The sequence below is a fragment of the Eurosta solidaginis genome, chromosome 4 (genome assembly GCF_040869045.1).
Source record: "Eurosta solidaginis isolate ZX-2024a chromosome 4, ASM4086904v1, whole genome shotgun sequence".
NCBI classification, from domain to species: Eukaryota; Metazoa; Arthropoda; class Insecta; order Diptera; family Tephritidae; genus Eurosta; species Eurosta solidaginis.
This window is the reverse complement of record NC_090322.1, coordinates 99,332,212-99,908,927: the sequence shown is the minus strand read 5'-3', so window position 1 is coordinate 99,908,927 and position 576,716 is coordinate 99,332,212. Positions and strand designations below refer to the sequence as shown.

Genomic DNA, 576,716 nt, shown 5'->3' with positions numbered 1-576,716 from the left:
TGTGGAAAGAGAAATGAAAAGACGCGTTTTGTCCTGTTATCAACAGTCTAAAAAGAAAAAGTATTCGAATTATTGGAAGCGAGGTAAAAACGCGTCTATTAATACCTCCCTCGACGGTTTTGGTCGTGTTTTAGCCATCGTCCCCGGTAATAAAGTATCATAATTTGTTAATTAAAACTGTCCAAAACATATGGATTTTAAAAAGAGATGTAATTAAGTGCTCGTTTGAAAGTAAATAAGGATATTTCTTTGTAATTTTACGATAAAAATTTCACGCAGTTTTCGTTAGCAGCTAGTACACTTTTTTTGGACCTAAGAAGTACAACAGTGCCAAATAGCATCCACAAAAAAAAAAAAAACAACGAACAAGAAAAAGCATTTTGTCAGGTGAGCGCGGCTGTGTATGTGCGTGCTGCTACATATCTTACTTGTAGACCTTTACAATGTTCGCAAGCTCGAAGCCAATTGAATTTAAAAATGATCGGAAAAATGAATTTAGGCAAAATTTAGAGAAAATGTTAAAGTAGTGTTGAACCTTAACATAAAATGTACATTGACAGACATGCTTTAAGTAGTAGTAAATTACATTGCAGGTGTGAAACATATTGCTTAGATAGAATAATTGCAGGTGTGTTACATTACTTAGATAAAATACATATTATTGAATTACGAAAGGCAGGCTTGTTACAGTCTCCTCCTAGGATGCTGAAATCGTCTCGGTGATGCATCCTACTGAGTGGTCTTTCCTGGACATCCTCTTCTACGAATTTTGTTAATTGGGTTATAGTCAATATTAGTATTACTTCTATATGGAGTCAGAGATGAAGCATGATAGGTGCCTAATGGTTGTTCTTTATTATCTTCATGTGCGATTACGTATGTTGTATTACCCTTCTTTTCGATGATTGTGTAAGGCCCATCACGCTTAGGTACGAATTTTGACGTGACGCCTTTTGCAGCGTTAATTAATATGTGCGTTATAACCAAAACCTTCGAACCAACCTCTATCCCTTCTTGATTTCATCTTTGTGAATTGGATAAAATTATGTTTGTGTGCTGTTGTTTTTCTTCACACTCTTTAGCAGATGCAAATACGTCAGCAAGAGTGGTAAGATATGACGTTATTTCGGTTACGAAGCTTTCAGACTGAATGACTGCTCTCAAATAGTTTTGCACGTCATCAAGTGTTCTCAGCTCGCGACTTAAGGTAGGCGGCAGTGTAGTTAGTGCTTTGGCAGTGAGTGGTGTTCATGGCAAAGCGTATAGCTGGCAACTTCTCTGCTCAACTGCGATGGTTATTTTCAACCAGCATTCCCAATTGCGTCTTTAAATCTCGGGTTTTCCGCTCCACCGGCGTATGAACTTGTTCAATGTTGAGACAATAACCAACCTTTTGCATCACTGCAGATACGGATTCCCATAGCGCAGGAATACTTCGCCGATTAATACTTTTGCCCAGTTTTCTGCGGTAGCGTTGACCAAGGAAAACAACTCGACCCAACGACTGGCGACGTCTTCTACGATTAAGATCCATTGTAGCCCATCTGTGTCCTGAGGAAGTGGTCCAAACAAATCAATGGCAATCGTCTCAAACCGCTGCTTGCTTGACACAGTCTGCTACAACCCCATTGGCTTTAAGTTATTCGCTTTATAGCGTTGACAATCTATGCAGTTCTTGACATGATTCTCGATGTCTTTTCGGATAACAGGCCAATAATAGCGCGAAGTAATCTTATGAGCTGTTCGATCAATTCCATAGTCACCAGCTGTGTCTTTGTTATGATGCTGAATGAGTATAGTCGGGGATTTGAGTGTCATCTACCACTTCAATGGCTGGTGGTCCGTGATAAGTTTCACCTCGGATCCTTCGATATATCCTCGATATTTCTGAACTGCCCAATGGCTAATGCTTCTCGTTCTATTGTGGAGTAGTTTTTCTCTGCTTTTGACAATAATCTACTTGCGTATTCGATAGGATTTTCATCCGGACCCTCCCCCTGGATTAAAACTGCCCCTACTGCGTATCCGCTAGCATCGGTTTTTAATATAAATGGTAAACTTTCATCGACCTCTTTCATAATAGGTGGCGACGTCAATAATCGTTTTAGCTAATCGAAGGCTATTTGTTGTTGCTCCTTCCAAGACCAAGTAGCGCTCTTCTTTTTCAGTTGTGAGAGTGGTTTTGCAATATCTACAAACTTTGGTACGAAATGCCTGTACGAAGAACAGTTCCTTGACGATTTTCGGAGGCTTCCGTGCTACAATTGACAATACCTTCTGTGGATCGACCATGATCCCATTTGGAGTCAATATATACCCCAAATACTTCGTTACATGCAAAACTACACTTGTCTATGTTTGCTTACAAATTAAATTCCCGTAAACGGCCAAACAACTGATTCAGCTCTTGTATGTGCTCTTCAAAACTTGATGAACATAAAATTATGTCATCTAAATATGCGAATAGAACCAAACTAATTAACGATAGTTTAAGGCGATCTATCAAACGTTGGAATGTGGCTGGTGCATTTCGTAGGCCAAAAGGCATTCGTGTAAATTTGTACATGCCGAACGGCGTTACGCAGGCAGTTTTGTCCTGTTCCTCCTTTTCAACACCAATTTTCCAGTATCCGGACTGTAAATCTAAAGTTGACATGAACTTTGTGGCTTTAGCTGCGTGTAGTAAATCATCAATGCGAGGCAATGGGTACCGATCTGCTTTGGTGATAGCATTCAATTCCCGAGAGGCGATACAGATGCGGATTCCACCTGTCTTTTTCGGAACCGTTACTACTGGAGCTGCCCACGGTGACTTACACTCGACAATAACTCCGATTTCCAGCATTTTATAGACCTCATGTTTCAACTCTTCTTTACGTTTTTCCGATATTCGGTATGGAGGTAAGGCAACTGGAAGATCAAGCAAACATCTATATAATATCTATCTATTCGGTGTATGGCCATCGGTGTCGCCGAAGTTGGCTCCTCGAATACATCTGCGTTTTTATGAAGTAACATGTTTAATTCCAATTTCTGCTCTGTCGTTAGACTACAACCTTTATTGTGGTTTTCATTGACTTGGACCATATACAAAGGAAAGATTTCCTCGACGATTTGCTTTTCGTAGCCTTCCAAAGGTTTCTTAATTTTCATCGGTGGTGCAAACAGTCGAGAAGTGTTTTCGGGAGTGATCTCTCCAACCGGTAATGTACTTCTAAAAATTTTCTGCACCGAACGTGGTGAGTAATCGTTGTCGTTTGTACGCATTCGTTTTGCGCGCGGTCTATAGTTTCTCTCTGGACAAGTTTCTGGAGGTTCAGTATTACTTCTGCTTGCTTTGGACTCATTGGCCCGTTTTAAAAAGTTTAAATATTCTCTCAAAACTTTGAAAGGAGACAACTGATTTTCTTTTACGTGTTCACCAACAACATCTATGACGAATATTTGGTGGTTGTTTTTAGGTTTAACGAAGTCATATTTTACTTTAGGTTCATCCTCGAAGTACCAGAAGCGTTGTCCCATATTTAAGACAATACCCGCTTGTTCCATACAATCTGATCCTATAAGCGTCCAATTATCTGTAGCATTTGGTAAGGATATCAAACGGGTTTTCCGCACACGATTACCTATATTTATATCGCAAATCGTGGATTGTGCTCTTTGAGTAGTGGTGGTACCATCTGCCAAAGAAACGTCTGCTAGGACTTCCTGGAATACGCACCCTTTACTGCTTAAACCATCTTTCAAGTTTGAACTTGCAACACTTGTTTTTGCTCCTGTATCGAATAGAGCTTCACCTCCCAACTGAAACATTTTATAATAAACTGCCGGAATGGACCTACCAACGGGAGTGGTGGTCACGCAATTTAGCGACAATGGTTGAGGGCTTTCCTTACTACGCCCGGAGCATTTCGGGCAATTAGCGCGGTATACGCCTGGTGCGCCACAATCATAGCATGAAAAAGCTGCTGTGCGTTTGGACGATCCTGCACTCTCACTTGCGTTATTATTTTGTTGTCGTGGTTTTTGGGCCGCCTGCCACTGTTGCTCCTTTTGTTTTTTGAGACAAACATCTACAATGTGACCACGAAATCTACAAAACGAGCATCTTTTTTGCCCTTCTACAAATTCACTTTTGTCGGACGTTGCATTCGTAATCTGTTTTACTTCAACCAAGAACATTTCAGCATCTCGACAATGGAATATTAATTCGTCAAACGTTGAAAATTTGTCACGGCTCACGCGCTCTCTAATCTTCATGACACGAGACCGTATACCATATTTATCTGTGCTGCTTCGCTGAGGGTATCAGTCAATTGCGAAAACAGTAACCGTTTCTTACAAATAAAACTATCCGTCGGCTCACGTTGTTGTTGCTTCGTGTCAAAGATATTTAGAAAAACTTTCCAATCGGGTAGTGGAGGCTCAATAGCATCTTTAAGAACAGACACGGTATCTTTCACGCCGATCCACCATGTCGCTGCGTAATCCTCCAACAACAGTGGCATTCCACGCAAGGCATCCGCATCAGAAATTTTTGCGATATCCTTATACACGGTGATAGCTGGTACGAACTCTTCAACTACCGATGGGTCTCGCTGTCCACGGAAACGTGCTGTACATTTTGTGAAATAACCGTATTTATTGCCACCTGCGATTGCTTCCAAAATTTGTGAAAATTGTGCCTCAGAAAATGTAGATATTTTTGTTTCTGTCACGTCTTCTGAATTGCTGGTCTCAAAGTTGGGCGCCAATGTAAAATTGTAGTTTGGGTTAGAACGAAGAAAATAATTCATCCAGGTTCGTTTCAGCAAAATTCAATACGATTTATTATAACAAAAATGGATGTACATTACAGAGTACATATTTGTTGTATATTAGATTAATTTATGTATTTATTGTAGAATTAAATGCTCTGGCGATTTAGTATATGTATGTTAAACGTTTATGGATAATGTGTATGCGTGTGCATGCAATACACTGTCCAAAGCAATATCGGAAGAGAGCGTTACGTGTATACACACAACCTTCGATTTTGTTTCAAGTTAATCACTGTCCAAAGCAATATTGGACGAGAACCTTCCTCTTCGCAAGTTCGAAGCTAGAGTTGGGTCGTTTCGTTCTGAACTTGTTCAATTGACCGGGTCTCTCAACTGAACAAGTGAACTTCGGTTTAATTTGTTCTTTTGGTTCTTTCTCTCTTCTCGTTCGCGAACATTGTAAATTCATACATACATATGTACGTAGAATTTCACAGTGAACACGAATGTCGATGATGCCACTTACCTAAAGATATGTATGTATGTGTGGACTATTTATGAAAAACATCTTTTGTAAGATACTATTTATTACATTTATTAAACTTGAAAAGTTCATATTTACAATTTGTGTCTGTACTCTCTCAACTTCCTGGATCTTCCGAAATTTGTAACTTTTTTTGAAGTTAATTATACATATGTATATATGTGAGATGGTTACCCTGAACACCGGTTCAAGCTGGCATCACCAAGACAACTGTCAGTAGTAACTCGTGGGAAGAGAGACATTAGCTGAAGAAAAGTTGACACAGACAGCCGCAAGTTTAACATCCACCTTCGTTCGTTCATTTTTATATTCATTTTATAATTGAAATACATTTTCTTTATTAATTAGATCATTCTAATCAATATACGCAATATTGAATACCAATAAACTATTCATTGTTTACATGGGGGCTCAACCATTTGAACGTGTTTGAGTGGAATGTTGTTGCGTTCATTAAAAATAGTGGAGTCGAAGCAGCAAAACGAAAGCAGAACAGCCGAAAAAGACAGCAGTACAAAGCAGCGACCAGAAGCCGAGGTCGATACAAATACAGCAACGAGTTCAGTAGAAGCAGATCACTTAAGCGAAGCAAGTGGTGAAATCAATTTCAGCAGCAACAGCGGAGAAAAGAACGAAGAAGTAACTGAAGTTATAGCAGCAGTTCTCAAATCAACGAACACAGAAGCAGCGCGTACGTCCAGTGAAACTAATAGCGTTGAAATTAGTAGCAGAGGCAAATACGAAGCAGAGGTTACAGCAACAGACATCGTAGTAGAAACAACGAGTTCCATTTCAACAAACGCAGCAACATATACGTTCATCAAAAACGAAATGACAAAGGAGGGTAGTCACGATTTCAGCGAATTGGTTAAGGCGCTGACGCAGAGTATTGAGCAAAGCAGCAGAAATGGCGTAACAGTTAACAGTTTTGCAAAAATAGTACCAGAATATGATGGCTCGTCAATACCAGTGCGACAATGGATTAGCAACTTCGACGCAAATGGTACTGGGCATATGGCAAAGAATTGCGCAGATTTTAAGAAAAATATTAATGTAGTAAGTCAAACTAGATACAAGGTTGTTAAAGTAAACAACAATAATATTTCATGTCTGCTTGATACCGGGGCTGATGCATCGCTATTGAGCAAAGCCATGTATGAATATAAATTTGCTGGGTGCGCAATGCAAATAAGTCGTGCGAAGCTGTACGGTTTGGGAAATATTGCTAATCCGGTATTAGGCAAATTTCAAGCACAAATCGAGATAGATGGTGTAAATATACAATACACATTTTTGGTAGTACCAGATGAGAAAATAAACGTAGATGTTATTTTAGGGTACGATTTATTGCAAAAGTTCACAGTAATTTTAGATGCAAATGGATACAAATTTGTGCAAGCAGCCGAGGCCATGAATGAAGAACAATTACAAGGCAATGTTTATAATGTAGTAGAAACTGATCTCGACATCGATGTTGAGTCACAATATAAATCAGCAGTAACGCAATTAATCGAAAATTATAAGCCATCAGATAGCAAACAACATTGTCCAGTAAAGCTAAGTATCATCCCAAGCGGTAACAATATTTCATTTTTTGAGAGTCCGAGTCGCTTGTCGGTGGCTCAACATGAGGTTGTAAAAAATCAGGTCGAGGAGTGGTTAAAACAAGGTATAGTACGAGAATCACTCTCAGATGTAGCGAGCAAGGTAGTGTTGGCCAAAAAGAAAGATAATTCGTACAGATTACGCGTTGATTTTCGAAAGCTAAACTCAATGGTATTGAAAGATAGATTGCCGGTGCCTATAATAGATGAGGTTATTGAGAAATTACAAGCCGCCAAATTCTATACCGTCATGGATCTCAAAAATGGGTTTTTCCATGTTGAGGTCAAAGAGCAAAGTCGCAAATACACTGCATTTGTAACCAGAGAAGGACTTTTTGAGTTTAATAAAGCACCTTTTGGTTTTTGTAACTCGCCAGCGGTATTTGTAAGATTTATTAATTATGTTTTTAGAGAGTTGATTAACGAGCACATAATGTAAATGTACGTCGACGATATTGTAGTACATGCTAAATCGGCAAAACAATGTTTAGATAACATGCGAAAGGTGTTAGGTCAAGCACAAAAGTTTGGGCTACAAATTAATTGGAAGAAATGCAAATGTTTAAAGAGGAAAATAAATTTTTTGGGCCACGAAGTAGAGAATGGCTTTGTGCGGCCTGGTCAAGAAAAAATTAAGGCGGTCAAAAAATTCCCTGTCCCGAAAATGTAAGGGTAGTACAAGCCTTCCTCGAGCTAACAGGTTATTTCCGCAAGTTTGTGCGAGGGTATGCGACCATAGCCAGACCATTAACACAACTGCTAAAGAAAGACGCCGTTTTCAAATTCGAGACAGAAGAATTGCAAGCCGTTGAAAAGTTAAAATCGGCATTACTACAGGAGCCTGTATTGAGAATTTTTCAGTACAATGCTAAGACACAGTTACATATTGATGCATCCAAGCACGGGTTTGGCGCTACACTGTTACAGCAGCAGGACAACGAGTGGCACCCTGTTTATTTTTACAGCAGAAAAACAACAGAACAGGAAGAAGCGCTGCATAGTTATTTTTTAGAAGTGAAAGCAGCCTATTTAGCGACAAAGAGGTTGCGCCACTACCTTTTGGGTATAACGTTTGAGTTGGTCACTGATTGTGCAGCTTTCAAACAGACGGCAAGCAAGAAAGATGTACCACGCCAAGTGGTGCAATGGTGAATGTACCTGCAAGATTTTAATTTTAATATATAGCATCGAGCTGGAAGCCGAATGCGCCACGTAGATAGTCTAAGTCGGTACCCTGTGATGGTTATAACAACGGAGTTACACGCACAGTTGCGAAATGCACAGCAGAAGGATGAACATTTGAAAGCGATTACTGAAATTTTGAAACATAAGCAATACGCAGATTATAAAGTGCAAAATCAACTAATTTATAAACAAGTGGACGGTACTGATTTTTTAGCTGTACCGAAGAGCATAAAAAGAGAAATAATTCGAAGCGCGCACGAGTTTGGTCATATGGGCGTACAAAAGACAATGCATTCCATACGACAAGAATATTATATACCACATTTGGAACAGAAAGTAAAACAAATAATTTCAAACTGCATAAAGTGCATAACGCATAACCACAAGCTAGGCCGACAAGAAGATATGCTACACTGCATAGATAAGGGAGACGTGCCACTTTCAACGTTACATGTTGACCACTTGGGAACGTTGGACGCTACAGCTAAGTGTTACAAGTACATATTTGCTGTCGTAGATGCATTTTCGAAATTTATTTGGATCTATCCCACGAAGACAGAAGACGCGTCAGAAGTTGTAAAACACTTAAATTCATGGGTAGCAATTTTTGGTAGTCCACAGCGCATTATAAGTGACAAAGGTGGAGCTTTCACCTCGAGATTATTTAAAGAATTTTGCGAGTCAAATAAAATCGAGCATATCGAAACAACAGCTGGTGTACCCAGGGGTAACGGTCAAATAGAAAGGGTGAACAGGGTAATCCTTTCCGTTTTAGCCAAATTATCAGCGGCTGAGCCGGCGAGATGGTACAAATATACATCAAAAGTGCAGCAAGCAATTAATGCCCACGTTCACTGTTCGACCAAGCTCACGCCATTTGAAATTTTATTTGGGGTGAAAATGCGAAGTGAGCTGAATACGGAAATACTCAACATTCTAGAAGAGGAGGTAGCAATGGGGTTAAAAGAAGTATGCAACAAAATCAGAATGGAAGCTAGAGAAAACATATTAAAAGCTCAAGAAAGTTATAAAAGAAATTTTGATAAAACACGCAAAGGACATCATGGCTATCGTGTAACAGATTTAGTGGCCATCAAAGTCACGCAGTTCGTAGCCGGGAAGAAACTGGCGAATAAGTATATTGGTGCTTATGAAATCATCAAAGTTAAACCAAATGCCGCCGAATTTCAAGAGCCAAATCAGACATCTACAAGCGCAGATTATATCAAACTTTGGCGTTTTATTCAATGCGAAGGTGAGACAGACACCGAGCAAGAGGATGAAATCGGGACATCTGGGGCAAATGGTTGTCAGGATGACCGAATGTGAGATGGTTACCCTGAACACCGGTTCAAGCTGGCATCACCAAGACAACTGTCAGTAGTAACTCGTGGGAAGAGAGACATTAGCTGAAGAAAAGTTGACACAGACAGCCGCAAGTTTAACATCCACCTTCGTTCGTTCATTTTTATATTCATTTTATAATTGAAATACATTTTCTTTATTAATTAAATCATTCTAATCAATATACGCAATATTGAATACCAATAAACTATTCATTGTTTACATATATATTAACTTATTTATTCAGAACACATTTAAGTATACCTACACAAAGCATTGCTGCGTACACACCCCCTCTATACTTGTTGACTTTTTTCGTGGGTGTGAGCAGCAGTGAACAAATTTGTTTGAAAAAAAGGAACAGATGAACAAAAAGAACAACTTGTTCGTTCATTAGAAAAAGAACAGCGGTTTATCGCCAAATGAATTACATTGTAATTAGCAACACTACTTAGGGAGTTCGAAAAAATTTTTAACACTTTTTAAAATTCTTAATTTAGTAAATGCAGGCCTATGTTTATCGGCCCTGCTGTTGTTGTTAGTTCTGGGTTCGTTGCAGCAGGCCTATGTTTGGCGGCCCTGCTGCTGTTGTTGTTGGTGGTTGTTTGCGCGTGGTGTTGCCGCGTTGGTGGTGATGGATCGCGATGGTGCTGGCGATATTGATGGTAGTAACGCAACAAATTAAATGGGGTCACCCTGAAATGGCAGTCCTTCGTCGGGAAAAATCCCAAGTCGCTCCGGTACATAGAACCGACTTGGGAAGCGTCCCAAATGTCGACCATTTTGAACATCCACGTCGATGGCACTACGATACCGACTGTCCTACACCCCAAAATCTTGGGTGTGACGTTTGATCAGGATCTACATTTTGGTGCGCACGCAACCGCAATTGTTCCAAGAATTCAGAGCCGTAATAAAATCCTCAAATCCCTTGCTGGCAGTACCTGGGGAAAAGATAAAGAAACGCTCTTGACCACATACAAAGCAATTAGCCAGCCGATTACGTGCTACGCGTCACCCATATGGTCGCCAAGCCTAAAAATTATCCACTGGAAGAAACTACAGGCCTGCCAAAATACTGCTCTCAGAATCGCCACGGGCTGTCTGCTTATGTCCCCAGAACACCATCTGCATAACGAGGCGAGAATACTCCCCATCAGGGAGAGAAATGAGATGCTGACCAAACAGTTCCTGTTGAATACCCAGAAACCTGAGCATCCCAACAGACATCTGATTGATGAACCAGCACCGCCTAGGGGCTTAAGGAGTCATCTCCGTAAGCATTTTGAGGAAATACGGCACCTGAGAACCCAGCCGTATGAAGCGAAACAACACAAGCAGGTCCTTGGTGAACTCCATAAACAGGCGTCGGACCTTTATGCCGGGAATTGCCCGGTGAATCCAGTACTTAAAGAAAAGTATCCAAAACTCGTGGAAGAGGAACGCATGCTCCCCAGAGAAACGCGTATCACTCTTGCTCAACTTCATTCTGGATACTGTAACAGGTTAAACTCTTACCTATCCAGAATCAACCCCGACATACAAAATGTATGCCCCGCTTGCAATGTGTCCCCACATGACACCAACCATCTCTTTAATTGTAATGTGGAACCAACGCCTCTAACACCCCTTTCCTTATGGTCCACCCCTGTTGAAACGGCAAGTTTCCTTGGACTCCCGTTAGAGGATATTGATGACAATTTGTGATCGGTCGCGGCTGTTAGGTGGGGCGAAGCATTGCTACAACAACATGGTAGTAACGCGTGGTGTTGGCCCTGTTGATGGTGGTAGCGTGTGGTGTTGTTGGCGCTGTTGATGGTATTAGCGCGGTGTTGTTGACGCTTTTGGTGGTGGTAGCGCGCTGTGTTGTTAACGCTTTTGGTGGTGGTCGCGCGGTGTTGTCGCGTTAGTGGCGGTGGCGTTTGAGATGCGCAAAACACTCCACGCCACTCACTGTATTCAAAACAGGTATAAAAGTGCACACTCCATCGGTTGTGAAGTCTCCTTGGTTGGAATTTTCCTTGTACCTCACAAAGGAGTCACATATAACACACTTTTGGCACAATTTCTTTTCTTTTTATATTAGCGCAAAATATACGTATCACGTTTATTAAATTAACTGCAAAATCAACACTTTTCTGGAAAATATATGTATTATATGCCACATGTGTGTAAAATGGAGGAAAAGCCCAACAGCACTAATTCTCCACAGATATGCGTCCAATAGTTTCTGCTTGTTCGCCGCTGCCGAGTTTTTCACGATATTTTCTAACGAAATACTCTAAATGTACTTGATTTATGACAACTTCTTATTGTGAATGAATTACCATCAAGAATAAAAATCTGCTAATAATAATCTTTATAATTACAATAGGTTATGGTTGTCGCGAAAAATAATTTTATATTAGTAGAAAACCAATATATACTCGGGAATAAGCAAATAATAGCGTGCGTACAGTAAAATATTGGTTCGGCTAAACTCGATAAAATGTCAAGCACTAGTTCAACTACCTTCCCGTTCGAGAAACTGCGAGGGCGTGAGAACTTCGACACCTGGAAGAGGCATGCTAAGTCATACCTGGTATTGCGAAACTCCTGGAAGATAATTGAACAAGGATTATTGGAGAATCGCACGTAAAAAGAAATCGACTCAGATGAACGCACAACGGCAGAAATGACCCTCATGGTTGAACCCAATAACTTTGCGCACATTGCCAAAGCTGGGAGTGCGAAAGAAGCTTGGGATGTTATAGTTGCAGCTTATGAAGACAATTGACTCACTAGGAAAGTTGAATTGCTAAAGCAATTATGTAGTTAAATTAAAACTTGAAGATTTTGATAACATGCAAGACTACATTAACAACGTGGTCATGACATCACTGAAAGTGCAAACTGCGGGTCTAAATATAGGTGAAAAATTGGTGGCCTCACTTATGTTGGCAAGTCTTCCAGGTGAATTCCGCTCGATGGTCATAGCAGTGGAAAACACAAAATCTAAACTAACCATAGATTCAGTCAAAATTCTCCTTTTGCAGAATGCCAAATTTGATAAAAAGAATAGCGACAGTGTATTTCAGTGTAAAACAGGCAAAATTGATAGGTCTAAAATACAATGCTATTCTTGTAAAAATTTTGGACATTATAACAAATATTGTCCTAATAGGCGCAAAAAATACAACCCTTCTAAGCAAAAGAACACAAAGGTAGTCCTATTAGCATCGTTTATGGCAAGTGGAGAGAAATCAGATGATTGGTTTGTAGACTCGGGCGCGAGCGCATATATGGTAAACGAAAGCAAAATATTGTTTAATAATCGAAATGTTGAAAATAAAAGCGTGACTGTGGCAAATAATAATAAAATCTCTGCTAAGAGTATTGGCGACGCGAAAATTATGTTAACGACGGGAATAGAAGCGACCGTGAAAGACGTAGAAGAAGTTCCAGACTTATGTGCTAATTTACTGTCGGTAAGGCAAATGACGAAAAACGGAAAAAAAGTAGTGTTCGAAAAGGAAATATGTGAAATATACAACAAAGACAACGATCTAATTGCCACAGCAAGCTTAAAAAATGATTTGTATAAATTAAATACTGAAGAAGATCAAGGTAATGAAACTGCTACGATTGTATGTAATTCTTTTGGCCTATGGCATCGCCGATTAGGGCACTTTTGCTAAGCAAGCATGGAAGCAATTAAAAAATCAACAATCGATGTGAGATTTGACAGCATTGACACAGCATGTGTTGTGTGGGCAAAGGGCAAACAAGCCCGTGCCCCGTTCGCAAACGTAGACACCCGTGCAATAAATTTACTCGACCGCTGCATCGGCCGTAGGCCATGATGCTAATGTCATGATCTGGGAAAATTGCTTCCTCTGCCGGCGTTGTCTCTGCTTCTGCCAGCGTTCTTGTCGTCGTCGTCGTCGTCGTCGTCATAATGTTTTATTATTTTTACCACGCATAGTGCGGGTGAACAACATATATTTTTAGACATGAAAATCGTATATAAGAGCTGACATTTTTAATTTAATGTTAAATGGTTTGTAACAGTGACAGTGAAAATAATGTGTGCAGTTATTGTTATTCACCTGAAAATAATGTTGAAGAAACAAGTGAAGATGAATCGGGAACCGGTGGTAATCGACGATGTGTCGCCCGTAATGACAGAAAACGAAGAGGAAGTGATATTAGAAGAGATGTCGAAAAAAGACGAAGATCAAGTTCAATCTGTTCCAACTACTCAGAAGAATCAATTTCCGAATACTCAATTAGTGGAGATAGCAGTAACGAAAGAGAAAAAACGGAAAAGGAACATGAAAGACAATCAGGAACCGACGAACAAAAAAAGAAAATAGACATGCAGGAGGAGATACGAAGAGCATCAATTTTGAGGGAGGATTCGATGAATATTTCCCTTCTATCGGTTCTGTTGGTAATTTGGACCAACGAATTTTTGCTGGATATAACTATGACATTGGAGATTTTGGTCTCACTCTCCTTGAAGGAGAAGCAATACGAGGCGAAGAGGTATCTTCACACCCTAATGGAATCATTAGTATTTGTGCAGAAAACATTGTTAGCCCAGAAGAAAGAATAAGGTAAGAATTAAATATTGTAGTTAAAATAATATCTAATTTTGTTTTTGTAATTAGGAAAGTGTTCAATGAGGAGTTGGTAAGCATCCTACTAAACAGCGAATGGTCCACGACATATATGGAACAAACGATGAGCATAAAACATCAAATTGGATAACGAACAATTATGCAGAAAATTTTCAGGGGCCGTGCTCATCATCGCGCATCACGGTAACCACATCCACATCGTCCACGATTGTTCCTACTCAAACAACTCATGTAGATTTTCCTTTACCAATCACTTCCGTAAACAAATCAATAGAAAATATGCTAGAAGAGTATATTTATATTTATTTATTTATTATGACTCTAAGAGCCTAGTTCAAAACTTAAAAATATGATTGCATTAATTAACAATGTGTACTTAATCTGAATTTTTAAATTAAAAAGAAATTTTAATTATGACACATGTATCACTATACTATCTAAATCATCACTACTATATAAATCTCAACGACTATATCATTTAATCGGCCTATATTTGGTGTAGTCATACAACCGGCTGCTAAATAAGTTTCTATCACAATTTTTTATATATTCAGGTAGTTCGTTGAAGTATTTCAACCCTTTGGAAAAGAGACTATTTATTTTGTTCCGATTCTGTTTTATAATTTGGCAATTTAAAATTATTTCTCTGCCTTGTATTTATATCATGGACCTCGTAATTAAATGTAATACCTGTTCTGAGATACTCTAGCAAAATTCCGTGCTTTATATTATAAATAAATTTCATTGTGTTAAAGAATATTTGCACTTTAACGCTCATCCAATTTAAACTTAGAAGCATGTCTTTTATAGGAGTATCATAACGTTTGCTTAAAATAAAGCGCCTTGCTGTATTTTGCATTTTTTTTGCTACTTATCAATTTGCGAATCTTTCATAATAAAAAATATTGTTTAGCAATAAATAAAGTAAGGCTGAACTATAGATCTATAAACCTTTACTTTGTAATAATTACTTAAGTTTTTACAAGTTCTTTGAATGAACCATAATTTACTACTATTTTACTTACTGTATAGTCCCATGTTATCAAATTTTAATTTGCAATCAATCTGAACACCCAAATATTTAATCGTATTTACTTTTTCAATTTCAATATTATTCATTGTGATAGTTTCAAAATTAGCAATGTTTTTTCTTGAAATAAGCATGTATTTAGTTTTTTCTATATTAATTTTAAGTCTGTTAGTACACAGCCAGATATAAAGTGCGTTTAAGTCACTTTGTAACTTGATTCTTATATCATTTTCATTTTTGCCATTTATAAAAATTATAGCATCATCAGCGAAAAATTTTATGGAGCTGAATTTCAAAACAGAATTTATATCATTAATATAAATGTTGAATAAAATTGGTGCAAGAACAGAGCCTTGGGGTAGGCTAATCTTAACATCCACTTCGTCTGATATTTTCGAACCAATTACTGTTCTTTGTTTGCGATTTGTTAAGAAATCTTTAAACCAATCCAGTTCAACATCTCTAATACCAATTCCTTCCAATTTTCCTAATAATATTTTTGTATCTATAGTTTCGAAAGCTCTTTTAAGATCAATGAAAACTGCTACTATCGCATTTATATTATTAAGTTCTTCTTTCCATTCAGCTAAAACCATATTCAAAGCTGTTTCACAGGAATGTTTTTTTTCTAAATCCTGATTGCTGAGGTATGAGTATATTTGTTTCTTCCAAGTATTGAACCAACTGGTTTTTTACCACAAGTTCTAAAATCTTTTCATCACTGGCCAGTGTATTTATCGGACGTAACTCCTCTGCTTTTATTGTGTTATTAACTTTTTCGATTGGCAAAATGGTAGAAGTTTTCCAAATATCCGGAACTATGCCACTACTTAAACTTTCGTTTATGATTTGCGCATAGAAGTATCCCAGATATGATATCATGCCTTTAAGAACACCATCTGATAACAGCTTTTTACCACCTCGCTTAGATTTAAACGTCATGAAAATTTTGATGACGTCATCTGTACTAACTTTTATAAATTTGAAAATCCCATTTAACTGAATAGGAAAATTTACTTCTGTATAAAATTCTTCTATATTATTGCAAATATCCTCAATGCTATCAACAAAATATTTATTTAGATTGTTAGCAATTTCAGATTCATTCACATATGCTGTACCGTTTATCAAAATTTTCTTGAAAGAAGAGTCTTCATTAACCCTACTTATTGCGAATTTCAAATATTTCCACATCGCTTTACAATCTTGACTATTCATCTGTATGTTATACTCCATATGCATAATTTTTTTTATTTTTACCAGCTTCTTATATTCTTTTTTCATGTTTCTATACTCATCCCATTCTCCGGATATTTGAGCTAGTTTATAAAGTTCTAATTTATATTTATTCATGTTGGCTAACTCATTGTCATACCATTTATTAATTAAATTTAAGTGTACTACCTTTTCATACGTTAAGTTTCGCATGGCATTCAAAACATTGCATTAACCAGCCCTACTTTGGACTCTATATCAATTCTATTAAAGTTGCTAAAATCACACAAGCGCAATTGATTAATAAGTGCTTTCGTATTATAATACTACCAAGAAGTAATATTTTTAAGGCTTCTCATTTTTGACCTAGGACTGCTTTTAATTTTAAATTAGATGGTTTCATGATCTGATATTTGGTGTTCATCTACCTTTCACATACTATATCGTCAGTATTCGAAAAGAGTAAATCAATTTTAGTTTTTGATGTCTCAGTTATACGGGTATCAAAATCAACTTTTTGATTCATTGAATATGATTTAAATAGATCAGTTAGTTGAATGCTATAAGTTGAGCTATTATTCAAATTGATATTAAAATCACCTACAAGAATATTGCTATCTGACAGTTCGCAAGTACTACCTAGGACGTTGCGCAAATAGTTAATAAAGTCGGCATCGCTTGTGCTAGGAGAGTGATAAATCACTCCAATTTGCCATTTTGGGTTGAAGTGCTTCAATTTAATAAAAACACACCAAAGATTTTTATCTATTGCTTTGTTGAATTTAATGTTATATTCAATTGAATTGTGTACGTAAATCAGTACACCGCCAGTATGTCTACTATGTGAATCGCATCGTACTAGTTTGTAAGTAGGTATATTTAACCCTTGGTTGTGAAATTTCATTAGTAGTACATGTCTCAGCACATAATATTATAGCTGGATTTTTTATTTCAATAAGTATTTCAAGTTCCTCTTTATTGCCTAAAATACTATTAATATTAAGATAAAGACAAATAGGATATTGACTTCTTGATTGCTACTTTCTAGTTCTAGATTTACTTTCAATATATCTTTATATGCGGGACATTCCTGACTAAAGGCAGTATGGTGTATATCCGTTTCTAATAGATTTTTATGTACAAGCTCACAACAATTTACACACTTAAAAATACTTGATGTGCAATTTTTTAAGTCATGATTTCCTGCACATTTACTACATGCTTTTTTGTTAATGCATTCTAGAGCCTTATATTAAAACCTAAACGTTAAAAGCATCTAAATACTCTTACGTACTCAATGGTAATGCAAGAGTCCCACTCTTTATTTATTCTCTTTTGGTGCAAAATATTTTCAAACGTCTCTGCATATGTTTCAACAAGTGCATTAAAACATTCTTCTCTACGACTATAGTTCTCAAAAATCTTTACAACTTTAAACTCTTTACCCTCACATATACTATTCTGTTTCGTAATGCATTCTACTAAGCGCTCACTGCTTAGTCTCTCTGTTAAACCAATCACTTAAATATTTTCTTCATTTCTCTCTTGTCTTTAGTTTTCTCTGCCTTCTTTTCCAATTTGTTCCGATATTTTCTTCTGCAGTAGTTCGCATGACTATTTATTCTTGCATTGAACTACAATCCCTCCGTTGTTTATTTCTTTAACTCCCGTCACATGACATTCGGTTGGCTCTATCACTGTTTTTAATTCTTCTTTTGTATGTTTATTTTTCTTTGCTTTATCTTTTGGTTTAATAACAATTCTATTTTCCTTTTGTGCTACAGCTTCAGCATATGTATGTAACTTTATTGTTATTGTTTTTGCTATTGGCATTTTGTATAGTGTTTATTTTTTCGTTATTATTTTCTAATGTTTTCGATAGCTCTGTTAGTATATCTTTTTCATTAGGCAAATTTTAATTTCCACATTATGCTCAAGAAGTGAGTTGAAATCTGTAATCAGATTAGTTTTCAGCTGTTGAATCTTATTAAACAAGGCTTTTCAAATATGTCGTTCATTTCTCTCTTTCCGATTTTGTTTTGATCGCAATTTTGTATCAAATATTTGATTTCAATAAATTTCGTATTTGTATCACATAATGTGCACTGATTACAAAACCACTTAATATTTGCGTTTTCACTCAGCAATTTGATTTCCTGTCTTTTCATATTACTACATTTAATGCAGAAAAAGCTGCCACAGCCTCCTGAACATGGAATAGAATCGTCTATTTGTAACATTTTCACCATGCCACTTGCAAAAAAGTTAATAAAGTCACTATCTTTCCTATTATTTTGTTTGGTTTGGCTACCAAGTGATCAAACTAGATGTTTACGATTTTTCGAAGATCTCAAAAAAGCCGAAGACGGAATGGTGGAAGGAAGCCAATTATCGTTCGACATTTTTAATAAATTCTCCACTGGATCCGAACCATGAATTGGTCATGAAGTTATTGCCATCTGCGACCCGGGAACAAAAAGAGAGGAAAGGGAGACAAAGTAATATAGTTTTTAAAAAAGCATCCTACAGCTCCAATACATCATATTTTAAATACATCTGTTTGGTTATCATCTGAATTTAAATTTTGAAATACTGAATCCACATTAATTAAAAATTGTTTAAAAATTGTAAATAATGATATAAATACTTTAAATTTTAAAGAATTATATTTATATTTAAAATGTATAGAACCTCAAAAATTAATATTTAATGCTCCTATTGGAAATCTATATGATTATTATTATACTGTAAATGAATCAATAGAAATTTTAGAAGATTTATTAAAATTTCAATTTTATAATGATGAATATAAAATTATAAAATTTTTAAAAGATTTATATAATGTTATAGATAAAAAAATTCCAAAGAAAAATACCATGTTTATATTGTCTCCACCAAATGCAGAAAAAAAATGTTTTTTCATACTTTTATACATCATTGTTTAAATTTTGGTCAAGTAGGAAATTTTAATAGATATTGTTCGTTTCCTTTAATGGAATGTGTAAATAAAAGAATTATATTATGGAATGAAACTTTATTAGAAGCATCAGCAACTGAAACTTTAAAAATGTTATTTGGCGGAGATACAGTTGCTGCAAAAGTAAAATATGCAAATGACGCTGTAAATATGAGAACTCCTGTAATAGTTTTATCAAATAATGACGTTTTCCCATATTATGTTGCTTTTAGATCAAGAATGTTTATGTATAAATGGAGATCATACAAAAATCTCAAACAGGATATATGTCGTTAATATTATTAATGACAATTGGTGTTGTACTTGCTTTACTTATACCAATGTCACCAGGTATAGAAGTAGAACCAGTTTTAAAAAATTGTAAAACATGACTATGAGGTCTATTTTTAATAGAATGTACTTTATATTTTTGACTAGTATATGGAACAAAATGTTCTTTTCCGCGTTTAATAAAACCGCTTTTTGGTATATATTCATAATTAGCAATAGGTATCCCAATAGCTTGATTTATTAAAAATTGATGAACTTGTTCATCCATTCTTACACAACCTTTATTATGAAGAATATAATCTGGAAATTTGGTTGTATCTGGATTTTTTTCTATATTCCATTCATGAATATAATATTGTTCAATAGGTTGCGGTACACATAAAGCATTAGATGGAACATGTTTATAATATTTTTCATACATTTCTTTTGGATGAATATTTTCAATTCCTATAACTTTCATTGGATCAGTTGCAGAAGAAGTATATTTAACATTTTTTCCATAGAATTTTTTATTTAATCCTTCTGCAACTAAACCTATGGGAACATATTCTGAAGTCGCAGTGCCAGACATAGTTGCTCCAACATCAAATGCTGTTCGAGTTCCCAATGGTGCAACTGTACATTTTACTTTTGTAACTTCTGCTGTAGAAGGTAACATATCATATTCAGCTTCACTTAAATAGAACGGTACAAAATCTACAGGAATTAGAGCTAATGAAGTTGTAATTTGATCAATAGTTGCAGAAGTTTGTATATTTTCAGTACTATAACCATCACTTATTAAAATTTTTGTTTTAGAAAAATTCATATGATTACTAGAACATGGTTGACTTGGTCTTATCCATGTGATACCCTTAGAAGGGGAATATCCACTTCCCGTTGCACCCGATCGCGCCCCCGTATGCGGGCCACGACCTGAACCACTTTGGAGATGAATATTTTCTTGCATATCAACATCCATATTAACGTTATTATTATTACGATAATTAGCCTTTCCAATAAATGTAGGATCGCTTGTTTGATCAGTATCACTATCGTCTGAAGGCTTTGCTCGCTTGGTGGGAGGTTCGTTGTTGGTTCTGGTGCTTCCGGAAGTCTCGTTATTTGTTCCAGAAGTTGTAGCTTGTTCCCCATTTATAATATTATGTTGCGCTTTGTAATCTTTTTTTAATTGATTATAATAATATCCTCCTGGTGCGTAATATGAATATATTTGTTTGGCTATTAATGCATTTTTTTTTAACTCATGAATATATCTAAAACCGTCTCTTCCAGGCTTAAATTTAATATTATCCCATTCTTGAGCTAAATGCTTTTCTCTATATGCATATAATAATTGACCAAATGTTTTTTCTCTATTTGACATAATTGGGTATTGAACAACGAAAATTGTTTCAAAACCATATTTAACAGATAATCCAATAATTCCAATTAGTTCTGCTAAACTTTGATTATGTTTTCAATCATTTATAAAATTAATTTTTCCAAAAGGAGTTTTTCGGCCGATAAATAAAAAGACAAAAATTTTTTGTTTTTTCTTATTCTCCTACGCGTTTCGATGTTTTTTATAACATCTTCATCAGGGAGTCTGGTTTATTCTAATAAAACATAAAACGAAAAAACAAACATTAAAAAGTTATTAATAACTAACATCAAGCAATAACATATTTTCCAACAGTTCACTTAAATTTAACATAATACAATAACATTTGAACTGCAATTTTGTCTTTAGACGTAACATTTAACATAAAACGTTTACCTTTAACATAAAATGTTTCCTTTTTACATGTAACATATATTAACAAAAACGTTCATTCAACAACATACGTACTTATACAAACTAGCACAATTAAAATTTTCGACAGCGTCCATTGCCTCGTCCATTGCATTTGATGGCAGTTGTGTATGCGCCGTTTATATTATTTCCGTCTTCTTTGAAGTTTACCATCTTCTCTATTTTTTGTTGTATGCGTAACCCTTCGAGTGTTAGTCGCGTCCTCTCTCTCCTCTCTATATCTAAAATCTTAACATTATCGAAGTCCGTTGTATGGCATTTGCTGGTTAGGTGCTCAGCAATAACAGTAGTCGTTTTCATATTTTTCGCATCTGATTTGTGCTCACTAATTCGGATGCCCAATGATCTCTTCGTTGTACCAATATAAACTTTTTCGCACACTTCTCCTTCCTTTCCGTTGCATTTTATTTCGTAGACTACATCGTGTTGTTGTTCCTTGTTAATTTTGTCTTTTGTTTGTGTAAATATTTTATTTAGTGTTTGGTTAGGTTTATGTGCTAATGTTATGTTGTTGTTTCGCATAAAATTTTCCATTGATTTGTTGTCCGTTAGTCCTGGTATGTATGTTACACCTGTATATAGTCTCTTATTGTTTTCATTATTCAAATTTGCATTGTTGGTTACATTGTTAGTGCTGATTGTTTTTGTTGTTGCCAGTCATGTGTCTATTAATTTATTAGGGTACGCATTTTTGTATAAAATATTTTTAATTTTTCGGTTATTTTCAGTTATGAACTCCTGATCACTTAAGTCGCGTACTTTCTTTATAAAGTTGATTGCCGTGTTTCTTTTTTGTATCCATGGTTGATTAGAATGATAGTTAATTATTCTCGAGGATGCTACAGCTTTTGCATACCAATTCGTTTTCAACTTTTTATCCGATTTTATTATTTCCATATCTAGGAAGGCCAATTTATTTTCTTTCTCTGTTTCTACCGTGAATTGGATTTTTGGGTGTTGTGCGTTAAAAGTTTTTAAAATTTCTTCCACGTCCTTTGTTTTAATTATTGCAAATATATCGTCTACATACTTATTTATGTATTTGATATATATGTCCCTGGATTTGAGCTCGGTGATGCTGTCGTCAAGTATTTTGTCTAGCACTATATCTGCTACTGTAGGTGATAGGGGGTTTCCCATAGGCATTCCGTATACTTGTTGGTAGAATTTGCCATCGTATGTAAAATAATTGTTGTCCCTCAAGCAGAATTCGAGGCAAGTTTGAAACTGTTTATTTGATAAAGTAGTGTGTTCTTTAGTTTTTCCCATTTTCTCATTATTGTTCGAATGGCTAATAGTACGGGAATGTTTGTGAAGAGGGAAACTACATCAAACGATATTAGAATTTCATCTTCCGCTATGTTAACTCCTTGGAGGTTGTGTTTTAGTTGGAGGGAATTTTTGACATTGAGGGTACCACATATTATGTTTTTTAAGGTCTGTCCAATGTGTTTTGAAAGTTTGTAGCATGGTACACCTACAGAAGATGAAATCGGTCTAAGTGGAGTTTGTTCTTTATGGATCTTGGGTAGTCCATACAATCTTGGCGCTGTAGCCGCAGTTTAAGTAAGTTGCTTCTTAAATTTTAAAGATATGTTTCTCTGCTTGTAAATGTCATTTATGATGTTGTTGTTTTTCCGTACTAATTGTTGTGTAGGATCAGTTCTTATTGTTTTGTATGTGTTTTTGTCGCTTAGTAGTTGTTCCATTTTTTGTTTATAGTCTACCTTGTACATTAATACTGTTTTGTGTCCTTTGTCTGCGGTTGTAATTATTATATTGTCTTTATGTTGTTTCACGAAGTTCTTAGTGTCCTCAAAAACCTTCAATATAAGTTTATCTTTCGGAGTGTTATGGACTTTGTTCTTGTAGGTATTTATTTTTGTAGCCACAGTGCATCTCAGTGCGTCTTTTTGTCTCTCATCTTCAATCCTTTGAATACCTTGTTCAATATCAGCGATCAGGTGTATGGGTGAAAAGGTTTTCCTAGAAACTGGCAGTGCGAATTTTTTCCCCATTTACAATAACCAACGGTTCTCTGGGGGTACTATTATATTGGTTTTGTTTACCAGCCAGTCCTCATTGGTTCGTAAGCCGAACATTTCAAAATTTTTCTTAACATGATTTTGTAATTTTGAACTGAGCTGTTCCTCTGTGCTGATGGCTATTTTTTCTGTGAGCTGTTTTTGGTTCGCCAATACCGAACTAAAATCTTCTTTTCCTAATCTCTTTTTGAGGTCCTCCCTAATGTGCCAAATGTCTGTACTTACAATTTTTATTTGGATGTTTGCTTCCTTTATATCTAGATTTTCCATATAAACTGTTTTTGTATTTTCTCCATTTCTTTCCTTGTCTTGTCCAATTTCAACCCATTAACAATTTTGTTTGTCTTACCCTTTAAGTGTGCAGGCATAATTCCAAAATCTTTACATCGGAGTAAAAATTTTAGTCTTTGTCGTTGCTTCGTAAGTTTTTTGTGTTTTTATTGTATTGCTTGATGATATAGTTCGTGGTATCATCGTACTTAAATTTCATATGTTTGAAAAAGTGCTTCACTTTATTAGTTTTATGTTCTACAGGTGCTTCGGTTTAGCTCTCCGATTATTTTATTATTAGTGATTTTGGGCCAGAGTATAGTTTTTATTAATTTCTCCAAAAGGAGCTTTTCGGCCGATAAATAAAAAGACAAAAACTTTTGTTTTTTCTTATCCTCCTACGCGTTTCGATGTTTTTTATAATATCTTCATCAGGGAGTCTGGTTTATCCTAATAAAACATAAAACGAAAAAACAAACATTAAAAAGTTATTAATAACTAACATCAAGCAATAACATACTTTCCAACAGTTCACTTAAATTTAACATAATACAATAACATTTGAACTGCAATTTTGTCTTTAGACGTAACATTTAACATAAAACGTTTACCTTTAACATAAAATGTTTCCTTTTTACATGTAACATATATTAACAAAAACGTTCATTCAACAACATACGTACTTATACAAACTAGCACAATTAAAATTTTCGACTGCGTCCATTGCCTCGTCCATTGCATTTGATGACAGTTGTGTATGTGCCGTTTATATTATTTACGTCTTCTTTGAAGTTTACCGTCTTCTCTATTTTTTGTTGTATGCGTAACCCTTCGAGTGTTAGTCGCGTCCTCTCTCTCCTCTCTATATCTAAAATCTTAACATTATCGAAGTCCACTGTATGGCATTTGCTGGTTAGGTGCTCAGCAATAGCAGTAGTCGTTTTCATATTTTTCGCATCTGATGTGTGCTCACTAATTCGGATGCCCAATGATCTCTTCGTTGTACCAGCTCATTTTGGAAAAATTAATAAAAACTATACTCTGGCCCAAAATCACTAATAACATTTATAAAATTATTTATTGCCTCAAGATCAGCTTCTCTTATTTGTTCCTCTTTGGTTGCTGACATCATGGGCCCTATAAACGTGAAATCTGTTGGTGGTGCAAAATTTTTATTAGTGTTCATTGACGACTATTCAAGAAAAGCATTTGCTGTGCCAATTAAACATAAGTCTGAAGCATTTCAAAAGTTTGTTAAATTCAAAAACCTTGTAGAAAATCAGTGCGAACGTAAAACTAAAACTTTTCGAACAGACAACGGCACAGAATTTACCAGTGCCAAATTTAAAAGTTTTCTAGAAAAACATGGTATTCTTCATCAGAAAACATGCCCGTATATACCTCAACAGAACGCATTAATCGTTCTATAATGAACAGGGTGCGGTGTATGTTATTGGAATCTAATCTGAATAAAAATTTTTGGGCTGAAACAGCCATGACTACTGTCTATTTAATGAATTTGCTTCCATGCAGAAATAACGTCAAATCTCCGCAAGAAATATGGTCACGTAAGAAACCAAATTTTAATCATAATCGCGCTTTTGGATGTAAAGCTCTCGCCCATGTGCCAAAAGAGAAACGAACGAACCTAAGTGACAGATCAGTGGAATGTATTTTTCTTGGATATAGCAATGAAAGCAAGGCATATCGCTTATATGATGCAAAAAGAAAAAAAATAATAATCAGTCGGGACACGGCTTTTTTAGAAAATTTTCAAGAACCTGCAGATATCAATGACAATTTGATTATGGGTGATTTATTTTACCCATTAGTTGATGGATGTGATGATCCCGTAAACAATAATGCATACAATGCAGAAACCAACGATCACTGCAAATAAAAAACAAGTAAGGAAGGTTAAGTTCGGGTGTAACCGAACATTACATACTCAGTTGAGAGCTATGGTGACAACATAAGGGAAAATAACCATGTAGGAAAATGAACCGCGGGAAACCCTGTAATGTGTTTGTATGACATGTATATCAAATGAAAGGCATTAAAGAGTATTTTATGAGGGAGTGGGCCATAGTTTTATAAGTGGACGCCATTTAGGGATATAGCAATAGAGGTGGATCAGGGTTGACTCTAGAATGCGTTTGTACGATATGGGTATCAAATTAAAGGTCTTAATGAGTATTTTAAAAGGGTGTAATCCTTAGTTCCATAGGTGGACGCCGTTTCCAGGTATCGCCACAAAGGTGGAACAGGGGTGACCCTAGAGTTTGTTTGTACAATATGGGCATCAAACGAATGGTGTTAATGAGTATTTTAAAAGGGAGTGGGCCTTAGTTCTATAGGTGGATGCCGTTTCGAAATATCGCCATAAAGGTGGACCAGGGTTGACTCTAGAACGTGTTTGTACGATATGGGTATCAAATAAAAGGTGCTAATGAGTATTTTAAAAGGGAATAATCCTTAGTTCCATAGGTGGACGCCGTTTCGAGATATCGCCATAAAGGTGGACCAGGGGTGACCCTAGAATTTGTTTGTTCAATATGGCTATCAAAAGAAAGGTGTTAATAAGTATTTTAAAAGGGAGTAATCCTTAGTCCCAAAGGTGGACGCCGTTTCGAGATATCGTCATAAAGGTGGACCAGGGGTGACCCTAGAATTTGTTTGTACAATATGGGCATCAAACGAAAGGTGTTAATGAGTAGTTTAAAAGGGAGTGGGCCATAGTTTTATAAGTGGACGCCATTTAGGGATATAGCCATAGAGGTGGATCAGGGTTGACTCTAGAATGCGTTTGTACGATATGGGTATCAAATTAAAGGTCTTAATGAGTATTTTAAAAGGGTGTAATCCTTAGTTCCATAGGTGGACGCCGTTTCCAGGTATCGCCACAAAGGTGGAACAGGGGTGACCCTAGAGTTTGTTTGTACAATATGGGCATCAAACGAATGGTGTTAATGAGTATTTTAAAAGGGAGTGGGCCTTAGTTCTATAGGTGGACGCCGTTTCGAAATATCGCCATAAAGGTGGACCAGGGGTGACTCTAGAATGTGTTTGTACGATATGGGTATCAAATTAAAGGTATTAATGAGGGTTTTAAAAGGGAGTAATCTTTAGTTCCATAGGTGGACGCCGTTTCGAGTTATCGCCATAAAGGTGGGCCAGGGGTGACTCTAGAATTCGTTTGTGCAATATGGGTATAAAACGAAAGGAGTTAATGAGTATTTTAAAAGAGAGTGAGCCTTAGTTCTATAGGTGGACGCCTTTTCGAGGTATCGCAATAAAGGTGGACCAGGGGTGACTCTAGACTTTGTTAGTACGATATGGGTGTCAAATGAAAGGTGTTAATGAGTATTTTTAAAAGGGAGTGGGCCTTCGTTCTATAGGTGTTCGCCTTTTCGAGATATCGCCATAAAGGTGGACCAGGGGTGACTTTAGAATATGTTTGTACGATATGGGTATCAAATGAAAGGTGTTAATGAGTATTTTTAAAGGGAGTGGGCCTTAGTTCTATAGGTGGACGCCGTTTCGAAATATCGCCATAAAGGTGGACCAGGGGTGATTCTATAATGTGTTTGTACGATATGGGTATCAAATTAAAGGTATTAATGAGGGTTTTAAAAGGGAGTGGTGGTTGTTTTATAGGTGGTCGCATTTTCGAAATATCGCCATAAAGGTGGACCAGGGGTGATTCTAGAATTTGTTTGTACAATATGGGTATCAAAAGAAAGGTGTTAGTGAGTAGGCGTGGTCCTTCTCCGATTTTGCTAATTTTTATTAAGCGTACATATAGTAATAGGAGTAACGTTCCTGCCAAATTTCATCATGATATCTTCAACGACTGCCAAATTACAGCTTGCAAAATTTTAAATTACCTTCTTTTAAAAGTGGGCGATGCCACGCCCATTGTCCAAGATTTTACTAATTTTCTATTCTGCGTCATAAGTTCAACTCATATACCAAGTTTCGTCGCTTTATCTCACTTTTGTAATGAATTATCGCAATTTTTCGGTTTTTCGAAATTTTCGATATCGAAAAAGTGGGCGTGGTTATAGTCCGATATCGTTCATTTTAAATAGCGATCTGAGATGAGTGCTCAGGAACCTACATACCAAATTTCATCAAGATACCTCAAAATTTACTCAAGTTATCGTGTTAACGGACGGACGGACGGACGGACGGACGGACGGACATGGCTCAATCAAATTTTTTTTTTTTTGATCCTGATTATTTTGATATATGGAAGTCTATATCTATCTCGATTCCTTTATATATGTACAACCAACCGTTATCCAATCAAACTTAATATACTCTGTGAGCTCTGCTCAACTGAGTATAATGATGAAATTGAGTTTAAAGTTGAAGAACATGAGTTTCAAGAATCCGACAGTTCAGGAGGAGAAAGGCAAGATGAATTGTCAGATGAAAGCTCTGCAGAGTACGAGAGTGTCGATTCTCAAAATGAACAGGAAGACCAGTTAAATTTACGCAGGTCAAAGCGAATCGCGAACAAACATTATGCAAACCTTAATGTTTATGCAGCTGAGAATTCGACAAATCCTAACGCATTAAAAGAAGCCCTAGCCAGAGTAGACTCCCATCAGTGGAAGGCGGCCATAAAAGAAGAAATGGATTCAATTACAGCAAATAATACGTGGTATCTAACCGACTTCCCTCTTGGTAAAAAGGCAATCGACATTAATGGGTCTTTAAATTAAAAAGCGATAGTAGCGAAAAGCCAGTTCGTTACAAAGCAAGGCTTGTTGTGAGAGGATTTTCACAAATCAAGGGTAAAATTGCTCTACGGGCTCAAGCAATCGAGCAAAGTGTGGAACGAAAAGTTAAATGAGGTACCGTTGGAATTTTATCTGCAGCGAAGTAATGTTGACCAGTGTATTTACTATATAAAAACAGACAATACGCTGCTCTATGTGGCCATTTACGTCGATGATATGCTTATATTCGCTAGCTCCCTTAGTTAGATAGAAAAATTAAAGAACCAACTAAGTGACATATTTAAAATGAAAGACATGGGAGAAGCCTCTTCTATACTTGGCGTTAACATAACGCGCAATAAGTCAACTGGGTCAATTAAAATAGATCAGTCCCAGTACATTCAAAATGTTTTACTTCGATTTGGCATGGATCAATGCAATCCAATATCCACCCCAGTGGATATTAACCAGAAACTTACATCTGATATGTGTCCAAAGACCAAAGTTGAGCGTGAAGAAATTACAAATGTTCCCTACATGCAAGCAGTTGGTAGACTACTGTTTGCCGCACAAGTAACTCGCCCTGACATATGCTTTGCAGTCAACATGTTAAGTCGCTTTAACGCAAATCCTGGCAAAGCACATTGGGTAGCCGTTAAAGAAATCATGCAATACCTCAAGGGCACGATTGATAAGGGCATTGTTTACACAAGAGATGTGGATAAAATAACGGGATTTCGCGATGTAGACTGGGCTGCTGATGTCGATATTAGGCGATCAACAACAGGCTATGCCTTTACGTTTCAAGGCGCAGCAGTATCATGGGGTACAAAACGTCAGCGCACTATAGCACTCTCCACCACAGAAGCCGAGTTTCTCAGTCTGGTGTTTGCTATTCAGGAAAGCGTATGGCTCAAACGATTAGAAAATTAATTAAATACTAAATTTGAAAGATCTACAGTAATTTATTTAGACAATAAGAGCGCTATACACATTGTTTTAAATAACTCTTATTCTTCTAGAACAAAATACGTAGACATAAAAGCCAAATTTATTCGTGAGAAGCTTGATAGCAATGAAATTGAAATAAAATATTTGGCATCAAATGAAATGCCAGCCAACATACTAACAAAAGGTGTTACAGCTGAAAAGCAATCAAATTTCACGAGTAAATTGGGACTTAAATAATTAACCTAATGAAATTGATTTATGAATTTAAACTTGTTTATACATAATAATGATAATTCAGTGAGGGTATTGTGAATGAATTACCATCAAGAATAAGCTATTGTAAATCTTCTTATTAACTTCCTTTTCTTATACCAAATAAAAACATTTTTTTCTCTCTTCCGGTGTAACTCATACTTGACGTGTTTTTCTTTCGTTTGCTAATAATAATCTTTATAATTACAATACTTCTCAAAAATATAATTGCTTTGCATATGTTTACAATTTTCACGAAATTACCAATTGAATAAAACTTTGGTAAAACTGCAGGAGATGAACGATGTAGCAGAACTTGGCCCAATGTACTTTTTTTTACAAAGCCGTTTTATCTCGCAACTAAATGACGACACCACTTTTTAACGCACTTTTTCTTTTTCCTTTGGTTCTATTTTTCCAATATGCGCATATAAGAGCTAGTAGCTTATAGGTAATGCTTTTCGTAAAATTATAAGGTTCACGGCGTTGCTATAATCTAAATTCTGATTTTCTTTGCACACACGTTTATTTGATTTTGTAGTAAATGGTTGCAATTTTGTATTAAATCCCACGACCGGACAAGCAAAACTTCTCGCCCACGACCGACAACCGCGCACAATTTTAATTTTCTGATTCCTCAAAATGGTCCACCACGCCGTCATGGCCGTTGGGAAAGAAAAAATCATTTCATCATAGCGCATGCGCTAGGCCAAAAACAGTTATATGGCCTGATTTAACTGTGGCTTCCGTTATATATGGTTCAACAATATGGTGGGCTCATCTCTATTACAACATATACCTTTTTGTGGTTGTCAAAATCCTCGATGTTTGGCAAATGGAACGTAGAGGAAGCATACATTTGCAACTCTTTTGTTATGGGAGAATTATGCACTAAGTTAGATGAATTTGTCAATAAGAATAACCTAAGTTGCCGTGAAACAATTTCAAAAAAAATTACACCACCACGCCGTAAGTAATTACCATTGTTTGCCATCTCCTTTTGACAGTCCCTATGCCCGTGACATGAGAAAAGGTCAGCTGATGAGATGAGCCACCTATACAATTGGCCATGTGTTATTGAAAAATCGTCAATGACATTGGAATTCTTGGCGATGCCACCCGCATGAAATTAAAAGAAAATGTTTTAACTACCCCAGGCAGAAAATTAGTGAGTGCAAATCCTACCCATTTCCCTAATAACTAACAACTAATACCAATCAGCAGAACAATCGAAATGAGAATCTCACAAGTGGACCATAACAAACCTGCTTCGCTTCGAAAACCTGATGATGAAGCGAACAGAAAAACGGTTCACTTGCAGGAAGCTACCTTCAGGAACCTCCGATGTTAGTTAGCGTGGGGCACGACTCACCCCTAAAATAAGAGTCTCAAAGTTCTATCCCAAGCTAGCCGGGCAACAGAAGGTCCATAAAAAAAAGACTGGAAAAACCTCTTGGGGCTTCGATAGCTCAAGTGAGTTCCCAAGGGGTTTTTGCGCTCGTTGACAAAAAGAGAAAAAAGGAAAAGAACACACCGCAGATTAAATTCAAGTATTTAACAATTTAATTACTTTTAGTTCAAAGCTAACTCACAATATATATATACAAAAGCTAATTCACACTTTAATTAATTATATAGGTTAGGTTATGCAAACTAAAAAGAAAATCTTACCTATAACAGGGCTGATGGCTGCAGTTGTCACGAAGGTTTCCAAAAAAGAAGTGAAAGAGTTTCTTTCTTGTAAAACGCGTTCACCCTTCAATTCCGTCGAAAAGCGGTTTTGAGGGGTAATTGAACGAAAGTAAGTTAAATTTGGAAAGTTAAATTGGAAAGTCGCGCACCAACACGTACACATACGCCTGCACGGACATATATATAGCCGTTGGTGTTAGTGCGCGAAAGTAGATAGAAGCAAACACAGATAGTTTACATTAGGCTGGGTCACTATTGGCCGTGCTCATTCTTGGGTTTAGCTAGATGGCCTAAACAAAGACAATTAAAAAAAAAAGGTTAATTAATTTTTTTTCCTAGTTAAAGGGCTTTGCGGCAATTGTTGGGTTATTGTGGACGAATATTTGCAAGTGTCACATTGCTTCACGTAGTCCCTGGCGTCCTTAGCCTGCTGTGGCCTAAAGTACGTTTGCCCAACGCGTTCCAATGTTTTCTGCAACCCACCATGGTAACTCCGGTTGGCGTCATGTGCCAATCTCACGGCTTCCTCCGTCAACCCCTTCGGCAACCACAAACGCCATAACGAGTCTTCTTCACCCTCCACCCGCTTCCGAAATTTAATTCGTTTAAATATAACGCCATAAATTACGCGCAAATCCGCAAGCAACTCCTCGTTTTCCTAATTTTTTCTTATGATCTCTCCAGTTCTTTAACTCCCTAATTACAGTGTGAATTGAAAAATTAGGACACCTTAATAATTTTTTGTGCGGCAAATTAAAAATAACAACAAAATACATGCTAAAAAATAATAACAAGAGTGACCATCATGCTGCTGTTCACTAGCGAGAAGGCCTTCGACGCGACGTGGGAATGCATTATCGACATTGTGGGCCAGTGCTAATGTACCATTTTAATATTGTTGTACGCCACTGTAGTCTTATCTAATTTTTTTTTTGGTACATGCGTACGTACATATATATTTACATGTGGGAGTATAGATCAATTTTTCTTTGTTTCCCTGAGAACCTTATTGGGAGTACCACTAAGCCCAAATATGTATGTAACATGTATATGTAAATTTTTTTCTTGAAAACTTCTCAATACTAATTTTTTTTGCGACCAGACAAAATCTCTAAGTTTTATATTCCTTTGCGAAACTCTTGGAGTTTTATGCATATATATTTTTTTGCGAAGCTAGGCATATATACATATATATGTCTGTAAAATTTTGCCGTAAAAAAGAAATTCCAGAAAAAGGCGAAACAAAAGAACATGTGTTGAGGTAGGTCAGGAATTTAGTTATGAATACCCACCCAAAAATTTGTTAGTGAATCTAAGAAAAGGATTTCAATTAAATATAGATACTTGTACTTGAATGTTTCTTTTTCAAACAAACTTAAAAATTTAGATTTTTCTTAGCAATCGTAGAAAGTAAGATGTTGTTAAATTTATATTAATGTATTTAATTTAATTTTTAAAACAGAGTTTAAAATTTCAAATATTATTCTTGTAAAACAATAAACGTATATTAAAAACTTAATGCTTTTACAATTGATTGAAGACATATACATATTTTAATTTGAATAAAATTGTAATTATGATTGTTCAAAGTTAAACATTTTTGTCTGATTCTGATGGAGGTGTAGGTGGTTTAACGGGGCATCTGTACCATCAACGATGCCATGGTAGGGTGGGTGTAGAAGCAGCCGTAAAACTCCTACAAACGAGCTGCATCCAAGGTTGGTATTGGACGTGGTGGTTGTTAGGTATTATTTCGAGTTAAGCATTTTTTTGTGTTTTCCTAATGTGCAAATATAAAAGTTTATTGTGTTAGAACGTTAGTTTGGGAGGAATTCGCTTGATCGCGTGGCTGCGTTTAGGAACCCACGAAACTGAAGCTCCGGGTTGAGTTAGTGCACACGCCTAACCTAACCTATTACAATTTGTGTTTCTTAGATACCTAGATTATAATAATTAATTGTTTTTTTTTTTTTTTTTGTAGACAAAATTAAGTTGTTTTTATATACCCACTTGATACGTATATGCAAGTGTAGTGTATGGAGATTTTTTTCTTTACATCAAATTAAACAATTTTTTTTTTGTCTCCAACATTTTTATGAAGCTAAATAAAGATTTTCTTTGAGTTACTTTATTTTAATTTAAAATAAGTTACAAACTTTTTGGTATCATCTTTTTAAATATATCGGATTGACTTGGGCTCCATTCGTTTTTGTACTCAACTGAATATATATGTATATATATATGTACATATATATATGTATATATAGATTTTTCTTACAACCTGATTACCACCTCTTTTGAAATGTCACAAAGAAATAGCGCAGGAAATTCTCCGATCCAATGGAATGGATTTTCAATATGTAGACATGCTCTCTCGGAAAATGATGACGTTTTAGGACTAAATGTTCCATCGAGCATGTCTCTTGAAGTTTTTAAAGAAAAATTCAAATTGTCCACATTGTAGCACTAGATGTAATAGCCGTGATTTTTACCAAAATACAGGGGTACGCACAAGGAATCAAACTCTATTGCGATTAAATAATTCGAATGGTAATAAGAATCTAGCCTTATCAGGAAACGACGATGAGCAACTGGAGGGTGCTGCAGGCTTACCTCTCCCTGCTCCAAATGAAGTAAATATACCTAAAAAACTTGAAGATAATAGGGTTAGAAACATTGTTTCAGCCGTAATATCGGCTAGGCAAGCTACAATTTAGAAAATCCCGAATCTCAGTTATTAGAAGAAAGACCCGAAGGGGTTGTTAACAATTTGATGGAAAGCCTTAACCTAAATGTACCACCCCCAGCCTTTAGCCAATGTCAGTGTTGAAGCTTATATACATCAACCAACTTTGCCGCGTAACGGCATAGGCTACGGAACCCCCAAGTTTACCTAGAAATTCCGAACGAAATTTAAATAACCGAATTGACCAAATTCGATTTAGTGATGTTACCAGACTACCAAATTCTAGTAGAATAGCTCAATTGATTTCAAATTGGGATATCAAGTTTGATGGAACGCCCAAATTATCAGTTGTTATCTATCGAATTGAATGCCAATGCATCGATACTTTAGGAGGAAATTTCAATTTATTGTGTGAGCACATACAAAGTTTGTTTTTGAATGAGGCCAAAGACTGGTATTGGCGATACCGACATTCAGTTGACCGCGTTACTTGTCCATCTCTCTGCCAAGCACTACGGACAAACTTCCAACAACACCGAAGCGAGTTCGAAATTAAGGAGATTATCCGAAGTAGGAAGCAAGGGTCAGCAGAAATCTTCGACGACTACAGGAACGCCGTACTTAAAATAGCTGAAACGCTTCAAACACCTTTGCCAGAACCGAAACTTACCGAAATTTTACAACATAATCTCAGACCTCAAATTAGACAACAGCTTTTGTATGTGCCAATTAGGTGTTTAGCTGAATTGCGCAGACTATGCCTCAAGGGTGAAAGTCTCGCAAATGAGCTAAATAAGTCTGCGAGTCTCCTACCGAACGTAAATGCTCGTCCACTTGCACGTAATTTCGTAAGCGAAGTATGCTATGTACCTCGACATGAGTCACCTGACTGAATGGAAGCTGAAGTCGACGAAGTTGGGAAGAGTCCAGTAAAATCTAATATCGAGCACTGGAATTGTAGAGCTGAGGGTCATCGGCTTGGAAGAGAGGACAGCTTTCTGCTACGGTCGTTGTGCTCCAGGAATCTACCGCCCACAATGCAAAGTGTGTCATCGGGAAACTCGAAGACGAGCCCTAAGAAGGTCCGAATTCTCCCACGTTACATTTAACGCGATTCAGCAAAAACAATAGTCAAACCATCTGAACGCCCTACTAAACCAAATCCACTTATTCGCACAATCGTAACTTAGAAGTTCTTAGAAAATTATCTCAAAGCTAGAGAAAGAATTTTTAAGCCAGATAGTAAAACTCCCAGTCGACAATTCGCTTAAAAGAATTTTGGAAAAAAGAAATAATGCTTGTTTGTTCCATTGAACAAAAACCTTTCGATTTGAGACCATATGCCAAGATTCAAATGCTAGATAGTGAGTTTTTAGGACTGTTGGATAGTGGTGCTCAAGTTTGCTGTATAGGCTCCAAATTAGCTGAATCTCTTAGTACGCAAAGTAGTCTTCGTAAGCATACTATGTCCGTGTACATTGCCGACGGAAATCAGCAAATTGTGTATGGTACAATCGACCTGAAGGTAAAGTTCGAGGGAAAAGAGGAAACTATTGACTTTCCTGTTGTCCCAAGTATGAAACAGGAAATTATTCTGCGAGTACAGTTCTGGGTAAAATTCAAGATAGCACCTCATGTTATATCCGAGATTTCTGTATATGCAAAAGAAGATGAAAATAGTATTTGCTTAAACAATGAGCAAAAGAAAGAGTTAGAGCGAGTGAAGACTGGGTTTCCAAGCTTTGAAAGAGAAGGTCTCGGAAAACTTCACTTATGGAGTATAAGATAGAGCTCCTACCCGATTTCCGTCCGATCAAGCAGCGATATTTCCCTATACCTCCAGCAGTAGAAAAGCTTGTACATGCGGAGATTGGTGTAATCGAGGAGGCTCGGAATAGTCCTTGGTCCAGTCCGGTCGTTTTAGTTAAGAAGCCTAACAAAGTCCGTGTGTGCCTCGACTCACGTAAAGTTAATAGCGTAACCATTAAGGACGCTTATCCGCTTCCGCAAATTGATGGTATTCTCAGTAGAATACCAAAAGCTCAAATGTTTCACCGTCCCTAATCGTCCGCTTTACAGGTATTGCGTTATGCCATTTGGCCTATGCAACGCTCCACAAGCTTTATGCCGCTTAATGGATTGCGTAATTCCACCCCGTCTTAAAAACCAAGTTTTTGTTTATTTAGAAGACTTACTAATAGTGTCTGAAGATTTTAAGAGTCATATGTCCGTATTATCCGAGGTTGCCTACCAATTAAAGAAAGCAGGCTGTACAATTAACATTGATAAAAGTAGGTTTTGTATCAAAGAAGTCAAGTATCTCGGTTACATTGTAGGTAATGGTACGCTCAGAACAAACCCCGATAAAGTTTCCACCATAATGAATTATCCAGTCTCCATGACTGTGAAACAGTTAAGATGCTTTCTTTGAATGGCCGGTTGCATAGTGTACCTAGACAAGTGTGTCAACTAAGCGATAAACGTCAAAACTACAAACAGCCTCGCTCACCTGATGCAAATCTCAGGTCTAGAGTTGCATTTTTCGTACGTAAGAGTACTGCAAGCTGAGTTGCATTTAATAGTTTAATAAAACTTTGTAGTATTTACAGATGAAAAAGTTGCATATATTTCCGCGTAAATAAGAATACTAGAAGATTTGTAGCCTGCAACAATGCGGAAACATACGGAAAGCAAAATTTATTTAAATTAAAGTCAAAATATAAAGCGCCACACGTGTAACATGGAATATTTTTACTTCTAAGGCTGTTTACACAAATGCATAAGGGCAAAATTATATAAATGCTTGGGTCGCTTCAAAGTAATGATAACGTACAGTGTTTCAATGTTTTTCGTACGGCGTTCGCAAAGCGTAGGCACGCAAAGAAGGCATTTATGTAAATTTTTCGATACTTCGCCCGACAGATGAATTAATGAATGCAACACAGCCAAATCGTCTATGTAAATCCGCCTTAATTTTTGTAGCTGTGAAAGTCTCCTGCAAATAAAATGGTGCTGTAAATGCAAACAAATCAAACTCCTGTATGATACTACTCTTACTCCAGCTCATCGGGAAGTTAGTATAAAATCGATTGCAAGATTCCCCTCGTTTTGCAAGGATTTGTAGTTATCTCACTTAGCGCGCTACCTAGCGGAATTTTGTTTTCTGTAGGTTGTATTGTCACCAAGCCTCGAACTGTGTGCCAAGTTTCAAGTCTCTAGGTCACCGGGAAGTTAGTTGAAAATGGATTGAAAGATTCCCAAATCAAAACTAGTTTTCTTAATATCTCGATCCATGCGCCATCTAGCCAAAGTTTTTTGATCAAATATTGCATTGTCACCGGGTTGTGGCTCACGCCCAAGTTCCAAGTCTCTAGCTCACCGGGAAGTTACCTAAAAATCGATCGCAAAATTCCCTGCGTTTCTTCAGGGACTTTCGTTTATCTCGATTCGTCTGCCACCTGGCGGCATTCTGTTTTCCACGAATTGTAGTGCCATCGACTCGCAAACTATGTGCTAAGTTTCAAGTCTCTGGATCACCGAGAAGTTAGTTAAAATTCGAAATTTCCATTTTAAAATAAATTTTCTGTATATCTCGTCCCGTGCGCCACCTGTCGGATTTTTTTTTTACTTGCATTGGAACTTCCCCAGATCTGAACTATGCTCTAAGTATCAAGTGTCTAGCTCAACGGGAAGTTACCGAAAAATACTTTTCCGTGGGTCAAAAATTCGTAAGGAAATGAGGGGACAAACATGAAAGCGACTTAATATAAAGGTACTAGAAGACCCGGCAGACGTTATCCTGCCCTAAATTTGGCCAATCTGCATACATTTTAATAACCTTTTTCCGTCTGACTCTGCCCTCCCTCCCTCTTAACTTTTTCCTAATCCTTTTATTCACTCCTAACTCCATCTTTTTCGCTTCATCTATCTCCATCTTCGTCTCATTCTATCTCTTTCTCAATCTTCTTCTCTCTTTTCTCTTCTCTCAATTTCTTCTCATTCTTCTGCATCCCTTATTGCGTGTCCCAGAAGGTGTTATGTATTTTATTCCAGTCCCAGTCCAAGTCCCACTCCGAGTCTCAGTCCCAGTCCTATTCCTAATCCCAGTCCCAGTCCGTCTCTGGATAATATATTACTTTGTACTAAAGCACTCATCAACAGCTTTCATTTGATATCCATATTGTATAAACACTGTCTAGGCATCCACTGGCCCAAGTTTTGGCCTATATCTATAGACCCTAGTCACCCAGGGGTAGGAAAATTACCCTCTGCTAAAGCAATCATCCACAGCTTTCATTTGATATCCATATTCTATAAACACATTCTAGGGGTACCCGGATCCACGTTTTGGCCTATATCTCGAGACCCTAGTCACCCAGTCACCTATCCTATATTTCAAGTTAGATCAAACTACAAACGGGGTGCAAAACAAATTCAAAATCGGCTTAGTAGTTTAGGAGTCCATTGGCCTCAATTGTGTGACACGTGTTTCTTATATATTAAGATAATATAAAAACCCACGAAATACACAAGCCAGTTTGTATTTCGATTGGGTTTTTTGACATTAGGCCGTTTTTTCTTTATTTTTTCTGACAAATGAAAATTTTGTTTTTAGTTTCAAAATTTTGTGCATAAAAACACAACTAAATTCAAAGTGAAAATTGTGTGTGCAAATGAGTTTTCGATAAGTGTACATTTTTCAGTTTTTCATAGTTAAGGAATTGACCTCCAGATTCTTGTGTTACACAAATATAGTAAACTTGGGTACAGAAATTCAAATTAAAGTTTTTCACAATAATTAGAAAAACTATACATTTTCTCTGCTTTTTACACTTAAAGGAGTAACCCTAAGTAATAAATTAAACTTTTAATGAAAATGAATAACTCTGAACTGAACACTTTTCCCCATGATCTAAAATTAAAATGCTGTGGAACAGGAGCAACACTTTTGTGACTACATAAACCCTGTTTCAATCTTTTACGTCTCTGCACAGAACCCTATTTGACCGTTTTCAACCGAAACAACAATGGCAACCCAGATTTTCCCGTTATGCTCACTTAAGCGAGTGCCTGTCAGAAAGAAGTCAACACACTTGTACTTATATACTATGGCCGGTTGGTACCGCCGTTTACTTAACAATTTTGCTGCTGTCACCACTCCCTTAACCAATCTCCTTAAAATGAACAAAACATTTGCTTGGAATGAAGAAGCCCAGAAATCATTTGATGTCCTAAAACAAAAATTAGCCTCCGCACCAATTTTAGACAGCCCGATCTTTATTATTCAATGCGATGCAAGTACACTTGGTGTTGGTGCAGTGTTAGCTCAAAATAACGAAGAATGAGTCGGTTAGACCGATGGTCACTTAAGTTGCAAGGTTATCGTTTCAAAATAGTGCACAGAAAGGGTTGACAGAATGTTGAACCAGACAGCCTGTCACGACAGAACTTTGAGAAAGTTAGTGAACTAGAAGTCCGTCCGATAGTTGATTTAAAGTCGTCCGAGTTTTCGTCCGATGAGTATAAAAAGTTAATATACCATGTCCATACTAATTCAAGCCGTTTACCAAATTTGCAAGTGGTAGATAACTTGGTGTATAAGCGAACGGAGCATCCAGATGGAAATCCATCACGAGAAGAACTCAGTTGGAAACTATAGATTCCCTAAACATTAGTACACAAAGTTATCGAAGACGCCCATTGTCCGCCCAATAAATGCCATGGAGGCATAGCGAAAACGTTGGAGCGCTTGCGTACGAATTTCTTTTGGCCAAAGATGACCGTGCCCAATGTGACGCTACGTCCCCCAATGACTGCACAATTTACCGTCCAACTGTCGTTCAGCGCGGACGTGTTTTTATTTGCTCTTGTGCACCTGTGATTTTGCAAATAGTTTTTATTTCAATTTTTTGCCTACATGTGTTCTAATAAGATAGTGACTCTTAAAATCTTATATTAAAAATATATGATAATTATTAATGGGATAGTGATTATATAAATTTAATAACTAATAATTAAAAAATTAAATAAATACTCCCAACCAACAATGCCATGTTTGTGTGCGAATAAGGTTGAGAGAGCGCATTCGAAAGTGCAGTGTGCCAAGTACAATGAACTCTACCACCCAGAATGTGTTAAAATCCGCCAAGATGATCTTGATTATCTACTCAAGAGCGGTCAAGATTTCATTTGTAGTGGCTGTGTTAATGCTCGTCGAAATTCTCTCCGCTCACCACCACTCACCATCAATTTGGATGATTCTAACTTTAATAGTGCTGCCGTTGCGGTTGTTCCTACTAACACCAACAACATTTCTGCTCAACCATCAATAGGCAATGCCGACATTAGTAGAGATGCTATTGATGATATTGCCGCTCTTAAGGAGGAAAACAACAAACTTGTTGCTGTCATTAATTCTCTTCGCGCCGACATTAACTCACTTACTGTCCAATCAGATTCGATTCTTGCTGAAGTTCGCTCCATTCATAGTAAGCTTTGCATTGATGACTTAGGTTTAGCTGTCTCCTCGCTATGCAAAGAAATAGAGGTAATTCGCAAATGCAAAAATTGTTCTTGTACCAATGTACTCCCACATGCCAATACATCTATTAGTGCTACAAATTCTCTTGGCACGACTGATGCCAGTGATTTGTCTATATCAGCCGTACCTACGCACATATCATCATCGAAGAGTGATAAACACGCTCTCGCCTCTGTAGATGTCAATGCTACTGATAAAACATCAACTAATTTATCGCCATCGTTGCTCACCTCGCCTATTGGCCCTCTTTCATATGCTGTCGTTAACGCTGCCACGGACTCTGTTAATATCTCTGCTGCGACTGTCTCAACTATCGCTTTACCTGTGAACTCTACTGAATTAGCTGCATCTAACCCTCATGTACGTAGAAACAAGCACAATAACCGGAAAAATTTTAAAAGTCCGGTTAATACTGGGAATAACCCGTCTGCAACGGTGAAAACTTCGCTTTCAACTAATATTCGCCAATCGTCCAATTCTTTGTCTGCCGCGGTTGATAATGTTTCTGATGCATCTCTAAATCCAAAACTCGCCCCTAATGGCAGGCCGAAAAACCGCATGGGTACCATTGGCGTGATAATTGGTGAGAACTCCAATACTGCGAAGAAATGGATCCATCTCTCATCCTTTAAGCCGGCAGTCTCTGCTGATAACGCTAAAATTGACGCCAGTCAAATTGCTTTTTCCGTTTGATCAAAAAGGATGCCGAAATTGACAAGCTCAAGAAAATTAACTTTAAACTTGGAGTCCCGCCCTCCCTTTTGAACAGCGTTCTAAATCCAGCGCTTTGGCCGGCTGACGTTAGAGTCAAAGCCTTTCGCAATCGTCGGAGATCAGTTCCTGTAACCAATGAGGTATAGAAATTATCTGACCATCACGTTCATAAGGACTTAAAGATTTATTTTCAAAATATGGGTGGTATGCGCTCTAAGGCAGCAGCAGTCCGTACCTTTAGTTCGAGCTTGGATTTTATGTTTTTGTTTTAATCGAAACCTGGCTTAATCCAGACTTTTATGATTATGAATTTTTTTTATTTTTATTTTTTTTATTTATTTTTATTTATTTAAATTATTCAACGTTTTTCGCAAGGACCGGGATGCTGATAAAACAGGCCGTTCTTTGGGAGGCAGTATACTAATTGCTGTGCATCGTAGCTTGAGATCCTTCGAAATCAATCTAATTAACCCTGATACTATCCCGGATCAAATGTGTATATGCATCAACGGTTCGTCAACCTACGGATCGTGCTATATATTATTGGATCTTATACACCCCCTGGCAGTACGTCTGATATTTATGTACCACATACTGATAACATTGTAAATATTGTGCATGATAAGTTAGCGGGAAATCACCTATTAGTTCTTGGCGACTTCAATCTTCCCAATGTAGCATGGTGTGGAAGCTACTCTAAACTTCATTTGATACCAACTAATATTACTTCGGTGACTGAATCTTATTGTATCGACAATATCTTAAGTCTTGATCTTATTAAAATTAATAGTTTTACTAACAAGCTTAATAGAATTCTTGATCTCGCCTACGTTAGTACAAATATCAATACAACAATATCCGAATGTTCTTCTCCTATTTCACCTGCTTATCGACACCATGTTCCGTTGTATCTGAAGGTCGAATGTTACGAGTTTGTTGCGTTTAAATTAGACAACAAAATATCCTTTAAGTTTCAGTCCTGCGACTTCCAAAAACTTAATGCCTGTTTCCTAAACACTTGCTGGGACGCTCTTTTTTCTGGGCGGGATATTAATGATTGTTACACTTATCTTACGTCACATATCTTGGGTATTTGCTCGAAGAATATTCCAATTATTAAAAAGGGGACTTATAAACTTCCCTGGTATACTCATGATCTGAAAAGGCTAAAGAATCAGCGAAATAAGTGGCACAAAAAACTCCTGAATTCCAGGGATCAAATCCATTTTGGACGTTATACCCAACTATCTAAGAAGTTTAACTTACTTACTTACTTACTTAATTGGCGCTTAACCGTCTAAACGGTTATGGCCGTCCAACAAGGCGCGCCAGTCGCTCCTTCGCTCCGCCAACCGGCGCCAATTGGTCACACCAAGGGAGTTTAAATCGTTTTCCACCTGGTCCTTCCAACGGAGTGGGGGCCGCCCTCTACCTCTGCTTCCATAGGCGGGTTCCGATAGAAACACTTTCTTGGCCGGAGCATCATCTTTCGCATAACATGGCCTAGCCAGCGCAGCCGCTGCGTTTTAAATCGCTGGACTATGTTGATGTCTGCGTATAGCTCGTACAGCTCATCATTAAATCTTCTTCGGTACTCGCCATCGTCAACGCGTAGAGGTCCATAAATCTTTCGAAGAACTTTTCTCTCGAACACTCCCAAAGCCGCTTCATCTGCTGTTGTCATGGTCCATGCTTCTGCCCCATAAAGCAGGACGGGTAGGATAAGTGACTTGTAGAGTATGATTTTCGTTCGCCGAGAGAGGACTTTACTTTTCAGTTGCCTACCTAGTCCAAAGTAGCATTTATTGGCAAGATTGATTCTTCGCTGGATTTCAGTGCTGATGTTGTTGCTAGTGTTGATGCTGGTTCCCAAATAAACGAAGTCTTTTACTATTTCGAAATTATGGCTGCCAACAGTAGCGTGGTTGCCAAGGCGCATATGCGCTGACTCTTTGCTCGATGACAGCAGGTACTTCGTTTTGTCCTCATTCACCATCAAACCCATCTTTACCGCTTCTTTTTCCAGCTTGGAGTAAGCAGAACTAACAGCGCGGGTGTTTAGACCGATGATATCAATGTCATCAGCATATGCCAGTAATTGCACGCTTTTATAGTATATTGTTCCAGTGCGGTTAAGTTCTGCAGCTAGTATAATTTTCTCCAGCATCAAATTAAAGAAATCGCACGATAGGGGGTCACCCTGTCTGAAACCTCGTTATTTTCGAACGGCTCGGAGAAGTCCTTCCCAATTCTGACTGAGCTGATGGTGTTGCTCAACGTCATTTTGCACAGCCGTATAAGTTTTGCGGGGAAACCAAATTCAGACATAGCGGCATATAGGCAGCTCCTTTTCGTGCTGTCGAAGGCGGCTTTAAAGTCGACGAAGAGGTGATGTGTGTCGATTCTCTTTTCACGGGTTTTTTCCAAGATTTGGCGCATTGTGAAAATCTGGTCGATGGTAGATTTACCAGGTCTGAAGCCGCACTGATTAGGTCCAATCAGCCGGTTCACGGTGGGCTTCAATCTTTCGCACAATACACTTGAAAGGACCTTATATGCGATATTAAGAAGGCTGATTCCACGATAGTTGGTGCATTTTGCAGTATCCCCCTTCTTGTGGACTGGGCAAAGAACACTTAGATTCCAACCGTCGGGCATGCTTTCGTCCGCCCATATTTTGCTAAGAAGCTGCTGCATGCGCCTTACCAACTCCTCGCCGCCGAACTTGAATAGCTCCGCAGGCAATCCATCAGCGCTCACGGCCTTGTTGTTTTTCAATCTGGTTATTGCTATTCTAACTTCGTCATAATCGGGCGGGGGGACATATATTCCATCATCATCGATTGCGGGATCGGGTTCTTCATCTCTGCGCGGTGAATTGCTGCCTCCATTTAGGAGAGCAGAGAAGTGCTCCCTCCATAATCTAAGCACTCTCTGGACATCAGTTACAAGGTCGCCGTTTTCATTCCTACAGGAGTTTGCCCCGGTCTTAAAACCTTCCGTCTGTCGCCGTATTTTTTGGTAGAATTTTCGGGCGTTATTCCTGGTGGCTAGCAGCTCAAGCTCCTCGCACTCACGGCTTTCTGCTTCTGCTTTTTTAACCTGAAAAGGCGTCTCGCTTCCCTTTTCAACTCACGATAGCGTTCACAAACTCCTCTTGTCGCGCTCGCTTTTAACGTAGCCCTGTAGGCAGCATCTTTTCTTTCGGTTGCAACGCGGCATTCTTCATCATACCAGTTGTGTTTTCGTGGCCGCCGGTAACCAATTTTTTCCTCGGCGGCAGTACGAAGTGCTTTGGAGATATGCTCCCACTGCTCCTGTATTCCTTCAGGATGAGTTGTGCCCTCCGAGAGCAGGTGTGAGAGTCGAGTTGCGAAATCATTGGCAGTCTGTTGTAATTGAAGCTTTTCGACGTCTATCTTTCCTTGTGTTTTTTGTTCCTTGTTTTTAGCCACGTTGAGGCGGGTGCGTATTTTGGCTGCAACGAGATAATGGTCCGAATCGATGTTAGGTCCTCGGATCGTGCGCACATCTAAAACACTGGAGGCATGCCGTCCGTCTATCACAACGTGATCGATCTGATTGCGAGTATTTCGATCAGGAGACAGCCATGTAGCTTGATGTATCTTTTTATGCATGAACCTCGTGCTTGATATGACCATGTTTCGAGCACCGGCAAAGTCAATCAGCCTCAGTCCGTTAGGAGAAGTTTCATTGTGTAGGCTGAACTTTCCGACTGTAGGGCCAAAAACACCTTCTTTGCCCACCCTGGCGTTAAAGTCGCCAAGCACGACTTTTATATCATGACGAGGGCAGCGCTCGTATGTGCGTTCTAATTGTTCATAAAAAGTGTCTTTCACCTCATCGTCTTTCTCCTCTGTCGGCGCATGGGCGCAGATGAATGATATATTAAAAAATTTTGTTTTTATTCGGATAGCGGCGAGACGCTCGTCCACAGGCGTGAACGCCAGCACTTGGCGACAAAGTCTCTCTCCCACCACGAATCCGACGCCAAAACTGCGCTTATTCGCATGGCCACTCCCATATATGTCACAATTTTTGATCTTCTTTCTTCCTTGCTTCGTCCAACGCATTTCTTGGATGGCGGTGATGTCAGATTTTGCTTTGACGAGGACATCAACCAGCCGGGCATCTGCACCAATCCCATTCAGGGAGCGGACGTTCCAGGTGCATGCCCTCAATTCATTGTCCTTCAAACGTTTGCCATGGTCGTCATCAATAGAGAGTGTATTTATCCGAGGCTTGTTGTTAAGAAGTTTAACTGCCTTAACAAATTTCTGTATAATAAATATATACTTGTGGTTGAATCAAACATTAAGTCTAATCCCAAAAATTTCTGGCATTTTATCAAATCTAAAAAAAATGGTGGTGGGGTGCCTGCTGCTCTTTGCCTGGGTGATTAGCTTGCTACCTCCCCCGTAGACATTGTAACCTTATTTGCCAAAATTTTTCAATCCAACTTCAGAGTTGATGAGGTTGTTTTACTAAACTATGTTTGTCATTCTGACCATGAATCAGCCTTGAATTTCAATGACCTACGGCTTACCACAATCGACGTTATTAACGGTATCAATAGTCTGAAAAACTCTACTCAGACTGATCGCGATGGTCTTAGTACCGCCCTCCTCAAAAATTGTCCTGCTATTGTAGCCCCACTATTGGCCATGTTTAACCAATCTCTAAGTTCTGGTGTCTTTGCAGATGCCTGGAAACTTACATACAATTCCCCAATTTTCAAAAATGTCAAAAAGAATGATGCTTCTAACTATAGGCCAATATCTAAGCTATCTATCATTTCGATGGAATTGCTAAGGATAAAATGTATTTTGCCGCAAAAAATTTGTTACTACCAAACCAGCATGGCTTTGTTGTAGGAAGGTCTACCGTCACAAACTTAGCCTTGTTTAGTGAATATTGCATTGATGCGCTCTCTTCAATCCATCAAGTCGATTGCATTTATATCGACTTCTCTAAAGCTTTTGACAAGGTATCTCACAATATCGCGCTTCCCTCGGTTTTCACTCTGTATTTCTCAAGTGTTTGTATTCCTGCCTAAGTAACAGACGTTGCATGGTCTCTATTGATGGTGTATCTTCCAACTCTTTAACTGCCACCTCTGGGGTACCCCAAGGGAGCATTTCAGGTCCTATTCTTTTCATTTTATTCATCAATGATATAGGAAATTGTTTTGTGTCATCGGAGTCTTTACGCTGATGACCTAAAAGTTTTCTCCAGTATTAAAAATAGTGATGACGCTCAGCGTCTGCAAGAAGACTTAGATAGATTAGCAATTTGGTGCCGTAATTCGCGTCTATCTCTCAATCTCAAAAAGTGCTTTCATGTCACATTTTCCAAAATTCGCAATGTTTTACCAACGATATATACGATCTCGGGTACTCCCCTTCACTTCCTTGATGAGATTAAAGATTTAGGGGCCATCTTTGACTCCTCGTTCTCTTTCAATAACCATATTAACTATTTAATTTCAAGCGCGTATGCTTCCTTAGGTTTCGTGAGGCGTAATAGCACCAACTTCTCAGACCCCTATACCTTGAAATTGCTATACTCATCGTTTGTTCGTTCCAAACTGGAATATGCTGCATTGATTTGGAGACCTTATCACAAGTTTGCAATCGAAAGGATTGAACGAGTACAAAAGATATTCCTAAAATTTTGCCTAAGATCTTTACATTTCTCAGACCCAGTCCCTTCTTATCATTCCCGCTTACTGCTAATTAATTTGAAACCATTAGAGCTCAGAAGGTCAACCCTTTCCTTGTCTTTCATTTTCGGAGTTGTTAATGGAGATATTGATTGCTCCTCTTTACTGCACGCGATTCATTTTCTTATTCCAACGAGGTCTTTTCGTTCTCATAACCCCTTTTATATTAAACATAAGTCTACTAACTATGCGATAAATGCTCCATTGTCGTGCTCTCTACCTGAACTTAATGAGATCTCGAATTCTATTATGCTTGATTTTTCTTATCCAAAGTCTATTTTTCTTAATTTACTTATCTCTGTTTAGTAGTTAGGCTTAGTTATTCGTTTTAGTCAGTAAGAACCATTGTTGTTTTTGACTTTTTGAAAAATATAAACAAAATTAAATTAAACGTCCATTCCAGAAATTGTACATTTATCTACTTGGTCCATATCCTAGATCCAGGCAAGGAAATATTGGAATTTTAATCATACTTGATCATTTAACCAAATTCCCTTTAATTAAAGAAGTTAGAAATTTTAATACGTCCACTTTATGCAAATATGTAAAAGAAGTTTTTAGTATTTTCGGTTCACCCAAATAGTTCTGAATGAAAATGGCAAACAATTTCTGTCGGCATAGTTCAACAATCTGATAATTGAAAGAGGTGTTTAACATGTTTGTACTGTATTATATAGCCCACAGGCAAAAGCCAGCGAGCGAGTTAACCGCTCAATAATCGCGGGTATACGAGCATATCTTAAGGGTGACCAAACTCACTGGGACCAACATCTGCAAGATATCGCTGAGGCACTTAGGAGTTCATACCACCAATCTATAGGCTGACACCTTATTTCGCGTTATTCGGTCAACAAGTGCTATCACACGCTGAAGAGTACACTTTACTCAGAAAACTTGAGAATTTATATGAATCTCCAATAACAATAAATGACAAACTTAAACTTGTGCGAAAAAACATCATGGATAATATTAAATAAGCGTTCGAGGCTTCGGCAAAGCGTTACAATGTACGTAGTTCCACAACGAGGTTCAAAGTTGGCGATTTTGTTTATAGGAGAAACTTTGTTCAAAGTGATGTTACTAAAAAGTTTTGTGCGAAATTTGCCCAAAAATTCGTTAAGGCAAAAGGGCTTGGAGTGCAGGGTAATAGCATGTACGAACTGGAGGATGAAAGCACAGGGAAACGAGGAGTTTATCATAGGAAGGATTTTCAGGCAAAAAAGGTCTGAGATGTTACGCACCGCACCAACACTATAGGTGTACAGGGCTGCAAGAGTCCATTTTATATCTGCCCTACTTATACATATTATATATCAATGTCTTCTTCTTATTGACACTTTGCCTTAAATTTTTTTCTTTTTATGATACCCCCACAATCATGAACCCATGGTTATGCCTACGAGCTCTTATTTTTTTGAAAAATACTTAGTTATTTAAAACTGCAATTATCTTGCTATTTATTGCTTTGCAATAACTCCCCCAAGAAATTCATATGGTTGAATGAATACCATAAATAAAGCTCCTAGCGAATTTAGTGCTTATTAAACTAAGTATCGTAAAGTTCATCTTTTGAACATTTGATTTGCGATATCAAGTACCGACACATTTCCCAGCTGTTTGCTAAGCCTTTAACTATTTCCGCAGGAAAATGCTCTTTCTTTTCTTACGGAACCGGCGAGCTGAACACTTCAATATCCAATCGTAAGTTTTTCTTTGATCCGGCTCATAAATGTGAAGTAAATTCTGATTGTTTTTCAAAATCTCTATTAGAAAAGAGTGTTTTAATAATTTTAATCGGTTCGGTTCGGCAATATTTAAGTCATAAAGCTGCTTAGGAATAAATCAGCCTATCAAGTTCATCACATTTTAAATTTGGTAAGTTTTCCCTAAAAGAAATCGCCACGAGCGCACTAATTTCTGCATCTCCCCGATTGAACACATGCCATATCTTCCACGTCGGCATAATTTAAGCATCCCAACCATATCTGATTACATCAAAACACTGGTGCACCAATTAAGGAAAAGAAAACCTATATTTAATATTCTATTAGTATTTCATTTACATACGTACTTATAACCACCTTTCCGACGGGGAAAGGTGCAAAATATATGTTATGGTAATGCATCTTCAATGGAGCAGCAAGGAAGGCAGTCGGCATGATATCGTGGTGCACTGTGGCTAGTCATGTTGGCTGGGCGGGGTTCTTGCCAACCTTGCTATCCTGCGCCATAAACAGAAAAAAAAGGTCATATCATGCCTTTAAAATGGTCGAAAGCGCAGAACTAATTCAAAACGCTCAAATGGACTAATTTCAAAATAAAACGACATCCGGTCGAACCGAATGCCACAGACAGACCGTTAAATTCAATTCAAAATTCAAGTCTCTTAATGCAGCTTATATTATCGCACCGATTTTCATGGAGCGTACGTGACTAAGGGTCTTATATTAAGCGCGAATGTCTTACAATAATTAAAAAAAGTTGGAAACATAATAATTTATTTAAATAATTTCTTTGAAATTCCTATAATTTTAGGAGGGCTGCCCTTTTATGTTCTTATTTCTTGAGTAAATTAAATATGGTAAGAGGGGTTTCAGTTGTCTTCAAATTCCCACCTTACAAACTAGCGATATCTCAAAGTCTATCAATATGTTAAAGTAATATAAGATAGTTTTATAGTGTATTCGTTGTGATTGTTGTAGCTACGCTTATTATTTTATTTTATTCATTTATTGTATTTATCAATTTTTTTTATTCATTAGTTAGACTGACTACGGTAACTTATTTTAGTTTTAATTTTAGTTTTATTTAGTTTAACATTGCTTCCATACCTACACCATTCCCCCTTTTCCCTAGGTACAACGAAAAAAAAAGTTTTATCTACAAACTTTTAGAAGTTTAGGCCTCATCCGTACCTATAACTATAAATAAATAAATGTAAGGCGCGATAACCTCCGAAGAGATCTAAGGCCGAGCTTCTCTTCCAATTTGCGTCGTGCTCCTCTTGATTTTCCCTACAAATTGGCCGGACGGGACCTACATGTTTTATGCCGACTCCGAACGGCATCTGCAAAGCAGATGAGTTTTCACTGAGAGCTTTTCATGGCAGAAATACGCCCGGAGTGCTTGGTAAACACTGCCGAGGGGCGACCCCGCTTAGAAAAATTTTCTTCTAATTGAAAAATCTTATTTCTAAAATTTTGATGTTGCTTTGCCCGGGAGTAGAACCCAGGGCATACGGTGTGATAGGCGGAGCACGCTACCATCACACCACGGTGGCCGCCATAACTATACTATCTTTAAAATTGTGATATAGTGATCTTTAAAATTGAATTGCTTTGGTCCGGTTTGCTTACGTATTCTACCACAAGTATATGTGTATGTAAGCGGATATCATGGTATATAAATGTGTATTTCTAGGTACGGATATGCCTCTATATATATGTTCACTATGAGTGTCACGGTTGCCACTTTGGCTCCATTTGGACTAAAAATGGTCCCTTCCAACCCCATTTGGTCCACTGGTCCATTTTCTTCAATTTTGGTCCTTTTTAGGCAGTTGCTAAGATTTTGGTACTTTTCTTTCTTTTTCACTCAGGTAAAAATTCACAATATTGCCCAAAAAATTGTCAGCACATTCGTTAACCCACATATAATTTTGAATTTACTTGAATGGATTTCTCACCACAAAAAATTGTTCAGTCAATAAAAATGTACGAGAACAGTGACATTCCACCTAGGAAATAATTTAGGCGAGGCATTAAAAAGAAAAGTGTTGGCAAACACACTGTCGTTAATTGTTGATGAAACAACCGACTTATGAAAAAAAAAACTCTTTGTTCTTCTTGTTTAATATTTATAATAATAATGACTAGATATTTCCATCAGTTATTAAACACTTAGTGAAAGATTTTTGTCACTAGTAGAGCTAAAAGTATGCATTTCAAGTGCACTTGCGGCGCCTCTAAGAAATTTGACAAGGTGGAGTTTAATGAATTGAAAACTAAGTAAAAGAATGAAACTAATTTATTTTATATTAAGTGTACTTGCCACTTACTTAATTCAAGCCTACCGAGAGATATTGAGAGTTTATGGAGGCACGTCGATATTTAAATCTTTTTCATCCAGCATAAGAAATATTTTAACTGGAAGGCAGAAATACTTCTTGAAGGCGATAACTTTATAGATGTACAACGAATGCGATTAAAAAATTTAATTTTTATATTCAGCTTTTGAAGCAAATGCAAAAGAGATTTGATTTTGGAAGAAATATTTTGTGTAAAATTATCCCCGTAGGTGTTAGAATCAAAAATCAACTTACTGAATCTAGGCTATGATATAAAGTTTAAACGTTAAGAGAAAAAGTAAGCATCTATAGAAATAGAACTAAAAAAATTGCTTAGTTTCATTTATGCTCTACTGAGTTTTCCACATAGTTCGACAAGAACTGCGCTAAACATTTTATTTCAATGCAACCAACAAAATAATGCTGGAACTAAAAGCTTTGTGAGCAAATCTATGTTCACAACGTTAGGTTGGTGAACGACATACACCTATTCCAGAAATGTGAAAATATAATACCATGAACTACATTTCGTTAGCTTAATGTGAAAGTGTGCTAAGTCACTTTTTTGAAAAATTGTATTTTAATGCAGTTTTAAAACTGAATTCAAAATACATCGATCACAAAAAAAATATTTACATTTTTCATTTTTACGTGCTGGGGGCAATGATGTGTAAATGTGCTAAGTCGTCATATGTTAAAAAAAAATGTGCTAAGTCAACCTGTCAATAATATCAATCTGAATTACTAGTCATTTCTTTGTGCGCGCATTTTATTTATTTATTTAATTCATTCAGTCTAAAAGTACATGCTTTGTTGTTGCTGTTGTATTAACGATAGAGACACTCCCCGAAAGCTTTGGGGAGTGTTACCGATGTTGATGGCCCTTTGCCGGATATAGATCCGGTACGTTCCGGTAACAAAGCACTATTAAGCTACTACTAGCTCGACCATCTCGGGAACGATTTATATGACCACATTAAAACTTCTGGGCCATACCGCCCTCCCCACCCCCTAGTTCCATGAGGAACTTGGGGTCGCCAGAGCCTCGGCTGTCATTGAAACAGGATTCGCCACGGTGAGGTGAGTTGACAATTGTGTTGGAAAAGCTATATATTGTGCTGGCAACCCCTTGAAATTAGATTTAGCCAATTGAAACAAGCCTTTGGTGTATGATAAATGCCTTGCGCTAACTATAATCTACTTCAATTCTTACATGTCGATAACTACATTCTTTCTTACAGACTAGTTAAAAATAGAAAACAATTCAAGCTTAAACTTATAGAAGCTGTTATTAAAATTAATAACACTACTGAATCGATTTGCTAGATGTATAGTCCTAGTTATAGGTTCACTCATAGCATAATTCGTTTTATGAGTTCTTTCGACAAATAATCTATTATGCCGAAGATCACGCATTAGAATATATGGAATGAACAAAGTAGATAAATCAGAGCAATTTATGATCAAGTTTGTTACATTATAGGCAAGCATGAGTGAGATAAAAGTTCTTCTGTCATGCAAAGCCTGAAGGCCAAGCAATTGTGACTACTGGTATATGATGGGAGGCCGTCTGGCCAGTGAAGCATACGTAAAGCAATTTTGTAAAAATTTTTGGAACTTTCTCAATTTTATAGGAGTTAGATTCATATTAAGGATTCCATATTATTGAGCAATATTCAGTACCGCTTCTGACCAAGGATATATAAAGTGCCTTCAACGCCATAGGGTCCTTAAAGTCACTGGTGTTACGTCTACTGCAACATGATTAAGCGAAAAGTCGTCGTTGTGTGCGGACGTGTTTCTTACCGCTCTCTCGTTTTATTTTGTTTACTTTCTATTTTATTTTGTCATGATGGACGATTGTTGTGCCAAGTGCAATAAATGCTTTTCGAAATCTGACTCGAATATCGTGCCGTGTAATGGTGTTTGCAAAAGAATATTTCATCATGCATGTTGCAAAAATATCTCGGACTATGATGTGAGACTAATCAAATCTAATCGTCACTTGCTCTACTTGTGTGAGGAGTGCGTTGATGCCGGATAAGGTCTGCAAATCACTTGACTTTGTGCTATCTGCTCAAAAACTTGGTTTTGAACTCATCTCAAGTTCTATTGATAACAAATTTTCTAATTTTTCAAAACAACTTATTATCTCAAAGAATTTTTAATGAACTCGTTGAAATCATCCAACGATCTGAATGTTGCTGAAAGTTCTCCGAATGTCAACAACAAAAACAATGCGTCAACTTCTCCGTCTAGTCCTATCATACACAACAACAACTCATGTATCGCCAGTTTGCAATCAAATCCTCTGCAAATATCAAACGGTCTTTCTTCCAACAATGGTCGTGCTCTGCCTACATTTTCTTCTTCGTCTACATCTACTTATTCTAACGAATCAGATATGCTAAACGCTTTCTCAAATAATCAGTCTACTGTTTTAATCTCTCAACATCCATCCACTCCTACACATATAAACAAACAAACACAATCATCAAAGTCTCTCACTAATAACATTTCTACTTCTACCTGTACATTGGCATCTACAACTTCTACTTCTCCACTTGCATTTAATACGCAACCACTCGTGTCAAATACTCTCACTATTAATAATGATAATACTCCTACAAATACATCAGCAGCAACTAAGGTAAAGTCTACTGCCAAGACCAAGCAGAGAAGAAATGTGAAAAATTCAAGCAATCCGATGACTGCCACTAACAGTGAGTTATCAAGTACTAGCACTCTACCCTCTTCTTCCGCTACAACATAAGCCAATGCTGCTGCCAGCGCTCTTAATAAATCACCTCTGCCATCAAATGCCCACACTACAGTGAAGCCTAGAATAAGTGCACCAGAAGAAAAAGTCGTGTATTCATCAGTAGTTAGTGGCAATAACAATAATGCTGAGTTAGATATCTTTGTACCATACATGTGGATTCCTTTATCTTCATTCAAGCCTTCAGTTACAGAGGAGAAATTTGTCAAATACATCTCTGAACACATCAAAATCGATGCTTCTGCTTTGGCTTGTTTTAAGTTGGTGAGGCGGGATGCTGACATCAACTCCTTGGTCAGGGTTTCTTTTAAAGTGCGTGTGTTATCAGCTGATTATAACAAGCTATTCGACGCTGCTTTGTGGCCCTCTAACGTCACTGTAAAGCCTTTTCGTTTTTTTCCAGGAAACCAAATAGTGTCGTAGTGTTACCTAGTGCTATGTACTGCAACACTTATGACATCCCAAACTGCGTCTCGGGTGCATCTCTGAGAGTCTACTTTCAAAATGTTGGCAGCATGCGCACCAAATCTAAGGACTATCTTTTATCTACGTCTCTTTTGGACTACGATGTATACGTCATCGTTGAAACGTGGCTCAACGAAGACTTCTTTGATGAAGAGTACTTTGACCCTAAGTTATTCATAACTTTCCGTAAAGACAGAGACTTCGCGAACACCGGTCAAAATAAAGGTGGTGGTATCCTAATTGCAGTTAACAGAAGCCTGCATTCATTAAAGTTTCAACTACATCATCATGATACGTTGCTCGATCAGCTGTGTGTCTGTGTTTCCAGTTCGTCTGGCTCTACTTTCATTTGTTGCTCGTATATACTGCCCAATAGTGGTGATGGCTTATATAATGATCATGTGGAGAACATCGTTAATTTATGCGAAACGTATACTGATGCCAACTTTTGTATACTTGGAGACTTCAATCTACCAGATATTGTATGGTCAGATTTTCAAAATAATGGCATTTTGACACCTACCAATGTCACGAGTTCTAATGAAATTAGTCTTATAGATGATACCTTAAGTTGTAATCTGATTCAAATCAATAATTTATTTAATACTCTCTCGAGATTACTTGGTCTTATATTCGTCGACGAGAATTTAATATATCAACTCTCCGAGAGTACTTTTCCTGTATGTCTATCTGATAGACATCATATACCGATAGCTATTCATCTACATAACTTTGATGTTATTTCTACGTCACCTGCTTTAGATAATTCCTCTTTCAACTTTTGATCTACTGATTTCGGCGAGCTGAAGAATGTACTATTTGAAATTAACTGGGAAAACATATTTCCCTCTAATGACGTCAGTGTTTGTTATGATATTTTCTTATCGAATTTGACTGAAACATTTCAAAGTATAGTGCCTCGTTTTGGGCCCAGGCTTCATAATTACCATGGTATAATAAAATTCTTAAGAGGTTGGAAAATAAGCGTAACAAACTCAATAACTTATTTAAGGCAGATTCAGATAATATCCTTCTCAGAGAACAGTTCACTACCAGTGTGCGTCAATTTAATGTCCTTGACAAATTTCTTTATAATCGCTATATGGGTAGGCTCGAAAATGAGCTTAAAGAAAATCCTAAAGCCTTTTGGAACTTTATCCGCTCCAAACGTGGTTCGACGAATATCCCGATCTGCATGAGCTTTAATGGTGTAAGCTCCCAGTCCCTACCTGAAACAGTTGAGCTATTTGCTGATTTCTTTAAATCAAACTTTGATGATGCTACTGTAGATCTGAATGACTCTTATTCGCGAACCGGGCTCTATGATCGTCTAGATTTTACCCCCCTCGTGATCTCCGGCGATGACGTCAGCAATGATATGTCCTCCCTTAAACCCTCGATAAAATGTGACAGTGACGGCCTCTGTGCCTTTGTCCTGAAGTTCTGTAGTTTATCTTTGTGCATACCTCTTCGGCATATATTCAATTTATCCCTGTCTTCCGGAACTTTTATCGATAGGTGGAAAAAAAGTTCCATTTGTCCAATCTTTAAAGCTGGCAATAAAAATGATGTCTCTAATTATAGGCCTAACGCCAAACTAACAGTTTGCTCGAAGCTTTTTGAAAAAATTATAAAAGAGAAGCTAACTTTTGTCATCAAAAGCGTCATTGAGCCGTGCCAACATGGGTTTGTAGCTGGCCGCTCGACTGTTACGAACCTAGCGTCGTTTTCTGATTTCTGCATCTCTGCATTTCAGGACGGTTGCCAGGTAGATACTGTATACACCGATTTCACGAAGGCTTTCGATAAAGTTTCTCATAAAATCTTATTATTTAAACTGGAATGCATTGGATTTCATTCTGTTTTCCTATCTTGGTTAAAATATTATTTGTCGAATAGGTCTTTGTGCGTCGAAATTGAAGACTGTAAGTCCCAACCTTTCTTGACAACCTCAGGGTAGCATTCTTGGTCCTCTTTTATTTGTGCTCTTTATTAATGACATTGGTTCCTGCTTTAATTCGTCTGATTTCCTTTTATATGCAAACGATCTTAAGATTTTTCGTAGAATTAATGGCCCGTCAGATGCAGTGCTCCTACAAAATGATCGAAATAATCTTGTTGCTTGGTGTAATGCCAATAGTCTCTACTTAAATGTCAAAAAATGCTTTCAAATGTCTTTTTCTAAGTCGTCTACCCTGCATACCACGCCCTATGGTATTTCAGGTGTTCCACTGGCTTCTGTCAAAGAAGTTATTGATCTAGGTGTTGTCTTCGACACCTCTTCTCCTTCGTTAGTCATATCTGTTATGTCCTTCCGAAGGCTTACAGAAACCTTGCCTTCTTTCGCAGACATGCAAAAGACTTTAAGGATCCCTATACCAGGAAGGCACTTTTTATCTCTTTAGTTCGATCAAAATTAGAATACGGCTCAGTTGTCTGGAATCCTATCTATAGTGGCCACTCTGCCAGAATAGAGAGGGTTCAAAGAAAATTCATTAGATTTTGCTTAATTTCTATTAACTTCGACGATCCAACCCCATCCTATTACTCGCGATGCATACTTATCAATCTCCAGTCTCTTGAAATCCGGAGAGCTGTGCATCTACTAATGTTTGTATATGATCTCATCACTGGCTCTTTGGATTGTTCAGCTCTTCTAGCTAAAGTTAATTTTAATGTACCTAATAGGTGTCTTCGTACTTTCTTGCCCTTTTACTTGCGTGTCGGTAGAGCTAACTATTGCATGTTTGACCCGATTTTCCGCACACTTACCGAATTTAATAGACTCTCAGGGAGTTTCCTGCTTGATTTCTCTTTGTCGAGAAGTACGTTCAAGTCGTCTCTGGAATTGTGCCTGTAATTTATTTTTATATATTTATTTAACTCAATGTTATCTTTTTTTCTTTTTTTTATTATTTACACGTTAATTACATATATAAGTTTGACTATATAGTTTTTTTATTCTTTCTATTCATTTGTCTGTAAGATTCTTTTCGATCATAGACTTAATAAACTAAACATTACATTGCAACAAATTTTGAAACAACGAAATCAATGTGACTAGAAAAAGAGAGTTTGGAGTAAAAAATTACAACCAAGTCTTTACTCTCTTGACAACGATTAAGAGCTTTAGCATTTATTTTGTAGATAAAGTATGTGGCAGTTGTCTTTATGGAATAAGACACAACACAGCATTTGTTTGAATTTAAAAATAAGCTATTGTCTGCGCACCATCCGGCAAAAGAGTCCAGATCAGAACCGTTATAAATAAAATATATAAATAAATGTAAGGCGCGATAGCCACCGAAGAGACTTTAGGCCGAGCTTCTCTTCCAGTTACGACGTCAACTCTTTTTTTTTTTTTTAATTTTTCCTACAAATTGGCGGGACGGGACCTACTTGTTGTATGCCGACTCCGAACGGCGTCTGCGAGGCAGATGAGTTTTCACTGAGAGCTTTTCATGGCAGAAATACACTCTGAGTGCTTGCCAAACACTGCCGAGGGGCGACCCCGCTTAGAAAAATGTTCTTCTAATTGAAAAACCTTATTTCTAAAATTTTGATGTTGCTTTGCCCGGGGTGTGAACCCAGGACATTGGGTGTGGTAGGCGGAGCACGCTACCATCACACCACGGTGGTCGACAATAGTTAGAAATAGTTTGACAAACAAATAGTATTTTTTGTGAAATATATAGTTATAGTGTTATATTTCAATCATTAAAGGGGAGGAGTGATGGGGATACATATTGAGTAAAAAGTTCTAAGTCAGAAGAAAAAAATTGTTTTGAGTGAGAAAATTGTGCTATTTATTTACCTTTTTCAAAGCTTCTACACTCAAAAGTATTGCAACTAAGGTATCTTCATTCACAGTTTTGAAAAAAAAGGGTATTTCAAAAATTATTCAGTTTTTTTCGTCTCCTGTAAAATTCTTAAGCTAATGATTTTATTTTTGTTTGTTCCTTCAATTTAAGCAAAGTATTTATTATGTCCAGTAAAATTTTATATAGGAAACCATTGAAACATCCTAAAGTTTTGTATTTTACAACGAATACGACCTCCTTATATACCAATAAAATAAAACAAAAATTTGGTCCTTTTTTTCCGTGAATTTTGGTCCCAAATGAAAATATATGCTTACACATATATAATTATATTCGATGCAAGTATATATGCATGTATGTATTTATCATTATTTCTACGGGTGTATTTCTAATACTATGTTCAAACAGAAAAATAAATTGAGGCTATTTCGATTTAAATTGAGTGGTGTTCATACAACTCTATTTAGCTTACACAATAGTAATTTGATAGCTGGTTGGCTTATCTCTACAGTAACAACATATCTTTGTTGAGACTGTCAAAATGTGCGTGTTGGTATTAGGTGAATAGAATGGAATGAAAACATAAAACTTTGAAATTTTTGTGTGTTGTAAGAAAATGTGTTCAGTGTTTTGTTTTCATTTTGATTTTGCCATCTTCTTTTGACAGTCCCTACTCCAGTGAAATGAAAGACATAAAATCAGCTGATGAAATGAGCCAACCATATAGTTCAGCCATGCGTAAGTGACGTTTAAATATACTCAATAAACACACTTTACAATGTTGCATTTGCAGGTTGAAACAATTTATTACGCAATTTTTTTTAAATTGGCAATTTATTATTACAATTTATTATATGACAAATTGCGTAATAAATTGCCCAAAGAGTATAAATTGCCAATTTGGTGTGTGTTTGAACCTAGCATAAGAATGTATATGCTTATACACATATATAGTTATATTTGATATAAGTATATATGCATGTATGTGTTTATTACTCTTTATACATGTGTATTTCTAGGAATGTATATGCTTTATACACATATATAGTTATATTTGATATAAGTAGATATGCATGTATGTATTCATTATTACTTATGCATGTGTATTTCTAAGAACGCATATGCTTATACATATCTATAGTTATTAATTAGGTTAGCTGCGAATATCAAATAAGCAGCCCTCGACCAAGAGCGGCTTGTGAGGAGGGTTTGGCTTAAAAGGCCTAAAGCACCCTGAGAACCTCCAGTGGCAGGGCGAGTAGATGCCGCCCTGAATTAAGCATCCACAGCCTAGTACGGGGTTGCTTCGAGGGAATACCTACCCAAGATAGGGAGGCAACTATACGACGTGGGATACACACTCAGGAAGGTAAAGAGGTAAATTATATGTAAATTTAAGGTGATTGTCACATTAAGACTGAGCCCAGTAAGGTCTTAATTAAGGTATACTGGAATCAACGACTCGGATATGTTTGTTAAGGGCTGGCGAATGTGGCATTCGGAAATCTCAGTACACGGCTTGACACACCGTCGAAATGAATTTCCGGTTAATGTCCCATTCGTCTCCGTCCCTTTAAAACCTTGCCAGGCCTTGGGGTACGTTCAAAGTCCGTCATCATTAAGTTGGTGGTGCAGGTTCGGTTGAGATCCTCCCGATTAATACTGATCTGGCTCTGAACGCAGTCTTCATGAGGGACTGCGTCAACCTTCACGTGGCCTCCCTGCCTTCGCATAGACAACCACGGGATCTATATAGGTAACTGCACACTCGGACCAAGATAGCGGCCTCAAGTGGGGACCCAATTAAATAAATGATGAGCAACAACAATACAAAAATAAAAAACCAAACACAGGAGAATGAAATGGCGTTCAATCCATTTGTAGGAAGGAAGCTACCTCGCTCTCCAGAAGGGCGTGGCCCATCGGCTGGGGGCCTTAACATTTCGTCGCAAGTGGTAACGAAACCCAAAGGAGCGGAGGCCGAAAGCAAGCAAGGAGCGTTGTCGCCGGGTGCTACACCGAAGCTTTGCAAAAAGAACTCCGACAACAAGGCTCAAACGGGCACACCATTATTAAGTGAGCTAATTAAGCAGGCGTCAGCTGCGTTAAATCAGCAAAACCCCCCTGGAGAAAAAAAGATGACCAAGCTAGGCAAGGCGATTGAGGACTTGATGCAGTTCTTCATAGGGCGCAATAATATACACGCGGAAATCAATCGCTTGGCCTCCGTAATAAAAGTGCTGTACATCGAGTCGACCCTAGAGGTAAAGAATTTAGAACATAAATTACGTGCAAGCGAATGCGCCAAGGATAGAAGTCCATCACCCCCAGGAAAGCGACCGAGGAATAATTCGTACTCGACCAAGGAGAACAACGTGGTAAAACCCACTACTACACTAAAAGATGTCTTACCAGGGCACGTGGGTGGTCACAAACGACGGCAAGAAACGCAAGAGAAGACGGAGCGGAAAGAGGAAACTGCAGCCCAAAAGACGGGAGAGTGGCAGTTAGCCAAAAAGAAGAGCAAGAAAAAATCACTTAAGTCTAGGCCGGATGCAATCATCATTTCCAAGGCGGGGGATGCAACGTACGCCGACATATTGCGTAAAGTGAGAAGATGCGACGAATTAAAATCCCTGGGTGATGACGTCAAAACGATTAGAAGAACGGCGAAAGGAGAGCTGTTACTAGAGCTGAAAAAATCGCAAGATGGTAAAACAAGCGCGTCCCAAGCAGAAATTGAAGCGGTACTAAAGGACTCGGCTAAAGTTATAACAAAGTCCCAAATGGTTACGCTACAGTGCAGAGATCTCGATGAGATTACTACGCCCTAGGAGATTTGCAACGCCCTCCACCAGCAATGCAACATCAAACTTCCAGATGTGGCTGCCATAAAAAGCATACGCACCGGGTACAGTGGCACGAAGTCGGCATTTATAAGCCTTACAGCGGATATTGCCAAGGCGGTTCTTAATACGCAAAGAATCCGGGTAGGATGGGTTTCCTGCCGAATTAGATTAGATTAGATTATTTATTTATTACGGCCAGAAGCCTAATTCGTAAATTTGAAAATATTACAGTTTTTTATCTTATAGCTAAGGTTTTACAATATTCATATAATTTTGTTTTAAATACTGTTATTTGGTTGCAACTTTTTATATCCATAGGTAGTTCATTGTAACTTTTCAGACCCTTGTAGAAAATGTTCTGTTGATCAATTTCAGTTCTAAAAAACGGCAATTTGAAATTATGTTTGCTCCTCGTATTTATGTTGTGAGTTTGCTCAACTAATGCTATATTTTTATTTAAATACTCAGGTGAATTTCCATGTTTAATATTAAATATGAATTTCATGGAGTGGAAAAAAATCTTTTGTTTCACACTTAACCAGTCTAAAGTCTTCAACATGTCAGCCGTTCGTGTATCTCTAGGTTTCTGAAGAATAAATCTCATGCATCTATTTTGAAGCTTTTGGAGATTGTCTACTTCTTTATCCGATATTATGAATAGAATGGACGGGCAGTACACGAAGTGCGGTTCTATAACTGATTTATATAAGATTATTTTGTACTTTTTCTGAATGAATTTCGTTGTTCTCTGCATCACTCCTATTTTATTAGCAACTTTTTTAATTGTATAATTTATATGATCTTCAAATTTGAGTTTATTATCAATTATTATTCCTAAGTATTTTATACTGTTAACTCTTTGTATGATTTCATCATTTATTTTTAGCTCGGCTGTATCCTCCTCATTGATATTTCTCCTTGTTATTATCATATATTTAGTTTTATTTATGTTTAGTTTCAGTCTATTACCACACAACCATTTATACAAGTTATTTATTTCATGTTGCATTTTGGCGAGTGCAGTATTAATATTATTTTCACTTATCATAATTAATGCATCATCCGCAAAAAGTCTAATTTCACAACCTTCGATAGCATTGACTATGTCATTTATGTATATAAGAAATAATATAGGTGCCAATACTGAGCCTTGAGGTAACCCTATGGGTACCTCTAATTCATCCGACGTCACAGCATTTATAACTGTTTTCTGCTTTCTCTGCTTCAAATAGTTGCGGAACCATTTAAGTTCAATATCAGTTATGCCAATCCGCTGCATTTTTTTTTTATTAATATCTCTCTATCCACCGTTTCAAAAGCTCTTTTGAGGTCAAGGAAAACTGAAATCACTACTTTTTTGTTGTTTAGCTCTTCTTTCCAATCAGATATCACCAAGTTCAGCGCTGTCTCACAGGAGTGTTTTTTCCTAAATCCTGACTGTTGGTAGACTAGTATATTATTTACTTCCAGATGATTCACCAACTGATTCTTAACAACGACTTCAAGAATTTTAGCATCACTTGGCAGGGTATTTATGGGTCTAAGTTCTTCAGGTTGCATTGTCTTTTTAACTTTTTCCACAGGTATTATTGTTGACGTTTTCCACATTTCAGGTACTACACCATCTTCTAAGCTGTTATTAATTATTTGAACATAGAAATATCCGGTATACGATATACAATCTTTTAGTACAGAATTAGAGAGAATTAGAGAACTCAAGCAAGAAAAACGCTGTTATAGGTGCTGGGGCTACGGGCATATAGCTCAGAAATGTAAGGAGACTGTAGATAGGTCTAGCCTATGCAGGAAATGCGGCCAGGAAGGTCATAAGGCTGCAAGTTGCGAATATGCAACGAAATGCGCGCTATGTGGGGGACAAAATTCAGCAGGCAGTTTTAAATGCCCACAACGAGAGGGCAGCAAAATGACTGTCTCATGAGGGTATTGCAGCTCAATTTAAACCATTGCGAAGCAGCCCAAGAGCTATTATCCCAAACAGTCTATGAAGCAGGATATGACATAGTGGTACTCTCTGAACAATACAAAAATCGCCAGGAGCAGGGTTGGCTCTCAGATTCAGCAGGGAAAGCCTCAATTTGGGCACCAGGGAAATTTCAACCCACAGGAAATTATGACGCCAACGGTAGCAGGATTCACGTGGGCAAAAATCAACGGTATATACGTCTTCAGTTGCTATGCCCCTCCGAGCATGACCATCGCCGAGTTCGAAGACATGATATACGGGATCACCGTTGAAGCATGAGGTAAACACCCGCTTTTAGTGTGTGGAGACTTCAATGCATGGTCATCTGTGTGGGGAAGTAGACGAACCAACGAAAGAGAGAGAGTTCTCCTCGAAATCCTTACTTCTTTGAGGCTAGAACTCCTAAATGAACTAGGGATATATACCTTCGACATAGGTACCAGACGATCCATTATAGATCTCACCTTCGCTAGCAGCGAAATAGCAAGACGAGCAAAATGGTCCATAAGCAACGTCTACACACACAGCGACCATAAAGCTATTGGCGTAGAGCTGCTCGAAACTCCACGAACGAAGGAAATGGAAACAGCACCTATTCGACCCACAAATATTTGACATTATCTGGAAGGACGCCATAGTACGAGAATTGCATGCGGAAGACCAGTCGGTTCAAATCACTAAGTTGCTATGTATGGCATGTGATGCTGCCATGCCCAGAAGTCGCGGAAAAGCACAGCGCACTCCGGTATATTGGTGGAATGACGAAATTGCGGAAGAGCGTAGAAAATGCCACAAAGCACAAAGAATAGCGCAGAGGGCACGCTCATCACCACGATATGCAGAGCTACACAGCACCTATGTCGCACAAAGAAAGGCACTTAAAAATGCCATAAAAAAGAGCAAGAAGTTATGCTTTAGGGAACTGCTGGATAATGTCGACCTAGATCCTTGTGGATCAGCCTACAGAACTGTGATGGCCAAAGTTAAAGGACCGATATCACAGCAACCTACGTGCCCGATACTGATGAATATTATTTAGCTAAGCGTGGGGCAGTTGAGGGCGAGCAGTTTAGTGTGAGTTTTAAGGGAGTCATTTGATGTGCTTGTATGCGTATGAGTTGTGGCACAGTGGATGACGTACACGACTCACACGTTTGGGGTTGCGGGTTCAAAGCCCACTGCAAGCATTTTTTTAAATTTATTATCTTTTTTTTTTATTTTATAAATTACTATTTTAATGGACTGTATGTTATTTTACTTTGTTTATGGTGTATTTAAAATACGGGACGATGCAAAGCATCGGTACACCTTATCTATGACATCTTTATTTTAATGTATTTGTTTGTTATTTTTTAAATTTATTTAGAGAGAGGTCACTATGTACCTGTTACTCCTTGTATTTATTCATTGGGGCGAGCACTGGGGGCTCCAAGGTATTGGCTGCGGGATGAGCCACCTTGTTTTGCTGTGAAAAACCCCTATTACACCTTGTATTTATTCATTGGGGGCGAGCACTGGGGGCTCCAAGGTATTGACTGCGGGATGAGCCACCTTGTTTTGCTTTGAAAAACCCCTTGTATTTATTCATTGGGGGCGAGCACTGGGGGCTCTGAGGTTTTGCTCTAATGAGCCACCTCATCTTCTATTTGAAGAACCTCTTGTATTTATTCATTGGGGGCGAGCACTGGGGGCTCTGAGGTTTCGCTCTAATGAGCCACCTCATCTTCTGTTTGAAGAACCCTTAAAAAATGTGATATGGAGGCGAGCACTGGGCTCTGAGGTATTGGCACCCCATCTTCTGCTCGAAGAACCTCAATTTTAAATTAAAAACTAAAACTATGTCTTTAGAATATTTCACTAACAAGTTGAGAATTACAAGCACACTCAATGGCTAATGAAACAAACGAAAGAAAAAAGTCATAGTTTAAGTCGCTTAAACAATTGTTGAAACACTTTTCCCGGCGCAAGATCGCTGGACTTATCCAAGCGAGGATCTAGAAAGTACGGAAATTCCGCAAATTACAGAGCAAGAGGTGCTGGACGCTGCAAAAAGAGTTGCTGATAACAAATCCCCAGGACCCGACGAAGTACCAAACATAGCCCTTAAAGCCGCGATTACAACTAGGGCTACATTATTTACTGATCTTTTTAATGCCTGTATGCAAGAAGGCGTGTTCCCTCGCCCGTGGAAACGACAAAGACTTGTGCTATTGCTGAAACGTGGTAAACAGCCGGACCAACCATCCTCATATAGGCCACTTTGTATGCTGGATTCCCTAGGGAAAATTTTCGAGCGTATAATTAGTGAGCGCCTACAGCTGACTCTAGAAAGACCAGGTGGCTTATCGAATAGTCAACATGGATTTCGCAAATCAAGATCCACCGTAGATGCAATACAAACAGTCGTCAATATAGCTAGAGAAGCTATCTCTGGAGGCCAAAATAAAAGGAAGTTCTGTGCACTGATTATGTTGGACATCAAGAATGCTTTTAATACTGCGAACTGGATGCAGATAATGGCAGCGCTGCAAAGCTTCGGCACTCCAGCTTACTTACGCAGAATTATAGGTAGCTATCTTAAAGACAGAGTACTTCTTTTTGACACGGATCAAGGAGCAGAAGAGTACAAAATCACAGGAGGCGTCCCACAGAGATCTGTTCTCGGTCCAACGCTTTGGAATGTAATGTATGACGGGGTGCTAAAGATTGATCTACCAGAAAACACGTAAATTGTGGGATATGCTGATGATATTGCGGTGGTAGTAGTGGCCAAGAAACTGGACCTGCTTCAAGCATTATGTAATGATGCCGTAGCAAGAATAAAGGAATGGCTGACCAATACAGGACTCGAGTTGGCTAGCCAAAAGACGGAAGTGGTATTAGTAAGCTCCAAACGGTCGGCGAACGAGTTAGTCTTAACTGTCGGGGATCATCAAATCACCTCAAAGGATTCCTTAAAATACTTAGGAGTGCACATTGACTCTAAGTTAACGTTCAAAGAGCACTTCAGAGCGGTGGGGGAGAAAATTACCAAATGGTTAATGGATCACTTATGCGAATAATGCCTAACTTTGGTGGTCCGAGCGAAGCTATACGTCAGCTATTGTCCACAGTAACCAGCTCAATAATACTATACGCAGCACCAGTGTGGTATGGATCTAAACAGACCCATCAAAAATATATATTAGCAGCGTACCGACTTGCTTCTTTAAGAATAGCAAGTGCTTATCGGACGGTGTCCGACGGCGCGATCCTGGTTCTAACCCGGAAATCCCAGTGGACTTACTGGCAAACGAAATGGCCGATCTGTATAACACTACTATCGAGCGACCATCTGAAGAAGACAAGAAAAGAGCAAGGACACAAACAATAGCTAAGCGGCAAGAACGGTGGGAGGCCTCGAGTAAAGGGCGTTGGACTTTCACACTAGTGTGGAACGTAGCTCAATGGAATGAGCGGAAGCACGGCGAACTGAACTACCATCTCACGCAGATAATGGGTGGACATGGCGGTTTCAAAGAGTATTTATGGAAGCGCAGGATAGAGGAAGATCCTCATTGCCCAATGTGTACCACAGAGTTAGAAAACGCAGAACACGTCATGTTCTACTGCCCCCGTTTCCACGAAGAAAGACTCACCTTGCATGGAGTCTTTGGGGAGGAACCTACCACGAGAAATTTAGTTTCACATATGTGCAACAGGAAAGAGTGCTGGATTGCAGTGAGCAAAATGGCATTTATAGTAATGACACGCCTGATGGATGCTGAGAGGGAGCGCAGAGAAATGCGCATGCGAAGCAGTGGCGATTAAATGGACACTCAGAGCAAATAGCGGGAACCTGGACGCAGGGACAACAGTAGGCTCTTAAAAAATGAGAAATATGGAACGCCACCCTGAAGTAATGCGAAAGTGGTGCCGGGGTGGGCGACGGTTCCAGAACGGGGCTGTTTTCTAGTCTACGGGCACACGGTTGCTGCGACGGCAGCAATTATGGTGCATTAGGCATTTGTCAGCCTCCCCGCAAAAAAAAAAAAAAATAGTTATATTTGATATAAGTATATATGCATGTATGTATTTATTATTACTTATACATGTGTATTTCTAAGAACGTATATGCTTATACACATATATAGATATATTTGATAAAAGTATATATGCATGTATGTATTTATTATTCTTTATACATGTGTATTTCTAGGAATGTATATGCTTATACCCATATATAGTTATATTTGATACAAGTATATAAGCATGTAAATTAAAGTTTATGTTGGGTAAATTGAGTTTTTAAAAAACTCTTGCACTTTATTTCAATGCTGCTCAAAAACTGACTAAGCTTTACATTTTACTCTTATTTATAACTTACAAATAGTTTACAATAGGCATATTGAATAGGATATTTATCTTAATACGATACCTTAGTAATTTTACTCCTGGCATTGCATCAGCTGGCTAACGCAATGTCAGTATGTGGGAATGGAATGTTACAACGGATTTCGTAAATAAATCAAATAGCAACGTTGAAAGAATTTGTTTATATTTGCCACCTGATTTGAGTGGAGTCATGTTCCTTAACTCCCCCCTTTCTTCAGATGAAACGTCCCTGTTTCATTCAGCGAATTAGTTAATATTTCAATTTGAGAACTTAAATGTTTAAATATCTTTTCATTAATTTCAGTTTGTTTTCTTTGCTTAAATATTTTGTATTGATTAGCAGCTTTGACTAATACTATTATCATAAATATTACTGTTACTATTATTAAACCTATCCAAAATATGGGTTTTGATTTTATTTCACCTTTTATGACATCAATAAAGTTTATATTTTCAAATTTTAAATTTAAGTCTTCAGATTCTATATATTTAACAATTTCAAAGCTACTGAATTTATTATTTTTTACATATTTCCATATTTTTGCATCTGTGTTCTCATAAGTTACATTGTCAATCTTTGACTGATTTTTAAAAGTTACAAGATAAACTCCATTTACATTATGATTGTCAACAGTATGATTTCCTGAAACTAAAATAACACCATATTTTATTACATCAATTTCTTTATTCCTTTCTTTAATTTTTATAATTTTTATCTTTTAATTTTTCCTAACAAAGTATCTACTAAATAAAAATTTGAAGATTTTATTTCACAATATACATTCACTATTTCATTCCTACAATTTTTAACATTAACATATTGATTCTCACATTTTGCAATCTCTTTTTCGATAAATAACTTACCATCTTGCTTAGCTATTGCTCTCACTTCGTAAAATTTACAATCTAAAAAAATGTTTGGATACCTAATATAAATAACTATTAAATATTTATTCTGTAATATTTTAAAACTAGAAATATTTATTAAATCTCTCACACTCAATCGTCCATGTTCGTTTGCAATAATGTCTCTAATTTCATCTAAATGTAAAATTGCTGGATTCAAAATTCCTAATTTTCCTAAAGTTATTGTATGAATAATATTCTGTAATTCATTTAGTAAAAATGTATTCCTACGTTTCCTTAGTTGTATAGCATGATCATTTTTATTTGCGTTTTTTATTGTCTCTGATAATTGAGAAATAACTTTAAATACTTCTGAATTTGTCATAAATTGTTTGTTGTTATTTAAACTTAACCCGTTTAATTTATTATTTACCAAAACTAAATCGTCGTGATCCGGGGTACCGGCTATCCACTTCCATAAAGTCCCTAATTCATTAATTCCTCTTTTTATACGTCTCTCCGTTTTTTTAATTGCCCTAACAACGTCTGTATTAGCTCTATTTCTGGGTCCATATTGATATGAAACTCGTCACGTATGTCAATTTCCCTAACATTATCATAACCTAAATTTTTGTTGTAATCCTCCTTATCTAGTAGTAATATTTCGGAAAAATAAATTAAATTTTTAACATGGAAAAGGTCACCAAAGTCGTTGTATAATGCTACGTCTCCATCTTCTATTAATAGATAATCTTCTCTTGTATAATCGATTATATCCGTCCCTACTATAGTAATTAATGCCAGAAATATGATTAACTCCATTCCCTGTAATTAAAGTTAAGATTTAATGTTATCTTTATGTACTATTCTATTCATATAATTGATTCTAACTTTATTTCCTAAATCTTCCTTTACCACTTGCTTTCTAAATCTAGGTTTTAGCTTATTTCTCTCCCCTATTATCTTTTCAGTGGCTACCGTGGTGTGATGGTAGCGTGCTCCGCCTATCACACCATATGCCCTGGGTTCGCACCCCGGGCAAAGCAACATCAAAATTTTAGAAATAAGGTTTTTCAATTAGAAGAAAATTTTTCTAAGCGGGGTCGCCCCTCGGCAGTGTTTGGCAAGCGCTCCGGGTGTATTTCTGCCATGAAAAGCTCTCAGCGAAAACTCATCTGCCTTGCAGATGCCGTTCGGAGTCGGCATAAAACATGTAGGTCCCATCCGGCCAATTTGTAGGGAAAATCAAGAGGAGCACGACGCAAATTGGAAGAGAAGCTCGGCCTTAGATCTCTTCGGAAGTTATCGCGCCTTACATTTATTTATTTTTTTTTATAATCTTTTCATATATAACATCGCCACGTTGGTATGTTTTACTAACCCTGTTTCTATTTTCCCTATCTAACAATTTATTTTGCGCAGTCAAAAGCTTTGACTGCATCAAGTGGCACTTTATTAAAAAATATTTGAAATGGTTTTTCTTCTATTACTGAGTGAATCGTTTTATTGTATTGATGCACAGCACGATATATCGACTCAGCAAAACTTATTAAATTATATTCGTGTTTAATGCAACGCGCGATTTCTATTACGGTCGAATGAACTCTTTCAACTTGTCCATTAGTTGTGCTATGACCTGGACTACAAAAAATAATTCTTATTCCTAATCTTTGCATTAAAGATTTAAACTGCATTGTAATAAACCCAGGTTCATTATCAACCGGTATTTAACTCAGGAAAACTTTGGATAACTTCCATTACTTTTTCCTCCAAATTAATTTTATCTTCAATTTGCTTTACTACCAAATATTTAGAATATGCATCAATGCAAGTAATAAATTTCAAATGTTGAGCATAAAAAATATCAATATGTACTTGTTCTCCCTCTCTTTCCGGTATTGGAACTTCCCCAATTGGAATCTTTTTCGGATGCCTGTCGTATTTATTCTTGTTACATACTTTGCAATTTCTTGAATATTGTTTAAATTGCTTGTACATTTCGGGCCAATAGTACTGATCTTTGATTTGTTTTAAGTTTTCTCTAAAATTGCGGTGTGCGCGATTATGAGTTTGTTCTATAATAGCAGCTTGGTCCTCCCTATTAGTAATATCATTAGGGAAAGATCTAGAATGATAAATTTTGTCGACTGGTAAGTTTCTCTTAAGATATGTTTAATTCCTTAAAGCACCTCTGGTGTGCAGTAAATTGCGGTAACCAATTTTGGATTCAAATATTCTGTCAAAACCGAAGGAATATTTTCAGGTTGTTCATATTCGATCAAAAAGCGTTTGTTATTAAATGGAAATATGGTTTCTAAGGCTGTAATTCTAGCACCCTTATCAATAAGGATTTGCTGTTTGAAATGATTTAATGGTTTTATTGTTGAAGCAATTTGATATTCATCACTACTTTCTGCAGAATGTTGTGTATTAATTAAAGAGTCGCTTGAGTTACTTTCATCATTTTCCGCCTCCGTTATATTATTTAAAATTTGCCGGGATAAAGCATCTGCAACCACATTCATTGCACCTGGTTTATAAATAATTTTTGGGAAAAACTCCTCAATAAATGCCCTCCATCTTTTCATTTTGATATTTGGATTTCTTTCAGAAAATCTAAATGATAATGGTTGATGGTCGGTGTGAATCTCCAAATCTCTCACCGAATAAATGTAATTTCGTAAATTCTTCAATGCCCACACAATGGCAAAAAATTCCTTTTCATTTGTGGCATAGTTTTTTTCAGTCGTGGTTAATGTTTTTGAAATAAAAGTCACTGGTCCCCCTTCTTGAGATAACACAGCTCCTACGGCTACATTTGATGCGTCTGTTGTTAGAACACATTTTTTTTGTAAAATCTGGTTGTATCAATTCTATCTGCTGACACAAGAATCCCTTTAGTTTTTCGCAAGCAGCTATTGCCTCTTGGTCTAGATTGACAATAGTTTTTTTTTTTTTTATTTTGGGAGATTTTACCATTTTCCCCTTGTAAATATTTTGTAATTGGTTTTGCTATTTTAGCATAACCTTCTATAAATTTCCTATAATATTCCGTTAAAACTAAAAATCCTCTAACCTGACGTAGAGTTCTTGGTATTGGATAATTTTTTATTGCTTCTATTTTCTTTGGATCGGTTTTAATGACCTTATGAGATACAATGTATCCCAGAAACTCAACTTCTTGCTCGATAAACCTAGACTTTTCTAGAGATATTTTCATATGGGCCTTTTTCAGTACTTCTATTACAAATTCTAAATATTTCAAATTATCCTCCAAATTACGTGAATATACTATAATGTCATCACTGTAGACATGACAAAACTTTCCGATATATTCATGCAAAATATTATTCATAGTCCGTTGGAATATGCTGGGAGCGTTGCGAAGGCCAAAGGGCATCCGCACATACTCATACTTCCCGTTATTAACGGAGAACGCCGTTTTTTCAATATCCTCTTCTCTCATTAATATTTGATGAAATCCAGATTGGAGATATATCGTTGAAAAATATTTTGATTCCCCCAAATTTGAAAGTATGATCTCTGGATTCGGCATCGGATATCTATCCGGAATAGTTTTTTCGTTTATTTTTTTAAAATCAATCACTAAGCGTAACTTAGGACTTCCATCCTTATTAATTCCCTTTTTTCGAACTACCCAACATGGAGAGTTATATGGACTCTTACTTTCCCTTCTGCAATAGACTTTGGACTTCTTCATTAACAAAACCATTAACAGACATTGGATATGGATATTGTTTGGACCAAATGGGTCTTTCCTCATCCATGCGAATTTCTGCTCTGACATCTGTGTTGAATGGTAAATCCAAATCAACATCTGCATGTTCTTTTTTTATAACATCTATTATCTTCTGACGAAGATTCTTTATATTGCCCTCTTTTGGGCTTATTTTGTTATTTGGAATTTTGCTGGTACATTCTTCAGCTGGCGCTGTGGAACGTTCTTGTTCCACATTTGTTCTATTTTTTGTATTATCTGTACTATTACCGGTATTACCGTCGGCTGGCGCTGTGGAACATTTTTGTTCCACAAAGTTCACTTTATCAACCTCACTTTCTTTTTCACAACTGTGCTTCATAGCACTGCTTTCCCCAAAAACATAAATTTTTCCAATTCTATTAACGATTAACTTCTGGTTTTCCAGAGCCACTAAAGCGTTGACTTTCCGCAATAAATTATAACCTATAAGGAGATCTGACTCCAAGTTATCAATTTCGTAAAAAATCTCCTTAACACCAAACAGATGAATTTCGTGGTAAAATCTTATTATTGTATAACTATTAATGGTTTTTATCTTCTTATAAATATCCAATTCTTTTGGATTTCTATAAATTCCCTTCCTAATATAACAGGATGTTGCACCTGTATCTACTAAAATTTCAAAGTCTTTTTTTATAGCTTGGTCATACAGATATATATATGGCAAGCTTACTTTTGGCCAAAAAAATGGCCTTCATTAATATTATTTACTCGTTGTACTTTTTCCTGTGGTTGTGCACTGACTTGCGCACCTCCAAGTCTTTTATTAAAATTGTTGTTTTGCGAATTGTTTCTAACTCCCTGTGGCATATATCTATTACTAGGCCTATTCTCAATTTGGAGGGATGGATCTACATCCATTGGCTCTGGATGGGTTTTTTTATTGTCGCCGAATTGGACTATTTTTCTGCGGGTACCTCAAATTATTCTGAAACTCCTGGCTTCTCCGATTATTATAAGGAAGTCTCTGGGCAGATGAATTAAAACTTTTCTGCGGGTGGCTTTGCGAATATTGCAAAGCAAATTGTGACCTAATTTGATTGGCATTTAACTCTTGAGCTTTAGCAAGGGCATTTGGCAAATCCTTCGGTGCCAAGGTAAACAATATTCGATCTAATGGGTGATTAAGCCCAGTTATAAAGGTCCGCAGAGCAGTGGCTCTGTTTTTAGAGTTTAGCTCTTTAGTTAAGGGTGAGCTCGTCCCATGAGTCATTATGGTCTTATTTATGAGAAGCGTCAACTTCTCGTTAACCTCATTATAGAAATCTATCAGGGATTTCGATCCCTGTCTCAGGACACTCATCTCCTGTTCGATTCGATGATTGGGCAGTATATCATTGGCCTCACGGGTAATTTTATTCCTTAAAATTGTTAACGCCGCGAAATATTTCCTACTTCCCCTTGTGTACAAGGACATGGAATTATTGGCTGCTTCGCGCCAACTTACATAATTATTTATCTTACCCCCAAACTCAGGCAAAGATTTGATAACGTCTAAAGGTTCGTCATAATTTATATTTGAATATATTTGTTCGGGTACAAACTCGGTCACAGCATCACTGGTGGTGATGGCCTGTATCTGTCGCCTCATTTGCTCTACTTCCGTTCGTAATGATGCCGTACTGGCGGCAATCAATCTAGATATTACATCCATATTAGTGGTACTATTATTACTATTTAATGATATTTTTGTCAAATCTTCTATCAAAGATTCCAGATCTATATACCCTTTTCAAATCTTCTTTCACACCGGAGGACACGCAACCTTTTTACAGGCTATCACTGCGTAGCTCCTGGCAGGATCGCCAATTAAAATTTTTGTTGGGTAAATTGAGTTTTTAAAAAACTCTTGCACTTTTATTTCAATGCTGCTCAAAAACTGACTAAGCTTTACATTTTACTCTTATTTATAACTTACAAATAGTTTACAATAGGCATATTGAAGAGGATGTTTATCTTAATACGATACCTTAGTAATTTTACTCCTGGCATTGCATCAGCATGTATGAATTTGTCATTATTTATACATGTGTATTTCTAAGTACGTATATGCTTATACACATATGTAATTATATTTGATACAAGTATATAAGCATGTATGTTGTCTAAGCTTTGGCGATTCGGCGGGCGAATAGTTTTTTGCTATTATATTATTTAAGTGGACTGTGTGTTATTTTAGAGAGGGAGGTTGCTATGCACCTGTTACACCTTGTATTTATTTATTGGGGGCGAGCACTGGGGGGCTCCAAGGTATTGGCTGCGGGTTGAGCCACCTTGTTTTGCTTTGAAAAACCCCGCTTTGGGATACAAAATTTAAACTATGTCTTTAGAATATTTCACTAACCAGTTGAGAATTACAAGCACACTCAATGGCTAATGAAACAAACGAACGAAAAATGTTCATAGTTTAAGTCACTTAAACATACTCGCCCACCTAGACGGCTTAGTCGTCTAGTGAAATTTCCATACGAGCCAGTTATCCTGCTCGAAGGACCATGTCTAAGCTTTGGCGATTCGGCGGGCGAATAATTTTTTTGCTATTATATTATTTAAGTGGACTGTGTGTTATTTTAGAGAGGGAGGTTGCTATGCACCTGTTACACCTTGTATTTATTCATTGGGGGCGAGCACTGGGGGGCTCCAAGGTATTGGCTGCGGGTTGAGCCACCTTGTTTTGCTTTGAAAACCCCCGCTTTGGGATAAAAAATTTAAACTATGTCTTTAGAATATTTCACTAACCAGTTGAGAATTACAAGCACACTCAATGGCTAATGAAACAAACGAACGAAAAATGTTCATAGTTTAAGTCACTTAAACATATGTATTTGTCATTATTTATACATGTGTATTTCTAAGTACGTATGCGCTTATACACATTTGTAATTATAACTATATTTAACTCTCCCTATTGGGGGGTTGGAACGGACTCACCCATTAGATGTGGTTCCGGTTGTTGTGGCCGGGTTCTGCAGCAGGCCTATGGTTGGCGGCCCTGCTGTTGTTGTTGCAGCTGGTGTTGTTGCAGCAGGCCTATATTCGGCGGCCCTGCTGTTGTTTTTGCAGCTGTTGTTGTTTTATTTTTATTTATTTATTTCATTTATTACGACTCTTAGAGCCTATATCAACACTTAAAAATATTATTGCATTAATTAACAATAATTAACAATATGTATCATGTATGAGGTTGAACTTGAATTTATATTTGAATTTTAAACATGAATTTGAATTTGTATTTGAAACATGTAACACAAATCCATTCGAATCCTAATATTTATTTTATATTCATTGACTTCGCGTGAGCATATAATCTTTTCTTAAATAAGTTATTATCACAATTCTTAATATTTACAGGTAATTCGTTGAAACATTTCAACCCTCTGTAAAAAAAACTGTTTTTTTCAGACTCCGTTTTGTAATTAGGTAATTTAAAATCATTTCTCTGCATCGTATTTCTGTCATGAACCTCGTAGTTACATTTAATATTTGTTTTTAGATAATCAGGCAAATTTCCGGTTTTTATGTTGTATATAAACTTCATACTGTGGAAAAATATTTGCTGTTTTACGCTCATCCAATTCAAACTTTGTAACATATCTTTAATGGGGGTATCAAAACGTTTCCCTAATATAAAGCGCATAGCTTTATTCTGCATTTTTTGTAGTTTACCGAGTTGCGAATCTTTCAAGATAAAGAAAATAGCAGAACAATATATGAAGTATGGCTCAATTATGGATCTATATATAGTTTTGCTTTGTAATAACTATTCAAGTTTCTACAGGTTCTTTGAATGAAATAAATTTTTTTAGCCATTTACCTGTTATATAATCAACATGGCCATCAAATTTTAGTTTATAATCTATTTGAATGCCGAGATATTTAACCGTCTGCACCTTTTCAATTTTAGTATTATTTATATTAATAGTTTCAAAATGAGCAATATTCTTCCTTGTTATTACCATGTATTTAGTTTTTTCAATATTAATTTTTAGTCTGTTACCACACAGCCAAATATAGAGAGCATCTAAATCACTTTGTAGTTTTCTCTTATTTCATGTTCATTCCTACCATTTATGGAAATTAGTGCATCATCCGCGAATAGTTTTATGGTACTGAATTTTAATATAGACTTAATATCATTAATATAAATATTAAATTAAATTGGAGCTAGCACAGAGCCTTGGGGCAAACCAATCTTAGCGTGAACTTCGTCCGCTAATGCTGAACCAATTATTGTTCTTTGCTTACGATTTGTTAAGAAATTATCAAACCAGTCTAATTCAATGTCTTAATACCAATGCTTGATAATTTTTCTAATAATATTTTCTGATCGATAGTTTCAAAGGCTCTTTTGAGATCAATGAAGACTGCAATAATCGACTTTTTGTTATTAAGTTTTTCTTTCCATTCAGCTGTAACCATGTTAAAAGCTGTTTCGCAAGAATGATTCTGTCGAAATCCTGACTGTTGAGGTATAAGTATCTTATTATTTTCTAAATATTGAACAAATTGATTTTTAACTACCAGCTCTAAAATTTTCTCATCACTGGACAAAGTATTTATTGGTCTCAGCTCCTCTGCTTTAATAATTTTTGCAACTTTTTCTATTGGTATTATAGTTGAGGTTTTCCAAATGGTTGGAAATATGCCAGTGCTTAAACTTTCATTTATAATTTGAGCATAGAAAAAAGCTAAATAGGGTATTGCGTCTTTCACAACGCCATCTGATAACAATTTTTTTCCACCTCTTTTGGCTTTATATTTACTGACAATTTTTAATACGTCATCCATACTAACTTGGTCAAATATAAAGACAAAATTAGTTAGACTAGGTATATTGGCTTCTCTATCAAATACTTCTATATTACTACAAATGTCTTGGATGCTATCTACAAAATATTTATTTAAATTGTTGGCAATTTCCGATTCATTATCATATATTAGCAGCTGGTGTTGTTGCAGCAGGCCTATATTCGGCGACCCTGCTGTTGTTGTTGTAGCTGGTGTTGTTGCAGCAGGCCTATATTCGGCGGCCCTGCTGTTGTTATTGCAGCTGGTGTTGTTGCAGCAGGCCTATATTCGGAGGTCCTGCTGTTGCTGTTGCAGCTGGTGGAAGCTGGGTGGTTGTTGCTGGTGGTTGTTGCGCGTTTGGATGGCGCGGTTAACAGTGGCCGTGCGCGGTTTTGGCGCGCGACGATGGTGGTTGTGCTCGGTTTTGGCGCGCAATGTTAATAGTTGTGCTGGTGGCTAACTAGTGGTGGTGGCTACTGGTGGAGTAGTTTATGAGATGGTTGGTTTTGGTTATTGCGCTCGTGGTTGCGCGGTCGAAGTGATTGTTGTGGGCACTGGCGATGGTGGTTGGCGCATAGTATTACTAGACACAGTTGGTGGTGGTTTTCAGCCCTTGAACCTGACGGTACCGTTGGCTTGGTAGTATTTTAGAGGATCCTGAATATGTGCTAGCGCAGTGACTTTTCTAGCAAAGTAAATTTATTGAATGCTAACCGTTTCGGAAATTTTAATTAATCGACCGCAGTTCGTATGCAACTTATAGCGCATACTGTGGGGTATCCGATAAGATACTCGCACTTTTATATCTATTCCTCTCCTACTGCTGCTTGTTTAATTTGCTTTTCCGATATTACCCTGATTGGTGTTTTATTGTTCGGTTGACGTTTATTTTAATCACATTTGTTAATTCTTTTTGGCTGGATTGCCGTTTTCAGTAACCAACTATTTCACTGCACCACTATGCGACGGAGTAACCAATAGATTTAACAATTATGAAGTACTTGTAGCACCTGCATACGGGTATTTCCAATCTAGAGAGCAACTTTAATGAACTAATCAATAGAAGCGTAATCCGCGTTAAACACAAAATGCGTTCGTTTGTTGAAAATTCTCAATTGCAAGGAAAAATGAAGTCGTGATGGCCAAAGGTGATGATGACGCAAATACCAAACCGCGGTGATTTCCACTCGCTTCTCCCAGTTGGATTCTAAAATTTTTCTTTTCAAAATGCCCAATCGAAAAAGAAAAAGGAAGCCAACTTCTGTCTCTGGCTTCCGTTATCTGGATCCCCCGATTAATCGATACACCGATGTTTTATCGCCATATCGTCTCGTTCAACCTGATGGCTGGCTCATACCCCTGCCACAAGTGCCATGTTCAGATTTCAAAGTCGTCGTGTTGATGATAGGCGTATGGGATTTAGAGGAAGCAACTTTTGTGTCGTGAGAGAATTATGCGCTAAGTTAACCGGACTTGCCAATAGAACTAGCTTAAAGCGCTGAAAAAAAAAACAAAATATTCACAATCACGACAGCATAAATTACCAATGTGTTGATTATGTTTTGCTTTTGCCATCCCTTTTTGACAATCCTTATACCAGTGCAATGGAAGAAACAAAATCAGCTAATGGGATAAAATTCTTGGCGATGCCACTTGCACTAAATAAGCAAAGAGAGTGTTTAACGACCTCAGGCAACCATGAGTGGGGGTGAGTACTGACCTTTTCACCTATCACTAGTCACCTAGTACGTTCCAAGGGTGAATCTCCCAAGTGGAAGTGGACCATAACATATACCAGGAAATCCTGTATATCTCTTCAAAGCCTTAAAACGACAAATTTTGAAATATTGACACTAGCTATTAGGACCTTTTGTTAATTGTAAATTTCCATTCTTTTTATATAAAGAAAGCTAAATTAATTTAGCGACATATATGCATAGTTCCTAAGGAAAAGAACTGAACTCTAGACTTTTCTTTCAAATTTTCAAAATTTTCTAATTTAAATCTTTTTTATATTAAAACACATACTTTCTTCTCTTTTAAGAAATCATTTCAATATACATATATATGTAGATTCGTACATATATATATAGATGCCTTAAAAATTAATTAAAACAAAAAAAAACGAAAATATTGTTACGAATAATAGCAACACTAAGGGGTACTGTCATCTCTAAGCGATGCTAAGCAGTGACTTGTATGCACATCAATAGATCAATCATTATGTCTACACATATGTACGTACACGCAGCGGAGAAGATACGCATAAACACATGCAGATATCTTATCTGAGATGCTCCCAAAAGTATGCAATTATAATTGTGGAAGTGTCGCTCACAAATACACGCGCATATGAGAAGCTATACACAAGCATTTGTAGTTACAATTTTATAGCAGTAACTCAGTAAATTCTGGAAGCGCCTAGAAGATGCAATAAGGAAATAACAGAGTATAAAAGGCAGCAACAGTAGAGGCGCTACAATCAGTTTCTTTTAAGACGCTATCTGGCGATCGATAGTAGTGTTATTGTGAAGAACTTTAATAAAGGCCATTTTGCATTATTGAATAGTGGAGTTATTTATTCAACAGTTTAGTGATACGAACGTTAGCAGAAGATTTGGAATAAGAGGAATTGCAGTAAATTCGTTACAATATAATTCAAACTTTATAAGATTTTTGTTTTAGCTTTTTGATTTCGTTACTTTTGCATATGTAAAAGAAATATCGTATGCATATAGGTATGTAGGAATCACATACATATATTCACACATACATAATTAAATTTTTAAGAATAAGAAAACTGAAGTAAAAGATAAAAATATTATTTATTTTAGTATAGCAATAAAAAAATTTAGTTATACATATATAATTATTTCGTAAGTTATTGTTGTACTCATGTGGTTTAGAACCGCATGATAACAACCCTAGCTTAACTCAACAAGTCATCAAGATTCTTTTCAATTCCACTGTAGCTTTTCCAGAGATATATTATAGTAAGCGGGTTTTATTCATAATTTCTTTTATCTGCTCTAATCTTGCATTTTGTTTCTTTTATTTTTGCTTATGATCTAACTGGCTCTTTAGCTCCCTAAGTACAGTGTGAATCCAAAAATTAGGACACCTTAATTATTTTTTCTGCGGCATTATTTGTTTGTAGTCAAATAAAACTATTTTTTTTATAAGCTAATAATAATGCTAAATGCGTAAAACAAATTAAAAATAACAACAAAATACATGCTAACGAAATAATCACAAGAGTGACCATCATGCTGCTGTTCACTAGCGAGAAGGCCTTCGACGCGACGTGGCAATGCATTATTGACATTGTGGGTGAGTGCTATTGTACCATTTTAGTATTCTTATACGCCACTGTAGTCTTATCTAATTTTTATAGTGAGCTGAGCAGAGCTCACACAGTATATTAACTTTGTTCTCATAACGGTAATCTGTAACGGCATAAATTAATCGAGATAGATATAGACTTCTATATATCAAAATGATCTGAGCGAAAAAAGAAATTTATTTAGCCATGTCCGTCCGCCCGTCCCTCCGTAAATACGATAACTTGAGTAAATTTTGAAGTATCATGATGAAATTATGTACGTTCCTGGGGACTCATCTCATATCGCTATTTAAAATGAACGAAATCGGACTATAACCACGCCCACTTTTTCGATATAGAAAATTTCGAAAAACCCAAAAAGTGAGATAATTCATTACCAAATACGGATAAAGCGATGAAACTTGGTAGGTGTGTTGATTTTATGACGTAGAATATAAAATTAGTAAAACTTTGGACAATGGGCGTGGCACCGCCCTCTTTTGAAAGAAGGTAATTTGAAAGTTTTGCAAGCCGTAATTTGGCAGTCGTTGAAGATATCATCGTGAAATTTTGGCAAGAGCGTTACTCCTATTCCTATATGTGTGCTAAATAAAAATTAGCAAAATCGTATGACGAACACGCCCACTTTAAAAAAAAAATTTTTTTTAAGTCAAATTATAACAAAAAATTTAATATCTTTACAGTATATAAGTAAATTATGTCAACATTCAACTCCAGTACTGATATAGTGCAACGAAATATAAAATTAACAGAAAATTGCAAAATGGGCGTGGCTCCGCCCTTTTTCATTTAATTTGTCTAGAATATTTTTAATGTGTTATGTAGCTGACTTTCAGTGGTAAGACAGAGGTGGCGTGTGGCATGGTGACGAGCCCCTGCTAGCTATCTCTGTTCCCCTTACGTCTATTGTATCTCTTTCAGCTTTCCCCTATTCCTTTTAGCACTTAGGTATGAACTCTACTTTTTTGTTAGTGTCGTTGTTGGTAAGGCTGAAAATGAGGGAGAAGCGGAAAATGTTTAGGAGAATTCAGCATAAAATAATATCCACGATCGTTACAGTCAAAGGTGACAATAGATTTTTTGCGCAAGTTAAGATAGGGGGCAAAGAGGTGCTGGCTTTACATGATTCAGGGGCAGTAGCTTGTTGTCTGGGTTAGGAAAGCACAAAATTTTTAGAGGTTAATGAGGAAAAGATAGCTCTAGAGAAGGTAAAGGCACAATTCCCGTCGTTCGCTGTCTTAGGATTAGGTCGAATTGGATTAGAAGAACATGTAATAGAAGTACGCGATGAGAACCTTCCTGTCAAACAACGCCATTACCCCATCTCACCAGCGATACAAAAATTAGTTTATGCAGAACTAGACCGAATGCTTAGCATGGGTGTAAAAGAAGAATCAAATAGTAGCTGGAATTCTCCAGTATCCCTCGTTATAAAAGGAACCAAAATTCGTCCTTGTCTTGATGCGCTTAAAGTTAATGAGCGTACAATCAAAGACGCCTATCCACTCCCTCATATCGACGGAATTCTTAGCCGGCTGCAAAATATGAGGTATATATCAGCTATAGACCTGAAGGAAGCCTTCTTGCAGATTCCGTTGGAAAAAAGGTCCAGGGATAAGACAGCGTTCACTGTGCCAGGGAGACCCCTCTATCAGTTTACAGTAATGGCCTTTGGACTGTGCAACGCGGTGAACAATTGTGGTGTGTCGCAAACTCGGCAACGGAGTGGAGGCACCACAATTGCGTTTGGGTTAAATTTAAAAAGAAAAGAAAAGGAGGCGAGAGATATTTCTCGTTATAATAATGATTTTATTTGAAGTGAAAATTAAAATTAGTACAATAATTTACCTTTTGTAATCAAATGTAGCGGGGCTCCTCGGACAGTGTTAGCTCTGGTTCGCTCAACGATCGCTGGAAAAGTAGACGGTTGCCTTGTCGAGGACAACCGTTGAACCGCGGAAAAAAGTCTCCGGTTTTAAGGGGAAGCTTCCCCACATAGTTGTACCGGCATGCATGTATATGTGTACGGACAACATAACCCTACCTATGCACACACATACATGCATGTGGGCGAACTAGTGGTCGATAAAGGGGTGCTATTAGGGTGGCGCGAGTTGATATGAATTTAGGCTTCGGGCCTAAACAGCGGCTTAAATAATGTGTCGATTAATGGACAAGATTATACCCGCTGTGTTACGTGAATGTGTGTTTGTGTATCTTGATGACTTGTTAGTTTGTTCTGAAGATTTTTCGTCCATATATGTTTGATAGAAAAGGTCGCTCGGTGTCTGCGCGAAGCAAACTTAACGGTAAATGTCGAAAAAAGTAAATTCTGCTATAAAGAGGTCCGATACCTCGGATATGTTGTAGGAGATGGCTGTATCCGTACGGATGCCAACAAGGTAGCAGCTGTGAGGGACTTTCCTGAACCAAAAACCCCGAAGCAGTTGCGACGGTTCTTGGGCATGTCAAAATGGTACCGACGCTTCATACAAGATTATGCGACTATTGCAGCTCCGCTGCACGACTGCCTCACTAAGGAAAAGATTAAGAAATTTACAATGACTGACGACGCCAAAATTTCACTTGACAAACTCAAACAAAGTTTGATATCTGCGCCAGTGCTTACTCATCCGGACTTTAACAGACGGTTTTATATTCAATGTGATGCATCGACAGACGGAGTGGGCGGAGTTCTTTTCCAACTAGACGAAGACAATAACCAGAGACCAATCGCCTACATGTCAGCACAACTAAAGAAGACTCAAAGAAATTATCGCGTCACCGAGCTGGAGTGTTACGCAGCGGTTCTAAGCGTAAAAAGATGTCGGCCTTACGGGGAGGGCTTGCCCGTCACCATAATAATAGACGACGCAAGTTTAAAATGGCTTATGAATCAAAAGGATCTTGCAGGACGACTCGCTAGATGGAGTTTAAAACTCCAAAGCTTCGACTTTGATATAGAGCATCGAAAAGGCTCGCAGAACGTTGTACCGGATACCCTTTCCCGAATCGATATGGAAGAGATAATACCCAGTGATAGAGTAATGGACGTCAGTCTAGACTCCCCATATTTTGACTCCGACGAATACTGCGAATTGCGAAAAACAGTGGCAGATAACAAGGACAAGTTGCCTGACTTATGCGTATCTAACGGATACGTATATAAACGGACTCAGTTTGACCGGGGAGACGCTCTTCAAGCGGACCATGCCTGGAAGCTTTGGGTTCCGTCGGAACTATGGCAGGGATTGGTAGAGTCGGCTCACAGCTCTCCTCCAGCAGGACATGGGGGCATACATAAAACTTTGTCGCAGTTACGGGAAAGATATTACTGGCCAGGAATGGTCACAGAAGTATGTAGTTATGTAAAGGGATGTGAAGTTTGCACGGAAAGTAAAACCCAAAATGCTTTTCACAGACCGCTAATGGGAAAGCAACATGTAACCAAACGGCCTTTTCAACGTTTGTTTGTAGATTTTTTGGGTCCTTATCCTCGTACGTCTGATGGAAAAGTCTTCGTGTTTGTATGTTTAGATCATTTTACAAAATTTGTGTTTTTGAAGCCCATGCGGAAAGCTACTTCAGCCGAGGTGGTGAAATTTCTGCAACGAGAAGTCTTCCATATATTCGGGGTACCCGAATACATCCATTCGGACAATGGAAGACAATTCATTTCAGGAACTTTCGCCACCCTCCTAGAAAAATATGGTACTGCCCATATCAAGACAGCGTTTTATTCACCGCAGGGAAACGTCGCAGAAAGAGTGAATCGTTCCGTACTACAGATCGTAAGATAATTTATCGATGAAAACCAAAAGAACTGGGACCGACATATTAGCGATGCGGCGTTTGCTCTGCGAAGTGCCGTCCACTCCGCAATCAACATGTCACCCTACCAGGCCACTTTCCGTATGCCAATGATACTGCATGCAGCATCATATGAGCTATGCCGGAAGTTAGGCTCCCTGAAGGATGTTGATTGCGAAGTGGAGACAAAGGGCGATAGGTTGCAATTGATTAGAGAAAAAAATTAAGAAAGAGCTGAAGTTAGCACACGAGCGTAGTAGGAAGGTATATGATACTAGAGGTAGAGATGTTAGGTTTCAAATTGGACAAGTGGTATACCGCCGCAATTTTAAGCAGAGCTCTCAGATTGATCATTATAATGCCAAGCTTGCCCCCAAGCAAGTCAAATGTATAGTACTAAAGGCAATTGAAAATTCGATGTATGAGCTGGGTGATTCAAGTGGGAAAAAGATCGGGGTATACCATGCTAAAGACATTTTTGCCAAGTAGAGCAGTGAATATATGTTAAATGTTATATGTTAAGTGTCGTTGTGTCTGAATAACTTTTGACTAACATTTGTTTGTTTATACCTATTTATTAGCATGTCTGAAGATGTAATTATTTATTGACGTATCTGAAAAAAATGTTCCTTATTAATTTAGTATTTATTTTTTTAAACCCAGTGATTTTATTTTATATGGATACGCTTACCTGACCATTTAGTGATTATTATACCCGCTTGGAATTATTGTTGCAATTATTTATTCCCTATTATCTGGTTTTAGTTTTTGACTATTTACGTATTTATACATAGCCAACTGTGATATTTTTAATTCTTTCTCTTACCTTAACCCTATCTGTGATATTGACCCTAACTAATCTTGACTACTTAGCTTTTTTTAACACTGTGATATTTTAGTAATTAGATGCTTAGGACCAAAAGTGGATCTGTGATATAGTAATAGGTAGACACTGACATTATTTACATTATTTAAACGTTGTTACTTGCCCGGCATTGAGGCGTGGGTCGAGGCCACACATTGAGCTGTTAGAGAAGACAAAACGGAAAGGTGGCGTATGAAACTTTTTTACGCACTCGCTCCAGGGAGCATGCCCCATCGGCGGATGCGAGCCTGTTACGCCAGTCTTAAGGGCAAAAACATCATCAGCAACCAAACCATATGCATTCTATGCAAAAGTATCTTAATCCCGGTATCCGGACGTGTTGCGCAGCATTAGTGGAAGGATGGTGCTACGCGCATGCGTGGGTGTGTGCGTGTGGAAAAAACGACAGCAAAGTACGTATGTGTGTGTGGTGTGTTTGAGTGAAATGTAGGGAATTCCGTTTAGATACGGGTATGTGAAGATTTAACCGAAACTCAGAAGTTCATTAGAAAAGTTGTCTCAATAGTGCGTGGTCGTGTTGGGGAAAAGTCGCGTGTGACAGTAGTAACACAAAGTAAAAAAAAAAACTATATATATATTTTTTATGTGAAAAAAAAAAAATACCGATACGGTCGTAGAGTTTTGGCGGCAATACACTTTTTTAAAGAAACCGGAAACCCAGGGAAGAAGAAAAAAAAACCCTTCAACATCCTGCCACCGGTAAGTGTAATACAGTTCTAAAAATTCTTTTTATTTAAAAATTGTTTGATTAATTTTTTTGGTTGCTCTCTTTAAATTTAGATAAAACCTTTTTTGCATGAATTTAAGACACTCAAATTTCAATCAAGTATAAAAATAAATTGTAAATTTCCTTTTTTGTCTTGCTTTTAAAAAGTTTTATAAGAAATTAATTTTGCACTAAAATTAAACGCACTTTTATATAAAACTTTTTTTTTCTTCTTTAAATTCCTTTTTATAAAGTAGATTTTTTGCATAAAAGAAACCAAAGGTGTTATAAACTAAAAGCAATTTTAAATGGTGAATAAAATTAATAAAAAGTTGTGATGAAGTTAAATGGTATGAAACGTAATTTTAAATAAAATAATTTCTGATAAAAAAATTACACTTTATTTAAAATAAAATGTAAAAGCAAATAAAACCTACGTAAGATAAAAATAGAACTAAATAATAAATAAAATAGAAGTGTTTAAAATAAAAATAAAATAAATAAAAATAAAAAAAAAATAAAAATAGCATTAAAAATAAGAAAAGAAAAAACCCAAAATTAAACCGAAGATAAAATTTATTTGAAATAAAATGTAAATTAAACTAAAAATAAAATTAATATAAAAAGAAAAATAAAATTTATATGAAATTAAATTTAGTTAAAGTAAAATCAAAATTAAATTAAATTAAAGTTATTTAAAATTAACGCAAAAAGAAATTAAACTAAATTTGCCTAAAAAAAATCTAAATTTAAATAAACCAAATGTGTTGAAAATTAAATCAAAAGTAGCTTAAATTAAATTAGTTCGAAATAAAAGCAATGATAACCTAAAGTTCTTTATTTGAAATAAAATTCCAAAATTTAATTTAAAAAAATTTATTTAAAAAAAAGCAAAATTAAACCGAATAAAAAGTAACTAAATTAAAAACGAAAATTAAATTGAAATAAAATTTCTTAAAATAAAACCCAAAATTAATTAAATTAAATTTATTTAAAGTAGAATCAAAAATTAAATTGAATTAAAATAAAATCAATATTAATTTAAAGTAAACTTGCTAAAGGTGAAATCAAAAGTAAATTACACAACACCGGTTAGAAATAAATTTGAAATTGAAATGAATAAAAGCTTTTTTTGAAATGAAATTGGAATTAAACTAAATTACATTAATTTAAAATAAAACTAAAAATTAAGCCTAAATAAACTTTTTCTAAATTACACATTAAATAATATTCAGCTAAAATTAAAAAGAACAAGTTAAATTATGAAAGTTAAATTTTTTTTGCATTTGATATATATATGTACATACCGACATATAGACATATAAGCCAAAGTTCGGTATCGAAGATACTCACCCGTACTTGGGAAAATATGGCTATGTGAGGTATATACATATGTACAAAGACACCAGCTGTAAATTTTGATTTTTGTCATTTCGGTTTTTTTTTTCTTTTGCAGAATTCTCTGGCGGGACGAAGGAAACGGGCCAGAATACTTACCCGTATATATCATTACCCAGAGCGACAGTAGGAACGCCGGAATATTGGGACCGCCGAGCAGTAAAGCAGTTCGGAGAAGGGAGAGAGAGAGAGCGCAAGAGAGAGGATCGGCCAAAGTGACCGAAAGTGGCCGGTAGACAGCAGCAGCGACGACAGCGATGCCGCCAGCACACACGCAACGTCAAGAAGCGACAACAACAGCAGCAACACATCGACGTCACCATCGCCGACGCCATCAACATCGAACGCCCAAGGAGGGCATAAAAGGGCATTTGACACATGCTTTTTTTCTATCGGAATTTCTTTTTTTAATGAGTTTTATCACTAATTTGCCTCACCTTTTTATGCTTATTAATATTAACGTTGGAATTTTCTTGCAATTTTATTATTCATTTTTGTCAATAGTTTTTTTTAATAACATATATTTATTTATTTTGTTCACTTCATCATTTCCGCTTTTTTTACATTTAGTTCGTAGCAATTGTACTTTAGTTCTCCTAATTAGGTTTATATTCAACGTATATATATTAGCACTTTAATTACCGATTTCGTTTTAAATTTTCCATTTTTTTTTTATTCTTTTCTATACTATTTTCTTTTGGTCACATTCATTTTGTTTGCGTATTCCTCTCGGTTTCTAATTTTGTTAATTCTGCGTGTTTACCCACTCGCCGCCCGCTATCGCGAGTGAGTGATCGCGGTGACGTTTCAAAATTTCGTTGAACCTTTGCTCAGGCAGTAAATGGTATTTTTATGAGTAGGCAAAGACATATGCATGTAAATTTCCCTTCCTCACTCCCTGATGTGCTGAGATCAGATGAGTGAGAAAAATTACCATACTAATTGTGTTCCATTTCTTTACATATATGTCAATGACCGATATACCTAACGCCTTAGCCTAGGTCAGGGATTTACCTTTAATTTTTGCTTAGCGTTTGAATTTTTGCCATATACATAAATTTTGTTTTTTTCCTGCAATTTTAAAGATATTGAAAGACATATATAGATACGGCAACCATTAGGATGTGCTTGTTCGCATACATCAGATTATTTTTCTCGTTAACTTCTTTTTCATCAAATATATTTGTCTTGCCTTTTTGGTATCAAATACTAAGTTTAAATAATATACGGGTTTTTGCTTGTATATCGGTTGTTAAAGCGATAGCTAACGTTGGATTTTTGATTAGCATATTGTTATTTCGACTAATTTTTAAATTTTTTTATGTTTTTTATTTTATTTTTTTTTTTTTTTTGATAATTCATATTTTTGGATTTTTTATATTAAGGAATTGTTAGAATTTAAGTTTTTATAGATTTTCTTTTTTTTGTGAAAATACCTGAGGAATCACACTTAGTAGGAGATAGGTTTAACAAATTATAAATAAAGATATGCTTATAACGATTTGAAATTTTAAGAGTTGAGCTTTTTGTTGATCACTGCAATGGAGGACTGATTTTAGGATCTTTGGTGTGTGTGTTGCTCTGGGCTTAAGAGGGGACATAGGGGTGATGGCCTAATAGACTGGTAGACAGACAGACTTGAGTCAGGTTTGGGGGCACTTTAAGTAAACAGGAGTCAGCACAGTGCCCACGGTGCGGTGCAAGTTGCACTGCAGAAGGAGGCTAGACTCCACCTGACAGGAAAAGCCTCCATCTTTTCCCCCTCTTAACTGTGCCCCTCACGTATGTTTCCACCTTTTTCAGATTTCCTCTCTTTTACAACACATGCAGGTATGAACCCTTTTTGTTCATATGGCTGTGGGTGAGGACGGTGGTGAAATGCCCCGCCCAAGACGACGAGCTAGCCTGGGCACGCAAGCATACTTTCTTGCCGCCGCTCCTCGCCATCCAAACAGTCAGCCACGTAACAAATGCCATAAGTCGAACAAAAATTAACCAATCCTGGTGAAATTTGTTAGGGGCATAGATTCTATGACGATAACTGTTTTCTGTGAAAATGGGAAAAATCGGTCGAAGCCACGCGCAGTTTTTATACACAGTCGAGCGTATGTCCTTTCGCTCGGCTCTTAACACGATAACTCGAGCAAAAATCGATATATCTTTACTAAACTTAGTTCACGTATTTATCGGAACTCACTTTATCTTGGTATAAAAAATGGCCGACATCCGACTATAACCAAGCCCACATTTTTGATATCAAAAATTACGAAAAATGAAAAAAAATGCCATAATTCTATACCAAATATGAAAAAAGGGATGAAACATTGTTGGCTAAGCGAGCGTGGCAACACCAGCACACTGTCAGGTGCAACCCTGCCGCCCACTTAACACACCACACACTAACACTAACACGTTCACACACATAAATTGTCACACCACACATATACACTCATATATAAACAAAATCACAATTTGTAAAATTTTGTACGATACAGTCGATCTTGGCGCGCAATCGCAACGCATTTAAATATACCAATTTCGTTACTAAAATCATTCCTTTTCTTATCATTTTTTCTTTTATTTGTCTTGCGGATCTGATTCGATCGTTCGAGTGCAAGGTGAGTGCAGTGAACAGTGAAAGAGAAGGGCTAAAGAAATATCTATGGTCCATCAAGCCGTAAAGAAAGGCACCTATGGACAGTGAAAACACAAAATAAAAAACAAGAGACAATACAGTCCACACAAAAAAATTAAATAACATAAATATTATACAAAAGCCCAAGTGCAAAATAGTTACAAGTGCACTAACAAAATATACATAAAATACATACATTGAACATAAAAAATTAATAAGTCAAAAATAATACGGGCGCGATAAATATTTACAAAAACAACAAAGCATATACGGGTCTTAAAACACAAAAAATCACATAAAATAAAACAAACAGAACGGGCGCGAAAACCTCAAAAACATATGAAACATATACATATATATATATAACTACAGTGAAACTGGATACACATTAGGGTGAAAAAAAAAAAAAAAAATATTTTATTAAAAATCCGCAAAACACAATATTTTAAAAATATTTATTAAACGCTTAAAAAATTAAATTGAGGGTTAAAAATAATTCCGGGCGTGTATTTATAACACAAGCAAAAATTAACAAAAAAAAAAATAAAAAAATACCTTAAAACTTACTTAAAAACTAATACCAACAACACAGGTACTCACTCTAACCCCTGATAGATTGCGGTAAGTTTTATCTAACCAATAGTAGAATTGCCTTAGTGGAAAAGGAAAAAAAAAGGAAGCAAATACTTTAACAATAAATTGTTATTCCCTAACGGCTAATAAATTTTTTCCTGTGCTAGCACAATAGCAAATCCAAAAAGACCGCTGTAATTGCAAGTATATACTTGCCAATATTGTCCCGCAATACCCCTTCGCCTTTCAAAAAAGAGCTCGAAGCAGGATTGCTTAACAAAAAAATATATATATATACATATATATAAGTATAAAAAATTAATTGCGGCAAAAAGTAGGATTTGCACTATATTATATATATACATATCACATATTTCGATATTACATATACAAATATAAATTTATAGTCCCGTTGTTTGCACCCAAAAAGAACATAATATACATATTTGGATCAACCTTATATCTAAACATACGGTAAAATAAACTATTGAGCCCATATACAAATCATACAAATATAGATCTATAATAAAGGACAACACACAAAAAAAAAAAAACCCATCTACTGCTTATTTTTCTGGTTGCTAAGCGCAACTTAATCACGATAAAACAAAAACAAATTAACATTCAAGTTTTCACTTGCAAATTTATCCCGCAATACCCCCTCTGCTTGCTTCTCTTAACATATCCATAAGTCAAGCAAAGGCAGGATTGTGTAAACTAAATAAGCAGTAGGCACAAGAAAAAGGAAAAATAATAATCATTTCCAACGCACTTTACTTTACCTACTTAGCACTTAAATACATATATTACAAAGCATATTCAGGGTAAAATTTGCACAAACAAATAAACGCTTGGTCAGCGACAAAGCTGCAATATAAGAAAAAACCCAAATCACCAGTTCCTTGACTTTAAAGGAAAGAAAACCAAAACAAAACAAATTTGTTATTTATCTATTGTTCTAGACATACAAATAAACAAACACACTAACTTGTGTTTAGCCACCTCCGCAATAGCTTAATAAACAAACATACATATATACAAGTAAGGTAATAACCGGTCTTACTTGAAGCGCAACCCAACAAACTTTTTTAGCATAAAAGCATTAAGTTTGATAAAACATAAACAAAGATCTGTTTGATTGCATATTTATTGCATTAGTTAATTACTTAAATTAATACCGCGTTAGAAACTACAGTCGCGCGCAAAACAAAAGAAACAAAAGAATATAAATACAAAATTACATATCATAATTAAATTTGTACCTCTATATTTGCATTTATTATAAACGCGAAAAAAAAAAATTAAATTAAAAAAAAACAACTTCCACTTAGTGAAGAAAACAAAGCCACAAATATATTACATATATAACACATTTTTGAAATAAATGTCAACTGACCCTAAAACGCCTCTTTTAATTCCACCAAAAATGGGTGATGAAGAAAAACCCCAAGGTACCCCTGCAGACGCTACACGCGCAAAACAGGGTTCAAAAGCCAAAAAAGGGAAAGATTTTTCAGCTGCAAAATTCATTGCAGAAAGTGACAGTGTCATGAAATACTGCACTAGATTCTCCTCATTACCTATAGAGGAAAACACGGAATCGGTTCTCGAGGTAAAAGAAAAATCGCTTGAAAGATTTTGGACACGACTCCAATCTGCGTATGACGCAATTATCGAAACCGACGATTCAGAGTTACCTGACAATTTTAAAGACTCGGCGTATTCAAAATACGAAAACTGCTTAGACCGATACGAAGAAACAAAGGCTATGATCTCCGATCAACTCAAACTTCTAAAGCCGGTTACTGCACCTACTCCACCTCAACGAGTAGAGCTGCCCCAAATACCAAATAACGAAGCAAGTTCAGGCATATATCTTAAAGTACCAGCATGTGATACCGAAGTATTTCATGGGGGTTATGAACAATGGCCGTCCTTCCGGGACATGTTTACAGCCGTATATATAAATCACCCAAAGTTATCACAAGCCCAAAAATTATACCATTTAAGAAATAAAACCAAAGGTCAAGCAGGGGCTATAGTAAAACAATTCGCACTTAATGACGACAATTTTAATCTGGCTTGGGAAGCGTTAAAGAGTAGATATGAAAATGAAGGAGTGTTGGTTGATAAACAAATAACCACATTAATGAACTTGCCAAAAATTCAAAAAGAAACAAGTGAGGAATTTCTTAAACTACAAGCAACAGTTACAAACTGTTTATCGGTTCTAGCAACCCAAAATATTCCCACTGAAAACTGGGACCCCATTCTGGTAAATATTTGCGCTGCCACACTACCAGAAAAATCATTAATTTTATGGGAGCAATCTCTCTCATCCCGAAAAAAATGCCCAACGTGGCAACAAATGAAAGATTTCCTCACCACCCAGTTCGAAATCGCAGAACGGGTAGATAATAAAGCAACAAAGCCAAAAAATATGCAACAAATGCAAAACAAAAACTTCTTTAAACCCCAAGCCAATAATTATAATTCAAACAATAAGAGTTTCAATAGAAACCAGTCGTTCACTTCAGAACAACGAAGATATCCGTCATGCGAACTGTGCAATGGAGGTCATGCAATAAGATCTTGCGAGAAATTTAAAAACTTGTCAGTAAATGAGAGAAATAATCTGGTTAGAACCAAAAAACTCTGTACGAACTGCTTATCTAGTACTCATTCGCTACAGAATTGTCCGAGCAAATACAGCTGCTCACATTGCCAAAGGAGACATAATTCGTTGCTCCATAATAACAATTATAATAATAACCAAAATAGCTTTAACGCTAAAAGAACCACAGGACTAGCTGCAACTGCTACGTCTGAAAATCCCGAAACGGGAAATCCCGAAAATTGCCAAGAACAACCATGTTGTTCAAAATCTGCCAACATTCAAACGCTTCATTCCGATAATGAAAGCAAAACCTTACTACCCACAGCAATTGTTTCTATAGAACACCGAGGAGAATTGTTTAAATTAAGAGCCCTTATAGATCAAGGATCACAGCGATCCTTCATAACCTCTAAGGTTCAAAGCAGGTTGAATCTGCCAACCAGACCAGCCAATTTCGAAATTTCAGGTATGGGCGGAAGAGTAGTACAAAACTCAACTAAAATCTGCCTCATTACCCTCGTTTCTCACAACGCCGATCAAAGAATAAAAGCACACGCTATAGTTCTACCACGACTTACAAATATGCTTCCAAGCAAGCATTGGCAAAAGTTTTCGCATCTGAAACTAGCCGACCCTAATTGCCATACACCAGATCAAATCGACATATTATTGGGAAGCGACTTAATCCCCCAAATAATACTAGAAGGTGTTGAGAAAATTTCCAACACCCTTTTGGCCCAAAATACCATTTTCGGATGGATTTTAAGCGGCCAAGTCAAAGAGAAAATCTTCACATTCACAACGCAAGTGGAAGATATTTCGAATGACGATCTTAACTCACAATTGAAAAAATTTTGGGAAGTGGAAGAACTCCCTCCCATACCCGTTACTACACCTGAAGATAAGTATTGTGAAGCTTTCTATGAATCCACAACTACAAGATCAGGTAACGGGAGGTACGTCGTTCGACTACCATTTAAACACCAATATCCAGATACACTCGCCTTAGGTCAATCACGAACCTCAGCACTTCAGCAATTTCTAAGTATGGAAAGAAACTTACTTAAGAAAGGCGATCTAAAAACCTCATATGATAACGTCCTCGAGGAATACCTACAATAAGATCATATGGAAGCAGTAGATTCCTATGAAAAAATTGCAAACGGTAAATATAAATCATTTTATCTCCCACACCATGCAGTTATTAAACCTGAAAAACTTACAACAAAAGTAAGAGTGGTATTTAATGCATCTAAAAGAACGAACTCAGGCAATTCACTAAATGATGTTCTATATACGGGACCAACATTGCAACCCGACTTAATGCTACTGATTTTACAGTGGCGTACGTATAAATACGTATTCAATGGTGACGTCGAAAAAATGTACAGACAAATCCTTGTACATACAGACGACCAAGATTACCAACGTATAATATTTCGTAATTCACCTAGTAGTCCAATACGAGACTACAAACTGAAAACGGTGACATTTGGCGTAAACTGCGCCCCCTTTCTGGCCATTCGAACATTGCATGAACTAGCAAAAGATACCAAAGCGCAACTACCTCTAGCCGCCCGGTGCTTAGCTCTCAAACATATGTAGACGACATCCTGTCTGGAAGTCATAGCCTTTCCCTAGCGTGCGAATCACTGCATCAAGTCATCAAAGCTCTTGATTCAGCAGGTTTCCCGTTAAAAAAGATAACTGCAAACCATCCAGAAATACTGGCGAATATAAATAAAGAGCATCTATTAGATACAAACTTTTTGAAATTTGAAAAAGAGAGCACCACCAAAACCCTGGGCATACAGTGGAATGCGATATCAGATCAATTCTCATACCCGCTTGAGTCAAGATCTGCAATATCAGCAAAAACGAAAAGACAAATTCTGTCATCTGTGGCAAAACTTTTCGACCCCGCAGGATGGCTTGCGCCAATTATGATACAAGCGAAAATCCTTATACAAGAATTATGGCTAGATGGAACAGATTGGGATGAAGTAGTCAAACCACTTCGGTTAATAAAATGGTCCCAATTTGCAAATAACTTGCATACTATATCCGAGATACAAATATCTCGGTGGGTGAACTTCTCACCCGATCATCGTGTGGAACTCCACGGCTTCTGCGATGCTTCGGAAAAAGCATACTGCGCAGCTATTTATATACGAACGCAACACAATGACAGAACTACAAGCCGTTTATTAGTTGCAAAAGGCAAGGTCGCACCCCTTAAAACCGTAAGCCTTCCACGGCTTGAGCTATGCGGAGCACTTCTGCTCGCCAAGCTAGCCTCAACCGTACAAAGCAGCTTAAAGCTAAGCAATCGAAAATTATATCTGTGGTCTGATTCAGAAATTGTCTTAGCTTGGTTAGAAAACCCACCGCATACCTGGAAGACATACGTGTCAAACCGCACGGCTCAAATTCTTGACCTAGTTGGGCCAGCAACTTGGCGAAATGTAGCCAGTGCTGATAACCCTGCGGATCTTGGCACAAGAGGCTGCAAACCACTGCACCTAACAACCACAACACTTTGGTGGAATGGCCCTAATTGGCTAATAGAATCACCAGAATCATGGCCAAAGTCCCCTGCACGTAATATCATAGCCCCGGAAAGTCGAAGAATCGAAGGCTTCCATGCGATTCTGGAGGAAAACGACATCCTTGAGCGATTTTCGTCGTTCCCCCGAGCGTTAAGGGTAGTAGCGTATATGTTTCAATTTGTAAATCGCTTAAAGAATAAAGTAAGAGGAATCCCAAATACCTCAAGTTTTGCTCTAACGCATCAAGATGTGCAGCGGGCAAGAATATCCTTAATCGAATTCACACAAAATCGATATTGCAACAGTGAAAAGGCATTGTTGACGGCATCAAAGCCGATTGACAAAAAGAGCCCATTGTTAGTTCTTACCCCCTTTTTAGACTCGAAGGGTCTGCTTCGGGCCAATGGTAGACTAGCAAACTCCAATATGAGCTACAATGAACGGCATCCTATATTAATTCCGGAAAAATCCGCATTTGCCACACTTTTTATTAATTACCTGCATATATTAATGTTACACGCCGAACCTCGGCTAATGCAACAAATGATCCGACAGGAATATTATATACCCCGACTAAAGCCGTTAATAAAAAGGTGCATTTTCATGTGTAAAGTATGCACATTGCATAAACAGAAAATGCGCACGCAGATCATGGCAGCTTTACCACCTGAGCGCTGCAATTTCACTCTGCCCTTCACTATCACGGGTGTTGATTTTGCCGGACCTTTCCAGCTAAAGGTCTCGATGCTAAGGTCTTCTACCATAACGAAGGGTTACGTGGCCGTCTTTGTAAGTTTTACGACAAAAGCGGTGCACTTAGAGTTATGTTCTGATCTTACCACTTCAGCTTTTCTCGCGGAATTTGCACGCTTTGTCGGACGGCGAGGATTTCCCTCAAAAATCATGAGCGACAATGGAAAAACCTTTATCGGTGCAAAAAGAGCCACCGAAAAGGAGTTCATCCAATTCGCTCAGCAAGTCTCGCCGGAAATCATTAAAAAATACGCACCCCAAGGCATTAATTGGCAATTTATTCCCCCCAGTGCACCACACATGCGTGGACTATGGGAATCAGCAGTAAAAAGCTTTAAATTACATTTTAAGAAAACAGCTGGCAATAATAAATTTACATTTGAAGAGTTTACGACTCTTTTAATACGAGTGGAAGCCGTTCTAAATTCCCGGCCACTCTCAGCGCTCTCGCAAGACCCCTCCTATTTTACAGCCCTTACTCCTGGGCATTTTCTGAGAGGAGCTCCACTTCTGGCTATCCCTGACGCAAATGGGGACTCACTATCCCTCATAAATCGATGGGAACGAATTAAAATTATCCATCACGAATTCAGTCGCCGATGGAAGGAGGAATATCTAAAAGACCTCCTTAAACGATATCGATGGAAAAATACACAAGAAGCTCCAAAAATTGGAGAATGCGTCCTAATTCATGACGAATGTCTCCCTATAACTGAATGGCGGCTAGGTCGCTTTGAAAAGGTACATTATGGCTCCGACGGTTACATCCGAGTAGTTGACCTGCGTACGCAAAACGGTACACTCACTCGACCGCTCGTAAAGCTTTGCTTTTTACCTATCGACCCTAACACCGATAATATTGATCACACAAATATCTAATGGCATAAAAATAAACCAAACCTAAACAAATTAACCGATCTAAACGAATATGCTTTAAAAACCAATCGAAAACAGGTTAAATGATAAATAAGATATTTATATTGATATATTTACATATGTCCATAAAGCTGCTTCTATCAAGCAATCAATATGCCCTTATGAGACACTAAAGTCCATTCTTTCTCCATACAGGGTATCATGGACATGGAAGTGGATGAAGCCGCCCCAAAACCCACCATCCGCTCAGCGGTTACCGTTCCCCGAGCACGCGCAACCCCGACAGCAGCGCCGCGCAACACTGCATCCCGAGCAACGGGCCCACCGGACCAAAGTCCTCGTCCTGCATCGCAGAGGCCTAACATAGCGGCCACTCCGCAAACGCCACAAAGGGATCCGGTAGTGGCACATGGCGTGCGCTGCCCACTCTGCCGCCGCCCACATGCGCTACGCCTATGCGCAATATTTCGTGGCATGCAACCGATTCAACGGCAGCAGGTGGCACAAGCGCACGGCCATTGTCTAAATTGCTTGGCATTGTGGCATGCAACGACCGAGTGTACCTCCAGCACATTATGCCAACTGTGTGACAGGCCACACCATACCCTGCTCCACCGGACATCAAGGCGCAACGTCGCCGTCGTGCCATCACCACGCAACAACGTGCGTCAACGGCCACGCACTCATCATCAACCACAAGCACCACTTCCCTATTGGCAGCAGAACCAGCATCCAAGGCAGTGGACCCACCCAGGGGCCCGCTATCGCCCTCAAGCATCACCTCGTCGACCATCAACCACACAGCGCAGCCGTCGCCCATCAGGGCTAAGTAACGTCGTGGCAACCCTGCAGCAGCTACAACGATTGCTAGGCTGATCACTCGCCTAGGGGGCCGGGATGGCTAAACGAGCGTGGCAACACCAGCACACTGTCAGGTGCAACCCTGCCGCCCACTTAACACACCACACACTAACACTAACACGTTCACACACATAAATTGTCACACCACACATATACACTCATATATAAACAAAATCACAATTTGTAAAATTTTGTACGATACAGTCGATCTTGGCGCGCAATCGCAACGCATTTAAATATACCAATTTCGTTACTAAAATCATTCCTTTTGTTATCATTTTTTCTTTTATTTGTCTTGCGGATCTGATTCGATCGTTCGAGTGCAAGGTGAGTGCAGTGAACAGTGAACAAAAAGGGCTAAAGAAATATCTAATTGTAATCGGATTGGTTTATTGACGCAAAATATAACTTTTGAGAAAACTTTGAAAAATGGGTGCGACACCTTCCATATTAAATAGAATAAAATGAAAAAGTTCTGCAGGGCGAAATCAAAAGCCCTTGGAATCTTGGCAGGAATACTGTACGTGATATTACATATACTATAAATAAATTAGCGGTGCCCTACAGATGATGTGCTGGGTCACCCTGGTCCACATTTTGGTCGATATCTCGAAAACGCCTTCACATATACAACCACCACCACTCCCTTTTAAACCCTCATTAATACCTTTAATTTGATACCCATATCATGCAAACACATTCTAGAGTCACCCCTGGTCCGCCTTTATGGCGATATCTCGAAAAGGCGTCCACCAATAGAACTAAGGCCCACTCCCTTTAAAAATACTCATTAACACCTTTCATTTGATACCCATATCGTACAAACAAATTCTGGAGACACCCCTGGCCCACCATTATGGCGATATCTCGAAAAGGCGTCCACCTATAGAACTAAGGCCCACTCCCTTTTAAAATACTCATTAACAACTTTCATTTGATTCCCATATCGTAAAAACACATTCTAGATTCACCCCTGGCGATATCCCGAAATGGCGTCCACCTATAGAACTATGGCCCACTCCCTTTTAAAATACTCTTTAATACCTTCCATTTGATACCCATGTCATACAAACACATTCCAGGGTTACCCTAGGTTCATTTTCCTACATGGTGATTTTCCCTTATTATGTCTCCAAAGCTCTCAGCTGAGTATGTAATGTTCGAACTTAGCCTTCCTTACTTGTTTTTGGTACATGCGTACATACGGGGAGTATAGATCAATTTTTCTTTGTTTCCCTGGGAACCTTATTGGGAAAACGACTAAGCCCAAATATGTATGTAACATGTATTTGTAATTTTTTTTCTTGAAAACTTCTCAATACTAATTTTTTTGCGACCAGAGAAACTCTCCGAGTTTTATATTCCTTTGCGAAACTCTTGGAGTTTTATGCATATATATTTTTTTGCGAAACTAGACATATATACATATATATGTCTGTAAAATTTTGCCGTAAAAAAGAATTTCCAGAAAAAGGCGAAACAAGAGAACATATGTTGAGGTAGGTCAGGAATTTAGTTATGAATACCCACCAAAAAATTTGTTAGTGAATCTAAGAAAAGGATTTCAATTAAATATAGATATTTGTATTTGAATGTTCCATTTTCAAACAAACTTAAAAATTTATATTTTTTTGGCAATCGTAGAAAGTAAGATGTTGTTAAATATATATTAAGGTTGCGGGTTCGAATCGAGCTCAAGGCCTAACAATAATTTTTTATCATTATTATTGTTATGACAAATTTTTTCTTAATTGAAAAAATTTTTAAATTAGAATAGAAGAAAGAAAAAATATATCATAACAATAATAATGATAAAAAATTATTGTTAGGCCTTGAGCTCGATTCGAACCCGCGATCTTACAAATCAGTAGGCCGATATAACAACAAAAATTGTATATATTAATGTATTTAATTTAATTTTTAAAACTGAGTTTAAAATTTCAAATATTATTCTTGTAAGAAAATAAACGTATATTAAAAACTGAATGCTTTTACAATGGATTCAAGACGTATTGTAATTTGAATAAAGTTGTTATTATAATTGTTTAACGTTAAACATTTTGGTCTGATTCTGATGGAAGTGTGGGTGGTTTAACGGGGCATCTGTACCATCAACGATTCCATAGTAGGGTTGGTGTAGAAGCAGCCGTAAAACTCCCACAAACGAGCTGCATCCAAGGTTGGTATTGGACGTGGTGGTTGTTAGGTACTGTTTGGAGTTTAGGGTTTTTTTGTGTTTTCCTAGTGTGCAAATACAGAAGTTTATTCTGTTAGAACGTTAGTTTGAGAGGAATTCACTTGATCGCGTGGCTGCGTTTAGGAACCCACGAAACTGAAACTCAAGGTTAAGCCAGTGCACACGCCGCAGTTATGTGATGATGATACAAGACCCATCACTTTCGGTATGATAGCACAGCACAGTGCCTCTATACCACGGTAAAACTGGTAAATTCAGCCGCCACGAACTAACACACTTTATCTTAGACTATTATGTACTGCTGCAGTATTATGTTGAAACCAGAAGAGCGATTGGACCATTCCGTTCTAGTCTGTTCGTCAGAGTGGTCATGCAGTGTCATCCTCGGCTCACTGCAATTTTTCGGGATTTTTGGTTGAGCTGAAAATTTAAAAATGCCTCATGGTTGGATTTGTGCTTCCTTCTGTCGTTTCGGCGGAGTTGGGAGATGCAATGCTTCCCTGGCCTGGACTCAGGGTGGTGGTTTTGCACTCCTAACAGGAATCAGTGAATTCATATTGAAGTTTATAAACTGGCGGGGTGCTATATAAAAACCAAATTACTATTGATTTTGTGCCTGACGTGGTGCCATTTAAAAACCAAATTACTATTGATTTTGAGCCTGGCGTGGTGCCATTTAAAAACCAATATATTAACCTTTCGAAAAATAACGGAATTTAAATATTATTGAATAACGGAGCTATTGTGAATAACGGAGGAACATGTGGAATGAAACGCAATCTAGAAATACCATTTTGATTTTGTACCGACGCTATGGTCATAGAACCCTGTCATTAATCCCACATCCCAAAAAAAAAAACAACTGGACAACATTTCATTTTATTTAGCTGGCATTTACAGAAAGTGAAAAAAGAAAAATCAAACAATTTGGTTTGTCTTTTGTTTAGTTTGGCATTTACACAAAGGTGAAGATAATGATTTAAGCATTTTTTAAAAAATCAAAAACCGTTATGGCCGTCAAGAGAAGAGAATGGTTTTAACTTCTTATTGTTGTATCATGATCCACATTAATAGTACGAATTTGATTCGAATATCCTTAAAAGCCGTGGTCGCTACAAGTACTTCACCATATCTATAAATATGTTTTTTAGAAAATATTAGCCGTGTTTTTTTTTACACGCGTATACGTTTCGTTTGCGCGTGATAAAAACGCCTATCCTCGCTTAGATAATGCTTAGGAGACCCATATAGCGGTTGTGGTTAAACAACTAGCTACAGCAACAGGGTGTACCGAAAAGCGGAGACACGCTCTGATGGCCATAGGGTATAACATATAGCTGAATCAGTTGCGATGAATTGTGGACACACAAAGAATACATAGAATTAGTGTAGAGGGTGAAAGAAAGACACATATTTCAGTTACATCTGAGTATAATGCGTATTGAAATTTAGTAGGACAAAATTTATGCGCAGTAATTACAAAGGTGTATTTAAAGTTTGTCGCTTAGCAGTTAATATAAAGTTTAAGCGTAAACGGATATACGCGTGTTAAAAAACACGGCTATTGTTTAAACCGTCTGCTGCAGTATATACACAGCGGCGAAATCCGACAGGGGCAGCCGTGCGCGGCGAGTGGAAAGGCGCCAACGCGCATACACTACCGTCGTCATCAATAATATATGGCAAACGTCAGTCAAGTACCATTAAGCGGCAGTTACTCACGAACGTACGCACCAAAAACGTGTCAGCTGACACGACCTATCTTATGAGTATGCAATGTAAACGAAAACTCACCGACGGTCAACGCACGTACGTACGTAGCCCGGAACGTGGAAATCCAAACAATTTTAATTTTTTTCGTAAGAACGTGTCAAGTGGCAGTTACCCACCGACGTGTGCCGTACGTACGGACGTTTGTCATACGAAGCACGTTTGACCGAACCCTCAAGCCAGTAGGAATCAATGTGTGCGTCTGTGTACATGTACATAACATATTTGTGTGTGTAATATTTACAGCAAAGCACTGTTGCCATTGACCAGTTTGGACGCATGCTTATGCAAACATCAACTTTTGGAATTACAATTTTCATGGTGCAAATGGCAGAAACAAATACTGAATAAGAATTTCTAGTTCATTTATTTATAACATCCAATTTTATATAATAATTTTAGGATATTTCAACAAAATTTTAAACAATCATTAGGCCTTTTTGTATAATAACTGCAATTGGTCCAAACATAGCACACAAAATGTTTAATAAGCAACTCTGTCTTGTGAGAGAGCGATCAGCTGACACGTTCTTACGAAAAAATCAAAATTGTTTTGATTTCTACGTTCCGCGCTACGTATGTACGGGCGTTGCACGTCGGTGAGTTTTCGTTTACATTGCACACTCATAAGATAAGTCGTGTCATCTGACACGTTTTTTGTACGTACGTTCGTGGGTAACTGCCGTTTAAGCTGCTGGCAGAGTTGACATAGTCATAACCATATTTATACTTAACCATATCTATTTTCATCGATTATTGATACCATAAACATAACCAGCTGATAGCTGCGGCCATTAAAAAAGGAAATTTTTTTTTATATTAACAGGGATGCATCTTAACGTTAAGCTAATCGTTTATCAAAAAATGTCCACCGTTTCCGTTGAAACACTTCGAAATATTATCGATAAAGAAATTATCAAGATAAATTGTATCTCGTTTTTAACCGAAACGAAAAGCTTTCGTTAAAGTTAAAAACGGTAACAAAAACGTGATACTTTATGTTTGAATTGTGCTGGCAATGCTATAGCCATGGTGAAGCCGTAAGGTGGTAACAGCGAGCGGACATACACACAAACTCCATGTAATTTGTTTGTGTAATTCGTTGGTGGAAATGTCAAAAATACTCTGAGAAATGTTCGTATTGTCAAATTCATGAGAAAAGTTGCAATCAGCTTGGCTAATGCTTTCACCTTTAATGACTCTGCCATCCATCAGCTTTGCAATGACTTTGAAATGACTTTGTTTCGTTAATTATCGTAACGAAATGATATCGGTTCGTTGGTTAAGCATGCCTGATATTAACAATTGCTATTGGTGTTTGAAATTGGGTTATATTTGGTAATTTTATAATAAAATTAACAATGTTACAATAAAATAATAACTTTTACTGATTTGGTTTTATATGAATATTAAGTTTTACCTAAAATGAGCACTGATGAAGAAATCGACAATTTGTTCATCAACATAATGGCCTTATATTCAAAAAGGAGGAATTTGGAGATAAAAAGACGATGGCATTCCCGCCCCATCAATGCTAATCGGAATCAAGCAGGTTATCACCGAAAAACTTTTTTGAGAATTAAAAGTATGACGAAGAAGAGTTTTTCGCACATACAAGAATGACTCGACCGGTTAATGACATGTTTTCAAAGTTGATGGCTCCATCACTGAGATAATATAAGCAACAAATAGATGAAGAACAACGGCTGTCCATTACTCTTCATTAAAGTTTTTGAATCTTAACACTTATTATTTTGTATTAACTAGTGCGATTTTTAGGTATTTATCACATGGTATTCTCTTCAAGAAAATAGCTTGGAGTCACAAAATTGGAACGACGACTGTGAGGAAAATTGTATACCCCAGCGGGTTAGGGGTCAGAATATTGCCGCGGTAGGTATGCCTGTCGTAAGAGGCGACTAAAATACCAGATTCAAGGGGCTGTATAGCGCAACCCTTCAGGTTGTCAGCGCAATATATAGCTTCTCCAAACCAAATTTTCAACCTCACCTATCCGCGGCGAATCCTGTTTTACTAACAGACGAGGCTCTGGCAACCCCAAGCTCCTCATGGAACTTGGGGGTGTGGAGGGAGGGGATGGCCTGAAGGTTTAATGTGGCCACATAAATCGTTCCCGAGATGGTCGGGCTAGCACCTTAAGGGTGCTGTGGTACCGGATCTGTATCCGGCAAAGGACCATTACATTGATAACACTCCCCAAAGCCTTCGGGGAGCAACCTTATCGCTACAACAACAACAACAGGTAGATTGTATTGGAAACCTGCGAAGCCATCTGGCAAACGCTTTCTCCAATTTATTTGAGTGAACCCACAGAGCAGCAATATAGAGATATAACGACTGACTTTTACCAAATGTGGAATATGCCGAATTGTGTAGGTTCTATTGATGGAAAGCACGTCGCAATAAAATGCGCTTCAAAATCTGTATCGATGTACTTCAATTAAAAAAAAGTTTTTCAGTATAGTACAGCATGCGATGCTAAGTACACATTTACAGCTGTAAGCGTAGGAGCTTATGGAAGCCAAAGCGATGGTGGCATATTTCATGAAACCAGACTTGGAGAAGATCTCTTGGAAAGTCGTTTGCCACTTCCGCCGGATACTCCTCTGCCATCATCACAACAACCCTTCCCGCATTACTTTGTTGGAGATTGGGCATTTCCTCTTAAAGACAATGTTATGAAACCATATCCAGGTTTGAATACAACGCGAGAACAACGAGTTTTTAACTATAGGCTATCCCGGGCGCGCCGTGTTATTGAAAACGCTTTTGGGGTTTGGACTGCAAGGTGGAGAGTCTTAAAAACGGTAATGGAGTTTACTCCGGAAAACGCAGAGAAATTTGTACTTGCATGCTTAGTACTTCACAGTTTTATAATGTTGCATGACACCAGAAGGTGGTATTGCCCACAAAAGTATGCTGACCGAGAGGGAGAGAATGCTGAATGGACAAACGAGCTTAGAAGCTGTGGCGGTCGGCTACGAACTGTACCGTCATTTAGACTTAGAGGCCGAAGTAGTGCATATGAGTACATATAATATCTTACCAACTATTTTATGACGGATGGCGCAGTATCATTTCAGGCCCATATTGAATAAAGTAATAACGGGACAGTTTATATGCCGGTAAGCACTAAAGTTTACCAATTTATCTAGAGTTATTTTACATTTGGACTATATACTTACAGATTAATTTCTACACAAGGCGAACACAAACGACAAAATGTTGCTGCACTGTTGCCGCATTAACAAAGTTTCACTTGGAATAAATTTTTTTTTAAGAATTTTTTTTTATTTTTTTTTATAATAGTTATTTAAATTTTTAAAGCGCTATTCAGAAATGTTTTTATTTCTTATATAAAAGAAATACATATGAAAATTAGATAATAAAATAATTTAATGTATCACAATTCAATATTCAGTCTATTTATACTTCCTAACAGGCATTTCTGTAAATGTTTTGAAAAGTCACTTAAAAAAAAAGACTATTTCACGCTTATTTCCAAACAACTTGTAAAGAAACAAATCTTAAGCTTATGTTTATTTTAGGAACCTTTTTAAAAGCTTACATTATGTTTACTCTGTTTGCTGGGTTTGTACTTTCAGAATTCATAGAAACTTAAATGAAAATAAAGTCCCAACAGGCATTTCTGTAAATGTGTTTAAAAGTAACTTAAAGTAAATTTCCTGTGTTAAAAGATATATAAGCGTTTTCAATATTAAATATATTTTAATAATGTTTTTCAGAAAACATTTTGTAAGCGTTGAGGGTAAATGTTTATATATATCTTAATTGTGAAAGTAAATTGTAAATGCTAACAAAAAAACTCGCAAAATATTGACAAATAGTCTTTTTTGTAAACATTTACAATTTACTTTCACATTTGAAATATTTATTAACATTTACTCTCAACGCTTACAAAATGTTTTCTGAAAATTACTAAAATATATTTAATATTGACAAATAGTATTTTTTGTAAACATTTACAATTTACTTTGACAGTTAAAATATTTATAAACATTTACTCTCAACGCTTACAAAATGTTTTCTGAAAATTATTAAAAAATATATAAAATTGTAAACGCTTATATATCGTTTAACACAGCAAAATTACTTGAAGTTACTTTTAAAAACATTTACAGAAATGCGTGTTGGGTTATTAAAAACTTACATTACGTTTGCTTTGCTTGTTGGTATCAGTTCAATTCGTCAAAAAACAAAAAAATTAAGTTGTTTAATTAAAAAGCTGGCAGCTAAAAGGCTGGAATTCAAGGGGAGATATGGGGCTCTTCCTGACAAGTGTTCCCACTCGAAAAACTTGATATCCTCAAAAACCATTCAAGTTGGTGAAAATGTTGTCATTGTAGTGGACATCACATTTCAAGACGCCGTGGCCGAAATATGAACAGATTTCGATGATACTCGGTGCCGAAAATTGGTTTTTTCTTTGCGCTTTTTTTCAATAAACTTTTAGACCTTTAGTGGTACGGAAAACATACTAAAAGAATCATCCAAACTTTTATTGTACATTGAAATTTGAAAAAAATTGCAAGGAAAAAAACAATTTTCGGCACCGAGTATCATCGCAATCTGTTCATATTTCGGCCACGGCGTTTTCAAATGCGATGTCCACTACAATGACAACATTTTCACCAATTTGAATGGATTTTGAGAATATCAAGTTTTTCGAGTGGGAATACTTGACGGGAAGAGCCCCATATCTGCCGTCCAGGCTTTCAATTGTGGTAATTAATTACTTAATTACTTAATAGTGGCGTCTTCTTAAAGGCATTCTAGGTACTCTATTTCATCATTTTCCTCACTTTGGGCTTGCACAACGATTTCGGTGCAACTTTGTATGACCACCGCCGGTTTCGATTTGTTCAAGTTTGAAAGGGCAGAGCACATCATTAAACCAAATCCGCTTATTTCTGCACTATAATTCTCACGTTCGGCCCTACGTGCACATAAAGTAGTTAAATAAAGTATATATGTATGCACAGACAAAAATTATAGTGCAAACAAAATTATAAAAAAACTGCGAATTAGCTGTTTATGGCTATGGCAGAAAACCAAAAACCAATTTGTTGGCTGTGGTATGGTTATGGCGTTAGCATTATGGTATGGCACCATTGACTAGTTACATTGATTTGCATAAGATAGGTTGGATCAGCTGTTTTATATGGATACGGATACGTCAACTTTGCCTGGCCCTTTAGCCGGTGCTAAGCTCACGCCCACGCCGGGTCATAAGCCACCTTTTCATAGATTGGGTCACATATATTTATGTGTGTATAGATGCAAATGTGTATATATTTTTGTTTGTTTGGGGTTGCTAGAAATATCGGGGTCGTCATCCACTGTACTGATCATAGAACTTTGTTTATTAGTAAACAAGTCTGTAAATGTTCGTAGATAAATGTACATGTATTTCAATAAGATTAATATGGTAGGGATTTTTGTTTCCCATATACATACATATATACATATGTACGCTGTATGGAAAAATTTCGTTTTGATATCTTTTGGTTTGTATAAACATCTTATTGGTCACCATTAAAGATATATTTTTACATCTCATTGTCAAAATTATTTGCGAAGTCTGATGATTCAAAAGTTATTTAAGGTCAATGTTGACTTAATTGTAAACTTTGGAAAAAAATTTCCTAAAATAAAGTTTGAAGCAATCCATTTTAAACGTAACAAAATTCTTGTGGAACTACCCTGCAAAAATCGTTGGATCATATGGTCCACTGGAGTACTTACCATTGTACTCCACTGTAATGCAGCAAGGGACCAACTCATATTTCTACACGAACATATTGTAAGCCGATCATTGCTCGTTTTTAACGATTGTAATCACTTCGCGATGTTTATTGGACTGTGTGTACTCCATGGATTACTCTGATGTAATGCGGAGCTGGAGTATATGGTCCTGTCCTAGGACATCGCAATGTTAATTGGACCATATTTTTTGTATGAATTGTGGTTAATTTTGGAGCACTCGGTTGGTCCATAGCGAGTACTCCATACATACATGCATGGAGTACTCGCGATTTTTGCAGGGTAGTGACTAGTTTCAAAAAGGACTGCCTGTCTGTTTTTGCCGCTCCTTAAAATTTTCATTGTCCTTGAACGCGTTAAATGCTGTAATATAAATACCCAAATGTGCATGTAAGCATATTCTAACATATGTACATGTTGTATTCTTGCAGATTCTTTTCAAATCAGATTCATATACAAGTGCATGTGGGTATCTCTATATATACATAGGTATATAAATTGAAAAAACTGCGCAAGGGGTGTAATAAAATAAAAATCCCATCTACTTTTACTGTTAGTGTGGGTATTATGTTTATTTATACTCAGAGTGCTTTGCGCACAGAGTATATTAACTTTGATTGTATAACGGTTGGTTGTACAGGTATAAAGGAATCGAGATAGAAATAGATTTCCATATATAGAAATCATCAGTATCGAAAAAAAAATTTGATTGAGCCATGTCCGTCCGTCCGTCCGTCTGTTAGCACGATAACTTGAGTAAATATTGAGATATCTTCACCAAATTTGGTACACGAGCTTATCTGGACCCAGAATAGATTGGTATTGAAAATGAGCGCAATCGGATCATAACCCCGCCCACTTTTTATATATATAACATTTTGGAAAACACAAAAAACCTGATTATTTAGTAAATATTACACCTAGAATGTTGAAATTTGACATGTAGACTGATATTGCGACTCTTGATAAAAATTTGAAAATATTTTTGAAAATCGGCGTGGCACCGCTCACTTGTGATAAAATTAATTTTACAAATATTATTAATCATAAATCAAAAATCGTTAAACCTATTGTAACAAAATTCGGCAGAGAGGTTGCCTTTACTATATGGAATGCTTTGAAGAAAAATTAACGAAATTGGTTAAGGACCACGCCCACTTTTATATAAAAGATGTTTAAAAGCGTCGTGGGCTAGTAAAATATGCTATATCTTTGCAAAAAAGAGCTTTATATCAATGGTATTTCATTTCCCAAGTGGATTTATAACAATAAATAAGAAAAACTTCAAATTTTAAAAAATGAAATTGTGTACACATATTTTCCTTATAGCAGAAAATATTTCTAGTAAAAATGGACGGGAGCTGTTAAAGACCACGGCAACTTAGATATAAAACAAGTTTAAAAGGGTCGTAGACTAGAATAATAAGCTATAACTTAGCAATAGTTTTGAATCAATGATATTTCACTTATCAAGTTTTGTTGTAAGAGGAAATGGGGAGAAACCTTTACTGGTTTTTATTTCATTTTCTTGATACTTGGACTAGCTGATCATTCTCGCTTGCGGTGCGAAATTCTTGTCTTTTAACTCTTTTGGTTTTTCCATTAATTTTATGTGTACATACTGTAACGAATTTGCTGCAAATCCTCTTATTTGCCTTTTTGCTAAGTTCGTATCACTAAACTGTTGAATAAATAACTCCAATATTGAATAATGGAAAAACGGCCTTTATTAAAATACTTCACAATAACACTCAAACTGTGCAACGAATAGCTTAATAACCAAACTGATAGTTCAAATGAAACTCCACTATTCAAAATAATACTGCTATTGCTCGCTAGATATCGTCTTAGTCGTAACTGCTTGACAACTCAAATCAAACTGAATTCCAGCGCCTCAACATCTGTCGCCTTTTATACTCTTTGGTTTCCTCGTTCGCATCTTCTAGACGCTTCCAGAATCACTAGTCCAGTAGCTCTCAAACTTCTCAGCTGTAACTACAATTGCACAATTTTATAGTTTTTCTCATTGCATACTTATAGGAGTATCTCAGATATATGCATGTATTTGTGCATTGACTCTCTGCTGCTCGTACACGTACATGGTACATGTATGTAGACGCAGTTATTGTTTCGTTTATGTAGATATATGATGATTGAATTATTGATGTGCATTCACGTCACTGCTTAGCATCGGCTTAGAACTGGCAGCACTCCTTAGTTTTGCTAATATTCGTAACAATACATATACTCGTGTATTCTACCTGCTGCTGACCATAGTACAGGTTTACAAGTATGATATGCATGAAAGGGAAACAATTCCTTTCTCTTTCTAACACACTGCCGTTTGACACTTCGGTCAGTGTCAAACTTTTGGGGAACTCAGTGGAACCTGCGTGGAACATGCGTTTGAAACTGAACGAAGTGTCAAAATTACCGGGGTTGCTGTCGTGGAAAGCGACGCAGGGAAACAAAACAAGGACCGGAATACCAGATATGGGTTGCTGTGATGGTAAATTTTTTTGAACGAATTTAGTATGAAAATGTAGTGCACCTATATGGGTCCTACAGAAAATTATACGAAAGTCTTGAATTGGGGTATCTGAGGACGCGTAGTTATTCCAGTATTAAGAATACAAACACGGGTGCTAAGTTTTTCTACCCGTTCAAAAGTTCTCCGCGAAAAACAGTTTGTCACCGAGGTCGACTGCACTAACCCGTCCAAATTGTGGAAAGAGAAATGAAAAGACGCGTTTTGTCCTGTTATCAATAGTCCAAAGGCGAAAAAGTATTCGAATTATTGGAAGCGAGGCAAAAACGTGTCTATTAATACCTCCCCCGACGGTTTTGGCCGTGTTTTATCAATCGTACCCGGTAATAAATTATCACAATTTGTTAACTAAAATTATCCAAAACATATGGATTTTAAAGAGAGATGTAATTAAGTGCTCGTTTGAAAGTAAATAAGTATATTTCTTTGTAATTTTACGATAAAAATTTTAGGCGGTTTTCGTTAGCAGCTACTACACTTTTCTTGGACCTAAGATGTACAACAGTGCCAAATAGCATCCACAAAAAAAACGAACAAGAACAAGCATTTTATCAGGTGAGCGTGGCTGTGTATGTGCATGCTGCTACATATCCTAGTTGTAGACCTGTACTATGCTACTGACTGACCACAGTCCTACGACCATACATACATACGCGTAGGTAACTTTAAGAGGTACATTTGCATATACATAGATAGAAATATTCAGGCAAAATTTTCCTTCGGTTCTTAGTTGAAGGGTTTTTAATCGATTTTGTATTAATCCTTTGTCTTTCTTTAAATGCCGCGCTTGGAAATGTTGTTAACAATAAATATTAGCCAGCATTATCCGTTTAAATGACTATTTGGGTATTTATATTACAGCGTTTAACGCGTTCAAGGTCAATCAAAATTTTAAGGAGCGGCAAAAACAGACAGGCAGTCGTTTTTGAAACTAGTCACTAGTTCCACTAGAATTTTGCTACATTTAAAATGGATTGCTTCAAACATTATTCTAGGAAATTTCTTTCCAAAGTTTTCAATTAAGTTAATATTGACCTTAAATAACTTTTGAATCATCAGACTTCGCAAAAAATGTTGACAATGACATGAAATAATATTTTTTAATGGTTACCAGTTAGATGTTTATACAAACCAAAAGATATCAAAACAAAATTTTTCCATACAACGTACATACATATTGTGACGAATATTAGCAACACTAAGGGATACTATTATCTCTAAGCAGTGACTTGTAGGCACATCAATAGATCAATCATTATGTCAACACATACATATGTAAGTACACGCAGCGGAGAAGAGACGCACAAACACATGCAGATATCTTATCTGAGATGCTCCCAAAAGTATGCAATTATAATTGTGGAAGTGTCGCTCACAAATACACGCGCATATGAGAAGCTATACACGTGCATCTGTACACGTGCAGTAACTAAGTAAATTCTGGAAGAGCCTAGAAGTATGCAAACGAGAAATCATAGAGTATAAAAGGCCGCAACAGTAGAGGCACGACAATCAGATTCATTTAAGCAAGCTATTGGTTGTCAAGTATCAGTGTTATTGTGAAGTACTTTAATAAAGGTCATTTTGCATTACTAAATATAGGAGTTATTTATTCAACAGTTTAGCGATACGAACGTTAGTAGAAGGTTGCAAATAAGAGGAATTGCACTAAATTCGTTACAATTGGTGTCAGAAGAGGTGTTGAATAAATTCCGGAGGACAACAAGGACATGGAAAAGTTAAGTGAACTGAAGATCCAGCAACTGAAGAAGGAGTTGGAGAGCCGCGGATTGAATACAACCGGCATTAAACTCGAACTTCAGGTACGACTACGAGAGGCAATAGAAGCAGAAGGAACTAATGTGGAAGAGTATGTATTTCATCTTGATGGCGACGAGACAACAATAAAAATTGAGGAGATCAACGAAACACCGAAGACAATGGCGAACACAGACTTGAACACAATATAAGCTGCAATATCTGCACAAACGTCGACAGGCACATCCAAGATGGAAAAAAAACTAGAATCACAGGAGACACGTATAACATCCAAGATGGAAACTCAACTGGAAGAACAGAAGACATATATGGCATCCCAACTGGAATCGCAAGAGACACGCATAACATCTAAGAGTGAAGCACAGGAGACGCGTATTTCCGAAATTTCGACACAAATTTCAGCACAGATATCATCGCAGATATCCACACAACTAGAAGAGCAGGAAGTCCGTATATCATAGAAACTGGAAGCGCATATGGAAGAAAAACTAGCCCAGTTTCATGAAGGCTTCAGTGGTCGACAGGATAAAATAGAGGAAGAGATGGATGCTTTGAAAGATAGGATCCAGGAATTACAATTGAACCGCCCATTCACTTCAACGTCTAATCCGAAGGTAAAAAACTCCATACTTTGACGGTTCTGTTCCTTTCCAGGTCTTTAAGCTACAGTTTGATAAGACCGCAGCAGTGAACAACTGGAATGCTGAAGATAAAGTTGCAGCTCTATTCGTATCATTGAAGGGGTCAGCAGCCGAAATCCTACAGACGATTCCCGAAGGAGAGCGGAACAACTATGAAGCATTGATGGCCGCTGTCGAGAGACGTTATGGGAGCGAGCATAGAAAATATATATACCAAATTGAGTTGCACAACCGTCACCAAAGAGCGAATGAGACTTTGCAGGAGTTTGCCTCGGATGTTGAAAGATTGGCTCATCTCGCAAATGCGGGCGCACCCGTGGAATACACCGAGATGGTAAATATCCAGAGTTTTATAAATGGCATATGGGACGTGGAAACGAAGTGAGCTACATACGCAAACCCAAAGATGGATTTGCTGAAACGGTATCACATGCATTGACTCAGGAAACTGCCTCCTTATTGAGAAAACCAGCATATAAGGTTCATCGTGTGGAAGTAGAAAGACCAGAGTGGGTAGACACAATTTTGGAAGCATTGAAGGCACGCGGCAGAAGAATAATGATGCAGTCAAATGTTTTAAGTGTGGAAAGCCAGGGCACATAGCGCGTTATTGCAACACCAACCCTAACATTTTCAACAATGTGGGCGGTCGTAAACGCAGAGCTGAAGGAGATGAGCAAATCTCCAAGTCCACTCAATCGTTAAACTAAAGAGAGTCAGCCGCAAGGGGCGACAGCTGGCTCCCTCAATTGAATGCCCCATAATCTCTATCTCACAAATTGGAAGAAGGTCAAGCAATCTTACTGTCGGAGGGCATGTGGATGGAAAGGAACGTTTACTGACTGTAGATACGGGTGCATCCCATTCCATCATTCGATCAGATTTAGTCAACAAGAAGATAACACCATTGCTTGGAACAAGATTACGTACAGCCACGGGAGAGGACACCCAGGTAATTGAAGAAGTAGCATGTGGAGTAGCAATTGGGAACGTCACGGTACTACACAATTTTGTCCTGGCAGAGATTGTTGATGGAATCATAATTGGAGTGGACTTCTTAATCGACCAAGGCATCAATATCGATATGCAAAGCAAGACGATGCGATATAAGAACATGGATGTGCCACTTAATTTCGGCTACGAGAGAGGCTACAGCAGTAAACGGGTGCTGGTGGAAGAGAGTCAGCAAATACAAAGTCCGAAGCAGTCATCTGGGCAAAGGTTGATGGAGATTGTGTGACAGACAAATTGTGGGTTGTCGAAGCAGCGAATATATTTGACCAGGATGGTTCCAAACCAGGCCGCGCCGACGTTGTGAAACATCAAATTGAAACTGGAGATGCGAGGCCGATCCGTCAAGCTCCACGTAGGGTTTCACTGGCGAAGCGGGAAGTTGTGAGTCAAATCATACAAGAAATGAGCGACAGCGGCGTCATCGAACCATCAGCTAGTCCATGGAGCTCACCGGTAGTACTTGTAAAGAAGAAGGATGGAAAAATGAGGTTTTGCGTGGACTACCGGAAGTTGAATGATGTTACGAAAAAGGAAAGGCCAAGAATTGACGACACTCTGGACTCGCTATCTGGTACGAAATGGTTTTCCACACTGGACTTTAAAAGAGGCTACTGGCAAGTTGAGGTGAAGGAGGAAGATAAAGAGAAAACAGCCTTCAGTGTCGGTGATGCCTTTTGGGCTTTGTAATGCACCAGCTACTTTTGAGAGACTCATGGACCAGGTACTGAAAGGACTACATTGGAAAACATGCTTGGTGTACCTGGACGACATCATCGTATTGGCCAAGAACTTTGATGAACATCTTAAGAACTTGGAGGAAGTTTTCCAGAGAATAGCTGGCGCTGGTCTGAAACTAAGTTCCAAAAAGTGTGCGCTGTTTAAAAAGGAAGTAAATTATTTGGGTCACAAGGTAACGACAGAGGGCATCTGCATTGCGAACGAAAAGATAGAGGCTGTAAAGGGTTGGCCAAAACCACAGAACCTACATGAATTGAGAAGTTTCCTTGGGCTGTGCGCATATTACCGCCGATTTGTACCAAATTTTTCCAGCGTAACCCATAGCCTCCATGAGCTTACAAGAAAAAGTAAAGCTTTTGAATGGAAGAAGGAGGAAGAAGTGGCTTTCCAAACATTGAAGGAGCGTTTGTGCACTGCCCAAATGTTAGCATATTCAATTCCAGGAGCAAAATTTATTCTAGATACAAATGCGAGTGGATATGCTATAGGAGGGCTTTTATCACAACTGGTCGATGGGCAGGAGAAGGTAATTGCATATTACAGCCGTTCGATTGGAAAACCAGAGAGGAACTATTGCGTTACACGGAGAGAGCTGTTGGCATTGGTAGAGTGTATTAAACATTTTCACAAATACCTCTATGGCCAGCGTTTCCGCTTCAGGAGAGATCACGCAGCGTAGAAATGGATTCTGCAGTTCCGTAATCCGGAAGGACAATTGGCACGGTGGATCGAGCGACTACAAAGCTATGACTTTTCCATTGAGCATCGAAAAGGTAGTACCCATGGAAATGCTGATGCAATGTCACGAAGACCATGTAGTTTGGAATGCAAGCACTATTCAAAGGCCGAGGCTAAAGAAGACATTATAGATGTCCGGCTAATGAATATAACGTGTACAGATGAATGGGACAAGGAACAACTAAGAAAGTGTCAGCTAGAAGATACAAATCTGTCACATGTTATGCAAGGGCTCGAACGAAACGAAATACCAAACAGAGAAGAGATTTCAGCAGAGAGTCCCATTGCGAAGTCATATTGGGCACAGTGGAACAGTTTAGAATTGATATCCGGTTGCCTTCATCGAGTATGGGAGAGTGAGGATGGTCAATGTAAGAAGAAATAGATAGTTGTTCCCAGAAAGAGGATTCCTGACGTGCTCAGCGAGCTGCATAATGGTCCAAGTGGAGGTTATGTTGGAATCACGAAGGTGCTCGAAAAAATTAAGCAGAGATTCTATTGGGTTGGTTGACGTCAGTCGGTCACCGAGTGGATTGCCAACTGCGAGGTTTGCAACAGAGCAAAGGGGCCCAAAATACGAAGTCATGGCCAGATGATGCAGTATAATTCAGGGGCACCATTTGAAAGGATCGCCATGTATGTTGCAGGTCCATTTCCTACTAGCAACCGCGGAAACAAATACGTACTGGTGGTTATGGATTATTTCAGTAGATGGTATACCCAATCCCAAACCAAGAAGCAGAAACAGTAGCAGAAGTGGTTACAAACGATTGGGTTGCAAGGTATGGTGTACCAGTGGAGTTACATTCTGACCAAGGTAGGAATTTTTAATCAGCTGTGTTCCAGGAAATGTGCAAGAAGTTGGGCATTCGAAAAACACGGAGAACTGCATTGCATCCTCTGTCCGATGGTATGGTGGAACGTTTCAGTAAAACATTGAAGGAGCATTTAAGGAAAGTAGTAGATAAGTACCATAAGGACTGGGATACACACATATCATTATTCTGGATGGCCTACCGATCGGCAGTACATGAGACAACGGGCCAAACTCCCGCAAAGGTAATTTTTGGCAATGACCTTCGACTACCAGCTGATTTGAAGTATGGGGTAGATGCCGATGCGGAGAGAAATGTCAAGAAATCCACTGGTGTCTTGGAAGAAGAGCTGAGAGAGATACACGATCTGGTAAGGCAACGAGCAAAGATTATGAGTGACAAGATGAAAGCGAGGTACGATAAAGCAATTATATCGGAAGGGTTTCAGGAAGAAGATTTGGTGCTGTTATACAACCCACAACGAAAAAAAGGTTTGTTCCCGAAATTGCAGTGTAATTGGGAAGGCCCATAAAAAGTTGTAAAACGGATTAACGATTTAGTGTACCGCATACAAACCATTGGCAAACCACGAACCAAAATGAAAGTGGTTCACTTGGAGAGGCTAGCAGCATTTATTTCAAGAGATTTGTCTGATCGGGACGATCAGACTTAGGTGGATGGCAGTGTGACGAATATTAGCAAGGGATACTATCATCTCTGAGCCGATGCTAAGCTGTGACTTGTATGCACATCAATAGATCAATCATTATGTCTACACATATCTTATCTGAGATGCACCCAAAAGTATGCAATTATAATTGTGGAAGTGTCACTCACAAATACACGCGCATATGAGAAGCTATACACGTGCATCTGTAGTTATAATTATATAGCAGTAACTAAGTACATTCTGGAAGAGCCTAGAAGTATGCAAACGAGAAATCATAGAGTATAAAAGGCCGCAACAGTAAAGGCACGACAATCAGTTTCATTGAAGCAAGCTATTGGTTGTGAAGTATCGGTGTTATTGTGAATTACTTTAATAAAGGCCATTTTGCATTATTAAATATTGGATTTATTTATCCAACAGTTTAGCGCTACGAACATTAGTAGAAGGTTGCAAATAAGAGGAATTGCACTAAATTCGTTACAATATGTATGTATATGGGAAACAAAAATCCCTACCATATTAATCTTATTAAAATACATGTACATTTATGTATGAACATTTACACACTTGTTTACTAATAAAAAAAGTTCTATGATCAGTACAGTGGATAACGACCCCTATATCTCTAGCTTATGACTCAAACACAACTTTGGTTACGTAAATATAACTAAATAAATTAATATCAACAAAGCAACCCCAAAAAACAAAAATATATGTACATTTGCATCTATAAACACATAAATATATGTATATATACATTAGAACACCTACAGCATATATGCGATTTGCCAAAGTAACAAATTATTTCGCTCCCCATGCATTTTCTGAAAGAATGGGGATAAAAAATAAGGTCTGTTAAAAAGTCTGGTCATCTGTAGTGAAAAAATTCCATAGAAATTTGACCTAAAGGCTAAAAATGCACTAAAAAATTGTATATGTCTTTATTGGCTAATAGGGGGACTTATGTAACCATATAAATGCCTTATAAAGTGTGTAAACGTATAAATTTATCTAGTGCGTAAGCGAACTGTCAAATTTTGTATGAAAAATCATTTACACAATTTGTTTAAATTTACGCGCAAATTTCATTATGTAAACGCGGTAAACTCAAAGGAATGCAACCTTGCAGACATTACAGCAGGCATTTTCATCAGAAATCTCCAACATCAGCAAGTCATTTACAAGAATATCTTAATAAAGACGTTTTATTTTTGATTTTTCACTTAATCTTGGCATTTTTTAATTTGTATAACAATCAAACAATTTTTGTTTGGCAATAATACAGCTGATAAACAATCAAGTTTGTAGGTGCGTTCATGTAACAGCGTGTGTAAATGGATATAATTTTACACCTTATAAGTTTATATGCTTTCATGAGTCCCCCTAATATCTCGTAAAGCAGTAATTTTAGGAGAAATAATGACATAAGGACTTTTATTTAGATTGGAGTCAGGAGTAAATTACCCATATAAATGCTGTACCTGCGAGTTCCCTTTCAAGGACTTTTAATAAGTCGAAGTTAATTTTTTATTTTCTATTTTTTTGTAATGGTCAAATAAAATACATGCAAAATAGTGGATTAGATAAGCTATACACCGTTTAGTAGGATATTAACCACAGTTTCATTTTAACATTGCATTTTAATTTTATTAACATTTTTGCAATGGTGGCATGGCGTAAAACTAAGTAAAAACGGTTTTTAAATTTCCAAATATGTTAAAGTAAAATGGTAAATATTAAGTAAAGAATCAAATTAAATAATAATATGAATCGTTTTGAAGTCTATAAAAAAATATTAAACATTTTTTTGTTTTCCATTGTGCTGCCTTATCAGAATTATTTTTATTATAAATTTCTTGGCCTAGAGCTCACAATTACAATGCACGTTTATTATAAATATATTTCTAAGCCCTTTGTGACAATTTATTATGATTTGCTTTCAAAAATAGCGTATATAATAAATTATTTTTTAAGAATTTGTAAAAAAATCTTCGACTTGTGAAAAGTCATTAAAAGGACATTCGCTGGTAAAAAAAAATTATATGGGCAATTTACTCCTGATACCATTCTAAATAAAAGTCCTTATGTTATTATTTCTCCATAAAATACTTATTTACGAGATGTAACCAAATAAAGACATATATGTACAATTTTTAGTACATTTTTAGCCTTTAGGTCAAAAGCGCATGGAATATTTTCACAACAGATTTTTTTTACAAATCTTGTCTTTTATGTTGAGCGAAGAGGATTAGAACCTTGCCCCTTGGATTATCTCATTCTGTGTATTTTTAGAAATTTAAAAACCGTTTTTACTTAGTTTTACGCCATCCCACCATTGCAAAAATGTTAACAAAATTAAAATGGAATGTTAAAATGAAGCTGTGGTACGGAGACGCCTCCACACGTGTGGTAGGAAGCTGTCACAGTTCGCCGGATATATCAATCGTGAGCGCAGGACTCGTAACATAGATTAGATTGATACGAATCTTTTGTTTACGCTTTCATATTTTCGCTCTCACGAGGGATTTATCTTCTAGCTTTGCTGGCAACAATCACAGATAAATCCCTCGCGCCAGCTGAAGCGGGTGCCGGAACAAAAAATGTGCCAGCCAAAACGAAAACCGTGCAAAAAATTTTGGTAAACTTTAGTTTGACCTACAACTGTAGAATAGCGTTCAAAAATTATGGGAAAAAGGAAAAAAATACTTGTTTTAGTGTAAGTATTATTAGTTCGAAGGCGGAGGGTAAATATTATTTCCCATTCAAAAGTTATCACTAAAAACAGGTTTTGTAAATATGAACTCCCGATGCAACCAGTCCATTTTGATCACAGAACCTGGAACGCCAGACATGTAGGATAAGCCCTATCCATTAAATAATGTTAACGATTATATCATAGGTCCGATTTACTGAAATTTCAAAAGAATATATGGTTTTCACTGCGAGTTTAATGCGTTACAATATTTGACTAATTAATTTAATCGAAATGTTAGTTTTACTTAGATTTGTTTATATTTAACTCTAACTAGTCGTATTATTGTAAAATAACTTTAAGGAAATAAATATTTTACGACTATCATTTTATTAAATGATTGAAACTATAATCGCCGAAATTTATGTCAAAAATCCCCATTTTCAGATCTATTCATTTTTGTTTGGAGTGGCATCATTGTAAAATGTTATAAAAAATGTGCATTTTGACAGCGCTCTCTCGAAACAAAGAGTTGCAAATCCATTCATCTATTACTCGTAAACTGCGTCAACTAGCAGCCGATGGTAACATTGGATTAGATTAGATTGATACGAATCTTTTGTTTACGCTCTCATATTTTCGCTCTCACGAGGGATTTATCTTCTAGTTGTTGCTGGCAACAATCACTGATAAATCCCTCGCGCCAGCTGAAGCGGGTGCCAGAACAAAAAATGTGCCAGCCAAAACGAAAAACGTGCCAAAAATTTTGGTAAACTTTAGTTTGACCTACAACTGTAGAATAGCGTTCAAAAATTATGGGAAAAAGGATAAAAATACTTGTTTTAGTGTAAGTATTATTAGTTCGAAGGCGGAGGGTAAATATTATTTCCCATTCAAAAGTTATCACTAAAAACAGGTTTTGTAAATATGAACTCCCGATGCAACCAGTCCATTTTGATCACAGAACCTGGAACGCCAGACACGTAGGATAAGCCCTATCCATTAAATAATGTTAACTATTATATCATAGGTCCGATTTACTGAAATTTCAAAAGAATATATGGTTTTCACTGCGAGTTAAATGCGTTACAATATTTGACTAACTAATTTAATCGAAATGTTAGCTTTACTTAGATTTGTTTATATTTAACTCTAACTAGTCGTATTATTGTAAAATAACTTTAAGGAAATAAATATTTTACGACTATCATTTTATTAAATAATTGAAACTATAATCGCCGAATTGTATGTCAAAAATCCCCATTTTCAGATCTATTAATTTTTGTTTGGAGTGGCATCATTGATAAATGTTATAAAAAATGTGCATTTTGACAGCGCTCTCTCGAAACAAAGAGTTGCAAATCCATTCATCTATGACCTGCAATACTTATTTCGCTCGAATGTACCGCCGACTTCATCGTCACCGAAAAACGCACTTTCATAAACTTTAAAAAAGGAAAGTGGGATGTATACAAATCCTTTACAGACAGCCGCTTTGCTCCCTATCCCGACTGATGCTCGCCAAGGGGAGCGTGCTTTCCGCAAGGTCATTGAATCCGCATCGGCTCGCTTTATTCCCGCCGGAAGAATTCCCGAAATGCGGCCTCATTTTCCGGCGGAGGCCGCAAATTTACCGAGAGAACGTCACCTTATAAGAGAGCTCGATCCCGGCGACCCCCAAATAAGGGTTATAAACCAACGCATCAGATTGCTTGTGGATGAACACAAGCCGGCGAAGTGGAGCATCTAATCGTTCTAATCATCGTTGTAACCTCTCTGCCGGTGTGGGTAAGCTTTGGTCCACCGTAAAGTCCCTATCGAATCCATCCAAGCACAACGACAAAATTTTCATCTACTTTGGGGATAAAGTGCTGTCGGATGCGAAAAAATGTGCGAGCGCTTTTTGCCGACAATATATAAGGCATTCTACGGTTGACAAAATGGGAAGGAGGGCCAACAGACACGCACATAAACATAAATTCAGCGCGTCCCCAATTACCATCACCGCCAAAGTGGTTGGGGATGCCATCGGTCAAGCTAAACCATCTAAAGCAGTGGCTCCAGATGGCATAGCCATGCCGATGCTTAAAAGCCTAGGGAAAAAGGGTTTCAAATATTTAGCGCTTGTCTTCAACCTGTCTCTTTCCACCTTCGTCATTCCCGAAAATGGAAAATGACCAAGGTGGTCCCGCTACTAAAGCCTGGGAAACCAGCTAACATAGGAGAGTCATATCGCCCAATACCTCTCCTATCGCCAGTAGCCAAGACGCTTGAAGCCATTTTGCTCCCCTTCTTCAAAGCAAATTTGCAGCTAGCCTGTCATCATCATGGCTTCAGAAAACTCCATAGCACCACCACCGCGCTAAATGCCATTAGCACCCAGATAAATTGTGGTTTAAATCAAAACCCCAACCATAGAACAGTACTCGTTGCGCTAGACCTATCAAAAGCTTTTGATACGGTCAACCATGGCACGTTACTGCAACACCTGGAAGGTTCTACCCTTCCCACCTGTCTTAAAAGGTGAACCACAAATTATCTGGGTTGTCGGTAGGCATCGGTGCAATTTAGAAACGAAACATCAAAACCGAGAATAATTAAACAAGAGGTGCCACAGGGTGGTGTCCTATCCCTACTTTTGTTTAACTTCTACATATCAAAGCTACCTTCGCCACCAGAAGGAGTTACTATCGTTTCCTACGCCGATGACTGCACAATAATGTCCACAGGCCCGCAGCCATGGGCGCCGTGCTGACTCATCTAATTTTACGGCGTCCCCAACAGCACTCATCAACATTTGCTCACCACACATCCACACGCCAACTCGAAACACAAAGATACCACGAACACAGCTCTAATAAAAGGAGAGAGAGAGGTAAAGCGCGGCTCACTGGGAGCGCGCTAACCAACTTGAAATTTTATTTTTATCATTACCACCACCATCACACACACTTTTCATAATATTAGGGTACACCACTCAAAATTTTTTTTGTCGAAAGTTTTTTTTACTTTTTAATTTGAAGTTTTAATTTTTGGATTTGTTAATTGTCTTTGCTTTAGCTAGTTATAATATCAGTTTTATTATTTAATTAGCAAAGGTTTTACGGAATTATTTTTATGCTGAATATTTTTCTTACCTTTAAGTTTTTTCCATTTTTTGGCACTCTAGCCCACACGTACACAGGCATATGCATCACCATTAGGGTGTATGCTGCCACTCTCAAAAACAAATTCTAGTTATGGATTTTTTTCTGGCTCTCTTAGACCGTCTACACAGCTTGCATTACATTTTAAATTTCTTAATCTTGTCACTTCAACACAAAGCATTTTGCACAATCTTTGTTCCACTATATAATTTCACATCACCTTAGTTAAGTTTCTTTAGTCACCCGTTTTTTTACCGATTCGAGTTCGCGATTCATTTAGTTTTTTTATGATTGCAAGATTTCTTTTTTATGCGATTTTTCTTTATATCTACACTCCACTTACACTTTTTTGCTTTACGCGCCGGGATCCAATTTAGCTTCGTTAATTTTTACTTTTTTTGCTTAATACTTTTTTTGCATATGCATGACATAATGAACATGCACCGAACCGACACGTTAAACTAACACCAAAAGATATTAGTTCTTAATAATTAGCCTTGACCATGATGGTCAAGCGGCCAAAGCCCGTAACACATATGTTCTGATCTACATATGTCGTTTGTTTTCTTTCTTTACTTTCAGCTTAGGTGTTGTTTTTAGTACCAAAATCATACGGATAAGCGAGGTAAGTTTTTTTGAAGGAAACATATGCACATACCTTTATGTATGTAGAGCAGACATCGCCAAATAGTGGCACAATTGTGCACACTTAATTCACACGTATTCTGAGCATTTGGCGCAGCAACATAGATTGTGTGCGTCGCTCGCAATGTTGATGAATGTTGTTAGCAAGCAACAAGCAAAGGTCGTTTGTTACTTTTTTCAATGCGCACAAGCCAAAAATATTTCCTTTTGACCAACCCTTTTGCGCAAATACAATGTACATATGTATTTCATTGTATAAACCTTTTGCTTAAGTGCGCATTAAAAAAATAATAATAAACGATCTTGTCTTGTTGCTTTCTAATAAGCAAATGAACTACGCAAAAAGATGCATCAAGTGATGTGCGCTATCATTACGCTCTCACTAACACATCTGCATTTCCATTTTGCCGACGCCTGATGTAGAGTGGTTCTCTGAGTAAGGGCACACATACTTATACATATATTTCTGTTGACACATTTTTGAGAGTGAACGCACACACGTACATGCATTTTTACATATTGTAACGAATTTACTGCAATTCCCCTTATTTGCAATCTTCTGCCAACGTTCGCATCGCTAAACTGTTGAATAAATAACTCCAATATTGGAAAAATGGCCTTTATTAAAGTACTTCACAATAACACTTATACTTTGCAACTAGCTTGCTTAATAATGAAACTGATTGATAGCTCAAATGAAACTGATCTATTGCCCGACAGATAGCGTGCTTAACTGAAACTGCCCATAGCGTCTCTACCGCTGATGCTTTTATACTCTGTGATGTCCTCGTGGCATCTTCTAGGCGCTTCCAGAATTTACTTAGTTATAAATTTCTCAGCTACAGATGTATAATTTTTATAGCTTCTCTCATACCCCATGCGCTAGTATGTGTGAGCGACACTTCCACAATCACAATTGCATACCTTTAGGAGTATTTCAGATAAGATACCTGCATGTGCTTGTGCGTTGCTCTCAGCTGCGTGTACCTACATATGTGTAGACATAATGATTGATTCGTGTATGTAGATACCAAATGATTGATCTATGGATGTGCATGCAAGGCGCTGCTTAGCATCGGCTTAGAGATGGCAGCACCCCTTAGTTTTGCTAATATTCGTAACAATATGTATATACGTGCGCTTGTGCATAAATGATTAGATAGACATTAGGCCATTGTTGAATTTTTAATATTTCTTTGTAAATTTTCCTTTCAAATAAAAATTTATATTTTGAGATTTGGGTTAGGGAAAAAATAATGAAACAGTAGTTATAATTTTTGATTAGCTGTAGGAGTCATTTATAATTATTTGAATAAATATTGTTTATTAATTTGAAGTTGGAATTCCTTGGAGCCAGCGTTTCTATATTGAGGTATATGGGTTGAGGTTTATTATTTTTCATACATAGGTGATTTCAGCTACATGTCTGGCTAAAGGCAGTTTCTTTGTTGAGTTAGGTGTTGCCCTTGCGGCAACTGATAGTAAGTTGGGGTAGTTGAGTGCAAAGATGGAAGATACGTAAGTACCTAAAACGGACATTAGTCAGGTTCAAGGGGACTCTACTCGGGAAACGGAGCCATAGTAGAGTCCAAAGGCTGTTCACATCTCGTGAACAGGAGGGGTGGGAGGGCTCCACCTGACTCGGAGAGGTTTTCTCCCGCTTTTCTATATTACTTTTTCTTTAGTTTGTTTAGATACGTTCCCCGAGGCATGAACTCAATTTTGCTATGCAACTGCTGGGATAGGCGAAGTGGCAAGAACCGCACCTCAGAGCCGTACCAGGCAGTCACGTAACAGCACACATACACACGCATATACTTATACTAAAAATATACATGTATATTAGGATGGAGTTAATTTAATTTATTCGAAATATTTTAGCTGACCTCCAGAAAGTTGCTTTTCTAGACCAGAAATAAGGTTGAACATTTTTATTTCATTCATCGTATGTTTAGAGGTACCCCAACGCAACTAAACTTTGAAAAAGACGGTAGTTACAAAATTTTTTTGTTGTTTTTTTTTTTTTTTGTTTTGTCATTGATTTACTTTCGCTTGTTGTTATTGTGCTCATTGATTTCAAAGCCTACTGATTTTCATGGCCTAGTATGTGCCAGTAAAACTTTTACTTATACACTTGATTAGAAACATAATATTATCAAAAAAAAAACTTTAAAACACCATTTAAAATTTGTCGTTTTTAGTTATAATATGTAATTTTACTAAATTTATGTATATTAAAAAAGAAATAAAATAAATATGTAAATAATGAGCCTTGTAAAATCGCGATTATTTTGCTCAACTTCTTGGGGCTGGGGGCACCTCAAAACGCCATCCTACGAAAATAATATTTGGTGATTTTGGTTAACTCTTATAGAGACAACTTTTCATTGCTAGGCCATTAAAAAAAAAAAAAACCAACAAAAAATACATAGGGTATCAATCCACCCTAATGTATATAGCTGTTAACCAAGCATGAGGTACAATTGTTCTCGAACTGTTCGCGAAATGACTAGACCTTAGGAGAAATGGGTGACCGATGAAACCGTGAGTATAAAAGCAGCGCAAGCTGAGGAATTAGTAATCAGTTTGATTTAAACACGCTATCAGTTGCGAAGTGAAAATATTGGAGTGATATGTTTACCAGTTTAGCGATTCGAACGTTAGCAGAAAGTTTCAAATTAGCGGAATTGTTGAATACGAACGAAGACAAACCCAAAGCCAACATTTGCTGAAACGGTATCCCATGCACTGACTCAGGGAACAGCGTCACTTTTGAGTAAGCCCGCATGCAAAGCTGGGTAGAAACAATTTTGGAAGCATTAAAAGGAACGCAGCAGAAAAACGATGGTGCCGTCAAATGCTTTAAGTGTGGTAAGCTAGGGCACATTCCACGTTATTGCAGTGTCAACCCAAATAGTTCCAACAATGTGGGTGGCCGTAAACGCGGAGCTGAATGAGATGAGCAAATTTTCAAGACCACTCACTCGTTAAACTAAAGCGAACAACTAGCAAGACTTATCTTTCAAATGACATCACGGTGTGGACGGAGGGGTTGGAGGATGTAAGAGTAAGGCAAAAGAAGTGGTCCCAAATCACGCAAACATATTTGACCAAGTCGGTTCCAAACCAGGCACCACCTATGTTGTGAAACATCAAATTAACACTGGAGGTGCGGGGCCGATCCGTCAAGCTCCTCGTAGTGTTCCACAGGGGAAGCGGGAAGTTGTGAGTCAAATCATACAAGAAATGAGCGACACCGGCGTCATCGAACCATCAGCTAGTCCATGGAGCGCACCAGTGGTACTTGTGAAGATGACGGATGGAAAAATGAGATTTTGCGTCGACTACCGCAAGTTTAACGACGTTACGAAAAAGGATAGCTACGCATTTCCAAGAATTCACGACTCCTGAACTCGCTCTTTGTTACGAAATGATTTTCCACACAGGACTTGAAATGTGGCTACTGGCAAGTGGATGTGAAGGAGGAAGACAAAGAGAAAACAGCCTTCAGCGTCGGAGATGGTCTTTGGCAATACAGTGATGCCTTTTAGACTTTGTAACGCACCAGCTACTTTTGAGAGACTCATAGATCAGGTACTGAAAGGACTACTTTGGAAAACATGCCTGGTGTACCTAGATGACGTCATCGTATTGTGAAAGAACTTTGAAGGACATCTGACGAATTTGGAGGAGGTTTTCCAAAGAATAGAAAAGATGGAAGCTGTAAAGGATTGGCCAAGACCACTGAACCTGCATGAATTAAGAAGTTTCTTTGGGCTGTGCACATATTACCGCCGATTTTTACCATAACTTTGCTAGCGTAGCCCATAGCCCCCACGAGCTTACAATACAGCTTTTGAATGGAAGGAGCAAGAAGTGGCTTTCCAAACATTGAAACAGCGTTTGTGCACTGTCCCAATGTTGGCATATCCGATTCCAGGAGCAACGCTATAGGAGGCGTTTTATAACAGTTGGTCGATGGACAGGAGAAGGTAGTTGCATATTACTGAAGATACCCTTCAAAAAACGCGAGTACTCTATAAATAATGTAAGGAATACTCCTTTCGGAGTATAGGACTGCTCCAAATCTAATCTGTATTCATACAAAAAATGTGCTCCAATTAACATTGCGATGTCCTAGGAGAGGAGTAGGTGATCCCACTCTCGCTTTGTTTGTGAGTATTCCATAGAGTACATACGTGAGAGTACTTTCCAAAGTACTTTCACTGTAGTACTCCATGGAGCACCCACAGAGGATCATATGCCAAAGTACTAAAGAGGAATTGTGTCGGAAAGAATTATCGAAGTGAATTTAATTTAAAATGAAAGTAAATGAAGGGGGCAATACAACTTTTATATTTTATACTACGAATATTCTTATGTTATTTAACATTTGCGTGAATAAAGAAACTAATGTAATAAGCATACGCATACGTGAATAAAGAAACTAATATAATATGTATACATAAAACCAGTGCGCTGTTGCATTTTATCAGAGTTGCCAAAGTAAAATTTTATTATTAGTTATTTGCATGCAATATTTTACTTTTGGCAACTCTGTTCGATTGTCATCGTGTCGTGATCACTGTCGTTAAAAAACGAGCAATGATCGACTGTTGGTGGTCCGCAAACGCATTGCAAAGGAGTATTGTTAGAGTACTTCAACATGAAGAAAATGGAACACGTAATCCAACAATTTTTGCAGGGTAGGCGAAGCCATATTGAACACCCTGTCAAAACGCTAAAAAGTAGCCATATTGAACATCCTGTCAGGCATTTGACAGATAAGATATCACACTTAGTTATCATTCACAATGGTACCTATCTCCGCTTCGTTTTCTTCAATTGTTTTGTCACTGTCCGCTACTACCAGTGTTGCTGTGAATAATTCTGCTACTGCTAATGCGTTTAATTCTGCCGCCGTTAATTTAATTAACGCTGACGCCGTAAATGCTACTACATCTAATGCCGGAAAAACTAAAAATGATATGCCTGAAACGCAAAATATTAATGTTGCAACTGTATGGAGTTATGAGCTTTATGTAATTGCAAAAAAAGAAAAAAAAGGTTACACTTTCGTCATTTAAACCCACTTTTTCTGAGGACAATGTCATTACGTACGTTGCTAAACACGCAAATATTGATCATAAGCATCTCGACTGTATAAAATTGGCCAAAAGAGGAGTCGCTATTGACAGTCTTCGCAGTGTTAATTTCAAGCTAGGTGTAACTTCATCATTTTATGATAGCCTTCTCAATCCAAATGTATGGCCGGCTGACATGTTCGACCTTTTGAGTTTTTTTCAAGACGGTCGAGATCTGAGGAATGTGAGACGCTAAACATGTCGCCGAGAGTCAAAATATACTAATGTTGGCCGATCGAGTAGATATGTAGTATATTAAAAAAACTTAAGAACTTGCGAAATAAGGATCATAACCAGCGATGGGTACCACTACATATACACGATTACCAAATTGAGGTGTTAGTATACGCGAACGCGTGGCGAGCACGAATGCAAAATCTAATATTTATTTAGTTTGATTTCAGCGCTTGTGCTTTAAGCACGTATCACGCGCACTCTTGGTACAGTGTTTCGTCGTACAATACGGATGTATGTATGTATATTAGGGTGGGTCGATTTGTCGGAAGGAAAAAATAATTTTCAAGCCTGCGAAAATTAATTTTTTTGACTTTGATTTTTAATGTTTTTTCATGACCTACTAAAATAGTTTTCATATTGTCACGGATATTAGCATCACTAAGGCCATGCTAAGCGATATTTACGTCAAAAATCAAATCATGTATACACATATATAAGGCAGCTGAGAGATGTCACACACAGATGCATTTACTTATACGCCTATGTGCGCGCGAGAGACTGTAAACTACAAACATTCACATCAATGGTTCAGTCTTTATGTGTCTGCATAAACGAATAAATAATTGCGTCTGCACATATGTGCCATGTGCGAGTGCGAGCGGCGGAGAGATAAATAGGCAAACACATGCATATAGCTGAGAATTTTGAGAGCTCATGGACAATGCTAGTAGATTCTGGAAAGATTCGAGCGAGGAAACCAGGGGGTGTAGGGGGCGGCAGATGTGGAGGCGCTGGAATTCAGTTTGATTTGAGATTTCGATTAAGCGCTATCTAATGAGCTATAGCAGAATTATTTTGAATAGTAGAGTTTCATTTGAGTTATCAATCATTTTGGTTATTAAGCTTGCTATTCGTTGCAAAGTATAAGTGTTATTGTGAAGTACTGTAATAAAGGTCATTTTTCAATTATTCAATATTGGAGTTATTTATTCAACAGTTTAGCGATACGAACTTAGCAGAGGGTTGCAAATAAAAGGATTTGCAAGTAAATTCGTTACAATTGGTGTCAGAAGAGGAATTGTTGAATAAATTCCGAAGATTGGGAATACAACTTGGGCATGGCAAAGTTCAGTGAATTGAAGATCCAGCAACTGAAAAAGGAGTTGAAGAACCGTGGAAGAGAAAAACGAAACATCGCAGACGGTTACCAGCAGAGACTTGAACATGATATTGGCTGCAATAACTGCTCAAACATCGACAGTAACATCCAAGATGGAAGCGCAAGAGGCACGTATAACAGAAATGTCATCACAAATATCCACCAACATGTCATCTCAGCTGAAATCGCAGGAGACACGCATAACATCCAAGATTGAAGCACAAGAAACGCGTATGGCAGAAATGTCGACACAGATTACATCAAAGATGGAGACACAACTGAAAGAACAAGAGGCACGCATAACAGTACAACTCGAAGCGCAAGAGGCGCGTATATCATCAAAACTCGAAGCACGTATGGACGAGAAAATAACGCAGTTTGAGGAAAAAATCGAAGCCGAGGTGGATGCTTTCAGAGGTCGTATACAAGAGTTGTAATTAAACCGCCCAGCTGTTTCAGCAAGCAATACAAAGGTAAAAACACCATCCTTTGACGGTTCTGTTCCTTTCCAGGTCTTTAAGCTACAGTTTGAGAAGACCGCAGCAGTGAACAACTGGAATGCGGAAGATAAAGTTGCTGCACTGTTCGTGGCATTGAAGGGGCCAGCAGCGGAAATTCTACAGACGATTCCCGAAGGAGAGCGGAACAATTATGAAGCATTGATGGCTGCTGTAGAACGCCGTTATGGAAGCGAGCATAGAAAACAGATATTCCAAATTGAGTTGCAAAACCGCTACCAAAAAGCAAATGAGACATTGCAGGAGTTTGCTTCAGATATTGAAAGATTGGCTCATCTTGCAAATGCGGACGCACCCGTGGAATACACTGAAAGGGTAAAGATTCAGAGCTTTATAAATGGCATACGGGATATGGAAACGAAGCAGGCTACATATGCGAATCCAAAACTAACATTTGCTGAAACGGTATCGCATGCTCTGATTCAGGAAACAGCGTCGCTTCTGTGTAAGCCAGTTTTCAAAGCACGCCGTGTGGAAGTAGAAAGGCCAGAGTGGGTAGACACAATTTTGGAAGTACTGAAGGGATCTCAACAGGAGAATGCCGGAGTTATTAAATGTTTCAAGTGCGGCAACCCAGGTCACATTGCACATCATTGCGATCTTGGTCCTAATAGTTCCAACAATGTGGGTGGCCGTAAACGTAAAGCTGGCGGAAATGAGCAAGAGCGTGTCGGATGTAAAGAACGAAAACTTGCCCCGGCTATTGAATGTCCTGTGATATCTGTGTCGCAGATTGGAAGGAAATCAAGCAGTCTTACCATCAGAGGGAATGTGGAAGGTAAAGAGCATGTACTGACTGTAGATACGGGGGCATCTCATTCCTTGATCCGATCTGATTTGGTCTACAGGAGAGTAAAATCATTACCTGGAGCAAGGTTGCGTACGGTCACAGGCGAATATAATCAAGTCCAAGGCGAAGTGGTATGTGAGGTATTAATTGGAAAAGTCATGGTTCTACACAAATTCGTTGTGGCGGAGATCGTTGATGAAGTCATATTGGGAGTGGACTTCTTGGTTGACCATGACGTCAGGATCGATATGCGGAGAAAAATTATGCGCTATAAGAATCAGGACATACCACTTAACTTTAGTTTGGAAAAAGGGTTCAGCAGTAATCGGGTACTGGTGGAAAAGACTCGACAAAGACCACGAAAGTCAAAGGCAAAGGTTGATAGATCGAATGGGCCAAATAAATCAAAAGCAAAAGTACCTGTGAGAGAAACACTGGCATTGACAAAACCTAAAAAACGCAGGAAAACGAAGCAACGAATTTCCGAGAAAGAATGCGAGGGTAGTTTCAAGCCGGAGCGCACTACTGTTGTGGAATGTGGGAACGATACCGATTATGCAAAGCAAATCCGTCCAGCGCAAGCTCTACGAAGTGGTTCATTGACCAAACAACAGAGTGTGAAGGAACGGCCCAGGGTAACGAGTAGTAAGATGAAACACTGGCATGACAAGAACTTTAATTCGGAAGGTTTCTTGGCGTGAGATTTGGTTATGTTAAACAACACTCACCGGCGGAAAGGTGTTCCAGCCAAATTTCGGTGCAGTTGGGAAGGCCCGTACAAAGTTGTGAAGAAGATCAGTGATACCATCTACCGCATACAAACCACTGGGAAACCATTGGTACATTTGGAGATGCTAGCGGCAGTTAGATCGGGAGATTTGTCTGATCGGGACGATCAGACTTAGGTGGAGGGTAGTGTCACGGATATTAGCATCACTAAGCTATACCATCACTAAGGCCATGCTAAGCGATATTTACGTCAATAATCAAATCATGTATACACATATATAAGGCAGCTGAGAGATGTCACACACAGATGCATTTACTTATACGCCTATGTGCGCGCGAGAGACTGTAAACTACAACCATTCACATCAGTGGTTCAGTCTTTATGTGTCTGCATAAACGAATAAATAATTGCGTCTGCACATATGTGCCATGTGCGAGTGCGAGCGGCGGAGAGTTAATGCGCAAACACATGCATATAGCTGAGAAGTTTGAGAGCTCATGGACAATGCTAGTAGATTCTGGAAAGATGCGAGCGAGGAAACCAGGGGGTGTAGGGGGCGGCAGATGTGGAAGCGCTGGAATTCAGTTTGATTTGAGATTTCGATTAAGCGCTATCTAGCGAGCTATAGCAGAATTATTTTGAATAGTAGAGTTTCATTTGAGCTATCAATCAGTTAGGTTATTAAGCTTGCTATTCGTTGCAAAGTATAAGTGTTATTGTGAAGTACTGTAATAAAGGCCATTTTTCAATTATTCAATATTGGAGTTATTTATTCAACAGTTTAGCGATACGAACTTAGCAGAGGGTTGCAAATAAAAGGATTTGCAAGTAAATTCGTTACAATATGTATACCCTGTCCGACCCAAAAATATCCGCTAAACACGTTGGCGGTAACAGTTTTTTGAAAAAACTGTTACTCATAATATTTTTTTTTTTTTTTTCAAAAATTGTTATCGACAACGTTTTAGCGGACATTTTTGGGTCGGAGAGAGTATACATGAAAATTTTACAATCAAATGAACACTTTTTTAGTAGGTCATGAAAAAAACCTTAAAAATCAAAGTAAAAACGTTTTAGCGGACATTTTTGGGTCGGAGAGGGTATACATGAAAATTTTACAATCAAATGAACACTTTTTTAGTAGGTCATGAAAAAAACCTTAAAAAGCAAAGTAAAAAAAATCAAAAAATGAAATTTCGTAGGCTCGAAAATTATTTTTTTGGGTATGCGTAGTGGAACTTTTTTTCCTGAGCCCAAATCCTATCGAAAAATCGATGGCGCGATATCACTTAATAAATTGACCCAGTCTAGTGTACATTCTTTCGAATGCAAATTGCTTCAGGTTGAATGGAAAGTAGGGTTTTTTTCTTGTTTTAAATAGCGCCGTTAGTCCACAATGCTTAATTTGCTGAAAAATTATAAATTACATTTACAAGAAAAGCTTAAGTCGACATTTCATTTTACTCCACAGGAGCGTAAAAACTCTTACCCCTGAATCCCCTGTGAATCAGTGTTTTCAACTATGGCTTTTATTAAAAACTCGTACAGAAGCAAACTCACTGATGAGGATTTGGTAGACCTGCTCAGAATTAAAGTTTCAAATGTCGTTTTAAATTTCGATGATTTAATTAAATACATTTCTTCGTAGTTTTTCTATTTTTTGTTATAAAATGGAGTTGAGCTTTAATTAACTTTTTCTTTATTCATTATTATTTTTGTTGTTTTTAACAAAAATAACTTCCACGGTGGAATCTCCAGGTGAAGTAAAAAAAAAAAAAAAACAAGATGTACGCTGCCTAAAACGGTAGGGATGTATTTTCAACGGTTATAGAGGATAAAATTTTTACCCTCTTTGAAAAATAGAAGTAGTTAGAAAATAAATACCTTGCCACGAAGGCCATTAAAGAAACTGGTTTTTTGCAAAAGGGGATACAAAGGACCAGTGCTCGCACTATATATATTGTAACGATTTGGGAAATTCCGCTTATTTGAAACTTTCTTCTAACGTTCGAATCGCTAAACTGTTGAATAAATCAATATTTTTACTTCGCAGCTGATAGGGTGTTTAAATCAAACTGATTACTAATTTGTCAACTTGCGCTCGGTTTTCTCGGTCACCCATTTCTCCTAAGGTCTAGTCATTTCGCGAACAGTTCGAGAATAATTGTACCTTTTTTTTTTTTTTTTGCTGGGAGGCTGAAAAATGCCTAATGCACCATAATTGCTGCTGTCGCCGCAACCGTGTGTCCGTAGACTAAAAAACAGCCCCGTTTTGGAACCGTCGCCCACCCCGGTACCACTTTCGCATTACTTCAGGGTGGCGTTCCATATTTCTCATTTTTTAAGAGCCTACTGTTGTCCCTGCGTCCAGGTTCCCGCTATTTGCTTCGAGTGCCGATTTAATCGCCACTGTTTCGCATGCGCATTTCTCTGCGCTCCATCTCAGCATCCATCAGGCTCACACCAGTCCAGCACTCTTTCCTGTTGCACATATGTGATACTAAATTTCTCCTGGTAGGTTCCTCCCCAAAGACTCCATGCAAGGTGAGTCTTTCCTCGTGGAAACGGGGGCAGTGGAACATGGCGTGTTCTGCGTTTTCTAACTCTGTGGTACACATTGGGCAATGAGGATCTTCCTCTATCCTGCGCTTCCATAAATACTCTTTGAAACCGCCATGTCCACCCATTATCTGCGTGAGATGGTAGTTCAGTTCGCCGTGCTTCCGCTCATTCCATTGAGCTACGTTCCACACTAGTGTGAAAGTCCAACGCCCTTTACTCGAGGCCTCCCACCGTTCTTGCCGCTTAGCTATTGTTTGTGTCCTTGCTCTTTTCTTGTCTTCTTCAGATGGTCGCTCGATATTACTGTTATACAGATCTGTAATTTCGCTTGCCAGTAAGTCCACTGGGATTTTCCGGGGTTGAACCAGGATCGCGTCGACGGACACCGTCCGATAAGCACTTGCTATTCTTAAAGCAGCAAGTCGGTACGCTGCTAATATATATTTTTGATGGGTCCGTTTAGATCCATACCACACTGGTGCTGCGTATAGTATCATTGAGCTGGTTACTGTGGACAATAGCTGACGTGTAGCTTCGCTCGTACCACCAGTGTTAGGAATTATTCGCATAAGTGCTCCAATAACTTTGGTAATTTTCTCCCCCACCGCTCTGAAGTGCTCTTTGAAAGTTAACTTAGAGTCAATGTGCACTCCTAAGTATTTTAAAGAATCCTTTGAAGTGATTTGATGATCCCCGAGAGTTAAGACTAACTCGTTCGCCGACCGTTTGGAGCTTACTAATACCACTTCCGTCTTTTGGCTAGCCAACTGCAGTCCCGTATTGGTCAGCCATTTCTTTATTCTTGCTACGGCGTCATTACATAATACTTGAAGCAGGTCCAGTTTCTTGGCCACTACTACCACTGCAATATCATCAGCATATCCCACAATTTGCGTGTTTTCTGGTAGATCAATCTTTAGCACCCCGTCATACATTACATTCCAAAGCGTTGGACCGAGAACAGATCCCTGTGGGACGCCTCCATTGATTTTGTACTCTTTTGCTCCTTGATCCGTGTCAAAAAGAAGTACTCTGTCTTTAAGATAGCTACCTATTATTGTGCGTAAGTAAGCTGGTGTGCCGAAGCTTGGCAGCGCTGCCATTATCTGCTCCAATTCGCAGTGTTAAAAGCATTCTTGATGTGCAACATAATCAGTGCACAGAACTTCCTTTTATTTTGGCCTCCAGAGATAGCTTCTCTAGTTATATTGACGACTGTTTGTATTGCATCTACGGTGGATCTTCATTTGCGAAATCCATATTGATTATTCGATAAGCCACCTGGTCTTTCTAGAGTCAGCTGTAGGCGCTCACTAATTATACGCTCGAAAATCTTCCCTACGGAATCCAGCATACAAAGTGGGGGGATATATGAGGATGGTTGGTCCGGCTGTTTACCACGTTTCAGCAATAGGACAAGTCTTTGTCGTTTCCACGGGCGAGGGAACACGCCTTCTTTCATACAGGCATTAAAAAGATCAGTAAATAATGTAGCCCTAGTTGTGATAAGTCCAGCGATCTTGCGCCGGGAAAAGTATTTCAACAATAGTATTCATCAGTATCGGGCACGTAAGTTGCTGTGATATCGGTCCTTTAACTTTGGCCATCACAGTTCTGTAGGGTGATCCCCAAGGATCTAGGTCGACATTATCCAGCAGTTCCCTAAAGCATAACTTCTTTTCCTTTTTATGGCATTTTTAGGTGTCTTTCTTTGTGCGACATAGGTGCTGTGTAAATCCGCATATCGTGGTGATGAGCGTGCCCTCTGCGCTATTCTTCGTGCTTTGGGACATTTTCTGCACTCTTCCGCAATTTCGTCATTCCACCAATATACCGGAGTGCGCTGTGCTTTTCCGCGACTTCTGGGCATGGCAGCATCACATGCCATACATAGCGACTTAGTGATTTGAACCGACTGGTCTTCCGCATGCGATCCTCGTACTATGGCGTCCTTCCAGATAATATCAAATATTTGTGGGTCGAAAAGGTGCTGTTTCCATTTCCTACTTTGTCGATGTCTTGCTGCTACCGTTCGTGGAGTTTCGAGCAGCTCTACGCTAATAGCTTTATGGTCGCTGTGTGTGTAGACGTTGCTTATGGACCATTTTGCTCGTCTTGCTATTTCGCTGCTAGCGAAGGTGAGATCTATAATGGATCGTCTGGTACTTGTATCGAAGATATATCCCTGGTTCATTTAGGAGTTCTAGCCTCAAAGAAGTAAGGCTTTCGAGAAGAACTCTCCCTCTTTCGTCGGTTCGTCTACTTCCCCAGACAGATGACCATGCATTGAAGTCTCCACACACTAAAAGCGGGTGTTTACCTCGTGCTTCAATGGTGATCCCGTATATCATGTCTTCGAACTCGGCGATGGTCATGCTCGGAGGGGCATAGCAACTGAAGACGTATATACCGTTTTGCCCACGTGAATCCTGCTACCGTTGGCGTCATATTTTCCTGTGGGAGAAATTTCCCTGGTGCCCAAATTGATGCTTTCCCTGCCGAATCTGAGTGCCAACCCTGCTCTTGGCGATTTTTGTATTGTTCAGAAAGTACCACTATGTCATATCCTCCTTCATAGACTGTTTGGGATAATAGCTCTTGGGCTGCCTCGCAATGGTTTAAATTGACCTGCAATACCCTCATGAGAAAGTCATTTTGCTGCCCTCTCGTTGTGGGCATTTAAAACTGCCTGCTGAATGTGTGTGAATGGGGGACCACAAAGCGCGCATTTCGGTGCGTTTTCGCAACTTGCAGCCTTATGACCTTCCTGGCCGCATTTCTTGCATAGGTAAGACCTATCTACAGTCTCCTTACATTTCTGAGCTATATGCCCGTAGCCCCAGCACTTATAACAGCGTTTCTCTTGCTTGAGCTCTCTAATTCGGCAGGAAACCCATCCTACCCGGATTCTTTCCGTATTAATAACAGCCTTGGCATCATCCACTGTAGGGCTTATAAGTGCCGACTTCGTGCCACTGTACCCTGTGCGTATGCTTTTTATGGCAGTCACATCTGGAAGTTTGATGTTGCATTGCTGGTGGAGGGCGTTGCAAATCTCCTCGGGCGTAGTAATCTCATCGAGATCTCTGCACTGTAGTGTGACCATTTGGGACTTTGTTATAACTTTAGCCGAGTCCTTTAGTACCGCTTCAATTTCTGTTTGGTACGCGCTTGTTTTCCCATCTTGCGATTTTTTCAGCTCTAGTAACAGCTCCCCTTTCGCCGTGCTTCTAATCGTTTTGACGTCATCACCCAGGGATTTTAATTCGTCGCATCTTCTCACTTTACGCAATACGTCGGCGTACGTCGTATCCCCCGCTTAATGTTGGTGTGTCCGTTTGAGCCTTGCTGTCGGATCTCTTTTTGCAAAGCTTCGTTGTAGCACCCGGCGACAACGCTCCTTGCTTGCTTTCGGCCTCCGCTCTTTGGGTTTCGTTACCACTTGCGACGAATTGTTAAGGCCCCCAGCCGATAGGCCACGCCCTTCTGGAGAGCGAGGTAGCTTCCTTCCTACGAATGGATTGAACGCAATTTCTTTCTCCTGTGTTTGGTTTTTATACTCAGTTGAGCAGAGCTCACAGATTATATTAACTTTGATTGGATAACGGTTGGTTGTACAGGCATAAAGGAATCGAGATGGATATAGACTTCCATATATCAAAATCATCAGTATCGAAAAAAAATTTGATTGAACCATGTCCGTCCGTCCGTCGCCCGTCCGTTAACATGATAATTTGAGTAAATTTGGAGGTATCTTGACGAAATTTGGTATGTAGGTTCCTGGGCACTCATCTCAGATCGCTATTTAAAATGAACGATATCGGACTATAACCACGCCCACTTTTTCGATATCGAAAATTTCGAAAAATCGAAAAAGTGCGATAATTCATTACCAAAGGCGGATAAAGCGATGAAACTTGGTACGTGGGTTGAACTTATGACGCAGAATAGAAAATAAGTAAAATTTTGAACAATGGGAGTGGCACCGCCCACTTTTAAAAGAAGGTAAGTAAAAGTTTTGCAAGCTTTAATTTGGCAGTCGTTGAAGATATCATGATGAAATTTGGCAGGAACGTTACTTGTATTACTATATGTATGTATGCTTAATAAAAATTAGCAAAATCGGAGAACGAAGTGAAATTTTTACAAAAAATTTAATATCTTTACAGTATATAAGTAAATTATGTCAACATTCAACTCCAGTAATGATATGGTGCAACAAAATACAAAAACAAAAGAAAATTTCAAAATGGGCGTGGCTCCGCCCTTTTTCATTTGATTTGTCTAGGATACATTTAATGCCATGCGGCCACCGTGGTGTGATGGTAGCGTGCGCCGCCTATCACACCGTATGCCCTGGGTTCAACTCCCGGGCAGAGCAACATCAAAATTTTAGAAATAAGATTTTTCAATTAGAAGAAAATTTTTCTAAGCGGGGTCGCCCCTCGGCAGTGTTTGGCAAGCACTCCGGGTGTATTTCTGCCATGAAAAGCTCTCAGTGAAAACTCATCTGCTTTGCAGATGCCGTTCGGAGTCGGCATAAAACATGTAGGTCCGGCCAATTTGTAGGGAAAATCAAGAGGAGCACGACGCAAATTGGACGAGAAGCTCGGCCTTAGATCTCTTCGGAGGTTATCGCGCCTTACATTTATTTTTTATTTTATTTTATCATTTAATGCCATAAGTCGAACAAATATTTACCAATCCTTGGCTAGGTAGGCGCTTAGAATCTAGGACGATGAATGTTTTCTGTGAAAAAGGGCGAAATCGGTTAAAGCCACGCCCAGTTTTTATACACAGTAAATCGTCTGTCCTTCCGCTCGGCCGTTAACACGATAACTTGAGCAAAAATCGATATATCTTTACTAAACTCAGTTCACATAATTATCTGAACACACTTTGTATTCGTATAAAAAATGGCCGAAATCCGACTATGACCACGCCCACTTTTTCGATTTCGAAAAATACGAAAAATGAAAAAATGCCATAATTCTATATCAAATACGAAAAAAGGGATGAAACATGGTAAATGCATTGGTTTATTGACGCAAAATATAACTTTAGAAAAAAACTTTGTAAAATGAGTGACACCTACCATATTAAGTAGAAGAAAATGAAAAAGTTCTGCAGGGCGAAATCGAAAGCCCTTAGAATCATGGCAGGAATACTGTTCGTGGTATTACATATATAAATAAATTAGCGGTACCCGACAGATTATGTTCTGGGTCACCCTGGTCCACATTTTGGTCGAAATCTCGAAAACGCCTTCACATATGCAACTACCACAACTCCCTTTTAAAATTCTTATTAATACCTTTAATTTGACACCCATATTGTACAAACACATTATAGAGTCACCCCTGGTCCCCCTTTATGGCGATATATCGAAATATAGAACTAAGGCCCACTCCCTTTTAAAATACTCATTATCACCTTTTGTTTGATACTCATAATGTATAAACGCATTCTAGAGTCAACTCTGGTCCACCTTTATAACGATATCCCGAAAGGGCGTCCACCTATAGAACTAAGGCCCACTCCCTTTTAAAATACTCATTAACACCTTTTATTTGATACCCATATCGTACAAACAAATTCTAGAGTCACCCCTGGTCCACCTTTATGGCAATATCTCGAAAAGGCGTCCACCCATAGAACTAAGGCCCACTCCCTTTTAAAATACTCATTAACACCTTTCATTTGACACCCATATCGTATAAACGCATTCTAGAGTCATCCCTGGTCCACCTTTATGGCGATATCTCGAAAAGGCGTCCACCTATAAAACTAAGGCCCACTCCCTTTTAAAATACTCATTAACACCTTTTATTTGATACCCATATCGTACAAACAAATTCTAGAGTCACCCCTGGTCCACCTTTATGGCAATATCTCGAAAAGGCGTCCACCCATAGAACTAAGGCCCACTCCCTTTTAAAAATACTCATTAACACCTTTCATTTGATACCCATATCGTACAAACAAATTCTAGAATCACCCCTGGTCCACCTTTATGGCAATATCTCGAAAAGGCGTCCACCCATAGAACTAAGGCCCACTCCCTTTTAAAACACTCATTAACAACTTTCGTTTGACACCCATATTGTACAAACGCCTTCTAGAGTGACCCCTGGTCCACATTTATAACGATATCCCGAAAAGGCGTCCACCTATAGAGCTAAGGCCCACTCCCTTTTAAAATACTCATTAACACCTTTCATTTGATACCCATGTCATACAAACAAATTTTAGGGTCATCCCTGGTCCACCTTTATGACGATATCTCGAAAATGCGTCCACCTATAGAGCTAAGGACCACTCCCTTTTAAAATACTCATTAACACCTTTCATTTGATACCCATATCGTACAAACAAATTCTAGAGTCACCCCTGGTCCACCTTTATGACGATATCTCGAAAATGCGTCCACCTATAGAGCTAAGGACCACTCCCTTTTAAAATACTCATTAACACCTTTCATTTGATACCCATATCGTACAAACAAATTCTAGAGTCACCCCTGGTCCACCTTTATGGCGATATCTCGAAAAGCCGTCCGCCTATAGAATTAAGGCCCACTCCCTTTTAAAATACTCATTAACACCTTTCATTTGATACCCATATCGTACAAACAAATTCTAGAGTCACCCCTGGTCCACCTTTATGGCGATATCTCGAAAATGAGTCCACCTATAGAGCTAAGGCCCACTCCCTTTTAAAATACTCATTAACACCTTTCATTTGATACCCATGTCATACAAACAAATTCTAGAGTCACCCCTGGTCCACCTTTATGGCGATATCTCGAAAATGCGTCCACCTATAGAACTAAGGCCCACTCCCTTTTAAGATACTCATTAGAACCTTTCATTTGATACCCATGTCATACAAACAAATTCTAGAGTCACCCCTGGTCCACCTTTATGGCGATATCTCGAAAATGCGTCCACCTATAGAGCTAAGGACCACTCCCTTTTAAAATACTCATTAACACCTTTCATTTGATACCCATATCGTACAAACAAATTCTAGTGTGACCCCTGGTCCACCTTTATGGCGATATCTCGAAAAGGCGTCCACCTATAGAACTAAGGCCCACACCCTTTTAAAATACTCATTAGCACCTTTCATTTGATACCCATATCGTACAAACAAATTCTAGAGTCACCCCTGGTCCACCTTTGTGGCGATATCTCGAAAAGCCGTCCGCCTATAGAATTAAGGCCCACTCCCTTTTAAAATACCCCATTAACACCTTTCATTTGATACCCATATCGTACAAACAAATTCTAGAGTCACCCCTAGTCCACCTTTATGGCGATATCTCGAAAAGGCGTCCACCTAGAGAACTAAGGCCTACGCCCTTTTAAAATATTCATTAACACCTTTCATTTGATACCCATATCGTAGAAACAACACATTCCAGGGTTACCCTAGGTTCATTTTCCTACATGGTGATTTTCCCTTATTTTGTCTCCAAAGCTCTCAACTGAGTATGTAATGTTCGGTTACACCCGAACTTAGCCTTCTTTACTGGTTTATTTTAGTATTGTTGTTGCTCATCATTTATTTAATTGGGTCCCCACTCGAGGCCGCTATCTTGGTCCGAGTGTGCAGTTACCTATATAGATCCCCTTACCAAACATATCCAAGTCGTTGATTCCAGTATACCTTAATTAAGACCTTACTGGGCTCAGTCTTAATGTGACAATCACCTTAAATTTACAAATAATTTACCTTTTTACCTTCCTGAGTGTGTATCCCACGTCGTATAGTTGCCTCCCTATCTTGGGTAGGTATTCCCTCGAAGCAACCCCGTACTACGCTGTGGATGCTTAATTCAGGGCGGCATCTCGCCCTGCCACTGGAGGTTCTCAGGGTGCTTTAGGCCTTTTAAGCCAAACCCTCCTCACCAGCCGCTCTTTGTCGAGGGCTGCTTATTTGATATTCGCAGCTAACCTAATTAATATGCCGTTCACTGTCCGCCAGCAGTGACCCCCTTGGCCTGAGCTCAGCCCAATATAATTGTACCTCATGCTTGGTTAACAGCTATATACATGTATATTTGTAGTTTATGCATATGCGTGTGTGTGTGAGTAACTACTTCGGCTGATGACCACACGTGTATGTGTGAAATATCTCTTCATTGCCTTGTATGCGTGTGTAGAAATGATGATTGACGTGTTCATGTACACAAGTGTAGCTTGCTTTAATGTTTTTGTTGTTGTGCCTTTATTTACTAACAGCTTAGTGATGCCAAAATTCGCCACACTGCCCTCACCTAAGTCGGATCGTCCCAATCAGACAAATTTTCTGATATAAACGCTGCCAGCCTTTCCAAATGAACCATTTTCATTTTGTTTCGTGGTTTGCCAATGGTTTGTAAGCGGTAAACTACATCCATTTTACAACTTTGTATGGGCCTTCCCGGAAAATGTTTCATCTAAATTGATAAAATCAGATTTTGATCCGCACATATGCGAAGTTGCCCCACTATCCAAACACCACAAAACAGTGTTAGAGTTTTTCATTGTGTCTGTATTATAGCACTCAGCTGTTGCCACAAAACCCATTGACGTTTCAGCACTGTTTGAAATGTCTTTATTTTTCAGCCTGCAATCTTTTGCCTTGTGTCCTCTCTTCCCACATTTGTAGCAGTTATATGGAAAGCACATACCTAGTTTATTTGTATTACCAACATTTCCGGAAAACCTCTTGCCTTTACAAACTTCCTCTCCTTGTTTTGCCTTGTTTCTGACAAATTTGTGAACCTTGAAAGCTTCCTCCTCTTCTTGATTGGTCGGTTTGTCTCCAATTTCTAATAACCTCGCACGTAAGACATTTAGTGGCGGAAATTCACTAGCTGTATCAAATGCGGCTCGAACCTCTTTGTATTTGCTTGATAAACTATCCAGCAATATTATGGTAAGAAGATCATCATCGATCTCCACATGAAATACACACATCAAATTCAATCAGATAATCTGTGATTGATTGACCATCACTCATTCTTAAATTCATTAACTTACGGTAGCATTCAGCCTTACGCCTTGTGGATTTTCTATCATAGGTGTTCTGTAGGTAGACCCATACCTCATTCGCCGTTTTCAGGTTCCTCACCATTCTAATAACATTTGGCTCCAACGCCATGATGATTTCTGCACGAGCATCCAAATTTTTGTCATCATATTCTTGCTGTTCATCTTGCCTTTTTGCCAATTCACATTGCTGTTCTTCACTTAATTCTGCCGGTAAAATCAAATCGTCCGGCCTCTGCTCAACTCCATGAACAATACGCAGCAATCTGCTCTTATGTAAAACCGCTTCCATTTGTGTCCTCCATGTATTATAATTTTTTCCATTCAGCAACGGAACTCTTGCAATCGACGTACTCATTGCCATTACGATTCGCTTTCCTTGATGATTTCAATAAAGACTCCTTGCAGTAATACAATATTTGGTTAAAGCCTTATTCTGGCTGGGCCCATAACCTGATAAATTTATTGAACAATTAGAAAACGAATAAATAAAAATGTTCTCATAAACTTCAAGTACAGCATAGGCTCACATGATCAGAATATATAATATTTAATTTCAACAAGTATAATTGATCATAAGTTGTTTTTACCAACACAAACGAAAGATGATAATGAGTATTTTAAAAGGGAGTGGGCCTTAGTTCTATATTTCGATATATCGCCATAAAGGGAAACCAGGGGTGACTCTATAATGTGTTTGTACGATATGGGTATCAAATTAAAGGTATTAATGAGGCTTTTAAAAGGGAGTGGTGGTAGTTGTATATGTGAAGGCGTTTTCGAGATTTCGACCAAAATGTGGACCAGGGTGACCCAGAACATAATCTGTCGGGTACCGCTAATTTATTTATATATGTAATACCACGAACAGTATTCCTGCCATGATTCTAAGGGCTTTCGATTTCGCCCTGCAGAACTTTTTCATTTTCTTCTACTTAATATGGTAGGTGTCACTCATTTTACAAAGTTTTTTTCTAAAGTTATATTTTGCGTCAATAAACCAATGCAATTACCATGTTTCATCCCTTTTTTCGTATTTGGTATAGAATTATGGCATTTTTTCATTTTTCGTATTTTTCGAAATCGAAAAAGTGGGCGTGGTCATAGACGGATTTCGGCCATTTTTTATACGAATACAAAGTGTGTTCAGATAATTATGTGAACTGAGTTTAGTAAAGATATATCGATTATTGCTCAAGTTATCGTGTTAACGGCCGAGCGGAAGGACAGACGATCTATTGTGTATAAAAACTGGGCGTGGCTTCAACCAATTTCGCCCTTTTTCACAGAAAACAGTTATCGTCCTAGATTCTAAGCGCCTACCAAATTTCGCAAGGATTGGTAAATATTTGTTCGACTTATGGCATTAAATGTATCCTAGACAAATCAAATGAAAAAGGGCGGAGCCACGCCCATTTGGAAATTTTCTTTTGTTTTTATATTTTGTTGCACCATATCATTACTGGAGTTGAATGTTGACATAATTTACTTATATACTGTAAAGATATTAAATTTTTTGTAAAAATTTCACTTCGTTCTCCGATTTTGCTAATTTTTATTAAGCATACATACATATAGTAATACAAGTAACGTTCCTGCCAAATTTCATCATGATATCTTCAACGACTGCCAAATTACAGCTTGCAAAACTTATAAATTACCTTCTTTTAAAAGTGGGTGGTGCCACTCCCATTGTTCAAAATTTAACTTATTTTCTATTCTGCTAAGTTCAACCCACGTACCAAGTTTCATCGCTTTATCCGCCTTTGGTAATGAATTATCGCACTTTTTCGATTTTTCGAAATTTTCGATATCGAAAAAGTGGGCGTGGCTATAGTCCGATATCGTTCATTTTAAATAGCGATCTGAGATGAGTGCCCAGGAACCTACATACCAAATTTCGTCAAGATACCTCAAATTTTACTCAAGTTATCATGTTAACGGACGGACGGACGGACGGACATGGATCAATCAATATATGGAAGTCTATATCCATCTCGATTCCTTTATAGCTGTACAACCAACCGTTATCCAATCAAAGTTAATATACTCTGTGAGCTCTGCTCAACTGAGTATAAAAACCAAACACAGGAGAAAGAAATGGCGTTCAATCCATTCGTAGGAAGGAAGCTACCTCGCTCTCCAGAAGGGCGTGGCCTATCGGCTGGGGGCCTTAACAATTCGTCGCAAGTGGTAACGAAACCCAAAGAGCGGAGGCCGAAAGCAAGCAAGGAGCGTTGTCGCCGGGTGCTACAACGAAGCTTTGCAAAAAGAGATCCGACAGCAAGGCTCAAACGGACACACCAACATTAAGTGAGCTAATTAAGCAGGCGTCAGCTGCGTTAAATCAGCAAACTCCCCTGGAGAAAAAAAGATGGCCAAGCTAGGCAAGTCGATTGAGGACTTGATGCAGTTCTTCATAGGGCGTAATAATATACACGCCGAAATCAAGCGTTTGGCCTACGTAATAAAAGTGCTGTACATCGAGTCGGCCCTAGAGGTAAAGAATTTAGTACATAAATTGCGTGCAAGCGAATGTGCCAAGGATAGAAGTCCATCACCCCCAGGAAAGCGACCGAGGAATAATTCGTACTCGACCAAGGAGAACAACGTGGTAAAACCCACTACTATACTAAAAGACGTCTTGCCAGGGCACGTGGGTGGTCACAAACGACGGCAAGAAACGCAAAAGAAGACGGAGCGGAAAGAGGAAACTGCAGCCCAAAAGACGGGAGAGTGGCAGTTAGCTAAAAAGAATGGCAAGAAAAAAGCACTTAAGGCTAGGCCGGATGCAGTCATCATTTCCAAGGCGGGGGATACGACGTACGCCGACATATTGCGTAAAGTGAGAAGATGCGACGAATTAAAATCCCTGGGTGATGACGTCAAAACGATTAGAAGAACGGCGAAAGGAGAGCTGTTACTAGAGCTGAAAAAATTGCAAGATGGGAAAACAAGCGCGTACCAAGCAGAAATTGAAGCGGTACTAAAGGACTCAGCTAAAGTTATAACAAAGTCCCAAATGGTCACACTACAGTGCAGAGATCTCGATGAGATTACTACGCCCGAGGAGATTTGCAACGCCCTCCACCAGCAATGCAACATCAAACTTCCAGATGTGACTGCCATAAAAAGCATACGCACAGGGTACAGTGGCACGAAGTCGGCACTTATAAGCCTTACAGCGGATGATGCCAAGGCTGTTCTTAATACGCAAAGAATCCGGGTAGGATGGGTTTCCTGCCGAATTAGAGAGCTCAAGCAAGAGAAACGCTGTTATAAGTGCTGGGGCTACGGGCATATAGCTCAGAAATGTAAGGAGACTGTAGATAGGTCTAACCTATGCAAGAAATGCGGCCAGGAAGGTCATAAGGCTGCAAGTTGCGAAAACGCACCGAAATGCGCGCTTTGTGGTCCCCCATTCACACACATTCAGCAGGCAGTTTTAAATGCCCACAACGAGAGGGCAGCAAAATGACTGTTTCATGAGGGTATTGCAGCTCAATTTAAACCATTGCGAGGCAGCCCAAGAGCTATTATCCCAAACAGTCTATAAAGGAGGATATGACATAGTGGTACTTTCTGAACAATACAAAAATCGCCAAGAGCAGGGTTGGCACTCAGATTCGGCAGGGAAAGCATCAATTTGGGCACCAGGGAAATTTCTCCCACAGGAAAATATTACGCCAATGGTAGCAGGATTCACGTGGGCAAAAATAAACGGTATATACCTCTTCAGTTGCTATGCCTCTTCGAGCATGACCATCGCCGAGTTCGAAGACATGATATACGGGATCACCATTGAAGCACGAGGTAAACACCCGCTTTTAATGTGCGGAGACTTCAATGCATGGTCATCTGTGTGGGGAAGTAGACGAACCGACGAAAGAGGGAGAGTTGTTCTCGAAAGCCTTACTTCTTTGAGGCTAGAACTCCTAAATGAACCAGGGATCTATACCTTCGATACAAGTACCAGGCGATCCATTATAGATCTCACCTTCGCTAGCAGCGAAATAGCAAGACTATCAAAATGGTCCATAAGCAACGTCTACACACAAAGCGACCATAAAGCTATTAGCGTAAAGCTGCTCGAAACTCCACGAACGGTAGCAGCAAGACATCGACAAATTAGGAAATGGAAACAGCACCTTTTCGACCCACAAATATTTGATATTATCTGGAAGGACGCCATAGTACGAGGATCGCATGCGGAAGGCCAGTCGGTTCAAATCACTAAGTCGCTATGTATGGCATGTGATGCTGCCATGCCCAGAAGTCGCGGAAAAGCACAGCGCACTCCGGTATATTGGTGGAATGACGAAATTGCGGAACAGCGCAGAAAATGTCCCAAAGCACGAAGAATAGCGGAGAGGCCACGCTCATCACCACGATATGCGGATTTACACAGCACCTATGTCGCACAAAGAAAGACACCTAAAAATGCCATAAAAAGGAGCAAGAAGTTATGCTTTAGGGAACTGCTGGATAATGTCGACCTAGATCCTTGGGGATCAGCCTACAGAACTGTGATGGCCAAAGTTAAAGGACCGATATCACAGCAACCTACGTGCCCGATACTGATGAATACTATAGTTGAAACACTTTTCCCGGCGCAAGATCGCTGGACTTATCACAACTAGGGCTACATTATTTACTGATCTTTTTAATGCCTGTATGAAATAAGGCGTGTTCCCTCGCCCGTGGAAACGACAAAGACTTGTCCTATTGCTGAAACGTGGTAAACAGCCGGACCAACCATCCTCATATATCCCCCCACTTTGTATGCTGGATTCCCTAGGGAAGATTTTCGAGCGTATAATTAGTGAGCGCCTACAGCTCACTCTAGAAAGACCAGGTGGCTTATCGAATAATCAATATGGATTTCGCAAATGCAGATCCACCGTAGATGCAATACAAACAGTCGTCAATATAACTAGAGAAGCTATCTCTGGAGGCCAAAATAAAAGGAAGTTCTGCGCACTGATTATGTTGGATATGAAGAATGCTTTTAACACTGCGAACTGGATGCAGATAATGGCAGCGCTGCCAAGCTTCGGCACATCAGATTACTTACGCAGAATAATAGGTAGCTATCTTAAAGACAGAGTACTTCTTTTTGACACGGATCAAGGAGCAAAACAGTACAAAATCACTGGAGGCGTCCCACAGGGATCTGTTCTCGGTCCAACGCTTTGGAATTTAATGTATGACGGGGTGCTAAAGATTGATCTACCAGAAAACACGCAAATTGTGGGATATGCTGATGATATTGCAGTGGTAGTAGTGGCCAAGAAACTGGACCTGCTTCAAGCATTATGTAATGACGCTGTAGCAAGAATAAAGAAATGGCTGACCAATACGGGACTGCAGTTGGCTAGCCAAAAGACGGAAGTGGTATTAGTAAGCTCCAAACGGTCGGCGAACGAGTTAGTCTTAACTCTCGGGGATCATCAAATCACTTCAAAGGATTCTTTAAAATACTTAGGAGTGCACATTGACTCTAAGTTAACTTTCAAAGAGCACTTCAGAGCGGTGGGGGAGAAAATTACCAAAGTTATTGAAGCCCTTATGCGAATAATTCCTAACACTGGTGGTACGAGCGAAGCTACACGTCAGCTATTGTCCACAGTAACCAGCTCAATGATACTATACGCAGCACCAGTGTGGTATGGATCTAAACGGACCCATCAAAAATATATATTAGCAGCGTACCGACTTGCTGCTTTAAGAATAGCAAGTGCTTATCGGACGGTGTCCGTCGACGCGATCCTGGTTCAAACCCGGAAAATCCCAGTGGACTTACTGGCAAGCGAAATTACAGATCTGTATAACACTAATATCGAGCGACCATCTGAAGAAGACAAGAAAAGAGCAAGGACACAAACAATAGCTAAGTGGCAAGAACGGTAGGAGGCCTCGAGTAAAGGGCGTTGGACCTTTACGCTAGTTTGGAACGTAGCTCGCTGGAATGAGCGGAAGCACGGCGACCTGAACTACCATCTCACGCAGATAATGAGTGGGCATGGCGGTTTCAAAGAGTATTTATAGAAGCGTAGGATAGAGGAAGATCCTCATTGCCCAATGTGTACCACGGAGTTAGAAAACGCAGAACACGTCATGTTCCACTGCCCCCGTTTCCACGAGGAAAGACTCACCTTGCATGGAGTCTTTGGGGAGGAACCTACCACGAGAAATTTAGTATCACATATGTGCAACAGGAAAGAGTGCTGGACTGGTGTGAGCAAAATGGCATTTATAGTAATGACACGCCTGATGGATGCTGAGATGGAGCGCAGAGAAATGCGCATGCGAAGCAGTGGCGATTAAATCGGCACTCAGAGCAAATAGCGGGAACCTGGTCGCAGGGACAACAGTAGGCTCTTAAAAAATGAGAAATATGGAACGCCACCCTGAAGTAATGCGAAAGTGGTACCGGGGTGGGCCACGGTTCCAAAACGGGGCTGTTTTTTAGTCTACGGACACACGGTTGCTGCTAACGCAGCAATTATGGTGCATTAGGCATTTTTCAGCCTCCCAAAAAAAAAAAAAAAAAGGTACAATTATTCTCGAACTGTTCGCGAAAAGACTATACCTTAGGAGAAATGGGTGACCGAGAAAACCGAGAATATAAAAGCAGCGCAAGTTGACAAACTAGTAATCAGTTTGATTTAAACACCCTATCAGCTGCGAAGTAAAAATATTGATTTATTCAACAGTTTAGCGATTCGAACGTTAGAAGAAAGTTTCAAATAAGCGGAATTTCCCAAATCGTTACAATATATATAGTGCGAGCACTGCTGGTCCTTTGTATCCCCTTTTGGAAAAAACCAGTTTCTCTAATGGCCTTCGTGGCAAGGTATTTATTTTCTAACTACTTCTATTTTTCAAAGAGGGTAAAAATTTTATCCTCTCTAACCGTTGAAAATACATCCCTACCGTTTCAGGCAGCGTACATCTTGTTTCGTTTTTTTTTTTTACTTCACCTGGTGATTCCACCGTGGAAGTTATTTTTGTTAAAAACAACAAAAATAATAATGAATAAACAAAAAGTTAATTAAAGCTCAACTCCATTTTATAACAAAAAATAGAAAAACTACGAAGAAATGTATTTAATTAAATCACCGAAATTTAAAACGACATTTGAAACTTTAATTCTGAGCAGGTCTACCAAATCCTCATCAGTGAGTTTGCTTCTGTACGAGTTTTTAATAAAAGCCATAGTTGAAAACACTGATTCACAGGGGATTCAGGGGTAAGAGTATTTACGCTCCTGTGGAGTAAAATGAAATGTCGACTTAAGCTTTTCTTGTAAATGTAATTTATAATTTTTCAGCAAATTAAGCATTGTGGACTAACGGCGCTATTTAAAGCAAGAAAAAAACCCTACTTTCCATTCAACCTGAAGCAATTTGCATTCGAAAGAATGTACACTAGACTGGGTCAATTTATTAAGTGATATCGCGCCATCGATTTTTCGATAGGATTTGGGCTCAGGAAAAAAAGTTCCACTACGCATACCCAAAAAAATGATTTTCGAGCCTGCGTAATTTCATTTTTTGATTTTTTTTACTTTGCTTTTTAAGGTTTTTTTCATGACCTACTAAAAAAGTGTTCATTTGATTGTAAAATTTTCATGCATACCCTCTCCGACCCAAAAATGTCCGCTAAAACGTTTTTACTTTGATTTTTAAGGTTTTTTTCATGACCTACTAAAAAAGTGTTCATTTGATTGTAAAATTTTCATGTATACTCTCTCCGACCCAAAAATGTCCGCTAAAACGTTGTCGATAACAATTTTTGAAAAAAAAAAATATTATGAGTAACAGTTTTTTCAAAAAACTGTTACCGCCAACGTGTTTAGCGGATATTTTTGGGTCGGACAGGGTATACATATTGTAACGAATTTACTTGCAAATCCTTTTATTTGCAACCCTCTGCTAAGTTCGTATCGCTAAACTGTTGAATAAATAACTCCAATATTGAATAATTGAAAAATGGCCTTTATTACAGTACTTCACAATAACACTTATACTTTGCAACGAATAGCAAGCTTAATAACCTAACTGATTGATAGCTCAAATGAAACTCTACTATTCAAAATAATTCTGCTATAGCTCGCTAGATAGCGCTTAATCGAAATCTCAAATCAAACTGAATTCCAGCGCCTCCACATCTGCCGCCCCCTACACCCCCTGGTTTCCTCGCTCGCATCTTTCCAGAATCTACTAGCATTGTCCATGAGCTCTCAAACTTCTCAGCTATATGCATGTGTTTGCGCATTAACTCTCCGCCGCTCGCACTCGCACATGGCACATATGTGCAGACGCAATTATTTATTCGTTTATGCAGACACATAAAGACTGAACCACTGATGTGAATGGTTGCAGTTTACAGTCTCTCGCGCGCACATAGGCGTATAAGTAAATGCATCTGTGTGTGACATCTCTCAGCTGCCTTATATATGTGTATACCTGATTTGATTATTGACGTAAATATCGCTTAGCATGGCCTTAGTGATGGTATAGCTTAGTGATGCTAATATCCGTGACACTACCCTCCACCTAAGTCTGATCGTCCCGATCAGACAAATCTCCCGATCTAACTGCCGCTAGCATCTCCAAATGTACCACTCTTCTAATCCGTGGTTTCCCAGTGGTTTGTATGCGGTAGATGGTATCACTGATCTTCTTCACAACTTTGTACGGGCCTTCCCAACTGCACCGAAATTTGGCTGGAACACCTTTCCGCCGGTGAGTGTTGTTTAACATAACCAAATCTCACGCCAAGAAACCTTCCGAATTAAAGTTCTTGTCATGCCAGTGTTTCATCTTACTACTCGTTACCCTGGGCCGTTCCTTCACACTCTGTTGTTTGGTCAATGAACCACTTCGTAGAGCTTGCGCTGGACGGATTTGCTTTGCATAATCGGTATCGTTCCCACATTTCACAACAGTAGTGCGCTTCGGCTTGAAACTACCCTCGCATTCTTTCTCGGAAATTCGTTGCTTCGTTTTCCTGCGTTTTTTAGGTTTTGTCAATGCCAGTGTTTCTCTCACGGGTAATTTTGCTTTTGATTTATTTGGCCCATTCGATCTATCAACCTTTGCCTTTGACTTTCGTGGTCTTTGTCGAGTCTTTTCCACCAGTACCCGATTACTGCTGAACCCTTTTTCCAAACTAAAGTTAAGTGGTATGTCCTGATTCTTATAGCGCATAATTTTTCTCCGCATATCGATCCTGACGTCATGGTCAACCAAGAAGTCCACTCCCAATATGACTTCATCAACGATCTCCGCCACAACGAATTTGTGTAGAACCATGACTTTTCCAATTAATACCTCACATACCACTTCGCCTTGGACTTGATTATATTCGCCTGTGACCGTACGCAACCTTGCTCCAGGTAATGATTTTACTCTCCTGTAGACCAAATCAGATCGGATCAAGGAATGAGATGCCCCGTATCTACAGTCAGTACATGCTCTTTACCATCCATATTCCCTCTGATGGTAAGACTGCTTGATTTCCTTCCAATCTGCGACACAGATATCACAGGACATTCAATAGCCGGGGCAAGTTTTCGTTCTTTACATCCGACACGCTCTTGCTCATTTCCGCCAGCTTTACGTTTCCGGCCACCCACATTGTTGGAACTATTAGGACCAAGATCGCAATGATGTGCAATGTGACCTGGGTTGCCGCACTTGAAACATTTAATAACTCCGGCATTCTCCTGTTGAGATCCCTTCAGTACTTCCAAAATTGTGTCTACCCACTCTGGCCTTTCTACTTCCACACGGCGTGCTTTGAAAACTGGCTTACACAGAAGCGACGCTGTTTCCTGAATCAGAGCATGCGATACCGTTTCAGCAAATGTTAGTTTTGGATTCGCATATGTAGCCTGCTTCGTTTCCATATCCCGTATGCCATTTATAAAGCTCTGAATCTTTACCCTTTCAGTGTATTCCACGGGTGCGTCCGCATTTGCAAGATGAGCCAATCTTTCAATATCTGAAGCAAACTCCTGCAATGTCTCATTTGCTTTTTGGTAGCGGTTTTGCAACTCAATTTGGAATATCTGTTTTCTATGCTCGCTTCCATAACGGCGTTCTACAGCAGCCATCAATGCTTCATAATTGTTCCGCTCTCCTTCGGGAATCGTCTGTATAATTTCCGCTGCTGGCCCCTTAAATGCCACGAACAGTGCAGCAACTTTATCTTCCGCATTCCAGTTGTTCACTGCTGCGGTCTTCTCAAACTGTAGCTTAAAGACCTGGAAAGGAACAGAACCGTCAAAGGATGGTGTTTTTACCTTTGTATTGCTTGCTGAAACAGCTGGGCGGTTTAATTGCAACTCTTGTATACGACCTCTCAAAGCATCCACCTCGGCTTCGATTTTTTCCTCAAACTGCGTTATTTTCTCGTCCATACGTGCTTCGAGTTTTGATGATATACGCGCCTCTTGCGCTTCGAGTTGTACTGTTATGCGTGCCTCTTGTTCTTTCAGTTGTGTCTCCATCTTTGATGTAATCTGTGTCGACATTTCTGCCATACGCGTTTCTTGTGCTTCAATCTTGGATGTTATGCGTGTCTCCTGCGATTTCAGCTGAGATGACATGATGGTGGATATTTGTGATGACATTTCTGTTATACGTGCCTCTTGCGCTTCCATCTTGGATATTACTTGGATATTGCAGCCAATATCATGTTCAAGTCTGTGCTGGTAACCGTCTGCGATGTTTCGTTTTTCTCTTCCACGGTTCTCCAACTCCTTTTTCAGTTGCTGGATCTTCAATTCACTGAACTTTGCCATGCCCAAGTTGTATTCCCAATCTTCGGAATTTATTCAACAATTCCTCTTCTGACACCAATTGTAACGAATTTACTTGCAAATCCTTTTATTTGCAACCCTCTGCTAAGTTCGTATCGCTAAACTGTTGAATAAATAACTCCAATATTGAATAATTGAAAAATGACCTTTATTACAGTACTTCACAATAACACTTATACTTTGCAACGAATAGCAAGCTTAATAACCAAAATGATTGGTAACTCAAATGAAACTCTACTATTCAAAATAATTCTGCTATAGCTCATTAGATAGCGATTAATCGAAATCTCAAATCAAACTGAATTCCAGCGCCTCCACATCTGTCGCCCCCTACACCCCCTGGTTTCCTCGCTCGAATCTTTCCAGAATCTACTAGCATTGTCCATGAGCTCTCAAACTTCTCAGCTATATGCATGTGTTTGCGCATTAACTCTCCGCCGCTCGCACTCGCACATGGCACATATGTGCAGACGCAATTATTTATTCGTTTATGCAGACACATAAAGACTGAACCATTGATGTGAATGTTTGTAGTTTACAGTCTCTCGCGCGCACATAGGCGTATAAGTAAATGCATCTGTGTGTGACATCTCTCAGCTGCCTTATATATGTGTATACATGATTTGATTTTTGACGTAAATATCGCTTAGCATGGCCTTAGTGATGCTAATATCCGTGACAATATGAAAACTATTTTAGTAGGTCATGAAAAAACATTAAAAATCAAAGTCAAAAAAATTAATTTTCGCAGGCTTGAAAATTATTTTTTCCTTCCGACAAATCGACCCACCCTAATGTACACAACATACATCCTTATTGTACGACGAAACACTGTACCAAGAGTGCGTGTGATACGTGCTTAAAGCACAAGCGCTGAAATCAAACTAAATAAATATTAGATTTTGCATTCGTGCTCGCCACGCGTTCTCGTATACTAACACCTCAATTTGGTAATCGTGTATATGTAGTGGTACCCATCGCTGGTTATGATCCTTATTTCGCAAGTTCTTAAGTTTTTTTAATATACTACATATCTACTCGATCGGCCAACATTAGTATATTTTGACTCTCGGCGACATGTTTAGCGTCTCACATTCCTCAGATCTCGACCGTCTTGAAAAAAACTCAAAAGGTCGAACATGTCAGCCGGCCATACATTTGGATTGAGAAGGCTATCATAAAATGATGAAGTTACACCTAGCTTGAAATTAACACTGCGAAGACTGTCAATAGCGACTCCTCTTTTGGCCAATTTTATACAGTCGAGATGCTTATGATCAATATTTGCGTGTTTAGCAACGTACGTAATGACATTGTCCTCAGAAAAAGTGGGTTTAAATGACGAAAGTGTAACCTTTTTTTTCTTTTTTTGCAATTACATAAAGCTCATAACTCCATACAGTTGCAACATTAATATTTTGCGTTTCAGGCATATCATTTTTAGTTTTTCCGGCATTAGATGTAGTAGCATTTACGGCGTCAGCGTTAATTAAATTAACGGCGGCAGAATTAAACGCATTAGCAGTAGCAGAATTATTCACAGCAACACTGGTAGTAGCGGACAGTGACAAAACAATTGAAGAAAACGAAGCGGAGATAGGTACCATTGTGAATGATAACTAAGTGTGATATCTTATCTGTCAAATGCCTGACAGGATGTTCAATATGGCTACTTTTTAGCGTTTTGACAGGGTGTTCAATATGGCGGCGCCTATCTTCAGCGGGTGACAGAAAGAGATACAGAATGAGACAGCGATAGTCAAATACAAGTCAGGTGATCCAATCACTTTGGAATTTTGACGTCTATGCAGAATATATCACACTTAGTTATCATTCACAATGATAGGTACAGCGAGAGTTGTAGGTATGTTGATGGTCGATGCTTTATCAGCAGAAAGTAGCTGTTACCCATACAGGGGAGTGTTGAGGGTGGGAAAAACAGACTGCGAATGCAAAATGGCAGGCACAGGTGAAAAAGTGCAAATATCATTGCTATTGTTTGAAACAAAAGCATACGAACTAAGCGCAGTTTTGAGCGCACTTATTTCAGCAGCTAATACACCAATACTACCACTACTGCTCTTTGTTTTAGCACTGTCTTTGATTATATTGCCTTTTTCCTTTGCATTGTTTTTGTTGTGTTTTTTAACTTTTCCTCTATTTACAGGCACTTGATTGTCGTAAATTAAAGATTTTTAACTGGTTATTTCGTTGGACAAATCTTTGAATTTGACCCCAAATGAGGCGATGATGACTTCCAATCCAAGCTTTTGAGAATCGAGGACTGCGCCAAAAGCTTTCGAAATTTTTTCCGGCACATTTACGCATTCAGGGCACCAATACCGAATATTTAGTTAGCTTTCATCAATTTAACGTCATACTCAGTGATGACGCCCACACAGCATCCCCGGTGAAAACGCTTCCTGCAGAAGCCACTAAACGGCACCCTAACATTGTCGTTACGACCAAAACCTTGGTCGTATTTGCCACAGAAATCATCCGTAATTATTTAGTTCACTGAAAAAAATTAAACGAAAAAATAAAAAATAAAACAAAGCGAGCAAATAAAAACATTTTACAGAGAAGAGATCTTTGGCAGAGTCGGAACTATAATATCAGCCAGTATCCTTTCAGTTTTTCCATCATAATAAATATACAATAATTTAATAAAATAATCTATTGCGAATATGACTTAACGTATTATATTTTACGAATGTAATAGATGAATAGATGATTAAATCAAAGATTATTACCGAGAGGGTTGTTGGATGTTAGGATGTTGAAACTAAGCGAGCGACATACGCAAACCCAAAACCTACATTCACAGAAACAGTATCACTTGCACTGAATCAGGAAACAGGTGTCTGTGTAAGCCAGCTTTCAAAGCAAGCCGTGTGGAAGAAGAAAGGCCCGACGAACACAATATTGGGGGCGCTGAAAGGATCGCAAAAGCGGAGTGACAGAGTAATCAAATCCTAGACGCCAGGTCACATTGCCCGTCATTGCGGTCTTGATTCTAGTGGTTCCAACAGCATGGGTGGTCTTAAGTACAAAGCTGGAGGGGATGAGCAAGAGCGAGCCTGATGTAAAGATCGAGAGCTAGCTCCAGCTGTTGAATGCACCGTTATTTTTTTATCGGAACGGAGACCCAATAGAGCAAATGAATACCAAAATAAAACCAAGATAAAATAGACCAAGTGGAAAGAAAGGGGCGATGAAGCGGTGTTCAAGAAGAGTACTAAAGTGCTGAGATCGCCGGTTTTAACAACACCCGCTAAAGCGACCTTGTCGGCAATGGCCACACAAGGCACCGAATCGGCAGAAAGAATACCGGCGGCTAAAAAACACAGCCGCGCGACAACTCCAGCCAGTCAACACCTGCTACTGCAAGGGAAAAAGCGCTGGTCAGCTCCCCCATTTTCGTTGCACAGCGCGCTGTTGGGAAGGAGATACGTGCGACGCCGGCTCACTCTCATACACAAGCCTTGAAGGGAATAGCCAAGACGTGCTACTGGCGTACGGGTGCCAGTGCTGCGCGAGATGCAGGAAACCACTCTCAAGCAGAAGTCTGTGTCCAAGGCCATAAAAACCGGTATGGCACTTTTCGAAGAATCATTAAGCTGTCCGAATAAACAAGAGGGCACGAAGGTACTCAGATTCCTATTCAGAAGGCTTGGAAGCCAAAAAGAAAAGAGACGAAGAAACAAATACGATTCCACAAGGTGAGACTTGGTCCCATGTAACGCGGCGGAGGCCGAAACAGCGGGCCCAACCAGCCAAGCAGGCAACCCCCGTACAAGCTCCTAAAGCTCAAAAACTGATGAGAAAGAGGAGATAAGCGGGAACTTTTGTGGTAAAACCTGTGGAAAGCAAAAGCTACGCGGCCAACTCAGACCTAATGACACAGGTACGGTGGTACGATCAGTACTAAAAACCAAATCTGGTAATGTGCTGATTGAAACAGCGCGCGGATGAAGCGGATGGAGGTACTTGGCATGGGCTGTCTCATAACTGAAACAGAAGTCCAAGATGCCATAAGAAGCGAGGTCGGAGGAGAAGAAGTTACTAGACCTCTCCGTGTCTCTGTGTTCGCAGCGAACCAAAGGGAACAGAAAATGGCGGTCATCGAAGTGGACGAGAATATTGGCAACGTCCTCCTTAAAAGAGGAAAAATTCCTATCGGATGGATACAGTGCCGAATCAGACAGCGAGTAGAAGTGCAACACTGCTTTAGGTGTCTCGGCTACGGGCACCAGAAGGCTGACTGCAAGGGTCCAGACAGGAGTAACGCCTGCTGGAAGTGCGGACAAAGCGGCCACAAAGCTTCGGCCCTGTACCGCCCCAAAATGTTACCTATGTAATTCACAGAAGCTCGATCATGCCCCTGGATATGGAGCATGCAGCATTTTCAGAGCGGCACTCGCTATTGCAAAGGCCAAAATCTCAATTCAATTTGTTTAGGCCAGCAGGCTAACCCCAAAGGAAAATTAAGGGCCGGCCACCCTAATGCAATCTAATACAAAACCGCTTATTTGTTACGGCCGTTAGCACTTATACTAAAAGAAAAAGTGACGTTTCGTTAAGTTACCCCGCCAAAGGCCTGTTAGCTTTGGGGGTAAACGGAATGCGTGGAAAGGAAACTCTTTCACTTGGATTAAAGCCGCAGCAGGATACGCACGCTCGTAAGTTTTTTGTTTAAACTACAAGTATTTCAAACCCACAAAAAGGTCACTCCAGCGATCGTCACCGCCAGAACGTAGAGTCCCCGAATATATTAAAAGGTAAAACTATAGCAAGTGCATGTTTGCTTTTTAAACTCTAGTTCTAATATTTTTCTATTGCACATTCCTTTGAAATAAAATACTAGTGTAATTTTTAATATTAATCATTGCCTTTTATTTCTAACCCCCCTGAGAGAAACTAATCTGGAAGCCGCCAGCTCAAGTTTTCACAATTAGTGATTAGTTTTATCCAAGGCAACCTAACCTGGAGCAGGCTACCTGATGAGCTACTACAACAGTTGGTCCTAGACCATAAAACAAACTGCTTTATCATCAGCGAACCTTATAGAGCCCGAAATGATTGGCACATAGACCACACTGGCACCGCCGCAATTTGCGCCCGAATCGCCACATACGATCACGGATCGAAAACTATACGAAAGACAATTACGTGATACGTGAGACGTATGGGTCGATTGGCATTACCACATACGAAAGCTATCGTATCGTAATTCATTCTTAGTTCACAATAGATTTTAAGGTCCACATCACTGTGGATTTTATTTTTATGTCACAATAGATGTGGAAATGTCAAAATATTTAAAAATTTCAATACACCAACGAAATTTCAAAATGGATGTGCACTTACTTTTCTATATAATTCAAGCGATAGTGAGGAAGAGGAAACAGTAGCACGGAGGCTACTTAGAGATCAAAATGATCCTTTACCTTTACCACAAACTGCGTAAGTATGTGCCAAATAAAGTTTTACACGTATACAAAAATTTGTGTTCTGTAGATTCTTGAAACGATTTAGATTATCTAAAGAGGCTTTCCAGTTTGTACTTCATGCCTTTAATTTGAAGCAGTCGGATGCAAAAGCCTCCAGTTCTACAACTAGCTGCCACACTTTCTCTTCTCGGAAGTGGCGGGTATCAGCATTGTGTCGGCAGTGATTATTTGGTTGGAATGTGCCAGAGCACTGTGTCAAAGATAACATCCCACGTTATTCTCGAAATGGAGAACAAGTTGTGTCCACAAAATATACAATTTCAATTAAACGAAACTTCGGAATGCAAGCAATGGTTTATGGATAAATACAAAATACCTGGAGCTCGACAAACGTTCAATTGCATTTATTAAATAAGTTTTTTAATTGAATATCTACTTTTACAGTCTTCGGTTGCATTGTTGGCACACACATCGGCTTCCAAAGACCATCTGTGGATGAGCATATGTACTTTAATAAGAAAGGATACCATAGTATCAACGCCATGATAGTGAGTTGTTGCTCATTTTCTTTATTCTTTGTACTAACTATATAAGGCAGATGTGCGATCACACCTATAAAATTTTGGCAATCAACTGTCAGTACGGTGGTGCGGCTCATGATTCCTTCGTTTGGAGGCATTCAGATCAACGACGAGTATTGCAAGAGAGGTTTGAAATTAATACGCGGAGCAATGCGTGGCTTTAAGGTACGACAGTGTATGCTTTGTGGTTAATATTACTATTGTAATGACAATTTTCATTTCAACAGGTGATTCTGGCTATCCACTAGAGCCGTGGTGCATAACGCCTTACCGAAACCCCGCCGATGGCTCCAGTGAATCCGCATTTAATGATGTACACTCAAACGCAAGATGTATCATCGAACGTACCATTGGTATTTTTAAAGGACGATGGAGAATTTTAGGGTACGGCAATAGGGGTAGATACCATCCTACAAAAGTGGCACGATTTGCCAATGAGTGTACAGCTTTACATATCTGCATACAGTTCAAAATTGATTACAACATACGAAAATATGAATCACACCAAATCAGCGATGTTGACCCAGGCGAAGCCAACCATCTTACCACAATTGGTCAAACAATAAGAGACCAAATAAAACACTCTCTAATTAATTCCACGTAAATATTAAGAAAAAACGATTTGTAAAAGCAAATGAATTCATTTAATTGTTTTTACTAAGTGCTAAGTATGTATATTAAAATTAGAGATAAAATAAATGAAATGACTATTCGTTTAATTGCTAAAATCACAAAAATAAAAAAAAATCAGGTACAAACTTTGTTTTTACTAAGTGCTAAGTATGTGTGTTAAAATTAGAAATAAAATAAATGAAATGACTATTCGTTTAATTGCTTAAAATCAAAAAAATAAAAAAAATTCGGATACAAACTTGTTAAAGCTAACTTAAAATTTTAATTTCTTCTTTTTCTATTTACACTTATTGCTAGGACTCTAATTCTAAATTTTTGATTTGTATATCAAGTGCATGTGATTCTTGATGCAGTTGATGCTTCTCCTCCTTAATGGTCAGCATCCTTTCTTGCACTTGCAACAACCTCTTCTGCACCTGCACCAATCGGTCAATCTTCTCCCCCAAATCGCGCTGAAAATCAGACACTCTACTCAAATTTTGTTGGAGCAGGGAACAATTTTTCGGCACTCTTACTTACTCGCCGTGGATTATTGCACCGAGAGGTTACACGCGGTGTTGGGGTAGTAACCGACCTAGATGGACCAGGCAAAGCGCTGGCTGATGCGCTGCTTGTTCCACCATCACTGTTGCTCTCACTATCACTATTTTCGGTGCTGCTTGTTTGAGCGGGTGAATTGCCAAAAGTGCGAACGGTACTATTCCCGTCCACTGCGACCTCAAGTCCGGCTGCCTCTATAATCAATTCCTCAGTTGCACTGATGGGAATTTCATTATAAGGACCTCCTCCAGTTTGTCTTTTAGACAATTTGTTGTGGGAAAGCTTCTTCTTCGCCTGATATTTTTGAACCGCGAAAACCTACGAGCAAACATTTGTAAGTATCTTGGTTGCACTTTATATATATATATGTATATATATACCTTCCTACACATTTTGGCGTCTTTGACTGGTGGCCCGTCAGCATTTAAACGCTTGGAAAGCTCCTCCCACAGTCTGTTGGACGTTGCTCTACCTTGTGCGGAATTGGGAAATTTATTTTTCGCCAAGTTCGGGTGTTCCGCCATAAACTGCGCCATGCACTCCTTTTGGTTTGGGTTTAGCTTGTTAAAATTCGTCTTTAAATAATAAAATATAGTTCAAGAATAATATAAACACATATTTTGAGAAATAACTTCCATTTTCTTTTATATTTGTATTAAATTTTTGTATATTTATATATTTGTACTCGCTTTCGGTTGCCGGTTTGTAATCGAATAACAATACGAACGATCGAGTGCAATTGTCTCTCGTTCACGGTTGTCGCAATACCGATTTACGATCCACAAAGTACGTTCACGTATGTAGTCATCCAAAAAAGTGACATTTTACGTGACGGATCGTACGATCACGTATGTCATAATCCGAAAAACAAGTTTTACGTGACGAGTTATACGATCACGTATGTGGCGATTCGGGCCCTGGATGGCAGACGCAAACGCCACAAGGCTACGTCCGCGTAACTACGAATAATACCACAATAGTAAGCTGCTACTTGTCCCCGAATGATCCCATTCAAACGTTCAGGGACAAGCCTGAACTTATTGAAGACGACTTGAGGGACTTAACTAGTAACCTAGTTGTGGCGGGAGACTTTAACACAAGAGCCGTGGAATGGGGAATGCCGCAGACTAACACCCGTGGAAGGTTAGTCCTTGAGATGGCAGCCAGGCTCGGTTTGAACGTGCTCAACACTGGCACGACCCCTATATACCGACGGCCTGTCTTTGGATACTCGATCCCCGATATAACACTAGTATCAGAAAGCCCCTGCTGACCGCTGCTGGATGGAGAGTCATAGTGGATCTGACTGGCAGCGATCACAACTACATCACTTTTCACCTTAACGATCCCGGTCAGAGGCAGATTCCGAACGGATCATGCAAAATAATAACATGGGACGCATCCAAGGTCGACTCTGCCACGTTCACCGCATCAGTACTGGCGGATGCCTGACGAATAATCAACCCCAGTGCGACGGAAGAGATGGTTGAAAAGTCAATGTGCTGTCTCCACCATGCTTGCAATCTCTCTATACCACGTTGCAGGTCTGAGGCTCTAGAAAAGTCGGAAGCGACAAAGGAGCGAAGAAAGCTCTTAGTGCTGCCATTCAGCAAAGCAAGCTTACGTTCTGGAAAGCGCTTTGCGGGGAAGTGGATCGAGACCCCTTGAGCAAGGCTATAAGACAGTAATGAAGAAGTTCCGTCCGCCAAGCCAGCTGATGGACGAGAACCAAATAAGAAACATTGTGGATGTCCTGTTTCCCCCCAAACCGCCCAGGGAGGACGGGCACGTTACCCATGAAGACCGCAACGTGGAACCATTTCAAAAAGAGCTTGAAACTGCCGTGCCAACTATGAAACCTAGAAAAGCACTTGGACCCGACGGAATACCAGCGGAGGCAATTGGGCTAGCTGCAAATAACTGCCCAGAATTTGTGTTACACATGTGCAACAAATGTCTTGAAGAAAGACACCACGACTGGTTCTCATTGCAAAAGCAACGTTCCAACATCCTACCGTCCTCTATGCATGTTGGACACAGCAAGGAAATTGATGGAGAGGCTCCTGAAGCACCGCCTCACAAGAGCGCTAGAGGGCGGCGGAGGACTGTCCCCCAGACAGCATGGTTTTTGGAGGGGCACTCCACAATCGATGCCATAGCAGAAGTCATAGACGCAGTGAAGAAAGCCTAGACAGCGTGCCACAGAGCAAGGCCTATAGTGTTGCTGGTTCCGTGGGACGACAAAAACGCTTTTAACTCAGCCAGGTGATAGATAGGACATGCTAGAAAGCATTTTCAAGGTACCGCAATAATTGTTAGACATTTTAAGGGACTACTTAAGAGACAGGTATCTAAAGTATGAAACCACTCACGGCCAAAAAAAAGGTAAAAATAACAGGTGGGCAGCCCAGGGTTCGGTACTAGGACCCGATCTCTGGAATATAACTTTCGACAGTCTTCTTCGATTACACATGCCAGGAAGCACTTTCCTCTTTGCTTTTGCAGACGACGTGGCAGCTGTGATAACAGCACCAAGTTGCGAGCTGGCACAGCTAAAATTAAACCAGGTCACGCGTAATGTAAATTGGTGGATGGCTTAGCACGGTCTCTAGCTAGCAACAGCAAAAACGGAGATCGCCATCCTCACAAAGAGACGGATTCCCACTACCAGGAATATGGCGGTTGGGGATCAGCCAATAGAAACACTCACTTCAACGAAATATCTGGGAGTAAGGTTAGACAGCAAACTCACCTTCTCGGATCACATACGAGGAGCCTGCGAAAGAGCTGCGCGCACAACAGAGAATTTGAGTAGATTAATAGCAAACATAGGTGTCCAAAGCCATGCAGAAGGAAGCTGCTTGCATCAGCCCAGGATTCTATACTCGTATACGGTGCAGAAATCTGGGCGAACGCAATGAAATAGCGGCGAGGGGCGCTGCGAAGAGTTTTGGCTTACCGCGTGGCCTCGGCTGAAGCTGTCCTGGTCGTTGCGGGAACCATATAGATATATCTTCTCGCTGAGGAAAGAAAGGCAGAAGCATATCGATATATCTTCTCAATGAGGAAAGAAATGCGATATACGTCAACGGATCGCAAGCGATTAGAGCTGCTGTTGCCATGGAAAGTTGACTAGGGACCATGGTTGAAGCGACCACACGGAGAGGTAGCCTTTTACCTAACCCAGTTTCTAACCGGACACGGTTACTTCCGTAAATACCTACAAGGTTGATAACCCGATCTGTCTGTACTGTGGCAAAATCGACGATGTACGCACCTTCAGCGGGTTAGGGGTTTTTTTTTTAATTTTTTTTTTTTTTTTTTGGCGGGGAGGCTGAAAAATGCCTAATGCACCATAATTGCTGCCGTCGCAGCAACCGTGTGTCCGTAGACTAAAAAACAGCCCCTTTCTCTGCGCTCCCTCTCAGCATCCATCAGGCGTGTCATCATTATAAATGCGCTTTTGTTCACTGCAGTCCAGCACTCTTTCCTGTTGCACATATGTGATACTAAATTTCTCGTGGTAGGTTCTTCCCCAAAGACTCCATGCAAGGCGAGTCTTTCCTCGTGGAAACGGGCATTGGAACATAACGTGTTCTGCGTTTTGTAACTCCGTGGTACACATTGGGCAATGAGGATCTTCCTCTATCCTACGCTTCCATAAATACTCTTTGAAACCGCCATGCCCACTCATAATCTGCGTGAGATGGTAGTTCAGTTCGCCGTGCTTCCGCTCATTCCATTGAGCTACGTTCCAAACTAGCGTGAAAGTCCAACGCCCTTTACTCGAGGCCTCCCACCGTTCTTGCCACTTAGCTTTTTGTGTCCTTGCTCTTTTCTTGTCTTCTTCAGATGGTCGCTCGATATTACTGTTATACAGATCGGCCATTTCGCTTGCCAGTAAGTCCACTGGGATTTTCCGGGTTAGAACCAGGATCGCGTCGTCGGACACCGTCCGATAAGCACTTGCTATTCTTAAAGAAGCAAGTCGGTGCGCTGCTAATATATATTTTTTATGGGTCTGTTTAGATCCATACCACACTGGTGCTGCGTATAGTATTATGGAGCTGGTTACTGTGGACAAAGCTGACGTGTAGCTTCTTTCGGACCACCAATGTTATGCATTGTTCGCATAAGTGCTCCATTAACTTTGGTAGTTTTCTCCCCCACCGCTTGAAGTGCTCTTTGAAAGTTACCTTAGAGTCAATGTGCACTCCTAAGTATTTTAAGGAATCCTTTGAAGTGATTTGATGATCCCCGACAGTTAAGACTAACTCGTTCCCCGACCGTTTGGAGCTTACTAATACCACTTCCGTCTTTTGGCTAGCCAACTCCAGTCCCGTATTGGTCAGCTATTCCTTTATTCTTGCTACGGTGTCATTACATAATGCTTGAAGCAGGTCCAGTTTCTCGGCCACTACTACCACTGCAATATCATCTGCATATCCCACAATTTGCGTGTTTTCTGATAGATCAATCTTTAGCACCCCGTCATACATTACATTCCAAAGCGTTGGACCGAGAACAGATCCCTGTGGGGCGCCTCCAGTGATTTTGTACTCTTTTGCTCCTTGATCCGTGTCAAAAAGAAGTACTATGTCTTTAAGATAGCTACCTGTTATTCTGCGTAAGTAAGCTGGTGTGCCGAAGCTTTGCAGCGCTGCCATTATGTGTATCCAGTTCGCAGTGTTAAAAGCATTCTTGATGTCCAACATAATCTGTGCACAGAACTTCCTTTTATTTTGGCCTCCAGAGATAGATTCTCTAGCTATATTGACGACTGTTTGTATTGCATATACGGTGGATCTTGATTTGCGAAATCCATATTGACTATTCGATAAGCCACCTGGTCTTTCTAGAGTCAGCTGTAGGCGCTCACTAATTATACGCGGGTTAGGGGGTTAGAATATACCAGCGGTAGGTATGCCTGTCGTAAGAAGCGACTAAAATACCAAATAGACTCAAGGGTTGCCAGCACAATATATAGCTTCTCCAACCCAATTCTCAACCTCACCTATCCGTGGCGAATCCTGTTTCATTAACAGCCGAGGCTCTGGCCACCCCGAACTGCTCATGGATGTAGGGAGTGGAAGGGCGGGAAGGCCTAGAAGGTCGCATGTGGTTGTTGTTGTTGTTGTAGCAATGCTCGCCCCACCTAATAGCCGCGACCGATCACAAATTGTCATCAATATCCTCTAACGGGAGTCCAAGGAAACTTGCCGTTTCAACAGGGGTGGACCATAAGGAAAGGGGTGTTAGAGGCATTGGTTCCACATTACAATTAAAGAGATGGTTGGTGTCATGTGGGGACACATTGCAAGCAGGGCATACATTTTGTATGTCGGGGTTGATTCTGGATAGGTAAGAGTTTAACCTGTTACAGTATCCAGAACGAAGTTGAGCAAGAGTGACACGCGTTTCCCTGGGGAGTATGCGTTCCTCTTCTGCGAGTTCTGGATATTTTTCTTCAAGTACTGGATTCACCGGGCAATTCCCGACATAAAGGTCCGACGCCTGTCTATGGAGTTCACCAAGGACCTGCTTGTGTTTTTCCGCTTCGTACGGCTGGGTTCTCAGGTGCCGTATTTCCTCAAAATGCTTACGGAGATGACTCCTTAGGCCCCTAGGCGGTGCTGGTTCGTCAATCAGATGTCTGTTGGGATGCCCAGGTTTGTGGGTATTCAACAGAAACTGTTTGGTCAGCATCTCATTTCTCTCCCTGATGGGGAGTATTCTCGCCTCATTATGCAGATGGTTTTCTGGGGACATAAGAAGACAGCCCGTGGCGATTCTGAGAGCAGTATTTTGGCAGGCCTGTAGTTTCTTCCAGTGGGTGGTTTTTAGGCTTGGCGACCATATGGGTGACGCGTAGCACGTAATCGGCTGGCTAATTGCTTTGTATGTGGTCAAGAGCGTTTCTTTATCTTGTGAGGACCCCAAAACCGAGGGTTTTGTACCCTCACAACATATACCTATTTTTAATTTTTCTTACATACATGTTATACAAGAATTGAATTTAACTCTGAATTTAACATTTATACATTTTTATGACATGAATTATACCTTTATGAATTACACGTCAAAACAAATACATGCGGTCGCATATTGAATTATTATTTACTAAATTGAAGGATAAACCAGACTTGCGCACTTTTGCACGCAAGCACAATATTTACATTTTTCGCCCACATAAGTTTCAAATATAGGTCACCCTAACATACACTAAAACATTTGGAAGGAAAATGGAAATGCACAAAACATAAAATTGTGCCGGTCAACCAACCCTTTGCGCATCCAATGCACTCAGCTACAAATACAACATACATAATAATTTGGATAAACAAAGATCAGCAGTAAAAGTCGCCAAACTAAGCGCCGCTACTAATTGGGACTTTTCTCTACATACTTACGTACAAGCATACGACACACCAGCGCACGCCCTAAGCAGAAGCCGAAAGCATCAAACGAGGCCAACGCACCATCAAAACCAAGTGACAGCGAACATACGCATAAACACAAATGATCGAATTCGATCGGTAAAGCAAAGACTGGAAAACACGGCAGGCATACAACAAGCGTACGTACGAGATTTGGTACATTGTTCGATATGTATATTAGGGCTCCCTAAAATTGGGATATGAAACGCCGGGATAGCGGATCGTCATACATGATCGAAAATATGCATATATGTATATATACCGATGTACCACCATATGTATGATAATGGAAAGAGGGAACAAGCATGTTAGCATGTAAGCGTATGTATGTACCAATAGAATACAGCGAAAGTAGCGTTAAACTAGAATTCGATTTTTGCATTTCCAACTTTTATAATTGTTATTGTAAAATTACTGACTGCCTGCGTGCAGTCCTACATAATTTTATAACTGAGGAATTATTACAATGAATTGTTTTTAGGAAATAACTATCCACTGGCGTACAAAATCGTATATAAGGGCGGCAAATTAACTTGTAAGATCAGAAGCTAGGAGATAGGCATACGAGTCAGTGGGCTTCTACCACTGACCAACACGACCTGAAGGTTTCTACTTCATTTCGTGAATTATTTTATATTCAGTAGGAGGTTTCTACTCCAACTGACGGAGAGCTAGCAGAGGGGTTCTACCTCAGCTACTCTTATTTAGACAGGGACAAAGAATAGGAGTAGCTGTTAAGGATATCGATCCCTTTTTAAATAAACTTTATAACGTTTTCAGAACTCCTTTGTCTATTTATTTTCATCGGAATAGGTTCCCCCACCAAATATAGGAACCCTGGACGGACTGGGCATACCTCAGCAGGAATTAGTCCGTCACATATGGCGCCCGAGCAGGCTTATAAATAAAAACACATATGGCACCCAAGCAGACTTAAGAAAGATCAAGGAAATCAACAAGGCTTTACATAAAGGATATTCAAAGGAAGGTAACAGCGACTTACGGAAATAAAGTCAAAACAACGATATACGATGCAACAGCCAGGCACATACGCAACCACTATGGACCGGGTAAGAAAATGGGGTTTGAAATACGACGGGGGCAAGGATCCTCTAGGGTTCATAGAACGCGTGGAAGAACTGGCAGAAGGATACGAAATAAACGTCAACTCGATACCACGAGCGTTGCCGGAGCTACTCAAAGACAAAGCGTTGGTTTGTTACCGAAATAACAACCGGAGTTGGAACGAGTGGGACTCATTCAAGAAAGATTTCCTAAAATTTTTCCTCAGCTCCAGATATTTTGAACAGTTGGACGACGAGATACGGGCACGCATGCAAAGACCAGGAGAGAAGTTTAAGGATTATGTGCTAGCACTACAAGGGCTGATGCGACATGCCGCCTACACCGAAGACCAAAAGCTAAACCGCATATACAGGAACTCCCGCAGAGAAATCCAGCTGTATGTTAAAAGAGGCGAGGTCAGCAGCCTGGAAGAATTGGTAAGTTTGGTAGAAGATTATGAAAATATTACCCCTGACAGAGATCCGATGCGACCAACGGCAAGACCATTTGTACCAAGGCGCCCAGAAGAACGTTACCAATATATACAGGCAGAGGAGCGGGAACAGCAGACAGAGAAACAACCATCCCAGAAATCAGACCCGGCACCAAGATACATCGATACAAACACGGCGTGCAGACGATGCAGAGGAGGCGGCCATATCGCATACGGTTGCCGTAACGCTCGCATCGAATTCTGCTGGACATGCGGAAAAGTAGGCACACTCACACGAAATTGTTGTAGACGAACGCAGGGAAACGGCCAGAGACCTCACTGGCACCGAGGAGTGGGGTCTCCCCAAACGCAACCTCGGGAAAACTAAACACGTTAAGACATACAAAGGGCCGGATCTTGGCGAATATTACGGTGAATGGCGAAGAGGTAGTAGCAGCAATCGATACAGGGGCGACGCGAAGCTTTGTGAGTGGAACAATGGCAAGAAGGCTGAAGACAGGTATATTCAAGGCGATAGAAACGCGAGTGATACTGGGAGATGGCAAACCTAAGACGATCATAGAAGCGGTAGATGCAGAAGTGAGAATGAGTAACCAAGTGCTGCGAAATGAAATGCTAATCCTCCCAGGACTAGTCGACGAAGTGGTGCTTGGAACGGATTACCTAGCGAAGATGAACATGGAGATGAGATGCGGAGAACAAACGCTAACCTTGAACACAAACAATCAGGAGGAGGATGCGGTCACTTGTACAACAATGGTCGAAAGTAGAAATGAAAGTAGTCACAAAGATAACAGCCTAAAAGTTGCGAACACAGACGAGTCGGTGAGTAAATTTCTCAACAAAGAATTACAGATGTTCCAGGAAATGTCAGGTGTATCCAACGTGGCAACGCACAAGATAGTGATGAGAGATGACCGCCCCATAAAACAAAGATATTACCCGAAGAATCCCAAGATGCAAGAGATTATTAATAAGGAAATCGATGAGCTTATCGAGAAAGGTTGCATCGAACCTTCTAGAAGCCCGCACAGCGCACCAATAGTTTTGGCAAGGAAGAAAAATGGTAAATGGAGACTGTGCGTAGATTACCGCCAACTAAACGCAAGGTCAGTACCAGACGCATACCCGTTACCCCGTATCCAACACATCCTGGATAGATTGAGAAGTGCTCGGTTTATCAGCAGCCTCGATTTAAAAAACGGATATTGGCAAATCCCCATGGAAGAAAACAGCAAACAATACACCGCATTCACTGTACCCGGACGTGGGCTATATCAATGGAAAGTAATGCCGTTCGGTCTGCACTCAGCCCCAGCAACTTTCCAGAGAGCACTCGATCACGTTATAGGACCAGAGTTGGAACCTTACGCATTCGCATATCTAGATGACATCATCATTACCAGCAAAACATTGGAAGAACACATAATACACCTGGCGGAAGTATTTCAACGGCTGCGAAGAGCAAACCTTAAGATAAACCCGGAAAAATGTGAGTTTTTTAAGAAACGTTTAAAGTATCTAGGTCATGTCGTTAGCGAGGAAGGCATTCACACGGACCCGGACAAGATAGCAGCCATCAAAGAGTTGACACCGCCAAACAATTTACGCGAACTACGAAGATTCCTAGGAGTGGTATCGTGGTACAGGAGATTCGTCTCAGACTTTTCACAAGTTTCACACCCGTTGACGTCAATGCTAAAGAAAGGAAGGAAGTGGAAGTGGTCGGAAGAGCAGCAGTCGGCATTCGAAGCATTAAAAGCCGCACTCACCCAAGCACCTGTACTAGCTTGTCCAGATTTTTCGAAGAAGTTTTGCCTACAGACGGATGCAAGCGATTTTGGCCTCGGAGCAGTGCTCACCCAAGGATCAGGCAGCGAAGAACGAGTGATTGCTTATGCGAGTCGCCGACTTAACAAGGCAGAAACAAATTATTCCCCGACAGAGAAAGAATGTTTGGCAATAGTGTGGGCGATAAGGAAGATGAGACCCTACCTAGAGGGATACACGTTCACGGTAATCACAGACCACCTAGCTCTAAAATGGTTAAACGCAATAGACAGTCCGACGGGACGGATTGCTAGATGGGCACTAGAATTACAACAATACTCATTCGACGTACAGTACCGGAAAGGAAAGCTAAACGTGGTGGCAGATGCACTTTCGAGACAGCCGATGGACGAGCAACTAACTACGTTGACAGTAGAGCAAGGCAAAGACGAGTGCAAGTGGCTAAAAGCGAAGATTACAGAGGTAAGAAAGGCTCCGGAGAAATTCCCAGACTATGTGATCGAGGACGGAAAGCTCTACAGGAGAATAGAGAGTCAAGTTGATGGTGAAGACGCAGTACCGTGGAAGCTATGTGTACCGACCCCACAGAGACGCAGAGTGCTGGCGGAAATTCATGACACACCAAGCGCAGGACACATGGGCGTTCGAAAATCTATTGCACGAGCGACGACACGATATTACTGGCCCCGAATGTTCAGAGACGTAAGGAAGTACGTACAACAATGTCACGGATGTCAGGTATACAAACCTAGTCAACAACAGGCCGCGGGTAAGATGTTAATTAACAGTGTGTGCAGACTTTGTTGGTCCAATGCCACGCTCAAAACATGGTAATACAATGGCATTAGTTTTCGTTGACAGATTTTCAAAATGGGTGGAGATAATGGCAATTAGAAAGGCAACAACAGAAAGCGTAGTACGAGGATTTAGAGAGAGAATTTTGGCACGATTTGGCATTCCAAAGGTATTAATCACAGACAACGGAGCGCAGTTCGTGAGCAAACGTTTTAAGAAGTATTTGGAGGAGCTTGGCGTAAAACACCAGCTGACAGCACCATACACACCGCAGGAGAATCCGACAGAAAGAGCGAACCGCAACATCAAGAGGATGATAGCACAGTTTTCAGGGAATGAGCAGAGAACATGGGACGAGCTGATACCAGAGATAACACTCGCATTAAACACAAGCGTATGCGAATCGACAGGCTACAGTCCAGCGTATGTAGTACAAGGCAGAGAACCAAGGATTCCCAATAGCCTTTACGACGAGCATACATACGATACAGGTGAGAGAGTAGCTAATCCAGCCGAGAAATCAATGAAGATGAAGGAGATATTCGAGATGGTACGACGGAAGCAAGAGCGAGCATCAGCAGAGCAAGCAAAGCATTATAATTTAAGAAGAAGGCAATGGCGACCGGCTATAGGCGACCTAGTGCTGGTAAAGGAGCATCAGCTGTCAAAAGCGGTGGATAACTTTGCAGCCAAACTAGCGCCCAGGTACAGTGGACCCCACCGGGTAACGAACTTTGTATCACCAGTGATCGTAGAGCTAGACAAAGTTTTCAGAGGAAGGAGGAGGACAGCCCACTTAAGTGAGCTGAAAGCATACCACGCAACAGACGCCGCCGACAATAATGAATCCATAAAGCAAAGGAATGAACAGGGTAACAAGAAGAACGCTAGTGAAGATCAAATCCCGTCAACATCGTCCAATCGAACAACAAACAATATCCCCGAGGTACAACAACAGAGAGAGAACAGCGAGGTAGCCATCTGTGGTACGCTCACACGAGTCAGCGAAGAGACCGAGAGACAACACGAAGAGGACCAAAGTCCGAGCCAACAACTGCTAGTATATAAAGACGCTCAAGTGCAAAACAATACGGAGAATCAGGCACGAACATTTCCAGAAAATCAGGTACAGGTCGCTCGAGGAACCCAAGTACAGATCGCCAAAGGACCGATACCTGTAGCAAGATTACACCTAGGAAGACAGTTTGCTATAGCAGCCCTAAATGAACACACACCCAGAGACAACTTCTTCTTCTTCCACTGACCAACACGACCTGAAGGTTTCTACTTCATTTCGTGAATTATTTTATATTCAGTAGGAGGTTTCTACTCCAACTGACGGAGAGCTAGCAGAGGGGTTCTACCTCAGCTACTCTTATTTAGACAGGGACAAAGAATAGGAGTAGCTGTTAAGGATATCGATCCCTTTTTAAATAAACTTTATAACGTTTTCAGAACTCCTTTGTCTATTTATTTTCATCGGAATAGGTTCCCCCACCAAATATAGGAACCCTGGACGGACTGGGCATACCTCAGCAGGAATTAGTCCGTCACAATCTTTTCCCCAGGTACTGCCAGCAAGGGATTTGAGGATTTTATTACGGCTCTGAATTCTTGGAACAATTGCGGTTGCGTGCGCACCAAAATGTAGATCCTGATCAAACGTCACACCCAAGATTTTGGGGTGTAGGACAGTCGGTAGCGTAGTGCCATCGACGTGGATGTTCAATATGGTCGACATTTGGGGCGTCCATGTTGTAAATAAGGTCGCGGAAGATTTAGTCGGTGACAATGCCAGGTTTCGCGAGGCGAAAAAACTGGAGAGATCAGGGAGATAGCCGTTTATTTTATTGCATAGCTCATCGATCTTTGGGCCTGGGCCTGTGGCCATTATTGTGCAGTCATCGGCGTAGGAAACGATTGTGACTCCTTCCGGTGGTGAAGGTAGCTTACATATGTAGAAATTAAACAAAAGCGGGGATAGGACACCACCCTGTGGCACCCCTTGTTTAATTCTCCTTTGTTTTGATGTTTCGTTTCTGAATTGCACCGATGCCTGCCGACCACCCAGATAATTTGCGGTCCACCTTTTAAGACATGGGGGAAGGGTGGACCCTTCCAGGTGCTGCAGTAACGAGCCATGGTTGACCGTATCAAAAGCTTTTGATAGGTCTAACGCTACGAGTACTGTTCTATGGTGGGGATATTGATTCAAACCGCAATTTATCTGGGTGCTAATGACATTTAGCGCGGAGGTAGTGCTATGGAGTTTTCTGAAGCCATGCTGATGAGGGGCTAGCTGCAAATGTGCTTGGAAATAAGGGAGCAAAATGGCTTCAAGCGTCTTTGCCACTGGCGATAGGAGAGATATCGGACGATATGACTCACCTACGTTAGCTGGTTTCCCAGGCTTTAGTAGCGGGACCACCTTGGCCATTTTCCATTTCTCGGGTATGACAAAGGTGGAAAGAGACAGGTTGAAGACATGCGCTAAGTATTTGAAACCCTCTCTCCCTAGGTTTTTAAGCATCGGCATGGCTATGCCGTCTGGGCCCACTGCTTTGGATGGTTTAGCGCGACCAATGGCGTCCTCAACCTCTCTAGCGGTGATGGTAATTGGTGACGCGCTGAGTTTGTGTTTATGTGCGTGTCTATTGGCTCTCCGTCTATCTTTGTCGACCGTAGGATGCATTATATATTGTCGGCAGAAAGCGCTCGCGCATTTTTTCGCATCCGACAGCACCTTATCGCCAAAGGCGATGGAAACTTTGTCTTTGTGCTTAGTCGGATTCGATAGGGACTTTACGGTGGACCAAAGTTTACCTACACCGGTAGAGAGGTTACAACCTCTTAGGTGCTCTTCCCATTTCGCCCGCTTGTGTTCGTCCACAAGCAATCTGATGCGTTGGTTTATATCCCTTATTTGGGGGTCGCCTGGATCAAGCTGTCTTATAAGGTCGCGTTCCCTCGCTAAGCTCGCGGCCTCCGCCGGGAAGTGGGGCCGGATTTCGGGAATTCTCCCGGCGGGAATGAAATGTGCCGAGGCGGATTCAATGACCTTACGGAAGGCACGCTCCCCTTGGCGGGCATCAGTCGGGATAGGAAGGGCAGCAAAGCTGCTGTCTGTTGCAGATTTATATTCTTCCCACTTTCCTTTTTTGAAGTTTATGAAAGTACGTTTTTCGGTGACGATGAAGTCGGCGGTACGCTCGAACGAAATAAGTATGGGCAGGTGGTCGGATGCCAATGTTACCATCGGCTGCCAGTTGACGCAGTTTACGAGTTCTGCGCTTACGATTGAGACATCTGGCGAGCTATGACAGCTTCCTACCATACGTGTGGGGGAGTCTCCGTTTTTTGTGCAGAACGTCGTTTCGTCTATTTGATCCGCCAACATCTCACCCCTACTGTCCGCCCGCAAGTTTGAATGCCATAGGTCGTGATGGGCATTGAAATCGCCTAAGATAATGCGATTGTTGCCAGTGAGTAAGGCCTCGATATTAGGGCGGTATCCACTGGGGCAACAGGTGACAGGAGGGATGTAGATGTTGATGATTTCTAGATTTGCATCGCCTGACCGGACAGATAGGCCTTGACGTTCTAAGACATTGTCACTGCGGTCGATGCCAGGATCAAATATATGATATTGCACAGAGTGGTGTATAATAAACGCGAGGCCGCCTCCATTTCCGCTCTCGCGGTCTTTCCTGTGGACATTATAACCAGAGCAGGTCTGCAATGCAGATCTTGCCGTGAGTTTAGTCTCTTGAATCGCAGCAATGCGGATGTTGTGCCGCTTCATGAAATCGACTATCTCCGTAATCTTCCCAGTTAGTCCATTACAGTTGAACTGCAGAATTCTGAAGTGCATGAGGGGTGACGCCGCCACTCTAGGGGTAAGTGAGGGGTGACTACGCCTAGGTTGTGGAAGGCCAGGACGCAATTGCTGTTGTGGCCTTGGGACTGGGCGCCCTTGGGCAAGCATTGGGGTACCCGGATGATTTGGGTTTGCGACCCGGCAAAATGGCGCGATGAAACCCGTCGGGGGGTTGCCGTCGCGGAGACCAGAACATCTAGGATAGTGGCAAGCAGGAGCTGCATTGAGCGGATGTCGCAAACCTATATATTCTGTGCTGGCAGACGGTGCAAACGGAGGCAGGGACTAAGAGTCTGTTTCCCTGACCTGCACGATTGCTGCCAGAAAAGAGGGGGGGAGAAGAAGACGGGGGCAGGGGCTGATGCTCAGCATTGCTACCAGCTCTACTACGAAGGTAGTAGTTATGAGTGGTATCAGCTGTTTGAGTTGTTGGCGCCGTGGGGCGCGAGCAGCAGCGGGTACTTGTTGTGGCTTGCTGAGCAGCGAAGCTGCTGGAAGGTAGTGGGGATACGCTTAGGCGTAGACTACGGGACGCCCTTGGGCGTGAGCAGCAAGGAACCACAAAAGATTTATAAAAGTTACGTGGACGTCGGGTTTTGGGATCAAGCCCAGAACAACCTGTCCGATGCAACCATCCCTTGCACGAGACACACTGAACAGAGTATGACCGTCCTAAAAAGATTCTTTTCTGGCAAATGCAGCAAAACCATTTCTCATGACCGGGGTCAGGAGACGGACCCGGATTGGGTTCGATACCTTCCCGGAGTAAGAGAATATGTAGCAGTCCTGCTGCAAGGAGCTGCTGGGAGGATGACAATTTGTGGGAGGGACGAAACAAATTAAATGGGGTCACACTGAAATGACAGTCCTTGGTCGGGAAAAATCCCGAGTCGCTCCGGTACATAGAACCGACTGCCTTGGGAAGCATGTGGTCATAACAATTCGTTCCCGAGATGGTCGGGTTTGGTACCGGAACGTACCGGATCTGCATCCGGCAAACGACCATCATCCTCAATAACACTCCTCAAGGCCTTCAGGGAGTGTCCTTATCGCTACCACAACAACAACAGCAGACGATGTACGCCACACCTTATTCGAATGCGGGCACTTCTCCGATCAGCGAAGGAGGGTAGAAGACATAATTGGCAACCTATCCCCAGGCAGTGTTATCAGTAACATGACCTGCCGAAGAGACAGATGGATACGGACTCATTCAGCCTGTGGGGTTCTCGTGGACCGACCAGTTCAACCTAACCTAAAAACGTAAAGTCTCACACAAAATGTATTTTTCGAGAAAACCTCTGTATTATTTTACAAATACGCCATCAATAAAGAAAAATAATTTAGAAAAAATGACTCTTACCACTGGAATATCGCGCGCTCAGTTGACAGAAAAACAAACGAAAACACGAATCATAATTGAAGCCCAACAGCGGAATCAGCAAGCAGCGGCATCGCAGCAATAGGCCAGTCAAGCAGGTTGTTTGTTGTGCTCATCCAGACTCCGCTTACTACTACTACTAAACTACCATTGTAATCTGGTAAAAATTTTCATTTTTACTCTCTAAAATGCCAATCAGTGTATTTTGTGCGCTTAAATTATGTTAAAAATTGTGGTGTGGTGGAAGTGTCCTAATAGAATTTGTTACGCTCCGCTACTTTACACTGAAGTTCGCGCATGGAACATCTTTGTATTCTATCGTCTTTGTAAGTACCTTGGGATGTTAGTCAGCGCAGCGGTTCCGGTGATGGCAGCAGAGCAGCTTTTGTTTCTTTAGTCACCAATCGCTGGAGTCCTGTCATATCCACCCTTTTGTGTATTTGCTCGTCATTTACGCTTGTTTCTTTCTGTTCTGATTAGGTTTGCTGCGTTTTTGAGTTTAGTCCGTTTGATTTTCTTTTTATTTTGATGGAAATACGCGGATCAATCTTTTTTGCAACCGTTCCCGCAATAGTTGCCAGACTTTCGCGTTCGACTACACGATCTAAATTTTTGCGGGCATGCATCCGCAATTGTAGCTAAAATCCAGAGCCATAATTAAATAGTCAAATCTCTTGATGGCAGCACTTGGATAAAAGATAGATACGCTCACTATTACTTACACAGCAATTGGTCAGCCGCTTGCATGCTACCCGTCCCCAAAATGGTTGCCACGCCTAAAGTCAACCATATGTAGAAGAAAAACACAAACAGGTCCACAAAACGGCGTTGGACCTCTATCCAGGAATTGCCCGGCGAGCGCTATTCTTAAAGATAAATATCCTGAACTCAAGCATTCTCCTTAGGGAGACGCACGTCACTCTAGCTCTACTTCGATCTGGATACTGTACCAGGTTACTTAGAATCAACCCCGACATACATAATGTATGTTCCCCTTGCAACGTGCCCCACATGACACCAACCATCTTTTCAATTACAATGTGAAAAGAACGCCTCTAACACCCCTATCACTCTGGTACACCCCTGTTGAAACTGCATGTTTCCTTGGACTCACGTTCGAGGATATTGATGAAAATTTGTAAGTGTTCGCACCTACTAGATGTGGCAAAACACTCCTACAATAGCAACAAGGCTTTGATGACAATTTGTGAGTGGCCGCACCTATTGAACACAAGACGGTGGTGTTATCAGGGTTTTATATATGCAGACTAGATATATGCATGACCAACACCGGGTTTTATCAAACACTTGAACTCAATTAGGTTGCTGGGTACTTTAAAAGCTTTTATTAATACGTACGTGCGTTATTATTTATAAATCGAATTAATATTTCCATAAATTTTAAACATTCGAAAAGTCAGCGAAGGCTTTACCGTAATAGTTGCGCTTTATGGTTCTGATTCTCGCTTTTAGTATCTACTAGTGTTAATCTGTGAATTTATAGCTGTATTTACTGCTGAAGAAGCAGCCTGCTGAATATGTTGGTTTCTCATAAATTCCGTTGCAAATTCATGTTGCGCTTTGGCCATACTCGCACCGGTGCTTCTGTAAATTGAGTGGATCTGGAAAATAAAATTAAATCGTATTAGTGTTTATACGAAAATGATGTTAATAGTGTACAGTTCACGTTTCAAGTATAAATATACCGCTATTTTTAGCATTTTTTTAATGTTTTTTGTGTGCTGTTCAGTATTTTTAACATTAACATTCAGCCCAATTCTAAACGAAAATTCCGTGCGCGTTGTTTCGTATTCTGAACAATGTTCGAAAAAGCGGAAACCGGTTATGGGAGAAAAGTAGGTATTATGAATGTAAGGGAGAGGGAGATTTCTCTGCCATTTCATATGAGTTTTTTCACTAGTTAAATTAAAGGGAATACATCAAAATAGTTAAAGGAAATTGGTTATTTTAAGAAAGAACACTTATTTGTACAAATTTGTGCTAAAATATATATTTACATTCTACCACAATATTCTCACTGTTAATACAACAACAACAACAACCACAATATTCTTTATTTTAAGTCGAAAAATATATCATAAGCAACGGAAGAGCTCTTCGCATATTTGATGCAGCCATCCAGAAATTGCGCAAAGATTTTTTAAGAAGGCTTAAATAGATCTTGGCATATGGCAAAAGGCGAACTCAACTCGACTTGGCCGCCAGAAAATTTCTTTGCAGAATGAATGCAGGCAACTCCGGCGGATCTGTGTTATCCCGCCGGTATTCTTCTTATGCTCCTCTGTTGATGTTGCTGTGGCACCAATTCATTACTAATTTCAGTTAATACCACATGAAATGCAATAGTGTGCATTGTTTATACCTTATTTCTTAATTTCAAACAAATTGGCAACAATAATTAAACTTTACAATTTTTTAAACAAAATAAGAAATGCGCGACGAAATTTCAATTGACAAAACAGCTGACTTCGAAAATTCGAAATTCCTATTCTCAATTATTCTTCTCCCTAGGAGAAAAGAATTGGAGGAATTTTTCCGCGGGAATAAAAAAATCCACGAGAACAAAATTCCGCGAGAATATTTAGAATTGGTCTGATTATTTTTCACCTGCCTCACACTTTACAGTCAAAATTCGGCTTACGCTAATTAATTGCAGAAACATTTTGTCACTCTTTTTTTACTGCTTGGAAACTTTTAAGTTGACCCTTGTTTGAACGAAATTTATGAAAATATATTGACAAAATGTAACTTTTCGCAACTAATTATAGAATAATTCGCTGCCAAATACCTTCCAAGTCACATTTCGATCAGTATACCAACAAAGGGTGTCACGAGCATACTTTGATTTTTTTTTTATATAAAGTTAAAATAAAAGAAAAATAAGTTTTTCTTTTCGCAACGCTTTAGCGCAAGAATATACGTAGGTCACAATTCCTTTAAACTAAAAAATCGGAAAATAGTTAAAAGAAAAAAAAGAAAAATAAAACAAGTAAATCCTATTCTCAATTATTCTTCTCCCTAGGAGAAAAGAATTGGAGGAATTTTTCCGCGGGAATAAAAAAATCCGCGAGAACAAAATTCCGCGAGAATATTTTGAATTGGTCTGATTATTTTCACCTGCCTCACACTTCACAGTCAAATTCGGCTTACGCTAATTAATTGCAGAAACATTTTGTCACTCTTTTTTTACTGCTTGGAAACTTTTAAGTTGACCCTTGTTTGAACAGAAATTTATGAAAATATATTGACAAAATATAACTTTTCGCAACTAATTATAGAATAATTCGCTGCCAAATACCTTCCAAGTCACATTTCGATCAGTATACCAACAAAGGGTGTTACGAGCATACTTTGATTTTTTTTATATAAAGTTAAAATAAAAGAAAAATAAGTTTTTCTTTTCGCAACGCTTTAGCGCAAGAATATACGTAGGTCACAATTCCTTTAAACTAAAAAATCGGAAAATAGTTAAAAGAAAAAAAAAAAAAATAAAACAAGTAAATCAGCCCAATTGTAAGTATTCCCTCGGAATTTTGTTCTTTTCTCCTAGGGAGAACAATAATTGGGGAAAAGGAATTCCAAATTTTCGAAGTCAGCTGATTTGCCAATTGAAATTTTGTTGCGCATTTCTATTTTTGTTTAACAAATTGAAAAGTTTAGCTTTTGTTGCGAATTCGTTGAAAATTGAGAAATAAAATATAAACAAAGCACAGTATTGCATTTCATATTGTAACGAATTTACTGCAAATCCTCTTATTTGCAACCTTCTGCTAAGTTCGAATCACTAAACTGTTGAATAAATAACTCCAATATTTAATAATGCAAAATGGCCTTTATTCAAGTACTTCACAATAAATAACTCTACTATTGCCCGACAGATAGCGTGCTTAATCGAAACTGATTGTAGCGCCTCTACGGTTGCTGCCTTATATACTCTTTGATTTCCTCGTTGCATCTTCTAGGCGCTTCTCTTCTAGAATCTACTAGTTGGTTATCTGCTATAATTATAACTACAGATGTGCGTGTATAGCTCTCATATGCGCGTGTGCTTGTGAGCGACACTTCCACAATTATAATTGCATATCTCAGATAAGATATCTGCATATGTTTGTGCGTTACTTCTCCGCTGCGTATACGTACATATCGCACACTAACTACAAAAGAGTCACAACTTGAAAAAATGTAAATGTTCAGGAGAGAAGAAAAACGGTTTATGTGCAAACGTCTGTAATGTTATACTGAAATCCAGTTTTACAAAGAAGGATACCTTCATTATAAAATGAATTGACGAAATTTTGTTGTAATTATTTGTTTACGGACAAAATATATAGCAATTTTGAATTATGACTATTTCTAAGAAAACTTACTACTCGTACATTCACAATTATTTCATCAAAAAAGGCACATTTCACAATAATACAAGCAACTTTACTCACGCTTTACGTATAAAAAGACACAATTTTAATTAATACACAACAAAGTTAAAAGTTGTTTGCAACAAGATAGTCAGGATTTAAAATAATACACTTTATGCCTAAAACAACTGTTCACTTGTTCTTAAGCAGATTGACAACTAAAAATAGTACGCTTTAGTTGATAGAGCGCAAGCGATGCAATCAACACCAAAACTGGCATGACGGTAATTTTACAGTTAAAGAAGAATATAATGACAACGACATTTAAGGGGCAGTTAGAGATGTGTACTGTGAATTGGTTTATGGAAAAAAACCGATTTTGAAAAATGTTTAGTTGTGACTCTTTTGTAGTTAGTGTGCGATATATGTAGACTTAATGATTAATTCGTTTATGTAGATACATAATGATTGATTTATGGATGTGCATACAATCACTGCTTAGCATCGGCTTAGAGATGGCAGTACCTCTTAGTGTTGTTAATTCGTAACACTGCCCTCCACCTAAGTCTGATCGTCCCGATCAGACAAATCTCCCGATCTAAACGCCGCTAGCATCTCCAAATGTACCACTCTTCTACTCCGGGGCTTCCCAATGGTTTGTATGCGGTAGATGGTGTCACTGATCTTCTTCACAACTTTGTACGGCCTTCCCAACTGCACCGAAATTTGGATGGAACATCTCTCCGCCGGTGAGGGTTGTATAACAGTACCAAATCTCTCTCCGAGAAACCTTCCGAATTATTGTTCTCATCGTACCTGCGTTTCATTTTACTACTCATTATCCTTGATCGTTCCCTCGCACTCTGTTGTTTGGTCAATGAACTACTTTGTAGAGCTTGCTCTTGACGGATTGGCTTCACATACTCAGTATCGTTCCGACGTTTCCCAACAGAAACGCGCGCTGGCTTGAAACCACGCTTGCATTCTTTCTGGAAAATTCTTTCAGTCGTTTTAGTGCGTCCATTAGGTTTTGTCAATGCCAGTGTTTCTCTCGCAGGTACTTTTGATTGCGCTTTATTTGGCCCATTCGATCCATCAACCTTTGCTCGATCTACTTTCCTTGACTTTCGTGGTCTCTGTCGAATCTCCTCCACCAGCACTCCCTTACTGCTGAACCCTTTTTCCAAACTGAAGTTAAGTGGCACATCCTGGGTCTCATAACGCATCACCCTTCTCTGCATATCGATCTTGATGTCGTGGTCAACCAAGAAGTCCACTCCCAATATGACTTCATCAACAATCTCCGCTACAATGAATTTGTGTAGAAGCATGACCTTTCCAATTAATACCTCACATACCACTTCTCCTTGGACTTGATTATACTCGCCAGTGACCCAGGGGCGGATCGTGACATTGTGGGACCCTGGGCTAATGTTACTCAGGGCCCTGTTTTCTATGGTGTGCAGTATATAGTTATCAGAAAAAAAAAAATCAACTTATAAAAACATTTATTTATCAAAACAAATATGACAATAAAGAATATTAAAAAACAAATCAACCTTTCTGCATTTTCGTGCAGCGAATTCCTTTATTTGCTCATCAACTGCTAAATCCTTTGTTAGATCACAATTTATAGAAAGAAGGGATAAATGATTAAGTCGATCGTTCAGCATTGTTGTCCTATACTTATTTTCAATATATGATATCCTGGAGAAAGAGCGCTCCGCTTCGCAGCTGGTGATGAGCAACATCAAACAAATTTTTTAAATGGTGTAACAATTAGGGAATACACCAACAAGTTCCTTTTCATAGATAAGCTTATAAATTTCACTGCAAGAGGTGTAGCATTCTGATTTAGATTGTAGTAAATATGATTTTAATTAAATGCAATCATTTACTAAATTTTTATCTACGTCATCTGAATAATATTTTACAACATTGCGTACACTTTCCAGATCCACGCTTTCCTGGTTTTTATTCTGCAAATCCATTAAAAAATTAAATTTTTTGCTGGTTGTCTCATAGACTTGACCCCTTTCATTTAAATCAATAATCAGCTTATCCAATGCAAAGTTTCGCGTGTCCCTTTTAAATGTTTCTGCGCCACACACTGAGACTTTAACTGTAGACTTATCGGCAAATCTTGAAGTCATTTGTCTCTTGTAAACGTCACTGTAATTTGTTACCACACTAGTACTTAATTTTTTAGCTTTCTCTCCGCACTCTTTTAGCTTCTGATCTGAATGCTGTACACGAACGCTTTCAACGAAACAATTAATTTATTGGCATCGCAAATATTTAAGCAAGGGCTCTGTACTTTTTTATTTACCACATGAAATCTCTCCAAAATTTCTTCCCAAAATGTGATTAAAATTGCAAATGAGAGTTTCGCCAGTTTATTAAATAAACTTCGTGCCTATTTTCTGAAATCAGCTTTCTCATCCTCATTTTCGCTAAAAGTTTTTAAAATTTTCATAATTTCAGAATAATGATTTTTTAAAGCTTTGACAGCCTCATAATGACAAGACCATCTGGTTTGGCTTAAACTTTTTAACGTAAATTTTAGTTGCATTTCACGATGTAACAATTCCCACCTATGGGTTGAAGATGAAAAGAAAACACATATTTTTTGCAATTTCGGTTGCAACTTTAACACATTCTTCACCAACTAGATTAAGGGAATGTGCAGCACATGGTATATAATCCGCTCTTTTTTTTTTTTTTTTGTTTAATTAATGCTGGGACCTTTGTACTGAACCGACTAAGACAGTCCCCTACAATTATCCAGTATCAGCCCATTTTTTTCTAAAAAGTCTTGTAGAATATTAAATAAGTATAATCCAGTATGACTACTAATTTTGATGAACGAGACACATCTTTCGTACACATTTCCCTGAAAACAGTATCGTAATACAATAGCAAGTTGGTCATTGTGAGACAGATCTGGAGTTGAATCCATCACGATTGAATAATACTTTGTGTCGTCGTTATTTTTTTGATTTATATGTTTCACTATCTGTTGGCCCATTATATCAATAACTTCCTCATATACTGTGCGTCTTGCGGGGCATTCGTCTTTTATTTTTATTGATGGCGGGGGCCCTTTGCATCCACGGGGCCCTGGGCTGAAGCCCAAAAAGCCATTAGGTAGATCCGCCTATGTAGTGACCGTACGCAACCTTGCTCCAGATAACGGTTTTACTCTCCTGTTGAACAAGTCAGATCGGATTAAGGAATGAGATGCGCCCGTATCTACAGTCAGCACACGCTCCTTGCCATCCCGCTTTCCTTCGACGGCAAGACTGCTCGATTTTCTTCCAATTTGCGACACAGATATCACAGGACAAGTTTTCGTTCTTTATATCTGACACGCTCTCGATCATCTCCTCCAGCTTTGCGCTTACGGCCACCCACATTGTTGGAACTATTAGGACCAAGATCGCAATGACATGCAATGTGACCGGGCTTCCCGCATTTGAAGCATTTGATAACTCTTCCACTCCGCTTTTGCGATCCTTTCAGCACCTCCGATATTGCGTCTACCCACTGTGGCCTTCTACTTCCACACGGCGTGCTTTGAAAACTGGCTTACACAGAAGCGACGCTGTTTCCTGAATCAGAGCATGTGATACCGTTTCTGCGAATGTTGGCTTTGGGTTTGCGTATGTAGCTTGCTTTGTTTCGACGTACCGTATGCCATTTATAAAGCTCTGAATCTTTACCCTTTCACTGTATTCCACGGGTGCGTCCGCATTCGCTAAATGTGCCAGCCTTTCTTGCAATGTTTCCTATGCTCAGTTCCGTATCGTCTCTCTAGAGCGCCTATCAATGCTTCATAACAGTTCCGTTCGCGCTCTGGAATGGTTTGTAAAATCTCAGCTGCAGGCCCTTTCAATGCCATGAACAGTGCAGCAACTTTATCTTCAGCATTCCAGTTGTTCACTGTTGCGGTCTTCTCAAATTGTAGCTTAAGCACTTGGAGAGGAACAGAACCGTCAAAGGATGGTATTTTTACCTTTGGATTACTCCCTGAAACTGCTGGGCGATTTAGTTGCAACTCCTGTATACGATCTTTCAAAGCATCCATCTCGGCCTCCATTTTATTTTGTCGTTCACTAAAAGCCTCCAGCTGCGATGAGACTTTTGTTTCCTGTACCTCCAGCTTCGTTGAGATACGCTCTTCCTGTGCTTCGAGTTGTAATGTTATGCGTGCCTCTTGCTCTTTTAATTGTTCTGCAATTTGTGACGCCACGTATGTTTTCTGTTCATCCAATTGTGCTTCAATCTTCGATGTTATACGTTTCTCCTGCGATTCCAGCTGAGATGACATTTGCGACGACATTTCGGATATACGTGTCTCCTGTGCTTCTATCTTGGATGATATACGGTTCTCCTGGGATTCTAGTTGGGATGCCATATTTGTGGATATTTCTGATGACATTTCTGTTATGCGTATTTCCTGGATTTCCATTTTTGCCGATATCTGTGATAACAAAGCCAATATCGAATTATTCTCGCCGCTTGCGACTGAACTCGGACTTCCGTTCTTCTCTTCAATTTTTGTTGTTGACTCGTCCCCATCAGGATAAAAGACATACTCGTCCACATCAAATCCTTGCGACTCCATTACCTCTCGTAGCCGTGCTTAAAGTTCAATCTTATTGCCGGTTGTATTCAAACCACGGCTCTCCAACTCCTTCTTCAGTTGCTGGATCCTCAACTCACTCAACTTTGCCATGTCCAAGTTGTACTCGCAATCTTCGGAATTTATTCAACAATTCCTCTTCTGACACCAATTGTAACGAATTTACTCCTCTTATTTGCAACCTTCTGCTAAGTTCGAATCACTAAACTGTTGAATAAATAACTCCAATATTTAATAATGCAAAATGGCCTTTATTCAAGTACTTCACAATAAATAACTCTACTATTGCCCGACAGATAGCGTGCTTAATCGAAACTGATTGTAGCGCCTCTACGGTTGCTGCCTTATATACTCTTTGATTTCCTCGTTGCATCTTCTAGGCGCTTCTGTTCTAGAATCTACTAGTTGGTTATCTGCTATACTTATAACTACAGATGTACGTGTATAGCTCTCACATGCGCGTTTGTTTGTGAGCGACACTTCCACAATTATAATTACATATCTCAGATAAGATATCTGCAAGTTAACAGTGCACTTCCCACAGTGCCCTTATGGCAATCATAAACAAATATTCCATTTCTCAAGCCACTGGCATTTCAGTAAGCAGACTAAACAATTATTGTATTCTCAAGCCACTGGCATTTCAGTAAGCAGACTAAAAAAAGATTATATTACTCAAGCCACTGGCATTTCAATAAGCAGACTAAACAAATATTATATTTTTCAAGCCACTGGCATTTCATTGAATAAACATTCCATTTCTCACGCATCGGTTTTCAAGGGCAAATCCGATGCAACGCTTATATTGTAAATATTGAATTAAGTTATAAATAAGAGCAATTGTGGAAAATAAAGTCAGTTTGGATTCTGAGTTTGGTGTCAATGTTACATTCTGTAACTAACCACACAAAATTCTTATTATTTTTTAAAAACCCCTCCTAAAGTAGGAGGACGATAATTGGCGCCCGGCGTGTGGGGCACGCGTTGTAAAAAATAAGTATCGTCAAAGGACGAGAAAGAATAAAAAAACACAAAAGTTAAACAAAAATTTTTTTAAATAAGTATCGTGAAAAGACGAGAAAGAACAAAAAAATACAAAAGTTAAACAACAAAATTTTTTAAATAAGTATCGTCAAAGGACGAGAAAGAACAAAAAAAAATACAGAAGTTAAACAACAAAATTTTTAAATAAGTATCGTCACTGGACGAGAAAGAACCAAAAACACAAAAGTAAAACAACAAAAAATTGTTTTCAAAACTTTAACTAACTACCATTGTGAATTCATACAAGTGGTTTAAAAAAAAAAACATTAACAATAGTAAACAGCTTCAATCATCTGTTGAATCGCTGTTCGAATACTTAAATCATTTAATGTGAAGTTCGTGGGTTGAAATTTGAAAATTGACAAGAAAAATACAAGTCAGCAGCTAACAGCAAAATAAGTCCATGGAGAAATAAATTTAATAAAGTGTGCAAAAAGAAAAACAAATTTAAAAATCTAATTCTTGAATTGCTCGTATCACAACAACAACAAAACAAACATACAACCATAACGTTAAATAAGAGGAAGAAGTAAATGAGAGGAGAAGAACAGTTCAAAAAGGAGCAGAAGAAAAAAAGGAAGCTCTATATAAATTTGATGTTACAGGACCAGTGAGAGCAGCAGTACGGCAGTGAAGTAAGATTAATTTTTATGCTATTTAGTGACTAAAGATTCATTCTTGTACTTACGCTATTTAAAAAAAAAAACAATTACTAAAAATATTTAAGTGTGGATTTGTTGATACAAGTATTTAGAAGTATGTTGTTAGAAAGTGAAAATTAAGCCCTAGTGGCTAGGTTAATAGCCGCGACTAACGCTTCATTAAAATTAAGCGGAATTGCGCAGGCAAATCGAGGGGATGACTCAGGCAGCTACCATTGCGGAGTACAAGCCTGAGATCATCAACCAGCAAATAAAGTGCGAGGAGTCTTTAGAGATAATAAAGTCTTTGCCTGAATTCACGGGAAAGCAAAATAAATATGTTAGTTGGAGGGTATCCGCTAATAACACAATGAGTTTATACGTTAGAGGCAGCCGTAGGTATTTCGCTGCACTAACTATATTAAGAAATAAGATTACCCAGGAAGCCAATGATTTGCTATCAAATCATGGGACAGTGCTAAAATTTGATGCCATTTTGGCACGATTAGATTTCGCATACGCCGACAAGAGGCCAGCCCACATTATTGAACAGGAGATGAGCATTTTGAGACAAGGCTCTAATTCAATAATTGATTATTATAATAAGGTTAACGAGAAATTAGCGTTGTTGATATATAAAACGATCATGACCTACGGTACTGACAGTTCAGTCACTAGGGAACTTAATGCCAAGAATAGGCGAGATGCTTTACGCATATTTATAACCGGATTGAATGGGAATTTATCAAATATCCTGTTTTCACTGTCACCAAGTGATCTGCCGAAAGCTTTGGCAAAGGCCCAAGAATTGGAGTCTAACAATATGCGAGCAAATTTTGCTTTACATTTCGGTAGGCCGACCCATTTTTCGCCTTCAGCAAATAATGGGCAAAATAATTATAACCATAGAAGAAACTTCAATAATAATCTGAGGTTTGCACAAGAACAGCCTCAATGAAATTTCGGGCAAAGAGTTGAAAGGGTGCAACCACGACCGACCCCAATGGATGTTGATTCCAGCCTCAGGGTACAAAATCGGCCGCAGCTAAGACCTGCTTATAATTACCAAAGTAATAACAATCAAAAGGGAATATAGAAAAAAGACCACATGGAAGCACGCAGCAGACCGTGCAACCACCCAATAAGACATTACGTGTCAATAATTTAAATGAGGATAATTTTTTAGACCAAAATTAGCTTTGCCATACATTTTCTTGTATGACAGGGCAATAGGTAAAAATTTTAAAATATTAGTTGACACAGGGGCAACTAGCTGTTATATAAAGTCAGGTATTTACAAGAACAGAAATGAACTGGCTATACAAAAAAGAGTTAAAACAATTAACGGCTATTCAATAATACGTTACTATCATTTTATAACTTTGTTCGGTAAAAAGCAAGTTTTTTATGAAATTGAAAATTTAGAAGCAGATTTGCTAATCGGATATAAGTTCTTGAGAGATATAAAAGCGGTAATTAATCTTGAAAAGAGGAGGTTGATAATAAATAACGATAAAGAAGCAGAAATATTTAGCTTGGGAAGTGAATCCGAGCGACAGGAAAATTTAGAAAATGAAAATACTTTGGGAGCAAGGTTTTCTAAAGTGCCAGCCGATGGTAATACCGGCAAAAGAAAGGAAGATAAAGAGGAAAACACTCGGGACAGAGAAATCCTGAGACGCCAGCCGAAGCGAATTCCGGCAAGTTTTAAAATAAAACACGTTAATAAAAATAATTTGAATATAAAAAAATCGGGAGAAGATCCTGAAAAGCCAGTCGTTGAATTATCCGACAAGATAAATAGTTAAAAGGGAGCGTTGAATACAATTACTTTGGAGGAAGAATCCTTCGAAGCACCAGCCGATGTATGTTCCGGCAATGCAGAAGATAATTACAAACCCTGTAGTAGGAAAGGGTCAAATAAAGTTATTGTTATGGAAAAGGAAATAATAGCGGAAATTAAGAAAACTCATTCTGGAATAGATATGAATTTACCGTTTAGGAAAGATGTTAGAGCGGAGATTCGTACTGCGACTAATACTCCAGTTTGGAGTAAGCAGTATCAATATCCGCTAGGTGCAAATAGCTTTGTTAATGAGGAGATCAGGGTTTTGTTGCAAGATGGTGTGGTTCGTCCAAGTAAAAGCCCATACAATTCACCCATCTGGGTTGTACCAAAAAAAGGCATAAATGAAGATGGTACACAAAAGTTGAGGATGGTTGTGGACTTCAAAAAATTAAATGAAGTAACAGTTTCGGATAAATATCCAATTCCAGACAGCAATGTCATACTGTCTAATTTGGGGGGTTCTAAATACTTTTCTACAATTGACCTTGAGTCGGGATTTCATCAAATTTTGATGAAGGATAGTGATGTGGAAAAGACAGCATTTTCAGTTAATAACGGCAAATATGAACTTCTAAGAATGCCTTTTGGACTGAAAAACGCACCTAGTATTTTTCAGAGAGCTATGGATAGCGTTCTTAGGGATTACATTGGCAAATTTTGTCACGTATATATAGATATCATTGTGTTTTCCAAAACATTTGCGGAGCACACGGAGCATTTAAAGACGGTTGTTGATACGTTGAAGAAAGCAAATATGAAAATTTCAGGCATTCATGACAGGTTATTATAGAAAATTTATTAAAGATTATGCAGCGATAGCGAAAGCATTGACGAAGCATTTATCAGGGAAAAATGGCCATGTGTCACAGCACATGTCTAAAAAAATTGAGGTTAGATTAGAACAAGACGCAATTATGGCTTTTGAAAGATTAAAGAAATTACTTGCAAACCAAGTCGAACTAACTCAGCCGGATTTTACAAAAAAATTTATATTGGCAACAGATGCCTCAAATGACGCATTGGGAGGAGTATTAAGTTAGGAAGGAAAGTCCATTACTTTTATATCGAAAACATTAAATTCAACAGAAAGAAATTATGCGACAAACGAAAAGGAGCTTTATGCCATAGTTTGGGCATTAAAAACTTTAAGAAATTACCTTTATGGGGTATCAGATCTGGAAATTCACACAGATCATCAGCCATTATCTTTTTCGGTTTCTCCAAGAAACCCTTATGTTAAAATGAAAAGATGGCATACTATTATCGAGGAATATGCTCCAAAAATAATTTATAAGCCAGGTAAAGTGAATATAGTAGCGGATGCGTTGTCTAGGCAATATATAAATCAGGTATCTGATGACTCATCGGATCGTGCCACGGTGCATTCTGCGTAAAGCTCAGATAATGTGGAGATTCCGGAGATAAAAAAAACCGTTGAATCAGTTTAAACAGCAGATATTGCTGAGTAAAGGACGTTTTACCATACATGAGTCAGTGATAAAGTTTGGTAGGACAAGACATCTTATTGAATACGACATGGTGGAAAATTTGATAACAATTTTAAAGGAATTTATACAACCCAGTCTTGTGACTGCAATTTACTGTACACCAGAAGATCTCTATGAGATTAAAACTAAGTTAAAGGAAACGTTTACAAATAAATTTTTGTATGCCAGGAATTTTCCTATAGATGTAACAAACAGGGAGGACCAAGGTGCGATAATAGAACAAACACATAACAGAGCACACAGAAGTTTTGAAGAAGATTTAAAGCAGATTTGTAAGATGTACTATTGGCCTGAAATGCATAAGCAATTCAGAGAGTATATTAGAAGCTGCGATATTTGCAATGGAAATAAATATGATAGGCACCCGAAGGAAATACCGATTGGAGAGGCTCCTGTACCTGATGAGGAAGGAATACAGATTCATATGGATATATTTTATCCTTAGTCTTTGAAATTTATTACATGTTTTGACGCATATTCAAAGTTTTTGATTATTAAACGAATTGAGGATAAGACTGAGTTGGAAGATAAAGTATTGGAGATATTACAGGGTTTCCCTAATGTAAAGATGATAACACTAGATAATGAACCAGGATTTACTACTGTGCAATTTAAAACCTTGATGGAGAGACTTCATATTGATATTTATTTTTGTAACCCAAATCACAGTACTACAAATGGACAGGTGGAGAGGGTTCATTCAACGATAATTGAGATTGCGAGATGTATGAAGCAGGAATATGATTTGATCAGTTTTTTTGAATCAGTATATAGAGCGGTTCAACAATATAACAAAACTATACACTCCGTGATTGAGAATAAACCTTTTGAGGTACTGTATAATAAGATTAAACATGATACTGTGCCACAAAAATTAGTACTGGCGCAAGAAAAAAATGTTAGACAGACAAAATAAAAACAGGAAAATAAAATAGGAGAGAGGAATAAATTAAGACCTAGGTATAGGAAACAGATAGTAAAGGAGGATTTAGGTAATAGGGTTAGGATTAATCAAAGAAATAGAATAGTGCATAAAGATAATATAAAATCTTAATTATACATTTTTAGATGATACCAGTAATAATTGTATCACTAATTGCTCTAGCGATATCAGACATAGTCTATACCGCAGCTTTGGAACAATTTTCCACATAACCAATTTGACTTATTTTGAAAATCTCATAATGGCAGATAAAAAATTGTACAACAAAAAATTCAGATACAATAATTTAGAGGAAACGTCTGAATCACCAGATATTAAGAACTCAGACATAGAATTTGAAACCGGTTTAATAGAAACCTTATTGGGGCAACTACAACGAAAGAGTGGAAGAAATAAAAGGGGTATTAATGAATTAGGGACAATATGGAAATGGATAGCGTGATCACCAGACCATGATGATTTGGTGTTAGTAAATAACAAATTGAACGAATTAACGGATAATAATAATAAACAGTACACTACAAACTCTGAAATTTTTAAAGAAATTTATAGATTAACTTAAACAATAAAAAGCTAAATGGAGACGAATATGTTAAATTGCTTGTAAAAAAAAAAGAAATGAATTTTTAATGTCGGAATTACAAAATCTCGTTAATACTATAGCAATGGCAAAAGTAGGAATTTTAAATCCAGTAATTTTACATTTGGATGAAATAGATAAGATAACCGAAAATGAGAACGGACGACTGTCTATATCAGATATAATAGACGTATCTACTTTTAAAATATTGCAAAATGAAGATGTAATAGTTATTTACATAAAATATCCAAAAATTATATTTGATTGTAAATTGTTTGAAGTAAGGCCAATTGCTCAAATAGATGGTAAGCTACTAATTGCAAAAGAAATTGCAAAATGTAACGACAAATATGTTAATGTTGAAAATTGTAAAAAAGAATTGATGAACACCTATTGTAAAATTAATAATACAAATAGTTGCTTGTCAGATATTTTAACTGGAAATAAAGCTAAATGTAAAAAAATTAAAGAAGGCAATAAAATAATAAATATTAGTTTCAGGGAAGCATATTATCAATAATCAGGAATTAGATGGAATTTATTTAGTTACATTTGAAAATCAAACAAATATTGATAATGTTACATATGAAAATATAGATTCAAAAATATGGCAGTATGTCAGGAATAGTAAAGTAAGTAATTTTGAAATTGTAGATTACATTGAGTCAAAAGACTATAATTTGAAATTTGAAAACATTAATTTGATCAACTATGTAAGAAATGAAATACAATCACATCCTGTATATTGGATTGTCATTGTATTAACATGTATTATAATTATAATATATATATTTTTTAAGATCAACAAAGTGGTTGAGAGATGGAAAACAAATAGACAGTCAATAAAACAAGCATCACAAATAGCATCACACGCAACAACAATATAAAATTTGCGCATAAACCACATCGAACTTTGAACACAATCTTTACACAAACAAAAGACAAAATCGACAAAGAACTACATAATGTGGTATACGAAATAAAATGTAATGGGAGCGCAGGAGAAACTTGCAATCAAATATACATTGGAACGACGAAGCGATCGCTAAGTGTACGAATAAACGAACATAGACTAGACGCCAAAAATAGAAAAACAACAACAGCACTATGCGAACATTTGACCAACAAAGGACACACAGCGGACTTCGAAAACGCGAAAATATTAGACGTTGAGGGGAAAGAACGAACACGAATGACGCTGGAAGCTCTACGAATACAACAAAAAATCAATATTGCAATGAATTTCAAAGAAGACGTCAACAATATAAACTGCGCTTATATGACGGCTTTATCAGCCAATGGATGAAGCAGGAAACATGAATGGTGGCAGTACATTAAATGTAAAGTTTTTTTTATTTATGTGTTAGATGTTAAAAGTTTCAATGTTATAGATTGAATGTAAGAATTATGTTAACAACAGAGTGATGTAAATTGTGTAATACTAAGTAATGTGTTAATGTTTGTTTTGTTTTATATCATATTTTATTATAAATATACAGGCTCCCTGATGAAGATGAAAAAATTTCATCGAAACGCGTAGGAGGAAAAGGGAAACCTTGTGTTTTGTCTTTATTTTATCGGCCGAAAAGCTCCAAATAATTACAATTAAAACAAGAGGAAATTTTTAATGAATTAACCGTTAAAATTAATCAACTTACAAACAAAATTACAGAATCGGGGCGATTCTTTTAAAGAAAGGGGGGAGTTAACAGTACACTTCCCACAGTGCCCTTATGGCAATCATAAACAAAGATCCCATTTCTCAAGCTACTGGCATTTCAGTAAGCAGACTAAACAATTATTGTATTCTCAAGCCACTGGCATTTCAGTAAGCAGACTAAACAAATATTATATTTCTCAAGCCACTGGCATTTCAGTAAGCAGACTAAACAAATATTATATTTCTCAAGCCACTGGCATTTCATGGAATAAACATTCCATTTCTCACGCATCGGTTTTCAAGGGCAAATCCGATGCAACGCTTATATTGTAAATATTGAATTAAGTTATAAATAAGAGCAATTGTGGAAAATAAAGTCAGTTTGGATTCTGAGTTTGGTGTCAATGTTACATTCTGTAACTAACCATACAAAATTCTTATTATTTTTTAAAAACCCCTCCTAAAGTAGGATGACGAATATTTGCATGTGTTTGTACTTACTTCTCCGCTGCGTATACGTACATATGTGTAGACTTAATGATAGATTCGTTTATGTAGATACATAATGATTGATTTATGGATGTGCATACAATCACTGCTTAGCATCGGCTTAGAGATGGCAGTACCCCTTACCAACAGAGGAGCATAAGAAGAATACTGCGCGATAACACAAATCCGCTGGAATTGCCTGCTTCCATTCAGCAAAACAATATTCTGGCGGCCAAGCCGTCAAGGTCCACGGCAAGCCGTTAATGCGAAAAAGAGACTTCTCCGAAAAAGCACCAAAGCATCTCCAAGAGCCGCAACAAAACAGACTAAGGAAGTAAAGGGGGAAAAAAGAAATAGCAATAAAAGCAAAGAGGCTAAGTAGGACATAGCAACACACGGAGGCAGTCCTAATCAAACACAGATGGAAACAGCTACTCTGGCATTTCGAAGAAGTCAAATAAAGACCGTACCGATCAGACAAATCTCTCGATCTAAACCCTGCTAGCCTCCCAAATTAAGCACCCTTGTTCTATTTCGTGGTTTTCCAACTCGGTGTATGCGGAGACGACATCGCTGTACCCAGCTTCACTGAAATTTTGATGGAACACCTTTCCGGTGGCTAGGGTAATATAATCTGCCTCTAGGAAACCTTCCGAACTGTTGTCTTTGTCGCACCTGTCTTTCATTTTATTACTCGTAATCCTGGCTCGTTGTCTCACACTCTGTTGTTTGGACAATGGGCTACTTCGAAGAGTTTAACGGATTGACTTTGCATCTTCAGTACCGATTTGGGGTTTAACAACAGTAGTGCGCCCTGGCTTGAAACCACCCTTGCGTTCTTTTTGGGAAGTTCTATCCTTCATTTGGATGCGTCCATTTGGGTGTATTAATGCTATTATAGTGCCCCGTCTACTGCCTTCGACTATTGTGGTCTTTGTCGACTCTCCTCCACCACTTTTTGGGAAGTTCTTTCCTTCGTTTGGATGCGTCTATTTGGGTGTGTTAATGCCAGTTTTTTCCCGCAGGTACATTCGGTTTTAATTTGTTTGTCCCATACGTTCCACCAATATTTGCCCGGTCTACTGCCTTCGACTTTTTTGGTCTTTGTCGACTCTCCTCCACCAACCCTCACTTACTGCTGAACCCCTTCCCAAAGTTGAAGTTAAGTGGCACGTTCATGTTCTTATAGCGCATAATCCTTCTATGCATGCCGATCTTGCTGCCATGGTCAACTAAGAAGTCCACTCCCAATATGACTTCATCAACAATCTCTCCCACAACGAATTAGTGTAGAACCTTGACCTTCCCAATTACGGCTCCACATGTAACTTCTCCCCGTACTTGGTTTTACTTGCCGGTTACCTTGCGCAATCTTGTTACCTGTAATGGCTTTTCCCTCCTATTGAGCAAGTCATATCGGATTATGGAATGAGATGCGCCCGTATCAGCAGTCAGGACTTGGGGATTTGATCGTCCTCTTCAGCTCTACGTTTACGACCACCCACTTTGTGGGAACTACTAACAATAACTTGCAATGTGAGCTGGCTTTCCACACTTACCGTTTCAGCAAACATTGGCTCTTAGTTTGCGTATATAGCACGCTTCTTTTCGATGTCCCGTACTCGGTTTATAAAGCTCTGCATTTTTTCCCTCTCAGTGTATTCCACGGGTGCGTCTGAGATAAGCCGATCTTTCTATGTCCGACGCGAACTCCTGCAATGTTTCGCCAGCCTTTTGGAAGCGGTTATGCAAATCAATTAGGTATATCTGCTTTATATGCTCCCTTCGGAACGTCTTTCCACTACGGCCATCGATGCTTCATAATTGTTTCGTTCTCTAGAATGGTCTGTAATATTTCAGCAGCAGGTCCTGTTAACGCCACGAACAATGCAGCAACTTTTCCTTAGAGTTCCAGTTGTTGTTTTTTCGAATTGTAGCTTTAATACCTGGAAAGGTACAGAACCACCAAACGTTGGGAGTTTGCCTTCAGAGTAGACGTTGAAGTGATTGGAGGGTTCAGTTGAAACTCCTAGATCCCATCTTTCAAAGTATCTACAGTATAGTCGGATATTATTAGAACAATATGAAAAAATTTTTATCGTATCATTTATTAAAATATTATTTACATATTCGTAGTAGTTTTGTACATTCAACTTAGTTCTATGATCCTAAGACATTTTTATGAATTTTACTGAAAGTTTCATCAAAATTTATAAGAAAACAGTGAGTATGTTACTTAAAGCGATTTTCTTGAAAATGGCTACCTTTTGCTTTGAAGAATGCAGCGCCCAATTTCGGCATTCTTTCGATGAGTTTTTGAATTTTATGTGGAATATTATTCCACGCTTCGTTCAAACAATCCCAGAGGTAAGGAAGGCTTGTTAGCTTTAGATCTCTCACACGTCGATCCAATTCTTTCCACAATAGCTCGATGGGATTTAAATCGGGGGATTGTGGTGGACACTCCATTGTATCAAGGTCACCTGCGAATTTTTTCGCTCTGAATAAGAAATACAAAGTTTTGATGTATGTTTCGGAATGTTATCTTGTTGGTAAATGAATCCACGACTAATCAAATTAATGTCAGATGGTATTGTATGGCGTTGGAGTATACTGTGATACTGCTCTTCTTTTCATAATTCCTTAAATTTTTTTTAGTTGACCAACACCAGCGTAGCTGAAACAGCCCCAAACCATCACTGAGCCACCGTCATGTTTCACAGTTGGCACAATGCAATCTGCTTTGAATCTTTCATTGACATTTCTGCGAACATATTGACGCCTATGGCTACCGAAAAGTTCGAATTTTGATTCGCCTGGCCATAAAACTGATTTCCACTGATCAATCGTCCAGTCAATATGTTCTCGAGCGAACTACAGTCCTCTCTGTTTATTTACTGGCCGTAGAAGTGGCTTTCTGACAGCAATTCGTCCAATCATACCTTTTTCTTTAAGCCGGTCTTTGACTGTCGTGAGCGATATTGGTGAATCCAAGTCTTCATTAATTTCAGCACGAATTTCTGATGCAGATTTCCGTCGATTGGCCTTACTTATTGCATATATTTTGTTGTGCATTCTTTGATTTGTCTTTCTCGGTAGACCAGTTCGTTAGTATTTTGTGCAATTTCGCGATATCTTCTAATGGCCGTATGAACTGAACACAGAGATATTTTCAAAAGTTTGGCTATTTCTCGATAGTTTTCCCGTTTTTTGCAAAATAATGATTTGGGCTCGTATTCTGACGGATATTCCTTTCGCTTGACCATTTTCAATCTGGAAAAATACAATTCTGAGGCTATTTCAAAAACATCTTTTTTATCTTGTTCTAATACTTTCCGACTGTAGTGTATCTCAGACTCAATTTTATCTTGTCGTTCACTAAAAGCCTTCAGCTGCGATGAGATCTTTGTTTTCTGTGCCTCCAGTTTTGATGAGATATGCTCATTTTGTGCTTCGAGTTGTAATGTTATGCATGCCTCTTGTTCTTTCAACTGCTCTGCAATCTGTGATGCCATGTGTGTTTTCGGTTCATCCAATTGAGATGATATGTATGTCTTTTTGGTCATCCTCATATTCACGTTTTTATTCTTATTATAATATGCGAGCACATGTGCAATTATTAACTTCTGCCCTTTTAGATGTTATTTACATGTATGTGTAATAACGTCGGATCTCTGTACGTTGTCTGTATGTATGTTGTTGTAGCAGTGCTTCGCCCCATCCAATAGGTGCGACCAATCACAAATTGTCATCAATGTCCTCTAACGGGAGTCCAAGGAAACTTACTGTTTCAACAGGGGTGTCATGTGGGGACACATTGCCCATTGTTACAGTATCCAGATCGTTGAGCTAGAGTGTCGCGCGTTTCCCTAGGGAGAGTGCCTTCCTCCTCTGCTACTTTTGGATATTGTTCTTTATGTACCGGATTCACCGGGAAATCCCCGGTATAGAGGTCCGACGCCTATTTGTAGATTTCACTGAGGACCTGCTTGTGATTTTATTCATACAGCTGTGTTCTCATATGCCGTATTTCCTCATAATGCTTACGGAGATGACCCCTTAAGCCCCTGTGCGATGTAGCTTCATCAATCAGATGTCTGTTGGGATGCCCAGGTTTCTGGGTATTCAACAGAAACTATTTGGTTAGCATTTTATTTCTCTCTATTATATTCCAGTGAGTGGCCTGTAGGCTTGACGACTATATCGTAGCATGCAATCGGCTGGCCAATTGCTTTTTAAGTGGTAAGGAGCGTTTCTCTATGTTTACCCCAAGTACTGCCTGCAAGAGATTTGAGGATTTTATTGCGGCTCTGGCTTTTCGGTACAATTTCGGATGCATGCTCTCCAAAATCTCCTGATCGAACGTCACACCCAAGACTTTGGGGTGTAAGACAGTCAGTAGCGTGGTGCCATCGACGTGGATGATCAAAATGGTCGACATTTGGGACGTTCATGTTGTAAATAAGGTCGCCGATGATTTAGTCGGTGACAAAGCTCATAGCTCTGTGGGCCTAGGCCTGTGGCTATGGTTTTGCAGTCATCGGCGATAGTGACTCCTTCTGGTGGCTTTGATATGTAGAAGTTAAACAAAAGTGGTGATGGGACACCACCCTGTGGCACACCTTGTTTAATTCTTCTTGGTTTGGATATTACGTTCCTGAATTGCACCGATGCTTGCGGACCACACAGATAATTTGCGGTCCACCTTTTAAGATTTGGCGGCAGTGGAGGCCCTTCCAGGTCTTGCAGTAACGTGCCAAGGTTGACCGTATCAAAAGCTTTTGGCAGGTCTAACGCAACGAGTACGGCCCTATGGTGGGGGCTTGATTTAATCCGCAATTTATCTTAGTACTAATGGCATTTGGAATGGCTTCAAGTGTCTTGGCTACTGGCGATAGGAGTGATATCGGATGATAAGAATCTCCTATGTTATCTGGTTTCCCAGGCTTTAGTAGCGGGACCACCTTGGCAATTTTCCATTTTTCGGGGATGGCAAAGGTGGAAAGGGACAAGTTGAAGATATGTGCTAGATAATAAAATCCCTCCTTGCCTAGGTTTTTAAGCATCGGAATGGCTATGCCACCTGGGCCCACTGCTTTAGATGGTGTAGCATGAACGAAGGCATCCTCAACCTCTTCGGCGGTGATGGTAATTGGAAACGCGCTGTATTTGTGTTTGTGTGCGTGTCTGTTGGCCCGTCGTCAGACTTTGTCAACCGTAGAATGCATTACATATTGTCGGCAAAAAGCGATCGCGTATTTTTTCGCATCCGACAGCACTTTATTGCCAAAGGCGATAGAAATTTTGTCATTGTGCTTAGACGGATTCGATAGGGACTTTACGGTGGACCAAAGCTTAGCCGCACCGGCAGAAGTTACAATTATTTTAATGCTCCTCCCATTTCGCCCACTTGTGTTCATCCACAAGCAATCTGATGCGTTGGTTTATATCCCTTATTTGGGGGTCATCGGGGTCGCGCTGTCTTATAAGGTCACGTTCTCTCGCTAAATTAGCGGCCTTAGCTGGAAAATGAGACCAGATTTGCGGAATTTTTCCGGAGGGAAGAATGCGAACCGAGCGGATTCAATGACCTTGCGGAAAGCACGTTCCCCTTGGCGAGCATCAGTCAGGATAGGGAGGGCTCCAAAGCGATTGTCTGTAAAGGATTTGTAGTCATCCCACTTTCCTTTCTTTAATGATGAAGACGGCGGTTCGCTCGAGCGAAAGGAGTATAAGCAGGTAGTCAGATGCAATGTTACCATCGGCTGCCAGTTGACGCAGTTTACTAGACCTGCGCTCACGTTGGATATATCTGGCGAACTGTGACAGCTTTCTACCATACGAGTGAGGGGCGTCTCCCTACGCGATTGCTGCCGGAAAGAGGGGAGAAGAAGACGGGCGGCGGCTGATGCTCGGCATTGCTACCGACTCTACTACGGACTCTACTACCGACTCTACTATTGAGATTGTGGCGCCGTAGGGCGCGAGCAGCAGCAGGTAGTTGTTGTGACTTGCTAAGCAGCAGGGCTGCGGGAAGGTAGTCGGGCGCTAAGGCGCAGACTACGCGATGCCCTTGGGCGTGAACAGGAAGGAGCCACAGTTACTAGAACGTCGGATTTTGGGGTCTAGCCCAGAATACCCTGTCCGATGCAACCATCCTTCGTACGTGACATAAGAGCTCGGAATATGAATGATTGAAGTTGCCTTTCTTTATGATGAGTTCTTAACTGTGGGTGCCCGGTCACATGGAGGTTCATGGGAAGGAGACGTCTTACCACTTGGTCAGGTCGGGTTTTGAAGACATTTCTGGATCCGCAACCAGATTTTGCACTATCTACCTATTGTTATTTACGCTTCCCCATTTTTGGTTTTCACGTTAGGATTTCGTTCGTTTTGTTATGACTGTTATGCTGACATTGATCAAGTAAAACTATATCAATATTCAGGAGGCATATTTATTTGTGTGCATTCACTCAGTGTGTGCAAGAGCTTACATTTAGACGCTACGTACATTTGAACGTCAAAATGGCAGCCCTATTTGTTTCTTGAACTCAGAAGGAAAATAATATAAAAAATTGTGTATATACTTCCTTTATAAACATGACTCAAAACGCATCGGAAACTGTGTTCTTAAACATTTAACTGTAGCTACTCTAAACAGCTTATGAAAAACAAAACTATAAAGGTAGACCGCAATTACTGAGCTTAGGTGAACATTTACTTAAAATCTATCAAGATTAGAAACTTCGCTGTAAAGAAGATACAGCACTATCTTTATAGTCTGTTTTCCCATAAGGTGATTACAATAGCTGCTCTTAAAAGTTCAAAATGTCTGTGTTTAAGGACAAATTTTGCGGAATGAGGAGGTAAGTGAAGTGCTCTAAAAGAATTTAGCACTTCCACAAAACCCAAATTAAGAAAAACGAATAAATAAATAATAAACAATAAGCGCTAAATATACCTAAAGTAGAAAAATATAGTACTAACATTACACTGGACGCGATACAATTTCTTTCGCAATTTTTTGGCAATCAAGGCACTTATGTGTCCTGGCGTGAAGCCGCACACAATGCTTACGAATTATTTAGTAGGTGCGATGGTAGTTAGCGCCAATACCAAGCTGTTACTATTGGCAGGAACAAAGTGAGAGGTGCTGCCGACGTAGCACTTTCTTCTTCCTTAACTTTAGCGCTATAATCTCCCGACTCGACTTTACTTACGCGAACACATGGCCGATATACTTAATCGAACAAAAATGGTCCTCCCTGAGACAGGGATAAATGACATGCCTAGAATTCTACTATGAAGTAGAAAAGAAGCTAACTCTGTTAGCAAATAAGACAATAATGGGTTATGAGAGAGATGTGCCAGACACCATAAATGATAAATATAGAGCCGCTGCACTCAAAGTATTTATATTAGATTTAAGGAAACCAATAAGCGAAATCCTGTTCGCATCTAGGCCATCTGACCTCCAATCTGTCTTGGAATTGGCACAAGACGCAGATGCCAACAATGAGCGTTACACTTTCGCGATGAATTTCAAGAACAGATTTCAGGAAAAAGCTGGCGGATGTCAGAATCCTGCAAAGCAAAAGTTACTTAACTATGAGCACGGTGTGAGAACCAGCAATTTTCATAATAAAATAAGCAGGTCAGTCGCCCACAGAATTTTGGAAATACTCAGAAACCATTTAACAATGATAATTATTCGAGCCAAAGGCGCATTGGGCCTATGGGAGTAGCTCCCTCCACATCCCAGTTTAAAAACCAAGGGAGTAACCCTAGCCAGGAACAATATGGTAGGCCACAGGGGAACGCTTCCCACAGCCGGTTCTATGTACCGGAGCGACTCGGGATTTTTTTCCCGACCAAGGGCTGTCATTTCAGTGTAACCCCATTTAATTTGTTGCGTCCTTCTCACAAATTGTCATCCTCGAAGCAGCTCGTTGCAGCTGGACTGCTCCATACGTTCCTGCTCCGGGAAAGGTATTGAACCTAACCCCGGTCCCAGGCTGTGGTTCTGCTGCATATGTCGGAAAAGGATTCATCTCAGACGGTCATACTCTTGCCAAGTGTCACGTGTAAAATATGGGTCCACCGCTCGGGCTGTTCTGGGTTGGAAAAAAACGTTCGTGGGCCCCGAAACTACAAAACCTTTGTGACTACCTGCTGTTCACGTTAAGCGTTCACTCTCAAGCGTACCTCCGCAACCTTCTAGCAGCGACGCCGCCCAGCAGGCAACATATACTGTCCGCTGTTGCTCGCGCCAAACGGAGCCTCCACCTAACGCGGCTGCTGCAACTCATCACTACAATCTACACCTGACCTCGGCCTTTTTTTTTTTTGTTTTTTTATTGGACATTGGGGTAGCACACAACCCTCAAGTGGCCCAATGAAGCCGGGCTAATCCTGTTCATGTGTCCACACCCCGTGGGACCGCCGTTAGGCATAACGTCACGGGAGGGAAAGGCGATTTAGTCGCCACTACTTCGTATGCGCATTTCTCTGTGCTCCCTTTCAGCATGCATCAGTCTCGTCATAACTATACTATATACTAACTATATTATATAACTATGCCCACAGCAGTCCAACAATCTATTTGTCCGCACATTCGTGGAACTAAATTCCTAATGGAAGGCTCTTCTCCAAAAACTCTGCGTACTGCGAGTCTTTCACCGTAAAAACGAGGGCAGTGAACCATTACATGTTCTGCGCTTTCCAATTCGGAGGAACAGTGTGGACAGAAAGGCTCCTCCTCTATCCCTCGCTTATGTAAATATTCTTTGAAGCCGCCGTGTCCGCTCAATATCTGTGTGAGGTGGTAAATTAGTTGGCCGTGCTTTCGCTCGTACCATTCCGCTATATTCCGAACTAGCCTGAAGGTCCAGCGCTCTTTTCTCGATTCTTCTCACCGTTCTTGCCACCTAACTATTGTTCGTGACCTTGCGCTTTTCTTAGCATCTTCAGATGGTCGGCGGATTCCAATGCCATACAGATCGGCCATTTCACCTGAGAGTAGATCTACAGGGATTTTCCTGGATAAAACATGAATCGCTTCGTCGGACACCGTCCGATAAGCACATGTTATTCGTATAGCAGTAATGCGATAGGCTGCTATTATATCTTTTTGGTGGACCTTTTTGCCATACTGTCGCTATTATAGAGGTGATTACGTTGGATAATAGCTGACGGGTAGCTTCGGCTGGCCCGCCGATATTGGGCACTATTCGCGTTAGGGCTCCACTAACTCTAGAAACTTTCTCCCCACCGCCCTGTAGTTCTCCTTAAAAGTTAGTTTTGAGTCAATGATTACTCCTAGATATTTCAAGGTAGGCTTTGATTTTATATGATAATCTCCTACGGTTAGGACTAACACATCCACAGTCCGCTTCGAACTCACCAAAACCACTTCTGTCTTATTGCTAGCCATCTCCAGCCCCATGTTCGTCAGCCATTCCTTTATTCTTCCCACGGCGTCATTACATAATGCTTGAATCAGATCATGTTTCTTGGCCACTGCTACTACGACAATATCATCTGCATAGCCGACAATTTCCGTGCCTCCGGGAAGGTCGATTTGTAGCACGCCGTCATATATCGCATTCCAAAAAGTTGGACCTAGAACAGATCCCTGAGGAACACCGCCCGTGATGTTTTGCATTCTAGGTCCCTCATTCGTATCAAAAAGGAGTACTCTGTCGCTTAAATAGCTACCAATTATTCGGCGCAGGTAAGCAGGTGTGTTAAAAGCATTTCTAATATCTAGAGTTATCAGTGCACAGAACTTCCTTTTACTTTGGCATCCGGTTATGGCTCCGCTGACTATATTGACAACTGTCTGTATTGCATCTATCCGGGATCTCGATTTCGAAACCCAAACTGACTATTTGATAAACCACCTAAGCTTTCCAGGGTATGCTGCAGACGCTCACTAATAATATGTTCGAGAATCTTTCCTATTGAATCCAACATACAAAGTGGCCTGTATGAAGATGGCTGTTCGGGCATGTTTCTGGGTTAAGCGCCGTTCTTTGTGCTATGTAGGTATTGTGTAGCTCATCATATCGTGGCGACGAGCATGCCCCCTCTGTGCCCTTCGCGGTGCCTTGTGGCATTTTCTACGCTCCTCCGCTATTTGCTCGACTTCTGGGTATGGCAGCATCACACGCCATACCTCCTGACTTAGATATTTGAACCGAAATATCTTCCGCATGTGTGCTTCGTATTATGGCATCATTCCATACAACATCAAATGCTTCTGGTTAAAAAAGGTGTTGTTTCCATCCTCTTCTTCTTTGTAGTTGGTTGGAAGCTGTCTTTGGTGAAGTTTCCACTAGCTCTAAGCTAATAGCTTTGTGGTCACTGTGTTTGTAAACGTTACTGATGGACCATTTTGCTTATCTCGCTATTTCGCTACTGGCAAAAGTGAGATCTATAATGGAGCTTCTATTGCCAGTGTCAAATGTATATTCCCCTGCCTCATTTAGAAGTTCTAGCCTCAGCGGTGCAGGGCTTTCGAGAAGAAATCTACCTCTATCGGTAGCTCTACTACTACCCCATACAGTTGACCATGCCTTGAAGTATCCACATATTATAAGCGGGTGTTTACCCTGTGCTTCTATAGTCATCCCAAGAATCATGTTCTCAAATTCTATGCTCGGAGGTGCATAGCAACTAAAAATGTATATTCCTTTGATTTTTGCCCAAGTGAATCCTGCCACTGTCGGTGTCATCTTTTCCTGCGGAAGGAGTTTCCCTGGTATCCAAATTGGGGCTTTCCCAGCGGAGTCCGTGAGCCAGCCTTCCTCCTGCTTATTTCTGTACGGCTCAGAGAGTACCGCTATGTCAAATCCTCCTTCAATCATTGTTTGGGATAAAAGGTCTTGGGCCGCTTCACAGTGGTTTAAATTGAGCTGCAACTTTCTCATAGGGCAATCTGGTTGCTTCCCTCCCGTTGTGGGCATCTAAAACTGCCTGCCGAATGTTGTCCCCCACTTAACGCACATTTCGGTACGTTGGAGCAGTTCGCGGGCTTATGTCCCTCCTGACCGCATTTCCTGCAAAGTTTTGATCTATCTATAGTCTCTTTGCACTTCTGGGCTATATGACCATAGGCCCAGCACCTATAACAGTATCTCTCCTGTTTCACCTCTCTAATTCGACAAGATACCCATCCTACTCTTATTCTTTGCACCTTAGAACAACTTTAGCATCATCCACTGTAAGGCTTACAAGTGCCGATTTTGTACCGCTGTACCCTGTACGTATACTTTTTATAGCAGTTGAGTCAAGCCGTTCTATTCTACATTGCTGATGGATCGCATCACAAATCTCATCGGGAGTAGTAATCTCATCGAGGTCTCTGAGCTGTAATGTGATCATTTGAGACTTTGCTGTGACCTTCGCTGACTCCTTTAACACTGCTTCAATCTCTGCTTGGTACGTACTTGTTTTTCCGTCTTGAGATCTTTTTAGCTGCAGCAACAAATCTCCTTTTGCCGTTCTTCTAATAGTTTTGACGTCACCCCCTAGGGCTTTTAGTTCATCGCAACTCCTCACTTTTCGCAGTATGTCAGCATACGTAGCATATCCAGCCTTCGAAACTATGATTGCATCCGACCTTGCTTTAATCATTTTTTTCCTATTCGTCTCTCACCTCCAGCGTGGATTCTATGTACAGTGCCTTGATTATGGGCTTAATTTCAGCGTGTATATTACTACGCCCTTTAAAAACTCAAACAGATCATCAATTGACCTCCCTAACTTGGTCAACTTGTTTTCGATCCCTCCTGAGGCCTGAGGATTTTGAAGATCTTCTGCAGCCTTCTTAATGAGGTCACTTAATGAAGGAGTGCCTATTTTAGCCTTCTCCTGTCTTGCGCTTGGAGTAACAGCCGGAGAATATTCTTGCCTGCTAATGGCTTCCGCTCCTTTTGGTTTTGTCCCCGTGCGCGACGAAGCATTTTGACCTACGGCCGATAGACCAGGTCCTTCTGGGGAACGAGGTAGCTTTCGTCCCATAAATGGGTTGAAAGTACCTTCTCTGTCTTGATTTTTATTTTTATTTAGGTTACTCATTTATGTGATTGGGTCCCCACTTGGAGCCGCTATCTTAGTCCGGATGTACAGTCACCTTGAATGATCCTGTGGTTTCTATGCGAAGGCAGGGAGGCCACGTGAAAGTTGACGCAGCCCCTTATGAAAACTGCGTTCAGAGCCATATCAGCGTAAATCGGGAGAATCTCAACCGAACCTGCACCATCAACTTAATGATGACGGACTTCGAACGTACCCCAAGGCCTGCCAAGGTTTTAACGGGACGGAGACGAATGACACATTAGCCGGAAAGTCGTTTTGACGGGGTGTTAAGCCGTGTTCTAAAATTTCCGAATGTCACAGTCGCCAGCCCTTAACAAACATATCCAAATCGTTATTCCAGTATACCTTAATTAAGACCTTACTGGGCTCAGTCTTAATATATTATCACATATGTATAAGCTTTCTTAATAATTAAGAATTGAGCTTTTTACCTTCCTGAATGTGTATCCCTCGCCGCGTAGTTGCCTCCCTATCTTGGGTAGGTAATACCTCGGTGCAGCCTCGATGTGGTTTGTGGATGCTTAAATTACGAGCGTCATCTACTCGCCCCGTCAATTGGTGTTCACAGAGTGCATGAGGCCTTTTAAGCCAAACCCGCCTCGCCAGCCCCGGCCCTGAGAAATGGTTTTGCTGCATATGCCACAAAAGAATATTTTTAGGACGGTCACACTCTTGTTAGTGAGTCACGTGCAAGGGATGGTTGTATCCTACAGGTTGTTCTGGGTTAGACCACAAAACCCGAGGTCCTCGTAACTTTTATAAATCTTTTGTGGCTCCTTGCTGTTCACGCCCAAGGGCATCCCGCAGTCTGCGCCTTGGTCGTCAAGAATACTTCCCATTAGGGAGAGATTTGAAATGCTAACCAAACAGTATCTGCTGAATACCCAGAAACCTGGGCATCCCAACAGACATCTGATTGATGAGGCTACATCGCCGAGGGACTTAAGGGGTCATCTTCGTAAGCATTATGAGGAAATTCGGCACCTGAGGACACATACGGATGAAGTTAAAAAGCACAAGCAGATCCTCAGTGATATCCACAAACCCGGCGAATTCAGTACTTAAAGCACAATACCCAGAACTAGCAGAGGAGGCACGCACTCTCCCTAGGGAAACGCGAGTCACTCTAGCTCAACTTCGAGCTGGGTACTATAACAGGTAACCTATCCAGAATCAACCCCGACATACAAACTGCATGTCTTGTTGTTGTTGTATTAACAGTGCTTCGCCCCATTCAATGGGCACGACCACTCACAAATTGTTATCAAAATTCTCTAACGGGAGTCCAAAGAAACTGGCTGTTTCACGAGATCCGGCACCTGCCAATACAGTTGTTTGATACAGATAAGCATAAGTAGGCCCTAAGCCAAATCCACACTGAATCGGTAAACGCTTTTGCCAAGACGTGCCCGGTGAACCCTGTTATTAATATGCAGTATCCTACCCTTGCAGAAGAAGAAAGCATACTACCAAGGGAGGCACGAGTCACCCTGGCCCAACTTTGTTCTGGATACTGTAAGAGGTTACACTCTAACTTGTCCAGAATCAACTCCGACCTACGTAATGTATGTCCTGCATGCGATGTGTCCCCACAAGACACCAACATTTTTTTAAATTGTAATGTGGGACCTACGCCTCTAACACCAATCTCCCTATGGTCCGCCCCTGTTAAAACAGCCAGTTTCCTTAGACTCCCGTTAGGGGACCTTAATGACAATTTGTGAGTGGTCGTGCCCACTGAATGGGGCGAAGAAATATTAACAAAACAATACCAACAGGGGAACGTACAAACACGCGCAGCGAACTCAAATGATTTGTAGCATAATTGGAGTGTTTGCAGACCCTAACGAGGCAATACCCCGTACATTCTAGGCTATATCCGTACCCATTAGGCGTCTCAGATTTCGTAAACAAGGAAATTAAAGAGCTGCTAGCAAAAAATCATTCGACCATAATCACATATGAGTGTTTGAAAAGTGCCCGCGGGAGGTATGCCTGTCGTAAGAGGCGACTAAAATACCAAATTGATTCAAGGTTTTGTGTAGCGCAACCCTTTCAAGGTTTTGCCAGCGCAAAATATAACTTATCCAACCCAATTGTCAGCCTCACCTACCCATGGCGAATCCTGTTACTTTAACAGCCGAGGTTCTGTCGACCCCAAGCTCCTCAAGGATCTAAGGGGTTTACATCAGATCAACCTGTTGGAACGGGACAGAGCAAAAAACGGCATTTCCCGTAAAAATAATTTATTTTTTAGATTGACAATCGGTCTGAATTTTCCAGAGGGCAATAGACGATGTGTTGATAGAACACATAGGAAGTAAATGTTTTGCCTATATGGACGATGTCATTATATTTTAGACAGATGAAGAACGATATTTGGATGATGTAGACGTGATTTTAAGAAGTTTATTCGAAGCCAACATGAGGGTGGTAGCGGAAAAATCTATATTTTTCAGAACCTAAGTCGAATTCATGGGGTTTTTTAGTTTTACAGGGCGGAATGAAGACGCGTCCGGATAAAGTGGATGCGATTAGAAATTTCCAGGAGTCCACTACTATTAGGTGGCTAAGATAGCTTCCCAAGGCAGATGGTTCTATGTACCGGAGCGACTCGGGATTTTTGCCGACCAAGGGCTCTCATTTCTGTGTAACCCCATTTAATTTGTTGCGTCCCTCCCACAAATTGTTATCCTCCCAGCAGCTCCTTGCAGCGGGACTGCGCCATACTCTCCTGCTCCGGGTGGTATCGAACCCAATTCGGGTCCGTCTCCTGACCCCGGTCCTGAGAAATGGTTTTGTTGCGTTTGCCGGAAAACAATCTTTTAGGACCGTCTCACTCTTGTCAGTGTGTCACGTGCAAGGGAATGTTACATCGGATAGGTCGTTCTTGTCTAGATCCCAAAACCCGACGTTGTTGTTGTTGTTGTTGTAGCAAAGCTTTGCCCCACCTAACAGCCGCGACCGATCACAAATTGTCACCAATATCCTCCAACGGGAGTCCAAGGAAACTTGCTGCTTCAACAGGGGTGGACCATAATGAAAGGGTGTTAGAGGCGTTGGCTCCACATTACAATTAAAGAGATGGTTAGTGTCATGTGGGGACACATTGCAAGCGGGGCATACATTTTGTATGTCGGGGTTGATTCTGGATAGGTAAGAGTTTAACCTGTTACAGTATCCAGAACGAAGTTGAGCAAGAGAGATACGCATTTCCCTGGGGAGTATGCGTTCCTCTTCCACAAGTTTTGGCTACTTTTCTTTGAGTACTGGATTCACCGGTCAATTCCCAGCATAAAGGTCCGACGCCTGTTTGTGGAGTTCACCAAGGACCTGCTTGTGTTTTTTTGCTTCATACGGCTGGGTTCTCAGGTGCCGTATTTCCTCAAAATGCTTACGGAGATGACTCCTTAAGCCCCTAGGCGGTGTTGGCTCTTCAATCAGATGTCTGTTTGGATGCCCAGGTTTCTGGGTATTCAACAGAAACTGTTTGGTTAGCATCTCATTTCTCTCCCTGATGGGGAGTATTCTCGCCTCATTATGTAGATGGTGTTCTGGGGACATAAGGATTCTGAGAGCAGTATTTTGGCAGGCCTGTAGCTTCTTCCAGAGGGTAATTTTTAGGCTTGGCGACCATATGGCTGACGCGTAGCACGTAAACGGCTGGCCAATTGCTTTGCATGTAGTAATGAGCGTTTGTTTATCTTTTCCCCAGGTACTGCCAGCAAGGGATTTGAGGATTTTAGTACGGCTCTGGATTTTCGGAACAACTGCGGCTGTGTGCTCACCAAAATGTAGATCCTGATCAAACGTCACACCCAAGATTTTGGGGTGTAGGACGGTCGGTAGCGTAGTGCCATCGACGTGGATGTTCAAAATGGTCGACATTTGGGACGTCCATGTTGTAGATAAGGTCGCGGAAGATTTAGTCGGTGATAATGCCAGGTTTCGCGAGGCGAAAAAACTGGAGAGATCAGGGAGGTAGCCGTTTATTCTGTTGCAGAGCTCATCGATCTGTGGGCCTGTGGCCATTATTGTGCAGTCATCGGCGTATGAAACGATAGTGGCTCCTTCTGGTGGTGAAGGTAGCTTAGATATGTAGAAATTAAACAAAAGTGGGGATAGGACACCATCCTGTGGCACCCCTTGTTTAATTCTTCTTGGTTTTGATGTTTCGTTTCTAAATTGCACCGATGCCTGCCGACCACCCAGATAATTTGCGGTCCACCTTTTAAGACATGGGGGAAGGGTAGACCCTTCCAGGTCTTGCAGTAACGTGCCATAGTTGACCGTATCAAAAGCTTTTGATAGGTCTAGCGCTACGAGTACTGTTCTACGGTGGGGGTTTTGATTTAAACCGCAATTTATCTGGGTGCTGATGGGATTTAGCGCGGTGGTGGTGCTATGGAGTTTTCTGAAGCCATGCTGATGACAGGCAAGCTGCAAATTTGCTTGGAAGTAGGGGAGCAAAATGGCTTCAAGCGTCTTTGCTACTGGCGATAGGAGAGATATCGGACGATACGTAACTTTTATAAATCTTTTGTGGCTCCTTGCTGGTCACGCCCAAGGGCGTCGTAGTATACGCCTCAGCGCCTCCCCACTACCTTCCAGCAGCACTGCTGCTCAGCAAAACACAACAAGTAGCTGCTGCTGGTCGCGCCCTACGGCGCCCACCAGCTCATATAGTCGCTTCCACTCATAACTACAAACTCCGTCGCAGAGTCGGTAGCAATGCCGAGCATCAGCCCCGCCCCGTCTTCTTCCCCCGCTTTTCCGGCAGCAATAGTGTAGGTCAGGGAAACAGACTCTTAGTCCCTACCACCTTTTGCACCGTTTGCCAGCACAGAATATATATGTTTGCGTCATCCGCCCAATGCAGCTCCTGCCTTGGACGGTGCCACTTTCCTAGATGTTCTGGTCTCCGCGATGGCAACCGCCGACGGTCTTCATTGTGCCATATTGCCAGGCCACAAACCCAAATACACCGGGTATTCCAATGCTTACCCCGGACCGTTTAGTCCCAGGGCCACTGCAGCAATTGCGTCCTGGCCTCACACAATTCAGGCGCAGTCAGCCGTCAATTACTCCTAGACTGACGACATCTCCCCGCCTGCACTTCAGAATTCTGCAGTTAAACTGTAATGGATTAACTGGGAAGATCACGGAGATACCCGATTTCATGAAGCGGCACAACATCAGCATCGCTGCGATTCAAGAAGCTAAACTCACAGCAAGATCTGCTTTGCAGACCTGTTCTGGGTATAATGTCCACAGAAAAGACCGCTAGTGCGGAAATGGAGGCGGTCTCGCGTTTATCGTACGACACTCAGTGCTATATCGTATATTTGATCCCGACATTGGCCGCAGGGACAGTGTCTTAGAATGTCACGGCTTATCTGTCCGGTCAGGCGATGTAAACCTAGAAATCATCAACATCTACATCCCTCCTTCCACCTGTTGCCCCAGTGGATACCGCCCTGATATCAGAGTCTTACTCACTGATAATCGCGTTATCTTAGGCGATTTCAATGCCCATCACGATATATGTCATTCAAACCTGCAGGCGGAGAGCAGGGGTGAGATGTTGGCGGATCAAATAGAAGAAACGACGTTCTGCACAATAAACGGAGACGTCCCCACACGTATGGTAGGAAGCTGTCACATTTCGCCAGATATCTCAATCGTGAGCGCAGAACTCGTAAACTGCGTCAACTGGTAGCCGATGGTAACATTGGCATCCGACCACCTGCCTATACTTATTTCGCTCGAACGTACCGCCGATTTCATCATCACCGAAAAACGCACTTTCATAAACTTCAAAAAAGGAAAGTGGGATGAGTACAAATCATTTACAGACAGCCGCTTTGCTGCCCTCCCTATCCCGAATGATGCTCGCCAAGGGAAGCGTGCTTTCCGCACGGTCATTGAATCCGCCTCGGCTCGCTTTATTCCCGCCGGATGAATTCCCGAAATTCGGCCTCATTTTCCGGTGGATGCCGCAAATTTAGCGAGAGAACGTGACCTTATAAGACAGCTCGATCCCGGCGACCCCCAAATAAGGGAAATAAGCCAACCCATCAGATTGCTTGTGGATGAACACAAGCGGGCGAAATGGGCGGAGCATCTAAGTAGTTGTAACCTCTCTGCCGGTGTGGGTAAGCTTTGGCCACCGTAAAGTCCTTATCGGATCCGTCTAAGCACAACGACAAAATTTCCGTCGCCTTCGACAAAGTGCTGTCGGATGCGAAAAAATGCGCGAGCGCTTTTTGCCGACAATATATAATGCATTCTACGGTTGATAAAGTTAGACGAAGGCCAACAGACACGCACATAAATATAAATTCAGCGCGTCCCCAATTAACATCACCGCCAAAGAGGTTGAGGATGCCACTGGTCATGCTAAACCATCTAAAGCAGTGGGCCCAGACGGCATAGCCACATGTCTTCAACCTTTCCCTTTCCACCTTTTTCATTCCCGAAATATGGAAAATGGCCAAGGTGGTCCCGCTACTAAAGCCTGGGAAACCAGGTAACATAGGAGATTCATATCGCCCGATATCTATCCTATCGCCAGTAGCGAAGACACTTGAAGCCATTTTGTTCCCCTCTTTCAAAGCAAATTTGCAACTAGCCTGCCATCAGCATGGCCTAAGAAAACTTCATAGTACAACCACCGCGCTAAATGCCATTAACACCCAGATAAATTGCGGTTTAAATCAAAACCCCCACCATAGAACAGTGCTCGTTGCGCTAGACCTATCAAAAGCTTTTGATACGGTCAACTATGGCATGTTACTGCAAGACCTGGAAGGGTCTACCCTTCCCCCATGTCTTAAAAGGTAGACCGCAAATTATCTGGGTGGTCGGCAGGCATCGGTGCAATTTAGAAACGCAACATCAAAACCAAGAAGAATTAAACTAGGGGTGCCACCGGGTGGTGTCCTATCCCCACTTTTGTTTAACTTCTACATATCAAAACTACCTTCGCCACCAGGAGTTACTATCGTTTCCTACGCCGATGACTGAACAATAATGTCCACAGGCCCAGGCCCACAGATCGATGAGCTTTCACAATAAAATAAACGGCTACCTCCCTGGTCTCTCAAGTTTTTTACCTCGCGAAAACTGACATTAGCACCGACTATATCATCGGCGACCTTACAACATGGACGTCCCAGATGTCTACCATTTTGAACATCCACGCCAATGGCACTACGCTACCGGCTGTCTTACACTCAGGGTCTACATTTTGGTGAGCATGCAGCCGCAATTGTACCGAAAATCCAGAGCCGTAATAACATCCTCAAATCTCTTGCTGGAAGTACTTGGGGAAAAGATAAAGTTCGCATGCTAGGCGTCCCCGATATGGTCCCCGATATGTTGTAGGAGTGCTTCGCCTCATCCAATAGGCGCGACCGATCACAAATTGTCATCAATATGCTTTTATCGGGAGTCCAAGGAAATTTTCTGTTTCAACAGGGGTGGACCATAATGAGAGGGATGTTAGAGGCGTTGCCCAGGCTTAAGTAGTGGGACCACCTTGGCCAGGCTTTAGTAGTGGGACCATTGTCCAAAGATGGACAGAGACAGGTTCAAGACAATAAATATTTGAAACACTCCTTTCCTAGGCTTTTAAGCATCGTCATCGCTATGCCGTCTGGGCCCACTGCTTTAGATGGTTTAGCTTGACCGATGGCATCCTCAACCTCTTTGGCGGTGATGGTAATTGGGGACGCGCTGAATTTATGTTTATGTGCGTGTCTGTTGGCCCTCCGTCTAATTTTGTCAACCGTAGAATGAATTATATATTGTCGGCAAAAAGCGCTCGCACATTTTTTCGTATCCGATAGCACTTTATCACCAAAAGCGATGGAAATTTTGTCGTTGTGCTTGGACGGATTCGATAGGGACCTTACGGTGGACCAAAGCTTACCCACACCGGCAGAGAGGTTACAACGATGATTAGAGCGATTAGATGCTCCTCCCATTTCGCCGGCTTGTGTTCATCCACAAGCAATTTGATGCGTTGGTTTATAACCCTTATTTGGGGGTCGCTGGGATCGAGCTGTCTTATAAGGTCACATTCTCTCGCTAAATTTGCGGCCTCCACCGGAAAATGAGGCCGAATTTCTTCCGGCGGGAATAAAGCGAGCCGATGCGGATTTAATGACCTTGCGGAAAGCACGCTCCCCTTGGCGAGCATCAGTCGGGATAGGGAGCAAAGCGGCTGTCTGTAAAGGATTTGTATTCATCCTACTTTCCTTTTTTAAAGTTCATGAAAGTGCGTTTTTATGGAGCTCTTTGGGCGGTAATACCTTTCTAACTCCATCGAATGTTACAACTGTCTCTGAGTCATACCTTATTGATAATTTTCAATGTATCGAACATGTACAAATCAATAGCTTTCTAACCTTACTAGACAGGGTCTTAGATCTAATATTTGTAAGCTACAATGTTAACTATAAGCTGTCGATAGCAGCTAGTTACATCTCGCCTCCAAATCAACACCATATCCCATTGATGCTGGAGCTTGGGTTCTATCAATTTTTCGAACTACCAACTTGTGATACCAGAGCTGCCTTTAATTACTCGCGATGTAATTTTTATGAATTAAATATTTTGTTGATTTGGACTGGGACCATCTTTTTGGAAATGCAGATGTAACTGGTTGTTATGATATTTTTAATTCAACAATGTATGACATCTGTGTGAATAACATCCCAACTCATAGAGCAGCAAAAAATAAACGTCCGTGGTTCTCCATAGAACTCAAACGGTTAAGGAATTTAAAGAATAAGTTCTATAAAAAGCATAAACAATGCCAATGTTCGTGAGCGCTACATATTTTACAGAGCTGAATTTAATAAGCTCAGTAGATTTTTGTATCGAAGGTACATTCATAATGTTGAAAACAGTATTAAATGTAACCCTAATTTTTTTTGGAGCTACACTAAGTCGAAAAAAAATTGTTCGGATATACCGAGATCGGTCCACCTTAGAGGTGTTTCGGCCAACTCAATTTCGGAAGCGGCTGACTTATTCGCTGAATTATTTAATAATACTGGGGCTTCGTCTGATTATCTGCCAATTGTAGATACTTCCACCAATTTCGGGAAGCCGAAATCCGATATCCAAACTTACCACTGTGTCAAAGCTATTTGAGTCCATAGCTAAGAATAACAGTGAAACATCTACTATGTCCTCAGCAGCACGGGTTAGATCTACCATAACTAATTTGGCTGTTTTTACGGAAGACTGTTTGGAGACCTTTCAAAAGGGATACCAAATCGAGGCGGTCAATACCGATTTTTCTAATGCTTTCGATAGGGTATCGCATCGAATACTACTGGCAAAACTTGAATGCTTGGGCTTCCACTATGAGTTTTTGAAGTGGATCTCTTCTTACTTAGAGAACAGAAGTTGTGTCGTTCGGCTAGATAATGTGTCGTCTTTTCCATTCGCAGCAACTTCTAGTGTCCCCCAGGGCAGCGTTTTGGATCCGCTACTATTTGTCATATTTATTAACGACATATCGTTAGCTTAATGCGAAAATGTGCTAAGTCAACTTTTACGAATTTTACAGGAGACGAAAAAAAATGAATAACTTTTGAAATAACCTTCTTTTTTCAAAACTGTGAATGAGGACACCTTAATTGCAATGCTTTTGAGTGTAGAAGCTTTGAAAAAGATACACAAAAATTATGTATGCCAACCCAGTATCTATTTTATGACTTAGCACAATTTCCGCACTCATAACAAATTTTTTCTCCTGACTTAGCACTTTTTAGTCAATATGTTTTCCCATCACTCCTCACCTTTAATGATTGAAATAAAACACTAAAACTATATATTTCACAAAAAATACTATTTATTTGTCAAACTATTTCTAACGGTTCTGATCTGGACTCTTTTGCCGGATGGATGCACAATAATTTATTTTTAAATTCAAACAAATGCTGTGCTGTGTCTTATTCCATAAAGACAACTGCCACATACTTTATCTACAAACTAAATGCTAAATCTCTTAATCGTTGTGAAAAGAGTAAAGACTTGGGTGTAATTTTTGACTCCAAACTCTCTTTTTCTAGTCACATTGACTTCATTGTTTCAAAATTTGTTGCAATGGTTGGGTTCAGTACACGTAACACCAGTGACTTTAAGGACCCTATGACGTTGAAGGCACTTTATATATCCTTGGTCAGAAGTGGTCTTGAATATTGCTCAATAATATGGAATCCTTTCTATGAATCTAACTCCTATAAAATTGAGAAAGTTCAACAAATTCTTACAAAAATTGCTTTACGTATGCTTCACTGGCCAGACGGCCTCCCATCATATACCAGCAGGCACAAATTGCTTGGCCTTCAGGCTTTGCATGACAGAATAACTTTTAGCTCACTTATGCTTGCCTATAATGTAATAAACGTTAGCACGAATTGCTCTGATTTATCTAATTGGTTCATTCCATATAATAGATTATTTATCTAAATAACTAATAAAACGGATTATGCTATGAATGAATCTATATCTATGACCATACATCTAGCAAATCGATTCAGTAGTGTTTTTAATTTTAATAACAGCTTAAATAAGTTTATGCTTAAATTGTTTTCTATTTTTCACTAGTCTGTAACAAAGCATGTTGTTATCGACTTGTGAGAATTGAAGTAGATTATGGTCAGCGCAAAGCATTTATTAAACACCAAAGGTGTGTCTCAATTGGGTGAATCTAATTTCAAGATGTTGTGTAGGCAACCCTCTCAATGGGTTCCCAGCGCAATATATAGCTTCTTCAACCCAATTGCCAACCTCACCTACCCGTGGGGAATTCTGTTTCATTGGCAGGCGAGGCTCTGGCGACCCCAAGTTCCTCATGGAACTAGGGGGTGGGAAGGACGGGATGGCCTAGAAGGTTTAATGTGGTCATATAAATCGTTCCAGAGATGGTCGGCCTAGTACCTTAAAAGTGCTTTGTGATCGGAACGTACTGGATGTATATGCGGCAAAGGACAATCAACATCGGCCCAAAGCCTTCGGGGAGTGTCGTTATCGTTAATACAACGACAACAACAAAGCATGTACTTTTAGACTGAATGCTATTAAATAAGCAAATAAAATGTGCGCACAAAGAAATGACTAGTAATTCAGATTGATATTATTGACTGGTTGACTTGGCACATTTTTTTTGAACAGTTGACGACTTAGCACATTTACAGATCATTGCAAACAGCGCGTAAAAATTAAAAATTAAGATCGCGGGTTCGAATCGAGCTCAAGGCCTAACAATAATTTTTTATCATTATTATTGTTATGATAAATTTCTTAATTTCTTAATTCAAGAAATTTTTTAAATTAGAATAGATTCTATTCTAATTTAAAAAAAAATTTTTTCAATTAAGAAAAAATTTATCATAACAATAATAATGATAAAAAATTATTGTTAGGCCTTGAGCTCGATTCGAACCCGCGATCTTAAAAATCAGTAGGCCGATATAACAACAAAAATTAAAAATTAAAATATTTTTTTCTTGTGATCGATATATTTTGAATTCAGTTTTAAAACAGCATTAAAATACAATTTTTCAAAAAAAGTGACTTAGCAGATTTTCACATTAAGCTAACGATATCATCTTGCTTTTCAAGGTGTAAGTTTCTTCTTTATGCAGATGACTTAAAAGTTTACCATGAAATCAAGTGCGTGGATGATTCTTTAATCTTACAAAGTGAGCTTAGAAACTTATATCATTGGTGTATCCGTAATCTTCTTTTCCTAAATATTGGTATCATTTTACCACTTATGCTAAAGTTTCTGGTTTAGTTCCTACATCGTATAGTATCTCAGACGTTCAATTAAGAAAGTTAACTGAAATTAATAATTTGGGTGTGTATTTTGATACCAAGCTTACATTTACCACATTTTTTATTATTATTTTTTTATAAGCTATATATGTTGGGCGTGGTACATTAAGCGAAAGCATGTATTTAATAATAATGGTCAATAATTGTAACCACAATCATACTTTTGCATACTAGTTATACCTATGTACACAGCATACTTTGCATACTGGTTATACCTATGTACACATCATATTTTTGCATACTAGCTATACCTATGTACATTTACCTTTTCATACATCTCAAGTAAGAGAGCACAATTTTCATACAGTTAGAGAGCAACCTAGCAGTATCATGTCATGAAATGTTAAATTGTAATAATCAATATAGTTGTACTTGAACAAGCAAATAAAGAAGTCACAAAATTTGATATCGTCGTTTTTACTTCTGCTTGCTTCACTAGCGTCATTGGCGACCGTAACAGGACGTTTAAAGTTAAAATGAATTTTTAATAAAAAGTCTTGATTACTTTGCGTTTTTTCTTTTCATAAAAGTATCGATTGCCATCGAATTTGTGGATCTATTGCAAATAGTGCAAATCGAAGCATTTCACCTGTGTGACAAATCTTTCTTTTTTACTCCAATCAACATATTTGGGCGAGCAACTACAACAACAAGCAGCATTTACATCAGCAAGTCTGGCGTTAAGTAAAGCAACAGCCGTAAGAATTAAGTACACCTAAATTATAAGATAGCGTATGAATATACATAAACAAGTTTTTTAATTGCATCTTACAATTATTTGTTTGCTTATTACTGATTAAAAAAAAAAAAATACGGTATAGTTAAATTGTTAGTGCCCGCCCAACATACATATATGATCTCGTAATAATTCTTTGCATAAACTTCCTTTGGTAACGTTTTCTGCATCAGCGTGGAAAGTCAATCGAAGGTCAACCGCAGCTACAGTGTTTTCGTACCCTTATTTAGCATTCGCTTACAAGGTAAAAATCTGGCAGTGAATCCCAATCGCCGTTAGTTTCTTATACTGTAGTTGCACTTGTTGGTTTTCGCTGGTCAATTCAATTATTAAGCCTTTGCGCGCTAACTTTAACTTGTAAAACGATGGCGGGAGAAGACGAAGAACAATTATCGTCAAAGAACGTTATCGCTCAAACAGCAACGATCCACTATGAAACGGAATATTAGCAATATGAAGGCCAAAGTAGAGAAGTTAGGGGAAACAACGGACCCCACAATTTTAGAATGTCACCTTCAAATCCTTGAGTCCTATTTTAAGCAACAATGCCATATTCAGGGACAAATTGGAAAACTTAATCCAACAGTGCCAGGAGTGATATCGAGGAGTTATATTACCGCAAGGGCAAAGATTATGCAATTGCTAAATAGCATTCGTCGTGCGAGTGCAGCAGAAACAAGTTTTTTAAATACATCGACTACACTCAGTACATTACATCATACCCGCCTCCCTGCCCAAAAATTGCCTAAATTTGACAGCAAATATGCCGAGTATAAAAGATTTTCGCTTACGTTTTCTAACCTCGTCGACAAAGACCCTACAATTCCAACAATTGACAAATTCAATTATTTGTTGGGTTGCCTCTCAGGTCAGGCATTGTCAGTTGTGGAGCAGTTTCAAATCACGGAAGACAACTACACTAAGGCCCTAAAACGTTTGAAGGATCTCTTTGATAATAACACTTTAATTTTTCGCGATTACATTTCAACTTTGTTTAATATTTCACCCATGCAGAATGTAGATTCTATCTCGTTACGTCTCATCATTGATAAGGTTCAGCTATACGTGCATCACTATTATCGTTGGGTTCAGAAACTCAAATTCTGAGTTCTATTCTCATTCACATCGTTCTTTCAAAAGTAGACAAGGGTTCTCAAGCATCCTATGAGGAAAAACAAGACTATGACTCGCTTCCAACTTGGGAAGCATGTTATAAAATTTTAAATAGGCGATGCCAATTTTTAGAGAGTCATGCCAAACCCACGGAGTCTACTGAGCATACTCATGACTCGAAACAAAGGTTGCATTCAAAAAAGGCTTCACACACATTTGTGAATTCTCATTCAGCATGTGCTTATTGTCAAACAGCAGAACACACATTGGGAAATTGTACCTCGTTCTTAGCTCTTCCTGTGTCAAGTAGATTTTAATTTGTGATGCGTTCAGGTCTTTGCAGAAATTGTTTGCGAAAAGGCCACTCTGTAGCAAAATGCCCTTCCAAATTTAAATGTCGAGTTTGTAGAGGCATGCATCATACACACTTACATATATTTTCACCGAGCTCCAATGCAAAGCCTAGCACTGCTCAGCAGTCTTCTGAGTCAAATCCACCAGTCGCTATGGTGATACGATCACAAAAAAGGGCTATTATCCCAACAGCCATAATTCTAATGAAAGACAGTTTTGGGGTTTTCCAACCCGTGCGGGCTCTGTTAGACTCTTGTTCCGAAGTAAACTTTATTACTGAAGAAACCGCTAAACGCTTGCAGCTGAAGCGACAAACATCTAATCAGGAAATCTCCGGAATCGGTGACGTTCAAACAACGTTAAAGCATGCAGTATATGCTACATTTCGCTCTCGTTTTTCAACTTTTGAACGTTCTACACAGTTTGCGGTAACTAAGAAAATATCGTTAATGCAGCCTAGCGAATATATTTTTTCAAAAAATTGGACTATTCCCGAGGGAATTAATCTTGCTGATCCATTGTTTTACAAACCTCAAAAAATCGATGTACTGATTAGTAGTGAGGTCTTCTTTGATATTTTGCGCGGAGAAAAGGTAACTCTAGGCAACGGTTTGCCTTTTTTAGTCAACACTTCTCTAGGATGGGTTGTAGGCGGACAATGTGAACAACCAATAACTCAGCCATTAACGTGCAATGTGGTGAGAGAAGTGGAATCTGTCGAGTCATTACTGCGCAAATTCTGGGAAGTAGAAGAGATTACTTCGCTGCCACCGCAACTATCCGAAGAAGAGAAAGCATGTGAAGAACATTTTCAATCTAATATTTTCGTACACTCCGACGGCCGATTGCAAGTGCGCCTACCATTTAAGGAATCTCCAGCAGCCCTTGGAAATTCCATTGACGGTGCGCGTAAAAGATTTTTTGCACTTGAACGCCTCCTCTATCTCAATCCTAGGCTTCATCAGTCGTACTGCGAATTCATGGCAGAGTATCAAACTTTAGGTCACATGACAGCGGTTTCAGATACTCAGCTTGATAGTCTACATTACGTTATACCTCACCATTGCGTGCTACGCCCCGAAAGTACCACAACAAAGCTAAGGGTGGTATTCGACGCTTCAATGCGTACTTCGTCGAATAAAGCATTAAATGAAATTTTAATGGTTGGACCAACCATTCAACAAGAACTGATTTTAACCTTATTAACATTTCGTCTGCATCGGTACGCACTCACAGCCGATATAGTAAAAATGTATCGACAGTTTCGTGTTGAAGAAAACGGTCGAAACTTCCAACTAATCTTATGGAGAGAAACTGCAAGTGCTCCCTTGCAATTATTTCAACTAAACACAGTGACCTACGGTATGTCATCTGCACCATTTTTAGCCATACGCTGTTTAGCCCACCTTGCTGACATGTATGGGAATCGCTATCCAGTCGTAGCAAGAGTGTTGAGAGAGGATCTTTACGTTGACGACCTGTTGACTGGAGCCAACAGTGTAAAGGAGTTATTAGAGATACAAGACGAAATTACTACTTTACTGGCACATGCTGGTCTACAGCTTGCGAAATGGAACTCAAATTTCCCACAACTAATCGAAAAATCAGCAGAAGAAATTCAGATAAAAGTAAGTGATGACAATGTTACCAAAGCGTTGGGTATGGTATGGAAACCTATGAGGGACGAAATCTACTTTAACTTTGAATCCAATGAATGCTCTATTGCAACCAAACGAACAATCTTGTCAACTGTAGCAAAAATTTACGATGTTGTTGTTGTTGTAGCAATGCTCGCCCAACCTAATAGCCGCGACCGATCACAAATTGTCATCAATATCCTCTAACGGGAGTCCAAGGAAACTTGCCGTTTCAACAGGGGTGGACCATAAGGAAAGGGGTGTTAGAGGCGTTGGTTCCACATTACAATTAAAGAGATGGTTGGTGTCATGTGGTGACACATTGCAAGCGGGGCATACATTTTGTATGTCGGGGTTGATTCTGGATAGGTAAGAGTTTAACCTGTTACAGTATCCAGAACGAAGTTGAGCAAGAGTGACACGCGTTTCCCTGGGGAGTATGCGTTCCTCTTCTGCGAGTTCTGGATATTTTTCTTCAAGTACTGGATTCAACGGGCAATTCCCGACATAAAGGTCCGTCGCCTGTCTATGGAGTTCACCAAGGACCTGCTTGTGTTTTTCCGCTTCATACGGCTGGGTTCTCAGGTGCCGTATTTCCTCAAAATGCTTACGGAGATGACTCCTTAGGCCCCTAGGCGGTGCTGGTTCGTCAATCAGATGTCTGCTGGGATGCCCAGGTTTCTGGGTATTCAACAGAAACTGTTTGGTCAGCATCTCATTTCTCTCCCTGATGGGGAGTATTCTCGCCTCATTATGCAGATGGTGTTCTGGGGACATAAGAAGACAGCCCGTGGCGATTCTGAGAGCAGTATTTTGGCAGGCCTGTAGTTTCTTCCAGTGGGTGGTTTTTAGGCTTTGCGACCATATGGGTGACGCGTAGCACGTAATCGGCTGGCTAATTGCTTTGTATGTGGTCAAGAGCGTTTCTTTATCTTTTCCCCAGGTACTGCCAGCAAGGGATTTGAGGATTTTATTACGGCTCTGAATTCTTGGAACAATTGCGGTTGCGTGCGCACCAAAATGTAGATCCTGATCAAACGTCACACCCAAGATTTTGGGGTGTAGGACAGTCGGTAGCGTAGTGCCATCGACGTGGATGTTCAAAATGGTCGACATTTGGGACGTCCATGTTGTAAATAAGGTCGCGGAAGATTTAGTCGGTGACAATGCCAGGTTTCGCGAGGTGAGAAAACTGAAGAGATCAGGGAGATAGCCGTTTATTTTATTGCATAGCTCATCGATCTCTGGGCCTGGGCCTGTGGCCATTATTGTGCAGTCATCGGCGTAGGAAACGATTGTGACTCCTTCCGGTGGTGAAGGTAGCATAGATATGTAGAAATTAAACAAAAGCGGGGATAGGACACCACCCTGTGGCACCCCTTGTTTAATTCTCCTTTGTTTTGATGTTTCGTTTCTGAATTGCACCGATGCCTGCCGACCACCCAGATAATTTGCGGTCCACCTTTTAAGACATGGGGGAAGGGTAGACCCTTCCAGGTCTTGCAGTAACGAGCCATGGTTGACCGTATCAAATCTTTTGATAGGTATAACGCTACGAGTACTGTACTATGGTGGGGATATTGATTCAAACCGCAATTTATCTGGGTGCTAATGACATTTAGCGCGGAGGTAGTGCTATTTAGTTTTCTGAAGCCATGCTGATGAGGGGCTAGCTGCAAATGTGCTTGAAAATAAGGGAGCAAAATGGCTTCAAGCGTCTTTGCCACTGGCGATAGGAGAGATATCGGACGATATGACTCACCTACGTTAGCTGGTTTCCCAGGCTTTAGTAGCGGGACCACCCTGGCCATTTTCCATTTCTCGGGTATGACAAAGGTGGAAAGAGACAGGGTGAAGACATGCGCTAAATATTTGAAACCCTCTTTCCCTAGGTTTTTAAGCATCGGCATGGCTATGCCGTGTGGGCCCACTGCTTTGGATGGTTTAGCGCGACCACTGGCGTCCTCAACCTCTCTAGCGGTGATGGTAATTGGTGACGCGCTGAGTTTGTGTTTATGTGCGTGTCTATTGGCTCTCCGTCTATCTTTGTCGACCGTAGGATGCATTATATATTGTCGGCAGAAAGCGCTCGCGCATTTTTTCGCATCCGACAGCACCTTATCGCCAAAGGCGATGGAAACTTTGTCTTTGTGCTTAGTCGGATTCGATAGGGACTTTACGGTGGACCAAAGTTTACCTACACCGGTAGAGATGTTACAACCTCTTAGGTGATCTTCCCATTTCGCCCGCTTGTGTTCGTCCACAAGCAATCTGATGCGTTGGTTTATATCCCTTATTTGGGGGTCGCCTGGATCAAGCTGTCTTATAAGGTCGCGTTCCCTCGCTAAGCTCGCGGCCTCCGCCGGGAAGTGGGGCCGGATTTCGGGAATTCTCCCGGCGGGAATGAAATGTGCCGAGGCGGATTCAATGACCTTACGGAAGGCACGCTCCCCTTGGCGGGCATCAGTCGGGATAGGGAGGGCAGCAAAGCTGCTGTCTGTTGCAGATTTATATTCTTCCCACTTTCCTTTTTTGAAGTTTATGAAAGTGCGTTTTTCGGTGACGATGAAGTCGGCGGTACGCTCGAACGAAATAAGTATGGGCAGGTGGTCGGATGCCAATGTTACCATCGGCTGCCAGTTGACGCAGTTTACGAGTTCTGCGCTCACGATTGAGATATCTGGCGAGCTATGACAGCTTCCTACCATACGTGTGGGGGCGTCTCCGTTTATTGTGCAGAACGTCGTTTCGTCTATTTGATCCGCCAACATCTCACCCCTACTGTCCGCCCGCAAGTTTGAATGCCATAGGTCGTGATGGGCATTGAAATCGCCTAAGATAATGCGATTGTTGCCAGTGAGTAAGGCCTCGATATTAGGGCGGTATCCACTGGGACAACAGGTGACAGGAGGGATGTAGATGTTGATGATTTCTAGATTTGCATCGCCTGACCGGACAGATAGGCCTTGACGTTCTAAGACATTGTCCCTGCGGTCGATGCCAGGATCAAATATATAATATTGCACAGAGTGGTGTATAATAAACGCGAGGCCGCCTCCATTTCCGCTCTCGCGGTCTTTCCTGTGGACATTATAACCAGAGCAGGTCTGCAATGCAGATCTTGCTGTGAGTTTAGTCTCTTGAATCGCAGCAATGCGGATGTTGTGCCGCTTCATGAAATCGACTATCTCCGATGTTTTGGGTTTGCTAAGTCCTATTACAATTCGTTCCAAGATTTTACTTCAGGAGCTATGGATACAAAACATGGATTGGGATGAACCACTCACACAGGATCTGCACTCAATGTGGTTGCAAATAAAAAATTATCTAAATTACATAAATGGTATACGAGTTCCGCGCTATGTATTCACGTGTCTTCAGGACAGGGGTTCGCAGATGCCTCATCTCGCGCATATGGGTGCGCCATGTACATTCGCCAATCATTCGCCGGAACTTTTAAAACCACTCTTCTCATCGCCAAGTCAAAGGTGGCACCAATTAAGGCTATATCCATACCTCGATTGGAGTTATGTGCAGCTGCGCTCCTCAGCAGGACATGGACAAAAATAAAATGTAAGGTTTTGAAATACGTAAAAAACATTTATTTTTGGACAGATTCCAAAATCGTTTTACAGTGGTTGAAAATGCATTCTTCCACTTTGACTTGCTTTGTAGCCAATCGTATTTCTGAGTTGCAAGACAACACCGCAGGAGTTGAATGGAGACATGTCCCTACAAAAGACAACCCAGCAGACATTGTTTCTCGCGGCCACAGCGCATCAGAACTTGCTAGTACTATATGGTTTACAGGTCCAAGTTTTTTGCAAAAGGAAGCGGAGAACTGGCCTCCAGTCGAAAATCAAACTGAAACACAAACAGATCTCGAGCGCAGGCGAAAAATCGCATTCACATGCAACAAAAGTAGTAGTACTGTGGACATTATTCAAAACATAATTGAAAAAACTTCTTCGTTCTTCAAAATTTTAAGAATTTTTTATTTTGTATATCGCACCTTCAACAAATTTCCTCCAAATCGTCAAATTAACCCGAAAACCGTGATACACATTCCAGCCACCGAATTGGATTATATCTTTTGGATAATAGTATCTGATATACAACGAATTCATTTTAGCACTGAGATAAATTGCCTTAAATCTGGCGGTATTCTCAAATCGGATCTCCACCGTCTTTCACCATTTCTACAACCAATAAGCACAAACGGCAACGTCAGATTTATTCTAAGAGTCGCCGGACGAGTGAAAAATGCTGAGGTTCCCTATGATTGTAAGCATCCCGCACTTTTACCCAAATCACATAGATTTACTCATCTTTATATTGAATATTTGCACCGTAGCAATCTTCATGCCGGACTGAAAGTATTGCTTTCGTTACTGCGTCAACGAATTTGGATCGTGAATGGACGCGAAATCGTTCGCAAGGTTGTGCGCAAGTGTACGCACTGCTTTTATTACAAGCCCAAGGTTATCGGTCAAATAATGGGTGACCTTCCTGCACATCGTGCTAAGGCGCAACGACCATTTTTTGTATCAGGAGTGGATTTTTGCGGCCCATTTCTCACATCTTATCGCTTACGAGGCAAGCCACCCTACAAAACTTACGCTGCCATATTTGTGTGTTTTTCATTGAAAGCTGTTCACATCGAATTGGTTTCAGATTTGTCAACCAATTCCTTCTTGCTTTGTCTTAAGCGCTTCATTGGTCGAAGCGGCATTCCTTCACGTTTGTTTTGTGACAATGCAACTAATTTCGTTGGCGCTAGCTCACGACTTAAGGCGTTGAACGAAGTGATCAGCTATAGTAACGAAATTGGGATTGACTTTCGATTCATACCCCCACGGGCACCCCACTTTGGAGGACTTTGGGAAGCCGCTGTGAAGTCAGCTAAAACATTGTTGCTTAAGAATTTCGTTCAAGCTAATCTTACGTACGAAGAACTTCAAACTCTTTTCATCGAAATCGAAGCTGTGCTGAATTCTCGCCCGCTTACTCCGGTCTCAAATGATCCAAACGATACTGAGGCAATTACGCCTGCTCATTTCCTGATTGGAACGTCACTAAAGGCCTTGCCTGATATGCAGTTCGATGTTGATAAAAATATTTCATACTTATTTTCAACGAATTACTTATATAAGAAATCAATTTTGGAAGCAGTGGGCCCGTGATTATTTGCATACACTACAACAAAAAGGGAAATGGACCAAAGCGAGCCAAATATAAAGATCGGGCAATTGGTGATCGTGCAAGAAGATAACCTTCCACCACAGCAATGGCTATTAGCTCGAGTTATCAGCGTAATTCCAGGGAAAGACGGCAAGGTGCGGGTAGCTGACGTACGCACGACTAAAGGTACAATTCGACGCGCTATCCATCGACTAGCCCCGCTACCGGAAACCGAAGACGCTTGGAAGGGAGCCCTTTCAACGGAGGGAGTATGTTGGGCGTGGTACATTAAGCGAAAGCATGTATTTAATAATAATGGTCAATAATTGTAACCACAATCATACTTTTGCATACTAGTTATACCTATGTACACCGCATACTTTGCATACTGGTTATACCTATGTACACATCATATTTTTGCATACTAGCTATACCTATGTACATTTACCTTTTCATACATCTCAAGTAAGAGAGTACAATTTTCATACAGTTAGAGAGCAACCTAGCAGTATCATGTCATGAAATGTTAAATTGTAATAATCAATATAGTTGTACTTGAACAAGCAAATAAAGAAAATTTAATATCGTCGTTTTTACTTCTGCTTGCTTCACTCGCGTCAATATAGTTTCTAAAGCGTACGCGATGTTGGCTTGCATCCGCCGTATTTGCTCATCATTTTCAGATCCTTATACTCTCAAACTATTGTATACATCCTTAGTGAGATCGAGGTTGGAGTATGCCGTATTTGTGTGGAGACCTTTTTATGCTGTTTATGTTAAGAGGTTGGAGTCTGTTCAGAGAGCTTTTGTGCGCTTTGCGTTGCGGTCGCGGAACTTTGTAACCCTGTACCATCATATCACTCTCGCAATTTACTGATAAACCTTATGCCACTAGACTCCACGCGAACTCTGTTGTCAATGTGCGTTGTTGTTGTTGTTGTAGCAGTGCTTCCCACCTAATAGCTGCGACCAATCACAAATTGTCATCAATATCCTCTAACGGGAATCCAAGGAAACTTGCTGTTTCAACAGGGGTGGACCATAATGAAAGGGGTGTTAGAGGCGTTGGTTCCACATTACAATTAAAGAGATGGTTGGTGTCATGTGGGGACACATTGCAAGCGGGGCATACATTTTATATGTACGATTTTAACCTGTTACAGTATCCAGAACGAAGTTGAGCCAGAGTGACTCGCGTTTCCCTGGGAGTATGCGATCCTCTTCCGCAAGTTTGTGGAGTTCACCAAGGACCTGCTGGTGTTTTTTTTTTTGCTTCATACGGCTGAGTTCTAAGGTGCCGTATTTCCTCAAAATGCTTACGGAGATGACTTAAGTCCCTAGGCGGTGTCGGCTCATCAATCAGAAGTTTGTTAGGATGCACACGTTTCTGGGTATTCAGCAGGAACTGTTTGGTTAGCATCTCATTTCTCTCCCTGATGGGGAGTATTCTCGCCTCAATATGTAGATGGTGTTCTGGGGACATAAGAAGACAGCCCGTGGCGGTTCTGAGAGCAGTATTTTGACAGGCCTGTGGCTTATTCCAGTGGGTAATTTTTAGGCTTGGCGACCATATAGGGGACGCGTAGCATGCAATCGGCTGGCCACTTGCTGTGTATGTGGTAATGAGCGTTTCTTTGTCTTTTCCGCAAGAACTGCCAGCAAGGGATTTGAGGATTTTATTACGGCTCTGGATATTCGGTACAATTGCGGCTGCGTGCTCACCAAAATGTAGATCCTGATCAAACGTCAAACCCAACATTTTGGGGTGTAGGGTCGGTAACGTAGTGCCATCGACGTGGATGTTCAAAATGGTCGACATTTGGGACGTCCATGTTGTCAATAAGGTCCCGGAAGATTTAATCGGTGACAATGCCAGGTTTCGCGAGGCGAAAAAACCGGAGATGTGCGTTGTCTTTGATATCGTTTCGGGCTCAATTGACTGTTCTTACCTCCTCATGAAAATTCGTTTTAATGTAAGGACGTACGACGTACGACGGACATACAGGACGGCAAATAAGAACGAGGTTCAGAGAAAACATTAGAGATTACAACAGAAAAACATGGAATCCAAACATTATACCAGAGTCTAACTTCGCGAATCACATGTTCAAAAATGAATGTTCCCCAGCAAACATCAATAAAACAGTTAAGGCCCTTCACATACAAGCAAAAGGCCGACGTCTGAACGTACTCGAAATATGGAAATCTACAAACAGTAAACATTCGAAGGCATAATAATAAACGAACAGATAAATACGATTTCTGGCACAATATTTGACCCTTTAAAACTTGTTTACAAGAAACAAAGAAATCACACAGGTACGACAGACAACTGCACAACAACAAATAAACGCAAAACAATAAATGCACTAAAGCAACAAACCCACAGAGGTCAAACGACTAGGATTACTGACTTTTACCTGCCTCAGTCAGCCACACAAATCGATCAGTAAAAACCACCCTCGGTTCTGAATGAACACACAGCACATACACATAAATATACACAAGCATCAATTTTGACAATATCTGCTTATGTACCTACGAACTATAATTACAAGACAAACGACAACAATGGATCAGAACGAAAATCGACACTGATGATGACACAACGTGGAAACCGGTTTGTCTCCAAACCAAATTTGACAAGGGATGACGGAAAATTGTTCCAATGATGTATTATGATTAAAATAGTCCAATATAATAATCTAACATGCTTTTTAATAAAATATCCTATACCTAGATTTAGATGTAAGAAAACAAAAATTTTTCCAGTAGCCCACGACCACCAAATTCTATATTTGCAAAAACCCACTTTAGCTACATGCGACAACCAAACTGTAGCGGTAAGAAATTGTAGTGGCACAAACCCAACATTCTGCCTAGCACCATCAGCAACATCTTGCACTCCTTCAATTAATAACACGAAACACAGCCAACTGTACAACATATGACAATCTTGCACTATTACATCGAAAGGTGATATTTTATTTGTTATTAATGACCAAATGGTGGCCATAGAGAAAACGACGAAGCTCCAATTACTGTCAATGGAACTTACCTAGTGCCCTTCGACAAACAGGTGAAAGTTAATGGCACCCTATTTTATAATGGAAATTCCATGGCGCCTTTAAAACCTAAAGCGCCATGGTCCCCAGATATAAACCTGCCAATGCACATAGAAATTCTGAGTGCCCTTACTTTTACCACGTAAACCAGCAAAGCCTTCAACACATTAAACATCTGCAACCGAGTGTCGAACGCAATAACTTGGCGAGTTTCACCGCTTTGGAAGACTCGTATACGCACTTCAGCGAGCAGCCGCTAACAGAAAGAAAAGGTCCTTATCCAGATCGATCAAGACCGTTTAGAAAACGCCGCCACGAAGTTCACGGACGTCCCTTACTTAGAAGGGGAAGAGTTATCGTAAGTTTATTCCCATAGGTTTCATTATCTGATAGCTACAGTTGCCTTCCCAGCTTTCGCTCAGGTCAGTCACATTCGGCGACCTTAGAACAGCGTGCCACCTCATGCAACCAGCTGCATTAGCGATGACACGGTATGGTTGCATCTAGGGTTGGCACACGTCGCTGTGCGCCGGCAGAGCAGCAGCAGTTTTACATGACGCCGTGGGCTAGGTGAACTGTTAGAGTAGCTAATAAGTTTCAGTTTAAATGTAGACTCACAAAAGCTAGCCAGAAGGCAGCTTTAATAAAATAAAGTTTTAATTATCAAACAAAACCACCGCTAAAGCGTACTGATGATGAAGGCTTAGCACCCTTCGAAATGGATCTATCTGCGCAGCTATGGCAGGTTGTCTGAAAAATTTTCCCCATACTATTCCAAAAACAAATTACAATTTTTCAATTATAGAAAAATTAAAAAAGGAAAAATTATTATCATAAAAATTATTGATCTTGCCATGAGCTCGAATCGAACCTGGAATCCTTTATCAACAGCCGATAAAACCAAACCCATCGACAACAAATTAATATAATAATTTTTTTATCCTAAATATTGGAACCTAAGCTATGTTTTAAGCTTCAGGTGGGGTAGTTCCTTAAATCTCGAAGGCCAAATTTTCATATTTAGACTTTTTTAATTTTCACTATTCCTGAGTAACGCAGTAAAAACGTCATCCCCCATGTTGCTTTGTCATCGGGTTCTGAAGTACGTCCTTAGTTTCAAAAATCTAGCTCAATTGGAAGTTACTCAAATAGGGGTTGCAAGATTCCACATGTTCTAAATGGACTTACTAAATATTTCGATCCCTGTCCCATCTTATAAACTCTTTTATCATAAAAGCAAAATTTCCAAGTTCGGCCGGTTTTTTAAATTTTTACGATTCCTGACACACCTAGCGAAAATTGTTTTCCAACGTGTTGCATTGTCATTTATTTCTGAAGCATGTTCCCAGATTCAGCAATATACGTAGCTCTACGGGAAGTTATTCAAATAGCGGCCTCAATTCTACATATTGTATATTAGTGGTGGGGTTATTTTCGAATTATATTCGAATAAACGTTATTCGAATAAAGAATAAAATTATTCGTTTCAAATAATTCGACTACTATTTATTCGAACTTTTTATTTGAACATTTATTCGAATTCCTTTCATTATTATTCGAATAGCGCGCACCGAACTATTCGAAAAGTGCGTCCGAACTATTCGAATAGCAAAATAAAAAAATCCTGTTTATCTTACGCTCATCGCATGTACATCTATGTATACACACATATATTTATGTGTGTATAGATGCATACATATGTGCACATATATTTGTTTGTTTGGGGTTGGTTTGTTAATATTCATTTATTTAGTTATATATATTTACGTCACCAAAGTTGTGCTTGGGTCTTAAGCTAGAAATATCAGGTTCGATAACCACTGCACTCATCACAGAACTTTGCTTATTAGTAACCAAGTGTGTAAATGCTCATACCTAAATGTACATGTATTTTAATAAGATTAATATGGTAGGGATTTTTGTTTGCCATATAGGTACATACATACATATGTATGTACGTTGTATGGAAAAAATTTGTTTTGATATCTTTTGGTTTGTATAAACATCTAATTGGCCACCATTAAAGAAATATTTTTTACATGTCATTGTCAACATTTTTTACTGAAATAAAGTTTGAATCAATCCTTTTTGTACAAAGACGTTTTAAAATATAGAAACGTAACAAAATTTTAGTGGAACTAGTAAGTAGTTTCAAAAACGACTGCTTGCATGTTTTTGCCGCTCCTTAAAATTTTGATTGTCCTTGAACGCATTAAACGCTGTAATATACATACCAAACTGTGCATATAAGCATATAACAACATGTACATGTATTATTCTTGCAAATTCCTTTGAAATCAGGTTTATATAAGCGAATAAACAAATAAAAGGATCGAATAAATATTATTCAAATTACGAATACCCGGCGAATAAAAGAGTTTATTATTCGAATAGTCCCACCCCTACTTTCTATGTATATTTAAATATCTTGATCCTTTTCCCATCTGGGAAACAATTTTATCCTAAATATTACAACCTAACAGAGTCTGAAGCTTCGTTCAAAGTTTCAGGTCTCTGGGTTGTTTGGAAGTTGCTTAAAGCAGAAGTTTCAAGTTTAGACGATATTTTGAATATTCTCGATCCCTGGACCACCTAGCCCATGTTAAGTTGTAATCGGGTTCTGATGCGTGTACCAAATTTCAAGACTCTAGCACCCCGGGAAGTTTGTAGTGAAATTTGCGGAAAAACATGAAACAAAACTGATATAAAGGAAGTAAAATATAACGAATTTTTGATTTAAGATATTTAAATATGTTCAACCTTAGTAATCATCATTATATTCGCAGCGGCGGTCGTTGCAAAGCAAAAAGCTATACATAGTAATAGAAGTCCAACAATGATGCCTACTGCTGACGAATTGAACTGCGATATAGCAACAATAAATCCACAATACCCAGTATCAGGAACTCCAATGGATTGGAAAACTGTAAGGACAGTTTGAAAAAAGTACACGAAGAAGAATACCATAAAGTTAAAGCTGGAATCATTGCGGAAAGCTTTATAAGCTGGCCGGAACCTAAAATCCAAAAACAGGCAAATTAAGATGTGTGTGCTGTAACTATGCACCTATTCCATTACTTCAACTTACCAGCAAATATATGATGCAGGAGTGGACAGCATAGCATAAAATATAGCTAAACCAAAGGTTGTAAACTCTCCAGTATGCAACAAAAGTATCAGACCACCAATTATGTTGACTACCATGGTCATAGTGTAAACTGAAATCGTCATAAATTTAATATTAGTTACATAGTCGCCAATTTTTTCCCTATTCAGAATTATATTTTGGAGAAAGGTATTTAATCAGAGATTATACTGTCAAACATCTCATCGAAAAATAACTGTCGCCTTAGAGAAACCAAATTCGAATCATACTTGGGCCCACTTGCAGAACTTTTCAACTCTGAGTTAATTTTATAATTTGTGAAAATATGAACTCATGTACTGCGTATGTCGAGGTTTATTTTGGATAAGAATGATTTTAACCGTTTACAGTATTCTTAGCGAAGTTATCCCAGAGTACTGCGATGTTCGGGTATTGGACACTGAGAAAAGAGCTCGCGGGAATTCATCGGCATAAGATCTTGCCGGCTGTTTGCGGATGAAGCTTTTTTTATTTAAATTTACGAATTCTTGTGCGGCGCATTTTGTCATAGTGCTTATCTGTTGGAACGCGCAGCGAAGCAACTGGGAAGACTAGATAGAAAGCTGTTAATTTTGTGACATAACTCATCAATGAAAGGGACAGGATCTGTTGTCATTATTGTGAAGTAATCGGCGGGAGAGAGCTTTAGAATGAAACATTTGTTTAATTCTTCCTAGTTTTGATTCTACGTTCTTAAATTGTACCGATTCCTGCCAAACATAGAAATAGTTTGCTGTCCACCTGGGATAAGGTAGAAGGGTAGACCCTTCCAAGTCTTGCACGTGCCGTGACTGACTGTTTAAAAATTCGTTGACAAAGTTTAACGCTACGAGTAGTGTCCTAAAGTAAGGTTTTTGATCTGCAATTTAGTTGAGTGCTGATGGCATTTAACTCGATGGCGGTGCAAGATAAATGTAAAATAAGGAGCATGACGGTTCCTAGTGTCTTCGCTACAGGTGACATGTGAGATATCGGGCGATGTGAGTTCCCTTATGTAGCTAGTTTTCGCGGCTTCAGTAGCGGTACCCTACATTTTGTACGATGAAGTGGGTGGCCAGAGTCAAGTTGAAGACAAGGAATTTAAGGTTTTTTAACATCGATATTGCAATCCTGTACGGGCCTACTACTTTTGATGGTTCAGCGGATTTTGATGGTTTCTTCAACCACTTGTTATTATTGTTGTACCGGTGCTTTGCCCCATCCAATAGGTGCGACCACTCACAAAATGTCATCAATATCATCTACAGGAGGCCAAGGAAACATGCAGTTTCAAAAGGGATGATCCAGAGTTTGAGAAGTATTAGAGGCGTTGGTTCCACATTGCAATTGAAAAGATGGTTGGCGTCACGTGGGAACATATTGCAAGCAGTACATACATTATGTATGTCGGGGTTGATTCTAGAGAGGTAAGAGATTAATTAATCTGTTACAGTATCCAGATCGAAGTTGAGCTAGAGTGACGCGCGTCTTCATAGAGAGGACGCTTTCCTCTTCTGCGACTTCAGGGTATTTATTAATGACGATGCTCGCCGGACAATTCCTGGCAAATAGGTCCGACGCCTTTTGTGGATATAAATGAGGAACTGTTTGTGTTTTTCTTCTGCATACGACTGCGTTGTCAGGTGCGGTATTTTCTCATAATGCTGGCGGAGTTACTTCTTAAGCCCCTAGGAGGTGGGACCTTTTTAATCAGTCGTCTGTTGCGATGCCCAGGTATCTGGGTATTCAACAGAAATTGTTTGCTCAACATTTTATTTCTCTACCTAATGGGGAGTACCCTTGGCTGATTGTTTAGGGAGACAAAAGAAGACACCCCGGAGCAGTTCTGAGAGCGGTGCTTTGGGTGTAAGACAGTCGGTAGCGTAATGCCGCCGACGTGGATGTCCAATGTGGTCGACATTTGCAGCGTCCATGTTGTAAATAAGGCGGTGACAATGTGAGGGTGGCGACAAATCTGGAGAGATCAGAGAGATAGCCGATGATTTTACTACAAAGCTCATTGATGTGTGGCCTGGACTTGTGATCATTATTGTGCACTCATCGGCGTAAGATACAATGATGACTCCTTCTTGTGGCGAAGGCAGCTCCGATATGTAGAAGTTAAAGAAAAGCAGGGACAGGACAACACCTAGTGGTACCCCTTGTTTAATTCTTCTGGGTTTAGATGTTACGTTCCTGAACTGCACCAATACTTGCCGACCAGACAGATCATTTACGGTCCACCTTTGGAGACCCGGAGGAAAAGGGGACACTTGCAAGTCAGGCAGTATCGTGCCGTGGTTGACTGTCTCAAAAGCTTTTGACAGGTCTAGCGCTACGCGCTGTTCTGTGGGGGAGTTTTTAATTCAATCCGCATTTTATGTGCGTGTTAGTGGGGTGGCAGTGCTATGCAGTTTTCGAAAGCAATGCTGAGGATTGGCAAGATGCAAGTTTGCAGTGAAGCAGAATGGCTTCAAGTGTCTTGGCGACAAGCGATAGGAGAGATATTGGACGACAAGATTCTCCTACATTAGCTGCTTTACTAGGCTTTAATAGCGAAACCACCCATTTTCCATTTTTCGGAGATGATGAAGGTGGACAGGGACAGATTGAGGACAGTGCTATGCAGTTTTCGAAAGCAATGCTGATGATTGGCAAGATGCAAGTTTGCTGTGAAGGAGTGAAGCAGAATGGCTTCAAGTTTCTTGGCGACTATCGATAGAAGAGATATTGGAGCATAAGATTATCCAACATTAGCTGCTTTACCAAGCTTTAATAGCGAAACCACCATAGCCATTTTCCATTTTTCGGAGATGACGAAGGTGGACAGGGACAGGTTGAAGACATGTGCTAGATAATTAAATCCCTATTTTCCAAGTTTTTTTAGCATCGGCATGGCTATGCCGTCTGGGCCTACTGCCTTAGATGGTTTAGCATGAAGGATGCCAACTTCAACCTCTTTGGCGGTAATGGTAATTGAGGCGTTCAGTGTTTATGCTTGTGTGCGCGTCTCTTGGTCCGCCGTCTGGCAGTAGAATGCATTACATACTGTCGGCAGAAAGCTCTCGCGCATTTCTTCGCACCCGACAGCACTTTTTCGCCGAGCCGTATATTTTGGCGTTATGCTTAGTTGGATTTGATAGAGACTTTACGGTAGAAAATAGCTTACCTACACCGACAGATTCTTTAAATGCTCGCCTAAAGATATTGTTAAAACATGCATAGCTATAAAGTCAGTGCCTCGTGTAGCTAATTCTACTGATAGTCATAGTGTTAGACGATTTCAATTTATCGTGTATATCGTGTACGGAGCTTTAACAAATTGAATCGGCTCCATGTTAAGCTGCGTAATAATCACGTCGCAACTATCACCAATGCTGTGGACGCTCGTTATAAACCAATTGCTTAGGTGGTTCAACGGAGGGCCAGTCATACTTACGGCATGTGCATATGACGTTTCAGTCAGGCACTTCGGGATGTACATGCCTGGGCATCTGGTGTCGGGTTAACCGCCAACGCGAAAAACCGATCTTGTTTAATTACTAGGAAATATAAGGTCCCTAATTGGACTAAGCCTAAGATTGGAGGGTAACCCTATAAGAAAAATATTGCACAAAGCATTTAGGAGTTTTACTAGATAGTAAGTTATCGTGGAAGCTCCATGTGGAAAAGAGAGCGAAGAAAGCCTTCGCGGCACTGTATGCATGGAAAGGGATTCTAGGATAAACGTGAGGCCTTTCACCCAAACTCTCTCATTGGGTATTTACGACAATTTTCAAACCGAAACTTTACTATGAGGTCCTTGTTAGGAAGACAGCAACACGAGAAGGACGTATAGGAAAAAAACTTGTGGGGATATGCAGAGTATCAATGATTACCATAACGGGAGCCCTAAACTCTACCCGACAGCAGCATTGCATGCCATTCTACAAATCCCGCTGCAGACCTAATGGCCAGAAATATCGCATTAGCAATTACAAGGCTGAAAGCCTCGAGGCAGCTTGAGTGCAGGCCTTATGGTCATAGCAGCATATCGCTGTCTAATATCGGGCAATCGAAATGTATAGTCCCGTGCCTGAGTTCGAAAGAAATATTGGGGCCACAATTGAGTCGGAGGGAAGCTACCAGGGTGCAGAATGACAGAACATACTATACACGTATAAGCGAATGTTTCCAAATTAATGGAAGGGGTCGGGTGTGCTGTTTATTTTGTCGATCAAAAAATAAGTAGACCCTAAAGGCTGTTATATTACTGCGGCGTCTTTCTGGTAGAAGTTATAGCCGTGAAAAAAGCAGCGGAAATGCTGGCGGAAGCGTGCTTAAGCTGCAGTCGCGTAAATATATATATTGATAGTCAAGCGCCGATTAGGGTAATAATATCACACAGTCCTTTATAAATAATTGTTCTTGACAGCAAAAAGTATTAGAACAACTTCGCTCAGGCCGGACCATACATCTAAACTGGGTTCCCGGTCATAAAGGGATAGAAGGTAACGATAAGGCCGTCGATGAGTTGGCAAAGGAATGTGCAGCACTCATAGGCCTTCCAATCCTTTTAAGAGAAATATAAAGGAGACAGGTGTTGGATATGATGCATTAAGCAGGAAAGGCGTGAACAGAAGCGCGGGGCTGCAAAATTGCCTTCGATATTAGACGGCCACCGTGGTATGATGGTAGCGTGCTCCGCCTATCACACCGTATGCCCTGGGTTCACACCCCGGGCAAAGCAACATCAAAATTTTAGAAATAGGGGTTTTCAATTAGAAGAAAATTTTTCTAAATGGGGTCGCCCCTCGGCAGTGTTTGGCAAGCGCTCCGGGTGTATTTCTGCCATGAAAAGCTCTCAGTGAAAACTCATATGCCTTGCAGATGCCGTTCGGAGTCGGCATAAAACATGTAGGTCCCGTCCGGCCAATTTGTAGGGAAAATCAAGAGGAGCACGAGGCAAATTGGAAGAGAAGCTCGACCCTAGATCTCTTCGGAGGTTATCGCCCATATCTCCAAAGAAAGAAGACTTAAGGCACGCGCTGGGCATACTAACTGGCCACTGCCTTCTGGCGTGACATGCTTAAGTTAGGCCTCGTCAGTAACAGTAATAACAGGTGTGGGAAGTGCGTGCTGCAGGAAGAAACGGTTGAGCACGTTCTGTGTTCTTGTACTGTGCTCGCCAGGTCCAGGCTCCAGCTATTTATTAGGGGCTGCAAAATTGACAGATCTCGAGGTAGGAATTAAGCTAGGTCCTAGAAAACTTCTAGTATTTTTATTTATTTACTTATACAGTCTACAAAATTCAATCCTTACAGACTAGATATTATTATATTAGGTATAATTAAAAACTTTCTTAGCTAACTACACTGGTTTACAGCCAAAATGCACCAGAGACGCCATTATGAAATTCCTATGTAAAATCACGCCCTGATTCCGAAAATCATCTATGGTAACGTTTTTGAGATATTTACAAACAACAGTTTCTTCAAAAAAAAAAAAAAAATTGGGTCCACTTAATAATAGAAATTCCAAAACGGCTTTTAAAAGGTAATAAAATTTTGCTATAAACTGTGCATACAAAACTTTTTGCTAGACTTTGCGCTTTACGGACTTTTTTAATTTTTTTTGTAAAAATAAAAAAAATGTGTACTTTGCAAGCAAGGATCTCGAAAACTTTTAATTTTTTTGCAATTTTTTTCTCTCTAAGCTCTGTTTTATTACACAAAAAATAAGCAATTCAACAAAATCGATGAACTAATACAAAAGTTATAAGCATTTAAATAAACATATCCATATAGTAAAACTTCAGTACCCCACAAATAATAGCATACGCACATATGATTCTGTCTTAACTTTATGATCTTAGTTTATAATTGAAAAAGTTATGTGTTCTCTTATGAGAAACCAACAGTAGTCACCCATCATAGCGACATCCCAGAATCCTTGATACCGACTTTCAATCATTTTCATTTGCTGGTGAAACCTTTCGCCATGTTCGCCACTTTCGTCGCCAAGATTTTGCGGGAAAAATTCAAATGGGAGTGTAGAAAATTAATTTTTAGACATATTTACTCCTGAAAGAAAATAAAAAAGTATATTAGATAAATACATAAGTGACACATTAGTATATAATTTTCCTAGGCTGGATTTATCTTTCAATTCAGAAGAAATTTGTTGTTTACATTTTTCTTGTTGTTGTTGTTGTTGTAGGAATGCTTCGCTCCACCTAACAGCCGCGACCGATCACAAATTGTCATCAATATCCTCTAACGGGAGTCCAAGGAAACTTGCCGTTTCAACAGGGGTGGACCATAAGCAAAGGGGTGTAGCAGAGGCGTTGGTTCCACATTACAATTAAAGAGATGGTTGGTGTCATGTGGGGACACATTGCAAGCGGGGCATACATTTTGTATGTCGGGGTTGATTCTGGATAGATAAGAGTTTAACCTGTTACAGTATCCAGAACGAAGTTGAGCAAGAGTGACACGCGTTTCCCTGGGGAGTATGCGTTCCTCTTCCGCGAGTTTTGGATACTTTTCTTTGAGTACTGGATTCACCGGGCAATTCCCGGCATAAAGGTCCGACGCCTGTTTATGGAGTTCCCCAAGGACCTGCTTGTGTTTTTTCGCATCATACGGCTGGGTTCTCAGGTGCCGTATTTCCTCAAAATGCTTACGGAGATGACTCCTTAAGCCCCTAGGCGGTGCTGGTTCATCAATCAGATGTCTGTTGGGATGCTCAGGTTTCTGGGTATTCCACAGGAACTGTTTGGTCAGCATCTCATTTCTCTCCCTGATGGGGTGTATTCTCGCCTCATTATGCAGATGGTGTTCTGGGGACATAAGAAGACAGCCCGTGGCAATTCTGAGAACAGTATTTTGGCAGGCCCGCAGCTTCTTCCAGTGGGTAATTTTTAGGCTTGGCGACCATATGGGTGACGCGTAGCACGTAATCGGCTGGCTAATTGCTTTGTATGTAGTCATGAGCGTTTCTTTATCTTTTCCCCAAGTACTGCCAGCGAGGGATTTGAGGATTTTGTTACGGCTCTAAATTCTCGGAACAATTGCGGCTGCGTGCTCACCAAAATGTAGATCCTGATCAAACGTCACACCCAAGATTTTGGGGTGTAGGACAGTCGGTAGCGTAGTGCCATCGACGTGGATGTTCAAAATGGTCGACATTTGGGACGTCCATATTGTAAATAAGGTCGCGGAAGATTTAGTCGGTGATAATGCCAGGTTTCGCGAGGCGAAAAAACTGGAGAGATCAGGGAGGTAGCCGTTTATTTTATTGTATAGCTCATCGATCTTTGGGCCTGGGTCTATGGCCATTATTGTGCAGTCATCGGCGTAGGAAACGATTGTGACTCCTTCCGGTGGTGAAGGTAGCTTAGATATATAGAAATTAAACAAAAGTGGGGATAGGACACCACCCTGTGGCACCCCTTGTTTAATTCTCCTTGGTTTTGATGTTTCGTTTCTAAATTGCACCGATGCCTGCCGACGACCTAGATAATTTGCGGTCCACCTTTTAAGACATGGGGGAAGGGTAGACCCTTCCAGGTCTTGCAGTAACGAGCCTTGGTTGACCGTATCAAAAGCTTTTGATAGGCCTAGCGCTACGAGTACTGTTCTATGGTGGGGGTATTGATTTAAACCGCAATTTATCTGGGTGCTAATGGCATTTAGCGCGGTGGTAGTGCTATGGAGTTTTCCGAAGCCATGCTGATGAGAAGCTAGCTGCAAATTTGCTTGGAAATAAGGGAGCAAAATGGCTTCAAGCGTCTTTGCTACTGGCGATAGGAGAGATATCGGACGATACGATTCTCCTATGTTAGCTAGTTTCCCAGGCTTTAGTAGCGGGACCACCTTGGCCATTTTCCATTTCTCGGGTATGACAAAGGTGGAAAGAGACAGGTTGAAGACATGGGCTAAATATTTGAAACCCTCTTTCCCTAGGCTTTTTAGCATCGGCACGGCTATGCCGTCTGGGCCCACTGCTTTGGATGGTTTAGCGCGACGTATGGCGTCCTCAACCTCTTTAGCGGTGGTGGTGATTGGTGACGCGCTGAATTTGTGTATATGTGCGTGTCTATTGGCCCTCCGTCTATCTTTGTCGACCGTAGAATGCATTATATATTGTCGGCAGAAAGCGCTCGCGCATTTTTTCGCATCCGTCAGCACTTTGTCGCCAAAGGCGATTGAAACTTTGTCTTTGTGCTTAGTCGGATTCGATAGGGACTTTACGGTGGACCAAAGTTTACCTACAACGGTAGAGAAGTTACAACGTCTTAGGTGCTCCTCCCATTTCGCCCGCTTGTGTTCGTCCACAAGCAATCTGATGCGTTGGTTTATATCCCTTATTTGGGGGTCGCCTGGATCAAGCTGTTTTATAAGGTCACGTTCTCTCGCTAAGTTTGCGGCCTCCGCCGGGAAGTGGGGCCGGATTTCGGGGATTCTCCCGGGGGGAATGAAACGTGCCGAGGCGGATTCAATGACCTTACGGAAGGCACGCTCTCCTTGGCGGACATCAGTCGGGATAGGGAGGGCAGCAAAGAGGTTGTCTGTAAAAGAGTTATATTCTTCCCACTTTCCTTTTTTGAAGTTTATGAAAGTGTGTTTTTCGGTGACGATGAAGTCGGCGGTACGCCCGAGCGAAATAAGTATAGGCAGGTGGTCGGATGCCAATGTTACCATCGGCTGCCAGTTGACGCGGTTTACGAGTTCTGCGCTCACGATTGAGATATCTGGCGAACTGTGACAGCTTCCTACCATATGTGTGGGGGCGTCTCCGTTTATTGTACAGAACGTCGTTTCTTCTATTTGATCCGCCAACATCTCACCCCTACTGACCGCCCGCAAGTTTGAGTTCCATAGATCGTGATGGGCATTGAAATCGCCTAAGATGGTGCGATTGTTGCCAGTGAGTAAGGCTCTGATATTAGGGCGGTATCCACTGGGGCAACAGGTGACAGGAGGGATGTAAATGTTGATGATTTCTAGGTTTGCATCGCCTGACCGGACAGATAGGTCTTGACGTTCTAAGACATTGTCCCTGCGGTCGATGCCAGGATCAAATATATAATATTGCACAGAGTGGTGTATGATAAACGCGAGGCCGCCTCCATTTCCGCTCTCGCGGTCTTTCCTGTGGACATTATACCCAGAGCAGGTCTGCAATGCACATCTTGCTGTGAGTTTAGTCTCTCGAACCGCAGCAATGCGGATGTTGTGCCGCTTCATGAAATCGACTATCTACGCAATCTTCCCAGTTAGTCCATTACAGTTTAACTGCAGAATTCTGAAGTGCATAAGGGGAGACGCCGCCACTCTGGGGGTAAGTGACGGGTGACTACGCCTGTTTTGTGGAAGGCCAGGACGCAATTGCTGTTGTTGCCCTGGGACTGGGGGTCCTTGGGCAAGCATTGGGGTACCCGGATGATTTGGCTTTGCGACCTGGCAACATGGCGCGATGAAACCCGTCAGGGGGGTTGCCGTCGCGGAGACCAGAACATCTAGGAAAGTGGCACCACCCAAGGCAGGAGCTGCATTGGGCGGATGTCGGAAACATATATATTCTGTGATGGCAAACGGTGCAAACGGAGGTAGGGACTAAGAGTCTGTTTCCCTGACCTACACGATTGCTGCGGGGGGGGGGGGGGGGGGGGAGAAGACGGGGGCAGGGGCTGATGCTCATTCTTGTTTGTTCGGAACTGAACGATGAATTCAGATTTAGCGATGTATATTCTCATGTAAATTTAAAAAATTTAATACAAGTTTATTGTTTATCGGACAGATAGGTTTTAAGTTAACTGAGAAAACGGTCTTAAATATGTTTTTTTGTTTACCCATTTCCGCATAGTTTTTGATTAAGTCGTTCACTATCATCTCGTAGTTAGGACTTTTGTGTTTGCCTAAAAAAGAAGTAACGACCTTTTCAAAAGAATCCCACGCTGCTGCCTCCACTGGTGACAATAGTTCTTTGAAAGGATTATTGGTCATGATTTTCCTTAGTTGCGGTCCCACAAAAATCCCTTCCTTTATTTTTGCTTCTGAAATCTCTGGAAAGATTGACTCAAATGATGAAAAGCTTCGCCTTCTTTGTCCAAAACCTTGACAAAGTTTTTGATAAGGCCGAGCTTGATGGGGAGCGAAGGTATAATTATTTTTTCCTTCTTTATAAGTGGGGAGTATTTTATGTTATCCACCCTAACTTGAAACTCGATTCGTTCTGGCCAATCCTTTATAATGTAGTGGTCTTGACGAGCTCGGCTATACCATTTGCATAGACAGCAAAAGTATTTCGTGTATCCACTTTGTAGACCACATAGCATTCCAACGACTTTAAGATCGGCACATATTTTCCAATCATGTTCTTCGTATTTGATTAATTTGAGCAATTAATACTTATCTCATACGTTTCCTTCGTATTTACAGTATGCGCGATCGGGATAGATGGCTTTTGGTTGCCAATATGCAATAAGACGGCCTTTAAAATTAATTTATTGCCGTCTTTGAACAATCGCCACTCTTTTGAATCATATGGTTCACCAAACTGTTTGAATATACCAGCAATGCTTTTGCAGTAACAAACACTGTCCTCCTTCGTATAGTACTTGGAAAATTGTTCGTGGCGAGTTCTATAATATGTTACCTTAACATCGGATGAAACAAATTTAAATTGTTGCATACGAGAGGCGTGTAGTTCGACATTTTCCTTAAACAATTCCAAATCCCTTATCCAATCATTGAGTTGTGCTTGTGACAAAGAGTTTCTTTCGTTTTCCGTTTGAAATCCAGTACAACATGATACCGCGTCATCAGATACTACTGTTGAAAATGAAACTGGAGCCGGAACTAAAGTTAAATTTGATTCTGGAAATGTAGCTTCCATTGAATTTAGTTCTGGTAATGACACTGTAGATACGCTCGCATAGGTTACTTTTCTTGACTTTCCAACACCAAGTACTTTTGTAATACAAATATGGCAGTCCGTTGATTGGCAAGTTGAATCCCTTCACTTCATTGGTGTAATAAATTTCATATTTCGCCTAAATAGATAGTTTTTTAGGCTCAATTCCAAAATACTTATAGTATGCAACTTTCAAAGGATTTGAAAACACACGTCGCACCCTTTTAACGATAAATTTACCGCAGATGAAACAGAACATATCTGAATCATTTGTACACTCAAACTCTCTTTTACTCATATTATATTTTTAAGTAAATGACGGGTTATAAACTGCAATTATAAACTGAACAGTATCCGACGAGCCTTGCAGATATTATGAAGGAACAAGGCGCATGTACTATTATTTATACTTAGATCAAGTAAAAATTCAAGCCTGCCTAGACAAAAAGGTTCCCTAGTTCTACAAAGAAAACACTACCTGCCTTAAAAATATGCTCTTGCTTTAAATGTACCTGGGTTTGAGAAAACGACACTAACAGTTTTTTGTATCTAATAACCCTTCGAAAATCTACCTGCTAACTAACTGATATACGAATACTAACACATATGTACCAGTAGGGTACTTAAGTATTAAATGGATATATTTACTTGAATGCTTATAAATTTTGTATTAGTCCATCGATTTTGTTGAATGAAAGCTTATTTTTTTTTTGTAATAAAACAGAGCCTAGAGAGAAAAAAATCTGCAAAAAAATAAAAAGTTTTCGAGAGCCTTCCTCGCAAAGTACAAATTTTTTTATATTGTTATAAAAAAATTGAAAAAATCCGTAATGGTTGTTCGTTATCTTTGAATCTGCAGGGCCTAGCAAAAAGTGTTGTATGCACAGTTTATAGCAAATTTTATTACCTTTTTTTGGGAATTGCTCAATTCGTTCTTGAGATATATATGATTAAGTGGACCCAATTTTTTATTTAAATTTTTTTAAAAAAAAAAAAAAAAAAACAGTAATTCGTAGATATCTCAAAAACGTTACCATATAGTTAAAAATAACCTTGATTATCGGAATCAGGGGGTGATTTTACATAGGAATTTCATAATGGTGTCTCTGGGGCCGGAAAAAAAATTGGAATTTGTGATCCAGTGTTATTAATTAAATAACGAAAATAGATTTAATTTGAACTGATCAATATTAAAATTAAAATTAATGATATTAGAGTAAGTATTACAAAGATTGATATATCTAGTAATTGCCACATTATCACCATACTTCGTATAATGCGTTGCACTTTCAAATATACGAACGCCCCTTAAACTACGAGGAGGAATATATAAAAGGAACAAAATTTCTAGAGCCGTGTAATTGAGGTGTCTATTAATTATATTATATACAAAGATAATTGAGAAATATTTCCTTCTGCCATGCAAGGACTGCAAACCTAGTAGCTTACGCCTCCCATCATATGAAGGGAGGAAACAATGCCACTGAAGTTTACATAATGCGAATTTTGTAAATATCGTTTGCACACGTTCTGAATATGTACAACTGATTAATATATAGCGATTTTAAAGTCAATGGATCCTTGAATTCTTTGGTGTTTCGTCTTATGAACCCTAGCATAGCACAGGCTTTAGACACCATAAAGTCTATAAAGGAGTTCAGAATTTTGTGTATTTGATGTTGGAAATGTTGCTATAGCAAATGAAAGCTACGGATAGTGAGGAACTTTTTCGTTTTCAATTTTTTCATTGCATATTTTGTTTTGTTTTGACGTTGTTGATTCGCTATTCAGTATTGAAAAAAATAAACTACACTTTATGATGTTGCGTATGTGCCGTGACGTAGCAAATGCATAGCCGAGTATTTTGTAGTGTATTGTAATCAATATGTCACATCTGTTGACAATGCAATGATACTAGACCATTTGCACAAAATCCTGAACTCCCTCTATGTGTTTCGAGAATGTGAGCTTTGAATCGAAGAAACACCCAAATCTTTCATTTCCTCACATCGAGATATTTTACACCTGTTTAGCTCATTGCCAAATGTAATGTTTCTCGTAGACATTCTTGAGAACGCTACTACATAGCACTTGTTGATATTCAGTTTTAGGGGATTAAGCTTTGGATTTTGGATATTCGATTTGCCACAAAGGTATGAAATGATGCTGCCGAAGAGTTTATCCAGGCTAAGACAATTTGGAAGTCTATCCAAAAAAACCGTAGATCCAGCTTTACCTTGTTAGTCAAGTCTACACCTAAGACTGCCGCACATAGCTCTAATCGTGGTAGGATTTGTTTCTTTATTGGTATAAAATTTATCAATAACAGGCTTTTCTGATCTAAGTCCAGCGTGCAAATAAAACTAGATTATTCCACTATTTTCCCAACGTTTCGCTAATCTTTGTTAGCATCTTCAGGGGGGTATTTATTTTAAAAATCCCTGCCACAAACAAAAGTTAAAATTACAAGATAGTTAAATGAGTAAAAATTTTTAACAAGAAACACTTACACTATTGTATTTCGTATCGAAAACATGAACATAAAACAACAAAAACATTAGTCACTTAAACATATACATGAATAAACTATAATCAGTACCATCTAACCATCATGGTAGTCTTGTCAATACTAAATATTCTTATTTTTATATTTGTAAACATGCTATGTAGGCGGCAGCAATGTTTTCTGTGTCCTCGCGTTTGTTCATTGTCTTTTCTCGTCTTTCCATTATTCTCAGGCTTTCCAATGTGTATCTTGTTGTTATTCTCATTTCTTTGTCTATAATTTTCGCGTTTTTAAAATCAGCTGCATGACCCCTTGTCAACATATGCTGTGATAACGCTGTGCTGGTCTCTTGTTTTTTTTTTTTATGTCAGCTTCATGTTTTCCCAGTCTAACAGCTAAGGCTCGCTCCCCCTATATATTTTATATATATTGGCACAACAAAGCGAGCCTTAGCTGTTAGACTGGGAGAACATGAAGCTGACATAAAAAAACAAAAGACCAGCACAGCGTTATCACAGCATATGTTGACAAGTGGTCATACAGCTGATTTTAAAAACGCGAAAATTATAGACAAAGAAAAAAGAATAACAACAAGATACACATTGGAAAGCCTGAGAATAATGGAAAGACGAGAAAAGACAATGAACAAACGCGAGGATACAGAAAACATTGCTGCCGCCTACATAGCATGTTTGCAAATATAAAAATAAGAATATTTAGTATTTACAAGACTACCATGATGGTTAGATGGTACTGATTATAGTTTACTCATGTATATGTTTAAGTGACTAATGTTTTTGTTGTTTTATGTTCATGTTTTCGATACGAAATCCAATAGTGTAAGTGTTTCTTGTTAAAAATTTTTACTCATTCAACTATCTTGTAATTTTAACTTTTGTTTGTGGAAGGGATTTTTAAAATAAATACCCCCCTGAAGATGCTAACAAAGATTAGCGAAACGTTGGGAAAATAGTGGAATAATCTAGTTTTATTTGCACGCTGGACTTAGATCAGAAAAGCCTGTTATTGATAAATTTTATTTAAAAAGAGAACTGATCGGAATACACGCATATCAATATAGTTTTTATGGTACTATCGGTATATGTTGACCAAATATAGATTGCAGATCCAGATTCGGATGCAACGACACATGTATAAATTTCCGTTGAGATTGCTTTCGTATGTTTAAGCATAAACCTATCTACTGTGATATCATTTAATGCTTCTACGCTTCTTCGAAAGTCGTTCCATTGTCTGCAGTTTTGGGGTAATTCGTCTCCCATGTGATTGGTAACTGCCACAGTTCTTGTAGAAATATTTCAGCCTTTACAAATACTGGGCCAAAAGCCCTCATGGGTGGAAAATTTCTGAGAGCTTGCTACCCTTTTTGTGATGCTGAAGTTGTCTTCTGCGCTCGTCCGCATAATTGATCAGCCTGTGGTAGCCATATAAAACCAAGTGTTTTCATCGAACAGTTTGATGAATCGTCCATATTCAGGTGGATTTCTTATGTAACGGAGCGACTCGGGATTTTCCCAACCAAGGGTTGTCATTTCAGTGTAACCCCATTTAATTTGTTGTACCCGCTGCTGCTCGCGCCCCATGGCGCCACCAGCTCATACGGCCGCTCCTACTCATAACTATAACCTCCATACTATATTCGGTAGCAAAGCCGAGCATCAGCCCCCGCCCCCGGCTTCTTCTCCCCCTCTTCCCAGCACTAGCATTCGAGAAGGTCAGGGAAACAGACTCTTAGTCCCTAGCACCTTTGCCAGCACATAATATATATGTTTGTTTAGCCTACATTTTCTTTTAGGACAGGTAAATGTGTTTTTAATTCATTTACTAGATTTTTTATACCCCATGTTTTAATTGAGTTATTCTACTTGAGAGGCGACTAAAATACCGTATTCAAGGGGTTTGTTTAGCGCAGCCCTTTCAGGTTGCCAGCGCAATACATAGCTTCTTAAGTAAGAGTTTAACCTGTTACAGTATCCAGAACGAAGTTGAGCAAGAGTGACACGCGTTTCCCTGGGGAGTATGTGTTCCTCTTCCGCGAGTTTTGGATAATTTTCTTTAAGTACTGGATTCACCGGGCAATTGCCGGCATAAAGGTCCGACGCCTGTCTATGGAGTTCACCAAGGACCTGCTTGTGTTTTTTCACTTCATACGGCTGGGTTCTCAGGTGCCATATTTCCTCAAAATGCCGGAGATGACTCCTTAAGCCCCTAGGCGGTGCTGGTTCATCAATCAGATGTCTGTAGGGATGCCCAGGTTTCTGGGTATTCAACAGGAACTGTTTGGTCAGCATCTCATTTCTCTCCCTGATGGGGAGTATTCTCGCCTCATTATGCAGATGGTGTTCTGGGGACATAAGAAGACAGCACGTGGCGATTCTGAGAGGTTTATTTTGGCAGGCCTGTAGTTTCTTCCAGTGGGTAATTTTTAGGCTTGGCGACCATATGGGTGACGCGTAGTACGTAATCGGCTGGCTAATTGCTTTGTATGTAGTCATGAGCGTTTCTTTATCTTTTCCACAGGTACTGCCAGCGAGGGATTTGAGGATTTTGTTACGGCTCTGAATTCTCGGAACAATTGCGGCTGCGTGCTCACCAAAATGTAGATCCTGATCAAATGTCACACCCAAGATTTTGGGGTGTAGGACAGTCGGTAGCGTAGTGCCATCGACGTGGATGTTCAAAATGGTCGACATTTGGGCCGTCCATGTTGTAAATAAGGTCGCGGAAGATTTAGTCGGTGATAATGCCAGGTTTCGCGAGGCGAAAAAACTGGAGAGATCAGGGAGGTAGCCGTTTCTTTTATTGCATAGCGCATCGATATTTGGGCCTGGGTCTGTGGCCATTGTTGTGCAGTCATCGGCGCAGGAAACGATTGTGACTCCTTCCGGTGGTGAAGGTAGCTTAGATATGTAGAAATTAAACAAAAGTGGGGATAGGACACCACCCTGTGGCACCCCTTGTTTAATTCTCCTTGGTTTCGATGTTTCGTTTCTAAATTGCACCGATGCCTGCCGACCACCCAGATAATTTGCGGTCCACCTTTTAAGACATGGGGGAAGGGTAGACCCTTCCAGGTCTTGCAGTAACGAGCCATGGTTGACCGTATCAAAAGCTTTTGATAGGTCTAGCGCTACGAGTGCTGTTGTATGGTGGGGGTATTGATTTAAACCGCAATTTATTTGGGTGCTAATGGCATTTAGCGCGGTGGTAGTGCTATGGAGTTTTCTGGAGCCATGCTGATGAGGGGCTAGCTGCAAACTTGCTTGGAAATAAGGGAGCAAAATGGCTTCAAGCGTCTTTGCCACTGGCGATAGGAGAGATATCGGACGATACGACTCACCTATGTTAGCTGGTTTCCCAGGCTTTAGTAGCGGGACCACCTTGGCCATTTTCCATTTCTCGGGTATGACAAAGGTGGAAAGAGACAGGTTGAAGACATGCGCTAAATATTTGAAACCCCCTTTCCCTACGCTTTTAAGCATCGGCATGGCTATGCCGTCTGGGCCAACTGCTTTGGATGGTTTAGCACGACCAATGGCGTCCTCAACCTCTTTAGCGGTGATGGTGATTGCTGACGCGCTGAATTTGTGTTTATGTGGTTGTCTATTGGCTCTCCGTCTATCTTTGTCGACCGTAGGATGCATTATATATTGTCGGCAGAAAGCGCTCGCGCATTTTATCGCATCCGACAGCAGTTTGTCGCCAAAGGCGATGGAAACTTTGTCTTTGTGCTTAGTCGGATTCGATAGGGACTTTACGGTGGACCAAAGTTTACCTACACCGGTAGAGAGGTTACAACTTCTTAGGTGATCCTCCCATTTCGCCCGCTTGTGTTCATCCACAAGCAATGTGATGCATTGGTTTATGTCCCTTATTTGGGGGTCGCCTGGATCAAGCTGTATTATAAGGTCACGTTCTCTCGCTAAGTTTGCGGCCTCCGCCGGGAAGTGGGGCCGGATTTCGGGAATTCTCCCGGCGGGAATGAAACGTGCCGAGGCGGATTAAATGACCTTACGGAAAGCACGCTCTCCTTGGCGGGCATCAGTCGGGGTAGGGAGGGCAGCAAAGAGGTTGTCTGTAAAAGATTTATATTCCTCCCACTTTCCTTTTTTGAAGTTTATGAAAGTGTGTTTTTCGGTGACGATGAAGTCGGCGGTACGCTCGAGCGAAATAAGTATAGGCAGGTGGTCGGATGCCAATGTTACCATCGGCTGCCAGTTGACGCAGTTTACGAGTTCTGCGCTCACGATTGAGATATCTGGCGAGCTGTGACAGCTTCCTACCATACGTGTGGGGGCGTCTCCGTTTATTGTGCAGAACGTCGTTTCTTCTATTTGATCCGCCAACATCTCACCCCTACTGTCCGCCCGCAAGTTTGAATGCCATAGATCATGATGGGCATTGAAATCGCCTAAGATAATGCGATTGTTGCCAGTGAGTAAGGCCCTGATATTAGGGCGGTATCCACTGGGGCAACAGGTGGCAGGAGGGATGTAGATGTTGATGATTTCTAGGTTTGCATCGCCTGACCGGACAGATAGGTCTTGACGTTCTAAGACATTGTCCCTGCGGTCGATGCCAGGATCAAATATATAGTATTGCACAGAGTGGTGTATGACAAACGCCAGGCCGCCTCCATTTCCGCTCTCGCGGTCTTTCCTGTGGTCATTATACCCAGAGCAGGTCTGCAATGCAGATCTTGCTGTGGGTTTAGTCTCTTGAATCGCAGCAATGCGAATGTTGTTCCGCTTCATGAAATCGACTATCTCCGTTATCTTCCCATTTAGTCCATTGCAGTTTAACTGCAGAATTCTGAAGTGCATAAGGGGAGACGCCGCCACTCTGGGGGTAAGTGACGGGTGACTACGCCTGGGTTGTGGAAGGCCAGAACGCAATTGCTGTTGTGGCCCGGGGACTGGGCGTCCTTGGGCAAGCATTGGGGTACCCGGATGATTTGTGTTTGCGACCTGGCAACATGGCGCGATGAAACCCGTCGGGGGGTTGCCGTCGCGGAGACCGGAACATCTAGGAAAGTGGCACCACCCAGGGCAGGAGCTGCATTGGGCGGATGTCGCAAACCTATATATTCTGTGCTGGCAGACGGTGCAAACGGAGGTAGGGACTAAGGGTATGTTTCCCTGACCTGCACGATTGCTGCCGGAAAAGATGGGGGCAGGGGCTGATGCTCAGCATTGCTACCAACTCTACTACGAAGGTAGTAGTTATGAGTGGTATCAGCTGTTTGAGTTGATGGCGCCGTGGGGCGCGAACAGCAGCGGGTACTTGTTGTGGCTTGCTGAGCAGCGGGGCTGCTGGAAGGTAGTGGGGGGGGGGGGGGGGGGGGGGGGGCTTAGGCGTAGACCACGGGACGCCCTTGGGCGTGAACAGCAAGGAGCCACAAAAGATTTATAAAAGTTACGTGGACGTCGGGTTTTGGGATCAAGCCCAGAACAACCTGTCCGATGCAACCATCCCTTGCATGAGACACACTGAACAGAGTATGACCGTCCTAAAAAGATTTTTTTCCCGGCAGATGCAGCAAAGCCATTTCTCAGGACCGGGGTCAGGAGACGGATTGGATTCGATGCCTTCCCGGAGTAAGAGAGTATGGAGCAGTCCTGGTGCAAGTAGCTGCTGGGAGGATGACAATTTGTGGGAGGGACCAAACAAATTAAATGGGGTCACACTGAAATGACAGTCCTTGGTCGGGAAAAATCCCGAGTCGCTCCGGTACATAGAACCGACTGCCTTGGGAAGCGTATATTCCCCGATAATTGTGTTTTGTATTTACTCAGATAATCTACAGTAGGGTGAGGTGAAAGCCCTGCCTAATAATATATTTTTTGGAAAGCGGAAGTGAAATACCTTTCCTTTGATATTCTTATTGACATACCTCGTGTAATTTTTTTAACTTAAAAACGGTGGCAACCTTGTGAAAACATCCTCAGTGGCACACCTAGGTGAAAAGTCCTAAAATGTAATACTATATCGATGAACCAAATTTGATTCAAATCGGTTAAGCCGTTTCCGAGATGATAGTGGATATACAAAGAAATATAAAAAGGCGAGGTTGTTGTTGTTGTTGTATGAACAGTGCTTCGGCCCATTCAATGGGCACGACCACTCACAAATTGTCATCAAACTCCTCTAACGGGAGTCCGAGGAAACCGGCTGTATCAACCATAGGGAGATAGGTGTTAGAGGCGTAGGTTCCACATTACAATTGAAAAGATGGTTGGTGTCATGTGGGGACACATCACATGCAGGACATACATACATACGTATGTCGGGGTTGATTCTGGACAAGTAAGAGTTTAACCTGTTACAGTATCCAGAACGAAGTTGGGCCAGAGTGACTCGTGTCTCTCTTGGTAGTGTGCTTTCTTCTTCTGCAAGGGCGGGATATTGCATATTAATAACAGGGTTCAAGATGCGCGTCCTGACGAAAGCGTTTACCGATTCTGTATGGATTTGGCTAAGGCCTCCTTATGCTTGCCTGAACGGCTGTGTTGGCAGGTGCCAGATCTTGTCATAGTGCTTTAGGAGATGTTCCCTTAATCCCCGTAGAGGCGGTGCTAAATCAAGCAGTTGTTTGCCAGGATATGCTGGTTTGACAATTAAGCAAGAACAGCTTGTTCATCATTTCGTTGTGCTCTTTAATATTGAGCTCTTTGGACTCACTATGTAGATGGTAGTCGGGGGTCATAAGGAGACAACCGGTGGCTGTTCTGATTGCAGCATTTTGACAGGTCTGTAGCCTTTTCCAGTGTGTATTTTAAGACCAGGCGACCAGACTGGTGACGCGTAGCTCATGAGCTGCCGTCCGATTGCTTTGTACAAGGTTAGCAACGTTTCTTTATCTTTTCCCCATGTGCTGCCGGTAAGCGACCTGAGGATTTTGTTGCGACTTTGTACTTTAGAAACAATCTCGGTGGCATGAGCCTTGAAGTATTATCGAAAACAGGTGAGGTGGCAACCCTAAGTGGCAACCCTACTAAAAATGTCAATAGAAATGCGGAGAAAAATATCTTTCGTTTGATACCTATATTGACATAACTCATGTAATGCCAAAAAATAAGGGTCCATCCGAAACATGGGGCCCAATCCATAGTAATTCTGCGCGGAACGCCGTGAATTTACTGCCAGTATTTCCTTTCATAACAATGAAGTGAGACAACCACTTTTTTAACAGAAATCACTGCTGTTTTAATTTTGGTCAGCTAGATTAATCAAATACCCCACCGTGCATCTCCCGCAGGAACATGTCCTGGAACGTCAAGGCATATCTGTCCGGTCAGGCGATGCAAAGTCAGAAATCATTAACATCTACATCCCTCCTGTCACCTGTTGCCTAGGTGGATACCGCCCTGACATCAGAGCACTACTCACTGGCGATAACCGCATTATCTTAGGCGATTTCAATGCGCACCACGATCTATGGCATTCTAACCTACAACCGGACAGCAGGGGTGAGATGTTGGCGGACCAAATAGAGGAAACGACGTTCTGCACAATAAACGGAGACGCCCCCACTCGTATGGTAGGAGTTTGTCACAGTTCGCCAGATCTATCCATCGTAAGCGCAGGACTAGTAAACTGCGTCAACTGGCAGCCGATGGTAACATTGGCATACTCCTTTCGCTCGACCGATCTGCCGACTTCATTACCACTGAGAGCAGCAATTTCATCAACTTATGAAAGGAAAGTGGGATGATTACAAATCTTATACTGACAGAACGTGACCTTATAAGACAGCACGACCCCAAAATAAGGGATACCAACGCATCAGATCGCTTGTGGATTAACACAAGCGGGCGAAATGGGAGGAGCATTTAAAGAATTGCAATCTCTTTGCCCGCGTGGGTAAGCTTTGGTCCACCGTAAAGTCTCTATCGACTCCGTCCAAGCTCAATGACAAAATCTCCATCGCATTTGGAGATAAAGTGCTATCGGATGCGAAAAAATGCGCAAGCGCTTTTTGCCGATTTTGTTGACAAAGTTAGACGGCGGACTAACAGACGCGCACACAATCATAAATACAGCGCGTTCCCAATTACCATCACCGCCAACGAGGTTGAGTATGCCATCGTTCATGTTGAAAAATCGAAAACTGTGGACCCAGACGGAAAAGCCATGCCGATGCTTAAAAACCTAGGCAAAGAGGGATTTAATTATCTAGCGCATGTCTTCAACCTGTCCCTATCCACTTTCGTTATCCGCGGAAAATTTAAAATGGCCAGGGTGGTTCCGCTATAAAAGCCTGGGAAACCAGCTAACATAGGAGACTTATCGTCCGATATCTCTCCTATCGCCAGAAGTTAAGACACTTGAAGCCATTCTGCTTCCCTATTTTAATGCAAATTTGCGCCCTGCCAAACATCAGCATGGCTTTCGAAAATTATGTACATAGCACTACCACAGCGCTAAACTCCATTAATACATAAATAAATTGCGGATTAAATCAAAACCCCCACCATAGAACAGTACTCGTTGCGCTAGACCTATCAAAAGCTTTTGATATGGTCAACCATGGCACGTTACTGCAAGACCTGGAAGAGTATATCCTTCCCCAAAGTCTTAAAAGGTGGACCGCAAATTATCTGGGTGGTCGGCAGGCATCGATGCAATTTAGAAACGCAACATCAAAACCAAGAAGAATCAAACAAGAGGTACCACAGGGTGGTATCCTATCCCCACTTTTGTTTAACTTCTACATATCAAAGCTACCTTCCCAACCAGAAGGAGTTACTCAGCCCTATTCTGCATTTCGACTTGGATTGGAATTTTTTCGATTTGGCAATTTTGGTATTCTGTGTTCCAATCTCTTTCGAACCAACTTCGAATCGTTCGATTTTGCGTATTCTGCATTTGGATCGTAGTTCCGTTTTTCTAAGTTGCAAATTAGTTGGCGGAAAAATATTTTATTTTTATTTTTTTTTATCAATTTACAACAGAATTTTAACAAAAATGTAAGTAAAACTTGTTAAGAAACGTAGAAGGCTTGATGGTGATTGTTTTTTATATGTTTCCAGGTCAAAAAGAACATGTCGATATCGAAGTCCTTGGACGTATTTGCCCCGCAAAAGTATCTAGCACATACTTGAAAGCATCCTTATTAAGTCGAAAGTTTTTTTGAACCTAAATAAGAAAATAAGTCATTAAACTTTATCACTTTTAAGTTCAATTTCTTACAATTCGTCACACAAATCTCGCAATATTTGCCTTTCCATTCTTGCCTGGCCATTTTCGTATGCGTTGATTTCCAACTCCACAAAAAATGCTGCGGCTATTGATTCCATTATAATAGACAGTTATAATTTCTGTATGTTCGTTGGGTCCACTTATATGCCAAAGCAAGCTGCCGGAGTAGAGGAATGTGAAGCGAAAACGTAAACAATCCTTGCGGAAAGAATAAATAAATCTTCATAAAGTATTTTTGGCCAGTGCAATGAAATTAGCATCCATAAAATTCAGAAAATGTCAACTATATCCGTGCAGGAATCCGTTTTAACAAAACTTGGTGGCCACGGCAGGGAATTGGCCAAAGGAACGACAAAAACACACTTACAATTATGAAAGCACTTCACTCAAAAAAATATAACACGGCGGCAATATATTCTATTGCTTTTTTTTGTACAAAATGGCGTGGATAATAAAATATAAAAGTTTTCCAGTGTTTTTAACAAATTTTTTTAAATTTATTTTGTTCCAATGTTCACACATTCCGTACAAACAGCTGATTTCGAAAAATCATTTGCTCTTCCTCTTCCCGTTACGATTCCGTCGTAATGCAGAATAGACAACTTCGATTAAAGCGGAGCGTAGAACGGGAACGTAATCGAAATGCAGAATAGGGGTGACTATCCTTGCCTACGCCGATGACTGCACAATAATGGCCACACGCCCAGGCCCACAGAACAATGAGATTTGCAACAAAATAAAGGGATACCTCCCTGATCTCTCCCCAAAGGTCGACCATATTGAACATCCACTTTGATGGCACCACGATACCGACTGTCTTACACCCCAAAATCTTGGGTGTGACGTTCGATCAGGATCTACATTGTGGTGAGCATGCAGTCGCAATTTTACCGAAAATCCAGAGCCGTAATAAAATCCTCAAATCTCTCGCTGGCAGTACTTGGGGAAAAGATAAAGAAACGCTCATTACCACTTACAAAGCAATTGGCCAGCCGATTGTATGCTACGCGTCCCCGATATGGTCGCCAAGCCTACAGGCTACTCACTGGAAGAAGCTACAGGCCTGCCAAAATACTGCCCTCAGAACCGCCACGGGTTGTCTTCTTATGCCCCAGAACACCATCTACATAATGAGGCGAGAATAGTCCCCATCAGGGAGAGAAATGAAATGCTAACCAAACAGTTCCTGTTGAATACCCAGAAACCTGGGCATCCCAACAGACATATGATTGATGAGCCAACACCGCCCATGGGCTTAAGGACTCATCTCCGTAAGCATTATGAGGAAATACGGCACCGAAGAACACAGCTGTGTGAAGCCAAAAACACAGCAGGTCCTCAGTGAACTCCACAAACAGGCATCGGACCTCTATATCGGGAATTGCCCGGTGAATCCTGTACTCAAAGAACAATACCCTAAACTTGCAGAAGAGGAACGCACACTCCCTAGGGAAACGCGAGTCACTCTATCTTAACTCCGATCTGGAGACGGTAACAGGATAAACTCTTACCTATCCAGAATCAACCCCGACATACAAAATGTATGCCCTGCTTGCAATGTGTCCCCACATGACACCAACCATCTCTTCAATTGTAATGTGGAACCAACGCCTCTAACACCCCTCTCTTTATGGTCCACCCCTGTTGAAACAGTAAGTTTCCTGGGACACGCGTTAGAGGATATTGATGACAGTTTGTGATGGTCTTGGATGGGGCGAAGCAGGACATGTTTCTGAATTTCACTTCTTCATCAGCTAGCTTCTCGGGAGCTGAGTATTGAACTCGAAATCTCCGACATTCATGCTTGAGACTAGTGTAAAGGCAGATGCCTTTATCCACTCAGCCATATGAATGGCCCACTGCTCGCTTTGCAATTGGTCTCTAAGTGTTGCCTTTTTGTTGCTATTCCTCTATTCACCATTTAGGTACATACTTATTAGTTGCACTGGGATGGGTAACACAGCACTCGTCTGTTGTCCCGATATTTCTGCTGCGGCGGGGGAGATGGCGAGGAGGTGATGGTGATGGCAATGAGGTGGTGGCGATGTCGGCGACAGCAGATTCTGCTCCGATTTCGTGTTGGAGGTATTTGCTCTCTAATATATATTCACGGATCTTATTGCTGGGAAAATTACTAATTTCCCGTATTGATAGGCGCTTTTTTACACTTGGCAACTAATGGTGGTGCGGCTAACCTAAAGACTTTTGTCAAAACACGCTGTTTCCAACTTCAATAAATATAATAGCACAATTTACAATTTTTCGTTATACGTCATTTAATCCACTTTAAAAAGCTTCACAAATGTTTGGTTTACAGGAAAAAGAATAAAAAAATAATAATTTGTCGCAAATAGTTGTAGTTTTCACGAAAATGGAATTTTCAATGACAAAAGGTGGTGGTTTTTTGACAGGTGGCGATCATGCCGGATCGCCATCCTGTAACTGCGGCGAATTGAATTTGGTGGATTTGCGCGGTGGAGGCTGCCACACGTCCACGAGGAGACCCGATGGGAAATTTAAAGCTAAATACGATTCATTGATTTTGGGGATAATTCAATATAAAATAATTCAATGTATATATGTATAATATAATTCAATGATTCAAGATAAGCTATAAGTAAATTCATAGATATATGTATAAAAAAGGGGGAGATGGGACGGGTGACAGCCTGCACCGCGTAAACATCCTGGCCCGCATAGGCGTACTAAGCGCCTAAAGTGTGTTGCAGCTCGGTCAAAGCCCTAACTGCTTCCTTAATGACGATTTTCCCGACTTTGTGTTTGTACGTTGAGGTTCTCAGGCCGGTGGCGGTGCATCTTATAGTGCGATTGGACACGGTCGGGGCGCGTTGTTTGCGGCGAACGCTGGATGTTCTTGCAGCGGGTGGTGGTTGTGGTGGCTGGACGTTCCCACTGCTGCGATGGCGTGGCCTGTGGCGGCGCGATAAATGGCGTTGGCGCCTTGGTGGTTGCTCTACATTGGGGGGTTGGCGACTCCCGGTGTCTCGATGCAACAACGTATGGTGAGGGAGTTCACAGACGTGGCAGCGCTCGCTGGATGACCATGCGCGTGTGGCGTGTGACAGTGCCAAGCAGTTTGTGCAATAATTGTGTGCCCGTGCGACCAAGGCGCGTTATTGGGGCTGCATGGCAGCGAACACGGAGCACATTGATAGTGCATGGGGCCGCATGCATAAACGTCATCGTCGGTAGTCGGGCAGGACTTCGTCACGTCGTTGGCGAGCTGTGGGCACTGTCACCTGTAATGCTAGCGAGCGGCGCGGTGCGGGGACTGGAGGGCGTTGGCGATCCATCTAAGGAAGATAGAAGGATAAAATGAAGTTTAGTCACTCATGATGTTGGGAGTGGAGTGTTGGCAGGGGTTAAACTTATTTGTGTAGATTTTACGATAGCACAGGGAGTTGGACTGTATTATATTCTGGGGATGCTACCGAGCCTTGAGGGCCTGAGTCAGGCTCAGAGGGCGGTAGAAAACACAATTTTGTGATGGGCCTGGTGAGTACGCCATTTTGGGTGCGTACGTCGACTACTCGAATATGGCCGCCTCTTCCGAAATGAGTGTCTTTCACGCGTCCTAGGCGCCATTCGGTAGGGTTTAGGTTGTCTTCCTTGATGACTAAGAGGTCGCCCTTTCGAGGAGGAGGTTGGGTTGTCTTCCATCGGTATCGCTTGTGCAGCTCCATGAGATAATCATTCTTCCAGCGTTTGCTGAACTGATGATGCAAAACTTTCAACCGTTCCCACTGGTTAATCATAGAGATTTTCATAGTTCGGTTCGGATATGGAGAGCAGGGGCGCGCCTCGTAGGAAATGACCCGGTGTGAGGGCCGTGAGATCGCTTGGGTCTTGAGACAGTTTGGAGATCGGGCGAGAGTTCAAGACAGCCTCTATTCGTATCAATAAGGTAGAAAATTCTTCAAAAGTGAAGTTGTGAGTTCCGGCGACCCTTTTAAAGTGGGTTTTAAAGCTTTTGACAGCGGGTTCCCATAATCCGCCCATGTGAGGGGCCCCGGGGGTATAAACTTCCAATTAATTCCTTGTGAGGGGGTACTTCTGTACGATATCGGATGAGGCTTCTTTGAGGAAGGATACGAACTCCTTTTCCATGGCCCGCTTAGCTCCTACGAAGGTGGTGCCGTAGTCGCTCATCAATTTGCTTTGATATCCTCGGCGTCTTACGAAGCGGGCGAAGGCTGCTTGGAATGCTTGGGTGGTGAGGTCGGAACATAATTCCAAGTGGACGGCTTTGGTGGCGAGTGTTGCAAATCGAGCCTTTTTGGAGAGAATGATGGGATGACACTCATTGTAGGTCATGTCGGCGTTTACTAATCGTCCGTTGGCAAGGAGAACCCCGTTTGTATCCAGGAAGCGGTCAAGTACCAACAGGGAACTACGCTTCCCTAGGTTTTTCGAGTACTCTAGGCAGGCTCGTTCTGGACCGAAGTATCGGGTTGGGGCCGCGATGATCAGACGGTGTTTCGCTCGTTTAAGTTCGGCATGAGATAAGGAGGTGACAGGATCATGGATGCCGTTTACTGCATCTTTCGCCCGACGTATGAACCTCAGAACGTAGAGCTCGAGAGTAAGAGGAAAACCGATCTAGGATATCGTCGGTCCCTCAGCGGCATGCAGTGCTTCGACTCGGCGAAGTTCGGGGGGTACAATGTTTCCGGCCGTTGGTGTTAACCAGTCCTCGGGGGGTCGGGAAAGCCAATATGGACCATTCCACCATAAGGATTAGCTAGCTAGCTCTAGGGTGGTGCATCCTCTAGTGCCTATATCTGCGGGATTATCCTTGCTTCGCACATGTCGCCAAGTGGCATTACCTATCAGGTCGATGATCTGCGCGGTTCGGTTGGAGACGTAGGTTTTCCAGGAATGAGGTGGCTTCTCTAACCATGCTAAAACAATCTCGGAGTCAGACCACATGGTTAACTGATTGAGGCCGATATGGGATTGGACAGCTGCGACTTACTTGGCTAATAAAACCGCGCCGCATAACTCTAGTCGTGGCAAACTTAAGGTTTTTAGGGGGGCCACTTTCCCTTTAGAGACTAAAAGGTGAGAGAAGACTTGAGTTCCTACGGTGATTCTTACATAAAGTGTCGCGCAATAAGCCTTTCCGAGGCGTCGCAGAAGCCATGGAGCTCAACTGGTTTATCGGGATGGTAGTTTATCCAAGGTGGTATTTGAATCTCCGAGATCGTTGGGAGATTTTCGGCGAACTGCGCCCACTTGATGAGACGGACGGGTTTCCCTGGCTCATCCCAGTCAGTCCCGTCTAGCCATAGCTCTTGCATCAAGATTTTCGCTTGGATCATAATTGGCGTCAGCCACCCTGCGGGGTCGAAAAGTTTCGCAATGGAGGAAAGGATTTGCCTTTTTGTGACTGCTGTGGATGCTGGATTGGACTCCATAGTGTACGAGAACTTGTCCGAGAGCGCATTCCACTGTATACCTAGGGTTTTGGCGGTACTCGATTTTTCGAACTCGAGGAAATTAGTGTCCAGCTTTTGGTATTGACTGCAGAATATCGGGATGGTTTGCTGTTATCTTCTTTAATGGGAAGCCGGCTGAGTGGAGAGCGGATATTACTTCCGTAAGGGACTGCCCGGCTGACTGAAGATCATGGCTACCAGATAGGATATCGTCCACATAAGTTTCGGCTTTAAGTATGGGGGCTGCGCTTTGGTGGGAGTTGGCTACATCTTTCGCGAGCTCGTGCAGAGTTCTTATAGCCAAGTATGGTGCGCAATTGACACCGAAAGTTACTGTTTTCAACTTGAAGTCCTTTATTGGACCATTTGGAGATGTGCGAAAGATGATCCTCTGGTAGTCTTGATCATCGGGATGTAGGGGAATTTGGCGGTACATTTTTTCAACATCGCCGTTGAACACGTATTGATACGTACGCCATTTTAGTATCATAAGCCGTAAATCGGGTTGGAGGGTTGGCCCAGTGCATAAAACGTCGTTTAGGGAGTGACCGGAACCGCATATTTTCGACGCATTCAACACTACACGGACGTTTGTCGTTTTCTTTTCTGGCTTAACGACCGCATGGTGGGGGAGATAGAAAGAGTAGTATTTGCCATTGCATTCTACTTCATTGGGACTGCATTCTTCCATGTGGCCTAGGGACAGATATTCTTCGAGTACCTGGTCGTACTGCTGTTTGAGATCGCCCTTTTTTGAGAGGGAACGTTCCATGCCGTGGAGTTGTCGTAGGGCTGCAGTACGGGATTGACCTAGGTCGATATCGTTCGGGAATGTTGGTTTAAAAGGGAGCCGAACCATATATCGACCGTCACCCATACGAGTGGTGGTGTTTTGATAAAAGTTCTCACATATGCGATCTTTGGGGTTTATCATCGAGGGCCTGGGAACTTCTTCTATTTCCCAAAACTGTCTGAGCTGTTGGTTTAATGCTTCAGACACTTCCCAGGCTTGGTTATAGTGGGCTGCCACCTTTTCGGGGATTTGGCCGCTTAGAATCCAGCCAAATATGGTGTTCTGCGCTAGCAATGTGGGAGAGATTTTCTCGATGCCATCTAGCATTATTTAGGGGATGAGGTCGCTGCCTAATACCAGATCGATTTGGGAGGGGTTTTGACAATTTTGGTCTACTAATTGTAGGTGTGACCATTTACGACTTTGCTCGTGATTAAGTTGAGGGGCTGGGAGTAACCTTGTGAGCTTAGGTAGCACTATGGCCTGGGCTTTGATTTTGACTTTGCTATCCCTCGAGACCAAAGTTAGGGAGCAGAGCTTATTGGAGGTTTGCACGACTCCTCCTGCCATGTCAGAAATTTCAAAGCGGGAATGCTTGTAGGGGAGCCTCAGCTTTGCCTGAGCTTGGAAGAGACGAAACTTCGTTCCGAGCCTTGTTCGATTAATGCCCAAAGTTTAAAGAGGTCCCCTCTGTGTTCTACGCAGACAATCGAGGTGGGGGTATAATTGAGCTGTCATTTTCCGAATGAAGCGATTGAATTTGGCCCGCGTTCGAGGTAGAGGGAAGTTCTTCCTGAGGTTCTGTACTAATACCGTCCTGATTACTGGCATTGTAGGCTTCTATAGTTGCCACTTGGAATGTTATTCTTCGAGATCCAGGGGCTTGTTGAGATACTCCGGTGTCGTGGAGGGTGGAGTTGTGTCGCCCTTGGCAGTGAATGCACGTTCTTGTGCTTGTGCAATCTCTTAAGAGGTGGGTTTGGGATAGACAATTTTCGCAGAGATTGTTTTCTTTTACAAATTGTCTACGCTCTGGGATCGACAGTTTTTTGTAGCGCAGAGAACTCTGTAGCGTGTGCGAAGACAGCTTGCACAGTTTGCAAGCTTAAATCTTTTGATGTTCTGTCGCATGCGAATTTGTGTGCGTGAGGGAGTTGTTATTGTGCGGGGGGTTGCGGCTTTGGTTTTGGGGTTGAGCCTGCCTGAACTGGGGATTGTACTGACTTGGGGGAAGCCTTGAGAAATTGGTGGAAGGTGGATTGTACCGGGGTTTGGCTGGTCGCCATTGATCCACCCTTTCCACTAACTCGTAGCGAGTGGTCAGAAACTGATCCATTTGGGACCAGTTCGGGAGGTCTCTTCGCGAGCTTAACGACTGTTCCCAAAGCACAACAGTATTTTCTGGGAGTTTTGAGGTTACCAGATATATCAATATGGGATCCCAACTCTCTGTCGAGACTTGTTGGGCTAGAATTTGTAGGCAATTGTTGACGGCAGATTGCAATCGCTGAATATCTTCACTGTTTTCAGTCTGAATGGCCTTGAGGTTCATGAGGACTTTTATTTGGTTATCGACCAAGACTCTTTTATTTTCATATCGGGATTTCAGGGCTTCCCATGCCAGAGCAAAGTTTTCATCACTAAGTGGGAATTGCTTCACTATTTGGTCCGCTTTTCCTTGGGTCTTGTACCTGAGGTGGTACAGTTTTTGGGCGCTCGAGAAAGACTTCGGTGTCACAGGCGGGTACTTTGAGGTGCATCCCGGAGCTTTCTTGGGGAGTGGTGGTTGTAGCGGGGACGGGATTGCTTAGTACCCTTAGCTGTAGTTGATCACCTATTTTTGCCTTTGTGTCCTCATACGCTATAAGGCAGGCGCGGTATTTGTTGAAAGCTGAGGCCTTATAGTCTTCGGGAAGGTCGTTGTACACATCGATATTTTTATCTTTTATTTTTAATGATGCCTCGGTGTTATCTTGGATATAGGTTGTGCCGAACCGAGCGCAGTAATCCGAAGAGATCCGTTTCGGATATAAATTTATTTTCGACCACGGTAGCCATTCTAAAAAGGGACTTCCTTAATTTCACTTTAGCTATTTTGGGAATTTATGGGGATTGCCGAGTGTTTATTTATGCGGGAAAACCAAAGGCAGACGTTTTCCTATTGGTCCAGCGTGTCGTAGGCTAGCACCAGGTAGACTGAATTGGGATTGGTCTTGGACCAGTTGGGCTGAGCTGCAGAATTTGCTGCTGGGTATTTCAAGCAATGCAAATGTGGCCGAATTTTTTGCTGGGTGTCGCTAACAATGTAAAAGTGGAGATATGTATTTAAATTATACCGCAAGGGACACAATTTAACTTTGTGAAAGTATGAGTGCGATTTGCCGGTTTGTAATGCACCGCGATATGTAAATATTGTCACGGATATTAGCATCACTAAATTATCCCATCACTAAGGCGATGCTAAGGCCATGCCAAGCAGTATTTACGTTAATAATTAAATCAAGTATACACATATATAAGGCAGCCCAGAGAGATGTCACACACAGATGCATTTACTTATATGCCTATGTGCGCGCGAGAGACTGTAAACTACAAACATTCACATCAATAATTCAATCTTTATGTATCTACATAAACGAATAAATAATTGCGTCTACACATATGTACGTATACGAGCAGCGGAGCGGCAATGCACAAACACATGCATATATCTTATCTCAGTGGTCACAGGAGAGGGCAATAATTTGTGCACGTAGTTGTGGCTGGCAATTTTGTAGCCGAAACAACTAGTAACTTCTGGAAATCGAAGAGCCTAGAAGTATGCAGCGTAAACTATAAAAGCGGTGCAGGCGAGTAAGAAGTAATTCAGTTTGATTTGAATTGTCAAGCAGTTACGAGTAAGACGATATCTAGCGAGCAATAGCACTATTATTTTGAAAGTCAGTTTCCTTTAAGCTATCAGTTTGGTTATTAAGCTATTCGTTGCACAGTTGAGTGTTATTGTGAAGTATTTTAATAAAGGCCATTTTTCCATTATTCAATATTGGAGTTATTTATTCAACAGTTTAGAGATACGATCCTAGCAAAAGGGCAAATAAGAGGATTTGCAGGAAATTCGTTACAATTGGTGTCAGAAGAGGAATTGTTGAATAAATTCCGAAGATTGGGAATACAACTTGGACATGGCAAAGTTCAGTGAATTGAAGATCCAGCAACTGAAAAAGGAGTTGGAGAACCGTGGATTAAATACAACCGGAAATAAGATCGAACTTCAAGCACGGCTACGAGAGGTAATGGAGTCGCAAGGAATTGATGTGGACGAGTTTGTCTTTTATCCTGATGGGGACGAAACAACAACAAAAATTGAAGAGAAAAACGAAACATCGCAGACAGTTACAAACACAGACTTGAACATGATATTGGCTGCAATATCGGCACAAATGTCCGAAATGTCATCACAAATATCCACCAACATGACATCCCAACTGGAAGAACAAAAGACAAATATAACATCCCAACTGGAGTCACAGGAGACACGTATTACATCCAAGATGGAAACTCAACTGGCAGAGCAGAAGACATATATGGCATCCCAACTGGAATCACAGGAGGCACGTATTTCAGAAATGACGTCGCAAGTGTCATCTCAACTGGAAGACCAAAAGACATATATGGCATCTCAATTGGAAGCGCAAGAGGCACGTATGTCTGAAATTTCGGCAGAAATTTTGGAACAGGTATCATCAAAACTGGAAGCGCAGGATGCAAAAATGGCTCAATTTCAGGCAGAAGTAGATGATTTAAAAGGTCGTATGGAGCAGTTACAACTAAATCGCCCAGCTGTTTCAGCGAGTAATCCAAAGGTAAAGACACCATCCTTTGACGGTTCTGTTCCTTTTCAGGTCTTTAAGCTACAGTTTGAGAAGACCGCAGCAGTGAACCAATGGAATGCTGAAGATAAAGTTGCAGCTCTGTTCGTGGCACTGAAAGGGCCTGCCGCGGAAATCTTACAGACCATCCCAGAGTACGAGCGGAACCATTACGAAACATTGATGAGCGCTTTAGAGAGACGTTACGGAAGCGAGCATAGGAAACAGATATTCCAAATTGAGTTGCAAAACCGCTACCAAAAAGCAAATGAGACATTGCAGGAGTTTGCTTCAGATATTGAAAGATTGGCTCATCTTGCAAATGCGGACGCACCCGTGGAATACACTGAAAGGGTAAAAATCCAGAGTTTCATAAATGGCATACGGGACGTGGAAACGAAGCGAGCTACATACGCAAACCCAAACCTGACATTTGCTGAAACGGTATCACATGCATTGACTCAGGAAACGGCCTCACTATTGAGTAAACCAGCATACAAAGCTCATCGTGTAGAAGTGGAAAGACCAGATTGGGTAGACACTATTTTGGAAGCACTGAAGGGATCACAACAGAAAAATGCCGGAGTTATTAAATGTTTCAAGTGTGGCAACCCAGGTCATATGGCACGACATTGCAGCAGCGGTCCCAATAGCTCCAACAATGTGGGTGGTCGTAAACGCAGAGCAGAAGGTGATGAGCAAATATCCAAGACCACTCAATCGTTAAACTAAATCGAGTCAGCCGCAAGGGGCGACAGCTGGCTCCCGCATAATGAATGCCCCATAATCTCTATATCGCAGATTGGAAGAAGATCGAGCAATCTTACTGTTGGAGGACATGTGGACGGAAAGGAACGGTTACTGACTGTAGATACGGGTGCATCTCATTCCATCATTCGAGCGGATTTAGTCAACAAAAAGATAAGACCATTGCTTGGAGCAAGATTACGTACAGCCACGGGAGAGGACACCCAGGTAATTGGAGAAGTAGAATGTGAAGTCGCAATTGGGAACGTCACGGTAGTACACAATTTTATAGTGGCAGAAATTGTTGATGAAATCATAATTGGAGTCGACTTCTTAATCGACCAGGGCATCAAGATCGACATGCAAAGCAAGACGATGCGATATAAAAACATGGATGTACCACTTAATTTCGGCTACGAGAGAGGCTACAGCAGTAAACGAGTGCTGGTGGAAGAGAGTCAGCAAATACCACCAAAATCCGAAGCAGTCATCTGGGCAAAGGTTGATGGAGATTGTGGGACAAACAAATTGTGGGTTGTCGAAGCAGCAAACAAATCAGCTCTAAACATACTTGTAGGAAAAACCCTGGCTATGACACAACAAGATGGTCGTATTCCGGTAAGAGTACTCAATGAGCTCAAGTCACCACTCAAACTGACTAAAGGAGCTATTTTGGGAAGATGCCAAGAGGCTGAAGTAGTTATTAACTGTGAACAACTCCAGGAACACGTTTCAGCTAGTAATACTGATCTTTCAAATGACATCACGCATTGGATGCAGGGGCTAGAGAAAGCATATCAGAGTAAGGCAAAACAACTGCTCCTAAAGTACGCGAACATATTTGACCAGGATGATTCTAAACCAGGCCGCACCAACGTTGTGAAACATCAAATTGACACTGGCGATGCGAGGCCGATCCGTCAAGCTCCACGTAGTGTTCCACTGGCGAAGCGGGAAGTTGTGAGTCAAATCATTCAAGAAATGAGCGACAGCGGCGTCATCGAACCATCAGCTAGTCCATGGAGCTCACCGGTAGTACTTGTAAAAAAGAAGGATGGAAAAATGAGGTTTTGCGTGGACTACCGGAAGTTGAATGACGTAACGAAAAAGGATAGCTACCCATTGCCAAGAATTGACGACACTCTGGACTCGCTATCTGGTACGAAATGGTTTTCCACACTGGACTTGAAAAGCGGCTACTGGCAAGTGGAGGTAAAGGAGGAAGACAAAGAGAAAACAGCCTTCAGCGTCGGAGATGGTCTTTGGCAATTTACAGTGATGCCTTTTGGACTTTGTAATGCACCAGCTACTTTTGAGAGACTCATGGACCAGGTACTGAAAGGACTACATTGGAAAACATGCTTGGTGTACCTGGACGACATCATCGTATTGGGAAAGAACTTTGATGAACATCTTAAGAACTTGGAGGAAGTTTTCCAGAGAATAGCTGGCGCTGGTCTGAAGTTAAGTCCCAAAAAGTGTGCGCTGTTTAAAAAGGAAGTCAATTATTTGGGTCACAAGGTAACGACAGAGGGCATCTGCACAGCGAACGAAAAAATAGAGGCTGTAAAGGATTGGCCAAGACCACAGAACCTACATGAATTGAGAAGTTTTCTTGGGCTGTGCACATATTACCGCCGATTTGTACCAAATTTTTCCAGCGTAGCCCATAGCCTCCATGAGCTTACAAGAAAAAACAAAGCTTTTGAATGGAAGAAGGAGAAAGAAGTGGCTTTCCAAACATTGAAGGAGCGTTTGTGCACTGCCCCAATGTTAGCATATCCGATTCCAGGAGCAACATTTATTCTGGATACAGATGCGAGTGGATATGCTATAGGAGGCGTTTTATCACAACTGGTCGATGGACAGGAGAAGGTAGTTGCATATTACAGCCGTTCGATTGGAAAACCAGAGAGGAACTACTGTGTTACGCGGAGAGAGCTGTTGGCATTGGTAGACTGCATTAAACATTTTCACAAATACCTCTACGGCCAGCGATTCCGTGTCAGGACAGATCACGCAGCGTTGAAATGGCTTCTGCAGTTCCGTAATCCGGAAGGACAATTGGCACGGTGGATCGAGCGACTACAAAGCTACGACTTTTCCATTGAGCATCGAAAAGGTAGTACCCATGGAAATGCTGATGCAATGTCACGAAGACCATGTAGTTTGGAATGCACGCACTGTTCAAAAGCCGAGGCTAAAGAAGACATTATAGATGTCCGGCTAATGAATATAACATGTACAGATGAATGGGACAAGGAACAGCTAAGAAAGTGCCAGCTAGAAGATGCAGATCTGTCACGTGTTATGCAAGGGCTCGAACGAAATGAAAGACCAAACAGAGAAGAAATGTCAGCAGAGAGTCCCATTGCGAAGTCATATTGGGCACAGTGGAACAGTTTAGAATTAATATCCGGTTGCCTTCATCGAGTATGGGAGAGTGAGGATGGTAAATACAAGAATAAACTGATAGTTGTTCCCAGAAAGAGGATTCCTGATGTGCTCAGCGAGCTGCATAATGGTCCAAGCGGAGGTCATCTTGGAATCACGAAGACGCTCGAGAAGATTAAACAGAGATTCTATTGGGTTGGTTGCCGTCAGTCGGTCATTGAGTGGATTGCGAACTGCGAGGTTTGCAGCAGAGCGAAAGGGCCCAGAACACGAAGTCATGGCCAGATGAAGCAATATAACTCAGGTGCGCCATTTGAAAGGATCGCTATGGATGTCGCCGGTCCATTTCCTACTAGCAACGGCGGAAGCAAATATGTACTGGTAGTTATGGATTATTTCAGCAAATGGCCAGAGGTATACCCAATCCCAAATCAAGAAGCGGAAACGGTAGCAGAAGTGTTTATAAACAATTGGGTTGCAAGGTATGGTGTACCAATGGAGTTACATTCTGACCAAGGCAGGAATTTCGAATCAGCTGTGTTCCAGGAAATGTGTAAATCATTGGGCATTCGAAAAACACGGACAACTGCATTGCATCCTCAATCCGATGGTATGGTAGAACGATTCAATAGAACATTGGAGGAGCACTTAAGGAAAGTAGTGGACAAGTACCATAAAGAATGGGATACCCGCATACCATTATTCTTGATGGCTTACCGATCAGCAGTGCATGAGACAACGGGCCAAACCCCTGCAAAAGTAATTTTTGGCAATGACCTTAGACTGCCAGCTGATTTGAAGTTTGGGATAGATGCCAATGCGGAGAGAAATGTCAGGAAATCCACTAGTGATTTGGAAGAAGAGCTAAGAGAAATACATGATCTAATAAGGCAACGAACAAAGATTATGAGTGACAAGATGAAAGCCAGATACGATAAAGCAATTAATTCAGAAGGTTTTCAGGAAGGAGATTTGGTGCTGTTATACAACCCACAACGTAAAAAAGGTTTGTCCCCGAAATTGCAGTGTAATTGGGAAGGCCCATACAAAGTTGTAAAACGGATCAACGATGTAGTGTACCGCATACAGACCATTGGTAAACCACGAACCAAAATGAAGGTGGTCCATTTGGAAAGGCTAGCAACATTTAGATCGAAAGATTTGTCTGATCGGGACGATCAGACTTAGGTGGAGGGCAGTGTCACGGATATTAGCATCACTAAATTATCCCATCACTAAGGCGATGCTAAGGCCATGCCAAGCAGTATTTACGTTAATAATTAAATCAAGTATACACATATATAAGGCAGCCCAGAGAGATGTCACACACAGATGCATTTACTTATATGCCTATGTGCGCGCGAGAGACTGTAAACTACAAACATTCACATCAATAATTCAATCTTTATGTATCTACATAAACGAATAAATAATTGCGTCTACACATATGTACGTATACGAGCAGCGGAGCGGCAATGCACAAACACATGCATATATCTTATCTCAGTGGTCACAGGAGAGGGCAATAATTTGTGCACGTAGTTGTGGCTGGCAATTTTGTAGCCGAAACAACTAGTAACTTCTGGAAATCGAAGAGCCTAGAAGTATGCAGCGTAAACTATAAAAGCGGTGCAGGCGAGTAAGAAGTAATTCAGTTTGATTTGAATTGTCAAGCAGTTACGAGTAAGACGATATCTAGCGAGCAATAGCACTATTATTTTGAAAGTCAGTTTCCTTTAAGCTATCAGTTTGGTTATTAAGCTATTCGTTGCACAGTTGAGTGTTATTGTGAAGTATTTTAATAAAGGCCATTTTTCCATTATTCAATATTGGAGTTATTTATTCAACAGTTTAGCGATACGATCCTAGCAAAAGGGCAAATAAGAGGATTTGCAGGAAATTCGTTACAATATATATGTATGTATATAGGGGGTGAGAATATATACTTTTATGACGGGAAAATGTATTTTTTGGCGGGAAAATTATGTATTTGGCGTGAGCCTCCAAAATATATTCGGGGAATATACGTAATGTATGTATGTATAGGAATTTATATTATTAAAAAAAACGCTGGTTTCGTCAATGGCGACGAAGGACCATTAGTTGCACTGGGATGGGTAGCACAGCACTCACCTGTTGTCCCGATATTTCTGCTGCGGCGGCGGAGATGGCGAGGAGGTGATGGTGATGGCAATGAGGTGGTGGCGATGCCGGCGACAGCAGATTCTGCTCCGATTTCGTGTTGGAGGTATTTGCTCTCTAATATATATTCACGGATCTTATTACTGGGAAAATTACTAATTTCCCGTATTGATAGGCGCGCTTTTACACTTGGCCACTAATGGTGGTGCGGCTAACCTAAAGACTTTTGTCAAAACACACTGTTTCCAATTTCAATAAATATAATAGCACGATTTACAATTTTTCGTTCTACGTCATTTAATCCACTTTAAAAGCTTTACAAATGTTTGGTTTACAGGAAAAAGAATAAAGAAAAATAATTTGTCGCAAATAGTTGTAGTTTTCACGAAAATGGAATTTTCAATGACAAAAGGTGGTGTTTTTTTGACAGGTGGCGATCATGCCGGATCGCCATCCTGTAACTGCGGCGAATTGAATTTGGTGGATTTGCGCGGTGGAGGCTGCCACACGTCCATGAGGAGACCCAATGGGAAATTTAAAGCTAAATACGATACATTGATTTTGGGGATAATTCAATATAAAATAATTCAATGTATATATATTATAATTCAATGATTCAAGATAAGCTATAAGTAAATTCATAGATATACGTATAAAAATGGGGGAGATGGGACGGGTGACAGCCTGCACCGCGTAAACACTTATTCTCTAATATCAATAACAAGTTATACAGTTGTATAAAGAAATATGAGCATGTCTCGCTAACTAAATACAGATATTTTTTTTTGGATTTCACTTTTTACTTTGTATGTTTCAATGAGTTAATAATTCACACAAAAATTATGAGTGGAGGAAAAACTAATTTTTATATATATTTTTCCTTTTATCAAAGTCAGAAAGTTTAAAGTCAGGGCCCGTGTCGTCTTATACGATCCATGATCGAATTCAATTTTTAAATACGTGAAATATAGGCTGCAAGTACTTATTAGATTCATACACTGAAAGAAAACGACCGGTAAAATCAACCGAAATACGGGTCAATTCAATCGAAATTTCTGTCAATTTTTATCCATCGCAACAAGATGTTGAATCAACTGCACACAAATTGTTGATTCGTAATTGACCGTTTTAGTAGTCAAATGAACAAAAAAAGTTGTTGTGACAGCTTTGTACGAAAGTACCTATGTTGCAGCATTTGCAAGGCGGATGAGTTTTCACTGAGATCTTTTCATCGCAGAAATACATTCGGAGTGCTTGCCGAACAGTTCCGAGAGGCGACCCCGCTTAGGAAAATTTTCTTCTAATTGAAAAACCTTATTTCTAAAATTTTTCTGTTGCTTTGCCCGGGGTGTGAACCCAGGGACTTCGGTGTGGTAGGCGGGTCCCTACCATCACACCATGGCGGCCGCCATATACATACCTAAATATGTGCATACATATAGTACACAGCATACATAAGTACAAGGTAGAGAGCGCAGTCAGCGTAAAATTCTCTTTGAAATTTGCTCATGTATTGACTGTTGATCGCTGTTGAAATGATCAGTGAGATCAGTTGTGTTAACAAAAAAATCAGTTAGATTGATTAGGAATCTGTCAATTTTATAGAATTTTGTTAACTTAAGAGCGACAATTTCTGTTCTCAATTTTTTTTAATTCGGATAAGCCGTTTCTTTGTTATCAAGCCGGACTTTAATTTAAACCTTAAAAAATAAAGTCCGGATTTAACTTTTGTTAGGTCACCCTGTGACATTTCATGATTTTTGTATTCTTTGTTTATATTGTATTCGTTCATTTACTTTACATTGTATTTGCCCATATAATTTATGCTGTATTTGACCATATACTTTACTGTATAACTTGATATATATTTAACTAACGGAATCTGAGCATAAGATTGGAAAATATAAAAGGCACAATATAGGGATAACGTGTCATTAGATTTGCAGACGTGCCAAGCAACACAATTATAAAACAAACATTTTAGAAGTTGTATTAAAGTTAATAGCACCAAAAAGTCTCGTTTTCATTTTTCAATATAATATCCATAACAGTTTTTATAATTTTTTGGAACGTCTTGCTTGTTCGTATACGGTGATATATGTATTGTTGAAATTTTGCGGGAATTTATTGCGAACACGATTGTCTGATCGTACGTACATGATTTAAAATTATTAAGCGCATGTCGCAGTCCGAAAATATTTTTTGCGAAGCCGTGCGCCTGAAATATTAAAAATAGTGAAAACGAATCATCTTTTGAAAGTACGGAAATGGAAGAGTCAAGTCAAGTGGGTGCTGCCGGAGATGGTCAAATTCAATCTATAATCGCCACGTTAAACGCCTTGAGAGCATCAGTTGAGCAATTGAGAAACAGCACTGTCGAAAGTCAAAGGGACATTGTAAGATTGCGCAAGAATATTCGTACGCAGGATATGGGTGAGCAAAGCGTAGCAACACATACAACATGAATCAAGCCTAGTCACAACGCCGTCGACCGATTCTACAATAAAACTCTACGACTTGCCACCCTTTTCCGGTAATGCGGAAGAATGGCCGCTGTTTTTTGCCAATCTTAACGATACCACGGAGGCATTTGGATACAGCCATCGCCAAAACTTAATGCGGTTGCAAAAGTGTCTTGTAGGGCCCGCAAAGGAAGCAGTGGCTGCTATGCTGATATACCCAAACGACGTGCCCAATGTTCTAAGCGAGTTAGAGTTTAGATTTGGTCGGCCAGATATTCTGGTCAAACATCAGCTTCAAAAACTCCAGCAGTTCCCGCCAATTCCAGATCAAAAACTTGAGCAGGTGGTGCCGTTTTCTTCCAGAGTGCGCAACGTAGTCGCATTTCTGAAATCTTCCAATTGCCACCAACAGCTAGCAAACGTGTCTTTAGTAGAACAAGCAGTAAGAAAACTACCACAAAACAAGCAGTCTGAGTGGGCAAAACATTCAGTAACCATTTCACCGTTCGCCACAATAGAAAATTTCAGTAAATGGCTGCGCGAGTTGGCCAGAATTGTGTGTTTGATGCCGACAAGTTCACACAGCATCAGAGGTAATGTCACATCTTCCAATCCCCGACGTATAATGCACATACAAGAAGAAATATCATCAGAAACACCAACGTGCCTTCGTTGCAGCGGTGATCATATGGTCACTAAGTGCGATTCATTCCAATCCGATGATGTACAAACCAGGTGGGACTATGTAAAGAATAATAAGTTATGTTTTTCTTCCCTGAAAAAAGGTCACATTAGAGGTAAATGCCGATCAAAGAAGATGTGTGGTATAGACGGGTGTCAGCGGTACCACAATTCGCTTTTACACAACGACAAGATCTTATCGAAGATGCCTGTTTAAGATGCTACCTATCGACATTTACGGGCCAAATGGTAAATACGAAATCCTCGCAATGTTCCATGAAGGCTCTGCAATTACTATTTTGGAGGAGGATATCGCTAGAAAGATTGGGGTTCGAGGTCAAAGTCACCCGCTGACTCTTCAGTGGTACGATGACCGGGTGGTCACGGAACAATCGTTTAAAGTCAACGTAGAAATTGGAAGCCGTTTTGACGACAAGAAGTTCATGCTTAAGGATGTGTACACCGTGAATCATCTGAATCTGCCTGAACAGTCATTCACGAAAGAAAACTTCGAACACTTCGGGCATGTACCCTTACAAAATTATAGTAGCACGAAGCCTAGTCTGTTAATTGGTTTAAATCAAGCGTATCTAGGTGTCACTACAACTTGGATACAAGCCGATAACGACAGCCCCATTGCCGCCAAAACATCACTGGGTTGGGTTGCCTATGGCCCAACTAAATCATCAACAAGGTCAAGTCCTCGAGTTATGGTCATAAAAGAACAAAATTTACATAAGATGGTTTCAGATTCTTTTGAAGCTGATAGCTTCGGCGTAAATCCAACGTCGGAACAATTAGAGTCGGACGAAGATAAACAAGCACGTCCTATACTAGAAAAAACAACAATACTCCGACCCGATAAACATTATGAAGTAGGACTGCTTTGGAAAAAGTTTCCGCCGCAACTTCCAAGCAGCAGACAAATGGCAGAACGACGTTTGTTATCGATTGAGAAGCGTATGCATAAAGACGAGAAGTTCGCCGGACGCTACAAAGAGGAAATGGCTAAGTACGTGGAAAAGGGGTATGCAAGAAAAGTAACGCAAGAAGAAGTCACCGAGTCGTATGCTCAAACTTGGTACTTGCCCCATTTTGCTGTCTGCAACCCACACAAGCCAAGCAAACTTCGTATCGTTTTCGACGCAGCAGCTACTGCAAATAGTACATCTCTAAACTCATCGTTACTGAAGGGTCCCGAACAAGCACATCATTAATGCGAATTTTGCTACAATTTCGACAAGGTCGTATTGGAGTTGCAGCAGATATACGGGAAATGTTTTCGGTAATTAAAGTACGTCCAATCGATCAACATGCCCAGCGTTATCTTTGGAGAAATGGTGACATCAACCAACCCATTCAAGAGTATATGATGGCCTCGATGATCTTCGGCACCGTTTGTTCGCCCTCTATTGCTGAGTACGTGAAAAACAAAAATGCAGATTTCTTTAAGTTGGAGTATCCTGAAGCGTCATCAATCATAATAAATAAACACTACGTCGATGATATGGTTGCTAGTTTTAATTCGCCAGAGCAAGCCAAAGAAGTCAGGCGACAAATTGTGAAAATTCATCAGGAAGCAGGGTTCCAACTTAGGAATTTCGTGTCCAACTGCCCTGAAGTACAGATTGAGCTAAATAAATCGTCATCAGTAGAACAAGAAACGATCAATATGGAGTGTAGCGGAACGACAGATAAAGTTCGCTTCCCAAGGCAGTCGGTTCTATGTACCGGAGCGACTCGGGATTTTTCCCGACCAAGGACTGTCATTTCAGTGTGACCCCATTTAATTTGTTTCGTCCCTCCCACAAATTGTCATCCTCCCAGCAGCTCCTTGCAGCAGGACTGCTCCATACTCTCTTACTCCGGGAAGGCATCGAATCCAATCCGGGTCCGTCTCCTGACCCCGGTCCTGAGAAATGGCTTTGCTGCATCTGCCGGAAAAGAATCTTTTTAGGACGGTCATACTCTGTTCAGTGTGTCTCGTGCAAGGGATGGTTGCATCCGACAGGTTGTTCTGGGCTTGATCCCAAAACCCGACGTCCACGTAACTTTTATAAATCTTTTGTGGCTCCTTGCTGTTCACGCCCAAGGGCGTCCCGTAGTCTACGCCTAAGCGCCCCCCCCCCCCCCACTACCTTCCAGCAGCCCCGCTGCTCAGCAAGCCACAACAAGTACCCGCTGCTGCTCGCGCCCCACGGCGCCATCAACTCAAACAGCTGATACCACTCATAACTACTACCTTCGTAGTAGAGTTGGTAGCAATGCTGAGCATCAGCCCCTGCCCCCGTCTTCTCCCCCCGTCTTTTCCGGCAGCAATCGTGCAGGTCAGGGAAACATACTCTTAGTCCCTACCTCCGTTTGCACCGTCTGCCAGCACAGAATATATAGGTCTGCGACATCCGCCCAATGCAGCTCCTGCCTTGGGTGGTGCCACTTTTCTAGATGTTCTGATCTCCGCGACGGCAGCCCCCCGACGGGTTTCATCGCGCCATGTTGCTGTCACAGCTCGCCAGATATCTCAATCGTGAGCGCATAACTCGTCAACTGGCAGCCGATGGTAACATTGGCATCCGACCACCTGCCCATACTTATTTCGCTCGAGCGTACCGCCGACTTCATCGTCACTGAAAAACGCACTTTCATAAACTTCAAAAAAGGAAAGTGGGAAGAATATAAATCCTTTACAGACAACCGCTTTGCTGCCCTCCCTATCCCGACTGATGCCCGCCAAGGGGAGCGTGCCTTCCGTAAGGTCATTGAATCCGCCTCGGCACGTTTCATTCCCGCCGGGAGAATTCCCGAAATCCGGCCCACTTCCCGCCGGAGGCCGCAAACTTAGCGAGAGAACGTGACCTTATAAGACAGCTTGATCCAGGCGACCCCCAAATAAGGGACATAAACCAATGCATCGGATTGCTTGTGGATGAACACAAGCGGGCGAAATGGGAGGAGCACCTAAGAGGTTGTAACCTCTCTACCGGTGTGGGTAAACTTTGGTCCACCGTAAAGTCCCTATCGAATCAGACTAAGCACAAAGACAAAGTTTCCATCGCCTTTGGCGACAAAGTGCTGTCGGATGCGAAAAAATGCGCGAGCGCTTTCCGCCGACAATATATAATGCATCCTACGGTCGACAAAGATAGACGGAGAGCCAATACACACGCACATAAACACAAATTCAGCGCGTCACCAATCACCATCACCGCTAAAGAGGTTGAGGACGCCATTGGTCGTGCTAAACCATCCAAAGCAGTGGGCCCAGACGGCACAGCCATGCCGATGCTTAAAAGCCTAGGGAAAGAGGGTTTCAAATATTTAGCGCATGTCTTCAACCTGTCTCTTTCCACCTTTGTCATACCCGAGAAATGGAAAATGGCCAAGGTGGTCCCGCTACTAAAGCCTGGGAAACCAGCTAACATAGGTGAGTCGTATCGTCCGATATCTCTCCTATCGCCAGTGGCAAAGACGCTTGAAGCCATTTTGCTCCCTTATTTCCAAGCAAATTTTGCAGCTAGCCCCTCATCAGCATGGCTTCAGAAAACTCCATCGCACTACCACCGCGCTAAATGCCATTAGCACTTAGATAAATTGCGGTTTAAATCAATATCCCCACCATAGAACAGTACTCGTAGCGCTAGACCTATCAAACGCTTTTGATACGGTCAACCATGGCTCGTTACTGCAAGACCTGGAAGGGTCTACCCTTCCCCCATGTCTTAAAAGGTGGACCGCAAATTATCTGGGTAGTCGGCAGGCATCGATGCAATTTAGAAACGAAACATCAAAACCAAGGAGAATTAAACACATCGGAAGGAGTCACAATCGTTTCCTACGCCGATGACTGCACAATAATGGCGACAGGCCCAGGCCCAAAGATCGATGCGCTATGCAATAAAATAAACGGCTACCTCCCTGATCTCTCCAGTTTTTTCGCCTCGCGAAACCTGGCATTATCACCGACTAAATCTTCAGCGACCTTATTTACAACATGGACGTCCCAAATGTCGACCATTTTGAACATCCACGTCGATGGCACTACGCTACCGACTGTCCTACACCCCAAAATCTTGGGTGTGACGTTTGATCAGGATCTACATTTTGGTGTGCACGCAGCCGCAATTGTTGCGAGAATTCAGAGCCGTAACAAAATCCTCAAATCCCTCGCTGGCAGTACCTGGGGAAAAGATAAAGAAACGCTCATGACTACATACAAAGCAATTAGCCAGCCGATCACGTGCTACGCGTCACCCATATGGTCGCCAAGCCTAAAAATTACCCACTGGAAGAAACTCAGGCCTGCCAAAATACTGCTCTCATAATCGCCACGGACTGTCTTCTTATGTCCCCAGAACACCATCTGCATAATGAGGCGAGAATACTCCCCATCAGGGAGAGAAATGAGATGCTGACCAAACAGTTCCTGTTGAATACCCAGAAACCTGGGGATCCCAACAGACATCTGATTGATGAACCAGCACCGCCTAGGGGCTTATGGAGTCATCTCCGTAAGCATTTTGAGGAAAGGCACCTGAGAACCCAGCCGTATGAAGTGAAAAAACACAAGCAGGTCCTTGGTGAACTCCATAGACAGGCGTCGGACCTTTATGCCGGGAATTGTCCGGTGAATCCAGTACTTAAAGAACATTATCCAAAACTCGCGGAAGAGGAACGCATACTCCCCAGGCAAACGCGTGTCACTCTTGCTCAACTTCGTTCTGGATACTGTAACAGGTTAAACTCTTACCTATCCAGAATCAACCCCGACATACAAAATGTATGCCCCGCTTGCAATGTGTCCCCACATGACACCAACCATCTCTTTAATTGTAATGTGGAACCAACGCCTCTAACACCCCTTTCCTTATGGTCCACCCCTGTTGAAACGGCAAGTTTCCTTGGACTCCCGTTAGAGGATATTGATGACAATTTGTGATCGGTCGCGGCTATTAGGTGGGGCGAGCATTGCTACAACAACAACAACAACAACAACAGATAAAGTTCTAGGCGACGACACATTTGAGTTCCACACTAACTTCCATGGTGTTCCCAAGGATGTATTGGAGGGAACACGGGCATCTACAAAGCGGGAGTTGTTACAAATAGTGATGGCGGTGTTCGACCCGTTCGATATGTCGCTTGATTTTTTTATATTTTCTAAACTTCTCATTCAAGATATGTGGAGATTTGATATCGGGTGGGATGAAGCGATGCCAGCGGAACTGAACACAAAGTGGTTACATTGGTGGCTGTTGGGAACGCTTAATACGAGTTGTTAAATCGGTGCTTAATAAAACCCTCCGGCAAGTAGCCCCAAAGGAACATACGTTGCAAAGTGTTTTAATTGAAGCAGAAAATATTGTTATTTCACGCCCGCTGACAGACCTCCCTATATCACACGAAGAGGATGAACCACTTACCCCGAATCACTTTATGATAGGTTGTGTCAATTCAACTCAAACGCCTCATCCCGTTGATGAGAAGATATGCCTTAAGAAACAATGGAGAATTACGCAGAGCTTAAAATATCGCCTTTGGAAACGTTGGAACAGAGAGTATTTACCTCAGTTGATTTGCCGAACAAAGTGGCAGGAAGCAGTGCCTCCTCTTCAAGTTGGAGACTTGGTTATTTTGATCGACTCGGCATTACCTCGCAGATTGTGGCAACGAGGCCGCATTACTCAAGTTTTACCAGCTAAAGATGGCCAGGTACGAGTGGTGGAAGTGAATACAATTAACGGAAGTCTACGCAGACCAGCCTCTCGCATTGCCAGGCTTATGGTTGATGGTAAATCTTCGAGCGATCCACGGGGGGTGGGGTGTTAGGTCACCCTGTGACATTTCATGATTTTTGTATTCTTTGTTTATATTGTATTCGTTAATTTAATTTACATTGTATTTGTCCATATAATTTATGCTGTATTTGACCATATACTTTACTGTATAACTTGATATATATTTAAATAACGGAATCTGAGCATAAGATTGGAAAATATAAAAGGCACAATATAGGGATAACTTGTCATTAGATTTGCAGACGTGCCAAGCAACACAATTATAAAACAAACATTTTAGAAGTTGTATTAAAGTTAATAGCACCAAAAAGTCTCGTTTTCATTTTTCAATATAATAGCCATAACAACTTTTATTTCCGGACTTTTATTTTGAAAAGTCCGAGTTTAACTAGTTCTATCGGACTCAAAAAATAAAAATACAGATTTTATTTTTATATGTCGAAATTTATGGAAAAAGTTCGAAAAATAAAAAGGATGCATGATTCGGCATGATATTGCTATAGGGATACGTGAAAACTCCAACATTTTCACCTAGGACAATTTTTTGACCCGGACTTTTTCGTCTCCGAAAAAAAAATTTATTATTATTTTCCGTCCCTGATTTGGACACGAAGCTCTTTAATACTTAACAATTCAAAGATATTCACATATGTAAATTCTAAACATATACTTTTAAACTATACTCACACATCCACGTGTAGTACAAATGTTTGACCAAGTTCTGAAATTCTGGTGGAATTTCCAAGTTGAAGTCCTGATAAAAGCATGGTTTCACACAAAAATTATCTGGTAACGGGGGCCAGTTATTCAGCTGCGGAACATTTCCTTGTAATTGCTGCTCACGCCTATCCAGCTCTGCAGCCTTGCGATCCAACTCATCTTGACGTCGCTAAAATAAAAAATATGTCCAAATATGTACAGCTATTTTTTATTTGAAAAAAACATTTAATTTGAAAAAACATTTAAGCACAATTTGATCTACTCATGTAGCATGTGGGGACAAAAATCATGTTACTGCATGGTATCATCAGTCACCATAGAAAAATTGCATATACAACATTTGTATCACATTATTTGAAATAATAAATAATAAAAATAACTCAATTAATGCTCCGATACTTTGAGAATACCCATGTTTTATACAAATCGGTTGGATTAGAAAAAAAAACCCCAGCGGGTTAGGGGGTCAGAATCCCCCCAGCGGGTTAGGGGGTCAGAATATACCCGCGGTAGGTATGCCTGTCGTAAGAGGCGACTAAAATGCCAGATTCAAGGGGCTGTGTAGCGCAACCCTTCAGGTTGCCAGCGCAATATATAGCTTCTCCAAACCCAATTGTCAACCTCACCTATCCACGGCGAATCCTGTTTCACTAACAGACGAGGCTCTGGCGACCCCAAGTTCCTTGGGGTGGGGAGGGAGGGATGGCCTGAAGGTTTAACGTGGCCACATAAATCGTTCCCAAGATGGTCGGGCTAGCACTTTAATGATGCTGTGTTACCGGAGCGTACCGGATCTGTATCCGGCAAAGGACCATCACATCGATAACACTCCCCAAAGCCTTCGGGGAGCAACCTTATCGCTACAACAACAACAACAACAGGGGGTCAGAATATTCCCGCGGTAGGTATGCCTGTCGTAAGAGGCGACTAAAATACCAGATTTAAAGGACTGTGTAGCGCAACCCTTCAGGTTGCCAGCGCAATATATAGCTTCTCCAAACCCAATTGTCAACCTCACTTATCCGCGGCGAATCCTGTTTCACTAACAGACGAGGCTCTGGCGACCCCAGGCTCCTCATGGAACTTGGGGGTGGGGAGGGAGGGGATGGCCTGAAGGTTTAATGTGGCCACATAAATCGTTCCCGAGATGGTCGGGCTAGCACCTTAATGGTGCTGTGGTACCGGAGCGTACCGGATCTGTATACGGCAAAGGACCATTACATCGATAACACTCCCCAAAGCCTTCGGGGAGCAACCTTATCGCTACAACAACAACAACATTAGAAAAAAAAGATTGGATGAAATTGGCAAAATTGGATTACTGATTAAATAAACATATTTACATAATACTGAAAAAGTATCGGATGATTCACGCTTCACTGTAGAAAACTAAAAACCGATAGCGGAGTTGCGAGAGTCACCCTCTCATTTGATTGTTTTCTGATGATTGCATCCCTTTTTTTGTTACGGTTTTAAAGCCTAATTTAGTTTGAGACATGTTTCATTAAATATTTAGTGATTTACAATGTCTTATCGCAGTATGTCGTTCATTATATATTTTGTACCTACCCTATGTATTCTACAGTCTTCTTTGCAAACTCAGGTCTTACTGTAGGCAGTCATATATTGTTACTATTTCTAGTTTACTCAGGTAAATATATACACTCGTGGCCAAAATAATAGGTATACAGAGCTTTGGTTCTATATCATTACAAGATTTTGCGAATGAAAACAAATTTTGTATGGCAATATTAATAACTTTAGTTACTTATACTAAATATATGAAAATTATTATAATTCATCCATTTCAAAGATAACTGTATCATAATAAAAAATTTCGTTGGTCATGGATGTTTTGCGAAATGTTAAGCTGACATATGCGGAGGAAAACACCCCACTCAGACTGAGTTATCACCAAGATAACGTTACAAAACATTCTCTTCGGTTGCTAGCTGAGTGGTGCGGAAATGGAATTGTCACATGTATGCAAAGGCCAAGTCAATCCCCTGGCCTCAACCCTATTAAGAACTTGTGAAGTGACTTTAGAAGAAGACTGGATTCCTTTTCATTTCAAAACAAACGAGTTATTTTGGCAGAAGATGAAGGATTGGGATGGGATAGCACTCCATTGGAAACCTGCCAAAAATTAATTAAAGTCGTGACCAAAGGAAAAGGCAAAGTTATATTAAACATGGAGGATAAAACGGTGATTAAGAAAACAGTGGAGTAAGGAATTATAATTCAATGGTGTTCTTTAATTTCTAAGAAAAGTTTCATACACCTATTATTTAGACCAACGAAATGTTTTTATTATGATACAGTTATCTTAGAAATGGATGAATTATAATAATTTTCATATACTTAGTATAAGTAACTTAAGTTATTAATATTACCATACAAAATTTGTTTTCATTCGCAAAATCTTGTAATGATATAGAACCAAAGCTGTGTACACCTATTATTTTGGCCATGAGTGTATATATATTGTTACGAATTTAGTGAAACTCCGCTTATTTTACACCTTCTACTAACGTTCGTATCGCTAAATTGTTGAATAAATAACTCCAATATTCAATAATGCAAAATGGTCTTTATTAGGCTACTTTGAAAGTACTTCACAATAACACTTATACTTCGCTACTGATAGCGTGCTTAAATCAAACTGATTACAGATTATTCACCGTCCGCTGCTTTTATACTCTCTGCTGTCTCGTTCGCTTACTTCTAGGCGTCTTCTTCTAGAATTTACTACTTAGTTACCAGATACATATATGCATGTGAATTTGTAGTTTATAGTCTCTCGAATAAACATATGCGTGTGTATATATGAGTTTTACTATGCTGATGATTGCATACTTTTGTGAATATCTCAGATATATGCATGTGTTGGTGCGTATCTCTCCGCTGCTTGTATGTATATATGTGTAGACATAATATTGATTTGTTTATATACATACAAGTGACTGCTTAGTATCGGCTTAGACACACTGCCCTACACGATTAGACAAATCTCTCGATCTAAGCGCTGCTAGCATCTGCAAATGAACCACCCTTCTATTTCGTGGTTTGCCAATGGTTTGTATGGGGTAGATGGTATCACTCTTCACAAATTTGTACGGGTCTTCCCAACTGCACCAAAATTTGGATGGAACACCTTTCCGCCGGTGAGGGTTGTATAGCAGTACCAAATCTCCCTCCCAGAAACCTTCCGAATTATTGTTCTTGTCGTACCTGTGCTTCGTCCTAGAACTCATTATCCTGATTCGTTCCCTCACACTCTGTTGTTTGGCCAATGAACTACTTCGTAGAGCTTGCGCTTGACGGATTGGCTTCCCATAATCGGTATCGTTCCCACGTTTCACAACAGTAGTGCGCCCTGGCTTGAAACTACCCTCGCATTCTTTCTGGGAAATTCTTTCCTTCGTTTTTGTGCGTCCATTTGGTTTTGTCAATGCCAGTGTCTCTCGCAGGTACTTTTGATTCCGCTTTATTTGGCCCTTTCGATCCATCCACCTTTGCCCGATCTACTGCCTTTGACTTTGGTGGTCTTTGTTGAATCTCCTCCACCAGCACTCGCTTACTGCTGAACCCTTTCTCCAAACTGAAGTTAAGTGGTATATCCTGGTTTTTATAGCGCATATTCCTTCTTTGCATGTCAACTAAGAAGTCCACACCCAATATGACTTCATCAACAATCTCCGCCACAACGAATTTGTGTAGAATCGTGACCTTTCCAATTAAGTCCTCACATATCACTTCTCACTGGACTTGGTTATACTCGCCAGTGACCGTACGCAACCTTGCTCCAGGTAAGGGCTTTACACTCCTGTTGACCAATTCAGACCAGATTAAGGAATGAGATGCGCCCGTATCTACAGTCCGTAAACGCTCCTTACTTACTTACTTACTTAATTGGCGCTTAACCGTCTAAACGGTTATGGCCGTCCAACAAGGCGCGCCAGTCGCTCCTTCGCTCCGCCAACCGGCGCCAATTGGACACACCAAGGAAGTTTAAATCGTTTTCCACCTGGTCCTTCCAACGGAGTGGGGGCCGCCCTCTACCTCTGCTTCCATAGGCGGGTTCCGATAGAAACACTTTCTTGGCCGGAGCATCATCTTTCATTCGCATAACATAGCGCAGCCGCTGCGTTTTAATTCGCTGGACTATGTTGATATCTGCGTATAGCTCGTACAGCTCATCATTAAATCTTCTTCGGTACTCGCCATCGCCAACGAGCAGAGGTCCATAAATCTTTCGAAGAACTTTTCTCTCGAACACTCCCAAAGCCGCTTCATCTGCTGTTGTCATGGTCCATGCTTGTGCCCCATATATCAGGACGGGTACGATAAGTGACTTGTAGAGTATGATTTCTAGGGCAGGTCGATTTAAAAATCGCTCATTGCACTGTGAAAATTGTATTCTAGGAATCAAAATAAGAAGCTTTGCCGAAGGAACCATACCTCTAAAGCGAATTCTGATGTCCCCCCCTTTGGGTCGAACTTTTGGGTAGGGGCAATTTCAATTCTACCTGCTGTGTCTTATGGTGGCTTAAAAAATACAATACAAGCAATTTTACGATCTGCAATTGTGTCACAGTGATACCTTCATTTTTTAAAACGGTTGAATAAAAAACCCACACAACTATGTTTACGACATGCAAATGCATCACAGTGATGCCTTGGTTTTAAAATGGGGTTGTAAAAACGCTAATTTCTAATAATTTTTTTTTATTTCTTTTCTATTACTAAGTTAAATTCATTTTTTCATTTACATATGTTCTGAATAAATAAATTTCTAAAGAGAAAAATAAACTCCAAAAAGAAAAAAACATAGGCATTTCAAAGTGGGATTTTTCAAAATTTGCCCTTACGACCCAAAGGGGGGACATCAGAATTCGTTTTAGAGGTATGGTTCCTTCGGCAAAGTTTCTTATTTTGATCCCTAGAATATGATTTTCACAGAGCAATGGGCGATTTTTTTGCCTCCCCACAAATCGACCCGGCCTAATGATTTCACTACTCGACAAAAAAAAACCTCCAAAAATAAAATAGGCCTTTCCTAAAGTAAAATTTTCTCCTGATTCCGAATATGACTTCCATTTTCCTGTGGCAGATCCAGTTTCCGAGATATCGGCGAAAACATGAAAATTCTCATTTTTGCAGAACACTACTTCATATAGGTAGGGCAAAAATTTGTACTTTTAATTTTTTCGTTTTAAACTGTTGAATTATATATTATACTAATTCCCATAAACATTTATTGCCATCACCTCCTTTCAGTATCTTCAGTAGTTTGGCCACTATGCCAAAAAACGTTGAAAAAATTTTGAGAAAAAAAAATTTTTACAAAACTATGTTGTAGGCAATTTAACTACGAAAATTTTAAGCATACCAGTACAACAATCGGACGTGCCGTTGAGACTATAGCGCCGTTAACTTGCAAGCGTCTATCTTAAAATTTTAGTATTACTGTGATAAAATTGGCGAGACATTTCATTTGGTCACTCTACCTTAGGGTCTAATAAATTTAAAAAGACATCAAGTATTTCATTGTCACTACTGTTTGTTGTAAATTTTGTTATGCAAATTGTAGTGCAAATTTATACATACTATATCGGTAGATGGCCGGCCTTAGATCTCTTCGGAGGTTATCGCGCCTTACATTTATTTTATTTATTTATATCGATAGATGTGTTTGCGAAATGGCTTGTTGCAAACGAGATTTTAAATGTAAAAATAATCCGGATGATTTTTGCTTTATTTGCGCACATTATATTTTCGGAAATTCAGCTCGGAAAATAACTAATTATGTCAAAGATGCATACTTTCATTATTTCGGTTTCCGTGTAAAAAATCTCGATAAATTTTGGACACCTCATTTTATTTGCGCCTCCTGTAGATTAACTTTAATGAGATGGGTATCGGGTAAAGGTCATAACATGAAGTTTGGTGTTCCAATGATGTGGACTGAACCCTTTAACCACGACCAGTGCTATTTTTGCGTGATATACCTTAAAGGTAAAACGAGAAAAAAGAGGAAATTAATAAGTTATCCAAATGTGGCATCAGCTAAAAAACCAAAACTACATGACCATACCTTACCCATACCTAGCCCGCCTATAAGTTTTGAAGCCTCAAGCGAAAGTGACTCCGAAGCAGATAATTCAGACTGTGAACAAGAAGGAGAGGCACCACATCGATTCTCACAAGCCGAACTTAATGACTTGGCCAGAGATTTGAAATTATCGAAATTTGATAGAGAATTTCTAGGATCTCGTTTGCAGCTGCCCCATTAGCCTGGGCCCTTCGACAAGTACTTCCAAATTTCGAAATAGACACAAGACTTTCTCTTCTATTTTTACTAAAAGTGAAAATATTTGCTACTGAAATGATGTTCAAGGTTTATTTGAAGCACTAAAATTAGAAAATAAAGTGGATGATTGGCGCTTGTTTATAGACAGTTCAAAGCATAGTTTAAAAGTAGCATTGCTCCATAAAGGAAATTCGTTGCCGTCAATACCACTGGCACATTCTGAGAATACTAAAGAAACTTATTTAAGCATATCCACTTTACTTGAGCTCATTCAATATTTTCAATTCAAACAATTTAATTGGAAAATTTGTGCGGCCTTAAAGGTAAGCAGTTTCGGTGGTACAATTTAAAATAAATAGTATATGAAATACATCCCAGGTTGTAGCTATAATTCTCAGACTTCAAGGAAGTTTCACTAAATATTGCTGTTTTCTCTGTCTTTGGGACAGCCGTGCTAGAGAAACCCATTATATTCAGGAAAACTGGCCAACAAGAGCTGAGTACGAACCAGGTGCCTTCAATATCGCAAACCCGCCTTTAGTAAATCCCGAACGAGTTATTTTGCCAGCACTTCACATCAAATTAGGATTAAAGAAAAATTTTGTAAAGGCTTTAAATAAGGACCCACCATCCTTACAGTACATAACGAAATTTTTCCCTAAAATAACTCAAGCCAAATTAAAAGGAGGTATATTTTTTGTCCGCAAATTAGAAAGTTGCTGCAAGACGAAAAGTTTGCGAATCATTTATCATCAGTAGAAGCAGCGTCTTGGGACAGCTTTAAGCAAGTCGTTAGTGGATTTCTTGGCAACAACAAAGACCCCAACTATAGAGAGATGGTCAAAGCCTTGTTGAAAAACTACAGTGCTATGAAATGCAACATGTCCCTTAAAATGCATTTTTTGCATTCACATTTGGATAATTTTCCCGCAAACCTAGGTGCTGCAAGTGATGAACAGGGTGAAAGGTTTCACCAAGACCTCATGATTTTTGAAAAGCGTTACCAAGTTTTTTGGAATGAATAAATGATGGGAGATTATTGCTGGAAAATAATACGGGAGACAAATGCAGAAAATTATAAACGGGTAGTTAAAAGTACCCACGTCCCTCGCTATTGACCACCACGGTAAAATCGCTCGATTTGACTTTTTTTAGATGTAGATATGTATGTATTTAATGTTGTTGTCGTTGTTATTTTTTACTGAATTGCTGATTTATACTCATATTACTAAATTGAATACAGTTTAACTTGCAAACATATGTCTATAATAAAACGTTATAAAAAATAAAAACGTAGTTTCAATAAAAATGTCTCTATAAAAAATTGTAGGATAGAAGCTTGCAAGTTAACGGGGCTATAGTCTCAACGGCACGTCTGATTGTTGTACTGGTATGCTTAAAATTTTCGTAATTAAATTACCTACAACATAGGATGGCTAACTTTTTTTCGTCAATACAATTTTTCCTATTTTAAAATGGTTAAATCTGAAATTTTGTAAAAAACTTCGTTTTTTTCAACATTTTTTGAACGTTTTTTGGCATAGTGGCCAAACTACTGAACATACTTAAGGGAGGTGAAGGCAAGAAATTTTTATGGGAATTAGTATAATGTATAATTCAACAGTTTAAAACGAAAAAATGAAAAATATAAATTTTTGCCGTACCTATATGAAGTAGTGTTCTGCAAAAATGGGAATTTTCATATTTTCGCCGATAACTCGGAAACTAGATCTGCCATAGGAAAATGGAAGTTATATTCGGAATTAGGAGAAAATTTCACTTTAGGAATGGTCTATTTTATTCTTGGGGACTAAAGTTGATCAGAATTTGTTGAGTAGTGTTTTCGTTCGCCGAGAGAGGACTTTACTTTTCAATTACCTACCTAGTCCAAAGTAGCATTTATTGGCAAGATTGATTCTTCGCTGGGTTTCAGTGCTGATGTTGTTGCTAGTGTTGATGCTGGTTCCCAAATAAACGAAGTCCTTTACTATTTCGTAATTATGGCTGCCAACAGTAGCGTGGTTGCCAAGGCGCGTACGCGCTGACTCTTTGCTCGATGACAGCAAGTACTTCGTTTTGTCCTCATTCACCATTAAACCCATCTTTACCCTTCTTTTTCCAGTTTGGAGTAAGCAGAACTAACAGCGCGGGTGTTTAGGCCGATGATATCAATGTCATCAGCATATGCCAGTAATTGCACGCTTTTATAGAATATTTTTCCAGTGCGGTTAAGTTCTGAAGCTAGTATAATTTTCTTCAGCATCAAACTAAAGAAATCGCCCGATAGGGGGTCACCCTGTCTGAAACCTTGTTTATTTTCGAGCGGCTCGGAGAGGTCTTTCCCAATTCTGACTGAGCTGATAATGTTGCTCAACGTCATTTTGCACAGCCGTATAAGTTTTGCGGGGAAACCAAATTCAGACATAGCGGCATATAGGCAGCTCCTTTTCGTGCTGTCAAAGGCGGCTTTAAAGTCGACGAAGAGGTGATGTGTGTCGATTTTCCTTTGGCGCATTGTGAAAATCTGGTCGATGGTAGATTTGCCAGGTCTGAAGCTGCACTGATAAGGTCCAATCAGCCGATACACTTGAAAGGACCTTATATGCGATATTAAGAAGGCTGATTCCACGATAGTTGGTGCATTTTGCAGTATCCCCCTTCTTGTGAACTGGGCAAAGAACACTTAGATTCCAATCGTCGGGCATGCACTCGTCCGCCCATATTTTGCTAAGAAGCTGCTGCATGCGCCTTACCAACTCCTCGCCGCCGTACTTAAATCAGCGCCCACGGCCTTATTGTTTTTCAATATGGTTATTGCTATTCTAACTTCGTCATAATCGGGCGGGGGTAAATATATTCCATCATCATCGATTGCGGGATCGGGTTCGTCATCTCTGCGCGGTGAATCGCTGCCTCCATTTAGGAGAGCAGAGAAGTGTTCCCTCCATAATCTAAGCACTCTCTGGACATCAGTTACAAGGTCGCCGTTTTCGTTCCTACAGGAGTTTGCCCTGGGCTTAAAACCTTCCGTCTGTCGCCGTATTTTTTGGTAAAATTTTTGGGCGTTATTCCTGGTGGCTAGCAGCTGAAGCTCCTCGCACTCACGCCTTTCTGCTTCCACTTTTTTCTTCCTGAAAAGGCGTCTCGCTTCCCTTTTCAACTTTCGCTAGCGTTCACACACTCCTCATGTTGCGCTCGCTTTTAACGTAGCCCTCTAGGCAGCGTTTTTTCCTTCGGTTGCAACGCAGCATTCTTCATCGTACCAGTTGTTTTTTCGTGTCCGCCGGTAACCAAATTTTTCCTCGGCGGCAGTACGAAGTGCTTTGGAGATATGCTCCCACTGCTCATGTATTCCTTCAGGATGAGTTGTGCTCTCAGAGAGCAGATGTGAGAGTCGAGTTGCTAAATCATTGGCAGTGTCTTTTGTGATTGATGTTTTCGACGTCTAGCTTTCCTTGTGTTTTTTGTTCCTAGGTTTTACCCGAGCTGAGGCGGGTGCGTATTTTGGCTGCAACGAGATAATGGTCCGAGTCGATGTTAGGTCCTCGGATCGTGCGCACATCTAAAACACTGGAGAGATGCCGTCCGTCTATCACAACGTGATCGATCTGATTGCCAATATTTCGACCAGGAGATAGCCATGTAGCTTGATGTATCTTTTTATGCATTAACCTCGTGCTGGATATGACCATGTTTCGAGCACCGGCAAAGTCAATCAGCCTCAGTCCGTTAGGAGAAGTTTCATTGTGTAGGCTGAACTTTCCGACTGTAGGGCCAAAAACATCTTCTTTGCCCACCCTGGCGTTAAAGTCGCCCAGCACGACTTTTATATCATGACGGGGGCAGCGCTGGTATGTGCGTTCTAATTGTTCATAAAAAGTGTCTTTCACCTCATCGTATTTCTCCTCTGTCGACGCATGGGCGCAGATGAATGATATATAAAAAATTTTGCTTTCATTCGGATAGCGGCGAGACGCTCGTCCACAGGCGTGAACGCCAGAACTTGGCGACAAAGTCTCTGTCCCACCACGAATCCGACGCCGAAACTGCGCTTATTCGTATGGCCACTCCAAGAGATGTCACAATTTTTTATCTTCTTTCTTCCTTGCTTCGTCCAACGCATTTCTTGGATGGCGGTGATGGCAGATTTTGCTTTGACGAGGACATCAACCAGCCGGGCATCTGCACCAATCTCATTCAGGGAGCGGACGTTCCATGTGCATGTCCTCAATTCATTGTCCTTCAAACGTTTGCCGCCTGCTCAGCGGAGGTGAAAATATTACACCCGTTTATATAGTGAGCCGCTTGTTCCAAGACAGACGCCCGCTTGCAGCCGCACCAGAGGTGTACAGACGCTGCCGATGAGACATCCCCGGCTAGCCCCTAAACCGATTATGTCAGAGTGGCCTAGCCAGGTTGTCGCCTTCTCACATTAGCTCACCGCTAAACCGTGAAGGATACTTGGCCGCAAGCGACCGGCATTAGTGAGCTGCTTGAACCGCATGCAAAAGAATCGCTCTGACCATTCCCAGGTGAATGTCGGTCATAAGCTTTCCCCACGCTCCTTGCCATCCACATTTCCGCTGACGGTAAGACTGCTCGATTTCCTTCCGATTTGCGATACAGATATCACAGGACATTCAATAGCTGGAGCTAGTTCTCGATCTTTACATCTGACTCGCTCTTGCGTATCTCCTCCAGCTTTGCGTTTACGACCAGCCAAGTTAGAATTGCCAGGACCGGTGCTGCAATGACGTGCAATGTGGCCAGGCTTACCGCATTTGAAGCATTTGATCACTCTATTACTCCGCCTTTGCGATCATTTCAGCGCCTCCAATATTGTGTTCACCCAGTCTAGCCTTTCTACTTCCACACGGCGTGCTTTGAAAACTGGCTTACACAGAAGCGATGCTGTTTCCTGAGTCAGCGCATGGGATACTGTTTCAGCAAATGTTGGCTTGGGATTTGCGTATGTCGCTCGCTTCGTTTCAATGTCCCGTATTCCATTAATAAAGCTCTGCAGGCCCTTTCAATGCCACGAACAGTGCAGCAACTTTATCTTCCGCATTCCAGTTGTTCAATGCTGACGTCTTCTCAAATTGCAGCTTAAATACCTGGAAAGGAACAGAGCCGTCAAAAGATGGAGTTTTTACCTTCGGATTGCTTGCTGATACAGCTGGGCGATTTAGTTGCAGCTCCTATATACGACCTCTAAATGTTTCACTCTCGGCATCGATTTTGTCCTCGAGTTGTAGAATTTTTGTATCCTGTGCCTCCAGCTTCGATGATACCCTTATCTCCTGCGCCTCCAGCTGCAAGGATATGCGAGCCTCTTGTGCTTTCAACTGTTCAGCCAACTGAGATGTCATATATGTCTTCTGTTCTTCCAGTTGAGTTTCCATCTTGGGTGTAATCTGTGTCGACATTTCTTGAAATACGCGTTTCTTGTGCTTCAATCTTCGATGTTAGTTCTGGCGACATTTCTGCAATATGTGTCTCCTGTGCTTCCATCTTGGATGCCAAATATGTCTTCTGTTCTTCCAGTTGAGATGAAATTTCGGTTGATATTTGGTCCAACCCTGCTAGTATCGCGTTAGTGTCAACACTTGCCAATGGATTCGGAGTCTCTATCTTCTCCTCCATTTTAGTCGCTGGCTCTTCCACATCAGGATAAAAGACATACTGGTCCACCTTAATTCCTTCCAACTCCATTACCTCTCGTAGCCGTCCTTGAAGTTCGATCTTATTGCCGGTTGTATTCAATCCACGGTTCTCCAACTCCTTTTTCAGTTGCTGGATCCTTAATTCTCTTATTTATTCAACAATTCCTCTTCTGACACCAATTGTTACGAATTTAGTGCAATTCCTCTTATTTGCAACCTTCTACTAACGTTCGTATCGCTAAATTGTTGAATAAATAACTCCAAGATTCAATAATGCAAAATGTTCCTTATTAGGCTACTTTGAAAGTACTTCACAATAACACTTATACTTCGCAACTGATATCAAACTGATTACAGATTATTCATCTTTCGCTGCTTTTATACTCTCTGCTGTCTCGTTCGCATACTTCGCGTTTCTTCTTCTAGAATTTACTACTTAGTTACCAGATACATATATATGTCCCGATTTATGAAAAGGTGGCTTATGACTCAAAAAAGAAATTGCGAGAAACAGCTGTTAAAGATAAACAATGCATTTCTTCAGTTTCTTAGTAGTAGTCATTTTTTTGAGTCATAAGCCACCTTTTCATACACCGGGTCACATATGCATGTGAATTTGTAGTTTATAGTCTCTCGCATAACCATATGCGTGTATATGTATATGTGAGTATTACTCTGCTGATGATTGCATACTTTCGTGAGTATCTCAGATATATGCATGTATTTGTGCGCATCTCTCCGCTGCTTGTATGTACATATGTGTAGACATAATGATTGATTTGTTTATGTACATACAAGTGACTGCTTAGTATCAGATGATAGTATCCCTTAGTGTTGCTAATATTGGTCACAATATGTATAACTTTCAATGTAAAATAACACCGCCTTCGACAGCACAAAAAGGAGCTGCCTATATGCCGCTATGTCTGAATTTGGTTTCCCCGCAAAACTTATACGACTGTGCAAAATGACGTTGAGCAAAACCATCAGCTCAGTCGGCATTGGAAAAGATTTCTTTAAGAGAGGGCTACCCCTATCGTGCGATTGTTTTAATTAGATGCTAGAGGAAATTATACTATCTGCAAGTCTTAACCGCTTTGGAACAATATTCTATAAAAGCGTGCAATTACTGGCGTATGCTGGTAAAATTTGCAACAAAAAAAACCAAAAGTATGCCTTAATATTCACTAAAATATAGAAATATGAATCAACATGAACTATTAAAAATTACGCTGCACAGAAATGCATTTGAAAATATAAAAATATCAACACATAAAGTTTTTTTCAGCAAAAATACTATATTTAAGTTAACTCAGGAAGGTACAACACCAGGTTAAGTGCAAGTTACTAAAAACTGAGGCGGAAAAGATGGGATTGATGGTGAATGAGGACGAAACGAAGTACCTGCTGTCATCGAGCAAAAAGTTCAAAAATTCAGTCCAGAGAAATCATACAGCTGCATACGCCAATTCACTGGCATCTACAAATATGTGCAGTTGAATATTTGAATTTGATTTTGTTAAGTACCATCTTGGAATCTTAACTGTTTCTATGTTGGGTAGTAGCTTCACCCAAATAAGCCACTTCTTGAACACTTCTCGCTAATTTAATTTAACCAACCTTCAGTTGTTCTCCAGACTTCTTGTAATATAATCTTAAGATAAATAATGGAAGTGTGAGTGGAAACCTAGAGGATCGAATAAAGACTTCAGGGTACGTAAGACATATTCTTGTCGGTTTTGTATGCCCATTGAGAATACCCTCATCTACTCAATACAATTTTAAGCAATAAGTGAATACATCACTCTCAGTAGACCACCACATTCCCAGGATTTTCTTGTTTCCCATTTCAGATGACGGATCCTTAATGGGTACAGGAGTTACTTCTTCTATCTTTACAAAACTTTTTAATACAGCCCTAGAGTTGTATTTCCAATTTTGTATGAAGAAACCGCCTTCTTTATAAAGCTAACTTCCTTTGCCAACCGAATCGCATCTTCCTCAATACCCGCTCCTTCTAATAAAACATCTACGTAATGATAGTACATGATCGAGTCTGCGGCTCTCGGAAACTCACCTTCAAATTCGAATGCGTTTTTCTTTTTAACATATTGTGCTGATGTTGGAGAACAGGCTGCCCAAACCGTCATCACTTGCATCACGTATACGTCAGGCTTCCCATGAACCTCGTTGTTTCTCGAAATGAATCGTTGCGCGTTTATGTCGTATTTAGAGACTCGTACCTGATGAAACATTTCTTTTAGTCAGCACTTATAAAGAATTTAAAAGTTCGAAAACAAAAAAGTTCAGATAAGAGCGGAGTCAACAAGTCTGAACGCTTAAGCAGCATAGAATCCAGAGAAGTTCCACGAACTTTAGCAGCTGCATTCCAAACAAGTCGAATTTCCCCAGGTTTGTTTGGATTAATTACTGTGAAAATAGGTAGATACCATATAATTACAGTATTTTCAAAAACCTCTTCTGGAAGTTTTCGCGCATACCCCTTTTCAATCAAAGAAAGTATTTGCTGATTTATAAGGGGTATATGCTCCGGACCAGACTTTCCCTAAAGACAAGTTAAGCCGCAGAATAAAGGAACTGTAGGGATATTATCTCGCCATAAGAAACGTGCCTCAAAACGATTTCCTATTCTCCTTGTCGCTGATTGTAAAATTTTATTTGCACGTTCTTCTTCGGGTGATTTGAAATCGACTGTGGTGCCTATAGTTTCGAGTGAAAGGTAACTGGAAACAATTTCGTGTAACCTTTTGAACTCGGATTCACAAACGGCTCACTTGGAAATCTTTCCCTAGTCTTCGCACAATTCCATAAATAACCTGAGCCCTTGAACTTGTGGTACAGCATTTTCGTAAAACTCCAATGGTATATCTCTCAAATGGAAATAGCATGGTAAATTTTCCTTTGTGACACTTTTTACTGGAAGTGATAATTTTTAGACAGTGTGGGCGTTTAAAACATCATACATCTTCGCATTCGGATGTCGCTGTGACATTTTCAGGATTACTAATTAAGAACCATCTTCATTGCGTGTGGTATCCGATGTCCATTTGAGGCACACATTTTTCGGTTCCCTTTTAAGACCTCATTTTTTACCTTACGGTTGATATTATATAGTGTAACCGGAACTATTTTAAAATATGTTCTATTTCTACTTAACTGATTAGAATGAGATTTGGGGTAAAATTATGCAGGAGCTTGTGATGCCTTGCTTCGCATCCATTAATACTGCATTTCAACTCAGAGCAGCGAAAATTCCCATGCTTCTGCATCAAATTCTACACAACTTCTTCTGCTTAACCTGGTCCCACCTGTCTGAAAGCGTCATTGCGTTGAACTTCATACAATTAGTAACTACATGGTTCCCATTACCAGGGCCGGATTAACAGGTAGGCAGAATAGGCAGTTGCCTCGGGCCCTTGATACAACATAAAATTCTAGAGAGTGAGAGAAAAATATAATCAAAACTGAAAATAAATTTTACTCAAATAAATAAAACTCAATTGACCGCATTCAAAAGGCGACGACCGACAAACTAGACAAGGTTCCTAAAAAGGACATTTCCGACTCATTGGACAAATTGTATGAGCGTGCAAAGAAGTGTATCGAAGTGAAAGGAGAGTATATTGAATAATAAAACAGGTTTATATCTTTTCTTCAGTTGGAAGGTCATACTGGTGAAAGTCTAGCGAATCAAACTTTAACGTTTCTTACTGAAGACTGTGGTTTAGATATTCAAAATTGTAGAGGACAATAATATAACAACGCATTAAACATGTCCGGGAAGTATAAAGGTGTGCAAGCAAGAATATTGAGTTTGAATGAGAATGCGATCTATGTTCCCTGTTCCGCGCATTCCCTTAATTTGGTTGGAGAGCATGCAGTGAAGTGCTGTTTTTATGCAGTAGATTTTTTCGCCATTATGCAGACATTATATAACTTTTTTCTGCTTCCATCTATCTGTGGGCGTATTAAAAAATAAAATAAACAATGAGAAAACTTTGAAGACATTGTCACCTACACGATTGGAAGCACATTCGAATGCGACGAATGCAGTTTACGATTCATTTGATATCACATTGGAGGCTCTAGAAGTCATCGCTGTTGATGAATCACAAAATACTGATACTCGTTATGAGGCAACGTGTATCGCGAATAAAATGCAAAAATTCGAATTTGGTTTTATGTTGATTTTATGGAAATCTATTTTGACTGCTATGCGTTCAGTGAGTAAGTCATTGCAAAGTGAAAAAGCATATTTGCAAATGTGTGGTTTTTTGTACGGATTGTTAGCAGAGAGTTTAGTTTCATTCCGTGAAAAGTTCAATGATTTTGAGGGAAAAACAAAACAATTATTACCTGGTGTAGGTTATACAGAAATCGTAAAACGACCTCGTCGTAGAAAAAACCAACCTAATGACGGAAATGCTCCAGAAGTCCAGATGTAGATTTTTCGCCTCGCGATGATTTTAGGACAAAAGGTTTCCTCGAAATCATCGACAATCTTCACAGAGAAATCAAACGACGTGCGAGAGTGTATATGGAAGTTTCAGAGAGATTTGCATTTCTCATCAACTTTTCTCTAAGTGATTGATACCTCCACGAAGCTATAAATAACTTAGTTCGTTTTTATTCTAGAGATTTGGAAGAATTTTTCATTTCTGAGCACAGAAATAGCTCTTCGGATTTTGTTTACATTAATGATCACAAATTGTTCTACCGAACGATCCTTCTCGCAATTAAAAAAGATGAAAGCTGATGAAAGAGCTACAACGCGACAAGAGCGACTGGAGATGTTAGGTATACTTTGCGTTGAGTCAGATTTATTGAACAAAATCGATATTGATGATATAATTGATGAATTTTCCGGAAACAAATGTAGAAAACGACATGTTTAATATGTAGATAGTAATTTTATTCATATTATTACATTGTGACAATAAAATATGTATGAAAGATATAAACTTGTACTTTTTAATCGTGGGTATGCAGACTACCGCCAACTTTAAGAATACCTACGTTTGTACTAACTTTAACAACAGTTTCCGAGACGTCTAGAAGCCATTTTGAAAATGAACAGATATCGGCTTTTTGGTTTATACTGTACGATGCCCAATTCATCTTTATTTGAGGAGGCAGCTTATCAACCAGCTCCTGAAGTAGTAGGGGATTTTTAATGTGGGACTCTAATCCAGATGCTGCAGTTGTTGAACACAGGTTTCGGACAGTAATTACGTAAGATACAAGCGTGTCTGATTTGTCAGCTCTTGGTGGCGCTTGGGACCGAAGTTTACTCAACAAGACATAGATTATAATTTCCAGGCGACCAAACATCATTTTCAAAGTTCGTATTACCTCAGCGACATTTTTTGGGGTGAAAAGAAGAGAGGTTACCACTTCCAACGCTTTTCCTTTGAGACATTTCTGGAGGCGTTGTTGTTGTAGCAGTGCTTCGCCCCATCCAATAGGTGTGACCGATCACAAATTGTCATCAATATCCTCTAACGGGAGTCCAAGGAAACTTGGAGATGAGAGACGGCATGCCTTTGTTCTCGACGCGGGTTCACTGCGGCTGATTTTTTCCCTCTGGAACTTCAAATTCTGTTAGCAATTGCATTTCCTTCTCGTGATACGGTTTTTCACGTTCCACGCGTTCTAGCTCTAATTTATTTTCCGTCGATTCAAACTTGATTTTGAGTTCCCTACATCCGTTATTGTTGTCCTTACACTTCGGGCTAACCTTGTTTCTTCACTCTCCCTGCATTCGATGCAATTCCAAGGATAGGTTTCGACTTCAGAAGTCACTCCGGCGTAGTTGTAGTGATTCCACATGATTGCAAAGGGTACAGCTTTGGCCATTTGTTTTCGGAGGTGTACGAACATTTAAAAATTCACAATTTGTGCAGTGTATCTTGCAATTAATAAACGTTATAATTTTTTGAAGAATGTTGGGGAATAAGAAACTATATGTTTGATAGCAAATTCTAATTTTTATTTAAATTATTTCTATAGCTTCATAAAATTATAGTTGAATAATCACGAAAAATTTTCCCAATGAATCGAAAATCAAAGGCGAATCGGTTTTTTCAAATATTATCGGCATGGATTGCTTTGTTTTATAAAATTACCGTTTTAACAGCAAGTATCTGTAACAAAGGGGCTGGATTAAAATGGAAAGCAAACGTAACGAATGGTAATAGATTTTCGAAAAATCAAAGAAATAATAATATCAAATAAATATCCCTTATCTGATATTTTCCGTAATATTATGAAATTTAGGAAAATCGCGGTTCTTCACTGCTCTTGATTCGAAATCTGGTTTCCATCAGATAAATTTATACGAAAACAAGTAAGGAAGGCTAAGTTCGGGTGTAACCGAACATTACATACTCAGTTGAGAGCTGTGGAGACAAAGTAAGGGAAATCACCATGTTGTAAAAGGAACGTAGGGTTACCCTGGAATGTGTTTGTATGACATGTGTATCAAATGGAAGGTATTAAAGAGTATTTTAAGAGGAAGTGGGCCATAGATCTATAGATGGACGCCATTTAGGGATATCGCCATAAAGGTGGACCAGGCCTGACTCGAGAATTTATTTTGTACGATATGGGTATCAAATAAAAGGTATTAATGAGTATTTTAAAAGAGCGTGGGCCTAAGTTCTATAGATGTACGCCTTTTCGAGATATCGCCATAAACGCGGACCAGGGGTGACTCTAGAATTTGTTTGTACTATATGGGTATCAAATGAAAGGTGTTAATGAGTATTTTAAAAGGGAGTGTGCCTAAGTTCTATAGGTGGACGCATTTCTGAATATCGTTATAAAAGTGGACCTGGGTTGACTCTAGAATGCGTTTGTACAATATGGGTGTCAAACGAAAAGTGTAATAAGTGTTTTAAAAGGGAGTGGGCCTTTGTTCTATGGGTGGACGCCTTTTCGGGATATGGCCATAAACGTGGACCAGGGGTGACTCTAGAATGCGTTTGTACGATATGTGTAACAAATGAAAGGTGTTAATGAGTATTATAAAAGGGCGTGGGTCTTAGTTCTATAGGTGGACGCCTTTTCGAGATATCTCCATAAAGGTAGACCAGGGGTGTCTCTAGAATTTGTTGTACGATATGGGTATCAAATGAAAGGTGTTAATGAATATTTTAAAAGGGTGTGGGCCTTAGTTCTATAGGTGGACGCCTTTTCGAGATATCGCCATAAAGGTGGACCAGGGGTGACTCTAGAATTTGTTTGTACGATATGGGTATCAAATGAAAGGTGTTAATGAGTATTTTAAAAGGGTGTGGGCCTTAGTTCTATAGTTCGCCATAAAGGTGGACCAGGGGTGACTCTAGAATGCGTTTGTACGATATGGGTATCAAATGAAAGGTGTTAATGAGTATTTTAAAAGGGCGTGGGTCTTAGTTCTATAGGTGGACGCCTTTTCGAGATATCTTCATAAAGGTAGACCAGGGGTGACTCTAGAATTTGTTGTACGATATGGGTATCAAATGAAAGGTGTTAATGAGTATTTTAAAAGGGTGTGGGCCTTAGTTCTATAGGTGGACGCCTTTTCGAGATATCGCCATAAAGGTGGACCAGGGGTGACTCTAGAATTTGTTTGTACGATATGGGTATCAAATGAAAGGTGTTAATGAGTATTTTAAAAGGGCGTGGGTCTTAGTTCTATAGGTGGACGCCTTTTCGAGATATCTCCATAAAGGTAGACCAGGGGTGACTCTAGAATTTGTTGTACGATATGGGTATCAAATGAAAGGTGTTAATGAGTATTTTAAAAGGGTGTGGGCCTTAGTTCTATAGGTGGACGCCTTTTCGAGATATCGCCATAAAGGTGGACCAGGCGTGACTCTAGAATTTGTTTGTACGATATGGGTATCAAATGAAAGGTGTTAATGAGTATTTTAAAAGGGCGAGGGTCTTAGTTCTATAGGTGGACGCCTTTTCTAGATATCTCCATAAAGGTAGACCAGGGGTGACTCTAGAATTTGTTGTACGATATGGGTATCAAATGAAAGGTGTTAATGAGTATTTTAAAAGGGAGTGGGCCTTAGTTCTATAGGTGGAGGCCCTTTCGAGATATCGCCATAAAGGTGGGCCAGGGGTGACTCTAGAATTTTTGTGTACGATATGGGTATCAAACGAAAGGTGTTAATGAGTATTTTAAAAGGGTGTGGGCCTTAGTTCTATAGTTCGCCATAAAGGTGGACCAGGGGTGACTCTAGAATTTGTTTGTACGATATGGGTATCAAATGAAAATTGTTAATGAGTATTTTAAAAAGGAGTGGGCCTTAGTTCTATATGTGGACGCCTTTTCGAGATATCGCCATAAACGTGGACCAGGGGTGACTCTAGAATGTGTTTGTACGATATGGGTATCAAATTAAAGGTATCAATGAGGGTTTTAAAAGGGAGTGGCCCTTAGTTGTATATGTGAAGGCGTTTTCGAGATATCTACCAAAATGTGGACCAGGGTGATCCAGAACATCATCTGTCGGGTACCGCTAATTTATTTATATATGTAATACCACGTACAGTATTCCTTCCAAGATTCCAAGGGCTTTTGATTTCGCCCTGCAAAACTTTTTCATTTTCTTCTCCTTAATATGGTAGGTGTCACACCCATTTTACCAAGTTTTTTTCTTACGTTATATTTTGCGTCAATAGACCAATACAATTACCATGTTTCATCCCTTTTTTCGTATTTGGTATATAATTATGGCATTTTTTCATTTTTCGTAATTTTCGATATCGAAAAAGTGGGCGTGGTCATAGTCGGATTTCGGCCATTTTTTACACCTATACAAAGTGAGTTCAGATATGTACGTGAACTGAGTTTAGTAAAGATATATCGATTTTTGCTCAAGTTATCGTGTTAACGGCCGAACGGAAGAACAGACGGTCGACTGTGTATAAAAACTGGACGTGGCTTCAACCGATTTCGCCCTTTTTCACAGAACAGTTATCGTCCCAGGAGCTAAGCCTCTACCAAATTTCAATAGGATTGGTTAATTTTTGTTCGACTTATGGCATTAAAAGCATCCTAGACAAATTAAATGAAAGAGGGCGGAGCCACGTCCATTTTGAAATTTTCTTTTATTTTTGTATTTTGTTGCACCATATCATTACTGGAGTTGAATCTTGGCATAATTTACTTATATGCTGTAAAGATATTAACTTTTCTTTTAAAATTTGAATTTAAAAAAAAATTTTTTAAAAGTGGGCGTGGTCGTTCTCCGATTTTGCTAATTTTTATTAAGCAGACATAAAGTAATAAGAGTAACGTTCCTGCCAAATTTCATCATGATATCTTCAACGACTGCCAAATTACAGCTTGCAAAACTTCTAAATTACCTTCATTTAAAAGTGGGCGGTGCCACGCCCATTGTCCAAAATTTTACTAGTTTTCTATTCTGCGTCATAAGCTCAACTCACCTACCAAGTTTCATCGCTTAATGCGTATTTGGTAATGAATTATCGCACTTTTTCGATTTTTCGAAATTTTCGATATCGAAAAAGTGGTCGTGGTTATTGTCCGATATCGTTCATTTTAAATAGCGATCTGAGATGAGTGCCCAGGAACCTACATACCAAATTTCATCAAGATACCTCAAAATTTACTCAAGTTATCGTGTTAACGTACAGACGGACGGACGGACGGACATGGCTCAATCGAATTTTTTTTCGATACTGATGATTTTGATATATGGAAGTCTATATCTATCTCGATTCCTTTATACCTGTACAACCAACCGTTATGCAATCAAAGTTAATATACTCTGTGAGCTCTGCTCAACTGAGTATAAAGACAGGCATAAAACTGCGTTTAGCATCAATTATGGAATATATGAATTTTGTTGTTTACCATTCGGGTTGAAAAATTATCCAAGTATGCCCCAAGTATTTTTCAGCGTGCAATTGATGGTGTTCTACGCGAAGAAATACGAGATATTTCACGTGTATATCAACGAAATTATTATTTTTTCACATAAGTGCTGTAGACAAAATTTTAAAAATGTTGGAAAAATCAGGAATGAGGGTATTTTCAGAGAAGTCGACGTTTTTTAACATAAGTATATGTTGAGTTTTTGGGATTCATGGTTTCATAAAGTCGTATTCGAACCTGTCCCGATAAAGTTTGTGACATAATTAACTATAAAAATTCCGGCGACATTAGGAGGGTTGCGATCTTGGGCTTGTTGGCTATTATCATAGGTTTGTCAGAAACTATGCTGCCATAGTAAAAACATCAACAAAATTTTTACGTGATGAGAATGGCTTAATTGATACAAATAAATTGAAACATGTAAAAATTAATTTGGACCGCGAAGCAGATATGAGCTTTAACAAAACTAAGAAAATACTAGCTTCTGAAGATGTACTTTTAGAGTATCCAGATTTTAATTGTCCATTGGAGCTAACAACCGACGCTTCATTAAAAGCTTTAGGAGCGGTATTATCTCAAAATAATAGACCAATCACGCTGTTTTATTCAACTGAGCAAAAGATGGCGTGCATTTATCGAACAATTTACTCCAACATTTAGCACGTTTCATTGTAAACTGATGTAATCCAAAATTTTCCATTTTAAAAACGGAACAAGGAAATTATGTTCAGCCTTACATAATACAAAACATGATCAGCCCAATTCTAAATATTCCCTCGGAATGTTGTTCTCGCGGATTTTTTATTTCCGCCGAAAAATTCCGCCAATTCTTTTCTCCTAGGGAGAACAATAATTGGGGAATTGGAATTTCGAATTTTCGAAGTGAGCTGTTTTGTCCATTGAAATTTCGTTGCTGAAGTTGCCTGCTTCCATTCAGCAGAGCAATTTTCTGGCTGGCAAAATCTATTTAACCGTAGACCTACGGAAAAAAAAACATCATAATTCTACGTTTAGGGTCGTTTTCGACCCGAACATATTTCATATTGATAAAATGAATTAAATGCAATATTTGAAAGTTGATAACTTATTTTCAAACATTTATATTACTATTAATGCATTTGATGCATACATTACGGTTGTGACTTCGTTTACAGACATTTTTTTTGCAAATGGCACATATCAATTCGGTTTTGTTTTCTGAACTACCTTTTTCGTGCTCGTTTCTTGGGCGGCTCCGGATACTGTAGTTGTGAGCTACTGGACTGTGGGTCAGCATTATTCATGACCAGGTCATTGAATCCACTTGGAGTGATTTCTCCTGACCCATGCTTCCGAGAGGCCATGTATGGTTTTGCCAAATCAAGCGCAAGGTCGCGTAAAAATATTTTACGTCGACTCTTTTTTTGGGCATCCACCCACCAAATCCTCATTTATACTCATCCATATTATTAAGGCATTTAAGACCGAAATATCGACTATATTGGAAAACACAGCCATTGACCAACGATTAGCCTATAATTTTGTTGTAGTACTCGATTACTTCCGGCAATTTTTTAGGTAGATTTCCCGTATTGATAGTGTGATGCATTGTGCTCTGTACAACAGTGCATTTGTCTTTTCGTCCAACATATGAAACTAACGTAGTATTCTGCGTGAAAGCGAAGTTAGATGTATAAAGGGGAAGTTTTTTGCAATTCAAAAGTTTTGCAGGAATACTACGTTTGTTCTTCCGCATTGTTCCTACCATTGTTTCTGGCCAAGCTCAAATGAGCTAAAAAAAAGTCAATTGTAACATTGTGACATTTCAATCCAGTTACAAGGTCCAGTACAACGCGTTGTCCTTGATTCTTCTCCGGCTGATTTCCTGGCAGTTTGCCCAAGTATGGTTGCATGTTCCATACATAGCAAGATTTTGAACATGCTAGCATCCAAAATTTGACGCCATACCTTTCAAACTTGCTCGGCATATACTGACGAAAACTGCATCTTCCATGGAATCCTAAAAGCTGCTCATCGATGGTAACACATTCGCTGGGATTATAATACATTGTCAGCAACTCCACCCATTTGTCCCACAAATCGTGAATTGGCGTAAATTTGTCATAGTTGTCAGGGTGGTTCGACGGGAAGTTGGGTCATCAAACCGTGTGATTCTTGTAATTTTTTTAAATGTTTCCTTGGACATTATAGATCGAACTATAGGTCTTCCATAGGTTGGACAAAAAAGGCCTTCGACGTTCTCATTTTTTGATCTGAAAATAATAGAAAATAGGAATTAGTACTATGAAGAGGGGAAAAGTAGCTGCGTATTCATTACTTATACACTCCCACCAAGAGAATAACTGCAAAGTAAGCATGCAACAAGTCGCGATTGATTTCTTTGTGGTCTTGACAAACTAGATGTTTTCCATAAGCGTTCATATTTTTCAAAATTATGTTTTCAATTGAAGTTGGAAAGAAAAGTAAAAATGCACCTTTGATTGAAATCACACGAGCACTGGCGTATCTTGTTACTCCGGGTCGCAAGTTCAAAACGATGCAACTTCTTCCTCTTCCAGCTATGTGCAAGTATAATCATTCAGTTACGAAAATATACACATATACGTTACCTGCAGTTGGGGGTGTTGTACTCCAAGATGTTCCATCTTTCGATATCAGCAAATCAGCAGATTCCCTTTCTGATATATCTTCACTGTCTCTTTCAGAGGACTCGGCCAGTCCAACATTGAGATTACCTTCTTCAGGGTCATACTCTGTATCACTTTGACTAACCTCATCATTATCGTTTTGATCATTGTCACTATTTAGAAAACTCGCAATTTGTTCCGCAGTAAGACGCGACATTTTTCTTTTTCTTTTTATATAGCCTTTTCGAAATTTCACGTTCTTATCAATTGACATTGAAAGTCAGCTGTTCATAGAATCAGCTGATATCATTAGAGTTGCCAACAGTTGCTAAAAAATTAGTCTTCAATTGGGAATTTTCGTAAAAATAGTAGTTTTTATTCAATGATGAATAGAATGGAACGCAAATTTAGTACGGTTCGAAAACGATCCGAAGCGTAGAATTATGGAGTATTTTTCTCAGAGCCACACCATTATGACTATCAATTTTATTTTTAATTATTTCGTTCATTTCAAATAATAATTAAAAGTCAAGAACTCTCAGACTTCTAATTTTACAACGTATTGAGTTATAACCACGTAAAGCAGCGTTTCGGGTCGTTTTCGACCCTTTAATTTAACTAGTGAAAAACTCCTAACAAATCTTCCTCTCACTCACATTCATAATACTAACTTTTTTCCCATAACCGGTTTCCGCTTTTTCGAACATTGTTCAGAATAAGAGGAAAGGGGGAAGTGAAAAAAGCCACAAGGAATTTGTATTTAGAATAAGAGGAATGGGAGAAGGGAAAAAACTCGCAAGAAATTCTTGTTTAGAATTGGGCTGGATATAAATGACGGGAATAGAAATCTTTGCATCTTTGTTTTATAAATACGCGTACGCATTTCTAATAAAGTGTTCAAATTCAGCATTACTCCACTATTGTTCATTGGAAATTATATAATTTTTGAATGTAGGGTGAATCAACACGAAATAAATAATTTTTTTACTAAAAGTGACTTGGTTTCGACTTGATTCACTTTACAACAAAAGTACGAGATGATGAATTACTTCACTTTCATAGAACTTTGATTCTTATCACAAATCACCCACCCAGATTGTGCATTAACGAGTTCAAAATTGCTTCGTTCTTTTATTTTAATTAATAATTGTTTAACTTAAATGTTTTTAACTAAATGTATATAATTTTAACATATCTAAACACTATTAGCCAAACGTTTTGTGTATTTTTGGGCTTGCTTGAAGTAGCGAGATGAGTGTAAAACCAGGAAAATATTGGAATCCATCTATAGTCGTAAAGCTATCGAAGAGGCTGCAAAACGACTAAAGCTCGATCATGAAGATGGAGACAAAATTCTGCCACAGCTGTGAGTCCATCCACGTCGAAAGTATTTGGAGAAACATTCAGACAGTCAGACATTTTAGATGATGAATATTCATTTGATGGTAAAATGTAAGTCTTAATAGAATTGTCCACTTATTCAATCCATTTACTATACTATGTTACAGACTATACCATGTTACGAGAATGCGAGGAGAGGGAACACAAACAGCAGGCACTACAAATTGCGAAAAACATGAAAAAGGCCGTGAATTGGAAAGGATAACGCGTTATTACATGCCGCAGGATTTGAAAAGGGTAGACTATTTTGAGTATGATGAATTAGAAAAACAACCGAGCTCTGAACAGAGAAATGGGAAGTTGAGCAGTTGACGTTTGCACGTTTCCAATTTGGTTTCAAAGATGCCAAAGCGAAATATGAGTATGAACTGCTGCTAGAAGATCAAACTGAGTTAATAAGGCTGGCTGTCTTATCTTGGTGGGATCAGCAGAATCAGAGCGCAGAGGAGGGAGATGACAACGAAGATGAGGATAATATTGAATATGAAAATGACGAAGATGGCGAGGGCGCTTATGAGCAATGAATTAAAAAACTAGATGTTGGTAGAAAAACGGAAAAATACATTACGTTTTTTCTTTAATTTTAATTGTCCATATGCTTTTAATCGTTGCCCTATTCGCGTATCTAGGAAATGTTCATATATGACACCACCATAAATAAATCCTCAGGAAAATTTTCTCCCAAATGCGCCAAGGTCCAAATGAACTTCTCTCGACAACGTCCATGATTCCAAGCCATTATCAAGATAGGTATGATGACAGACTTATAGACTTTTGTTCTTAGTCGAAGGCAGTACTTGCCAGCATTAAAGAATTCCCGTTGGATGTCTGGGTTGACGGTGTTTTCGCGTCTAATACTAGTTCCCCATTAAACAAACTCCTTCACAGTTTCAAATTTATACTTTTAGCAGTGATGTGGCCATCAATGCGCTGATTCTTTGATGACATCAAGTGCTGCGTGCTTTGCATGTCCTTTGAAGGAAGCCCAAACACAGCACAACGCATTATTAATATAATTATTTAATTAAAACTCTCACAGATAACACCAAATATGTGTTTACTCGGCTAAATGAAAAGAGTCAATTCATACGTCATCAAAACGGCTGATCTTATGTTTACATGCGCATTGCGTGATCTACTTTTCTGATTTGTGGATTCTTATAATCAGTTGATTCAGCTTACTATTTATAATCAGGTGTAGTAACGCAAATTACAACTTTTATTAGCAATGGAAAAATTATTTAGAAGAATAATATTGTAACGAATTTAGGGCAAATCCTCTTATTTGCAACCTTCTACTAACGTTCGAATCACTAAACTGATGAATAAATAACTCCGCTATTCAATAATGTAAAATGGCCTTTATTCAAGTACTTCAAAATACTACTACTTCTCGACAGATAGCGTGCTTAAATCAAACTCATTGCTAATTGCTCAGATTGCGCCCTTTTATACTCTTCGATTTCCTCGTTCCATACTTCTAGACGTTTCCAGAATTTACTTAGTTACTGCTATAAAATTATAACTACAGATGCACGTGTATAGCTTCTCATATGCGGGTGTATATGTGAGTGATACTTGCACAAATTATTGCCTACTTTTGGGAGTATCTCAGATATATGCATGTGTTTGTGCGTTGCTCTCCGCTGCTTGTATGGACATATGTGTAGACATAATGATTAATGTGGTTATGTTCATACAAGTCACTGCTCAGTATCGGCTTAGAGATGATAGTATCCCTTAGTGTTGCTAATATTCGTCACAATAAGTACTACTCCATTGATCTATACTTTATATTTAGTTCAACTAAAGACAAAGGAGCATACCAACTATCAAATATTTATATAGTATCATTAAATACAGCAAGCAGATAAAATACATTTGGGATTTGCCTATATATATCGTTAGCTGTGTTTTAGGTGTGTTTTAATATATCATGCCAAAACCTACGAAAAACGCAGTTTCGAAAAATTTGTTGGTTAGGGTCTTTTTGAATTAGGCTAATGATGTATTATCTCACACGTACTAATATTTATGCATGTATACACACTTTTGCAAAAATTGTGATTGGTCCAGGATGAATCACAAAGGAGTATGCGACTAATGCCAGTTTCGATCTCTTTGTATCTGTTGAACCGTTCCCTTTTGTTTGAGTATGTGAATAGACTAATTGTATCCATTTATACGCAAACGGGAACGATGGGATCAATATACTTTGTATCCATTTGGGAACGAATGAAGACTAATCCCTTTTCTTATCAAAAAGTGTTTGTTTTCGTATGGTAAAAGGATATGTACATTTTAAACGCAGTATTAAAACTTGCAAAAGAATGTTAAATCCATCCAAGCAAAAAAAATTAGTTCGTCGCCAACTCATTCCAAAGGATATGGGTCGATGATAATGGAACATATGGTCCTAGGTTCGGTCTAGGGCTCCGATCCCATCCAATCTTTTTTAATTTACTCTTTTCGTTGCCGTTTTTTTAATGTTTTTTTAAAATGAGCTACATAGATTTCAAACTGACTAATCCCAACTGTACCCAAAATGGGCTAGAGGCGATCAATTATACCCCAATGTAGACAAAAGAGATCAATCGGAGACCACTCTCTTTAATCGCACGATTTTTTGCAGTAGTTTTAATCCTTTGGTCCCTAGGCGTTAACTAAGCTTCGGTTAAATTTCTTATCATGTTCATATCTTAAGAATAATTTAATTTGAGTATAATTAAGCATAACAAAATTTGTTTTTTTTTTTCTATTAAATATGACGATTATTGGAAGCTCTGGATATAAGTTTATGGTTTGAACAATGATAATAAGGCCTGCGAATGGATACAGACTGAAATGTTAAACGTGAATAGTTTTTATTTATATACACACCTGCTCAAAATAATATTTACACTATACCACTTGATCTTCATTTTACTAAAAGCAATGAAAATTGGCGCGTACGCGACATTTTATGTTTTTGGTGGATTTAAGACAATATGGCATCGCCATTCCCAACGGCCAAAATATTTGAATCGCCGCATTATTGTGAATTCCAGTTTAGCGTAAATGAGCACAAGAAATATGTGCTCAATATAATAATTACGATTGCAAGTGCACCTAAAATTTGTTAAAGCAAAGTTGATTTCATCCCACTTTTTGTGTTTATTTACAAAGTGGGAAATTTCAATTCATTAAACATCAAAATGCAGTAGATAAATAAAACGTTATTAATCAGATCGGTCGCAAATCACACTGCACTGTTGAAGAGGGCCGCCTGATTTCTAACTTCAAAAAGAAAGGAAAATCACTTCGGGACATTGCGAAATCAATGGGCAGATCTCTTAACTTTGCGAGGAATGCTTTGAAGCGGAAACCCAAAAATGAAACCCTGGGAAAGCCAACAAAAACCAATACAGTTATTGATCGCCGTATTGTTACTATTTCCAAAAGAAGCCTTTTAAGCCATCAGAGGTGATAGCAGCAGAAATAGGCACCACAGTTACGGCACAAACGGTTCGCAGGCGCTTACACAAGGCTAATCTACCCTGAATAGCCAGAAAAGTTCCACTAATGCGAGCAAAAATTTAAAAACAAGGTTAACTTTTGTAAACGAGCATTTGGATTGGTCAGGACCTGAGGGATCGGAAAAGTGGAGAAATATACTCTGGAGTGACGAAACAAAAATAAATTTGTTTAGAGATGATGAGGAAAGACCCAAAAGGAAAGGAGTTCCACTTCGTTTCAAAAAAAACTGAAGCCTGGAGGTGGAAATGTTATGGTATGGCGGTGTTTTTCTTGGTATGGGGTAGGTCCTATATGCAGAAAAACCAATAAAATGACAGCTGTGGGAGTACAAGGACATGCTTTTTTTTTTGCGGGAGGGCTGAAAAATGCCTAATGCACCATAATTGCTGCAATCGCAACAACCGTGTGTCCGTAGACTAAAAAACAGCCCCATTTTGGAACCGTTGCCCACCTCGGTACCACTTTCGCATTACTTCAGGGAAGCTTTTCATACTTCTAATTTTTTAAGAGCCTACTGCTGTCCCTGCGTCTAGGTTCCCGCTATTTGCTCTGAGTGTCGATTTAATCGCCACGGCTTCGCATGCGCATTTCTCTACGCTCCCTCTCAGCATCCATCAGGCGTGTCATGACTATAAATACCATTTTGCTCACTGCAGGCCAGCATTCCTTCCTGCTGTTACTGTTGTATTAACAGTGCTTGGTCCCATTCAAAGGGCATGACCACTCACAAATTGTCATCAAAATCCTCTAACGGGAGTCCAAGGAAACTGGCTGTTTCAACAGGAGCGGACCATAGGGAGATGGGTGTTAGATGTGTAGGTTCCACATTACAATTTAAAAGATGGTTGGTGCCATGTGGGGACACATCACATGCAGGACATACATTACGTATGTCAGGGTTGATTCTGGACAAGTAAGAGTTTAACCTGTTACAATATCCAGAACGAAGTTGGGCCAGGGTGACTCATGTTTCCCTTGGTAGTGTGATTTCTTCTTTTGCAAGGGTGGAATATGTCATATTAATAACGGGGTTCATCAGGCGCGTCCTGACAAATGCGTTTACCGATTCTGTGTGGATGTGGCTTAGGGCCTGCTTATGCTTGCCTGGATCAAACGGCTGTATTGATAAGTGCCGGATCTCGTCATAGTGCTTTAGGAGGTGTTCCCTTAATCCCCGTGGAGGCGGTGCTAAATCAAGCAGTTTGCTAGGATGTTCTGGTTTGTGACAATTAAACAAGAACTGTTTGTTCAGCATTTTATTGTGCTCTTTAATATTGAGCTCTTTGGCCTCACTATGTAGATGGTGTTCGGGAGTCATAAGGACACATCCGGTGGTAGTTCTGATTGCAGCATTTTGACAGGCCTGTAGCCTTTTCCAGTGTGTATTTTTAAGACCAGGCGACCAGACTGGTGACACGTAGCTCAGGCCAATTGCTTTGTACGTGGTTAGCAACGTTTCTTTGCCTTTTCCCCATGTGCTGCCGACAAGCGGCTTGAGGATTTTGTTGCGACTTTGTACTGTAGAAACGATCTCGGTGGCATGAGCCTTGAAGGTTAGAGTATTATCGAACGTTACCCCTAAGATCTTTGGGTGACTGACAGTAGGTAGTGTGACACCGTCGACGCGTACGTCCAATATTTGCGATATCTGTTCATTCCACGTAGTCTACAGGGTGGCCGAGGATTTTGTCAGTGATAATGCCAAGTTGGGTGAGGTGAAGAAACCGGAAAGATCGGGGAGATAGCTGTTTATTTTAGAAACTAATTCATTAACTGAGGGGCCAGGTCCTGTAGCCATAATCGTGCAGTCGTCAGCTTAGGAAATGATTGTGACTCCTTCTGGTGGGGAAGGGAGTTTTGATATGTAATAAAATAATTTATACTTATACACCGGCTTATAATAATTGAATATTCAATTATTATGTTTTTCTAAGAGAAACTGAAAAGAAAGGAAGAAACATTTACTGGCATATTGCGATGGTACCATTTCGAAAACCGCCAACGTAATCATCATCCGGCAATTTCGTAATGTTATCAAAGGTTTCACCGAGATTCGAACCGCGAATCACACGGTGAAATTGCAGTTGCCTTAACCACTAGGCTATCCTGCTGGTATTTGTTTGCATGCTTATTTCAGTTTTTCTCATTTCTACACTAACAACACAATTGAGACATTCTGGCTTTATTAATTTGTGTGTTGTGTTGTGTAGATTTGTTTTTGTGAAGTTTATTTTTCGTTGAGAATGAGAAATTCGTAAACTCGTGCTCAGTTTTACATATTTATGTTTGCTTGTTTAATGGTGTGTTCAATTTGTACTTATTATTATGAATTCATGAGCTTAACACCGGCTTATAATAATTGAATATTCAATTATTATGTTTTTCTAAGAGTAACTGAAGAGAAAGGAAGAAACATTTACTGGCATATTGCGATGGTACCACTTCGAAAACCGCCAACGTAATCATCATCAGGCAATTTCGTAATGTTATCAAAGGTTTCACCGAGATTCGAACCGCGAATAACACGGTGAAACTGCAGTTGCCTTAACCACTAGGCTATCCTGCTGGTATTTGTTTGCATACTTATTTCAGTTTTTCTCATTTCTACACTAAAACACAATTGAGACATTCTGGCTCTATTAATTTGGGTGTTGTGTAGATTTGTTTTTGTGAAGTTTCTTTTTCGTTGAGAATGAGAAGCTTTGTAAACTCGTGCTCAGTTTTACATATTTATGTTTGTTCAATGTTGTCTTCAATTTGTACTTATTATTAAGAATTCATGAGCTTAAAACCGGCTTATAATAATTGAATATTCAATTATTATTTTTTTCTAAGAGAAACTGAAAAGAAAGGAAGAAACATTTACTGGCATATTGCGATGGTACCATTTCGAAAACCGCCAACGTAATCATCATCAGGCAATTTCGTAATGTTTTCAAAGGTTTCACCGAGATTCGAACCAAAAACAAAATTTATAAAAACTTAAATAATAAACAATGAAATTAATTAAGTTAAATTTTAATTAATACATAAATCAAATCAAAAATAAAAATTAGTTAAAATTAATATTGAAATAAAATTTACATCTTATTTAAAAATCTTTGAAAAATATCATGCCAGACGCGAGAGTATTTCCTTACGGATAGCAGCAATCGATGACTCAAAACTAATACAGTTGTACAGTTCACTATAGCGCGAGCACCAATTGCGAAGAGGGCTATATTTGGCAAAATTAAGCCGGAGAATGGGTAAATGAAAGAGTACATAGTGTCTTGTAGTTCCCGCAGGAACAGAACAATTCAAGTCTGCTTACAAGGTCAGTGGAGTTTATTTCACGGAAGGAATGTTCTTCTATTTCTAAAGTGGGCAAACTTATGAGAAGAATTATATTTCTATAAGGCGGAAGATGATGATTTGATTCCCAGTTAAGGTTGCGTAAAGCGAAAATTAGAAACTGCTTCTGTACCGATTCAATTCGATCTATATGATTTTATACCCCGGGGACCAAATACAGGAACAATATTCAAGTATTGGGCGTACCAATGATCTGTAAAGGGTCTTGGCTAAATAAGGATCATCAAATTCTTCAGCCCATCCTTTAATAAATCCGAGTACACCCGATGCTTTGTTTACGATAGATGAAATATGCATGTTAAAGCTCAATTTCGTATCAAAAAGAACACCTAGGTCACATACTACAGATATACGCTCCAAGGGACCACCATCTAGCATTTTAGCAGGATTTTAAAACTGGGCTGGCTCTGTGAAATGTCATTAGTTTACATTTGCAGCAGTTCAAAACTAGTAGATTTACTGTACACTATAATGAAAATGAGTCCTAATCGGCCTGAAGTAGATCCAAACGGGAAGAGTCAGAAGGCAAGTATGTATAGTATAGTTTAACATCATCTGCATACATTAGAGCATATATTATATACATATATCGCCCATTTACTTCAATAGCGTCCTAATTCAAAAAACACGAATTTTTAGTTAAAAACGAACGGAATTTATCCTATTTCACACCACCCGTTAGGTGTGCAATTGGCGCTTTACCGAGGTTAATTTTATATAAAAACATATGTAATATGTAAGTGTGACACAAAACGAAAATTTCAAATAGAATAGAGGATACCTTAAAAAAAATAAAATTACAAAATTATGTAATGGAAAAGAAGGTAGAGTTTACTAAACAAATTAAAAAAAAAAAATTTAAAAATAAAGTACTTAAAGTACAAAAAATTAAGTGAAGTGAATAAGTTGTTCCATATCAAAACGCAATAAGTGCACTTAGATTTTTTCCGCGTTTTAATGTTATCATTGTGGGAATATGAAGATTCTAATTTAATGTGAGAATTCCAATGTTGGGATATCTAATTTGAAGATAATAACATAGAGATGTTTTCTTATATTTTATTTTTAAAACCAACTGATCTAACCTACTCAAAGTTTCCATTAAAAATTTGGTTTTGACCTAAGACATTATACTTTTTGATTGCATTTTCTTAAATTTTCTACTTTTCAAATGTAATAATTACGTTTTGGTATGGAACTCCTTAAACAAAATATAAAAAATATGTAAAATCAAATGAAATTGACATTGAATTATGGTGAAATGCCTTGAAATTTATAAAGTGTTAATATACAGCGTGAAATTTTCCGATTCAATCAAGTTGCATTTAAATAATAATAAATTAAGTTGAAATAAAAGATTATATAATAAAATAAAATAAGAAATGTCAAAATAAATTAGCATAAAAGACAATATACAAATTTTAATGTTATATCTTTGTAGCAAATTTATTTATTTTTTGTTCAGTATAAGACGTGCCATATCTAAAATGGGCATATAATCTGGAAATGCAAAAAACATTTTGGGGCAAATTTGCAATAAATTGTTATAAACAAATTTAGTGAGTTTGAACAAAAGTTAACTCATTATTTGTGATTTCATGTTTTTTTGAAAGCAACTAAAATAAAAAACAAAGAATCTGTTGAAGACCTATGCATTAACGTGTAAGTAAAATTTGTCCAAAAAAATGGGCCGGTTAAATTATTACTTCTCTTTAAAGTTTTTTGTGCACTAACAATTATTTTGGAACAATTTTTTTAGGATTTTGGTACAGACCAATATAGGTAAGTGGCAACAGTGGGGAAACAATATTTTATTCGAACTGAAAATGAGTGAGGGATTAGTTCCCTCGTCGATTGGTGCCTGCGAGCATTTACAGTTTTGAAATAGGAAAAAGATGTTATGATGCCGGTTGCCGTATAGACCTAAAATCGAAAACGTTTTTGGGACGTTTTTCTTTTGTTTCATATACAACATGACATTTTCCGATTCAGTCAAGCCGTTTTTTCCGTATTGAAAATTTATAAAGTGGGGCCACGTGTACAGTTTCAAATTTGTGAAGTTTTTCAGCCAAAAATTTTACATTTTCGAATTAATGTAATGGGCATATTATAATCGAACAAAGTTAACCAAATAATAAATATAGTAGAGTAGAGGCCGTATATGCAATATTTCGACCTAAAATCGAAAACGTTTTTGGGTCGTTTTTTTCGTTTAATATACAACGTGAAATTTTCCGATGCAATCAAGTTGCATTTAAATAATAATAAACTAAGTTGAAATAAAAGATGATATAATAAAATAAAATAAGAAATATCAAATAAATTAGTATAAAAGACAATATACAAATTTTAATGTAATATCTCTAGCAAATTTCTTTATTTTTTGTTCAGTACAAGACGTGCTATATCTAAAATGAGCATAAAATCTGGAGATGCAAAAAACATTTTGGGTCAAATTTGCATTAATTGTTACGTATAAATAAATTTAGTGAGTTTGAACAAAAGTTGCCTCATTATTTGTCCAAAAAAATGGGCCGGTTAAGTTACTATTTCTCTTTAAAGTTTTTTTGTGCGCGAACAATTATTTTAGAACAATGTTTTGAGGATTTTGGTACAGACCAATATGGGTAAGTGGCAACAATGGGAAACAATATTTCATTTGAACTGAAAATGAGTGAGGCAGTAGTTCTCTCACCGTTTGGCGCGTACGAATATGTACATATGTAGGTGAAACATTTGAGCAACGCGACAATGCAACTTTTGGAATTTCGATTTCAGCGGGGTTTATGAACATAATGGGTCCTACAGATGGCAATTTCGATATTTGCGCAGATTTTCGAATTTACAAAAAACTTTTTCTATTAATTATAAACAAATAGAGTAATATTTGTTAACAAAATTAGGCCTATGCACTGCGCCTGATCCATGCGAATCGATTCATATAACTTTTATATGATTTTACGTACACTAACTATGCGAAACAGCCTGTCAATTGATTTTATGGAAATTTTGTTAGCATTTAATATATAGATTATCAGCTTTATCAGCAGACACAACATTGGCGTAATGAGGCTTATCATTATTTACAGCATAAGAGGTACTTGAAGTGGCGACGGTATCATTATTAGCATTTGGGGCGACAGTATGTACATTATCGGCGGCGGTGAAATCGTTTGAATCAGGGTTGCCCGATCACAAAATCAAAACCGAAAACGAAAAACAAAGCGAGCAAGTAAAAAACACGTCTGCACACCACGAATGCTTTTGAGGTTGATAAAGAGCAAAAACAGAATAGGACCGAGATGGCTGCCCTGAGGCAACCGGAGGGAACATCGATGACATTCGAACAAATGTTTTTAAAAATGACTCTTTGAGTTCTACCGCAAAGATAGGAGAAGGTCCAGCGAGTTAGGCCAGGTTGAAAACCAAGCAATTCGGGTTTATAAACAAGTAATGAGTGTCGTACGTTGTCGAATGCTTTGCTAAAATCAGTGTATATAACGTCGTTATGATGATTGTTTCTAAACCCATTAAAGACGTGAGTTATAAATTCAAGCAAATTGGTTGTGGTTGATTTGGCTCTACAAAAGCCATGCTGAGAACTATCTATCAATGTAGACATCGAAAATGTAAGGCGATTAGTTACGATTGCTTCGAAAAGCTTAGGGATAGCGGAGAGCTTTGCTATTCCACGATAGTTTTCAATAGACGACTTGCTTCCTTTTTTATGGAGTGGGATAAGAAAAGATTCCTTCCAAGCCGTCGGGAAAATGCCATTTTTTAAAGAGAGGTTAACAGATCAGTAAGGGGCTGGTAAATGTTTTCCGCACATTTTTTAAGAAAACATGTTGGGATCAAATCGGGACCGTATTTGAAGGATTCTTTTAGGGTCTTAAGACGTAATAGAACATCTTCAGGCAACAAATGTGGAGCATATATTGACTTACTAGAACAGAGGTCATATGGATAATTTGTAGGTGATGAATCAACCACAGCGGAGTAATTAGAGTGAAAGAATTGAGCGAAGAAGTTTGCAATCTCTTGATTGTCGCTGGAAATGCTATTTCTTAACTTAAAGGCAGAATGAAACCCGTTAGTTCTGCGTTTAGAATTTACGAAATCATAAAAAGACTTTGGGTTGCAAATAATATTTCTTTTAATTGTAAATATGTAAGCTGTATAATCAGAATGTAAACCGGTTCTCTTATATAATTTGAATAAACGTGATTTCTTATTTTTTGAAGCTTTAAGCTCTTTAGTAAACCAGGCTTGCACTGGTTCAGTGTATGAGCATGTGCGTAAAGTGTAAATGGTTTTATTAATATGTAAAACGTTTTGCTCTACATCCTCTTTCGAGGCCACGTTATTTTAGAAAGCTCTTTATTTAAATTGTTAAAATTAGTTTTGGAAAAATCAAAGCACCTGGTAGAGACACGTGTTTTGTTAGTGCAGCCGACTTCGTTGCTTATGATTTCGTAAGTTATCTCAAGAGAAGGATACTAAACGTCTTCTGGCAAAACAAGAGGAACTTAGATATGTCGTCAACAAATGCTAAGTCTAAGAATTTTCCATACTTATTCGGAAAGAAGTTGATCTGATTAAGGCGAAGATCAGTAATTCCATCCAAAAAGTCATTGTTATGCATCTTGGATGATACGGGGACAATATTGTGATCAACGGTATTCCAAGATATATGTGGCAGGTTAAAGTCGCCTAATGCAATCATTGAGTCCGCGGGCTTTATTATCGAACTGACTGTTTGTGACAGTGGCATATGGTGCATATACACTGATAGATCACAAGACGGTGGAATATAACAAACGGCTAAGTAAATATGACCCTGGCCTAGTAAGATTCGGATGCATTTAAACTCGATGGAATCAACTTCGGGTAAATTAACATCTTCAGATGGAATTGAAGAATGTAGAGCTAGCAAGATACCACCTCCGGTCCTATTTAAGCGGTCATTTCTATAGGACTGGTACTCACCTCAAAAAAATTCGGAATTTAAAACATTGGGTTTCAGCCATGTTTCGGTAAAAGCAATAATATTATAGTTGCAGTGAATGATTTTCAGATATAAGTCAGTTAATTTAGTATTTTAGCCTCTAACGTTTTGATAGTAAATGCTTAAGCAAGATGTTAAATTAAGTTTTTTGGATCGGAACTTTGCGGAGGAATTTTTGCTACATTTTGAGTAATCTCAATAGTCTTATGCACAAATTCGCGAACAAAAGCCCCTGGCGGCCAAAATGCGCTGTCGAAAAGTTTATCAAAATCTTTTGAGTAGACATCAATTCTTAATTAAGAAATGTTTCTTTCGTAATTAAATTTAGATTTTCTTAGTCATGCCGTCAGCCTTAATTTTCGAAGTGACATAAGACTTGATATCCTCAACGGAAGTGTCTTTGTCAAAGCGAGATACAAAAATTGATTTTTTGAGCGGCACTACAACCAGTTTCTTAGACGGCGCTTCTGAATAAGAAGTCACAGATTGAGAAGTTACAGTTTCAGAAGTTACAGTTTGAGACTCTAAGGTTTTTTCCGCGGCCTTAGAAGTGGATGGAACCACAGCTTGCCGATTAGGGGAAGCCAAGTCTATGAGCTCCACTTGCGGAATATTAATGTTCTGAGCAGGATTAAGATTCAAAGCGTTAGGTGAATCTTCAGAGCGCTTTTGTTTATTATCGCGGTTGTCTTTATTTCTATTTAAGCAATGCCGTAACTGATCCAAACACTTGAAAGACTTGAACAAACTATCGTATTGATTGAATTTTTCAGTGATTAATGAAAACTCTTTAGCAATTTCAGAAAACGCATTTCGAGTTTATCTAAACAGTTTTAATAGGTCAATTTCAGTTCATCTGCATTTAATGCATGACCAACGTACTTCCTTCTCCCCATCACTGACAGTGTCAACAACTGTAGCCGTCAGTCCCGCGCACTTTCCATGGGCGAGCCCATAGCAAAGCCAGCAAGAGAGAAAACGATCGGATTCGCTTTTTACCTGACAGTTTTTGAAAATGAAAGTCATTTCTTATAGAAAGATAATGAAAATAGACTAGTATAAGAATATAGAAATGGTAAAGATATGTTTGTAAATTACAAAGAAAAAACAGTTGACAGCACTGAGAATGAGAAAGGTTATATATAAAAGCAACTCTTGAAAGTTTTGGAGCTTAGCGGTAGCTGGCAGTTTTAGAGTCACTGTCACTTGACACTTAAAAAGCGACGCAAATAGCTGCGAAGACAGTAAATGGTAAGAGCGAGAAAACAAAAAGAGTGTGCGGAAAAACAATTGCAAGGTGAAAAGATGCCAATCAAAATTGCAACAATAACACAAATGCACAAGGACTCGGCAAACACAAAATGAATAATAAAAAATTGATTAAAAACTTTAAAATTCACAAAATCTGAACTTTTTAAAGCAAACCAATTGTGTTAAAATGAACTCTAGGTTTTCGTATTTATTTTATCACAAACTAGTATTACAATTTAGGTATTATAATTTAAAACTCGCAAAATAAATACAGCAAAATGAAATACAACTTCACAGATCTACTGACGTTTGCGTCCATTCATGAGCTTAACATCGGCTTATATTAATTGAATATTCAATTATGATGTTTTTCTAAGAGAAACTGAAAAGAAAGGAAGAAACATTTACTGGCATACTGCGATGGTACCATTTCGAAAATCGCCAACGCAATCATCATCAGGCAATTTCGTAATGTTATCAAAGGTTTCAACGAGATTCGAACCGCGAATAACACGGTGACACTGCAGTTGCCTTAACCACTAGGCTATCCTGCTGGTATTTGTTTGCATGCTTATTTCAGTTTTTCTCATTTCTACCCTAACAACACAATTGAGACATTCTGGCTCTATTAATTTGTGTGTTGTGTAGATTTGTTTTTGTGAAGTTTCTTTTGCGTTGAGAATGAGAAGCTTTGTAAACTCGTGCTTGTTTAATGGTGTGTTCAATTTGTACTTATTATTAAGAATTCATGAGCTTAACACCGGCTTATAATAATTGAATATGTAACGACAGCCTGTCTCCATACTGGCTTAAATGAGTGGCAGAGTGTATATGCGTCTATGTGTTTATGTGTTCTGTGTCCAGGTCCGTGCCTTAGCCGCAATGTTGCCACTAACCTAATAACATCGCGTAGTGACAACATTGTAGCTATAGTGAACACAATGCTGCAGCGGAAATGAGATGTAGCGCGTTGGTATCAGGTTGTTAGCAGCAGTCACTATGTTGCTAACAGCCTAGCAGCATTGACGAATGCCATGTACCTATGTGTTTGTTTTGTTCTGGTGTGTATGTGGATGTGTATTTGTGCAAAGCTATGAGCGTGTGAAAGCATCAGTGTGGGCGGTCCAGGCACGAACCAAATGTATCTGTGTAGGTGTTCATTTTGTGGAGCGGTAAGCGTGTGAATGTATGAGTGCATGATTGTATAGATAGAAAATACGGGAAAGCCGAAAAGAAAGTTTGGCATGTAATGGTAAAAATTTTCCTTTTCTGGGTAACGTTCCTTACCACGGCGGTGGCTATAAGAAGGGGAAAACTGAGTCAACGGGCCAAAGTCTTGTTTTAACAGTGCCCAGTGCAAGTGAGTAGTGAAAAATTACAAGTGAAGTGCGCGCTTCCAACCGTAAATAACAAAGTGCATAGTCTCTAGTAGTGCGCGAATTAGCCCGTTTTCTAAAGGAAATTGTGCGCGTCGAAAAGTTTCCGCGGTACGTGCAAAGAGCTGGAATCAGTTGTCAAAAAATTACAATTTACAAGAGGTAAGATAATATACTTTTTTTAGGCATGCTTGACGGGAGCTGGGGTTTCAACCTTGCCTATCTCCAGAGCAAGCCAAAAGAAAACTTGCATCGACATATATGTACATCCCTGTATACAAATATATGTGTGTAGATGAATATATGACTATGCAGACAAAAAATCCATAGGCAATTATGTATATGTACATAGATACGCTTTTACCTTTGAATTTCTAAATAGATTTTCTTTTGTATTTAATTGCAGCCATAGTTGGTTTTCCTTTGGGAAAGACCCACTGGGCACGTACATTGGCGGCGAACCGCCCAAAAACAAATACATTATACTTGGCGACATACCGCCCGGCAACAACTACAACGCACTATTCGATATTTTCAATTTGACCGCCGGCAACAACTACAACGCACTATCCTATATTTTTAATTTGGTGGCGCACACCACAACAACAACCACTATAGCATTTTTTATATTGGCAACAGACGGCCGCAACAACCACAACAGCATCCTTTTTTTATATTGGCGGCGTGACGCCCAACCACCACCTGTGTACATTTTTATCTGGCGACATACCGCTCAACAACAACTACTTCATGTTTCGTTCTATTGGCGACATACGGTCCAACAACACGTATATGCATCTTAAATAACCACAAGCACTACACTTAAATTTAATTTTTTTGCCTGCGCACACCACAAAAACAACTGCAAAAACACATTAAAATTGGCAGAATCGACAAATTTTTCACCGGCGGCATTGGATCGCAACAACAACAGCCACGACACCACATACAACCAATATCCTTTAGGAAAACACAACTTGAATCAACCCAACATAAGTTTGGCGACACCCTGTATCCATTTTGCGCTAGTCACACATCTTGGTAACACAAGTAACAAACAACATCGGCGGAGGGAGGAGCTTTTCCAACAACACATTTATCTATATTATGATTGTTTTATATTTTGTATAGATTATTACATTTATTTAGATATTGTTATTAGGGGCATAAATTTGATAGGGAACGGGCAAAAGAGTAGTCATTTCCGGGGCCAAGCATTTCTGTTTCGAACATATAAATTTTGAGTTTCGCCTTAACTCCATATCGCAGGAGTTAATGATGGCACTTTTGCCTCCATAATTTTTTTTTTTCGTTTCTTCATTTTCTTCTCGTTTTTAATTTTTCTACTTCAGTTTGACATTTAATTTTTCTTGGTATTTTTATACCTCCATTTTCTACCATATACAGATTTTTCTTTTGCATATGGTTTCTGCTACCTATGGTAGCACCAAATTATAATTTTCAAATTTTCGAGTTTTTGCCATTTTTTCTAATATTTTTTTTTGTACTTCTATTATTATTGGCAAAATCAATTGCAACATCACACCCCGCGTTTACACATAATTTTGTGCCTCCAGCACTAAAGACATTTTTTTGTCGAATATTCATATTTTTTCTTCGCATTTGATCATCACGCTGGTAGATTTGATACTACCAAAGCACTTAATACTAAAGACCACTAGCGAGTGCTCTTGGTTGAGTGATTGAGGGTGGCTACCGTGAGCGTATGTATGTATGTTTTTGACCAGAGCCGGCCACACAAATACTAAAACAATTGCATAAGTGTGTGTAAAAATTGAGTGACAACTCCCCACAGTGTGCTAAAAGAAAATGTGCAGCCCAATTCTAAACGAAAATTCCGTGCGAGTTTTTTCCCTTCTCCCATTCCTCGTATTCTATATAAAAATTCCTTGTGAGTTTTTTCACTTCTCCCTTTCCTCCTATTCTGAACAATGTTCGAAAAAGTGGAAACCGGTTACGGGAGAAAAGTAGGTATTATGAATGTGAGTGAGAGGGAGATTTCTCTGCCATTTCTTAGGAGTTTTTTCACTTGTTAAATTAAAGGGAATGCATCAAAATAATTAAAGAAAAATGGTTCTTTTAAGAAAGAACTTAGTTGTACAAATTTGTGCTAAAATATGTACATTTTAAGTCGAAAAGTATATCATAAGCAACGGAAGAGCTCTTGGTATATTTGATGCAGCCATCCAGAAATCGTGCAAGGATTTTTTAAGAAGGCTTAAATAGATTTTGGCATAAGACGAAAGACGAATTCAACTCGACTTGTCCGCCAGAAAATTGCTTTGCTGAATGGAAGAAACAACTCCAACGGATTTGTGTTATCCCGCCGTCTGCTTCTTCTTATGCTCCTTTGTCGATGTTGCTGTGGCACCAATTCATTACTAATTTTAGTCAATTCCATATGAAATGCAATATTGTGTATTGTTCATATTTTATTTCTAAATTTTAAACGAACTCGCAGCAATAATTAAACTTTTCAATTTCTTAAACAAAAATAAAAATGCACTACAAAATTTCAATTTGCAAGACAGATGACTTCGAAAATTCGAATTTCCTATTCCCCAATTATTCTTCTCCTTAGGAGAACAGAATTGGAGGAATTTTTCCGCGGGAATAAAAAAATCCGCGAGAACAAAATTCTGCGAGAACATTTAGAGGTCTGGTGGACTGTGAAGTTTGAAATTAAAAAGGACTTTGGTTATTTGATTTCAAGCTAATCCTGACTATATTTACTTATATTCGTATAACTAAGAACGCGGAGGTCGAGCTAGTCAGACAAAACTTTTTTATAAAAGAAGGTATGGTGTTTATTCAATGCAAAATTTACTTAAAAAAATTCACTTTTTCATTAAGAAAGAACTATAAAACAAAGTAAATTTAAAGATAGAAATATACATTTTCAAAACATAAAGTTATTCAATAAAAAAAATTTATGAAAATTAATAAAACTAAGTAGAACGTATAAAAATATATTTATATTAAATTGTCAATATTTATTAATAACTAATTAATTATTGTTAATTATTAATAATTAATATTTAAATTGATAATATTAATATGTATGTTCAAAGAACTTAATAATACTAACTAAAACGTATTAAAGGTCATTTAACATTGCAGCATATTGTTTTTATTATGTGCGCAAAAAGTAACATGGACTTTTCCTTTTGCATCCACTGTTGATTTTAGTGAGTGACAAGCGAAAGCAAACGATCGTGATCACACATCGTTAGTGTCGGTGTGAAAATACGAACTCAAATTGCACAATGTGCAACTTTTGGCCGGCTTTGTTTTTGACTCTTACTATTTCAGCAAGTTCAGCATATCCACTCAACTGCACCGGCGCCGTTGGAGTACTAGTATATGGGTGAGTGAAATTTGAGCACAATATTCTTGCTAATACACATATTTGAATGTATGTACATATATTAGCATATGATGCCTGATCTTCTTGAGAAAATAGAAGAAGGAAACCTAAACGTAAGGAATATATGTACATACATAACTACAAACATACACACATTTTGTTTACAATATGCCAAACTGGTTTTTTTTTTGCTTTGTTTCGATGACCTAATTTTGCTTGGTACAAAATTGATTGAGTGTTTACTTGAGCGGTTGAGATCGGTCAGGGATTAGGGTTCTTGGATTTTTTTGTTTGCCCTTATGTTATTTATTATATTATACGCCTCTTGAATTTTGAATCTCTAGATTTTAAGATATGTGCTGATAGAATAGTATATTAGGGTGGATCAGAAATAATTATTTCTACGGAAATAAGATACCCTACACCTTGCTTCTTTTATTTATTTATATTTGTTCTTCTTTACAAACCATTGTATTAAATTGAATCGAATTGAATTGAAATTTTATGTTTTTGGTTTTGCTTTTTTGTTGAAATTTAATTCTAAGCGGGTCCTTTTTGCATTCTATAGGATAGATAGCTCCAGGGTATAGTTATAAGCAAAATTAAATTGTTAATAAAGTTTAAAATGTTTGGATGAAAACGTAGCTTTCAATAATGCAGGGCTAAGTCAAATTTTGGTGTTGGTGCTGCGCTTGTGCGCGGTAAGGTTAGGTGAAGGTGAGTGGTAGGGAAAAATGACCGAGAGACACACGGACAGACTAGTGTCAGGTGTGGGGGCACTGTAAGTAGATAGGAGTCAGCACAGTGCCCACGGCGCGGTGCAAGTTGCACTGCAAAGGGAGGGTAGACTCCACCTGACAGGACAGGCCTTCATTTTTTCCCCCTCTTAACTTTGCCCCTCACGTATGTTTCCTTCTTTTTCAGGTTTCCCATCTTTTACAACATATGCAGGTATGAACCCTTCTTGTTCATGTGGCTGCGGGTGAGGTCGGTGGTGCATACCCCGCCCAAGACGACGAGCTAGCCTGGGCCCGCAAGCATACCTACTTGCCGCCGCTCCTCGCCATCCAAACAGACAGCCACGTAACAATGGCGCCCAACGTAATAGCCCGATCAAATTTTCATTTCCCCCATTTCCCAGTTAGCTAACTATTTCTTAATTTAAATTCCAAATTACCATCTTTCTTTTGATTAGTAAATTCCCATTTGTTACTTTTAAATTTCTTAGTTCGTTGTTTTACTTGCCTTCCTTAGTTTTTTATTAGACCCTTCTTATCCTTACGATCCCTATCCTTATTTCCTTCTTCCGACTAAGGACAGGGACAGTCATGATGGCAACGCCGACTGGGCTCGCCTGGTCGACAAGTGTTATCATGACAATAGGATAGGTAGTGGCTGAGCGCTCATGACAGGGTTCCTTCTGGCCTAAGTGGTACCTGGTATGACGCTTGGCTAGGGGACGGGCGTTAGGAGAAGGTCGTGGCGAGCTGTTTAAGCTACCTTACCGGGAGTCCAGCACTGCCGGTGAGGTTTGCAGTCGTCGCCACGACAGTTAGGAGAGAAGGTGTGGCATCCACTCTTAGGGACAAGCTCTTGAGCGTGATGTGCCACACTTCCACGGACAGCATGACGACGGACTTGACACTAGATGCTTAGATACGGGCGAACACACTGCCTTCACCGAACCTTCGCCAAGGCAGCACCACACACACCAAGGTAGATATTCTGTTTCAGTAGTTATATTTTTTTTTTGCAAATTGCAAATTTCATATCTTTTTTATTTTTGGCGTTTAGCAAACATTTTTTGTAAATTGCGTTTTAAAAATTTTTGGGTTTTTTTTTAGACACAGTCAATAGGGTTGGCATCTAATTGAATTTTTGAAGTTTTGTTTTACGCACACACACACATCCACACATACTACGCATTTTAATTTTATTTTAGTTATAAGTACTTTTAATATAGTTTTTTTTTGGTATATATTGGCGTTTCGTAAGATATCGGCGTTTTTATATATTTTTTTTCATGTCTCACTAGTGACTCGAAAAAGAAAAAAAAAATACACATACATCCGTATATTGAAATTGGTATACTGTTGAATTTTGTAGGTGTTAGCATATTCCACAAATTACAGAATATCTTTGGATTTTTTTTGTAATAACTAGTACTAAGTTTTTATTTTTCTGTTTTATTTTTGAACTTGGGTTTTGGGTGAACTTTACTAATTCTTTGCTAGGCATTTAAGATATAAAATTTCAGTTTTTGTCATATCCACACCATTACTTCAATTACCATACACATACATACACACACGCAAACATATTACTTATTAGTTGATTGAATTTTTATATACCTACATTGTAATTTTTATATCTATTATTTAATATTAGTTTTTATTTTTTTTATTTTTTTATGGGGTTTTGGGTGAAGTTATTTTTAGGTTGCTTCCAAATATATAAAAAAAAAAAAAATAAATGTAAGGCGCGATAACCTCCGAAGAGATCTAAGGCCGAGCTTCTCTTCCAATTTGCGTCGTGCTCCCCTTGATTTTTCCCTACAAATTGGCCGGACGGGACCTACATGTTTTATGCCGACTCCGAACGTCATCTGCAAGGCAGATGAGTTTTCACTGAGAGCTTTTCATGGCAGAAATACAATCGGAGCGCTTGCCAGACACTGCCGAGGGGCGACCCCGCTTAGAAAAATTTTCTTCTAATTGAAAAATCTTATTTCTAAAATTTTGATGTTGCTTTGCCCGGGAGTTGAACCCAGGGCATACGGTGTGATAGGCGGAGCACGCTACCATCACACCACGGTGGCTTCCAAATATATACAAAACTTTTTAGTCAACTCCTTTTTTATTTCCACTTTCTTCGCTTTTTTTTGTTTCGCTTCTTTCACTTCTTGGGGTGATTGTGAAGTAGGAAATTTCGGGTTGGATATCGTATCTCTGTGTACATTAGGGTGTATCGGTTTGACAGCTTCCATTGTTTTCTCCACGTTTTAATACCGGTCCGGTTGTTTTTTCTCAGGCAGTGAATGTCTGAGAAAGAGAAGGAAGTCGAAAACAGAGTTTTTGGGGGATTGGGGATACTCTATACCAATAGGCCTCAAACTAGAAGCCGTACTAGGGCCGCGCTAGAAACCAGATCGCTGGGTCGGTTTTCAATCAAATTGACACGGGTATACCGAGGCCCGTTGATTTTGTCCCTACTGATTATTTTAATGGGTGTGCGTCGCGGATTTTTGGATCATGTGGCCCTGATCGCCCGCTGAGGGTCTCTGTCGCGAACGGAGTGTCGTTTAACGAGACAGGGGACAGTTTGAACTTCTCGCAGAAAATCGATTTGGTGTGCCAAATGTCCGATAGCGAGAACGTGGGTGCACAGGGCGCTGCTGCCAACACTGCTGCTCACAATGCTTCTGACGCTCATATTGCCGAAAATAATGTCGCTGCCACTAATGTTGCTAACAATAATATTGCCGTTCATACGGTTGCTGCCGTTCACAGCGTTGCTACAACCAAAAGTTCCGCCTATAATTCCGCTGCCGCTAACCTACACCATGCCGTTAATGCTGTTAATACGGATGACAATGCCATTTGTTCTGCCGCTATTGCCGCTCGCCCGCTCGATCTTGCTGAAGAAATACCAAATGTTAAGCAAGTGGCACCAAGGATAATCAACTTAGATGAAGACGTTGCAGATCTCAGAAAGCGAATAGTTATTGTCGCTCATGAAGAAAATAGAAGAACTTGAGTGCCAGGTTACACCTAAAAACAAGCGTCGACCAGATTTTGGTGGAATCGAGCATGCACTCCCCAAATTTAATGGTGACGACGTAACGTATTCTGTTAACCATTTCCTACGGGACCTCGAAGAAATATTAAACGCTACAGGTGCCGATGATAATTTTAGGTGGCTCGCTCTTCGGCGCTCGTTAACCGGAAAAAGGTGTTCCTTACAACTACCACGGCGCTCAGTTATGCTGCATTGCATAAGTGGCTGAGTTTGATATAGCAGTACCAAGGCAGGAGGTTTGCCAAATGTTTGCCCAAAGGCGATGGAAAAAGAGGGAAGAGTCCTTACACTGCTATATCTTGAACATGCAGGCACTCGCAAAGCGTGCAAACATTACGGAAACTAAAGTAATCGATTTTATAATCGATGGTGTTGGTACTTCGGTCCCGAACGTTCACATTTTGTTGACGGCACGTACGCTAGACGAAATGAAGATGTTGATTGCAAGGCATCAAAACAAATTCGTTTTAAATAACGTAATGGGAGCGAACCCGAGACTGTCACCAGCTGCAAAACAGCCGACAACAAATCAGAAGTCTACTGGTGGCAAATCAAGAAACGAATAAATCCTTTGCTTTAACTGTTCGCGTAACGGGCACATGAAGCCCAGTTGTCCATACCCGCTGCCCCCAGATGGATCATGCTTCCGGTGTTGGCGAATGGGGCACGACCATCGGTCATGTCCAAATCCAGCGAAAGTGCTCAAACCTCGGGAGGATGTGGCTTTCGTATCTGATGATGCCGAATATGATGACGCTTTAGGAGCATTTAATTACGTAAGTTTAGCATTTAAGTTAGACAGGAAAACATTAGTTAGTAATATATTTTCTATTTTTGACACCGGCAGCCCGGTTTGCTTTGTGAAGGAGTCACTGGTCCCAAAAGAATTGGTAGCTGACCAAACCAATGGATCAATCACCCAATCCAAGGGGATTGGAGGGGAAAATTTATTAATTTTCAATAAAATTAAATGTGAGATTGAATTTAAAAATAAAATCCAAATATTTAATATTCATTGGAAAAGTATTGTTAGGAAATATTCTAAGGAGTAATTGGTAGAGTTAAGAAACAAAGACAATACTATGTTAAGGAAAGACAATACTATGTTAAGGCAAATTGTAAGTGGATCTAAAGCAGATGTTGCCGTTGTAAAGCCAATTAGACTTATTAGAAAACTTGAACATAAATGTGATGATGATGAATATCGGGATTTTGAAAATTCTAGTGATGTTGACGTTCCTGACGTATTCAGCATCGACGTTTCTTGTGACGCAGTTCACATCGAAATAAATCCAAAACTGTCTAGTACACAACGCGATGAGTTAAGTCGACTTGTTAATTTAGCTTACCTTAACCCTGACATAAAGCCCGAACCATGTAAGTATTAAATGAAGATACACTTAACTAACGAAGTTTCTTTCCATTGCGCTCCCCGCAGACTTTCGTATGCTGAGCGTGCACAAGTACAGACAGTTATCGAGGAACTTAGACAAGAGGGGGTAATACGGCCCAGCGAGGCCTGAAGGTTTAATGTGGCCATATAAATCGTTCCCGAGATGGTCGGGCCAGCACCTTAATGGTGCTGTGTTACCGGAGCGTATCGGTTCTGTATCCGACAAAGGACCATCACATCGATAACACTCCCCAAAGCCTTCGGGGAGTAACCTAATCGCTACAACAACAACAACAACAACAACGGCCCAGTGATTCTCCATATGCATCCGCTATTGTATTGATGAAAAAGAAAAGTGGTCAAACACGAATGTGCGTAGATTATCGGCCATTAAATAAGATAACCGCCAGAGACAATTATCCCTTACCTCTGATTGAAGACTGTATCGAATATCTAGAAGATAAGTTTTTCTCGGTGCTTGATCTGAAGAGTGGGTTCCACCAAGTGCAAATGGCTCCGGAGTCGATCAAATTCACAGCGTTTGTAACTCCTAACGGTCAATGCGAATATCTCGAAATGCCTTTCGGTTTGAAAAATGCACCTTCTGTAATCCAGGCTTCATTAATAATATCTTCCGAGATTTGATTGACGATAGGAAAATCATTATTTACATGGATGACATTGTTGTCGCCACTGAAAATTTCGACCAACATAAAAATTTACTGCAGCTAGTAATAAAACGACTTTCCCGTCGAAGCTTGAAGCTTAACTAGGAAAAATGTAAGTTCTGTTATGGCGAAATCGACTATTTAGGGTATACGGTGACCCGATCTGGAATCTTGCCGAATAACTCCCACATAAAAAGGATACAGAATTTTCCGATACCAACCAACCCAAAACAACTTCAATCGTGCCTTGGCCTGTTTTCGTACTTCCGACGGTTTGTGCCGTCTTTCTCTCAGATCGCTAAACCCCTGCAGAATCTGCTTAGGAGGAATTCGAATTTTGATTTTGACGACAAATGCACTGAGGCCTTTTACGAACTTAAGCCCAGGCTTGTGAAGAGCCCAGTCCTGGCTATATATAATCCGAAACGGGTAACTGAACTCCACTGCGATGCTAGTAGCATCGGGTTCGGAGCCGTTCTTCTGCAGCGACAGGAGGACAACAAATTCCACCCCATATCTTATTTTTCCAAACCGCTTCGGGTGCTGAATCCAAATACCACAGTTTTGAACTTGAAACCCTCCCGATAATATACGCCCTTAGGAGGTTCAGACCCTACTTGGAGGGTATACCGTTTACTATAATAACAGATTGCAATTCCTTGACAATGACCCTAGAGAGAAGGCAACTTAACTCTCGAATAGCTAAGTGGGCCCTTGAACTTCAAAACTATAACTATAGTATACGGCATAGGAAAGGGGCCTCCATGGGCCATGTGGATGCATTGAGCAGAAGGGAGATTGCTGTAATTATAAATACAAGTGATGTAGATTTCCAACTGCAGGTTCCTCAGGAGCGGGATAAGAACATCAAGGTAATACGAAGTCGATTGGAGAAAGATTTAAGTGAGTACGAGTTGGTAGACGGAGTTGTGTACAAGACGAAATTAAATGACAAAAAGGCCCTTTATGTACCCAGCGATATGGAACAGAACGTTATACGTGCGATTCATGACAAGTTGGGTCACCTGTCAGTAGACAAAACGGTGAATAAGCTGTGCCTCTATTGTTGGTTCCCAAATATGAAGACGAAAGTGGAAAAGTTTATTGCGAACTGTCTGAAGTGTATTATGTATGCGAACCCCCCTCATGCCAGGGAGAGGACCCCATTCCTAAAACTCCGTTCCCATTCGACAATATCCATATTGACCACTTTGGGCCGCTACCATCCCTTAAGTCAAAGCGAAAACATATTCTTGTAGTTATTGACGCCCTTACGAAATTTATCAAACTTTATCCGACTAACTCCACCAGCACACGAGAGGTTATCGCTTGCCTCGAAAAATATTTTAACTATTATAGTCGACCAAGGCGGATCATAAGTGATAGGGGAACATGCTTCCTTGGAGTTTGGTTCCTTTCTCATGAAGAATAATATATGCCACACAAAGATTGCCGTTGGGTGTTAGGGTGTTGAAAACCATGTTAGGAAAGATGACGGATGAAGTGAACCATGATGATTGGGTTAGAAAATTACTTGAGGTAGAATACGCCATCAACAATTCTAAACACCAAGCAGACTTTTGTTTGGTGTCGAACAAAGAGGTGTCATAGTGGACGAGTTCACTGAGTTCTTTGAAGACAAAGTATGTCACGATGAGGAACGGTATTTGGAGAAAATACGCAAGGAGGCTTCCGAGTTTATTACAGCGAAACAAAAGTACGATAGCAAGCGATCTTCCAAAACTCACCACACGACTAAGACTTATAGTGTAGGTGAATATGTTGCCTTAAGAAATGTCGATACAACCGGTGGAGTTAACAAAAAACTGATACCACGATATAAAGGTCCATATGTGATTCACAAAGCACTGGGAAACGATAGATATGTAATTAGAGATATAAGTAACTGCCAACTGACTCAACTCCCATGGGATAGTTGAAACACATCGAATTCGAAAATGGCTGCAACCACCGGCAGAGTCTGCTGATGAACCAGAATGTGATCCGTTGGGGATCGAGGTCGATCCTTTGTCAGAATTGGCCGAGTTGTAAAGTAAAGCCCAGCAAATGCAACCCTGCTGATATTAACAAGAATGCATGCCTGCATTCATAGAGAAGATGTACTAAAATATATTTATACAAAACCGCGACTAACTTCTATATATGAAGGGTGTCACCAGATGTGGAAAAACTGGATAAGCTGAGAAAAAATTAAAATAAACAGATATATTAAATAAAACCCTTTAAAAATCGAGTTTTTATAAATGCAACAATTAACTTATTTCATTAATTAAATAAACACTCATATATAATAATCCTCTAATGGGAGTCCAAGGAAACTTGCTGTTTCAACAGCGGTGGACCATAACGAAACGATTACAATTAAAGAGATGGTTGGTGTCTGTTGGGATGTCCGGGTTTCTGGGTATTCAACAGGAACTGTTTGGTTAGCATCTCATTTCTCTCCCTGATGGGGAGTATTCTCGCTTCATTATGTAGATGGTGTTCTGGGGACATGAGAGTAGTATTTTGGCAGGCCTGTACCTTCTTCCAGTGGGTAATTTTTAGGATTGCCGACCATATAGGGGACGCGTAGCATGCAATCGGCTGGCCAATTGCTTTGCGTGTGGTAATGAGCGTTTCTTTGCCTTTTCCTCAAGGGATTTGAGGATTTTATTACGGCTCTGGATTTTCGGTACAATTGCGGCTGCGTGCTCATCAAAATGTAGATCCTGATCAAACGTCACACCCAAGATTTTTGGGTGTAGAACAGTCGGTAGCGTAGTGCCATCGACGTGGATGTTCAAAATGGTCGACATTTGGGACGTCCATGTTGTAAATAAGGTCGCGGAGAATTTAGTTGTTGTTGTTGTTGTAGCGATTAGGTTACTCCCCGAAGGCTTTTGGGAGTGTTATCGATGTGATGGTCCTTTGTCGGATACAGATCCGATACGCTCCGGTAACACAGCACCATTTAGGTGCTGGCCCGACCATCTCGGGAACGATTTATATGGCCACATTAAACCTTCAGGCCATCCCTCCCTCCTCACCCCCAAGTTCCATGAGGAGCTTGGGGTCGCCAGAGCCTCGTCTGTTAGTGAAACGGGATTCGCCGCTCGAAGGTGAGGTTGACAATTGGGTTGGAGAAGCTATATATTGCGCTACACAACCCCTTGAAACCCCGGAGGATTTAGTCGGCGATAATGCCAGGTTTCGCGAGACGAAAAAACTGGAAAGATCAGGTAGGTAGCCCGTTTATTCTGTTGCAAAGCTCATCGATCTGTGGGCCTAGGCCTGTGGTCATTATTGTGCAGTCATCGGCGTAGGAAACGATAGTAAATTCTTCTGGTGGCGAAGGTAGCTTAGATATGTAGAAATTAAACAAAATTGGGGATATGACACCAACCTGTGGCACCCCTTGTTTAATTCTTCTTGGTTTTGATGTTTCATATCTAAATTGCACCGATGCCTGCCGACCACCCAGATAATTTGCGGTCGACCTTTTAAGATATGGGGGGAGGGTAGACCCTTCCAGGTCTTGCAGCAACGTGCTCGGGTTGACCGTATCAAACGCTTTTGATAGGTATAGCGCAACGAGTACTGTTCTATGGTGGGGATTTTGATTTAAACCGCAATTTATCTGGGTGCTGATGGCATTTAGTGTCATGATGATGACAGGGTAGCTGCAAATTTGCTTTGAAGTAGGGGAGCAAAATGGCTTCCATCGTCTTGGCTACTGGCGATAGGAGAGATATCGCGCGATATGACTCTCCTATGTTAGCTGGTTTCCCAGGCTTTAGTAGCGGGACCACCTTGGCCATTTTCCATTTTTCGAGAATGACAAAGGTGGAAAGAGACAGGTTGAAGACATGTGCTAAATATTTGAAACCCTCTTTCCCTAGGTTTTTAAGCATCGGCATGGCTATGCCGTCTGGGCCCACTGCTTTGGATGGTTTAGCGCGACCAATGGCGTCCTCAACCTCTCTAGCGGTGATGGTAATTGGTGACGCGCTGAGTTTGTGTTTATGTGCGTGTCTATTGGCTCTCCGTCTATCTTTGTCGACCGTAGGATGCATTATATATTGTCGGCAGAAAGCGCTCGCGCATTTTTTCGCATCCGACAGCACCTTATCGCCAAAGGCGATGGAAACTTTGTCTTTGTGCTTAGTCGGATTCGATAGGGACTTTACGGTGGACCAAAGTTTACCTACACCGGTAGAGAGGTTACAACCTCTTAGGTGCTCTTCCCATTTCGCCCGCTTGTGTTCGTCCACAAGCAATCTGATGCGGTTGTTTATATCCCTTATTTGGGGGTCGCCTGGATCAAGCTGTCTTATAAGGTCGCGTTCCCTCGCTAAGCTCGCGGCCTCCGCCGGGAAGTGGGGCCGGATTTCGGGAATTCTCCCGGCGGGAATGAAATGTGCCGAGGCGGATTCAATAACCTTACGGAAGGCACGCTCCCCTTGGCGGGCATCAGTCGGGATAGGGAGGGCAGCAAAGCTGCTGTCTGTTGCAGATTTATATTCTTCCCACTTTCCTTTTTTGAAGTTTATGAAAGTGCGTTTTTCGGTGACGATGAAGTCGGCGGTACGCTCGAACGAAATAAGTATGGGCAGGTGGTCGGATGCCAATGTTACCATCGGCTGCCAGTTGACGCAGTTTACGAGTTCTGCGCTCACGATTGTGATATCTGGCGAGCTATGACAGCTTCCTACCATACGTGTGGGGGCGTCTCCGTTTATTGTGCAGAACGTCGTTTCGTCTATTTGATCCGCCAACATCTCACCCCTACTGTCCGCCCGCAAGTTTGAATGCCATAGGTCGTGATGGGCATTGAAATCGCCTAAGATAATGCGATTGTTGCCAGTGAGTAAGGCCTCGATATTAGGGCGGTATCCACTGGGGCATCAGGTGACAGGAGGGATGTAGATGTTGATGATTTCTAGATTTGCATCGCCTGACCGGACAGATAGGCCTTGACGTTCTAAGACATTGTCACTGCGGTCGATGCCAGGATCATATATATGATATTGCACAGAGTGGTGTATAATAGAAGACGGGGGCAGGGGCTGATGCTCAGCATTGCTACCAGCTCTACTACGAAGGTAGTAGTTATGAGGGTATCAGCTGTTTGAGTTGTTGGCGCCGTGGGGCGCGAGCAGCAGCGGGTACTTGTTGTGGCTTGCTGAGCAGCGAAGCTGCTGGAAGGTAGTGGGGATACGCTTAGGCGTAGACTACGGGACGCCCTTGGGTGTGAGCAGCAAGGAGCCACAAAAGATTTATAAAAGTTACGTGGACGTCGGGTTTTGGGATCAAGCCCAGAACCTGTCCGATGCAACCATCCCTTGCACGAGACACACTGAACAGAGTATGACCGTCCTAAAAAGATTCTTTTCTGGCAAATGCAGCAAAACCATTTCTCAGGACCGGGGTCAGGAGACGGACCCGGATTGGGTTCGATACCTTCCCGGAGTAAGAGAATATGTAGCAGTCCTGCTGCAAGGAGCTGCTGGGCGGATGACAATTTGTGGGAGGGACGAAACAAATTAAATGGGGTCACACTGAAATGACAGTCCTTGGTCGGGAAAAATCCCGAGTCGCTCCGGTACATAGAACCGACTGACTTGGGAAGCGATGGAAACTTTGTCTTTGTGCTTTGTCGCGGAAGATTAATTGGTGATAATGCCAGGTTTCGCGAGGCGGGAGGTCAGGGAGGTAGCCGTTTATTCTGTTCCGGAGCTCATCGATCTGTGGGCCTGGGCCTGTGGCCATTATTGTGCAGTCATCGGCGTATGAAAACGATAGTGACTCCTTCTGGTGGTGAAGGTAGCTTAGATATGTAGAAATTAAACAAAAGTGGGGATGGGACACCACCCTGTGGCACTCCTTGTTTAATTCTTCTTGGTTTTAATGTTTCGTTTCTAAATTGCAGCGATGCCTGCCGACCACCCAGATAATTTGCGGTCCACCTTTTAAGACATGGGGAAGGGTAGACCCTTCCAGGTCTTGCAGTAACATGCCATAGTTGACCGTATCAAAAGCTTTTGATAGGTCTAGCGCAACGAGCACTGTTCTATGGTGGGGGTTTTGTTTTAAACCGCAATTTATATGGGTGCTGATGGCATTTAGCGCGGTGGTGGTGCTATGGAGTTTTCTGAAGCCATGCTGATGACAGGCTAGCTGCAAATTTGCTTGGAAGTAGTGTAATGGTCGCTTGGGCTGCAATATGTCTTTTTGCGTGTACCTATCCCCCTTTGAAATAAAATTTCTCGCATGTGAGAAATTGATTTAAGAACTTTATTGCCGCTCTAGGGCATTTAATTGATTACCTCTAGTAAAAACGACAAATTGTCGGAAACGTGAACAATAATCGTTTCGATTTTCCCAAGGTAAATCTGTCCAAAACTTTCAAATGCTGAAATGCGCCAGAGTTAGTTAAATATGTCTCGTAGGCTAGGAAAATTGCAAACAGTAGCAAAATGCAAAATCTAATCATTCAGGTCATTCTGTCTTAGTTTTATTACAATGATTGAAAAGACGCATTTAAGTGACATTAAACATTTTCTCAAACGAAGTTAGGAAAGTGTCAAAAACAGAAGCCAAAAGATAGGAAGTCCGAGGTTATAAAAGAGCTTGAACGGCTACAGTTAGCCTCTCCTTCCTGTTTTTCATCGTATCAGACGGACAGCTCCATTAAAGATATTCAGGCAGTTCCCGCAAACCACATGGGTTGTGTTTTCTCTTAATAAGGTAAGACATTTTCATTTAAATCTCCTTAGATAGGAAATAATTATAGGATATTTTTCTTCAATAGGCGTGACTACCATATAGGCAGAAATTCCTACCCACACTCATCGCCTCCTGACAAGCTGGAAGTCACTTTCCCGTTGCACATAGGTGAGGGTGTGGAAGCTTTTTGGTTACGAACCATTTGTACAAATTGGAGCTGAGGAGCATCAAGAGTGAGCCTCCAATAATTCCCACGCGACCAACGAAGATTAGGAATCTAGAAGGATCCTGGGGCTTGGTTTTACCACCCCACCTCATTCAAGCACCATCAGGCGCACATGAAATAGGCAGCATCTTCGTCGCTGTTTGCCATCCACCACCCATTTGCAGAACAAATTAATGCACAGTGTGACAAATATTAAAAGTGTCATAGTGAAAAAAAAAGTCCCAAAAAGAAAAAAAAAACCACAAAAAACCAGGGATAAGCCAAAAAATAATAAGTTTAGCGCAGTGAATTAAATGGAAGAAGCTAGGAAAAGTAGTAAAAATTAGTGCTAAACAGAAGATTTTGTAGAAAAAAAGAGATAAAGTTAGTTTACAAAGGCCTAATATAAGGTTAAACATAATTTAAAGTAGTTAAAAGGAACAATAGAAAGAAAGGAAAATTAGAAGAAAAAAAAATAGTAAATGTGTTATATCAAAAAAAAAAAAAATTAAATAATAATAATAATTAATTGAAAGTTACGTAAAAATAAGATGTGAAAATATTTGAGTGCATATGTGTGGTAGGCATACCTAACCCCAAACAAAAAAAAATAATAAATAAAATTATTTAAAAAATTCAAAAAAATAATAAATTAATTTTGGTCAAAAAAAAAATATATATATTCAAATTAAATTGTGCGGCTACCGAATGGTTTTATGTGTCACTGTAAGCGATCGCACTCCCTTACAGTGTAAGTCACATCATAGCCCAAAAACAAAACCAAAGCAAGAAATTTGTCAAACAGATATTCCAACTGCATCCGCTGAAAGGCCTTTCATCGCTGGATTGCATCACCCACATACATACCTACCACCATAAAATATGTAAGTAAGATTGCACCTCTGTATCTTTGTTGCCTTTGTTATTGTTTAAATTTTTTTTCGCTTTGATTTGCAACCAGGACAAATCGGCATCTTAGTGGGCAGAATTACCTACCTAATGTACAAACGTATGTACATACATCGGTACACCTGTTGTGCGTACTTATGTATGTAAATTCGTAAAAATCGTTTTGTAGCTAAAAAGGGTCTACATAACTATGTATGTACAGCCGAGATGGGCACATTAAGTTAAAAAAAATGAACGTTCAATCGCTTACATTTTTTTTTCTTAAAATTAAATTATTTACCATAATTATTTGTTAGGTTTGCGTTAATACAAACCAAACAAACTACTTTATTATGTCAAATGTATAAAAGTTCCTAAAAAAAAGAAAAAAAAAGAGAGACAATCACAATTATCATGTGCAAAAGTACAGTCTATCGTTCTTTCGAACCAATTAAGTTTTGATTGTAGTATTTGTTGTTATAGTTCGTAAATTTTGCTACCAAACCTAAACAAAGAAAAAAAAAAAAACAAAAAAAAGATTTTTTTTAATTATGTAAAATCAACCAAATAATCGTGGCATGTCCCTCTAATGCAAAAATACATACTGTAACGAATTTGCTTGCAAATCCTCTTATTTGCCCTTTTGCTAGGTTCGTATCGCTAAACTGTTGAATAAATAACTCCAATTTGTAATAATGCAAAATGGCCTTTATTAAAGTACTTCACAATAACACTCAAACTGTGCAACGAATAACTTGCTTAATAACCAAACTGATTGATAGCTCAAATGAAAATCAAATATTCAAAATAACACTGCTATTGCTCGCTAGATATCGTCTTAATCGGAACTGCTTGACAACTCAATACAAACTGAATTACAGCGCCTCTACATCTGTCGCCTTTTATACTCTTTGGTTTCCTCGTTCGCATCTTCTAGACGCTTCCAGAATCTACTAGGCCAGTAGCTCTCAAACTTCTCAGCTGTAACTACAATTGCACACTTATAGGAGTATAGGAGTATCTTATAGGAGTATCTCAGATATATGCATGTATTTGTGCATTGACTCTCTGCTGCTCGTACACGTACATGGTACATATATGTAGACGCAGTTATTGTTTCGTTTATGTAGATACATGATGATTGAATTATTGATGTGCATTCACGTCACTGCTTAGCATCGGCTTAGAGCTGGCAGCACTCCTTGGTTTTGCTAATATTCGTAACACTGCCCTCCACCTAAGTCTGATCGTCCCGATCAGACAAATCTCTCGATCTAAACGCTGCTAGCATCGCCAAATGTACCACTCTTCTACTCCGTGGTTTCTCAATGCTTTGTATGCGGTAGATGGTATCACTGATCTTCTTCACAACCTTGTACGGGCCTTCCCAACTGCACCGAAATTTGGATGGAACACCTTTCCGCCGGTGAGGGTTGTATAACAGTACCAAATCTCCCGCCAAGAAACTTTTCGAATTATTGTTCTCATGGTACCTGTGTTTCATCGTACCACTCAATACCCTGGTTCGTTCCTTCACACTCTGTTGTTTGGCCGATGAACTACTTCGTAGAGCTTGCGCTGGACGGATTTGCTTGGCATAATCAGTATCGTTCCCACGTTTCCCCACAGTAGTGCGCTCTGGCTTGAAACTACCCTCGCATTCTTTCTCGGAAATTCGTTGCTTCGTTTTCCTTCGCCTTTTAGGTTTTGTCAATGCCAGTGTTTCTCTCGGAGGTACTTTTGATTTTGATTTATTTGGCCCATTCGATCTATCAACCTTTGCCTTTGACTTTCGTGGTCTTTGTCGAGTCTTTTCCACCAGTACCCGATTACTGCTGAACCCTTTTTCCAAACTAAAGTTAAGTGGTATGTCCTGGTTCTTATAGTGCATAATTTTTCTCCGCATATCGATCCTGATGTCATGGTCAACCAAGAAGTCCACTCCCAATATGACTTCATCAACGATCTCCGCCACAACGAATTTGTGTAGAACCATGACTTTTCCAATTAATACCTCACATACCACTTCGCCTTGGACTTGATTATACTCGCCTGTGACCGTACGCAACCTTGCTCCAGGTAATGAATTTACTCTCCTGTAGACCAAATCAGATCGATTCAAGGAATGAGATGCCCCGTATCTACAGTCAGTACACGCTCTTTACCATCCACATTCCCTCTGCAAGTAAGACTGCTTGATTTCCTTCCAATCTGCGACACAGATATCACAGGACATTCAATAGCCGGGGCAAGTTTTCGTTCTTTACATCCGACACGCTCTTGCTCATTTCCGCCAGCTTTGTGTTTACGGACACCCACATTGTTGGAACTATTAGGACCAAGATCGCAATGACGTGCAATGTGACCTGGGTTGCCGCTAATTCGATAATTGCTTTTTTCTGTTCGGCTTTATTAAAAGATTTTGACGCGAAACAAATAGGTAAATTATTATCACCATGCTTTTGGCTCAATATAGCACCACACCCACTCTTAGAAACATCTACTGTAATTATAAATTCTTTTGTAAAGTCAGAGTATTGTAGAAGTTGAGGAGAAATTAATGCAAGTTTTAATTTTTCGAGCGCGTTTTCGCATGCTTCATCCCAAACAAATTCAACTTTTTTTCGATTTAAACGATTTAAAAGCGCTGCCAGAGACGCAAAATTGGGTATAAATCGCCTGTAGTAATTTGCAAATGCGGCAAATCGCCTCACCGCATCTTCGTCTTTTGGCTCAGTATACCTTTTTATAGCGTCTATTTTTTATTCATCTCGCAGCAAACCTTTTGACATACTTTTATGGCCTAGAAAAGTTATTTCGGGATGAAGGAAATTGCATTTGTTGGAATTTACTTTTAAATTAAACTTTCTACAGGTTTCGAAAACTTTTTCTAAATTCTGAAGGTGGTGTATCTCACTACAACCAATGACGACAACGTCGTCAATATACATAAAAGCCTGATTTGGCGAAATGCCTGAAAATGCTATTGACATCATACGAGAATAAAATAATTAAAAAAAAATTTTAGTTAAACGGTTTTATTGAAAACAATACTTACATGAACTAATAATAATACTAAAAGCTATAAAATAATTTGGTAGGTCGTAGGTACTAGTCATCACACTCCTCATCAATCTAGGGCGTTGATCAGATAATTAAATAAAAGCGTTGGGTGCGTGAAATTTCTAAAAATGTGAGACGTAGCATAACCTGATTAAGGTTGGTCTTATATATGACTATCAATAGAAATTTGACGCGTCCAACGCTTTTATATAATTGTCTGATCAACGCCCTAGATTGGTGAGGAGTGTGATGACTAGTACCTAGGACCTACCTAATTATTTTCTAGCTTTAAGTGTTATTATTACTTCATGTAAATATTGTTTTCAATAAAATCGCTTAACTTAAAAAATTATTTTTTAATTATTTTATTTTCAAGTGTTTAGCCTTTATTTAATTGCCTATTATTTCTCATTCTATTTAGTTCATTTAGTGACTTATTATTACAAGGAATCTTTCCTGACAATTTGATACAATCTAAGTCCTCAATACATAATCCTTCCAAAGACTTTGGTCGCTTTCTATTCATCTATGTATTATGTGTTCCAAATATGGACCAAATTGGACCACAAATACGATTTTTTTGAATATCTCGATCTTTGCGCCACCTAGCGGCGATTTTTTTCATAGGTCGCTTTTCATTCTTGTATGTATTATGTGTTCCAAATATAAGCCAAATCGGACTACAAATACGATTTTTGTGAATATATCGATCCTTGCGCCACCTAGCGGCGATTTTTTTCATATGTTGCTTTTTATTCTTATATTTATTATATGTTCCAAATATGAGCCAAATCGGACCACAAATACGATTTTTGTGAATATCTCGATCCTTGCGCCACCTAGCGGCGATTTTTTTCATAGGTCGCTTTCTATTCTTGTATGTATTATGTGTTCCAAATATGCGGCGATTTTTTTCTTATTATTGCATTGTCATCGGGTTCTGAGCTATATTCCAAGTTTCAAGCTTGTAGCTTATCGGGAAGTTACCTAAAATTCAGTTACAAAATTCGTTCACAACGGCCTTGCATGCCTGTCAAGTCAAGCCTAATAAAACCGTTTAAAAAGAGTTTGGTGCTGTATTTAACCCGAAAGGTAAAACTTTCCAACGAAAAGCTCCTCGATATGTACTGAAAGAAGTTACATCTGTAGAGTTGAGTTAGGTTGAAGGGGTATTTGGTGAAAACCAGAAGAAAGATCTAAAGTTGAAAAGTATTTGGCTCTGCCGAGGAAGTCATCTACTCGGGCTAAAGGAAATGTGTCGGCTATAAGCTTTTTATTGACAGCTCTGAAATCTACGCACATACGATACGACTTTTTGCCTTTTGGATCTTTTTTCGGTACCAAAATTAAGTATGGTTATAATTTGAAAAGCTAGGTTCGATTAAATCATTCTGTAATAGGTTTCCAACTGGTTTATTTATTTCTTTACGTTGCGTGTATGGCAAACGGTAATTTCTAATATAGACAAGAGTTTTGTCATTTAATCTAAGTTTTTGTTCGTAGAAATTATTAAGCGTCATTAAGTCGGTTTTAGTGCATAAAATATCAGAATATTTCAAACATAAATCAAGTAATTTCTTTTTACCATAAGAAGGCATTTGTTTTGCTAAACTTTATTTGAGCTCTTCTATGCGTTTTGAATCGATCGGTGTATCATTAGTACGATAGGCATTGAAGTTTTTTATGTCTTCAGTTTTAATATTGAAATCTTTTACGTACTTGACCTCGTCGGTGGTGTTGATAACTTTTATAATTGGATTTTTTGTATCAATGATACATTTTGATGTGAAAAAACCGTTCATGCGAATCTACGAAAACTGGAATTGTAGAATGTTTCAAATTAAAAACACGAAAAACTTCGCATCTTGGTGGAATTACAAGAGTATTTGTTGAAGTGGTATGCAAAATTTAAATATTTACATTTTCTGTCCCTTGTGAAGTAAATTAACAAATGAAATGAACAACCCTTGTTTAGAGTTTCAATATTGTAACGAATTTACTTGCAATCCTCTTATTTGCACTTTTGCTAAGTTCGAATCACTAAACTGTTGAATAAATAACTCCAATATTGAATAATGGAAAAATGGTCTTAATTAAAATACTTCACAATAACACTCAAACTGTGCAACGAATAGCTTGCTTAATAACCATACTGATTGAAAGGTCAATGAAACTCTACTATTCAAAATAATACTGCTATTGCTCGCTAGATATCGTCTTAATCGAAACTGCTTGACAACTCAAAGCAAACTGAATTACAGCGCCTCTACATCTGTCGCCTTTTATACTCTTTGGTTTTAACATTCGCATTTTCTAGAATCCACTAGCATTGTCCATGATCTCTCAAACTTCTCAGCTATAACTACAATTGCACAATTTTATAGTTTTTCTCATTGCATACTTATAGGAGTATCTCAGATATATGCATGTGTTAGTGCATTGACTCTCCGCTGCTCGTATACGTACATGGTACATATATGTAGACGCAGTTATTGTTTCGTTTATGTAGATACATAATGATTGAATTATTGATGTGCATTCACGTCGCTACTTAGCATCGGCTTAGAGACGGCAGCACTCCTTAATATTGCTAATATTCGTGACACTGCCCTCCACCTAAGTCTGATTGTCCCGATCAGACAAATCTCTCGATCTAAACGCTGCTAGCATCGCCAAATGTACCACTCTTCTACTCCGTGGTTTCTCAATGCTTTGTATGCGGTAGATGGTATCACTGATCTTCTTCACAACATTGTACGGGCCTTCCCAACTGCACCGAAATTTGGATGGAACACCTTTCCGCCGGTGGGGGTTGTATAACAGTACCAAATCTCCCGCCAAGAAACCTTTCGATTTATTGTTCTCATGGTACCTGTGTTTCATCGTACCACTCAATACCCTGGTTCGTTCCTTCACACTCTGTTGTTTGGCCGATGAACTACTTCGAAGAGCTTGCGCTGGACGGATTTGCTTTGCATAATAAGTATCGTTCCCACGTTTCCCCACAGTAGTGCGCTCTGGCTTGAAACTACCCTCGCATTCTTTCTCGGAAATTCGTTGCTTCGTTTTCCTGCGTTTTTAGGTGTTGTCAATGCCAGTGTTTCTCTCGCAGGTGCTTTTGATTTTGATTTATTTCGCCCATTCGATCTATCAACCTTTGCCTTTGACTTTCGTGGTCTTTGTCGAGTCTTTCCCACCAGTACCCGATTACTGCTGAACCCTTTTTCCAAACTTAAGTTAAGTGGTATGTCCTGGTTCTTATAGCGCATAATTTTTCTCCGCATATCGATCCTGATGTCATGGTGAACCAAGAAGTCCACTCCCAATATGACTTCATCAACGATCTCCGCCACAACGAATTTGTGTAGAACCATGACTTTTCCAATTAATACCTCACATACCACTTCGCCTTGGACTTGATTATACTCGCCTGTGACCGTACGCAACCTTGCTCCAGGTAATGACTTTACTCTCCTGTAGACCAAATCAGATCGAATCAAGGAATGAGATGCCCCCATATCTACAGTCATTACACGCTCTTTACCATCCACATTCCCTCTGATGGTAAGACTGCTTGATTTCCTTCCAATCTGCGACACAGATATCACAGGACATTCAATAGCCGGGGCCAGTTTTCGTTCTTTACATCCGACACGCTCTTGATAATTTCCGCCAGCTTTGCGTTTACGGCCACCCACATTGTTGGAACTATTAGGACCAAGATCGCAATGTCGTGCAATGTGACCTGGGTTGCCGCACTTGAAACATTTAAAAACTCCGGCATTCTTCTGTTGAGATCCCTTCAGTGCTTCCAAAATTGTGTCTACCCACTCTGGCCTTTCTACTTCCACACGGCGTGCTTTGAAAACTGCCTTACACAGAAGTGAGGCCGTTTCCTGAGTCAGTGCATGCGATACCGTTTCAGCAAACGTTAGTTTTGGATTCGCATATGTAGCCCGCTTCGTTTCCACATCTCGTATGACATTTATGAAGCTCTGGATTTTTACCCTTTCAGTGTATTCCACGGGTGCATCCGCATTTGCAAGATGAGCCAATCTTTCACTATCTGAAGCAAACTCCTGCAATGTCTCACTTGCTTTTTGGTAGCGGTTTTGCAACTCAATTTGGAATATATGTTTCCTATGCTCGCTTCCGTAACGTCTCTCTAAAGCGCTCATCAATGTTTCGTAGTGGTTCCGCTCGTACTCTGGGATGGTCTGTAAGATTTCCGCGGCAGGCCCTTTCAGTGCCACGACCAGAGCTGCAACTTTATCTTCAGCATTCCATTGGTTCACTGCTGCGGTCTTCTCAAACTGTAGCTTAAAGACCTGGAAAGGAACAGACCCGTCAAAGGATGATGTTTTTACCTTTGGATTACTCGCTGAAATAGCTGGGCGATTTAATTGTAACTGCTACATACGACCCTTCAAATCATCTACTTCTGCCTGAAATTGAGCGATTTTTGCATCCTGCGCTTCCAGCTTTGATGTTACCCTTGCTTCCTGTGCTTCTAACTGTGAAGACATTTGTGCCACCTGCAATGATAAGCGCTCCTCTTGTTCTTCCATCTTGGATGTTATGCGTGTACGTGTCGACATTTCTGACATACGCGTTTCTTGTGCTTCAATCTTCGATGTTATGCGTGATGACATTTCGGACATTTGTGCCGATATTGCAGTCAATATCATGTTCAGGTCTGTGTTCGCCATTGTCTGCGGTGTTTCTTCCATTTTTGTTATTTCCTCGGCATCAAGATGAAAGTCATACTCTTCCACATCAATTCCTTCTCTTCCATTGCCTCTCGTAGCCGTGCCTGAAGTTCGAGTTTAACGCCGCTTGTATTCAATCCACGGCTCTCCAACTCCTTCTTTAGTTGCTGGATCTTCAATTCACTGCACTTTGCCATGTCCTTGTTGTCCTCTGGAATTTATTCAACAATTCCTCTTCTGACACCAATTGTAACGAACTTGCTTGCAAATCCTCTTATTTGCCCTTTTGCTAGGTTCGTACCGCTAAACTGTTGAATAAATAACTCCAATTTGTAATAATGCAAAATGACCTTTATTAAAGTACTTCACAATAACACTCAAACTGTGCAACGAATAACTTGCTTAATAACCAAACTGATTGATAGCTCAAATGAAACTCAAATATTCAAAATAACACTGCTATTGCTCGCTAGATATCGTCTTAATCGGAACTGCTTGACAACTCAAATCAAACTGAATTACAGCGCCTCTACATCTGTCGCCTTTTATACTCTTTGGTTTTCTCGTTCGCATCTTCTATACGCTTCCAGGATCTACTAGTCCAGTAGCTCTCAAACTTCTCAACTGTAACTACAATTGCACAATTTTATAGTTTTTCTCATTGCATACTTATAGGAGTATCTCAGATATATGCATGTATTTGTGCATTGACTCTCTGATGCTCGTACACATACATGGTACATATATGTAGACGCAGTTATTGTTTCGTTTATGTAGATACATGATGATTGAATTATTGATGTGCATTCACGTCACTGCTTAGCATCGGCTTAGAGCTGGCAGCACTCCTTGGTTTTGCTAATATTCGTAACAATACATTTCTACATAGTTATGAACCGGCATATAATTTTTTTTGTACAAGTTTAACAAAAAAGGAAAACAAAAACTCCATATAAATACCTAAAGCAAAGAGGGCAACCAAAATTCTTTGCAGAGTGTAGCTTGTTGTTGGCTTATGATGCCCTGGTATGTCCAGTAATTTCAATCTAGTAAATATATATAATCTTGCCATATGATGATTGATTACCTTTTGCTCATATGATTTTCTGTCCGTAAGTTTTTTTACATTCTTTGTTTTTGCTCAAACCGGGTAAATTTAAATATACCTCGTAACCATATATAATATTGTTCAATTGTTATAGAGTACGTTTTTGTTCAACAATTTTCGATACGCGTTGAAATTATAAAAGTCTAAAACATGTTTGCAAACCCATTTTTCATGGAACTCCCCCTTCCTATTAGTCTACCTACCTACATACACACTTATGCACGTAACTATGAATTTTTTTCCAAATGTAAGTTAAAGAAAAACAACAAACTTTTACCCAAAAATATAAGAAAATAAAGTCAGCTAGTAATTTTTATGAAGCCCGGGTATTTTCAGTAAACTACCTACCTATACATGTATTACGCTAGAGAATGGAAAGGTTTTAACAACTTTATAACAACTTTATACATAAGCCGCTAATAAGCGTGTAATATTAGGGTTGTCCTCTTTTTGCAGACCTGCTCTGGGTATAATGTCCACAGGAAGGACCGCGAGAGCGGAAATGGAGGCGGCCTCGCGTTTATTATACACCACTCTGTGCAATATCACATATTTGATCCTGGCATCGACCGCAGGGACAATGTCTTAGAACGTCAAGGCCTATCTGTCCGGTCAGGCGATGCAAATCTAGAAATCATCAACATCTACATCCCTCCTGTCACCTGTTGCCCCAGTGGATACCGCCCTAAAATCGAGGCCTTACTCACTGGCAACAATCGCATTATCTTAGGCGATTTCAATGCCCATCACGACCTATGGCATTCAAACTTGCGGGCGGACAGTAGGGGTGAGATGTTGGCGGATCAAATAGAAGAAACGACGTTCTGCACAATAAACGGAGACGCCCCCACACGTATGGTAGGAAGCTGTCATAGCTCGCCAGATATCTCAATCGTGAGCGCAGAACTCGTAAACTGCGTCAACTGGCAGCCGATGGTAACATTGGCATCCGACCACCTGCCCATACTTATTTCGTTCGAGCGTACCGCCGACTTCATCGTCACCGAAAAACGCACTTTCATAAACTTCAAAAAAGGAAAGTGGGAAGAATATAAATCGGCAACAGACAGCAGCTTTGCTGCCCTCCCTATCCCGACTGATGCCCGCCAAGGGGAGCGTGCCTTCCATAAGGTCATTGAATCCGCCTCGGCACATTTTATTCCCGCCGGGAGAATTCCCGAAATCCGGCCCCACTTCCCGGCGGAGGCCGCGAGCTTAGCGAGGGAACGCGACCTTATAAGACAGCTTGATCCAGGCGACCCCCAAATAAGGGATATAAACCAGCGCATCAGATTGCTTGTGGACGAACACAAGCGGGCGAAATGGGAAGAGCACCTAAGAGGTTGTAACCTCTCTACCGGTGTAGGTAAATTTGGTCCACCGTAAAGTCCCTATCGAATCCGACTAAGCACAAAGACAAAGTTTCCATCGCCTTTGGCGATAAGGTGCTGTCGGATGCGAAAAAATGCGCGAGCGCTTTCTGCCGACAATATATAATACATCCTACGGTCGACAAAGATAGACGGAGAGCCAATAGACACGCACATAAACACAAATTCAGCGTCACCAATCACCATCACCGCTAGAGAGGTTGAGGACGCCATTGGTCGCGCTAAACCATCCAAAGTAGTGGGCCCAGACGGCATAGCCATGCCGATGCTTAAAAACCTAGGGATAGAGGGTTTCAAATATTTAGCGCATGTCTTCAACCTGTCTCTCTCCACCTTTGCCATACCCGAGAAATGGAAAATGGCCAAGGTGGTCCCGCTACTAAAGCCTGGGAAACCAGCTAACGTAGGTGAGTCATATCGTCCGATATCTCTCCTATCGCCAGTGGCAAAAACGCTTGAAGCCATTTTGCTCCCTTATTTCCAAGCACATTTGCAGCTAGCCCCTCATCAGCATGGCTTCAGAAAACTCCATAGCACTACCTCCGCGCTAAATGTCATTAGCACCCAGATAAATTGCGGTTTGAATCAATACCCCCACCATAGAACAGTACTCGTAGCGCTAGACCTATCAAAAGCCTTTGATACGGTCAACCATGGCTCATTACTGCAAGACCTGGAAGGGTCTACCCTTCCCCCATGTCTTAAAAGGTGGACCGCAAATTATCTGGGTGGTCGGCAGGCATCGGTGCAATTCAGAAACGAAACATCAAAACCAAGGAGAATTAAACAAGGGGTGCCACAGGGTGGTGTCCTATCCCCACTTTTGTTGAATTTCTACATATCTAAGCTACCTTCACCACCGGAAGGAGTTACAATCGTTTCCTACGCCGATGACTGCACAATAATGGCCACAGACCCAGGCCCAGAGATCGATGAGCTATGCAATAAAATAAACGGCTATCTCCCTGATCTCTCCAGTTTTTTCGCCTCGCGAAACCTGGCATTGTCACCGACTAAATCTTCCGCGACCTTATTTACAACATGGACGCCCCAAATGTCGACCATATTGAACATCCATGTCGATGGCACTACGCTACCGACTGTCCTACACCCCAAAATCTTGGGTGTGACGTTTGATCAGGATCTACATTTTGGTGCGCACGCAACCGCAATTGTTCCGAGAATTCAGAGCCGTAATAAAATCCTCAAATCCCTTGCTGGCAGTACCTGGGGAAAAGATAAAGAAACGCTCATGACCACATACAAAGCAATTAGCCAGCCGATTACGTGCTACGCGTCACCCATATGGTCGCCAAGCCTAAAAACTACCCACTGGACGAAACTACAGGCCTGCCAAAATACTGCTCTCAGAATCGCCACGGGCTGTCTTCTTATGTCCCCAGAACACCATCTGCATAATGAGGCGAGAATACTCCCCATCAGGGAGAGAAATGAGATGCTGACCAAACAGTTTCTGTTGAATACCCAGAAACCTGGGCATCCCAACAGACATCTGATTGACGAACCAGCACCGCCTAGGGGCCTAAGGAGTCATCTCCGTAAGCATTTTGAGGAAATACGGCACCTGAGAACCCAGCCGTATGAAGCGAAAAAACACAAGCAGGTCCTTGGTGAACTCCATAGACAGGCGTCGGACCTCTATGTCGGGAATTGCCCGGTGAATCCAGTACTTGAAGAAAAATATCCAGAACTCGCGGAAGAGGAACGCATACTCCCCAGGGAAACGCGTGTCACTCTTGCTCAACTTCGTTCTGGATACTGTAACAGGTTAAACTCTTACCTATCCAGAATCAACCCCGACATACAAAATGTATGCCCCGCTTGCAATGTGTCCCCACATGACACCAACCATCTCTTTAATTGTAATGTGGAACCAACGCCTCTAACACCCCTTTCCTTATGGTCCACCCCTGTTGAAACGGCAAGTTTCCTTGGACTCCCGTTAGAGGATATTGATGACAATTTGTGATCGGTCGCGGCTATTATGTGGGGCGAGCATTGCTACAACAACAATATTAGGGTTGTCCTAAAAATTTTGTATATTTTAGTGACGAATATTAAGAATTAAGGTTAATCCTAAACATCTTTGCAAATAAGATTGAGGATTGAATTTTTGATTGTAGTTTGCAATTAATTATTATGTTTAATAAACGTTGGATTGTTAGCTACTTGAAAATATGAATCTGTAAGTTTTTTGTATGTTCCTGGAGGCAAATGTGTTGTTGACATAAAAGGTAGTATACGTTTTTTTTCGGGATCTTCGAATTCTATTCGCATCAAAGATCATAGTAGGGTAGGGTAAAGACAGCGAGTGTCGACTATCAGCTTAGACCTCGCCCCAATATTCACTTAAACAGATGTCCGCTTTCACCTCTTTAGCATTTAAAGTTCGTTGTTTCGTTCTTTTGAGTTGGTTAGTTACCGATCACGTTTTTTTTTTTTTGTTTCATTTCGTACATATGTATCTAGTTTTTGAGTTAAGGGAGTGTAGCTCCTGTATTTAGCTTCTGGTTTGGAGTCCTAAAATTAAACTTTATGTAATGTCGGTTGAGACATGGCAAAAACCCACCCCATCCCGAAAGAGCTACGGTCAAGAGGACTCCCCCGCCGTGACCACTCAACTTCCTGTGTGGTTACCAGAATTCCACCCAATGGTAACGTACCTCTTCATATGTGTATGCGTACATGTATGGGGAATCACACACACATACAAACATTATATACAACTTCTCTTCGGGGCAGGTTACATAAATTTTTGGCGCCCAACTTGTGTGGCTGGCTAATGTAAGCTTTTGGGTCAGCTAATGCCAGCTGTTGCAAGCTAAGGCTCGCTACGGCCAGCGATTGCCTTCCCAAATGTTGAGATGTCAACACCAAATCTCTGTTGATTTGATTATGATCGTGTGTAGACGTACACACACATATGTAGAATAATAATTAGTTTTTTTATTAGCTGCCGCACACCTTTTGGTGGTGTTAAAGTAAATTGTTATTGAATTATTCATATTAAACTAATATCGCATCACACCTGCCGATGTTGTTTAGATGGGTTTCGTCTAACTTCCGCAAGTGGAGATGTGGGAATGGATAGTCTAGTTTGATAAAACTACGATGCTGGTGATGCAGCCTGTATACCATGCCGAGAATTTTATTATTCTTTTCTAGCCTTTCATTAATTTAGTATACTAATATAGCAAATAACACCCGCTATAAATATTACTGAAACTCACACCACAATTTTGCTCGCTTGTCTTCTTAGGCATTGGAAGCATTATCGGTCTGTTACGTTATTGCTTGGCAATACTGTTTAATACAATTACAGAATACTGAGTATTTGGAGAAAGCTGGATACCAGTACTGATTGTCCCTAAAATATATTTTTCCTTGCTTAGCGGATGGATTGATTCTAACTTTCAATTGTCATAATCTCGAATAGGTTTACATATGGCTTGGATCCTCTTTTTGTAATATTCTAATTGTTGTCTGGAACTTGTGAGCGTGCAGCCTTGCGTCCACTTGCCGAACAATAAGAATTGCGCAACTTTTGATCATCCTTCATTTAGTATCCTTTCGTTCTTAGATTCAATAACCCAATTTAAATTTTCACGGTCATCAAGTTAATGTGTATTATTGGTCAATAATACCACCTTTTTGTTTTTGTTATCAACACATGTCGTACCCAGGAACAGTATAGTTTTGTTATTTTGAAATAATGCCCTTACACAGAAGTCCACAACAACCCCCGCGGTCAGGAATTGCCCAAGAAAACCAATGTGCTATTTTTAGCCAGGAAATAAACAATACTCACCCTTGTTTTTTGTTACCCTGCAAACATCTTTTTCATAAACTGTGTTTTGAAAGTTGGTTTGCTGAGAATAATGTTTGCTACATTTGCAAAAAAGAAATAAGTCAGCGAGACTTGAAAGTAGTAGTAGGGAACTGCTCACCAGGAGCAATTCCAAAGATACCTTCTGATTCAGCCTCAGATAGAACAATCATAACCCGAAGTTTGACGAGTGCTTTTAATCAAACTGAGACTTCACAACCTCAAGATTTACAAGAGCAATGTAACGACGAGGCCGGCGCAATGCGGTCGCCTTCATTAGATAATAGTCATAGCCTGGATAATACTCACGTTCCTCCACCCAGACAATCAAATAGAAGACGAGGTAGACCCAATCGTTCTGGAAATACCCATCGAAATAATGAGGTAGACTACACCGTAGTTCAAGGAATGATTGAACAATCCATCACCCGTATCATGTCAACGTTAAATGTTAACAATAACCCTAACTCCCAGCCAAGCTCTAGCCCTATCAATACCCAAGGATTATTACCTGCGATTCGCGAGATTCAGTCGACAGCGGTCGTTCCTCGAAAGGTTGCAAACACCATGCAAAAGTGGAATCTCCAATTCGATGGATCTTCTGAGGGGTTAGGAGTCGAAGAATTTATTTATCGCGTAAAGTCCCTCACGGATGAAACTTTACATAGTGATTTTACTTCTATGTGCAAGAACATACATATACTTTTTGTTGGAAAAGCACGAGAGTGGTATTGGCGATACCACAAACAAGTCAATGAAGTCGTTTTGTCGAACATTTGTGCATCCCTTCGCCAACATTACAAAGATTATCGTTCTGACTTTATGAGTCGAGAAATGGTTAGGTCCAGGAAGCAAAAGCCTGGAGAATCATTTTCGGCGTATTATGATGCCGTTGCTTCCCTAATTGACAAATATTCGGTCAGAATAGAGGAAGAAGAATTATTAGAGATACTTAAACATAACTTACGCCCAGAAACCCGACAAAAACTGTTGTACCAGCCGGTACACTCTATTGGCCATTTGCGGCGTTTGGTCAAAATGGGTGTAAACTTGACATAAGAGCTTAGTGGTCCAATAGACACCCTTAGTAAACCAAAACCAAATTTCAATCGACGCCAAGTATGTAGTCTGGATGAAGCAGAGCCAGTTCATTTCGACAATGAAACAACTGAAGTTGAGTTAGCAGCCATTCACAGTAGCCAAGCAAAGTTAAAGTGTTGGAACTGTGATGAGGTTGGCCATATCTGCGAAAACTGTCTAGCTGATCGTCGTAATTTTTGTTATGGATGTGGTGCTCTTAATGTGTACAAACCCCAATGTCCAACATGCGTTAGTGTTCACAGTCTTTAGCAACCAAAGTGATTTGCGTAGCTACGCCGAGGTTTCCTTCCTTACATTTACCGAACTAGGTTTGTTAGATACTGGTGCAAATATTAGTTGTATTGGCTCATCCCTTCCGGCCGAAGATTTAACGAGGTTTCCTGAATTCAGACGGTTAAGTCACATGCCACAACCGCTGATGGGGGAAAACAGCATATCATAGGTGTACTTGACGTTCTTATGACCTATAAGTCTCCACAGAAGCCAATTAAACTATATGTTATACCATCTATCAAAAAAAACTCATTTTAGGCCATGACTTTTGGAAAGCCTTCGAGCCTGCTCCAAGGGGTGCCCGAAACTATAGTCAGTGATAATGGCACACAGTTTAAGTCTAACGACTTTAACGCCTTCCTGACAGAGCTTGGTATTCATCATTTGTATACTGCGTTGTACTCTTCTCAAAGTAATGCTGCAGAGCGGGTGAATCGTTCACTATTAGCCGCTATTCGGTCATACCTGAAGCATGATCAGACTGAGTGGGACGTACACCTGACTAGTATTTCATGTTCCTTACGATCATCATTGCATCAATCCCTAGGGTGTTCTCCATATAGAGCTTTATTCGGATTGGACATGATTACGCATGGATCAGATTATCAGTTATTGAAGGAGTTATCGCTGTTAGAAAAGCCAGTAGTGCCGATTACGCGATCAGATAATTTGGCCTTGCTTAGAAAAGATATTCAAGCAAACATACGTAAAGCTTATGAACGCAATGAAAAACAGTATAACTTGCGCTCAAAGCCAGTATCGTTCAAGGAAGGTCAAGAAGTCTATCGTCGAAATTTTATCCAAAGTAAATTTACTCAAAATTTTAATGCCAAACTAGGTCCACTGTTTGTCAAATGCAGAGTTCGTAAAAAAATTGGAAACTGCTACTATAAACTTGAAGATTTGCAAGGTAGAGAGATAGGTACTTATCATGCTACGGACATTCGTAGTTAGTTCCCTCTAATACTCCGTCTTACGGTGTCGTATTATAGGGTTTTGTAATGGTCGCTTGGGCTGCAATATGTCTTTTTGCGTGTACCTATCCCCCTTTGAAATAAAATTTCTCGCATGTAAGAAATTGATTTAAGAACTTTATTGCCGCTCTAGGGCATTTAATTGATTACCTCTAGTAAAAACGACAAATTGTCACCTATTGGCGGAAACGTGAACAATAATCGCTTAGATTTTCCCAAGGTAAATCTGTCCGAAACTTTCAAATGCTGAAATGCGCCAGAGTTAGTTAAATATGTCTCGTAGGCTAGGAAAATTGCAAACAGTAGCAAAATGCAAAATCAAATCATTCAAGTCATTCTGTCTTACTTTTATTACAATGATTGAAAAGACGCATTTAAGTGACATTAAACATTTTCTCAAACGAAGTTAGGAACATGTCAAAAACAGAAGCCAAAAGATAGGAAGTTCAAGGGTATAAAAGAGCTTGAACGGCTACAGTTAGCCTCTCCTTCCTGTTTTTCATCGTACCAGACGGACAGCTCCATTAAAGATATTCAGGCAGTTCCCGCAAACCACATGGGTTGTATTTTCTCTTAATAAGGTAAGACATTTTCATTTAAATCTCCTTAGATAGGAACTAATTATAAGGTATTTTTATTCAATAGGCGTGACTACCATATAGGCAGAAATTTCAACCCACACTCATCGCCTCCTGACAAGTTGGAAGTCACTTTCCCATTGCACATAGGTGAGGGTGTGGAAGCTTATTGGTTACGAACCATTTGTACAAATTGGAGCTGAGGAGCATCAAGAGTGAGCCTCCACTAATTCCCACGCGACCAACGAAGATTAGGAATCTAGAAGGATCCTGGGGCTTGGTTTTACCACCCCACCTCATTCAAGCACCATCAGGCGCACATGAAATAGGCAGCATCTTCGTCGCTGTTTGCCATCCACCACCCATTTGCAGAACAAATTAATGCACAGTGTGACAAATATTAAAAGTGTCATAGTGAAAAAAAAAGTCCCAAAAAGAAAAAAAATCAAAAAACCAAGCCAAAAAATAATAAGTTTAGCGCAGTGAATTAAATGGAAAAAGCTAGGAAAAGTAGTAAAAATTAGTGCTAAACAGAAGATTTTGTAGAAAAAAAGAGATAAGGTTAGTTTACAAAGGCCTAATATAAGCTTAAACATAATTTTAAGTAGTTAAAAGTAACTAAAAGGAACAATAGAAAGAAAGGAAAATTAGAAGAAAAAAAAAAAAAGTAAATGTGTTATATCAAAAAAAAATTAAATAATAATAATAATTAATAGAAAGTTACGTAAAAATAAGATGTGAAAATATTTGAGTGCATATGTGTGGTAGGCATACCTAACCCCGTCTTTCCCCACAAACAAAAAAAAAATAATAAATAAAATTATTTAAAAAATTCAAAAAAAAAATAATAAATTAATTTTGGTCAAAAAAAAAAAATATATTCAAATTAAATTGTGCGGCTACCGAACGGTTTTATGTGTCACTGTAAGCGATAGCACTCCCTTACAGTGTAAGTCACATCATAGCCCAAAAACAAAACCAAAGCAAGAAATTTGTCAAACAGATATTCCAACTGCATCAACACCGCTGATAGGCCTTTCATCGCTGGATTGCATCACCCACATACATACCTACCACCATAAAATATGTAAGTAAGATTGTACCAATATCTTTGTTGCCTTTGTTATTGTTTAAAATTTTTTTTGCTTTGATTTGCAACCAGGACAAATCGGCATCTTAGTGGGCAGAATTACCTACCTACTGTACAAACATATGTACATACATCGGTACACCTGTTCTGCGTACTTATGTATGTAAATTCGTAAAAATCGTTTTGTAGCTAAAAAGGGTCTATATAACTATGTATGTACAGCCGAGATGGGCACATTAAGTTAAAAAAAAATGTACGTTCAATCGCTTACATTTTTTTTTCTTAAAATTTAATTATTTAACATAATTCTTTGGTTGGTTTGCGTTAATACAACCCAAACAAACTACTTTATTATGTCAAATGTATAAAAATTCGTAAAAAAAAAGAAAAAAAAGAGAGACAATCATAATTATCATGTGCAAAAGTACAGTCTATCGTTCTTGCGAACCAATTAAGTTTTGATTGTAGTATTTGTTGTTACAGTTCGTAAATTTTGCTACCAAACCTAAACAAAGAGAAAAAAAAAACAAACAAAAAAAGATTTTTTTTAATTATGTAAAATCGACCAAATAATCGTGGCATGCCCCTCTAATGCAAAAATACATACATTTCTACATAGTTATGAACCGGCATATAATTTTTTTTGTACAAGTTTAACAAAAAAGGAAAACAAAAACTCCATATAAATACCTAAAGCAAAGAGGGCAACCAAAATTCTTTGCAGAGTGTAGCTTGTTGTTGGCTTATGATGCCCTGGTATGTCCAGTAATTTCAATCTAGTAAATATATATAATCTTGCCATATGATGATTGATTACCTTTTGCTCATATGATTTTCTGTCCGTAAGTTTTTTTACATTCTTTGTTTTTGCTCAAACCGGGTAAATTGTTATAGAGTACGTTTTTGTTCAACAATTTTCGATACGCGTTGAAATTATAAAAGTCTAAAACATGTTTGAAAACCCATTTTTCATGGAACTCCCCCTTCCTATTAGTCTACCTACCTACATACACACTTATGCACGTAAATATGAATTTTTTTCCAAATGTAAGTTAAAGAAAAACAAACTTTTACCCAAAAATGTAAGAAAATAAAGTCAGCTAGTAATTTTTATGACGCCCGGGTATTTTCAGTAAACTACCTATCGTCAATAATGTTTTTGTCAATTGATCTGATGTACTTTAATGATATGAATTTATTTGGATATTGAATGTTCTAACTTACATGGTACGTCATTCATTTTGGTAATAGTTTTTGAAAAACATGTTAATCTATTTAAATTAATTTATTACGCTAGAGAATGGAAAGGTTTTCCATGCAATTATGGTGTCGGTCCAAAATTTTTAACCCGCATTGACGTTAGAAACCTTACAAAAAAAAAAATTAAATTTATTTTATGATTTTTAATAATCGGGGATTGCCCATATTGCTTTTTTTAAATGTATGAAAACATTTATTTGAAGCAATTTTTTTAATTTTATAATTTATTTAATAATTTGGGAAAAATTTAAACAACGTGACATCAGGACGGACAAGGCGACAGCTGTTTCGATTATACCTTGTAAATCTCTTCAAAGCCTTTTTCTCCCGGGAGTGGGAGTCGAACTCGCACCCCTACGATAGTTGAAAATGGTTGTAAACGCATTCAGCTACGTCATGCCTGTTGTGAAGTCTTTCCCAATGCCTTCTTTTTGCATATTTTAATCTTTTACACATTGCATACTTCGTATGCAATTATGTGTTAAAGCTATGCTTGGTATGGCGGTTTTCAAAGAAACTTTGGTTTTGTTGCTGTTTTCGTTCTATTTATAGAACTACAACGAATTAACCAATTTTGTCTGTTTGTATGATTTTTTGAATTTTTCCCAAATTATTAAATAAATTATAAAATTAAAAAATTGCTTCAAATAAATGTTTTCATACATTTAAAAAAAGCAATATGGGCAATCCCCGATTATTAAAAATCATACAAACAGACAAAATTGGTTAATTCGTTGTAGTTCTATAAATAGAACGAAAACAGCAACAAAACCAAAGTTTCTTTGAAAACCGCCGTACCAAGCATAGCTTTAACACATAATTGCATACGAAGTATGCAATGTGTAAAAGATTAAAATATGCAAAAAGAAGGCATTGGGAAAGACTTCACAACAGGCATGACGTAGCTGAATGCGTTTACAACCATTTTCAACTATCGTAGGGGTGCGAGTTCGACTCCCACTCCCGGGAGAAAAAGGCTTTGAAGAGATTTACAAGGTTTAATCGAAACAGCTGTCGCCTTGTCCGTCCTGATGTCACGTTGTTTAAATTTTTCCCAAATTATTAAATAAATTATAAAATTAAAAAATTGCTTCAAATAAATGTTTTCATACATTTAAAAAAAGCATTATGGGCAATCCCCGATTATTAAAAATCATACAAACAGACAAAATTGGTTAATTCGTTGTAGTTCTATAAATAGAACGAAAACAGCAACAAAACCAAAGTTTCATTGAAAACCGCCGTACCAAGCATAGCTTTAACACATAATTGCATACGAAGTATGCAATGTGTAAAAGATTAAAATATGCAAAAAGAAGGCATTGGGAAAGACTTCACAACAGGCATGACGTAGCTGAATGCGTTTACAACCATTTTCAACTATCGTATGGGTGCGAGTTCGACTCCCACTCCCGGGAGAAAAAGGCTTTGAAGAGATTTACAAGGTATAATCGAAACAGCTGTCGCCTTGTCCGTCCTGATGTCACGTTGTTTAAATTTTTCCCAAATTATTAAATAAATTTATTTTAATTGTTAAAAATACCATTTGTTATGGAATGCCCCCAGCTGATCTTAGTTCATGCGCAAGCAATGTTACCTAAATATGAACCCTAAATATAAGTAAAAATCGCAAGCTAGTGTTTTTTATTATAGCCTGGTATGACTAGTCCCATGAAAGATAGTTAGATCATAACCAGATTTCTATCTGCTCTGTAGTATAACAACTTTATACATAAGCCGCTAATAAGCGTGTAATATTAGGGTTGTCCTAAAAAAATTTTATGTTTTAGTGACGAATATTAAGAATTAAGGTTAATCCTAAACATCTTTGCAAATAAGATTGAGGATTGAATTATTGATTGTAGTTTGGCAATTAATGATTATGGTTAATAATTAATTGAATTGTTATCGACTTGACGTTCGACGTTTTTTTTTCGGGATCTTCGAATTCTATTCGCATCAAAGATCATGGTAGGGTAGGGTAAAGACAGCGAGTGTCGACTATCAGCTTAGACCTCGCCCCAATATTCACTTAAACAGATGTCCGCTTTCACCTCTGTAGCATTTAAAGTTCGTTGTTTGGTTCTTTTGAGTTGGTTAGTTACCGATCTCGTTTTTTTTTTTTTTTCGTACATATGTATCTAGTTTTTGAGTTAAGGGAGTGTAGCTCCTGTATTTAGCTTCTGGTTTGGAGTCCTAAAATTAAACTTTATGTAATGTCGGTTGAGACATGGCAAAAACCCACCCCATCCCGAAAGAGCTACGGCCAAGAGGACTCCCCCGCCGTGACCTCTCAACTGCCTGTGTGGTTACCAGAATTCCACCCAATGGTAACGTGCCTCTTCATATGTGTATGCGTACATGTATGGGGAATCACACACACATACAAACATTATATACCCCTTCTCTTCGGGGCAGGTTACAGTAGGGGAGCAAAATGGCTTCAAGCGTCTTTGCTACTAGCGATAGGAGAGATATCGGACGATACGACTTTCCTATGTTAGCTGGTTTCCCAGGCTTTAGTAGCGGGCCCACCTTGGCCATTTTCCAATTTTCGGGTATGGCAAAGGTGGAAAGAGACAGGTTGAAGACATGCGCTAAGTATTTGGAACCCTCTATCCCTAGGCTTTTAAGCATCGGCATGGCTATGCCGTCTGGGCCCACTGCTTTGGATGGTTTAGCGTGACCAATGGCATCTTCAACCTCTCCGGCGGTGATGGTAATAGGTGACGCGCTGAATTTATGTTTATGTGCGTGTCTGTTGGCCCTCCGTCTATCTTTGTCGACCGTAGAATGCATTACATATTGACGGCAGAAAGCGCTCGCGCATTTTTTCGAATACGACAGCACTTTATCGCCGAAGGCGATGGAAACTTTGTCTTTGTGCTTAGATGGATTTGATAGGGACTTTACGGTGGACCAAAGTTTACCCACACCGGCAGAGATGTTACAACCTCTTAGGTGCTCCTCCCATTTCGCCCGCTTGTGTTCATCCACAAGCAATCTGATGCGTTGGTTTATATCCCTTATTTGGGGGTCGCCTGGGTTGTTGTTGTAAGGAAAGGGGTGTTAGAGGCGTTGGTTCCACATTACAATTAAAGAGTTGGTGTCATGTGGGGACACATTGCAAGCGGGGCATACATTTTGTATGTCGGGGTTGATTCTGGATAGGTAAGAGTTTAACCTGTTACAGTATCCAGAACGAAGTTGAGCAAGAGTGAAACGCGTTTCCCTGGGGAGTATGCGCTCCTCTTCCGCGAGTTGTGGATACTTTTCTTTAAGTACTGGATTCACCGGGCGATTCCCGGCATAAAGGTCCGACGTCTGTTTATGGAGTTCACCAAGGACCTGCTTGTGTTTTTTCGCTTCATACGGCTGGGTTCTCAGGTGCCGTATTTCCTGAAAATGCTTACGGAGATGACTCCTTAAGCCTCTAGGCGGTGCTGGTTCATCAGTCAGATGTCAGTCAGAATGTCAGGTTTCTGGGTATTCAACAGGAACTGTGTGGTCAGTATCTCATTTCTCTCCCTGATGGGGAGTATTCTCGCCTCATTATGCAGATGGTGTTCTGGGGACATAAGAAGACAGCCCGTGGCAATTCTGAGAGCAGTATTATGGCAGGCCTGTAGCTTCTTCCAGTGGGTCACTTTTAGGCTTGGCGACCATATGGGTGACGCGTAGCACGTAATCGGCTGGCTAATTGCTTTGTATGTAGTCATGAGCGTTTCTTTATCTTTTCCCCATGTACTGCCAGCGAGGGATTTGAGGATTTTGTTACGGCTCTGAATTCTCGGAACAATTGCGGCTGCGTGCTCACCAAAATGTAGATCCTGCTCAAACGTCACACTCAAGATTTTGGGGTGTAGGACAGTCGGTAGCGTAGCGCCATCGACGTGGATGTTCAAAATGGTCGACATTTGGGACGTGCATAGCTCATCGATCTTTGGGCCTGGGCCTGTGGGCATTATTGTGCAGTTATCGGCGTAGGAAACGATTGTGACTCCTTCCGGTGGTGAAGGTAGCTTAGATATGTAGAAATTAAACAAAAGTGGGGATAGGACACCACCCTGTGGCACAACTTGTTTAATTCTCCTTGGTTTTGATGTTTCGTTTCTAAATTGCACCGATGCCTGCCGAACACCCAGATAATTTGCGGTCCACCTTTTAAGACATGGGGGAAGGGTAAACCCTTCCAGGTCGTGATGGGCATTAAAGTCGCCTAAGATAATGCGATTGTTGCCAGTGAGTAAGGCGCTAATATTAGGGCGGTATCCACTGGGGCAACAGATGGCAGGAGGGATGTAGATGTTGACGATTTCTAGGTTTGCATCGCCTGACCGGACAGATCTTGACATTCTAAGACATTGTCCCTGCGGTTGTTGTTGTTGTTGTTGTAGCAGTGCTTCGCCCAGCTAACAGCCGCGACCGATCACAAATTGTCATCAATATACTCTAACGGGAGTCCAAGGAAACTCGCTGTTTCAACAGGGGTGGACCATAAGAAAAGGGGTGTTAGAGGCGTTGGTTCCACATTACAATTAAAAAGATGGGTGGTGTCATGTGGCGACACATTGCAAGCGGGGCATACATTTTGTATGTCGGGGTTGATTCTGGATAGGTAGGAGTTTATCCTGTTACAGTATCCAGAACGAAGTTGAGCAAGAGTGACACGCGTTTCCCTGGGGAGTATGCGTTCCTCTTCCGCGAGTTTTGGATACTTTTCTTTGAGTACTGGATTCACAGGACAATTCCCGGCATAAAGGTCCGACGCCTGTTTGTGGAGTTCACCAAGGACCTGCTTGTGTTTTTTCGCTTCATACGACTGGGTTCTCAGGTGCCGTATTACCTCAAAATACTTACGGAGATGGCTCCTTAAGCCCCTAGGCGGTGCTGGTTCATTAATCAGATGTCTGTTGGGATGCTCAGGTTTCTGGGTATTCAACAGAAACTGTTTGGTCAGCATCTCATTTCTCTCCCGGATGGGGAGTATTCTCGCCTCATTATGCAGATGGTGTTCTGGGGACATAAGAAGACAGCCCGTGGCGATTCTGAGAGCAGTATTTTGGCAGGCCTGTAGTTTCTTCCAGTGGGTGATTTTTAGGCTGGGCGACCATATGGGTGACGCGTAGTACGTAATCGGCTGGCTAATTGCTTTGTATGTAGTCATGAGCGTTTCTTTATCTTTTCCCCAAGTACTGCCAGCGAGGGATTTGAGGATTTTGTTACGCCTCTGAATTCTCGGAACAATTGCGACTGCGTGCTCACCAAAATGTAGATCCTGATCAAACGTCACACCCAAGATTTTGGGGTGTAGGACAGTCGGTAGCGTAGTGCCCTCGACGTGGATGTTCAAAATGGTCGACATTTGGGGCGTCCATGTTGTAAATAAGGTCGCGGAAGATTTAGTCGGTGATAATGCCAGGTTTCGCGAGGCGAAAAAACTGGAGAGATCAGGGAGATAGCCGTTTATTTTATTGCATAGCGCATCGATCTTTGGGCCTGGGCCTGTGGCCATTATTTTGCAGTCATCGGCGTAGGAAACGATTGTGACTCCTTCCAGTGGTGAAGGTAGCTTAGATATGTAGAAATTAAACAAAAGTGGTGATAGGACAGCACCCTGTGGCACTCCTTGTTTGTTGTTGTTGTTGTTGTTGTCGCCCCACCTAATAGCCGCGACCGATCACAAATTGTCATCAATATCCTCTAACGGGAGTCCAAGGAAACTTGCCGTTTCAACAGGGGTGGACCATAAGGAAAGGGGTGTTAGAGGCGTTGGTTCCACATTACAATTGAAGAGATGGTTGGTGTCATGTGGGGACACATTGCAAGCGGGGCATACATTTTGTATGTCGGGGTTGATTCTGGATAGGTAAGAGTTTAACCTGTTACAGTATCCAGAACGAAGTTGAGTAAGAGTGACACGCGTTTCCCTGGGGAGTATGCGTTCCTCTTCCGCGAGTTTTGGATACTTTTCTTTAAGTACTGGATTCACCGGGCAATTCCCGGCATAAAGGTCCGACGCCTGTTTATGGAGTTCACCAAGGACCTGCTTGTGTTTTATCACTTCATACGGCTGGGTTCTCAGGTGCCGTATTTCCTCAAAATGCTTACGGAGATGACTCCTTAAGCCCCTAGGCGGTGCTGGTTCATCAATCAGATGTCTGTTGGGATGCCCAGGTTTCTGGGTATTCAACAGGAACTGTTTGGTCAGCATCTCATTTCTCTCCCGGATGGGGAGTATTCTCGCCTCATTATGCAGATGGTGTTCTGGGGACATAAGAAGACAGCCCGTGGCGATTCTGAGAGCAGTATTTTGGCAGGCCTGTAGTTTCTTCCAGTGGGTGATTTTTAGGCTTGGCGACCATATGGGTGACGCGTAGTACGTAATCGGCTGGCTAATTGCTTTGTATGTAGTCATGAGCGTTTCTTTATCTTTTCCCCAAGTACTGCCAGCGAGGGATTTGAGGATTTTGTTACGCCTCGGAATTCTCGGAACAATTGCGACTGCGTGCTCACCAAAATGTAGATCCTGATCAAACGTCACACCCAAGATTTTGGGGTGTAGGACAGTCGGTAGCGTAGTGCCCTCGACGTGGATGTTCAAAATGGTCGACATTTGGGGCGTCCATGTTGTAAATAAGGTCGCGGAAGATTTAGTCGGTGATAATGCCAGGTTTCGCGAGGCGAAAAAACTGGAGAGATCAGGGAGATAGCCGTTTATTTTATTGCATAGCGCATCGATCTTTGGGCCTGGGCCTGTGGCCATTATTGTGCAGTCATCGGCGTAGGAAACGATTGTGACTCCTTCCAGTGGTGAAGGTAGCTTAGATATGTAGAAATTAAGTTTAATTCTCCTTGGTTTTGATGTTTCGTTTCTAAATTGCACCGATGCCTGCCGACCACCCAGATAATTTGCGGTCCACCTTTTAAGACATGGGGGAAGGGTAGACCCTTCCAGGTCTTGCAGTAACGAGCCATGGTTGACCGTATCAAAAGCTTTTGATAGGTCTAGCGCTACGAGTACTGTTCTATGGTGGGGGTATTGATTTAAACCGCAATTTATCTGGGTGCTAATGGCATTTAGCGCGGTGGTAGTGCTATGGAGTTTTCTGAAGCCATGCTGATGAGAGGCTATCTGCAAATTTGCTTGGAAATAAGGGAGCAAAATGGCTTCAAGCGCCTTTGCTACTGGCGATAGGAGAGATATCGGACGATACGACTTTCCTATGTTAGCTGGATTACCAGGCTTTAGTATCGGGACCACCTTGGCCATTTTCCATTTCTCGTGTATGACAAAGGTGGAAAGAGACAGGTTAAAGACATGCGCTAAATATTTGAAACCCTCTTTCCCTAGGCTTTTAAGCATCGGCATGGCTATGCCGTCTGGGCCCACTGCTTTGGATGGTTTAGCGCGACCAATGGCGTCCTAAACCTCTTTAGCGGTGATGGTGATTGGTGACGTGCTGAACTTATGTTTAGGTGCGTGTCTGTTGGCTCTCCGTCTATTTTTGTCGACGGTAGAATGCATTATGTATTGTCGGCAGAAAGCGCTCACGAATTTTTTCGCATCCGGCAGCACTTTGTCGCCAAAGGCGATGGAAACTTTGTCATTGTGCCTAGACGGATTCGATAGTGACTTTACAGTGGACCAAAGCTTACCTACACCGGCAGAAAGGTTACAACCTCTTAGGTGCTCCACCCATTTCGCCCGCTTGTGTTCATCCACAAGCAATCTGATGCGTTGGTTTATATCCCTTATTTGGGGGTCGCCTTGATCAAGCTGTCTTATAAGGTCACGTTCTCTCGCTAAGTTTGCGGCCTCCGCCGGGAAGTGGGACCGGATTTCGGGAATTCTCCCGGCGGGAATGAAACGTGCCGAGGCGGATTCAATGACCTTGCGGAAGGCACGCTCCCCTTGGCGGGCATCAGTCGGGATAGGGACGGCAGCAAAGAGGTTGTCTGTAAAATATTTATATTCTTCCCACTTTCATTTTTTGAAGTTTATGAAAGTGCGTTTTTCGGTGACGATGAAGTCGGCGGTACGCTCGAGCGAAATAAGTATAGGCAGGTGGTCGGATGCTAATGTTACCATCGGCTGCCAGGTGACGCAGTTTACGAGTTCTGCGCTCACGATTGAGTATCTGGCGAACTGTGACAGCTTCCTACCATACATGTGGGGGCGTCTCCGTTTATTGTGTAGAACGTCGTTTCTTCTATTTGATCCGCCAATATCTCACCCCTACTGTCCGCCCGCAAATTTGAATGCCATAGATCGTGATGGGCATTGAAATCGCCTAAGATAATGCGATTGTTGCCAGTGAGTAAGGCTCTGACATTAGGGCGGTATCCACTAGGGCAACAGGTGGCAGGAGGGGTGTAGATGTTGATGATTTCTAGGTCTGCATCGCCTGACCGGACAGATAGGCTTTGACGTTCTAAGACATTGTCCCTGCGGTCGATGCCAGGGTCAAATATATAATATTGCACAGAGTGGTGTATGATAAACGCGAGGCCGCCTCCATTTCCGCTCTCACGATCTTTTCTGTGGACATTATACCCAGAGCAGGTCTGCAATGCAGATCTTGCTGTGAGTTTAGTCTCTTGAATCGCAGCAATGCGGATGTTGTGCCGCTTCATGAAATCGACTATCTCCGTAATCTTCCCAGTTAGTCCATTACAGTTTAACTGCAGAATTCTGAAGTGCATAGGGGGAGACGTCGCCACTCTGGGGGTAAGTGACGGGTTGAGGAAGGCCAGGACGCAATTGCTGTTGTGGCCCTGGGACTGGGCGTCCTTGGGCAAGCATTGGGGTACCCGGATGATTTTGATATCTAGGAAAGTGGCACCACCCAAGGCAGGAGCTGCATTGGGCGGATGTCGCAAACATATATATTCTGTGCTGGTAAACGCTGCAAACGGAGGTAGGGACTAAGAGTCTGTTTCCCTGACCTACACGATTGCTGCCGGAAAAGAGGGGGGGGGGGGGGGGGGGGGGAAGACGGGGGCAGGGGCTGATGCTCAGCATTGCTACCGACTCTACTACGAAGATAGTAGTTATGAGTGGTAGCAGCTGTTTGAGTTGTTGGCGCCGTGGAGCGCGAGCAGCAGCGGGTACTTGCTGTGGCTTGCTGAGCAGCGGGGCTGCTGGGAGGTAGTGGGGGCACTTAGGCGTAGACTACGGGACGCCCGTGGGCGTTAACAGCAAGGAGCCACAAACGATTTATAAGAGTTACGTGGACGTCGGGTTTTGGGATCAAGCCCAGAACAACCTGTCCGATGCAACCATCCCTTACACGAGACACACTGAACAGAGTATGACCGTCCTAAAAAGAACCTTTTCCGGCAGATGCAGCAAAAACATTTCTCAGGACAGGGGTCAGGAGACGGACCCGGATTGGATTCGATACCTTACCGGAGCAAGAGAATATGTAGCAGTACTGCTGAACGGAGATGCTGGGAGGATGACAATTTGTGGGAGGGACGCAACAAATTAAATGGGGTTACACTGAAATGACAATCCTTGGTCGGGAAAAATCCAGAGTCGCTGCGGTACATAGAACCGACTGCCTTGGGAAGCGGCATCCTCACCCTCTTTGGCGGTGATGGTAGTTGGTGACGTGCTGAACTTATGTTTACGTGCGTGTCTGTTGGCCCTCCGTCTATTTTTGTCGACGGTAGAATGCATTATGTATTGTCGGCAGAAAGCGCTCACGCATTTTTTCGCATCCGACAGCACTTTGTCGCCAAAGGCGATGGAAACTTTGTCATTGTGCCTAGACGGATTCGATAGTGACTTAACAGTGGACCAAACTTACCTACGCCGGCAGAAAAGTTACAACCGCTTAGGTGCTCCTTCCATTTCGCCCGCTTGTGTTCATCCACAAGCAATCTGATGCGTTGGTTTATATCCCTTATTTGGGGGTCGCCGTGATCGAGCTGTCTTATAAGGTCACGTTCTTTCGCTAAACTTGCGGCCTCTGCGGGGAAGTGGGGCCGAATTTCGGGAATTCTACCGGCGGGAATGAAACGAGCCGAGGCGGATTCAATGACCTTGCGGAAGGCACGCCCCCCTTGGCGGGCATCAGTTGGGGTACGGAGGGCAGCAAAGCGGTTGTCTGTAAAGGATTTGTATTCGTCCCACTTTCCTTTTTTAAAGTTAATGAAACTGCCTTTTTCTGTGACGATGAAGTCGGCGGGACGCTCGAGCGAAATAAGTATAGGCAGGTGGTTGGATGCCAATGTTACCATCGGCTGCCAGTTGACGCAGTTTACGAGTTCTGCGCTCACGATTGAAATATCCGGCGAACTGTGACAGCTTCCTACCATACGTGTGGGGGCGTCTCCGTTTATAGTGCAGAACGTCGTTTCTTCTATTTGATCCGCTAACATCTCACCCCTACTGTCCACCCGCAAGTTTGAATGCCATAGATCGTGATAGGCATTGAAATCACCTAAGATAATGCGATTGTTTCCAGTGAGTACGCCGCGGTAGGGCGGTATCCACTGGGGCAACAGGTGGCAGGAGGGATGTAGATGTTGATGATTTCTAGATTTGCATCGCCCGACCGGGCAGATAATCCTTGACTTCTAAGACACTGTCCCTGCGATCGATGTCGGGATCAAATATATGATATTGCACAGTGTGGTGTATGATAAACGCGAGGCCGCCTCCATTTCCGCTCTCGCTATCTTTTCTGTGGACATTATACCCACAACAGATCTGTGTAATATGACCATCGTGGTCATCTGTATGTCCATTCTGGTGGACATGGATATTTGCCGTGTACTGGCTAGAATACGGTTTCTATGCCGAAAATGTGCCATCAATATGCGCACTAGTTTGTACTCACGTGATTTCTGTTTACGCTTTAAATAAAATGTTCACCACTCTTAATTGTAATATGTTTAGAGTATATTTAATAAAAAGACATATTTAATTTACACAAACGAGTAACCGGGACTATATATATTTTTATAGTTTTAATTTACACATCAAGTGCAGGCACGACCGGTTAGTTTGAATGCGCGGAATTAATTGGCTTCTATTCATTTGACAGATAGCCCTTATCGTGAATGTATTGTTTTGACAGGTAACCCTTATTGTGAATTATGGTTATGTTTAATAAGCATTGCTTGACTTTATTGTCACGCAACACTTACCGTAAGGGTTACCTTACATCATCCCCCTTTGGAAAAGAAGAAAGTGATGTAATTTATCTTAAAAAAAAGTCTTTTAAAATTCAAATCTACATCTATGTTTAGATCTAAATTAAGAATTAAATTCTAAAGTCTAGTTCTAAAGTAGGACTTAAATTTAATTTTTATAATTAAAAAACAAATTTTTTTTTTGTGTTTTCATTCTACTGTATGAATTCAGTTCTTAATTTTTAATGATTGTTTAAATTTATTTGATTTCATTATCTTTTTTTTTCAAATTGTAAGAAAAAATATTCTAATTTAACAATAGTAATTAACTTTAAATTATCTTTGAATTAAAAAATTTTATGTAATTAATTTTTCTTATTCTACTTTTATGTACTATTTTTTTCTTTTTCGCTTCGTCATCAATTAACGTGATGTTTACACCGTCAATACCTATTACGGTATAAGGACCAATATAGATACTACTATGCTTGTCGCGGGGTTCTTTTTCAAGCAATACCTTGTCAAACACCTTGACAGATATTGGTTGTGAACTTTTGTTATATCCGGTTTGATTTTTTAATTTGTGTTCTGTAACTGTTTTTTTTTGCTAATTCGTTTTTTGAAAACGAAATTTAACTTCTTTCGAATAGTTTTCTATGTTGTAAATCGGGTCTATTTTACGATGAGAATTTATTATCGAATACTGTGTTTGTTGTTGTGTTATGAAGAAAAGTGAAATATTTCAAGTAAACATCCCAGTCGGAAAAATTGGGATTTAGAAAAGATCTTAAATATTCATTGAAAACTCTGTGGTTCCTTTCTACTGTGCCAAGAGTTTCATGATGGTACGCTGTGGAAAATTTGTGTTCGATTTCTAATAGTTTTTCATTTCGTTTTTGTATTCGGTACCTAAATCAGTTTTAATTGTTTTCATAATGCCATATATTAGTATGAAATTTTCAAAAATAGCTGATGCAACCGTTTTTGCACTTTTATCAGGTATCGCAATCGTTACTAGGTATGTGCTTGAGATGTTGTTGTTGTTGTTGTAGCAATGCTCGCCCCACCTAATAGCCGCGACCGATCACAAATTGTCATCAATATCCTCTAACGGGAGTCCAAGGAAACTTGCCGTTTCAACAGGGGTGGACCATAAGGAAAGGGGTGTTAGAGGCATTGGTTCCTTGAGATCGCATATAATGGTTACAGCGAACTTGTTACCATTATCGGATTGGGGTAGAGGTCCTATAGTGTCAATAACAACAATGTCGAATGGCTTACAGGGCGTTTCGGTTAGGACTAAATTTTTTTTTTGTTTTTGGCTTAACCTTATTCAAAAGACATTTTTCGCAGTTTTTAACAAATTTCGCTATATCGCGCGTCATGCCTTTCCAATAATATTTGGCTCTGAGTTTTGCATAAACTTTTTTGCTACCGAAATGTCCTAAAATTGGGTCGGTATGGTAAATTGTTATCAATTGTTGTTTTTTGTCTTCGTCTGTCACAATTTCTACGGGTTCGGTTAGGATGATTTCTAAATGTTTTAAAATTTTATTCCCAGTGGTTTTCAGATCTGATATCGAAAAATATTTAAAAAGATTATCATTTTTTTGCAATTCAATTATATTAATATTGCGCTTGCCAGCTTCTTTTTGGAGCTTCAAAAGTAATTCATCTAAATGTATTATTTTGTTAGCACACGCAACCTTAATTAACTCAATTTTTTTGTGTTTTAAATGCGCATTTATATCAAAATTCGTAATTTTACCACTTTTATTATAACTTATTTGGGATTTTACTCTGGGTATTTTCTTTGAATATTTGTTTGAAAAATTATCATAAACTTGTAATTTTTTGTTTTCTTTTACTTTTTCTTCTTTGACTATTTGTTGTTGCGTTAATTGTTCTTGTTTTGTCTGTGATCTTGTCTGTACTGCTAAAATTGATTTGCCTGAATTTTTAATTTCTTCTATTTTAATGCGAGAGAGTGCATCTGCTCCTACGTTCGCTTTACCTTTTATGTATTCAATAGTGAACTTGTATTCTGCCAGTTCAAGTCTGATACGTGAAAGTTTTGAAGAGGGGTCTTTCATATTAAACAAGTAAACTAATGGACGATGATCGGACTTGACGGTAAAGTGTGTGCCATATACGTATGGTCTGAACTGTTTTATTGCAAAAAATATAGCTAAAAGCTCTAACTCAATTATTGATTTCTTTTGTTCTGAATTATTAAATGATTTGGACGCGAAACAAATTGGTAAGTCAATGCCATCTTTATTTTGACTTAAAATGGCACCACAACCAATTTTTGAAGCGTCGACAGTAATTATAAATTCCTTTTTGAAGTCTGGGTATTGGAGAATTTGAGGAGAAATTAAAGATTTTCGAAGTTTTTCAAATGCTGTATCACATGACTCATCCCATTTAAATTCTACTCTTTTCCTGCTAAGTTTATTTAAAGGTGCTGCTATTAAAGCAAAATTTGGTATAAACCTTCGAAGGTAATTGGCGAATGCCACGAATCGTCTTACTGCATCTTTATCACAAGGTTTCGGATATTTCTTTATTGCAATTATTTTGGAATCGTCGGGAAGTAGACCTCTTGATGAGCATTTGTGTCCTAGGAAAGTGACTTCTGAACGCACGAAGTTGCATTTTTCGGGATTTAGACGCAAATTAAATTTTTTGCATGTTTGAAAGACTTCTTCTAAATTTTTAAGATGGTGAGCTTCGCTACAGCCAATGACTATGAGATCATCGATATATAGAAAGGCTTGTTTGGGAGAGATTCCTGAAAAGGCAATTGACATCATTATTGAGAATGAATTCGGAGCTACGTTTAAACCGAATGGTAAAACTTTCCATCGAAATGCACCACGATCAGTGCTGAATGATTATTTATAGGGATTTGGTGGAAACCTGAATACAAATCCAATGTAGAAAAATATTTGGCTCTGCCTAGATTATCAAGAATATCATCTATTGGTGCAAGTGGGAATTTGTCTGCTATCAATTTTTTGTTTACGGCTCTGAAGTCGACACACATGCGGTAGGATTTCTGTCCATTTGGATTTTTCTTTGGTACAAGTATCAATGGGCTATTATAGTTGGAATAACTGTGTTCTATAAGATCGTTTTGTAATAAATTATCAACTTGTCTATTAATTTCCTCTCTCTGACAATATGGTAAGCGGTAATTTTTTATATAAACAGGATTTGTATCTGTCAATCGTAATTTCTGTTCATAAAAGTTGTTAAGCGTCATACGATCGGTCTTTAGTGCAAAAATATCATCATATTTTAGACATAAATCGAGAAGTTTTGGTTTGGCATGATTTGGCATTTGTTTTTCCAAAATTGATTTTAATTCCTCTGACCTTTTCGAATCTTTTGAAATATCATTGATTTTATACACGTTATAGTTGGTGATTTCATCCGTAACTATGTTACAATTTCTTACGTATTTTACCTCGTCGGTGACGTTTAAAACTTTTATTATCGGATTGTTAGTGTCAACAATACACTTTGCGGTGAACACACCACTACAAATTTCCTGTGCGTCTATAAAAACTGGATGTTTAGATTATTTCAGCTTAAATAAGCGATAAACTTCGCATCTAGGAGGAATTACCAATGCATTATCGGTTGTATTATGTAAAATTGAAATTTTATGAATATTTTTGCCAATGCCAATTGTTATGCTCTCGTTTGCATAGTCTATTATGCAATTGTATTTTTTCAAAAAATCTTTGCCTAAAATACCATCTGACGGTATGTTGAATTTGTCATCTACTACATTTAATGTAGGTGGAATTGAAAAATTTGAATAAAAAAGTTCTGTTTTAATGGTACCCAATGTTGAAACTGTATCTGTCGTAACACCCGTTATATTTAAAATATTGTTGTTATATATAGAAGTATTTTGTTTTAAACTTGAAAGTTTTATAATTGATATATCAGCCTGTGTATCTACTAAGAAAGTGCATGTTTTAAAAGAGTCATTGCAATTCAATTCGGTAAAATCTGAGTAGTTCAGGTTTAGACAATAAATTGATTTATTTTGAAAAACGTTATTTAATTCAGATTCTGGTCCCCCAGTGTTCGCTCCTGAGGGCCGTTGGCGTTTAAAGTGCGAACACTAGCGTTATTTGTTGTATTTGAACGTCTATTGTTGTTGTTACTATTGTTATTGCTGTTATTTCTGTTTACGGGCCTGCTATTGTTATTACGAAAATTACCATTACTTCGCGAGCCATAATTATTGTTGTTATTGTGCCTATAATTGTTATTGTTGTTTCTGTGAAAATTTTTGTTGTACCTCGAAAAGTTGTTCCTATTATATTCATTTGACCTGGAGTTACCTCGAAAACTACTATTTTGCCTGTTATAACGCGATCTAAACGCTAATACCTGCCTTTCACTTGCTTGGTTATTTTGTGCTTCGATCATTTTCGCAACTACATCCTTAGAATCAGTAAACGTAGTTGACGCTAAAATTGATTTTACTAGGTCTGAGCGAGTGTTAAGTCGACAAACGTTGACGGTTTGTTCGACTGCCATTTCGTGCGCTTTTTCCTGAGTCATTCCTTCTATAACTAATGATCGTTCTAAAGCATCGGAAAGTTCCTCAACACGTTTGGCGAATTCCGAGTGATTATTATTAAAAACTTTTAAAGATGAAACTATTCATTCATTCAGTAATTGTGGTAGAATACGGTTTCTATGCCGAAAATGTGCCATCAATATGCGCACTAGTTTGTACTCTCGTGATTTCTGTTTACGCTTTAAATAAAATGTTCACCACTCTTAATTGTAATATGTTTAGAGTATATTTAATAAAAAGATATATTTAATTTACACAAACGAGTAACCGGGACTATATATATTTTCATAGTTTTAATTTACGCATCAAGTGCAGGCACGACCGGTTAGTTTGAATGCGCGGAATTAATTGGCTTCTATTCATTTGACAGATAGCCCTTATCGTGAATGTGTTGTTTTGACAGGTAACCCTTATTGTGAATTATGGTTATGTTTAATAAGCATTGCTTGACTTTATGGTCACGCAACACTTACCGTAAGGGTTACCTTACATTTGCAATGCATATCTTGCTGTGAGTTTAGTCTCTTGAATCGCAGCAATGGGGATGTTGTGCCGCTTCATGAAGTCGACTATCTCCGTGATCTTCCCAGTTAATCCATTACAGTTTAACTGCAGAATTCTGAAGTGCATAGGGGGAGACGTCGTCACTCTGGGAGTAGGTGACAGGTGACTACGCCTGGGTTGTGGAAGGCCAGAACGCGATTGCTGTTGACGCCCTGGGACTAGACGTCCTTGGGTAGACATTGGGGTACCCGGTGTATTTGGGTATGCGGCCTGGCAACAGGGCGCAATGAAACCCGTCGAGGGGTTGCCGTCGCGGAGACCAGAACATTGGGCGGATGTCGCAAACGTATATATTCTGTGCTGGCAAACGGTGCAAAGGGAGGTAGGGACTAAGAGTCTGTTTCCCTGACCTACCCAATTGCTGCCGCAAAAGAGGGGGGAAGAACACGGGGGCAGGGGCTGATTATCGGCATTGCTCCCGACTCTACTACGGAGATTTTAGGTATGAGTGGGAGCAGCCGTGTGAGTTGGTGGCGCCGCGGGGCGCGAGCAACAGCGTGTACTTGTTGTGCCTTGCTGAGCAGCGGGCTGCTGGAAGGTAGCGGGGGTGCTAAGGCGCAGACAACGGGACGTCCTAGGATGTGAACAGCAAGGAGCCACAAAAGATTCATAGAAGTTACGTGGACGTCTGGTTTTGGGGTCTAGCCCAGAAAAACTTGTCCGATGCAACCATCCCTTACACGAGACACACTGACAAGAGTATGACCGTCCCAAAAAGATTCTTCCCCGGCAGATGCAGCAAAACCATTTCTCAGGACCGGGGTCAGGGGACGGGCCCGGATTGGGTTCGATAGTGGCGCGAAAACGAGCGGTCGTTTTTAAATGTGCTCCTTGAATTTTATATTGAAAAATTTTAAAACCTCATAAAAAATATTAGATAACATAATGTAATGTAAGAGATAGAGAATCAGGAAACTAATTTGGAAGTTATTTGTGATACTAAATAAAATAGTCTAAATTAATCAATTTTTAATATAAATGCCGTGCGTGGACGTGTTTTTGATCGCTCTTCGAATTGTTATTCTTTTTACTTTGTAAACAAGTTTTGTCTTTTATAAATATTTATTCATATAATAGAAAACAGTTTATAAGTTTAATTTCGTATTAAATCTTTACACAGTGCAATATACATAGTGGCTTTTTGTGCAATTTAAACATTCAGTCTGTGTGTTCATATATCATAGATTTTCACGAAAATTTGTGATAACTGCATACCTTTTTGTTGGTAGCTGCTATTAGCAAGTCATTGTGTGCCCTTTTTGCTTTGTGTTGTGTTCGCTGCTAGCTATACGCTGTCTTGCGATTTGCATCCAGTGCTCCAAAATAACTCTTGCCCATAATTTTTGAACAGCTGTTCAATTTATCTTATACTTATAGTTTCTTTTGCCTATTTTTCTTTTGGGTTTGTTTAACTTTGCAATTATGTTGGATTGCTGTGTCAAGAAGTGCACCAATCAAAAGAAAATTTCCCGTGGTGATACTTATGTTTGTTGTTGGCTCTGTGATAATATGGCTCATGTTATCTGTGCCGGTTTCTCTCACATAGGTGGTCGGGTGGTTGACCTAATATCCAGCAAAATTGGACTGAACTGGACATGTCATGATTGTCGTTCCGTAGAAAATGACATGCGAGCTTTTATGAGGCAAACTCAGAAAGAGTTCAACAACATTTTTATTGGGTTTCGTGACCTTAACGAAAGATTCAAAACGATGGAGGCTCACTTTAAAAAATTGAAAGTGATATCTGAATCCCCAAAACGAAAGAAATGTATGCCCAACAATGAATCCAACTTGTCCTCGAGTCAGGGGCAAAGCTGTCCTCCTACGAATGTCCCTTCAACCGCGTTGACTAATACGAACAGGCTAACCAAAGACGTTATGAACAATGCAGCTCAGGAATCTCCACAAGAATCTACACAAGGTTGTGTCGAGACTTCCAGTGAGACGATCTATGGCAAATTAAACGATGCACGAACTAATAGTGGTACTTTTGCGGCTGTTTGTTCTACGTCACCAATGTTGATTTCGCTGGACTCCCCAATTCATCCTACACCTCCACCGGTATCTTTAGCTCCAACAATAACAGTTACCGATACTGGGGTTGTTGCTAGCGATACAAGTGTACCTGAAAAAAATAGTACGGGCTCGATAACCAACGCTATAACGGCCGCACCTTCCCAGCTCTCTGGTGCGCTATCCGCTACTCCTTTGCAGGTGACTGCCGTGCCACCTCGTAGGGCTGTATTTGTGTCCCGATTACACGCCTCGCTTGCCGAAAATGACATTGCTCATTACGTTTGCTCTAAACTTGGTGTTGCACCCACTAGTAATATCAATGTGTATAAATTTAACTTTAAATATGAGAGAGACATCTCCTCATTTAAAATATCCCTTTCAGATGAATATTTCGATAAGGTACTTGATTCCTCTTTTTGGCCCAAGCATACTGTGGTTCACTTGTTCACGAGAAAGGCGAGGGCCGAACCTGTTTTATTACAGCCAAAAAACGGTATGACGAACACAGTAATAACAACACAAAGGTAATTGCTGATCTGTCCCGTCTTCTCATTAATTATCAAAATGTTCGTGGTTTACGATCAAAACTTGTTCCATTCTTCCTTAATTCTTTCAACTTTTCTGCACAAGTTGTAGCTTTTACGGAGACCTGGCTAAAGCCTGATAATTACAATTCTGAGGTTTTTTCAAATAAATATGCTGTTTATCGGCGTGACCGCATCTCTAGAGCGGGAGGTGTCCTTATTGCTGTTGAATCTAACCTATCGTCTGAGTTGATTTCGCTGGACAATATCTCTCATATCGAATTCATAGCAGTTAGGCTTTCATTCGGTAGCTATAGCGTAATTGTTTGCTGTTCGTATATACCACCTCGTTCGGATATGGATGTTTATGCTAGTCATAGCTCGGCCATCTGTGATTTGCATTCGCAGTTGGGAGATAACGATCGACTTGTTGTTGTTGGTGACTTTAACTTGCTAACAGTTAGTTGGGTTAATATAAGTGATTCAAACTTTTTAACTCCCACTGCTCAACATGAGTTTCTCAATTGCTTGTTAGACTCATCTCTTTTACAGATTAACAATGTTCCAAATAGTGGAAATAAAATGCTGGATTTAGTATTTGTGGATGGCTCGGTGGGTACTGCCCTTACGCAAATACCACCTTTATCCCTTCCAGAAGACCCTCTTCACCCTACGCTAGAGATATCACTTGATATCAGCCTACCCCGTAGGATTCAAGTACAGTCTCGTCCCCGATCTAGATGCTTCTACAAAGCGAATTTCATTATGCTCAATGATCTGTTGGCTTCCCATGATTGGTCGGATCTCTATGCTTGCACTGATGTCGATTCGGCTATCTCTATATTTTACAGTACGCTTGATAGCTTCTTTGATACCTGCATTCCTACTCGCTATACCCTTTGTTCGAATAAGCCCCCTTGGTTTTCAAGGCAACTTATCAGACTTAATAACATCAAATCTAGGCTTTATAAGAGGTTCAAGAAATCTGGAGCATCTGCAGACCTCTCTAAATATCTAATAGCTCGTTCTAAATTTCACCGTCTTAATCAGCTTTGTTATAAAAATTACTTGAGTTGTTGTAAAGCCCGATTTTTTAGAAGTCCAAAAAAGTTTTACAGTTTCGTAAATTCAAAGCGGAAAACTTCTGGGTATCCTTCCTCATTAACCTTTGGAGGTAAAAAAGCTTGCACTGATGACAAAGTTGCTGAACTATTTTCTGAGTTCTTTAAGTCCACGTATTCATCCAGTGGTTTTCATTCTGGTCAATATCCCTATCGCTTAGATAGCTCGAATTACATTAGGAATCCTGCTATTGATGGTAATATTGTTCTTCAGAGTCTTCAATCTTTGAAGCCCACCTTTTCTCCGGGACCGGACGGTGTTCCTAGTTGCGTGCTTAGGTACTGCGCCGAAAACATGTATGAGCCTATTTTAAAATTATTTGAGCTATCTCTGGGATCTGCGTCATTCCCGGCACTTTGGAAACAGTCTTTTATTATACCCCTGCATAAAAAAGGTAGTAGGTCAAAAGTTGAAAACTACAGGGGGATTGCTAAACTTTCAGTCATTCCTAAAGTCTTTGAACAGATTGTCACCAATCAAATGCAATATCAGTGTTCTAGTCTTTTATCTCCATGTCAACACGGTTTTATTCGTCAAAGGTCTACCACTACAAATTTGCTTGTATTCACCTCTATAGTTATGGAAGGATTTTTAGCGAACAAGCAAACGGATGTCATCTACACGGACTTCAGCAAAGCATTTGATACCGTCAACCACGAGTTGCTTATTCATAAGCTTGATTTACTGGGCTTTCCGTTTCACCTATTAATGTGGCTGAAAAGCTATCTTTCTAACCGGACCCAAAAAGTCCTGTTCAAGTGCAATCTGTCGGAATCGTTCGGAGTTTCCTCCGGCGTACCCCAGGGAAGTCATCTAGGCCCTTTGCTCTTTGCCCTTTTCATTAATGACTTGCCACAGACAATATTATATTCCCATACTATAATGTATGCGGATGATGTAAAACTTTGCTACACTTACTTTCCTACCGATTTGAGTTCCTTGGATCTTCTTCAGGCCGACTTGGACTCGTTCCAATGTTGGTGCACAACAAATTTACTAGCTTTAAATTGCTCTAAATGTAAGCATATGACATTTCACCGAGTGAAGCCAGCATTGAAATCTTATGTAATAGATGGTACGCCTTTGGAGCGTATATCTATTGCAAATGATCTAGGTGTCCTTTTTGATCCGAAATTGAATTTTAACATGCATATTTCATCTATAGCCAACAAAGCGTTGGGTTTACTTGGATTTGTTAAAAGATGGGCTACAGAGTTCGATGATCCGTACCTCACTAAGGTTCTTTACACATCGCTGGTTCGTCCAATACTCGAGTATTGCTCATGCGTTTGGTCCCCTGTTTCTCAAAAGCATATAAAGCGTCTTGAGTCAGTTCAAAAGCAATTTTTGATATTTGCATTGCGCGGCCTTAATTGGGATTCAAGTCTCCACCTTCCTACATACAGAAGTAGACTTCTTCTTATTAACTTACCCACTCTGGAAAATCGGAGAATATTACTGGGGGTATTGTTCATCCATAAGCTCATTATTGGAGAAATTGATTCCGCGGACCTCCTCAGCCGCTTGTTTTTTGCGGTTCCCCCTAGAGTATCCAGACACTACGTTCCTTTCTATTTACCCCTTTGTCGACGAAACTTTGCTAAAAATAATCCTCTTCTTATCTGGTGCGCGCACTACAATGACTTGTATAGCTGCATCAGTCTTGAATGTACTTTTGCCACTATACGTAATGCAATACTTGCCTATCTAATTTAAGAGATACAAGCTAATTTAATTTGCCGGCATTTTATTACTTCGATAAAAAAACAGGAACTGTCTCGCTTAAGGATGGAGGAACATTTATCAACATGTATCATTAAGAAGGAACAAGACAGTACTGTGTTGATTGGAATCTGGTGCATTCCAACAACGTAAAAAACATGATTTTTCATGAGTCACTGACCGGAATCGTATGCATTCCGGCAGTATAATCTTATGGGTCAGGCATCGAGCTGATTGGAATCCGGTGCATTCCAACAACACAGGTCATGTTACTTTTTTATGCCTTGTGATGGCGTATCCTCATTACACTACTCTTAGCACTGCCGGATTCCCATGACATGCTGATTGGAATCTTGTTGCATTCCAACAGGGAGATTGGAATCCACTGCATTCCGAAATCATGCTGAGCGGAATCTGATGCATTCCGCCAGTATAAGATTTCGGCATAAGATCTTATTTCTGCTCATATTTCTTATTATTATTATATTCTGAAATTAAATAGTAATGTTCATTAATATTTCTTTGTTTGTAATATAACATTGTTGAAAGCTCGATATATCTTAAATTTTATCTTTTGAGTTGTATATTTATATATCTTTTATATTATGCAGTCGACCATAGTTTGTCGTCGACTTTAAATAATAAATAAATAAATAAGACATACGCATACATTTGCACCTGCATTAGTTGCTACATGCATATGTACATATGTATGCACATATATGTATGCAAGTTACTTAAACCAAAATGGAAAAAAAGTGCGACAAGTGTAAAAGTTCGATACGTGGACAAGTGGCCAATATACGATGTGAAGGGGTGTGTGGTAAATATTACCACCTGACCAAATGTTCTGGGCTGGACCAATACAGCATTAATAAACTGCAAGAATGTGAAATGCCAAGATTTATGTGTACTGACTGTGTACAGTATGTACATAATGTAGATGACATATTAAAAGACATGCAAATGGTAGTGAAGCAAAATGGACAACAACTACGAGAATATAGAAGTGAATTTGACAATGCACTTAGAAAGAACGAAAAAGAAATAAAGCATCTTCTACAAGCGGTGGAAACAGCTTTCAGTGAAAGACTTAGAGCTATGCAAAAAGCGCAAGAATCGTGTGAAAAAAGTGTAAAAGAGGTTAATAAAATACGGGAAATAGCAGAAGGCTTTAAGCGAAGCAGTGAACAGGTATGTGTCGAATTAAAAACTAACAAAGATGACAATAAGAAAATGATTGAAGCAATAAGCAGCGAAAACAAAAAAATTTGCAATGAACTGAAGCAGAATGTCAATAATGTTGAAGCAAAAATATCGTATGCGAATATAACAAAAAGTAGTAAAAAAAAAAAAAGAAGCGTTGCCAGAGATAAAAAAAAAACATCCACTAATAGTCAAACCGAGCAAAAAACAAGATGCGGAAAGGACAAAAAATGACCTTAATACAAAAGTAGACCCTAAAGAGCTGCAAATAACGAATATAGTAACTAGGCAAAGCGGGGTAGTGATAGTTGAAAGTAAAAATGATCAAGAACGAGATAAAATTAAAAATGCCATCGCGACTAATCTTGGAAATACCTATTAGGTCAATATCCCTAAGAAAGTGAAAACGATAGTTGTTGTATCGGGTATAAATTTTAAATATGATAGTGAAGAACTGGCGCAGAGAATTAAACGACAAAATGCGTGTCTTTCTGAAACGGACATTGAAATTATAAAACAGTATGAAAAGAAAAAGGGTTCGAATGTGTATTACAACGCAGTACTGGAAGTGGACGTAGAAGCTTTCACGAATATACTAGCTGGAGAAAGGATATATGTAGGCTGGGAACGGTGCAGAGTGTATGATGCAGTCCAAGTACTTTGTTGTTTTAAATGCATAAGGCCAGTGACTGTAAAGAAAGGGAAGTGTGCACAAAATCTCTGGGTGAACACAAACATACGCAAAGCGATAAGGAACCAGTCAGGAAATGTATCAACTGTATGAGGGCAAATAAGGAACTGAATCTTGGGCTTGATGATAACCATGATACTATAGATAGAGCATGTCCTGTATATCAGCAAAAATTATCCGCAAGGAAAAAAAGATTGTTTATTAGCAACCAAAGCATAAAAAGTACAAAAATCGAAGTAGTGGGGTGCATAGCTTAGAATGTATATATCTCAATATATGTAGTATAACAGCAAACAAAACTGAACTGGAGAGGCTTGTCGAAATAAGAAAACCAAACATTGTACTATGCGCAGAAACATGCACAACTGATCTTATAATGGATACCGAATTAAATATTCCGACATACAAATGTATTCGTTGCGATTCCCATAGTAGACATAAGGTTGGAGTTTTTATGTATGTTCATGAAAATTTAGAGTTTAGTATATTCTCCAATATAGCCATTAACATGAATATATGGCGCATCATTATAAAAATCACAAAATGTGCGTTAAAATGGCAAATTGGTGTACTTTATCACTCACCGAGTAGCAGTGACGCCGACTTTATTACGTTTTTAGATGAAATCCTGACTGAAAAGCTCAAGGAATCAGACAATAATATCATAATTGGAGATTTTAGCATCAATATGAATGTATCGTCAACATACTCGAAACACCTATTAATTTTATTCGCACAAAGGGCAATGATTCAAAGAATTAATTTCAATACGAGAATAACAGAGAACTCGTCTACCAAAATTGACTTGATCAAGTTAGGTCGGAAAATATAGTTGAATATAGAATTTCGTATCATGAAACAATTAATTTCAAAGTGCCAACAACAAAGTTTTGCAAAATGAGAAGTTACTCTACTTTTACCTCATGGGAATACTATAGTTCCGAAAACCTTTTAAATAAGCAAAGAAAATGCGATTTTAGCTTTATGCGTAATGCGGGAGTAGAAAATAAAACTACAGCCCTGAACAATATTCTTACTGAAGTAATGCAAGCACTGACATATGTGAAGAGAACAAAAATACAACTGAGAAATAAGTGGTATGACCGTGAGCATACAGCTCTCCATAAAAGTAAACTTGAGCTATATAATATTGCCACAGAAACAGGATACTGGGATGAATACAATGTATTAAAGAAAATATACAAAAGTAGGATTATGTAAAAAAAGAAGATGTATATGGAAGGCAGAGTTCACAGCAATAACGGAAACATGAAGCGGATGTGGAAGTGTCTGAAAGACCTCGCAGAGCTTACAGATAACAAAAAACATATCACTAAGATTGTAATACATGGCGAATGCCTCGATAATGAGTATCATATAGCTAATGCCCTAAACAATTTTTTTGTACAGAGCATAGTCGAAATTAGTGTTAGCATCGAAGAAATGCCTACTGCATCCGAACTAAATGTTAAATGTGGAAAATATAGTTGAATATAGAATTTCGTATCATGAAACAATTAATTTCAAAGTGCCAACAACAAAGTTTTGCAAAATGAGAAGTTACTCTACTTTTACCTCATGGGAATACTATAGTTCCGAAAACCTTTTAAATAAGCTAAGAAAATGCGATTTTAGCTTTATGCGTAATGCGGGAGTAGAAAATAAAACTACAGCCCTGAACAATATTCTTACTGAAGTAATGCAAGCACTGACATATGTGAAGAGAACAAAAATACAACTGAGAAATAAGTGGTATGACCGTGAGCATACAGCTCTCCATAAAAGTAAACTTGAGCTATATAATATTGCCACAGAAACAGGATACTGGGATGAATACAATGTATTAAAGAAAATATACAAAAGTACGATTATGTAAAAAAAGAAGATGTATATGGAAGGCAGAGTTCACAGCAATAACGGAAACATGAAGCGGATGTGGAAGTGTCTGAAAGACCTCGCAGAGCTTACAGATAACAAAAAACATATCACTAAGATTGTAATACATGGCGAATGCCTCGATAATGAGTATCATATAGCTAATGCCCTAAACAATTTTTTTGTACAGAGCATAGTCGAAATTAGTGTTAGCATCGAAGAAATGCCTACTGCATCCGAACTAAATGTTGATCGCTCGATCGCAATAGAACCATTTATTTTAACTGAGATTGTGGTAGATGATATAATGAATATCACAAATGCGTTTAAAAATAAATATGGCGGTGAAAAGCTTTTATCTGAAGGTGTTTTCAAGGATTCCGTGATGTACATTGGTAACTTTTACAAAGATATAGTAAATGGAAAGTTTCAACAATAGTACCTGTGGAAAAAGTAAAAAATTCAGTGAAACCGGAGGAGCTACGGACAATCAATACGTTACCCTCAGATGAGAAAATTATGGAAATGGTGGTGAATAATCAACTGGTGGCATACCTAGAAAAGCACAAAGTTATTATACCACAACAGTCTGGATTCAGGAAGAGCCATTCTTGTGAAACAGCACTTAAAATGGTTATTGCAGAATGGAAAGAAGATATATCAGATAAAAAAATTGTGGTGTCTGTCTTCTTAGACTTGAAACGGGCCTTTGAAACAGTTGATAGACGGGAATTGTTGAATTTTTTGTTCAAAACTGGTGCCAGAGGAAAGACTTTGGAATGGTTCCGAAGTTATCTCAGTGACAGAAAGCTAAGGACGGTAATTGGAAACGCAGTCTCATCGGTTGTGGATGCATATATCGGATTGACACAAGGTTCAGTACTTGCACCGATACTAAGGTCTGCGTTTGAAAAAATTGTCACCTTTATTTAATCAAATAACTCTTTTCCAAATTGATGTATTTAAATTACTTTTTTGCGGCATGCTTTGCTATAAATGTCAAAAATATTTTTTACACAAATATTTTCTCTAAACACTTTTATTCGATTAAAAATGGCAAGCGAATTGGAAGTACGTAAAAAAATTGTGCAAGTTTATCAAGACCATCCTCAGTGGACTATCAAAAAAATTGCGATGTAAAAGTGTGCCCAAAAACTGTGTCAAGAGTTTTAAAAAGCTTCAAGGAGGAGTTGGCTGTTACTCGAAAACCTGGTTCTGGCAGAAAAAAGGAATCAGTGACCAAAATAAGAAGAATAAAATTATAACCAGTTTACGGAGAAACCCCAGTATTTCGGGCAGAAAATTGGCGCAGAAACTAGAATGTTCCGAGTTTTTGGTTAGCAAAGCTAAAAAGGAGGCTGGTCTCAAGACATTTAAAGTTCAAAAAGTTCCAGACAGAAGTTCTCTGAAGAACATTGAAGCAAAACAATGTGCCAAAATATTAAAAACAAATTTTTTTCAAAAGTTCAGTTGCTGTGTTATGGACGACGAAGCTTATGTTTTAGCCGATTTTTCGCAGCTTCCAGGCCAAGAATTTTATACTGCAGACTCGCGGGGTAATGTGGACGAAAGATTCAAAACAAAAAGACAGTCAAAATTTCCCCGAAAATTTCTGTTTTGGCAGGCAATATGCAGCTGTGACGAAAGAAGCAGATCGTTTGTCACAACGGGAACCATAAACACGCAAATTGATGTTAAAGAGTGCTTGGAGAAAAGGCTAAAACCTTTTCTAAGACAGCATAAGGTTTCAGCCTTCTTTACCTCCATTACAGCACATTGTCTTTGGAATGGTACTCAAAAAATAATGTGATTTTAGTACCTAGAGAAGCAAATCCGCCGAACTGCCCAGAACTGAGACCAATCGAAAGATACTGGGCTTTGGTAAAAAGAGAAATCAAAGCGACCAAGAAAGTGACCCGGAACGCTCAAGATTTTCGGGAGAAATGGCGTTCTGCAACTCAAAACGTAGGAAATAATACAATAAAATCGTTAATGGAAGGGGTACCCGAAAAATTTAAAAAATTTACAAAATAAAAATAAATTAAAAAGTTTAAACATATAATAAAAATTGTAACTAAATAAACATGTAATTATGACATTTACTTCTAAAATCGGTCTACTGGTTTAGAAAGTTTTTCGTATTTAGTGATGGACAATTTTTTTAAAACGCAGTCCTTATTTACATTGTACATAAATGATATAAAAAAATGCTTAAAATATTGCAATATACGTCTATTTGCGGATGATGCACTGCTCATCATCAGTGAGAAATATGCCGACTGTGCAATGCAGAAAGCACAAGAAGATCTTGACTCTCGATACAACTGGTTGTGCCTTAAAGAATTGAAGTTAAATATAGATAAGACTAAGTTCATGGTATTTTGCAAAAACCAGAACATCATACGTAATAACGATTTAAACAATATAACCCTGAAGATAAAAAACAATTTAATTCAAAGAGTAAATGAAATGAAGTACTTAGGAGTTTTAATTGATGAAAACCTGAATTTTGGAGAACATATAAATTATCTTGAAAGAAAAATTGCGCAGAAAATAGGATTCATGTACAGAACATGCAAACATATCAGTCAACGTCATAAAATAATGGTGTATCGTTCAATTATTGAGCCGCACTTTATATACTGTCCTAAAATTCTGCTGTTAGCGAGTGATATGCAAATTAAAAGACCACAAATACAACAAAACAAGGCAATGCCATTTATATTAAAATGTCCCCCAAGAACATCAAAAACTATAATGCTGAATCGGTTAAACTGGCTTAGTATAAAACAGTCAATAAGTTACTTCACTTTGAATTTATACATCATGTAAGATTAGGAATGCTACCGAGTTACCTGAGCAATAAAATATTATATAATCACGAGATCCATAGTTATGGAACTAGATACTGCAATAATATAAGACTGCCTAGACTAAGAACAGAGTTTGCAAAGAAGCCTTTAGAATACACAGGGTACAAAATGTACAATGAACTACCCCTTGCCCCCAGCGGGTAAGGGGGTCAGAATATACCCGCGGTAGGTATGCCTGTCGTAAGAGGCGACTAAAATACCAGATTCAAGGGGTGTGTAGCGCAACCCTTCAGGTTGCCAACGCAATATATAGCTTCTCCAAACCCAATTGTCAACCTCACCTATCCGCGGCGAATCCTGTTCCACTAACAGACGAGGCTCTGGCGACCCCAAGCTCCTCATGGAACTTGGAGGTGGGGAGGGAGGGGATGACCTGAAGGTTTAATGTGGCCATAAATCGTTCCCGAGATGGTCGGGCTATCACCTTAATGGTGCTGTGGTGCCGGAGCGTACCGGATCTGTATCCGGCAAAGGACCATCACATCGATCACTCCCAAAGCCTTCGGGGAGCAACCTTATCGCTACAACAACAACAACAACATAAAAGATTGTGAAAATATTAATCACCCTTATCGCGAAGTTCACGCAATTTGAATAACAAGTCACTTTTTTCAATTAGCCTTCGCCAATATTACAGGCTAAACAAGCTGGCATTCTAATATTTGCTAGTTATTCTTACCAACTCCTTGCCACCATTGAAGCAAAAATTTGGAGTTCCACCAATTGTAAAGTTGTAAATGTCTTCGTTTTTTCGCATAGGGAAAACGCGTTGGAAAGGACCGTGAAGTGGGTCTTAGGTAATCTTGTTTCAGTGAAGTGATCAACATTTTGGAACCATTGCTTTGTCCACTTGGCCGACTGATACGTTGTGAAAAAATAGAATTTACATACTTAGCAATACAGGAATTTCACTTTTTTCCACTCAGCTTCCGATTGTGCATTATTTATTGATTTATTTCTAATAATAGAAGTACATATAATTACAAGAGTATCAAATTTCAAAACAAAAAATTAATTACATTTTGTTTTCCTCTCGTTCGCCTGTAAAATATAAGTGAACAAATTTTGGTTTACCCTGTTCATTTCGCCCGAACAAAGAGTTGCCGATAAGGTGAAATCTTTTTCGAACATGAAAAATTGTTTCGCCACCCTCTGCGATAGGGTGAACAAAAACTATGAATATTTTCGGGTGAAAATAAAACTAGCGATAAGGGTGAATAACTTTAAAGTAAAATTATTTTTATATTGTAAAACACTTAATATTTAATGAAACAAATATTTACTTAACATCAACTAGGTCTTAAAGACCGTAATAAATAAATTTAATAATAATATAATAATAATATAATAATAATATAATAATAATAAAATAATAATAATAATACCTTCCCGGAGCAAGAGAATATGTAGCAGTCCCGCTGCAAGGAGCTAATGGGAGGATGACAATTTGTAGGAGGGACGCTACAAATTAAATGGGGTTACACTGAAATGGCAGTCCTTTGTCGGGAAAAATCAGAGTCGCTCCGGTACATAGAACCGACGGCCTTGGGAAGCAACTTAAAATTTTTGGTAGTAGTGCAGTTTATGGTACCCACAGAAATTTGGGCCAAAATTTTCGAGTGGAGTTTCAAAAGACGCGTATTCACGTCTAGATCAAGAATCCGAAAGCGGGAGTAAACTTTTTTCCCCGTTTAAAAGTTATCCGCGAAAAACAGGTTTGTGTGATACATATTGCTCCCGCACGTTTACAATCTTTTAAGCGCACACATCACTTTACTTTTTATATTTAGTATATTAACATAATCTAACTTGCACGAATTAACGAAAAAATCATGTTAAATTTCACTAATTTACTTATAAAATATCAAAACAAATAAAAAAAAAAAAAAAAATGTAAGGCGCGATAACCTCCGAAGAGATCTAAGGCCGAGCTTCTCTTCCAATTTGCGTCGTTCTCCTCTTGATTTTCCCTACAAATTGGCCGGACGGGACCTACATGTTTTATGCCGACTCCGAACGGCATCTGCAAGGCAGATGAGTTTTCACTGAGAGCTTTTCATGGCAGAAATACACCCGGAGCGCTTGCCAAACACTGCCGAGGGGCGACCCCGCTTAGAAAAATTGTCTTCTAATTGAAAAACCTTATTTCTAAAATTTTGATGTTGCTTTGCCCGGGAGTTGAACCCAGGGCATACGGTGTGATAGGCGGAGCACGCTACCATCACAACAAATTTCAGTCGAAATGAAAACACATGAAAGTGAACAGTGTTGCCAGCTCAGCAGGTAATAAAACAAGGTTTTTATGATTTTAATAATCGGGGATTGCCCATATTGCTTTTTTTAAATGTATGAAAACATTTATTTCAAGCAATTTTTTAATTTTATAATTTATTTAATAATTTGGGAAAAATTTAAACAACGTGACATCAGGACGGACAAGGCGACAGCTGTTTCGATTATACCTTGTAAATCTCTTCAAAGCCTTTTCTCCCGGGAGTGGGAGTCGAACTAGCACTCCTACAATAGTTGAAAATGGTTATAAACGCATTCAGCTACGTCATGCCTTAGATGTTGTAAAGTTTTTCCCAATTGCCTTCTTTTTTTTGCATATTTTAATCTTTTACACATTGCATGCTTCGTATGCAATTATGTGTTAAAGCTATGCTTGGTACGGTGGTTTTCAAAGAAACTTTGGTTTTGTTGCTGTTTTTGTTCTATTTATAGAACTACAACGAATTAACCAATTTTGTCTGTTTGTATGATTTTAATAATCGGGGATTGCCCATATTGCTTTTTTTAAATGTATGAAAACATTTATTTGAAGCAATTTTTTAATTTTATAATTTATTTAATAATTTGGGAAAAATTTAAACAACGTGACATCAGGACGGACAAGGCGACAGCTGTTTCGATTATACCTTGTAAATCTCTTCAAAGCCTTTTCTCCCGGGAGTGGGAGACGAAGTCGCACTCCTACGATAGTTGAAAATGGTTATAAACGCATTCAGCTACGTCATGCCTTAGTTGTTGTAAAGTTTTTCCCAATTGCCTTCTTTTTTTTGCATATTTTAATCTTTTACACATTGCATGCTTCGTATGCAATTATGTGTTAAAGCTATGCTTGGTACGGCGGTTTTCAAAGAAACTTTGGTTTTGTTGCTGTTTTGGTTCTATTTATAGAACTACAACGAATTAACCAATTTTGTCTGTTTGTATGATTTTAATAATCGGGGATTGCCCATATTGCTTTTTTTAAATGTATGAAAACATTTATTTGAAGCAATTTTTTAATTTTATAATTTATTTAATAATTTGGGAAAAATTTAAACAACGTGACATCAGGACGGACAAGGCGACAGCTGTTTCGATTATACCTTGTAAATCTCTTCAAAGCCTTTTCTCCCGGGAGTGGGAGTCGAACTCGCACTCCTACGATAGTTGAAAATGGTTATAAACGCATTCAGCTACGTCATGCCTTAGTTGTTGTAAAGTTTTTCCCAATTGCCTTCTTTTTCTTGCATATTTTAATCTTTTACACATTGCATGCTTCGTATGCAATTATATGTTAAAGCTATGCTTGGTACGGCGGTTTTTAAAGAAACTTTGGTTTTGTTGCTGTTTTTGTTCTATTTATAGAACTACAACGAATTAACCAATTTTGTCTGTTTGTATGATTTTAATAATCGGGGATTGCCCATATTGCTTTTTTTAAATGTATGAAAACATTTATTTGAAGCAATTTTTTAATTTTATAATTTATTTAATAATTTGGTAAAAATTTAAACAACGTGACATCAGGACGGACAAGGCGACAGCTGTTTCGATTATACCTTGTAAATCTCTTCAAAGCCTTTTCTCCCGGGAGTGGGAGTCGAACTCGCACTCCTACGATAGTTGAAAATGGTTATAAACGCATTCAGCTACGTCATGCCTTAGTTGTTGTAAAGTTTTTCCCAATTGCCTTCTTTTTTTTTGCATATTTTAATCTTTTACACATTGCATGCTTCGTATGCAATTATGTGTTAAAGCTATGCTTGGTACGGCGGTTTTCAAAGAAACTTTGGTTTTGTTGCTGTTTTTGTTCTATTTATAGAACTACAACGAATTAACAAATTTTGTCTGTTTGTATGATTTTAATAATCGGGGATTGCCCATATTGCTTTTTTTAAATGTATGAAAACATTTATTTGAAGCAATTTTTTAATTTTATAATTTATTTAATAATTTGGGAAAAATTTAAACAACGTGACATCAGGACGGACAAGGCGACAGCTGTTTCGATTATACCTTGTAAATCTCTTCAAAGCCTTTTCTCCCGGGAGTGGGAATCGAACTCGCACTCCTAAGATAGTTGAAAATGGTTATAAACGCATTCAGCTACGTCATGCCTTAGTTGTTGTAAAGTTTTTCCCAATTGCCTTCTTTTTTTTGCATATTTTAATCTTTTACACATTGCATGCTTCGTATGCAATTATGTGTTAAAGCTATGCTTGGTACGGCGGTTTTCAAAGAAACTTTGGTTTTGTTGCTGTTTTTGTTCTATTTATAGAACTACAACGAATTAACCAATTTTGTCTGTTTGTATGATTTTAATAATCGGGGATTGCCCATATTGCTTTTTTTAAATGTATGAAAACATTTATTTGAAGCAATTTTTTAATTTATTTAATAATTTGGGAAAAATTTAAACAACGTGACATCAGGACGGACAAGGCGACAGCTGTTTCGATTATACCTTGTAAATCTCTTCAAAGCCTTTTCTCCCGGGAGTGGGAGTCGAACTCGCACTCCTACGATAGTTGAAAATGGTTATAAACGCATTCAGCTACGTCATGCCTTAGTTGTTGTAAAGTTTTTCCCAATTGCCTTCTTTTTTTTGCATATTTTAATCTTTTACACATTGCATGCTTCGTATGCAATTATGTGTTAAAGCTATGCTTGGTACGGCGGTTTTCAAAGAAACTTTGGTTTTGTTGCTGTTTTTGTTCTATTTATAGAACTACAACGAATTAACCAATTTTGTCTGTTTGTATGATTTTAATAATCGGGGATTGCCCATATTGCTTTTTTTAAATGTATGAAAACATTTATTTGAAGCAATTTTTTAATTTTATAATTTATTTAATAATTTGGGAAAAATTTAAACAACGTGACATCAGGACGGACAAGGCGACAGCTGTTTCGATTATACCTTGTAAATCTCTTCAAAGCCTTTTCTCCCGGGAGTGGGAGTCGAACTCGCACTCCTACGATAGTTGAAAATGGTTATAACGGCATTCAGCTACGTCATGCCTTACTTTTTGTAAAGTTTTTCCCAATTGCCTTCTTTTTTTTGCATATTTTAATCTTTTACACATTGCATGCTTCGTATGCAATTATGTGTTAAAGCTATGCTTGGTACGGCGGTTTTCAAAGAAACTTTGGTTTTGTTGCTGTTTTTGTTCTATTTATAGAACTACAACGAATTAACCAATTTTGTCTGTTTGTATGATTTTAATAATCGGGGATTGCCCATATTGCTTTTTTTAAATGTATGAAAACATTTATTTGAAGCAATTTTTTAATTTTATAATTTATTTAATAATTTGGGAAAAATTTAAACAACGTGACATCAGGACGGACAAGGCGACAGCTGTTTCGATTATACCTTGTAAATCTCTTCAAAGCCTTTTCTCCCGGGAGTGGGAGTCGAACTCGCACTCCGACGATAGTTGAAAATGGTTATAAACGCATTCAGCTACGTCATGCCTTAGTTGTTGTAAAGCTTTTCCCAATTGCCTTCTTTTTTTGCATATTTTAATCTTTTACACATTGCATGCTTCGTATGCAATTATGTGCTTGGTACGGCGGTTTTCATAGAAACTTTAGTTTTGTTGCTGTTTTTGTTCTATTTATAGAACTACAACGAATTAACCAATTTTGTCTGTTTGTAAGATTTTAATAATCGGGGATTGCCCATATTGCTTTTTTTAAATGTATGAAAACATTTATTTGAAGCAATTTTTTAATTTTATAATTTATTTAATAATTTGGGAAAAATTTAAACAACGTGACATCAGGACGGACAAGGCGACAGCTGTTTCGATTATACCTTGTAAATCTCTTCAAAGCCTTTTCTCCCGGGAGTGGGAGTCGAACTCGCACTTCTACGATAGTTGAAAATGGTTATAAACGCATTCAGCTACGTCATGCCTTAGTTGTTGTAAAGTTTTTTCCAATTGCCTTCTTTTTTTGCATATTTTAATCTTTTACACATTGCATGCTTCGTATGCAATTATGTGTTAAAGCTATGCTTGGTACGGCGGTTTTCAAAGAAACTTTGGTTTTGTTGCTGTTTTTGTTCTATTTATAGAACTACAACGAATTAACCAATTTTGTCTGTTTGTATGATTGTATGACAAGGTTTTGTTTGATGTATAAAACATCTATATTTAGAAGACATTTCTATAATAAAATTATGTTTTTATGGGAAAATGATTGCTAACTTATAATAAATCGAGTAATAAGTCGAAAAAATGTGTGGGAAAATTTTAGAATAGCGCCCCCCGAGTTCGGGGTAAAACTTGGTATCAAATGAAAGAGGGAGTTGTCCCGATCACAAATATATATATTTTAAAGTGCGCAAACTTATAATTTAAAAGTTATTTGTTGTTAAAGTTTGCAAATTTAACAAATTTCTATAGCACTTTAACAGCTGAATTCAGTAAGCCGTGTCTAGTCACTATTAGAGACTATTTGGGGTGAAAATCACTTTTGAGACAATTTGCCATTCTGTAAGCTGTCTCGCGTCTCCACCCTCACAAAAGCAATCACTAATTTGTGAGCTGGGCCGGGGCAGATCACAAAAGTGAAAATTGCAGAAAAAGTATGAAAATTATTTGCGAAAAACGCTTTAAATATATTGTTTTATTCCTCAAATTAAAATAAGCATAGAAGAAATTAAAAAAAAGAAAATACTTAAAAAAAACATCGAACTCTATGTTGCGCCGCTGAGATTCGAACCTACACACTTTGGGATTTTCTATAAAAATTGTGAACGTCGTCTTAGCAAGCTCAGCCAGAATACCACCCAACGCTATGTTGACAAAATGGAATGCTATATTATTTGTTCAATGTATGAGTAAATTGTCATTTTGGTGAATTTCGTTGATATGGTGAATTGTTTTTGTGACTTTCGTTTACTGAATACCGAAATCATAAGTCACAAAAATTGTCTCTAAAGGAAAATCTCAAATTTAGAGACTTGAGATGAGACTGAATTACAGAATTCAGCCGTAAATTACAATTTACACAATTTACACATCTTTCAAAACCTTAATCCACATACATATCTATATAAATTGGCAACGATAAACTTAAATTGCATTTTTGTATATTTCACATTTCATTTTTGCATTGTTTTTACTTATTATAAATGTTTTTATTAAATCAATCGCGCTTCTGTAGCAACATGCACATTTATATATATATATATTTTATTGATGACATAAACACAAAAAAAAACGAATATAAATATTACCTTACCACCTTTCAGTTAATAAAGAAAAAGGAAAATATATATATTTTACTACTCATTTTGAAAAGTTGAAACACCTTTCCGCGAAGGCGGCCTTCGGCCGCGCTTATAAAAAATATCCCTGAGCTACGCCATGCCAAGTCCGGGTGTGTGGTATAACCGTGGCTACCACCACGGTGATGTCCTTCTGCGTAGTGCAACCTTCTGCGCCTACGCAGAATTACTGTGCATGGCGCAGCCGGTGTTGGATCGGCTAACATAACAATAAACATAAGAGTTATAAGGTAATATAAGCTCGTTCACGAATGCAAAAAAGAGCTTTTTCAAATTTTTGGTAAATAAAGACTAGAAAAGTTAAAGATATATATACATCAGATGGAAGGTATTTTTATGACTTATTTTTCCGTTCTGCGCTTGTTCCGTTTTTTAGATGTGGCAGCACAGATTTGTAATGTCATAAAATATATATACGTATACACATATAAAAGTTGTATAGAAATTTGCAAACCTTAACAACAAATAACTTTTAAATTATAAGTTTGCGCACTTTAAAATATGTATATTTGTGATCGGGAGAACTCTCTCTTTCATTTGATACCAAGTTAAACCCCGAAATCGGGGGATGCTAAACTAAATCGCTGCCAAATGTGTTATTGACAAAATACTTTAATTTTATTTTTTTCAAAAAAGGCTTAACTAAACATGCACAGTAATTCTGCGTAGAACACCCTTAGCCGATCCAACATCCGATCCCAGGGTTATTTTTTATAAGCGCGGCCGAAGGCCGCCTATGCAGAAAGGTGTTCTACGCAGAATTACTGTTCATGGCGTAGCCGGTGTTGGATCGGCTAAGGGTGTTCTACGCAGATGACTTGAGAAAAGCAAGAGTAATTTCTTGCTCAGTTAATTTCTATTATTGCTCATCTGGCAGAACTCTTCACCATCAGGTGTTTTTCTTCAGCAACGAATCAAGTGATTAGAGTGTATTTTCTGAATTTTTATTACCTAATTGCATATTAATTAGACAAATTAGACAAATTTTTGGTAAGTCCAGTTGAGGGGTCGACTGCTAATACGCTACCAAAAATATCAAGAGGTGTCAAACGACGCGTCTTGACATCAGTATTAATAATCCGAAGGCGTAAAATAAAAATTTTAACGCGTTCAAAAGATATTAACGAAAAACCGAAAAAAGACCCGCGGGTACCTCCGAAACCGGGGTGGGTCCATATAATTTTTGCACAGAACACCTTTCTGCGTTGGCGGCCTTCGGCCGCGCTTAAATAAAATAACCCTGGGCTACGCCATGCCAAGTCCGGGTGTGTGGTATAACCGTGGCTATCGCCACGGTGATGCACAATTTTTTTTGTGGGTACAACACAACAACAACCACATGCAAATCGCCAACTTCAACTGCAAATATCTCCGGACAGAGATAAAATTTCTTTTCCGCCTTCGGATTATTGTTCTCGAGATTAATACGCGTCTTTTGACACCTCACTCGATATTTTTGGTAGCGTATTAGCAGTCGACCCCTCAACTAGACTATTACCACATTTTTTTCACTAATTTGTGAATATAATTGTATTAATCTATCGAAAACAAAACGGGATGTGATTTGTGCGCTTAAAAGATTATAAGGAAAATAATCATTAGTTATAATGTAGTTTATGTGCGTGGAGCTTTAGCTGTATTTGACATGCGCGTTGCCAACTGCCCGCGCCTGTCAAATAGAGCTACGGCCCACGTCACGCAATAAAACGATATATACATTTTTTGACGAGTCGCACTCGAACGTTTTCAGATCAGATTATTAAAAATTAGCCACACAAAGTGTTCGGACGTACTTATTCAATATAAAATTAAATAAACGTGTTTACAATCAAATTAAAAGGAAGTTTCTTTATTTTGGTACCAAGTGAGTGCCCGGCGGAGAAGACCGCCCCTTTCTTCACCATAATCTACAGGAGAGCATCGATCTGGAGGCGGCGCCCTCCACGGCAAGTACCCAAAGAAGGCAACCTAACGCGGATAGACATCCACCTGGTAAGGAGAGTTTACATGGCGACCGTGAGGCTGGAGCCCGGTCTTTCTTTTTTAATCTTGGCACCGTGGCGAAGCGGCAGTGGTGAGTGGAAATTTTTTTTTCAAGTGGACAAAAAAAGGAAATGTGTGTGTGGTGCGAAAATGGTGCAAAAATATAACAATACAATTTTCTAATAAATTCTGAGATTACAATACCTAAATTGCTAATTAAAATTCTAACCTACGGCGTAATTTTCTAAATAAATTCAACTAAATTTCTTCTAAATAAATTTTCAATAAACTACAATGCAATTTTCTAACTAAAATTCAACAAAACCTCAATATACAATTTTCTACTAAACTACGATATAATTTCCTACATTAAAATTTAACAATAAAAGTACAATACATAATTTTCTAAATAAATTCTACTAAACTACGATATAATTTCTTAAAATAAAATTTAACATACCTAAAATATGTTCAATTTTTTTAATACATGCGGTGGTTCCGTGAAAAACCAAATTGAGATTTTTTTGAATAAAGCGGTGCGTCCGTGAGTACATTTTAAGACTTTTACCAATTAATACTTACATACTTTTGAGCCATTTTGAAGTCAATTACTTTTTACAAATTTTTCATAAAAATTTACTGCAGTTTCAATTAATTCTTCTAATAAATTGTTAAATATTTCTTTAATTTTTTCCTTCGCTCTTTTTCCTCGACAATTTAACTTCAAATATAAATTCAACATTCAAACAAGTGCTTTAGAAATTTCATATGTACAACCTTAGAAGTGGTAGACAAGTGCAAAAAACTTCAGATTCGGAATCCGATTCAGATAAATCAGGCTCAAGCTACGAAAGTTTAGCTTCATCTTCGACCGAAAAAGTCACAAACCAGGAAAATAGATTTTCTTTATCAACAGATTTTCCAGGCTTCGAAAATTCTTCCATTAAAAATTTAACTTATAATTTAGTTTCAAATCTTAACGATTCAAATAGTGAAATTTTAACTTCTACTCTAAAATCAGATCCTAACTATCCAAATAGCACAAACTTAGTTAACCCTTCTTCTAACGTAAACCCAGATCTTAACGATCCAAATAGTGCAAACGTGGCCTCATCTTCTTCTAATTCAGCTCCAAATATTAACGATCAAATCATGGCAACTCCAGAGGAAAAGAGAATTTTTATTAACACATGTGCTAATTCTATTAGAGAAAACTACAGTGGTGATCCACTAGCACTTGATTCTTTTGTAGACAAAATTGCATTACTTGAACAATTCGCTGCTGCAGATTTAACCGATACTTTTATAGCGTTCTTAAAATCAAAATTAGAGGGTAAAGCTCGTGAAGCAATACCAACACAAGTAACTTCAGTTAATGAAATTAAAACAGCTCTGCGTAATAGGATCAAACCAGACAAATCGAAAGTTGTATCAGGGAGGATTGCAGCGTTGCATGTTAGCGGTAACATTTATACAGATTTTTCCAAAAAAGTTGAAGATATAGCTGACTCACTTGAGCGGTCTCTTATTATTGAAGGGATCACTCAAACGAAAGCTCATGAAATGGCAGTCGAACAAACTGTTAACGTGTGTCGTTTAAACGCAAAATCCAATTTAGTAAAAACCATTTTAGCCTCAACGGCATTTACTGATCCGAAAGACGTAGTAGCAAAATTAATTGTAGAACAAAACAACGAAGTAACTGAACGTCAGGTTTTAGCTTTTCGATCACGTGGTAACAACACATTCAGAAATTCACTTGGTAGTTATCGAGGCTTTTACCCAAACCGCGGCTATACTGGTTATAGAAATAATAGTTCATTTTCATATAATAGTAACTATAACGGTAACAACAATCAAAGATATAGAAATTATAACGGAAAGAGATACCAGAATAACAACAGTAATAATACGCGTCCAAATACAAATAATGGTAACAATAGAGGTAACAATTCGAGATCAGCCAATGGTAGAGGTCGAAACGCAAACGTTCGCGCTTCAAACGCCAGTGCCCCTCAGGAGCGAACACTGAGGGAGGACGAATTAAGCGAGTAAGCGAACTTCCCTCACCAATAGCCATCTATTTTTATAGAATTACAACTAAACGAGTCACAAAAATTTTGTTCTTTCCTAGTAGACACTCAAGCGGACATTTCCTTAATAAAAATATTATGTCTAGACAGAAATATTTCCTTAAATACGAACGACATTATTAACATTACCGGTGTCACTTCAAATTCAGTTTCCACTTTAGGTAAAATTACAGCAAATTAAAATTTTTCTAATTTTTCTATTAAACATACTTTACATGTAGTAAATGAAGACTTTAATATTCCATCCGATGGCATACTGGGTAAAGATTTTCTGAAAATTAACAAATGCATTATTAACTATGAAAGAAATAGTATTTCCTTTTGGGTAGGTAATGAAAAAGTCGCGATACCAATCCTACACGGAACAGAAGGCGACAGTTGTATCATTCCTCCAAGAAGCGAAATATTCAGACTTTTTGATTTAGGAGATTCACCCGAACCACTTTTCGTGGACTCGCAGGAAATTGAAAGAGGTGTTTTCACAGCTAGGTGCATTGTTAATTCCAGTAACCCAATTATTAAAGTTATAAATACCACGGATGATATAAAGTATGTCAAAAGAAAAAGTATTCGGACATAAATACTTTCAAACTACAATGTTTATACAATTAACTAGACAGAAACAGAAGACAAACGTACCAAAAAACTAATTTCGATTTTGAAAAATCAAATACCTCAACATGCTCATAGTAAATTAATTGACCTTTGCATAGATTATGCCGACATTTTCGCTCTTGACACAGACAAAATGACTTTAAATAACTTTTACGAGCAAAAATTAAGACTGACAGACAACGAACCGGTATATGTTAAAAACTATAGATTGCCATACTCTCAACGCGAAGAAATAAATCGACAAGTAAATAAATTATTAGACAATGATTTGATTGAACCCAGTTATTCGAATTACAATAGTCCTTTGATTGTAGTCCCAAAGAAAGATACAAATGGTCAAAAAACTTATCGTATGTGCGTAGATTTTCGGGCAGTAAACAAAAAACTCATTGCTGATAAATTTCCACTAGCTAGAGTTGACGATATTTTAGACAATCTTGGCAGGGCAAAATATTTTTCCACATTAGATCTTTTTTCAGGATTTCATCAAATCCCCTTGCATCCTGACTCTCGTGAAATTACGTCTTTTAGCACTGACCGTGGCGCATTTAGATGGAAAGTGTTTCCATTCGGCTTAAATATAGCACCTAATTCATTCTCGCGAATGATGACAATAGCTTTTTCGGGTATACCACCCAACGTCGCATTTTTATACGTCGACGATATTATCGTCATAGGTTGTAGCGAAGCACACCATATTAAAAATCTTTCAAAAGTTTTCGATACTTGTAGATCTTTCAATCTCAAACTTAACCCAAATAAATGCAACTTTTCACGACCAGAAGTTACATTTTTAGGTCACAAATGTTCAGCAAAAGGTTTGTTGCCAGACGACTCTAAAATAAACGCAATTAAAAAGTATACAAAAGTATACAATTTGGTTTTTCACGGAACCACCGCATGTATTAAAAAAATTGAATTTGTTTTTAACGGAACCACCGCATATTGTCAAAAAAAAATTTCTTGTTTTTTAACGGAATCACCGCATGTACCGAAAAATTAATTGGTTTTTTCGAAAACCACCTTATGTATCAAAAAAATTAATTGGTTTTTTAACAAACCACCGTTTATCAAAATCCAAAATTTATATGAATGCGAAATTACTTTTTTCTTTAATTTTGAAATTTAAAATTTTTGATTTAAATGCGAAAACACCGAATTTTATACAAGTTTCATAAATGTTTTAATATACATGCATAAAGCGTAAGAAAAATACCCGTAGGCAACATGTTAAATACATACATGTATACTTATTTTTTCTGGTCACTGCTGCTGCTGCGCTGGCAGACATGAATCGCTGCTGGTGTTGTTGCTGCTGCTGGTATGTGTCTTCGCGTGTTAAAGTTGGTGGTGGTGGAAAATTTTGGAATTGTGTATGTGTATGTTTTTGGATGCCGTTACCTTCGCCGTTATGCGTGGCGTGGTCCGAGTGCCGTTATGTAAAATTTATGGAATTTATAAAATTTTTCGTTGAATTTTCATTATTAAATTGTATTTGAATTTTGCTGAATTTTGCTTTTGTTAAATTTTGATTAGTAGAATTGTCTTTGGGGTTTATTAAACTCAATGTAGAAAATTTGTATTGTCGTTTTTAAATTTAATTTGTAAAATTGAATCGTAGAATTGTTTAAAGGTGTACTAGAAAAACATATTTTAGGTTTGTTAAATTTTATTTTAAGAAATTATATCGTAGTTTAGTAGAATTTATTTAGAAAATTATGTATTGTACTTTTATTGTTAAATTTTAATGTAGGAAGTTATATCGTAGTTTAGTAGAATTTTATTTTAGAAAATTGTATATTGAGGTTTTGTTGAATTTTAGTTAGAAAATTGCATTGTAGTTTATTGAAAATTTATTTAGAAGAAATTTAGTTGAATTTATTTAGAAAATTACGCCGTAGGTTAGAATTTTAATTAGCAATTTAGGTATTGTAATCTCAGAATTTATTAGAAAATTGTAGTGTTATATTTTTGCACGTTTTTCGCACCACACACACTTTTCCTTTTTTTGTCCACTTGAAAAAAAATTTTCCACTCACCACTGCCGCTTCGCCACGGTGCCAAGATTAAAAAAGAAAGACCGGGCTCCAGCCTCACGGTCGCCATGTAAACTCTCCTTACCAGGTGGATGTCTATCCGTGTTAGGTTGCCTTCTTTGGGTACTTGCCGTGGAGGGCGCCGCCTCCAGATCGATGCTGTCCTGTAGGTTATGGTGAAGAAAGGGGCGGTCTTCTCCGCCGGGCACTCACTTGGTACCAAAATAAAGAAACTTCCTTTTAATTTGATTGTAAACACGTTTATTTAATTTTATATTGAATAACTACGTCCGAACACTTTGTGTGGCTAATTTTTAATAATCTGATCTGAAAACGTTCGAGTGCGACTCGTCAAAAAATATATATATGTATATATCTTTTTATTGCGTGACGTGGGCCGTAGCTCTATTTGACAGGCGCGGGCAATTGGCAACGCGCATGTCAAATACAGCTAAAGCTCCACGCACATAAAGTACATTATAACTAATGATTATTTTCCTTATATCACCCTTTTTGGGGAAAAGAAGAATTGACAAAGTTATCAATTTTGTCACATTCTTCTTTGGCCAAAAACTTATAAAAATTGTTGCGAACAAAGGAATATATATTTATATTAGGGTGTACCTCCCCTTTTTAATTCGTTGGTTCGGAACCATTTTTATGACTGATTATTACAAACGAACTTAGAAGTAAAAATACTCAAATTTTATTTACATTCATGTTTGTTTTGTTTGAATTTTCTTTTGTAAATACTTACATTGTAATTTATATTAGATTTGTTAAAGTTTTACATTTTTAGTCTTTGCTGTTTTGAAATATGTTTTTTGAATATACAAAATTTTGTGCTTTTTTTTGTTGTTTTTTTGTTTTAACAATTTTTTTTGCCTTCGTGGCTGCTTAAATTCTAGTAAGAAAATTTTGGATTTATTTTTCAATGGAATTTAACGTTTTATCAAGGTAATAAAGTAATGTTAATTTACTTTACTAAGGCGGTTTTTATGTACCACTTTTTCTTTATTCTTGACTTCATCGAAAATAGTTACGTTAGGTTCATTAATTTTAGTAATGATGAACGGACCTTGATAAATATTTTCGTGTATATGATATGGTTCTTTTTGCCGTTTTATCGTACAGATTTTTACTTTGTAATTTATTTTTATTAATTAGATTTTGTGCCATTTTGTGCATTTTCTGCATCCTAAACTTAACTTCTTTGGCATAGTTCTCCACATTATAAATTGGGTCAATTGTTTCTTTTGTCAGTTCATTAGGCAAAGTGGCCCTTTTCCCAAAAACTAACTCGAAAGGCGAAAATTGATTGTCGAAAACTGTGCTACTCGTAGTATTGTGTAGGAAAGTAAAGTATTTTAAATAAACATCCCAATCAGAAAAAGTATCTTTTAAATATGCACGTAAGTATTCATTAAAAACTCTATGATTACGTTCAATCTTGCCAACAGTTTCATGATGGTATGCAGTTGAAAAATTATGTTGAATATTTAAAAGCCTTGTTAATTCTTCGAATAATTCATTTTTAAATTCAGTACCTAAATCTGACTTTATGGCATTCATTGTCCCTTTTGTTAAAATGCATCCTTCAAAAATAGCTGAAGCGATTGTTTTTGCCGATTTGTCTGGTACAGCGACTGTTACCAGGTATTTAGTCATGTCGCAAATCATGGTAAGTGCGAACTTGTTACCATATTTGGACTCAGGTAGGGGTCCTATTGTGTCAATTACTAGTATATCAAATGGTTTACAAGGAGTTGGTGTTAAAACAAGTTTTTCTTTTGTTTTAGGTTTAACCTTGTTTAAAAGACAATCTTTACAATTTGTGATATATTTCGATATATCACGAGTCATGTTCTTCCAATAAAATTTTGTTCGCAATTTTGCGTAAAGTCTTTTCATTCCGCAATGTCCACCGGAAATGGGATCATTATGGTAAATTTCCATAAGTTTTAATTTTGTATCTTCATCTGTTACTGTCTCCACTGGATCTGTTAGTATAATTTCTAAAGATTTTAAAATTTTATTTCCAATATTTTTGAAATTTGTAATAGTGTAATGTTCGAACATAATATCGTTTTTAGGCCATTCAATCTGCTTAATATTGCGTTTGCCGGCTTCTGATTCAAGCCTCGAAAGTAATTTCTCTAAAGTCATTATTTCGTTAACAAGCTCAAAACTAAGTAACTCGAGTTTCTTATGTTTAATATGCGCAAAAATTCTTAAATTTGTTGTTTTATTATTTTTATCGTACGTAATTGCAGATCTTATTCGTGGGACTTTTTTCGAAAAATTAAATGAAAATTTGTCGTAGACATGTAAAGTAATTTGTTTTTCGTCGATTTTGTCTGTTTTCCTATGTAAATTTTTGTCGTTTGCCTTTTTTGTCATGGCTCTTGTCTGTACTGCCAAAATTTGTTTGTTAGCTTCTTTAATCTCATCGATTGTTATACGCGATAGTGTATCAGCACAAACGTTTGATTTACCTTTTATATATACAATAGTAAAGTTATATTCAAACAGTTCCAGTCTTATTCTTGAAAGTTTTGAAGATGGGTCTTTCATATTGCATAAGTATACTAGAGGTCTATGGTCTGATTTTACAATGAAATGGGTGCCATAAACTTATGGTCGAAATTGCTTGATTGCAAAGTAAATAGCTAAAAGCTCTAATTCTATAAGGGGGTTTTTCTGCTCGGCTTTATTAAATGCTTTAGAAGCGAAACAAATTGGTAAATCACTACCTTGTTGTTCTTGACTCAAAATAGCGCCACATCCAGTTGTGGAAGCATCAACTGTAATAATGAATTGTTTAGTAAAATCTGGATATTGAAGTAATTTTGGTGAAAGTAATGCTGCTTTCAAAGATAAAAATGCTCTTTCACAATCTACATCCCATACAAATTCAACTCTTTTTCTGCTTAATCGATTAAGAGGCGCTGCCAGAGACGCAAAATTAGGTATAAACCGTCTGTAATAGTTTGCAAACGCGACGAATCGTCGTACCGCGTCTTTGTCAGTCGGTTTTGTATACTTTTTAATTGCGTTTATTTTAGAGTCGTCTGGCAACAAACCTTTGGCTGAACATTTGTGACCTAAAAATGTAACTTCTGGTCGTGAAAAGTTGCATTTATTTGGGTTAAGTTTGAGATTGAAAGATCTACAAGTATCGAAAACTTTTGAAAGATTTTTAATATGGTGTGCTTCGCTACAACCTATGACGATAATATCGTCGACGTATAAAAATGCGACGTTGGGTGGTATACCCGAAAAAGCTATTGTCATCATTCGCGAGAATGAATTAGGTGCTATATTTAAGCCGAATGGAAACACTTTCCATCTAAATGCGACACGGTCAGTGCTAAAAGACGTAATGTCACGAGAGTCAGGATGCAAGGGGATTTGATGAAATCCTGAAAAAAGATCTAATGTGGAAAAATATTTTGCCCTGCCAAGATTGTCTAAAATATCGTCAACTCTAGCTAGTGGAAATTTATCAGCAATGAGTTTTTTGTTTACTGCGCGAAAATCTACGCACATACGATAAGTTTTTTGACCATTTGTATCTTTCTTTGAGACTACAATCAAAGGACTATTGTAATTCGAATAACTGGGTTCAATCAAATCATTGTCTAATAATTTATTTACTTGTCGATTTATTTCTTCGCGTTGAGAGTATGGCAATCTATAGTTTTTAACATATACCGGTTCGTTGTCTGTCAGTCTTAATTTTTGCTCGTAAAAGTTATTTAAAGTCATTTTGTCCGTGTCAAGAGCGAAAATGTCGGCATAATCTATGCAAAGGTCAATTAATTTACTATCAGCATGTTGAGGTATTTGATTTTTCAAAATCGAAATTAGTTTTTTGGTACGTTTGTCTTCTGTTTCTGTCTTGTTAATTGTATAAACATTGTAGTTTGAAAGTATTTATGTCCGAATACTTTTTCTTTTGACATACTTTATATCATCCGTGGTATTTATAACTTTAATAATTGGGTTACTGGAATTAACAATGCACCTAGCTGTGAAAACACCTCTTTCAACTTCCTGCGAGTCCACGAAAAGTGGTTCGGGTGAATCTCCTAAATCAAAAAGTCTGAATATTTCGCTTCTTGGAGGAATGATACAACTGTCGCCTTCTGTTCCGTGTAGGATTGGTATCGCGACTTTTTCATTACCTACCCAAAAGGAAATACTATTTCTTTCATAGTTAATAATGCATTTGTTAATTTTCAGAAAATCTTTACCCAGTATGCCATCGGATGGAATATTAAAGTCTTCATTTACTACATGTAAAGTATGTTTAATAGAAAAATTAGAAAAATTCAAATTTGCTGTAATTTTACCTAAAGTGGAAACTGAATTTGAAGTGACACCGGTAATGTTAATAATGTCGTTCGTATTTAAGGAAATATTTCTGTCTAGACATGATATTTTTATTAAGGAAATGTCCGCTTGAGTGTCTACTAGGAAAGAACAAAATTTTTCTGACTCGTTTAGTTGTAATTCTATAAAAATAGATGGCTATTGGTGAGGGAAGTTCGCTTACTCGCTTAATTCGTCCTCCCTCAGTGTTCGCTCCTGAGGGGCACTGGCGTTTAAAGCGCGAACGTTTGCGTTTCGACCTCTACCATTGGCTGATCTCGAATTGTTACCTCTATTGTTACCATTATTTGTATTTGAATTGGAATTTGTAATTGGACGCGTATTATTACTGTTGTTATTCTGGTATCTCTTTCCGTTATAATTTCTATATCTTTGATTGTTGTTACCGTTATAGTTACTATTATATGAAAATGAACTATTATTTCTATAACCAGTATAGCCGCGGTTTGGGTAAAAGCCTCGATAACTACCAAGTGAATTTCTGAATGTGTTGTTACCACGTGATCGAAAAGCTAAAACCTGACGTTCAGTTACTTCGTTGTTTTGTTCTACAATTAATTTTGCTACTACGGCTTTCGGATCAGTAAATGCCGTTGAGGCTAAAATGGTTTTTACTAAATTGGATTTTGCGTTTAAACGACACACGTTAACAGTTTGTTCGACTGCCATTTCATGAGCTTTCGTTTGAGTGATCCCTTCAATAATAAGAGACCGCTCAAGTGAGTCAGCTAAATCTTCAACTTTTTTGGCAAAATCTGTATAATTGTTACCGCTAACATGCAACGCTGCAATCCTCCCTGCTACAACTTTCGAGTTGTCTGGTTTGATCCTATTACGCAGAGCTGTTTTAATTTCATTAACTGAAGTTACTTGTGTTGGTATTGCTTCACGAGCTTTACCCTCTAATTTTGATTTTAAGAACGCTATAAAAGTATCGGTTAAATCTGAAGTAGCGAATTGTTCAAGTAATGCAATTTTGTCTATAAAAGAATCAAGTGCTAGTGGATCACCACTGTAGTTTTCTCTAATAGAATTAGCACATGTGTTAATAAAAATTCTCTTTTCCTCTGGAGTTGCCATGATTTGGTCGTTAAGATTTGGAGCTGAATTAGAAGAAGATGAGGCCACGTTTGCACTATTTGGATCGTTAAGATCTGGGTTTACGTTAGAAGAAGGGTTAACTAAGTTTGTACTATTTGGATAGTTAGGATCTGATTTTAGAGTAGAAGTTAAAATTTCACTATTTGAATCGGAGCCTGGAAAATCTGTTGATAAAGAAAATCTATTTTCCTGGTTTGTGACTTTTTCGGTCGAAGATGAAGCTAAACTTTCGTAGCTTGAGCCTGATTTATCTGAATCGGATTCTGAATCTGAAGTTTTTTGCACTTGTCTACCACTTCTAAGGTTGTACATATGAAATTACTAAAGCACTTGTTTGAATGTTGAATTTATATTTGAAGTTAAATTGTCGAGGAAAAAGAGCGAAGGAAAAAATTAAAGAAATATTTAACAATTTATTAGAAGAATTAATTGAAACTGCAGTAAATTTTTATGAAAAATTTGTAAAAAGTAATTGAATTCAAAATGGCTCAAAAGTATGTAAGTATTAATTGGTAAAAGTCTTAAAATGTACTCACGGACGCACCGCTTTATTCAAAAAAATCTCAATTTGGTTTTTCACGGAACCACCGCATGTATTAAAAAAATTGAATTTGTTTTTAACGGAACCACCGCATATTGTAAAAAAAAAATTACTTGGTTTTTAACGGAACCACCGCATGTACCGAAAAATTAATTGGTTTTTTCGAAAACCACCGTATGTATCAAAAAAATTAATTGGTTTTTCGGTACACGCGGTGGTTCCGTTAAAAACCAAGTAATTTTTTTTGACAATATGCGGTGGTTCCGTTAAAAACAAATTCAATTTTTTAATACATGCGGTGGTTCCGTGAAAAACCAAATTGAGATTTTTTTGAATAAGGCGGTGCGTCCGTGAGTACAATTTTTTACCAATTAATACTTACATACTTTTGAGCCATTTTGAATTCAATTACTTTTTAGAAATTTTTCATAAAAATTTACTGCAGTTTCAATTAATTCTTCTAATAAATTGTTAAATATTTCTTTAATTTTTTCCTTCGCTCCTTTTCCTCGACAATTTAACTTCAAATATAAATTCATCATTCAAACAAGTGCTTTAGTAATTTCATATGTACAACCTTAGAAGTGGTAGACAAGTGCAAAAAACTTCAGATTCAGAATCCGATTCAGATAAATCAGGCTCAAGCTACGAAAGTTTAGCTTCATCTTCGACCGAAAAAGTCACAAACCAGGAAAATAGATTTTCTTTATCAACAGATTTTCCAGGCTTCGAAAATTCTTCAATTAATAATATAACTTCTAATTTAGTTTCAAATCTTAACGATTCAAATAGTGAAATTTTAACTTCTACTCTAAAATCAGATCCTAACGATCCAAATAGTACAAACTTAGTTAACCCTTCTTCTAACGTAAACCCAGATCTTAACGATCCAAATAGGGGAAACGTGGCCTCATCTTCTAATTCAGCTCCAAATCTTAACGACCAAATCATGGCAACTCCAGAGGAAAAGAGAATTTTTATTAACACATGTGCTAATTCTATTAGAGAAAACTACAGTGGTGATCCACTAGCACTTGATTCTTTTATAGACAAAATTGCATTACTTGAACAATTCGCTACTGCAGATTTAACCGATACTTTTATAGCGTTCTTAAAATCAAAATTAGAGAGTGAAGCTCGTGAAGCAATACCAACACAAGTAACTTCAGTTAATGAAATTAAAACAGTTCTGCGTAATAGGATCAAACCAGACAACTCGAAAGTTGTAGCAGGGAGGATTGCAGCGTTGCATGTTAGCGGTAACAATTATACAGATTTTGCCAAAAAAGTTGAAGATTTAGCTGACTCACTTGAGCGGTCTCTTATTATTGAAGGGATCACTCAAACGAAAGCTCATGAAATGGCAGTCGAACAAACTGTTAACGTGTGTCGTTTAAACGCAAAATCCAATTTAGTAAAAACCATTTTAGCCTCAACGGCATTTACTGATCCGAAAGCCGTAGTAGCAAAATTAATTGTAGAACAAAACAACGAAGTAACTGAACGTCAGGTTTTAGCTTTTCGATCACGTGGTAACAACACATTCAGAAATTCACTTGGTAGTTATCGAGGCTTTTGCCCAAACCGCGGCTATACTGGTTATAGAAATAATAGTTCATTTTCATATAATAGTAACTATAACGGTAACAACAATCAAAGAAATATAAATTATAACGGAAAGAGATACCAGAATAACAACGGTAATAATACGCGTCCAATTACAAATTCCAATTCAAATACAAATAATGGTAACAATAGAGGTAACAATTCGAGATCAGCCAATGGTAGAGGTCGAAACGCAAACGTTCGCGCTTTAAACGCCAGTGCCCCTTTATAGAATTACAACTAAACGAGTCACAAAAATTTTGTTCTTTCCTAGTAGACACTCAAGCGGACATTTCCTTAATAAAAATATCATGTCTAGACAGAAATATTTCCTTAAATACGAACGACATTATTAACATTACCGGTGTCACTTCAAATTCAGTTTCCACTTTAGGTAAAATTACAGCAAATTTAAATTTTTCTAATTTTTCTATTAAACATACTTTACATGTAGTAAATGAAGACTTTAATATTCCATCCGATGGCATACTGGGTAAAGATTTTCTGAAAATTAACAAATGCATTATTAACTATGAAAGAAATAGTATTTCCTTTTGGGGAGGTAATGAAAAAGTCGCGATACCAATCCTAAACGGAACAGAAGGCGACAGTTGTATCATTCCTCCAAGATGCGAAATATTCAGACTTTTTGATTTAGGAGATTCACCCGAAACACTTTTCGTGGACTCGCAGGAAATTGAAAGAGGTGTTTTCACAGCTAGGTGCATTGTTAATTCCAGTAACCCAATTGTTAAAGTTATAAATACCACGGATGATATAAAGTATGTCAAAAGAAAAAGTATTCGGACAGAAATACTTTCAAACTACAATGTTTATACAATTAACAAGACAGAAACAGAAGACAAACGTACCAAAAAACTTATTTCGATTTTGAAAAATCAAATACCTCAACATGCTCATAGTAAATTAATTGACCTTTGCATAGATTATGCCGACATTTTCGCTCTTGACACGGACAAAATGACTTTAAATAACTTTTACGAGCAAAAATTAAGACTGACAGACAACGAACCGGTATATGTTAAAAACTATAGATTGCCATACTCTCAACGCGAAGAAATAAATCGACAAGTAAATAAATTATTAGACAATGATTTGATTGAACCCAGTTATTCGAATTACAATAGTCCTTTGATTGTAGTCCCAAAGAAAGATACAAATGGTCAAAAAACTTATCGTATGTGCGTAGATTTTCGCGCAGTAAACAAAAAACTCATTGCTGATAAATTTACACTAGCTAGAGTTGACGATATTTTAGACAATCTTGGCAGGGCAAAATATTTTTCCACATTAGATCTTTTTTCAGGATTTCATCAAATCCCCTTGCATGCTGACTCTCGTGACATTACGTCTTTTAGCACTGACCGTGGCGCATTTAGATGGAAAGTGCTTCCATTCGGCTTAAATATAGCACCTAATTCATTCTCGCGAATGATGACAATAGCTTTTCCGGGTATACCACCCAACGTCGCATTTTTATACGTCGACGATATTATCGTCATAGGTTGTAGCGAAGCACACCATATTAAAAATCTTTCAAAAGTTTTCGATACTTGTAGATCTTTCGATCTCAAACTTAACCCAAATAAATGCAACTTTTCACGACCAGAAGTTACATTTTTAGGTCACAAATGTTCAGCCAAAGGTTTGTTGCCAGACGACTCTAAAATAAACGCAATTAAAAAGTATACAAAACCGACTGACAAAGACGCGGTACGACGATTCGTCGCGTTTGCAAACTATTACAGACGGTTTATACCTAATTTTGCGTCTCTGGCAGCGCCTCTTAATCGATTAAGCAGAAAAAGAGTTGAATTTGTATGGGATGTAGATTGTGAAAGAGCATTTTTATCTTTGAAAGCAGCATTACTTTCACCAAAATTACTTCAATATCCAGATTTTACTAAACAATTCATTATTACAGTTGATGCTTCCACAACTGGATGTGGCGCTATTTTGAGTCAAGAACAACAAGGTAGTGATTTACCAATTTGTTTCGCTTCTAAAGCATTTAATAAAGCCGAACAGAAAAACCCCCTTATAGAATTAGAGCTTTTAGCTATTTACTTTGCAATCAAGCAATTTCGACCATAAGTTTATGGCACCCATTTCATTGTAAAATCAGACCATAGACCTCTAGTATACTTATGCAATATGAAAGACCCATCTTCAAAACTTTCAAGAATAAGACTGGAACTGTTTGAATATAACTTTACTATTGTATATATAAAAGGTAAATCAAACGTTTGTGCTGATACACTATCGCGTATAACAATCGATGAGATTAAAGAAGCTAACAAACAAATTTTGGCAGTACAGACAAGAGCCATGACAAAAAAGGCAAACGACAAAAATTTACATAGGAAAACAGACAAAATCGACGAAAAACAAATTACTTTACATGTCTACGACAAATTTTCATTTAATTTTTCGAAAAAAGTCCCACGAATAAGATCTGCAATTACGTACGATAAAAATAATAAAACAACAAATTTAAGAATTTTTGCGCATATTAAACATAAGAAACTCGAGTTACTTAGTTTTGAGCTTGTTAACGAAATAATGACTTTAGAGAAATTACTTTCGAGGCTTGAATCAGAAGCCGGCAAACGCAATATTAAGCAGATTGAATGGCCTAAAAACGATATTATGTTCGAACATTACACTATTACAAATTTCAAAAATATTGGAAATAAAATTTTAAAATCTTTAGAAATTATACTAACAGATCCAGTGGAGACAGTAACAGATGAAGATACAAAATTAAAACTTATGGAAATTTACCATAATGATCCCATTTCCGGTGGACATTGCGGAATGAAAAGACTTTACGCAAAATTGCGAACAAAATTTTATTGGAAGAACATGACTCGTGATATATCGAAATATATCACAAATTGTAAAGATTGTCTTTTAAACAAGGTTAAACCTAAAACAAAAGAAAAACTTGTTTTAACACCAACTCCTTGTAAACCATTTGATATACTAGTAATTGACACAATAGGACCCCTACCTGAGTCCAAATATGGTAACAAGTTCGCACTTACCATGATTTGCGACATGACTAAATACCTGGTAACAGTCGCTGTACCAGACAAATCGGCAAAAACAATCGCTTCAGCTATTTTTGAAGGATGCATTTTAACAAAAGGGACAATGAATGCCATAAAGTCAGATTTAGGTACTGAATTTAAAAATGAATTATTCGAAGAATTAACAAGGCTTTTAAATATTCAACATAATTTTTCAACTGCATACCATCATGAAACTGTTGGCAAGATTGAACGTAATCATAGAGTTTTTAATGAATACTTACGTGCATATTTAAAAGATACTTTTTCTGATTGGGATGTTTATTTAAAATACTTTACTTTCCTACACAATACTACGAGTAGCACAGTTTTCGACAATCAATTTTCGCCTTTCGAGTTAGTTTTTGGGAAAAGGGCCACTTTGCCTAATGAACTGACAAAAGAAACAATTGACCCAATTTATAATGTGGAGAACTATGCCAAAGAAGTTAAGTTTAGGATGCAGAAAATGCACAAAATGGCACAAAATCTAATTAATAAAAATAAATTACAAAGTAAAAATCTGTACGATAAAACGACACGACCTTTAATTGTAAAAATGTACTTTTACAAAAAAGAACCACATCATAAACACGAAAATATTTATCAAGGTCCGTTCATCATTACTAAAATTAACGAACCTAACGTAACTATTTTCGATGAAGTCAAGAATAAAGAAAAAGTGGTACATAAAAACCGCCTTAGTAAAGTAAATTAACATTACTTTAATACCTTGATAAAACGTTAAATTCCATTGAAAAATAAATCCAAAATTTTCTTACTAGAATTTAAGCAGCCACGAAGGCAAAAAAATTGTTAAAACAAAAAAACTACAAAAAAGCACAAAATTTTGTATATTCAAAAAACATATTTCAAAACAGCAAAGACTAAAAATGTAAAACTTTAACAAATCTAATATATATTACAATGTAACTATTTACAAAAGAAAATTCAAACAAAACAAACATGAATGTAAATAAAATTTGAGTATTTTTACTTCTAAGTTCGTTTGTAATAATCAGTCATAAAAATGGTTCCGAACCAACGAATTAAAAAGGGGAGGTACACCCTAATATAAATATATATTCGTTTGTTCGCAACAATTTTTATAAGTTTTTGGCCAAAGAAGAATGTGACAAAATTGATAACTTTGTCAATTCTTCTTTTCCCCAAAAAGGGTGATATAAGGAAAATAATCATTAGTTATAATGTAGTGTATGTGCGTGGAGCTTTAGCTGTATTTGACATGCGCGTTGCCAACTGCCCGCGCCTGTCAAATAGAGCTACGGCCCACGTCACGCAATAAAAAAGATATATACATATATATATTTTTTGACGAGTCGCACTCGAACGTTTTCAGATCAGATTATTAAAAATTAGCAACACAAAGTGTTCGGACGTAGTTATTCAAAATAAAATTAAATAAATGTGTTTACAATCAAATTAAAAGGAAGTTTCTTTATTGTGGTACCAAGTGAGTGCCCGGCGGAGAAGACCGCCCCTTTCTTCACCATAACCTACAGGAGAGCATCGATCTGGAGGCGGCGCCCTCCACGGCAAGTACCCAAAGAAGGCAACTTAACACGGATAGACATCCACCTGGTAAGGAGAGTTTACATGGCGACCGTGAGGCTGGAGCCCGGTCTTTCTTTTTTAATCTTGGCACCGTGGCGAAGCGGCAGTGGTGAGTGGAAAATTTTTTTTCAAGTGGACAAAAAAAGGAAAAGTGTGTGTGGTGCGAAAAACGTGCAAAAATATAACACTACAATTTTCTAATAAATTCTGAGATTACAATACCTAAATTGCTAATTAAAATTCTAACCTACGGCGTAATTTTCTAAATAAATTCAACTAAATTTCTTCTAAATAAATTTTCTATAAACTACAATGCAATTTTATAACTAAAATTCAACAAAACCTCAATATACAATTTTCTAAAATAAAATTCTACTAAACTACGATATAATTTCTTAAAATAAAATTTAGCAAACCTAAAATATGTTTTTCTAGTACAACTTTAAACAATTCTACGATTCAATTTTACAAATTAAATTTAAAAACGACAATACAAATTTTCTACATTGAGTTTAATAAACCCCAAAGACAATTCTACTAATCAAAATTTAACAAAAGCAAAATTCAGCAAAATTCAAATACAATTTAATAATGAAAATTCATCGAAAAATTTTATAAATTCCATAAATTTTACATAACGGCACTCGCACCACGCCACGCATAACGGCGAAGGTTACCGCATCCAAAAACATACACATACACAATTCCAAAATTTTCCACCACCACCAACTTTAACACGCGAAGACACATACCAGCAGCAGCAACAACACCAGCAGCGATTCAGGTCTGCCAGCGCAGCAGCAGCAGTGACCAGAAAAAATAAGTATACATATATGTATTTAACATGTTGCCTACGGGTATTTTTCTTACGCTTTATGCATGTATATTAAAACATTTATGAAACTTGTATAAAATTCGGTGTTTTCGCATTTAAATCAAAATTTTAAATTTCAAAATTAAAGAAAAAAGTAATTTCGCATTCATATAAATTTTGGATTTTGATGGTTTGTTAGAAAACCAATTAATTTTTTTGATACATAAGGTGGTTTTCGAAAAAACCAATTAATTTTTCGGTACATGCGGTGATTCCGTTAAAAACCAAGTAATTTTTTTTTGACAATATTCGGTGGTTCCGTTAAAAACAAATTCAATTTTTTTAATACATGCGGTGGTTCCGTGAAAAACAAATTGTATACTTTTTAATTGCGTTTATTTTAGAGTCGTCTGGCAACAAACCTTTGGCTGAACATTTGTGACCTAAAAATGTAACTTCTGGTCGTGAAAAGTTGCATTTATTTGGGTTAAGTTTGAGATTGAAAGATCTACAAGTATCGAAAACTTTTGAAAGATTTTTAATATGGTGTGCTTCGCTACAACCTATGACGATAATATCGTCGACGTATAAAAATGCGACGTTGGGTGGTATACCCGAAAAAGCTATTGTCATCATTCGCGAGAATGAATTAGGTGCTATATTTAAGCCGAATGGAAACACTTTCCATCTAAATGCGCCACGGTCAGTGCTAAAAGACGTAATGTCACGAGAGTCAGGATGCAAGGGGATTTGATGAAATCCTGAAAAAAGATCTAATGTGGAAAAATATTTTGCCCTGCCAAGATTGTCTAAAATATCGTCAACTCTAGCTAGTGGAAATTTATCAGCAATGAGTTTTTTCTTTACTGCGCGAAAATCTACGCACATACGATAAGTTTTTTGACCATTTGTATCTTTCTTTGGGACTACAATCAAAGGACTATTGTAATTCGAATAACTGGGTTCAATCAAATCATTGTCTAATAATTTATTTACTTGTCGATTTATTTGGTTTTGTTATGGTTTTTACTAAATTGGATTTTGCGTTTAAACGACACACGTTAACAGTTTGTTCGACTGCCATTTCATGAGCTTTCGTTTAAGTGATCCCTGCAATAATAAGAGACCGCTCAAGTGAGTCAGCTAAATCTTCAACTTTTTTGGCAAAATCTGTATAATTGTTACCGCTAACATGCAACGCTGCAATCCTCCCTGATACAACTTTCGAGTTGTCTGGTTTGATCCTATTACGCAGAGCTGTTTTAATTTCATTAACTGAAGTTACTTGTGTTGGTATTGCTTCACGAGCTTTACCCTCTAATTTTGATTTTAAGAACGCTATAAAAGTATCGGTTAAATCTGAAGTAGCGAATTGTTCAAGTAATGCAATTTTGTCTATAAAAGAATCAAGTGCTAGTGGATCACCACTGTAGTTTTCTCTAATAGAATTAGCACATGTGTTAATAAAAATTCTCTTTTCCTCTGGAGTTGCCATGATTTGGTCGTTAAGATTTGGAGCTGAATTAGAAGAAGATGAGGCCACGTTGGCACTATTTGGATCGTTAAGATCTGGGTTTACGATAGAAGAAGGGTTAACTAAGTTTGTACTATTTGGATCGTTAGGATCTGATTTTAGAGTAGAAGTTAAAATTTCACTATTTGAATCGTTAAGATTTGAAACTAAATTAGAAGTTATATTATTAATGGAAGAATTTTCGAAGCCTGGAAAATCTGTTGATAAAGAAAATCTATTTTCCTGTTTTGTGACTTTTTCGGTCGAAGATGAAGCTAAACTTTCGTAGCTTGAGCCTGATTTATCTGAATCGGATTCTGAATCTGAAGTTTTTTGCACTTGTCTACCACTTCTAAGGTTGTACATATGAAATTACTAAAGCGCTTGTTTGAATGTTGAATTTATATTTGAAGTAAAATTGTCGAGGAAAAAGAGCGAAGGAAAAAATTAAAGAAATATTTAACAATTTATTAGAAGAATTAATTGAAACTGCAGTAAATTTTTATGAAAAATTTGTAAAAAGTAATTGAATTCAAAATGGCTCAAAAGTATGTAAGTATTAATTGGTAAAAGTCTTAAAATGTACTCACGGACGCACCGCTTTATTCAAAAAAATCTCAATTTGGTTTTTCACGGAACCACCGCATGTATTAAAAAAATTGAATTTGTTTTTAACGGAACCACCGCATATTGTAAAAAAAAAATTACTTGGTTTTTAACGGAACCACCGCATGTACCACCAGACAACTCGAAAGTTGTAGCAGGGAGGATTGCAGCGTTGCATGTTAGCGGTAACAATTATACAGATTTTGCCACAAAAGTTGAAGATTTAGCTGACTCACTTGAGCGGTCTCTTATTATTGAAGGGATCACTCAAACGAAAGCTCATGAAATGGCAGTCGAACAAACTGTTAACGTGTGTCGTTTAAACGCAAAATCCAATTTAGTAAAAACCATTTTAGCCTCAACGGCATTTACTGATCCGAAAGCCGTAGTAGCAAAATTAATTGTAGAACAAAACAACGAAGTAACTGAACGTCAGGTTTTAGCTTTTCGATCACGTGGTAACAACACATTCAGAAATTCACTTGGTAGTTATCGAGGCTTTTACCCAAACCGCGGCTATACTGGTTATAGAAATAATAGTTCATTTTCATATAATAGTAACTATAACGGTAACAACAATCAAAGATATAGAAATTATAACGGAAAGAGATACCAGAATAACAACAGTAATAATACGCGTCCAATTACAAATTCCAATTCAAATACAAATAATGGTAACAATAGAGGTAACAATTCGAGATCAGCCAATGGTAGAGGTCGAAACGCAAACGTTCGCGCTCTAAACGCCAGTGCCCCTCAGGAGCGAACACTGAGGGAGGACGAATTAAGCGAGTAAGCGAACTTCCCTCACCAATAGCCATCTATTGTTTAAATTTAAATTACTCTGATTTTATAGAATTACAACTAAACAAGTCACAAAAATTTTTTTCTTTCCTAGTAGACACTCAAGCGGACATTTCATTAATAAAAATATCATGTCTAGACAAAAATATTTCATTAAATACGAACGACATTATTAACATTACCGGTGTCACTTCAAATTCAGTTTCCACTTTAGGTAAAATTACAGCAAATTTAAATTTTTCTAATTTTTCTATTAAACATACTTTACATGTAGTAAATGAAGACTTTAATATTCCATCCGATGGCATACTGGGTAAAGATTTTCTGAAAATTAACAAATGCATTATTAACTATGAAAGAAATAGTATTTCCTTTTGGGGAGGTAATGAAAAAGTCGCGATACCAATCCTACACGGAACAGAAGGCGACAGTTGTATCATTCCTCCAAGAAGCGAAATATTCAGACTTTTTGATTTAGGAGATTCACCCGAACCACTTTTCGTGGACTCGCAGGAAATTGAAAGAGGTGTTTTTACAGCTAGGTGCATTGTTAATTCCAGTAACCCAATTATTAAAGTTATAAATACCACGGATGATATAAAGTATGTCAAAAGAAAAAGTATTCGGACAGAAATACTTTCAAACTACAATGTTTATACAATTAACAAGACAGAAACAGAAGACAAACGTACCAAAAAACTTATTTCGATTTTGAAAAATCAAATACCTCAACATGCTCATAGTAAATTAATTGACCTTTGCATAGATTATGCCGACATTTTCGCTCTTGACACGGACAAAATGACTTTAAATAACTTTTACGAGCAAAAATTAAGACTGACAGACAACGAACCGGTATATGTTAAAAACTATAGATACGTCGACGATATTATCGTCATAGGTTGTAGCGAAGCACACCATATTAAAAATCTTTCAAAAGTTTTCGATACTTGTAGATCTTTCAATCTCAAACTTAACCCAAATAAATGCAACTTTTCACGACCAGAAGTTACATTTTTTTACTCTAAAATAAACGCAATTAAAAAGTATACAAAACCGACTGACAAAGACGCGGTACGACGATTCGTCGCGTTTGCAAACTATTACAGACGGTTTATACCTAATTTTGCGTCTCTGGCAGCGCCTCTTAATCGATTAAGCAGAAAAAGTGTTGAATTTGTATGGGATGTAGATTGTGAAGGAGCATTTTTATCTTTGAAAGCAGCATTACTTTCACCAAAATTACTTCAATATCCAGATTTTACTAAACAATTCATTATTACAGTTGATGCTTCCACAACTGGATGTGGCGCTATTTTGAGTCAAGAACAACAAGGTAGTGATTTACCAATTTGTTTCGCTTCTAAAGCATTTAATAAAGCCGAACAGAAAAACCCCCTTATAGAATTAGAGCTTTTAGCTATTTACTTTGCAATCAAGCAATTTCGACCATAAGTTTATGGCACCCATTTCATTGTAAAATCAGACCATAGACCTCTAGTATACTTATGCAATATGAAAGACCCATCTTCAAAACTTTCAAGAATAAGCCTGGAACTGTTTGAATATAACTTTACTATTGTATATATAAAAGGTAAATCAAACGTTTGTGCTGATGCACTATCGCGTATAACAATCGATGAGATTAAAGAAGCTAACAAACAAATTTTGGCAGTACAGACAAGAGCCATGACAAAAAAGGCAAACGACAAAAATTTACATAGGAAAACAGACAAAATCGACGAAAAACAAATTACTTTACATGTCTACGACAAATTTTCATTTAATTTTTCGAAAAGTCCCACGAATAAGATCTGCAATTACGTACGATAAAAATAATAAAACAACAAATTTCCCAAGGCAGTCGGTTCTATGTACCGGAGCGACTCGGGATTTTTCCCGACCAAGGACTGTCATTTCAGTGTGGCCCCATTTAATTTGTTTCGTCCCTCCCACAAATTGTCATCCTCCCAGCAGCTCCTTGCAGCAGGACTGCTACATATTCTCTTACTCCGGGAAGGTATCGAACCCAATCCGGGTCCGTCTCCTGACCCCGGTCATGAGAAATGGTTTTGCTGCATTTGCCAGAAAAGAATCTTTTTAGGACGGTCATACTCTGTTCAGTGTGTCTCGTGCAAGGGATGGTTGCATCGGACAGGTTGTTCTGGGCTTGATCCCAAAACCCGACGTCCACGTAACTTTTTTAAATCTTTTGTGGCTCCTTGCTGCTCACGCCCAAGGGCGTCCCGTAGTCTACGCCTAAGCGTATCCCCACTACCTTCCAGCAGTTTCGCTGCTCAGCAAGCCACAACAAGTACCCGCTGCTGCTCGCGCCCCACGGCGCCAACAACTCAAACAGCTGATACCACTCATAACTACTACCTTCGTAGTAGAGCTGGTTGCAATGCTGAGCATCAGCCCCTGCCCCCGTCTTCTTCTCCCCCCCTCTTTTCTGGCAGCAATCGTGCAGGTCAGGGAAACAGACTCTTAGTCCCTGCCTCCGTTTGCACCGTCTGCCAGCACAGAATATATAGGTTTGCGACATCCGCTCAATGCAGCTCCTGCCTTGGGTGGTGCCACTTTCCTAGATGTTCTGGTCTCCGCGACGGCAACCCCCCGACGGGTTTCATCGCGCCATGTTGCCAGGTCGCAAACCCAAATCATCCGGGTACCCCAATGCTTGCCCAAGGGCGCCCAGTCCCAAGGCCACAACAGCAATTACGTCCTGGCCTTCCACAACCTAGGCGTAGTCACCCCTCACTTACCCCTAGAGTGGCGGCGTCACCCCTCATGCACTTCAGAATTCTGCAGTTCAACTGTAATGGACTAACTGGGAAGATTATGGAGATAGTCGATTTCATGAAGCGGCACAACATCCGCATTGCTGCGATTCAAGAGACTAAACTCACAGCAAGATCTGCATTGCAGACCTGCTCTGGTTATAATGTCCACAGGAAAGACCGCGAGAGCGGAAATGAAGGCGGCCTCGCGTTTATTATACACCACTCTGTGCAATATCATATATTTGATCCTGGCATCGACCGCAGTGACAATGTCTTAGAACGTCAAGGCCTATCTGTCCGGTCAGGCGATGCAAATCTAGAAATCATCAACATCTACATCCCTCCTGTCACCTGTTGCCCCAGTGGATACCGCCCTAATATCGAGGCCTTACTCACTGGCAACAATCGCATTATCTTAGGCGATTTCAATGCCCATCACGACCTATGGCATTCAAACTTGCGGGCGGACAGTAGGGGTGAGATGTTGGCGGATCAAATAGACGAAACGACGTTCTGCACAATAAACGGAGACGCCCCCACACGTATGGTAGGAAGCTGTCATAGCTCGCCATATATCTCAATCGTGAGCGCAGAACTCGTAAACTGCGTCAACTGGCAGCCGATGGTAACATTGGCATCCGACCACCTGCCCATACTTATTTCGTTCGAGCGTACCGCCGACTTCATCGTCACCGAAAAACGCACTTTCATAAACTTCAAAAAAGGAAAGTGGGAAGAATATAAATCTGCAACAGACAGCAGCTTTGCTGCCCTCCCTATCCCGACTGATACCCGCCAAGGGGAGCGTGCCTTCCGTAAGGTCATTGAATCCGCCTCGGCACATTTCATTCCCGCCGGGAGAATTCCCGAAATCCGGCCCCACTTCCCGGCGGAGGCCGCGAGCTTAGCGAGGGAACGCGACCTTATAAGACAGCTTGATCCAGGCGACCCCCAAATAAGGGATATAAACCACGCATCAGATTGCTTGTGGACGAACACAAGCGGGCGAAATGGGAAGAGCACCTAAGAGGTTGTAACCTCTCTACCGGTGTAGGTAAACTTTGGTCCACCGTAAAGTCCCTATCGAATCCGACTAAGCACAAAGACAAAGTTTCCATCGCCTTTGGCGATAAGGTGCTGTCGGATGCGAAAAAATGCACGAGCGCTTTCTGCCGACAATATATAATGCATCCTACGGTCGACAAAGATAGACGGAGAGCCAATAGACACGCACATAAACACAAACTCAGCGCGTCACCAATTACCATCACCGCTAGAGAGGTTGAGGACGCCATTGGTCGCGCTAAACCATCCAAAGCAGTGGGCCCAGACGGCATAGCCATGCCGATGCTTAAAACCCTAGGGAAAGAGGGTTTCAAATATTTAGCGCATGTCTTCAACCTGTCTCTTTCCACCTTTGTCATACCCGAGAAATGGAAAATGGCCAAGGTGGTCCCGCTACTAAAGCCTGGGAAACCAGCTAACGTAGGTGAGTCATATCGTCCGATATCTCTCCTATCGCCAGTGGCAAAGACGCTTGAAGCCATTTTGCTCCCTTATTTCCAAGCACATTTGCAGCTAGCCCCTCATCAGCATGGCTTCAGAAAACTCCATAGCACTACCTCCGCGCTAAATGTCATTAGCACCCAGATAAATTGCGGTTTGAATCAATATCCCCACCATAGAACAGTACTCGTAGCGTTAGACCTATCAAAAGCTTTTGATACGGTCAACCATGGCTCGTTACTGCAAGACCTGGAAGGGTCCACCCTTCCCCCATGTCTTAAAAGGTGGACCGCAAATTATCTGGGTGGTCGGCAGGCATCGGTGCAATTCAGAAACGAAACATCAAAACAAAGGAGAATTAAACAAGGGGTGCCACAGGGTGGTGTCCTATCCCCGCTTTTGTTTAATTTCTACATATCTAAGCTACCTTCACCACCGGAAGGAGTCACAATCGTTTCCTACGCCGATGACTGCACAATAATGGCCACAGGCCCAGGCCCAAAGATCGATGAGCTATGCAATAAAATAAACGGCTATCTCCCTGATCTCTCCAGTTTTTTCGCCTCGCGAAACCTGGCATTGTCACCGACTAAATCTTCCGCGACCTTATTTACAACATGGACGCCCCAAATGTCGACCATATTGAACATCCACGTCGATGGCACTACGCTACCGACTGTCCTACACCCCAAAATCTTGGGTGTGACGTTTGATCAGGATCTACATTTTGGTGCGCACGCAACCGCAATTGTTCCAAGAATTCAGAGCCGTAATAAAATCCTCAAATCCCTTGCTGGCAGTACCTGGGGAAAAGATAAAGAAACGCTCTTGACCACATACAAAGCAATTAGCCAGCCGATTATGTGCAACGCGTCACCCATATGGTCGCCAAGCCAAAAACCACCCACTGGAAGAAACTACAGGCCTGCCAAAATACTGCTCTCAGAATCGCCACGGGCTGTCTTCTTATGTCCCCAGAACACCATCTGCATAATGAGGCGAGAATACTCCCCATCAGGGAGAGAAATGAGATGCTGACCAAACAGTTTCTGTTGAATACCCAGAAACCTGGGCATCCCAACAGACATCTGATTGACGAACCAGCACCACCTAGGGGCCTAAGGAGTCATCTCCGTAAGCATTTTGAGGAAATACGGCACCTGAGAACCCAGCCGTATGAAGCGGAAAAACACAAGCAGGTCCTTGGTGAACTCCATAGACAGGCGTCGGACCTTTATGTCGGGAATTGCCCGGTGAATCCAGTTTAAGATGTCCATTTTGGACACCATGAAAATGTTCTGCCCACACACACTCACCCAACAATAAATGTACAAAATTTGTTTGAATTTATATTTAAGTTGCTTTATTTAGTTTTTGTATTCAATTTGTGTAGTATTTTCTTTAATCTTAGTATGTATAGTTTGTTCACCTTTAGTTAAACTAATTTTCAAAGAAATGTATTCTTATTTTTAGGTTATAGTCTTTACGTTTAATTTCACACGTTGTTTTCTTGCACGACCACACTCTTTCTTCACAGCCACGAACTTAATTTCATTTTTCGCTATATCGCTGAATGCCATTGCCACTGCTGAGTGCAATTGGCATTGCTTTTCAGCAACAGCTGACGGCGATGCCACTTGCACTCAGGGGTGCATTTTGTTGCGTAAAGCGCGTAACGCAGTGCGGTTATACCACCCTTCCTTAGAAAAAGAAGAATCTGACAAGTTGATCAGATTTGTCATATTCTTCTTGTTCTCTGACTTTCAAATTGTTTTGGTTGAATGAATGTATGATATTAGGGTGTTCCTCCCCTTTTTTCTCATTCGTTCAATCGGAACAATTTTTTTCCTTTCACATATGAAATTAAGTTAATATTAATTTAATTACTTACATGTAATTTGTTTTCTAATTTCTATTGCACTAAATTAATGTATTATATATTTATTACAAATAATGCGGGCATATTAATTTTTGGTTTTATTTACATGCAAATTGAAAAAATTTTTTTTTTTTTTGTATATTAATATTAATATAAATTTTAATTTGATATTTCATGCTTTAATAACAAAGTAATGAAAATTTACAATTAGTTACAAGCTAGTTTGTAAATTTGTATGAGAAAAAATTCAGTTAACCTTATTGATTCGGTTTTTGTGAACGGTTTTTTCCTTTTTATTTACTTCATCAAAAACCGTAACATTAACTCCATCAATTTTTGTGACTATATATGGTCCTTGGTAAATGCTTTCATGCTTATTTCTAGGTTCTTTTTGTATTACTACCTTATCGTTTATATTAATAGCTAACGGACGCGCCCTCTTATCATAAAGATCTTTATTTTTAATTTTATGTTTATTAATTAAATCTTTTGCTAATTTATGCGTTTTTTGTAGTCTATATTTTACTTCTTTTGCATAACTTTCAACATCGTAAATTGGATCGATTTGTTCCTTTTGAACTTCATTTGGTAAGGTAACATTTCTACCGAATACTAATTCGTATGGAGTGAATCCATTATCAAAAACTGTACTAGGAGTTGTATTATGCAAAAATGTAAAATATTTCAAATAAACGTCCCGTTCGGGGAAGTTATCATTTAAAAAAGCTCGTAAATATTCATTAAACACCCGATGATTTCTTTCAATTGTACCTAGGGTTTCATGATGGTAAGCTGTAGAAAAATTATGTTCGATTTTTAGGAGTTTGGTTAATTCAGAGAAAATTTCGTTTTTATATTCGGTTCCTAAATCGGTTTTAATTGATTTCATTATGCCATAAATGAGGATGAAGCTTTCAAAAATGGCTGTTGCAATTGTTTTTGCTGTCTTATCAGGGACTGATATGGTAACAAGGTATTTGCTAAAGTCGCACATAATGGTAACCGCGAACCTATTCCCATTATTCGACTCAGGCAAAGGTCCTATTGTATCTACAACTACGACATCGAAAGGTTTGCAGGGTGTTGGTGTAAGCACTAAATTTTCTTTGGTTTTTGGCTTGACTTTATTCAAAAGGCATTTTTTGCAATTTTTGACGTATGTGGCAATATCACGGGTCATACCTTTCCAATAATATTTCGTACGTATTTTTGCGTAAAGCTTTTTATTTCCGCAGTGACCTCCTGATATCGGGTCATTGTGGTAAATTTCCATTAATTTAAGTTTCTTGTCGTTGTCTGTAACTGTTTCAACAGGTTCTATTAATAGTATTTTTAAATTTTTTAAAATTGAATTTCCTGTGTTTTTAAAATTTGAAATAGAAAAATATTTAAATATTTGATCATCTTTTTGCCATTCTACTTTCTTAACGTTGTGTTTACCAGCTTCTTTTTCAAGCTTCAAAAGTAATTCATCTAATTGCATTATTTTGTTAGTACACACAATATTAAGTAACTCGAGTTTTTTATGTTTTAAATGCGCATATATTTTTAAATTGATTTTATCATTATCGTTGTCATGACATATTTGGCTTTTTATCCTATGGATTTTCTTGGAAAAATTATATGAAAACTTGTCGACTACCTGTAATTTGACATTATCTTCGTTTACGTCTTCAGCCGATTGTTGTAATTGTTCGTGACGTTTCGTCATAGACCTCGTCTGTACCGCTAAAATTTGATTATTGGAATTTTTTAGTTCTTGGATTGAAATTCGCGATAATGCGTCTGCACCTACGTTAGATTTTCCTTTAATATATTCTATGGTAAAATTATATTCGGACAGTTCCAAACGTATTCTGGAAAGTTTCGACGACGGATCTTTCATATTAAATAGATAAACTAGTGGACGATGATCTGATTTAACTTTGAAGTGAGTGCCATAAATATATGGACGAAATTGCTTTATTGCAAAATATATTGCCAAAAGTTCTAATTCTATTATTGCTTTATTTTGTTCTGATTTGCTAAAGGATTTTGAAGCAAAACAAATTGGCAAGTCGTTACCGTTATGATTTTGACTCAGTATCGCACCACACCCTAATTTTGAAGCATCAACCGTAATTAAAAATTCTTTGGTGAAATCTGGATATTGTAAAAGTTTTGGAGAAATCAGACTTTTTCTTAGTTTTTCGAAAGCTAACTCACATGCCGTATCCCAATTAAATTCAACCTTCTTTCTACTCAAACGATTCAGTGGAGCTGCTATAGAAGCGAAATTTGGGATAAATCTCCTATAATAATTTGCAAATGCCACGAATCTTCGGACAGCATCTTTATCGCGTGGCTTAGGATACCTTTTAATTGCTTCAATTTTTGAATCGTCTGGTAGCAAACCATTTGCTGAGCATTTATGCCCTAAGAAAGTTACTTCAGGTCTAAGAAAATTACACTTTTTTGGGTTAAGTCGCAAGTTGAACTTCCTACAGGTTTCGAAAACTTTTTTTAGATTATTGAGATGATGTGCTTCGCTACATCCGATTACTATTATATCGTCTACATACATAAAGGCTTGGTTGGGTGAAATACCAGAAAATGCAATTGACATCATTCTTGAAAATGAATTTGGAGCTACGTTAAGACCAAATGGTAAAACCTTCCATCGAAAAGCTCCGCGGTCAGTACTAAAAGATGTTATGTCTCTTGAATCTTTGTGAAGTGGGATTTGGTGAAAACCCGAAAAAAGATCTAATGTAGAAAAGAATTTCGCACGGCCAAGGTTATCTAAAATATCGTCTACACGTGCCAAAGGAAATTTATCGGCAATTAACTTTTTATTTACAGCCCTAAAGTCAACGCACATTCTATACGATTTTTGGCCATTTAGGTCTTTTTTCGGTACCAAAATCAAGGGACTATTATAATTTGAACAACTATTTTCAATCAGATCGTTTTCCAATAATTTATTAACTTGTTTATTGATTTCTTCACGTTGAGAATACGGTAGGCGGTAATTTTTAATGTATACTGGCGTCGTATCGTTTAGTCTTAGTTTTTGTTCATAAAAATTGTTGATTGTCATCTTATCATTGTCTAGCGCAAAAATATCGGAATATTGTAAACATAAGTTAATAAGTTTGTTTTCAGCATAATTAGGTATTTGTTTTTCTAAAATGCTTTTAAGTTCTTTAATACGACTATCTTGCTTTACTGGATTATTAATTTTATAAACGTGATAATTAGAAAGTTTTTCGGTTTGAATGTTGTGGTTGTTTACGTATTTTACGCTATTTGTGGTGTTTATTACTTTAATGATCGGATTACTAGTATCAACTATACATTTCGCTGTGAAAACACCGTCGGAAATCTCTTGAGAATCCACGAAAAGTGGTTCTGAGTCTTTTTTTAAAGCGAAAATTCTATAAACTTCGCAACGAGGTGGAATAACAAATGTATCGCTTTCCATTCCGTGATGGATGGGAAGTGCGATCTTTTCATTGCCTATCCAGAAGGAAATGCAATTTGTTGCATAGCTGATATCGCATTTATTTGTTTTTAGGAAATCCTTACCAAGTATTCCATCTGATGGAATGTTGAAATCATTGTCTACCACATGCAACGTATGTTTGATATAAAAATTTGAAAAGTGTAAGTTAGTTGTAAAAGTACCTAATGTAGAAACTGTATCTGTAGTTACTCCAGTAATATTAATTGTATCATTGTTGTTAATTGACAAATTTTTATTAGGAGAGGAAATTTTAATTAACGAAATGTCGGCTTGTGTATCGACTAGAAATGTACAAAATTTGTTAGAGCCAGTAATATTTATTTGTATAAAATCGGAATAATTTAAGTTAAGACAATAAACGTTTTTTGAAGAAAAATTGTGAGCTGAATCAGTTAGTAATTTGTCTCGTCCTCCCTCAGTGTTCGCTCCTGAGGGGCTTCCCTGTTTAAAGCCCGAACGCTTGCATTTCTAGCTCTATTATTGGATGTGTTAGAGCTGCTATTATTGCTAGTACGACTATTGTTGCTATTATTATTATTGTTAGGCTGATTCCTATTTCCGCCGCTGGAACGGAAATTTTGCCTTTGATTGCCGCGATTGAAGTTGTTGCCATAGTTACTGTTACTAAAGGATGGTCTATTTTGTCTATAATTGTTAAAGTTACGATTTTGATTTTGGAAATTTCGACCTCGGTTATTACTTTGAAAATTTCTAAAATTGTTATTGTTCCGCGCTCTAAATGCCAAAACTTGACGTTCTTTTATTTCATTTGATTGCTCTACAATCAGTTTGGCTACTACGTCCTTGGAATCAGAAAAATTGGTTGAAGCAAGGATTGATTTTACTAAACTGGTTTTTGCGTTCAATCGGCAAACGTTAACTGTTTGCTCGATGGCCATTTCACGGGCTTTGGTCTGAGTAATCCCTTCGATAATGAGCGAACGCTCTAAAGCATCAGACAATTCCTCAACGCGTTTTGCAAAATCGGTGTAATTATTATTATTAACTTGCAAAGCTGCAAATTTTCCGGCCACAACTTTGGAGTTGTCGGGTTTTATACGGTTACGTAGTGCTATTTTTATATCGTTAACTGAAAGTACTTGAGTTGGTATCGCTTCTCGAGCTTTACCATCGAGTTTGGATTTAATATATGAAATACAAATGCTAGTTAAATTTTCGTCGACAAATTGTTCGATTAACTCAATTTTAGTAATGAAAGATTCGAGACCTAGGGGCTCACCGCTATAGTTTTCACGCATAATACCAGCACATATGCCGATAAACGTTCTTTTTTCTTCAGGAGTCGCCATATTTGTATCGGAATTAGGAGGATTTGAAATACTTGTTTCGGGCAATTCCTCAAATCCGTGAAATTCTCCGGACAAAGAAAGTCTAACAACAAGGTTTTTGATTGTATTGGGCGAATATGTGGTTGAGCCTTCGGAAACTGGGCTTTTAAAATTGAGATTTTCGGAATCGGAACTTTCGGAATTAAAATTTTTGGAATTGGAATCTGAATTTTTGGAATTTTCGGAATTGTCGGAATCTGAGTTTTGTTCTGAAATTCTAGGAACCACTTTTTGATTTCTAAGGAACATATGTAGTAGGAAGCAAAGAAGAAATATTTAAACTAATTAGAGTCGAATTTGTAGAAATTGCTTACGAAAATTTAACAGAAATTGAAATTGAATTGAATGTTGATGTGAAATTGAAAGAATTATCCGGCAATTTAATGAAAGACTGAATATTTAATAATAAATTGAATGTATATTGAAGTAATTTAATTTAAATTGCTTTTAAAGGAAAATATTTTAATTTGATAAAAGGACTTGGCTGTTGATAACGGACGCACCGCTTTATTAAAAAGATTTCAATGTGTTTGTGTAATAACGGACGCACCGTTTTTATTAAAATTGTATGGTTTTATTTTTATAGATACGGGCGCACCGCATCTTTTCAAAATTTGTATTACGAATATCCTCGGACGCACCGGGATTAAAAAAATGTCATTGGTTTTGTACGGAACCACCGTTTACGCAAAAAAAAAATCTTTTTGGTTAATTACGGAACCACCGTTTACGCAAAAAAAAATTATGTATGTTTGTTTACGGTTTTATTTTGTTTATGTCCAAAAAAAAATCCCATATTTCTTAAGTATGTAAGATTACTCAAAAATTAAATTTTTCACCTCTGATTTATATATCAGGGGCTTCATATCAAAACACGATAAATGCAATCGACAAAAAAAATTTTGTGAAGTTAGAAAAAATTTGCAAAAAGTATTGATCTGGTGAAAAACACAATGTTTGCTGACCATCTTAGGTAGGCTAGTCTCACAATTCTCAAAATTAGATATTCGCATGAGAATAAGATTATGTCAAAATTCCGAAAAAAATATTTGTATGTACACTTATGGGCTTGATTTGAAGCTCCTCAAATGTTCTATCTATTTAGCAATATATTATTCATATTCACAAGAATATTTAATGTATTTGTTGTAGTTTATGTATAAAAGGTAAAAAAAGTCGTAAATTTTAGTATGTAATTAATATGGCAGTTACTGAAATATGTATGCAATTTGAAATGATTATTTTGAATGGTCGCAAGTAGAAAATGCGAAATTTTAGTTATAAAAGTTTAATAAATTCGATATAGGTGTAGTTCATTTTTAATTAAATTTTAAAATTTAAAGTTACAAATTCCAAAAAGTTATACATACATACATATTTTTGCCGAATGATACTGCTTTATGCTGCTGCTATTAACGCTGCTTCGCTTCCGAATTGCTGACCGAATTCAGCTGCTGCTCCTAGGGTTTGCCTCTGCTGCTGGTTTTCTTCTGCCGCTTTATAAGTCGTTGGTTAGCATACTTGTTGTTTTATGTATCATGTTATACTTGTAGTTTTGTGGTGTTATTTACGCCGTTATACTTGTCGTGGCGTGTTTTTGTACAATTGAAATATGGTCTGATGCTCCGTTATTTTGCGTATTGGGTTTTTGGTACAGCCCCAACCCATGATTGTCATATGTATGTATGCATTTTTTGTAACTTTTGCATTTTTTTTGAGAGTTTTATATATTTTTGTAAGTGTTTTTATAGTTTTTAAAGAACATTTTTTTTGTGTAGTTTTTCGTTTTTAAATTTTTTTGTAAGATTTTTGCATTTTTATATTTTTTTGTAGGGTTTTTGTAAGTTTTGTATTTTTTTTTGTTTTTTGATTTTTATGGTTTTTTTTTTTTTTGTAGATTTTTAAATTTTATGTAAATTAAATTGTAATTCTTTAGGAAAAACTGTATTTGTTTAGTTCATTTTTAATTAAATTTTTGAATTTTAAGTTACGATTTAAATTTTTTAAGATTTTAAGTTTTTCTTTTTGATTTTTTGTGTATATGTTGTAATTTTGTTAATATTTAATTTTTTTGATTTTTGCACTTTAATTAGTGCCTGTTCGGAGGCTTGAATGGCCACTCGCCGCACTTGCAGGCCTTCGGCCCACGGTCGCCATTTAAGATGTCCATTTTGGACACCATGAAAATGTTCTGCCCACACACACTCACCCAACAATAAATGTACAAAATTTGTTTGAATTTATATTTAAGTTGCTTTATTTAGTTTTTGTATTCAATTTGTGTAGTATTTTCTTTAATCTTAGTATGTATAGTTTGTTCACCTTTAGTTAAACTAATTTTCAAAGAAATGTATTCTTATTTTTAGGTTATAGTCTTTACGTTTAATTTCACACGTTGTTTTCTTGCACGACCACACTCTTTCTTCACAGCCACGAACTTAATTTCATTTTTCGCTATATCGCTGAATGCCATTGCCACTGCTGAGTGCAATTGGCATTGCTTTTCAGCAACAGCTGACGGCGATGCCACTTGCACTCAGGGGTGCATTTTGTTGCGTAAAGCGCGTAACGCAGTGCGGTTATACCAGTACTTGAAGAAAAATATCCAGAACTCGCAGAAGAGGAACGCATACTCCCCAGGGAAACGCGTGTCACTCTTGCTCAACTTCGTTCTGGATACTGTAACAGGTTAAACGCTTACCTATCCAGAATCAACCCCGACATACAAAATATATGCCCTGCTTGCAATGTGTCCCCACATGACACCAACCATCTCTTTAATTGTAATGTGGAACCAACGCCTCTAACACCCCTTTCCTTATGGTCCACCCCTGTTGAAACGGCAAGTTTCCTTGGACTCCCGTTAGAGGATATTGATGACAATTTGTGATCGGTCGCGGCTATTAGGTGGGGCGAGCATTGCTACAACAACAACAACAACAACAACAAATTTAAGAATTTTTGCGCATATTGAACATAAGAAACTCGAGTTACTTAGTTTTGAGCTTGTTAACGAAATAATGACTTTAGAGAAATTACTTTCGAGGCTTGAATCAGAAGCCGGCAAACGCAAGATTAAGCAGATTGAATGGCCTAAAAACGATATTATGTTCGAACATTACACTATTACAAATTTCAAAAATATTGGAAATAAAATTTTAAAATCTTTAGAAATTATACTAACAGATCCAGTGGAGACAGTAACAGATGAAGATACAAAATTAAAACTTATGGAAATTTACCATAATGATCCCATTTCCGGCGGACATTGCGGAATGAAAAGACTTTACGCAAAATTGCGAACAAAATTTTATTGGAAGAACATGACTCGTGATATATCGAAATATATCACAAATTGTAAAGATTGTCTTTTAAACAAGGTTAAACCTAAAACAAAAGAAAAACTTGTTTTAACACCAACTCCTTGTAAACCATTTGATATACTAGTAATTGACACAATAGGACCCCTACCTGAGTCCAAATATGGTAACAAGTTCGCACTTACCATGATTTGCGACATGACTAAATACCTGGTAACAGTCGCTGTACCAGACAAATCGGCAAAAACAATCGCTTCAGCTATTTTTGAAGGATGCATTTTAACAAAAGGGACAATGAATGCCATAAAGTCAGATTTAGGTACTGAATTTAAAAATGAATTATTCGAAGACTTAACAAGGCTTTTAAATATTCAACATAATTTTTCAACTGCATACCATCATGAAACGGTTGGCACGATTGAACGTAATCATAGAGTTTTTAATGAATACTTACGTGCATATTTAAAAGATACTTTTTCTGATTGGGATGTTTATTTAAAATACTTTACTTTCCTACACAATACTACGAGTAGCACAGTTTTCGACAATCAATTTTCGCCTTTCGAGCTAGTTTTTGGGAAAAGGGCAACTTTGCCTGATGAACTGACAAAAGAAACAATTGACCCAATTTATAATGTGGAGAACTATGCCAAAGAAGTTAAGTTTAGGATGCAGAAAATGCAGAAAATGCACAAAATGGCACAAAATCTAATTAATAACAAGTAAGGAAAGCTAAGTTCGGGTGTAACCGAACATTACATACTCAGTTGAGAGCTATGGAGACAAAATAAGGAAAATCACCATGTAGGAAAATGAACCTAGGGTAACCCTGGAATGTGGTTGTATGACATGTGTATCAAATGGAAGGTATTAAAGAGTATTTTAAGAGAGAGTAGGCCATAGTTCTATGGATGGACGCCATTTAGGGATATCGCCATAAAGGTGGACCAGGGCTGACTCTAGAATTTGTTTGTACGATATGGGTATCAAATGAAAGGTGTTACTGAGCATTTTAAGAGGGAGTGGGCCTTAGTTCTATCGGTGGACGCCTTTTCGAGATATCGCCATTAAGGTGGACCAGGGGTGACTCTAGAATGTGTTTGTACGATATGGATATCAAACGAGAGGTGTTACTGAGCATTTTAAGAGGGAGTGGGCATTAGGTCTATAGGTGGACGCCTTTTCGAGATATCGCTATTAGGGTGGGCCAGGGTGACTCTAGAATGTTTGTACGATATGGGTATCAAACGAAGGGTGTTACTGAGAATTTTAAGAGGGAGTGGGCATTAGGTCTATAGGTGGACGCCTTTTCGAGATATCGCCATTAGGGTGGGCCAGGGTGACTCTAGAATGTGTTTGTACGATATGGGTATCAAATGAAAGGTGGAAATGAGTATTTTAAAAGGGAGTAATCCTTGGTTCTATAGGTGGACGCCTTTTCGAGATATCGCCATTAGGGTGGGCCAGGGTGACTCTAGAATGCGTTTGTACGATATGGGTATCAAACGAAAGGTGTTACTGAGCATTTTAAGAGGGAGTGGGCCTTAGGTCTTTCGGTGGACGCCTTTTCGAGATATCGCCATTAAGGTGGGCCAGGGGTGACTCTAGAATGTTTGTACGATATGGGTATCAAACGAAAGGTGTTACTGAGAATTTTAAGAGGGAGTGGGCATTAGGTCTATAGGTGGACGCCTTTTCGAGATATCGCCATTAGGGTGGGCCAGGGTGACTCTAGAATGTGTTTGTACGATATGGGTATCAAATGAAAGGTGGTAATGAGTATTTTAAAAGGGAGTAATCCTTAGTTCTATAGGTGGACGCCTTTTCGAGATATCGCCATAAAGGTGGACCAAGGGTGACTCTAGAATGTTTGTACGATATGGGTATCAAACGAAAGGTGTTACTGAGCATTTTAAGAGGGAGTGGGCATTAGGTCTATAGGTGGACGCCTTTTCGAGATATCGGCATTAGGGTGGGCCAGGGGTGACTCTAGAATGTTTGTACGATATGGGTATCAAACGAAAGGTGTTACTGAGCATTTTAAGAGGGAGTGGGCAATAGGTCTATAGGTGGACGCCTTTTCGAGATATCGCCATTAGGGTGGGCCAGGGGTGACTCTAGAATGTTTGTATGATATGGGTATCAAACGAAAGGTGTTACTGAGCATTTTAAGAGGGAGTGGGTATTAGGTCTATAGGTGGACACCTTTTCGAGATATCGCCATTAGGGTGGGCCAGAGGTGACTCTAGAATGTGTTTGTACGATATGGATATCAAATTAAAGGTATTAATGAGGGTTTTAAAAGCGAGTGGCACTTAGATGTATATGTGAAGGCGTTCTCGCGATATCGACCAAAATGTGGACCAGGTGATCCAGAAAATCATCTGTCGGGTACTGCTAATTTATTTATATATGCAATACCACTAACAGTATTCCTGCCAAGATTCCATATTTTGCGTCAATAAACCAATCCAGTTACCATGTTTCTTCCCTTTTTTCGTATTTGGTATAGAATTATGGCATTTTTTTCATTTTTCGTAATTTTCGATATCGATAAAGTGGGCGTGGTTACGGTCGGATTTCGGCCATTTTTTCTAGCAAGATAAAGTGAGTTCATATAAGTAGGTGGGCTAAGTTTAGTTAATATATATCGGTTTTTGCTCAAGTTATTGTGTTAACGGCCGAGCGGAAGGACAGACGGTGGACTGTGTATAAAAACTGGGCGTGGCTTCCACCCCATTTCGCCCATTTTCACAGAGAACAGTTACCGTCATAGAATCTATGCCCCTACCAAATTTGAGAAGGATTGGTAAATTTTTGTTCGACTTATGGCATTAAAAGTATTCTAGACAAACTAAATGAAAATGGGCGGAGCCACGCCCATTTTGAAATTTTCTTTTATTTTTGTATTTTGTTGCATCATATCATTACAGGAGTTGAATTTTGACTTAATTTACTTATATACAGTAAAGATATTAAATTTTTTGTTAAAATTTAAATTAAAAAAAAAATTTTTTTAAAAAGTGGGCGTGTTCTTCATTCAATTTTGCTAATTTTTATTTAGCACATATATAGTAATAGTAGTAGCGTTCCTGCTAAATTTCATCATGATATCTTCAACGACTGCCAAATTACAGCTTGCAAAACTTTTAAATTACCTTCTTGTAAAAGTGGGGGTGCCACGCCCATTGTCCAAAATCTTACTAATTTTCTATTCTGCGTAATAACGTCAACCCATCTACCAAGTTTCATCGCTTGTACCGCCTTTGGCAATGAATTATCGCATTTTTTCGCTTTTTCGAAATTTTCGATATCGAAAAAGTGGGCGTGGTTATAGTCCGATATCGTTCATTTTAAATAGCGATCTGAGATGAGTGCCCAGGAATCTACATACCAAATTTCATCAAGATACCTCAAAATTTACTCAAGTTATCGTGTTAACGGACAGACGGACGGACGGACATGGCTCAATCAAATTTTTTTTCGATACTGATGATTTTGATATATGGAAGTCTATATCTATCTCGATTCCTTTATACCTGTACAACCAACCGTTATCCAATCAAAGTTAATATACTCTGTCAGCTCTGCTCAACTGAGTATAAAAATAAATTACAAAGTAAAAATCTGTACGATAAAACGGCACGACCTTTAATTGTAAAAATGTACTTTTACAAAAAGAACCACATCATAAACACGAAAATATTTATCAAGGTCCGTTCATCATTACTAAAATTAACGAACCTAACGTAACTATTTTCGATGAAGTCAAGAACAAAGAAAAAGTGGTAATAAAAACCGCCTTAGTAAAGTAAATTAACATTACTTTAATACCTTGATAAAACCTTAAATTCCATTGAAAAATAAATCCAAAATTTTCTTACTAGAATTTAAAAAAAATTGTTAAAACAAAAAAACAACAAAAAAAAAAGCACAAAATTTTGTATATTCAAAAAACATATTTCAAAACAGCAAAGACTAAAAATGTAAAACTTTAACAAATCTAATATATATTACAATGTAACTATTTACAAAAGAAAATTCAAACAAAACAAACATGAATGTAAATAAAATTTGAGTATTTTTACTTCTAAGTTCGTTTGTAATAATCAGTCATAAAAATGGTTCCGAACCAACGAATTAAAAAGGGGAGGTACACCTTAATATAAATATATATTCCTTTGTTCGCAACAATTTTTATAAGTTTTTGGCCAAAGAAGAATGTGACAAAATTGATCACTTTGTCAATTCTTCTTTTCCCCAAAAAGGGTGATATAAGGAAAATAATCATTAGTTATAATGTAGTTTATGTGCGTGGAGCTTTAGCTGTATTTGACATGCGCGTTGCTAACTGCCCGCGCCTGTCAAATAGAGCTACGGCCCACGTCACGCAATAAAAACGATATATACATATATACATTTTTTGACGAATCGCACACGAACGTTTTCAGATCAGATTATTAAAAATTAGCCACACAGTGTTCGGACGTACTTATTCAATATAAAATTAAATAAACGTGTTTACAATCAAATTAAAAGGAAGTTTCTTTATTTTGGTACAAGTGAGTGCCCGGCGGAGAAGACCGCCCCTTTCTTCACCATAACCTACAGGAGAGCATCGATCTGGAGGCGGCGCCCTCCACGGCAAGTACCCAAAGACGGCAACCTAACGCGGATAGACATCCACCTGGTAAGGAGAGTTTACAAGATTGTAAATATGCGGGAACAATTAGTAAAAGACGAACCAGATTATCGCGCATAACTTTTAAATGGGTAAAAAAAAAGTTAACTTCAGCTTTCGAATTCTTAATCTAGACGTGAATACGCGGCGTTTGATATCTCACTCGAAAAAAAGGCCCCAATTTCGGTGGGTACCATAAACTGCACAATTACCAAATTTGGTAATAATCTAGTTGAGGGGTAGACTGCTAATACGCTACCAAAAATATCGAGAGAGGTGTCAAAAGACGCGTATTAATCTCGAGAAGCGGAAAAGAAAAATTTTATCTATGGCCGAAGATATTTGCAGTTGAAGTTGGCGATTTTCATGTGGTTTTTGTTGTGGTCGCACCCACAAAAAAAATTGTGCATCACCGTGGCGGTAGGCACGGTTATACCACACACCCGGATTTGGCATGGCGTAGCCCAGGGTTGTTTTTAGGTAATAGTCTAGTTGAGGGTTCGATTGCTAATACGCTACCAAAAATACCGAGGTGTCAAACGACGCGTATTGTCATCAGTATTAATAATCCGAAGGCGGAAAATAAAAATATTAACTCGTTCAAAAAAAATTTACGAAAAACCGAAAAAAGACTTGCGGGTACCTCCGAAACCGGGGGTCGGATCCATAGTATTTTTGCCCAGAACACCTTTCTGAGTTGGCGGCCTTTGGCCGCGCTTATAAAAAATAACCCTGGGCTACGCCATGCCAAGTTCGGGTGTGTGGTGTAACCGTGGCTACCGCCACGGTGATGCACAATTTTTTTGGTGGGTAAAAACACAACAACAACCACATGGAAATCGCCAACTTCAACTGCAAATATTTCCGGACATATATAAAATTTTTGGTAATAGTTTAGTTGAGGGGTCGGCTGCTAATACGCGTCAAAAAATATCGAGAGAGCTGTCAAGACGCGTATTAATCTCGAGGGTTAGTCTAGTTGAGGGATCGACTGCTAATACGCTACCAAAAATATCGAGAGGTGTCAAACGACCCGTCTTGACATCAGTATTAATAATCCGATGGTGGAAAATAAAAATTTTAACGCGTTCAAAAGATATTAACGAAAAACCGAAAAAAGACCCACGGGTACCTCCGAAACCGGGGGTCGGATCCATAGTATTTTTGCGCAGTACACCTTTCTGCGTTGGCGGCCTTCGGCCGCGCTTATAAAAAACAACCCTGGGCTACTCCATGCCAAGTCCGGGTGTGTGGTATAACCGTGGCTACCGCAACGGTGATCCACAATTTTTTTTGTGGGTATGAACACAACAACAACCACATGGAAATCGCCAACTTCAACTGCAAATATCTCCGGACAGGGATAAAATTTTTCTTTTCCGGCTTCGAATTATTGTTCTCGAGATTGATACGCGTCTTTTGACACCACACTCGATATTTTTGGTAGCGTATTAGCAGTCGACCCCTCAACTAGACTATTACCATCTCGAGAACAACAATCCGAAGGCGGAAAAGAAAACTTTTATCTCTGTCCGGAAATATTTGCAGTTGAAGTTGGTATTTTCATGTGGTTGTTGTTGTGTTTGTTTCCCCAAAAAAAATTGTGCATCACCGTGGCGGCACCCACGCAAAAATACTATGGATCCGACCCCCGGTTTCGGAGGTACCCGAGGGTCTCTTTTTGGTTTTTCGTTAACATCTTTTGAACGAGTTTATATTTTTATTTTGCGCCTTCGGATTATTAACACTGATGTCAAGACGCGTCGTTTGACACCACTCTCGATATTTTTGGTAGCGTATTAGCAGTCGACCCCTCAACTAGACTATTACCCCAAATTTTTCTTTTCCAGTTTCGTATTAATACTGATGTCAAGACGCATCGTTTTGGACGCGTCACAATTTTTTGGACGCGTATTAGCAGTGTCATGCTGTCGTATAGAATTACCAGAATTTGTATTGAGTTAAAGTTACCTGCAATTCTTCAGTGGTTATTAGAATGGTTGTACTCTGAGCAGTGACGGTGGCTGCGTTCTGCGACAATGGTTGCACCACCGCGGCCGTGGTTCCAGCATTTAATTTCAGCTGCGGTTTATTTTCCTGCTCAAAGGGATTGTAATCTTCGAGGGATTGGTTCATGTTAGGTGTTACTCTTGTTGCCTGTTGTATAGCAGGATCTGCAAACGGATTTTCTCCAAAAGGATCGTCGAAGCCAGACATTTTAAGAAGCTGCGCTCGTTTATGCTATTTTCTTTATTCTAATTACATATAGGGATGAAATGATACAATTAGGTATCGATACTATTGACCCGATATCAATCAATTTTCTGACACCACAAAACAGAATGAAGATTAAGAGCGAATTAATGGTGACTTATAACGGCGGCCACCGTGGTGTGATGGTAGCGTGCTCCGCCTATCACACCGTATGCCCTGGGTTCAACTCCCGGGCAAAGCAACATCAAAATTTTAGAAATAAGATTTTTCAATTAGAAGAAAATTTTTCTAAGCGGGGTCGCCCCTCGGCAGTGTCTGGCAAGCGCTCCGATTGTATTTCTGCCATGAAAAGCTCTCAGTGAAAATTCATCTGTCTTGCAGATGCCGTTCGGAGTCGGCATAAAACATGTAGGTCCCGTCCGGCCAATTTGTAGGGAAAAATCAAGAGGAGCACGACGCAAATTGGAAGAGAAGCTCGGCCTTAGATCTCTTCGGAGGTTATCGCGCCTTACATTTATTTATTTATTCATAACCAGATAAAACAGCTGATGGAACCTACCTTAAGCTGGAGACATTGGTGCTTTATCGGTAACCGTATCGGTAACCTTTTAACAGCTGATTCGACCAACCTTATGAGAATCAATGCAATCGATTATTGGTGCCGCTAAGGTCGTAACCGTATCGTAGCCAACCAATTGGGTTTTGGTTTACCGTCGTAACGATAAACAGCTGATTACGTTAGGGATACGGATACAGCGATACGACATACGGCACCAATGACTCCGGCTTTAAGGTACTCAATGTAAACGAGTTAGCGTTATGGTATGGCACCATTAATCGATTACATTGATTTCCATAAGGTAGATTCGATCAGCTGTTTTATCTGGTTATGGCTTTATGGTTATAAGTCACAATTAATTCGGCCTATACGCATTGACGAGTTCAAAATTGATTCGTTCTGAGCGAATGAAAGAAAGAGAGAAAAAAAGAGGAGCTAAAGGAAAATGACGAAAAAATTGCCCATAAAAACAGCTGATCTTTTGTTTACATGCGCACAATCTTGTTTGTGTGATTTGTGTCTTGACACAAATAACCTACCAAGACTGGGCATTCACGAATTCAAATTCCTTCGTTCTGCGCATCTACGTCACAGTTGCCTACTTAAGCGATTGAAAGAAAGAGAGAAAAACAGAAGCTGAATAAAAATTACGTAATAATTTCCCATAAAACACCTGAAATGTTTACATGTGCCATGCGCCACCTTCTATGATTCCATCATGCTTTTCTGAGCACAAGTCACAAACAGAAGATTGCGCATTCACGAGTTCAAAATTGCTTCGTTGTGTGCATCGACGTCACGCTTGACAGCTTGAGAAAAAACAAGAGCTAAAGGAAAATGACGTAAAAGTTGCCCATAAAACACAGCTGAACTAATGTTTAAATGCGCAATCTTGTCTTTTGATTTGTGTTTCTGAGTATGTACAGGAAAGGTTCATGCACATTATACGACCTGACATGTACAGACACCAGCACAACACGTTCCGACAAAATATTCTTTGCATGTATTCTTATGAAACCATGCACACTTAGCGATAGTTGTCCGACACGCCCGGACATGACACGACCAAGTTGACCAACTAGGCAAAAATGCCGCGTCGTGTCGGGTCGTGTCGGTCGACTGTCGCTAGGTGTGCATTACCTCGCGGCACTTCTACGACTTTTTCAAATATTTATTTATAAATATGTCGGTTGACGAAGAGCAGTTAATTTTGCAAATAAGCAATTTCCCTGCCCTTTATGACGTAAAGAATGAACACTATATGAATATGCAGCGCAAAAATAATATTTGGGCACAAATAGGAAGTAAAATTTGGGCAGATGGTAGGTATACAGTGTAATTTAAATACAAAAAGGAAGAAACTTTGTGAACTCACTGAGTGAAATTATTTCACGCAATTGTACTGCAACAGGAAGCTACAGGTTGGTCAAAAACGGTTTCGACAAGTGCAATCCGATATTTCTCTGGTACTTGAGGCGCAAATGCTCAATGGTTTCCAAAATAATCCATGAAGTGGTGAAGTACGCTTCCCAAGGCAGTCGGTTCTATGTACGGGAGCGACTCGGGATGTTTCCCGACCAAGGACTGTCATTTCAGTGTGACCCCATTTAATTTGTTGCGTCCCTCCCAAAAATTATCATCCTCCCAGCAGCTCCTTGCAGCAGGACTGCTCCATATTCTCTTACTCCGGGAAGGCATCGAATCCAATCCGGGTCCGTCTCCTGACCCCGGCCCTGATAAATGGTTTTGCTGCATCTGCCCGAAAAGAATCTTTTTGGGACGGTCATACTCTGTTCAGTGTGTCTCGTGCAAAGGATGGTTGCATCGGACAGGTTTTTCTGGGCTTGATCCCAAAACCCGATGTCCACGTAACTTTTATAAATCTTTTGTGGCTCCTTTCTGTTCACGACCAAGGGCGTCCCGTAGTATACGCCTAAGTGCCCCCATTACCTTCCAGCAGCCCCGCTGCTCAGCAAGCCACAACAAGTACCCGCTGCTGCTCGCGCCCCACGGCGCCAACAACTCAAACAGCTGCTACCACTCATAACTACTACCTTCGTAGTAGAGTCGGTAGCAATGCTGAGCATCAGCCCCTGCCCCCGTCTTCTCCCCCCCCCCCCCCCTCTTTTCCGGCAGCAATCGTGTAGGTAAGGGAAACAGACTCGTAGTCCCTACCTCCGTTTGCACCGTTTGCCAAAACAGAATATATAGGTTTGCGAAATCCGCCCAATGCAGCTCCTGCCTTGAGTGGTTCCACTTTCCTAGATGTTCTGGTCTCCGCGACGGCAACCCCCCGACGGGTTTCATCACGCCATGTTGCCAGGTCGCAAACCCAAATCATCCGGGTACCCCAATGCTTGCCCAAGGACGCGCAGTCCCAGGGCCACAATAGCAATTGCGTCTTGGCCTTCCACAACCCAGGCGTAGTCACCCGTCACTTACCCCCAGAGTGGCGGCGTCTCGCCTTATGCACTTCAGAATTCTGCAGTTAAACTGTAGTGGACTAACTGGGAAGATTACGAAGATAGTCGATTTCATGAAGCGGCACAACATCCGCATTGCTGCGATTCAAGAGACTAAACTCACAGCAAGATCTGCATTGCAGACCTGCTCTGGGACTAATGTGTCCAGGAAAGACCGCGAGAGCGGAAATGGAGGCGGCCTCGCGTTTATCATACACCACTCTGTGCAATATTATATATTTGTTCCTGGCATCGACCGCAGGGACAATGTCTTAGAACGTCAAGGCCTATCTGTCCGGTCAGGCGATGCAAACCTAGTAATCATCAACACCTACATCCCTCCTGCCACCTGTTGCCGCAGTGGATACCGCCCTAATATCAGAGCCTTACTCACTGGCAACAATCGCATTATCTTAGGCGATTTCAATGCCCATCACGATCTATGGCATTCAAACTTGCGGGCGGTCAGTAGGGGTGAGATGTTGGCGGATCAAATAGAAGAAACGACGTTCTGCACAATAAACGGAGACGCCCCACACGTATGGTAGGAAGCTGTCACAGTTCGCCAGATATCTCAATCGTGAGCGCAGTACTCGTAAACTGCGTCAACTGGCAGCCGATGCTAACATTGGCATCCGACCACCTGCCCACCGAAAAACGCACTTTCATAAACTTCAAAAAAGGAAAATGGGAAGAATATAAATCTTTTACAGACAACCGCTTCGCTGCCCTCCCTATCCCGACTGATGCCCTCCAAGGGGAGCGTGCCTTTTGTAATGTCATTGAATCCGCCTTGGCACGTTTCATTCCCGCCGGGAGAATTCCCGAAATCGGGCCCACTTCCCGGCGGAGGCCGTAAACTTAGCGAGAGAACGTGACCTTATAAGACAGCTTGATCCAGGCGACCCCCAAATAAGGGATATAAACCAACGCATCAGATTGCTTGTGGACGAACACAAGCGGGGGAAATGGGATGAGCACCTAAGAGGTTGTAACCTCTCTACCGGTGTGGGTAAACTTTGGTCCACCGTAAAGTCCCTATCGAATCTGACTAAGCACAAAGACAAAGTTTCCATCGCCTTTGGCGCCAGAGTGCTGTCGGATGCGAAAAAACACGCGAGCGCTTTCTGCCGACAATATATAATGCATCCTACGGTCGACAAAGATAGACGGAGAGCCAATAGACGCGCACATAAACACAAATTTAGCGCGTCACCAATCACCATCACCGCTAAAGAGGTTGAGGACGCCATTGGTCGCGCTAAACCATCCAAAGCAGTGGGCCCAGACGGCATAGCCATGCCGATGCTTAAAAGCCTAGGGAAAGAGGGTTTCAAATATTTAGCGCATGTCTTCAACCTGTCTCTTTCCACCTTTGTCATACCCGAGAAATGGAAAATGGCCAAGGTGGTCCCGCTACTAAAGCCCGGGAAACCAGCTAACATAAGTGAGTCGTATCGTCCAATATCTCTCCTATCGCCAGTAGCAAAGACGCTTGAAGCCATTTTGCTCCCTTATTTCCAAGCAAATTTGCAGCTAGCCTCTCATCAGCATGGCTTCAGAAAAGTCCATAGCACTACCACCGCGCTAAATGCCATTAGCAGCCAGATAAATTGCGGTTTAAATCAATACCCCCACCATAGAACAGTACTCGCAGCGCTAGACCTATCAAAAGCTTTTGATACGGTCAACCATGGCTCGTTACTGCAAGACCTGGAAGGGTCTACCCTTCTCCCATGTCTTAAAAGGTGGACCGCAAATTATCTGGGTGGTCGGCAGACATCGGTGCAATTTAGAAACAAAACATCAAAACCAAGGAGAATTAAACAAGGGGTGCCACAGGGTGGTGTCCTATCCCCACTTTTGTTTAATGTCTACATATCTAAGCTACCTTCACCACCGGAAGGAGTCACAATCGTTTCCTACGCCGATGACTGCACAATAATGGCCACAGGCCAGGCCCAGGATCGATGCGCTATGCAATAAAATAAACGGCTACCTCCCTGATCTCTCCAGTTTTTTCGCCTCACGAAACCTGGCATTATCACCGACTAAATCTTCCGCGACCTTATTTACAACATGGACGTACCAAATGTCGACCATTTTGAACATCCACGTCGATGGCACTACGCTACCGACTGCCCTACACCCCAAAATATTGGGTGTGACGTTTAATCAGGATCTACATTTTGGTGAGCACGCAGCCGCAATTGTTCCGAGAATTCAGAGCTGTAACAAAATCCTCAGAACCATCGCTGGCAGTACCTTGGAAAAAGATAAAGAAACGCTCATGACTACATACAAAGCAATTAGCCAGCCGCTACCCGTCACCCATATGGTCGCCAAGCCTAAAAATTACCCACTGGAAGAAACTACAGGCCTGCCAAAATACTGCTCTCAGAATCGCCACGGGCTGTCTTCTTATGTCCCCGGAACACCATCTGCATAATGAGGCGAGAATACTCCCCATCAGGGAGAGAGATGAGATGCTGACCAAACAAGTCCTGTTGAATACCCAGAGACTTGAGCATCCCAACAGACATCTGATTGATGAACCAGCACCGCCTAGGAGCTTAAGGAGTCATCTCCGTAAGCATTTTGAGGAAATACGGCACCTGAGAACCCAGCCGTATGAAGCGAAAAAACACAAGCAGGTCCTTGGTGAACTCCATAAACAGGCGTCTGACCTTTATGCCGGGAATTGCGCGGTGAATCCAGTACTTAAAGAAAAGTATCCAAAACTCGCGGAATAGGAACGCATACTCTCCAGGGAAACGCGTGTCACTCTTGCTCAACTTCGTTCTGGATACTGTAACAGGTTAAACTCTTACCTATCCAGAATCAACCCCGACATACAAAATGTATGCCCCGCTTGCAACGTGTCCCCACATGACACCAAACATCTCTTTAATTGTAATGTGGAACCAACGCCTCTAACACCCCTTTCCTTATAGTCCACCCCTGTTGAAACGGCAAGTTTCCTTGGACTCCCGTTAGAGGGTATTGATGAAAATTTGTGATTGGTCGCTGCTGTTAGGTGGGGCGAAGCATTGCTACAACAACAACAAGTGGTGAAGTATTTATTTTAATAAAAATTTAGTGTACCCCGCAATAAACGGTGAAACACCTGTATTATTTGCCTGTCTATAGATTATACTCGTACCTATCCACACTCAACACCAACATGCCTGATGTTTGCCATGCCTGTGGAGAATCACCGCTGGATACTTTTCAGCCTTTGGTGCGTGATTTAACAAATTTACCAAATGGTTTCCAACGAAGAGGTATGCAAACAACATTTTATATTTTGAGAACTAATAACTACATTGTAATATACAATTTCCTCTTGAAGAACGTGCCGGATCACTAGACATCGTTCGATCGCAATCTGCATGTTACACTGGCATGGCGCGTGCCAAGCTGCGACGCAGCCGCTCAGTCAGTGATATTCGTGACATAAGGGAAATAAGACCAATGAAATGACCAGAAACAACGCTTTCTCCCATACCTGCCAAGACAACACGCTATACATACTGTATTCAACTCAAATGTTACAGTTAATAGACCACCACGTATAGGTAATGTAGCAGCTTCCACCACAGTGTACAAATAATGTTTTAAAGTGAGTTAATTGTGTAAAAGCAAAGGAGAGATTTAATCTGACTGATTTATGTGTAAATCACGACAGCAGAAGCACTGATTGTCTGTCATTGCAAAAAATGTTAAAAATTGAGTCCGAAAGGATTCAATATTATCAATTAAATTCAGTGATAAGAGGCTTGTTTTTAAATATTGGCGGTTTAAGGACAACTTTAATCAGCTCGAAGCTATTTCATTTGGTGTAAGATTCGAGTTTATCTGTGTGAGTGAAACCCATTTAACGAATTCAATACAGAATTGTGAAATAAAGCTAAGTGAATATAAGCTTGTGACATGTGACAGCACATCAAACCATACAGGAGGTGTTCTATTTTATATTAGCCCAGAATGGCAGAATAATGGTTAAATAAAAAAATATTAATATAACTTTAGTTGGATTATATAGATCACCTGATAAAGGGAGATCCCCAGAAAGAGTGTTTTGTGACTTTATTAAAGAAAAAATTGAACAACTATGTGACAGTGGTAGAGAAGTTCTCATAATGGGTGATTTTAATATTGATTGGCTGGGAAATAGTGCCTACAGGGACCAAATTCCTCAGTCAATTCACTAAAGCAAATAGTTCTTGACCCAACAAGAATCACAAGAACTAGCGCAACGCTAATTAATTATGTATTGACTAATATTTCAAAATCGGAAGCCAAGGTTAACGCCATCTATAAAATAAGTGATAATGAGTGCATTGAAATTAATATAAAAATAAGGCAGGAAAGATGCAATAGACTCGTGAACGTAATAAAAAGTTGCGCTGTGACAATAATCTATTTGCTGAAGAAATAGCAAAGTCAAAATTTTCGAAAATTGACATACATAATTTTAACGAATCTGTGAACATTTTCAGTGAAAAAATAAAGGAACCTATCAAAAAAATGATTACGCCTAGAACGGTTACACAAAAAAAACTTTGATGTGTGGTTTGGTGCTAATCTGCTCCAAATGAAAAAACAAAATCTTAATTATATAAATCAGCAAAATGGAGCAACTCCCATGCAGAGTGGCAGAACTATAAACAGTACAGAAATAGGTATTCCAAAGAACTTGAAAACGCGCGAAACAGTTACATTTCGAAAAAAGGTTGACGCATCGAATGGCCAAAAGACGATGTGGAGAAAAATAAAACAATACATTACATTTTTTATAGAAAGTGTTGAAGAGCTTTAAGAAATTAGAATTAAATGAGCTGAAGAGAGAACAAGAAAGACTACAACTTGATATCCCCAAAAATAATACTATGTGAATTTAATGTCCTGGGCCCAATCCTCCTTGAAATTATTAATGCGTCGTTCGAACTGGGAGAATTTCTAAAAAAAAATGGAAAACTTCAATGGTGGTACCAGTAGGAAAAGTTAAAAATACGCTAAATCCTGAAGAGTTTCGTCCCATAAATACGTTAACGACCGAAAGTAAAATACTTGAAAAAGTGGTGCATAAACAATTAGAAGGCTACATGGAGAATAATTGGCTAATATCGGAAAAACAATCGGGATTCCGACAACGTCATAGCTGTGAGTCGGCAATAAATCTAGTAATTTCACACTGGAAGTCAGAAATGGACAACGGGAAATGTATAGTGGCTGTTTTCTTGGATTTCAAGCGAGCATTTGAAACAATTGGTAGAGGAATTTTGTTAAAAAAAATGACGCAGTACGGAATTAAAGGAGCCGAATACCGGTGGTTTGAAAGTTACTTAAGTAACAGGTATCAGTACACTAAAGTATCGGAAAGTGTATCAGATCCAGCAAGAATAATGCTAGGCGTACCTCAAGGCGCAGTACTTGGGACGCTACTATTTTTAATATGCATAAACGATATGGAAAATATACTACAGGGCGGGGTACAAATTTGTTAATTTGCATATGATACATTACTATATATGACCGGAAGTTCTAGTCAGGACTGTATTGCGCGGCTGAATGATAATCTGAAAAATATATGTAAATATCTTGAAATGAACATACTAAAACTTAATGTGAATAAAACAAAGGCAATGATAATCAATGGCGAGTCAAATGAAAACATTACAGTCAATTGTGAAATAATGGACAAAGTTGATGAAATTAAGTATTTAGGCATTATCATCGATAAAAAATTAAATTTCGACAAGCATATAGATTATGTTTGCAGTAAAATTTCAAAAAATTTGGATTCTCTGCGTTTTTATGTATACATATTATATTAGTTTCTTTATTCGCGTATGCGTATGCTTATTATATTAGTTTCTTTATTCACGCAAATGCTAAATAACATAAGAATATTCGTAGTATAAAATATAAAAGTTGTATTGCCCCCTTCATTTACTTTCATTTTAAATTAAATTCACTTCGATAATTCTTTCCGACACAATTCCTCTTTAGTACTTTGGCATATGATCCTCTGTGCGTGCTCCATGGAGTACTACAGTGAAAGTACTTTGGAAAGTACTCTCACGTATGTACTCTATGGAATACTCACAAACAAAGCGAGAGTGGGATCACCTACTCCTCTCCTAGGACATCGCAATGTTAATTGGAGCACATTTTTTGCATGAGTACAGATTAGATTTGGATCAGTCCTATACTCCGAAAGGAGTATTCCTTACATTATTTATAGAGTACTCGCGTTTTTTGAAGGGCAGTGCGCTGTTGCATTTTATCAGAGTTGCCAAAGTAAAATTTTATTATTAGTTATTTGCATGCAATATTTTACTTTTGGCAACTCTGTTCGGTTGTCATCGTGTCGTGATCACTGTCGTTAAAAAACGAGCAATGATCGACTGTTGGTGGTCCACAAACGCATTGCAAAGGAGTATTGTTAGAGTACTCCAACATGAAGAAAATGGAACACGTAATCCAACCATTTTTGCAGGGATTGCTCTACTATACTGTTCTTGGGATCCAACCAAATGAAAAGCAGACTCCAAAAATTGCAGAATAAGGGAATGCGGTATATTCTTATTTGTAATAGATTGACACCAACCTCACACATGCTCGATACCCTGAAATGGCTTAACATAAACAAAGAACTATCAGGAATGTCTTACTTTTTGTATTTAAAATGAAGTATAATCTGCTACCAAAGTTTTTTACAACCCAAATTGTGTATGTTGGAGATCAGCAACCCTACAGTTTAAGGAACAAATATGATTTTAGAATTAACTTTTATAAGTCTAATAAGGCACAAAATATTTTAATGTACAAAGGCCTAAAACTATTTAATGAATTAACAAGTAATATCAAAAATGAAAGAATCATTAATGTATTTAAAAAACTGCTAATAGATTACGTTAGAGCAGTATTTTAGCTCACAATTACTAATAAGCAAATTACTATCTAATAATGGTACCTGAAATTTTTTATATTTTTAAATAGCAAAGAAAAGCTAAATAAAGAAGAAACTAACTAACTAAGTATCTTCAAAAAGGCATTTACCAGCACGACCCCAAATTGGAGCAGTGGTACCGTACGCGCTGTTATGACGAATACCACGGGGACAACGACAACAGCAACGAAAGTTGCCACCCATAACAAAAAAGCTACACCCAGTAGCGCTAGTTCCTCATTATCAACTACAGGTGCTGGAAAACCAATTAATAAACGTATACCGCCTTATGATTTTAAAGCGCGTTATAATGATTTATTAGATAAACTTGAAATTCTTAAAGCAAAATATGAAGAGAAATGTGAGCAAATGGGTTCGTTAGATGGACTACCAGAACAACTTGAAGAATCACAGGATCAGTTATATAAAACCAAAGAAGAACTAAAAAACCTTTACACTGAGCGTGATTGTTTAAATCAGCAACTGAAATCCTTAAATTTAAAATTTGATTCCATTACGGGCTCACTTGTGAAGCCTAAGGAAGAATTGAAGTTTAGAATGCATGAACATAAGGTCGATTTATTAGCATGCAAAGTTGGAATACTTTAAAAATACCCTAATTTGTTTGTTTTTTCTTATAGATTCTAAAAGAAGCCCACGATAAACTTACTCATGAAGTACTACAGCTACGCGAACGATCCACACGTTTAGCAACCGAAAATGAATTGTTACATGAAGATTTGACTGCCTGCAAGGAGCAACTGTTTCATGCAAACTTGGAACGTAAAGAATGGATTTGCGTGGCAATATACGAGTGTTCTGTCGTGTAAGGCCGCCATTAGATTTTGAAGAAGATAAAGTACTATGTGGATGGAATTATATTGATGAATCCATAGTTGAAATACAAAACTACGATAAGAATAAATATACAAATTTCGTGGTGGCAACGGCGCGCACCCATGGAATTGTAGAATAAATATAGGCGGGAAAAAGAAAAGAAAATAAAAACACCAAAAATTTCGTATTAGTAAACAGAAATACAATAGTTTTTGTTAAATGGATTGAAATACAACAAGTGTTAAGGAAGATTTAACGAATGTCGTGAGAATATATGTACTTTGAAAATATGGAAAAGTATTTGAGAATATGAACACTTACGTGGCGTGACATAACGTGTACCTTCGCTGGCTGCTGGATTCAAAGAGGACGAGCCTCTTTGCGACATAAGCCGATGAACCCATGATACAGCTCCTTCGTTGGGTTTCCCGGCAACAAAGTTTCTGTACCGCGGGCTCACAGCGGTAAAAATCTAAGATACATACTGCAATTTGTTCCTTTAAATTTAAAACGATTTGATTTATTTCTTTTGCTTTATTTTTATTTGAACAACCTCTGCGTTTCGCTGTCACCGGAAGAAGAAGGCCCCAGAGCAAAAGCGAAATTGGCTGCATTTCCGCCAGCAGGTGACATTTACCATCTGTCAGAAATGCATGGTATAATAAAATGGGTGACATGACAGATTAAATATAAGTACATTACAACTCGGCCAATCTGACTTAATGATTGACCTCAATCAGCTGAGGTTGTGTGACCTGTTGCAGTTGGTGACTGAAGTGGGTCTTATTCATCGTTATTAGGCAGGCACCATTTACGAATTTTACTTCAACAATGCCGTCATATGGCAGATGTGTCAGCTGGCAGTTATCTATATCCCTTATGACATAACGATCATTCGGTAGTACTTTGTGTATAACATACGGGCCCCTATACTTTTGAACGAGTTTCTTATTAATTCCTACTGTGGTATCCACGTGCCTAATGACTACAAATTCTCCTACTGAATAGGTTTTTGCCGCAACACTGTGTTTCAAAAAAAATATTGGTAATTATACTCTTGAGAACGTTCTATATTCCTTAGTGCCTTTTGCCTATTTTCCTCATGGTCTCTAGCGGTTTCATCTACTAGTTTAGCTTCCCTAGATTCGGTAAATTCATCCACGATACCACCCCTTTGATTTACCCCAAAGAGTAAAACGCTAGGCGAGTTTTTCGTAGTACTATGAATATTGTTGTTTAGACCATATTCTATTTGAGGCAACTTGCCAGTCCAGTCGGAGTGTTCCACGGACTCAGTAAGTTTACTCAACATTGTCTTGAGGACACGATTTACTCTCTCGACCTGTCCATTTGCCTGCGGTGATGCTACTGCGACCTTCACATGGCTTATATTTCTTTTCTATAAGTAGTCACTAAACTCGAGGGACGTAAAGCAAGTTCCGCGGTCAGTTATGATACATCTGGCGCGGCTATAGTAAGTAAAATATTTATCTAGTGAGCAGCACACTTCTTTTGTACTCGCGGAATTAACCGGATATAATTTTACAAATTTTGTGAATGCGCCAATCACGACTAAAATATGTTTGCGTTTGATTTAATCGCTAGCAAGGGAACGAAGTGATCTAAGTGAATGGTGTCAAATGGTATTGTTTTTTTAGGAATGCTAAACATGTTATGTTCATTGGAATGAGCTGGGGCAGAATACACAATAGACTTAAGACAATTCTTAATGAACCAGTCAACTTTACCCCTCATACTTTCAAACCAATGAGTCTTGCATATTTGATTATAACATTTCTCTGTTCGTAAATGGCCAAATTTCTCGTGAGTTGTGCGGATTACATTTTCCTCCATCTCTGAAGGTATACAAAGCATAATCTTCTCGCCAATTCTCCTACACACTAAATAGTCCACTAGTTCATACCCTATGACTTCCTCTTTCTCCAGTTTGGTCATGAGCTCCCTAAGCTTTTCGTCTCGGTTCTGAACAATTTGGATCTGAACATCCAGATCATCCAAGTCTACAGCGGCCACTAACTCACTCTCAACTTCGTCAGACCAGGGTTGCGAATCTACAAGTTGAGAATACTGACGATTGCTAATTCTGCTTTCATCGGATTTTGAAGTAAAATTTATGGAATCGTATTCTCTTTCCAACAACGGACTCCGGCTTAACGCGTCTACATGGCCCAAATTAGCTCCAACCCAATGCTGAATAGATTAATCAAAATTTTCCAGCTCCAATGCCCACCTATCTATCCTTGGATTGATCTGTTTCTTATTTAGGGTCATAGTGAGTGAGTTGCAATCTGTTATGATTTTAAATGGCACACCTTCTAAATATATTCTAAATCTGCGGAGAGCATATATGATCGATAGGGTTGATAGCTCAAAGATATGATATTTAGACTCAGCTGGTGACGTTGTTTTGGAAAATTACGCTATTGGATGAAATTTCCCATCGTCCTGCTTTTGTAGAAGCACAGAACCAAAGCCCTGACTACTTGCATAAAAATGAAGTTGTGTTTCACGTTTGCTCAAATGCCTTGAAACATTCCCTTAAAAACCTAAATTCAGCATCCTTGCGTAGTAAATCTAAGTTTGGCTTAGCGATTTTAGAGAAAGAAGGGACCAATTTTCGAAAATAAGAAAACAAACCAATACAAGAGCGGAGCTTTTTATGATTCTTTGGGACTGGGTAATTCGCAATTGTCTTAATATAGATCCTCGAAGGCTATATTCCTGAAGGAGTAACTTGATAACCCAAATACTCAATGACGTTGTGGCAAAACTTGAACTTGCTAAGCTTAAGTTCCAATTTTTTTTCATAAGTCCTCCTAAGCACTTTACGTAGGATCTTAATATGACTTTCAAGATCACTTGACGCTATTAATTTGTCATCAATATACACAATGATTTCTTTTGCATCAATTAGGTATCGGAAGATGTTATAGACAAATCTCTGAAAATTAGCCGGTGCATTCTTTAACCCAAATGGCATTATAAGGTACTCGAATTGCCCATGTGGTGTGACAAAAGATGTTAATGGAATAGATCCCTCATCCATTGCTAACTGATTGAACCCATCTTTAAAGTCCAAGAGAGTGAACCACTTTTTCCCCGACATATAATCTATACAATCCTCTATTAGGGGCAATGGAAAATTGTCGCGTACTGTTTTCTTATTCAAAGCTCTGTAATCGATGCACATACGAGTTTCGCCACTCTTTTTTTACCAGTACAATCGCAGAAGCATAAGGGGAGTTACTAGGTCGTATAATTTCGCGTTTCATTAAATCATCAGTAATCTTTTGTACCTCTTCCCTATCCTTAAACGATAAATGTCTTGGCAAAGAATAGAAAGGTATATCATTCGTTGTTCGGATTGTCATTTTATAGTCATACGGTTTTTTTTCAATTGATGTAGGCGATAAATATTCACTAGACAACACTTCCATTACTACCCCTATTTCTCCTTTAGCCAAACTGGGCCCTATATCTATTTCCCACTAAAAAACACTTTCATCTATTGCTTCTATCTCTTTCACAGCTGAATCAAACAGATCCGTCATATCATAGGGGTAATTGCCCATTTCTTTTGAGTCCTGCTTATTATGATCACATCTGTCATATACTTTACTTAATGTAGGCTTATTACCATCTAATTTAACACTTAAGTCACCATCAACAAATTTATTTATAATCGAATCAGATATATATTTTTTCGGATTTTCTTTATTTAATTCAGTATTTCTAGAAGGTTTTTTACGTTTTTATTAAATTCATTTGATATTTCATTTAATTGTATTAAGTGAATGTTAAATTTTTGCAAAAAATCTCGACCAAGAATTAATGCAGGAGTTTAAGTTTCATCTGGAACTACTATTACATTAATATTTCCAATTAATTTACGAAAATAAATTGCACACAATGCTGTGCCAAAAGATTATATCCTTCTTTTACCAACGCCAACGAATTGTGTAGGCTTTGCCCGAAATGACAGCTTAACAAATTTTTCAGCAACTGATCTTTGCATAAGGCTAATAGAAGTACCGGAATCGAAGAGAGATTATATTTGTAAAACCTGTAGATCTGTTTCGATTCTTATCGTAAAATGCCACACTTACCTCTTGCTGAGATTTTAAAGGAACATAGTCATCCATGGATACGGCTGCAACTTGAGATTTTTGGGTTTTCTTCTTTGGGCAATGGCGATGCATATGTCCTAGTTGGTGGCAAATAAAACATGACCGGCTGGGGTTGCGGCTTTGGGCAGGCACTCTGATAATGCCCGAATCGCGAGCAGTTGAAACAACGTACAATGGAAAGATCTTCAGTAGTGTTTGCCTTTACTGCGGTATTTGATACCTCTGTGCTCAATGGTTTGCGAACACCAACGCTGTGACGACGTTGCTCGTAACGTTCCATTCGGCGTATGAGTTCGCTTATAGTATTAACGCCATACAAGATGCTTGTATTGTTGCTGCTATCTGGAATTCCGCCCACTATAATGTCTACCAACTCCTGCTCCATTATCTCCGATTGGGCAGCGATTGATTGCATTGCCACCACATAACTGACACACGATTCTGACGGCTTTAGTTTGCGTAATTGTAGCTGGCGATAGCCCTCCTGTCGAGAGCAATTACGGCGGAACATTGAACATAATAAAAGCTTCAACGTGGAGTAATCCGTTAGGCCTTGGTTCAAAACGAATTCTTTCGCTGTCCCAGTCATGCATCGGTGCAATGCTAGGCATTTATTTCTTTCCTTGTAGTTGTTAGCATCAGCATAGTCTTCAAACTGTAAAAACCACTGATTTATATCGTAGTGGCGACAATCACTAAACTTCGGGACTGCTGCATCAAGTTCGTCGAAATGGATGTACTTTCCTATGCACACGACCGGGCCAGACTCCAATTGCTGGACTTCACTTTGGAGCTCCATTACTTCTTTACGTAGCTTCAATAATCTTAACTGCTCTTCAAGGTGGTTTATTTCTCCACTTGATGGTGTGGTTTCAAGGCCAACAGATACGTCAGAAGCAATAGTTGGGCTTATGGCACAGTTTGCAGCGGATTCATTCATATGAGGCTGAGTGGAACCATACCAGGCAACGTTGTTAGTATTCTCACTGGACATTACGACAGTCCCACCAGAGGCATCGGACAGCATAACAGCGGGTGAATTACGATGTACAGCAGTATTAGTAACAGCAGGCTGTGTAGTGGCAGCAACAGCGTTAAAAACAGGCAATGTAGTGGCGGAGGCAGCAGGTGATGTAGTGGCCGAGGCAGCGGCAACGGCAAGAAATGTAGTGGCACCGGTAACAACAGGAAATGTAGTGGCAGCGGCAGCAACAGGCAATTTAGCATCGGTGACAACAGGCGCCATAGTGGCAGAGGTAGTGGCAGCAGGCAATGTTTTTGCCAAAAGTACTAGTTACAGCGGTCGATGAAACGGCAGAGGCAGCAGGAGCACCAGGAGCAGGCGGAGGTACAACGATGGTGCTATTTTCGGAAGCCTTGGGTTTTCTTTGTGTACCTGTAGATTTATGCTCCACTATCGTTGCGCTTGATGTATTAAAACATGTGAGTGGCATTTTCACCTTTTTCTTTTATGGTCCGAGTTTTTCTTCTAATATTTATTTATGCGAATAGGGGGTAGCCCCCCCCCCCCCACACCTTAGGATGCAATTTGTTCCTTTTAATTTAAAACGATTTGATTTATTTCTTTTGCTTTATTTTTATTTGAACAACCTCTGGTTTCGCTGTCACCGGAAGAAAAGTCACCAGAGCAAAAGAGAAGTTGGCTGCATTTCCGCCAGCAGGTGACATTTACCATCTGTCAGAAATGCATGGTATAAAAAAATGGGTGACATGACAGATTAAATATAAGTACATTACAATACTGTAACGAATTTACTGCAAATCCTCTTATGCGCAACCTTCTACTAACGTTCGTATCGCTAAACTGTTGAATAAATAACTCCAATATTTAATAATGCAAAATGGCCTTTATTAAAGTACGTCACAATAACACTGATACTTCACAATCAATAGCTTGCTTAAATGAAACTGATTTTCAAAATAATACTGCTATTGCTCGCTAGATAGCGTCTTAAATCCAACTGCTTGTCGTGCCTCAACTGTTGCTGCTTTTATAGTGTTTGGTTTCCTCGTTGACATTTCTAGGCGGCTCTGTTCTACAATTTACTAGTTAGTTATCAGCTATAAAATTACTCAGCTATAACAACGTTTATAGATTCTCATATGCGCGTGTACATATATGTGACCGATACTTGCACAAATCATTGCCTGCCTTTGGGAGCATCTCAGCTATATGCATGTGTTTGTGCTTCTCTCTCCGCTGTGTACGTACATATATGTAGACATTATGATTAATTCGTTTATGTAGATACATAATGATTGATTTATGGATGTGTATACAAGTCACTCTTAGCATCGGCTTAGAGATGATAGTATCCCTTAGTGTTGCTAATATTCGTCACACTGCCGTGCACCTAAGTCTGATCGTCCCGATCCGACAAATTTCTCGATCTAAATGCTGCTAGCATCTCCAAATGTACCACTCTTCTATTTCGTGGTTTCCCAATGGTTTGTATGCGGTACATGGAATCGCTGATCTTCTTCACAACCTTTTACGGGCCTTCCAAACTGCACCGGTATTTGGATGGAACACCTTTCCGCCAGTGAGGGTTGTATAGCAGTACCAAATGGGCCGTTCCCTCACACTCTGTTGTTTGGCCAATGAACAACTTCGTAGAGCTTGCGCTTGACGGATTTGTTTTGCATAACCAGTATTGTTACGACGCTTCACAACAGTAGTGTGCCCGGCTTGAAACCACCCTCGCATTCTTTCTGCGAAATTCTTTCCTCCGTTTTATTGCGTCCGTTAGGGCTTTTCAATGTCAGTGTTTCTCTCACAGGTACATTCGGTTTTGATTTGTTTGACCCATTTGTTTCATCAACCTTTGCTCGATCTACTTTCCTTGACTTTCGTGGTCTCTGTCGAATCTCCTCCACCAGCACTCGCTTACTGCTGAACCCTTTTTCCAAACTGAAATTAAGTGGCATATCCTGGTTCTCATAACGCATCACCCCTCTCAGCATACCGATCTTGTTGTCATGGTCAACCAAGAAGTCCACTCCCAATATGACTTCATCAACAATCTCTGCCACAATGAATTTGTGTAGAACCATGACCTTCCCAATTAAGACTTCTCATACCACTTCTACACATGGACTTGGTTACACTCGCCAGTAGTCGTACTCAATCTTGCTACAGGTAATGGCTTTACTCTCCTGTTGACCAAATCGGTTGGGATTAAAGAATGAGATGCGCCCGTATCTACAGTCAGTACACACTCCTTGCCATCCCCATTTCTTTTGACGGTAAGACTGCTCGATTTCCTTCCAGTTTGCGAGATAGGTATCACACGACATTCAACAGCTGGGGCAAGTTCTCGATCTTTACATTTGACTCGCCCTTGCTTATCTCATCCAGCTTTGCGTTTACGACCAGCCAAGTTGGAACTACCAAGACCGGTGCTGCAATGACGTTCAATGTGACTTGGGTTACCGCACTTGAAACACTTCATAACTCCGGAATTTTTTTGTTGTAATCCCTTCAGTGCTTCCAAAATTGTGTCTACCCAATCTTGCCTTTCCACTTCCACGCGATGAGCTTTGTATGCGGGCTTACTCAAAAGTGACGCTGTTTCCTGAGTAAGTGCATGGGATACCGTTTCAGCAAATATTGGCTTTGGGTTCGCATATGTAGCTCGTTGCGTTTCGGCATCCCGTATTCCATTTATAAAACTCTGAATTTTAACCCTCTCGGTGTATTCTACGGGTGCGTCTGCATTTGCGAGATGAGCCAATCTTTCAACATACGAACCAAACTCCTGCAAAGTCTCATTCGCCTTTTGGTAACGATTTTGCAACTCAATTTGATATATCTGTTTCCTATGCTCGCTTCCGTAACGTCTCTCTAGAGCGCTCATCAATGTTTCATAGTTGTTTTTTCGTACTCTGGAATTGTCTGTAAGATTTCAGCTGCAGGCGCTTTCAATGCCACGAACAGTGCAGCAACCTTATCTCCAGCATTCCAGTTGTTCGCGGCCACCGTGGTGTGATGGTAGCGTGCTCCGCCTACCATACCGTATGCCCTGGGTTCACACCCCGGGCAAAACAACATCAAAAATTTAGAAATAAGTTTTTTCAATTAGAAGAAAATTTGTCTAAGCGGGGTCGCCCCTCGGCAGTGTTTGGCAAGCGCTCCGGGTGTATTTCTGCCATGACAAGCTCTCAGTGAAAACTCATCTGCCTTGAAGATGCCATTCGGAGTCGGCATAGAACATGTAGTTCCCGTCCGGCCGATTTGTAGGGAAAATCAATAGGGCACGGCGCAAATTGGAAGAGAAGCTCGGCCTTAGATCTCTTCGGAGGTTATCGGTCCTTACATTTATTTTTATTTTTTTTATTCACTGCTGACGTCTTCTCAAATTGAAGCTTGAATACCTCGAAAGGAACAGAGCCGTCAAAAGATGGAGTTTTTACCTTCGGAATTCTCGCTGGAACAGCTGGGCGATTTAGTTGTAACTGTTGCATAAGACCTTTCAACGCTTCTATCTCGGCAGCAATTTTGTCTTCGAGTTATAAAATGTTTGCATCCTGCTCTTCCAGTTTCGCAAAGAGCTGCGAAGATACCTGTTCCGAAATTTTTGTCGACATTCCAGATATACGTGCCTCTTGCACTTCCAGTTGAGATGACATACATATATGTCTTCTGTTCTTCTAATTGAGATGACATTTGCGACGACATTTCTGAACAGTACGAACTGTTGACGTGTAAAGACGTGTTTTTGCTCGCTGCGTGTTCTTGATACTTTTTTTTGTACTTTTAAATTTTTGCCTGTTTTTACATATTAAAGAACTAATGGATCCTTTCTGCGGTAAATGCGAAAGGCTATTCTCAAAAAAAGATAGTCTAATTGTACCATGCAGTGGATTTTGTAGAAAAATCTTTCATCGCGCCTGCTGCGAGTCCAGAACCGCAATATTATGTATATGTGTGTCGAGTGCTTGAATGCACATGATAAATTCAACAAAGCCTACGATACCTTCCTAGTTTCCCTCAAATCTGGAATCTATTCTTACTAAATTTGAATTGAGATTTAAGGATTTGTGCACACAAATTGACGAAATTAAGGCTGAAATTAAGGCAAATAAAGAATCAATAAACAATAACACCTACACCAACAACGCCAACAGTAAGTCGAAGTGCTTTGAAACAATAGTTGAGGGAATGAATACACTGAATGATGCTGTGAGTTCGCTCAATGCCGCGCATGCATTGAACAGATATAGCTACATTTGCGCGCATATACCACAAGCTTTGTCGGTGACTGGCCCTCTCACACCAACGTCCACTCAGCCATGCACATTGTGCCAATTTTTCGCTGCTCGCTCCCCTCACTCTAGTGCACTTGCAGTTAACAGTGGCCCCGTGCCGTCAATTATACCTGTGAGCGCTGCTCCTAAATTCGATACAATTGGCAATGCAACCAAGACTGCTGCTAACACTGTCACTATTACCAGTGGCTCTTCAATACCTGTTGTTTCTGCTGTTAACGCTATTTCTACGGCTACTGATGCTGATGTCGGAATTGTCGCTGTCAATGATATTAATGATGGTGCTGTTAACAATACTGCTGTTGCCAGCTCTAGTAATTTGAGCGGTGACTCTTCTCTTCCCGCTGCAGAGAAATTGCATAGTTCTGCGAACAGCCATAACATTACTGCTACTAGTACTGATAGTCAAAATCATAATCCATTGGCTAATGCACATACTCCTCGGAGGGAGTTAACTGCCGTTCCCCCTCGTAAGACTATCTTCGTTTCAAGGCTGCATGCTTCGTTGTCGGAAGCTGATATCTCTAATTATGTTTGTAGTAAGCTTGGTGTTGCACCAACTAGCAGCATTAATGTATACAAGTTCAATTTCAAATATGACAGAGATATATCATCGTTCAAAGTTTCGGTTCCTGACTTATACTTTGATAAAGTGCTGGATTCTTCGTTTTGGCCGGTTCATTCTGTGGTGCACCTGTATACCAAGAAGACGAGCAGCCACCCTGTTAAGGATTCAAAAAAATTACATTCCAAAGCTGTAGTAGTGTCACAATGAGTAATGCTGCTGTTCGTAATTTGAACTTTAATACTATCTCTTCTTTAATGAGGTGGGGGTTAAACACCAAACTAGCAGACACGTTCCTTCAAAGCCATGATTGTCTTCATGATGTTCTGGTTTTCACTGAAACTTGGTTGAAACCGACTGTTTTTAATTCTGAAATTTTATCTGATTCTTTTGCGATTTTCAGAAAAGACCGGCGGGGTATAATTGGTGGGGGAGTCTTGATTGCTGTTCACACTAGATTTTCTGCGGAGGTGGTGCATTTCGCCAACTCTGACAATGTGGAGTTGCTTTGCGTGCGTGTTAATCTGTCTTCAATGTATATATACCTTGTAACAAGTTACATTCCACCACAATCTGATATTTCTTTATATTTGAAGCATTCGTCCATAGTTCAATCAGTGGTTTCTATGACCAGGTCCTCGGATTCTGTGGTTTGCTTGGTGACTTTAACCTGCCTTGGGTGTCTTGGAGTCGCATTGATGGTTTTCTGGTTCCTGCATCTTCCCGTGCTATCTTTTATGATTTTTGGACGACCTAGCTGATGCCGGACTTTATAAATTGAACAATGTTCACAACAAATTTGGTAAATGTTTGGACTTGATATTTGTAGATGACACTTCGAGGTGTTCTGTAAATATATGTGATCTGTTTGCTTTGCCTGAAGATGTCTATCATCCTGCTCTTATTTTGTATTTTGAATCTCACGATTTTCCTGAGCATAGGTCCAAAGTTGCGTGTGAGACTCCTCGCCGAGATTTCAAAAATAACCTGGCCTGAGTACGACGGGGATGTTGAAGTCAGCGTATCTCACTTTAACAATGTGCTTCGCAATATTTTTCACAAATGCATACCTTTATCGGATACCTCGACAGCTTCATCAACTGCTTGGTGCACTAAAGAACTAATACATCTGAAAAACCAAAAGACGCGTTTGTTCAAGCGATACAAACTGTCTGGTACGAGAACTGCCTATGCTGCTTACTCTATATTACGTCATAAATATAACACTCTAAACAGCAGTTGCTATAAAGAGTATATTAGTAGGATTAGGAGTCAAATTTTTTGTAACCCTAAGGCGTTTTACAGTTTTATTAACTCGAAAAGAAAGACTAAAAGATTTCCTTCTACAATGAAGCTTAACGATCATACTTCGAGCGATAATGCCATAATTGCTAATATGTTTGCGGATTATTTCAAATCTAGCTATTCGAAATCATCCGATTCGGTGCCATCAGATTATACATTTAGTTTGTCCCCACTGAATTCAGCATTAGTTCCTTTTATTAGTGCTGAGGATGTTCTTTGGCATCTGGAAAATCTGAAAATATCTTACATTGCTGGACCTAATCAAATTCCACCGGTTGTGCTAAAAACTTGTGCACAATACCTATATCGGCCTCTAGCTTGTTTATTTAATGCCTCCCTGAAGCAAGAGATGTTTCCTATGAAGTGGAAAGAGTCATTTATAATTCCTCTCCATAAGAATGGCAGCAGATCTTGTGTCACAAATTAAAGAGGAATAGCTAAACTCAATGCCATTCCCAAGCTGTTCGAAGCCATTGTCACAAAGCAACTGGCGCTCAGTCTATCTTCGGTTATTGACTTATCACAGCACGGATTTTGTAAGGGAAAGTCAACAGTGTCTAACCTTCTAGATTTCACGACCCTTGTATCCAATAGCTTTAAATCTAACTGCGAAATGGATATTGTTTACACAGATTTTAGTAAGGCGTTTGATAAAGTATCCCATTCTCTGCTCTTACACAAACTCGACCGGTTAGGCTTTCCTCCTTTACTTCTCTCTTGGGTTTCTTCTTATTTGAACAAACGTAAACAAACAGTTATTTTTAACAACTGTTGGTCCAAATTCATCAATGTAACTTCTGGTGTTCCATAAGGTAGTCACCTTGGGCCTGTGTTATTTCTACTATTCATTAACGACCTACCAAGTGTTTTAAAGCACTGTAAGCCGTTGATGTATGCGGATGACGTGAAACTTATTATGCCTATCCGCTCACCAGAGGATAGAGCACTTCTTCAGTTGGATCAGAACAGCCTAGTTGTATGGTGTAATGCTAACCTCATGTCACTAAACCTTCCGAAGTGTAAGTTCATGTGTTTTACACGAAAACCCTTTAATTCCCGTGAGTATGTGATTGGAGATTATGTTATTAAGCAAGTCACCAACTTCACTGACCTAGGTGTTACAATGGACCCTAAGCTTGACTTTAGGTTAGATATAGAAACTTGCGTTAATAGGGCTAAAGGTACTTCGGCGTTCGTGAAAAGGCGGTCTAAGGATTTAATGATCCGTACGTTACTAAAACTCTTTTTACGTCATTGGTGAGGCCAATATTGGAATATGCTTCGATAATCTGGAGCCCACGTTATCAAATTCACTGCGATAAACTGGAATCGGTCCAAAAACAGTTTTTGCTTTGAAACAATTGCCTTGGGACACGTCAAGGAATCTTCTACCGTACTGCAGCCGGTTAAAACTATTACAGTTGCCTACATTACAGGGCCGTAGGGAGATGCTTAATGTCTTAGTTATAGTAAAACTCTTAAGAGGGATGATAGCTAGCCCATTTCTGCTTAGCGAAATTAAGTTCAACGTGCCAGTCAGACCGTCTAAATATTTTCAACAACTGCATATGAGTACATGCAGAACGAACTTTGAAATGTATGACCCACTTCGTGGCATTTGTCATGATTTCAATAATCACTGCAATAATTTAGATACATGCGATCCGATTTTCAGGATTAAAAAGTACCTGCTTACTACCTTAAATATGTAAGGTGTAACCCCCTATACCTCTATGTGCCTTTGCATTTGAATGATTTAATACATAAGTATACAGTATATTTTTGTAATTATCACACATTTAAGTTGCCAAGCCTTTTGTTTGTTTTTTAATACTACACTTTCTTTAAACTGATTAATTGTTAAATTTGTAGACTAATAAATAAATAAATAAATAAATAAATAAATAAATAAATGCGTGCCTCCTGTGGCTCCAGCTGAGATGCCATTGTCGATGTTTGTGCAGATATTGTGTTCGTCACTCTCTGCGGTGTTTCGTTTTTTTCTTACATTTTTGTTTTTGTTTTGTCGCTATCATAATGAAAGACATACTCCTCAGCATTGATTCCTTCAAATACCATAGCTACACTTAGTCGTTTTTGTAGCTGGGATTTATCGCCAAAAGTAGGCAATCCACGGACTTCCAACTCCTCCTTCAATTGCTGGATCGTCAATTAACTCAACTTTGCCATGTCCAAGTTGTGTTCGAAGTCTTCGGAATTTATTCAACAATTCCTCTTCTGACACCAATTGTAACGAATTTACTGCAAATCCTCTTATTCGCAACCTTCTACTAACGTTCGTATCGCTAAACTGTTGAATAAATAACTCCAATATTTAATAATGCAAAATGGCCTTTATTAAAGTACGTCACAATAACACTGATACTTCACAACCAATAGCTTGCTTAAATGAAACTGATTTTCAAAATAATACTGCTATTGCTCCCTAGATAGCGTCTTAAATCCAACTGATTGTCGTGCCTCAACTGTTGCTGCTTTTATAGTGTTTGGTTTCCTCGTTGACATTTCTAGGCGGTTCTGTTCTAGAATTTACTAGTTAGTTATCACCTATAAAATTACTCAGCTATAACTACGTTTATAGCTTCTCATATGCGCGTGTACATATATGTGACTGTTACTTGCACAAATCATTGCCTGCTTTTGGGAGCAACTCAGATAAGATATATGCATGTGTTTGTGCTTCTCTCTCCGCTGTGTGTACGTACATATGTGTAGGCATAATGATTGATTCGTTTATGTAGATACATAATGATTGATTTAGGGATGTGCATACAAGTCACTCTTAGCATCGGCTTAGAGATGATAGTATCCCTTAGTATTGCTAATATTCGTCACAATACGTGATCACTAATATACACAAGCATCTGTGAGTGGTAGTAAACGAAGAAAAATAAACTAAAGAAAATTATGTTCCGAAGGGGGGGGGGGGGGGGGGGGGGGAGATATATTTAGGCCTGTGGCCATAGTACAGGTCTACTAGTAGGATATGTAGCAGCACGCACATACACTGCCACGCTCACCTGATAAAATGCTTGTTCTTGTTCGTTTTTTTTTGTGGATGTTATTTGGCACTGTTGTACTTATTAGGACCAAAAAAAGTTTAGTAGCTGCTATAGAAAACTGCTTAAAATTTTTATTGTTATACTACAAAGAAATATACTTATTTACTTTCAAAAGAGCACTTATGCCCCTATTACCGTTTACAACTCAACTTAGTTGGGTTGTAATTAAAACAACTCAACTTTAAGACAACTCAACTCCTGTTTGGTATTACGAATTACAACTTATTTCAGTTGAAATTGAATTGAGTTGCCAACTTCAGAAAGTGATGATTTGACAGATAAATAAACAGCTGATCAATTTGTGGCAGAAATTTAAGCATTTTCAAATGTGATTTTTTTATTAATATTAGCCGTGTTTTTTAACACGCGCGTATACGTTTCGTTTGCGCGTGTTAAAAAACGCCTATCTTCGCTTAGATAATGCTTAGGAGACCCATCTAGCGGCTGTGGTAAAACAACTAGCTACAGCAACAGGGTGTAGCGAAAAGCGGAGACGCAACGCTCTGATGGCCATAGGGTATAACATATAGCTGAATCAGTTGCGATGAATTGTGGACACACATATAATACATAGAATTAGTGTACAGGGTGAAACAAAGACACATATTTCAGTTACATTTGAGTATAATGCGTATTGAAATTTAGTAGGACAAAATTTATGCGCAGCAATTTCAGAGGTGTATTTATAGTTTGTCTCTTAGCAGTCAATATAAAGTTTAAGCGTAAACGGATATACGCGTGTTAAAAAACACGGCTATTATATGAAATCTATTTTATAATGGCAAAAATGTTGGTGATTGACATTTCGCGAATACGGAAAACATTCGCGTGATCATTCCAATCCCTTGGAACTACCAAAAATGTTTAGGTGACAAATAATGAGTTTCATATGAAGTTATTTTGCAGATTTGAAGGGAAGCATTTTACTCAGTACTAAACAAAATTAAGGACCTTTTCCGCATACGCGTTCGTATTTTAAAATTATGCACCATACTCCAATTCCGTGCTGACGGCAGCTATCAAATATGATGTGGAAATGATTTTGGTGTTGGACTGGTTTTAGATATTATTGAGGAGCGTATTTGTGCGAAGTAGATTTAAACCCAAACAGAAAAAACTGTATTTTACTCAAATAGGATTCCCAGGAGTAGTGATAAGTATCAATGGGACTCGCATAATTTCACCTATTTTGGCTGCATCCGAACTGCGGCCAGCCTCGTCCAACTAAAGTCAAAAAGTTATTCAATGTAATTCGTTTAAACGTTGTTTTTTCTAGAAATGTGTACAAAATTGTTGATTATTGTTTGATTAAAAAAGGTTTAACTACCGGCTTTAAATTTTTTGCTTTTTTTTTGGTAACGTTTTATAAGCCCGTGCACCATCTAACTCTTATCAAAGGTGGTATCAAAAGACGGGTTTCGATCTCCGTTTTTAGGATTCGAAAGCGGAAATTAAAAATTTTATTTCTTTTGAAAGATATTTACAAAGACCCATAAAATGGCCCGAGAGGGTCCGAAATATGAGGCCCGTTCCACAGTTTTTTTTGCACAGAACATATTTCTGCGTTGGCGGCCTTTGGCCGCGATTCGCAAAAATAACTCTGGTTGGGTCCAACACCTTTCTGCATAGCTGTGTACAAAATACAACAACCACGTGAAATTAGATTTTATTAGAAATAAAATTTTTAATTTTTGTGGTAATTCCTTACGACAGCATGACACTGCTAATACGTGTCCAAAAATATCGAGAGAGGTATTAAACGATGCGTCTTGGCATCAGTGTTAATAATCCGAAGGCGGAAAATAAAAATTTTAACTCGTTCAAAAGACATTAAACAAAAACCGAAAAAGACAACAACATTACAACAACCACATGAAAATCGCCAACTTCAACTACAAATATCTCCGGACAAGAGATAAAATGTTTCTTTTCCGCCTTCGGATTATTGTTCTCGAGATTAATACGCGTCTCAATATTTTTGGACGCGTATTAGCAGTGTCATGCTGTCGCAAAGAATTACAATTTTTGTTTTCGGATTCTTAAATCGGAGGTCGAAACGTGTCTTTTGATACCAACTTTGAACATCTTTGTTAAAAATTAGGTGGTGAACCGTCCTCTAAAACGTAACATTTTTCAAAACAACTGCAAAATTGCATGAGACAACTGCTAGTAAGCAGTTGTAAGATTTTGACGTCTTTGACAACTGCACCAACACAAGGTTGTAAACGACAATGCCACAAAAAGTTGTAAGACTAGACAACTCAACCGAAATTTTTTTTGACAGGTTGAGTTGTAATCTGTAATACCAAATTGCGAAATTTCAACTCAACCAGAGTTGAGTTGTAAACGGTAATAGGGGCATTAATTACATCTCTCTTTAATATCCATATATTTTGGACAATTTTAGTTAACGAATTGTGATACTTTATTACCGGGGACGATTGCTAAAACACGACCAAAACCGTCGGGGAGGTATTACTAGACGCGTTTTTGCCTCGCTTCCAATAATTCGAATACTTTTTCTCTTTGGACTATTGATAACAGGACAAAACGCGTCTTTTCATTTCTCTTTCCACATTTTTGGACGGGTTATTGCAGTCGACCACGGTTTCAAACTGTTTTTCGCGGAGAACTTTGAACGGGTAGAAAAACTTAGCACCCGTGTTTATATTCTTAATGCTGGAACTACGCGTTCTCAGATACCCCAATTCAAGACTTTTGTATAATTTTCTGTAGGTGCACTACATTTTCATACTAAATTGGTTCCAAAAAATTTACCATCACAGCAACCCATATCTGATATTCCTCTCCATTTTTTGTTTCCCTGTGTCGCTTTCCACGACAGCAACCCCGGTAATTTTGACACTTCGTTCAGTGTCAAACGCAAGTTCCACGCAGGTTCCACTGAGTTCCACAATAGTTTGACACTGACCGAAGTGTCAAACTGCAGTGTGTTAGAAAGAGAAAGGAATTGTTTCCTTCTCATACATATCATACTTGTAAACCTGTACCATTGTACAGGTCTACAAGTAGGATATGTAGCAGCACGCACATACACAGCCACGCTCACCTGATAAAATGCTTGTTCTTGTTCGTTTTTTTTGTGGATGCTATTTGGCACTGTTGTACTTCTTAGAACCAAAAAAAGTTTAGTAGCTGCTATCGAAAACTGCTTAAAATTATTTTTTCTTATATTAGAAAGAAATATACTTATTTACTTTCAAACGAGCACTTAATTACATACATCTCTCTTTAATAACCATATATTTTGGACAATTTTAATTAACAAATTGTGATACTTTATTACCGGGGACGTTGCTAAAACACGACCAAAACCGTCGGGCGAGGTATTAATAGACGCGTTTTTGCCTCGCTTCCAATAATTCGAATACTTTTTCTCTTCGGGCTATTGACAACAGGACAAAACGCGTCTATTCATTTTTCTTTCCGCTTTTTTGGACGGGTTATTGCAGTCGACCTCGGTTTCAAACTGTTTTTCGCGGAGAACTTTTGAACGGGTAGAAAAACTTAACTCTCGTGTTTGTATTCTTAATACTGAAATAACTACGCGTCCTCAGATACCCCAATTGAAGACTTTTTTATAATTTTCTGACGGACCCATATGGGTGCACTTAAAATTTCCTACTAAATTCGTTCAAAAAAATTTACCATCACAGCAACCCATATCTGATATTCCGATCCCTTTTTTGCTTCCCTGTGTCGCTTTCGACGAAGCAACCCCGGTAATTTTGACACTTCGTTCAGTGTCAAAACTCATGTTCCACGCAGGTTCCACTGGGTTCCACGCTAGTTTGACACTGACCGAAGTGTCAAACTGCCGTGTGTTAGAAAGGGAAGGAAATTGTTTCCCTCTCATACATATCATACTTGTAAACCTGTACCATGACCTGTACTATGCCTGTGGCCATTGTGTACAAGTACAAGTGTGTTGACTTATCTGTCAAGCATTCTGACAGGCACTCGCTGGATTCGGAATGACAGCGAATTCAAAATGGATACCATTACCGAGTGCGCCGAATGATTGAAAAATTGAAAAATTCGATACGATTGGTAATCAAAAATGTTGTCGTTGAGACCAAAAATGCGACTCTAGACCTGAGATTTCCATCAGGTGAGCGAGGCTGTTTGTAGTTTTGACGTTTATCGCTTAGTGAACACACTTGGTATAGGTACACTATGCCTGTGGCATAAACAAAAAAGGTGGAGCGCACACTTTCTCATTTGATCAACTCTTCCATCCTAAATTAAAACAGGAGGATATTTTCGAGATGGTGTCACCTTTAATATAATCTGCCTTGGATGGTTACAATATTTGTATATTTGCTTATGGACAAACCGGCAGTGGAAAAACTTATACAATGGACGGTGTGCCGACAAATGCTGGAGTGATTCCACGCCCAGGCGATTTACTTTTCGATTCCATTAAAAATTATAAACGTCTTGGTTGGGAATATGAAATACGTGTAACATTTTTGGAAATCTATAACGAAGTCTTATATGATTTGCTCAGCAACGAACAGAAAGATATGGAAATACGCATGGCTAAACATAATAAGAACGATATATTGTGTCACGTTTACGCGATTTGATCCATGTGGCAAAAATGAATCGTGCCACGGCTTCAACAGCAGGCAATGAACGTTCATCACGTTCTCGTGCTGTTACAAAAATTGAACTTATTGGTTTTCCTGGTGAGAAAAATGAGACATCAGTCGGAACAACAAATCTGATTTAGCTGGCTCTGAGTCACCCAAAATTAGTACACGTATGAACGAAACTAAAAATATAAATCGTTCACTATCGGAGCTCACAAATATTATATTAGCATTATTTCAAAAACAGGATCATATACCGTATCGCAATTCCAAATTAACGCATTTATTAATGCCTTCATTGGGAGGCAATTCAAAAACATTGATGTTTATAAATGTACATAGCTCCATTTTTAGATTTACATTGTTTTGTATTGTAATTTACGTAATTATTATTATTTTTAATAAACAAGTAAGAGCTACTTATATACCCAATAGAAAATATGGTACTTTATACTCTTATAGTCCGTTCAATTAGCTAAGGAGTACTCCTTGCGAGAATGTGGTCCAATTTACATTGCGATGTCCTAGGGAAGTACCACCAACTCCCGCTTTCGCTGGGTTTCTGAGTACTCCATGGAATACCTACGGGAGATTAGATACTCCCATCATACTTCCTAGTAAATACTCCATAGAGTACACACAAGCAAAACGAGAACTGCAGTAGGTGATCTTCTAAATACTCCAATATGCTGAAAATGGAACATAAAATTGCACGGAGTACTCGCGATTTTTGCAGGGTAGGAGAGAACCACATACTCCGGCTCTCACTGTGTTTCTGAGTACTCCATGGAATACCCTCGGTAGAGTAGATACTACTCAAAATACTCCCAAGTAAATATTCCATAGAGTATTCACAAGCAAAGCCAGAGATAGAGTAGGTAATCAAAAACGGCACACATGATCCAACGATTTGTCAGGGTAGGACATCGCCATGTAAATTGGATCACATTCTTTACGGAAGAGTAGATACTTCCAAAATATTCCCATGGAGTACTCACAAGCAAAGCGAGAGCTGGAGAAGGTGGTCGTTAAAATACTCCAATCGTCAAAAATGGAACACAAGAACCAACAATTTTGGCAGGGACAATATACATCGGAAGAATTACACCATCCACCTATTCAACTGTTCGACTGATAATACATTCGTATCTCTGTATATGTATGTATATGATTAATAAATAAATTCTACAATAATATATAAGTAACGGTATTTAAAAGGGAGAAGACACTTTAATTACATTTTCGTTTAGTATACATATTTTGTTTGCTTTTTATTAAAAAGTTTTACAGGTTAAGTTGACAAATTTCACACCTTACAAAAGGCCATACAATTATTCATTTTTTCAATCTTTGAATAAATTAAGAGTAAAAGTTTCTTAGAATGCGAATGATTGGTGTTTTCTTTAATGGAGTTGTTCATTGTAAAATTTACTATGGAGTTGTTGTTGTATTAACAGTGTTTAATGTTTAATGGCACGAATGAGGCATTTAAAATACATATACAAGTATAGTTTTGTACATATGTAGTATGTATCTATAGAAGTGCCTCTTAACGTATTTTGTTACAGTATTTGCTCATTTTGGTAGGTGCCAATATATAGAAACTAAAATATAAGTAGAAAGGTCAAACTTTATGATAAAATTTTCAAGATCTTTCTTCTTTGCTTGTTTTTAAAGTAATTATGCTTACATTGAATAATGCTACATACATAAATGTGTCGTTCGATACAAGTATACTTTTATAAAATAAATTATGAAGAAAGCAAAATTTGGAATACATTTGGGTAATTCTTTAATTTAGCTCACCACTGCTAAAACTCCACCAAAAATATCGGAAGAAGTGTCAAAAGATGCGTTTTCAATCCAGGACCACGAATCCGAAAGCGGAAATTCAAAATTGTATTTCTGTCAAAAGATATTTCCAAAAAACCGAAAATGGCACCGGAGCGCTCCGAAACCGGGGGTGGGATCCATAGTATTTTTGCGCAGAACACCTTTCTGCATTGGCGGCCTTCGGCCGCGCTTATAAAAAATTACCCTGTGTGGGTCCAACACCGGTTTGGAGACCAAAACTATATCCACGCAAAACACTTTTACCCACAGTTTTTCTTGTGGGTACAACAAAATCATCAAAATTACAACAACCACATGAAAATTTTCAATTTTGTTTGCAAATATCTCCGAAACGAAATAAAATTTTGAATTTCCGCTTTCGGATTCGTAATCCTGGGTCCAAAGCGCGTCTTTTGACACATCTCCCGATATTTTTGGTCGAGCTTTAGCAGTTGTGAGCTAAAGTAAGGAATTACCTACATTTGTTAGTTCGATTTTTTCCCGGCTTTCTTCTTTTTCAAAATTTGGACACTTGTGGAATGCTTAAATTTAATTAAAAACAAAAAAATGCGTATAAAATAAGTATATATGTATAACGATGCACTCAACAAAGTGTATATATAAATTCAAATAAAACTGTTTAAACTGTTATACGTCATTATTATACACATTTGCTTCTGCGCAGTCGTAATACATATTTATGTTGTAAGTTAACTTTTTACATGAGTCGAGTGTTGCCCAAATTAATGCCCGATTGACTGGCACCCTTTTTCGAGCCATATTGTAGTGAGATGACATTTTGTCCGGCACGCAGTTGTTCTTCGGGAAAATTGCGTACATTTTTGTCAGCCTCCTTGGGTCCGATTGATGGTTTACCAAAGTTGTGTGCCTGAAAATGTTGCATATAAAATTATTTATTAGTTAATGTAATTTTTATTTAAATTGTTTTGTTATTACCTTGCGGCATAATGATTGCAGGCAAATGACAAAAGGATTCAAATTTTGCGTTTCCCATAGATCAACACAATGGAAGGTTTCTTGTGTGGGTACGCCAAAGTTTTGAGCGCAGGCCAAGAAAACTGAAAGGGAGAGAAAACAGTTTTATATTAATCAAAGTAAAGAATAAAAGATAATTTCATATAAAAACATAAAAAGTGCACATAAGCAGTATATATAATAATACCTGTTGCAATCCTTTCTATGTTTTCTGCTTCCACTTCCGATACGATGGCAAAAATTTTGCCTTTCGCCTTCAACTGTAAGTCCTGGGGTAATGCCGCCACGGAGTCCGCCATCGCATTGAAAATCGAGTGTATTGGACTTGCAGTGGTTGTTTGTGGTAGGTTGTTTGGCCGAGTGGTCAGGAAGGATCGCAAAACGTTTGCCACGGAAAGCTGTGAGGGCTGAACTCGTTTCCTGCCACTATTGCTCCTGGGCTTTGATTTGGAAGTGGAAGGCTGGGGTGAACTTTCTCTCTCGACCGTATGTTCCATGCCTTCCCCCTGTTAATCGTCACGGACGTTGTCATCTGCTGGAATCTGCAAATTACTCACAGTCGCCCAATCCTGAATATATGGGCGAAGGAATTCCATTTGGCGCTCATACCACATTTTACTGATGGACGCACCATTTCCACTTCTATTTTTTCGCTTTCTTATATTGCGAGAGTAGCTGTAGAGGTAAATGTTTTGCCTAATTTCGGATCATTGCTCCTACTCATAATGATTAATCACCTTATTGTTACCATAAGCCTTTCCTCGGGACATATTGCTCTTCTGAAAAGCGTATCTGCCTTCTTAATATGGGACTGCATTATAGCCAACAACTCGGAAAACTTCTCTGTGGACATGCGAAAATACGTAAGAAACCTGACGCCATCCTTCTTTATCCTCGTCAAAAGAGTATGGAACTCGCCTTCTTCATACCTTGGAAAAGGATATCATGAACCCACAACCTTTTTCGCTTTCTCTGCTTCTCTTCCTGTATTTTTTCCTCCTCTTCGCATAAAAATGCAACTACCACGGCTTCAAACTAGATATCATCCATTTTACCCTATTGTCAAAAAGAGTTTCGATAAATTCATGAATAAGAACAATGAACCATCAAATATTCATTAGAACAAATAAAACTCAATCTAATACATAGATAACAACAAATAACACTTACAGATACGCCGGTTGCTTATTTGGTGGAAAATATGTACGTGGATTCGATACCTAGCATGTACAAAATTTCTGTATGAATAAAATTTCTTCGTGGGTGAGGCTTCCGATGCCTCGCTGTTTATTCGCTGTATATGGGAATTCCAGTTGGTGCTACAATATGAAATAAATAATGTATAACAGGAAATGGTAATAATAGATAAATCACCACAGTATCGCTATATTCAACTGATGCGTCATAAATTCTATCATTTTGTACATGCGCTACAAAATCACATAACAGCAAATGCATTGCAAGCATCATGGAAGACTTTCAAAGATGATTTAATACAAGCGAAATCAATTGAAGAATTTAGCGCAAGCATGCCACATATGTGAAAAGGATACTCTTTCTTTGCATGCTAAATCGTCATTGCACAGAATTTTATAATACTATTGAAAATATATTTAAAATATCGTTACGGTTTTACAATTAAGTTAGCAGTACAAAAGTTAATAATTTTTCTTGTATAATTTACTTTTTCTTTTATTTTTCAAAGTAATCTATAGTCACGCGAATTCATGAAACGCAGCGGCGATGAGCATTTCACACATTCACGCTACGAAAAACTATCCAATGATGAACAAGAATTTGATAAATATATCAAATTTACAATTTATCTAGGTTATCTAGGTTATTATTATCAGGAGGAGATTTGCCAATTGATTGCCTTTATTAATTTTAATCAGTACTATAGCGCGAGCATAGATTAGATTGATACGAATCTTTTGCTTACGCTCTCATATTTTCGCTCTCACGAAGGATTTATCTTCTAGTTGTTGCTGGCAACAATCACAGATAAATCCCTCGCGCCAGCTGAAGCGGGTGCCAGAACAAAAAATGTGCCAACCAAAACGAAAAACGTGCCAAAAATTTTGGTAAACTTTAGTTTGACCTACAACTGTAGAATAGCGTTCAAAAATTATGGAAAAAAGGATTAAAATACTTGTTTTAGTGTAAGTATTATTAGCTCGAAGGCGGAGGGTAAATATTATTTTCCATTCAAAAGTTATCACTAAAAATAGGTTTTGTAAATATGAACTTCCGATGCAACCAGTCCATTTTGATCACAGAACCTGGAACGCCAGACATGTAGGATAAGTCCTATCCATTAAATAATGTTAACTATTATATCATAGGTCCGATTTACTGCAATTTCAAAAGAATATATGGTTTTCACTGCGAGTTAAATGCGCTACAATATTTGACTAATTAATTTAATCGAAATGTAAATTTTACTTAGATTTGTTTATATTTAACTCTAACTAGTCGTATTATTGTAAAATAACTTTAAGGAAATAAATATTTTACGACTATCATTTTATTAAATGATTGAAACTATAATCGCCGAAATGTATGTCAAAAATCCGCATTTTCAGATCTATTCATTTTTGTTTGGAGTGGCATCATTGATAAATGTTATAAAAAATGTGCATTTTGACAGCGCTCTCTCGAAACAAAGAGTTGCAAATCCATTCATCTATGAGCGCGAGCACAATCGCTTAGAGCAGCGATGGACAAAACGGCTCGTATGAGCATTGTAAATTTTACCAAGTAGCGCAACTAACAGCTGATCGGTGAAAATTCGCACATTCACACGCACAGTTCTCGACTCAGTTTCAAAAAAACACTTTAGATTATTTAATTCAAATTTTAAAGTGAGATAATCCTTGCCAATTAATGTATACAGAATATATATGGCGTTTTTGTTGTTATTAAAACAATAGTTTTATTTATATTAAAGCTTTTATCATTTTTTTTTTAACTTTGAAAAAACTCCGAACACCATTCCTTCATTATATGACATTCGACTGCCTAGTCCACTGCCTTCCACTCTATTCGCAACATAACCTCTACTTAAGCTGCCAAACTATATAGTTAACAATGCGTATGAGCCTTTTGCTCATACGGGCACGCTTTGCACATTTAAGTGCTTGATGAGGGACGATCAAGTGCAGGTATGTGGGGCGAAGAACACAGGAAGAGAATAATATACAAACACACATAAGATTGATAAAGAGAGAAATTAGAGCTGCCACCGCTCTTATTATGTTCAAATTATTAAGCGTTTTAGGATAAACTAGCCTTTACCGGCGCTCGCACTAAAGGCGACAAAATGTAATGTCGATATTGTGATTCATAACTCGAACTAAATTTTCAATTGTAATTTTAAAAGTTCTTTTATGATTTAAATCATAAACAAAGCAAGTTTTAAAATTATAAAAATGGTCGCCGTAAATTAAACACACATGCAACACATGCTCCAAAAATTTTTGCAGTGTGGATTTAACGATATATGTATGTGAGCTGAAGAAATTTGAAAATTCCTCCATAATTTGAAATTTATAAATGAAAGCAGTTATGTTTATAATAAAACTGGTAAAATTAGTCGTTGTTTACGCGACTGGTACCTTTTTCTATTTGTAAACTGATACTTTTCTCTCTAGGCTCACGGCAACACTACCAACAAGTTTGAAAAGGGTTTCGTTTTCCCACGATTGTATACGAAACGTGCATTGGTACGTTTTTCTACTACAACTTCCTCTAATGCTACTACTTTAAAAATACTTTTTGCATATAATTAAATGTATGTGAAGCCTAGCTCCACTGGAGATCAGTTGCAGTTGATTTTAGTATTTAGATGCATTTTTTTTCCCTCGTTGCATTACCCGGCTTAGTAGGATAGATAAAAAAATTGATTTTTTTTACACCTAAACCTTCGACAAATAATACCGATATGTATAAACTTAGATATAATTAGTTAAAGAAACTTCTAAGTAAAACTTAGAGAGTTTTATAAAGCCCGGTTAAACTATTTCAAAAGGGCCGATTGTTTTCTCCCTTCCGAGGATTGTTTTAAGAAAGTATCGAAGTTTTACGTTGATTTCCAGACACCTTTCTTTTTGCCGTCGAGTTTTGCTGGATGTTTTGAAGTTTTGTATAAAAAAAGAAAAAGGGGGAATCAATGCTCATTTTGAAATCCTTCGATGAGTTAAATTGGCTAAACTCAGAATCTTGTGACTTTTCCAAGTAAGGCTGTGAGATTTTCGTAAACAATTTTCGAACCGGAATATTTTTTTCTTTCCAACAACGGTTTTGGGAAGGTTCCGAAATCTAGCGATTTGTTAACGCTTTTAATGTTCTTAAAGCTTGGCTGTAAGAGATCCGTAGGACTTTTTTAAATGCATCGATAAGCTGATTTAGCAAAACTCAAAGCTTCATGAATTTTCTAAGTAAAACTGCGAGATTTTCGTAAAATTTTTTTTCTTCCAAGCTTTAGATTTTCGGTAATGGCTTCGACATGGTTTGACGATTTTCCTTTTCTGAAATTTAATGAAGTGTTTTTTTGAACACTTTCGAACTTCCACCAAAAATAAATGAGGGGAGATAATAACCGGAAGCTTTTGTATTAGTTTTCAATGATATTTTCGTACCCACGGCTGTAAACAATTCAACTTTCTTTCTATTCAATTTAATGAATTTATAATAAATTTTTGAAATAACACCATTTAAAATATACATAAATGTATGTACATGCAAAATCGTAAAAATGGAAGTACATAAAAATATATATGAACTGCAATTAGTTTTTTTTTCCGGATAAAATTTATTCTTCATACACAACGTACGTATATGACGCCTAGGGCGTGTTCATTTAAATATACTTAAACTATAAGGAAGCGCACTTTTGAAAGGCGAACACTATTGCCGTTGACGGCCAATAAGTATTGAACTTTTTCCGCTATCTGGTTATGAAAATATAAGCGTAAATATTTTCGGTGATTTTGAAAATCTCGGATTATTAAATTTTAAACCAAAGTCAATATAATTAAAGAATGGATGTCAAACGCTGAAGCATGATAATTATATTAGTACGTAAATATACATGAACTTTAAACGTAACTTAGGAATAAAAAGAGTAGCTAAATGCTGTAAAAAAGCGTAAGGAACGCTGATGAGCTTAAAATCTATAGCACTTGCGTTATACTCATATAGACCGATATGCATACATACATGAAATTACACACCTATAAAACTGCCTTTGTTCACATGCATTCATTCATACAAACCTTATTATACAATTCAAAGATAGGATATTTCCGCGTAATTCTTCAACTAAAAATGTTGCTTTAGCTGTTATGTTACAACATTCAAAACTGATTATGGAAAATTAATTTGTACATTTTTTTTGTTATCGATAGCTTTTAGTTTTTTTTTTTGGGAATATATATTATTACCTAACGTTTTAAGTGGATCCAAGTTAGGTTTAAATTTAATTAAAAGAAAGGAATACAAATAACTTATAGAAAAAAAAACTGAATTATGATGAAGAATCATAAGTTAACTTGAAAACATTATTAGAAAGAAATATACGATAAAATAATGATAAAAATAAAATAATAAATAAAAATAAAAACAAAAATAAAACAAAAAAGAAAAAAAAGTTTTCAAAGAAAAGGTTTAAATATATTAATAAAAATAGAAATACTTCACCTTAAAATTGAAACCAGAGATTTTCTAGCTTCAGCACAGTTAGGTACAGCTCATACATACAATTTCAAAAAAGTATGCACATATTTTTCGCTTTTAATCCTTATTATATATAACTATTATTTAATAGGGTAAGATATTTGGTTTCATTTATATCGGTATATATACAAATTTTATTATCTATTTTTGGCTGAGGGGAAAAATGTAAATGCAAGCGTTGGAGGAGAAGCAAAGAAGAAGAGAAAAACAAAATTTTTAACTTTTAGCGATTGTCGTTTTGAATGACTAATTCGTAAAGTCATGAATAGTTTGTTTTGAGATTACGACAATTTTTTTTAAAACAACTTTGTTTTATAAAAGCTGAAACCGTAACAGAAAAAAAACCTTATAATTAAACACTTTAGCACACGTTTTTCTCTTTTTGTTTTACAATTAAACTTGCATTTGTAACTAGATACATTTCATATGACTACGTCAAAACTTACACTAATAAAAAAAAAAAAAAATTATAAAGTTAGTTAGTCTTAACCTCAGAAGTGTACCTAGTATGGATTAAGTATATATATTGCCTAAGTTTTCATTGAAATGAATTGTCAATAAATTTTGTATTTAAAATGGGAATGCTGACTTCCTTACTTATTTAGAAGGCACTTAGGAAACAGGTAAGGGGCCACCGAAAATTTAGGTGCGTCGGTGGCCATGGTTTTGAGGGTGGGATCAGCACCGGGCGTCGCAACAACACCCGCGGCGCCCCCATGTATATTCGGCCCTTTCTTCTTTTTCTTTAATTTTCAGCATTTTTTTTATTCTTTGATTTTCAGCCATAGTAACCGGTCAATTCCGGTTCGGTTAGTTCTGATTCTTTCGCGTTCTGATTTTTTTTGAATTTTGAATTGAATTTAATGGTCTGTCCGTGACATCCGGTTCGGTCGGATGTTGTTTTAATTTGAATTTCCAGCGTTTTGAATTAGTTCTGCGCTTTTTGGACGGTTATTTCAAAGGCATGATATAACCTTCTTTTCTGTTTTGGCGCAGGGCAGCAAGGTTGGCAAGAACCCAACCCAGCCGACATGACTATCCACAGAGCACCCCCAGATCATGCCGACTGCCTTCCTTGCTGCTCCCGTAGAAGATGCGATTCCATAACAATACTTTCGCCGCTACAAAGTGAACCTTTCATCTCTAACATGAAAGAAAAGTAAGATAATATATGCAAGTTATTTAATAAAGTCCCTTCTACATGTTTGGTTTTTTAGTTTAAGTGACACCTTTGGAGCGAAAAGCCAATACTTGGGACGGAAAAACTGCAGCACACAAACGGATATACATGATCTTCAACAAATAAGCTGTGAAACCCAGACGCAGTAAGTTCCCGTAGTTTATTCACTTCTTTACATTTTAGTCTTTCTAATACCTCATATAAATTTAAATTATTTAGTGAAATATTACTCCAGTGCGCAATGGAGTCAGAAATTACCCGCTTGAGGGAGGAAAATCTTAAGCTACGTGAGGAGAATGAAAAATTGAAAAGAAATATTGCCAACACCGCCATCGTAATGTCTGCCATGGCATCTGTTTTTACAGAAGGACAGATGCAGAAGATGTTACTACGTGGTAAGTTTTTTCCGTTACCTTGTATTGTATATATACTTATTCGCATGCGTAGAACTTAGGAGTAAAGTACCATAACTTTTATTTGTGCATAGAACTTGGGATTGGGCTTAACACCATTTATGTATTCAACATTACAAATTAAAACAAAATAGTTACCGATGCCCAAACAATATGTAGTTTTCGATGCATACGGTCACGGCAAACACCTTTTCTTTAACTTGAGTAGTGTAATTATTTAGCTGTAGTAGCTCCACGAGTCCTAAGACAGTAATCTGTTAGCTCGCCCACATAACCATGTTTTACTTTGTGTATGTATATCTCTATAAAAAAAAATAGGTTTCTGTACTCGAGAGTTAAGCTTACATAGATTCATTGTTTGAGCTACTCACGAATTCTATTTGCGATCTAATTCCTGACCGATTCCAGAACTTCCAAAAATTCTTGCTTATTGTTATTCATTTGCATAATAAAATAAAAAAAAGTGTATGTTCGGTTGCAACCGAACATGATATACTCAGCTGTAGGTTTTCGAAAAGTCCTCTCCCTCGGTTCAAAGGTTAGAATAAGTCACCACAGGTTAAGTTTCCAAAGGAGGAGAAAATGTATGGTGTCCAAACGTGCCTGTGTGTGAAGGTATATTGCATATCTCATTAGACCTTATGCGCAACATACGTGAACTTTCGGTCAAGAAAAAGTGTGTGTATTGGCATTCGATGAGATGAAAGTGGCTGAAGTGTATGAGTACGAATCCAATGGAGACTTCGTGTGGCAACCGGCGAAGCTTGTCCAAGTGGTAATGGCACGGGGGTTGTATAAGAGCTGGAAACAAGAAGTCTTTTATGATTTCCATTGCAAGATCGATGCTAAAGTTTTCAAAAGTATAATATTATCGGTATAGGGCGCTGGCTTTCCCGTCGCGGCAACAGTTTGTGATATGGGAACGTCAAACTAAAGTTTGTGGAGGAACCTTGGTGCTACTATAGGTAAAAGTCTCGTTTCAAAAATTTAAAGTTCCTTCCTGCTACATCATAGCATTTGTAGATCGACCATGGTTTCCTAACCCAGAGTACGCAGAAGAAAAAATTTTCACCTTTGCTGACGCTTCATATTTATTAAAACTAATAAGGAATCATTATATCCAAACCGGCCTGAAATGGAACGGAAAAATTATTAACACTCATGCTATAGTAGATGTGATGAAGCATACCTCTCAAAGTGATGTGTTTATAATATATAAATTAGGCAAACGAAAAATAAAGCTAGCGGCAGAGTTATTCTCCAGCACTACCGCAAACGCCATACGGCGCTGCCATCAGCTAGGTATGGACGTTTGCAATGCGGTTGATACAGCGGATTTAATCCAGCTACTGAATGATTGGTTCGATGTGGTTAATTCATCTGTAGAGAACTACCACTACCCGGGAAAAGTAAAATATTTAATAAATACATTACAAACCGGATACAAAAAGTTTTTCTTAAAGGAGCCATTTGGCCTCAACCTCCAGCAGCAGAAAGCAATCCTACAAAGGGTGGATAAATTTATGTCAAAGAAGGAAAGGCACACACTAAAAAAACCGACATAGAAATATTTCAGAAGGGTGTGTTGATGATCACTAGAGCTCTGCCAATGTTGTACGAATATCTGCAATCAAAGTATAATTTCAAATATATTGCGACTCGCCGTCTAAATCAAGATTTACTTGAACACTTTTTCGGGACGATTCGTAGTAATGGGGGTCATAATTATCACCCTACACCGAAAGATTTCCGATATAGGCTTCGTAAATATATACTGGGTAATAGTTCGTGCTGATTGAACCATATTTAATTTTCACTACTTAAATATTCTTACAGCAAGAAATACTAAAAATGTAGATAACACTGGAAATGTACAGCAAGACTCAACAGAATTGCTTAATACATCGAACCCTGACGATTTCTCCCGATTGAGCCAAACCCTAACGAGCCCAATGAAGCGGAAGGTGCAGACCATGAAGTTGTTGACGCGCTAAGCGGTATTAATATACACTGCGATATTGGCGTTCTGCAAGGAGACGCATTAGCGTACTTGGCGGGATATATAATCCGAAAGCAGAATCTCAACCAATATGAGGATACAAATACCACGGTATATCCTTATACCGATCTTGTGTCAAAGGGTCTTTTGAAGAAACCTTCGTTTCACTTCATGAATGGCATAAATAGATTAGAAGCTGTATTTGACAACGTGAACTCAACTGAAATCGCATGTTTCAAAAATTTGAAACAGTACTTGATTGACCAGAGCACATATGTTAACCTTCCAGAAAATGTAAAAAGATTTTTTTTCAAGTGCCGCATCTTTTTCCGAATACGGCATTTGAATAACCGCTTGAAGGTAGAGAAAGCAAAGTCGCGAGTAATGCGAAGCAAAAAAATGAGTAAAGTAACTCTATAATCTGGTAAAAGAAAGATTTAGAACTATCAAATAAAAATTATATCTTTATTTCAGCACAACCCTGACGATACGAAAAACGGCCCATATCAGGGCTACCACTAATCAACAAAGAGAAAAAATTGCTAATCAATTATACCTACGCAAAACGGCCCTTATCAAGGCCACCAAGAGAAAAATTTGCTAGACAATTATATTTTATATATTATAAATTTACTTTTGGATTATTTATATCCTCCATATTATTAAAATTATGGTTATTTTCAAGGCAATACATAGAAAAAAGGGGATGACAAGAAAACAAAACCGGAGTATAACCGATACGGAAACACTCCAAACCGAACTTTTGCCATAGCAGGTACCGATAGCAGATCCGGCCCAAAACCGAAATTGATACAAAAGCCTCCTGGTTGTTAGAGCAAATACGAATTTAATTTGTTGTGAAAATTTCATATTTCGCAGTTTTTTCAAACATTTTACGAATTAATACATTAAAAATTCTTTCTGTGAAATGAAATTGTGATATTTTAAATTTATTGTGAAATCAAAAAGTATGTAAACATATTAATAATAAATATCAATCTAATGTTTACACGGAAATGAGTTTTAGTCTCAGAAAAACATTTTGTGAGGAAGCTCCAAATTGATTACACAAACAAAAAATAATGGAAAGGAAAACATACCCTACTATATAGTAAGCTTGCATTTTCATTAATCTTCATACTACATGCATATTATACATATGTATGTACATATTTTTGTTGCATTAAAATACATCGAACAATTTGTAAAAGATCTTTGATTTAACATTCATATATATACTAAAATAATTAAATGATAAATTTTTTAAGAAGTAGTCCCTAAAATATCAACAAACTAAATATATTTAGCGTGTATATAATCTTCCAAATGCTTCACGTTGCCCCATTGCCGCATATAGACCCGGTAACAAGCACCATTTACCATAATTAAATGCGTTAAATTATTAATGAATAGTAAAATTAGATACATGCATACATATACATAAAAACATATTGTATAGACAATAATATATACATACATAGTAGCATTAAAAATTCGAGTTTTTAAAAAGTAAATTCAGCGTTTACATTTGAGACATTTAAAATAACCATTTTGTACTATTAAATTTTTTTTTGAAGCTCTAAGCCAGGGATGGGCCTATTTTCGGCTCCGAAATCAGTTTCAGTGCCAGCGAGTGCTAGGTGAGACATATGTGTGTTTTGGGGTGTGAGGGGAGTAAAAAAATACATTGGAAATATAGTATGCTTCCTCTCAAACGATATTCATCGCAAGAAGCATTGTCTACTGTATAGTTTGGCAGCTTAAGTAGAGGTTATGTTGCGAATAGAGTGGAAGGCAGTGGACTAGGCAGTCGAATGTCATATAATGAAGGAATGGTGTTCGGAGATTTTTCAAAGTTAAAAAAAAAAATTATAAAAGCTTTAATATAAATAAAACTATTGTTTTAATAACAACAAAAACGCCATATATATTCTGTATACATAAATTTGTAAGCATTATCTCACTTTAAAATTTGAATTAAATAATCTAAAGTTTTGTTTTGAAACTGAGTCGAGAACTGTGCGTGTGAATGTGCGAATTTTCACCGATCAGCTGTTAGTTGCGCTACTTGGTAAAATTTACAATGGCAAGAAGTTTGCGGAAACACTAAAAAACTGAAATGAAAATATTCTCTCTCAATCTCGAAAACCAATTCCCAAACTGTGTTGCAATAGTACGAAAACAAAAAACATACATTTTTTGGCAATAAATACGAAATATGAAAAACGGAATAACCATAGACTGAAGTCGACTTTATGTTAAGCAGCGCATTATTGACATTCATTTCGCCTTCACATACATTTAATTATATGCAAAAAGTATTTTTAAAGTAGTAGCATTAGAGGAAGTTGTAGTAGAAAAATGTGCCAATGCACGTTTCGTATAAAATCGTGGGAAAACGAAACCCTTTTCAAACTTGTTGGTAGTGTTGCCGTGAGCCTAGAGAGAAAAGTATCAGTTTACAAATAGAAAAAGGTACCAGTCGCATAAACAACGACTAATTTTACCAGTTTTATTATAAACATAACTTTCATTTATAAATTTCAAATTATGGAGGAATTTTCAAATTTCTTCAGCTCACATACATATATCGTTAAATCCACACTGCAAAAATTATTGGAGCATGTGTTACATGTGTGTTTAATTATGGCGACCATTTTTATAATTTTAAACCTTGCTTTGTTTATGATTTGAATCATAAAGGAACTTTTAAAATTACAACTGAAAATTTAGTTCGAGTTGTGAATCACAAAAGCGACATTACATATTTGTGGCCTTTAGTGCGAGCGCCGGTAAAGGCTAGTTTATCCTAAAACGCTTAATAATTTGAACATAACAAGAGCGGTGGCAGCTCTAATTTCTCTCTTTATCAATCTTATGTGTGTTCGTATATTATTCTCTTCCTGTGTTCTTCGCCCCATATACCTGCACTTGATCGTCCCTCACCTAGCACTTAATTGTGCAAAGCGGCTTGTATGAACAAAAGGCTCATACGAGCCATTTTGCCCATCGCTGCTCTAAGCGATTGTGCTCGCGCTATAGTACTGATTAAAGTTAAGAAAGGCAATCAATTGGCCAATCTCCCCTGATAATCATGACGTACAATTTTTTTACCTAGATAAATTGTAAATTTGATAAATTTATCAAATTCTTGTTCATCATTGGATAGTTTTTCGTAGCGTGAATGTGTGAAATGCTCATTGCCGTTGCGTTTCTTCAATTCGCGTGACTATAGATTACTTTGAAAAATAAAAGAAAAAGTAAATTATACAAGAAAAATTATTAACTTTTATACTGCTAACTTACTTGTAAAACCGTAACGATATTTTAAATATATTCTCAATAGTATTATAAAACTCTGCGCTATGACGATGTAGCATGCAAAGAAAGAGTATCCTTTTCACATACGTGGTATGCTTGCGCTAAATATCTTCAATTGATTTCGCTTGTAATAAATCATCTTTGAAAGTCTTACATGATGCTTGCAATGCATTTGCTGTTATGTGATTTTGTAGCGTATGTACAAAATGATAGAATCTATGACGCATCAGTTGAATATGGCGATACTGTGGTGATTTGAGTATGGCCTTGCCTTGTTTTTTCACAGCCTTCTTAAGGATTTGATAAGATTTCATAATCGAACCAAACTCGCCATCCATCAAAAAGAAATAATGTCTCAAACTACGCAAATGATCAATTAATTGCAGCTCTTCGAGAAACAGGCGCATCACTTCATTGTTAACCAAGCCCAAATGTGTAATCGGTAGTATTACAGATTTTTGCAGGAATTCCGTGAGCGTTATAACGCTCATGCTATTCACTTTTAATTGTTGTAAAGATTCGCGTGATTTTTTTGCTGCAACAATCATTGGTGTGTGCGACATATTCAAACGTATGTAAGGATATGTATGTATATATGTATATCCAAATTGAGATTGAGATGCACGCTATCAGCGAGCGCCGGTTTATTGTATTCAGCGAATAAATCATTTTGCAAGTCTGTAAGTTCGCTTTCAGGTAACGTATTGAGATTTATATCAGGTTGAATGATTTTAGTATTGCCACTTGAGCTAAATGTGCCATATTTGTGTGCAAGTACGCGCATCTTGTTGCGTTGTGCCTCAGTGAGCTCTGCAAAGTAAGAAAAAAGGATGTAAGGTATGTGGGCGATAAAAAAGAACGCAAATGCAAACACTTACGCTTCTCTTTTGTAACTGCAGCGGGGAAAACTATGATTATAGGTGCTGGAGCAATAGCAAATGTTGTGCTACTTATATTTGAAGTCAATGTTTGTGCGTGTAGCTGCATTAATAGTCATTGTGGTGCTACTGATATTTTTCGTCATTACACCTGTGGGCGGTTCATTTGAATTAAGCACGTCAGAGGCGCTGCGTTTTAAAAATGGGGTTTTGGATGCTTTCGCTAACAGCCTTGTACTGCTATCTGAACGCGCTTGCAGCAGGCTCTTCAAATAAAAAACAACATGTCCTATCCGATTCTGGCTACATTGGCTCATTAACTTGCTTAGCTGCTGTCGTTTGGTCACAAATTGCTTGAAACTCATTTTAATTCTCCTCGAATTTTTGCACAAATTCATCTGCATCTGCAAAATGACAAAAAGTGAATAAAACAAGACAAGGTATAAAGAAACAGCTCATTACCTTTCTTTTGCGTTAAATAAGTCTGTTTATCAGAAAACCAACATTTATTTGTTTGTTTTTGATGGAAAAAATAGTGTCATATCTCTTCATACATCACTTTTGACAGTAAAAATTGTAAGACCGATTGACAGTTTATGTTCCAGCGGCAACAACAAAATACACGAGAGGGTTGCATTTTTGCTAATGCTTCTACCCTACAAGACGGAGGTAACCAGTTCACTCACACATTCAAAACTTTTTTCGCTCTTCACTAACACATCGACGTTTCATGCTGTCATCGAAATGACAGTTCATTAATTATTCCGGAAAACATTGAAACACAAAAAAAATATATTTGTTTACAACGAAAAATATCTTGTGCTTTTAGTTGTGACATGTGACGGAAATTAAAAATTTTGTTGCAGAGAACACCTTTTTGCGTTGGCGGCCTTCGCCCAAAATAACATTAAGTTAATTTTAGTTGTGACATGTGACGGAAATTGTTATGGAATCGCATTTACAGTGGAAGCAGTAAGGAAGGCGGTCGGCATGATGTGTTGGTGCACAGTGGCTAGTCATTGTCGGCTGGGGCGGGTCCTTGCCAACCTTACTGTTCCTGCCCCATAAACAGAAAAAATTCCTATCATGCCTATCAAAACTGAACTGTCAAAAAGCGCAGAGACGACTCAAAACGCTTATAATTCAAAATAAAACAACATCCGGCCGAACGGGATGTCACGGACAGACCGTTAACATTCAAAAAAATTCAAATTCAAAAAAACTCAAAAAATCTAACGCAAAAAAAATTTACCGAACCGGACATGGCCGGTTACTAACTCAGAAAATCAAAAAAAAAAGTACTGAAAATAAATACAAAAGGGTATAAACAAAAAGGGCAGAATATAACTTGGGGGCGCCGCGAGTGTTGTTGCGACGCCCGGTGCATATCCCACCCTCAAAATCCATGGCCACCGACGCACTTAAAATTTCGGTGGCCCCTTACCTGTTTTACCTAAGTGCCTTCTAAAAGAACGTAGACGCCAGCATTCCCATTCTAATTACAAGTTTATTCAGATATCATTGCTACTAAAGTATGTATGCTATGAAAGAAATATTTAAAGCTAAACCTTTTTTTTTTGACAAGGGTTATAAGCGCTTGGTGCAAAAAAAAATTGTAAATAAATGTGCTTATGAATAGTAGATAGATTACATACAAAGTAGAAATTTGGTTAAATGCCCTTTCTCTTTTCATTCACAAACCTATCTTAGGGCTGTACAGTTTGGATACAACTTCCGATTATTGGGGCCCCCTTACAAAATTAATATGTTGTTGTAGTAGACTTATTTTGAGTTTAACAAAATAGCAAATTGGTATAACGCATAGTATAATTACACTAATATGTAATATGTACTAAGAAAATTTGTTATAAAAGCAATTAAGATTAAATTTGGGGTAAATCATACTCCTCGAAGAAATCGTTTCACATATTCAAGTAAAACGTAAACCTTTAAATTCATAGTAAATCATACTCGTCAACGAAATCGTTTTACATATTCGAGTAAAACGTAAACTTTTAAATTTATAGTAAAATTAACGGAATCGTTTTACATGCTCAGGTAAAACGTGAACTTTTAAATTTATAGTAAAGTTAACTAAATCGTTTTACATGTTCAGGTAAAACGTAAACTGTTTTGCATTTACCAGTCAGTGCTGGTATTGTTTTGTTTTTTTTTTCTCTTGCTTCTAAGTTAATTAAACCTATCTACTCAACTTTACGTTACGTCTACTTTTTTTTTGCATGGTATAATAAGTTAACTTTACTACAAGTGGATGCAGCTTGCTCTCTTTAACTTAGGTATATGCATGTATGTATGTATTACGTGTTAAGATTCTATGCTAGGGTGATAGCCTTGAATTTGAATATGTCTGTATATTAACAATATATGTTGTTGCAGAGTAAAAAAAAAAAAATTAAAGAACAAGGTTGAGACTACAAATACGTATATTTAGTTCAGTATTGGAACGAACTCACCGCTTTAACCGCTGATATTCGTTGTCGCAATTGGGATGGCCGCAGGCCTGTGTTCGCTGCCGCTGCTCTGTGGTTGTTATTGTAGCTGGTATTGTTGTATCCCGTACGGTCGTAGCTGATACGGTTGCGCTAGCATTATTATAGCCGGTATAGTCGTAGCTGATAAGGAAGCGGCTAGTATTGTTGTAGCCGTTATGGTCGTAGCTGATAGGGTTGCGCTAGCATTGTTATAGCCGGTATAGTCATAGCTGATAAGGATGCGGCTAGTATTGTTGTAGCCGTTATGGTCGTAGCTGGTAGGCTTGCGCTAGCATTGTTATAGCCGGTATAGCCGTTGGTGGTGGTTGGCGCTTTGGGTCGAGGTAACCGAGTGAACCGGGTGGCGATAAAGTTTCGTGCTACCCTTTACGAGCCGGATGACTTGGCTCTTTGACGTTGATTATATTACGCGGCAGCGTACTGCTGGCCCTGGAGGCAGAGGTGGTGTCGGACGCTTTTCCGCAGATGGTAGGGTTTTTCGTAAACGTAGAGGAAGGGGTTTATCTCACTAGGTGTGACTGCGAACGCCGACCTACTTCAACTGGATCTTGTGTCCACGCAACACAACCACTGCAAGGTTTATTACCACCCAAAATAGACGCGTAGAAACGAGATTTGTCGGAAAGAACGGTTTCGGTGCTTTGCGCTATCGACTCTTTCCTAGTTTCTGGACAATCACCTGCTTACGCGCACAGCCGGCGAGGATGTTTTGTGATTAGTTTAGTATCGTTGGGGATGCGCAGTGAGCAATAAGGTTACCAAAGCAGTATAGTTGAGTATCGTTGGGGATGCGAAGTGAGCAATAAGGTTACTAAAGCAGTATATTAGCGGAACTTGACGCCTTTCCTGCTGAAGTTATGCCCCTAGATGTTATATATCCCGTTTGTATAATTGTAGGGTCGCCAAAGTTTCGCTCACGCAATTTGCCACCTTTCCTCTTTTTTTTCTTGCCGGAAACTCATGGCAATTTTCGCTAGTGATCGCCCGTCTGTCTTTTTCCTTGTTTTTCGATACTTTTTATCGCAACTTTCGCCACATCACTAGGTGTGTTCGCGTGAATACGCTCCCGAGTGGATCGTAGCCATAGACCGTAGCAGCAGACCGTAGGTAGGTTGAACTGGCCGGTCCATGAGGACCTCACATAGACTGATTGAGTCCGTAGTGTTACCAGAAATTTGTTTTAACGACCAAACTGAGAAACCCTATCAAAAACCAGGACCTATGTTATAAAATAACTCAGTCCTCTTGGCAAATACTAGAAGCTTCCTAGGACTTAAGCCACTTGCTGCTTCTAGATCTGACAGCTGTATCACTCCTAATAGCTGGAGTCTTAGCCTGGCAAGTGCAGGGCACGAGCACAGAACGTGCTCGATCGTTTCCTCCTCCAACCCGCACTTCCTACACCTGCTATCACTGACCAAGCCTAATTTAAAGGCATGCGACGCCAGAAGGCAGTGTCCAGTCAGAATACCCGTCATGAGTCTACAGTCCTCTCTTTTTAATGACAGAAGCAACTGTGTTAGTCTAAGGTTGTAAGACATACACATAATCTTCGACACTTTACAGCCCCGCGCTTGAACCCACGCCTTTTCTGCTTGGTCGATCATGTGCACCTCTCGCATTCGCTTAATCTCGCCCAATCTAATTGGGACGTCTACGGAGCAAGCTTCAAGGGATGCGCCCTTTTTAGCTAATTCGTCCGCTTTTTCATTCCCATCTATTCCCATATGCCCTGGGACCCAATATAGATGTATGCTTCTCCCTGTCCCGATTCTCTCCAGAGACTGCTTACACTCTAACACGCATTTAGATGCTGTGCTATGCCAGATTACTGCCTTGATTGCTGCTTGACTGTCAATATAAAAGTTAACACGGTTGCAGCTTAAGCTATTCTCTTCCAGGGTTTCTACTGCTTTGGTTTCGGCTAATATTTCCGCTTGGAAAACGCTGCAGTAATCCGGCAGCCTGTAGGATCTGCTTAATTCCGGATCAGCGCAGTATACCGCAGACCCTACTCCTTCCACTATTTTGGAACCATCGGTGTACACATGTATCGCCTCGTCCGCCATTTGCGCACCCTTGCGCCAACCGTCCACCTCTATTGTGGCCTTAAGATCTCCCTCAAAGTGCAGGTAGGGAATCATGTAGTCTGTTCGTCTTGTGACTGAGGACGCTATACTACTATGGCCATATGGTCGGCGCTCAAGCTGCCCCGAAGCATCGAGCCTGGTTGCGGTCGTTAACGCTTTGTTGTTTGCTACCAGGTCTACAGGTGGAATGTGCAGAATGGCATACAGTGCAGCCGTCGGGGTTGTTTTCAGGGCTCCCGTAATGCAAAGCATCGATAGTCTGCATACCCCCTCTAATTTTTTGAGGTATGTTGTTTTTTGTGTGGCTTTCCACCAAACAAGAACTCCATAGTATAGAATAGGGCTTACAATCGCTGTAAAAACCCAATGAGAAAGAGAGGGCGATAGGCCCCACGTACACCCCAGCATTCTTTTACATGCATAGAGTGCCGTTGAGGCCTTCTTGACCCTCTCCTCCAAGTTGAGCTTCCATGACAGCTTACTGTCTAGGATGATTCCTGGATATTTTGTGCAAGCTTTCTCCTGTAAGGTCACCGCTCCTAACTTAGGCCTGGTCCAATTTGGGACCTTGTACCTCTTTGTAAACAAGACCATATCCGTCTTCTCCGCATTGACTTTCAGCCCGACATTAGATGCCCAGGTATGAATATCCCGAAGCGCCCGATCCATCAAAGAACTAATCGTTGGAAGGCATTTTCCACTTATGACAATTGCAACGTCATCTGCGTAAGCCGTAAGTTTTACGGGTCCCTCATCGAATTGCCTGAGCAGTTGGTTGATGACCAGTGTCCACAGCAGAGGTGATAGCACCCCTCCCTGCGGCGTGCCCCTGTCCACTGATTTCGTGGCCTCGTACAATCCCCATTGTGATGTAATCTTTCTGCAATTTAACATGCAGCCGATCCATTTGATTAAGGCAGCATGTACTTTAATGTAATTATGACCATCCATAATCGCCCATTTTGCAACATTATTGAAAGCCCCGGCAATGTCCAAGAAGACTCCTAGAGCATACTCCTTATATTCCAGGGATTTCTCTATGCTTATTACCACCCTATGCAATGCGGTGTCTACCGACTTGCCTTTGGTGTACGCATGTTGTGTTGTGGAGAGCAGCTTTTCATCCACGTTGGACTTTATGTACACATCTATCAGCCTCTCAAAGGTTTTGAGCAGAAATGATGTTAAGCTAATGGGTCTATAGTCTTTGGGATACACGTGACCGATCTTCCCCGCCTTTGGTAGAAAAGATACACGAGCAGTTCTCCAAGAGTGCGGTACATGATTGAGTCTTATGCACCCATCGAATATTATTTTAAGCCATTGCACGACCGCCCTACTTGAGACTTGTAGCATGGCCGGGAATATACCATCTGGGCCCGGCGATTTAAACTTAGAAAACGTCTTCACTGCCCACTCGATCTTGGTATCGGTCACCAAGCCCGGCACCACTAGCTCCGTGATCGAAGTGTGAGTGATGTCTGCTGGTTCTTCTAAACCGTCTCCCGATGGGAAATGTGTATCAAGAAGCACCTCAAGGGATTCCTCACTATCACGTGACCATTCCCCGTTCTCTTTCTTTATTAGTCCCTGGACTATGTTTCCCTTTGCTAGGACTTTTTTCAACCGTGCTGTTTCACTGGAGCACTCTATGTCCGTACAGAAACTTTTCCATGAGTTTCTCTTCGCCCTGGTAATTTCACGCTTGTAGATCCTCAGTAGATCCCTGTACTCGTCCCGACACGCTTCGCTTTCCGCGGTCTTTGCGAGTTTAAACATTTCTTTTACCTGTCTTCTTAGAAGACTCAGCTCATTGCTCCACCATGGCGGCTTTGCTTTTCTTCTGAATCTTCTTAGAGGGCAAGCTTTGTTATACGCAGTCATAAGCGTCCTTGTTAGGAATTCATTCGACTCCTCCAGTTCCTCTACATTAGCAACCTCTTTGGGTTGTCCCAGTTTCGTTTCTACATGTTTCTGGAATTTAGTCCAATTCGTTGCCCTAGGGTTTCTAAAGGTTCCTCCCTTCTCTACCCTCTTTAGTAGGATGCTGAAGCTTATATACGCATGGTCGGAGAAGGATGGTCTATCGAGAACCATCCAATCATACCTTGATATATCACGCTCGGAGCTCAATGTAATATCCAGAACATTGCTGGATGTTGGACCAATGTATGTAGGAACATTTCCCCTGTTGGCTATCTGCAAATTGGTTTGCAGGATGTAACAAAATAGAGATTCGCCTCTCTCGTTCGTATCTGCTCCTCCCCACGCATTGTGGTGCGCATTTGCATCTGCGCCTATGACCAACCGCCCTTTGCGCCCTTCCTCCTGTACTAGCCTTTTGCACTCCATCGGTGGAACCTCCGCAGCATGGGCCATGTAGCAGGACGCCAGGATAAATGCCTGCTTATTCTTTTGCTCAACGGCCTCCGCTACGAGATCCTCGGTGGTGTAATTAGGCAGCATATATGAATGCAGCTGTTTCCTTACCATTACTACAGCTCGCACCCTTCCTTCCGTTTGTGCGTAGTAAACGCCAAACCCGCGCGCGCTAAGTCCAGAAACCTTTCCTCCCGATGAAAGCCACGGCTCCTGGATCAGCGCCACGTCAAACGAACCCTCCTCAAGGGTTAGGAGGAGTTCGCTCGACGCCACTTTACTGTGTTGGAGGTTTATCTGTAGGACTCGCAGCACCATTGGGCTGTTTGTCCCCCTCCAGCACCTTCGTCTTGACGTCGTCGTCCTCCTCTTGCCCTTTTGGTTTAGAGTATTCGAGACCCCCTTCAGCCCCTCGTGAATGTTGTGCCGTGTGTTCCTCTGTGCGAGTCACAGCACCATTTAGCGGTTGGTCCTCTTCTAGCACGTTCGTGGTGACGTCGGGGACCTCCACCTGTCTTTTTTCCCTTAGGCTTCTGAGGTCCTTTTCGACTTCGCCCACTTCCAGCGTGTTAGGATTTTTATCCTCGGGACTTCTTTTCCTGAGTCGCATGTAAATTTTGCCAGTGCCAAAGGACATTTTGCCAAGCTGCGTGTACAAAATATCCTCCGCCTGCTTGTTTATTTGGAAGATGTAGAACTGACCATCCTCGGTAGGCCGAGATACAGTAAGTACCTTCCAATCCTGTGTCGGTATGTTCGGATTCTGATTCTGCAGAAGTCGCAGTGTATCCTCCGACTTCATCACACATGGTATCCATACCTTAACTTTTGGTACCGTGGGGATTTGCGCTTTATCCACCACCTCAAACCGCGCATTCGTGCCTTGCCTTTGGAGGTTTGGAACGACTTCCTCCAGCCACCGCAAGCTCGCGATGTTGTCGCACGCTATCATCTTCACACCATTATACCATCCCCTCGAATCAAAGGTTGGTGGGGCTTACTTGGTTGTTCCCGCATCATCTTAAGCATTAAGCTAATAAGCTCCCTTTCCACAGATCTCCACCTTTCAGTAGTCATTTGTCCGAACGGACTGCTACGATCAACCAGCGCCACAGTCAGTGACTGCTTTGCCACATCACTCATCTTCTCGGGAAAAGTAGGAGTCTTAGTGTTATCTCCCTTTGGAACCTCCGAGAACACCGGATTCTTCGCGTTAACTCCCTTTAGCGCCTCCGAGAAAGCCGGAGTCTTAGCGTTATCTCCCTTTGGCTTATCTCCTACTTCCGTAGTTGGAACTTCCCTCTGACTGGCAGCTTTCGAGGTAGTTGCTACCTCGCTATTGGAACCCATCTGTCTTACAGCTTTGGGCCTACTTGTCTTGTCCATGCGACTGCCCTGCCTCGCGGCTCTAGGACTGGGTCCTTTCTGCCTCTTGAAAGCAGGCTTGTCAACTTCTGCCGAACGTTGCCTCTTCATTCTGCCATTCGACGCTTCTTCCTCCTCGTACCGGTTGCAGAACCGAGGGTTTCTCGCAGCAAACCTTTTGAACTGCCTTCGACCTACTTCTACCGCTTCATGGGCCCATTCCAAGCGCTCGATCTCCACTTCTGTTGGGTCGACCACTGCTCCCAAGCGTTGTACAATTCTTAGTGCTGCACGGTACTGCGAGAGAGCTCTTTTACTTCCTCTGCTCCGTACCCTTCTCCACTCTTCTACTCCGTTTTCATTTGTGTGCTTCTCCAACACGGAGTTCATTGAATCAGCACTACTCTCGCTCCCCGAGTCCGACGCATCGCTTAATTCGTATTTGTCGTCCTTGGATTGCGACTCAGTCCTCCTCTTTACATCCTCCTTATTACATTCAGGTAATGAGTTGTTCATCTTGGTCGTACGACCACCTGCCCGACAAGGCGGGCTCAGCGGTCCAGTATTATATACGGGGAAAGAACCGTCCGCCACAGCAGCGCCCCTTACTGCGGTAAGGCCATAACTACTTCCCGAGATGGCCCGGTATCGGGAAGGCTCCGTTCGAATACAGCCGAATTTATCCCCTGGCTGCAAATCGTCCAATAGGCACGGTCCGCATAACACCCTGGATTAGGGGGTTGGCAGTTCTTGGTCACCGACATCCCGCCGCCCTCCTATGAGGCGAAACGGCGTAGATGTCAGTCCTAAACAGCTACGCCTCATAGTCGGGCGCTATGGAGTTCGGCTAAGCCCTCACACCAACGACAAGGTGCCTACCCTAGTGAGGGAGCAGACCGTAACAAAATTAAAAATTTTGCTGCAGAGACCATCTTTTTGCGTTGGCGGCCTTCGCCCAAAATAATATTAAGGGTAACGTTTTACAAGACGGTACACCACCTAATTTAAAAATATCAAATAATAATAAAAACGGAGATCGAGGCGCGCCTTTTGATTCCACGTTTGATAATTTTTGATAAAAATTAGGTGGTGCACCGTCTTTTAATTCGTTACCATATTAAGTTGTATATAATCGACGGGATGGCCTACAAGGTTTCATGTCAACTAAATCGATCACGATATGGTCGGGCTAGTACCTTAATGGTTCCCGGAACGTACCCGATCTGCATCCGGCAAAGGACCAACAAAGTCGATAACGGGGAGTGTCCTTATCGCTACAACAACAACAACATTATTTACCTTCTGATTTTCATTCATACGTATGTGCATTTTTAAATAATAAAAAAAATTTTATATTATTCTAATAGATAGCATCTCCGCCGGGTTGCGATTCAGTTCAGAATATGCCAAAATCAGAGGAAATCTACAACTAAATGCAGATTCACGTGTCATTTGCCAAGGATACAAGGTACTTTACAAGCAACATGCTTTGGAATACGGTACCAAACTGGTTGGATGTATTTCCCTAAAAAAGGGTGGAACTACGCATCTCGGTTTGCCAGTATTTGCTTCGGTAATTTATATTGATTTGTAGTGATTAAAAATTGCATTAGTAGATAATGTAATGTGAATTAAAATTGAATAGGTAGCCGGAGCAAAAAAGGCAACTGATCGGCATGTAACTATTATTTATGTGGCGCCACCGGGAGCTGCTGCTGCTATCCCAGAAGCATTAGAAGCAGAAATGGCTTTGATTTTTTGCATCACCAAAGGTGTGCCATAACATGATATGGTTCGCGTTAAGCACGCTCTCTTAAGGCAAAAAAAATCGCGTCTAGTCAGGCCCGATTGTTCAGGAATCATCGCACCAGAAAGGGTAAGTAAATTGGCTACCATATACGACAGAGTTCGAAGTTCATGAGAAAACCAATTAATTTTTTTAATTAGCGTTTGGAGAGAAAAATACATATGTATGTATGCATAGAACTGCATAGAAGGGGAGGCATTAAATAATTATTATCAGTATACTTGCAAGATTTTTGTAATTTTCCCTGCATTGCAGTTGTCATTACATTGCGTTAAGAGAGGACATCAAAACCTTACTACCCACAGCCAGTTAAAATTTTTGTAAATTTTGCTCTTTTCATCACTGTTTCAAAACGTGGAAAGTTATATATCGAGCATTCCATGGAGAATGCTACATTTTAGAAGATTTTCGCATTGCCGGCATTATTAATATTCAATCCCTAGAAGGTTTAATGTAGTCATATCAATAGTTCCCGCGATGGTGGAGCTAGTACCACAATGGTGCTTGTTACCGGAACGTAGATAGATAATTTATTGAGGATTGCACAGTGACTTGCACATCTCCTTCACAGCACCTCATCCTAGCCGACTTCCTTGATGAACCCCAGCAGTGTTCTTTGCTTGAGTGATTAAATGTGTGAATGCTCTGGCCATGGTGAGCCCATAAACTTAGCCCTACGTCTTGAAATTGCGCCGCAATATAGAAGGATATGGTCCACCGTCTGCTGATCCATCACAAAATCGGTATGTTGTTCGATATTATACCCAGCTTTTGCATGTGACTCTTCAGTCTACAGTGTCTTGTAAGAATAGCCGTTAGGGTTCTTAGGTTATCTTTTTCAGAGGCTTATTAATGCCCTAATTCGAGTTGTGCTGTTACCCCCTACAATAACTTAGATTGACTCAGGCCTGGCATATTGCGCCAGTGTTCTCTCTTTTCCCTCCCTTCTGCTAATAAATGTCCCTGTGGGCCAACTGGCAGGAACGGCTCGGGATCGATGGGTCATGCAGTTGCTGCCTCTCTTTCCGTGTTGTCCGCCTGCTGTTGTTGTAGAAGCAGTGCTTCGCCCCATCCAATAGGTGCGACCGATCACAAATTGTCATCAATGTCCTCTAACGGGAGTCCAAAGAAACTTTCTGTTTCAACAGGGGTGGACCATAATGAGAGGAGTGTTAGAGGCGTTGGTTCCACAATACAGTTAGGGAGATGGTTGGTGACATGTGGGGACACATTACAAGCAGGACAATGTTTTGTATGTCGGGGTTGATTCTGGATAGGTAAGAGTTTAACCTGTTACGTTATCCAGCTCGAAGTTGAGCTAGAGTGACTACTCTCGTTTCCCTAGGGAGAGTGCGTTCCTCCTCTGCTAGTTTTGTTCTTTGAGTACAGGAATCACCGGCATAGAGGTCCGACGCCTGTTTGTGGAGTTCACTGAAGACATGCTTGTGTTTTTTAACTTCATACGGCTGTGTTCTCAGGTGCCGTATTTCCTCATAATGTAATGAGGCCGTGAACAACAAGAGCCACAAAAGATTTATAAAAGTTACGAGGACGCTGGATTTTGGAATCTAGCCCAGAGCAACCTGTCCGATGCAACCATCCCTTGCACGTGAAACACTGACAAGAGTATTTATTTTTTTAAATTAATTTATTTATTATTACGGCTGTTTAGGCCTAAAACTTAAACTACTAAGTACAATTCATTGTTATAATCACTTATTTCTATTGAATATGCTGTTGGAATGCCATGTGATTCCGATCAGCATATTTACTAGCGTGACAAAGGGACGAGTCTGGGAGCCACTCATTACGACGTTTCCAATCCTCCAGTGCTCCCAGCTTAAGGCAACAAAATTTGGAACATATTTTTCAATTATATGTGTATTTTAAGCTGTCGGAATGTATTAGTCTCCGATCAATCCAGCTAAACATGTCTTTGGATGTTGGAAATTGAAAATAACCCCTCAACTTTGTTTATTAAAGACGCTGTCGGAATGCATGAAGATTCCGATTAGCACAGCTCAACATATAGTGGGAGGTTGAAAAGGACGTGTTTCCAATCCCCCTGCTGCAACTTTTATTTGGCCTTATTTTCGTTATTTTTGTTACACATTATATAATTTTATTGTTATATTAATGCCGTCGGAATGCGAGTGATTCCGATCAGCAACAGTAAATACCAGCTGGAAATACCGAATTCCAGCGAAATTAGTTGTTGGAACTGTCTGGAGTTACAGGTGGCCACCGATTTTCTTTTCCTTAGGGCCGGATGGATTGTATTTTGCTGCTACCAATATTACCATTCCCTTTTCGCGCTCCAGTATCGGTATATCATGTAAAAAAATAAAAGAAAAAAAACTTTATCTTATTGGAAGGGCTTTACAATACTTCAATAAACTTTTTTTAAAAGTATTGAAGTTATTACTACTTTTTATGTGATTAGGAAGTTCATTGAAATATTTCAGGCCCTTATATATATGACCGTCCTAAAAAGATTATTTTCCGACAAACGCAGCAAACCCATTTCTCAGTACTGGGGTCAGGAGAAGGACCCGGATTGGGGTCGATACCTTCCCCGAAGAGGAGAGTATGGCGCAGACCGGCGGCAAGAATCTGCTGGGAGGTTGACAATTTGTGGGAGAGACGCAACAAATTAAACATTGAGTCCGCCTCCTCATTGCTCTCCACAGGCCAACAGTACTACGTTGTGTGCTCCTAATTGATTCAGCTTTTCTACGCACTGAAGGACCAGTGCTGACTTTATTTCGAACGCCGCAAATGCCTTTAGTGGAATCTGACTGCCTGACTGAGTATGGCAATTGTTTCATTGGGGTATCAGCGCTGAAGGTTCAGCTTAGCGCACTAACTTATGGCGAATACTTCCGCTCGAAAATGCTCGGATGTGCTTTTAGAGTTACTGATATTTTGGTTCTGGGTCCGAAAACTCTGGCTCCAATCCCCTCTGGCGTCTTCGAGCCATATATGCACCATACGATCTTGAGCAGGCTAGTAATACATTGCACCCGCCTATACCTATACAGCCGTACCAAGAGACGGAGCAGCCCATTACAAATTGGCACAACCGGAGCACTGCTGGACATCCATCCTATATGAAATCTATGCATTCAAAAGTGTTTGTACCAGTGGCTGGTGCACACCGAACTGAACCAATGTATGCTATATTGAGGCCTGCACAAATACCATGCTATGTTTATGTAAATAATATTACTGCTAATGTCAATTTGCACGGTTGAGCACATACAGTACCTACGTTTATACAAGGTGGAACACCACACTACCTACATGGCGATGTAGCCACCGATCAGGTTGTTGTAAGAGATTAATTAAAATATGTTATTCATAAACACTGATTCTTATATTTTCATTATCATTAAACTGTGGACTAGACTCATGACAAGTATTCTTACTGGACACTGCTTTCTGGCGTCACATGCCTTTAAATTAGGCTTGGTCAGTGATAGCAGATGTAGGAAGTGTGGGTTGGAGGAGGAAACGATCGATTACGTTCTGTGCTCGTGCCCTGCGCTTGCCGGGCTAAGACTCCAGCTGACAGCTGTCAGATCTAGAAGCAGCAAGTGGCTTAAGTTCTAGGAAGCTTCTAACCCGCTGAAGCCATGAGAAGCGTGAGTGCACTTTGGGTGTCCTAAGACAAGTTCCGTACCTGCTCCGAATAATTTGTAGCTATCTAAGCGACAAAGTACTCCCTTTTGATACAGATGAGGGACTAAGAAAGCACAACACCACGGGCGGTTTCCCTCAGGGATCTGTTCTAGGTCCAACTTTTTGGAATGCGATGTATGGCGGGGTGCTTCAAATCGACATTCCCGGAGGCACGGAAATTGTCGGCTATGCAGATGATATTGTCGTAGTAGCAGTGGCCAAGAAACTTGATCTGCTCCAAGCATTATGTAATGACGCCGTGGGAAGAATAAAGGAATGGTTGACGAACACGGGGCTGGAGATGGCTAGCAATAAGACAGAAGTGGTTCTGATGAGCTCAAAGCGGACTGTGGATGAGTTGGTCCTAACCATAGGAGATTATCAAATAAATTCAAAGCCCTCCTTGAAATATCTAGGGAGTAATCATTGACTACTACATTGAAAACTAACTTTTGGGGAGCACTTCGGGGCGGTGGGTGAGAAAGTTTCTAGAGTTAGTGGAACCCTAACGCGAATAATGCTCAACATCGGCGGCCCAAGCGAAGCTACCCGTCAGCTACTATCCAACGTAACCAGCTCTATAATATTATATGCAGCACCAGTATGGCACAGATCTAAAATGGTCCACCAAAAAGTTATACTAGCAGCCTACCGCATTACTGCTATACGAATAGCATGTGCTGTTCCCACGACGCGATCCAGTTTTATCCAGGAAAATCCCAGTAGATCTACTCTCAGGTGAAATGGCCGATCTGTATGGCATTGGATTCAGCCGACCATCTGAAGATGCTAAGAAAAACGCAAGGTCACGAACAATAGTTAGGTGGCAAGAACGGTGGGAAGATTCGAGAAAACAGCGCTGGACCTTCATGCTAGTCCGGAATATAGCGTAATGGTACAAGCAAAAACAAGGCGAACTAAATTACCATCTCACACAGATATTGAGCGGGCACGGCGGCTTCAAGGAATATCTACATAAGCGTGGGGTAGAGGAGCATCCTTTCTGTCCAAGCTGTCCATCCGAATTGGAAAGCGCAGAACATGTAATGTTTCACTGCCCTCGTTTTCACGGCGAAAGACTGTCTGTAAACAGAGTTTTTGGAGAGAAACCTTCCATTAGGAATTTAGTTCCACGAATTTGCGGACAAATAAATTGTTGGATTGCTGTGAGCAATATGGCCTTTATAGTAATGGCGAAATTGATGCATGCCGAAAGGGAGCGCAGAGAAATGCGCAGACGAAGTAGTGGCGACTAATTGATTTTGACGATGTGAGTTTAGAAATATCCCAAATATTCCAGCTGTGGCTGTAAGAACATACATTTGCTCAAATTAGAAGAAAACTGCACGGTTGAGCACATCCAGTACCTACGTTTATACAAGGAGGAACACCACACTACTTTCACGGGGATGTACTTGTTAACCGAAGATGACTATGTTTCTAATTCTAATACTAAGGAAGATGAACCTTTGATAAATATGAAGCTTAAAACAGAGTTATCAAAAAATGACGATGATGATAATGATGTTGATGCAAAGTCCAATTTTGAAACAGAATATGAAAATAGTATGTGTGTGGATTATAACCTGAAGCAAAACTCTCATATCCGGTACGACCAGAATTAGATGTTAAGAAAAGAGCCTACATAAAGAGGCTCAGTATATTTATGGAAAATTTTTCATGAGACAATGCCCAATGTATGTATTTCAATTAAATTCACCACATTGTTGGAAAAAACATCTAAACTTTATGCATCGTGTAGAGAAACCAGAACATTTACAATTTAAATATAACGAACGTGGTGCAAAATGTAAATTTTGTGATATTCAAGCAGCTACACCAAGCTTCAAAAAATTATTGGACCATGAGATTTCTCATGTGCCTAATAGTTATTATCTAAAATGTAAATTATGCGATTGGAAGACGAAAATACATTCAAGTATGAATTTTCATTTACGTGTACAACACGCTGAAACAATTGATGTAACAACGAAAAGTATAGAATTTACTGTTTGTCCATATTGTAATCACAATGGTATTTACGCAAACACTTAATACAGGAACATGAGAAATCAGTGGATGAAAGAACATCTTTTCTATGTTTAGAATGTGGTGAACAATTCAGAACAAATACAAGTTTACGTGTACATGTTTGCTCATTGTACACCACAAGATTTGAACGGAAAGATCTTGAGGGTATGGTTACACCTATGTGGCATCTACAAGCTATTTATAATGACTAGTATGGTATGAATCCGGATATGGAAGAAAACGGAGGTGACGAAATGAATTACCATGCTTCTTTGGATTCTGGTGATACTCCTGACATGCTTCTTAATTTCGCTACGTCTGATGTTACTATACCTACCAAACTAATATGACTCTGCAAACTGATGAGCAACACTACCAGCGCAGGAAAAATAAGAACTTCAAAACAAGGTTTCGGAAAGGGAACGACTATGAATAGATGTTAATGTATTTATATAGTTTATAAATATAAAAATTCATATATGTAAAGTTCACTAGAGTAATAAGGGAATAATTTAAATTGTAAAAAAAACATTGTATATATGAATAATTAAATATTATCTGAACATAAAGGACGCGTTTCATTCATAGAAAAAGCGATTTGACAGAAGGTAACCGATACGGGTAACCGATAGGCCAGTTACCCGTGTTGTTGTTGTTGCATATGTTTTGGTTAGCGATAACGAAAACATACCTAATGAAGTAACTTAAAAATGTAAACAACATCGAGCGAGAAGGAATGTCGAAAACACAATAGGTAAGAGCGAGAAAGCGAGTCACACGTACACTTTTTTGAGAGAGCGCATGGGTTACCTTTTTCCCGACAGCAATGTAAAAGTCATTAAGACGATAATTAGTGACCAAGTTATTGGTAACGATTAAGTAATCGATTAGGTAACGGGTACCTGTCATGTAGGGTACCTGGTAAAGGTGCGTGCACACTTAGCGGCGCGACATGTAGCGGCAGCGGCGCTTCACTTTTTTGCCTATTTGATCAACATTGCCGCTCATGGCCGCGTCGGGTAGTGCTGCTGCCGCTAGGTGTGAATTGTTCCATAAGAATACATGCAAATAATATTTTGAAGCGCAGTGTAGTGCAGCTCAGTGTGGCCTTAGCTTAATTGTACCATGGGTTTGAATATTGATGACGAAGTTACCGCATCATTGATATTGGCAGGTTTAAGGTTCATGCACATTATACGACCCGACATGTACCGACACCAGCACGACACGTTCCGACAAAATTTGTCAATGCACACTAAGCGACAGTAACGCGACACGTTCCGACGAAAATAATTTTTACTTTGTGTAAACACGTGTTTCAATAAATTTGTAAAATAACATATTTTATACCATTTCAATAAGTCCAGGCCATGTTGGGCATCAGCGAGCTATTACTCACTTGAGATATTTGTACTGTACACAATCGGACGTACCTACCAAACTATAAAAATTTGTGCATCTGGAGCTGTTTTGTAAAAAAATTATTTAAAACATCCTGCCAATATATCTAAACAAAAACTAAATCAGAATTAGGTATTTGGCTGTATAGCGATCCAATTAATATGAAATCTACATTGGAACCTCATGTTAGAGGGAGTTCTCCTGATAAATTTATAAACACCGCGATCTACCATGGCCATGAACACGATGAGCTGATAGTTCATGTGTTAAGATTAATGCAATCTATTATTACCATTTCCTGTTATACATTATTTATTTCATATTGTAGCACCAACTGGAATTCCCGTATACAGCGCATAAACAGCGAGGCATTGGAAGCCTCACCCACGAAGAAATTTTATTCATACAGAAATTTTGTACATGCTAGGTATCGAATCCACGTACATATTTTCCACCAAATAAGCAACCGGCGTATCTGTAAGTGTTATTTGTTGTTATCTATGTATTAGATTGAGTTTTATTTGTTCTAATGAATATTTGATGGTTCATTGTTCTTATTCATGAAATTATCGAAACCCTTTTTGACAATAGGGTAAAATGGATGATATCGAGTTTGAAGCCGTGGTAGTTGCATTTTTATGCGAAGAGGAGGAAAAAACACAGGAAGGGAAGCAGAGAAAGCGAAAAAGGATGTGGGTTCATGATATCCCATTTTCAAGGTATGCAGAAGGCGCGTTACATACTCTTTTGACGAGGCTAAAGAAGGATGGCGTCAGGTTTCATACGTATTTTCGCATGTCCACAGAGAAGTTTTCCGAGTTGTTGGCTATAATGCAGTCCCATATTAAGAAGGAAGACACGCTTTTCAGAAGAGCAATATGTCCCGAGGAAAGGCTTATGGTAACAATAAGGTGATTAATCATTATGAGTAGGAGCAATGATCCGAAATTAGGCAAAACATTTATCTCTAAAGCTACTCTCGCAATATAAGAAAGCGAAAAAATAGAAGTGGAGATGGTGCCTCCATCAGTAAAATGTGGTATGAGCGCCAAATGGAATTCCTTCGCCCATATATTCAGGATAGGGCGACTGTGAGTAATTTGCAGATTCCAGCAGAATCCGCCAATGGCAACGTCCGTGACGATTAACAGGGGGAATGCATGGAACATACGGCCGAGAGAGAAAGTTCACCCCAGCCTTCCACTTCCAAATCAAAGCCCAGGAGCAATAGTGGCAGGAAACGAGTTCAGCCCTCACAGCCTTCCGTGGCAAACGTTTTGCGATCCTTCCTGACCACTCGGCAAAACAACCTACCACAAACAACCACTGCAAGTCCAATACACTCGTTTTTCAATGCGATGGCGGACTCCATGGCGGCATTACCCCAGGACTTGCAGTTGAAGGCGAAAGGCAAAATTTTTGCCATCGTATCGGAAGTGGAAGCAGAAAACATAGAAAGGAATGCAAGAGGTATTATTATATATACTGCTTATGTGCACTTTTTATGTTTTATATGAAATTATCTTTTATTCTACACTTTGATTAATATAAAACTGTGTCCTCTCCCTTTCAGCTTTCTTGTCCTGCGCTCAAAACTTTGGTGTACCCACACAAGAAACCTTCCATTGTGTTGATCTATGGGAAAGGCAAAATTTGATTCCTGTTGTCATTTGCCTGCAATCATTATGCCGCAAGGTAATAACAAAACAATTTAAATAAAAATTACATTAACTATTTTTGTTGTTATATCTTAACTAATAAATAATTTTATATGCAACATTTTCAGGCACACAACTTTGGTAAACCATCAATCGGGCCCAAGGAGGCTGACAAAAATGTACGCAATTTCTCCGAAGAACAACTGCGTGCCGGACAAAATGTCATCTCACTACAATATAGCTCGAATTAGGGTGCCAATCAACCGGGCATTAATTTGGGCAACACTCGTCACATGTAAAAAGTTAACTTACAACATAAATATGTATTACGACTGCACAGAAGCAAATGTGTATAACAATGACATATAACAGTTTAAACAGTTTTATTTGAATTTATATATACACTTTGTTTGTTGAGTGCATCGTTATACATATATATTTATTTTATACGCATTTTTTTGTTTTTAATTAAATTTAAGCATTCCACAAGTGTCCAAATTTTGAAAAAGAAGAAAGCCGGGAAAAAACGAACTAACAAATGTAGGTAATTCCTTACTTTAGCTCACAACTACTAAAACTCGACCAAAAATATCGGGAGAGGTGTCAAAAAACGCCCTTTGGACCCAGGATCGCGAATCCGAGATATTTGCAAACAAAATTGAAAATTTTCATGTGCTTGTTGTAATTTTGATGATTTTGTTGTACCTACAAGAAAAACTGTGGGTAAACGTGTTTTGCGCGGATATAGTTTTGGTCTCCAAACCGGCGTTGGACCCACACAGGGTAATTTTTTATGAGCGCGGCCGAAGGCCGCCAATGCAGAAAGGTGTTCTGCGCAAAAATACTATGGATCCCAACCCGGTTTCGGAGCGCTCCGGTGACATTTTTCGGTTTTTTGGAAATATCTTTTGACAGAATTTTGAATTTCCACTTTCGGATTCGTGGTCCTGGGATAAAAATGCGTCTTTTGACACTTCTTCCGATATTTTTGGTCGAGTTTTAGCAGTTGTGAGCTAAATTAAAGAATTACCCAAATGTATTCCAAATTTTGCATTCTTGATAATTTACTTTATAAAAGAATACTTGTATTGAACAACACATTTGTGTATGTAGCATTATTCAATGTAAGCATAATTACTTTAAAAACAAGCAAAGAAGAAAGATCTTGAATATTTTATCATAAAGTTTGGCATTTTTACTTATATTTTAGTTTCTATATAATTGGCACCTACCAAAATGAGCAAATACTGTAACAAAATACGTTAAGAGGCACTTCTATAGATACATACTACATATATGCAAAACTATACTTGTATATGTATTTTAAATGCCTCATTCGTGCCATTTAACATTAAACACTGTTAATACAACAACAACTCCATAGTAAGTTTTACAATGAACAACTCCAATAAAGAAAACACCAACCATTCGCATACTATGAAACTTTTACCCTTAATTTATTCAAAGATTGAAAAAATGAATAATTGTATGGCCTTTTTAAGGTGTGAAATTTGTCAACTTAACCTGTAAAACTTTTTAATAAAAAGCAAACAAAATATGTATACCAAACGAAAATGTAATTAAAGTGTCTTCTCCCTTTTAAATACCGTTACATATATATTATTGTAGAATGTATTTATTAATCATATACATACATATACAGAGATACGAATGTATTATCAGTCGAACAGTTGAATAGGTGGATGGTGTAATTCTTCCGATGTATATTGTCTCCGCCAAAATTTTTGGGTCTTGTGTTCCATTTTTGACGATTGGAGTATTTTAACGACCACCTTCTCCAGCTCTCGCTTTGCTTATGAGTACTCCATGGGAATATTTTGGAAGTATCTACTCTTCCGTAAAGAATGTGGTCCACACACACACAGTGAAAGCCGGAGTATGTGGTCCTCTCCTACCCTGCAAAAATCGCGAGTACTCCGTGCAATTTTATGTTCCATTTTCAGCATATTTGGAGTATTTAGAAGATCACCTACTGCAGTTCTCGTTTTGCTTGTGTGTACTCTATGAAGTATTTACTAGGAAGTATGATGGGAGTATCTAATCACCCGTAGGTATTCCATGGAGTACTCAGAAACCCAGCGAAAGCGGGAGTTGGTGGTACTCTCCTAGGACATCGCAATGTAAATTGGACCACATTTCCGCAAGGAGTACTCCTTAGCTAATTAAACGGACTATAAGAGTATAAAGTACCATACTTTTCTATTGGGTATTGGGTGAAGGCATTAATAAATGCGTTAATTTGGAATTGCGATATGGTATATGATCCTGTTTTTGAAATAATGCTAATATAATATTTGTGAGCTCCGATAGTGAACGATTTTTTATTTTTAGTTTCGTTCATACGTGTACTAGTTTTGGGTGACTCAGAGCCAGCTAAATTTACAAGATTTGTTGTTCCGACTGATGTCTCATTTTTCTCGGCAGGAAAACCAATAAGTTCAATTTTTGTAACAGCACGAGAACGTGATGAACGTTTATTGCCTGCTGTTGAAGCCGTGGCACGATTCATTTTTGCCACATGCATCAAATCGCGTAAACGTGAAGCAGAGGTTACAGTCTCCTGAGTTATATTTGACACATATATATCGTTCCTATTATGTTTAGCCATGCATATTTCCATATCTTTCTGTTCGTTGCTCAGCAAATCATATATGACTTAGTTATAGATTTCCAAAAATGTTACACGTATTTCATATTCCCAACCAAGACATTTATAATTTTTAATGGAATCGAAAAGTAAGTCGGCTGTGCGTGGAATCACTCCAGCATTTGTCGGCGCACCGTCCATTGTATATGTTTTTCCACTGCCGTTTTTTCAATAAGCAAATATACAAATATTCTAACCATCCAAGGCAGATTGTATTAAAGGTGAAACCATCTCGAAAATATCCTCCTGTTTTGAATTAGGATGGAAGAGTTGATCAAAGAAGAAAGTGTGCACTCCACCTTTATTGTTTAGGCCACTGGCCTAAATATATCTCCCCTCCCCCTCGTAACATAATTTTCTTCCATCGTTTACTGCCACCCACATATGCTTGTGATCACTAATACACACAAGCATCTGTAAGTGGTAGTACTAAGGGATACTATCATCTCTAAGCCGATGCTAAGAGTGACTTCTATGCACATCCATAAATCAATCATTATGTATCTACATAAACGAATCAATCATTATGTCTACACATATGTACGTACACACAGCGGAGAGAGAAGCACAAACACATGCATATATCTTATCTGAGATGCTCCCAAAAGCAGGCAATGATTTGTGCAAGTATCAGTCACATATATGTACACGCGCATATGAGAAGCTATAAACGTAGTTATAGCTGAGTAAATTTATAGCTGATAACTAACTAGTAAATTCTAGAACAGAAACGCCTAGAAATGTCAACGAGGAAACCAAAAACTATAAAAGCAGCAACAGTTGAGGCACGACAATCAGTTGGATTTAAAACGCTATCTAGCGAGCAATAGCTGTATTATTTTGAAAATCAGTTTCATTTAAGCAAGCTATTGGTTGTGAAGTATCAGTGTTATTGTGACGTACTTTAAAAAAGGCCATTTTGCCTTATTAAATATTTATTTATTCAACAGTTTAGCGATGAGAACGTTAGTAGAAGGTTGCGAATAAGAGGATTTGCAGTAAATTCGTTACAATTCGTGTCAGAAGAGGAATTGTTGAAAAATTCCGAAGACTTCGAATACAACTTGGACATGGCAAAGTTGAGTTAATTGACGATCCGGCAATTGAAGGAAGAGTTGGAAGTCCGTGGATTGACTACTTTTGGCGATAAATCCCAGCTACAAAGACGACTAAGTGTAGATATGGTATTTGAAGGAATCAATGCTGAGGATTATGTCTTTCATTATGATAGCGACAAAACAACAACAAAAATGGCGGAAAAAAACGAAAAACCGCAGACAGTGATGAGCACAATATCTGCACAAACATCGACAATGGCGTCTCAGCTGTAGTCACAGGAGGCACGCACTTCAGAAATGGCGTCGCAAATATCATCTCAATTGGAAGAACAGAATACATATATGTATGTCATCTCAACTGGAAGCGCAAGAGGCACGTATATCTGGAATGTCGACAAAAATTTCGGAACAGGTATCATCGCAGCCCTTTAGGAAACTGGAAGACACGATGCAAAAATTTTACAACTCGAGGACAAAATTGATGCCGAGATAGAAGCGTTGAAATGTCTTATGCAACCGTTACAACTAAATCGCCCAGCTGTTCCAGCGAGCAATCCGAAGGTAAAAACTCCATCTTTTGACGGCTCTGTTCCTTTCGAGGTATTCAATCTTCAATTTGAGAAGACGTCAGCAGTGAACAACTGGAATGCTGAAGATAAAGTTGCAGCACTGTTCGTGGCATTGAAACGGCCTGCAGCTGAAATCTTACAGACAATTCCAGAGTACGAACGGAACAACTATGAAACATTCATGAGCGCTCTAGAGAGACGTTACGGAAGCGAGCAAAGGAAACAGGTATATCAAATTGAGTTGCAAAATCGTTATCAAAAGGAGAATGAGACTTTGCAGGAGTTTGCGTCGGATGTTGAAAGATTGGCTCATCTCGCAAATGCAGACGCACCCGTGGAATACACCGAGAGGGTTAAAATTCAGAGCTTTATAAATGGAATAGGGGATGCCGAAACGAAACGAGCTACATATGCGAACCCAAAGCCAACATTTGCTGAAACGGTATCCCATGCACTGACCCAGGAAACAGCGTCACTTTTGAGTAAGCCCGCATACAAAGCTCATCGCGTGGAAGTGGAAAGGCCAGATTGCGTAGATACAATTTTGGAAGCACTAAAAGTATTATATTCAAGTGCGGTAACCCAAGTCACATTGCACGTCATTGCAGCACCGGTCATGGTAGTTCCAACTTGGCTGATCGTAAACGCAAAGCTGGAGGAGATAAGCAAGGGCGAGTTAAATGTAAAGATCGAGAACTTGCCCCAGCTATTGAATGTCGTGTGATACCTATCTCGCAAACTGGAAGGAAATCGAGCAGTCTTACCGTCAAAGGAAATGGGGATGGCAAGGATCGTGTACTGACTGTAGATACGGGCGCATCTCATTCTTTAATCCGATCCGATTTGCTCAACAGCAGAGTAAAGCCATTACCTGGAGCAAGATTGCGTACGATTACTGGCGAGTGTAACCAAGTCCAGGGAGAAGTGGTATGTGAAGTCTTAATTGGGAAGGTCATGGTTCTACAGAAATTCATTGTTGCAGAGATTGTTGATGAAGTCATATTGGGAGTGGACTTCTTGGTTGACCATGACATCAAGATCGATATGCAGAGAAGGGTGATGCGTTATGAGAACCAGGATGTGCCACTTAACTTCAGTTTGGAAAAAGGGTTCAGAAGTAAGCGAGTACTGGTGGAAGAGATTCGACAGAGACCACGAAAGTCAAGGAAAGTAGATCGAGCAAAGGTTGATGGAACAAATGGGCCAAAATAATCAAAACCGAAGGTACCTGTGAGAGAAATACTGGCATTGAAAAGCCCCTACGGACGCACTAAAACGAAGGAAAGAATGTCGCAGAAAGAATGAAAGTGTGGTTTCAAGCCAGGGCACACTACTGTTGTGAAGCGTCGGAACGATACTGATTATGCAAAACAAATCCGTCAAGCGCAAGCTCTACGAAGTAGTTCATTGGCCAAAGAACAGAGTGTGAGGGAACGGCCCAGGGTAATGAGTAGTAAGATGAAACACTGGCATGACAAGAACTTTAATTCTGAAGGTTTCTGGAAGGGAGATTTGGTACTGCTATACAACCCTCACCGGCAGAAACGTGTTCCATCCAAATATCGGTGCAGTTTGGAAGGCCCGTACAGAGTTGTGAAGAAGATCAGCGATAACATGTACCGCATACACACCATTGGGTAACAACGAAATAGAAGAGTGGTACATTTGGAGATGCTAGCAGCGTTTAGATCGAGAGATTTGTCTGATCGGGACGATCAGACTTAGGTGGAGGGCAGTTTATTATTTATTTATAATATTAGCAACGCTAAGGGATACTGTCACCTCTAAGCCGATGCGAAGAGTGACTTGTATGCACATCCATAAATCAATCATTATGTATCTACATAAACGAATCAATCATTATGTCTACACATATGTATGTCCACACAGCGGAGAGAGAAGCACAAACACATGCATATATCTTATCTGAGATGCTCCCAAAAGCAGGCAATGATTTGTGCAAGTATCAGCCACATATGTGTACACGCGCATATGAGAAGCTATAAACATAGTTATAACTGAGTAATTTTATAGTTGATAACTAACTAGTAAATTCTAGAACAGAACCGCCTAGAACTGTCAACGAGGAAACCAAACACTATAAAAGCAGCAACAGTTGAGGCACACAATCAGTTGAATTTAAGACGCTATCTAGCGAGCAATAGCAGTATTATTTTGAAAATCAGTTTCATTTAAGCAAGCTATTTGTTGTGAAGTATCAGCCAACGAAGGTGCTGTATCGTGGGTTCATCGGTTTATGTCGCAAAGAGGCTCGTCCTCTTTGAATCCAGCAGCCAGCGAAGGTACACGTTATCTCACGCCACGTAAGTGTTCATATTCTCAAATACTTTCCAATATTTTCAAAGTACATATATTCTCACGACATTTGTTAAAGCTTCCTTAACACTTGTTGTATTTCAATCCATTTAATAAAAACCATTGTACTTTTGTTTACTAATACGAAATTTTTTGTGTTTTTATTTTCCTTTCTTTTTCCCGCCTAAATCTATTCTACAATTCCGTGGGTGCGCGCAGTTTCCACCACGAAATTTGTGTATTTATTCTTAACGTAGTTTTGTATTTCAACTGTGGATTCATCAATATAATTCCATCCGCAGAGTACTTTATCTTCTTCAAAATCTAATGGCGGCTTTACACGAAAGAACACGCGAATATTGCCACGCAAATCCATTATAGTGTTATGTAATCCTTTACGTTCCAAGTTTGCATGAAACAGTTGCTCCTTGCAGGCAGTCAAATCTTCATGTAACAATTCATTTTCGGTTGTTAAACGTGTGGATCGTTCGCGTAGCTGTAGTACTTCATGGCTAAGTGTATCGTGGGCTTCTTTTAGAATCTATAAGAAAAAACAAACAAATTAGAGTATTTTTTAAGTATTCCAACTTTGCATGCAAATATATCGACCTTATGTTTATGCATTATAAACTCCAATTCTTCCTTAGTCTTCACAAATGAGCCCGTAATGGAATCAAATTTTATATTTAAGGATTTCAGTTGCTGATTTAAACAATCACGCTCAGTGCAAAGGTTTTTTAGTTCTTCTTTGGTTTTATATAACTGATCCTGTGATTCTTCAAGCTGTTCTGGTAGTCCATCTAACGAACCCATTTGCTCACATTTCTCTTCTTGTTTTGCTTTAAGAATTTTATGTTTATCAAATAAATCATTATAACGCGCCTAAAAATCATAAGGCGGTATACGTTTATTAATTGGTTTTCCAGCACCTGTGGTTGATAATGAGGAACTGGCGCTACTGGATGTAGCTTTTTTGTTATGGGTGGCAACTTTCGTTGCTGTTGTCATTGTCGCCGTGGTATTCGTCATAACAGCGCATACGGTACGACTACCAGTACTCCTGCTCCAATTTGAGGTCGTGTTGGTAATTGCCTTTTTGAAGATACTGTGGTGGAAGGTGTTACATTACCTATACGTGGTGGTCTATTAACTGTAACATTTGAGTTGAATACAGAATGAATTTCTGTTGTGGCATTTGTAGAGGCACCTGTATATGCATAGCGTGTTGTCTTGGCAGGTATGGGAGCAAGCGTCGTTTCTGGTCATTTCCTTGGTCTTGTTTCCCTTATTGGCACGCGCCATGCCAGTGTGACATGCAGATTGCGATCGAACGATGTCTAGTGATCCGGCACGTTCTTCAAGAGGAAATTGTATATTACAATAGGGGTTTTTTTTTATTACGCGAGCTCAAAAAAAAAGCTCCAACTACTAAACAATTTTATTATGTTGCTTCACAACGCTGGTGTCAGGTGTCAAAATAAATGTTGTGTTTGTGAAAATTTTAAAAGAAAAACGAAAAAATGAGTAATCCTGTTGATTCATTGGTAAATATTTGTATTTAATTGTAAATATTAAATAAAGAGTGTTTATTTATTGTCTAATTTGTTTCCCTGCCCGTTGGCCAGCAAAATGATGTATGCGAAGTGGTGAAAGAAATATTGGAGGCCGTATATGCTAGCTCCAGTTCATCCTCTGAAGATTCGGAAAGCGAAAATGAACAGCATGAGAGGTGTAACAACTTCAAAGGCACGCTTGATGCGATGAGCGGGATGGACTTCAAAGCGCACATGAGACTCAAGCGTGAAACAGTGGTGTATCTTACCAGTAATAACAAAAGCTTTATTAATTAGTAAATACATTTATAAACTAAAAAAATATTTGATTTCTCTAGCGAGGTATTCCACATCTTCTTTTGTTGCTGACCAGTCTGGTGTTGGAAGATCACGTATCACACCCAAGAAATCCATTTTCTTGTATATATGGTATATTAGCAACAGCGTGACATCTCGCCAACTAGGGAATTTGTTTCGTGTAGCCACATCAAGCGCATGGTCCGTTGTCCAACGCGATTCTCGCTATTTGGTATCTATTAGTGATGAATATATCAAGTGGCCAGAAGGGATTCAGCTACAAAAAACGACTGAAAAGTTTTACCAAAAACAACGTATCCCTGGTGTTACTGGAGATATAGACTGTACGCACATTGGTATTAAAGGCCCGAAGATTCAAAAAGAAATGTACTTCAATCGTAAAAAAAACCTATAGTATAGTGCTGCAAGCTGTAGTGGATGCCGATAAAAAGTTTATTGATGTAACCTGTGGCGAGCCTGGGTCATTTCATGACTACAGAGTTTTGAGAAGATCCTAACTCTTTAACGATGCCGACAGACAACACGAACAAATGTTTGCAGGTTCATATTTTATAATTGGGGCCTCGGCTTATCCGACGACGAATTGGTTGGTGTCTCCATATAAGGACTACGGAAATTTGACTTAAAGTCTGCGAAAATTTAACGAAATCCATTCTTCAACGCGAATGGTTGTTGAAAATACGTTTGGACTTTTTAAAGGACGTTTCCGAATACTTATGAAGTTTACAGAACAAACAGATTTGCAGACGAATACCAACATCCTTGTCAGTGCGTCTGTTTTGCATAACACTTGCATCACCCATGACGATTTGTGTGACGCTGAAGAAAATGAAATGGACGATGCAGCTTCCTTTGAGATTGAAGAGGAAATAGAGGAGTCGAATTCCAATTCCAACTTAGATAGAAGGGAAAATCTTTTTAATTATTTAAGGCAACACAATTTAATTTATAATAACCTTTTGACTTGGAAGAATAAATTATTATAAAAATCTGAAGATAACACGTTCATTTTCCTTCGACCAATGCCTGGACGCCACCGTGGTGTGATGGTAGCATGCTCCACCTACCACACCGTATGCCCTGGGTTCACACCCCGGGCAAGGCAACATCAAAATTTTAGAAATAAGGTTTTTCAATTAGAAGAAAATTTTTCTAAGCGGGGTCGCTCCTCGGCAGTGTTTGGCAATCGCTCCGAGTGTACTTCTGCCATGAAAAGCTCTCAGTGAAAACGCATCTGCCTTGCAGATACCGTTCGGAGTTGGCATAAAACATGTAGGTCCCGTCCGGCCAATTTGTAGGGAAAATCAAGAGGAGCACGACGCAAATTGGAAGAGAAGCTCGGCCTTAGATCTCTTCGGAGGATATCGCGCCCTAAATTTATTTATTTTTAATGCTTGTGAGTATAATAGGATGCCAGAAAATTCCCCACATTACCAAGGTGCTTTATACGATTCGATGAGGGACTCGTAAAACTAACGGCAAATGCAGATGGCGTTGGAATTATCATAGATGGAAACTGCCTTCCAACGATTAGCTCTTTGATGGATAGGGCGCTTTGGGATATTCATACCTGGGTATCTCATTTCTGGCTGAAAGCTAACGAGAAAAAGACGGATATGGTCTTGTTTACAAAGAGGTACAAGGTCCTAAATTGGACCAGGTCTAAGTAGGGAGTGGTGACCCTACAATAGAAACCTTGCACAAAATATCTAGGAATCATCCTAGACAGTAAGCTGTCATGGAAGCTCAACGTCGAGGAGAGCGTGAGAAGGCCTCAACGGCTTTTTATGCATGTAAAAGAATGCTGGGGTGTACGTGGGGCTTATCGCCCTCTCTTTCTCATAGCATTTACATTCCAACCAGGCTCGGTGCCTCGGGGTAGCTTGAGCGCCGACCATACGGCCATAGTAGTATAGCGTCATCAACCACAAGACGAACAGACTACCTGATTCCCTATCTGCGCTTCAAGGGAGATCTTAAGGCCACAATAGAGGTGAACGGTTGGCGCAAGGGTGCTCAAATGGCGGTTCCAAAGTAGTGGAAGGAGAAGGGTCTGTGGCACACTGTGCTGAGATGCGCGGGGCTGTAAAGTGTCGAAGATTATGTGTAGGTCTTACAACCTTAGACTAACTGAGTTGAAATCTTCAATCATTCGATTTTCAGTATATATAGCACCCTAAATTAAAAAGAGTCAGAACTCTAAAACATTTTATATAGATTTATTAAAGTTAATCCATTCAAGTTAATATTCCTTAACTATTAATTAGTCCCATCTGACCTATTGAAAATCGATTTTTTCAGTAACGTTCAAAGTTAATAAATAATGTTTGATTTGAAAATTGTTTGCCGATATGAGAAAAATCGAATACAGGTGAAAATTGCAAAACCAAGCATTGAAAAACGTTTTCAAAAAATTGCAAAAACTAAAGTTAAGAGTTTTTTTTTAAACGGATGACTTTTGCGGTTTTCACCTAACTTTACTTTTTTATAAAAACATGTACAAACACATACGTCATAAAATGGATATAAACGAAAGCTCATGGATCTTACGCAAAATTCGAATTCTAGACACGAATCCTCAGTTAAATTTAAAATTTGTTGCTAAGAATTTTTATAATTCTTCTGAGTTTGCAGTTTTGTATTTATTTGATGAATTTAAGTATGACAAATTGTTAGTCCTAATGCAAAAAAAGTCTACTTTTTTTGACACCTTTTTTGTCCACTCAGCTGGAGCAATTTCTTCCCTATAAAGAGAATAAGTTCAAAAGAATATACTCAACTCATCTGAAAAAACTGTATACTCAGAAATAATCTAAAAATTCTTAGTGACTTATTTTTAAATTTTACTGAAGATGCGTATTTCGAATACCAATTTTGCGTAAGATGGTGAGCTTAAGTTTATATCGACTTTATTACGTATTTGTACATGTTATTACGATAACCGATTTTGATTCGGAACAAAGTCGTGTCAAACCTATCACACAAATTTCTTTATAAATTCGAATACAAATCGAAAGAAATAAAATAAACGAAATTAGAAATAATGTTAAAAATTTACAAAGCGGGTGGATTGCAGAAAATGACCTAGAAGGTTCAATGTAGACATATCATATCGTTTTCGAGATTCTCACTTATTCACCCATTTTTCCATTAATTCCAATTTCTTCTGCTCCATCTGCGTATCCTTTTCAAATTTTTTCCTCACCAACTCTTTGAAGTACTGCAGGGATTCGTCTCGCGATTTCACTTTTTCTTCTGCCATTCTTTTCTTCAGCTCAAATTTTTTTTCATAGTACAGCTCCCGTGCGGAACGCTTTTTGCGTGATGATGTATTAGCTGACGCAGATGGCAATGGCGATGGCGATGCAATTGGTGGAGGTGTTTGCGTTGATGATGGCATGATCGGTGAAGGTGTTTGCGTTGGTGATGGCATTATTGGTGAAGCTGTGTGTGTTGGTGATAGTATTGCTGATGGAGAAGGTGATGGCGATGGCACCAACACTGTCAGTACTGCTGGCGTTGATGAGGGAGGCGATGGTGAAACTACCGATGACTGACACATTGATGATAGTGGTAGTTGCAATTTTTCAACCGGCCTGCAGCCAACGTGGACGGTGTGGGTATTAGAAATTTTTGGGCTTTTCCCAAATATCCCGTCCATAATTTCCCTATATGGAGTAAAGCATGGAGTAGCGCCAGTTCTGCGGTTGTTTTCTTTTGCTGCTTTGTATGCGTTCAGAAGGCAGACCTCTTTTTGTTGGATGCAGGAACTCTTCCTTCCGTGCAAGGTAGCATCTCAAGGATCCTGCGGTTTGTTCCCGACTCCACTTTATCCGTTTTTTTCCTGAAATCTATAAAACAATTGCTAATTTAATATTTTTTTATAAAAAACTCTAGGGCATATTTACTTAGGTTTGCTCCATTTTGTTTCACTTTATTTTGTTATTGACGTTTATCTGCACATTCGTATGTTCATTTCATTCGCTCGTTCACAATAGTGCCCTCTTTTTGAATATGCAACACTATACAACACTATCAATCAGGTCGACAATTACCTAAGTGGTTTCAACTGAAAGCGCTTAGCCAACTCAATTCGATAATTTTTTTGTTGCTTTCCATACAATTCGGTAAGCTAGCTAGTGTTTTAATTGTAATAGTTTGCAACGAAATACAGCTAATGTAGTTATTAGTTCTCAAAATATAAAATGTTGTTTGCATACCTCTTCGTTGGAAACTATTTGGTAAACTTGTTAAATCACGAACCAAAGGCTGAAAAGTATCCAGTGATTGGTGCGGTGATTCTCCACATGCGAGACAAACATCAGGCATGTTTATGTTGAGTGTGGATAGGTACGAGTTTAATCTATAGACAGGCAAATAATACAAGTGTTTCAGCGTTTATTCCGGGGTTCACTAAACGTTTATTAAAATAAATACTTCGCCACTTCATAGATTATTTTGGAAACCATTGAGCATCTGCACCTCAAGTACCAGAGAAATATCGGATTGCACTTATGGAAACCGTTTTTGATAAACCTTTAGCTTCCTGCTGCAGTAAAATTGCGTGAAATAATTTCACTCTGTGGGTTCACAAAATTTCTTCCTTTTTTGTATTTAAATTACACTGTATACCTAACATCTGCCCCAATTTCACTTCCTATTTGTGCCCAAATATTATTTTTGCGCTGCATATTCACATAGTGTTCATTCTTTAGGTCATAAAGTTCAGGGAAAATGCTTATTTGCAAAATTAACTGCTCTTCGTCAACCGACATGTTTCACCCATGGCGGAACGATACAAGGTGGCAGCATGGTGACATACCTACAAACATAAATAAAAGTTCCATGTACTTTGTTTTTGTAAATTCGATGGGCAAATGTCAAAATCGTACTGCGCCGGAAGTTGAAGTATCAAATCAAATAAAACAGTTTATAATCAGCTGTCCCGTGCTCCCACCTTGTATCGTTCCCCCATGGCTTCACACCTATTACCCTACAAGACAGGTACCCGTTCCCTAATCGATTACTTAATCGTCATCAATAACTTGTTCACCAATTATCGTCTTAATGACTTTTACATTGCTGTCGTGAAAAAGGTAACGCATGTGCTCTCTCAAAATAGTGTACGTGTGACTCTCTTTCTCGCTCTTACCTATTGTGTTTTCGACATTCCTTCTCGCTCGATGTTATTTACATTTTTAAGTTACTTCATCAGTTATGTTTTCGTTATCGCTAACCAAAACATATGCAACAACAACAATACGGGTAACTGGTCTATCGGTTACCCGTATCGGTTACCTTCTGTCAAATCGCTTTTTCTATGAATGAAACGCGTCCTTTATGTTCAGATAATATTTAATTATAAATTATTCATATATACAATGTTTTTTTAGAATTTAAATTATTGTCTTATTACTCTAGCGAACTTTACATATGTGAATTTTTATATTTATAAACTATATAAATACATTAACGTCTATTCATAGTCGTGCCCTTTCCGAAACCTTGTTTTGAAGTTCTTATTTTTCCTGCGCTGGTAGTGTTGCTCATCAGTTTGCAGTCATATTAGTTTGGTAGGTATAGTAACATCAGACGTAGGGAAATTAGGAAGCATGTCAGGAGTATCACCAGAATCCAAAGAAGCATGGTGATTCGTCACCTCCGTTTTCTTCCATATCCGGATTCATTCCATACTAGTAATTATAAATATCTTGTAGATGCCACATAGGTGTAACCATACCCTCAAGATATTTTCGTTCAAATCTTGTGGTGTACACGTAAACTTGTATTTGTTCTAAATTATTCACCACATTCTAAACATAGAAAAGATGTATTAAGTGTTTGCGTAAATACCATTGTGAATACAATATGGACAAACATTCAATTCTAAACTTTTCGTTGTTACATCAATTGTTTCAGCGTGTTGTACACGTAAATAAAAATTCATACTTGAATGTATTTTCGTCTTCCAATCGCATAATTTACATTTTAAATAATGACTATTAGGCATATGAGAAATCTCATGGTACAATAATTTGTTGAAGCTTGGTGTAGCTGCTTGAATAACACAAAATTTACATTTTGCACCACGTTCGTTATATTTAAATTGTAAATGTTCTGGTTTCTCTACACGATGCATAAAGTTTAGCTGCTTTTTCCAACAATGTGCTGAATTTAATTGAAATACATACATTGGGCATTGTCTCATGATAAATTTTCCATAAATATACTGAGCCTCTTTATGTAGGCTCTTTTCTTAACATCTAATTCTGGCCGTACAGGATATGACAGTTTTGCTTCAGGTTATAATCCACACTCATACTATTTTCAGATTCTGTTTCATAATTTTCATCATTTTCAACATTGGACTTTGCATCAACATCATTATCATCATCGTCATTTTTTGATAACTCTGTTTTAAGCTTCATATTTATCAAAGGTTCATCTTCCTTAGTATTAGAATTGGAAACATTGTCATCTTCGGTTAAGTTTTTATCAAGTTTAGCTTTTTTCCTATGTTTAAATTCTTTACTATCCGTACTAGAATTAATACCATCATCAACATTTTTCGTGGTCTGTTTGAGTTTTTAAATTTGCCAATGGTTCGCCTTTATCAGTATTAGAATCAGAATGGCCTTGGCCATCTTCACCGTGTTGCAAAGTAGGCGACACATGTTGGTGTTGATGTTTGCGCATATTGCGGATATGTTGGTGGTTCACTAGTCATTAATTGTTTAGAAGTTTCAACTTGTTGCGTTTGTTGTTGTTGTTGCTGGCTGATGATGTGGTGTTAACGTTTGTTGTACAATTTATTCGGGTGATTGCACATATTGTTGGTGTGTTATAGTACTGGAAATCCTTCCGATATTGAAAGTCCTTGATTAGTGTAATCCCCACGTAGTGAACTACTCCTGTGACCGCGTCCGCGGTAACTATTACATCTGAAGGCGCTTAAGTTACAGGCATAGCTGACATCGCTTATATAACAGGTTGACTCTAAAGTAAAAACCAAAACAAAATATTAGAATCAGTGTTTATGAATAACATATTTAAAAAAAGCTCTTACAACAACGTGATCGGTGGCTACATCCCCGTGAAAGTAGTGTGGTGTTCCTCCTTGTATAAACGTAGATACTGGATGTGCTCAACCGTGCAGTTTTCTTCTAATTTGAGCAAATGTATGTTCTTACAGCCACAGCTGGAATATTTGCGATATTTCTATCCTCACATCGTCAAAATCAAATTACCTAGAATGAAAAAGAAACTCATATCAGTAAGAATAGATTAAAAGTTTTTAATATAAGCCGAAAAGTGTTCCATAAATAGGGCTCCACACATAGCTCTTTTCCAAAGGCACAAGAGAAATTTCAGATAACTAGAATCAGGACCTGGTAAAGTAACTTCAAAGGCGATTTAGTCGCCACTACTTCGTATGCGTACTACGCTCCCTTTCGGCATGCATCATCAATTTCGTCATTACTATAAAGGCCATCTTGCTCACAGCAATCCAACAATCTATTTGTCCGCAAAAACGCGGAACTAAATTCCTAATGGAAGGTTCCTCTCCAAAAACTCTGTTTACAGACAGTCTTTCGCCGTGAAAACGAGGGCAGTGAAATATTACATGTTCTGCGCCTTCCAATTCAGACGGACAGCTTGGACAGAAAGGATCCTCCTCTATCCCACGCTTATGTAGATATTCCTTCAAGCCACCGTGCCCGCTCAATATCTGTGTGAGATGGTAATTTAGTTTGCCGTGTTTTCGCTCGTACCATTCCGCTATATTCCGGACTAGCATGAAGGTTCAGCGCTCTTTTCTCGAATCTTCCCGCCGTTCTTGCCACCTTACTATTGTTCGTGACCTTGCGGTTTTCTTAGCATCTTCAGATGGTCGGCTGAATCCAATGCCATACAGATCGGCCATTTCACCTGAGAGTAGATGTACTGGGATTTTCCTGGATAAAACATGGATCGCGTCGTCGGAACAGCACATACTGGTGCTGCATATAATATTATAGAGCTGGTTACGTTGGATAATCGCTGACGGGTAGCTTCGCTTGGGCCGCCGATGTTGGGCATTATTCGCGTTAGGGTTCCACTAACTCTAGAAACTTTGTCCCCCACCGCCCTGAAGTGCTCCCTAAAAGTTAGTTTTGAGTCAATGATTACTCCTAGATATTTCAAGGAGGGCGAATTTATTTGAAAATCTCCTATGGTTAGGACCAACTCATCCACAGTCCGCTTTGAGCTCATCAGAACCACTTCTGTCTTATTGCTAGCCATCTCCAGCCCCGTGTTCGTCAACCATTCCTCTATTCTTCCCATGGCGTCATTACATAATGCTTGGAGCAGATCAAGTTTCTTGGCCACTGCTACTACGACAATATCATCTGCATAGCCGACAATTTCCGTGCCTCCGGGAAGGTGGTTTTGTAGCACCCCGCCATACACCGCATTCCAAAGAGTTGGACCTAGAACAGATCCCTATCTAATCTATCTATCTATCAAATTATTCGGAGCAGGTACGGAACTTGTCTTGGGACACCCAAAGTGCACCCACGCTTCTCATGGCTCCAGCGGGTTAGCGGCTTCCTAGAACTTAAGCCACTTGCTGCTTCTAGATCTGACATCTGTCAGCTGGAGTCTTAGCCCGGCAAGCGCAGGGCACGAGCACAGAATGAAATCGATCGTTTCCTCCTCCAACTCGCACTTCCTACATCTGCTATCACTGACCAAGCCTAATTTAAAGGCATGTGACGCCAGAAGGCAGTATCCAGTAAGAATACCCGTCATGAGTCTAGTCTACAGTTTAATGATAATAAAAATATAAGAATCAGTGTTTATGAATAACATATTTTAATTAATCTCTTACAACAACCTGATCGGTGGCTACATCGCCATGTAGGTAGTGTGGTGTTCCACCTTGTATAAACGTAGGTACTGTATGTGCTCAACCGTGCAAATTTATTTATTTTATTTATTTATTTATTTATTTATTTAGTCTAGTAACAAATGTTTAGTACAGACACTTATGACTAAATTACAGAGACCAGCTTATATTAAGCAATGGAGAACATTAACAAGAAGAATTTATATTATTACAGATTAAGTAATTTTTTAGTTTAAGTTCAAAAGCGTATTTTGAGTAGGAGAAATCAATATCCAAAACACTAGAGAAGCAATTAATTTCTGATAGGGCTCTGTTAATAGGCGCTTTTGAGTTATAAACAGTTCTACTCAGCCCTATGAAAAAGATTTCAAAGTGGCGGAGGTTTCTACAGGGAGTATTTAAGCATAGTCTTTCAAGAAGCAGCGCGCAGTCAATTTTGCCCGTGAAAAGATCGAAAATGAACAACGAGGCCAAAAGAATTCTGCGATTGTTAAAGGATAATAGGGATATTAGTTGGCATCGAGACTCATAAGACGGGATCGGTTCAGAGAAACGTAATGAAATAAGCGCGAAGCGCATAAAGATTTTTTGAACCCGCTCCAGGCGGTTGATGTGAACTGTGTGGTAGGGCCGCCAAATGAAAGCCGCATACTCAAGTTTGGACCGCACAAAGGACGTATATAAAACTTTGAGTGTGTAGGGGTCAGAGAAGTTTGCGGAATGGCGTCTGACAAAAGCAAGCATTGAAAGCGCCTTAGAAATTGTGAAGCTGACGTGAGTGTTAAAATTAAACTTTGAGTCGAAGTATACCCCCAAGTCTTTAACTTCAAGATTCGTTCGAAGAAAGGTTTCTGCAATATGATAGGAGGTATGAAGTGGCCTCAGCATTTTACCATACGTCACAGTGTGGCACTTACTTATATTAAGGAAAAGACGGTTCTTAACACACCAGATATAAAGCTTATTAATCTCAGATTGAAGAACAACGACATCATTATAACAACTGATCTCAGAATAGATCTTGAGATCATCAGCATAAAGCAGAAATTTGGTAGATGAGAAGCAAGAGCTAATGTCATTAATGAACAAGATAAATAGTAAGGGGCCCAGAATACTGCCCTGGGGCACTCCAGAGGTGGCCCAAAATGGTTTCGAATAAACACCGTCAATATTTACAACATTACTTCTGTTGTGCAGGTAAGATTTAATCCACTGTAGGAACGTAGAGTGGAAACCATAACAAGCTAATTTCGCAATTAAAATTTTATGAGAAATTTTATCGAATACTTTGGAGAAGTCAAGGTATATTGTATCAACCTGAAAACCCCGCCTAAATGCCGCGAAGCAATCCTCAGAAAAGACAGCGAGGTTCGTTAATGTGGATCTGGCCGGGACAAAACCATGTTGATTGGCGCAAATCAGGTGTTTAATGCTAAAGTAAAGCTTGTCATTGACAACACATTCAAATAGCTTCGAAGTTGTAGACAATTTGGAAATAGGCCTGTAATTAGAACAGTTACTTTTGTTGCCAGACTTAAAAATGGGAGTGACGGATGTTTGTTTCCAGTCATCAATAAAAATACCCGATTCCAATGATTTATTGAATATAATCATTAAGGGTCGTACTAGAGAAGGACAATTTTTCAATAGAATAACTGAAAGATTATCAACATCAGTTCTGGAGGAATTTTTAAGTTTTATAATCCCCTCAATTATGTCTGCCTCAGTGAGAGTAAGTGACCCAAAATTATTAGCAGAGGGAGACTTAATTAACTTGTGTATGTTATCTGTATCTTCCACAGTTAAATCATTATCTGTGATAAAATTCGCCGAGAAGAAGTCAGCAAAGAGATTAGCAGCATCATTAACAGAGTTGGCAGTAATATTATTGTAGCTTACTGATTTCGGTATGCTAGATACGCTCTTCATGGAGTTAATGTAATTCCAAAAGTTCTTCGGATTGCTCTTGATGTTTACCTCAAAATTTCTGACGTACTTAGCATATAAAGACTTATTAAGATTGTTAAATTTTTTCTTATAAACAATAAACAAATCAAAATCGACGCTGATTAGTAAACTTATATTTTTTAAAGAACTTGTTTCTCAAATTTTTTAGATGTTTGAGCGCACTATTGTGCCAGGGAGATTTGTAAATTTTATTTTTATATATCGGCACGATTTTTTCGCAAATCTTATGAATTTCATTTTTAAATACATTGAAAGACTTTCCAACTTCACTTTCGCCAAGCATAGCATCCCAGTCCACTCCACGTAAAGCAGAAATTAAACGATTAAAATCACATCTTCGAAAATTGAACGATTTTTTCATATTTGATGTAGGAATACAGAAATACTCAAAGAACTGAATTTCAAGCTTTAAGGGCAGGTGATGCAAGTTTGGTGGCGAAATTGAAGACGCAGGTTCCGAGATAACAAAACTAATATTATTAGTTACAAAAATTAAATCAAGAGTGCGATGTAAAGAATTATGGAAACTGTTAATTTGAGATAAACCAACCCCTCCACAATTATCAATAAGATACGATTCATAAGAGCTGTTAATATTAGTAGGAGTTAAATAGAGATTGTTTTCAAGAGAGATCCAGCTAACATTACTTAAATTAAAATCCCCCAGAACACATAGCTGCGTTTCTCCTGAACTTCGCTTAAGATTTAAGATATTATTTACATGAGCCTTATAAATACTTTCTGGGCTGGACGGCGGAATGTATGAAGCACAAATGAGCAGTTGACCCAGAGAGCCATGAATCCGCACACAAAGTTGATCAAGAAGCGTGTCACTAACAGTTAAAGAAATAAGCGAGGCCTGGAGACCGACCCGAGCGGCAATCAGCACACCACCTCCTCTATTTAGGCCAGTCTTTTTTGCATCTCTATCCTTACGAAAAACATGATAAAGCTTAGGATCAAAAAATTCAGCATCTAAGAAATTACTATTCAGCCAAGTCTCAATGATGACAAATACATCATACTCCAATAAAGAACTAAATAGGCGCACATTTTCGGTCTTGCTTCTAAGGCCAGAAACATTTTGAAAAAAGATATTGATATATTTGCATGGCATGTGATTGACACTATGAACTAAGTCCGCTGTTGTAGTTTTGCGTCCTTTTGAAAAAAACGGAAGTGGCTGATCGTTACATTGACTGGCCACAACTCAGCCTTCAGAACTTTATCAAAGTGCAATTCATCTACACCAAGTTTAAAATTAACATATGTACGGTTAATCGACTCCGATTCCTTAGCAAGCTTGAAACACTGCAGTTGACGCTTATTTAGATTAGTATGTTTAATCACATACTCAATAATATCCTCAGGTTTGAACGAGGGTAAAAAAGAAGAAAGATGAAACCATCTGAAACGAGCAGCTACCCCAAGTTCAGTAGACACACAAGAGCCAATCACGCGCCTCCGTGAACGCCTATGATTGTTATTAACATTATTGTTGGTGTTACCGACATTGTTGTTGTTGTTGGCATTCTTGTTATTGTTATTATTATTATTGTCATTAGGCGAGCTAGGTTGGATGTCCAATCCCGACGATGTACTTGATTGCATATTAGGATTCCCACCACTAGCAGTAATATTTAACTCATCAGGGTTAACAGCAATTGCAGCAGGTATTTCCTTAAGTGTGCGCTTCTTTGTAGATTTTGATGCTTTAGCATTAGCAGTATCAGCAGCATCTGATTTAACAGGATTCGTAGAAGTATAAGTAGCATTGTTACGATTATAAACATCGTCAGCTGAAGAAGCCAATGCATTCACACTGTTAGCAACAGCAGAGGCAAACGTAGAAGGTACGTTGCTCACGATAGCATTATTAGCAGACATTGCATGACCCTTAGTAACATCTGTTAAAGAACATGTATTTTGCACACTCACACCATTTGACTGTACGAATGCCGAAGTGCCGTTGACATTGCAAAAAACAGGTGATAACATTGTAGGTATAGGGTAAACAGAAAGTGTAAAAGACAACGGCAAAGACGAAAGCGCAGCTGTAGCAGACCCGTGGTTATTGTTGTTTGTATTTTCGCGCACACTAACACAAGATGGACTGACGGCACTATGTAAGAATTGTAGGCCATTGGCATTGTTGATGTTATCACTGTTAAAGCTTTGAGGTTGTTCATCTGATTTGATAAGCGATTTCAGCCCCTCAACCTCCTTCATCAAATCCTCGAATTTAGAGCTGAACAGATCTTTTAAAAAATCTATGCCAAGCTTTTGCGAAGCAGCAATAGAGCCTAAAGAGGATATAAAGCGCTCAGGCAAGTTAACACACCCTTGACACAAGTACACGATGTTACGATTAAGCTTAAATAATTTCACATCATATTCTGAAATCTGGCCATCACAACAGTTTCTATGAAATCTTTTTTGGCAAAAACCCGAACATGGCACAACAAGTGAGTCATTTCTCGCAAAGGCTTTATTGCACTTAGCACAAAAGTCATCCATTTAAGAAAAAATTTTAAAGAAAAACACGGAGCAAACGAAACACGTCTATACGCGACGAAAGCCGATATCGCCATCGAGCATCGTTAGCAGTAACATTATTTACATAAACATAGCTTGGTATTTGTGAAGGCCTCAATATAGCATACATTGGTCCAGTTCGGTGTGCACCAGCCACTGGTACAAACACTTTTGAATGCATAGCTTTCATATAGGATGGATGTCCAGCAGTGCTCCGGTTGTGCCAATATGTAATGGGCTGCTCCGTCTCTTGGTACGGCTGTATAGGTATAGGCGGGTGCAATGTATTACTAGGCTCAAGATCGGAAGGTACATAGATGGCTCGAAGACGCCAAGTGGGATTGGAGCCAGAGTTTTCGGACCCAGAACCAAAATATCAGTAACTCTAAAAGCACATCCGAGCATTTTCGAGCGGAAGTATTCGCCATAAGTTAGTGCGCTAAGCTGAACCTTCAGCGCTGATACCCCAAAGAAACAATTGCCATACTCAGTCAGGCAGTCAGGTTCCACTAAAGGCACTTGCGGCGTTCGAAATAAAGTCAGCACTTGTCCTTCAGTGCGTAGAAAAGCTGAATCAATTAGGAGCACACAACGTAGTACTGTTGGCCTGGGTCCTAGGCCACAGGGGAGTAGAGGGCAATGAGCAGGCGGACTCCATGTTTAATTTGTTGCGTCTCTCCCACAAATTGTCAACCCCCCAGCAGATCCGTGCAGCGGGTCTGCGCCATACTCTCCTCTTCCGGGAAGGTATCGACTCCAATCCGGGTCCTTCTCCTGACCCCAGTACTGAGAAATGGGTTTGCTGCGTTTGCCGGAAAAAAATCTTTTTAGGACGGTCATATATATAATGGCCTGAAATATTTCAATGAACTTCCTAATCACATAAAAAGTAGTAATAACTTCAATACTTTTAAAAAAAAATTTATTGGAGCATTGTAAAACCCTTCCAAAAAGATAGTTTTTTTTTCTTTTATTTTTTTACATGATATACCGATACTGGAGCGCGAAAAGGGAATGGTAATAATGGTAGCAGCAAAATACAATGCATCCGGCCCTAAGGAAAAGAAAATCGGTCGCCACCTGTAACTCCAGACAGGTCCAACAACTAATTTCGCTGGAATTCGGTATTTCCAGCTGGTATTTACTGTTGCTGATCGGAATCATTCGCATTCCGACAGCATAAATATAACAATAAAATTATATAATGTGTAACAAAATTAACGAAAATAAGGCCAAATAAATGTTGGAGCAAGGGGGATTGGAAACACGTCCTTTTCAACCTCCCATTATATGTTGAGCTGTGCTAATCGGAATCTTCATGCATTCCGACAGCGTCTTTACTAAACAAAGTTGAGGGGTGATTGGATACACTTATTTTCAATTTCCAACATCCAAAGACATGTTTAGCTTCATTGATCGGAGACTAATACATTCCGAAAGCTTAAAATACACATATAATTGAAAAATATAAGTTCCAAATTTTGTTGCCTTAAGCTGGGAGCACTGGAGGATTGGAAACGCGTCCTTTCCAACCTTCCTTTAATGAGTGGCTCCCAGACTCGTCCCTCTGTCACGCTAGTAAATATGCTGATCGGAATCACATGGCATTCCAACAGCATATTCAATAGAAATAAGTGATTATAACAATGAATTGTACTTAGTAGTTTAAGTTTTGGGCCTAAACAGCCGTAATAATAAATAAATTAAATTAAAAAAATAAATACTCTTGTCAGTGTTTCACGTGCAAGGGATGGTTGCATCGGACAGGTTGCTCTGGGCTAGATTCCAAAATCCAGCGTCCTCGTAACTTTTATAAATCTTTTGTGGCTCTTGTTGTTCACGGCCTCATTACATTATGAGGAAATACGGCACCTGAGAACACAGCCGTTTGAAGTTAAAAAACACAAGCATGTCTTCAGTGAACTCCACAAACAGGCGTCGGACCTCTATGCCGGTGATTCCTGTACTCAAAGAACAAAACTAGCAGAGGAGGAACGCACTCTCCCTAGGGAAACGAGAGTAGTCACTCTAGCCCAACTTCGAGCTGGATAACGTAACAGGTTAAACTCTTACCTATCCACAATCAACCCCGACATACAAAACATTGTCCTGCTTGTAATGTGTCCCCACATGTCACCAACCATCTCTTTAACTGTATTGTGCAACCAACGCCTCTAACACTCCTCTCATTATGGCCCACCCCTGTTGAAACAGAAAGTTTCTTTGGACTCCCGTTAGAGGACATTGATGACAATTTGTGATCGGTCGCACCTATTGGATGGGGCGAAGCACTGCTACTACAAAAACAACAGGCGGACAACACGGTAAGAGAGGCAGCAACTGCATGACCCATCGATCCCGAGCCGTTCCTGCCAGTTGGCCCACAGGGGCATCTATTAGTAGAAGAAAGGGAAATAGGGAAGAACACTGGCGCAATATGCCAGGCCTGAGTCAATCTAAGTTACTGTTATGGCGTTACAGGACAACTCGATATAGGGCATTAATAGGCCTCTCAAAAAGATAACCTAAGAACCCCAACGGCTATTCTTACAAGACACTGTAGACTGAACAGTCACATGCAAAAGCTGGGTATAGTATCGAACAACACATACCGATTTTGTGATGGATCAGCAGACGGTGGACCATATCCTTCTAGATTGCGACGCAATTTCAAGACGTAGGGCTAAGTTTATGGGCTCACCATGGCCAGAGCATTCCCACATTTAATCCCTCAAGCAAAGAACACTGCTGGGGTTCATCAAGGAAGTCGGCTAGGATGAGGTGCTGTGAAGGAGATGTGCAAGTCACTGTGCAATCCTCAATAAATGATCTATCTATCTACGTTCGGGTAACAAGCACCATTGTGGTACTAGCCCCACCATCTCGGGAACTATTGATATGACTACATTAAACCTTCTAGGGATTGAATATTAATAATGCCGGCAATGCGAAAGTCTGCTAAAATGCACCATTCTCCATGGAATGCTCGATATATAACTTTCCACGTTTTGAAACAGTGATGAAAAGAGCAAAATTTACAATAATTTTAACTGGCTGTGGGTAGTAAGGTGTTGATGTCCTCTCTTAACGCAATGTAATGACAACTGCGATGCAGGGGAAATGACAAAAATCTTGCAAATCTACTGATAATAATTCATTTTTCCTCCCCTTCTATGCAGTTCTATGCATACATACATATGTATTTTTCTCTCCAAATGCTAATTAAAAAAATTAATTGGTTTTCACATGAACTTCGAACTCTGTCGTATTTGCATTCTTCAGTTGATTATCAACAAAAGCATGACAAATTATCACTAAAAAATTCATACATGTTGCTTATATATTTAATATGGTAGCCAATTTACTTACCCTTTCTGGTGCGATGATTTCTGAACAATTGGGCCTGACTAGACGCGATTTTTTTTGCCTTAAGAGAGCGTGCTTAACGCGAACCCTATCATGTTTTGGCACAACTTTGGTGATGCAAAAAATCAAAGACATTTCTGCTTCTAATGCTTCTAGGATAGCAGCAGCAGCTCCCGGTGGCACCACATAAATAACAGTTGCATGCCGATCAGTTGCCTTTTTTGCTCCGGCTACCTATTCAATTTTAATTCACATTACATTATCTACTATTGCAATTTTTAATCACTACAAATCAATATAAATTACCGAAGCAAATACTGGCAAACCAAGATGCGTAGTTCCACCCTTTTTTAGGGAAATACATCCAACCAGTTTGGTACCGTATTCCAAAGCATGTTGCTTGTAAAGTACCTTGTTTTTGTAGATTTCCTTTGATTTAGGCATATTCTGAGCTGAACCGCAACCCGGCGGAGATGCTATCTATTAGAATAATATAACATTTTTTTTATTATTTAAAAATGCACATACGTATGAATGAAAATCAGAAAGTAAATAATGTTGTTGTTGTTGTAGCGATAAGGACACTCCCCGTTATGGACTTTGGTGGTCCTTTGCCGGATGCAGATCGGGTACGTTCCGGGAACCATTAAGATACTAGCCCGACCATATCGGGAGCGATTTAGTTGACATAAAACCTTGTAGGCCATCCCGTCGATTCTATACAAATTAATATGGTAACGATTTAAAAGACGGTGCACCACCCAATTTTTATCAAAAATTATCAAACGTGGAATCAAAAGGCGCGCTTCGAGCTCCGTTTTTATTATTATTTGATATTTTTAAATTAGGTGGTGTACCGTCTTGTAAAACTTTACCCTTAATATTATTTTGGGCGAAGGCCGCCAACGCAAAAAGATGGTCTCTGCAGCAATATTCTTAATTTCCGTCACATGTCACAACTCAAATTAACTTAATGTTATTTTGGGCGAAGGTCGCCAACGCAAAAAGGTGTTCTCTGCAACAAAATTTTTAATTTCCGTCACATGTCACAACTAAAAGCACAAGATATTTTTCGTTGTAAACAATTTATATTTTTTTTGCGTTTCAATTTTTCCGGAATAATTAATGAACTGTCATTTCGATGACAGCATGAAACGTCGATGTGTTAGTGGAGAGCGAAAAAAGCTTTGAATGTGTGGGTGAACTGGTTACCTCCGTCTTGTAGGGCGGTTAATTGAACAAGTTTAGAACGAAGCGACCCAACTCTAATTTTGAAGCAATCGAACATCGAACTGTACCAGCGCTAAGTGCGATCTCATCCTAAAGTGCGATATGTTGAAACATTTGTTTTTATGTGTTATTATAGTGTCGGTATTTGCGTGGATATATGGAATCTACAATTTCAATTTAGAAGCGGAGCAAAATGCCTGTCGGATGACTTATATGTTTCAAACACCTCAATATTCGGTATGCGAAGCCAGAACTTTGTTCTCAGTCTACATTCGGTAAAAGTCTTGTTGAGTTGTCGACTGCTAATAAGTTACCAAAAATATCGGGAGGTGTCAAAAGACGCGTATTAATCTCGACAACAATAATCCAATGGCGGAAAATGAAAATTTTATCTATGTCGTGAGATCACATTCCGTTCTAGTCGTTTCGTCGGAGTGGTTGTGCGGGTCATCCTCGGCTCAGCTGCAATTTGTCGGGCTTTTTTAGTTGGGCCGGAAATTTTAAAAAGGCCTCTAGGTTGGCTTAGTGCTTCCTTCTGGCTTTTCGGCGGAGTTGGGAGATGCAGTGCTGCACTGACCTGGAGTCAGATGGGATTGTGCACTCCTAACAGGAATCAGTGAAAGTATAAGTGATTCTAGATAGGTAGAGTTTAACATGAAACAGTACCCAGATCGAAGTTTAGCTAGAGTGACGCGTATTTCCCTAGGGAGAGTGATTTCCTCCTCTGCTAGTTCTGGGAATTTTTCTTTGAGTACCGGATTTGCCGGGCAAGTCCTGGCATAGAGGTCCGACGCCTGTTTGAGGATATCACTGAGGACCTGTTTGTGATTTTTTGCTTCATACGGGTGTGTTGTCAGATGCCGTATTTCGTCATAATGCTTACGGAGATGACCCCTTAAGCCCCTGGGCTTGGGATGGCCAGGTTTCTGGGTATTCAACACAAACTGTTTGGTTAGCATCTCATTTCTCTAAATGGGGAGTACTCTCGCCTCATTATGTAGATGGTGTTCTGGGGACATAAGAAAACAGCCCGTAGCGGTTCTGAGGCCAGTATTTTGGGCCTCTGTTTTCTTCCAATGAGTATCCTTTAGGCTTGGCGATCATATCGGTGACGCGTAGCATGCAATCGACCGGTCAATTGCTTTGTAAGTGGTAATGAGTGTTTTTTTGTCTTTACCCCAAATGCTGCCGGCAAGAGGATTGAGGATTTTATTACGGCTCTGGATCGTAGGGATAATTGCAGTTGCATGCTCTCCAAAATGTAGATCCTGATCGAACGTTTCACCTAGGATTTTTGGGTGTAAGACAGTCGGTAGCGTGATTCCATCGACGTGGATGTTCAATATGGTCGACATTTGGCGCGTCCATGTTATAAATAAGGATATTGTTGTTTATTTTATTAGCTAGCTCATCGATGGGTGGGCCTGGCCCTGTGGCCCTTATTGTGCAGTCATCGGCGTAGGAAACGATAGTGACTCCTTCTGGTGGTGAAGGTAGCTTCGATTTGTAGAAGTTAAACAGAAGCGAGGATAGGACACCACCCTGTGGTACCACTTGTTTAATGGGCTTAGATGTTGCGTTCCTGAATTGTACCAATGTTTGCCAACATATAATTTGCGATACACCTTTTAACTTACTACGTTGTTGGAGAATCACTGATTTATAAGCAGGGACGGAAAATAATAATTATTTTTTTTCGGAGTCGAAAGTCCTGGTCAAAAAATTCTCCTAGGGGAAAATGTTTGAGTTCCCAGGTATCCCTATAGCAATATCATGTCGAATCATGCATCCTTTTTATTTTTCGAACTTTTTCCATAAGAGTACACATAAAAAAGTAAAATCTGTATTTTTATTTTTTTAGTCCGATAGAACTAGTTAAACTCGGACTTTTAAAAATAAAAGTCTTGAAATAAAAGTTAAATACGGACTTTTATTTTTTAAGGTCAAAATAAAAGTCCCGCATGATAACAAAGAAACGGCTTATCCGAATTAAAAAATTGGTTGTTTCGGATAAGCCGTTTCTTTGTTATCAAGCGGGACTTTTATTTTGGCCTTAAAAAATAAAAGTCCGGATGTAACTTTTATTTCCGGACTTTTATTTTTAAAATTCCGAATTTAACTAGTTCTATCGGACTCAAAAAATAAAAATCCGAAAATAATTTTTATCTTGATCCAAATATATTAAAAGTCCATAATTAATAGTTTTGCAAGGAGTTATATTTTAAAAGGAATAACAGTCCCTGTTTATAAGAAAATTAAAAAAAAAGTAGCACGGAGTAATAATTATTATAGTTATTGAAAAATTTACAATAAAATTATTAATTTTATTTTCCTATTACTCAGAATTAGTTTTTGACATAAAACTAAGAAAATAAGGATCGTGACGAAAGACAGTGACGAAACTATGGTATAACTATTGGTTATAATCATTCTCATTTTAATAGGTATTTTTTTTTTTTTAATCGTAAAAGTTCTTTTAAAAACTTTTCCTTGGTGAAAGTGTATGGGATTCCGGGGATACCCATAGCATTTTCATGACAAATCATGCATCCCATTTAAAAAAAAAAAAAAAAAAACAAAAAAACTAAAATCCAGACATTTATTTTATAAGGCCGAAAATAACAGTTAAATCCAGACTTCTATTTTTTAAGAATAGAATAAAAGTGCGACCCCATAACTAAGATACGGTTCGTCGAAATGAAATGAATTTTTTACCAATCCATTCTCTTAAATATCTGGATTTAAAACCTGTAGGGACAATATAATTTTTTCCACTAACACTAGAAACTTGTTATCGAAAAACCATAACCAATTGTTGGTGTTGTTGTAGCGATAAAGAAACTCCCCGAAGGTTCGGGGAATGTTATCGATGTTGATGGTCCTTTACCGCATATATATCCGGTAACAAACACCTTTAAGGTACAAGCTCGACCATCTCGGGAACGGTTTATTATGACCACATTGAACCTTTTAGGCCATACCACCAATAATTTTTTCTGAAGGACTTTTATTACAAAAGGAATAACAGTTTGGGTCCCTCGCTATAATTTTTAGGTTTCGCTTTTTTTTTTTATTCCCGTAAAATTTGACGAAATATGCATACACATTGAACGAAGCTCTAAATATAACCTTTATGGGCTGTCTATGGAAAATTTCAATATTTTTTTCAGGAAATGCTAAGATTCTCAATTTTTACTCAAAAATTATAAAAAACGACAATTAAAAAGCGAAGTGAATGAAGCAAACGCGACCCAGAAGCAAGTGAATATTTTGACAGCAAAAATGAGTGTTCGTGGCACTTTGCGTCGCTATATAATAGGAAAAAACGTAAGACAATCACCTACAGTCACCGATAGTCACCGAGAGTCACCAAAGTGAATGAATGCTGTTATATGATACGAATTTGGTTTCACTTGGGTGAAAGTGACTCCTCCCGTCGCTTTGCGTTATACACATAGCGGAATGATACAGGTGGCAGTATGGTGACATACCTACAAACATAAATAAAAATTCCATGTACTTTGTTTTTGTAAATTCGATGGACAAATATCAAAATCGTACTGCGCAGGAAGTTGATGTGTCACATCAAATAAATAAAATTAAAGAAAAAAAAACTTTTAAAAATAAGCTTTTATTAATTTGGTTAATAAAATTAACTAAAAAGTAAACAATAAATTGACTCTAAAGAAATATAACACTTTATAAGTTCATTGTAAGCTTAAACGATAATTAGGCTTTTTCGTCTGCGACAAAAAAATTCTATATTGTACATAATTATATATTTTTAACATTAAAACTTTACACCTAAATTATTAAATCTTACAGTTTATATCACAGTCCTAATTGTTCTAATAAAAAACGTGTTAAATTTTGATGGTATAATTAAGAACATTTAGGATCTCCTTTTCTTGCTATCGCAATGTAACACGCTTTTATTAGAACAATTAGGACTGTGATATAAACTGTAAGATTTAATAATTTAGGTGTAAAGTTTTAATGTTAAAAATATATAATTATGTACAATATAGAATTTTTTTGTCGCAGACGAAAAATCCTAATTATCGTTTAAGCTTACAATGAACTTATAAAGTGTTATATTTCTTTAGAGTCAATTTATTGTTTACTTTTTAGTTAATTTTATTAACCAAAATAATAAAAGCTTATTTTTAAAAAAGTTTTTTTTTCTTTAATTTTATTTTTTACTTTTTAGTTCGTTTTATTAACAAGTAATAGAAGCTTGTTCTTATAAAAGCTTTAAATATAAGTATAGGGGGTGAAACAAAAACATCATGATCAGTTACATCTGCGTATAATGCGTATTGGAATTTATTAGTACACATTTTATGCGCAGCAACTTCAGAGGTGTATTTAAAGTTTAAAGCATTGTAAATATAAGTATTGAAGTCATGAGCCTGGGCATTCGCGCAATTTTAGTGATGTAAATTGCATGGCGCCAGCGCCAATGCGGTGCCAGCTCAATGGTAGCTCATTGACGAAATTACTCCAAGCGAATTTTTGACGCTTCTTAGTAGTGAGTGCGTAGTGCATTTTACTTGCGCTATTGAGTGAAACGACTTTTGTGTGTCAGGCACGAGTTTGGTATTATTGGCGCTACTGGCAGTGATGACACTGAGCTGTTGACGGTAGCGCTGGTAGTTCAGATTTTGAATCAGAGAAAGAATTGATGACCCGTGTGAATTATTATGGCTTTGGCCGTGTAAATTATTATGGTGTATTTGTATATTTTAGATTTAATGCACAATTAATATTTGTGGGTTTGAGCGGCCAAATAATAACAGTAGTATTGCTAAAGTGCTGCTTAGTTGATGGAATGTCGCTAATTTCTTAGCGATGATCAGCAGATTGTCAATATTTCGTTCAACGGACGCGCGAAATTGCCACATCTGCTCAAATTTTCCAAAGATTTTCCATTCTTGATTTAACTTAAGCTGTTATGCCAATATTTTTCAGCCAGCTTTTTTCAAATAGGTAATTTTTCCAAAAGCAAAATAAATTACAGAAAAGATTACAGGGTTAAACAGCCTTAAAAATTCAGCTATGTTGGTTATACACAGAAATACAACAGAGGGTTGTGTCCCCGCTATTCGCAAGCGATGAGATTCACCACGCGTGACACGTGATTCACCACGTCCAAATATCACAATCCACGGATAGGTACCGGCGTGTTTAATGGGACTTAGGCTGTTATGCCAAAGTAAATACAAATCTTTACCGATAACTGTGTTATCGATTAATTTATCGAATTCTAACAAAGTAATATTGCATTGTCATCGGAGTTATACATGTGTGCAAAATTTCAGCTCAATCGGACACCGGGAAGTGTATCAAATTTAACTTGCAAGATTCCATTACAGACAACAAAAGTGAAAGTAAATAAAAGCTTATAAAAAAGTTTGTAATCAGCTGTTCCATGCTGACACCTTGTATCGTTGCGCCATGGTTATACATAATAACGCCGTAAAACCTGGCGTGGGCCACATAATCACCCCTATTCTGCATTTCGAGCAAAAGCAATAGAATATATTGCCGCCGTGTTATATTTTTTTGAGTGAAGTGCTTTCATAATTGTAAGTGTGTTTTTGTCGTTCTTTTGGCCAATTCCCGGCCGTGGCCAGCAAGTTTTGTTAAAACGGATTCCTACACGAATATAGCTGACATTTTCTAAAATACTTTATGAAGATTTATTTATTTTTTCCGCAAGGATTGTGTACCTTTTCGCTTCAAAGTGGTAAAGTTTAATGACTTATTTTCTTATTTATGTTTAAAAAAAACTTTCGACTTAATAAGGATGCTTTGAAGTATGTGTTAGATACTTGTGCGGGGCAAATTCGTCCATGGACTCCGGCATCGACATCTGCCCTTAATATTGTAGTAGCTGCTTTGGGATTTTTTGCAGAAGGCAGTTACCAGTATGGAATAGGGGCGGATTACAATGTAGGAATGGGAGAGTCAACAGTGTCAAAGTCACTGTACGTTTCTGGATGTAATGCAACCAAAATTATGCCCTCAGTGGATAACATTTGAACAAAGTGAAGAGAAGAAAATACAAGAAAAGCAAGAATTTTATGCGACGGCAGGCTTCCCACGAGTCATCATATCCCGCTTTGTTGCCATTAAATTAGCCCACGTCTCATACTGCACTTGTGTTGGAAACATTTAAAAAACAATCACCATCAAGCCTTTTACGTTTCTCAACAAGTTTTATTTACATTTTTGTTAAAATTCTGTTATAAATTAATAAAAAATAAAAAGAAAATATTTTTCCGTTTGTATGATTTTAATAATCGGGGATTGCCCATATTGCTTTTTAAATGTATGAAAACATTTATTTGAAGCAATTTTTTTAATTTTTATAATTTATTTAATAATTTGGGAAAAATTTAAACAATGATGTCACGTTGTTTAAATTTTTCCCAAATTATTAAAAAAATATTTTTCCGCCAACAAATTTGCAACTTAGAAAAACGGAACTACGATCGAAATGCAGAATACACAAACAGTGTTGTCACTCTACCACTAGAGTGGTAGATCTACCACTATTTAGGCTAAAATCCGGATCTACCACTCTTACCACTTTTTTTAAAAATCTACCACTTTTTTATTTGCCTGCATTTGACTATGTTGTTTAAGTTGCTCACAATGACCTAAAATTAAGGTTTTTAAGTATGTTTAAAATTAAACGTAAAGCACACTGTATAAGTTTTTCAAATTTTCACCAAATAAATTTGTGATTTTTATAACACATACCTTCGAAAGAACTTATACAATTTCTTTATTTCAGTCTATGGCATTTAAAGCCCTTACAGACTAGATAAAAATGTTAAATTAAACTTAGATAATTATTTAATAGTATAGTACATAAGTTGAGTATAGACACAATAAAACTTACATGCTATGAAGAGATTGACCAGCACATTTATCTGTTTGGAAAGATATCAGTAAGTGTTGTTTTAAAAGTAAACTTAGAAAGAGCAAAATCAATAGCTGAAGAATCAGAGATGCGATTAAAGTCGGTCATAGCTCTAAGCAAAGGTGCGTTTGAGGCATAGAGGGTTCGGACACAATCCGTATAGAAAATAGGTATATTACGAAGAGGCCTTTTAGGGATATGGAATCGGAGACTTGAGGAGACAAGGTGCATCAACTACACCATTAATGATGTCATAAACAAACGTGAGCAATAGGACAGTTCTTCTGCATTCCAGGGACTCTAATTTGATAAGTGAGCACCTGGATTTATAAGATGGAATCGGTTCAGAAAATAATAATAATAATAATTTATTTATTTACGGTCTTTATGACCTAGTTTAAGGTAAAAAAAAAAAAAATATATATATATATAAATAAATTGTATACATGACATGCTTAATGACTTACAGTATAAAAATAAAATTAAAGAAAAAAAAAACTTTTAAAAATAAGCTTTTATTATTTTGGTTAATAAAATTCACTAAAAAGTAAACAATAAATTGACTCTAAAGAAATATAACACTTTATAAGTTCATTGTAAGCTTAAACGATAATTAGGCTTTTTCGTCTGCGACAAAAAAATTCTATATTGTACATAATTATATATTTTTAACATTAAAACTTTACACCTAAATTATTAAATCTTACAGTTTATATCACAGTCCTAATTGTTCTAATAAAAAACGTGTTAAATTTTGATGGTATAATTAAGAACATTTAGGATCTCATTTTCTTGCTATCGCAATGTAACACGCTTTTATTAGAACAATTAGGACTGTGATATAAACTGTAAGATTTAATAATTTAGGTGTAAAGTTTTAATGTTAAAAATATATAATTATGTACAATATAGAATTTTTTTGTCGCAGACGAAAAAGCCTAATTATCGTTTAAGCTTACAATGAACTTATAAAGTGTTATATTTCTTTAGAGTCAATTTATTGTTTACTTTTTAGTGAATTTTATTAACCAAAATAATAAAAGCTTATTTTTAAAAAAGTTTTTTTTCTTTAATTTTATTTTTAACTTTTTAGTTCGTTTTATTAACAAGTAATAGAAGCTTGTTCTTAGAAAAGCTTTAAATATAAGTATAGGAGGTGAAACAAAAACACATATTTCAGTTACATCTGCGTATAATGCGGATTGGAATTTATTAGTACACATTTTATGCGCAGCAACTTCAGAGGTGTATTCAAAGTTTAAAGCATAGTAAATATAAGTATTGAAGTCATGAGCCTGGGCATTCGCGCAATTTTAGTGATGTAAATTGCATGGCTCCAGCGCCAATGCGGTGCCAGCTCAATGATAGCTCATTGACGAAATGACTCCAAGCGAATTTTTGACGCTACTTAGTAGTGAATGCGTAGTACATTTTACTTGCGCTATTGAGTGAAACGACTTTTGTGTGTCAGGCACGAGTTTGGTGTTATTGGCGCTACTGGCAATGATGACACTGAGCTGTTGACGGTAGCGCTGGTAGTTCAGATTTTGAATCAGAGAAAGAATTGATGACCCGTGTAAATTATTATGGCTTTGGCCGTGTAAATTATTATGGTGTATTTGTATATTTTAGATTTAATGCACAATTAATATGTATGCGTTTGAGCGGCCAAATAATAACAGTAGTATTGCTAAAGTGCTGCTTAGTTGATGGAATGTCGCTAATTTCCTAGCGATGATCAGCAGATTGTCAATATTTCGTTCAACGGACGCGCGAAATTGCCACATCTGCTCAAATTTTCCAAGATTTTCCATTCTTGATTTAACTTAAGCTGTTATGCCAATATTTTTCAGCCAGCTTTTTTCAAATAGGTAATTTTTCCAAAAGCAAAATAAATTACAGAAAAGATTACAGAGTTAAACAGCCTTAAAAGTTCAGCTATGTTGGTTATACACAGAAATACAACAGAGGGTTGTGTCTCCGCTTTTCGCAAGCGTTGAGATTCACCACGCGTGACACGCGTGATTCACCACGTCCAAATATCACAATCCACGGATAGGTACCGGCGGGCTTGTATGGGACTTAGGCTGTTATGCCAAAGTAAATACAAATCTTTACCGATAACTGTGTTATCGATTAATTTGTCGAATTCTAACAAAGTAATATTGCATTGTCATCGGAGTTATACATGTGTGCAAAATTTCAGCTCAATCGGACACCGGGAAGTGTATCAAATTTAACTTGCAAGATTCCATTACAGACAACAAAAGTGAAACTAAATAAAAGCTTATAATAATTTTGCTTTAAACTTATTAATATTTTCACAGTCTTTTATTCTAAAGTCTTCTTCGCGAACTCCGTTCTTACTCTAGGCAGTCTTATATTTCCGCTGCTTCTAGTTCCATAGTTATGTATTTCATGATTAAAATGTATTCTCCCGTTCACATAATTCGGTGTTATTCCTAATTTCATATGATGTATAAATTTCAATGTGAAATAATATATCGACTGTTTTACACTGAGCCAGTTTAACATATTTAGCATTGTAGTTTTTGGTGTTCTAAGCGAACATTTTAAAATTAATCGCATTGCCTTGTTTTGTTGTATCTGCAGTTTTTTTATTTGTGTGTCATTTGCTAATAGCAGGATTGTTGGACAATAGATAAAGTGCGGTTCAATAATTGATCGATACACTAATAATTTGTGTCGTTGACTAATATATTTACAAGTTCTGTACATAAAACCAATTTTTTTTGCAATTTTGTTTTCTAAATAACTTATGTGTTCTCCAAATCTAAGGTTTTTGTCGATCCAGACTCCTAGGTATTTGATCTTGTCTACTTGCTGAATTTCAACATTTCTTATCTTCAGAGTAATATTGCTAAGGTTATTTGCACCCATAATGCTTTGATTTTTGCAAAATATCATACTTTTGGTTTTATCCACGTTCACTTTCAACTTTCTATGGCATAGCCATTTGTAAAGGGAGTCTAAGTCTTCTTGCATTTTCTATACCGCAAAGCCCGCACTTCTTTCACTAATGGTTATCAATGCATCATCCCCAAATAGTCGAATATTGCAATATTTCAAGCATTCTTTAATATCGTTAATATATATTGTAAACAATAGCGGTGCCAATACTGAACCTTGCGGTAGCCCAATATGTACATCAGCAACCGGTGAAACTACACTTCCAATTATCGTCTTCTGTTTTCTATTACTCAAATAGCTTCTGAACCATTCCAAGGATTTTCCTCTTATCCCATTATTAAACATAACATTCAGCAGTTCCTCTCTATCCACAGTTTCAAAAGCACGTTTTAAGTCTAAAAAGACTGAGATCACAACTTTCTTATCAGTTATATCCTCTTTCCATTCCGCAATAACCATATTCAGTGCGGTTTCGCAAGAATGGCCTTTCCTAAACCCAGATTGTTCAGGTATAATAATTTGGTATTTATCTAGATATGCCACTAATTGATTTTTAACCACCGTTTCCATAATTTTTTCATCTGCGGGTAGCGTATTAATTGGGCGCAGTTCCTCTGGCCTTACTGTATTTTTGACTTTTTCCGCAGGTACTATAGTTGATACTTTCCAGCAATTTGGAACAATGCTACTGTTTATTGATTCATTTATTATATCTTTGTAGAAGTGAGCAATGTAAATCATGGCATCTTTAAATACCCCCTCCGACAAAAGCTTTTTTCCACCATATTTGTTTCTAAAAGATTTAGTAATGTTCATTATATCATCTAACTCTACGTCGGTGAATTGAAAAGTTTCAATTGCATTATTTACACTTGTTTCTGCCGCAATCGGAATTATTTCAATGCTGTCATTAATTTCAGCTATGCTCTGTACAAAAAATGTATTTAGGGCATTGGCTATATCGTATTCCTTCTCGAGGCATTCACCGTTAATTACTATTTTGCTAACGACCTTTCTGTCATCGGTGAGCTCAGCAAGATGTTTTAAAGACTTCCACATCCGCTTCATGTCTCCTGCACTATCGAGCACTTTATCTTCCATATATTTCTTCTTTTTATACATAACAGTTTTTTTATATATTTTTTTTATGCCATTATAATCCACCCAGTTGCCAGTATTTCTAGCAGTATTATAGAATTCAAATTTTCTTTTGTGCAGTTCCCTTAGCTCACGGTCATACCACTTATTCCTCAGTTGTATTTGGATCCTCTTCTCATACGTCAATGCTTGCATAGCTTCAGTTAAAATATTGTTCAGGATCTCAGTTCTACGTTCTATTCCTACATGAGACACAGAGCTAAAGTCGCACGTTCGTAGCAGATTTAAAAGATTTTCTGCGCTATAGTACTCCCAGTTGGTGACAGTAGCAACTTTTCTCATTTTGCAATATTTAGCTGTTGGTACTTTGAAATGAATTGTTTCATGATCGGAAATTTTATATCCACTTACATGTTCAGTTTTAACTTGCTCATTATTGCTGAAGAGTAAGTCTATTTTCGTAGAGGAGTGCTCAGTTATTCTTGTGTTGAAATTTATTCTTTGTACCATAGCCATTTGTGCAAATAAACTTATAAACTGGTTTGAGTATGTTGATGATATATTCATATTAATGTTAAAATCTCCAACTATTATAATGTTGTCAGATTCCCTGAGGTGTTCATTGATGACATTGTTTAAGTATGTCATGAAGTCAGCATAACTGCTATTTGGTGAGTGATAGAGTACACCAATTTGCCATTTTAACGCATATTTTTTAAGTTTTATGACAATGCACCACACATTCCTGTCAATAGCTTTATTACACACTATGCTATATTGTAAATTTTCATGTACATACATTAGAACACCACCTGTATGTCTACTGTGGGAATCGCAGCGGATGAATTTATATGTGGAAATGCATAGCTCAGAATCCATGATTTTATCTGTTGTACATGTTTCCGCGCATAAAACAATGCTGGGTTTTTTTATTTCTATAAGATGTTCCAGCTCTAGCTTATTTGCTGTAATACTATTAATATTAAGATATATACAGTCCAAATTGAGCACTTTGTTACGCAGGTTTGTTTTAGTTTTTGACTTGTGCTTTGTGGTTACAGATTCCCTCGTTGGTTGCTAATAGCCAATCTTCCTCTTCCTTGCTATGAGCTTTTGTTGATACACAGGACACATTCTGTGCATGGAATCGTGATTTTCGTCCAGCCCCAAATTTAATTCTTTATTTGCCCTGATACAGTTGATGCATTTATTTATTGCTTCTTTATTGCATACCACATATTTATGCTCACCCAAGCATTTTGTGCATACTTCTTTTTCTTTGCAGTCACTGGCTTTGTGATTGAAGCCTTTGCATTTGAAACAACATAGTACTTGCACTGCATCATATACTCTGCACCGTCCCAGCCTACATTGAGCCTTTCTCCGGCTAGTATATTCATAAAAGCTTCAACCTCCACTTCAAGTACGGCATTATAGTAAATTTTCTCATTTTTTTTAACTTCATACTGCTTGACAATTTTTATATCTGTTTCGGATAGACAATTATTCCGACGTTTAATTCTCTGGGTAAGCTCATCATTATCATACTTGAAATTTATACCAGTTACAATAACGGTTGGTTTCATTTTCATAGGAATCTTCACATTGTAGTTATTTCCGAGGCTGTTCTCAATAGCATTTTTTTATTTTCTCACGATCATGGTCATTTGCACTCTCTACAATCACTACACCGCTTTGTCTTGCTACTATATTTGTAATTTGTAGCTCCTTTGGATCGACATTCAAGTTTAGATCATTTTTGGTTTTTTCAGCACCTTGCTTTGTATTTGGCTTAACTATTAAGGGAACAACTTTTCTAATCTCTGGCAACGCTTTTGTTACAGCTGCATACGATGCCTTGGCTTCAACATTGCCGTTTCTCTTTATTTCTGTGCATATTTTTTTATTTTCATTACTAATTGTTTCAATCATTTTCTTATTGTCATTTTTATTGCTTTTTAACTCTTCGCATACTTGCTCACTGCTTCGCTTGAACCCTTCTGCTATTTCACGGATTTTGTTTACTTCTTTCACACTTCTTTCGCAAGACTCTTGAGCTTTTTGCATTGCTTTGATTCTTTCACTAAATGCAACTTCCACTGCTTTAAGTACTTGTTTAATCTCTCGCTCATTTTTCTTTAGTGAATTATCAAACTCACTTCTCTACTCTGCTAATTGTTGTCCATTCTGCTTTACCACCATTTGCATATCTTTAAGGATGTCATCAACGTTATGTACATACTGCACACAGTCAGTACACATAAACCTAAGCATCTCACATTCTTCAAGTTTGGTGACGCTGTATTGATCCAAGCCTGAGCATTTTGTTGTTAGGTGGTAATATTTACCACACACCCCTTCACACCGAATTTTTGACGCTTCTCCTCGTATATTACTTTTGCATTTGTCACATTTTTTCTCCATTCTTCTTTACACATATACAAAATTTATTATAAAAGTAGTTTACAATGTTTTTGCATCAAATAACTGCAGAACATTTATGTCCGCTAATTGTAGTTGAATTTTAGAGTTTTTATGTATATTTTTCACAAATATTTAGTGCGTATAACTAATTTAAAAAGATTTTAGAATATGCGCATATTTTTCACCGCTTTCTTTCTTCAATTTCCCTATTATTCCAATTAGTGTTTTCGTATAGCACAGTCGAATTTCTTGCTCAATAAGTCCAAAAAAGTTCATCGAGCGCAGCGCGAACCGAACAAATGCTTTCTGCACACGTTCAAGCCTAACAATATCGCATTCATGGTACGGCCTCCAAATAAAACAGGTATATTCTAGCTTCGAACGAACTAGAGCAGTGAACAATAACTTGAGGGTATAGGGATCCGTGAAGTCTGTGCAGGAACGCCTAATAAAAGCCAGAAGTGAATACGCCTTAGGAATAGTAGAATTTATATGAGTCATGAAAGAAAATTTCGAATCGAAGACAACACCCAAGTCCTTTATCTTGTTAAGAGTTGAGAGGTGGGTACCATCGAAAGAGTAGGAAGTGGGAATGAGGCCACGTGATTTAGAAAATCTTACAAGAAAGCATTTGCTAACATTTAGTGGCAAGTTATTGGCACGACATCAAACAGCAACGTTATCTAAATCAGATTGTATTTTAATCACGTCGTCTGAGTTTGCGATGGTATTAAAAATCCTTAGGTCATCAGCGTATAATAGAAAATTAGAGTGCTGGAAGCAGGTGGAAATATCGTTTATAAAAATTACAAAAAGTAATGGGCCAAGTATGCTACCTTGAGGCACCCCGGATGTGGCTGTGAATGTGTTTGAAGAGTTATTGTCTATAACCACAACACAGCTACGCTGGTGGAGGTATGATTTAATCCATGATAAAAACATTGAGTGGAAGCCCACGCGAGTCAATTTAGAAATCAGGATAGAATGACTAACTTTATCAAATGCTTTTGAGAAGTCGGTGTACACAGTTGACAACGGTCATTAAAAGAAGATATGCAAAAATCAGAGAAGATAGATAGGTTTGTTACAGTGGATCTACCGGCCATAAAACCATGCTGATTTTCAGTGATTAGAGGTTTAACAGCAAACTACATTTTTTGTTTCACAATGTACTCGAATAATTTTGAAACCGATGATAATTTTGCAATGGGCCTATAATTCGCGACATTGTTCTTGCTACCACACTTGAAGATAGGGCTGATGAAGGTTATCTTCCACGCATCAATAAATTCGCCGCACTCTGAAGATTTGTTGAAAATTAAAAGGAGGGGAAATGCCAGAGCCAAACAATTTTTCAAAAGAAGAGACGATAAGCCGTCAATATCAGTATGGGTAGATGATTTAATATTCTGGATTCCATCGACCATATCTTTAATTGATAGAGTCAGCGCACCAAAGTTAATGGGACTGTCAACCACAGTGGGCAACTCCTGCGGGTCTTCCGGTGGCGTAACGAAATTGGAGCAGAAGAAGGCTGCAAAAAGATTGGCCCCTTCAGCTGTTGATGAAGCATGCTCAGAATTATAGATGACTGAGGCAGGGATACTTGAGCATCGTTTTTTGGAATTTACATAAGTCCAGAATGCCCTAGAGTTTTCCTTAATGTCGGATTCAAAATTACGAACATAGTTACCATGGAGCCTCTTGCCTAACGCTTTGAATTATTTGGAATAACGCAGGTATTTTTCTTTATACGCCATTAGCTTAGTGGCCTTGAACTTTTTGTAAAACCTATTCCTCTGATTCTTAAGACTCTTTAGTTTTCTAGTATACCATGGTATTCTGTAACACCGCTTCATTTTCTGAGTTATATTGTTTATGCAGATTTGATTTACAACGGTGACCGTACAGCTAAAATTATCATTAAGAAAGACAAGATCAAGAATTCTCGACAGTTGATTGGTGAAGCCGTTGATCTGAGAAAGACTAACACTTGAGAAACTGTCAATAAGGTAAATCTCAGAAGTGGTGTTTACATTGTTCGGAACCAATGAGTAGTTATTATCGACGTAAGACCATTCAATATTAGGTAAATTAAAGTCACCCAATATGCAAAAGTTACCACTATCACAAGAACGAACTAAATCAGTAATATTATCTACATGAGACTTATAAAGTGAGTCCAGACTAGACGGTGGAATGTATGACACACAGATAAAAATTTCAGAGATGCCGCTGAGACACACACTTGGTCCAAAAGCGAGTCTTGATCCTTCAGCTCCACAAGCGACGAGTTGATGTGCCGGCGTATGGCAATTAAAACTCCACCGCCTCTAGAGAGTCCAGTTTTGGAAAAATCGCGATCCTTGCGATAGACAGTGTACAGGTTAGAGTCAAAAAACTCAGCATCAAGGAACTCAGGATTTAGCCAGGTTTCAATAAGAACGAACACGTCATAGTCCACAAGCGAACTCATATTGTAGATTACGTTAGACTTAGTTCGCATTCCGGAGACATTTTGAAAGTAGACACTCAATTGCTTTTGGGTGCCATTTATGGAAATATTATCAACTCCCTGACCTTTTGAACAGGACGGTAGACAGCTAGCAAATTTTATGTAAAATTTAACTTTATTGATGGGAAATTCGTGCCAAAAACTTTGTAATAATCTGATTTTTTGACTGCTGAGTGAAATATCGCCGTATCTCTGCCGCCGTTTCGAAAACGCCCTATCACAGAAAATTTTGGAATAACGCCCTATTTCAGAACTTGTTTCAAAAACGCTCTATCTCAGCTTAAATTTAATAAATTTGTGACATAAGCTGGGACGTTTATGAAAAACATTTTGGGCGTTCTTCAATCGAGTTAGATAGATAGATAGATTGATATTTATTACTAATATGTTTACATATTTTTTGATTTCACAATAAATTTTAAATATCACAAATTCATTTTCAATTCACAGACGTGTATGATATATATATATATTAAGTAATAAAAAGTAATAAAAAGTATTTTAGCCTCGAATTAGATCTATACATAGCCGTTTAAAATTCATAATATTATTCTCTCCTTTGATATAATCAGGTAACGAGTTAAATATGTGAAGGCCCTTATATAATAATGTGTTTTGGGCTGCAGTAGTCCGCTGTAATCCTAGTCGAAAGTCATTCGCATTCCGCACAGCATATTGGTGTGTATCTCTAACATACTGAATGCAACTTGTTAAATACATCGGCGCCCTGTTCTGTTTAATTTTAAAAATCATTATTAGTGTATTGAGCATCAGTTTTTGCTCAGTATTTAGCCATTTCAATGTTTCAAGCATGTGACTTATTGGCGTGTATTTGTGGCATTTTATTATTGATCTCATACATTTGTTTTGTAATTTCTGTATTCTTCCTATTTGTGATTGGTTACAAGATGTGTACAGAATTGTGGAACAGTATTCAAAATGTGGCTTTATGATTGTATTGTATATTTTTATTGCTGTTAAAGTGTCTAATTTATTTCGTATTCTTCTAAAGAAGTAAATTTTTTTGCAGCTTTTTTACACAAATAGTCAACGTGATTGTTAAATTTGAGCTCATTGTCTATTATTACACCTAAGTATTTCATATTGGTTACTTGCTCAATACTAGTATTATTTATCACTAAATTTATTTCGCTATTTGTATTCATCACCATTACTTTTGTTTTCTGTTCATTCAATTTGAGCCTATTCATTTTAAGCCATTTCATAATTTCATCTATATCACATTCTAACTTTCGTTTACATTCTTCCACTGTATCTGCTTCTGTATATACCAATGTATCGTCTGCATACATTACCAATTTGGATTTTGATAACACTTTTTCTATATCATTTATGTAAATTATAAACAGAATTGCTCCCAGAAGAGATCCTTGGGGCACCCCTGTATTCACATATGAAAAACTTGATTTTGTTGATTTTATTTTTGTTTGCTGTCTACGATTTGTAAGGTAAACCTTAAACCAAAGTAGCTCTTTTCCTCTTATTCCATTAATATACAGCTTTTTTATTAGAATACCTCTGTCTATTGTTTCAAATGCTCTTTTAAAATCAAGAAATAGAGCTGCTATTATTGTTTTTCGTGGACGCATCTTCCACTCACTTACGACGAAGTTTATTGTACTTTCACATGAATGATTCTTACGAAATCCGGACTGGTTTAGAGACAGTATATTATTAGTATTAGTTTCTAGGTACGTTTGTAGTTGATTTTTCACAACACTTTCCATTATTTTTTCAAATATCTTAAGAGTATTTATTGGACGAAACTCTTCACATTTTTTTGTTTTAGCGATTTTTTCAACAGGCACTACCAATGAGTCCTTCCATTCATTTATTTTTATTTATTTATTTATTATTACGGTCTTTAAGACCTAGTTTAGGTTAAAATAAGAGATTAAACATAAATACTCATGTCACAATTAGTGACGTACAATATAAAAACAATTTTTCTTTGAACTTACTAATATTTTCACAGTCTTTCAAATCAGAAGGTAACTCATTATACATTTTATACCCTAAATATTCAAGAGACCTTTTGGCGAACTCAGTTCTTATTCTAGGCAGTCTTATATTATTGCAATTTCTTGTTCCATAATTGTGGATTTCATGATTATAATGTATTTTACTACTCAGGTAATTCGGTAACATTCCTAACCTAAGTTGGTGTATAAATTTCAATGTGAAATAACTAACTGACTGTTTAATACTAAGCCAGTTTAATCTATTGAGCATTACAATTTTTGGCGTTCTTGGAGGACATTTTAAAATAAATCGCATTGCCTTGTTTTGCTGTATTTGAAGTTTCCTAATATATATATATATTTTTTTTTTAATATATATATCATTACTTAATAGCAGAATAGTAGGACAATAAATAAAGTGTGGTTCAATAATTGAACGATAACCAATATTTTATGACTTTGACTGATATGTTTACATGTTCTATACATGAAGCCTATTTTCTGTGCAATTTTCCTTTCCAGATAAGTTACATGCTCTCCAAAATTTAGATTATCATCAATCAAAACCCCTAAATACTTAATTTTGTCTACTCTTTGGATTTCCATGTTTTTTACCTTCAGCGTAATATTATTTAAACTATTGTTACTTATGATATTAGTGTTTTTACAAAATATCATGAACTTAGTTTTTTCGACATTTAATTTCAGTTTTCTAAGGCATAACCATTTGTATAGCGAGTCCAGGTCTTCTTGTACTTTCAGCATGGCACATTCTGCATATTTTTCACTTATGATAAGCAATGCATCATCCGCAAATAGACGTATTTTACAATATTTTAAGCATCTTTTGATATCATTGATATACAATGTAAACAATATTGGCGCCAAGACCGAGCCTTGTGGTAAACCAATGTTAACATCCACCACTGATGAAACCTCCTTTCCAATTATCGTTCTCTGTTTTCTGTCACCCAAATAACTCCGGAACCATTCCAAAGCCTTTCCTCTTATACCAATTTTAAACATAACGTCCAATAGCTCAGATCTATCGACAGTTTCAAAAGCCCGTTTTAAATCCAAGAAGACAGACACCGTAAATTTTTTGTCCGCCATGTCTTCTTTCCAATCTGCAATTACCATATTCAACGCTGTTTCACAAGAATGGCTCTTCCTGAATCCCGATTGTTCTGGGATAATCACATTGTGCTTCTCTAAGTATGCCACAAGTTGATCCTTCACCACTGTCTCCATAATTTTTTCATCTGTAGGTAACGTGTTAATTGGACGTAGTTCCTCAGGTTTCATTGTATTTTTTACTTTTTCAACAGGTATTATTGTTGAAATTTTCCAGTAACTAGGTACAATACCGCTGTTTAAGGATTCGTTAATTATGCCTTTGTAGAAATTAGCAGTATATGTCATGGCATCTTTAACGACACCCTCCGATAAAAGCTTGTCGCCGCCATATTTGTTTTTAAGTGATTTTGTGATAATAATAATATCGTCCACTACAATGTCAGTAAATTTAAATGTTTCAAATGGATTACTATGATTTGCGCTTATTTCATCCCCATTTACAATTTCTTCGATGCTATCATTAATTTCAACAATACTTTGTATAAAAAAGTTATTTAGGGCATTAGCTATATCATATTCATTTTCCAGGCATTCACCGTTAATTACAATTTTAGTGATATGTTTTTTAACATCATTAAGCTCGACGAGGTCTTTTAGACACTTCCACATACGTTTCATATCGCCCATTTGGGAATACTCCGCTCATTAATGAATGATTTATTAACTTTGTTAAGAAAGGTCCAAGTACATTCCAGTTGTCCAAAATGATCTTTGGGCTCACATTATTCCAATTCTTTTTGTTCTTAAGTTTTTTACAAATTGCCTTTAGTTCGCAAATTTGTATTTCTTTAAAATGAAAGGTTTCAGGACAATGATCAATATTGTTAATATATATTTCTTTATCAATTGAATGATCTATTAATTCTATGCTCTCAGTGAAGTATTTATTGAGCTTATCAGCTATTTCATTTTCATCACTTATTTCTTCGTTTTTATAAATTATAGAGCTTATTTCGTTTACATCTTTGCTAAGTATTAAATTTTTAAGTATTCTCCACATTTCTTTTTGATTTGTCGCGCTATTGATTTTTAGCTTAAAATATTTATTTTTTGCCTTTATTATCTCTTGTTTGTATGTTTTACATACACTTTTATAAATTAACCATGAATTGGTATCGTCCATTACTCTTGCAGCTTGGTATACTCTAATTTTATTTATTTTTAGCTTCTTTAACGTTGAGTTAAACCATTTGTTGCGACTTGAGCTATTTCTAATCGTTCAACTTCTCGTATTAGCTTCCACCAAATCTTGTATGCACTTTTCCAGAATAACAGTGTTTTCATTTACATCATATGCGTTACTATATTTTAGGTTTTTGTTTAAAAGCATTCTATTAAATTCACGCTGGTTGTAGTGGAATTGTTCAATTACTTTGTGCTTTGGTTTTATTACACTTTCGCGAGTAGGTTTTTCTATAACTATCGACTCATGATCTGATATTTTTAGAGAATGTTGCACTGTTACTCTCAGATTGTGTATATTCGTTAAAACATAATCAATCAAGGTTTTAGAATTTCTAGTTATTCTAGTACTCTCGTTCATTTTCTGCATTATACCGTTATCATTTGTTATTTTTTCTAATTCTCGCTTGTATAAACTATCTTTCGACCAGTCAATGTTAAAGTCGCCTGCTATTATAAAATCTTTACTTATTTCCGTTATTGTTTCCAGTTTATCTTGAAATGTGTTGCAAAATTCACGTTCCGATCTATTTGGTGATCTATAAAGCCCCATGATGTACAGCTCGTTGTTATCAACGATGTATTTTATTGTTAATGTCCATATTTTCATATCACTGACTAGACAGTCTACAATATTCGCTTTAATTTCTTTATGCGTGTATATAATCCCGCCACCTGTTCTTCGAGAGCTTGATACACACTGAAAACTATTGAAATTTTGTAGTTTTATTTCACTAAGTTCTATGTCTTCAGTTACATGAGTTTCCGATAGAATTATTATATCGTATTGATGCTCTTCTATAATGTTCTCTAACTCCGCTTTATTATTTATAAGACCTTGTATATTTGCATAAAAAAGTATTATTGACTTTAATTGCTAGTAACCATTTTTTCTCCTTTTAGCTTCCAGTTTATTCACATATAGTGGACAACTTTTACTAAATGTCACGTGATTAATGTCCACATCGATATTTAGTCTTTCTTTCGCACGTATGCAGTTAATACATTTATTTTTTAATTCTCGGTTGCAATCCTTTGAACTATGTTTTTCTAAACATTTCACACATATTTCTTCATTTTTACATTGTGCGGCTTTGTGGTTGAATCCTCTACATTTATAGCACTGTTGTACCTCAAGGCCATCAAAAACTCTACATTTTTCCCAACCTATATTTACTTTTTTGGCGGCGATAGTCTTTTGGAACGTTTCCGGATCTGCTTCGATTAATGCATTGTAGTATATTACATTGAGCTTTTTTGTTTCATACTGTTTTAAAACTTTCAGATTTCCATCCGCAATGTAAGTATTTTGTTTTTTTAACATTTCAATTATTTTTTCATCTGAATGTTTAAAGTTCATCCTCGATATTACAAATCTATGAGACATAACTTTGGGTATTTTTACTTCATATTTTTCGCCAATACGGTCCTCGATTGCACATTTTATTTTATTTCTTTCCGTGTCGTTTTCACTTTCGATTAATATCACACCATTTGCTCTAGACTGTACATTGCTTATTTTCAGTTCTTTTGGATCAACTTTTTCATTTAAATCGGTTTTTGTTTGATTGCTGTTTTGTTTTGATTTAGGCTTTATTATTAAAGGCACTTCTTTTCTAATATCTGGCATCACTCTCTTATCTTTGTTTAGTACTTCAGCAAATGACATTTGTTTGTTAGCGGCCTTCGTTTTACCGACTAACTCTTTTATTTCTTTTTGTGCTTTCTTATTTTCTTCGCTACTATTTTTAATTTCACTGCAAATTTTCTCGCTGTCTTTCTTAAATATCTCCGCTACATCTCTTATTTTCTTTATTTCACTTATATTTACTACACATTTTTCTTGCACCTTTTGCATTTCTTTTATTCTCTCGCTAAATTTAATTTCAATCGCCTCTAATAATTTTTTTATTTCATACTCGTTATGTTTAAGCGCCAATTCGAATTCACCTTTGTACTCTTCTAATAGGGCACCATTTTTGTTTATCACTGCTTGCATGTTTCGCATTGCAGAATCTATATTATATATATATGTAACACAGTCGTCACACATAAATCTTAACAATTAATTTTGATTTAGCACAGTAGATGCATATTCATCTAGGCCACAACACTTCGTTTTTAGGTGAAAAATCTTCTCGCAAACACCATCGCACCGTATTCCAGTTTCTCTGTTAATTGCTAATTTGCACTTATCACACGACATTTTTATTTTTGAGCTTTCGTTTATATTTGAATTAAAAAACAATTCATTGCTCGCTCGCACGTATTATAGTGTCTAAGTAAAATCAAAATATTGTTTTACTACTGCACATAAACCATTAAATTCAATTTCTTTACAAATATCACACGGAGCTAGTTAGATACACGTCCGAACTCGTTGAAATCGCGTTATGAGATAGGTCGTTTTCAAAATAAAAACTGAAATATGCTGTTTTTGAAAAACATTCTCAGATAGGGCATTCTCGAACTGGCAGCCGAGATACGAGCGATATTCACTCAGCCGTCGATTGCAGTATCCGATGAATGCCTTCGATGTCACGGATGTAAATTGCAAGATTTAAAAAATAAATTGTTTTAATGCACAAGTCTATTTCATTAGATTCGGACTATTGGTATTCGTTGGATACCATTGAAGTAATTTATTTTAAGGTTTCTTAGTAGTATTATTATATGTTTGAACTATGTGTTATGAAAAATAGAATATTTGGAGACTATAAATTAACTTTAGTCGTATCCACACATGGTTTGTTAAAGTTCTTGGTCGGTAGTTCGCATTTGATTATCAATTTCAGCTGTTAAGGTTTTTGTAGTAAAAAATGTTCAAAGATTAGTTCTTTGATACTTATTCAAATAGTTTATTAAAAAAAAAAAACGCCCAAAAACTACCGACTATTAACTTCAGAATTAAAATCTAGGTGAGAGTCCCACTATTATTTAATTATATTTTTTTATTTGATAAGGTCTAAAGCCTATACAGTATACACGTACTCTTCATACAGATGTTTATATGTATGTTGTTAATGCACTTGAAGTTATGTTCGTTTTAGTCGTTGAATAATAATAATTTGAAAAAAATTGGTTTTAATGTTTTTGAAAATTCTACCACTATTTTCAGGAGATCTACCACTCTTTTTTTTGAAAATCTACCACTAAATATATTTTAGAAGTGACAACACTGTACACAAAATCGAACGATTCGAAGTTTGATCGAAAGAGATTGGAACACAGAATACCAAATTTGCCAAATCGAAAAAATTCCAATCCAAGTCGAAATACAGAATAGGGGTGATTACCAACTCGATTTACATATAACTGTCGTAACGGGACAATGTTTAGCACATGGCAACAGGCCATATACTGGAAATTAAGGAAATTCTCGGAATTATAACGGAACAAATTACGGCTTATAATATATAATTTATGCTGAATAACCAGCTTGTGTTAAAAGCTAAGCAACACTCTGTGCATATCTATGTACATTAAATTGCAATTTTGATTGCAAAAATTTTAAAATCACTTTCTGTGAACATTGATTAATAAATTGACAAATTTAATATATTCTGGCGTGGTGCCATCGAAATACCAATCTCAATTGAAATTAAGAACCATTACAAAAATTGACATCCATTCGCAAGCTGCTGCTCTTTGGTATTCCCAGTATGTACCAGCTGTGGAAAAATAAATATTAAAAACTTTCCTGATTTTGTGACTGTAGTGGGCCATGAAAACTCTATTGAATTGAAAATACTGTCGGAATATAACCTGGTTTTATGAGGATCTTAAGAATCCCTACCACAGAAATTATATCTCCAAAAAAAAAAAAAAAATGTCCGGTGATATTGGCATGTGGAAGTTTGCGATTTTCATGTGTGTTCTTTACGACAACATGACACTGCTAACACGCGTCCAAAAAGAGGTATCAAACGACGCGTTTTGACATCAGTATTAATAATCCGAACGCGGAAAATAGAAATTTTGACTCGTTCCAAAGATATTAACGAAAAACCGAAAAAAGACCCACGGGCCCTTCAGAAACCGGGGGTGGTATCCATAGTATTTTTGTGCAGAACACCTTTCTGCATTGGAGGCATTCGGCCGCGCTTATAAAAGCGCAAACTTTGTCATCAATGTCCTCTAACGGGAGTAAAACGAAACACGCAGTTTCAACAGGGGTTGACCACAGAAGAGATATACGGCGCCGATAAACGCCTTCGCCGCAGCCGAATGTCAAAAATATCGGGCCGGTGGTGGTAGCAGCGCCGTCCGGCTCGTTACTTATATTCTACTGTTGTTGTTGTAGCAGTGTTTCCCAAGGCCGTCGGTTCTATGTACCAAGGACTGCCATTTCAGTGTAACCCCATTTAATTTCTTGCGTCCCTCTCACAAATTGTCATCCTCCCAGCAGCTCCTTGCATTGGGACTGCTCCATATTCTCTTGCTCCGGGAAGGTATCGAACCCAATCCGGGTCCGTCTCATGACCCCGGTCCTGAGAAATGGTTTGGCTGCATCTGCCGGAAAAGAATCTTCTTAGGACGGTCATACTCTTGTCAGTGTGTCTCGTGTAAGGGATGGTTGCATCGGACATGATGTTCTGGACTACATCTCAAAACCAGACGTCCACGTAACTTCTATAAATCTTTTGTGGCGCCTTGCTGTTCACGCCCTAGGACGTCCGGTAGTCTGCGCATTAGCGCCCTCCGTTCCCTTCAGCAGCCCCGCTGCTCAGCAAGCCACAAGAAGTTCCCGCTGCTGCTCGCGCCCCACGGTACCACCAACTCACACGGCTGCTCCCACTCATACCTACAATCTCCCTACTAGAGTCGGGAGCAATGCCGAGCATCAGCCCCTACCCCCGTCTTCTCCCCCCCTTTTTTCCGGCAGCAATTGTGTAGGTCAGGTAAACAGACTCTTAGTCCCTGACCCAATGGTCAGATGAATGCGTCTCCACTCATTAATAGTCCAATTTTTATGACGTGCTGCAAACGCTATCCGAGCTTATCGGTTTTTTGCTGGAAGCTTAGGCTTCTTGGGCATTTTTTGCAGGAAAACAACCAACTCCTTTAAGCGCACGCCGGGCAGTCCACACACTGGCTTCACATTAATACTTTGCGCTACCTCTTTTGTTGTTTTTGCTTTCCCGGTCATTAAGGAACGTGCCAGAAGCTTCGCTTCGCTACTCTTTATCTTCTTTGATCGGCCATTTTTGCAATACTTTCATCACTTGTGATTGGGAGAATTTAGGTTGCTTTGCAACTTCCCGTGTAGACTTGCCCAGTTGAAGCAGCTTTTCTACCTCCGCAATCATTTTGTTGTTACGCGGCTTCATTTTGTAAATAAAGGTTAATATTTCCACTTTTCACAGCGAACTAGGACAAACTGATCATAGCTGGAATAGCAAATACAAAGTCAACCCCTTAGTAAAATACCGAATAACGGTATTTAACGCCGCTCCTACTTTATCCAAGTGCAAAAAAAATTTGAATGAGTGCAAAAGTGAACACTATACCTATCTTTACTTAAAGACGAATTGTGTTAAATGCATTTGTTGTTGTTTTTGTTTATAAATTAATTTTTGCTCCAAAACAATGGCAATGCTAATAACCTGGTTGATTTCTGTCATATTATAACACTAAGTTTTGTGTATGACATAACCTGCAAAATTGATTCTTAAGTGTTCACTTTTGCTCCATAGTGTATATGTTTGCGACATCCGCCGAATGCAGCTCCTGCCATGAACGGTGCCACTTTCCCAGATGTTCTGGTATCCGCGACGGCAACCCCCCGACGGGTTTCATTGCGCCATGTTGCTATGCCGCATACCCAAATACACCGGGTACCCCAATGCTTACCCAAGGACATCCAGTCCCAGGGCCACAACAGCAGTCGCGTCCTGGCCTTTCACAACCCAGTCGTAGTCACCCGTCACTTACTCCCAGATTGACGACGTCTCCCCCTATGCACTTAAGAATTCTGCAGTTAAACTGTAATGGATTAACTTGGAAGATCACGGAGATTTCATGAAGCGGCACAACATCCGCATTGCTGCGATTCAAGAGACTAAACTTACAGCAAGAACTGCATTGCAGACCTGTTCTGGGTATAATGTCCACAGAAAAGATCGCGAGAGCGGAAATGGAGGTGGCCTCGCGTTTATCATACACCACTCTGTGCAATATCATATATTTGATCCCGACATCGACCGCAGGGACAGTGTCTTAGAACTTCAAGGCTTATCTGTCCGGTCAGGCGATGCAAACGTAGAAATCATCACCATCTACATCCCTCCTGCCACCTGTTGCCCCAGTGAATGCCGCCCTAATATCAGCGCCTTACTCACTGGCAACAATCGCATTATCTTAGGCGATTTCAATGCTCATCACGATCTGTGGCATTCAAACTTGCATGCGGACAGTAGGGGTGAGATGTTGGCGGATCAAATAGAACAACCGACGTTCTGCCTATACTTATTTTGCTCGAGCGTTCCGCCGACTTCATCGTCACAGAAAAACGCACTTTCCTTAACTTTAAAAAAGGAAAGTGGGACGAATACAAATCCTTTACAGACAACCGCTTTGCTGCCCTCCCTATGCCGACTGATGCCCGCCAATGGGAGCGTGCTTTCCGGAAGGTCATTGAATCCGCCTCCGCTCGTTTCATTCCCGCCGGTAGAATTCCCGAAATTCGGCCCCACTTCCCGGCGGACGCTGCAAGTTTAGCGAAATAAATAAGACAGCTCGATCCCGGCGACCGCCAAATAAGGGATATAAACCAACGCATCAGATTGCTTGTGGATGAACACAAGCGGGCGAAATGGGAGGAGAACCTAAGCGGTTGTAACCTCTGCCGGTGTAGGTAAACTTTGGTCCACCGTAAAGTTCCTATCGAATCCGTCTAGGCACAATGACAAAGTTTCCATCGCCTTTGGCGATAAAGTACTGTCGGATGCGAAAAAATGCGCGAGCGCTTTCTGCCGACAATATATAATACATTCTACGGCCGACAAAGATAGACTGAGTGCCAACAGACACGCACATAAACATAAATTCAGCGCGTCACCAATTACCATCACCAAAGAGGTTGAGGATGCCATCGGTCATGCTAAACTATCCAAAGCAGTGGGCCCAGACGGCATAGCCAATCCGATGCTTAAAAGCATAGGGAAAGAGGGTTTCAAATATTTAGCACATGGCTTCAACCTGTCTCTTCCCACCTTTGTCATACCCGAAAAATGGAAAATGGCCAAGGTGGTCCCCTACTAAAGCCTGGGAAACCAGCTAAAATAGGAGAGTCATATCGCCCGATATCTCTCCTATCGCCAGTAGCCCAGACGCTTGAAGCCATTTTGCTCCCGTACTTCAAAGCAAATTTGCAGCTAGCCTGTCATCATCATGGCACTAAATGCCATCAGCACCCAGATAAATTGCGGTTTAAATCAAAACCCCCACCATAGAAGAGTACTCGTTGCGCTATACCTATCAAAAAAGCTTTTGATACGCTCAACCATGGCACGTTACTGCAAGACCTGGAAGGGTCTACCCTTCCCCCATATCTTAAAAGGTGGATCGCAAATTATCTGGGCGGTCGGCAGGCATCGGTGCAATTTAGATATGAAACATCAAAACCAAGGGGTGTCACAGGGTGGTGTCATATCCCCACTTTTGTTTAATTTCTACATATCTAAGCTACCTTCGCCACCAGAAGAATTTACTATCGTTTCCTACGCCGATGACTGCACAATAATGACCACAGGCCCACAGATCGATGAGCTTTGCAACAGAATAAACGGCTACCTACCTGATCTCTCCAGTTTTTTCGCCTCGCGAAACCTGGCATTATCACCGACTAAATCCTCCGCGACCTTATTTACAACATGGACGTCCCAAATGTCGACCATTTTGAACACCCACGTCGATGGCACTACGCTACCGACTGTTCTACACCCCAAAATCTTGGGTGTGACGTTTGATCGGGATCTAAACTTTGATGAGCACGCATCCGCAATTGTACCGAAGATCCAGAGCCGTAGTAAAATCCTCAAATCCCTTGAGGAAAAGACAAAGAAACGCTCATTACCACATACAAAGCAATTGTCCAGCCGATTGCATGCTACGCGTCCCCTATATGGTCGGAAAGCCTAAAAATTACCCACTGGAAGAAGCTACAGGCCTGCCAAAATACTGCTCTCAGAACCTCCACGGGCTGCCTTCTTATGTCCTCAGAACACCATCTACATAATGAGGCGAGAATACTCCCCATCAGGGAGAGAAATGAGATGCTAACCAAACAGTTCCTGTTGAATACCCAGAAAACTGGGCATCCCAACAGACACCAAACATCTCTTTAATTGTAATCGTTTCGTTATGGTCCACCCCTGTTGAAACAGCAAGTTTCCTTGGACTCCCATTAGAGGATTATTAAATATGTGTGTTTATTTAATTAATGAAATAAGTTAATTGTTGCATTTATAAAAACTCGATTTTTAAAGGGTTTTATTTAATATATCTGTTTATTTTAATTTATGCTCAGCTTATCCAATTTTTCCATATCTAGTGACGCCCTTCATATATAGAAGTTAGTCGCGGTTTTGTATAAATATATTTTAGTGCATCTTCTCTATGAATGCAGGTATGCATTCTTGTTAATATCAGCAGGGTTGCATTTGCTGGGCTTTACTTTACAACTCGGCCAATTCTGACAAAGGATCGACCTCGATCCCCAACGGATCACATTCTGGTTCATCAGCAGACTCTGCCGGTGGTTGCAGCCATTTTCGAATTCGATGTGTTTCAACTATCCCATGGGAGTTGAGTCAGTTGGCAGTTACTTATATCTCTAATTACATATCTATCGTTTCCCAGTGCTTTGTGAATCACATATGGACCTTTATATCGTGGTATCAGTTTTTTGTTAACTCCACCGGTTGTATCGACATTTCTTAAGGCAACATATTCACCTACACTATAAGTCTTAGTCGTGTGGTGAGTTTTGGAAGATCGCTTGCTATCGTACTTTTGTTTCGCTGTAATAAACTCGGAAGCCTCCTTGCGTATTTTCTCCAAATACCGTTCCTCATCGTGACATACTTTGTCTTCAAAGAACTCAGTGAACTCGTCCACTATGACACCTCTTTGTTCGACACCAAACAAAAGTCTGCTTGGTGTTTAGAATTGTTGATGGCGTATTCTACCTCAAGTAATTTTCTAACCCAATCATCATGGTTCACTTCATCCGTCATCTTTCCTAACATGGTTTTCAACACCCTAACACCCAACGGCAATCTTTGTGTGGCATATATTATTCTTCATGAGAAAGGAACCAAACTCCAAGGAAGTGAAGCATGTTCCCCTATCACTTATGATCCGCCTTGGTCGACTATAATAGTTAAAATATTTTTCGAGGCAAGCGATAACCTCTCGTGTGCTGGTGGAGTTAGTCGGATAAAGTTTGATAAATTTCGTAAGGGCGTCAATAACTACAAGAATATGTTTTCGCTTTGACTTAAGGGATGGTAGCGGCCCAAAGTGGTCAATATGGATATTGTCGAATGGGAACGGAGTTTTAGGAATGGGGTCCTCTCCCTGGCATGAGGGGGGTTCGCATACATAATACACTTCAGACAGTTCGCAATAAACTTTTCCACTTTCGTCTTCATATTTGGGAACCAACAATAGAGGCACAGCTTATTCACCGTTTTGTCTACTGACAGGTGACCCAACTTGTCATGAATCGCACGTATAACGTTCTGTTCCATATCGCTGGGTACATAAAGGGCCTTTTTGTCATTTAATTTCGTCTTGTACACAACTCCGTCTACCAACTCGTACTCACTTAAATCTTTCTCCAATCGACTTCGTATTACCTTGATGTTCTTATCCCGCTCCTGAGGAACCTGCAGTTGGAAATCTACATCACTTGTATTTATAATTACAGCAATCTCCCTTCTGCTCAATGCATCCACATGGCCCATGGAGGCCCTTTTCCGTATACTATAGTTATAGTTTTGAAGTTCAAGGGCCCACTTAGCTATTCGAGAGTTAAGTTGCCTTCTCTCTAGGGTCATTGTCAAGGAATTGCAATCTGTTATTATAGTAAACGGTATACCCTCCAAGTAGGGTCTGAACCTCCTAAGGGCGTATATTATCGAGAGGGTTTCAAGTTCAAAACTGTGGTATTTGGATTCAGCACCCGAAGCGGTTTGGAAAAATAAGATATGGGGTGGAATTTGTTGTCCTCCTGTCGCTGCAGAAGAACGGCTCCGAACCCGATGCTACTAGCATCGCAGTGGAGTTCAGTTACCCGTTTCGGATTATATATAGCCAGGACTGGGCTCTTCACAAGCCTGGACTTAAGTTCGTAAAAGGCCTCAGTGCATTTGTCGTCAAAATCAAAATTCGAATTCCTCCTAAGCAGATTCTGCAGGGGTTTAGCGATCTGAGAGAAAGACGGCACAAACCGTCGGAAGTACGAAAACAGGCCAAGGCACGATTGAAGTTGTTTTGGGTTGGTTGGTATCGGAAAATTCTGTATCCTTTTTATGTGGGAGTTATTCGGCAAGATTCCAGATCGGGTCACCGTATACCCTAAATAGTCGATTTCGCCATAACAGAACTTACATTTTTCCTAGTTAAGCTTCAAGCTTCGACGGGAAAGTCGTTTTATTACTAGCTGCAGTAAATTTTTATGTTGGTCGAAATTTTCAGTGGCGACAACAATGTCATCCATGTAAATAATGATTTTCCTATCGTCAATCAAATCTCGGAAGATATTATTAATGAAGCCTGGATTACAGAAGGTGCATTTTTCAAACCGAAAGGCATTTCGAGATATTCGCATTGACCGTTAGGAGTTACAAACGCTGTGAATTTGATCGACTCCGGAGCCATTTGCACTTGGTGGAACCCACTCTTCAGATCAAGCACCGAGAAAAACTTATCTTCTAGATATTCGATACAGTCTTCAATCAGAGGTAAGGGATAATTGTCTCTGGCGGTTATCTTATTTAATCTACGCACATTCGTGTTTGACCACTTTTCTTTTTCATCAATACAATAGCGGATGCATATGGAGAATCACTGGGCCGTTGTTGTTGTTGTTGTTGTTGTAGCGATTAGGTTACTCCCCGAAGGCTTTGGGGAGTGTTATCGATGTGATGGTCCTTTGTCGGATACAGAACCGATACGCTCCGGTAACACAGCACCATTAAGGTGCTGGCCCGACCATCTCGGGAACGATTTATATGGCCACATTAAACCTTCAGGCCTCGCTGGGCCGTATTACCCCCTCTTGTCTAAGTTCCTCGATAACTGTCTGTACTTGTGCACGCTCAGCATACGAAAGTCTGCGGGGAGCGCAATGGAAAGAAACTTCGTTAGTTAAGTGTATCTTCATTTAATACTTACATGGTTCGGGCTTTATGTCAGGGTTAAGGTAAGCTAAATTAACAAGTCGACTTAACTCATCGCGTTGTGTACTAAACAGTTTTGGATTTATTTCGATGTGAACTGCGTCACAAGAAACGTCGATGCTGAATACGTCAGGAACGTCAACATCACTAGAATTTTCAAAATCCCGATATTCATCATCATCACATTTATGTTCAAGTTTTCTAATAAGTCTAATTGGCTTTACAACGGCAACATCTGCTTTAGATCCACTTACAATTTGCCTTAACATAGTATTGTCTTTCCTTAACATAGTATTGTCTTTGTTTCTTAACTCTACCAATTACTCCTTAGAATATTTCCTAACAATACTTTTCCAATGAATATTAAATATTTGGATTTTATTTTTAAATTCAATCTCACATTTAATTTTATTGAAAATTAATAAATTTTCCCCTCCAATCCCCTTGGATTGGGTGATTGATCCATTGGTTTGGTCAGCTACCAATTCTTTTGGGACCAGTGACTCCTTCACAAAGCAAACCGGGCTGCCGGTGTCAAAAATAGAAAATATATTACTAACTAATGTTTTCCTGTCTAACTTAAATGCTAAACTTACGTAATTAAATGCTCCTAAAGCGTCATCATATTCGGCATCATCAGATACGAAAGCCACATCCTCCCGAGGTTTGAGCACTTTCGCTGGATTTGGACATGACCGATGGTCGTGCCCCATTCGCCAACACCGGAAGCATGATCCATCTGGGGGCAGCGGGTATGGAAAACTGGGCTTCATGTGCCCGTTACGCGAACAGTTAAAGCAAAGGATTTATTCGTTTCTTGATTTGCCACCAGTAGACTTCTGATTTGTTGTCGGCTGTTTTGCAGCTGGTGACAGTCTCGGGTTCGCTCCCATTACGTTATTTAAAACGAATTTGTTTTGATGCCTTGCAATCAACATCTTCATTTCGTCTAGCGTACGTGCCGTCAACAAAATGTGAACGTTCGGGACCGAAGTACCAACACCATCGATTATAAAATCGATTACTTCAGTTTCCGTAATGTTTGCACGCTTTGCGAGTGCCTGCATGTTCAAGATATAGCAGTGTAAGGACTCTTCCCTCTTTTTCCATCGCCTTTGGGCAAACATTTGGCAAACCTCCTGCCTTGGTACTGCTATATCAAACTCAGCCACTTATGCAATGCAGCATAACTGAGCGCCGTGGTAGTTGTAAGGAACACCTTTTTCCGGTTAACGAGCGCCGAAGAGCGAGCCACCTAAAATTATCATCGGCACCTGTAGCGTTTAATATTTCTTCTAGGTCCCGTAGGAAATGGTTAACAGAATACGTTACGTCGTCACCATTAAATTTGGGGAGTGCATGCTCGATTCCACCAAAATCTGGCCGACGCTTGTTTTTAGGTGTAACCTGGCACTCAAGTTCTTCTATTTTCTTCATGAGCGACAATAACTATTCGCTTTCTGAGATCTGCAACGTCTTCATCTAAGTTGATTATCCTTGGTGCCACTTGCTTAACATTTGGTATTTCTTCAGCAAGATCGAGCGGGCGAGCGGCAATAGCGGCAGAACAAATGGCATTGTCATCCGTATTAACAGCATTAACGGCATGGTGTAGGTTAGCGGCAGCGGAATTATAGGTGGAACTGTTGGTTGTAGCAACGCTGTGAACGGCAGCAACCGTATGAACGGCAATATTATTGTTAGCAACATTAGTGGCAGCGACATTATTTTCGGCAATATGAGCGTCAGAAGCATTGTGAGCAGCAGTGTTGGCAGCAGCGGCGTCGACGTTAACGGCAGTGGTGTTATGGGCGGCAGAGTTAAAGTTCACGGCATCGGCAATTTCTTCAGAATCGTCAGTTTCTTTCGCATTGGGAGTATCATCTTGCATACTCCATGATTTCTTCCCAACAATATCCTCCAGTAATTTGCGCAACTGTTTGGGCGTGGCTGTTGGTGGAAATTCGGCACCTGCATCGGCAAGTGCTTTTTTCAACTCCTGTTTCGGATTTGACATATTTGCGTTTTTTCTTATTAAGTTGATTATATGGATTTGTCCTCACACCTGAGATAAAAACTCGATTTTTAAAGGGTTTTATTTAATATATCTGTTTATTTTAATTTTTGCTCAGCTTATCCAATTTTTCCAAATCGTTCTTCGTTGGTTTAAACTTATCTTATATATAGAAGTTAGTCGCGGTTTTGTATAAATATATTTTAGTACATCTTCTCTATGAATGCAGGTATGCATTCTTGTTAATATCAGCAGGGTTGCATTTGCTGGGTTGTACTTTACACATTTTAAAGTTAATGCGTCAAAGCATCTATCGAAAGATAAAAAAGTAATAAAGAAGAAGATAAAGAATGTTCTGGAAACTCTGTTGCCAGATGTATATATAAATAATTTATTGTCGTGGCGCTGCCATCTCGTTTCATACATAACATTTTTCCCTCCTCTGCAAGGGTTAAGGTGAGTATCCGACAGGTGCCCTTCTCTGTCTAGTTGATCGCCGTGGAATTTGAGGTATCCTACTTGTTTCGGGTGTTGTATGCGGTGTCGATGTAGGATTTTGCCCTATTGTACTATTGGCCGAAGCAAAGCCTTCAAAATCTTCCGATCCCCACCATTCGTTTCGCGCTGTTTCAGTAACCACCGGTTGCGTTATTGCTTCAGTGCTATCTACTTCAGCTGATGCCTCGGTTTCATTAGTGTTGTCTTCGGTTGACAGCCTCGCCTTATAATAATCAACTTCCCGAGCTGTTTTATCAGGTCCAACCGGGGCTTTGCGTATTTGGTCCACATGCCGTTTTACACTTTTCCCATTGAAGAGTATTTCATAGTGCAGATCACCTAGACGTACGTTTATGGTTCCCCTGAGTCACTTACAAATTCGTGGATTTCCAGACAAAAAGTAAACATTTTGATTTGGTTCAAACTCTAATAGTTTTCCTGGACTTTACGTATTGCTTCTCTTCTACCTTCTTTGAAGTTTCCTCTGGTCGAATCAGATTCAACCTTGTGCGCAACTGTCGCTCCATAAATAGGAGTGCTGGTGATGACCCTGTGGTTGCATGCGGTGCGTTTTTGTATTGTCTCAAAAATTCATTCAAATTTGTCTTTAATCATGCCGATGCTTAAAAGGCTAGGGAATGAGGGTTTCAAATATTTAGCACATGTCTTCAACCTGTCTCTTTCCACCTTTCTCATACCCGATAAATGGAAAATGGCCAAGGTGGTCCCGCTACTAAAGCCTGGGAAACCAGCTAACATAGGAGAGTCATATCGCCCGATATCTCTCCTATCGCCAGTAGCCAAGACGCTTGAAGCCATTTTGCTCCCCTACTTCAAAGCAAATTTGCAGCTAGCCTGTCATCAGCATGGCTATAGAAAAGTCCATAGCACCACCACCGCGATAAACGCCATTAGCACCCAGATAAATTGTGGTTTAAATCAGAAGCCCCACCATAGAACAGTACTCGCTAGACCTATCAAAAGCTTTTGATACGGTCAACCATGGCACGTTACTGCAAGACTTGGAAGGGTCTACCCTTCCCCCATGTCTTAAAAGGTGGACCGCAAATTATCTGGGTGGTTGGCAGGCATCGGTGCAATTCAGAAACGAAATATCAAAGCCAAGAAGAATTAAAACAATGGGTGCCACAGGGTGGTGTCCTATCCCCTCTTTTGTTTAATTTTTACCTATCGAAACTACCTTCGCCACCAGAAGGACTTACTGTCGTTTCTTACGCCGATGACTGCACAATAATGGCCACAGGCCAGGGCTCAAAGATGGATGAACTTCGCAACAGAATAAACGGCTACCTCCCTGATCTCTCCAGTTTTTTCGCCTTGCGAAACCTGGCATCACCGACTCAATCATCCGCGACCTTATTTATATCTTGGACGTCCCAAATGTCGACCATTTTGAACATCCACGTCGATGGCACTACGCTACCGACTGTCATACACCCCAAAATCTTGGGTGTGACGTTTGATCAGGATCTACATTTTGGTGAGCACGCAGCCGCAATTGTTCCGAAAATCCAGAGCCGAATAAAATCATGAAATCCCATGCTGGCAGTACTTGGGGAAAAGACAAAGAAACGCTCATTACCACATAAAAAGCAATTACTGCGCTCAGAAGCGCCACGGGCTGTCTTCCTATGTCCTCAGAACACCATCTACATAATGATGCAAGAATACTCTCCATCAGGGAGAGAAATGAGATGCTAACCAGACAGTTCCTGTTGAATACGCAGAAACCTGGGCATCACCTGATTGATGAGCCAGCACCGCCTAGGGACTTAAGAGCCATCTCCGTAAGCATTTTGAGGAAATACGGCACCTGAGAACTCAGCCGTACGAAGCAAAAAAACACAAGCAGGTCCTTGGTGAACTTCACAAACAGGCGTCGGACCTTTATGCCGGGAATTGCCCGGTGAATCCAGTACTCAGGGAAAAGTACCCAAAACTTGCGGAAGAGGAACGCATACTCCCCAGGGAAACGCGAGTCACTCTGGCTCTACTTCGTTCCGGATACTGTAACAGGTTCAACTCTTACATATCCAGAATCAACCCCGACATACAAAATGTATGCCCCGCTTGCAATGTGTCCCCACATGACACCAACCATCTCTTTAATTGTAATGTGGAACCAACGCCTCTAATACCCCTTTCATTATGGTCCACCCCTATCGAAAGAGCAAGTTTCCTTTGACTCCCGTTAGAGGATATTGATGACAATTTGTGATCGGTCGCAGATATTAGGTGGGGCGAAACATTGCTACAAAAACAACAAGGAATCACAGGGATTTTAGCCTATCAACCAAGTTTAAATATCACATACACGTTTCGGCTCCTATTACATATGTGAATACGCAATAAAAAAATCAAATTTGGTCCTTCTTTTGAGGTCTGGTCCTTTTTTCGATGAATTTTGGCCCCAAATGAAAATATGGTGTGGCAACTCTGTTTGAGAATGCATGTGACAAGGTTGCATTTTTCAGAACTCAACTTTTTTGTTTAAATAATGAAATAGTATGCAAGCGACTGGCATAGTAGTAGACATGTACATTAATATTATGAACAAAGTTTAAAACTAAAAAAAATTTCTTTCAAATATAATCTAACAGAAGATGGACACGAGGCGTAGCTTCATTGACGCCTATTAGGCACAGCATAGGAAATCTTGAGGCATAGAGAGGTCTTGCTGCAGCTACGCCTCGTGTGTATCTTGCCTAAGTTTAACTTTGTACGAGATCCAACATTTGTAATTAATAATAAATAATACGTAAAGCAACTACGCTTAAGGTGACTTTTGCGTCGTTTTGGCACTTGCGTTGCGTCTACATCTGACGCGCTTTAATTGCTTCAATCCATAAGCAACGCAAAGCCAATATCGAAGCAACACACATTAAAAACTTAGGTTCTTCTTGAAGTCTCTTGCATTTTAGAAAAAAACCGAGTTTCTATCGCCGTTCAACTAAATAAAAACATAATTTTGTATTCAGGTCGATTTTGTCATCGATCTGCAGAGACGGTGGAATATATCCTACTGGAATGCAATACAATCTAATGAGGGCACAACAGACCAATGGTCGCAGTGCAATCTTCAATAAATTTTCGATCTATCTGTGGCAGGGAAACTTTGACGTGCTTTATTTCAAAGTGACACTATTTGACAAACCACTGAACGATTTTTTCAAATAAATTGCTTGTTAGCGTTAACCGAAGATGGAATTGTTACCTTATATAGCGAGAAAGTTAAGATATAATGCATAGGTATAAAATGCTTGCATGCATAAAATCATTTTTATTATATAAAAGTAGTATGACGTTGAGATTTTAGTTCTGCTATTTTTAACACAGAGTTATTTTTAACATAAAGTAAGAATTAAAAAACATGATTAATTACTACATTTATAGGTGTTTCATTTATTTTCATGAGGAATAAATCGCAAAAATAAAAAGATATGTTATTATAAAGTATATGCGAAGCCCCATGGATAAAATGAGTAATAAAATGAACTTTGGTTTATATATTACATTTTTAAAATGAAAATCTTCTGCTAAAAAAGTAATAGAATGAACATTGGTTTGTATATTACATTTTTAAAATGAAAATCTGCTAAAAAAGGACCAAAACCTAACTAAATTTTTTCATTTGCTAACTTAACTACACTCCCTTTTGTGATTCAGGATTTTGGGCATATTTTGAAAAAACTCCGAACATCATTCCTTCATTATATGTCATTCGATTGCCTACTTCACTGCCTTCCACTCTATTCGCAACATAGTCTCAATTTAAGCTGCCAAACTATATAGTAAACAATGATCGAGAGAGGTGTCAAACGACGAGTCCTGACATCAGTATTAATCATGATGTAATAATAAAGGTGATGTCAACAACATAACCACACTTTTTCGGCAGCTCTAAATGCCAGTCTTTACGTGCATTTCAAAAGTAATAAATTTGTATTGCTTAATTTTCAAATAAATTAGTTTTCTGCCTATTAACAGAGCCCTATCAGAAATTAATGGCTTCTCAAGTGTTTTGGATATTGATTTCTCCGACTCAAAATACGCTTTTCAACTTAGACTGAAAAATTACTTAATCTGTAATAATATAAATTCTTTTTGCTAGTGTTTTCCATAGCTTAATATAAGCTGGTTTCTGTAATTTAGTCATAAGTGTCTGTACTAAACATTTGTTACTAGACTAAATAAATAAATAATCACTAAATAAATAAAAAAATTTTGTCTATATTATGTTAGAGAATACAAAGTTACGTTAATCTTTTTGACTAAACAAATCTAGTAACGGCTTATATAGTTCTAATATTTCTAAACGTATAGTAAAATCTACTACGATTGTAGTAGAACTCAAAGGCAGTTCTGTATGATAGACAACCTCTAAATTATGCATGCCGAACTTATCAGAATAAGGGAAAACGTAACGGGACGAGAACACCTGTATATTAATTTTATCATGAGTACCTATTAATAATCCGAAGGCGGAAAATAAAAATTTTAAGTCGTTCAAAAGATACTAACGAAAACCCGAAAAATGACCCGCGGGCCCCTACGAAAACGGAGGTGGAATCCATAGTATTTTTGCGCAGAACACCTTTCTGTATTGACGGCCTTCGGTCGCGCTTATAAAAAATTACCCTGGGTGGGTCCAACACCGGTTTGGAGAACAAAATATATCCGCGCAAAACAGTTATCTTCACATTTTTTTTGTGGGTACGACAACATTTTAACAACCACATATCAATCGCCAACTTCAACTGCAAATATCTCCGGACAGAGACAAATTTTTCTTTTCCGCCTTCGGATTATTGTTGTCGAGGTCAATACGCGTCTTTTGACACCGATATTTTTGGTAGCGTTTTTGTTGTAGCAGCAGTGCTTCGCACCACCTATTAGTTGAGAGCGATCACAAATTGTCATCAATATCCTCTAACGGGAGTCCAAGGAAACTTGCTGTTTCAACAGGGGTGGACCATAAGGAAAGGGGTGTTAGAGGCGTTGGTTCCACATTACAATTAAAGAGATGGTTGGTGTCATGTGGGGACACATTGCAAGCGGGGCATACATTTTGTACGTCGGGGTCCAAGGAAACTTGCTGTTGCAACAGGGGTGGACCATAATGAAAGGGTTGTTAGAGGCGTTGGTTCCACATTACAATTAAAGAGATGGTTGGTGTCATGTGGGGACACATTGCAAGCGGGGCATACATTTTGTATGTGGGGGTTTATTCTGGATAGGTAAGAGTTTAACCTGTTACAGTATCCAGGACGAAGTTGAGCTAGAGTGACTGGCGTTTCCCTGGGGAGTATGCGTTCCTCTTCCGCAAGTTTTGGGTACTGTTCTTTGAGTACTGGATTCACCGGGCAATTCCTGGCATAAAGGTCCGACGCCTGTTTGTGGAGTTCACTGAGGACCTGATTGTGTTTTTTTGCTTCATACGGCTGAGTTCTCAGGTGCCGTATTTCCTCATAATTCTTACGGAGATGGCTCCTCATCAATCAGATGTCTGTTGGGATGCCCAGGTTTCTGGGTATTCAATAGGAACTGTTTGGTTAGCACCTCATTTCTCTCCCCGATGGGGAGTATTCTCACCTCATAATGCAGATGGTTGTTGTTGTTGTTGTTGTAGGCTTTGGGGAGTGTTATCGATGTGATTGGCCGTTAAGGTGCTAGCCCGACCATCTCGGGAACGATTTATGTGGCCACATTAAACCTTCAGGATTCCCTCCCTCCCTACCCCCAAGTTCCATGAGGAGCTTGGGGTCGACAGAGCCTCATCTGTTAGTGAAACAGGATTCGCCACGGATAGGTGAGGTTGACAATTGGGTTTGGATAAGCTATATATTGCGCTGGCAACCTGAAGGGTTGCGCTACACAGCCCATTGAATCTGGTATTTTAGTCGCCTCTTACGACAGGCATACCTACCGCGGGTATATTCTGATAATAATCTAATATAATTAATTTTCAACAAAAATTTTTTCCATAAATTCATTTTATAATAAAAATATAACTATAAAAAAATAATAATTTTAAAATTTTAATAAAAGAAATAATTAATAATCAATGGATGGAGTTCTGGGGACATAAGAAGACAGCCCGTGGCGGTTCTGAGAGCAGTATTTTGGCAGGCCTGTAGCTTCTTCCAGTGGGTAGTTTTTAGGCTTGGCGACCATATAGGGGACGCGTAGCATGCAATCGTCTGGCCAATTGCTTTGTATGTAGTAATGAGAGTTTCTTTGTCTTTTCCCCAAGTACTGCCAGCAAGGGATTTGAGGATTTTATTACGGCTCTGGATTTTCGGTACAATTGAGGCTGCATGCTCACAAAAATGTAGATCCTGATCAAACGTCACACCCAAGATTTTGGGGTGTTTGATTTAAACCGCAATTTATCTGGGTGCTGATGGCATTTAGCGCGGTGGTGGTGCTATGGAGTTTTCGGAAGCCATGCTGATGACAGGCTAGCTGCAAATTTGCTTTGAAGTAGGGGAGCAAAATGACTTGAAGCGTCTTGGCTACTGGCGATAGGAAAGATATCGGGCGATATGACTCTCCTGTGTTAGCTGGTTTCCCAGGCTTTAGTAGCGGGACCACCTTGGCCATTTTCCACTTTTCTGGTATGACAATGGTGGATAGAGAGGTTGAAGACGTATCACAAATTGTCATTAATATCCTCTAACAGGAGTCCAAGGAAACTTGCTGTTTCGACAGGGGTGGACCATAATGAAAGGGGTGTTAGAGGCGTGGGTTCATCAATCAGATGTCTGTTGGGAAGCCCAGGTTTCTGGGTATTCAACAAGAACTGTTTGGTTAGCATCTCATTTCTCTCCCTGATGGGGAGTATTCTCGCCTCATTATGTAGATGGTGTTCTGTGGACATAAGAAGACAGCCCGTGGCGGTTCTGAGAGCAGTATTTTGGCAGGCCTTTAGCTTCTTTCAGTGAGTAGTTTTCAGGCTTGGCGATCATATAAGGGACGCGTAGCATACAATCGGCTGGCCAATTGCTTTGTAAGTGGTAATGAGCGTTTCTTTATCTTTTCCCCAAGTACCGCCAGCAAGAGATTTGAGGATTTTATTACGGCTCTGGATTTTCGGTACAATTGCGGCTGTATGCTCACCAAAATGTAGATCCTGATCAAACGTCACACCAAGATTTTGGGATGTAGGACAGCCGGTAGCGTAGTGCCATCGCCGTGGATATTAAAAATGGTCGATATTTGGGACGTCCATGTTGTAAATGAGGTCGCGGAGAAATTAGTCGGTGATAATGCTACGTTTCGCGAGGCGAAAAAACTGGAGAGATCAGGGAGGCAGCTGTTTATTCTGTTGCAAAACTCATCGATCTGTGGGCCTGGGCCTGTAGCCATTATTGTGCAGTCATCGGCGTAGCAAACGATAGTTGTTGTTGTTTTTGTAGCAGTGCTTCGTCCCACCTAACAGCCGCAACCGATCACAAATTGTCATCAATATCCTCTAACGGGAGTCCAAGGAAACTTGCTGTTTCAACAGGGGTGGACCATAATGAAAGCGGTGTTAGAGGCGTTGGTTCCACATTACAATTAAAGAGATGGTTGGTGTCATGTGGGGACGCATTGCAAGCGGGGCATACATTTTGTATGTCGGGGTTGATTCTGGATAGGTAAGAGTTTAACCTGTTACAGTATCCAGAACCAAGTTGAGCAAGAATGACTCGCGTTTCCCTGGGGAGTATGCGTTCCTCTTCCACAAGTTTTGGGTACTTTTCTTTGAGTACTGGATTCACCGGACAATTCCCGGCATAAAGGTCCGACGCCTGTTTGTGGAGTTCACCAAGGAACTGCTTCTGTTTTTTTTCTTCATACGGCTGGGTTCTCAGGTGCCGTATTTCCTCAAACTGCTTACGGAGATGACTCCTTAAGCCCCTAGACGGTATTGGCTCATCAATCAGATGTCTGTTTGGATGCCCAGGTTTCTGGGTATTCAACAGGAACTGTTTGGTTATCATCTCATTTCTCTCCCTGATGGGGAGTATTCTCGCCTCATTATGTAGAGGGTGTTCTGGGGCCATAAGAAGACAGCCCGTGGCGATTCTGAGAGCAGTATGTTGGCAGGCCTGTGGCTTCTTCCAGTGGGTAATTTTTGGGCTTGGCGACCATATGGGTGCGCGTAGCACGAAAAAGGCTGGCCAATTGCTTTGTATGCAGTAATGAGCGTTTCTTTATCTTTTCCCCAGGTACTGCCAGCAAGGGATTTGAGGATTTTATTACGGCTCTGGATTTTCGGAACAATTGCGGCTGCGTGCTCACCAAAATGTAGATCCTGATCAAACGTCACACCCAAGATTTTGGGGTGTAGGACAGTCGGTAGCGTAGTGCCATCGACGTGGATGTTCAAAATGGTCGAATAATAAAGGTGATGTCAACAACATAACCACACTTTTTCGGCAGCTCTAAATGCCAGTCTTTACGTGCATTTCAAAAGTAATAAATTTGTATTGCTTAATTTTCAAATAAATTAGTTTTCTGCCTATTAACAGAGCCCTATCAGAAATTAATTGCTTCTCAAGTGTTTTGGATATTGATTTCTCCGACTCAAAATACGCTTTTCAACTTAAACTAAAAAATTACTTAATCTGTAATAATATAAATTCTTTTTGCTAGTGTTTTCCATAGCTTAATATAGGCTGGTTTCTGTAATTTAGTCATAAGTGTCTGTACTAAACATTTGTTACTAGACTAAATAAATAAATAATTACTAAATAAATAAAAAATTTTGTCTATATTATGTTAGAGAATACAAATTTACGTTAATCTTTTTGACTAAACAAATCTAGTAACGGCTTATATAGTTCTAATATTTCTAAACGTATAGTAAAATCTACTACGATCGTAGTAGAACTCAAAGGCATTTCTGTATGATAGACAACCTCTAAATTATGCATGCCGCACTTATCAGAATAAGGGAAAACGTAACGGGACGAGAACACCTGTATATTAATTTTATCATGAGTACCTATTAATAATCCGAAGGCGGAAAATAAAAATGTTAAGTCGTTCAAAAGATACTAACGAAAACCCGAAAAATGACCCGCGGCTCCCTACGAAAACGGAGGTGGAATCCATAGTATTTTTGCGCAGAACACCTTTCTGTATTGACGGCCTTCGGTCGCGGTTATAAAAAATTACCCTTGGTGGGTCCAACACCGGTTTGGAGAACAAAATATATCCGCGCAAAACAGTTATCTTCACATTTTTTTTTGTGGGTACGACAACATTTTAACAACCACATATCAATCGCCAACTTCAACTACAAATATCTCCGGACAGAGACAAATTTTTCTTTTCCGCCTTCGGATTATTGTTGTCGAGGTCAATACGCGTCTTTTGACACCGATATTTTTGGTAGCGTTGTTGTTGTTGTTGTAGCAGCAGTGCTTCGCACCACCTATTAGTTGAGAGCGATCACAAATTGTCATCAATATCCTCTAACGGGAGTCCAAGGAAACTTGCTGTTTCAACAGGGGTGGACCATAAGGAAAGGGGTGTTAGAGGCGTTGGTTCCACATTACAATTAAAGAGATGGTTGGTGTCATGTGGGGACACATTGCAAGCGGGGCATACATTTTGTATGTCGGGGTCCAAGGAAACTTGCTGTTGCAACAGGGGTGGACCATAATGAAAGGGGTTTTAGAGGCGTTGGTTCCACATTACAATTAAAGAGATGGTTGGTGTCATGTGGGGACACATTGCAAGCGGGGCATACATTTTGTATGTCGGGGTTTATTCTGGATAGGTAAGAGTTTAACCTGTTACAGTATCCAGGACGAAGTTGAGCTAGAGTGACTGGCGTTTCCCTGGGGAGTATGCGTTTCTCTTCCGCAAGTTTTGGGTACTGTTCTTTGAGTACTGGATTCACCGGGCAATTCCTGGCATAAAGGTCCGACGCCTGTTTGTGGAGTTCACTGAGGACCTGCTTGTGTTTTTTTGCTTCATACGGCTGAGTTCTCAGGTGCCGTATTTCCCCATAATTCTTACGGAGATGACTCCTTAAGCCCCTAGGTGGTGTTGGCTCATCAATCAGATGTCTGTTGGGATGCCCAGGTTTCTGGGTATTCAATAGGAACTGTTTGGTTAGCACCTCATTTCTCTCCCTGATGGGGAGTATTCTCACCTCATAATGCAGATGGTTGTTGTTGTTGTTGTTGTAGCGATAAGGTTGCTCCCCGAAGGCTTTGGGGAGTGTTATCGATGTGATTGTCCTTTGCCGGATACAAATCCGGTACGCTCCGGTACCATAGCACCATTAAGGTGCTAGCCCGACCATCTCGGGAACGATTTATGTGGCCACATTAAACCTTCAGGATTCCCTCCCTCCCTACCCCCAAGTTCCATGAGGAGCTTGGGGTCGACAGAGCCTCATCTGTTAGTGAAACAGGATTCGCCGCGGATAGGTGAGGTTGACAATTGGGTTTGGATAAGCTATATATTGCGCTGGCAACCTGAAGGGTTGCGCTACGCAGCCCATTGAATCTGGTATTTTAGTCGCCTCTTACGACAGGCATACCTACCGCGGGTATAATCTGATAATAATCTAATATAATTAATTTTCAACAAAAATTTTTTCCATAAATTCATTTTATAATAAAAATATAACTATAAAAAAATAATAATTTTAAAATTTTAATAAAATAAATAATTAATAATCAATGGATGGTGTTCTGGGGACATAAGAAGACGGCCCGTGGTGGTTCTGAGAGCAGTATTTTGGCAGGCCTGTAGCTTCTTCCAGTGGGTAGTTTTTAGGCTTGGCGACCATATAGGGGACGCGTAGCATGCAATCGTCTGGCCAATTGCTTTGTATGTAGTAATGAGAGTTTCTTTGTCTTTTCCCCAAGTACTGCCAGCAAGGGATTTGAGGATTTTATTACAGCTCTGGATTTTCGGTACAATTGAGGCTGCATGCTCACAAAAATGTAGATCCTGATCAAACGTCACACCCAAGATTTTGGGGTGTTTGATTTAAACCGCAATTTATCTGGGTGCTGATGGCATTTAGCGCGGTGGTGGTGCTATGGAGTTTTCGGAAGCCATGCTGATGACAGGCTAGCTGCAAATTTGCTTTGAAGTAGGGGAGCAAAATGACTTGAAGCGTCTTGGCTACTGGCGATAGGAAAGATATCGGGCGATATGACTCTCCTGTGTTAGCTGGTTTCCCAGGCTTTAGTAGCGGGACCACCTTGGCCATTTTCCATTTTTCTGGTATGACAATGGTGGATAGAGAGGTTGAAGACATGTGATCAATATTTGAAACCCTGTTGTTGTTGTTGTTGTAGCAATGTTTCGCCCCTCTAATAGCTGCGACCGATCACAAATTGTCATTAATATCCTCTAACAGGAGTCCAAGGAAACTTGCTGTTTCGACAGGGGTGGACCATAATGAAAGGGGTGTTAGAGGCGTGGGTTCATCAATCAGATGTCTGTTGGGAAGCCCAGGTTTCTGGGTATTCAAAGAGAACTGTTTGGTTAGCATCTCATTTCTCTCCCTGATGGGGAGTATTCTCGCCTCATTATGTAGATGGTGTTCTGGGGACATAAGAAGACAGCCCGTGGCGGTTCTGAGAGCAGTATTTTGGCAGGCCTTTAGCTTCTTCCAGTGAGTAGTTTTTAGGCTTGGCGATCATATAAGGGAAGCGTAGCATACAATCGGCTGGCCAATTGCTTTGTAAGTGGTAATGAGCGTTTCTTTATCTTTTCCCCAAGTACCGCCAGCAAGAGATTTGAGGATTTTATTAGGCTCTGGATTTTCGGTACAATTGCGGCTGTATGCTCACCAAAATGTAGATCCTGATCAAACGTCACACCAAGATTTTGGGGTGTAGGACAGCCGGTAGCGTAGTGCCATCGCCGTGGATATTCAAAATGGTCGATATTTGGGACGTCCATGTTGTAAATGAGGTCGCGGAGGAATTAGTCGGTGATAATGCTAGGTTTCGCGAGGCGAAAAAACTGGAGAGATCAGGGAGGCAGCTGTTTATTCTGCTGCAAAACTCATCGATCTGTGGGCCTGGGCCTGTGGCCATTATTGTGCAGTCATCGGCGTAGGAAACGATAGTTGTTGTTGTTTTTGTAGCAGTGCTTCGCCCCACCTAACAGCCGCGACCGATCACAAATTGTCATCAATATCCTCTAACGGGAGTCCAAGGAAACTTGCTGTTTCAACAGGGGTGGACCGTAATGAAAGGGGTGTTAGAGGCGTTGGTTCCACATTACAATTAAAGAGATGGTTGATGTCATGTGGGGACGCATTGCAAGCGGGGCATACATTTTGTATGTCGGGGTTGATTCTGGATAGGTAAGAGTTTAACCTGTTACAGTATCCAGAACGAAGTTGAGCAAGAGTGACACGCGTTTCCCTGGGGAGTATGCGTTCCTCTTCCGCAACTTTTGGATAATTTTCGTTAAGCACTGGATTCACCGGGCAATTCCCGGCATAAAGGTCCGACGCCTGTTTGTGGAGTTCACCAAGGACCTGCTTGTGTTTTTTTCTTCATACGGCTGGGTTCTCAGGTGCCGTATTTCCTCAAACTGCTTACGGAGATGACTCCTTAAGCCCCTAGACGGTGTTGGCTCATCAATCAGATGTCTGTTTGGATGCCCAGGTTTCTGGGTATTCAACAGGAACTGTTTGGTTATCATCTCATTTCTCTCCCTGATGGGGAGTATTCTCGCCTCAT

At 39.1% G+C, this 576,716-nt stretch overlaps 7 protein-coding genes and 2 pseudogenes across 26 annotated transcripts in view; 4 read left to right on the top strand and 5 right to left on the bottom strand.

Annotated features, from left to right (window-relative positions):
* The first annotated feature begins 89,353 nt into the window (after positions 1–89,353).
* On the top strand, positions 89,354–97,742 carry LOC137248081 (uncharacterized). Its single transcript, XM_067778961.1, has 2 exons — positions 89,354–89,481; positions 97,062–97,742. The coding sequence occupies exon 2, from the start codon at positions 97,068–97,070 to the stop codon at positions 97,740–97,742; it is 675 nt and encodes a 224-aa protein (XP_067635062.1). The 5' UTR covers positions 89,354–89,481; positions 97,062–97,067.
* An 80,462-nt stretch (positions 97,743–178,204) lies between these two features.
* On the bottom strand, positions 178,205–438,383 carry Scamp (secretory carrier membrane protein). 2 transcript variants are annotated; one of them, XM_067782314.1, is made up of 5 exons: positions 438,046–438,380; positions 281,444–281,645; positions 233,752–233,881; positions 233,424–233,679; positions 178,205–178,503 (listed from the first exon to the last, which is right to left on the bottom strand). In XM_067782314.1, exons 1-5 carry the CDS (start codon positions 438,289–438,291, stop codon positions 178,351–178,353), a joined length of 987 nt encoding a protein of 328 aa, XP_067638415.1. In that variant the 5' UTR covers positions 438,292–438,380; the 3' UTR covers positions 178,205–178,350. The 2 variants fall into 2 exon arrangements, with proteins under 2 accessions (XP_067638415.1, XP_067638417.1); XM_067782316.1 differs by lacking the exon at positions 178,205–178,503 and adding an exon at positions 232,427–233,362 and having other exon boundaries at positions 438,046–438,383.
* A 6,110-nt stretch (positions 438,384–444,493) lies between these two features.
* On the top strand, positions 444,494–468,487 carry LOC137248621 (protein claret segregational-like; annotated as a pseudogene).
* An 852-nt stretch (positions 468,488–469,339) lies between these two features.
* LOC137250074 (transgelin-3-like) lies at positions 469,340–472,826 on the bottom strand. 9 transcript variants are annotated; one of them, XM_067782326.1, is made up of 6 exons: positions 472,759–472,826; positions 472,110–472,258; positions 471,677–471,995; positions 471,127–471,614; positions 470,901–471,022; positions 469,340–470,832 (listed from the first exon to the last, which is right to left on the bottom strand). In XM_067782326.1, the coding sequence occupies exons 4-6, from the start codon at positions 471,434–471,436 to the stop codon at positions 470,662–470,664; spliced, it is 603 nt and encodes a 200-aa protein (XP_067638427.1). In that variant the 5' UTR covers positions 471,437–471,614; positions 471,677–471,995; positions 472,110–472,258; positions 472,759–472,826; the 3' UTR covers positions 469,340–470,661. The 9 variants fall into 9 exon arrangements, with proteins under 9 accessions (XP_067638427.1, XP_067638420.1, XP_067638421.1 ...); XM_067782319.1 differs by having other exon boundaries at positions 472,314–472,819; XM_067782320.1 differs by having other exon boundaries at positions 472,317–472,819.
* A 9,693-nt stretch (positions 472,827–482,519) lies between these two features.
* LOC137248080 (uncharacterized) lies at positions 482,520–484,562 on the bottom strand. Its single transcript, XM_067778960.1, has 3 exons — positions 484,467–484,562; positions 483,574–484,398; positions 482,520–483,506 (listed from the first exon to the last, which is right to left on the bottom strand). Exon 2 carries the CDS (start codon positions 484,149–484,151, stop codon positions 483,690–483,692), a length of 462 nt encoding a protein of 153 aa, XP_067635061.1. The 5' UTR covers positions 484,152–484,398; positions 484,467–484,562; the 3' UTR covers positions 482,520–483,506; positions 483,574–483,689.
* A 17,050-nt stretch (positions 484,563–501,612) lies between these two features.
* LOC137250072 (uncharacterized) lies at positions 501,613–505,602 on the top strand. Of its 3 annotated transcripts, none has more exons than XM_067782313.1 (5): positions 501,613–502,210; positions 502,325–502,452; positions 502,539–503,203; positions 503,307–503,428; positions 503,520–505,602. In XM_067782313.1, the coding sequence occupies exons 3-5, from the start codon at positions 502,894–502,896 to the stop codon at positions 503,640–503,642; spliced, it is 555 nt and encodes a 184-aa protein (XP_067638414.1). In that variant the 5' UTR covers positions 501,613–502,210; positions 502,325–502,452; positions 502,539–502,893; the 3' UTR covers positions 503,643–505,602. The 3 variants fall into 3 exon arrangements, with proteins under 3 accessions (XP_067638414.1, XP_067638413.1, XP_067638412.1); XM_067782312.1 differs by having other exon boundaries at positions 502,325–502,644; positions 502,707–503,203; XM_067782311.1 differs by having other exon boundaries at positions 501,981–501,998; positions 502,062–502,210; positions 502,325–503,203.
* On the bottom strand, positions 504,901–516,202 carry LOC137248620 (protein claret segregational-like; annotated as a pseudogene).
* Positions 516,203–518,057: 1,855 nt separating this feature from the next.
* Positions 518,058–529,843, bottom strand: LOC137250071 (succinate--CoA ligase [ADP/GDP-forming] subunit alpha, mitochondrial-like). The gene is made up of 5 exons (XM_067782310.1): positions 529,508–529,843; positions 528,939–529,112; positions 528,636–528,866; positions 518,940–519,120; positions 518,058–518,869 (listed from the first exon to the last, which is right to left on the bottom strand). The coding sequence occupies exons 2-4, from the start codon at positions 529,074–529,076 to the stop codon at positions 519,112–519,114; spliced, it is 378 nt and encodes a 125-aa protein (XP_067638411.1). The 5' UTR covers positions 529,077–529,112; positions 529,508–529,843; the 3' UTR covers positions 518,058–518,869; positions 518,940–519,111.
* A 14-nt stretch (positions 529,844–529,857) lies between these two features.
* Positions 529,858–576,716, top strand: part of PGAP1 (GPI inositol-deacylase) — a 1,928,961-nt gene continuing 1,882,102 nt past the window's right edge. For 3 of the 9 annotated variants that reach the window (XM_067782299.1, XM_067782306.1, XM_067782301.1), the window contains exon 1: positions 529,863–530,137. In XM_067782299.1, coding sequence (XP_067638400.1) covers positions 529,985–530,137 — 153 coding nt within the window. In that variant the 5' untranslated portion in view covers positions 529,863–529,984. Of the gene's footprint in view, positions 530,138–576,716 lie in introns of all 9 variants that reach the window. The other 6 variants (XM_067782302.1, XM_067782303.1, XM_067782305.1 and 3 more) reach the window with 6 other exon arrangements.

What these genes read in the sequence shown, in the direction of transcription:
- LOC137248081 (XM_067778961.1), top strand. Translation starts at nt 97,068, where the DNA reads ATGGACATGGAAGTGGATGAAGCCGCCCCAAAACCCACCATCCGCTCA.
- Scamp (XM_067782314.1), bottom strand. Translation starts at nt 438,291, where the DNA reads ATGTCTGGCTTCGACGATCCTTTTGGAGAAAATCCGTTTGCAGATCCT. An exon ending in TAACCACTGAAGAATTGCAG is followed by an intron (nt 281,646 to 438,045) that starts GTAACTTTAACT and finishes TTTTTATTTTAG; the next exon opens with CGACGTCAAGATGAGTTGGA. An exon ending in ATATAATGATGATTACTAAG is followed by an intron (nt 178,504 to 233,423) that starts GTTGAACATATT and finishes TTTATTTTCCAG; the next exon opens with ATCCACTCAATTTACAGAAG.
- LOC137250074 (XM_067782326.1), bottom strand. Translation starts at nt 471,436, where the DNA reads ATGGAACATACGGTCGAGAGAGAAAGTTCACCCCAGCCTTCCACTTCC. An exon ending in CATAGAAAGGATTGCAACAG is followed by an intron (nt 471,023 to 471,126) that starts GTATTATTATAT and finishes TCTCCCTTTCAG; the next exon opens with TTTTCTTGGCCTGCGCTCAA. An exon ending in TGCAATCATTATGCCGCAAG is followed by an intron (nt 470,833 to 470,900) that starts GTAATAACAAAA and finishes CAACATTTTCAG; the next exon opens with GCACACAACTTTGGTAAACC.
- LOC137248080 (XM_067778960.1), bottom strand. Translation starts at nt 484,151, where the DNA reads ATGTCGCACACACCAATGATTGTTGCAGCAAAAAAATCACGCGAATCT.
- LOC137250072 (XM_067782313.1), top strand. Translation starts at nt 502,894, where the DNA reads ATGGAACATACGGCCGAGAGAGAAAGTTCACCCCAGCCTTCCACTTCC. An exon ending in CATAGAAAGGAATGCAAGAG is followed by an intron (nt 503,204 to 503,306) that starts GTATTATTATAT and finishes TCTCCCTTTCAG; the next exon opens with CTTTCTTGTCCTGCGCTCAA. An exon ending in TGCAATCATTATGCCGCAAG is followed by an intron (nt 503,429 to 503,519) that starts GTAATAACAAAA and finishes CAACATTTTCAG; the next exon opens with GCACACAACTTTGGTAAACC.
- LOC137250071 (XM_067782310.1), bottom strand. Translation starts at nt 529,076, where the DNA reads ATGCCTAAATCAAAGGAAATCTACAAAAACAAGGTACTTTACAAGCAA. An exon ending in GTTTGCCAGTATTTGCTTCG is followed by an intron (nt 528,867 to 528,938) that starts GTAATTTATATT and finishes AAAATTGAATAG; the next exon opens with GTAGCCGGAGCAAAAAAGGC.